Source organism: Schistocerca piceifrons, chromosome 7 (genome assembly GCF_021461385.2).
Source record: "Schistocerca piceifrons isolate TAMUIC-IGC-003096 chromosome 7, iqSchPice1.1, whole genome shotgun sequence".
Classification (NCBI taxonomy): Eukaryota; Metazoa; Arthropoda; class Insecta; order Orthoptera; family Acrididae; genus Schistocerca; species Schistocerca piceifrons.
Window position 1 is genome coordinate 529,942,366 of NC_060144.1, and position 576,716 is coordinate 530,519,081.

Here is a 576,716-nt window from a genome sequence, read left to right on the forward strand (position 1 = left end):
ATTCCGACATAATCCCCTATTAGGATCTCCGGGAGCCGATTGCCAATGTGGAAGTGACCATGAGAAAAGACTGAACAACCAAAGAAGGGATAACGTTCTACTAGTCGCGGCACGGTGTGTCAGAACCTGGAACGTGGTAGGAAAGCTACATAATATGAAAATGGAAATTCAAAGGCTCAATCTATATGGAGTGTTGGGTTTGTGAAGTAAAATGGAATGAAGTCAAGAATTTCTGCTCAGATGAATCCAGGGTAATATAAACAGCAGCAGAAAATGGTATAAAGGGATTTTCGATTATTAATTATTATTGTTCGTTATTAACTACCGTTATTGATAGGAAGGTAGGACAGATAGTGTGCTACTGTGAAGAGTTCAGTGGTAGGGTCGTTCTCTTCAGCGATCGACAGTAAACCAACACGGACAACGGTACTTCAGGTATACAAGCCGAAATCGTAAGCTGAAGATGAAGAGAGAGATGAAGTATATGAGGATACTGAACGGGTAGTGCACTACGCAAATGCAGATGAAAATCAGTCAGTGGGGACTGGAATGAGGATGTAGGGGAAGGAGTACAAGAAATGGTTGAGGGAGAAAAAGAGCTTGGTTCTAGGCATGAGAGAGGAGAAAGACTAACTGAATTCTGTAATAAATTTCAGCTAGTAATAGCGAACACTCTGTTCATGAATCACAAGAAGAAGGGACATACTTCGAAAAGGCCGGGAGATACTGGAAGATTTTAGTTAGATTAGCTCATGGTCAGACAGAGTTTCAGAAATTAGATACTAGATTGTAAGGCGTACCCAGGAGCCGATATAAACTCAGATCACAATGTAGTAGTGATGAAGATTAGGTTGAAGATCAAGAGATTGGTCGGGAAGAATCAATACGCAAAGAAGTAGGATATAAAGTACTAAGGAATGACGATAAACGCTTGAAATTCTCTATGGCTATAGATATATATAAGGAATAGCTCAGTAGACAGTACTGTTAAAGAGGAATGGACGTATCTAAAAAGGGCAATCACAGAAGTTGGAAATAAAAACATAGGCACATGTAGGTAACAGCGAAGAAACCATGGGATACAGAAGGAATACTTCTCTTTACCGATGAAAGGAGGAAGTACATAAATGTTCAGGGAAAATTAGGAATACAGAAATACAAGTCCCTGATGAATGAAATAAATAGGAATTGTAGGGAAGATAAGACGAAATGAGTGCATGAAAAATCTGAACGAACTGAAAAAGAAATGATTTGTCGGAAGGACTGACTCAGTATATTTGGAAAGTCAGAACAGTCTTTGACGAAATTAAAAGGAAGGATGGAAACACTAAGAGTGCAACGACAATTACATTGTTAAATGTAGAAAAGAACGCGGATAGATGGAAAGAGTACACTGAAGGCCTCTATGAAGGGAAGTTTGTCTGATGGGATAGAAGAATGAACAGGAGTCGATTTATAAGAGACAGGGGATCCACTGTCATAATCAGAATTTGAAGAGCTTTGGAAGACTTAAGATCAAATAATGCAGAAGGGACAGGTAAGAGTCCATCAGATTTTCTAGCATCGTAGGGGGAAGTGGCAACAAAACGACTGTTCACATTGGTGTGTAAAATGTAAGAGTCTAAAGACATACCATCTGACTTTCGGAAAAATACACACAATTCCGAAGTCTGTAAGAACCAACAAGTGCGAGAAAAAGCTGAACCACCCAAGTTGCTGACAAGAAGAATACAGAAGAATGGGGAAAAATGAGGATTAGTTAGATGACGATCAGTTTGGCTTTAAGAAAGGGAAAGGGACCAGGGAGGCAATTCTGACACTGTGGTAGGTAATGGAAGCAAGTCTACAGAAAACGATCATAGATAGTATTTGTCGACCTGTAAAGGGCGTTCGACAATGTAAAATAATGCAAGATGTTCGAAATTCTGTAAAAAATAGGGGTAAGCTTTAGGGAGAGACGGGTGGTAGACAATATGCACAAGAGCCAACAGGAAATAATAAGAGTGGAAGACCAAAAATGAAATGGTTTCAGAAGTGGAATTAAACTTCGAGGTGAAACGATGTCAGTGATACTATTCGCTGATGACATTGCTACCATCAGTGACAGCGAAGAATAATTACACTGTCTGCTGAACTGAATGAACAGGCTGATAAGTACAGAGTATGGATTGGGCGTAAACCGAAGAAAGACAAAAATAATGAGAAGTGGTACATGTGAGAACAGCGATGAACTTGTTAGGATTGAGGGTCACTAAGTAAATGAAGGTAAGGAATTCTACTACCTAGGCAGCAAAATAATCCATGACGGACGGAGTCTACTAATATCAAACACAGGCCTTGATATGAAGAAAGAGTTTCTGAGAATGTGCGTTTGGAGCACAACATTGCATGGTCATGAAATATGGACTGTCGGAAACCCGGAACAGAAGAGAATCGAAGCATTGGAGATGTTGAAAATTGGGTTGCTGATAAGTTAATGAACGAGGAGGTTTTGCGCAGACTAGAAGAGGCGAGGAGTGTATGGAAACCACTGACAAGAAGAAGGGACAGGATGATAGGAAATCTGTTACGACAACACGGAATAACTTCCATGGTACTAGAGGGAGCTGTAGAGGGTAAAATCTGTAGAGAAAGAGAGAGTTGGAGTACCTCCAGGAAGTAATTGAGGACGTAGGTTGCATGTGCTACTCTGACATGAAGAGGCTGACACAGGAGAGGCCGCGCGGGTTTAGCCGAGCGGTCTCGGTGTTGTAATCATGAACTGTGCGGCTGGTCCCGGCGGAGGTTCGAGTCTTCCTTCGGGCATGGGTGTGTGTGTTTGTCCTTAGGATAATTTAGGTTAAGTAGTGTGTAAGCTTAGGGACTGATGACCTTAGCAGTTAAGTCTCATAACATTTCACACACATTTGAACACCGCAGGAGAGGAATTCGTGGCGGGCCGTATCAAACCAGTCACAGAACTGATCACTGGAAAATATAGAAAGGACTTCATTTCTGCTTCTCATACATTATTAATAGGACATAAATAATAAACTGGAAATAAAACAATGAGTGGTAACTCATTACTTTACAAAAACTGTACCTTGTTATAATTTTAACATCCATTCCCTTGATTTGAGCGAAACAAACCGACTTATTACATTTTGAAATCAAAATTTAGTTGCTGCATCATGTTCTGTCGACAACATATATGAATCACACAGTCTGCTTCACTTATACTCTACCTGGAGTAGTTTTTTATCACTTTACGTTTGCCGAAACGCTTTTGACAAGATGCTGCAGTTATTGGAAGCGTCATAAACTACATCAAAGCTACTTCGACGTTTGGATAAGCAACTCGTAATCATACTTTGACAAAAAAAATGAGAAACCTTAGACCGGATGGGAAGATGTGTCTGTGCTCTTCATCAGCTCTTCTGCTGGAATTTGAAAGGTGCCGTTTCGATATTTCTGCTGTATTTGGTGCAAAATTTGTTACATAGTTTGCAAAATAAGATGCAGAACTCTCATTTAACGCGTTCCTAAGAGGAGCTATGAGATTGTTTCGCTTTTCATTTATTGTTCTGTCAAATACTCTGACAAAGTCTTGCTGTACTCCTCATTTGGCAGAAATCGGCAAACATCGGAAACTTTCGGTAATGTAGCATAATTTTTTCAGCACCCGTTCACCAACCTTTGAGATTTTACATTCCAATAGCGTAATATAAGTAAAAAGTCCACTTTATGGTCTTGTTTATAGGAGCGTTCAAAGCCTCCAAATATAACGTAATAGCAACATTTTTGAGCCGGGTCTCCTGTCTGGAAATCGACCCTTGCCCTCTATTTTGATCTTTGGTCATCAGTTGTGACTCGAGCGCGAGGTGACGCGCTCTGGTGGAGAGAGGTGGGCTCAGAACGAGCCTACCAAGTGCATCGCGAAGTGGTCGTCGATTTGGCCGTTGTCGGCAATATTTGCGTTGTTTTGTGGGCTAGTCGAGGAGCCCAGGCCGTTGACGGCTGTTCCTATGTGGACGTGCTTTACTTATATGATAAATGGAGAACGTATGCTGTACGACGTTTTAAGCCGGTTTTCCTGTGCTTATGTCGTTTCATTTGAACATGTTTTCAGTCCTCTTTATCTGCGGGCGTGTTTACCCTGAAGTTCTTTTAACTGCAGTTTGCCTTTTTCTCCTGAACTCTGAATTTATATTCATGATGTATTGTGCCGATCGGAGCTACGATCTGTTCTGAGTAGTGCTGAGTAGTAATTCAAGTTATCCGTGCCAGGGTTTGAGTTGTTTCACTGACATTCTTACCCTCAAAATCTGTGATCATTGTGGGTATTTCTTGTTTTACCCTCGCTCAGTATTGGCATGTAGTATGTTCCAGGCAACACTGTGTATTGTCGAACAGACATTGGATTCAACGGTCTTGTTATTCTACCACATATTTTCTGGCGAGTCCTGTATTTTGCCTCTGCACCGCGTAAGCAATGACTGTATGTCAGTGTTACAACTGGATATTTTGTGAACTAGTTTTAAGACAATTTTCGTGTGGTTTTGATTTTTTCCTTGTGCTGTTCACTCGATTTGGTTGTAGCCCCCCCCCCCCCCTCCTTCCTGTCTCTGTTTTATATTTTGTGCAGTCAGTTTAAATTGTGTCACCGCACTTTGGGGTTCATTGGAGTGTTCTGGCCTTAGTTGAGTTAATTTTATTTTGTGTGCACGCGATGAGGGTTTCCGTAATTTAATATTCGCTAATACATGGTCTGTACTCCAGGTGTCTTGGCTAAACTTTATTGCTTGTGGGACTTGTAATGTTACGTGCGGGAGTGAATAAAAATGGTTCAAATGGCTCTGAGCAATATGCGACTTAACTTCTGAGGTCATCAGTCGCCTAGAACTTAGAGCTAATTAAACCTAACTAACCGAAGGGCATCACACACATCCATGCCCGAGGCAGGATTCGAACCCGCGAACGTAGCGGTCGCTCGGCTCCAGACTGTAGCGCCTAGAACCGCACGGCCACTCCGGCCGGCGCGGGAGTGAATACCTGAGTTTCGCACGCCCATATAGCGATACACAGTTTGACCCTTCGCCGGCTGTAGAGCAGTCGGGCTACCGAGGCAATAACTCCGTCTCTCGTTATGTGCGACAATGTTATCGGAGCCCACTCCATATACGGATTTCAAAAACTGGTTCAGATGGCTCTGAGCACTATGGGACTTAACATCTGAGGTCATCAGTCCCCTAGACTTAGAACCACTTAAACCTAACTAACCTAAGGACAACACACACATCCATGCCCGAGGCAGAATTCGAATCTGCGACCGTAGCAGCAGCGCATTTCCGGACTGAAACGCCTAGCACCGCTCGGCCACAGCGGCCGGTCACGGAATTTATATACAAGGTAAGCGTATTTGTTTTGTATTGCCCCTCAGATTCTCTGGCACAATTTCGGAGAGTTTCGTTCAATACCTTGTGATCTCAAAGCGGCCCCTCAATTCTGTGTTAACGAAAAGGGGTTTGTTTTGTGTATTACCATATCTTCGGGTCGTATGATGAGAATGGTACAGTTTTTATTGTTGTAGTATTTTTGTAGTTTCAAAAGAAAAAGTTTCGTGTATTAATGCTTTTCTGAAATCATGAAGAATTTCGCCTGTGGTATTTACTAATAGCATGTGTTTCTCTTGTCCCCTCTAATAGCGATTATCACGTATTGTTCAAAATGATTTTAATAAGCAGGTGTCGTGATCCCCTCGTTTTCTTGGATCGAGTTCTTATCCTTTATTGCCATCATCTTGTTCTTCTACGAGTGAATTGTTATTAGTATGACTGCACCCCTTTTAATTTGTTATCTGTTGTAAATAGATTTTGGGAAATGTCATTATTCTATCGACTTTTTGTTAACTGCTAAAACTGTTATTAATTGGTTCACGTGAAATGAAGTGTTGCTGATTGACATCTTGCCCTGTTAGAGATTGTTGTTAAGGTCATGCAAACAAATTTTGCAGTTCCTTCAAATTCAAATATTGTTTCTCTATGTGAAAGTTTTACATTGTCGAACTGTTGTTTTAAAATCGTACACATTGTTTGAGTTTAAAGTACCTTTACATTTTCTTGTAAAGATCACTGCTAGTTTTAATTCTATATTATTTTACGAACAAATAATTTTGTATGCAATAAATGGTGAATAACGATCCAAATCCTGGGGTCTGATCCTTACATTAAAATCTTTATTTTCTCTTTATTTATATAGACCATTTCCAGTGCTGTTGGACAATTTCGGCAAGCACATCATGATCAAGCACTTGTACAATAGTATTATGCACCATGCCACACGAGATGTGACATGCAAATAAAATTGTCAGACCAGATGTGAGCCACACAAGAATAACTGCGTACTCTGTATCTAACATGATCGAAAGAACAGTAACATGTGAAAAAGATCCATCTACAGTGCAACTTGAGGGCGAAGGTACCATCATCTACTACAGAATCTCATCAGTCCGTATGATGACGTTACTACATGATGTGATGTGATTCTGTAACGTTTGGGCGCTGTCTTCTTCCTCATGTTATACTGTACTTGCATTGTCGTATATGATACAATAATGCTGCTATTCATGTGTGGCTTCACATCTTGATCGACAGTTTGATTTGAAAGCTAAACGTCGTGCGACACGATGCGTAATATTATTGCATATGTGGCTGATATAACGTCTCCGTCGAAATTGGCCAATAGCACTGCAAATAAACGCTCTAAATATACAGCATGCAACGGACACTGTTTTCTTTACGAAAAACACCGTTACTGAAAATGTGGTACTGTGTATACGGCAGCTGTATGAACAAATCGCACTGTTGACGCAAAACCCACTTAACTTCTGTTCCATTGTACACTGCTGGCCACACAAAATGCAGCATTCTGACGGAAACATCCAAATCAGATGAATTTTGCAGTATGCATTGGCGGCGACCAGAGATGCAGATGATTAACAATTGAGCGCAGGCGCACTTTACGAGCGCAGGAAACGCCACATGCAGGCGCTATATGAAAGGGGGAAAGGGGGACAGACGGCCGTGTGGACGTACTGGAGTTGTTTCTGCGTGCTGTTGTTCTGCGTAGTATGCCTCGTAGAAGACAGCGGGCGTCTTTCGATCACTTTTCTGAGTTTTACCGAGGAAGAATAGTTACCTATAAGGATAGTGGATTCTCCTTCAGAGAAATCGGTGATCGTGTTAGGTGGAACCAAGCAACTGTGATGGGGATCTGTAATCGATGGGTGCAGGAGAGAAAGACGGGATCGATTGCATCCACGTCATTGTACAACTACACATGATGACAGGCACACTGTGGACATGGCATTGATGGATCGCTCTGCCACATCACGAACCATATCACAACAAATGCGGTCCGTTTTGCAACATGCAGTGTTCGCGAGTTCCATTCGACGTCCTTCACAGCAGAGTGACTATCTGCAAGTGCCGGCCGCTGTGGCCGAGCGGCTCCAAGCGCTTCAGTCCGGAACTACGCGGTTGCTACGGTCGCAGGTTCGAATCCTGCCTCGGGCATGGACGTGTATGATTTCCCTAGGTTAGTTAGGTTTAAGTAGTCCTAAGCCTAGGGGACTGATGACCTCAGATGTTAAGTCCCACAGTGTTTAGAAACATTTTTGTCCGCAAGGCGTCCATTGCTGCGTTTAGCGCTAAGTCAGTGCCATAGGCTTTTGTGGCAGATGTGGTGCGATGGACGATGGACACGGACAACCGAATGGAGCGACACTGTTTTTACCGGTGAATCCCGATTCTGCCTTCATCATCACGATGGTTGAATTAGAGTCTGGAGACGGCGCGGTGAGAGACTGTTGAACATTCAATGCCATACTGGTCCGGGACCCGGTATTATGGTCTGTCTGGTATCGGATTCCACTCACGCACCCCATAGTACGCACTGCCGGTACACTTATTAGACAGCATTACATCTCTCAAGTGCTGGAGCCTATATCCTCCCATACATTCGGAGCTCGCCGACGGCCACATTGAAACAGGATAATGTGCTACAACACGTGGCACGCCATGTTGAAGACTTCTTCGTCGGCTATCGGAATGCATTACTGCCGTGGCCTCTCTGTTCTCCCGATGTCTTGCATATCGAAAACGTCTGGTCGATGACTGCAAAACGACTGACTCAGAATTCACCACCCGCCGCTACACCAGATCAACTTTGGCAATGTGAGAAAGGAGCGTGGACAGCTGTACCCCAACAACACACCCGGAGCCCCTCTCACTCAGTGCCGAGGCGTGTAACAGCGGTTCTAGCCAGCAATAGCTTCAACATTCAATGCCGATTTCATCATCTTCCTCATTCCACTTGGGGCTGTATTTCAAATCACGTAATATTTGTAGAACGTATTATCTCCAGATAAATTTGGCTTTGATATCTCTCGTCGTTCTTGGTTTGCCCAGCAGTGAAGTCTTTTCCTTACGACGCTTCTTGGACGAAATGACTACGACAACAGCGAGTTTTTGCAGTCACATGCTAAGGGAAAGGCTTCTACTCGCTGGCAAAAGACAGGAGGCCAGGAGAGTTCATAGTAGCTCTGTCGGTTAATTCTTAAATCGTATTTCTTTTTCCGGTCAGTTTCAGCGTCCCATCTATTCTTGCGCCCTTAACCCTTTTAATACCGAGTATTTTTTGTTACACTGAGTAACATTGGGGTCTTTAGTGACCCCAAAAAATTTATTTTTTATTAAGGATAACTTTAATAATGGTACAATAGAATCACATTCCTTATTATTTCCACAATCTAAAACATGATGTCAGTAAGATTACATTAAATTAAATTAAAATGCATATATTTTTTTTAAAATTATTTGTTTCCGTAAAATTTACAAATGATTCTCATGAAACTACCAACATTTTTAATTAAATTCCGAATTGACATTTATGACGCATCACACTTACAGCAATAAATTGCAGAGTGGTTTTTACACACAGAACATTCACATTTTGAACATTTATCGGTGAATTTTCTATCCTCGGACCTTTAACAAAACGGACACCTTCCTCTTTTCTTTTTGTCTGTACTGTTGATAGAAGTACCGGGAAAATAATTTTGTCTGGCTTTCTTCCGCTGAGCTGTTTTCCTAATTCCATGAGAAATGCCCGTCTCTTGTAGTTGATCCTTTCTGCCCAGTCTGAGGTAAGATGTAGCCATATGATAAATGCATTCAGCGCGCTGATATCAATCATGTTGTAAACTAATACCATTGGGCACCTTCTGCACATCCTCTTTGTAGTGTACGTTCTAACCAGCTTGTCCATGGTATTTACTATTGATTTTGTTTTATTATAATCCAGAGTCATTACTGGCTTGCATTCTTCACGATCTTCCACTTCCTTCCTTGAACGCATTGTACTGAACAAAGTTAGAGCTTTTCCCTTTTTCGGACAATACGAAACAATTGAAGCATGGTCTTGGAATCCAAAAATAGATGAATATTTGATTCGAAGTTTGGTCTGAGTGAAAGCTTGTGGTAGTTGTCCTCATTTTTTCTAATTGTTCCTAAGAGTGTGAGACTAATTTTCAGAAGTTCTCTCGCCAAACTAAGGATAGTGAAAAAATTGTCAGTTGTTACTTTTCTGCCACTGTTTTCTAAGCCTTTCACCATATCTAAAGCAACTGTCTTGTCTCGACCAACTTCACGAGATTCATTTTCTTGTCGACCAGTGGGGACCTATCTGTCCACGGTCCCGGTAAGGCCACAGTCGTAAGACTCGCCGCGCTACTGCCTTCGAAGCTGCCACTCCTGGAGTATTTCTGAACGGAGCACAGTCCCCAGAAGGCACCACTGCCTGCAGTTCATCCTTAGGAACTAGTTCACGGCTAATCGTTCTTTTTTGGGAACCGTTCATTTTTACTCGTTCACCGTTCATTTGTGCTTGGTATATGGTTCTTATGAAAATCTGAAAACTAGTAGTGTAGGTGACTGAAGGATGGAGGGCACTTGCCTCCCCCCTCGAGTATAGAGTTTTTATTCATTACAGAATTCTTACACACTTTTAGAAGTAATTTCTGTGATTCTGTAGAACCTGTCGTTTAGCCAACCGTAGCCTTGTGTGGCTGATAGCAGGGAAATAATATAGAGTGGCGCACGGAAAACCGGCCCCGAGTACAGGCTGCTCGCCAATTACGGACGATGTGTTGCCCGTTACGAGCAGATACAACAAACAGACAAACATGTAATAACCAGGCAGTGAAGAAATAACAAGCTAATGCAAGCAACAGTTGCGAAACAATCGATGACGATGTGCAGAGAGCTGGAGAAGAGAACATGAAAGTCTCACGCGACGCGCATGGGGTATGGCTCATGTAGTCCTGTAAACCTGTTGGTGACTGTTTCCCAACTTAATAGACCACAAGTGTTTTGTATAAAATTCTTCGTTTCAACTTCCACTACATAGCTATGCTACGTTGTAAACAATAATCGTTTACACCCTACATATACTTCACGTTGTCTCTGAGTTCGTAGGCGAAGTAGACTTTATGGAAGCATAAAATAAAACGTGGTTTTCTCATACTTGCGTCACACGCTTAGTAAAAATTAGGTTTTTATGTTGCATTATTAACGTTAAGGTAGCAATAATAATAATAAAGTTCGCAGTAACAAAGTTTTTTGTTTGAAAGCTCCTTCTGAACAAATGTTTTTGAGATAATAAGTAAATATGATTTTTTGGCAATCTATTTCTTTTCAAATGGAGAGGCACCGCTTTTTCTACTGAGCTAAAATGACCCACTACTCACTTTTTTGTTTTTTTTTCTTCAAAGAACCAAACTAGCAGGTAATGCTAACTGGAAACAACCAAACTCATAAATAATTACAGTCTTCCTAAATGTAATGTTTTGTATATGAAAGATACACGAAAATCGTTTTATATGAATTTTCTTACACCAAAAATTAAGCAAATTACTGAAAGTTAGCTGCTAAATCAAGTCGATGAAACCAAAAAATATATGAATAACAAAAAAACTTGCCTTGTTATAAGAATAAAGTATGTCTTCTGGTGTTCATCGATATAATGAAGTGAGCTGATATGCCCTTTTGTTACCTGAAAAGACGTACCTATTACATACAACGTAATTTTATGTAATTTACGTAACTGTAAATACTTTTTGATTACCGGTCGTGGACGCTGAATAGCCAGAACCAAGTAGAAGAACAGTTTGGAACACATGAAAAATAGGTGAGCACAGCGAATGAAACGAACAACTGGATACTGAACTAACTTGGAGCAGTCGGCAGTGGAACTGAGACACGTGGTCAAGCGAAGAACGACGAGTACGGCCGAGGCTGGAACGAGAACTTCCGCAGTGACCGCCGTGACCGAAGTGAACTAGTGAACTACGAAGCGATCGTTCCTCGTTCCCGGGAACTATAAGTAGACCGCCACGACTGAAGTGAACTACGAACCAATCGTCCCTCGTTCCCGGGAACTATAAGTAGACCGCTGCCACCGAAGTGAACTATGAACCGATCGTTTCTCGTTCCCGGGAACTATAAATAGACCGCCGCCACTGAAGCGAACTATGAACCGATCGTTCCTCGTTCCCAGGAACTATAAGTAGACCGCTGCCACCTAAGTGAACTACAAACCGATCGTTCCTCGTTCCCAGGAACTATAAGTAGACCGCCTCGACCGAAGTGAACTACGAACCGATCGTTCCTCGTTCCTGGGAACTATAAATAGACCGGTGCGACCGAAGTGAACTATGAACCGATCGTTCCTCGTTCCCGGAAACTGTACGTAGACCGCCGCCATCGAAGTGAACTATGAACCGATCGGTCCTTGGAATTCGTTCCTCGGTCCTTTCGTTCATCTTGGTGAACCGTTCCATTGCACCCGTTCGTTCGCTAACTACCCATCCCTACTAGGCTAGCCGGGTGCGCGCGACCTTCCGGCTGGTTCACACAGCGCGGGCGCAGCGAGGCAGCCAGTGGGAACGGGCGTCACCGCCGGTGCCGCCGACGGAAGTCCAATTGTCTCCTCTAATGCGGCAGACGGCGGAGGCGCAGGCGGAGGACGGGACACGGAGAACGGAACGCGGGAAAGGCCGGCGCGAGCGGCTTTTGGCGGCCGATAGCATCGGAGGTCAGCGTCTCTCTCTCCCCTAATTAGTATTCCGCTAATTGGACAATGCGGGGTCTCATCCAATTAGTGGCAGGCGGAACTGAGTCGCCTCCGCGGCCGGCTGCGCGGCGCGGCGCGACGCGGCTGAGTCACGGAGCGCGACGGCGGTCCCGGGAGCCCGCCTTATCTGCCCGCGCCGCCGCCTTCATTAGGGGGGCGCTCGTACGTGTCGCACACACACACACGTGGCGCACACACCCCGCGCGCGCGCGCTTTTAGGACCGTAGGTGTGAAGCGACACTTACGATGCAATCTCGGTAGCTTGCTAAACGGACACACGTGTTCTCCACACACGTACAAGCTGTCGTAAGTGGGGGCATCCGGCAGAAAATATGACGTGAGAGCAGTGGAGAAGGCCTCGGTGGTCTACATGTGTGGAAGCGAGCGACGACTTCCCGTAACCGGCGCATAGCAGCCTTCTTCCCGTCTCCTGCATCAGCTGCGAGGATAATGGTACGTAATAAATTTCTTACATCGTTATGACAATTGGCGAAGAACATGCTATGGACACCATACTCTAATTATTCTCCGTAAGACAATATCTATAACAAACATTGATGATATCTGATTACATTTCCATCCACGTCTACTCTGCAATTCCCAATTAAGAGCCTAGCAGAGGGTTCCTCGAACCACCTCAAAGCTACCTACTTCCCTCCTGCTCCACTCTCGAAGGGCGCCCAGAAGAAACGAACTCTTGAATCTTTCGTTTGAACTCTGATTTCTCTTATTTTATTCTGGCCGGCCGGAGTGGTGAAGCGGCTCTAGGCGCTTCAGTCTGGAACCGAGCGACTGCTACGGTCATAGGTTCGAATCCTGCCTCGGGCATGGATGTGTGTCATCTCCTTAGGTTAGTTAGCTTTAAGTAGTTCTAAGTTCTAGGGGACTGATGATCTCAGCTGTTAAGTCCCAAAGTGCTCAGAGCCTTTTTTTTTATTATGATGATCGTTTCTCGCTACGTAGGTCCGCGCCAACTAAATATTTTTAGGGGGGCGTCCGTACGTGTCACACACACACACACACGTTGTACACACACCCGGCGCGCGCGCATTTAGGGCTGTAGGTGTGAAACGACACTTACGATGCAATCTCGGTAGCTTGCTAAACGGACACACGTGTTCTCCACACACGTACAAGCTGTCGTAAGTGGGGGCATCCGGCAGAAAATATGACGTGAGGGCCGTGGAGAAGGCAGACATACGTCTGCTGCCTCGGTGGTCTACATGTGTGGAAGCGAACGACGACTTCCCGTAACCGGTGAATAGCAGCCTTCTTGCCGTCTTGTGCGTCAGCTGCGAGGATAATGGTACGTAATTATTTCTTACATCGTTATGACAATTGGCGAAGAACATGCCATGGACAATATACTCTAATTATTCTCCGTAAGATAATATCTACAGGGTGTTTCAAAAATGACCGTTATATTTGAAACGGCAATAAAAACGAGCAGCGATAGAAATACACCGTTTGTTGCAATATGCTTGGGACAACAGTACATTTTCAGGCGGACAAACTTTCGAAATTACAGTAGTTACAATTTTCAACAACAGATGGCGCTGCAAGTGATGTGAAAGATATAGAAGACAACGCAGTCTGTGGGTGCGCCATTCTGTACGTCGTCTTTCTGCTGTAAGCGTGTGCTGTTCACAACGTGCAAGTGTGCTGTACACAACATGGTTTATTCCTTAGAACAGAGGATTTTTCTGGTGTTGGAATTCCACCGCCTAGAACACAGTTTTGTTGCAACAAGACGAAGTTTTCAACGGAGGTTTAATGTAACCAAAGGACCGAAAAGCGATACAATAAAGGATCTGTTTGAAAAATTTCAGCGGACTGGGAACGTGACGGATGAACGTGCTGGAAAGGTAGGGCGACCGCGTACAGCAACCACAGAGGGCAACGCGCAGCTAGTGCAGCAGGTGATCCAACAGCGGCCTCGGGTTTCCGTTCGCCGTGTTGCAGCTGCGGTCCAAATGACGCCAACGTCCACGTATCGTCTCATGCGCCACAGTTTACACCTTTATCCATACAAAATTCAAACGCGGCAACCCCTCAGCGCCGCTACCATTGCTGCACGAGAGACATTCGCTAACGATATAGTGCACAGGATTGATGACGGCGATATGCATGTGGGCAGCATTTGGTTTACTGACGAAGCTTATTTTTACCTGGACGGCTTCGTCAATAAACAGAACTGGCGCATATGGGGAACCGAAAAGCCCCATGTTGCAGTCCCATCGTCCCTGCATCCTCAAAAAGTACTGGTCTGGGCCGCCATTTCTTCCAAAGGAATCATTGGCCCATTTTTCAGATCCGAAACGATTACTGCATCACGCTATCTGGACATTCTTCGTGAATTTGTGGCGGTACAAACTGCCTCAGACGACACTGCGAACACCTCGTGGTTTATGCAAGATGGTGCCCGGCCACATCGCACGGCCGACGTCTTTAATTTCCTGAATGAATATTTCGATGATCGTGTGATTGCTTTGGGCTATCCGAAACATACAGGAGGCGGCGTGGATTGGCCTCCCTATTCGCCAGACATGAACCCCTGTGACTTCTTTCTGTGGGGACACTTGAAAGACCAGGTGTACCGCCAGAATCCAGAAACAATTGAACAGCTGAAGCAGTACATCTCATCTGCATGTGAAGCCATTCCGCCAGACACGTTGGTGGATATGTGGAAAATATCGTACTATAGCGTTTCCCAGACCGCAGCGCCATCTGTGGTTGAAAATTGTAACTACTGTAATTTCGAAAGTTTGTCTGCCTGAAAATGTACTGTTGTCCCAAGCATATTGCAACAAACTGTGTATTTCTATCGCTGCTCGTTTAGTTTTTATTGCCGTTTCAAATATACCGGTCATTTTTGAAACACCCTGTATAAGAAAAATTGATATTATCTGATTTCATTTCCATACACGTCTACATGACTACTCTGCTTGGCAGAGGGTTCCTCGAACCACCCTTAAGGGGGGTAGGACATCAAACGGGCCGACTTGGAGCAGGAGAGGCATCACAGGACATTATAATTTCCAGTGTTTATACTTTACAAATAAAGTCATAAGACTTTGTCAGGATCACCAGGAAGGATTCAGGATACACACACATTTCAGTGGAAGTTCGAAAACATAACAAAATAATATTTTCTACATGTGAAATTTCATCATTTTTTCACTTACTGATGGCTGCATTTGTTGCTATAGGTACAGTTTTCTTAACAAGTTAGATTCTTCGATGAATTTTGCACAAAAGTGGGCTCTGAGCCCTATATGACTTAACTTCTGAGGTCATCAGTCGCCTAGAACTTAGAACTACTTAAACCTAACTAACCTAAGGACATCACACACATCCATGCCCGAGGCAAAATTCGAACCTGCGACCGGAGCGGTCGCTCGGCTCCAGACTGCAGCACCCATAACCGCACGGCCACTCCGGCCGGCCGAATTTTGCACACCATACATACCGTACTTGCAGGTGCATGAAACTCTAGAATTTATTTAATTTATGAAAAAACGAATGAGCTGTTATATTTTAAACTTATGTTTGAGAAAAATACAAATTTTATTGTTAATTGGTTCAATTTTTACCACAGTTTTTAATATAATGATGAAATTTCACATGTGAAAAAAATACTTCTTTATGTTTTCGAACTTCCACTGCTATGAGTGTGAATTCTGAATCCTTCCCGGTCACGCTGACAAAGTTTTATGAATTTATTTGTAAAAGTATAAACAGTGCAAATGTCCTGTGGTGCCTCTCCTGCTCCAAGTCGGCCGTTTGACATCCTACCCCCCTTAAGCTACTTACTTCTCTCCTGCACTACTCTCGAAGAACGCACAGGAGAAACAAACTCTTAAATCTTTCCGTGCGAGCTCTGATTTCTCTTATTTTACTATGATGATCATTTATCGCTACGTAGGTGCGCGCCAACTAAATATTTCACAGTCTGAAGAGAAAGTTGCTGACTGAAATTTCATGAGAAGATCCTGCCACAGCGAAACACACCTTTCTTTTAATAATTGCCACCCCAATACGTTTATCATATCTGTGGCACTCTCTCCCCTATTTCACGTTGATACGAAACGAGCGGCCATTGCCTCCGTCAGTTCTATTTGATACGGACCCCACACCACATAGCAGTACTCCAGACGAAGGCGGACAAGAATAGTGCAAGCCGTCTCTTTAATAGACCTGTTACATTTTCTAAGCGCTCTGCCAGTAAGTCGCAGTCTTTAGTTTGCTTTGCCCACAACTCTAACTGATCATTCAAATTTAAATTATTCGTAACTGAAATCCTTAAGTATTTAATTGAGTTTACAACCTATACATTTGTGTGATTTACCTTCTGAATGAAATTTAGCAGATTCCCTTTTGGTACTCACCTCCGCCACGCACTTTATTGAGAATAGCACAATAATCACGTAGATCTAGATGCATACATACATACAAACAAAAATACATAGATTAATCTTTCTTCCGTAAGTCATGAATACGACATTTCGTAATGTTGTGGATCGTGTCAATTTTGTGTAGGTGTGAATGGCTTCACACTTATTTAGAGCCAATTTCCAGTTTTTGCACCGTAGAGATATTTTGTCTAAATCATTCTGCAATTCGTTTTGATCATCTGATGACTTGACATGACGGTAAATCATCTGCAAACAATCTAAGAAGGTGGCTCAGCTTGTCTCCTAAATCGTTTATGTAGAACAGGAACAACAGAGGGCTTAAAACACTTTCTGGAGAAAGGCTCATAGTACTAAATGACTTTCCGTCAATTATTACGTACTGTGACCTTTCAGACAGGAAATAGCGGATCCAGTCACACAACTGAGACGATACTTCATAGGCACCCAATTTAATCAGAAGTCGATTCTGAGGAATGATGTCAAAATCCTTCTGGAAATATAAAAATAAGAAATCAGTTTGAAGTCCCCCGTCGGTAGCATTACTTTGTGAGGATAAAGAGTTAATTGTGTTTCACAAGAACGATATTTTCTGAATCGTTATTGGCTATTTGCCAATAAATAATTTTCTTCGATGCGAACATCTTGGGCACGTCACATAGCGTAAGTACTTAGCGCTAAGACTAAGAAGCGATATGAGACACGATGATTGCGTAAATACGGTATCAGGGAAGGCGAACGTGCAAGTGGTCGCTTGCTTTAATCATAAATATATCTCCGAGTGGTGCTAAATGTTATTGTCTTGAGATAAAGAAAGGTACTATCTTCTTAATAAACTTCACATCGTAAGCGGCATTCTTAATTATTTTATTTATGAAATTAGTGATTTACTCATGGCACTTTTGTTGCCTGTGTGCAGATACTTTCAGAACTCAGTTAATAATCGAATTAACTAATTTAATAAGAATGGACCTTGAATTGCTGGTGTATTGATGTATTCCCATAAAAAATAAAAATGTAGAATATTTGAGGGAGTATACATGAGTACAGTAGTGCATTTAAGTTTACAAAGATAATGACAGGTTTTCATTCATCCTTTTGTAACTACAACGAGCTGATAAATCTTACAAAAAAAAAATGACAAACACCAATCAGAAAAGTGATGGTGCTTGATTGCAAAGCATTCATTGGTGTGGAAACTATACAAATTTTCCCCTGAATCAATCCCTTTTACAACGCAATGTGACCTTTAGCTTTTCACATGAATCTACTGCGAGGCCCAATTCTGCTCCGATAGAATCAATTACTATCAAGTATACCACAAACTATGGTCCACCGGAGAACAGGGAGTTGTGAATATCATTTAACAACCCTACGCCTGTGCAGCAATACTTTACCATTTCACCTTGATTTAGGAGGCAGCAGGAAACTGCATGCTATGGACGAAGGTCGGTGCGCTGCTGCAGCTGTGGTGTTGTAAAGCATTCACACAAATCTGCGAACTACGCAGACCAGCGTCTTGATTATTGGCTCAAATGGCTCTGAGCACTATGGGACTCAACTGCTGTGGTCATAAGTCCCCTAGAACTTAGAACTACTTAAACCTAACTAACCTAAGGACATCACACACATCCATGCCCGAGGCAGGATTCGAACCTGCGACCGTAGCGGTCGTGCGGTTCCAGACTGCAGCGTCTTCAACCGCTCGGCCACTCCGGCCGGCTCTTGATTACTAGTAAGCAGGAAAATTCCCTATGAAAGCCCTGAAATCCTGGCAGATTTCATTGTGAGGTGCACCACTCATGGAGTCTCCGCTCTTAGCTGTTCTACTGGCGTGGTAGCCAATCCATACACAGCACTGAGGTGTCCACTCTAGGAGAGCAAGTCCCTCCTTTGCACATCCTAATGGGAGCCTATCAGCGAATCAAAAGCTCTCTTGTCTCAAAAAGGATTTTAGGCTAGTGACGTGCTGTTCTCACTTTACGCATGGGCGAGTTCCGAAATCTTCACAGGCTGGCCATTTACAATTTCTGACAGACGTCTGTTAAGCTTCCCAGAAAATCGTGCCCGCGAAATGTATGCCGCTTGCTAAAAGAAACTGGCAGCATTCTGGCGTCAGGGGTGTTACAGTCTTGCCTCCACTAAACACGTGCACCAGTCGGCCTGTCCGTATTATCCCAGCTTCTAACATGAGAATCCTTGGAGTTTCATGACGGCCCCACCATTTGCACAAAAGATCAGATTACAGGAGTCTCTGTTAAATGGCTTCCTTCACTCACTTTCCAACAACTGGCCACCTTCGTGACAGGCTGTTTCCTGGCCCATGTAAAATGTTTTGTGCATCAGTGTCATCCTGCTCCGATCCTGAGTGGGAAAAGGGGAGTGCGGCAGTCCGAAGTGCCTCTACAGCTACAATTCGCAGAGCGCTGCTTCCCAGACTCACTTAAACAGTCATGTCGCTGGACACAGCACTTATGGCCCACAATCCATCTTCCTTCCTGTTCTACATCACCTCCAGTATGGCCCATCCGCTACAAGTTCTCTACTTGTTGTGTGAACATTCTGCCCACAAATTCCTGACGTAAAAAGTCGTAAACGACACGTATCAAATGTAATACTGGAGAACACCGAGATCATAACCTAAAATATGAATGTTAACCTGACAGTGTTGCTAAAGTGAGATAGCGGTGCGCCACCTCTCAAGCGTAAAAACGAAATTTCCTCGCTATTCAGATCGCTTAGCCGGCCGGTGTGGCCGTGCGGCTCTAGGCGCTTCAGTCTGGAACCGCGTGACGGCTCCGGTCACAGGTTCGAATCCTGCCTGGGGCATGGATGTGTGTGATGTCCTTAGGTTAGTTAGGTTTAAGTAGTTCTAAGTTCTGGGGGACTGATGACCACAGATGTTAAGTCCCATACTGCTCAGAGCCATTTGAACCATTTCTTTTTTTCAGATCGCTTCATATATGATAATTCATCTTCTTCATCAGGAGACGGTTCTCTAAGGAGAATGCCTCCTTCACAGTGGCATCCAAGCTAGTCATTGGGCGGGTGATGTCGCTTGGTGCTCTAACTTCTACTGTCCGATTACCACCTGGAGGGCCAGCTTTACATGTTTAAATGTAAAAAATGGTTCAAATGGCTCAGAGCACTGTGGGACTTAACTTCTGAGTTCATCAGTCCCCTACAACTTAGAACTACTTAAACCTAACTAACCTAAGGACATCACACACATTTATGCCCGAGGCAGGATTCGAACATGCGACCGTAGGGGTCATGCGGTTCCAGACTAAAGCGCCTAGAACCTCTCGGCCACCCCGGCGTTTAAATGCCGGAAATGGGATATGATGCAGTTAAGTTCCCTCCACAATCAGCTGCCATTTAAGGGACAGAAGGGGAACAGAAACCACCCCTAGCACAGCCGTTACCAAACATACAGCCAAACTTTGCGCCTAGCAAACAGACGTTTCCCGACGAAAAAGGTTTCGTCAGAAAGCTCGAATTGGATCTCATATTTGAAGCTGTCTGAACACAGAGAAAATTTTAAGCAGCGATGCCACTACGAAAAGTCAGTTAGACTTGACTGGAGGGTTCTTGGAAAAACACTGCATCTGTAAAAGGAACCGCATACAGTGCGCTAGTGTGACTAATTTTAGAACGTTGGTCTAGTGTTTGGAGTGTAGACAGTAAAATGCTCAACGAATTCAAAGACACAATACTACGATAGTAACAGTGCAGTATAGGTGAACACAAATGGGAATCTTTGAAAGAAAGACGAAGCAGTTCTTTTAAAACCTGTTGGATACAGTCCCTGTATTTGGAAAAGACAGTGCAGCCATTATGCTGCCACCGTTTTCGATCTCGCCTAAGGATCATGAGCGTAACCCTGGAGAGCTCCGTGCACGTATAAAAGCATACAGACAGTCCTTTAAGTCTCTCTCAGTATGCGAAAGCAATAAGAGAAGAAACATTCGCACGATGCATCCTACGCCAGGCACTGCCCCGAAGCTTAAAAAGAATACGCACTGCCCGAGAAAAAAATGGAGCACACAGAAAGGGAGCAGGAAACAAATTGAAACTTCCCTGGTTGAGCAGTTATTTGATATTATTTCAGCGATTGCAAAATCGAGTCAAATTCATAAAGAACCTGGCAGTATTGCTCCACTTATGAGCATGACATTGCATGTCCTCTGGCGTGGACGCTTGCACTAATTCGATTGTGAAGGGTTTCATAAAGCCGTTTTGTCTTCCTCCGATGCAAGCTGCCCACAACTCTTGTCATCCTAGACAATGTCACTGGGACGGAGTCGACGACCCAGCTGGTCCAACATATATCCTATCGAGGTCGGATATGGGGACCTTACTCGTCTCGGCAGAACCTCAACATCACACAGACAGTTCGTAGAGTCAAGTGCGATCTGTGCAAGAGAAATGTCCTTTCCAAAAATAGCACCACGCTGCCACATGAGAGGAAACACACGAGGATGTAGGATTTCGGTAGCAGCCGTGATCTGAAGTCACATCCGGTGGCTTCCACCGTGACGCCTGGAGTAATACTGGCGAACCTCTCCATGACACTAAAAGAAGCGGACCTCTCCGCAATTCGCTCCCACGCTCACCGACGGAGGTCTTCTGGGGTAGCGCAGAAACGCGATCCGTCGCTGAACACATTCATCAGTAGTAATTGCTTCCCGGTCGCCACTATTCCACACTCATCTGTTTGCATTGGACGTTAATGGCAGCCTACACATGAGATGGTAATTTATTAGTCAGACTGCTGCTGGTCTTCGTCCAGTGGCATGTTACAGGCGCAGCTCAAAAGGGGTTGCGATATGCTTAGTGCACAATTCGGCGATCCTCCCTCGAGGACGAATATTCTTGCACTGTTTCGCATACATTCCGACATCGAACCACTGTCGCATCCGAATGTCCAACAGATCTGGATAATGGTAGATTCCACCAGCTGGCCAAATGGAGACCGATAAGAGGCCCCTTCCAAACTCTGTCAGGTGCTGATAATTCCGTCATTTACACGAGTACGCAGTATCTTCGCTTACGTACTGATAATTCAACATCTGATACTGTTCACGGCCCTTACGTATCCTACCTGGCCTGGTAACATGCTAAACGTGAACAACAGTAATTCACTCTGCTCGTTTACACGCCCTCCGGTGGTGTGTGTACAAAGTTACTTTGACATCCGACCATCTTTTGAGTGCTTCACTTTTCTTTGTCAGGTGAAATGAGCATTCATCTTAACACGTCATCAGGCGAGGAACTGTTGCGTTTTATTCCTTGGCGTCGACGTTGTTTAGATGCAACTCTCCATGCTTGTGTTTCTTACGTTAATCTTATCATATGTGCAAACTACATCCACTAGCACCAGTTTCTTGTATTCAGTCCTTGGTCTCCCTCTTCAGTTTTTACCCCGGCTGCCCCCTGTCTCAGCTCCACACACTTACCTGAATTACCAAATTAACTATCTCGTAATGTGTCAGAAAGTGTCGTAGCAACCCAACACACTTTTAGTCAAGTTGTACCATAATGCTGTTTCCTCCCCAATTTGATTTACCACCTGTCTATTACGATCTAGGTCTACGCATCCAATCTTCAATTTTCTCTTGTAGCCCCACATTTCAAAAGCCTGTATTCTCTTTTTGTCTGAACCTTCTACCGTTCACGTTTCATTACCACACAAGACTACACGTCATACAATTAACTTTAGAAAAGACTTACTAACAGTTCAATTTATGCTATTGTCAGCAACTTCGCTGCCTTAAGTGGCAAACCTGTCCATTGTTTCACAATCTCATTTCGTAATCCAATATTAAGCATCAGCTGACTTATTTTTACTATTTTATATTTAAACGTATGGAAACAATAGAAATGCAACAGACTGCCATAGCTAATACGTCCTAGAAAAATCGTTGCAATTCAAAACAGCTTGAATTGGTAAATGCTGGTCCTGTATGGTTTTCTGGGGAAGCTTATCCCATTCTTGCCGCAAACTAATGGAAGTTCAGATACCGCTGATGGAGGTTGACATTGGTTACGCACTCTTATCTCTCAATCAGACCACAAAGGCTCAATAGTACGGTGATCTGGTGAGTGTGGGGGCCAGGGGAGATGTGACAGTTCATCCTCGCGCTCACAAAACCTGTCCTTTAAGATGAGAACTATGTGCGCCGTCCTATTGGTACACAGCGTCACCACTGGGGGCAAACATTGTCCCATGGGATGGATCTGATCAGCCAAACTGGTCATGTAACTGGCAGTAATGCGACCTTCCAGAGTAACCATGGCGCCTTATGGAATACCACGATATAGCGGTCCAAATCATCAGCGAAACCCTCTCCCCCTACCCCCACCCCTCTTTCACATTTTGGACGTAAACTGGACCAGAAGTCGGTAACAGTGCGAGACAAGACTCATTCGACCAAATGATATTCTTCCATTCTATCGTCCAGGTTTTATAGCTTCGGCACCTCACTCATCCAGAATTTGCTTGTTTCGTGTTGTTGTGGTGCTGACAGGGTTTGCGAGTGCAGCACTCAGTTTTGCAGTGGCTTTTGTCGTCCTTTTATTTTTTGTCCTAATGCTCTTCCATGACCGTCTATCACAGTCACTCAACCCACACTAACTTAGCAGAGAAGATTTTTCACTTTCCCTGAATGCGGCGTAAATAATCGACACGGTGCATCATGAAACACCAAATACTTCGGGATTTTCTTTGCCTGGTGACTGGGTGTTTGCGTTGTCTTCATCATTTCATCATCACCCTCATCATTCGTGACTGTGGCTAGATTGGATTGTGACAAAAAATTGGACTGTGAAAAAATTGGTACTTTGTACCGGCGCTAATGACCACACGATTGAGCGACCACAAACCAAAAATCATCATCACTAAATACTTCTGCTGCCTTGGTTACGAAACACCCAGCATACAAGCATCGATATTTTGCCCACTTTCGAATTCACTTAGCTTCTACGCAATGCACTGACGACTACATAAACACTCTTCTGACCGCGACTGACACTTGCAACGTGCTGAGGACACTTCACAGATGCCATCCCTGGTCAAATACGACAGCACAACTTGCAGGCTTCGTTACCACCTGCATTTATTTTCGAGAATGCGTTGCTCGCCCCGTTTATATATTTTTGTCCTATCTCTGTATACCCACACAGTAAAACCAGTTGTCGATAAAATATTAATACGAGCTGTAAGAATTTTCACACTGTCCCAGATGAAAGACAAGCTAATATTCTGGGGACTGGAATGTCCTCATTTGTTACATAAGTACTTCCCCACAATTTCATACCTCCTGCATGAGAACGAATGATGATAGATATCTCCTGCAGTCACATTACCGCGGTAACTGCCGTTGCAGATGTGTCTGGAAATTCCCATTTCACATTGTAACTGGCGGTGAACATGCGTCTTTAGAAAGGAATAATACATAGATACTCCATTTTTGGTGCCACAGCATGCGATTACAGTTCGTCAGAAAGGTACTGAAAGTTATGTAATTGGTTGAAAACGATTGTACTGTCTAGGCTATATCTTTCTCGTTTCAATATTCTTCTTTAAGGGGGTAGGACGTCAAACGGGCCAGCTTAGAACAGGAGAGGCACCCAAGCACACATCAATTTCCACTGTCTATTCTTCTACAAATAAATTCATAAAACTTTGTCAGCGTGACCAGGAAGGATTCAGGATTCATGGTCATCGGAGTGGAAGTTCAAAAACTAAACAAAATATTTTTTTTACGTGTGAAGTTTCACCATTTTTTCACTTACTACTGGCTACATTTTTTGCTATAGGTACTCTTTTCTTCATAAGTAAAAGAGATTCCTCGATGAATTTTGCACAGCATACAAACCATACTTACAGGTGTACGAAACTCTAGAATTTATTTAATTTATAAAAAAAAATGAATCAGCTGTAACATTTTAAACTTCATGTTTAGAAAAATCTCAAATATTATAGTTAATTATCTCAATTTTTACCACAGTTTTAACACATTTGGAAAGTTCTAGAGTTTTGCATTAAGGAGTTTGTGTTTAATGAGCATAAAAAATTTGAAAGTCATAGGATATTTAGCTTGGATGTTACATGTATCTCAGTACAGAAATTTGTATTTTGCGGAAAATGGCCGATACAGTTTCTGCTTGTATCTGGCATTCTTTTTGAACTGTCCAGCACCATAACCAGGTTCTTTTTCGTTTTCTGAATCAGTTGTTTTCCTTTTAACATTCCTATAATGGACTATTGTTGATTTTATCATCTCTGTGTCTGTCGCATACAAAGCTTCGATGCAGTTCACTCCGGGATTAATTCCAATTTTCTCTAAAACATATTTCCTGCTTTGCACACCATCATTAAAACATGAAACTGTATCATAAGCAGCAATAGCAAGTGCGTTTCTTACCACAAGAATGGTTTTTTGCAATTGTTTCCCATACACATTGGTTAAAACTTTCATTTGGGTTTTGGGTACCGCCATGAAGACATTTCTTCATTAAGTTTTCATTTGCAAGGTCGCCGAATATACTTTTCATGGCTTCCATTACAGTAGTTGGTAGAGGATTGCTGTGATAATGTTCTTGACCACCAGCGATTGACCTTTGGTAGCCACACTATGATTCACGTTCTTTTGGCGCTGCATCTTGGTTCACTTAAGACCAAATAACGTGCCTTATAATCTCTCAAATACATGTGTTTTATACATCAAACTATTCAGGAAGGTTTGCGCTACAAAATAGACATGCCTTTAAACAATCGATTTTTTAAAAAAAATTTTGATGTCCTACACCGAGATTCACGGTGAGAGCTACCTAATATTTATTATTTATTGGCAAGTACTTCGAGCTCTCACGAATGCAAACATGAAGACAGATGGATAATCATCCCTATCTTTTAAAATGGACTTTCGGCTCGTTTGCTCTTTTTGCAGAGCAGTCTCATGGAGCATAAATTCTCGACAGGTTTTTTTATTTTTATATTTAGTACTATCAGTGAGTAGCGGAAATGACAACTTATCTAGAACGGAAGCCCACTACGATGAATGGTTTTTGGGTAAGATACCGGGCGCTTTAAGGCATGTCAACATTCAGCCCGTTCTACGATCCTTAGCTGCGACCCCACGCTCTTCCCAACTCAGAGTTCGCTAGCTCTCCATTTCTGTGCGACATAGGCTGTGAAGATCTTAAAAAGTTTGTAGTTCCTCGTATTGTTCATAATATGGCAGAAATTGGTGCCGAATAACATATTTATACTCATCGTGAAGGCATGTATGTTAGTGTACTTCGCTGCTTTTTCTCTGGGGGTAAATACTCCAATCTCGTTCATCTCAACATCGCGTCCCTCTTGCATTCCATACACTTGCACATATTTAACTTTTTTCCTGCTTTTTCCATCATCTTTCTTAACTGCACTCTCACTGCTTTCTTCTCCTCAACAGTAATAAATTTAATTTTCTCCACAGCGAGTATCCACTGTCTGCTAGCAACGCGGACTTCTATAACTGGAACATGAATGTGTCTAGTCACGCGATCAAGTAGAACCCGTTACTGCCGCATTTACGGTTCGTTTTTCTGAGCGATGTACACAAAAAATGTGTGGCCGATATCGTGTATTTGCCTGTGCTTGATACGTATTGCTCTTCTTCGGTTGAGACAGGTTCTTTTTAACTTTCAGCCAGTGATATATAGTCATAATGAAGACTGGACTCTTCATACAATGATTAGTTGTTGTATTGCAAATTTAGCCCGGAGCCCCAATTTACTGTAGGATTTGGAAATTCATAATGTAATATGGTGTTTATTGCAGTGTTCCAGTGCTATAGACATGAAAATCGTGTTTACAAAATATCGATTGGTCAGGCAGACACGAAGATGATACAGAAAAGAAATTACCCTAAAAACTATTAAAATACAAATTGAATCTAATGTTATCCTCATGTTCATGAAACGATGTCACTTTATCTAGGGAAAATAAATCTCGAATTCAGTTTTGTACAGACAAAGTGTACCAAAATTAACGGATGCTTTCATATTGATGTTATAATTAGATCATATTAATTATAATATCATCTTTTGTGCGTAACTTTGTATCTGAACAGAAGTATTGTGACCTCTTGTTTTGATTGAGTAAGCCCAATTATTTCTAAATGCTGTTTCCAAAAAGAATCCAGAGCAAAGTAATGCAGAAATGATTTAAATGGCTCTGAGCACTGTGGGACTTAGCATCTGAGGTCATCAGTCCCCTAGAACTTAGAACTAATTAAACCTAACTAACCTAAGGACATCATACACATCCATGCCCGGGGCAGGATTCGAACCTGCGACCGTAGCGGTCGCGCGGTTCCAGACTAAAGCGCCTAGAAACGCTCGGCTACTCCGGCCGGCAAAGTAATGCAGGCTTCCATGTCAAGTTTGCTGGGATTCGCTTAGAGATGCTGTTGCGCTTGACAGGTGATCCTAATTGTTAGCAAATGTTAGCTACAATAGGCATCATTTGAAAAAGGGGAGCCAAAAGCGAAGACTTGAGGAACATTTTCATAACCGGTTGGGTAAATAAAAGAAATATTGAAAGAAACACGGAATTTTAAGCAATGTTACATCAGAATCAGTTTTTAGTATGTAGAAATTTTGGTTAGAGGGACTTTAACTAGAATGATACGATCAGGAATCGATAAAGTGTTTGCTATCTATGTATGAGTGTTTATAGTGGTGAATTCATGAGAATTATGTTACAACGCACAGAAGACTATGAAATTACAAACTTTCAAACATCAGTCGAGGGTATTATTGTCACAGAAAAGCCACTACTGTGTGGTACATAGTACAGACATATCGTATGCAGTTGCCAGAAGGCAGCGGGGCAAATCAGAAGTGACCGTTTTGTGAAACTGATTATCTGCAGTTTGCATATCTTGATTGTAATATCACTCTCCAAGCCTCTCTCGGATGATGGTGAGCCGTCAGCGGTACATTCGCTACTATTAATCCTACTAAAACTCGTTTTAAAATAATACGAACACGAAATATTTGTTTTGAACATGATTAAATGGGTTATACATTAAATGTGTTCGCAGTTGTGAATAAGGGCAACCGTCAGCCGTGTAATGAAATGACGACAATGAAAATTTGTGCAGATCGGTCCCCTTACCATTTGGGTACAAGAGCACGTCTCACGGCGAGACCCGAACTGCCGTACGTCACCAATCAAGTATTTACAAACTATACTCGTTCATCCACTCTATGTATGCCTGCACAGGAGAAACATTTTACTTGAAAGTCGCTTGCCTGGCGTCGGCGAATAAATACGATAATGCGCTGCCTGTGTTATTCCGAATTACGATTCAGTGTTCCTTCGGACACTGAGGTCATGGCAAGTAAGTTCAGAAAATCTACAACTTTTGTCCGGAATATGCAGGACCAATAGTCTTAGATGTGGAATGTTTCCTCCTTGAGGACGCGGAGATCTCACCATCGGAACTTGTGGATATACACCTCTCGATTGTCAGTACCACCGTTTACGTTAAAATGATTAATAACGCTGCATGCGAACACGTTTAAAACGCGACCAAACAGGGGTTCCTTTTCCACGATGGCGGTAATGTCAGAGATGTGGGATTACACATCAGAGCTATTAGCGTGTTTGAACTGCCATTCGAGGTACCTGCAGAGGACGGCATAGCGGCTTTCCGGCCACACGCCTCTGTTCATGATCATAAGGAAGAACGCTGGGTGCGCTTGAGCTCGTAGCATTTTCTGAACGGAGTGCGTCAGTCGACAATTAATGTGCACAGCCGTGTTCCGTCTTTTCTGAGCATCAGTGGATGTCGGGCCGTAATCTTGTTTGACGGACCGCCGCATACTTGTTTTGGGTGTGGAAAAGGGAGCCACATCACATGTGAATGTCTGCGTCGACAGATAATTTCCTCTAAACGACGCAAAAGGTTGCACCAAGTGGCGTCGGAACGGGACTCTTCTCCCTGTCCAGATGATACACTGTCTGTTGAGCAAATCGACGCTACACGTATGAGACCGTGGACGACGACGTCGACAATGAGTCTGTGGAACGGCGGCCCTCAACAGCTCTCGCACTGACGGAACGGAATGTTCCCGCCTCCGAAGTTCCTACCGAAGAAGGAACGATACCAGCCAACCTGGCGGTGTCAGCAGGCGAACATGTGGACACCATGGCCACGGGCCGCGTGGAGTGTCCGCGTGGAGAGGCCCTGCGGTTAGAGGCTTCATGCACGGATGGCGCGGCCCCTCCCGCCGGAAGTTCGAGTCCTCCGTAAGGGATAGGTGCATGTATTCTTCTTAGCATAAGTTAGTCAAGTTAGTTTACACAGAGTGTAAGTCTAGGGACCGATGACCTCAGCAGTTTGGTCCCTTAGGAATTCACTCACTCACTCACTCCACACACACCATGGCGACGGAATCAGCACTGGATTGGAGCGAGGGTTTTGAAGAAACAGAAAATCCCGTGGAGGAGTCGCTGCCGTTAGGGGAGGCTTTGTTGACGTCAGCTTCACGGCGTGTGAGAGGCGGCGACAGCGCCTGTCCCGGGTGCTCCCGTATCTTCACATCAGCGACATGTAGTCCTTCAGCCTGCTACTGTGCAACTCCACACATAACGTACCGCGACACTGAATGTCAACGGCGTCCGTGCGACGGTGAAGATCCATCTCCTGAAAGAAATTTAAATGTCCTGCTAGCAGGACAGAGCGAGTTAGGTTGTGGAAAGGGCAAAAATAAGTTGCTATCAGTTGCACTCAACATACAAAATTTATTTATCAACACACAGTATTACAACAACGACGCCAACACTCAGAACTTTAAACGACCTCCTTTGATTAACTTTAGATCGGCTGAAGGCCACACTCAAAATCCAAGACACAAGGCCTAAGCAAAAAATTGAAATACATGGTTCTTCTGGAGGCTTCACCAAAAATATTTTCTAAATCTTCAATCTAAACGGGCTGAAGTCCTTAGCAGTTTAATTCTAATGGAACTTGGCTGGAGGCCGCAAGAGTTTCAATCCAAAGGCAGAAGGCTTTATCTTAAAACATTGCATAAAAAATTCGGCTGAACGCCCCTATGAAGAACAACAATTACATGCCTTAAGGGCAAGACAAGAACATGTAACGCCGGAAATGCATATCCTCCTATTTCCATCTATTGTACTATTATTTTTTTCCTTGTTTTGTTACCTCAAGATATGACATTTCTGTCTCTTTATATATTGTAATTGTTTTACTGTTTGTATATATATATTTATGCACTCATGTCGATGTATAATTGGTTTGTTTCGTAAATATTATTTGTATTTTACGCTGGGTCTTGCCTAGGGAAAACTGCTATCGAACGATTACATCGATAGGTCGTGTAAAGAATCAAAGTTTGTAGGATCTTTGGTAGTGTTAACTCTGCCGCGTGGAGCGCGGGCGGGGCAGTGAGAGTCTGGCGGGAGTAGCGAGTGGAGCAGGTGTGTTGTGTGACGCTCCCGCGAGTTGCCGCGCTTTCGGGGTTTGGCAGCATGTAATTGCGCTCGACTCGCGATGGTAGTTTCTGACATGGTGTCGCGGACGGGAAGCATTAGCTGGCGCACATCAAGAGCCCGTTTCGCCTGGTGACCGTGTCGAGAAGAAGGCGCGCCAACATCCAGCTTCTGCAACAGCGACGGCCGACAATGAGTGACTGTCGCCACCTCCTCGATCGACGGCTTCAAACCTTCAATCAACCGACAAGGAAGACTGGACGCACGTAAAGTTTTAGAGCTGTATGGCAGACCTCAGCTTTTAATCTTGTTCCATTTTCGTAACTATAATTACAGCAACTTAGCATGAACGTTTGTTGCTCATTGTCCCAATTGCATCACCAAGCAGAGTCCCTTCCTTTTCCGAAATGAACCCGAGTGTCGTTGAAATTCAAACGCCAGCATTAAAGTAATATAGCTAACTCGTTTTCAGTGCTTTAATTTCAAAGTTCAATTATGGCATTAATAGCTGGCTACAATATTCAGATTACACAAGCACGAATTAAGAGTGCGAGCTTTGTTACCGTATTTTAGCTTACCTGTGACTGCAGCTCAGCTTGGTACGTACTAAATTTTACTATTGTTAATTGTTCAGAATCATTTAATTCAAGTTCAAAGTTAAATCTCTTCTTTCTAAATTGCGTAGATTCAAGTAGCTTTTGAAATGATTGTTGAGGTAGTCCAAGACTAACCGTATTTTACTGAATTTCGATGTGCTTCAGAAAGAAAGCTCACTATTAACTTCAGTCACTAAATTAACTTTCGATTTTCCGGTTTTGTAATTCTTTTGCTAAATTGAGTCAGAGTGTAGCGAAATTTATTACTTCTGACAAACTTTCAGTTTTCACACTACACGTGTCAACCTTCAGTTGCCACGCTTCTAGTGCTAATTATATGTGTAAAAACCTTTCTTTTTCAGTTACTATAGTAATTGTCCTTAGGACTGGCGACCGTGATTTCCCCCAAATCTCAAATATCTAATTACCGCTAGTTAATTGTTAACGTAACGGCCGCACATTTACTTTCTTTATTAACTTTACCCCTTTTCAAAATTAATTTCCACCAGTTTCATTTGCATTTTTCCTTTCATTTAGATGTAACCCTTTCCTCCCTCTTTACCGATAGATTAACTTCGGTGACGATTGCTTTTCCCAAATTTCCATTAGGTACACGCGGTTTAATTTCTCACTGTCATTAAGGTCGATAAGTGAGGGGGGAGGTTACACGTGGCGACCTGGTGACAGGACAATCTTCGAATTTGAGGTTGTTCTGGACACGAATTTTGCATTGTGCAAATCTCGTAACAAAGTACTGGTTACGAAATGGTCGTTACGTCAGCGAGAATAAATAGTGTGAGGAATCCTAATTAGATTTGAGATTTGGCATTTATATTGAAAATTATTAAAATGAGTGAAGGCAACAATTACCAAAATTTGGTAGACTTGGATACGGAACAATAGGTCGAACAGTGGGAAACGCGCACGGCGGTTCCCATTGTTCAGGGGCAGGCGGCTAGCATGAAAGACGCGACCGCCGAAACGCAACAAAGAGCAGAAATGGAATTCCAAACTTTAGAAAATGTTTCGGAATCGGAAGCGAAAATCAAATCTGTACCCCTTGATGATGAATACGGGGGAACATGTATAGAGGAACCAGCTACGGAAGTAAAACCGGTAGTCTCCGGGAATTTAACTGATTTATTGAATGTTTTGATTAATGAAATCAAGAGTCAATCGGCAGAAATTATAGCTCTGTCTGCCAAGCAAGAAGCTCAGTCTGAAAAAATTGAACGAAAGCTAGACAATCAGAGCAAAGCTATTAATGTTGTTAACAACAATGTTGGAGTTGTTAATACAAAAGTTGATAAAATCAAAGAAGATATTGTTGTAATTAATACCGAAATCGGTAATCTTAAACAGGAAATGATAGGCGTTCAGGCGGAAATTGCGAGCATAAATACTCGTTTTGATTCCGAAATTAGCAGAATCGAGAAAAGTGTAGGAGAATCAGTTGCTCCGATCATCGAGAATAAGGTGACGGAACAAATTCAATTAGTGAAAAAAGAGGATCAACAGAAGGTGGAAACTTTAAAGGCTTTAGTGTCCGAAGTAGACACTAAAGTGAGGGAGCAGGCTAATACCTGCGAAGAGAAAAAGAGGGAAGTGGAAACGCTTGCGACAACCACTTGCCAAGTAATTACGAGAGTGTCGGAATTAGAAAAGAAACTTGACGAAAAACAGAGCTATGTGCCAGTCTGTGCACATAGTTCGGAATTGTTGACGAAAGAGGAGCGGTTCGACCCCTTGAAAAAAGGCGGTATACACGCGACGGATTTCATTAAAAATTGTGAAAGAGTTTTACCCAGATCATGGACTAATGAGAGAAAAATTAATGCGGTTATTGATGTGCTGGCTGGTGATGCCAAGCGTTGGGGCTTAAACCTCGACATTACGAACCTGACTTTTGACGAGTTTAAAAATTTGTTTCTGGCTGAATACTGGTCAGAGCAAAAACAGCAAAGTGTCTGGCGCGAATTTGTCGTATCGAGGCCTTTCGATGCGAATTCGCGCGGTTCGATGAGGGAGTTTTGTGAGGGCTGGATCCGCAAGTTGGAATATTTGCGTGACCGCCGCTCGGAATCCGAAATAGTCTGGGAACTATACAAGAAGCTTCCAGATGATACAAAACGATACGTAGGAAGCAATTACAGGACAATCAATGATTTCCTGGAAAGAGTGGCGGACGAGGACTATTGGCGCAATAATCGCGACAGTGGTAGAGGCCGTGGTAACAACAACGGGTACCACAGCAACGATAACCATGGGAATAATGCATACCGCAACCATGGCAGCAATAACAATAATGGTTCGGACCGTAATAACAATCGGTACAATGCAAATAATAACAGGAATGACGGAAACCAGTATCATACTAACGTGATACGGGCTTCACAGAATAGTAATAACGCCAGAGGGTGTGATCAGCCGCCTCAGCAGCATCCGGGGAGCGTATCTGCTGGGACGAGACAGGGAAACCATTAGCCGCGCCGGTGAGGGGCCGACCGGGCGTGGAGAAATTTTGGCGGCCCAATAGCAGGAGAAAACCCAGGTGTCGTCGGTATGAAAATTCCGTGTGGAATAATCAACGGCGGGAGAGTGTGCCAGTGTTAAGAGAAAGGAGTGCGCCCACAAGTAGTAGATCAGCTGTATACACGGCAGTAGAAGGTACATTCACTGTCAGTGAGAACAATTTAAGTAGTGTTCCGGAAATCGATTATAAGGTGCCAGCTGTAATACCCACAGCGGAACTGGAGATTGAGTTTAAGAATGATTCGCAATTGTTGAGAGAAGATCAGATGTCGGATAAAACGTCCGTCATCGAGCGAGGGGATGCAGAGAGGGATGAGGTCTGGTTAAGGCAGTTCGGTCGCTTATACGACGAACTAAGAGATTATAGGGGTCTGTATGGGAGAAGTGTTTATGGGGAGCGCGTGCAGTATTTGCCGCGTCTCGTCCCACAGGAAGATAGTATTTGTGAAGTGATTGAAAGTTCTGGCCCTAACCGGCAGACTTTACCAGAAATAGTTGATGTTAATGGGGAGCACGAGCAAGATTCGTCGTGTTTCGTCCCGCAGGAGTTAGATGTTGAAGGAGTAACGGAAAGTTCTGGCCCTAACCGGCAGACTTTACCGAAAGTTATAGTGGTAGAAGTAGCCGACCCATCCGACGCAAACCTCCAGTTTAAACATTGCGAGAGTATTAAGGGGAAAGATTACGAAAATTTTAGTGATAGCCGGACACAATTGGTAGAAAAGCACATAGATTTCAGCGTGTATGAGGTTAGAGCTGACGTTATGCGGTCAGACGGTAGCAGTGTGGGTTGCGCAGATCCAGAGGAAGTAATTTCAGATGCGACTGGGCACATTCCTCCAGGTAGATTGGCAGATGAGATCAATCTGATTAAAGAGGAATCAACGAAGGTGACAATTAGTGAATTGATAGCAAAGCAACACTCACTAGTTGACGAGTTACAGGAAAAGGTTTCGGTATTGGAGGCGAAGCTAGAGACTAAGCCTCAGGACAAACGTGTTGAAATTAAAACTGTATGTGAACAGAGGCTGAAAAAGCCGCCAGATAAGCCGGATTTAGGATCAAAGCCGGATGGTTTTTTCTGGAATGACCTGGATATAGACGAGGATTTACTGTGGGAAAATAAAGAAACAGTCGAGGACAAGTGTAGACAGATAGTAGTGTCTGTTAATATGCACGACCTACAACTAAACGTGTTGATTGACACCGGTGCAGAATTGAGTGCTGTATCTGGGAAAATATTTGAGTTACTGAAAGACAGACCTGGCATCGTAGTTATGCCAGTAACAGGAGTGAAAATTATCGGTGCTACTGGGAAGGCCAGTAAACCGGTCACAAAACAGATTTTTGTCAACTTCGAGATATGTGGGGCACGATTTGAACAAGAGTTTGTCGTCGTGCCAGACTTAACTACGGAAGTAATTATCGGGTTAGATTGGCTGTTAAAGTACCGTGCAGTGATTAACTGCGAAAGCAAAACGTTGACATGTACGTCCCAAGATAAAACAATAGTAGTTAGTTTTGACGAGGCAGGAGACGGTGTGCATAGGCAATACCAGCCTATACACATTGTTAACTGGCCGAATGGTATTGACGTAGGTATGAATTTGAACTACTGTAATGTGAGGAATCTCGGCATTGACAATAGTGTAGAAAGTGAATTGGAAAGTATTGTAGACGGTGTGTCAAACGTAACACACGAACAAAGACGAGGCCTGTATGAAGTAATAATGAGGAATAAGAGTGTGTTTTCAGACAAACCGGGTCTTGTGGAAGGATATAAATGCAAGTTGCATGTAATTCCGCACGAACCATTCTTCGTGAGACCGTATGCTATACCGCTGTCCAAAAAGGAAGCAGTGCAACGGGAGATAGATAAGATGATCGAATGGGGAGTGATTGAAAGAAGTACAAGTCCATACAATAACGGTTTGGTCATTGTAGCAAAACGGGATGGTAGTGTGCGTATTGTGATTGACGCACGCACGTTGAATAGGGTCGTTCAACGTGAAACAGACAGACCAGAGAGTATGGAGGAGATTTTGCAACGTTTTCATGACGTTAAGTTCATGACTAGCCTCGATCTGACAGCTAGTTACTGGCAAATAGAACTCGAAGAAGAATCTAGGCCATACACCGCCTTCTTGTTTGCGGGCAGGTGTTATCAGTATAGAGTACTGCCGTTTGGACTTAATATATCTGTGTCCGTGTTCATCAGGGCCCTAGATAAAGTGCTAGGACCGGCTTTGAGTTCAAGATTAACTGTATATGTTGACGACCTATTGTTGGCCAATGCCACTTGGCATGACCATTGTGACCTGTTAGATGAAGTTTTTAGAGCATTGCGCCGTGGCGGAATGACTCTAAAGCTAAAGAAATGCGAATTTGTGAAGCAGGAACTGAAATTTTTAGGGCATGTAATTACCACTGCTGGTATTACGAAAGACCCAGAGAAACTAGAGGCAATAAAGAATTGTCCTCCACCCAAGTCTAGGAAACAGTTAAAAAGTTTTCTAGGGCTCACAGGATTTTACCGTAAATTTGTAAAAGGACAAGTGTTTAATGATGAAAATTTGAATAACCTCTTACGCAAAAATGTTCCGTTTGTGTGGACTGACGGGTGTCAGACCGCTTTCGAGAGATTAAAAGACGAGTTGTTAAGATCTAACATACTATTTCATCCTGATTTATCGCTACCCTTCCATCTGGGAACGGATTCGTCGAATTACGGGGTGGGGGTAGAACTGTTCCAAGAAGTTGGTAAAGGAGAGGATAAGGAACACCGGACGATAGCGTTCGCGAGTCGAACTTTATCAAAAAGTGAGCGAAACTACACGATTTCTGAGAAAGAGTGTCTCGCTATCGTGTGAGGATTCAAGAAGTTCAAGGGTTACCTATGGGACCGTAAGGTGATTATTCATACGGACCATAAGGCGCTCACTTATCTGAAGGATTGTAAACTACTTCACGAAAGACTGACTAGGTGGTCGCTGTATTTACAGCAATTTAACTATGACATCTGTTACGTAAAAGGGACCGACAATTGCGTAGCGGATGCGCTGTCGCGGTTGCCCGAGTCTAATCAAGGTCTATTGAAAGATGAGGCAGATGGAGTGGTCAAATTGTACTATTTTAAAGAAGTTGAGGGACGTAAATTAATAATGAACATTTGTAAGAATCTACGTCGTCATCAGAACGAGGATGGTTGTTTAAATATGGTGAAAACCCGATATGATGAAAAGAGTCCAGAAGGAGAGAAATTAAGGAAGTATTACAAGATACACGATCATATCTTGTACATACGTAAGGGTGAAGATAGTAATATTTGGCGGGTATGCTGGCCCAGCAAATACGTCACGGAAATAATAGACTACTACCATTTGGCGTATGGTCACTGTGGACCAAAGAAATGTACGGAAAAGCTGAGTGAAGTAGTGCATTTCAACAACATGTTAAAACGAGTTACTGACAGAGTGAAAACTTGCGATTTATGTCAGAAGGTGAAGGTTACCAACTGTACGAGTCGTGGTCCTATGCAAAGTATAAGGCCTAACGACACCTTTGAGTTACTGTGCGTGGACTTGTACGGACCTTTGCCCAAGTCATCAGGAAACTTTGCTTACATTTTAGTAGTGCTAGAAGCTTTTTCCAAGTTCATCAAGCTATACCCGATTAGGAAAGCTACAGCCAAAGCGGTCTATAGCAAGCTTGTGAACGATTATTTTGTTCATATTGGTAAGCCCAAGGCGATTCTATCAGACAATGGGGCACAATTTACTTCTAAGTTGTGGAATGAAGGCATGGAAAGTAATGGGGTCGAGGTGATCCATATTTCAGCTTATTGTCCGGCTGGGAATCCCGCTGAGAGGTATATGCGCGAGCTAGGCCGACTTTGCCGTACATATTGCCATCACAACCATAGGGCATGGGGCAAATATGTAGCAGTATTTGAGAGAATTATGAACACCTTGAGACATGAATCTACGGGATTTTCTCCAGAGGAAATCCTGCTGGATGACAGAAGTAAAAGTTTAGTGGAAGAGATAATCAAATTCCCTCCACGGATTGACATTAGTATTGGTGTGAAAAAAGATCGTTTGCGAGAAGTAACGAAGCTAAAAGCCGATGCTCGCATACGTCGTCATGACGCTAAAGCGCGTTTTGCTAAGTTTGCGATCGGAGACTTAGTACTTGTAAAAGCTCATGAGAAATCGAGCGAGATAGACAATGAAATCTCTAAATTTAAGTTTGTTTATAATGGACCATATAAAGTCATTGGTATACCTCACACAAATGCTTATTGCTTAGAGTATCCAAGCTCTGGAAAGCTATTAGGTATACGAAATATAATAGATTTGAAATTGTACCAACCTAGGATCGATTAATACCACACAATGGGTAATTTGTACAATATGTAAATATAGAGTGTAAGATTTAAGGTTTGCTAGATTGCCATGCTTTTGACTGACCAAGAGGACATTAAAGAAGTTGTAATTAATAAGTAATTAATTTTGACTAAATGATTTAAGAGAGAGTGATTATTTATCAATTGAAAAATCCAAGCTGCTAGTTTAAGTTTTCAGCTGAGTCACAGTAGATTAAGCAATGTAAATATGATTTTGTAACTAGCTGTAAGATTTCATGAATATGTGATTTACTAGTCATTGCCGATGTACTTAGACGCTGTTTTAAGTTTCAGGCTAGTACATGCGTGTGATGATGGACAGTGTTTAGTTATCCACTGTGATAGTATTAAGGGACTCCTTGAGATTACTCGGGAGTGAGTTTTTCCTAAAGAATTCAGTGAAACGGACGTTCTGGAAACGCCGTCATAAGGGCGAGTGAGATCAAGCGTGCCGCACACGCGGGCGCAACAATACTGGCGAGGCGAGCCGCTGTCGGCTCTTGTGCCGCTGTTGGCTCTTGGGCCGCTGTCGGCATTCTTTGTACTTGCGAGTACGGAAGGCGGAATTGTTTTTCTTCCTGGACAGCTGAAAGAATTCTACTGTCAATATTTACGTTTTTTTCGATCTACTGAATATTATTTTCTTGTTTAGCGTTAAGTGGAATCTCATGACGAGATATTAATTATGAAAAGGTTATGTAAAAATGTGTATTCTATGTAATTAATTATTAATTTGCGTATTTTGATCTACCTGTTTTTATGACCATGTACTCTGATTAATTTTGCAAAAAGTATTCCATTTCTCATAGTGTTACGAATTTTAATGATTTTGGAATAGCTAAACCATTTTCTATATCTTCTATGAATTTTAATATGTTGTCAACCTGTTTTATTTTGTGCAAGATGACAGAGTGGAATAAGATTAGGAGTGTCCCCACTCAATTATTATGGTCTAAAAAATTGATTTATGCTTAATTAGACGAATGCTAAATTTTGTTGATGTTTTGAGCATATGCATTTCCGATGTTTCTTTTTTGGGACATTTTCTGAGTCTGTTTACGTTACACGAACATCCTCAGACAATGTGGGGCACGTGTAACGCCGGAAATGCATATCCTCCTATTTCCATCTATTGTACTATTATTTTTTTCCTTGTTTTGTTACCTCAAGATATGACATTTCTGTCTCTTTATATATTGTAATTGTTTTACTGTTTGTATATATATATTTATGCACTCATGTCGATGTATAATTGGTTTGTTTCGTAAATATTATTTGTATTTTACGCTGGGTCTTGCCTAGGGAAAACTGCTATCGAACGATTACATCGATAGGTCGTGTAAAGAATCAAAGTTTGTAGGATCTTTGGTAGTGTTAACTCTGCCGCGTGGAGCGCGGGCGGGGCAGTGAGAGTCTGGCGGGAGTAGCGAGTGGAGCAGGTGTTGTGTGACGCTCCCGCGAGTTGCCGCGCTTTCGGGGTTTGGCAGCATGTAATTGCGCTCGACTCGCGATGGTAGTTTCTGACATGGTGTCGCGGACGGGAAGCATTAGCTGGCGCACATCAAGAGCCCGTTTCGCCTGGTGACCGTGTCGAGAAGAAGGCGCGCCAACATCCAGCTTCTGCAACAGCGACGGCCGACAATGAGTGACTGTCGCCACCTCCTCGATCGACGGCTTCAAACCTTCAATCAACCGACAAGGAAGACTGGACGCACGTAAAGTTTTAGAGCTGTATGGCAGACCTCAGCTTTTAATCTTGTTCCATTTTCGTAACTATAATTACAGCAACTTAGCATGAACGTTTGTTGCTCATTGTCCCAATTGCATCACCAAGCAGAGTCCCTTCCTTTTCCGAAATGAACCCGAGTGTCGTTGAAATTCAAACGCCAGCATTAAAGTAATATAGCTAACTCGTTTTCAGTGCTTTAATTTCAAAGTTCAATTATGGCATTAATAGCTGGCTACAATATTCAGATTACACAAGCACGAATTAAGAGTGCGAGCTTTGTTACCGTATTTTAGCTTACCTGTGACTGCAGCTCAGCTTGGTACGTACTAAATTTTACTATTGTTAATTGTTCAGAATCATTTAATTCAAGTTCAAAGTTAAATCTCTTCTTTCTAAATTGCGTAGATTCAAGTAGCTTTTGAAATGATTGTTGAGGTAGTCCAAGACTAACCGTATTTTACTGAATTTCGATGTGCTTCAGAAAGAAAGCTCACTATTAACTTCAGTCACTAAATTAACTTTCGATTTTCCGGTTTTGTAATTCTTTTGCTAAATTGAGTCAGAGTGTAGCGAAATTTATTACTTCTGACAAACTTTCAGTTTTCACACTACACGTGTCAACCTTCAGTTGCCACGCTTCTAGTGCTAATTATATGTGTAAAAACCTTTCTTTTTCAGTTACTATAGTAATTGTCCTTAGGACTGGCGACCGTGATTTCCCCCAAATCTCAAATATCTAATTACCGCTAGTTAATTGTTAACGTAACGGCCGCACATTTACTTTCTTTATTAACTTTACCCCTTTTCAAAATTAATTTCCACCAGTTTCATTTGCATTTTTCCTTTCATTTAGATGTAACCCTTTCCTCCCTCTTTACCGATAGATTAACTTCGGTGACGATTGCTTTTCCCAAATTTCCATTAGGTACACGCGGTTTAATTTCTCACTGTCATTAAGGTCGATAAGTGAGGGGGGAGGTTACAAACATTAACTTAAGAGATGATAATACTCGGCTGAACTTCACTTATCAGCAAAATATGTTTAACGGCTTAAGGCATAGAAAAAGAGTTTCAATTTAAAAGGCAGAAGGCCTTATCTTAAAACATCTCACGTAAAATTCGGCTGAGGCCCCGTATAAAAGAATAACAAACTCATACGTTAAGGGCAAGACAAGAACATTAATTTAAGAGATATTGATACTCGGCTAAAGCCCACACATCAACCCAATAACTGAAACCCAAACCGGGAAATTACTATCCAATACTCAAGGAACGGCGCTCAGAAGTTTCCAAGGGCCGGCCTGAGATTGTAACACTAACGCCCGTTTAGGTGAGACAGGCAGTCTGTCCAACGACTTCTTAATATGAAGGCAACCCAACCGACAGACAGCCAACCGACCAATCAACAAGTACAGTTCCTCTCCCCACAACCAGTAAAACGACAACAAGATTTCAATACAACGACATACAGAATATTGGCGCCCACAACGACCAACAACACCTCAGAGGTCGAACTACACGCCGCGCTGGACAGCAACAACACGACGTGGATAATACACTGCCGAAAATTACGCCAACGACCAGGGCAGGTAACTGTGATGTCAACGACCACACGGCAGAAGATACTGCTGGTCAACAGGGAATAAATTAAGTTAAACTCCACAGGAAGACTGCTGGAATCTTTGCCGACTTGAATATACAAACGTTGTTGTTCACAGGATTGTCCCAAAAGCGACAACCAGGATCAAACGAAGAAATGTAAACAGCTGAGGCTCGATATTAGGTTAAGTGAGGACTCAACTTTCATGTCCAAGATAGATGGACGACGAACTTCGTAGCATCCGCAAGCAGCACCTCACACTCCAACCGCGTGTGCACACCGTGTGCCGGCAAGAGTACGCGCGAGAAACGGAGACTTCCTTGCTGCTGCACACCAACCGACCGACTGGTCACACACCACCCAGCAGAAAACTATATCAGCCACACCAAATATAGTACAGCAGTACTAGTATCGATACACGCTGCTGCTGCCACTCAAGGAGGACAGCAACATTATCGCGATAACCGCAGGAGAAATAAAACCACAGGACTGCAACCAAGGTTTAACCCAAGACCAGCGTGACTCGAGCCAGCCACGGTTCAGAAATGATACAGGCTTAAGAACTGGATATTGCACTGTTACAGAAGGTGCATGCAGCAGCGATACGACGGACAGCAGGATATCACTTCTTTGCCTCTCATGGCGATCACCTTGGCTGTCGGCTAGTGGTATATGTACTCGAAGGCATCCTGATTGACGACATCATGTAGCTCCCGTCTTCCAGTGCTATGGCACTCCACGCGTGTTATTTATGTTTATGCGCCTTCTCGTACCGGGCATCGGTATGAAAGGGCACTATTTTAAGCAGAGGAGATTGCCCCACTGTTCATAGATGGCCATGAACATCTCTTTGTAGGAGATTAACTGCGAATCGAGCGGAAAGATCAATAGCTGAATTTTTCAACGTGCCAGGACTTGTGCCTCATTGTTTGCGACCTAGCACTACGGGATATCTGGGACGTTAGGCACGCAGACAATCCGGGATTAACGTTTCACACGAGCTGTTCAACAAGTAGGTTAGACCGAATTTATTAACACATCAAAATAAGGTTGCATCACCTCCGTTACGAAAGTTGCGGAACCTGTACAGAAAACTGGAATAGAGATCGACATAAACATCATTTACGCCCTTTCTATTTCTCATGGAAACCCCACATTGCATGTTGTACCACTGTACAGCGAGACCGTCAGAGCTGGCAGTCCAGATTGCTGCCGGACACTCTAGTCGAGCGGTGTCGATATCATGAAGGAAGTCATTCGCAAGGTGTGTACGGTGGGGGTGGTCCATGAAGACGAATGCCTCGCCAATATTCTGTCGATATGGTTGCACTACCGATCGGAGGATGGCATTCACGTGTGGTACAGCCGTTACGGTGCCTTCCATGACCACCAACGGCGTACGTCGGCCTCACGTAGTGCCACCATAAAACAGTAGGGAACCTCCACGTTGCTGCAATCGTTGGGCAGTTTGACTAACGCCTTCAGCCTGACCGGGCTGCCTCCAAACACGTCTCCGACGATTGTATGGTTGAAGGCATATGCGACACTCATCGGTGAAGAGACCGTGATGCCAATCCTGAGCGATCCATTAGGCATGTTGTCAGGCCCAACTGTGCCACGCTGCATGATGTCGTGGTTTGCAAAGATGGACCTCGCCATGGACGTTGGGAGTGAAGTTGCGCATCATGTAGCCAATTCGCACAGTGTGAGTCGTAACACGACGTCCGGTGGCTCCACGAGAAGAATTATTCAACATGGTGGCTTTGCTGTCATGGTTCCTGAGAGCCGTAGGTAGCGGTGATGCACTGCAGTAGTAGCCCTTGGGCGGCCTGAGCGAGGCATGTCATCGACACTTCCTGTCACAAAGTAGCAATGCGGACGTGGTCGAACCGCGTTAGTGACCGTCTCGGCATCGTTGAACTATAGACAACACGAGCTGCGTATCTCCTTCCTGTTGGAATGACTGGAACTGATCGGCTATCGGACGCCCTCCATCTCATAGACGCAGCTCATGCATAGTTGTTTACATCTTTGGATGGGTTTAGTGACATCTCTCAACAGTCAAAGGACCTGTGTCTGTGATACAGTACCCACAGTGAACGTCTATCTTTCCGAGTTCTGGGAACCGGGGTGATGTAAAACTTGTTGTGATGTGCATATCTCCCGTGAGCTGGCTGATGCGGTGCTCGAAGTAGAGCGCTGGCCTTTGGTGCTCTATGACCCTGCGCGTCCATGTGCACACTGGTTCTTCCCCGCCAGGAGGTTTTGAGGAGTCGGAGACCATGGAAACTCAGCACTCATGACCTGCAGGATCCTGACTGTCGCCAACGTATCACTGACACGTAGGTAAGGTGCGAACGGTGTCTCCGACGCCACGCATCGATGGTGGATTGTTGGCTGGAACGTGCCAAACCTATGCTCCGTCGCACATTTATCACTTACAGCAGGAGTGTCGCCCTTGCCGTAGGGATTCTCCTTCCGCGCCCTCCACGACCTTGATAGTCAGCCATCTTCCCCGGAGGAGAAAACTGAACGCAGCTTGATTAAGACGAAGCTACTAGCGATTATTTGCCGGAAACTAGAGGGGCTGTGACGCATACCCGCAGATCTGATGTGGTGTGGCCAGAGAATCTCTCCACCCATCGTATTGTGCGCCATCACAGACACCGCTGACAAAACTTTGTCACCGAAGTCGTACATCACCATGCGCAGTGAGTTACCTGCCAAGCGGACATAGTTGATAGCTTTTTCGCTCATTATCGCTGCGTTTACCGTGTCGATGATGTGGTCGTCCTAGGGTTCAGTTCTATCGCTGTGGACGTTAAACGCGCCATCATACTTGGGAAGGTGGATGTGTTAATCGCTCCTTACAACTCCGAGGCCATTACTACCGCTATCTCAAGGGGAGAGCTTTGCAAATTGCCAGTCATCGATGGACTCCCTACCGAAATTCATCGTAAGTTCTGTGGTCTCATGTCTACGCAGTGGACGGAGATGCATAATGAACTTACCACGTCTGCAGTTAAAATCCTGTAATCTTTCGTCAAGGGTATTACTGTTCCTATTCATAGCCCGACACATGGGATTGTTATGGAGCACTACCGCTATATCACTTTATTTAATACCGATTACCGATTTTTGCGCGGTTGTTAATGGCGCGCTGTAGATCCCTGTTGGCACGTGTCCTCTCCACCAAGGAAACTACGCCGTGTGGCACAGTTAACGTCCAGACAGCCACTGGAGACCATCGTGACGTAATTGCTCTGGCAGAGGCGTGCAGATTTCGTGTGGCGATTGTAGCTGTAGATTTTGACAGTGCGTTTGGCAATGGTGCGCCAAGTATTTCTACATTCTGTCTTAGAAAGAACGGGCATCTCTGCCTGGTTTCCTTCAGCGCCGGCCGGAGTGGCCGTGAAGTTATAGGCGCTACAGTCTGGAACCGCGTGACCGCTACGGTCGCAGGTTCGAATCTTGCCTCGGGCATGGATGTGTGTGATGTCCTTAGGTTAGTTAGGTTTACGTAGTTCTAAGTTCTAGGGGACTGATGACCACAGTAGTTAAGTCCCATAGTACTCAGAGCCATTTGAACCATTTTTTCCTTCTGAGTCTCTTCAGCAGCGTGCGTTCGTTCGTCTAGGTCAATGGGCGTGTAGTGGGTCGGATACCGATCGAACAGTCGGTCCGTCAAAGCTGCCACTATCCATATATCTTTATGCAGTGGCGCTGGAGGCGCTAACAACCCTGCTGGCGACGCAGTTGTCTGGACTCTCCTTACGCGAATACACCTTCCGACGTCGCGCGCACGCAAATGACAGCCTGCTGCTGGTTCGTTCTCGGACGGAAGTCGCACTCATGCTCGATACCATTACGGCTCATGGGAGGGCGGCTGTAAGTGTGATGAATGTGCGCTGTCTATTGGTCAAGGCCTACTCCCAGAAGATCTCTCACCCCTGCCCTGCGTCCAACGTCTCCGCTGTATTGGGAGCACCTTTAGGTCGTCAGTGCGCCGTACAGCGGCGGTCAAACTTCGTCAAATTTTTAAAATTACCCGTATGATGATCAGTCACAATTCCCTACGTTGGTAGATCCTTTATCTACCTGGATGCGTCTGTGTCATCCAGAATGGTTCATATTACGCAGGTTCTGCCGATGCCGATTATGACAGGCTGTTGTATCTAAGCGGCATTCTGATAGTTTTTGACGGCTGGGACCATCTTGAAAGTATGATCTTGATCTTACAAACGTACGCTATCGTGCGGCGGCACTTTACTTGGCTAAGATGTATAATCACTTGGTCAGTGTCCAGGCCTCCATTACGCCCCATTTCCTTGCCGTCCTTGAGCCAGTGTCTTTCCCTCTCCTCGCCGGTTCTGGTCGGTAGCGCTGCAGCATTGTAACACAGGCAGTGCAATTTCGTAATTAAATGGGTGTTTACTTACTGATAATATGAATAACTTCATGTTTTTGTTCAAAATAAGGCTAATGAAACTAATTGTTATGGATAAAGTGCTTTACTGTACTATACAGGAAGGACTTTTGGCAACAATGTGTTACTTCGAAAAGGGAAAGCTACCTTGTAGAAATGAAGTGGAAGCACTTCTCTCCGTGTGCGTGTGTAAAACGAGTGGAGTGGTGGGTGGGGAGCAGGCCGACTTGCAGCCCCGTTGATGGTTACGAAGAGGAAATAAAAGGAATGGGCTTCTATATGAGAGACTGATTGATGTGGAGAAACTAGTAATGAAAGCAGTTGATCCGTTCTATAAATTTGGCTAGCGTATGGACTGTTTACCTTGGGGAGCCATGTTTGTACCACGACGTAAACTGACTGAGATGGAGCTGTGGATAACATTGAGCTTTCTGGGGGATAAGGTAATAGGTCAGGAAAGCTCTGTCCTCGTCCTATTAGTACGAGGTGGATAGAAGAAGTTTTATTAGGAGTACAGGCTGTCTAAACGACTTTTAGTTTTCGATTTGGAGCGGCGTGAAGATTACAGACCTGCGGTTATTAAGATGATGGAACAGAAGATGGGTTAATTAGATGCGGTGGTCATCGGAAGAGAGCTTGGGAAAAAATGTAACTGGTTAACTGTGAATAGTGGATTCTAATGTAGATTTATTATTTATGTATTTTATGATAATATACAGTAGCAGCAGAGAGGATCTAACAATATGACGTAATAAAAATATACCTTACGCTGTAAGAAATTACACATTTTTTTTTTTTAGGTTTCCTGTTCCATTGCCGTCAGCCAGGAAATGGGAGACTTTGTTGCTTCGATAATCTCCGCCGCCCGAAGAGACCGCGCGGTTTGAGGCGTCATATTATAACCTCCTCCTCACTTATCGACCTTAATGACAGTGAAAAATTAAACCGCGTGCACCTAATGGAAATTTGGGGAAACCAATCGTCACCGAAGTTAATTTGTCGGTAAAGAGGGAGGAAAGGGTTACATCTAAATGAAAGGAAAAATGCAAATGACATAGGTGGAAAATAATTTTGAAAAGGAGTAAAGTTAATAAAGAATGTAAATGTGCGGTCGTTACGTTAACAATTAACTGACGTTAATTAGATATTTAAGATTTGGGGAAAATTACGGTCGCCAGTCCTATGGACAACTACTATAATAACTGAAAAAGAAAGGTTATTGCACATATACTTAGCACTAAAAGCGTGGCAACTGAAGGTTGACACGTGCTGTGTGAAAACTTAATGTTTGTCAGAAAAAATAAATTTCGCTACACTCTGACTTAATTTAGCGAAAGAATTAATAAAACCGGAAAATTTAAAGTTAATTTAGTGACTGAAATTAATAGTGAACTTTGTTTCTGAAGTACTACGAAATTAATAAAATAAGGTTAGTCTTGGGCTACCTCAACAAACATTTCAAAAGCTACTAGAATCTACGAAATTTAGAAATAAGAGATTTAACTTTGAACTTGAATTAAATGATTCTGAACAATTAACAATAGTAAAATTTAGTTCGTACCACGCTGAGCTGCAGTCATAGGTAAGCTAAAATGTGGTAACAAGACTCGCACTCTTAATTTATGCTTGTGTAGTCTAAATATTGTAGCCAGCTATGAATACTTTAACTGAACTTTGAAATTAAAGCAGTGAAATAGAATGATATTACTTTAATGCTGGCGTTTGGTTCATGCTCGGGTTCATTCCGGCAAAGGAAGGGACCCTGCTTGGTAATGCAATTGGGACAATGAGCAACAAAGGTTCATGCTAAGTTGCTGTAATTCAGTGAGAAAAATTTAACAGTTTGAAAAGCTGGGGTCTGCCATCCAGTTCTAAAACTTTACATGCCTTTAATCTTCCTTTTTGGTTGATTGAAGGTTTGAAGTCGTCGATCGAGGAGGTGGCGACAGTCATTCATTGTCGGCCGTCGCTGTTGCAGAAGCTGGATGTTGGCGCGCCTTCTTCTCGACACGGTCACCAGGCGAAACGGGCTCTTGATGTGCGCCACCGTGTCAGAAACTATCATAGCAAGTCAAGCGCAATTACATGCTGCCAAAACACGAAAGCGCGGCAACTCGCGGGAGCGTCACACAACACACCTGCTCCACCGCCCCACTCCAGCCAGACTGTCTCTGCCCGCGCTCCATTCGGCAGAGTTAACACTACCAAAGATCCTAAACACTTTAGTTCTCCACACGACCTATCGATGTAGTCGTTCGATAGCATAGTTTTCCCTCGGCCAGACCCAGCGTAAAAATACACTCCTGGAAATTGAAATAAGAACACCGTGAATTCATTGTCCCAGGAGGGGGAAACTTTATTCACACATTCCTGGGGTCAGATACATCACATGATCACACTGACAGAACCACAGGCACATAGACACAGGCAACAGAGCATGCACAATGTCGGAACTAGTACAGTGTATATCCACCTTTCGCAGCAATGCAGGCTGCTATTCTCTCATGGAGACGATCGTAGAGATGCTGGATGCAGTCCTGTGGAACGGTTTGCCATGCCATTTCCACCTGGCGCCTCAGTTGGACCAGCGTTCGTGCTGGACGTGCAGACCGCGTGAGACGACGCTTCATCCAGTCCCAAACATGCTCAATGGGGGACAGATCCGGAGATCTTGCTGGCCAGGGTAGTTGACTTACACCTTCTAGAGCACGTTGGGTGGCACGGGATATATGCGGACGAGCATTGTCCTGTTGGAACAGTAAGTTCCCTTGCCGGTCTAGGAATGGTAGAACGATGGGTTCGATGACGGTTTGGATGTACCGTGCACTATTCAGTGTCCCCTCGACGATCAACAGTGGTGTACGGCCAGTGTAGGAGATCGCTCCCCACACCATGATGCCGGGTGTTGGCCCTGTGTACCTCGGTCGTATGCAGTCCTGATTGTGGCGCTCACCTGCACGGCGCCAAACACGCATACGACCATCATTGGCACCAAGGCAGAAGCGACTCTCATCGCTGAAGACGACACGTCTCCATTCGTCCCTCCATTCACGCCTGTCGCGACACCACTGGAGGCGGGCTGCACGATGTTGGGGCGTGAGCGGAAGACGGCCTAACGGTGTGCGGGACCGTAGCCCAGCTTCATGGAGACGGTTGCGAATGGTCCTCGCCGATACCCCAGGAGCAACAGTGTCCCTAATTTGCTGGGAAGTGGCGGTGCGGTCCCCTACGGCACTGCGTAGGATCCTACGGTCTTGGCGTGCATCCGTGCGTCGCTGCGGTCCGGTCCCAGGTCGACGGGCACGTGCACCTTCCGCCGACCACTGGCGACAACATCGATGTACTGTGGAGACCTCACGCCCCACGTGTTGAGCAATTCGGCGGTACGTCCACCCGGCCTCCCGCATGCCCACTATACGCCCTCGCTCAAAGTCCGTCAACTGCACATACGGTTCACGTCCACGCTGTCGCGGCATGCTACCAGTGTTAAAGACTGCGATGGAGCTCCGTATGCCACGGCAAACTGGCTGACACTGACGGCGGCGGTGCACAAATGCTGCGCAGCTAGCGCCATTCGACGGCGAACACCGCGGTTCCTGGTGTGTCCGCTGTGCCGTGCGTGTGATCATTGCTTGTACAGCCCTCTCGCAGTGTCAGGAGCAAGTATGGTGGTCTGACACACCGGTGTCAATGTGTTCTTTTTTCCATTTCCAGGAGTGTACAATTAATATTTACAAAAGAAACCAATTACACATCGACATAAATGCATAAAAATATATACATACAGGAAAACAACTACAATATATAAGGACACAGAAATTTCAAATCTTCAGGTAACAAATAAAGGAAAAGAATTTATAGTACAATAGATGGAAATAGGAGGATATGTATTTCCGGCGTTACAATATCACGGACTGCGCGGCTCTACCCACCAAAGTTTCGAGTCCTCCCTCGCGCATAGGTGTGTGTGTTGTTCTTAGCATAGTTTAGTCTAAGCTAGTTTAGGTAGTGTGTAAGTCTAGGGACCGATGACCTAAGCAGTTGGGTCCCTTAGGAATTCACACAGATTTGAACATTTTTTATAAAATCTCCGGTACGTCCTCGATACCTTGCTGGGCACTCTTGCACTACATTGTCCACCGTTTGTTCGGGTCCTCCACAGTAACATTACACGGAAGTTAGTACACACCCATTTTTCTTTGTGGAGGTGTACATCGCGTGGCCTGTGTAACCAGTCCAGCGTTGTCAACCCGTCACTGGGTTGATTCATTCCCGGGGGCAGCGATATCTATATGGTTAATACTTGAAGTCCATCTTCCATTTCTCTCTCACGTCGAACCTTGACTCTCTATTTTCTGAGATTATTTTCTTTGTCTTCAACCGAAGTAGCGATGGATCGTTTGTACGTGTATGGATGGGGAGGTTTTGCGATCGGTTAGATTCATGGATTTTCTTCCGCTTTCACTAAGCTGCCAGGGATCGTATTAGCTCAGGCGAAATAATGTTTCTGAGCTCAGGTAACCGTGGTATAGAGGTAGATTTTAAGGTACCGCGGAAAGGGTTGCCGCAACAGGTCATCTGAAAACAAGTTCCTTGCGGTCAGCAACAGTTGTAGAAAAAGGAAAAAGCGAACACGCCAAACCGGTACTTCTAAGACCAACGCAAGAAGAAACAATAAATCGGACTAAAAATCCGCATTTTGCCGTTAAATATATTAGGAATATCTATCTCAAACGTTTTAGGAGATAATTTAATTAAAGGTTTTGTAAAACACCTAAGTAAAGCTAGGGGAGAGGGATCGATGTGGGAATCCGCTAGTATATTGGTCAATATAATTACTTCCCACTTGAGACGAAAGTCGAGATTGGGCCAAATAGCTGTTGTTGTTCACCAAAAACGGAACCCAAAACAGTATACGACCCACATCGAGGGTTATTAATCTGGTCTGGAGGTTGTTGTCCTTCCCGACTAATCTGCATATTCTACTGTACACGCACCATTGGTGAGAATATGTCATCGACTGCTCGAAGTTAGTCGTGGCGTCGAGGCATGTGTAGCTCCCAGAGCAGTAATTAGCAGCAACAGGGATGCAGTAGAATTGGGTTCTCCACTTGCCGCATTTAAGGTTCCCATCCCCTTGATGGTAGCCACTTAATAGGTGCTTCGCAACTTCTTCGAGGCAACTGGTCCACTGTTGGAGACTTCCTATCTGTGAACCGCGAAGTAGAGTGAAAAAATTGAAAAAAAAAAAAATCCGCATCGGAACACGTTCAGATAAATATCTCCTATCTAGATGCGCTTACGAGACCCAGTTCCAGGTAGTATTATACCCCACTTTTTTGCTGACACTTGCGAGTAATACCTTCTCGCCTACGTGTCTGCTGGATAGTAATTAATCCTGCGTGAGTAGATGGAAATCAGAAAGGCGGACCGACTTGCCCGAGGCGATCTAACTTTCATTGCAACATGCGCGCTGCTCTGATTCTGGCTTGCAGAAATTACCGAATCGAATTAAATCTAATGAAGCTTCACGTCTCCATGATAATTCTGTCTATTGACATCAAATTATGAATGTAAATTCGACTGAGTCTGAATTCCTAATGTAACTCTCCCAAACAACATTTAAAAATTTACGAAAGAAGATTCAGCATACATTTATTTAATATTTTATGATATAGTGCACCACCTCTCTTCTATGAAAGGAGACTGTTTCAGGATTCCGTTAGCATCCTTGCCGTATGACATACAAAAATATATTATCAGGTATTCACAAATGTTCTCCAATGGTTGTAGAATCTGAAATGTTGCTGAGGCATCTCAGAGGGAACGTTAAGCTACTAATGGGGAGAAAGAACGTTTTTCATGAACGATAAGTGCGGAAACTTAACAGTTTATGCATCCATGCTGCTGGCAAGAATAGCGTGCAAAAGTTATTCTTGAAGTTTTCCCGGTGTACTGAATCTTCTAGGAGGTTTCGGCATTGCAGCCTGGTCGTGTTGACTTCTTGCCACAATATTTCAGCTGGAAACTCACCTGAAGATGCCTGAACGGTTGCTAGCCGAAACATTGTGGTAAGAAGTCAAGATGATATGGGTGTAATCCATAAACAAAGTAGAATCATAATCAGAAAAATTGAAAAGAAAATTGTGGACCAGTTAAATGACGTCAGGATTGCTTTAGGAAAGGTGAAGGTACAAGACTTTTTGACGTTGCTGTTGGTAACGGAAGTAAGACTGGAGGAAAATCAAGACACATTCGTTGGATGTGTCGACCTAGTAGATACGTTTGGCAATGTAAAATGGTGCAAATAGTGCAAAATAATCGAAATTCTGGGAAAAACAGGAGTAAGCTGTAGGGAAAGTTGGGTAATATACTATATGTACGAGAACCAAGAGGAAGCAGTAGAGTGGAGGACTAAGAACAAAGTGCTCGAATAAAAAATGAGGTAAGACAGGGATACAGTCTATCGCCCCTACTGTTCAATATATAGATCGAAGAAGCTATGACAAACATAAAAGTATTGTTCGAGAGTTGGATAAAAATTCAGGCTGAAAGCAGATCAGTCATAAGATTTGCTTATTACAATGCTATCCTTAGAGGAAGTGAACAACAATTACATAATCAGCTGAACGGAATGAATGGCGTAATGAGAACGGAATATGGATTGAGAGTAAGCCGAAAAAAGTCAAAGGTATTAAAAGTATAACTGGAATAAGTGGGTCACACCAGAATCATCAGCTGGTGAATGAATGACCTTAATTTTAGGCGTTTCGGGGAAATCACACATCAGTTATCTGTGAAACAGAGAATACATTGTCATATAATAACTGCAACACCAAGTTATCCATTATATACATAAGACAGACAGACTGACTGTTCCACAATGATGAAGTACCGCGAAACAAGATTCTACCGACAGGCGGCGATAATGTACCGTTATTATTGTTGCAAGTGACAAACCAGTACTTCCGTGCCACAATTTTTAAAAATACTGAGTCTTATAATCAACATAGATCCAGGCAATAATATAAAGCATGTAAGTAATTAAATAGTGGCTTGTACGCGCCAGACATAAAAATCTTGAAACATTCGGACATAAGTAAAATAAAACAGATTTTATAGGCATTTACAATGTCCTCATCCCACAATGAAACAAATTGTAACTAATTATCGGGATAAGAATATAAGAAAACAAATACAGAACTCAAAAATGGTTCAAATGGCTCTGAGCACTATGCGACTTAACTTCTGAGGTCATCAGTCGCCTAGAACTTATAACTAATTAAACCTAACTTACCTAAGGACATCACACACATCCACGCCCGAGGCAGGATTCGAACCTGCGACCGTAGCGGTCGCTCGGTTCCAGACTGAAGCGCCTAGAACCGCACGGCCACTTCGGCCGGCAAATACAGAATTACTGTTGGCTTATGAGCGCCAGTGTGGCAGACCTAAACAACGGAAGACAGTTTTATTTCACATAAGTTTTTTTACGTAGAGATATATACGAAATAATCATTTACATATTGAAAGATGGCAGTGCGTTCCGGACAGGCCACTGCCATGGTAATACACATCAGGCACCTCCCCTTTCATTTAGTTTTGGTGATTATCGTACAGTTTCATTCCCGTTTATTGTATCGAAAATTTCCCTCATTGATATTAATCTGGTGGACTATTAGTGTTAGTATAAACCACTGATTGACCTCACAGTATCTGCATGACTTGAGTAGCAGTAGCAGAATTAAACTCGGCTGTAGAGACGGATTTTTGGACACTGGAGGTGACCATTGCAGCTTTAGAACTTTCCCCGAGCATCAAGCCAGTGCGCAGATTCTGGCGCCCGGACTTTTTGCGCTAGCGGCCAAGCAAGAGGGTGGGAACGCCGTTGCTGAATGGGAAATGACACTTCTTTAGGAACTGGCGGCGACGGCCATACTCTCGCTGGCCTAACTGCGTTATTAGTGAGTGGACGTGGTGCGGGAGCCTGGTCTCCTTATCCCATGTACAGGCCCAGGTAAAGCAGCAGCAGGCTGGCGCCCGGCCAATGTGTTTATTACGAGAAGAGTGTACCCTGTGAGACTAGATGACGAGTTTCTCTGGATGTCGCGTTCCTTAGATGTCACCGCGACCCGCCAAAACGGCGCCCACTAAGTCGTTTTATTTGCGAGACAGAGCTTGTTTTCACTAGGAAGTTCCCTCATCTTGCGAAATGCGCCTGTGGTTTGGCTGCAAGACCTCCAGGCACTGTGTGCTGGTTTTTTGGAGAACCGGTTGGTACTGCATTGCAGTGATTGGTTGAGGAAATTAGGTCTCCTTGATAGAAAACATGAGTGGCACAGTGACCACTGCTGGGCCATGATAGTTTATTTGAGAACATCAGAGTGAATGGCTGTTTTCTGGAAGGTCTTGAGCAAAAGGGAAAGGGAGGCTCTTGCTTCTCGATGGTCACGGAGGACGGTCACTAGAGCTCTTCCGTTTTACGGAGAGAGCAGTTAGTTATAAAGACATCCAGACCTGGTCGAAAGCATATATTTTCGCGGACATGACTCAATCACCAGCGGACGTGGGGTCATCTCCCGCAGTATGATGCTTCAGTGGCACCCATTCTTAGATGGCAGCGTCTCATCTTGCACCAGCTATAACGGTAACGTTGTGCAGCTTCGGCAAATTATGAAGCCTATCGTCTTCATGACCATCTTTTTTCATAGAAACCTTGCACTTGCATGAGTCACTCCCAGTGTCCATTGTATGCTTAATTATGATGTGAGGGACCAATCAGTGGAAAGATACAGCAGAGTGTGCTTGACTAGATTGCCATTCTTCCACTCATAGTAACCAGCCTCATCTACATGTAAATTCCAGTTAGGTGCTCCAAGTCTATTACCAACCAACCTGTGTTCATGTTATACAGTTGAAGTTTCTGTCTTTTAAGTTTGTTCTCTCTTGACCTTGATATTAGTTAATAAATCTCTTTGTTATACCATAGATCCTTGTTTTCAATGACACCCATTCTCATTCCCTACGATGTCATTTACTTTGTTGTGGGTCTGAAGGAATTAAATTAGTATTATGTCAAGTCAGCCAACTCAGGCGTGTTCCAAACTGGGGCCACTTGTCAGATTTCCCTGCACTATTGAAAACAATGGCACCTCTCGGGTGTCGTGGTTACGGCTTTTTAGTCGATTGGCAGATAGAGAACTGCTGCCATCACAGACTATCTTGCAATATAATGTTATAAATAGGTGCGCTACGAAGAACTAAAAGTACATTTTGATAATGACCTGTCTGACCGAATGCCTGTAATGTACAGAGACGAACAGACGTAATGAACGAGAAGATTTTAAAAATGGTTCAAATGGCTCTGAGCACTATGGGACTTAACATCTGTGGTCATCAGTCCCGTAGAACTTAGAACTACTTAAACCTAACTAACCTAAGGACATCACACACATCCATACCCGAGGCAGGATTCGAACCTGCGACCGTAGCGGTCACGCGGTTCCAGACTGAAGCGCCTAGAACCGCACGGCCACATCGGCCGGCTGAACGAGATGAAAACGAAGTTAGCTTGATAAGGGCTGTTGTGTACGAAAATTATGTAGACAATATGTTGTTAAAAATATCAAAAGACCTTTGGCGATTGGAGTGCAACTGCTCATTCAATGTTGTAATTGGATTATATGACTGATGCAAATGCAGGGTGACAATTATTGAACTACATGAAATAAAAACGTCGTAACTTCGGAACAGTTTGCGTTAGGACGATTAAACGGCATGGTTAGCTGCGGAGCATAATGGAAATTAGTATGCACAAGCGCATCATGCGCCTTCTGGTTGTCGGCCATTTGCATGTGAAAATGTCTTTGTACTGCGTGCCTGAGCGCATTGCGCTTGTGAAGGCCTAGTATGCGAGCAATAACAGCCCCATTGCTCAGAGGAAGTTTGCAACCGAGTTCAAGGTAAGGCACCCGGTCCAAGTGCGCCAACAATCAAGAATGTGACTCGCAAGGTTACAGAAGGGTAGTGTTCGTGATGACAGTGTTGAGAATGAGAGTCTTCCGAAAAGGGTGAAAACGCCTGAAAACATATTGTTGTTGAAGATCTGCAACTCCTCCCATACAAAATCAAAATCCGTCAGCCATTGAGCCCCAGGGCCATGGATCAGCGGTTGTGCTTCGCCGACACTATTATCCACAGAACTGACGAACAGAACTTTGATGTGAAAGTTGTTTCGTTTAGCGACAAAACCCACTTTCATTTGGATGGATTCGTCAATAAGCAAAATTGGCGTATTTGAGGGACTGAGAATCCGTATTTCGCGATCGGGAAGTCTCTTCAGTCTCAATGGGTGACTGTGGTGTGCAGTGTCCAGTCACGGAATAATCGGTGCGATATTCCTCGATGGCACGGTGACTACCGAACGGTACGTGAAGGTTTTTGAAAATGATTTCACCTCCATTACCCCAAATGAAACTGATTTCGACATGATGTGGTTCATACACGACAGAGGTCGACCCCAGTGAAGCAGAAGAGTGTTTGATATCCTGGAGGAGCACCCTGGAAGCCGTAGTATGGCTATTGGGCCCTAGAGGCCACTGGCATGGGCCTCGATTGGCCGCCATATTTTCCGGATCTGAATACTTGCGACGCCTTTTTGTGGGGCTGTTTTAAAGGCAAGATGTACAGCAATAACTACAAACCATCGCTGAGCTGAAAACAGCCATTCGGGAGGTCACCGGCAACATCGATATTCCGATCCTTCAGAAGGTCATGCAGGATTTTGCTATTCGTCTGCGCCACATCATCGCCAATGATGGCAGGCATCTCTAACATACCATAACCTAAATCCGAATAACTATTGTGTCGTTTACATGTTGAATAAAGTGTGTGTACACCATAGTTCGTAACTGACTTACTCTTTTTTCATATACACACATCTATAAAGAGTTTGCATCACCTCGGTTCCGAGAGTTCCGGAACCTGCACAGAAAATTGGAATAGAGATCAACATAAACATTATTTACGCCCTTTTTATTGATCATGGAAACCACACATTGCATGTTCTACCATCATACAGCGAGACCTTCAGGGTGGTGGTCCAGATTGCTGTACTCACCGGTACGTCTTAATATCAAGTAGCACAACTTCACTCCCGACGTCCGTGCGGAGGTCATATTTGAAACCACGGCACCATGCAGCACCTAGATCCCTCAGAGTGGTTGGTGGATCATGTCGTCAATAAACAGCCCTTTTCAATCTATCCCAGGCATGTTCGATAGAGTTAATGTCTGGAGAACATGCTGGCCCTCTATTCGAGCGATGTCGTTATCCTGAAGGAAGTCATTCACAAGATGTGCACGATGAGGTTGCGAATAGTCGTCCATTAAGAGGAATGCCTCGCCAATATGCTGCCGATATGGTTGAACTATCGGTCGGAGGATGACAGTCACGTATCGTACAGCCGTTACGGCACCTTCCATGACCACCAGCAGCGTATGTCGGCCCCACATAATGCCATCCCAAAACATCAGGGAATCTCCACCATGCTGCACTCGCTGGGCAGTGTGTCTACGGCGTTCAGCCTGACTGGGTTGCCTCCAAACACGTCTCTGACGATTGTTTGGTTGAAGGCATGTGCGACACTCATCGGTGAAGAGAGCGTGATGCCAATCCTGAGCGGTCCATTCGGCATGTTGTTGGCCCATCTGTACCGCGCTTCATCGTGCCGTGGTGTGCAAAGATGGACCTCGCCATGGACGTTGGGAGTGAAGTTGTCCATCATTCTGCCTGTTGTGCACAGTTTGAGTCGTAACACGACGTCGTGTGGCTGCACGAAGGGCATTATTCAACATGGTGGCGTTACTGTCAGGGTTCCTCCGAGCCATAACCCGTTGTTAGCGGTCATCCACTGCAGTAGTAGCCCTGGGACGGCCTGAGCGTGGCATGCATCGACAGTACCTGTCTCTCTGTATCTCCTCCATATCCAAGCAACATCGCTTTGGTTCACTCCGAGACGCCTTGACACTCCCCTTCTTGAGAGTCCTTCCTGGCACAAAGTAACAATGCGGACGCGATCGAACCGCGTTATTGACCGTCTGGCATGGTTGGACTACCGCCACTACGAGCAGTTTACCCCCTTCGTGGCTGAATGACTGAAACTGATATGCTGTCGGACCCCCTCCGTCTAAATGGCGCTGCTCATGGATGGTTGTTTACATCTTTGGGAGGGTTTAGTAACATCGCTGAACAGTCATAGGGACTGTGTTTGTGAAACAATATCCACATTTAACATCTTCAGGAGTTCTTCGAACCAGGGTAATGAAATACTGTTTTTGATGTGTGTTGTTCAATAATTTTCATCCTGTACATCACTATCTGTTCCAGAATATACAATTCACACCCTTTAGGTGCAACACAGAGGATAATCAATGCTTTGTCAGTCGAAACGTGGAATGCCCTCCTTCTAGCAGATATCACCAACGGCCGTGTTATTTTTATATGTATTATAGGGGCAAATCTCAGAACTCCTGCAGTCCTCAAGAGAGAGCTGGGCAGGATGCGTTATTGAGGACTTAGCTACGCTAGAGATCGTCAGGAAAATATTACTGACAGTAAGGCATTTATTAAGCAGTAAGACAGGAATGTCTAGCACTGCCCGTCACCACTCCACAAGCCGACCGGCAGAGCGGTGGTCACCGTAGCAGGGCATGGCTGCCGCGGGCTCGACTTAGACCCCCTCTTGCGCAGCGAGGCGTCGTGTGGCGGTGGTTAAGTCATTGGGAGGCCATCGAACCATGGTCGTCGATAGCCTCCAGCTCTACGTATAGAAATCCAAAGTTCTCTCCTTGATGGCGAAGACCTGGACTCAGGAGACACGAGCCCAGGTTCACCTGTAGTACTCGCTGTCACACGGGAATCAGCCCTCAGCAACTGTTTTGGAGACAGGAGCCGGCAACATCAGTTTCTGCCATAGGAAAAGGATAATCAGCCGCAGTGCCCCTACCTCTCAAAGGTGAAAAATAGACAGCATCCTGCTCACTTGGGTCAAACCTCCAGCAGGCCTGCTGGATAACGGCGGCCTCCTTGTCCCATCAGCATTGCCTCATATATTGACACTGCAGTTGGTAGCGGCAGAGTGCTTCCAGCACGACTTGTAGCTCCATAGAAGATTGAAAATGGCCGGGAGTGCCAAGGGACCGACTCTCATAGTCTTCCCTCTCACTGTGTAGCTGCAACACACACAAGGGCTGACACTACGCACTGGACAGTCAGCAGTCAGCAATCAGACATTTGTTGAGAAGAATGGAGTATTTATGTTGGCGTTTCCCGTGGGCTCTGAGGCGATGGGAATGAGAATGATACCAAGTATCCTGGTCTTCCCTCGTTGTCAGCTCTCCGGACTTTCGGAACAAATTTCAGAGGCTCTGTTCTGATGATTTGACACCTGAATACTTATTATTGCTTTGTGCCTAGGCCTTCCTTATGACACCAGTATGACGGTGTCTCTCGGCTAACACGATGACGTTATGCTTCGCTTGCTGACTTGGAAGCTCCCTCGTTCCCTGGTGCTGCAATGGCTTCCATGTTTCCGGCAACTTGCTCAGCACTTCCCCTAGTTGGCAGTCTTTTCGTCATTGACACAGATGGTTCAGCTTCTGGGAGTTGCCAAGGTAGAATTTGGACTAATTTTTACCGTCCACCAGGGACGTTACCCAGGAGTGTAATAGTATGTTCCCTGAATGTGGTAGCAAAATCCCTACCAGTCTGTCCCACATAACTGCAGTTACAAGATACACATGTAACCCTATGCACCCCAGACTTCTCCTCGCCTAATTCCCCGTCCACGTCATTACGCAAAATCAGCCTGAGTTTTTCCAGGTATGAAAGCCAATTGTCATCCTGGCCCCTATGGAGGGGTACGCAGTTTTTCCATAGTGTCGGCCCAAATAGGAAATGGAGGCATATTTAGCCTTTCTCTTTGCTAATATGGGCCGAGAGTTTTGCTTGCTTGAAACGTTCTTCCCTATATCATGGAAAACTTTTCATAGTAACTCTAACCGAATCCAACTTGCACGATATACTAAAGTCCAACCTAGCAAGTGATATACACATTTATGTGCAAACGGGTGACATTAATCTTCACTAATTACTATGTCATAAGTTGCAGCTTTGTGAAAAATGTCTAAAATAAGCCTCGACCTTCCCTTGCAATATTTAAATCAAGAAATTAAGCAATTACCTTTCTCTAGCTGTACCATAAATTTAATTCCGCTGTGTACTTGGTTCAGAATATGTGTCACATTTTCTGCACCCTCATCAGTTCCGTGACATAGAATGAAAATGTCATCTACATATCTACCGTAGATGGCAATATTGGTATTAGTAGCCTGACAGGCTACATCCCATGGCAAACCCATCTTTTTGGTGAAACTCATTATTATTCATCACGTCTGTTAGTCTCTGTGTTTTGGCACCAAATGAGATGTTGCAATAGGATTGTGCTTTTAATAATGTCATACGTAAACGATTATTTTGCAAACGTCAGTGCATCAAGAAACAAAAATTATTTTACTTGAGCAAAATAAAATTATCTCCAGTTGTGTAGATCTGCTACATTGGCACCCATAAGCCAGCTGTATTTACATTTTTTATTTTCTTATGTTGTTACCAGGATCATTAGTTACAACTTTGGCTTTGTAGAACGAGATCATTGCAAATGCCTATACAGCTTTTAAAATTCTTCTCATTTTACTTATGTCAAATTGTCTTACGACCCGGGTTGTTTTGGAAATCAGCCTTGTGCAAAAAAAATTTGTTTATTTTTACATTTACCCAGACATGTTTCGACACCAATGTGTCATCTTCTGGGGTTCAAACTTTTATTTCTGTGAAGTACAATATCACATTTGCAGTAATTTAACTGCTGTAAGCCTAATAAATACAATATTTGCAATTTGCTTCGTTTGGTATAGACACTCAACTTAAATTACATCACTAACTGCATTGTATTATTATATATCGATTTTAGTGCTCGTTTTCGTGTTTTTTTGACAGCATGTCATCTGCAAACTAGCCATGAAGAAAATTACTGCGTATTTGTGGAGAGCTGTTTCGAGGTTAGAGGCTATGTTCGCTTATGTACTTACATTTTTCGTTCTGTTTCGTGTTTCTGGTTGGTGTTTCAATCAACTGCACTAAATAGCAGTCTCTCACTTGTGACTTAACGATATTTTCGTGATGCGCCATGTCACTGCCGTTGCTTTACTACATAACTGTATATCCTCTGTTCCACAGATATTTCATGAAGGGTTATCCCGAAACGCGTTATGTTAAAGTCTTTCATTCACCATGCGATGACGTTTTATTCAGCGTTTCTTCAGTATTATTCCAGTTAGATAACATGGTTGCATGCTTCCTGTACGGCTTCTTGTCACGTATCCGATTAAAGAAAAATAGAAGGAATGAGAATAAACAGAAACTTACCATCAAAATAAGTGATCAGGGAGCAGTTTATGAATGCCGTAACCTTCCAGAAAAACAACCCATGTTGAACGAAGCAAAGAGGACATAAAAAGCAGACTCACGCAGGGAAAGAGGACATTCCTGGCCAAGAGATATTTGCTGGTGTCAAACAGGCCTTAATCTGAGGGCGAAATTTCGGACAATGTACGTCTGGGGCACAGCTATGTATGGTAATGAACCATCAACAGTGGGAAAACCAGTACAGATTAGAATCTAAGCGTTTGAAATGTTGTGCAAAAAGGAATGTAGAAATTGGGTGGACAGATAAGACAAGGAATGAAGAGATTTCTTTCATCGCTTGTCAAGACCATAAGTTGAACGCAATCTGTCTGCATGATCCACACCACCCATGTTTTTATTGTAATCACATACAATAACTGGACATGGTATAGTCATCTTAGTTCCATCTTTCTGATTTTTTGTCACTACGCTCTGTTCAGTGCCATGGAAGTTTGACGCAAAATACACTACTTTATTTTCCTTCCATAGAAATACTGTTAGGTCTAAAGATGACTCTCTGTGATTTGATTTAGACATTTTTCTTTAGGTAAATTCCCTGGCAAACCTTTCCTGTTTGTTCTAATTGTTTCACAGGCAAATGTATTTACCGATTTCTGTGTGAGAAAAAGTGGACAGAACAACTACTGAGAGGTAACGCATTGTTGCTACAATAAAGTGTTCACACAACCTGGCGGTACTAATAAGTCCGCCTTATATTTTCCACTTTATCTCATTCACATGTAACGTAATGCTTCAAACTATTACAAAAAAACAAAGAAGGTAAGTACGTACAATGGAAAACTCAACGGAAGTTTCAATAAATTGCGCACAAATTCAGGCAACACCATGGAAACAAGCACATACAATCTTCTGCTTTCACAGCAGCGCGCGAGAAACAATTTCAATCTCTGACCACCAGAGAGGTCTATGTAATGCACAATAACATCTATGAAACAGTAGAGCAGGGTTACTGTTACGTACCGACAGGCTCTCAGATCACGAAACTGCACCACGAGAAAATAATGAAAGTCAAAACTTACTGGTACTTTTAAGTACCGCCAGGCAACAAAGGGTTAATTGGTTTCAAATATTAATGCTGATGTGATTTTGGATTCCACCGTCATTACACCACTGTTCCATTAAGGATGCGTTAATCCTTGGGACTATTCCCGACATTGCTGTATTTGTAAATCAGTGAAAAGAAACATTATGTCATCCCAGCTTTGACGAGCAGGACAAGGTTACTTAGCATTGCTAATCCAGCGTTAATAACTTTTTACAGGATCGTGGAGTCATTGATTCGTGGTCACATTCAGCGTTTATTGTTGCAGTGCATCAGTGACAACATTTTGTGGTTGAAACCATATATGCACTTTACTTGCTCTTTTCTCAGTAGGTTGCCGGGGTATACTGTCATTATGCCTAGAAAGAACAACCACAAAGCCTTCCTGGTGACGTCTGATGCATTCAGTGCCTCTGGTAGTTTTTCTGCAAACATACTGTCGGTGTTACAACAAAGGTGAACCAGAACTCCACAGACAAACTTTCAAAAGTTTCTCTAGGATACATTCCGAGTATTTTGGCATAAGGTACCCACAATATCCGAGGCTCATTACAGAGCACTCTCAGGCGACGAAAGTCATACGATAGCGATACGCACATATACAGATGGCGGTAATATCGCGGTCACAAGGTATAATAGGGGAGTGCATTGGCGGAGCTGTCATTTGTGCTCAGATGATTCGTCTAAAAGAGTTTCCGAACTGTTATTGCCGCACAACAGGAATTAGCAGACACTGAACGCAGAATGGTAGTTGGAGCTAGACGCATGGGACATTCCATTTCGGAAATCGTTAGGGAATTCAGTGTTTTGAGATCCACAGTTTCAAGAGTGTGCCGAGAATACAAAATTTCAGGCATTGCATTTCACCACAGACAACACAGTCGCCGACGGACTTCACTTAGCGACCGAGAGCAGCGGCGTTTGCATAGAATTGTCAGTGGTAATAGACAAGCGACACTTCGTGAAACAACCGCAGAAATCAATTTAGAACGTACGACGAACTTATCCGTTTGGACAGTGCGTCGAAATTTTGCGTTAATGGGTTACGGCTGCAGCCGACCGACGTGACTGACTTTGCTAACAGCACGACGTCGCCTGCAGCGCCACTCCTGTGCTCGTGACCATGTCGGTTGGACCCTAAACGACTGGAAAACCGTGGCCTTACCAGATGAGTCCCGGTTTCGGTTCGTAAGAGCTGATGGTAGGGTGCGAGTGTGGCGTAAGCTCCATGAAGTCAACGACGCACTGTGCAAGCTGGTGGTGGCTCCATAATGGTGTGAGCTGTGTTTACATCGAATGTACTGGGTCCTCTGGCCCAATTGAACCGATCATTGATTAGAAATATCCCGTATACTCCATACCTCAACAATTGCGTTTCCGACATATGTTTGCTTTACGAAATTTTGTTCAAATGGCTCTGAGCACTATGGAACCTAACATCTAAGGTCATCAGTCCCCTAGAACTACGTAAACCTAACAAACCTAAGGTCATCACACACATCCCTGCCTGAGTCAGGATTCGAACCTGTGGTCACATAGTTCCAGACTGAAGCGCCTAGAACCGCTCGGCCACTGCGGCCGGCTGTATTTTTGTCTCCGTCATCATCCCTGTTAGTTGAGGCACTGAATTTTTGAACATGCTGTATAGACAGTAACTTTTGCGCTGTGATTTTACGTGCAACTAATATGAGCATCTTCTGTGCTGTGTAATGTAGCCGGATGTACTGCCTCATCTGCTTCCGCTTAATGTTGTGGTTCGAAAGATTTGGTTTCAAGTCATGGTTATTTATAAAACATTGTCACGGGAGCTAAAAACAAACAACAAACAACGTTTATTCCTCTTTCTGGTCTTTTTATTCTAGACGACGAGTACGTTAGCATAATTTCAAACGAGGTAGCGATCCTGCAAATTCTGGAACAACACTGTTCAGATTTTTTTTTTATTTGGTTGCTTCTGATAGTGGCGGGGTGGGTGTGGTTGGGGGCTGAGGTGGAATGAGATGCAGACAAAGAAGATATACGCATTCGTCCTGGAGCCAGGGTCGGTCAGTGTCTCTGATTTAATTCATCCAGTGCAGGGTGCCAGTTCAGTTTTCAGCACAGTAATTATCCGCCAGTGACGTGCCGGATGATGAACTTGTACATTCTGCAGTTGGTAATAAGCGTGCAGATGTATGGCTTAGTTACGATTTTCTTTCAGACCGCGACTCACGTCATGGGATATAGAAGCAGTACTGGGAATATATCGTGTCAATAAATGAGGAAGAAAAATGAAACCAATAACTGTATTTTCAGTTAATCATTTGCACCAAATGTTTAGATAATTATTAAGTTATGTTCCAAATCTACTACGCCAAGTACAAAAGTTCTAGTTAGTAAGAATAGATTCACAATACCGTTTACCAAGTTAACTTGGCTCCTACTGCTGTAGCACACATACCTGTAAGACGCACTTCAAGGATGTGTGCTCATTGTCCAGTACGCGAGCAAAACCAAAGACGAGTTCATTTCAGTGCAGTTACCGTAAAAGCAATGTTTTGCACAGTTTCCTAGTAATAAATTGTATGAAGGTTTTCTGCATTCTTCTCGCTTGATTTGTAAATTTTTCGAGACAGGACGTGCTCTTATAATATGTCTTAGACAGCTACAATTTTTGTTGCAAAGAAAATAAATAAACAAAAATAAATAAATAGAAATAAAAATATGGCTGTTGTATATGTAAAAACTTGTTTTAAGTATTTCTCTTAGTGTCTTCTTCATCATCAATCTCTCGATTTATTTTCAGGTCTGAATCTGTTAGAAGCTAAATGGTTCAAATGGCTCTGAGCACCATGGGACTCAACTGCTGAGGTCATTAGTCCCCTAGAACGTAGAACTAGTTAAACCTAACTAACCTAAGGACATCACACACATCCATGCCCGAGGCAGGATTCGAACCTGCGACCGTAGCGGTCTCGCGGTTCCAGACTGCAGCGCCAGAACCGCGCGGCCACTTCGGCCGGCTGTTAGAAGCTAACTTTTCTTCATTTCTGCTTAAGCGAAGGCTCCAGTATTACGCATTACTGATATTAAAAATGCCGTATGCCATTCGCAGCCTTCCGTGAACTCATTCCTTCTATGACACTCACAACTAACTGACTATGCTTTGTTGTATGGCGTTTCTACTCGTGTTCTCTTTGCTCAATTATTCCCCTAAATGACCTTCCTGCGCCAGTTCTTCGGGATTTCTTGGTTGGTGCTTTTATCTTTCCACTTCATCTTTAACAGGCGTCTCCAGCACGATACCTCGAATACTTCTAACATTGCTTTTGCTGCTGCGAGCTTTTGTTTTTATTCTTCTTTGCTTCTCCCATCTTCTGATTTCTTACTTCCTAAGTAAGTGTATGATCTTGTTTGTTTTATCTTATTTTTACTAGGTTTAATGTTTACTTCTTATGACTCCGAGGAGCACTCGAGTATTCCAGTCTTTCTCGACTAATCTGCTATTTTCCATTCATCTTTGGAAATTTCTTTCATCCCGTGCTATAACAGCTATGCCATTCACAACCCTAAGCAGATGTATTCTCCCCCAATTTTTCATCTGATACCTGTGCCGCCATTTGTTGCGTGTTCTATGTAGATGTTGAAAATACATTTGCCCTCATATGTTGCGTGTTCTGTGCAGAAGTTGAATAGGATTGGGGACAGATATCATCCTCGTCTAATATGATTAAGAATTCTTATTACTTTTCGTACATTTCTTATTATTACTCTTGCTGTTTGTTCTTCTTTGTTTCAAGCGAAAGACATACGGCTACAATAGCTACAGATATTAGTCTGCAAATTACGTAAATAATGATACAATGTTGTTCAGTACATCATCCACTGTCACCAGTAGAAACATCTGCACTTACACCCATATACCATGTGTGTCAGTGTGTGCCATTTGTTTCTTTTTTAGCCGCGCGGGATTAGCCGAGCGGTCTCAGGCGCTGCAGTCATGGTATGTGCGGCTGTTCCCGGTGGAGGTTCGAGTCCTTCCTCGGGCATGGGTGTGTGTGTTTGTTCTTAGGATAATTTAGGTTAAGTAATGTGTAAGCTTAGGGACTGATGACCTTAGCAGTTATATCCTATAAGATTTCACACACATTTTAATTTTTTTTTTGTTTCTTCTTTATGCTGTGGTGTTGTCTGCTTTGTTGTTTTATGCTGTGCCTCTTGTTTTAAAACCATTTGGTTCTATATTTGTGTGGGTGTCCACCTTTATGTTTTTCATTTTTATCTTGTTGTTGAGCCTCTTAATGTCGTCTATTTTCTATTAGTTTTCAACAGCAATTTCTCGTTAATTTGGGTAGTTTTGGGAGCTGTTCTGTTCAACCGGTGGAGCATGTATGTGAAACTCACATAGTTGTGAGCTGTCGGATGGCTCTATGTATTATGTGGTTGTGGGATTAAAGGGACCAGACTGCAACGGTCATCGGTCTATGTATTATGGATAATAGTTGCTGTGGACGTAGATTTCTGTAGTTGGAAAATTTATTTTGGTTGTTGTTTCTTCTTATTGAGTGCTCCATCAAACAGTATAGTTTTAGTAGCGTTTGTTTGTAATGCTTTGTAACAATGCAAATTTTTGCATGTCTTAGCATAAAGAAACCCACAGATGATGGCACTGTTTCGCTGAAGCTACCTTGGGGAAGTACAAAAACAAAAAGTGTTTGGCATCAAGCACACTCACAGTCAGAAGAGATCAAGCTACAATGATTGTTATACTATGAGTAGTTTAAAGGGTGACGAATGAGAAATTACACCCGTACATATAAATTAACGTAACTTCTACTATTTGAGAGATAATTGATTCAAATTTTGCACAGGTTGTCATTACGTTATTGACTATACATTGAATTGTTTTCTATTTTGTTGTCACATAGTTAGGTCGGAATGTCGGTGGATACTTCTAGAACACGTACTATTACACAAGGAACATTTTCACAACGGTTGCTTCACTAACACTTTAAGCACGCGCTAGTTAAACAATTTTGTGTACCAGTTTGTTAATATTATTCTTAGAACTCTCGCAATATTTATTTAAATTTATGTGTATGATAAACAGCAATTTTTATTTTATAAAAGTTTAAATAAATTTGACAGTAATGCACTTTAATGCATTTTGTACCACAGGAAGTTGAGTTATAGTATATATAAAGTTGGCACCAAATTTGATTTTTCTATCTGCAGTAATTCAGCAGAAAGTGTTTTTTATACATATAAAAATGAATGTTGCGGGAAATACAGAAGAAACAGTTTTATTTGCATGTACCTTAATTAAACCAGACATTTGGTCTCCTGCAGATCTTTTCTTCAAGTCTGATCCTTTTGGCGTGGCTTTGGCAGTATCTTCCACCGACGTTTCAGTACTAGCAATACGCACATCATTAGTCTTCTTGAATAGGTTTTCACTGAAGCAGCCAGCATCAAATGCTAGTCTCATAAGGCTTATGATTCGTCCAGTGTTATCATTTAACACCATACAAGCACCGTACGAGGAATTTTAACGATAGTAGACGAGTAAAGTGCTGTCTTCGGGCGTCTCTTCTAAAGGAGGTCACTAAAGTTTTCGTTTGGATTTTGTGTTCCACTGTGTCTTGATTTCTTTAATAAATGGTAATTAATCGCATCGTAAATAGGCTCACAGCCATCTATACTCTAGGGATGTGTTCTTCAATGGCAGGAAATAATAAAAATATCAAATAAGTCGTGTAGAAGAGGGTGCATGCACTGCGCATTGATCGAAACAAGGTGGCTTTTATATCATTTATAGCATAAACTGAACTCTGAAAACTGGAGACAATGTTTCTAACATGCTACAGAAGTACTTAATAACGATAATAAAAACCAGCAACTGTTTGTTCAAAACATGCTACCTTTGGGGTAGCTTAGTTACTGTAAGTTATGGAATCCAGCTGATTTTGGCCTCGCTACATTCGACTTTGTTGGTTGCACATACTGGAGTTAAATGCGTAATAAATTGTACTGTTTCCATTTGAAGATTCCGTTAGTCTTTGCAATTGTAGTTCGTACATTGATGGCAAATTACGCTTGGAACCTGAGGATGACGCTTTTCGGCGTCGAAACTGGTAGCATGTTTTGAATGATAGAGTTATATTACAATACAGCTGTTGGTCTCTATTATCATTAGTCACGTAAATCGTGTCGGCCTTCTGTCCCTTTATCCTTTATGGATTACCAGCGACAGAACTATCTGGTGGAGAGAAGATTTCTATATTTTCTGACTAATTTTACACACATCCCCTCTTAAGTAAAGGTGTAGTGTGAAACCCTTTTCTGCACCGAAGGCCGACTTTCTTATCTTTATCACCCTTATCCCCCCACCTAGCAGCCCCTCTAGAGTAAAGGGTGCGTCTTACGGTAGCCCAACACGATACCCAAAATGCATTGACGTCTCACGGAACGAGTTTCTATGGATTACCGATCACGTAGCAGAGCCGTGTTTATCTCAACGTACTGAGTTCTGCGTGGCGCCTGCCGCGTATGCATCCCGCACGTCACGACAGGTGGCGCTCCGTGTCGCGTCGTTCGGCGTGTCGCGCCGCAGCTGTCGCCAGGGCGCGTGAGGGGAACCGCGAGGACACACCCCTCCCCTCCCGTGCGGGTGACCCCCACCACGCGCTGTCCCCCGGCAGTGACACAGTTGGTCGGCCGGCGGACGGCTGTCTCTGGTTCGCTGTGACACTGCGCCAGGGAGGGGATTGGCCGGGGCCGGTGGAGGGGGAGCCGCGACGGGACACGGTCGCGGCGGCGGCTGTCGCAGTGTCTGTGCGGCGCCCGCTCCGCCACCACGTGTTCCAGCGCGCGCCACCTGACCGACACGTGGTCGCCGCGGTTGCGCGGGTTCGTAGCGCGCCGCTCGCCGTCTGTCTACCCCGCTGTGCACGAGATACACGAAGCAGCAGTGTAAAAAATTTTGCTACGAGGCGGTGCACCGCCTGGACGAAATACTAAACAAGTGGACAGTAGTTTCGAACTGGTCGTGATGTTAAGAATAGTGAAGATACTGTCACACCGGCAGGACCGTTGCTTCCACTAAAGAGGACTGTAATAAAATACTGGTTTTTTTTCGGAACTGTTCCTGTCATTTGAAAAGTGAACTATACAACTGAGGATACCTTACGTCAGAAGTGTATGAAACTGTGCTGATGTCAAACACTGAGACACCATCAGAGCTCTGATTCGAGGCTACAGCAGTAGTCTGAAATCCAACGGAGTCATGAAAATAGGTAAGGGGAATTTTGCTACTGCTATTAAGTAACATTAGAACGGTTACTTTGTTTCTCTTGCGTGACAGATCGAGTTTTTCATTTAGAAATGTGTCACAAGCTTTTTATAATGTAATACGTTCGAGTGTTGGAGCAATAAACTTTCTAGTTCGTTAGCTTCGAATTGGATCATAATCAGTAAGTTTGTTGTTAAATATCCTACAAATCTCACATGAGTATAAAGAAATGAAGTTTTAATGACATTAACCGGAAAGCCTTTGAAAAACTAACAAACTGCGTACAGAAATGCTGTATTTCCTTTCAAAAACGAAATATTAGCAATCCTTTACGTTAGCCGACAGTTATCGTGTGTAACTCACTAGAAATGTCTCTTATTTTCTATCAGTTATACAAAGATTTAGCAAAACCGGATTTCACATTTTCCATACAGACACAGCACTTCTCTTCGAACAGAATCTTCGCTAATGCCAAAATATGATGCATCTCGGAAGGTAAGCGTGAGACAAATTGAGAGCAATATGTTTGGACCAGTAAATCATCGTACACACTAGCGCTTCGCTCTCCGTAGGAAATGTCACCGGAATATTGTTGAGCAGTGTTGCGGCGGTGATACGCGAAGTAGAAGAGTCAGATTCACTCAAGTGTCTGAGCCTAGACGCTCCTGCTATCTAGCGGCAGCCAATCAAACCGGCCTTCTGCTCCGCCGGTCGTCCGCTAGGTAAATGTATTACGACGAGTCTGTGGAATCCTTCCGCTGTTATCTCGTAATTACCAAGCAGCGACGTACAGTGCCTTAGATCTGAGCTTCCGTTCTTAATAGCCTAATTCAACTTCTTTTGCTTGATCTTACTACGTTCTACAATCATTTGTAGTTATAAACTTTGTAAACCCATGACCGTAACATCAGAGTGTATGGTGATGCGGTGTCGTGAATTGTTCTTTGATTCTTGAATTCATCTTTTTTATTCGTACAGTAGTCATAAACTAGTTACCTACGTCATTGTCCAGTTAATTCCAGCGGAGGACTGATATGAACAAGCCTTTTCGTTCAAACTATTTCGTCTAGCGTACCACTGTCGGAAATATCTGATTGCTTTTGTGCTACAGTTTCTTGTATATGAGATTATTATCAAGACAGAGCTTCCCAATATTCAGAACTCAGAGCTTAATGCACGAGATATTCACGCGAAATGACCAAAGAAATAAATAGCCATAGTGCTTACACCAGACGACGTCTAACGACTATGATGACATATATTCATCACAACTTACTGAAATCACGAAAGAATGAAAGCAGCAACGTGCGATTTTTCATAAGATTAAGCAGAGGTCCCTAAAGTGGAGGTTTTCAATTATTTTCATTTATTTCCAACTTTTTTTTTTACTTATGCTGCAGCATCCACTCCGTGATGTATTTCAGTCACATGTATTAAACGTGCCTAGGCGCGAAAACATTTCGACGTAAGTTGCCAATAAATAATGGTGTTATAAAGTGAGAATATGGCCACTTTCTGACGATATGTACAAAAAAGATTCAGGCTATGTCAACTGTCAGCCACGTCGCTCCACAACTGATGTTGTAAGTACTAGTAATGCATTATCAAACTTACAGGTATCATACTCCTACGAATAATGTAGGACAGGAAAGTCATCGTCACTATAGATGCAAATAAACTACTTTACTAGTTAATACGTTTCCGCATATGAAAAGGTCACACATAGAAACAGAGGCAGTACCTGGCATGATAATACGTTCCGCTGACTGATTAACATAGTGTGGAATCTAAATTTTGGTGCTACCCAGTGTGAATTTCACAGATATTTGAAAAATGTCCCTTTCGTATTCGTTACTCAGCAGTTATCAAACAGTTTCAGCCTTAGTTTCTTACTCTCACACTGCTCGTACGTTTGGTTGCAATGTGACACTTTGTTGTTGTAAGTCGTCCACAAAAACTACACCAAAAAGGTACTATCATGAACTTGTATTCGCCTGATGAAGAAAGTAATAATCTGAATCAAACCACTAAAATGTCGAAGTGACTGTGTACACGTTTCCCCTTTGTATTTTGGTAGCGTAATAGATCCCTTCTCAGTTTAGAAGAACAATTTGTCAAGTACTTGACACAGAGCGCGGAAAATAGTTATACATAAATCATTAATATCCTGTTACTTAAGAAGGTGCATTTGAGACACCAAATGTCTGAAGACACTTTGCACTACAATTGTTACGAGGTAGATTTTTGGTTATCACATGTCATCTGTGTAATAAGGTAAGCGACACACACAAACTCGTATGCCGTAGGATATATCGCTGCATACCCTCTGTAACGGTATTTTGAAACATAGAGTGTTTAGTCTGTAAATGGTAGGTACTCCTGGGACAGAAAAATATCGGTTTTGGTAGTGAGTTGTAAATACAGTAGTCTGCATCAAATTTCAAAATTATATGGGAAATATTATTAGTAGCCCTAATGACTTATTACGCACTAATAATTTTATGGCTTTGAAATGACTTAGCTTTTCACGTCAGGTAACACTACTATTGAAGGAGTTCATTACACTTGAATCGACGCTGAACTAAATGCTGAAAGCTTTATCTGTCTTTCAAGTATGTAAATAATAGAAAAAGCAAAACGTTTTCAGTGGAACCTCAAGAGGAAATTCACTGTGTAGCTCTTGCTTTTTGTGCGTCAGGCATAAGCAATCTTCCTCCAATTTAAAGCAATATTAGCAGTTAAATGGCCTTGAGTGTTTCACCAATACGAGAAGAGTTTCCCAGAGACCGCTCCCAGTCACAAAATTTTTTGTCGACTTACATAAAGCGTTTGGCGAAGCAACATTTTTGAGATACAAACCTCATCTTCAGGCATCAATGGCAATATTAAACTAACGAAAATATACACAGATATTAATGTTACTTTTTACAGTCAATTTATCCGAAGGATGACCGCAGCACGTGCTAAGACCATAAAGAACAACTTTAATACCTATGTGTAATTTTGTTAAATGTGTTTTATATTGCCATTCCCATTGAAGATTGGGTCTCTCTACCTCTAAAAATGTGTCTTTATTAACTAATTTAAATAAGTCAACAAAATATTTGTGGTCTATAGCGGTGTCTGAAATAAAATTTTCAATAATTCCTAACCTTATTTTATGAAATCTTCCAAATGCATTGCACATATGTAAGTACGAAAAGTGTTAAAATATCCTAGACAGTATCATTTCAATTACAGGCAGAGAACAAAATTGGATATTAATCTGAAAAATATTAAAACTGGGTTCAGTATGAAGTTGGAAGTCTCACTTACGCTGCATTTGGAACGAAATGGATCTTCAGGACTTGTGAACCGGTATTTCGCAAGCAACTGTACGATGTGTGGCAGAGATAGGTGTTCAATAACCCCTCCCCCCTCCCTTCCACACTTCCTCCCCACCAAATACCGGTTCCGTTCGCGGATGGTATGCGAGAAGTAAGGTTGACCGCATACTTGTGTATAAGCAAAAATACTGTAATGTCACAGTAGTGTGGATGTCTAAGAGGAATAACTGCTCGAGATAGGAACGGGTTGCTTTAATCTCAACGCACACAACAAAATTCCGGGAAAGAAACTCTTGTGAGTGAGAATAATCTTACATGTAGTGTCACTGGTGAATTTTAAAAAAAAAAAAAAAAAAAAAAAAAAAAAAAAAAAAAAAAAAAAAAAAAATCCAATTTTCCTCACTGGTTAAATTTGCTGCTTGCATTTTGTTGGTATAAAATATCCTCCGCCATGTACTTTGCAGCGACTTGTGCAGTAGGTATGTAATTTTAGTACGAAAGCTCCGTATTTAATTTACAAAACACCTAATAGCCTTTCATTTGTACGGACTAAAATGCCTTTTAAAATTTACTAAATGTCCATCGTAGTATGTTTTGTCCATTTATCCTTTGAAAATTAACACGGAAATCCTTCCCCCAACAAAAAAAATCGACTATCGGTAATATTAACCTTTGATGGTCTTTGTAAACATTGTACTTGTTTTTATCAATACTAGCTCTGCTGGTCTATACGTTTTCTCTGAGCGGAAGACTGAAAGGGCGAAAAATTCCGTATGTGCCGTGAACAACAGAAGTAGTCCCAGAAGTAGTTTATTTGTTTTGAGCTTCAGTTTCCTTCTACTGGACCATGCATTTCAGAAGACAGGTATTTTGGGTTACGAAAACAATCTTAAACCCGATTCAGTCTCTTTTGCTTTTCAAATACCATAAAATATTCTTTGTGACTTGCTTATCTAGTGCAAGACGTTTATTTTGAGGATGATACATTATTGTTTGAAATTCTATTTACATTTGGATGGTTAATAGGAGACGTCTTTGTTCAATGTAATTCTTTCGAGACTCTGTTGCTCTTACGCCGTAATATATTGAGAGAGAGGTGATTGATCATTCTTGTCTGCTACTCACTCTGACTGGTATTACTCGCTTGCATATTCCGAGTAGTAGCTGTACCTGACTAGGCCATCAGCTTAGACGAGCCACCAAGCGATTGTAGTTTCGATTCCTGACGTGGTCTTGAATACAATCTTCTTCGGTAGTGAGGAGGTGCCTCAGATTTGGTCTTCTTACGTTTTTCGAGGCTGTAACCCGTCATTTACGACAGTTACCTCCGTCTAGCATTACTAATGTTTATGAACAAGCGCAGCAGTGCTTCTGTTCATGCCACACGACTTCGTTGCGAAAACGGAACGGAATGATCTTAATCATTATCTTGTCGATAATACGTTGAGAGTTTGGAATTTTCCAAGAGAAGGATGTAATGAACCGTTTGAGACCAGAAGTTGGGTGTGGCAGGCAGATAATAACAGAATGTAATGGAAGATACGACTATGTTTGCGGTGCCGTAGAAATTCAGTCGATGGGCCACAAATAAATGTTTCTAGTACACGATGTTGACGATAACATAAAGGAACTACTTCCACTCACAGAGGCAGGAATTAGCTCGAAGATGATTATCTCGACATGTTCAGTGTTTGTAAATGTGAAGAATGCCGAATGTTACCCTGTAACTGGCTGGATAAGACAGTTCTAACATCGGAGGCAGGAAACGTTGGAGATATCGAATAAAACCATGCCTAGTAAAGCACTGTCGTGATCAAACCACCCTTTTGATTAATGACACCTTTATATTTATACATGTTGTTTTGGAACGCATACCAAAGTGATGCACAAATTTAAAAAAGAATTGTTACTTAACTTGCTGTCGATCCAGAGCTTCTGTACAGTTTAAAAAAGGGTGTTGTATGAGACATGAGTGCTTTTGTCTGTTAGGGTTAACATTCTGGAGTCACTGGCTACAATCATTCTTTCGTTCTGCTCCCTCCTGACCGATCGGAAAGTGTAAGTGGTTCACTAAATTCACATTCTGGAATAGCGTGTTTCATGTTCCTCTACAGACATGCAGATATGGTTTCTTCGTGTCTTCTCTCCTGGTGAGGGCCGTAATGGTTCTCGCGAAGAGGCCACTGCCAATTTCCCACTTCGCGCGTGTAATCTGAGCTTGCCTACCTAATTACTTCGATGTCAACCGGTCGATAAATTCCACTCCTGACTTCCTTTTCAGTTCCTAATTATCGATTGTTCCCAATCGAAGACATTCATCTTCAAACGTGGATCTACTAAATCAAAATACTAGCTGTAGATTATATGTACACATGTCTCGGAAGACAATGTCTGAAACTGCATATGGAGATCATAAGCGAACCACCTACGTTTCCTCTGGCAGTAACTCGGCGTGTAGAACACACCAAATCGCCTCTGATTCAAAATGGCCGAAAAAGCTTGTAGATATGGTTATAGGGAGAAGCATGGATCACTGGACTCCGACGAGCTCTTAGGTGCTCTGAGAAGGTTTTTTGGCCATTTACCTAAGTCACGAACAAAATAGTTTGCACATAAAGGAGCTGCTGTAAAATAATACTGTTCGTGTACCTTGCGATTGACAATGGAATTGAGAAAAAAGAAAAATCAGGACACGTTCATAGAATTTGTCGACCTGGAGAAAGCGTTTGACAGTGTCAAATCGTGCAAGATGTTCAAAATTCTAAGGAAAATCGGGGTATGATGTAGGGAGACATGGATAATATACAACATCTACAAGAGCCAAGAGGGGATAATGACAGTGGAAGACCAAGAACGAAGTACTCGGATTAAGAAGAGAGTAAGACAGGGACGTAGTCATTCACCCCCACTGTTCAATCTGTACATCGAAGACGCAGTGATGAAAATAAAAGAAATGTTCAAGAGTGGGCTTAAAATTCTGGGTGAAAAGACATCAAGGTTAGATTCGCTGATGACATTTATGTCCTCAGTGGATGTGAAGAATAATTACGGGGTCTACTGGATGGACTGGACAGTCTAATGAATACAGAATACGAATTGACAGAAAACTGAAGAAAAATGAAATTAGTGAGAAGTGGCAGAAATGAAAAGAGTGAGAAACTTAACATCAGGATTGGTGGTCACAAGTTACCTACCTATTCATCAAAATAAAACAAGGGCATTCCTGGCCAAGAGAAGACAACAGGCCTTAATTTGAGGAAGAAGTTTCTGAGAATATACGTTTAGATATCAGTGTATGGTAGTGAAACAAGGACGCTGCGAAACCCGGAACGGAAGAGAATCGAAGCATTTGAGATGTGGTGCTACAGATGAATGTTGAAAATTAGGTGGACGGATAAGGTAAGGAATGAGGAGTTTCTGCGCGGAATCGGAGAGGGAAAGAATATATGGAAAACACTGACAGGAAGAAGTGACAGGATGACAGGACTGTGTTAAGATATCAGGGAATAAGTTCGATGGTACCAGAGGGAGCTGTAGAGGGTAAAAACTGTACAGGAAGAGAGAGATTCGAATACATCCTGCAAATAATTGAGGACGTAGATTGCAAGTGCTACTCTGAGATGAAGAGGTTGGCACAGGAGAGGAATTCGTGGCGGGCCGTAGGGTCTGACTCTGCAACTGCACTTGAAAGAGTACCTCTTAGTGCACACTACAGATGGAAGAAGCCACCTGAGAAAGTGTTTAAGCCTGTAGACTCGTGCATCGTCCGTTAACGAAAGCACATCGTCAAATTCGAAGTGTAGGAGCATTTCAGATTATTTGAAAACAGGTAAAGTTCTGCGTTCTGGACCTAAATGGGATAGTTGGGCCTGGCCGACAGCCGCGTCTGACGGTAAGAGCGGTCAGTGCTCTCCCAGTCGTTGCCAAGTTTATTGACCTGGTAACCTCTACTAATCTGTCGATTAACCCCTTAGTTGGTCTCACGAGGCTTTTTGTACACTGTACCAGTCCTCCCCGGCAGTAACGGGAATGGAACCCGAGTCGTCGGCTTGGCAGGCAGCCACGCTGGCCACTCAGCTACGGAATTGGGAATATCATGTTATGCAGTAACGACTAAAATGAAAATAATGGAGCAGCAAAGGGGATACTAATTCGCAAAAGGTGACCTAGGAAATCTGTTCTTTACAGGCAGTTTCCAAAAAATGGGGGTGAACTACAGTTCTCGACATTAAAAAAAAATTTCACTATAATTTAATTTTTCTTTTATTTTGTTTTCAGTGCGATTTGCATTGATGCGAAACTGTTGCGGTTTAATCCTTTACAATAATACGTAGTAGTAGACAACTGGTTGGCATAACGTTTTAGATGCTCAGCTAAGTTATTCGTCTAGTTTCACATAGTGACAGAGGAGATAAATAAGACCGTGGCGTGTAGACAGCGAGCAGTCACTGTTGCCACCTGTCGTCGTACACAAACTGAAAGATCACTGATTTTAAAATGAAGGGATCGATTTCAGTAATTGTTGCAAGATTTCTTATTTGTTCGTTTTTCTTTTGTATCACACTATATTACATGAGACAGGAAACTACACGTATTCTAATTCGTACTTAGTTTACACTTTCTTTAAAACATCATATTTATGCAATGTAAAAGCAGGCATGTGGGCCATACTTCCTTAGAAGTCAAATACTAATTTTCATAAATTTAGCTTTAAATATGTTTTAATGTAGTAAAATATTTTCATAAAAAATTTCGTCTCCCAGTTTCACCCCTTAAGGTTCCAATTTCCAAGAAAAACACAGAAACACATATTTTTTTAAGTTTCTAACCAAGAAAGAAAATACAAATTTTCAAAGATTTAGATTCAGAAATGCTTTTAATGAAACATTTCCATTAACACTTTCATCCACTATCTTACCACCTTACGGGTTGAATTTCCGAAAGCAATCAAACTTTTTTTAAATTTCTAACAGAGAAATCAAATGCTAGTTTTCACAGATGTAGCTTTAAAAACGCTTTCGAATTACTTTGATAATGATTTATTTTCCAAACAAACTTTGACCCATTATTTTACCGCATTAGTGGTTGAATTTCCGACAGTGCTGAAGCATGTCTTTTCTATTTTCTGTCAAATACCAATTTTCGTCGCTCTAGGTTCAAAATTTCCATAACAGTGACTTATATTCAAAAAGCCTTAGATCCCTTATTTTACCTTCTTAGGGTGCAATTTCGGAAAATCCCTTCTTAAACTACGTCTTCAATATAAGATCAACACCCTCCCCAAATTTCAAGTTTTCATTTTTAGTGGTTTGGGCTGGACAATGATGAGTCAGTCAGAGCATTTCCTTTAGTATATAGAGATTAACATAATGATGACATGAGAGGTTTTTTATCCTGCACCTTTGTACGTCCTGAGACGATCATTATGATGACTTGAAACTTTAGCTCGGGCAATGATTCGGAGCTGAAATGTATAGAGGGAGTGACAGAGACTTGGCAAGCCGGAACAGTTTTTCTAGAATTGCTTTACGCCTTGTACACTTTTAAAATAATATGAATCTTTTCATTCGTAACAAAAGTAAGAGTCCTTATGTAGAAGCACTCGTGAAGTATGTAGCTGCTAAAATAATGCTTACGCCTGTAAAAGGCAAGCTTTAATCCGAAGTAATTAACTGAAAGTTTTAAGTACTTTCGCTTCTAAGCGCTGAGGTCGTGTGTTCCGGGTGAGGGGGTAACAGAATGTCAGAGTAGGAATTAATATAGTCGATACACCATGTTTAAGCAGGGAGAGCCGACTGTGGGTGACGGTGGCATCGAAGGTTCAGAACTCTGTATCCCTCTATCCCCCCTCCCCCGCAACTGTCAACGAACAGATACGAGCGAGTCTTTCAGATCTTGATTGGCGTTCTTTCAATGAGAGAAAAACCACATTAGCGGCTAAAGTCATATATAACGGGGTGTACAGGTCATTCTCATAATGTGACAGAAGAAGTTAAACGAGTAGGAAGGTGATTTTGAATTTTTTTTTTATGAGTACTCGTGTATCAGCATGTATTTGTGTAAGACTGTGTCGGCTAGGTTATTAAGGCTGAAGTTTTGCACGGACGTGTTTAGATTTGTTAGATAAATATACTAAACCCTAACTAATTGCCGGCCGGTGTGGCCGAGCGGTTCTAGGCGCTACAGTGTGGGACCGCGTGACCGCTACGGTGGATGTGTGTGATGTCCTTAGGTTGGTTAGGTTTAAGTAGTTCTAAGTTCTAGGGGACTGATGACCTCAGACGTTAAGTCCCATAGTGTTCAGAGCCATTTGAACCATTTGAACTAATTCCGACTTCACTAAATCGTTATTCACGCTAACTAGGACTCGTATTTTGTATTTCGAACTGGAACACCGCCTCCCTGTTCCCCGGACCTCAGTCGCGCCAAGTTAATTTATTGTAAAATGTGGAACAGATGTCCTTATTTTCCATTCGATCTGCCCGGCTCTACCCGTGGCATGTAACGAATAACATAATGTGCCTCACTGTGGTGACAATCACGCAACAAAGTGGATGACTGCTCATTCGCTTGTTGAAGCCCACACGCCGAGTTGTGTTAAATTACATCTCTATGAGCGCTTAAAAGTGTGTTAAAGTGACGTACGGTGTAATACAGTAACCGAGGTGAGTTTTAGGAGTAAACAGAAACCTACAAGCTTAGAAGTTTTTTGGGAGGAAAATCTGCTATAAGATCAGCATCAGATAGCAGAGCCTCTTAGGTTACAATAGACCATTTCGTTGCAGATCCACATAATAGCAGCACGTAACTCGTTAATTATGCAGCGTTATACGGTAAATTTAGAAAAAAAAATTCAGGAGGCCTATAGCGCAGACAGCTGCTGTAATATGCATGTGCAGCAGTATATAGAAGATGCATAGATTCGCGCACAAGGACACCACAGCTCGATTCCTTGCAAACTAACCGCACAAAACACGTGTTTCGCAAATTTTCGTCCCTTGAATGTTATCGATAGAAATGAATGTTTAGTTTTAGTTTAAATGGATATCAACGACATGCTGTCTGGCAACACCGTTATTACGTGTCTGACAAGTGTTTCAATATAAAATCGTATTGTGTGCTGCTCAGTTATTGCAATGGGTAAGATTTTCCTCTAGAATACCCGAGTACGAAATTTCAGTTAAACGTGTAGCAACTTTTTTTAGTTTCCTACTTTTTTCTGCCGAATAAAAAAACTCTCCTCTGTCCGAACAGGCCTCTGAAGGCCCAAAGGAACCGGTCGACCGACGTGTCATTCGCAGCCGCCCTGCGTCATCGGATGCGGATACGGAGTGGCGTGGGGTCAGCACACCACTCTATCGGCCGTCGTCTGTTTTCTTTACATGGAATCGCAACTAGTCGGTGAAGTAACTCCTCGCTTAGCATCACGAGCCTCAGCGCACCCCGGTAGGTCAACAGCTCACGGCGGCCCCGATGTCACCCACCAGAGTGCCCGACGATGCTCAACTATTTTGATCTGATGGCAAACGTTGTACCCAGGACGGCAAGGGCGTTACCTGCCAAATACAGCTGAAGCGTAATTTACTTTGTTTCTGAAACAATACACAGGGTGAGTCACCTAACGTTACCGCTGTATATATTTCGTAAACCACATCAAATACTGACGAACCGATTCCACAGACCGAACGTGAGGAGAGGGGCTAGTGTAATTGTTTAATACAAACTATACAAAAATGCACGGAAGTATGTTTTTTAACACAAACCTAGCTTTTTTAAAATGGAACCCCGTTAGTTTTGTTAGCACATCTGAACATATAAACAAATACGTAATCAGTGCCGTTTGTTGCATTGTAAAATGTTAATTACATCCGGGGATATTGTAACCTAAAGTTGACGCTTGGGTACCACTCCTCCGCTGTTCGATCGTGTGTATCGGAGAGCATCGAATTATGTAGGGATCCAAAGGGAACGGTGATGGACCTTAGGTACAGAAGAGACTGGAACAGCACATTACATCCACATGCTAACACCTTTTTATTGGTCTTTCTCACTGACGCACATGTGCATTACCATGAGGGGTGAGGTACACGTACAAACGTGGATTCCGTTTTCAATTACGGAGTGGAATAGAGTGTGCCCGACATGTCAGGCCAATAGATGTTCTATGTGGTGGCCATCATTTGCTGCACACAATTGCAATCTCTGGCGTAATGAATATAGTACACGCCGCAGTACATCTGGTGTAATTTCGCCGCAGGCTGCCACAATACGTTGTTTCATATCCTCTGGGGTTGTAGGCACATCACGGTACACATTCTCCTTTAACGTACCCCACAGAAAGAAGTCCACAGGTGTAAGATCAGGAGAACGGGCTGGCCAATTTATGCGTCCTCCACGTCCTATGAAACGCCCGTCGAACATCCTGTCAAGGGTCAGCCCAGTGTTAATTGCGGAATGTGCAGGTGCACCATCATGCTGATACCACATACATCGACGCGTTTCCAGTGGGACATTTTCGACCAACGTTGGCAGATCATTGTGTAGAAACGCAATGTATGTTGCAGTGCTCTCCGATACACACGATCGAACAGCAGAGGAGTGGTACTCAAGCGTCAACTTTAGGTTACAATATCTCCGGATGTAATTAACATTTTACAATGCAACAAACGGCACTGATTACGTATTTTTTAAATATGTTCAGATGTGCTAACAAAACTAACAGGGTTCCATTTTAAAAAAAAAACTAGGTTTGTGTTAAAAAAACATACTTCCGTGCATTTTTGTATGGTTTGTATTAAACAATTACACTAGCCCCTCTCCTCACGTTCGGTCTGTGGAATCGGTTGGTCAGTATTTGATGTGGTTTACGAAATATATACAGCGGTAACGTTAGGTGACTCACCTTGTATATCTTACTACAATTGAGAGTCAGACAACTGAGAAATATTTATCAAGCGCAGCAATCAGTTAGAAGTAAATGTAACCATAACAGCTGCTACGAGTCGGTAGAAGGTATTCCGCAAGCTGGGTTGGAATGTAGTTGACGTAGCAGAGCAAAACAATACATTTAGACGACGTGGTTATGTGATTTGTATTGTTGTATGGGGCCTTTCTACGATAAAAGAAGCAGGGATAGATCGAGGCCGGCCGGAGTGGCCGTGCGGTTCTAGGCGCTGCAGTCTGGAGCCGAGTGACCGCTAAGGTCGCAGGTTCGAATCCTGCCTCGGGTATGGATGTCTGTGATGTCCTTAGGTTAGTTAGGTTTAATTAGTTCTAAGTTCTAGTCGACTGATGACCTCAGAAGTTAAGTCGCATAGTGCTCAGAGCCATTTGAACCATTTGATAGATCGAGGAGGAAAGGTGTAGAGTCTGTTTCTTTTTACCTTGGGGGAAAGGGTAAAATTCAAGAAAAATGTAGCAGGAAGGTAAGTTATACGTGGTACAGAACAGAGCAGAGATTTAAAAGCAAAATACTTCTTTAACGGCGCAATAATGAAATCGATTTGGTTCTCAATGCTGTATTGGTTTCGCATAATTGCATGTGTTTTGTACAAGACATGTACAACTACTGAAAACCTAGCTACCATATTGCACAGTCGAAAATGATACAAAAAATAAGGAAAATAAAAATTACACCTAGATCCTGAATCAAAACCCCGTACTCAAGTTTTCTAACGCAAATCTCTACGCACTGCACTTACTGAGGAGCACAGGTATAAGGTTTCCATTAATGTGCTTCTTTGACGTCCATTTTCTACCAAAAACATGCACATGACAAAATTTTGTGGCAGATATTTTTGTATTCTTAGCGTGCAAGGAAGAACGGCATTTCGCACGAGTGCTTAAATGTTAGTTCACCCCGTATATTAAACTTGAACAATTTAACTTTGAATAAGTTTTGTGGCTTTGTTTAATCCTGTTATTCGTTACTGGGATAGCACTACAATACTAAATTTTAAACTGAACATGTAAATTAATTTAAGGTTGAATATATATATTAAGAACTTAACTTCAAATAATACTGCAAGTGGTCTCGTTTTTATTTAAGCGCTGTACAAGCTGTGTGTTATATTACTAACTATTGCTTCAAATAACGATTTTGAAAAACTTATGTATAATTTGGACTTTAACAATTAGGACTGGAATTCGTTCCAGTTAGTCCGAATTAGTATGGTTTCACTGTATAACGACCCAGTTTTTGGACGTTGATATCATGTTTAGGTGAACGAGAGATTCGCCAGTCGGGTCGCACTATGCCTCAAAGGTCAATAACGTGTGGCGCCGTAATGGTAACGTGAGAGAGTGTAACCCGTTTGTCTTTCGACCCTGGTAACAACAGGGATCGAACTCAGGTCCTCCGCGTAGCAGCCAGACGCGCTTTCCACCTAGCTGAGCAGCACAGAGACCCGGGCCGCGCCACCACGCCTGACACGTGCTCCCGTGTTTTGCACAGGTGAGGGTCGCAGCCAGCAGCCGTCGCTGCCGCCGGTGGCGCCCGCCGGGGCCGAGGTGCGCATGCGCCTCGCCGACGGCCAATCAGCGCTCAAGGCGGCGACCTGCGCTCTCTCAGTGGAAGGGGTAAGTAGCGCCTTCTTTCCCTTATTCCGCCGCCGCTCGGACTCTTTTTGCCTCCCCTTCTTACCGACCGCCGCTCCCTCCCTGCGGAGAACGGTTTTTCGATATACCGAAGGCGCCGCCGTCGAGGTGTCCGGCCGGTTGCCGCGATCCGGACGCGCAGCCAGTTTTTATTTTGTGCGCCGAGGGAAATGTTAATTGGTGCGGTTGGCGGTAGTGCAGCAGCGCAGTGCATGAGCCGGCGCCGATGCGACGCTGCGCGGGTCAGCCGCGACGTCAGGCGAACCTCGTCCCGCTGCAAGTGAGTCTCCCAAGTTTCCGTCCCGGGGGTCTGCGTAGCCCTGACTGCTAACAGCGTTACGAGGCGTAAACTGCAGGGAGTGACAGTAGATGCTTCGCCAGGACAACTACTATAAAGTATAAAACAGGATAAGCTACACGGTGGTGTGTGTGTGTTTGTGCGTAAGAGAGAGAGAGAGAGAGAGAGAACACACACACATGGCATACGCTTGGGTACATTCACATTCAAGAGCAACGCGAAACACTGAGGCCTTGTATCGAATATCAATAATTTGCGGTCTAAATTACACTTTTCTACAAATTTTACAGGTCAGTGCGCTTTCTCGAACGTTTTCCGCGAGAGTATGGCTGTATATCATGCCTGAAATTCTGTTCTGGAAAGTCTACATAATATCCCGCACAGAAACGTGTTTCAACCACAAATTTTCTTTGGTTGCCGGTGTTGCTGGTAGATAGATGGTGGAAAATTTGGTAAAGAGAGTGGATACTCTAACAATTTACGCATCGAATCACTAGAGGTTTTTTTCGACTTACTAAGCACTTTTGGTCATAGATACATGGTCTTTCTAACATGATTTTTAATTTTACGCTTTTGCCCCTTTTTAGATTATCCTTTTCACTGTTTGGTAGCTGTTCTCCATCATTTCTTGATTTGTGGTAATTTTTGTATCTTCAAATAACTGTAACCTTCATAATCCATTTTGATACTCTTGCCTCGTTTGGCCTGCATTCTTGGTTGTTAACCCTACCGCTCCCTCCAGCGCCACCTCAACTATTGTAGGATGCCTTGGCAGATAACCCGGTTACCTGCCCCTTCTGCTGGTAAGAATCTGATATAGACTTCTTTCCATAATTATTCTTTTTAGTGATTTCTCACTTCGTACTTTACCTCTCCACTTAGTCATTAATGCTTCCAGTTCCTCGTTCCCCTGCTTTCTGATGGCCCAAATTTCACTTGTACGTCTGATTGGTGGACATATATTCCTCATTTGCAACGTAACTGGAAAGAAGAATTCTCTGTATATCCCATTAAAAGATTAACCATAACATTTTTTTTAAAATAGTGAGCTCTGGGCTTCCATCCACTGCTTTGGTGTTCCGTTTCAGAACGGTTTTACGAGTGGGATCATTTCCCATCCTCGACACCAATATCTGAAAAACTATCCGTCCAAAGCTTGCTGCATAATGCATGCAACAAATACTGAATTTCACCTTTTACAAAGCTTTCTTACAGCTATTTCTACGTGTAAAATGTACCGCATCCATTCTCCTAGTGTACCTATGGCCAGATAATTCAAAGAATATTAATCGGCGTCATTCTAACCTCATATTGTGCACTTTCTCGATAGTTCCACCTGCGTTTATGGTTTCGGGACGTTAATCACTTGGATATCCTCCACGGATGGAAGAACACATTTGACTGCAGAGTCACAAATGGTAATTTTACAAAAATTAGAAGTACCTTTCACTAATTACCATCGCTTTCCTTTGCCGATTACCAATAAGAACCAATAATTTTATGAGTGGACGTTATTGCAAGTCATCCACGTGACCGAGCCACACACTATGGGACAGAAATTTCCAAATTCAGGTTGACACCTGACTAGGGGATTTACACTTGTGGCTATACAATTAAAGCAGTATTCAGTCAATAAGTGATCACATCGATGTGGGCTAGAGAATTTTTACCAAGCTCCCCTAATTTGTCATATTGGAGGACTTCTTCCGCTCACCTTAAATCCAAATTATTTATTTTATCCACACTATTTCCGTACAGGTTTCGTCATCGACTTCGATTGCAAAAGCCACCGTAATGGATGGAAATGAATTGAAAGTACAGTGATACTGCACTGTTGCTTATCAGTATTTACATGCTGCAGTGTTTAGTTAATATTTAATTTTTTTCGCATGTAATCAAATTCTTATCAGATATGTTTCATAATACAGCGTCAACCTGCAGCAAGTGTACCTGTTGTAACCGTTAAATTTACTATGGTGTTAGTTAGCCATGAGTCTACTAAATTCATCTAAAGGTTTGACGTAACACTAAGTCAAATTGTAATGATTTAGAGGCATGTTGGACAGAGGATGAAAAGGCATTGAAATATTCCATGATGTAAATAGGAAATTCGAAAAATAATTTATTTCCAAATTTTTCTGTATGTCTTGTGTCTTCAAACATAAAAACACTATTTACTACAAAATATTGCTGTATCTAGGTTGAGTATAACGGTATCTACAGACAAGCAACATTCAGAAGAAGGGCAAGAAGCTTATATACAGTCTATTAGTTAGCTATATTTCAGGAAAAAATTCAGTTGTGTCTCTAAATAGTATTCACTGCATAGAATTAATCACACTACGTAATCATCATCATCATCTTGGACAGTTTCCAGCCACTGGCTGGGTCTGTCGGGAACACAAGCCTCTCCACCGTGTTCTGTCTTTCCACCATTCCCCCTCTTCCACCTTCGTCCAGTTCTCTCCTCTTCTCATCACACATTCCTTCACTCCCTTCACCCATCTATCTCTTGGTCTTCCTCTGGGCCTCTTCCCCTCCAGTTGCAGATCAAACATCCTCTTTGGAATTCTTCCCTCATCCATTCTCTTCATGTGTCCATACCACTGCAGTCTTGATTTTTCTATCCTGTCCTGTACTGGTTCCTCCTTTAGTCTTTCCCTCACATACAAATTTCGCAATCTGTCTCGTCTTGTTACACCCAACCTGCTCCTCTGGAACTTCATTTCACTAGCCTGTATTCTACTTTTGTCGCTTTTGTGCATTACCCATGTCTCACTTCCGTATGTCAATATGGGGACAAAGTAGGTTCGGTATATAATTCCCTTGGATTTCTGTGGCACCTCCTTGCTCCAAATAAGCCCCCTAATGCATTTGTAGAACTGTCCTGCTTTTCTGCATCTTTCATTTATTTCCATTGCGTTTCCCCCCTTACTTTCAATCACGCTTCCCAGGTACTTGAAGTTCTCTACCACTTGTAGTTTTTCCCCTCCACAAGTTATATCCACATTTGGCCTATTCTTCTTCCTTGTTGTGACGATTATTTCACTTTTCTTTGCAGAGAAATGCATTCCATATTGTGCTGCCGTTGCCTCCCATGCATCTAACTGCTCTTGCACCTCCTTCACGCAATTTCCCCATAACAACAGGTCATCGGCACTACGTAATATGTGTATTTATTTACATACATTTGTTTCGTGAATAATGTATGCCTAGATGGAACTACTGTTTAATGTGTGGTAGTTAGATTGAAAATTTTGGCCTCTCTCCCCTAGCAAATTATATAGTTTTTCGAAAGCTACTATGTATGAATCCCATAGTAACAGTCGAGGCTTTCACAACAGATTACTTACAATGTCAGAATAAGGTACTGTGTTATTTACGCTTAGTTCTACTATCTGCTACTTGAATAATAATTTCAAGTACCATAGCTTTATTTTAAGGTCAGAGAATCACCATCTCACCCGATAAGAACTCAGGGTAGATAAGTCACTCATAAAATCCCTTACGTCGCACTAAGCTTCTCTTTCAACACGGTACCATCTTGTGTTACACAATTCGGGCCAATACCTGGACAGGGTTTGGCAGTACCCCAGTGTCGCATACTTAGAACATGTTCAGCAGCTTTTCATTTGTGTAAAATTCCTGTGATTGAACACAGCACTCGTAGTAAAACATTATTATGATCAATATCAAGAGTAAAAATAGTTTTAATCCAGAAATTGTGACTTCCGGTAGAGCATGAGCATCGAGATTAACAAAATTGAACAAGACTCCTCCTGTAACGTTGTTACTGTCCGAAGGGCTTCAACAGACTGGTGCGTCATGAGAGGCATCTGGTCCCAGATATTTATAATGAAGAACAGATTTCTAAAGACGTTTCATTCATTCACTAGCTTCTGCAACATTAGTTAAAGATAATTCCTTTTCCATTACTGTGAAGCAAGGTCTCGAATCACTCACAACAACGGGAGACTAGAATTTGTTCTGTTTGTTGGAGAAACAGTAGGACTGAGTTAAAAAAACATTTTAAAAGTATTTGCTTTCTGCTGAAACCTTGAGGGACCTGTCAATGTATGACACTTAACTGTGAACAGACAGTTTCCGCTTCAAACCTCTTTTCCACTTTTTCCCTTCAACCACTACTAAGCACTACCGCCTCCATCTAACAAGTTATTTCTTAGTTATAAGTTTATTTTAAAGTATGATACAGTGCGTATCGCTTGGTCATACTTCCTTTCCACTTTTCTTTTGTCCTTTACATTTGTTCACAGTTTCACGTTAACGATTTCTGCTATGTCTATAAATGACATCTGTTATTCTGTTAATTTTTGCATCACATTCTTTGAATGTAATACGTCTTCCCGAGATCTCCTTCACTATGTTACCATCTTTAAAAACGGTATTTCTTAGCGTCTAATTATGGCCTTGTAAGGAGAAAAATATATAACGTGGAACCACCCCAAAGCGCAATAGCCATAGAAGCCATTAATAAAAAAGTTTGTTATAAAGATATTTTTATGCCGTTTGTAAACAACTACATCGAATAGTTACATTGTACGCCCCTTGTTCAGTCCTAAAAGGACATCATTGCTAGAGTGATTCGGTCTCACGACGTTCTTCATTATCTATCAACCTTCCTAGAAGGTATAAATACCCGAAGTGGCTTATATGAGATTAACAGTTAACTGTCTCGATTTGAGTATCAATATTATGACATCTTACGGCAGATAAAATACAACTGAAGCATGCAAAATATTTTTGTTGTCATCTTCAGACCGTAGGCTGGTTTGATGCAGCTCTCCATGATACTCTATTCCGAGCAAGCTTCTTCATCTCTGAGGAACTAATGTAACCTTCATCAACTTAAATCCGCTTACTGTATTCGTGCCTGGTTCATTTTCTACAAATTTTACCCTTCACCCTTCTTTCCATTGACAGTTCCTTGATGTCTTAGAACTTGACCTTTCAACCGATTCCTTCCATTACTCAAGTTGGCTCGTGAATTTCTTTTTACTCAAATCTGATTCAGTACATCCTTATTAGTTGTTCGATCTGCCTATCTAATATTCAGTATTCTGGTCTCTTCTTGTCTGAACGGCTCATCATCCACATTTAACTCTAAACAAATACCTCCGGAAAAGACTTCGTAATACTGAAATTTATAGTAGATGTTAACAAATTCCACTTTTTCACAAATGTTTTTCATGCCATACCAAGTCTACCTTTTATATATTCTCTACTTTAGCCCTAATGAGTTATTTTACTGCTCAAATAGCAAAACCCATCTATTACTTTTAGTGTTTCTTTTCCTTATCTAAGTCCCTTAAAGTCATCTGATTTAGTTCCACTACATTTTATTATTATTATTCTACTTTGGTGGTGATGAACTAGAAAAACGAATTTTACTAATTGTACGTTACTTGAAGATTAAGCACAGTCTCAAAAACGCATTGCAATATGTAAACAGCGGTTAGTTGCTGTTTCCCTAGCCTCCAACCTTACAATTAATCTATGATTTCCGTCCTATATGAGTGAAGGCTGAGGATTCTAAATCGAGTGCAAAAGTTATAGAATCAGTTTTCGACGAACATCACTTCTAAACCTACTAAACTGAACTGTACTTGGCGGACGGCTTCTCGAATGAAATACTCTCCTTTCGTTTATCGTTTGTGGCGTTGTTTCTGTTTAATGGCAGCAGTGGCGCTGCACGGCAATGATACCATTATCGTAGAAGAGAAAATAAAATTTTTACACGCGCGAGTTCGCATGGTATGAAGCGCTGTGTGGTATTCATAAATGACTGCAGTGTCAGTTGACATTTCGATAACCACGTGCGCGGCATTAACAGCTGAGGTCAAAGCGCTAACACGTTTGTATCTCTTTCATTTCAATAAAATGTGGTTCGCACTAACGGAATACAAGCTGCTGCTTACAGTTCCTTGCGCTTAAAATAGTCCATCGGAACGATATGTCCAATACTTATTTTGACCAATTAAAATTTTAGTGACAGGTATTTAACAGGGATTTTATTTACTTGTCAGCTAACAGGACTGCGTGTAAAACTCTGAATCTCTGATATCACCTTAATTTCGTTGAAGGACGTTTTTTTAAAGTTGAAATTGTTGTTATTGGCAGATACTCTGCTGGTTTTGAATACTGTGATATGCTATAACTAATGTAACTATGTGCTGCAATTCTCTTTTTGAAGTACATTTGCCACAGTCAGACTGGAATTTCACTCATTCGCTGAGAACAAGGTGCAAATATCTCGAAGTGCCACTCTCGCTGTCCAGGTTGAAGACGGGAGAGGGAGAGCTACAGGATTAAGTAGATGGCTTCATTTTCAGCTGTATGAGTTCTATTGTGGGAGGCTATTTTTTCTGCATTTCGGTTGCTGCGTTCCATGCAAAGAACATCCAAGTGGCCGGAGGTTTATCAGTTCTTTCATTACGCTGACTGCTTTGGTGTAGGGGGTTATTTGATCTGAAATGGCTCGCTACAGAACAATTCACTCGGTTTGTTACCCCTTTCCAAATACTGTCGACATGTTGAACAATTCATGTAAAGAAACATATTTCTATTATGATGTGCTGTCTGATACGTTGATCTGAAGTGGCTCGTTACAGAACAATTCTTTGGTTTGAATGTTTCACTTAGTTAACCGACTTAAGGTTCATGTGTAGAAGTTAAAGCCCCGAGGCTAAGAGACAAGACGGCATTCAGCTGTGTTGGTGTCGATAATTAGTACCATGAGGCACTGGTCGAACGTTCTCTAAAATGGATTTATGGAATAAAAAGTACATATAATGTAACCTACAACACGCATACCATATTACATGGTTTTTTAGGCATTCTGTAATCAGTACAATGCCAAATTTATCTTAGGTAAGATATCAGATTACGGTACTCTACAACGAGCCATTACAGAGTAGAGGTTCGCTATCTCAAAGCGACAGAAAACACAGATATACCTCGCAAAATTTGTAGGGAGAATTCGCATTCACCCAGTGTAAGAGTGTCCCACCATAACCATTCTCAGTACAATTTTTACAACTACTGCGTATCATATGTATATGTGTGCCGCATGCTCCCTAATTAATTACCTGTTTGCCACGTGGTCGAAGTATTTACGTTCCCATGAATTCGTAACGTTCTTCGGTCAAATAAAGATCTGCCACTCTGGCCATTGGCGGACCAATCGGAACCGGCCGACCGCCGTGTCATCCTTAGACAAAGGCGTCACTTGCGTTCGGTCTGGGGGTTTCTTATTTTTCAAGTAGCTCCTCAGTTACGCTTACTAGGCTGAGTGCACTTCATTACAGTCCTCCAACGGAGGAATGATCCCGAGAACTGAACACAGGACCTCCGCATGACAGCCAACATGCGCTGACCACTAACCTACACATGCGAACATTCGCCAAAATAGCTCCACTAATAACTGAATTTTCTCCTTTCAATCATTTACTTCGCATCCTTGCAAAGTTTCAAGATGCACTCCCTTTCTCGTGACTTTCGATAATAACTACCATCGAAGTCACTAAAGGAGAGTTGAGCAATGTGCTCAGCGGGTAATCGTACGCATTCTATGGAAGGTAGGAGACGAGATACTGGCAGAAGTAAAGCTGTGAGGACCGGGCGTGAGTCGTGCTTCGGTAGCTCAGATGGTAGAGCACTTTCCTTCTAAAGCACTTTCCCGAGTTCGAGTCTCGGTCGGGCACACAGTTTTAATCTGCCAGGAAGTTTCGTACGCATTCTATATTTGAAACTTATGATAAGCATAACGACTTTAGACTACAGCTGAGCTCATTCCTGTAACAACACGTAGAAGAAGACAGGCGTCATTCGAGCTGTGGAACGCATGACTATGGGGCAAAGAAACTGGACAGTTTCTCGACTATTTCACACAGAACAAATTTTTGTATTTACGCAGTGTGTCTGCAACTACATATCCTCTTACGCATAGGTCGTCAGTTGTGAAGGACGTGTCTGGTCAGCAGCACAAGGTCGACGATACAAAGTCAGCTCGTAGTAAAAATATTTCTGTTACTGATGAATCAGATATATGTACAGTATTTAACAATCATTTTCTGAGCATTGCTGGTGAATTAAATAAAAATTTAGTTTCCACAGGAAATCATATAACTCTCTTGGCAAATGCCTTTCATCTACATGGATACTCTGCAAATCACATTTAAGTGCCTGGCAGAGGGTTCATCATACCACTTTCACAATTCTCTATTGTTCCAATCTCGTATAGAGCACGGAAAGAACAAACACCTATATCTTTCCGTACGAGCTCTGATTTCCATTATTTTATCATGGTGGTCGTTTCTCCCTATGCAGATTGGTGTTAATAAAATATTTTCACATTCGGAAGAGAAAATTGGTGATTGGAATTTTGTGAGAAGATTTCGCTGCTACTAAAAACACCTTTGCTTTAATGATGTCCCCCCAAATCCTGTACCATTTCAGTACACTCTCTCCCCTATTTCATGATAATACAAAACTTGCTGCCCTTCTTTGAACCTTTTCAATGTACTCTGTCAATCCTATCTGGTAAGGATCCACACCGCACAGCACTATTCTAAAAGAGGACGGACAAGCGTAGTGTAGGCAGTCTCCTTAGTAGATCTGTTACATTTTCTAAGTGTCCTGCCAAAAACACGGTGTCTTTGGTTTATCTTCCCCACAACATTTGCTACGTGTTCCTTCCATTTTAAGTAGTTCGTAATTGTAATTCCTAGGTATTTAGTTGAATTTACGGCCTTTCGAGTTGACTGATTTATCATATAGCTGAAGTTTAACTGATTCGTTTTAACATTCACTTGGATGACCTTACACTTTTCGTTATTTAGGGACAATTGCCGACTTTCGCATCATACAGACATCTTTTCTAAATCGTTTTGCAATTTCTTTTGATCTTCTAATGAGTTTACTAGCTGATAAACGACAGCGTCATCTGCAAACAACCTAAGAGGGCTGCTCCCTAAGAGGGCTGCTCCCTAAGAGGGCTGCTCAGATTGTCTCCCCAAATTGGATAAGGAACAGCAAAGGGCCTATAACACTACCCAGGAGAATGCCAGATATTACTTCTGTTTTACTCAATGACTTTCCGTCAGTTACTACAAACTGTGACCTCTCTTACAGGAAATCACGAATTCAGTCACATAACTGAGACAATATTCCATAAGCATGCAATTTCACTACAAGCTGCTTGTGTGGTACAGTGTCAAAAGGCACAAATTAAAACACTGTGGATGGAGGCCTGAGAAACAAAATGGAGGGCTCTGTGAATGGCTAGGAGCTCTGCTGTAAACACATTATATGATCCCAGCAATAAATGGTGTTCTAAGCCAGTAGCAGACGTGAAAGTGTATCCTGCCTATTGCCTTAGAACTATCAGTTTAGAAGATGGTGGCAGCCCGGAACTCTGCAAGGACAGCACATGCAAGACGACAGGAAGCCATAAGGGGGACAGAGATCTTAGAACCCTGGAATAGGTCTGTCCTAATCCATGGTCTAGGCACTGTACAAGGAGGGGTGTGGCAGGAAATACGCGGGGCGCATTCCAGTGAGTGGAGATAGAGGTCCCGGCAGGGAGTAGTGAGTCACATTCCAACCAGCAATCTTACCTGTGGGTAATCATCAGGAGGGAGACATCCCTCATTTGCAAAAATGACAAGGTACACAGGAAAGTCTGGGAATTGGCGAATGGTAACTGTGTAAGAAACCAGGAATTTGACCCATCACATTTGTAGAGAGGAAATCCCAACTTATGCGAGGTGACTGTTTCCGAGACTGATGTCTGAAATACTCCTCTGTGATACAGACAAAGGGGGGATTGAATCAATAGTAAAATCAGTGAAGACTAAGGACTCTCATGGATACGATGGGCTGCCTAGCAGAATATTAAATCACTATGCTGCGCATGTTAGCCCTGTACTTAGCAAAGTTTTTCCTGTAGGAATGGTCAGTTTCCTGAACGATTTAAGTACTCAGTAGTTTAGACGCTTTTAAAAACGGAGAAGGGGAACATGTAGACAATTTTATACCTATTTCTATGCCATCAGTGTTTGCAAAAGTTATTGAAAAGTCGGTGTATGTAAGGATAATTGATCATTTTATATCACACGATATGCTATCAAATGTACAGTTCGTCTTTAGAAGTCGTTTAACAACTGAGAATGCTGTATTCTCTTTTCTCTGTGAGGCATTTGATAGTTGAAACAAAAGGTTTCGAATGCTAGGCATATTTTTTTATTTAACTAAGGCGTTTGATTGTGTTGACCACAAAATATTGCTCCAGAAGTTGGACCATTACAGAATACGGGGAGTAGCTCACAATTGGTTCACCTCGCACTTTAGCAACAGACAGCAAAAGCTCATTATTCACTCTGTTGAGAATGGCTGTGATATGGGGTCTGAGTGGGATGTGGTCAAGTGGGGGGGGGGGGGGGGGTGGCCCAGAGATCAGTGTTGGGGCCACTGCCGTTCCTTATTTATACAAATGATATGTCCTCTAGTATTACGGGTAACTCTAAAATGTTTCTGTTTTCTGATGACACTAGCTTGGTAGTAAAGGATGTTGTGTCCAACATTGGCTAGCTTTCAAATAGTGCAGTTAATGACGTAAGTTCATGGCTTGTTGCAAGCAAACTAACGCTAAATCACAAGACTCAGTTTTTATAGTTTCTAACACACAATTCAACAAAACCTGACGTTTTAGTTTAACAGAATGGGCATATGATTAGTGAAACTGAACAGTTCAGATTTCTAGGTGTTCAGATATATAGTAAACTGTCGTGGAAAGCTCAAGTTCAGGATCATGTTCAAAGGCTTAATGCTGCCATTTTTACTGTTCGAACGGTATCTGAAGTGAGTGATTGTTCGACACGAAAATTAGTCTACTTTGGTTATTTTCATTCGCTTATGTCGTATGATATTATATTTTGGGGTAACTCTACCCATTCTAAAAGGATATTTTTGGCTCAGAAACGGGTGGTTCGGACAAAAAGTGGTGTAAGTTCACGAACCTCTTGTCGACCCCTGTTCACGAATCTTTGTATTTTGACATTGGCCTCTCAATATATATATTCCTTATTGTCATTTCTGGTTAACAATATTAGCTTATTCCCAAGAATAAGCAGCTTTCACTCAGTTAATACTCAGCAGAAATCAAACCTACATTTGGATCGGACTTCTTTAATTCTTGTGCAGAAAGATGTGCAGTATACTGCTGCATCCATTTTCAATTAGTTACCACTAGAATTCAAAAATCTGAGTAGTAATCCACGCGCTTTCAAATCGAAACGGAAGAGTTTCCCCTTGGGTCACTCCTTCTATTCTGTCGAGGAGTTCTTTGAAAATTAAAGCTGATTTTTGTTGCATTGTTGATTGCGGGTTCATAAACAATTTATTTTTATCTGTTACTACTTTTATGTTGTAATTTAATGTACAGACACGTTCCATGACCTTGGAGATTTGCTCCTCGATTTGGCCCTACGGAAGTTGACGTGTAAATAAAAATAAATAAATAAAAATAAATAAAATGGTGGCCGACTTATGACCACACATAGTAGTTCACAATTTTTCTACTTTTTTTCCTGTTAGAACTTAGTGGTGTTACTTACACATGCTCTTCAAATGGGAGATTAATGTTTAATGCTTCATCAGCGACGAGATCATTAGGGAGGAAATGCAAATACGGAAGGGACGAGGAGGGAAACGCAAGCCGGTTACGTCGTATGTACAGGATTCGCCTCTGCATGCACGTACATCATCTTAAAGAAATCATGGGAAACCTCAGATCTGGATGGTCCAGCGAGGCTGTCAGAACTTTTCCCCCCCTTCCCTCTCACCCCCTCTCCCTTTCAGTACCTTGTTACATTTCTTCATACCACTCCTTACAGTTTTTCCATCGAACGCTGTTAAATGGACTAGCAAGCCCCTTCGTGGAGTGCTGTTCTGTTAAGTGTTGAGTCGTTTTGCATATATCCATTATTGCCGCATTACAAATCTGAATTTACGTGTTGTAGTTATCCATTCCTCACTTTTTAAGCATAACTAGACATAGAATTTGTGAAGTCAGCTTTCGATTGCAAACTGGCAGTAAACGGTGTACGTACTGTAACATGTCACAGGTAATGAGGGTTGCACCCACTCTAAGCCTTTATGACGACTTAAACTCTGCTGGGGAGGGTGCCTCGTGATTACAGAGGAATATCAGCCCTATCTTCCTCAAGAGCCGAAACCAAAGAATGTAGTGTTACTGGACGCAGTTGTTTGCTGCGAAGTCGGTGTTCTGAGTCATCTCAGAGGTGTTGCATTGCGTTCAGCTCGGGATTCTGGACTCGCTTGTCCATTTCAGGAATGTTATTGTCCCCAAACGCTTGCTTCACAGCTGCTGCTTTCAGCAGGTTGCACAGTCATGATGATATAGCCATCCTCTCCAGGCTGCGCCCTTACTATACGCTGTACACATGGCTGTAAAATTTGTTCGTAGCCTTCCGCATTTAGCGATATCTTAAAAGCAATAAGTTGTCATGGTACCAGAGTGTTTTACTGAAATCGTGGAACCACGAAAGACACGACCCTATCGTAACCTCTCTACTTCAGTCCGCAGCTCGTGATCTAGTGGCTAGCGTTGCTGCTTCTGAATCACGGGGTCCCGGGTTCGATTCCCGGCCGGGTTGGGAATTTTCTCTGCCCAGGTACTGGGTGTTTTGTCGTCCTCATCATTTCATCATCATAATCATTCGTGACAGTGGTTAGACTATACTGTGTACAAAAATTGGGCTGTGTAAAAAGTGCGACTTGTTACGGGCGCTGATTAGCCCGCGGTTGATCGTCCCCACAATCCAAACATTATCATCGTCCATGTCTGTACATCACTGTTAGCAGCACACATGATGGTAGTTAACGTTCTCAGGCGTTCGCCAAATCAAAACCCTTCCAACCGACTGCCACAGAATAAAGATTGGTTCATCACTCCAAATCTCCACATCACTCTTTTTCGGTCATCTATGGTCCGCTGGCGTCGCTCTTTACACCAGCTCAAGTGTCCCTTAGCACTGACAACAGAAGCGTTTGGTTTATGAGGAGCCGCTCGACGACTCTACACCAGTGTTTTAAGTCCCTAAGGACAAATACTGTAGAAGCTGGACTCCTGGTAACGCTTTGTAAATTGTGAACAGTCCCTTCCGCTGATCATGCGATTTTTTGTAGCCACCATCCACGAATCTCGACGGTCCCTATCCGTCACTGCATGAGATCTACATCGACTTGGTTTGGCTGTGGTTGTTATTTCGCGTTTCCCCTTCGCAGTCACATCACCAATAGTCCACTTGCGCAGTGTTGGAAGAGATGAAGTGTCTCCATCGAACGCTGTTAAAAGGACTAGCAAGCCCCTTTGTGGAGTGCTGTTCTGTTAAGTGTTGAGTCGTTTTGCATATATCCATACATGCCGCATTACAAATCTGAATTTACGTGTTGTAGTTTTCCATTCCTCACTTTTTAAGCATAACTAGACATAGAATTGTCACTCAAGCGGCATCCAGTGACTAAAACACTTTCCAAATCACTGAGCTCTCCAAACCGATTCATTATCCTTCTATTGCGTTTTATTGCTTTTCTACTGTCAGTACTCTCTGCCTCTTTTTACACTGGCGGGTCCGCCTCTAGTGACATCCAGTGGTCAGTTCGGCATTACATGCAGGTGTCCATATGCTTTTGATCATATGTAATATCGGCAGTGTGTCTAGTTTTGAAGAACGTTCCACGAGTTCAGTAAAACACTCGGGTGCCACGACAACTGAAAATTTGTGCCAGATCGGGATCCGAACTCGCATGTGCTACTTGTAGCAGTTGCCTTAGCCTTCAGGCTACCTGAGCAAGCCTCCGGGGCTGACTCAAACTTTGTCTCTTATGTTTCCAAGGGTGAATTCCGAGCACTACCACAACTACCAGCTCTGTTCCCCCAATGGTGCCACTTCACATAGCTCACAGAGGTTTCGGAAATTGTTGTCGTACATGTAAAGTGCTTACAGTCTTTGCGTGTATTGTTGTCAGTTTGATTATCAGACACGTAAACGTTCAATATTTTACAAAGTAGTTGTGAAATAGTTTATAGATATCGAACGCTTACTTTCTTTTACCGCTACAGCAGAGACACAGTTCACGCTGGTAAAGTCGCTGAAGTTTCTCAATTTAACTGTTGTACATACTTCGATTACTATTCACAATCGCGTACATATTATCAATGCCGGCTACAGGAGATTCCAGATACTGGATCAAACACCCTTCCATAAAAAACTACCATACATTTTCTCATAGTATTTAATGCACAGAGCACCAGAACTTACAATACTAGCAGAAGCGTTGTGGCGCTCCAAACACTACATTTGATAGTAAATATGACCGAAGGGAAAAAAGGTTAAGTCCATATGAACAAACTCATAGGATGGCAGTTTTAAAAAATTAGACGCAACGATTCATACACTAAACTTTTGTTCCTGAAACTTTTTTGCTCTTGTTAGTACAAAATCACGGGACTACTTGTACTTATTTTAGTTATAAGTAAAAAACGCAGCGGAAACTGGTGAGACATGAACTTGCTCAAGGTGAATAGAAGCAATGCAAAATAGTTAGGAACACAATCTCATTTTCTTCTCTCCTGTGTTTCAAAATGAGACAAGAATCTAAAAGGAATACATATATTTGCTTATTGTGAACCACTTGCCATGTGATGATGTTTCGTTTCTGGGGCGCTCAACGGCGCTATCATCAGTGTCCGTGCAGAGTCCCAATTTTTACACAGTCCAATTTACTTTTTGCTCAGCCCAATCTAGGCGCTGGGACGAATGATGGTGATCATAATGACAACACAAGCACCCACTCCCCAGACAGACAAAATCTGCATTCAGGCTGGGAATCGAACGCGGGATCCCGTGATGCAGTGGCAGAAACGCTAACCACTAGACTACGAGCTACGGACACCACCACTTCCCATCATTTAATATTTTGATAGTAGTATATCGCTACCCCAGTGGTAATGAAAAGTCTTAGTCTTGACGGGAGCAAAAGCATGTAAAATGCCTTTCACCTTTCTGCTTCGTGAGTGTCGCGAAACACATCAATTTGAAGCTGCGAGTCTTACGTTGCTCATGTGATTGTGTCCTCGCCCTCTTCTTTGCATCTTTTAATATTCCAAGGGCCGACCGCGGTGGCCGTGCGGTTCTAGGCGCTCAGTCCGGAACCGCGAGACTGCTACGGTCGCAGGTTCGAATCCTGCCTCGGGCATGGATGTGTGTGATGTCCTTAGGTCAGTTAGGTTTAAGTAGTTCTAAGTTCTAGGGGACTGATGACCACAGGTGTTAAGTCCCATAGTGCTCAGAGCCATTTGAACCATTTTTTTTATTCCATGGGACTTTTTATTTGTATGAGTTGCAAATCTAGGAATGTCAGCACTTTCGTCAGTCAGAGATAATCTGCCTTCGTCTAACATCTTACGAAAAAGAAGAGACAAAAGGAAAGTTTAATACCGACCACCAAATCTCACCAACGACAACACGGCACTAACCAAGTAATTCTTCAAAAATAATAACAGTCGAGTGGATACAAACGTGAAGACAAAAATAGCTACCGAGCGAGGTGGCGCAGTGATAAGAACACTGGCCTCGCATTCCGGAGGACGTCAGTTCAAACATGATTTCGGTTGTCCATGATTTCCCTAAATCACTTCAGGCAAATACCGGGAAGGTTCCTTTGAAAGGGCACGGTAGACTTCCTTCCCCATACTTCCCTAACACGACGGGACCGATGACCTCGCTGTCTGGTCCCCTCCCGCTAATCAGCCAACCAACAAAAAATATTTTTCTTGAGGGTAGTTTTGGCCTGTCGTTGTAACTACAAAAATGGGTGATTTTTTTTTTTTCACCAGACGCGTTTCGCTTTGTTGAGGTAAGGCACCATCAGTGGTCTGTAATTAACTTATTTACATTTTGATTTGTTTTTAGATCGAAAAACAGTTCGTTAAGAGTAATTTCATTTGTACTTAGGGTCATTTTCGCTTCATTTCTGCTTACATCGGGAAACGCCGTCTGATAGCACATCGTTGATGTTTTTCTGCGTTAGACACTGAAAATTTTTGTCGAATTTTCAGTTGTCCTGCAGCAGTATGCATTGCTCATGTGAGAAACAGTGCTGTGAAAAACATAAGAAATGCATTGTGCTGCAGAACAACTGAAAATAAGACCAAAATTTTCAGTGTCTAATGCAGAAAAACATCAACGATATGCTAGCTGACAGCATTTCCCGATGTAAGCGGAAATCAGTCGAAAATGACCGTAAGTACAAATTAACATATTCTTAAGGAACTGTTTTTCGATCTTAGTGCAAATCAAAATGTAAATAACTTAATTACAGACCACTGAAGATGCCTTACCTTTATAAAGAGAAACGCGTCTGGTGAAAAAATTCGCGCGATTTTGCAGTTGCAACGACTGAATAAAAATACCCTCAAGAACTGTAAGGCAACTAAGGACATTATGGCCACACAAATGAAGAATTTAATGCCACCTTGTCATATACTTCTCTCTTTGAATAAGTGCAGGTTTGCCAACTGAAAATATAAAAACTCCAACCATTAGGGCAATACAGTGCGACATTTCACCTGCAATAGTTGGACTACTGACGACTTACCACTGTACATGTGTGATAGGCAGTCAATATTTTTGTGACTAGCCTCTATATGCCATAAAGCGTTTGTTCAAGCTGCAAAAATTTCACAAAAAAGTGCACTTACCTCCTTCTCCCTCGAAGGTCTTAATTCCGATTTGGCACAGTGGAGGGTGGCTGGCGACCACTGATATTTACGACAGTGAACCTCTCCGGCGACAATGGCTTCGCGCTACGCTGAATGCTCTGGTGCTAAGCGTGCCCACAGGCTGCTGACGGGGGCCACAGCCTCGCCCACAGAGCACAGAGCGCCCGCCGCCACAGCGCGTTTACAGGTGCAGCCGGTAAGGCACGGCTAGCGGCGGACGGGGGACCAATTAGGGCTAGGAGGTTGCCCTGGCCTCGCCCCGCCGGGGAATTTATTTGTTAATTGGGGGCCTATTAGGGCGATTAGCCGGCGTCTCATTACCCCGTGATGGGGGCGGTGCCGGCGGCAGGCGATGCGATGCACTCCGATTCTAATTTGTGCCTCGTTTGAGCGAAGGACAGGCCGGCCGGCAGATAAGCCAGGCGCGGGTCCAGCCGACTTTAAATATGAAACGCGCCGCTCGCCACGAACGCCGCTGCCGGCACGCCTGCGACGAAAAAAAAAAAAAAAAACAACAAGGCGCGTTATAGGGCCATAAAACCTGATGGCGCCCATCGACATAATTCTATTAGAAATATGCTGCGCCATGGCAAATATATCGGGCAAATTGGGCTCCGCGCGACACGTCTCGTACCGCCGTGGGAATTGCGCGACGGCTAATTACGCAACTCTATCGGAATGTTCTTGTTAAGCGTTACCAGCAGTTATGGAGCGTCTTTAATGGGAGCAGAGACGCTGGTTTGTCTGCAGAAAACTTCACAAAAACAACAGCGCAATCAGCTTAGAGACTGAAACTTCCTGGCGACTAGAAGTTTGTGCCCGACCGGGACTATAACACTGGATCTTTACCTTTCACAGGCTACCGCTCTAGACATTTTTTCCCTAAAACAGAAATTTTTTTTCTGTTTATGTCACAAAGTCTCTGCACAAGCAACAGAAGACTAAAACTGTGCTCCTACGGGGTGGCGCACGAAATGTGTTACTATATTGTTATTGAATATAAACTTTATTGTCAATACAATCTGAAAGGAACATATACTACAATGAAGAGCAGTCAATGGAGATTTGTTCTAACTCAGCACGTGCTCAATATGTCGACCATTTCGTTTCCTAACTTCCTTCAAACGAACACTGAAGTTAGTGATTGCCCTACGGCACATGTCTTCCGTAATTTCACTGCAAGCTTGAAGAATAAGTCTTCTGAACTCCATTAAATCACGTGGACGTTCCGGGAAAAATTTTTCCTTTAGGTACCCCCAAAGAAAAAAGTTACATGGACTGAGGTCTGGACTGTTGGGGGACCAATTTTGTCCGTCGTCGAAACGACCTGGAAACCTGAGTGAAATGATCCGCATGTCGAAATTCTCGTTTAAAAACTCCAACACAGTGTTTCCAGTACGTGGTCTTGCTCCATCGTGCACGAACCACTGCGTGTTGAAGGGCAAGGCAGTAGCAAGAAGCTGTGGAATGAAGCTATTGCGAAGCATGCTCAAATAACGCTCGCTGTTCACAGTTTCTTCAAAGAAAAAGGGTCCAATAAGTCCGTGACTGGAAATTGCTGCCCACGCTGTAATCCTCGGAGGATAATGTTGTCGTTCATGAAGCACTTGTGGGTTTTCAGTGGCCCAAAAGTGTACATTTTTTTTGTTAACCACGCCGTCTAAATGAAAATGCGCCTCGTCTGAAAACCAAACGTTGCTGAGAGTTTCTTCCCTATGCTCTGCCCACTGAGCGAACAGTAGTCTCTGCTGCTTGTGTTCTTCAGTGAGCTTCTGTGCACAGGTCATCTTGTATGGGTACATATGGAGGTCACTTTTAAGAATGCGTTGAACGGAGCGTCTGGATATTCCCAGTTGCACTGCTGCCTTTCTACACGATTTCCCAGGACTTCTCTGTACAGCAACTCATAGCGCTTCAATATTCTCCGGCGAACAAACAGGCTTAGGCTGAGGTCGCTTCGCTTCCAATACTGTTCCTTCCTGTACAAATTTATCGTACAACCTGTGGATGGTCTACTTGCAAGGGACCCATCGTGTGTTAAACTGTTGTCGGAAACCCCTCTGAGTCACAACAAGGCTTTTAGTTTCATGAAATAGTAGCACAATTGCCGATCGTTGCTGTGTTGTCAGTCTTCCACTGTCAGCCATTGCTGCCTACTAGTCTCCTAGCGGCAGTATCGTGAATTACACGTCATTTCGTAACTCATTTGTTTTTACAAGCTCTGCTGGTACTGCTGCAGAGATTTCAGCGGGATATCTAATGTGCGTCGTAAATTGTGAAAGAAACAATTGGTAACACATTTCGTGCGCCACCCGTTGCTAAAACAAGAACACGTGCAAAATCTGATAACATTTGAAATCAGCCGAGACAAATTTTACACCTGTGTGACACAGACTGCCGTCATAGTATCGTGTGACAATTGTATATCCAACGCATGCAGTTCAGCTTTCAATTGTATTGTTGCACATACAGCTGAACCAGCCAAATAACTAATTAGTTACGCAGCTGATTGTCACTTCCATAAATCGAAGGTGGATGTAAGGTAAACGCCAACGTTTACCTCTGCAGTGCATCACAGACTGAGTTATCAAATGTTCCAGGTTCTGATGCGACAGAAAGATTCAAATCAGCATACTCCCTACTGCAGAATGAAATTTAACTCTGAGGACTTACACAGTACTAGGATTACGACTTTCAAATTATGAAGCTCCATGACAGGACAAAATATATCTTCGATATTAAGTCAAATCCGAACTGTTAACAACAGAGCCTCCTGCGTACTACTCGTCACTCGATTCAAAGATTTGCTTTGTAATTATCCTCCTTAGTTCCCAGAATAAATCTTTCGCTCTTCAGTGCAATAACATATTGTGCGCTGGTAGAAAACATCCAGGCAGTTTAACAGTGTATACGGAACTGAAATCACGCCATTCGCGGACAGTGTTCGATTGAGCTAATCAGCCAGGGCTCGCCTCCACGTGTCCGGCACACAGTCGTCATATACAAGGAAATTTGAAAACAGAGCACACACCGCTGCGGACTGAAAGTTTCATTCTGGGAACAATCACCTGGTCTGTGGCTAAGCCATACCATATCTCCGCAGACTCCCGGGAGTGCTACTCCTGCTGGATATGCAGAGCAACTTCTCTGAAGTTTGGAAGATAAGACAGAGGTGCTGATGCAAGAAAGGCTTTGAGGATTGGTCGTAATTGTGCCTGGATATCGCAACCTGAAAGAGCTTTGATGCGAAAGGCAAAGTTTCGAGTTCGGTTCTCGATCCACAATTTTAAACTGGCAGCAAGCTTCAGCTGTCTCAGTCAGTTAAGTAAGGGCTTATTTCAGTTTAGGCTTTGACCTCTATAGCGTAGGATTTGAGTAGAGTGGGGTTCGGACTGGGAATTGTGAACGTGTGAGCTCAGTGTTACAGGGAATATTATTCTTAACAATAGAGGAATGATAAAAATTCAGGACTTATTTTACAGCCCGACGCAGTTTGTGAAGACAGGGCTCAACAAAGGAATTAAATATGAAACATAATGAGATCTAAATTCAAATAAACCTCGTCTCATCAGATAGAATCGGGCCAATAATACAGTAGTTTAAACAGTTTACAATGTCTGGCTAATGATCACAGGCAGAAAAATGACAATAAAATTAACGTCTGCAGTTAATTGGAGGACCACAAGCTAGGACACAAGTCTCTGATTTAATAAAGGCTACTTACATTAGCACTCAACTAAATGTAGTACACCGAGCGAGGTGTCCCAGTTGTTAGCACACTGGACTCTCATTCGGATGGACGACGGTTCAAATCCGCCTCCGGCCATCGTGATTTAGATTTTCCATGATTTTCCTAAATCGTTTCAGGCAAATTCCTGGTTGATTCCTTTGAAAGAGCACAGCTGACTTCTTTTCCCATCCTTTCGTAATCCGATTGGACCGATGACCTCGCTGCCTCGCTGTTTGGTCGCCTCCCCCAAATCAAACAGTACAACCACTCTCATCACCGACCAGTCACTAAAGCAAACATACTGTCAACCATATAAAGGACTATCTACGCAAATTTCTCAGTAAAATATTCTGCACAGTATGACAAACAAAACAGATAACTCCCAGGGAATAACGTAACAGGATAGTTTTCGGTAGATTGGCGCAGACTAAGTCAGCCACGGTGACGATATAATAATAATGAGATCACCTTCTGCACAATGGCACTTACAAAATCAAACGCACCTTTGGCGTATCATAAAATTAATTTTGCTCTCGCTCTCACATACAAGTCACACACACAGAGTGCCACCAGAGAACAACTGTAGCACACTAAATGTATTCGCAATTTCGAACAAGGACAACCACCGGTTGTAGAATGGAGTGGAGACAATGAAAAGTTGTGCCGGACCGGGACTCGAACCAGGATTTCCCACTTATCGCGAGCCGTCGCCTCACCATTTGGCTATCCGTGCACGTTTCAAGGCCAGGCCCAAACTTCCATATGTCATCAATCATGCGTCTACGACCTGGTCTAGTACATCCATTATGCATATTCGCGTACAGGTGAGACGTTGTACTTGAAAGCCGCCTGCATGCATGCATGTCCAAAGGAACTTTACATCGTGATCAGAATAACACAGGCACTGCAATATCATACAACAGCAACAGGTCGCACTGTACCCACGAACCTTCTGCGTGTAGGCCAATACTACTGTTCACTGCACTCAATGCATAGAACTTTAATGTTGACTTTACGCTGCACCGCATCACTCGACTTATCAAGACATTGTCGTAGTTTCAGCTAGCGGGAAGCTGAATGATCCTTCAGAAGAATTTTCCTGTATCTTTGTTTTCGTGATGCGTTGTTTGATCTATTAGGTTTATGACATGAAGCTGCAGAAACTGAATTTCTTCAACCGAATAAGACCTCAAACCTACACTCACGACCGTCCTTTCAAACCTGATGACCGAAGAAGCAATGTCCCTGCGTTCATCGACACAGAATGGCCAGAGATGTTATTATGTGGCAAAGAAGTTGGTACGATATGAATCTGTGGTTGGAAGCTCGATACATGCTTGGATATCCATGCACCAATTGGAGCTACCCTGTAGCTAGAGGTCCTTACTACTCGGAAGAAAGCGCCGGATTCCGTGTTCAAAGGCCGATTCCATATTCAGAGTTTGTGTCTGAATCGACGGACGGAGTGATGTAGCTTTTGTCAGTGCTCTCACTCGGAAGATGGCTGAAAGGTACACTGTCGAAACATGAGTTAAAGAAATGGCCGCAAGATATCTAGAGGAACAATTTCGCTACATTCCTAACATGAGGTAGCTGTTTATCACCATTGAGGCATTCGTTCCTATCTTCAGAGGGTAGCAGCGCACAGAGTTAGCGCTGGGAGTAGTGTGGCGGTCTAAGTTTGAGTTAGGACATCAGCAACTGTCCGAGAGGATGACGAAAAACAAGTTCCCCATTTGTTGCTGTGCAAAGTGCGATGGTATTCATGGATTCTTTCGAAGTACTTTTCTTGCGTCGGTTGTATTAGCTAAATTTCTGTTTTCCGTACAATGTTTGTAATGGAAAATGAACACACTAAGTCCGCAGCTCGTGGTCGTGCGGTAGCGTTCTCGCTTCCCGCGCCCGGGTTCCCGGGTTCGATTCCCGGCGGGGTCAGGGATTTTCTCTGCCTCGTGATGACTGGGTGTTGTGTGATGTTCTTAGATTAGTTAGGTTTAAGTAGTTCTAAGTTCTAGGGGACTGATGACCATAGATGTTAAGTCCCATAGTGCTCAGAGCCATTTGAACCATTTTTGAACACACTAAGGCCTGACTCATCTATGGGTTCCCACTCATCGAAGAAGGTACGCTGCGGAAGAGTTAGTACAACTTTGGAAACAGCCTGTAGGCTTGTGACCTAGCTAGAAGAATTGGGCGTCACCTCCTCGTGTTTCAGTTTACAGACTGACTGTAGACAGTCATTTTTCCCTCGCCGAATACAAATGGTTCAAATGGCTCTGAGCACTATGGGACTTAACATCTGATGTCATCAGTCCCCTAGAACTAAGAACTGCTCAAACCTAACTAACCTAAGGACATCACACACATCCACGCCCGATGCAGGATTCGAACCTGCGACGGTAGCGGTCGCGCGGTTCCAGACTGAAGCGCCTAGAACCGCTCGGCCACACCGGCCGTCCCCAGTATGCATTACCAGCACATTCTCCGTCCTTTGCGACATCAGACGGAAGGATGGAAGATTGAGTTTAACATCCCGTCGACATCGAGGCCGTTAGAGGCGGAACAGGAGCTCGGATTGTGCCAAGGATAGGGGAGAAAATCGGCCGTGCGCCTTCAAAGGAAGGCATTTACCTAGAGCGATTTAGGTAAATCACGGAAAACGTAAATCTGGATGGCCGCCACGGGCGTCGAGCATCGTCCTCCGTAATGCGAGTCCAGTGAGCTAACATCAGACGGAAATAGTGTGGACATCCGGTTCATCTTTCGTTGTGTTTATATAAGACCACAACAACAACAACAACATATACGACTTGATGTCACAGAAAATTTTTCACAACTCATTGTTGTCCACTGCGGTGGGAAGAAAAGCTAGAGTAGTTTTATGCTTACCGCAGTGTGCTGACGACAACTACGACGTGCCGATTCAAGTCAAAACATCCCCCACCCTCTACTTGACCTGTAGCAGACGCTGAAAGAATTTATGTACAGAAAATGACGCTGCATTACCACGATGTAAATACGGCGGTAATTGAATGTATTTACACTTATTCGACAGAGCACCGTAGATCAAAGTCTAAGATAGCTGCTATACACTCTTCTCCATAATCGAGATTCCTCCAGGAACATCATGTTAAGGGGAAATTAATTATTCTAGTAACTCAATTTTGAAGCGGCCTTCCGCCAGCGCACGGTAGTTACGCGACGCCTAGCTCACGCTGCCTCGGTGCCCGCCGTCAGATGGCTCACTCGAGGGGGGACACACGCTCGTTACCAAAAATTACAAGTTTTATAGTTTCGTCGTCGTTTTAAATTCATTCTTAAATAATGGAAGGGGCCTGCGGACGGTCGGTCGGAGGTAACAGCCCAAATCTCCGTCCCTCGTGCCCTAGGAGCGTCCAGCGAGACCCGTGATTTAGCGCGATATTCTTTAGGTAAATCTATATCTCACTCACGGTCACCCTCTACATCATGCCGGCCGGCCGTAATTAATATAAAATGGTACGGCTTACGTAATCTAAGCAAATGGTCTGCTTAAAAAATTGCGTTATGATGGGGTCTCCTAATTTAGTTTCGGCGGCGGAGGCGCGCGACGTCTTCGGAAATTACTGGTCGGCCATCTGGCCCGGCGGGACGGGTCCCCAATATACGGTCGGTCCGTAATTGCAACCATTAGGCGGCGTGGCACTTAGGTGCGTAGCTCAGGGCCGCATACTTGAGCAGGGACTGCGGCCCGTCCGTCGGGCCCGGCGTCCCAGACTGCCGGGCAGGCAGTCATTGCTACCGCGTAACACACCTAATCACGCCGCCATAAACAGTGAACAAGTTACAGGGCCGTTAAAAGACGCACCAGTTAGCACTGTTGCTGCTTCAGGCGCCGTATGTTCTACCCATCTTAAGTGGCCCTACTAAGAGACAGTCATTTGTTGTTATGCTCTTCACTCGGAAGACTGGTTTGAATCGGTTCTCCGAGCTAGTGCGCCCTGAGCAATACGCTTCATCTCTTCATAGCTACTGCTGCTTACGCCGGCCGCTGTGGCCGAGTGGTTCTAGGCGCTTAAGTCTGGAACCGCGCAACTGCTCCGTTCGCAAGTTCGAATCCTGCTTCGGACATGGATGTGTGTGATGTCCTTAGGTTAGTTAGGTTTAAGTAGTTCTGAGTTCTAGGGGACTGATGACCTCAGATGTTAAGTCCCATAGTGCTCAGAGCCATTTGAGCCACTGCTGCTTAGATCGATTTGAACCTGCTTACTGTATTCAAGTCTACGCCTTCATCTACAATTTTTAACCTCACCCCCCCCCCCCCCCCCCACACTCTTCTCCGCTTCCAATACCAGCTTTCAGATTGTACCATGACGAATATTATCAGCTGATTCCTCCTTTTAATCAAGAGTTGTGCCCTAGAGTTTTTTTACCCATTTCAGTGTCTCTTCATTAGCCGAGCGAGGTGGTGCAGTGGCTAGCACACTGGACTCGCATTCGGTAGGACGACGGTTCAAGCCCGCGTCCGGCCATCCTGATTGAGGTTTTCCGTGATTTCCCTAAATCGCTCCAGGCCAATGCCGGGATGGTTCCTTTGAAAGGGCATGTCCGACTTCCTTCCCCATCCTTCCGTTAACCGATGAGACCGATGACCTCACTGTCCGGTCTCCTTCCCCAAAAACAACCAACCAACCTCATCATTAATTAATTCGATCTGTCCATCTGGTCTCCAGCATATTTCTGTAGCACCTTATTTCGAAAGTTCCAGCTCTCTCCTTTATGGAAGCCTGACATGATGTCAAGTGCAAATATATTCGCGACACTTTCTTATTAGCCTAATAATTTTTATAGTCGCATTCGACCAAATAAAAAATTACCTCTTTAGTGCAGATTTAGAACGTCGTCATCCCTTTCAAAACAAATAAAAGGCATGGTAAGTTTGATCCTGCATTACTAATCAGAGACACAGACGCAAGGACTGGAGAAAAATATGGAACTCCGCGAGAAATGTGTGCTTGAAAACTGAGCTGTTGTTTTTGACCACGAACGGCACCTGTGAAATGTTCTCAATACCTTACGTGGACATAACGGTGTTCTTTGTAGTTCTGAGAGCTCTGTGTCGGAGCTGGATGCATTCCAAGACGGACGTATTGTTGGTGTTCGTATGGTGGTCGCATCCGCTGGCAAGTTACCCTCAGTCTTTAATGTTTCAAGAGCGACCGTATCGAAAATTTATACCGCCTACAGAGTACGCAAAGAAAACATCAACCGCTAAGTCACGACGCCGACAAAGGTATATTTTGACTGGTCATGACGAAGAGGGAGTAAGAGGACGCCGGCGGCAAAAGTGACGGCAGAACTGAATGTCACACTCGCGAACCCTGTTAACATCGAAACAACGCGAGGGTAGTTCCTTAAGGTGGAAATTGAAGGGCGAGTTGGAATTCCAAGACCAGTCAACAGTAAGCCATAAAATCAGAACTATGGAGCAATGGAAAAATGTCATCTGGTCGGATGGGCCTCGTTTGACACGGTTTTCCATATCGGACTGAGTCTATGTCCCAAGAGTGAACCATGGTGGGGATTCGGTGATTATTTTGGCAGCCATATGGTGGTATTCCACGGGTACCACGCATACTCTGCTAGGTCGCATTATTGCGAAGGATTATGTGAGCATTTTGTCAGATGAGATCCACCTCGTGATCCAATGCTTTTTCCTCAACGGTGACGCTGCGTACCAAGAGGACTGGCTCATCTCGCATTGTGCGGGACTGGTTCTGAGCACGGGAATGAATTGTCACTGATCTCCTGGCCACCACATTCACTATATTATACTATTATTGAGCCTTTGTAGTCTATTTTCGAGAGAAGTGTGCCTGGTCGTCATACACCTTCACCATCGTTTCCTAGTTACCACTGTTTTGCAGGTAGAATAGTATAAGGTTCCCTTGAAAACCAAACAAAGTCTATATTTACCCGTTTTGAGACCACTGGAAGCTGTGTTGAATGAAAACGGTTTTCATTTAGCGTATTAGGCATGGCAATTTCTTGTTTTTTTCTATGCAATACCAATTGTGGTTGCAGAGCAACCTATCAGTTCCGTGCGCTGTGGGCTGATTGCGCGAGTAACTAATGTACAAACATTGCAAAGTGAGAAATTATGAACGTGTGTGGGCAAGCACATGAGGCAGGACATAGAAGTAATGCATACAACCCCAACGAGTCTTTGCTTAATATAACTGATGATGATGATGATGATGATGATGTTTTGTTTGGGGGGCGCTCAGTTGCTCGGCCATCAGCGCCCGTACAAAGTCCCAATTTTTTCACAGTCCAATTGTTTTCACAGTCCAATCTAGCCACTGTTAGGAATGATGAAGATGATGATGAAATGCTGAGAACAACACAAACACCCAGTCCCCGAGTAGAGAAAATCCCCAGTCCGGCCGGGAATCGAACCCGGGACCCTGTGATCGAGAGATAGCAATGCTAGCCACTAGACCACGAGCTGCGGGCATACTGGAACTTGGAATTTTCGTGCATCACTTGTGGGAGTTAGAAAAAATGCAGAATGAACATAACGACTTTCAGTTGCATAGCTTTCTTGAACTTTACAATGAAATGTTATGGACACAAACCGCCCCTTACAGGTTCAAACGGTTACTTCGATACGTCCTGAATTGCGCGCTGTACGTGTTCCCGTGCCACGGGAAACAAAACCCTATAGTAGAATACTCGCGAAAAAAGGACACTAATGTGCAACAGTGAAGAAAATGTAATTGCGTGGAATTCCGTGGGCAGAGTCAGCTGACATAAAAGTTTTCTGGTTATGGGCGTCAAATTATAAGGAACTATTAGTGGTGAAATCAGTTTTTCGGCTACGGTTGCAATATACTTCTCCTATGTCTACTCACTGTAACTGTGACTGAAACGTTGGTTTCACAAGTAACAATTTTTTGCAATATGAATAGAATGTGTTCGAGGTATGAACTGCAGCATTCTCTTCCATTACAATTATAGTTTTATACATTGCTCATAATTTTATCTTATCTTTGTAACTGTTTTGTTCTATCACACTGACATTGTCTTCTTGATGTACGACATGCTCGCACACACTCCTTTATAACTCCTGATTTTGTGCACATTGATTACATATGGAAGCTGTCCAATGCACACAGAACAGACCGGTTGCTCTGTAGCTACAATTACTGTTATATACTATATTTATGTGTTTCACGTTAGTTATGTGAGATGAAACTTAGCATGTTACTTATTTATTTTAACAGTGTGTATTCGAAATCTGAACAAATTCGGTAATCATTATTAAGACAAATGCGACAATATACTGCAATAAAAAATACTGCATTAATTCTTGAGTGATCTGTCTACCGTCCATGTTTCACTTCTGTACAAGGCTCCACTCTAAATAAACACCTTCAGAAAAGACTTATTAACACTTAAACCTACATAAATGTTTCAGTACTTCTCTTTTTCTGAATTGCATTTTTTGCTTTTGCCAGTCTGCCTTTCATACCTGTTTTACTTTGGTCATCGTCAGTTACTTTGTTGTCCTATCAACGAAACTCAAAAAGTGTTCAAATGTGTGTGAAATCTTATGGGACTTGACTGCTAAGGTCATCAGTCTCTAAGCTTACACACTATTTAACCTAAATTATCCTAAGGACAAACACACACAGCCATGCCGAGGGAGGACTCTAACCCCCGCCGGGACCAGACGCACGGCTCATGACAGCAGCGCCCTTGTCCGCTCAGCTAATCCCGCGTGGCTCAGCGAAAACTGCTTTCACTGTCTCACTTCATAACCTGATTCCCTCAGAATCGCCTGATTTAGTTCGACTGGATTCCACCACTGTTTTACTTTTATTATTGCTCATCTTATAACGTTTCTTCAAGACACTATCCCTTCCGTTCAACTGATTTTCCAATACGTCTTTACATTGTCATTGACAAGACTCAGAGATCTTTTTTTTTTCTCCCTGGACTTTATTTCTGTTCACAAATTTCCTTGTGGTTTCATTTACTGCTTCATGTCTGTATAGACTGAATGACATCCGGTGTAGACAGCCACCCCTTTCTCACTCCTTTCTCAACTATTTCTACCCTACCTATCATTTCTTTTGACTTTTATAGTTGCAGTCACTTATGGTACGCTTCTAGACAAAGTTATATCCTTTAGGCTTACTTTTATATATATTAAGGCTTGTATAGCAGGAACCTGTTGGCCGTTGGCTGTTCTAGGCAACTCAAAAGATGATTTGCACGAGGTGAAGCGAGGATTAGTAGACTACATTGTCAGTTGTGTTTTGTTAAGTTGTCTATTACGTATGGGCTCCAAATTACTCTCATTTTTTGTTTACAGCGCTATAGTCAAAGGGGAAAAAATATCTGAAATCTGCTTACAGACATCGTAATCCCAATCGAAAGCATGAAACAAGTGAGGAAAACCTACCTCTGGCGAAGTTTTAACTGAGTGACGAAAAAGCACATTCAGCAGTTGCACACACGGCACCAGCGTTAGTAAATGAATTTTCTGTACAGCACGTTCCATTGCCACTTTAATGCAGAATTCGACAACTATTATTCCGGAAGTATCGCTCTGCTGAAAAGGTATAATGGTTTAATATAGAAGGTGAACATATGCTGAATATGTCATGCTGAACTGCATGACATCAGTATCTACCTCGTTGCAGATGATAATAATAGCTATTACAGGTAATATGTTTTTAGGTACTTTAATAGCTCAAAGTACACATTTTAAAAGCGAGCTATTAATGTTTATTTTACCCTGGGCAGCATTTTAGGCAGTAAATTGTGGACACGTGGGGTCAAAATAGGTAGTCTTCACATCACGGCGCAGTTACGACCGTGCATGAAACATCAGGTAACAAATTATACGAGTACGCTGAGTTTGCTGGAACACTGTTAGACGGAGAGGAGGAAAAATTAACACACTGTAGAGGGTATATATTAAGGTATCAGTTTGATAATAGTTGTACCCTGTACCTAAATCGCTCAAAGCTCACCAGTTCAGTTGCCGTCACATTGTTCACGTAGTTGAATTAATAAAACTTGTTAGAATGGAGCTTAGTATTCTCCACCGGAACACGTCGCAGTACAAACATGTTAGGTTCATTACAACGAAATACGGTTTACAAGCGGTAGATCGGTACAAAATCTCTGTTATTGGAAGTTCAATGTTGTGACAGTTTCCCACTTTCTGCGACTAGAGAATTTAAAAATAATGTAATAAATAAGACAGAGACGTGAAATCGTAGCTAATCTCCTATAAGAAAGAGAGATCACTTCCTTCACTACATAAAAGAGGTGAACCACAGATAAATGAAATTGTAGGGAAATCGAAATTTCAGCTACATAATGTGTAGTTTTGAAGGTAAGGAATTATCACTTCACTTACGTTGAAGAAAGTCCAAAGGGCGAGTAAACATTTCAATTTACGTCTCTGCACCACGCCGACACGTGCGATGAGTAGCGAAGCATCGCTTTCTCAAAGGGGTTTCGTTTGGTTTTTCATCGAACAAAGGATCGCTAACGTGTCTAGTAAGAGTACACCCGTAGCAGTTATAGTGGAAACGTAATAAGCTGCTGACAGTGTCTTATTTTGGGCAATTATCTGTGAGCAAGATAGTATATTCTCGATCTAACCTTCCACAGTATACGGCTCCACGCAGAGTGACCGTCTTCGCTAACTGCTAATATGATCAAGATGAAACGGTATACAACCCTGCTGTAAACATTCCACAGTGTTTCATAGACCACAAACTAGGTATTTTGTGAAAAATTTCAATGTTCACATGATGTTTTTTGTTTGTACCGAACTGGCTACCTCCACTAGCACCAATACCTTCATCGTTTCAGCTGTATGTTTGTGTATCTAAAAATGGAAACAAAGTCCTTCTCCTGTGTATCAGCAGCTGTAAGAAATTTTCCATGGGATTCAAAATGGATTATAGTAACTCAAGAGCGTGCTACGAACCTTTAATTTATGACCAGTGAGGTTAAACAGTTCTATTAACACATTTCTGTTTCTGATAGTCCTAAATTTGAAAGACGACGGCTCTGGCTCATTAGTAACCACACCCCACATGTCCGTCTACTGTATCTATTTTTGTTTCTAGTACATCAGATTCCTGAGACAAGAAAATGAATATGCATAAACGTATTTTTTTTTTGTATATGAGATGAGATACATTTTCGCTACAACGATATGTCGGACGTCAGCAAGGATATGAGGCACTTGTCGTCCTGCAGTAAACCATATCCGTTTGGCCGCTAAGACTTCGCGCACGAGAAGACAGCAATGAATAGTCTGAAAGTTTCTTATGCAGTCTTTTTCTGCCTTTCATCTTCTTCTATTTTCATTTAGGCGTGGTCAGCACAACTGAACCATGGCACACGACAGGGAGCAAAACACACCGTGAAAATCGTAGCAGTGTTGTGAGGCGCGTTTCACAGAGTGGCCAGACGGTATAACGCCTCAGGGGACACTGCCTTGTCTCTCGCGCGGAGCTTGTTGCAGCTGCACACGTTTTTTAGACGTGACCGGCCCTGTACAGCGCTTACTACCCTGTGAGATAAGAGACCGTACCCCGATTTGACAAAACCGTCCCTGGCATTCACTATTCGCAGGTCGGGTTGACGGAGGAGATAGAGAAGATCCAAAGAAGAGCGGCGCGTTTCGTCACTGGGTTATTTGGTAACCGTGATAGCGTTACGGAGATGTTTAATAAACTCAAGTGGCAGACTCTGCAAGAGAGGCGCTCTGCATCGCGGTGTAGCTTGCTCGCCAGGTTTCGAGAGGGTGCGTTTCTGGATGAGGTATCGAATATATTGCTTCCCCCTACTTATACTTCCCGAGGAGATCACGAATGTAAAATTAGAGAGATTAGAGCGCGCACGGAGGCTTTCAGACAGTCGTTCTTCCCGCGAACCATACGCGACTGGAACAGGAAAGGGAGGTAATGACAGTGGCACGTAAAGTGCCCTCCGCCACACACCGTTGGGTGGCTTGCGGAGTATCAATGTAGATGTAGATGTAGATGTATGCTATTACTACAGTAGAGAGCAATAATGAAATAATAAAAAGTAAAAACCAAAGAGACAATATGTGCCCCATCCACTCCAAAAAGAAGCAAGCAAAATCAAAGTTCGATCTGCACATTAGCTAAGTATTTCCTGTTCCACGGCCGTAGTAATTCTCTTCAGTCTTGTTGCAAACTGCGTGTCCAAACACGGACTCGCGTCGCAGTCGTGCAACCTTAAAGATTTCTCAACGAGAAAGAATATGCATTTTATCAAAATTTTATTTGGGCTCCGGGAAGAGTGAACTTCCAGCTATACAACGAGGATTTCAAGGCCAAAAACGTCAAAAACCCTAGCCTTCCTGTCACTTTAGTTTCTTGATGAGAGAACGCTGGGTGGGATAGGAGATGAAACCACACCGAACTGAATTTGACCGAAGCTGACAACAGTAGCGGAGAAGAAACACAAAATCTTTAATTACAGTGCATTTTAATGCAATTTTATCGTTTTCTGACCGATGTTAGCGGACCTTGAAGTTAATAAAGTACCTTTAGGGCAATTATCGTGTAGTGCTTTTCTACCCCATGCCACTCGGGCCTTCACCATAATAAAATATTTCTTATCCTATATGTTCTAATATATACATAGCTACTGAAATAAATATGTATGTAGATGGTACGAATTGAAAGACGTTTTTCTGATGCTGGAGCTACATGTTTTCTTTAACTGCAATTTTTTATCGAATTATGTCTGTATAAAAGCGGAAATTCTGAATTTAAGTGAATTACAAATTTCCTTCAAATTTTTCTTCACGGTGTTTTCTGATTAAAACAGTTCTTTTCTCAAATTAAATGGTTTAAATGACTCTGAGCACTATGGTACTTAACTTCTGAGGTCATCAGTCCCCTAGAACGTAGAACTACTTAAACCTAACTAACCTAAGGACATCACACACATCAAAGCCCGAGGCAGGATTCGAACCTGCGATCGTAACGGTCGCTCGGTTCCGTACTGTAGCGCCTAGAACCGCACGGCCACTTCGGCCGGCATACAGCACAGTCAGACAGACAAAGAGAGAGAGAGAGAGGCAGGGTGTAGTTAAGCATAAACGTGTAACCATATTTTTCAGTAAAAATGTGTTCAAAAATGGTTCAAATGGCTCGGAGCACTATGCGACTTAACTTGTGAGGTCATCAGTCGCCTAGAACTTAGAACTACGTAAACCTAACTAACCTAAGGACATCACATACATCAAAGCCCGAGGCAGGATTCTAACCTGCGACCGTAGCGGTCGCGCAGTTCCGGACTGAAGCGTCTAGAACCGCATGGCCACCACGGCCGGCAGTTCTTTTCTCTCAGGGGTATTTTTTTTTTAGATTCTTGTTTTTAGGCTGAAACGTAAGAGGGCATATTCTTATTCAGCCTCTCGTTGGTTGCGAAATTGAAACCATAGTGAAAATCCGATGAAGCTTTGGCAGAAGTGCTGCGTACTTACTCTTGTATTATCATCGATCGCGTCAAGTCGCGTTTTCCATGTCTGAAGATACAGTGAGCATGTGTCTCTCTGTAAAGTGTGAAGTGGCTGCTGAGCGGTTCCGCGTGATTTCATGCACCCCCCATAACGTGACTGTCATGCATTTTCTTCTTCATGACAGTGCTCGGTTGCACATTGCGCGTTCAAAAACGACGCTCCTGCAGCGTTTTTTTGATGGGAAGTGTTTGATCAACCACCATGCAGCTCAGGCCTGGCCCCATCTGATTTTCACCTCTTCGCTCACATGAACCGGTGGTTAATATGACAGCGTTTTGGCCCAGACGAGTAGCTACAGGCCAGCGTAGAGAAGCAGTGGAAAGCACATGGGGCCGCCTTCTGTGACTACGGTACTGAAAAGTTGGTAGCACGTTACCACGTATGTGCCAGTCGGAGGGGTGACTACGTAGAGAAGTAGCTGGAAGGTGTAGCTAAATGTTGTAACTAAAACATTTTTGATTTTCAGTGTGGTTTCCATTTCGCGACGCTTTCGGAGCTCACACTTTACTACTCATGCATTACCAGGACATTATAACAGAGTATCTATCTATCTATATCCCAATCTTGCTCCAGCTACTGCCGGATCTGGGTGCTGACGAGTCCTCTCCATTTGGCTCGGTTCTCCCACCACTTTTCTTCCTCCACTTGCTGCCAGGTCACACTTCATTTTTCTACAGCTATTTTCACTCCATTTTTCCACGTATTCTTGGGTGCCCTGTAGGTATTTTCCCATCCATCTTTAGTTCTTCCATAATTTTGGGGAATGTCTACCCATGCATCCTCTTAACATGTCCATACCATCTTAATCTCTTTTCTTCAATTTCTTCACTCATACTTTTTTGTTTAAGGTTCTTTCTAATCTCTACATTCCTTACTCTGCCCATTTTTGTTTTTCCCTTTAAGTGCTCTGTGATATTTCATTTCCCCTGCTTGCAGTCTGCTCCGGTTCCTTTCTGTCATTGTCCATGTTTCTCCACCATAGGTGACAATAGGGAAGTAATAATTCTTATACATAAGGAGTTTTGCTTTTCCTGAAACTTCCTTATTCCAAACCAGGTGTTTTATTGTTTGGTAGAAATTGCCTCCCTTCTGTAATCTCCTATTAATTTCGTTAGTTATTCTTCCATCCCTAGATATTTCAGTCCCTAAATAAGTGAAACTTTATACCACTTTGAGGGGTTCTCCATTCAAGGTAATATTTTCGTTGATCCCTTTCTCTCTTCCAAATACCATTACGTCACTCTTATCTTAATTTATTTTTAATCCATACGTTTCATTATTTGCTTCCACGCATCAAGCTGTAACTGTACATCTACCTCTTTATCACCCCATATTACCATATCATCTGCAAAAATCATCTTTTTGTATTTTCCTTTTACTATATCTTTAACTGCCCTGTTCATTCCCTCCATCACAACATTAAAAAGTGCAGGAGATAGAATACTTCCTTGCTTAAGCCCTTGTCTTATTTCGAAGTATTCAGAGGTCCCTAATGTTGTTCTTGTCTCGAACGATTCCTCCGGCTTTTCCGTTCTCCTAAAAGTGTTATCTGTCACTGCGTTCTCGTAATCAATTTAGGAATTGCAGTTGTGTCCTCTACTGCACGTTAGCATAATTAAGTCTTTCTTCTACCGTGGTGAGTCCCGCTGTGGACACAGAAGTTTGCAGAAGGAGACCTATGCTTTTCTTGAAGCTCGAAACAGCTCTTGGCAAGAGAAACCTACCATCAGACTGAAAAATTGGCGCACAGAGTGAAGGGAAGTATCGACTGCGTCGGCCTGTTTGCGGACCCGATGGAGACGCGGCGGCGTCGCCCGCTGCCAGGCGGTCGCCGCTTCGTAACGACGTTTGCGCTGGCGTGCGATAATATTTGCGGCGCCGCAGTTAAGTGGATGGCTCCGCAAACAGCGCCGGCGGAGGCGGCGGAGGCGGACGCCGGCTGTCAGCGCGCCAGATAACATCAGGTCACCGCGGCCGGGCACGCCCTCACACCAGCCCACCAGCCCGCCCACTCACGACCTGGGAAACATTCGCTGCCAAGGCAACCGACGCGCCACCTGCGGGCGCGGGGGATGACGCACAGTGTGGAGACAATGTGGCCGGCGAGGTCACGGGACGTACGCTTCAGCTACGGACTGCTGTTTCATCTTGAAAGCTGTCTCATTTCTTTCAGCCATTTACGCTTAAATTAATAACGCTGCATCCTAGGTCTTTCTCTATTTTTCTGTCACAAAGGGTAATGTCATTATTTGCATTATTTGTAATGGTCATGCTAAGATTTTTAATCGACCAGAAGACATATTGTGGCAATACTGGTGGTGATCGACATTCAGAACAGAGCCCCTGCGGGTGACCTTGCTCCCCTGTCAGAACTGTCAACCCGGTTTCCCCGACTCTCCTGACATAAAAGTAGCTTTCTGCCTCTTGGATTTAGCATATTGCATAATTTTACAAGCGATTTTAAGAAAATTAAAGCAATATTGGAAATCTTCCTTAAAAGTAATATACACTTTTTTTTTTTTTTTGGTCATCAGTCTACTGACTGGTTTGATGCGGCCCGCCACGAATTCTTTTCCTGTGCTAACCTCTTCATCTCAGAGTAGCACTTGCAACCCACGTCCTCAATTATTTGCTTGACGTATTCCAATCTCTGTCTTCCTCAACAGTTTTTACCCTCTACAGCCCCCTCTAGTACCATGGAAGTCATTCCCTCATGTCTTAGCAGATATCCTATCATCCTGTCCCTTCTCCTTATCAGTGTTTACCACATATTCCTTTCCTCTCCGATTCTGCGTAGAACCTCCTCATTCTTTACACTACTGGTCATTAAAGTTGATACACCTAGAAGAAATGCAGATGATAAACGGGTATTCATTAGACAAATACATTATACTAGAACTGACATGTGATTACATTTTCAGGCAATTTGGGTACATGGATCCTGAAAAGTCAATACCCAGAACAACGACCTCTGGCCGTAATAACGGCCTTGATACGCCTGGACATTGCATCAAACAGAGCTTGGATGGCGTGTACAGACACAGCTGCCCATGCAGCTTCAAAACGATACCACAGTTCATCAAGATCTGTGACTGGCGTATTGTGACGAGCAAGCTGCTCGACCACCATTGACGAGACGTTTTCAAATGGTGAGAGATCTGGAGAATGTTCTGGCCGGGGCAGCAGTCGAACATTTTCTCTATCCAAAATAGGCCCGTACAGTACCTGCAATATGCGGTCGTGCATTATCCTGCTGAAATGCAGGATATCGTAGGGATCGAATGAAGGGTAGGGCCACGGGTCGTAACACATCTGAAATGTAACGTCCACTGCTCAAAGTGCCTTCAATGCGAACAAGAGGTGACCCAGACGTGTAACCAATGGCACCCCACACCATCACGCCGGGTGATACGCCAGGATGGCGATGACGAATACACGCTTCCAATGTGCGTTCACCGCGATGTCGGATGCGACCATCATGATGCTGTAAACATAACCTGGATTTATCCGAAAAAATGACGTTTTGAGATTCGTGCATCCGGGTTCGACGTTGAGTACACCATCGGAGGCGCTCCTGTCTGTGATGCAGCGTCAAGGGTAACCGCGGCCATGGTCTCCGAGCTGATAGTCCACGCTGCTGCAAACGTCGTCGAACTGTTCGTGCAGATGGTTGTTGTCTTGCAAACATCCCCATCTGTTGACTCATAGATCGAGACGTGGCTGTACGATCCGTTACAGACATGCGGATAAGATGCCTGTCATGTCGACTGCTAGCGATACGAGGCCGTTGGGATCCAGCACGGTGTTTCGTATTACCCTCCTGAAACCACCGATTTCATATTCTGCTAACAGTCATTGGATCTCGATCAATGCGAGCAGAAGTGTCGCGATACGATACACCGCAATCGCGATAGGCCACAATCCGACCTTTATCAAAGTCGGAAACGTGATGGTACGCATTTCTCCTCCTAACACGAGGCCTCACAACAACGTTTCACCAAGCGTCGCAGGTCAACTGCTGTTTGTGTATGAGAAATCGGTTGAAAACTTTCCTCATGTCAGCACGTTGTAGGTGTCGCCACCGGCTCCACCCTTTTGTGAATGCTCTGAAAAGTTACTCAATCGCATATCACAGCATCTTCTTCCTGTCGGTTAAATTTCGCGTCTACAGCACGTCATCTTCATGGTGTAGCAATTTTAATGGCCAGTACTGTATTTATAGAAAATATTGCACACAACAAATGAAATGTTGTAAATAAAATAACAATTGCGAATCTTTCCAAAAAACATGAAAGTAAAATAAATACGTGCATGGGGTGGACAAAAATACGGAAACATCAAATGAGAACACATTATCATACCGCATACGGTGTAGGAAAACCGCTGACATTCAAAATTGCTTCAAGTCGTTTCGGAATGGATAAATAAATTTGCTGTTTGGTTTTCAAGGTAGTCTTATCGTCTTGTTCCTGCACAGTAGTGCCACGTTCAGGTAACGATGATGGAGATGGTACGCGAAGACACACCCTTCTCTCCAACGTAGACCAGAAATGCTCAATAACAGTGAGATGTGGTGACTGTTGCGGCCAGGCGAGATACGCCAGTACGTTCTCGCCCTCAAAAAATCGGTGCTGTACATTGGGAGCTTTGCGAATGGCGGATCTGTCGTCCCGTAACACAGCATGGCCATTGCGGAATAAACGCTGTACCATGGAACGGATCTGGCCAGTAAAAGTACACTACAGTCCATTAAAATTGCTACACCACGAAGATGCTGTGCTGCAGACAGGAAGAAGATGCTGTGATATGCAAATGATTAGTTTTTCAGAGCGTTCACACAAGGTTGGCGCCGGTGACGACACCTATAAAGTGTTGACATGAGGAAAGTGCCCAACCGATTTTTTATACACAAACAGCAGTTGACAGGCGTTACCTGGTGAAAAGTTGTTGTTATGCCTCGTGTAACGAGCAGAAAAGCGTACCATCACGTTTCCGACTTTGATAAAGGTCGGATTGAAGCCGATCGCGATTGCGGTTTATCGTATCGCGACATTGCTGCTCGCGTTGGTCGAGATCTAATGGCTGTTAGCAGAATATGGAAACGGTGGGTTCAGGAGGGTAACACGGAATGGCGTGCTGGAGCCCTACGACCTCGTGTTACTAGCAGTCAAGACGACAGGCGTCTTATCCGCATGGCTGTAACTCGATCCCTGAGTCAACAGATGGGGACGTTCGCAAGGCAACAACCATCTTCACGAACAGTTCGACGACATTTGCAGCAGCATGGACTATCAGCTCGGAGACCATGGCTGCGGTTACCGTTGACGCTGCATCACAGACAAGAGCGCCCGCGATGGTGTACTCAACGACGAATCTGGCTGCACGAATGGCAAAAAGTCATTTTTTCGGATGAATCCTGGATCTGTTTACAGCATCATTATGGTCGCATCCGGGTTTGGCGACATCGCAGTGAACGCACATTGGAAGCGTGTATTCGTCATCGCCACACTGGCGTACCACCCAGTATGATGGTATGGGGTGCCATTGGTTACACATCGTGGTCACCCCTTGTTCGCATTGACGGCACTTTGAACAGTGGACGTTACGTTTCAGACGTGTTACAACCCGAGGCTCTACCCTTCGTTCGATCCCTGCGACACCCTACATTGCAGTAGGATATTGCACGACCGCATGTTGCAGTTCCTGTACGGGCCTTTCTGGATATATAAAATATTAGACTGCTGCCTTGGCCAGCACTTTCTCCAGACCACTCACCAACTGAAAACGTCTATCCATGGTGGCCGAGCAACTAGCTCGTCATAATACGCCAGTCACTACACTTGATGAACTATGGTATGGTGTTGAAGTTGCATGGGCAGCTGTGTCTGTACACCCCATCCAAGCTCTGTTTGACGCAATGTCCAGGCGTATCAAGGCCGTTATTACGGCCAGAGGTGGTTGTTCTGGGTACTGATTTCTCAAGATCAATGCACCCAAAATGCGTGAAAATGTAATCACATGTCAGTTCTAGTATAATACAGTTGTCCAATGAATACCGGTTTATCATCTGCATTTCTTATTAGTGTAGCAATTTTAATGGCCAGTAGTGTAGTCAAATAACTCTTGATTGTAAGGCGACCTTGCAGTGTAGCACGGAATGGCTGCACAAATCATCACCGAACGCCCACCATATTTCACTCCGCCAGAAGATGGAAACAGTGTGCGGTAAAACTCATCCGACCAAACGACTTCGGTCCATTGCTCCTTAGTCCAGGTTTTATGGCTTCTGCAGCACATTCTTCCCCTTACGGGCTTTTGCGTCACTGACGGTGTTGGAATTCCAGCTCACCCTTCAGTTCACTGCTCCCTTCGTGTTTTTTCGGTGCTGAAGGGTTTTGCGAGTGCGACATTGAGTTCTGTTGTGGCTTTTTCAGCTCTCGTCTTCTTATTTCGTGGCAGAATCCCTTCCAGTGAACGTCTGTCACAACCGATCAACAAAAATTGTCTTCTACATGGTGACTTAGCGGATGATGTTTTCCCGGTTTCCATATCTGCCGTTTAACCAAACACTTCGGTTACCTTGGTTATGAGAGCACCAACCATACGCGCACTAAAAATTTGCCCACGTTCGAAGTCACTTACCTCCGCCACGAGGCATTCACCACTACACAGAAGACCGTTCCGATCATGACTGACACCTGCAGTGTATTGGGGACACTGCTCGGGTCCCCTTCGTGGTCAAGTACAACATCGCAACGTGCAGTCTTGGCTAGCACCGGCATTTATTTCTTTATTACTTCTTTAGGGCCAGCAGCGTAATATATGTCTGATAACGACATCATTCTTACAGTAGATACACCAAATAACTGCTTATAGTAAGTAATCTTCCTTTACGACAGTCTCTTTCAGCTTAATCGCCATTTGCAAAGTACCTGCAATTACAATTTTGGTGAGAACAGGTATGAATGCCAGTTTCATTCATATTACAGCAGCTGTCTTGTACTCACGTCTAGATTGATGTGACGTCCATGGTGCGTCGTTAGTAGACTGTTTTGTAACTGTCACCGCTTTATTAAGATCGTAAATGATGTCGAGATGTTCAGAATTAAATGTTAGTTATGACGTGACAGCAGTTTGACAGTTCCACTCTTACGACGCTATGTGTTTACAAAGATTGTGCAGACGATCTGCGATATTGTTTTATAAACTAAAATTTGTTACGGTTATCTTTGGTTGTTGCATATGTTACTTCCGATTTATTCATTATCGTGTTGTAAAAGTTCAATTAAGTTTTTAAGGTACTTTCGCTTGCACCTTTGTCCCGCAGTGGTCGCAGGGTCGGCGTGGTTACAACGGATTTAGCAAGGTTATTTGGAAGGGGTGGCCAGATGCCCTTCCTGCCGCCACCCCATACCCTCCGGGACGGAATCAGTGTACCCCAGCTGTCTGCGGCTAGTGTAAACAATGAAACAGTGGGAACGTGTTACAAATGTCTGCGAGTCGTGTAACTTTTGGGGAATGTAGGGACCAGCCCGACAATTCCAGGTACTTGAAAATGGCGATTCAACCGAAACAGAATATCATAAATAATGATTACTTATTATAAGGAGATGTTTGATGTATCTGTTCTAACAATCTGCATTTATGTTCAAGCGGTATTCCCATATTTTTGGCCAACCCCTGTATCTCTGACTGTTTGCGGCAGCTACTGTACATCGGTCTTGGTGTGATGTACAACAAAGAACAGCTTTTATTTGCTCCTCATAAATTATTAATGGGACATACATTGTTACTTAGAAATAAACAGTAGTTGAGATAAGGCCAGTTTCCAGTAGTTGTTTTTTTTTTAATTATACGCACATCAAGAAAAGGTCTGCATCAACCCGGTTCCAGAACTCCTGAAGAAAGCGTTCACTGTGGATGCTGTATCACAGACACAGTCCCTTTGACTGTTCAGAGATGTCACTAAACCCGCTCAAAGTTGTGCCAGGAAGGGCTCTCAACAAGGGAAGTGTCCAGGGCGCGGAGTGAACCAAAGCGATGTTGTTCGGATGGCTCTGAGCACTATGCGACTTAACTTCTGAGGTCATCAGTCGCCTAGAACTTAGAACTAATTAAACCTAACTAACCTAAGGACAGCACACACATCCATGCCCGAGGCAGGATTCGAACCTGCGACCGTAGCGGTCACGCGGTTCCAGACTGAAGCGCCTTTAACCGCACGGCCACACCGGCCGGCTGTTGTTCGGACATGGAGGAGATACAGAGAGACAGGAATTGCCGATGACATGCCTCGCTAAGGCCGCCCAAGGACTACTGCTGCAGTGTATGACCGCTACCTACAGATTATGCCTCGGATAAACCCTGACAGTTACACCACCATGTAAAATAATGCTTTTCGTGCTGCCACAAGACGTCGCGTTACGACTCCAACTGTGCGCAATAGGCTGCATGGTTAGCAACTTCACTCCCGATGTCCACAGCGAGGTCCATCTTTGCAACCATGACATCATGCAGTTCGGTACAGATGGGTCCACCAACATGCCGAATGGACCGCTTATGATTGGCATCACGTTTTCTTCATCGATGAGTGTCGCATATGCCTTCAACCAGATACTCGTCGGAGACGTGTTTGAAGACAGCCCGGTCAGGCTGAATGCCTTAGACACACTGTCCAGCGAGTGCAGCAAGGTGGAGGTTCCCTACTGTTTTGGGGTGGCACTATGAGAGGCCGACGTACGCCGTTGGTGGCCATGGAAGGCACCGTAACGCCTGTATGATACGTGAATGCCATCATACGACTGATAGTGCAACTATATCGGCAGCAAACTGGCGAGGCATTCGTCTTCATGCCCCATCGCGCACATATTGTGAATGATTTCCTTTAGGATAACGACATTGCTCAAGTACAGTGACCAGCATGTTCTCCAGACATGAGCATGCCTGGGATGGATGTGACCCACCAACCGCTCTGAGGGATCTATGCCGAATCGCCGTTTAGGGAGTGGTACAATCTGGACCAGCAGTGCCTTGATGAACTTGTGGAAAGTATGTCACGACGAATGCAGACATGCATCAGTGCAAGAGGACGTGCTATTGGGTATTAGAGCTACCGGTGTGTACAGCAATCTGGACCACCACCACTGAAAGTCTCGCTATATGGTGGTAGGACATGTAATGTGTGGTTTTCAGGACCAGGAATGGTGTTTATGTTGATATCTATTTCAGTTTTCTGTATTGGTCCTGGAACTCTCTGAACCGAGGTGATGCAAAACGTTTTTTTGATGTGTGTAATTTTACTTTGGATTTACTTGCTTTGAACGGAGCAAACTTATTGATTACATCATCAAGTTCAACAGCTGTGTCGTGTGACAGCGACAAGATAGATAAATTTGACGACTAACCGTCCATTAATATTATTAATAAGTAAAGAAGGCTTATTGTACAATTCATTTTCATTTACACAGCAGATCGTTCCAATTGAAACGTGGGAGCAGCTAAAGTAATAGCTGGAGTGGAAAGTAAATTACGTGTCCCATCTTTTCCACTTGGTGCCTCCACTATCTTCTCAATCTCCAGTCCTCAGTCGGCAAAAATCAGGTAGCTGCGGTGAAACAGCATATTTGCTTCAGAAACAGCTTACCGACCTTTGACATCCTACAGTAACGTAGTGAAGTAACAACAAGAAATCCAGTGTTGGAAATGAGCGAGCTATGTAAACAGCAGCTATGTGAACCAAGCACACACAAAGAACCTTAGAGATAGACAGTTGTTTCTTTCTTATCCCTCTGGGATGAAATGACCGTGGAAGTTCACAGTCGTAGGCCAAGGGAAAGTTTCTTCTCCATTGGCAGCAGGTAGGAATACGATAGGAGAACTCACTTATATCTCGCTGTTAATTCTTAAGCTATCTTTTTCTTCGTCAGTTATTCTGCCCTTTTTGTGCTGGCGCTTTTGGCCATGGAGGGGGATGGATTGGGCATTGGGGAGAAGAGGGCGGGGAGGGGGGGAGGGGGGATCTCACCAGCCCTCAGTACTTCTATGGTTGAGAAATAAGTGAGCAGTCCACACTAGTTTTGGTTTAATTATGAAATAAGTAATTTGTAGAAATGTATAAACAAAGCGGTGTTATATACTATAATCTGTTCAAAATTTAAGATTGACACTTGGACAGAAGCACATGTAGACTCTGAGCAGACTTGCCATATTCCTCGTGGAGCACATAATATGTGACCTTAAATTACGTTCAGCTCATTCAGCTCTGCAAATTATTCAGTGTACAAAGATGGAACTGACGTAAGTATGTTCTGCAATAGCTGCACTATGTTTCCGTGTTAGTTTCATTTACGGCAACTATTTTTTAAGAGAGCACACAGAAAATTTACGAATTTTCCGCATGTGTGAAACTTTTTTGTAATTTTTCAAAAGATTTCTTATTCGCAATTAGCTATAATACATTTATTGGAATATCCGTAATTGTAATAAATCAAGTCAACGAGACTGTAGGATCACAATAAACACAATTTTTTGTTTCTGAATTTGGATAGATATAACAGGAACAAAATTTTAAAAAGAAATCATATTTTCGTTTTGTTCAAACATGCATTGTGTGAAAGGTCGCCAGCACCGTATGTGAGTTAAATGTGACGTACATGCTCCGCTTACCCGTAAAATGCTAACATGTCAAGCATTTGGTTTATTCAGAGAAAGAGATTGTTAGGTTCATAATTAATCTATTATTTTGAAGATAATAAAAAACCGGTGGATGGGTTGAGATGACAAAATACATCTTACATAAGCATACCGGTTTCGAAGAGAAAAGAATAGCCAAACAAATCGCGCTACCTCAATACTGTAACAATTATAAACAGTGAGAGACATCACAAAGCATTGCATTCTCAGCATATATGTCGGTATTGGTAATCTACCTAACCATACAACAACGAAGTTTCCGGATTCGCTGATCTTCCAATCATTTTCATTGTCCAACACTTGCTTGACAATCTTCGTAACAGAACTTCTGTCTGCATTTAGAGCTGCAGCATTTTTCAACCACCTTCTTAACCCATTTATAATGAAAACTTATTTTAAACATACTTGAAAAATAAAAGGTCAAAAACTTATTTTAAATATATTTGAAAAATAAAAGGTCAAAAACTGCCTTCCTTTATGGTAAATAATACACTTTCAATACCAAAAACGCTTTAAGCTGACCGATTTTGAAAATTGACTAAGTTTGAGACATGTATCCCACGAACCTAACTAAGTCCAAGTTTTCATGTGAACTTAGGATTTTGAGAGATTTAAAGTTTTAATTTTAGAATGATTTTATCAGGATAGCAATTACGACAAAAATCAGTACCAAACACATTTGTTCTCATGGCAATGAAGAACATGAAACATTGTCCACAAATTTTCAACGTAACATTTGGAGATGGCTTTGCCAATATTTTCGACATTCTCTGCAGTTTTATGGAGCGCATACTATATCCTACTACATAGAAATTACGTACAAAGCAGCAGAATTACTAATGTATGTAGTTATTTTCCAAAGCAATGTGTATGATGTAAAAGAAAACACAGTTCGTTTCTTCTGACATTCTTGGAATGGAGAAGATGGTGGTTTGATCTGATTTGCATGAAACGGACACACTGTGCGACCTACAAACACATGCCGCCCCATCTGATCCTCATAGCCTTTCATATATCCGTCCCGTGGTCCGAAGTGTTTTTCTCCAAGTTCCGAAAGAACCTCGCTACATGGTAGAATTACGTAGATATGAGATATTACTTTAATGAGACATATCTATCCTATCAACCAAAAGAAGGTTAAGAAAAATGAGCAGGCAACTGTTAGCTTTTTTCTTCGTCAAAGTTACAGGCAAAGCATTTCTCTCGACTGACCTTGTACCGCAGTTCCAAGGGCAACAGAGCGACGTCGAATTTTCCACTGAATAACATTTGACATAGTTGCTTCTGACCGTGTTAATTGTCACACAATATATAACAAATCATAATAGCTGTAGATAGAAACTACCTTCTGCAGCCATAAGAAATCAAAACGAACAAATTCACAGCCTGCAACAGAACAGGTGGCCTGAAACTGAAACATAGTTGTATGATGGTTTTGGTGAAAGTTTGGCAACCGCAGGTGACTGATTCTGCCTCACATGTCTTGGATGGATACGTACCATACTTCCCGTGTGAGCCTCACTCCAGTGCTTCCTACTTAGGTGTAAAACGTAAGGTAATATTAGAAATATCAATGGAGAAGGGTATCCTGGCGACGGGTAGGGATTCGAGGGCCGGCGGCGGTAGATACACCCGCGTCAGCGGCTCGGTGCTGTCTGGCTGGGCGTCACTTAACTGCCACAGCTGTTCGACCACGGCGAGATGGTTCAGTTGGGCTAGAACGCTGCTGCTTCCTGTTGGCTTCGTGGTGGCAGCTTAGTGTCTCACATCGAACGATTTGGGACAGAAGTAATGACTGACTGTACTAAATGGTGTCCTGGACCTACCGATGGGGCTGTTCCCATTCGTAAAGATAGGGGTTGTAATTCCTATACGGACACCCCCATTTAGCTACAAATAATCCTTCCGGAGTGACATCCGTAACGGAGCATTATAGCAGAGGTTGAAAATATCACTTCCGTTGTGACATTTTTTATTTAAAACACAATCGTTTTCGGGCTCTTGAGATGCTCATCGTCTGCTGGGTTGGGTTGGGTTGTTTTGGGGAAGGAGACCAGACAGCTAGGTCATCGGTCTCATCGGATTAGGGAAGGAGGTCGGCTGTGCCCTCTCAAAGGAACCATTCCGGTATTTGCCTGAAGCGATTTAGGGAAATCACGGAAAACCTAAATCAGGATGGGCGGGCGCGGGATTGAACCGTCGTCCTCCCGAATGCGAGTCCAGTGTCTAAACACTGCGCCACCTCGCTCGGTTCATCTGCTGGTACTGCTTTACGTTGTGACTCCGAGCGCCGCGACGGACGTGTAGGACGCGGTGCTTCACCAGCGAGTTAGTGATACACCGCATTACTGTACTCGCCCATCGCGGCGCTCGGAGTCACAGCACAAAGTTATACCAGCTGATGCTGGGAATGTAAGAGCCCGAAAACGGTCGTGTTTTAAATAAAATAATCTTACTGCTGAAGCGATATTTTCAGCTTTTACACGTATTTAGGTTTCCGAAGGTTTATCGAAATTACTTCTTACAAGGAATACTGCTGTTTAACGTCTCGTCGACAGTATGGTGTTAGAAATACAGCTTACTCGTACGGTCGGTTTGGGAAAGGATGGGGAAGGAAATCGGCCATGATCCTTCACATGAACCGTATCGACTTCCATCTGATGCTATTTTGGGAAATCACAGAAAAAGTAGCTCTGGTTGACTCCAATAGCCACGATGCCAAGTCCGATGTCTTACCACTGCTCTTCCAAGTTGTAGCTCGTTCTCTTTTAATAATTCAGACGGTCTGTGATTCAGTTTCCGCATGTTCTGGTGCTTTTCCATCATACTGCTCTTAAAGTAATGCTCTTATTTCTCGAATATGATTAAATTTCTGGAAGAAAGTTCATGGTGGGAAGATAATTGACCAATTGAATGTCTCGCCCTGATGAATATAAAGTGATTCACTCGTCAGATTATTATAAAAATGCGTCGCTCTGGGGAAAAGCTGTAGACGGAAGGAGGTAAGGAGCTGTGCAGACGCCTGTGGCGGAGTGCCGCCTTGCCTTCGTGTCGCCGCGTGGGTCCCCTGCGGGCGGTGACATGCAACCCGCGCAGCGCGGCCGCACGCGACGCCTTATCGATGTGACATTTGCTGGCCGTGGCCATCTAGTCGTCCCGGAAGCCCATTAGCTGCCACGGCATGGCGTGAATGCCCGAATAATTCTGCTGCGCTATTTCCAGGCACTCTCCACTGCGAGGCATTAGAGCAACACGTTCCGGCGGGGAAGGGGGGAGATGGACAACGCTCTCTGGAGCCTGCTGAGCCCGAAGCCAATTATACGGCATTGTTTACTGGCAGATATTGCTGCTGAATAAGTGTTTAAGGACACCAAACAGCGACGCTCATCGGTCTCCTGTTCAAGCCTCCCCACTCCCTCAGGATAGAAGTAGTGTATGCTCATGCATAAGCATATAGACAGTCGTTTTCCCTCGCTGTATTTACGAGTGGAACAGGAAAGGAATTGACTAGTAGTGGTACAGAGCACCCTCCGCCACACACCGCACGATGGCTTGCGGAGTATCTGTTTGGATGCAGATATAGCTGTACCCTGTTTGTCTGCGTATAAAGTAAATTTTTTTGCGCAAGTGTAAGAATGTGTACTACACGTTTGCGAAGCGTGTAACTGATACTGGGGGATATGGAGTGGCGGCAGGAAGGTCATCTGGTCACCCCTCTAAATTAACCATGCCAAATCCGATTGTAACAATTCCGCCCCTGCGAAAACTTTTCCAAGAACTCCTCCCTATCGTATATTACGTCAAGAAAGTTGAGATTTTTGCTAACAACCTCTCCCTTTATGTATAACATAAAATTTAATTACATTCCACATATATTTGAAAATGTGTGACACCCCAGGTTAGCCGAGAGCGCAAATGCGCTGCTTCATGCACTCTGGTAGGCGCGCCGGCCCCGTATCGAATCCGCCCGGTGGATTAACGACTTGGGCCAGTGTGCCGGCCAGCCTGAATGTGGTTTTCAGGCGGTTTTCCACATCCCATTATGTGAACACCGGGCTGGTCCCCACGTTCTGCCTCAGTTACACGACTCGCAGACATCTCAAACACGTTGACACTATTTCATGGTTTACACTAGACTCAGAATTTACACTAGACGCAGACAGCTGGGATACACTGATTTCGTCATTAAGGGGGGGGGGGGGGGGGTATACTGAAAACGAGATCTAGGCCGGTATTTACTTGGCAGGATTTTCGAAACCAACGAAAAGTCACGTCCAGGCTGGCTGGCACACCACCCCGTCGTCGTTATTCTACCGCGAGGATTCGATCTGGAGGCGGCATACCTACCCGTCCCGGAAGCGGTCGCATTAAGACGTGCGGTACCCGATAGGGTGCAGTTCCTAGAATTTAGTAAACAATGAAAGGTGAGGGAAGGGAGGGGGAGGGAGGGGGAGGGCGATATGAATTAAACATGTAATTGGTAAGGCCTTTCTGTATTTCAATACCAGTTTCTTTGACGGGTGCTGTTTGAATGCCTAAATTGAATGGTACACGTGAGCAAAAATTCACCAGAATGTAGTTGGATTGTAGGAGGCAGAGTGCCAATAGTTCGATGCATTAGAAAGAAGCTTCGTTTGTTCAAAGAAAATACTGTGTTCATTTAACAGGCTGTGGTAAGCTATCGCACATATTTCGAAATTCCTCCATTTAGGGTGACGGTGATGCTCGGCACAGCAGTCAGCAATAGTTCGTATTGAGTGCCACACGCCGGCCGCTGTAGCCGACTGGCTCTAGACTCTTCTGTCCGGAACCGCGCTGCTGCTACGGTCTCAGGTTATTATCCTGCCTCTGGCATGGATGTATGTTATGTCGTTAGGTTGGTTAGGTTCAGGTAGTTCTAAGTTCTGACGGACTGATGACCTCAGATGCAGTGCTTAGAGATTTTTTTTTTTTTTTTTTTTTTTTTTAGTGTCACACTTGCAAGGAATATAAATCCCTGGCTCTCTCGGGCCGAGATTAACTTAAATGGGTCGAAACATTTCTTCGATTTTCTTACGTACCGGAATACTGTTCTGATGCCCTGATGCCTTGTTTAACAGCCTATCTGTATTACTATTTGTTGGACCGCAAAATGGAAGCTGCGCTATGTGTTGGTCATCCTGTCATGGTTGAAGGGCATCGGGTCTTCGTTTCATTGACAGCGATGAGTTAATATCACGGTTAGAATACTCGTTTCTTCTGAAGACCATAGACAAATGACAAATCTTGGAGCAGAAGTCTTCTAGTAAATCAGCGTGTTACGCGCCTCAGATTCCCAGTAGGACAATATTTGATGCTGAAGTGCGTGTCGGCTTCTATCACACATTCGAAATTATCTCGCAAATGGGAATTTTTCGAGCTTTTGTTTTTTCTTCTGTTGCATGAGTCAGTTTTCCATACTTATTACGATACACTTTGTGCACAAATTTCGTGCTTTGACTCTTCTAGTGTCCTTCTCAGTTTGGCGCACAAGTGACATCTCGCGTCGCTCGGGCCTCAAATCTGCGGTGCATCGCCATTATGTGGTCCCTGCGTGTTGCAGATTATGTGAGGAAGGGGAAAGAAGTCGTGGGAATCTGAGCGCTAATGTGGCGCCTCTAGAATATCTAGTGTAACGTTTTTGTACTAACCTGCCCGACGCTACCGCCCTAGCGACGCCCTTCTTGCACGGTGTTGCTGTGTTGACGCATTGTAGCCTGTTCAGCCGGCGGGGCGGCATTGTCCGGTGCGCTATGCACCGCGGCGCGTCACGGACGGTGGGCGGGCGGCGTTCGTGATCCGCAAGTAGCGCATTGTCTGCGACCCCGCTTAGCGCCGCTCAATGCCCGGCATTGTTCTTGCGGGCAAGGAGCTGCCGCGGCACGCGATCGCCGGCCGCGGCTATTGTGCGGGTAATGCCCGCCGGCGCCCCCGGGACGTCGCGGGCTCACTTCCTTATTCCGCACACTGCAGCAGCGGGCCGCTCCTGCACCTGGTCTTTAAAACAGCAACACCTGAAGCTACCACCATCCTACAAACGACAGACTGGCCCGACTGTATATGCAGATCACTATCATTCCCGTGCAGTCACACAAAATAACTGACTGAGATTAAGCAGCGGGCTACAACGAGCCGGATGTGATTTTTGTGTTAGGCACCACTGAGTGATTAGATGGTAAAATAGTGATCCAATCTGTATTCCTGGCGGAAAATAGGCAAACACGTGACAGTAATCTCTTAATCAATCATTCCTATTGATCTTTTAGCAGATACCCTGATGACGGTGTCGTACCATATAACTGAAGTGGGCACACTGTGATTAATTAAGGATGGACGAATCTCTGCCCTGAAAACATACTAAACAGTTTCTTTAACCTAACGCCAAGGGAACAAGCACCACAATATGGACTGGAATTGAGCTGTTTTGGTTCAAAAAATGGTTCAAATGGTCTGAGCACTATGGAACTTAACTTATGAGGTCATCAGTCTCCTAGAACTTAGAACTACTTAAATCTAACTAACCTAAGGACATCACACACATCCATACCCGAGGCAGGATTCGAACCTGCGACCGTAGTGATCGCGCGGTTCCAGACTGTAGCGCCTAGAACCGCTCGGCCACCCCAGTCGGCAGCTGTTTTGGGAAAGGAGACCAGACAGCGAAGTCATCAGTTTCATCGGATTAGGGAAGGACGGGGAAGGAAGTCGGCCGTGCCCTTTCAAAGGAACCATCCCGGCATTTTCCTGGAGCGATTTAGGGAAACCACGGAAAACTTAAATCAGGATGGCCGGACGCGGGATTCAACCGTCGTCCTCCCGAATGCGAGACCACAGTATGGCCTTGTGCAGACAAACCCAATGCTTAGCCGTACCTCATACATAGCTCTATTGCCTGACCCGTCTGAAAATGACATACGAACTCGAAGTGAAATACTGAATTCGGACCTTTGGATTTATTAACAGTTACTTTTACATGAAGTAAATTTGAAGTGGGTAACAACCAATTTTCTTAAATGTTCTATTAGGCTTACTGGTGCTCTAACATGCTGAGGGCAATGAATGTGAGAGGAAGTTGCTATTACTCATTCAAAGAAATTCGCGGGGCAGTTAAACTAACAATTTCGTTAACCGTGTTGCACGGGACAAGAGCACAGCGAGGGAAAAAGGAGATAGGCTACAATTATCGAAGCAGCAGAACGACCACACTGGTCTCATAACTACAAGATTTCTGAACATTTTTTTCGAAAATTTTGCATTCGGCTTTAAGATTTATGTACCAAATAGGAAATTATGGAGCGTACTGTACACCGTATTTAGGATTATGTTTGATCAACGTGCTGTAATGAAAAGAAGTGTTTACATTTATTTTTGCTTGCCATAATTTCTGTTTCATCTCTAACCCGTTTATTATTTGCAACATTATACTTATAAGTAGTTTTCATCTTGACGTTGCAAGTTGAAGTAGCCTAACTGAGCAGTCAAATCTACCAAAACGGCTCAGTCTGACACCCAGTTCACATCGTGAAGTTCTCGCACAGACTTTTGCTTTTGATATCATGAACTATTTGATTTATTAATTGTGATATACTGTCTATTTGTTATCTGACCATGACTGAGCCATTTTACTTGCATAAAATATACAATATCACCATACTCAGCTTCCAAACTTATTAGGAATTCCTGGGACTGACGATGATTCAATGCCAGATCGTGGGCTGTCGAACGAAGATACTGAACTGAATTAAAGCTCATTTCCTTGTACAGATCACCTGCCAGTGTAGAAATTGCACATAAAGTATAAAGATAACGTGAAAGCTCGTTATACGGCGTTCATGTTCAAATATGGTTCGTATTCGTAGCAATGGATATCAAATTAAACCTATTGGCACAGAACAACTGTGCCATTAGATAGCAAACATTGGCAGTAATTGCAATCTACATGATAATTTCTACCGTCTACCGACATGTAGTGGACAAAACTCAAGCCAAAAACATTTTTCGTCACAATTCAACTGAAATAAAACAGATTTTTCTTCTATTTCTATGAATTATTTTCATTAAATATCTTTAGTCTCACAGTTACAATTGAAGTAGCCGTAAGATAGCAGACAAGTCTGTCTGAAGGACTAGCCGGAAGCAAGAACGAGACTTGGGGCCCAAGTATAGCTCTGATGGCAACTCTTAAGAACAGGTTGGACGAGTGAGAGAATAGGATCATATGGCGAGAGTTTCAAATTGAAAATATCTAGTTTATTACAACTTTACATGAACGGAATTTTATAGACATTTTTACGATCGTACGTCAGATGTTCAATTCGTGGGCGGCATTAATACTTGCCTTGGACCGCATGCGACTCGCGTTTAGGACACCCTTAATTTGTCATGCGAGTTCAGATCGAATCAATTCCCATCGCGGTTTGAGTTGTTGTTACTGTTGTACGTGGCTACTGTATATACCAAACTTCACACATTGCATGGCCCCCGATGAAACTTAGTACAGTGAAGCGCCAAAGAAACAGGTATAGGAATGCGAATTCAAATACAGGCGCTGCGGTCAGCAAAGTCTATATAAGACAACAAGTGTCTGGCGCAGTTGTCAGATCGGTTACTGCTGCTGCAATTGCAGATTATCAAGATTTAAGTGGGTTTGAACGTTGTGCTATAGTCAGCATGCGAGCGATGGGACTCAGGATCTCCGAGGTAGCGATGAAGTGGGGATTTTCCCGTGCGACCATTTCACGAGTGTACCGTGAATATCAGGAATCGGGTAAAACATCAAGTCTCCGACATTACTGCGGCCGGAAACAGGCCCTGCAAGAAAGGGACCAACGATGACTGAAGAGAATCGTTCGACGTGACAGAAGTGCAACCCTTCCGAAAATTGCTACAGATTTCAACAAGTGTCAGCGTGCGAACCATTCAACGGAACATCATCGATATGGGCCTTCGGAGCTGAAAGCCCACTCGTGTACCCTTGTTGACTACACGACAGAAAGCTTTTCGCCTCGCCTGGGCCGGTCAATACCGACATTGGACTGTTGATGATTGGAAACATGTTGCCTGGTCGGACAATTCATGAATCCATGGACCCTCCATGTCACCAGTAGACTGTTCAGCCTGGTGGAGGCTCTGTAATGGTGTATGGCGTGTGCAGTTGGAGTGATATGGGACTCCTGATAAGACTAGATACGACTCTGACTGGTGACACCTACGTAAGCATCCTGTCTGATCACCTGCATCGATTCATGTCCGTTGCTTATTCCGGCGGAGTTGGGCAATTTCCGCAGGAAAAAGCAACGCCTCACACGTCCAGAATTGCTACAGTAAGGCTCCAAGAACACTCATCTGAGTTTAAACACTTCCTCTGACCCCCAAACTCCCCAGACGTGAATATTATTGAGCATATATGGAATGCCTTTCAAAGTGCTGTTCAAAAGAGATCTCCACCCCCTTCGTACTCTTACGGATTTATGGGCAGTCCTGCAGGAATCATGATGCAAATTCCCTCCGGCACTGCTTCAGACATTAGTCGAGTCCATGCTACGTCGTGTTGCGGCACTTCTGCGTGCTCGCGTGGGCCCTACACTATATTAGGCAGGTGTACTGATTTGGCTCTTCAGTGTAGTTTAAGCATTATTGCAGTTGCACACAGAGTAAAATTTCGTATTTGCTGTCCTTTTCGTTGTTGCAGTTTTAATGGTCAGCAGTTTATTTTCATGGATTGTACCGCTACAGGAAGAACATTATTTCTTCAAATGTAGCTTAAAAACTAAGCTCTCAGTTGAGAGAGTGTGGGAGTGGGCGTGTTGCGACGGGTCCCTCCCCGGCCGCAGTAAAGCTAATTAGCGTGTCCGCGGCGGCGACGCTAATGAAGACGAGCCCCGCGCTGTCCTTCCCCACCTTAATGGCCGTCACGGCAGCCGCCAGCGGCCGCTCCACGGACCACACCGCCTGAACACGCGCCTCCCCACTGCACCCCTCCACCAGGAAGACACTGCGGGGCCGGTGGCTGCTAATGTCCTACTTGCTCAAGGCGGCGGGGATCCGCGACGCGCTCGCCGTTTTCACGTAATAAACTCTGCCGTCTACCCTCAGAGAACTTACTGTTCCAACTGCCTTCTTGTGGATTCCATCGTTCAGCCCCGTTTGGATAATTCCTGTGGTAAAGTACGGATATGCTGTAGAAACATTAACTCCATGGAGGAAAAAAGCACCCAACACGAGAGGAGGAAACTAAATAAAATATTCACGGCGTGAGAGGGAATATTTTACTGATTACAAAATGGAGTCAAAATTACTAAGAACTTGGCAGTAAGAAGGGCAAAAGAACGAATCTGCAAAATTACAGACCAATATCCCTAACATTTCGGCACTGCTGCAGAATCCTTGAAATCATTCTCAGTTTGAATATGATCAATTTCCTTGAAACTGAGAATCTTGTTTCCACGAATCAGTCTGGTTTTAGAGAGCATCGCTATTGCGAAAGTCAGCTTGCCTTTTTTTCACCAGATATCCCGCCAACTCTCGACGAGGGGCAACAATTAGATTCCATACTTCTAGATTTCCGGAATGCGTTTGACACGGTGCCCCATTGCAGGTTGTTAAAGAAGGTACGAGCGTATGGAATAGATCCACAGATATGTGAGTGGTTCGAAGACTTCTGAAGTTATAGAACCCACCATGTTGTCCTCGACGGCGAGTGTTCATCCGAAACGAGGATGTCAGGAGTGCCCCAGGGAAGTATGTAGGACCACTGTTAGTCTCTGTATACATATACATTAATGATTTGTTGGCCTGGGTGGGCAGCAATTTGCGGGTGCCTGCTGATGACGCTGTGGTGAGGTAGCCCTAAAAACACTATGTACCGGTACTTCTTTAGTAATTATAATTTTCAAAAAGAACTTTATGTTCCTGACATCTACCTGTGTCAAACACGAGTCACACTAGAGTAAGCTACCACCATCTAGAGGTAGCTGGGCGTACGAAAGCACAGAGCGACAAAAGCACCTACTGCTTGATGCCAACTAGTGGCTAAATATTAAAACTGAAATTATTTCATATGTTAATTGCGTAAAAAGATACTTGTAACAATATTTGAATATGTGGAAATAGTTTCAGTAATTATTATTAAATTATCTGTATCATTAAATGTACTCAAAGAACTTCGCTGAAAATAAAGAAAGTGTATTAAAGATACTGTATTGTATGGGGAACCCCTGTCAGTGAGAGAACTTGAGGCGTTGGCGTGCAGTTTTCTAGCGTGTAGTATCAGACGGTAATGCGGGTTTACCAGAGAAGCAGTAGGGACAGGATGCTGTGAGTCCGTGTTGCAACAAGTAACCTTTAGTGAGCTAAAACTGATGATCTGCGGACAAAGTGTTTATCATTGCTCCAGTTAATAGATTACAGCCGAGGAAAGTTGTGTCTCGACGACAACTAATATTAGGTCATATCCAACCAGTGGTGTGGTTTCCTCGCTATTGCACAACTTGGACAATGCATTGCTTCTTTGTCAGCTTTTCTGTTGGAGGAGGATCAACTACTTGGTATTACTAGTAATATACGTGGACCCAAACAGTATCACAGCTTGGGAGGAGTGTAGCAATCTGCACCGAGCTACATGGCTAGCGAAACGTAAGTTTGCCTAGCTTTGACTGTTCGTCTCAAACCATTATCTTAAGCCAGTTTAATTATTAACTGCTCTCGTTAGCATAGCAGACATTAGATGAGGAAAGTTAGGTTCATTCTACACACATCTATTTGTGCATCACTGATTGCTTGTTTTGTTTCCGTAGTTCCAAAGCGGTGCAGTTCTGGTCTATTGTTATCTCTAAAATTTTCGTCAATTCGACGTCCCCTACACTACACTGGCCCCACTGTGAGATTGTTTTTCCCCATCCTGCACACCCCCCTGCTGACGGGTCTTAATGGAACCTACAACACCTTCAAATACGACAATCAAGATTTTCATATTCTCTCGCTCACTACATGCAGACGAGTAGTCCTATAGAAAAAATGAAAAGAACTTTCTTGCAGTAAATTTGTTGAAATTAAATTTGGTAATGGGACACTTTTTCGCTAGAGGCTGCACTTTTTGAATTATTCAAGGAAAACCTACAGAAGTTGTCTTCAAACATTACTTTCATGAATAACTCGAAAACAGTGGTCTCCAGCGGAAACGTAGCCCAGTACAAAATTTAGCCACATTAGATTTCCTACAAAAAGGTCCTGTGTATATTTTATGTAGGACTAATAGTTTGCGCATAGCGAGGAGGCGAATATGAAAATTTTGTGTATGGCATCTCAAGGTGTTGCGGGTTGTATAAAACCCATCGGTAGGGGAAGCTGGATCACCCTGTGTGCGAGGTCTCTCTTCTGAGACTCATCAGGCACATTCCACCTATGCAGATACGTGCTATTTAATTTTTGTAATGTGTGGCTGGAGTCAGCCCAATCATTGCTCATCACGTCTTTCACACGACGCTCAGTGTCGATGTAGAGCATCAAATTGGTTCAAATGGCTCTGAGAACTATGGGACTTAACATCTGAGGTTGTGTATGGCATCTCAAGGTGTTGCGGGTTGTATAAAACCCATCGGTAGGGGAAGCTGGATCACCCTGTGTGCGAGGTCTCTCTTCTGAGACTCATCAGGCACATTCCACCTATGCAGATACGTGCTATTTAATTTTTGTAATGTGTGGCTGGAGTCAGCCCAATCATTGCTCATCACGTCTTTCACACGACGCTCAGTGTCGATGTAGAGCATCAAATTGGTTCAAATGGCTCTGAGAACTATGGGACTTAACATCTGAGGTCATCAGTCCCCTAGAACTTAGACCTACTTAAACGTAACTAACCTAAGGACATCACACAACAAAATTATTTTTAAAGTTGAGCATTATGTGCCCCTTCGATAGAGTTGTCGCTAATTAGTATGGTGCGATAGTCGTTTTACAGTGACAGTAATACACGTTGAATAAGCAGTACTCCAGCAACGATTCAGCAGCGCTGCTGCGTGACTGTAGCAGGCGGCGCGGGCCAGGGCCGTCCTGTTGCTGTTGGAATACTGGTTATTCGTCGTTTGTCTTAATACACAGATAAAATGAGTATCTCACTGTACTAATCTGGGACAGCTCTATCGAATGGACGCCTATTATTCCACTTTAAAAATAATTTTTTTTTGTAACGAAAGAAAAACCGTCGGTTTCCATCGACAATGGTCGTGACATGAAAGACATCATGACGATTATTTGTTTGGCCTGACTGCACCAACACACTGCAGAAACGAAATTGCAAATATCTACCTAAATACGAGTGAAAAGGCGCGTAACGGCTCTTAGGAGAGACCCCCGCATAAACGATAATAATTATAACTGTGGATTTCAGTTGTATCTCTATGTAAGTAACTAATGAGAATGCACTGAATCACACTGAGGCGAAAAACAAATATAAGGCACAGCTTGTCTTACTGAAAGGATCGATTATGAATAAACACTGGCCCACGGTAACAGCACGTTTGGAAACCGCTGTAGTGTTCGAGAGGGCTACAACAAGCGACTTCCACTTCGTGGGTGCGAAAGTTGCGAAATACGTCGCCTTGGTGATCTGTGTTTCTAAAAGGCTTCTATAGGATGGCTCAAAAATAGGTTTACAAACTTTGATGACAGTTTCCTGATGACAGTTTCCTTACACCAAAACAAGAAAATATTCTTTTAATAAAGTTTAATAAAATTATAGTGAAACTAACACCTATTGCAGTTTTTCAGCTTGAAATGTTGACAAGTCAGAAGTAACAAGTGTTCATTCTACTTCTGTCTCCACACACACACACACACACACACACACACACACACACACACACACACATACACAGACACACACATGCATCCATGCACACAAAAATGGCTCTGAGCACTTTGGGACTTAATTTCTGAGGTCATCAGTCCCCTAGAACTCAGAACTACTTAAACCTAACTAACTACGGACATCACACACATCCATGCAAGAGGCAGGATTCGAACCTGCGACCGTAGCTGTCACGCGGTTCCAGACTGTAGTGCCTAGAACCGATCGGTCACTCCGGCCGGCGCATGCACACACACTTGATCGTCGGACAGTGGGCTCTATTTAGAGTTTCTGCACCTGTGTTATTTGCTTCATAAATCAATCGTTTATGGTTTCCTTAGACATAAAAGCCAAAGGATTACGGTTGGAAGAACAACGTGCAGGGTACGGAACTTGCCCTCCTCTACCTGTCCACCTGCTATGGTAGATTCCAGCCAGTGCCTCTCGAAGAATGAAAGTAAAATGGGCTTTAATTTACATGAATCTCCTGTTTAATCTCATTTTCAGGGTTACATCTTCTTCTATGTCCTTCTTCTAGAGTGTTCTAATCAAAGCCCCTATAGATAGCACCAGTAAGACGTGTTGGGAAACTGTACGCATCAACAATGCGTCGAAGCCTTCTATGAGTACTTGCAGCACTCCACCATCTAGGATACAGTAGACACAAGTCAAAGCCTTATTTGAAAGAGAACAACGAAATTTTGCCTTGTACCTGGGATATGGATAACGCAAACTTTCATTAATAACTGGTGTTTTCGGAGATACTTTTATATGGACTTATTTTCTTGTTTAAGAGTAAGAAACTTGTTCCTGAGGTTTCAAAAAGTATATTTGAAACACTTTATACATGCGTACCCAACACGAGCTCATCCCTTCTGTGGAGTACGTCTCCGCCCTTTGGCTAGCAGGAGCTGTAAAAACGGCGAAGCGTTTCCTCGCCGCGTCAGCGACGATCGATTGCACCGCACCTTAAAGCGTAATCTGCTCACGTACTGCAAGAAGTGGGAATTTCTGTTGCGCATGCGCGACTGTAGAACAGGAAAGAAACGCCCGCGAGGTCAGGGACAGGGCAGAGCGAGGAGTTGGCGACCGCAACCCGCGACTCCCGGAACGCAGGTTCCTCCGTTATTTTCGAAACAAAACGCGAGGAGAGTGATTTGCAGCGCGAGCGCCCGGAACGTGGACAAGACGGCGGGGGACAGGTGAGGAACGGGGGCCGGCTGCGAGATGTATTCCCAGCGCGGAAGAACGGCACGTCGTGCGCCGGCGGTTGCGTCGAGATGATTAATTAAGGGCCTCTGCATTTTAATTGCGCATGTTGCTCTTTCGAGGCAGACCTTTTGCGGCGCGGTGGTAATTACACTGCTTAATGAGCTGTGCGAAGACAAACATTGGAACAAAGAATTCTGACTTGGCTGTTGCTGCTGCCGTCCGGTGCAGCATTTACAAGGGGAAGAGTGATGGCGGCGCGGTGGAGGACAACCGTAAACGGACTTTGCGAATCCTCTGGAACACCGTGACGTCTTCCATGACCAGATGCGTCAACGGAAACTATCTGTCTAAACTGTTAGGACACATACACTATAAGCCAAAACATTATGACCACTGCCCACCGCGACTTTGGATATCGCCTGTGGTGTTGGCGGCACGTGAAGAAAAGTACGTAAGTGGAGAAGACACGGACAGGGCAGCAACCTAATCACCTAGAGAAGATATGGGCTGCATATGAGGAAGTCCATTGAGATAAGCGGTTTTGACAAAGGGTAGATTATTATTACGCAGAGCCTGTGAATTAGTATCTCGAAAATGGTGAAGCTCGTCGAATTTTCACGTGCTACTGTCGTGAGCATCTACCGAAAGGGGTAGAAGGACAGTGAAACTACGACTAGGCGGTATATGGTTGGACGTCCACGAATCTTCACAGAACGTGGCGTTTGGTGGCTTGTCTGCTGTATAAAGTAGGATAGGTGGTGATCTGCGGCATCTCTGCCGAAAAAGCACAGTGCTGGTGCACGCATAAGTGTTTCAGAGCGCACCGTTCATCGTACACTGTCGAATGTAGAGCTTCGTAGCAGACCACCCCTACGTGTTTAAATGTTGACCGAACGAAATCGTCAGTTACGATTGCGGCGGGCACGGGACGATCGAGATTCGACCTTCAATCAACGGAAATGTGTCGGATCTTCGGGCGTATCACATTTTTGCTACACTAGGTAGATGGTCGTCTCCACAAATCCCGTCATCAAGTTGAACGGTGGCTCGAAACGTGCAGCGCGCTACACACACAGACTGGTGGGTGCAGTAGTATGCCACAGGAGACATTCATCCCTGCTTTCATGGGACCAGTGGTAGCAATCGAAGACATGCTGACAGCTGCGAACCATATGCATCCCTTCATTCCTGATGTCTTCCCTGACAGCGATCCCATCTTTCGGTGGTATAATTGTCAGTGCCTTGCAGCTAGAACCGTGCTACAGTGATTTGAGGGGCATTATAGTGAACTCACGTTGACGTTTACGTGTCCAAATTCGTCTGATGTAAATCAGTGAACTCTATCTGGAACGCTTTTTGGCGCCATCACCGACTACGAAAATCAGCGGCCCGTTCTTTAAGCGAATTGCAAGATCTGTGCATAGACGCCAATGCCACGTAACTCCACAAACCTGGCAACAAACTATCCGCTCCATGATAGACAGAATCAGTGATGTATTTCTTTCTAAAAACGAACAAACAAACTATTAACGATGTGGTCGTAATGTTTTGGCTCATCAGTGTATTAATGGACATTAATGCAGGGCGTTTTCACCCTTAGCCTAGAGGGCCAACTCTGCTGAGTACATTTTTAAAGACTTATTTCAACATCTGTGAAGGACTGGCAGCCTATTCCTTCTCAAGAGCCGATACCAGAGAAGGTAGTGATGTTGGACGATGGGGTTTGGAGCCAAATCGACGTTCTTTCTCAGCCGAAAAGTCCGGCCAGACGTTGAGAGGGTTGCTTCGAGTACGCGGTCGAAGTTTCGCTGCGAGTCCCTTCTACATCCTTCATACAGTTTCTATATCTGTCCATGCAGTTTTCGTACTTTTGGGGCCTTGGAGAATGAGTTCGTGGCGGTGGATTTGCCTTGGATGAAGAGGCAAAAACCTGGGTAGAATCATGTACCTTTTGTCCATGAAGTCACTGACCGCCTAGTCTCGCAGTAGGATAATTGTACAAATTATTGAGGCGATTATTTTTCAAAAATAATGGACAGTTAATTACTTTTTCAATCTGTCTCGTTTTCGTTGACTGCCCCTCATGTTATGTGTATAGTTACGGCAATCACACATACAACAAGTATCTTTCAGGCACGCTTTTCATGTACTCGCATATTTATAAGTACCTGTGTGTCAGTGGAGTTAACCTCGAGAATCATATATGGTACCCTGAATTTCCAGTGTGCTTCGGACCATATACTAGCTGTGACATATCCCCAACAGCCTAAGGGGGGTTCCCATAATATTCAGAGTCTCCTGATCCCGGTTGATGGTAAGTACTTATTCCGACTACCCGCGTCTTATTCCTTCCATTTACACTCGCCGACTTATGAACTCCTCTACAAGGTTCACCATCGCATTTGTAACCATCAGACACGCACATTCACTCGTACTAATGCCAAAAAAAGGTCATATAATCATCAGATTGGTGCGTTTTTCCTTATCTATACCTTGTAAGTTCTGCAGTTTCTGCCAGAGGGTCCTATTACGAATTGACACATTTGTCTGCAAAATTTCGTTAATGCTTCACGAGACAAATGATTATCTACAATTCTCACAAAACTCAGTTCTTGGAATTCTTCTAACATTTTTGACTTCACGAAATAACTGAACTGTGGCTGTGAGGACGTTCATGCAAACTCACAAAGTCCCTCACACAAGCAGTGACGCGGATGGACACGATCGCGCGAAAAGGGCGCATGTCCACTCACCTTCTTTTCTATATTTTCATCCAAAAGTAACTAATAGTTGGAGAGGAACACATACAGCAGAATGTACACCCTAAATATTTGGAGATACAGGTCGATGTATCAAAAAGTAAACTGACAGGGCCACATAAATAAAACTGCTGAGAGAACAATAACCATACTCGGCGTACTGAGGAGATAAGCCGGTGGTAAATGGAAATGTCCAGGAAAAGTGTTCAACAACACCGACAAAACTTACACAGGACAAGTTTTAACACATGTTAGCGAAGCGCTTCTTACACCTACTACCAGAAATATCAGCAAGTAATAGTCTAGAATCCAGCATTAAGAATTATAACTATTGGAGTAAGATCAAACCTAAAGTATCAATGTGGATCCTAGATGGAATAGAACCTACTAAAATAAATACCGTATTAAAAGATCATCTCTGCTTCAGTATAAGAAACTGGATTCGTGTACAGAACCATATTAAACGACTAAAGCATACAGATTCGCTTCTCAATAACAGAACATAGTTGAAAACACAAATAGACTTCATCCAAAAAGTAGAAGACTTAAGGTCACAACATAAGCTGTCGAAAATAGATTCTGAAGTTTATTTTCCAAGTCTCTTAAATTGTGCTTCTTCAATTACAATAGAAACTAGCCACATTGGATAATTATAAAAAATTGAAAGAAATGAAATAATGAGCTACACTACTGGAAACAATAAATGCGAAATACGCTGCAAATCAGTCGCTCCACATCTACGCAGAGGGCCCATTAATGGAAGAAGAAGGAAACGTTTGAGTGGGGATATACAGCAAAGTTTTCTCTTTCTTCGGACTTTAGGACCACTCAGTTCAAATTTTGAAGGTAAAAGCCATCAGAATTGCGGTACATCAGCTAAACAAAGTTTTACATACATTCGACAAAGCAGTCATGTTTAGTAATTCCAGAGCGACAATCTCAGGATTTATTTTCTCACAAGATTCAAAGATCATTCAAGTTACAGAGGTCCAAGAAGTAATTATATAACTACAAAATAAGAGAAAGACGATTGTAGTTAGTTAAATTACTACAAAAGAAGGGGAAGACTACTATAATTCAGTGGATATCATCTCGCTGTGGCTTAAATGGTAATGCTGAGGGAGATTTTTTTAACCCAACAGGGCACAAAAATTAAATAGCTAGGATAATGTAACATGTACCTTGCGATAAAACATGCTGTTAACAAAACACAGCAAACTTCAAGAGTAATTAAAACGACAAAACATTGTTTTACTTCAGGTTCAAATGGCTCTGAGCACTATGGGACTTAACTTCTAAGGTCATCAGTCCTCTAGAACTTAGAACTACTTGTAAGTAGGCTGTTTAGGTTTTTATGTTGGTAACGCCACGTAGCGCTCTATATGAAAATCACTGACTGTGCTGTGTGGAGGATGTGGTTGGTTTGCATTGTTGGGGTATATGCTATTGTAGGGTTTGGTAGTTGGCTGTTAACAGCGCGTAGCGTTGCGCAGTTGGAGGTGAGCCGCCAGCAGTGGTGGATGTGGGGAGAGGAATGGCGGAGTTTTGAGAGCGGATGATCTGAACGTGTGTCCATCAGAGACAGCAAATTTGTAAAACTGGATTTCATAAACTGCTATATATATTATGACTTTTGAACACTATTAGGGTAAATCGATTGTTTGTTCTCTATCAAAATCTTTCATTTGCTAAGAATGCCTATCAGTAGTTAGTGCCTTCAGAAGTTACAATCTTTTATTTTGCTGGCAGTATTGGCGATCGTTGTATAGCAGTAGTTCGAGAAACGAAGATTTTCGTGAAGTAAGTGATTCATGAAAGGTATAAGTTATTGTTAGTCAGGGCCATTCTTTTGTAGGGACTATTGAATGTCAGATTGCGTTGCGCTAAAAATATTGCGTGTCAGTTTAGTGTTGATCAGAATAGGTAACGAGCGAAATGTCTGAATCCGTTCAGTTCTGCTCAGCTGTTTGAAAATCAAATAACGTAAGAGGTTTAGCAGCACGGTAATTGATTAATTTTTCCAAGGGGACGTTTCATACTTAAACCTAACTAACCTAAGGACATCACACACATCCATGCCCGAGGCAGGATTCAAACCTGCGACCGTAGCGGTCGCGCGGTTCCAGACTGTAGCGCCTAAGAACCGCTCGGCCACTCCGGCCAGCTTCACTTCAGGAAATGATGTTGAAAGTCTTATTGGACGACTTGGTATTATCTGATGGGCCACCAAGGAAAGCAGTAGCCACATTTCGCCTGATTACTGGACATGACTGTTTGGCCGCCTGCCTGTGTAAAATCCTGTTGTCTCCAGAATGTATTCTGTGCTGGTTCGATCGTGAACAAAGAGCATTTAAAAGAGTGTACATAACCCAAGTACCAGAACAATAAAATAATAACAATAATTTTCGTTCTCTTCTTCATATCCTTGACTTACATTGGGGATATGTCACTCTGATTTCTCCAAAGGCACTCCTTGCGTCCGCTTGTTATTTCTTTAGAGCCGGCCGGAGTGGCCGAGCGGTTTTAGGCGCTTCAGTCTGGAACCGCGCGACCACTACGGTCGCAGGTTCGAATCCTGCCTCGGGTATGGATGTGTGTGATGTCCTTAGGTTAGTTAGGTTTAAGTAGTTCTAAGTTCTAGGGGACTGATGACCTGAGATGTTAAGTCCCACAGTGTTCAGAGCCATTTGAACCATTTGTTCACAGCAGCAGCGACAGCACCACTCTGGCCCGCCCTGCCTGCTACCGCCATGCACAAGAGCTGCTGGAGAACTGATTTTTCTTTGGGTTTTACTTTTCTTTTTGATACATAATGATAAAACGATTAACGCAGTACACTAGCATGGAACCGCTCTATAGAATGGGCACACAAAATTTCACTTTAAAAATAATTTTGTTTGTAATGGGAAACAAACCGACGCTTTCCGTTGGCACTGGACGTCGCATGGTAGGCTTGATGAGCAGGATCTGATTGGACTGAATCCAGCTGCACGTCACCAAAACGAAACTGCAGAGAAAATGGGCCTGATGATCCATAGGAGTGACACTCGATATATGAGAACCAACTTGTCGCTCGGAGGGCCATAGGTGCTACAGAACTGGTACTATGTGCTCATTTGGCCACTCACAGCTGACGACTGTCGTGGAAGGAAAGTGTGTGTGTGTGTGTTCGTGTGTGTGTGTGTGTGTGTGTGTGTGTGTGTGTGTTTGTATGTTTGTGTGTGCGTGTGTGTGTGCGTCAGCGGTATCTACATCTACATCTACATGATTACTCTGCAATCCACATTTAAGTGCTTGGCAGAGGGTTCATCGAACCACAATCATACTATCTCTCTATCATTCCACTCCCGAACAGCGCGCGTGAAAAACGAACACCTAAACCTTTCTGTTCGAGCTCTGATTTCTCTTATTTTATTTTGATGATCATTCCTACCTATGTGGGTTGGGCTCAACAAAATATTTTCGCATTCGGAAGAGAAAGTTGGTGACTGAAATTTCGTAAATAGATCTCGCCGCGACGAAAACGTCTTTGCTTGAATGACTTCCATCCCAACCCGCGTATCATATCTGCCACACTCTCTCCACTATTACGTGATAATACAAAACGAGCTGCCCTTTTTTGCACCCTTTCGATGTCCTCCGTCAATCCCACCTGGTAAGGATCCCACACTGCGCAGCAATATTCTAACAGAGGACGAAGGAGTGTAGTGTAAGCTGTCTCTTTAGTGGACTTGTTGCATCTTCTAAGTGTCCTGCCAATGAAACGCAACCTTTGGCTCGCCTTCCCCACAATATTGTCTATGTGGTCTTTCCAACTGAAGTTGTTCGTAATTTTAACACCCAGGTACTTAGTTGAATTGACAGCATTGATAATTGTACTATTTATCGAGTAATCGAATTCCAACGGATTTCTTTTGCAACTCATGTGGATCACCTCACACTTTTAGTTATTTTGCGTCAACTGCCACCTGCCACACCATACAGCAATCTTTTCTAAATCGCTGTGCAACTGATACTGGTCTTCGGATGACCTTACTACACGGCAAATTACAGCATCATCTGCGAACAACCTAAGAGAACTGCTCAGATTGTCACCTAGGTCATTTATATAGATCAGGAACAGCAGAGGTCCCAGGACGCTTCCCTGGGGAACACCCGATATCACTTCAATTTTACTCGGTATAGAATCAACTGATCTGCACTGACATCTAGAAGTGACAGAAGGCAGGATGAAACTATCGTGGTTGGACGTTCCCATAATGACACCGTGAATGAAGCTGCCCGATATGTAGGAGTATCAATGCGGGATGTCCAACGCGGGTACGAGGAATGATGTACCACTCGCAGCCATTTCACACGCCGGCAGAACAGCGGTTGTAAAAAGACCCTGACCGGCAGGCTCTACAGACGAGTCTTGACACCTTGCCGACGACAGTCGGTTCAAACACGAATGTGACAGCTGCTGTCAGTGGATGCAGAGCCATCTCAACCAGTCTGCGGGCAGACTCCATGCAGTGGACGTGGAGCCGCTTACGTCTCAATAGGGATTGCTCACATTGCTTCTTAAGGCTCCCCGTCTTCAACGTGTAAAACCAGCCGGACGCTGTGCAAAAGCTGACGAGGGCCGTGCGTTTTGATCCGAGAAGTCGTCACTTTGCTACGACGCAAGGAGCCAAATACACTGACGGCGCAAGGAGCATTTAATATGAAATGTGTAGAGGATTTAGTTCACGTCTTTCCACGTGTTTCCACTACGTCTTGCGGGTGGTTTACACACCTTGTCTAAAGCTCACTGTAAGACCGACCAGGATATTTATAACAGCATTTTGGCCGAGCAAGTGTTGCCTTCACTTCTAAATCTAGGTTGACAATTCCGTCCTCCGGAATGACAGCAGTAGTATTAAAGGCTGCACGCATTTGGTCCTAGTTTGGCAAAGACTGACGCATCCTATCGTAGCGCCATTGGCCCAATAAATCACCAGATCGTAATCGCATAGAAAATGGCTGGGTCTATTTGGAACAGCGGGTGAAACGTACAAGTCAACATCCCCAGTGTGTGGTAGTTCTACAGGGTGTAATCATCAGTGAGTGTTTTAACAAAAAACTTTTAGGCTCTGTTCTACAATGGTAGAGGTGGTGTTACATGATGTTAACGAGTTGTCCCCAGAGGGCGACTGACTTTTTGTCCGGCGTGCTGGTATACCTGCTTTTGCATCACATCGTGGTGGACAGTAACGACAGTCGGAGAACTGTTCCCGGCGAGTGCCCGTCCTAGGAGGCGCCGCCGGATTCGGCATGCAACAACGCATAATTCACGCACTTCACACCGGTCGGCGGGCCGTCGTAAACAACTTTCACGCCAGTTTTCGTAATTTAAACACGGCCCGCACACTGTGCCAGCGATCCGCGCCTGCGTAGATCCTCGTGGTGTCTGGCGGGCGGTGCCGGCTAGGCCATTCGGTGCGGTGTCTCAGACGGCGAAAATATGACCTGCTGCACGGTCCTCAGCCGTGACAAAGTGAGGACGAAGCGGAAAAATATAAGACACTGGCTTGTAAATTACAAAAAGCTCCTTTTCAATGTATCCTTAACAATTCTGAAATATTAATAACACAAAAACACGCTCGTCTTTCGTCGAGAAAATGGAATTTATGTTGTGAGTGTAGTACTGCGTCCGACTTCAACGTCTCTCAGTAATAGTTATTTTTTTCCCTCTATTATTCCTTACAGCTTCTTGGCGGTGGCCAAGATCCAGTGACGTTAGTCTCATTTTCCATCAATGTTAGAATGAAAAAGGAAGGAATATTTCACTCCTGAAAACTAGTACAGAATAGTCGTTCGTTGTCGCTTCATCTTTTTATAGCTGAAAGCTCGGAGAATGGCATTACGGTGAGACTATGTGGACAGATATCGCCCTTCTGCCATGTTTCTTTAAGACAAACCTTTCACCTTGTCTGAACTGAATAATAAACGACGAAGCATTACAGAAATAACAGGTGTGACGCAAGGAATACCTTCGCAGAAATCAGAGTGACATACCGACAACGTAAGGCAAGGATGTGAATAAATAATAAACGACGAAGCATTACAGAAATAACAGGTGTGACGCAAGGAATACCTTCGCAGAAATTAGAGTGACATACCGACAACGTAAGGCAAGGATGTGAATAAGAGAACGAAAACTATTGTTATTATTTTAATGTTCTGGAAACTTGCCTTATCATTATTCGCCATCTTGTTTCTCAATACAGTGTTGTTAAATATGAATTAAAAATCACTTGCCAGCCGTTGTGGCCGAGCGGTTCTAGGCGCTTCCGTCTGCAACCAAATGGTTCAAATGGCTGTGAGCACTATGGGACTTAACTTCTGAGGTCATCAGTCCCTAGAACTTAGAATTCCTTAAGCCTAACCAACCTAAGGACATCACACACATCCATGCCCAAGGCAGGATTCGAACCTGCGACCGTAGCAGTCCAAACTGTCATGTCCAATAATTAGGCGGAATGTGGCTGCTGCTTTCCTTCGTGGCCCATCAGGTACTACCGAGTCTTCCATTAAGTCTCCGTGTTTTTATGCCCCTGTTAACACACATCGATATAAGAAACATCGCACTAGACTAAATGGGTCCGTTCTGTCGAATGAGCACATACAGTTACACTTTAAAAATAATTTTGCTTGTAACGGGAAAAACACCGGCACTTTCCATCGACGCTGGGCATCGCTTGGAAGAAGTGATGAGCAGTGTTTGCTTGAGCTGACTCCAGGTAAACGTTGCAAGAAAGAAATCGCAAATATTTGCGAAACTCCAGAGAAAATGAGCCTGACGACTCTTACGGGACACTCCTTGTATACGGGGTCTCTCATTTATCTTGCGCACCTAAAATAATATTTTCTCTAATGCTTTAAATGAAAAATAGTTTCTACCAGTGCTTTTTAACATGATTGGATAGTGCTTGCTGAGGGTATACGTTTTACCTGTTCCAACAGATGTTGAAGACTAGTGGTAGAGGTTAAATTTTTTAAATGGAGCCATTTCCATTTTATACAAAAATACACTCACCCTCTCCAAGAGCTATTCGAAAATGTATGACGCTGTACCATTTTTGTGAATAAGACATAGATCTGCGAATGATGAAGAGTACACAGGTTGTGAAGAAACAGAGGTGTTCACTGCCTTGAATATACTCATTACGTGCCCAATATGGTGCTGTAGTAGAGGTGTGGGTTTTGTTTATCATTTTCATCTCATGTGCATACAAGTACTCTTTTCCCCCCTCCTCATGCACCTTATTTGCTTTAGCTTACAGTACAGTGTTAGACATTTGAATGTAATTTTTGTTGTGCAAAGCTGTATGACGTACACGCCTGACGATGAGGTAGAAACGTTGATGGCCTACAGAGAAAATATCTTAGTAGGAATTGAATTAGGAACTCGCATTTTTATGTCTAGTATTGTTAGAGAACATTATGATTATAATATTATTCTGTGTGTCTTGTACTATACTGAACAAACATATACTGTAATTTCTGCCGGTGGGTGAAATTCTGTTCAGGTACAACTACTGTACAGCAAACGCTTCCCTGACAATGCATCGTCTTCTCGCTGCGTGTTTGATCGTCTCATTTCTCGTCTACGTGAAACGGGACGTTTAAATGCAAGACCTCGAAATCGTCGTAGAACTCGAACAGACGAATGTGCTGAGGTCACTGTGCTCGCTGCCGTAGCCATGAATCCTCAAGTCCACACAAGACGAATTCAACGTGAAGTTGATGTCTCGAAACCAAGTTCAAGTCGCATTTTGCAACCTCATAATTTCCATCCTTTTCACGTTCACTTACACAAAGAACTTCGTCGAAATGACTTTAGCAGTAGTGTTCAATTTTCTCAATGGGCACAGCACCAACTTCTGATTGATCCTAATTTCTTCTCAGATGTTCTTGTATCGGCGAGGCGTCAGACTTCAAGAAAGGGATTGTCAATATGAAAATATGCGTTATTTGTCCATCAGCAATTCACGATGGGGCCCGTCAGGTAGAGCATCAACGTCCAAGGGACATTAATGTTTGGTGCGGAATTACTGGAGATACCATTATCGGACCTTTCTGTGTAAATGGCAGTCAAAATGGCAGACAATATGCCCGATTCGCAAGCTACACTCTTCCTCTTCTCTTGGATGCCGTACCTCTGTATCAGTGGATGGTCAGTTAGCATCAGCACGATGGATCCCCTAGACATAACGACTGACGAGCACGACGAATTCTGGATCGTAAATACCCTGGTAAGTGTATTAGACGTGGGGGGGGGGGGTCACTTGGTTTGCCTCTGCGATCTCCGGACCTTACAGCGCTGCATTTTTTTCCCTAAGGAGCAGTCAAGGATGCTGTCTACCAAAATGCTCCGACAACACCAGAGGACATGTAGCAACGTATTATTGACGCTTTTACAGCCATCACAGAGGAGTTATAACACGAGGTAGGTCGTCCTTCATCCACAGAGTCACCCGATGAATGAAGAAGCCCATTGGTTGCATTTTGAGCACCCGATGCAAACTCTGAAGTTAGTACAAAGGACCTTGTTACTTCCGCACAATACAATAACAAGATCCAATTGCTGTACAGTGTATTACTGTTGCATTCAATGTTTATCAGTAACTTATAGAATGTTCAAAAGCGCCTTGAAGAGATTAAATGACATATTTAATGAAATGGACTGAAGTGATATTCAAATAAGAGAGGTTATGTTTTCTTTATCATTTAGATAGCTACTGGTTGCGAGGATAAAATGGTCATTGTGATGCATTTCTGAACAGCTTTGGAGGAGTGTACTCTTGAATAATGATTTCATTTACGCAATTTAAACTGTATCCCGTATCTCCTACAGCTATAAGGATACATAGAACGTATACCTTCACCAGGAACTATCCAATGGTGTTAAAACATTGGTTGAGACGATTTTTCATGTAACGCATCAGAGAAACGTTATGTTGGGTGAGCAAGACAAATGAGACAACTTATACATAGGTAGTGCTCAACAAGAGAATAAGAACATAAAACACCTTCAGTACAAGAACAGCTCGCTCTACCTTTTGGAGTACATAACAAAACAAAATGGAGTTGTGGTTCACCCTACGTATAAGCTGTTTGAGATCTGCCCCGCTATTAAATCGTGGTTCTTTTCAGCCAATGGCCGGACGGCCTGGTAGTGGGCCAAAGTTGCTCTCAAATGGGAAACAAACTTATGCGAAGAGAAACAAATCCCCACCGACGAGAGAATGTTCAGGAATACCTTCCGAGAATTTTGGTATAAGTGACCCAGTGCTACTGGCGGCTCGGTACAGCCATAATGTAATTACACTAATGGCCATTAAGTTTACTACACCATGAAGAAATGCAAATGATAAACGGGTATTCACTGGACAAATATATTATACTAGAACTGACATGTGATTACATTTTCACGCATTTTAGGTGCATAGATCCTGAGAAATCAGTACCCAGAACAACCACCTCTGGCCGTAATAACGGCCTTGATACGCCTGGGCATTAAGTCAAACAGAGCTTGGATGTCGTGTACAGGTACAGCTGCCCATGCAGCTTCAACACGATACCACAGTTCATCAATAGTAGTGACTGGCGTATTGTGACGAGCCAGTTGCTCGGCCACCATTGCCCAGACGTTTTCGACTGGTGAGAGATCTGGAGAATGTGCTGGCCAGGGCAGCAGTCGAACATTTTCTGTATCCAGAAATGCCCGTACAGGACCTGCAACATGCGGCCATGCATTATCCTGCTGAAATGTAGGGTTTCGCAGGGATCGAATGAAGGGTAGAGCCACGGGTCGTAACACATCTGAAATGTAACGCCGGGTGATACGCCAGTAGGGCGATGACGAATACTCGCTTCCAATGTGCGTTCACCGCGATACCGCCAAACACGGATGCGACCATAATGGTACTGTAAACAGAACCTGGATTCATCCGAAAAAATGACGTTTTGCCATTCGTGCACCCATGTTCGTCATTGAGTACCCCATCGCAGGCGCTCCTGTCTGTGGTGCAGCGTCAAGGGTAACCGCAGCCATGATCTCCGAGCTGATAGTCCATGCTGCTGCAAAAGTCGTCGAGCTGTTCGTCCAGATGATTGTTGTCTTGCAAACATCCCCATCTGTTGACTCAGGGAGCGGGACGTGGCTGGACGATCCGTTACAGCAATGTGGATAAGATGCCTGTCATCTCGATTGCTAGTGATACGAGGCCGTTGGGATCCAGCACGGCGTTCCGTTTTACCCTCCTGAACCGACCGATTCCATATTCTGCTAACAGTCATTGGATACCGACCAACGCGAGCAGCAGTGTCGCGATACGATAAACCGCAATCGCGATAGGCTACAATCCAACCCTTATCAAAGTCGGAAACGTGATGGTACGCATTTCTCCTCCTTACACGAGGCATCACAACAACGTTTCACCAGTCAACGCCGGTTAACTGCTGTTTGTGTATGATAAATCGGCTGGAAACTTTCCTCATGTCAGCACGTTGTAGGTGTCGCCACCGGCGCCAACGTTGTGTGAATGCTCTGAAAAGCTAATCATTTGCATATCACAGCATGTTCTTCCTGTCGGCCAAATTTCGCGTCTGTAGCACGGCATCTTCGTGGTGTAGCAATTTTAATGGCCAGTAGTGTATGTTGAATTCAGTTTGTTACCTTATTCACTCTTGTTTCCATGAAAATACCATCAAAACAGTGAAGGAAGCTTCAGTACGCAATAACCAAAACATAGAACAAACAGCACACAACCCTCAGACAAAACACACACATTTCTGCTCTGATAGTGTACAGTTCAGCACGTAACTTACGCAGCACTGTTCCCTTACTGGTTCTGTTCAAAATTCCAGCTACCATGATCGCTGGAGATTGTGCATCGACACACCATCGACTTTCTTACACACTCACGTATTCGAGAAGTTTAGTGTACTAACTCGGCGGATGCGTTCTACCTAGTAACCTGGTCCATGCAGCTATCGAACAGAATCTCGTGGACTAGGCTCGTGAGTTCCTGTTAGAAGAAGAAGTCCCTTGGTGTCATCTCTGGTGATAGAGGAAGTCACGGAACATGACCATCGCGCCAATCCATTGTCGTTAAAACTGTAGTTCAAGTGTTTTCTAACATCGAGTGCAAAGTGTGCTGGCGCCATTTCATGTTGAAACCACGTAAGTTGAGGAATTCTCATCGAAAATCTTCCAGGAATTGTGCAAGGACGTGCTGAAGGCACGTTTTGTACATGACTTCGTTCAGTGTATCAGGAAATACGTGAGGCCCAATCACAAAATCATTGATAATACCAGCTCATACGTTCACTACAAACGTCTGTTGATAGGATCTACACACCAGTGGTTGTAGATATTCGTCATCCCATACACTGCTATTTTTACTGTTGAGCATGCCGTCTCTTGTAAACGTGACCTCAGGAAAACTGATACGTTGCTGTAGCAATCAAACTGCAAAAGCCAGTCGACGTAGAAACTACGCTGGTTACAATGATTGCACCTTCTCTGGATGATGCAGGTGCAATTGTTATTCACCTAAGTCTTTGAGAACGGACGACTGGGTTGTATTCAGAGTTCGTACAACGCGCCTAGTACTAGAGGCACGATTGTCACAAATCCCGTGTAAAAAATTCTCTACCATAGCCGGTGTTCTGGCATACCCCACACAGCCAGTATCTTCCATTCTAACATAAAAGGATTCAGTTTTACGCACAGACTAGTGCATTCACTGATCCCACACATGAGGCGCATATCAGTCATAACTTCATCAGTAAACTTATCCGCAGTACTGCTGTGTACCGCTGTTAATGTACAACTAACACTGCCGGAAAACAAAACCTTAGACAAAACCGAGCACAACTGAATGCAAACTTGGGGAAGTAGGAAACTAAGAAAAGTGTCGAATACTACTGTGTACGTAGGAACCGTGAGCTAAAAGGGAACAAGACAAACAGAGCCTACTGTCCACATTTGTACTGCTGTGCAATATTTTCAGTGGAATACAGATGCCAAGCTAATTGGGGCAAGAGGGCAAACGAAATTAAGTAACTCTGTAACGAGCTTCAGGAGTCTGTGGTTCCCCATACCAAAATACTAAGAAGTTATCCCTGAACAACCTCTGCGAGTTTACTGGCGGAGTTCTTGTTCGATACTGAACCATATACTTAATAGCATGTTTATCAGCTTTCTTTTTTTATTGGCTTTCGGGCCGTGCTAATTCAGCCATCTCAATAGTAATGCCAATTATGAACATACGAAAGTAAGTACAAAACACTGTTACCGAGTGGAAACAGATCTCCGACCTAACCGAAAATCTAACCTAGACCACTTCGCTTAGAAATTCATCGAATTGACCGCGCAGCTACCGAGGTGGACATTGTGCAACTTTTAGAAAGCTATACAACAGAGACTCAGCGTGATACGGACAAAATCTTGGTATGTTACCAGAGCTACGTGGCATCAGACCCCTGTGCACTGCTCAATAGTTTCCGAAAATTATGGGAGCAGACTGGGTGCCTGATGCTGTCCGAGGTGTGTTCCATCACTTTCAGGTCAGATGATTAGTTCAAATGGCTCTGAGCACTATGGGACTTAACGCCTGAGGTCATTAGTCCCCTAGAACTTAGAACTACTTAAACTTAACTAACCTAACATCATCACACACATCCATGCCCGAAGCAGGTTCAAAAATGACTCTGAGCACTATGGGACTTAACATCTGTGGTCATCAGTCCCCTAGAGCTTAGAACTACTTAAACCTAACTAACCTAAGGACATCACACACATCCATAAAAACCTAAACAGCTTACTTACACCCATCTTAGAAATGACATTTGGAGTGTACCAGCTACATCATAGGCGTACTACGTAAAGTAGGTGGAAAATTGTGCATAAGTGCACCTCCTAAGAACTAGACGTCCTACTGTGACTAGAAACATAAATACCGGACGTGAAAGCCTGCAATCTTTGATTGATCGACGATGTTAGCTTTAATCAGTGGTGGCTGAAGCTTCAGCATCCTTGGGGCACTCGGAGAAATAAAGGACTGCTCCCGTTGACGCACGTGTGGCGTGGCGTGCGAACCGCTGTTAATCCTGAGAGGGGCGGAGAAGGGACGTGTGGCCTCGCACTGCCGGCGATGCGAGGAGAGGCGAGGAGGCGACGGCCGTCCAAATTGGCAGAGGCGCTGGCGCCAGAGCCTTGGCGCTGCCCGCGGTATTCCGGGGCCGCGGTAAAAATACCGGCGCCGTCTGGCGGCTGGCGGAGGGCGCCTGCACAGCGTCACCGCGCCGCCCCCGCCGCCGCCCCCGCCACGCTACGCCGCGGCACCTGCCCGCGACCTGCCGCTACGCCTCCTCCTCCTCCTTTGTTTCATCTGCTCACTCTGCTCGTTTGAACAAGGTCTTTACACTCGGAGGCATCGGTCCTGCGGTAAATCCCACTCCAAACACTCCGCTGGCCATTTAAGTTGCTACACCAGATAGGAAAATAAATAATGAATTTTGACTTCTTATTTGCATACGGTATAGTTGGAAGAATACTTAACTAAATTTGTAGATAATGTAGGGGGACACAAGATTCAAAATTGTGTGTACATAGCTGACACCTGTACCATCACAATGGCTCTAATCGAACTGGGTAAACTCTTGAGCTGAAGTTTGATGACAGATCCTGGTACACCATTCCATGCTGTTTAGTTCCATTCCAGATATCGTCAGTCGTAGCGGCTACAGAGTCTCTTGGAAACCCCACACCTGATTTCTTTTCAGTGGGTGAGGTAAGTAGAGAACATGCTTGCAAGGGAAACAGTCCAACATCATCTGTATCGATAGATATTAGGACAGCATGGGAAGGTGCTACCTTGAATTATTCTGTTGAAAGATAAGATCAAGATGAACTCGAAGACAGTGTGTAGCTACGGGCCTAAAAAAGAAACGTAACTCAAGGTCCAAACCACCCTCTCCCTGTACGACAATGACATGCGGCTATCTCAAACCTTCTGGGTAAAATTGAAAAAGTTGATTGTGGACGCACTATCACTTATATTAGGGTAGAGAACCAATGGTAGAAATGCATATCTATTGTGTTATGGACGTACATAGCGTACTTGCCTGTAAAACGCACACTTCCAATGAAAAAGTGTGGAGGATACTGGTGGAACAGGTATTACACCCCTATCATAGACGTGGCATGGACTCGATTAATGTCTGGAAAAGTGCTGGAGGGAAATGACACCATGAATCCTGCAGTAAAGTACGACGGGATGGAGATCTCCTCTGAACAGCACGTTGCAGGGCATGTTGCGGCACTTCTGCGTACTCGCGGGGGCCCTAGACGATATTAGTCAGGTGTAACAGTTTCTTTGGCTCTTCAGTTTATATCCAAACTATTAGCATTTCAGTTCAATCTGACGTATTACGTTGTGGGGGCGTTATCTAGTTATGTATATAAGGAAATATTAGACAGTAGATTTGTCATTCGGAGATCGCATTTGAATGCTGGTTGTTTGTGGGAAGACTGCGTACTGCCTTGCGTACACAAGAAAATGCGTTTGTCTTTTAGTCTTTAGGGCATCCCAGATATGCTCAATAATGTTCACATATGGGCAGTCTGATGGCCATCGGAAGTGTTTAAAGCCAGAAGAGTCTTCCTGGAGCCACTCAGTGGCAATTCGGGACATATAGGGTGTCGCATTGTTCTACAGGAATCGCCCAATTCCTCGGAATACACGATGGACATGAATGGATGCAGAGTCGTATCTAGACGTATCAGATGTCCCGTATCAGTCCAACTGCACACGCCCCACATCGTTACAGAGGCTCCACCAGCTTGAACACTGCACTGCTGACTTGCAGTATCCATGGATTCATGAGGTTGTCTCCATAGCCGCATACGTCCATCCGCTCGATGCAATTAGAAATTAACTCGCCCGACGAGGCAACGTGTTTCCAGTCATCAACAGTGACCGAAGCGAGACGTAAAGCTTTGTATCGTGCAGTCATCGAGGGAACACAAGTGGCCCTTCGGCATTTCGATGATGTTTCATTTAATGGCTCTCATGCTGACACTTTTTGATGGCCCAACATTAATATCTGCAGCATTTTTTGGAAGGGTTGAATTTCCGTCACAGTGAACGATTCTCTTCAGTAGACGTTGTCCCGTTCCTGTAGGATCTTTTTCCGGCAGCGACTATGTCGGAGATTTGATTTTTTACCCGATTCGTCATATTCGCGGTACACTCGTGAAACGGTCGTACGGGAAAATCTCCACTTCATCGCTGCAACGGAGATGGTGTGTCCTGTCCCTCGTGCACCGATTATAACACCACTTTCAAACTCACCTAAATCTTAATAACCTGCCATGGTAGCAGCAGTAACCGATCTAACAACTGCGCCAGCCTCTTGTCCTATATAGGTGTTGCCGACCGCAGCGTCGTCTTATACCTTTTAACGTTTCTCTGTGTATGAATACGTGTGCCTATACCAGTTCCTCTGGCTCTTCAGTGTATAACCATGCAGTCAACTTCCGTGTTATCTTCATATAGTTGGAGTTTTACTGACCAGTGACGTGTTTACCACTCAAGGTGTCTCAATGCTACCGCCGAAGGGTAAGCTGTACCGAAACTCAGGTCACTTCGGCTAACGAAAATGCGTTTGTCTTTTAGTCGTTGTCTTGGAAATTTGTGCCATGAACTCGCATGTTACAACAAGGAAAGAGAACGACCATCGCCCCTGTGGTAATCAACGTGGATTACGCAAACACAGATCCACAAGTACCTCGTTCTTTAAATTGCGAAAGGCATTTCAGTAAATTCCACACTCTCACTGATTGACCAAAGTGTGAGCTAATGGACTATCGGACAGGCTTCGTGACTGGATTCAGGACATCCAAGAACTTTCGTCAAGTTGTTGTTGACGAAGTGAAACGTAAATGTAACTAAGGAAACACACGAGGGCATCGTCTTAGAGCCATTGCTACACGTCATATGTGTAAATCACTTGGTGGATAATATCGGAAGCTTCCTGATGCTAATGTACTTGGAGAAGTTGCAGCACTGGGAACTGTAGCTCTCTGAAGGAGGATCCGCAGGCCGTGGTGGCCGAGTAGTTCTAGGCGCTTCAGTCTGGAATCGCGCGACCGCTACGGTCGCAGATACGAATCCTATTTATTGTGCAGGTCTTTCTAGTGCCATGGAAGTTTTTCCCTGATGTCTTAACACATGTCCTATCATACTGTCCCTTCTTCTTCTCAGTGTTTTCCATATGCTCCATTTTTCGACGATTCTGCGGAGAACCATCTTATTCCTTAACTTGTCCGTCCACCTAATTTTAACATTCTTTTGTAGCACCACGCCTCAAACACATAAAATTTTTATCGAGATAAATATCACTTTTGACGGTTCCCCTCTGAAAAAGAATGGACGAATGATGTAATTGTGCTTACGTTCGCACCGCACCACAAATTGACCATCGGACAATATCTTTTTCTTCGCATGAATCACGAGGACAGTCTGATCGATATACACGAACTTCATGACGTTTCAATTTTGCCCCATGTATGAAATGTTGAGTCATCGGAGAAATAAGTCTTTTTCAAAAAGTCATCGTTTGCGTCAGTCTTGGCTAGCACATCTATGTTCACGCCGAGATTAGTCCGTCGCTTTTAATGCCTGGAGCAGCTGCACCTTGTAGGCATAAAGCCATAGCCCGCTATCTAAGAATATGTCCACTGGATTCTAGTGCAATAAAGGCTCAAAGAAAACTTCGCTAACTCAGCAAATAAATTTCTCTGTAATAAGCTGGTGGAAACAACGAAAATTTCGCATCGCAGCAGCCTATAATACAGTTTCATCCCTGGCAGTTTATCGTCAGATGTAACTTACTTTGTACATCCCGTTTAAATATCATTTTATTTAAAAAATCAATCTTCTGTCGAAACAAAAACGTAAAAACGAATTCACAAATGTAGCTATGCTAAACAGAAGTTTTTCTCTTTTTAAAAGTTTATAAAGGGTACAACTAACAAACGGACGCTGTTAATCTGTATTATTTACTATTGAAAATCCGTCAGTATTTCCTCCTCTTTTATACTGTTGAAAAAATACTTCTTTTAAAACAAAAGATCAGTCTTCAGGTTTCACAGGTTATGTTGCCGTTTGTTTCAGCTTATTGAAGTAACTGCACTGTGTTTCGCAGGTGCATCTTTCGATATAAACTACGTACAGAATGAAAAAAAAATTACAGTCTACTGATAAACGATGAGGGAAATATGTTTATTTTGCTTACTGTCTTTCATAATAGAGTTCTTAATATTGTCTCTTGCGTTTCTTCCATATTAGCTACCGACGTGGCATCAAATAAAGAAGCTTGCACTACCCACACGGAAGTTACGAGTGTTCAACACTGTATTTACGAATATGATAGTACATGCTGAGTGTTTATTGCAGATAACATTCAGGAAGCGGATAAGCTGTTTCAGCGAGAGTGTTGAAGTGATAATGTTCAAGAACTTATAAATTACGCATCAGAAATGTAATGTTCGTGAAGAGGTGTAGGGACAAATCTCATAAAGTATTAAGTTCGATGAGTCCCTGTTTTCACCGTAAAATATCCTACACGCATGTTTAGTAGTCAGGTGACGTAAGTTACAGATTTACTGTTACTATTTGCGACACGGTGGAAGTGTATGCTCGCCCTGTGTCAGGGACATCACAGGAAAAAAGTTAAGAAAAGAAAGAAATCGGAAAGCGACCGGGCGCTCCGAACATCCTCCGATCGTAAAATTCAGCCAGCGGCGAGAGCAAAAGGAAGAGTCCATATAAATTCCGTACCTCATTCGAAGAACTGGTCCCCTAAATCAAAAATCAATTTAAAGGATAATAAACAGCTTTGAGACTTATTCGACCAGCCGAGCGTAGGGTACTAACTCTTGAAAAAGGAGGAGAGTAGAAAATTATATACTGGAACACGTGACTGCGGGACTTTGTCGCCTGCATAGTTGAAAGCAGAACAGCTACTCTCACAACGTGAGGTTTTCCTTTGAGATTCAGTATACGACTGCTGCAACACACATGAAACTGTTGTGCAGCTAATGTCTGAGAAACAGCGCTTTACTAGCGGAAACTTTAAATTCCTCTACAACAAGGACGCCAGGATTTAATTAGTTACGCTTTCTGTATGTCTTAGAGCCCATCTTTATGCATAACCATGCATTGATTGAAGTTTGTATGTGTGTGTGTGTGTGTGTGTGTGTGTGTGTGTGTGTGTGTGTGTGTGTGAGTGTGAGTGCGTGGCTAACAGGGAAAGATACAACGAGAAATAACGAGAGAGAGGATGAAACGAAAGAGGAGAGATAAGCATCCCATCAACGATGATACAGGTTGGAGAAGAGCGAGAAATAGGCCGCGTTTGTTTCAAACGAATCAACCCAGTATTGGCTCCAAAGGAAGTATCCCAGTATCCGTGATAAATGATTCAGGTTACCACTGAAAACCCACTCGTACATTTTCCAGATCGGATAGAACTTCGTTCGTCATAGATAGAGAAAGATAGACTTCATAAAACAGAGGAAAAAAAATTGTGAATTACCCATGTCATCAAATGTTTGTTCCACGACATGCTGCGTAAAATGTTCACCTACATAATTAAAAGTCGCGCTTGTTCCAGCGAGAAATAAGATAAAGAAGACGAACATCTTGACATTCAAGCGCTTTCGCTTATATTGTGTCTCATGCGATAATTTTATATTTTAGCTCCCTCTTTTATTGAGGATCTGGTAAAACAGGTCATATGCTACTCAGTAATTAGCGTAAGAGAATGTTACATGTCACTCACATGCCAAATCGGTGTGACCGTGGGATCAAAAGAACCTTCAATGGAGTAGCTGTTTATGTGGTTCCTAAATTACCTTTCATATTGATCACAGATCTGCTATTTCAGATTTCATTAACGCATAGATTATTTTTCATAATATCAGACTATTACAAGGAAACGGGCTAATTAATATGCAACTCAAGAGGCAGGGCAATAGAAACCACAAGTATCTTATTCGTAATCAGAATGATTTTATTTTTCAAAATACTTATCAGCCAATTTTTGATGTTTATATAGCCTGATCACCAAATGATCTAGAACTGTGTTGAGAATTTCTTGCTAGGAATGACGCAGCATGTTATCTTGGATGGAGAGTCACTTACGGATGTGGAACTAATTTCAAATGTGCCCTAGGGAAGTATAATAAGCCCCTCGCTGTACATTCATGTGTATTAATGATCGTGTAGATAATATTAATAATATTTATAGATTTTTCGTAAGTTGATGATGTAGTTATGCATCATTAAATATTGTCTGAAGAAAGCTACACAGATATTCGGTCGGATCACATCTAAAAGTGGTGCAAAGATTGACGACTGGATTTAAATGTTGAAACATTTAAAGCTGTGCTCTCCTCAAGACGCAAACGAACAGTATGCAACGACTGTAGTATTAGTGAGCATCAAGAGTAAAGAGACAACCTGTGCAAATGCTTCAGCGTAGCAGTTTGTTGAGATATGAAATGGAACGATCACAGTAGCTCAGTAATAGGTAAAAAAGGTGAGAGGCTTCAGTTCATTGCTAGGATACTTGGAAAATGGAAACTGTGAACGAAGGAGACTGCTGACAAAACTCTCCTGCCATCCATCTCAAATTATAGCTCAAATATGTGGGAAAATACCAGAAGGCTCTAACAGAGAATATTGGACGTATACAAAGAAGAAGGGAAGCGTGAATCATCACACACTGATGAGACCTATGGATGACAGATGCTGAACTGGTAGACGTTTTAAGTTAGATGACAAATATTTCACGAAAGCCAGTTTTAAGCTGAAGAAACAGCGTTAAGTGAAACATATATGGAATATACTATAACTCCCTACCCATACCCCGACGTACCACTCCCGTATGGACCGCGAAGAAGAGAGTGGTCTGAATACATTCATTCGACACACTTTCTGGACCCATGCTGAAGTCTTCATTTTCTGTCGATGATTCTCCACCAAAGATAACATGCTGCGCCCTCCCTACAAAGAAAGCCTCAGTTCGGTTACAATACATCATATGATCGTACTTCTGTTAATCACCTTTGATGTGGCACAGAATTATATGTTTTCACTAATCGGTGCTTATTGCATTCTCCTGACTGCTTTCATCTATGGATCTCAGATTAATACCTGAGCAAAGCGCAAGTTGGGTTTCGCAAGCCCGGTGTTTTCGGAATCCACAATGGGTGGCGTGGAGGAGGTCATTTCGTTCATAATACATTATGTTTACATACGAATATAATGAGGCAGGATGGTAGTTTTGTGGGTCATTTCTGCTAACACTGTTGTATGAAAGTGTGACCTATGTTTCCTCCAACAAATCTTCCACTTGCTTGCGCATACATTATGCAACAATGTTCTAATTATTGTACACGCAGACAGATGACTGATACTGACGTTGTGCGGCCCATCGCTAACTGCGCTCTCCGACTTTCCCGAATCAGATTGTCGGCTGGCATCATCATTGTTTTTGCTGCTGATTGTGTCGGCTCGGTTAGCTTGTGTGTATCCTCGCTGGCATCGCTTTATCTATGCCTCCGCCAGAGCGAGTCATACACATTTCTACATGTGAGCTTTTTCCCACACCGATGTGTGTCAGCTGGTGAAACATCAAAAGCGCCTGAAAAGCACACCACACTGCTGTGTGAGATTCGTTCACACTTGTTTCCATTCTTTGAAGATGAGCTGCCTTTTATTTCTAAAATAAACTGAAGACTACTTTTCTCTGGTCTAGGATATCAGCTAGCTGTTTTACAGGTGCCTTAGTCAATCAAGGGTCGCACTAAATGGACTTCAGAGCTAGTAAATCCTTGTGAATAGCATTGCCAATTACATTTCATAACTGATGTCATATGTTCTAGTATGTGATGTTTCTTCCGATTGTCACAATTCAGTGTTTTATTGTAGCAGCTGCTTTACCATTACTGCTGCATCCATTCTTACGCACACATACTTTCCATTCGCCCTTGTACTTCTCTAATTCCTCAATCAGCTTCATTTTTTTATTTTAATTGTGATATCTTCCTGGATCTCTCCGATTAGTTATGTCAATTCTGCAATTCTTGTGGTGAATTTCACCTCTCCACCTTATGTCGTTCTGACTAGGTGCCATTTACCAATACCCATCTTAATCTTTCTTTCAATAATGAAATTATAGCTCACTAATGAAACGGACGAGGTGTAACGCAGGATGTTACATGTGTTTTGATTTCATTAGACGTAAATTGTACAAGAAAAGAGGCGAATACTGTGCCTTAGATTTGACTATAAATACTTCATCGTTTAACTACACTGTCGGAAATCAGTCACTATACGAAGTAGGGTAACGGTGGCTCTAAGTTTCGAAGCTGTGCTGCCCGGCATTGAGCACGCGTGGCGTGTTATGGCGGAGGTTGTCGGTGAAACTATGCAGTTTGGAGGTCTTTCAACCTTTCAGACACGGTGGGCTTTTAGGTTGGGTGGCGTTTCAATAAGTGCAACATAATGCGGGAAATTCAGAAAACTGTTGGCTTACGTAGTTATACTACGCATAAATGCTTGAGGGATATTAACGATAATAATTACAAGAATGAAGTGCTACACATTACTTCAATTGAGAGTGATGATGTCATTGCTGAGTAAAATACATTATTCTGGTAGAGATTAGAAGTTTATTTAGGAAACCTATCTGCAATTGGAAAATAATGTAGATGCTCTGACATCAGTACAAAGCCATCCTGAACACACTGAGGAAATAGCCATTTTCGATAAAAGCACAACTGCACAAATACGGAAGTAATCCGAAAAAATACATTGTTGAGTTACTGGCAAAAATACAAAATTCGATATGTACGAAGTAAAGAGCTTTATGCATGGAAGTCGAAGAAATACGAAGCTTCCCGGATAAGGGCATCGCAAATATCTCCAGTAAATTAGCCAACTGTGGAAACTAAAACGCGATATGTGTGCAGTACAGACGAATGAGAATCTGTGAACTGCAGTTGTCATTCTGACTACAACGCTTCTCGGACTGGTTACCTTAATTCCTTAATGCATCTTACACCCTGTTAAGAAGATCCATGCGTTGTTTTGACGTCTTTCTTAGGTACGTGCAGTAGCTTCTTGAATCTTCCACAATAGTTTCATTCAAAAAGTTGACTGAACATCACAGATGATGTCCTCTCCGTGTCCAGTCACAAATCGAAGTCCTTCTATATTTTACGGATTTCAGGCAGACAAATATGATCTTCGCCATTACTAATTTATCAAAGAGACACTCCATCTTCAGGCCACAAGTGGCCTATCGGGACCATCCGACCGCCGTGTCATCCTCATGAGGAAGCGGATAGGAGGGGGGTGTGGTCAGTACACCGTTCACCTGGTCGTTACGATGGTTTTCCTTGACCGGAGCCGCTACTATTCGGTCGAGTAGCTCCTATATTGGCATCACGAAGCTGAGTGCACCCAGAAAAATGTCAACAGTGCACGGCGGCCTGGATGGTCACCCATCCAAATGCCGGCCACGAACGACAGCGTTTAACTTGGGTGATCTGACGGGAACCGTTGGTATCCACTGCGACAAGCCCGTTGCTGCTAATTTAACAGCCCAATTTTTATGAGACAGTGGTGCTTCGGGACTTAACAAAATGTCGAAAATCAAGTATACACTAGAGTCGCCTTGTAGATAGCCGTTCACGAAAGTAGTTTCGCAACGCTGGTTTCAAGAAAAGAGTTTCCCAACTTAGTGTCTCCATCTGAATGATGCTTAGTATCCGAAGTGTTTAGTAGTAACTCTCCTGAACGATTCATGGTGACATGATTACATCAGCCTAAGGAGAAAACACACTTTACACATTTGCTGCAAACGTGGTTCATCCATGAGTTGGAAAACACGAGGTCTCCTGAGTTTTGTGTACTGTTCGTCAGTTGGATGCTCTTACCTACATATTTTAAGGGTTCGTTATCCTCAGTCAGTCTATAAAATAAGCATCTTCTATCCATAATGTACGCAGTTGAACTCAGTTCCTTTACAGGTGTACAGTAATGATCGGTACCAGTCACGGTACTGACTGGTAGCAGTTACTATTCTACACCCCATAAAGTAAGCGATTTTTACGCTTTTATTGGAAAACGAAGTAATCAATCAACGTAAATCATTTTTCACATTATTTATTGATACTTGGAAAACATTTTCTGATTTTTGTTAGAATTTGTCATGGATAAGCCCTCATTCCGATGAGTTAATCTTTCTCTGTCCATTATGAAGTGTGTTCAGGACGGACGTCATGCAGTCTGTAGAACTTATCTAAAATATAAAAAAAAAAAAACAAATTCTTAATCTGTGGGCTATTGCGCACAGTTCTTCTGCGGAAGTTCCTGAGGAATAGTTCAGCTAAATTTCATAAAGATATCTAGTGTGCCCGTAATCCATTCCGTCCCCGGGCACGTCCGCATGGAGAAACAGACTAACTTTTTTATTTTAATTTATTCATTTCTTATTGCAAAAAACTTGACCAAAACCACAGGACAGAACTACATTAGTTTCTTTCAAAATTTCTAAAAACTATGTTGTTAGTCTCTGCACAATATACTATACACTAAGATCCTTTTTTTGTTATTTCTGATACGATTTGCAGACTGTAAGCCTAGTACTTCCGTCATGGACACACCTCATTTTGGACAGAGCAACGCTAACTCGTCGGATGGAAGTCGCGTAGGGACTGAATAATAAATACTGCGAAAAAAGATTTACGTTTATTGATACATTATTTATTCCAAAAAAAAAACTTTTTAAATACGTTTATATTATGACTGAGTGAGTATAATGGACCCTTAACGGAAAGAAGGAAGGAAGATTAGGGTTTTAAGCTATGTCGACGTCGAAAGTGATTAGACGGAGCACAATCTCGGATTGTTTCAAGGATGGGGAAGGAAATCAGACCTGCCATTTGAATGGAACCATCCCGGAATTTTCCTACGTGGATTTCAATTGCCTTCTTCCCAAATGCGAGTCCGTTGTCATAATCACTGCGTCTACTCGTTTGGTCATTGATGGGAGAGAGGGAGCGAGAGGGAAAAGAGAGAGAACAGAGAGAGAGAACTTTGAAAGAACAGCAGAATTAGTCGCAGATTTGTTCGATCATCGCGCAGTCATCACAGAAACGCCGAACGAACTGCCACGGGACGACTTGTGATGCTGTCCTCTTCATTACCAAACTTGCGAGAGCTTAAGTACCAGTCAACAGTATCATTAATTTCTTTGGCATAAGTTTCTCACAGTGTCCAAGATGGCCGAATTAGAGAAAATGGTACCTACACAGCGGGTACCAATATTGTTTTCCCCTCATGCCTTCCGTTAGTTGAATACGAATGGTAGAAAATGATTTGGTAGAAAATGTACCCAATGCCACATAGGTGTACGGCTGCATGTAAAATATCGATGTGTACATAGATGCTAGGTACCAGTCGATATTGTAACCATGCCAGATACGACGAAATACAACTGTTATATCTTCCTAACAGATTTGTGGTGAAACACAACTTCTTCGCGGTAACGACAGTTGCATAGCTTATCCGCATAAGTAGCCATCACAAGCATAAAATGCCCCTCTTTCGCCCTGGAGACACGCAAGCGCTGGAACCGCCCCCTTGTACCTGTGTTAGGTCACGACTTGACTATGGCGAGCCTGAACGCGTGTTGTCTTGATTGATGGCGGGCGGTTTTTGTCTCCAGGCCGGACGCGAAAGGCCAATTGTGAACGCCGTTTCGCTGCGACAACGCCTTCAGAGGTAATGAAGCTGAGCCTGGGAAAGGGGCGGCCTTGCGATTCTCACTCGCTCCAGGGATTCAATAAGCGCTCCAAAGAAAGCCCCCCCCCCTCCTCACCCCCCTCTCCCACACAAACACACAATTCGGAGACCAACCAAACCGTCGTGGTGGTGGTGGGGGATACGTTACATCCACAGAAACTACGGCATGTCCTTATTCACTCAGACCTTGCAGTAAGACAAACGCCTTTGTAGGTTTCTCGGTACGGCTGTGACGTACTTATTTGTCCGCGAAAAGCTTCTGTAGCTTCAGAGATTTATTCGGTTCGACTTGAACGGGATCCAACAGAGCGCTGACCGCTCGTTTCCAGGGTCAGTGGCCAGACTACAGCAATGTAGTGTACCAACGATAATGTGTTCCGCTGCGTGTTGACTACGTATTGGAGAGCAACCTTATCTCAATAGCTTAATTAGCCAGATCTCAGCACCACAAGTTATCGTCACTACTTTCCGCCATGTGTAATCCTATAGATGCTCCAACACGCACACGATACTCGGATATATACAGCACTCAATACATGCATTACGGCTGTGTACACTCTTTCAAGGTCACAAATGATACTCAATACCTAAATGTGCAAAACACCACTAGCATCGCACAGTTCCACGAAGTTCAGGAACGCTGCTCAGAGCTCAGTATTTTTTGATCTTGACAGAGAATATAAAGTGATTATGCAGATATTGAAGTATTGTTCCTGTAGTGACCTTCATTCCAGAGACTGTTTAGATATAGCTCTGTTCGTTGCTCTGAGTAGAGCTGCATGTCCTCGGGAAATACAACGTCTGCAATTTCCTCTTGATTTTAGCCGTGCCCGAGTACTAACAGTGACATGTTATGCACTATATGATCAAAAGTATCCGGACGCCTGTTAGAAGACATTAATATGGGGTGTCCACGTTTCGCCTTTTTGACGGCTTGAACTCTGCTGGAGCACTTTCAACGATCATTCCGAATCACTGTGGAGGCACGGCAGGGCATTCTCCAAGGATTCGCCAGACTCAATCCTTTCCATCGGGTAGCCACAAGGTATAACGTGATTCATCACTCCAAGTCACTAATTTGATGTCTCCCGATGTCCAGAAGCGTCGATATTTACACCAGCTCAGGCATCTCTGGTCGACCATTGTATCCCAGTGTTTTTAACTGACTCCACACACTCATTATGCTTATGGACTACGGGTAGCACTTTCGAAGTCATGACAGATTCCTTCTGCTACGTTCATGTGGCTTTTTACAACAACCCTCCGCAATGCTCGAGTGCCCTTGTCCGCGAGTACACGAAGTCCGCCTGGCCTTGCTTTATGTGTGGCTACTCCTTCGAGTTCCCACTTCACGCTTATATCACCAGCAGTGGACATTCGCAGTTTTAGAAGGGTTGAAAATTCGTTGATGGATTTGTTACGCAGTTGACATCCGATTATTAGTCCACATTCGAAGTCTCTACACTCTACATCTATGTCTACACCTACACAGATACTCTGCAAGCCTCCGTACGGTGCGTGGCGGAGGGTACCCAGTACCACTGCTTGTCATTTCCCCTTCTGTTCCACTTCCAAATACAGAGAGGGATAAACGACTGCCTGTACGCCTCCGTATGAGCCCTAACTTCCCGTATCTTATCTTCGTGGTCCTTACGAGCGATGTATGTTGGCGTCAGTAGAATAGTTCGGCTGTCAACATCAAATGCCGGTTCTGTAAAATTTCTCAATAGTGTGTCTCGAAATGAACGTCCCTCCAGGGATTTCCATTTGAGTTCGCGAAGTATCTCCGTAACACTTACATGTTGTTCTAATCAGTCTAGGAGCCCGCCTTTGAAGTAATTGGATGTCTTTCTTCAATCTGACCTTTAATGCATCACAAACACTCGAGCAGTGATCAAGAATAGTTCGCACCACCGTCGTGTATGCGGTCTCCTTTATTGGTGAACCACTCTCTCCTAAAATTCTCCCAGTAAACCGAAGTCGACCATTTGCCTTCCCTACCACAGTCTTCACATGCTCGTTCCTCCTCATGACTGACCTGTTCTGCTGTTACTGCATCTTTACTGACCAGTTAATACTCGTCGTCTTCTTTTATACTGACTGGTCCGCTTCTCGTATATAGTGCTCAGTTCCGCATTGCATGGGAGTTTTCGGAGGCTTTTGATCAGATAGTGTAAATGTAAAGGAATTATAGAACATAACTTATAGGATTACTTAGTCTAACATTTCTTTTTGTAATAGACCGAAAAAATAGACTGATGCTTTGTTGAGCTAATAAAAATATTGAGGAATCATTTGCTCTACTGAGAAGCTGTAAATATTCTTTTGTCATAGGCTCAGCATGTAGCGTATAAAATTAAGTCAGGAGTAAGATTTTATTCGGAAAGTAGGTGATGGATGTCGAATGAATACCAAGAGGGAGGAGTAGCAAATATGGTCGGAGAATTGTATGCGGATGGGAGATCTTAGAGCGTGTAACTCCTCGATTACACGTCATAACAAAGTCGGAGTGCTGTGGCTTAGATATAAGTTACGGAACTTCTCGTGATGCTAATTATTCTAACTGATAAACGGTCATGACTAATGGTCCACTTTTTTTTCTTCAAAGAGCACACCTAAATTCTAAACATTTATTTGTCGAGGGTGGGGCGGGACGGTTGACGTTAGAATTTAAGAAACAGGAATAATATATTTGCGCCATAACTACATTAACAGCGAAAAGAATAAATAACGATGTCCGAAACTTTTGATCAGCAGCAGTGTTTAAACATTCGTTGCTCTTGCTTCGTGACTAAACCTGCGCACATCGGTCTGTGGATTCCACTGTAAGTCAGACGTCGGATGCTGACTGTGGACTCTTCCACGAATTCTTCACTCCTGGTACTCCGAAGCGCAGGACTATCACCACTGGAGGAAGGAATGCAGTAAAAAAATCTGTCTCCCCTCCAAGAGACGAGAGAATAACGCAGGTGAACACCAACAATGGGGGGCAGTCCACGGGCCCACCTCTTTGTCACCATCGCAAAAGAAGAGCGGCTTCAGGCAGTCGGCTGATTGCAGGGACCACCCCTACGAAGCGCTGCTAATGACCAGACACGGGACGGCGGCACGGCTGTTCAGGCTGCCCATCAACCCCAAGAAAAGGGTGCGTTTCACGCGTCTACGCTTCCGTTGCCGCTTCAAATACCCTTACGCCTGCCGCTTCTTGGAAACGCTTCAGCCTCTACAACAAGGGAACTGATGTCTCCTTCGCCGGCTTTGCCAACTTCTGGAGAACGGCAACTGTGACGTGTTTTTACAAAATGCATAATAAGTAGCTGTCTTTATAACCTCTGTCAGCACTACCTGTTTTGTTTAATAACCACCATCTCGGGATCTGTATATAGCGGAAACGTCATAAAACAACCAGTTATGCATGAACTGATTAAACCTAATTCATAAGATCATGTATTATTTACGTATGACGTCGTGGCATATGTCTACAATGAACCTTTTATGTAACATGTTTTAGTACCTTTCAGCGCTGGAGGCGTAAATGAAGCACTAGCTAACTGTCTTTCTTCTGGTCTGTTTTTGATTAAGGCCATCCACGGTCGGTTAATCCACAATTTGATTATGAACTGGTGATCAGTTAAAACTGTGCTTTCATGTCTGACACCAGCTCATAAGTAGGTACATCTATTGTTCCTGTGATCTTCAGCGATTTATACGGCGCAATACAGATGATACGTAAATAATAAACGAACTTTTGTAAGAAATACTTTATACTACTTTGTCTCTACCATACAGGACGCCATGCAATTCTGCTTGATTCGCTTTTTTTAGCCGCTGTGTACAGTTACTACAGTTACAATGAAGGAATAGACTGAGGTGACAGATATCATGGGATAGCAACATGCACTTAACCGATAGCCGTTGTACCGCTTACACAAGGTATATCAAAGGGCAGCTGTCGTTTGCAGTTAGCTGATTCGTATGAAAAAGTTACCTACGTGATTATGGCTTCACGACAGGAATTAACAGACTGCGAACGCGGAGTGGTATTTGGAGCTAGACACACAGGTCATTCCATTTTGGAAATCCTTCAGAAATTTTTGGAAATTTGTGGTAACGTCTGTGGGACCAAACTGCTGAGCTCATCGGTCTCTAAGCCTACACACTACTTAATCTAACTTAAACTAACTTACGCTGAGGACAACACACTCACCCATGCCCGAGGGAGGACTCGAACTCCGATGGGGAGAGCCTCAAACCGCACAGCAATCCTTCCGAAATTCAACATTCCGAGATCCACAATGTCAAAAGTGTACCGAGAATATCACATTTCGGGCATTACCTCTTACCAAGGACAACATAGTGGCCTTCATTTAACGACCAAGAGAAGCGCAGCGGGGTTTGGGTAGGGACCGCAGAAATCAATGCGGGACGTACGAATAACGTATGCGTTAGGAAAGTGCAGCAAATTTGGCGTTAATGAGCTATGGCAGCAAACAACCGATGCGTGTACCTTTGCTAACAGCACGACATCGCCTGCAGAGCCTCTCCTGGACTCGTCACCATATCGGCTGGGCCATAGGCGACTGGAAAACCATGGCCTCGTCAGATGATTCCCTGTGTCAGATGGTAAGAGCTGGTGAGGGTTCGATTGTGGCGCAGACCATACAGAGCCATGAACCTAAGCTGCTGGTGGCTCCATAATGGCGTGAGCTATCATTACATTGAATGGACTGGGTTCTCTGGTCCAAGTGAATTTCTTGAGGACCGTTTGCGGTCATTCATGGACTTTGTGTTCCCAAGCACCGGGCCACAATAGTTCGTGATTCGTTTTAAGAACATTTTGGATAATTAGAGCGAATGATTTGCCCACCCAGATCGCCCGACATGAAGTCCATCGAACATTTGTGGTACGTAATCGAGGTGTCAGTTCGTGCACGAAATCCTCCACCGGCAACACTTTCGCACTTACGTACAGCTATAAAAGCGGCTGAATATTTTTGCAGGGAACATCCAACGACTTTTTCAATCCATTCCACGTCGAGTTGCTGCACTGCGCAGGGAAAAAGGAGGTTAGCCATGACATTTATCACCTCATTGTATAGACAGCTGCGTAGCATACATTTCATAAAATACTTAACAGCAATTGGCAACCGCCTTGAAAAGTATTGATGTATTGGCTAGGGTGCACGACTATCTAGATCCTTCGCGACAGTACTAAAATCGTTAATGAGACATGTTTTGTTGAGTGATAAACAGTTAAAATATAATCACACACACACACACACACACACACACACACACACACACACACACACGCACACGCACACTTTGAAACACGTAGCAGCACTAAAGTCATATTTATCACCTCAAGAATCTTCGACACAAATTCAGTGGAAAAACTTCATTAAAAAATGTGGCTGGCTGTTTACTGGACTCAGAGTCAGAGGATGACACAGACTAACACACATGGAAAAGTCTAGCCTGACCTTAAGAACGGAAATAAACTGCTAGAACTGTGTTGATTATTTTCTCTATAGTCACTCTTTCGATTGATTTGATGCAATCTTCCACTAGATACTATTTTGTGGTGAAGCGTAGACACGTTTTATATCGGTGTTCTCAGTTATCTGTGTCAAACTATACAGACTTTGTCGTCCTTTGTGGTAATCTCGTATTGTAAGGCTGCAGTAATGAAATTTATGTTGTAATAGAGACAAGGAGAAAATGAGAATTAATGTACTCGATTTGATGAGACAAGTCCGAGCACCACATGAGATCGAAGTGTCTGTTCCCAAATAGGATGTTCTTATCGTCATTTTGGTAAGAGAGTGGAATTTTGAGTCAAGGCATCTCAGTTTATGAAACTCACCCTGCCGTCTGCTTACATAAACTTGCACGATGTGGTCATAAGGTTCCAGCAAACGTAGCAACGGCTGCAACGCTCGCTATTGTTACTTCGGTGATGTCCCTTGCAGCGTCATCGTGTGGAGAATAATGGGCTCACATATATTCTCTCCCGTGATTGCTACACAATATCATTCCGTACACATACCGTTAAACCTCTGCTGCTATCGTATTAATACTTAATGCATTTCTTCATTACAATGTAAGTCCTCAGCTTAGCCAATCATTGTGTACAGGAATTAAATCCACTAGACATCTACAGCTTTTACGGGATAACATAGCAAAACATATTTTATAAAAAGTTTAAAATTAAAAAAGCCTTCCTAAACGCCTTAGATGGATGATATCGTTTACCATCCCACTGTCAACAAGTTAACTATAGAAAGACCATAAGGTTCGTATTGAGGAATGAAACTGAATGTCTGCTTACCTTATGCGATTTATGGAAATCCTGGAAACCTGAAGCTGAGTGGCCGCACGGGGATTGGAACCTGAGTGCTCAAGGGTGTACGTAGAGTGTTGTGAGAACTGTGCGTGCGTGTGTGTGTGTGTGTGTGTGTGTGTGTGTGTGTGTGTGTGTGTGTGTGTGTGTGTGTGTGTACAGAAAGGTGTGAAAGTTCGGCACGGAAGGAGTTACCCCATTAACGAACAGGAGAAATGTTCCTTACAAAAGATGCTAGAAACGGCCACGGACCGTACAAAGCCATGAACCTAAGCTGCTGGTGGCATCACAATGGCATGAGCTGTGATTACATTGAATGGACTGCGTTCTCTGGTCCAAGTGAATTTCTTGGCGACCGTTTGCAGTCATTCATGGACATCGTGTTCCCAAGCAACTTTTATGGATGATAATGCGCCATGTCACCAAGCCACAATAGTTCGTGATTGGTTTTAAGAACATTTTGGACAGTTCGAGCGAATGATTTGCCCACCCAGATCCGTACAATAGAATAATTCCTGAATAATTCCTATACAGATAATTGTGTGTGTGTGTGTGTGTGTGTGTGTGTGTGTGTGTGTGTTTGTGTGTGTGACGTAGGGAGGGAGGGGAGGGGAAAGGGGTGGAGAAGGAGAAGGAGAAGGAGAAGGGGGAGGGGAGAGAGAGAGAGAGAGAGAGAGAGAGAGAGAGAGAGAGAGAGAGAGAGGACGTAGTTAAGCATAAACGTGTTACCATATTTTTCACCAAAAATGTGTGCTGTAGCCGGCTAGAGTGGCCGAGCGGTTCTAGGCGCTACAGTCTGGAACCGCGCGACCGCTACGGTCGCATGTTCGAATCCTGCCTGAGAGTGTACGTTTGGGGCACAGCATTGTATGGTACCTGAAGCTCGCCCGGTTAGCTGTGCGGTCTAACGCACGGCTTTCCGGATTGGTAAGGAGCGCCTGGTCCCCGGCGCGGATCCGCCCGGCGGACTTGTGTCGAGGTACAGTTAGCTGGCCGGTCTGTGGATGTTTTTTAGGCGGTTTTCCATCTGCCTCGGCGAATGCGGTCTGGTTCCTCTTATTCTTCCTCAGCTACATTATGTCGGCGATTGCTGCGCAAACAAGTTCACGTACGCGTATACCACCATTACTCTACCGTGTAAGGCCGGCCGGGGTGGCCAAGCGGTTAAAGGCGCTACAGTCTGGAACCGCGCGACCGAGCGGTCGCAGGTTCGAATCCTGCCTCGGGCATGGATATGTGTGATGTCCTTAGGTTAGTTAGGTTTAAGTAGTTCTGAGTTCTAGGGGACTAATGACCTTAGAAGTTTAGTCCCATAGTGCTCAGAGCCATTTGAACCATTCTACCGTGTAAACATAGGGGTTACACTCGTCTGGTATGAGACGTTCCCTGGGGGGGGGTTGGGGGGGTGGGTCCACCCAGGGCCGCACCGGACAGCAACCCTGAAAGAGTGCGAAACCTCCCCTTACAAAAATTTATGAATTGCTGTGCTGGTAAACCTCTTACGTTACCGGTATTTGATTTTCAAACCGCTGAGCAGAACTTAACGTCTCAGACATTACTTTCTTTACTTATTCTGATCATCACTAAACTGAGACACAATTTTATTTTAGCGCAACGCAATCTGACTTCCAATAATCCCTACAAAAGAATTGCCCTCACTAACAATAACCTATACCTTTCATAAATCACTTACCTAAGAAAAATCTCCGTTACTCGAACTACTGCAATACAGCGGGCGCCAATACTGCCAGCTAAATAAAGGATTCTAACTACTGATAGGCAAAGTTAGCAAATGAAAGATTTTGATGGAGATCAAACAATGTGTTTACCTTAATAATGTTCAAAAGTCATCATATATATATATTCATGATATGCAGTATTACAAATTTACTGTCTCTGATGGACACACGTCCGCTCTCAGAATTCTGCCATCTCTCCCGCACAACCACCACTGCTGGCGGCTCACCTCCAACTGCGCAACGCTACCCGCTGTTCACATCCAACTGCCCAACACTACAATAGCAAATATTCCAACAATGCAAACCAGCCACAGACTGCACACAGCACAGTCAAAAAAGTGCCTCTGAGCACTATGCGACTAGATCTTAGAACTACTTAAACCTAACAAACCTTAGGACACCACACATCCATGCCCGAGGCACGATTCGAACCTGCGACCGTAGCGGTCGCTCGGTTCCGTACTGTAGCGCCTAGAACCGCACGGCCACTCCGGCCGGCACACAGCACAGTCAGTGATTTGCATACAGAGCGCTACGTGGCGTTACCAACATAAAAACATAAACAGCCTACTTATAAGTGGGCCGGTGTGGGGCGGCGGAGGCGTGAAGTGGTCTGCGGTAGTCGTCGTGGGGTTGTGGACCACTGCAGCTGCGGCGGGGACGGAGCCTCTCTGTCGTTTCTAGGCCCCCCAGTTAACATACAATACAATACAGTGGTACCTGCAATAAAAGATGGACTGTGGGAAAACCAGAGCAGAAGAGAATCGATGCATTTGAGATGTTATGCTACTGAAGAATGTTAAAAATTAGATGAACTGATAAGGTAACGAGTGAGGATGTTCTCCGCAGAATCGGAGAGGAAAGGAATATATGGAAAACTCTGAGAAGAAGAAGGGGCAGGATGATACGACGTCTGCTAAGACGTCAGGGAATAAATTCAATGGTACTAGGGGGAGCTGTACAGGTTAAAAGTTGTATGAGAAGACAGAGAATGGAATACAACCAGCAAACCAGCACGAGGTTTCTTTTAATGTTTTTACGTATATTGTATCTTTAACTACTTCATTTACATGCTGCGACTGACAGAGTAATAATTATAAACGTGACCGCAAGGGACCGTTTGTTAATCCGATGAAACTGCGTGCATGAGTATCTAAAATACGCTATAGTGACTGATTGACTGTAATTATTCTGACAAAAAAATGGTTCAAATGGCTCTGAGCACTATGGGACTCATCTTCTGAGGTCATTAGTTCCCTAGAACTTAGAACTAGTTAAACCTAACTAGCCTAAGGACGTCACACACATCCATGCCCGAGGCAGGATTCGAACCTGCGACCGTAGTGCCGGCCGGAGTGGCCGAGCGGTTCTAGGCGCTACAGTCTGGAACCGCGCGACCGCTACGGTCGCAGGTTCGAATCCTGCCTCGGGCATGGATGTGTGTGATGTCCTTAGGTTAGTTAGGTGTAAGTAGTTCTAAGTTCTAGGGGACTGATGACCTCAGCAGTTAAGTCCCATAGTGCTCAGAGCCATTTTTTTGCGACCGTAGCGGTCTCGTGGTTCCAGAATGCAGCGCCTAAAACCACAAGGCCACTTCGGCCGGCAATTATTCTGACATCTAGGGCTTGTTTACAGTAATGTTAATATGTAGGTGACATGAATACAGTCGTATCTGCCGGTAAATAAATGCACGTGCCAGTAGCTTTTGATAGTTTCGTTAAGCCGTTCTTTAAGCAGACCGAAGCTATGCAGCGCTGATTAAGGAAAATACTTTAAAACGATCCATTTCACGTCGTAGCATACATAAAGAGATGTCACAGTTACGATCCATGGCACGTGAAAATAAATAAACTAATTTGTACATCAGGGATGAGAAACCGCCCGAAAATTTTGTAATATTCTACAGTATTTATTATTTCACAAATCGGGTTTTTGGCTTTTACGCCCTCGTCAGGTACAAAGATAAATGTTTATCTTTATATCTGATGATGACGTAACAGCTGAAAACCGGGTTGTAAAATAATAAATATTGGACCGTATTACAACACTGTCGTATGTTTTTCACTCATTATGCGTAAAATGTTCTAACAAGTTACTGCGGAACAAACAGTTAATGTATGTAATTTGTCGTAAGCGTAACATACGGAAAAAATTAGTACCTCATATCGAAACACACTTTTGTAAAGACAGATGCGTAGCCCTTTCTCATTCCCGACGTCTATTTGCCCTAAGTGGTTCCTTACTGCGAGGTATTTATTACTGGTTTACACCTCGTACCTGCGACGCTCTGCAGGTACAGCGCGCCGGCCTTGATCGAGCTGCATGACGGACGTTCACGTTCGCCCTGGCAGGGGCCCACGACCCGTGGGAAACTGCGTCCACTGAAAGAGACAGGACCTTGAACCTCGCGCGCCAACGCTACGCAGCTGCTGTTGCAAGGGCCCGGAGGTCGCTACTGGGACGGGGAAACTGTCTCACCGGCCGTGTATTAGCCGTACATGTGCTAACCTGTACTGAGTCAGAGCATATAAGGTCACTGGGGTACTGTTCAGCAAGATATGCAGCAGACTTCCTGCGGATCTTTCAATTGGCTTGTTAGGTATTTCTGGGTATTTGGATAGCTCACATGGTGAGAGCATCAAGTTCTAAACTGAAAGATCTAGGGCGGATTCCGACACAGCACACGGTTTTTATCAGCAATGAAATTCCAATATTCAGCCGAATACTAACGATTTATCATAGAAGAAAACAGTTACAGCTCTCCCTCTCCCCCCCCCCCCCCCACCTATCTCTCGCCACTCTTCTCTCTGACTCCACCCTGCGTCTCTCTGCCCATCCTATCCCCCAACCACGCCCCTCCCTCCCTTTCTGTCTTTCACACTCTCTCTCTCTCTCTCTCTCTCTCTCTCTCTCACACACACACACAGAAAGAGAAGAGAGAGAGAAAGAGAGAGAGAGGAAGGAAGGAAGCATCTTCCTAGTATTTATCCCATCGTTGGGGCTTCACTGTTTGCGTGATTTAGTAGTTTTTGTTCTCATACACAAATATCTTACTATGTAGAATACATACCGTAAAGATAAGACACGACTAACACCCCTAGCGGTGCGTATGGGGTGAGAAGACATTGATGTTTAAAAATTATTGAAAGCTACCTCTGCAAAGTCAAATCCACAATTTTCATAGTCGATAAGATGACTGATATTTCGTCTCTAGAGATGGAGCTGGAGTTGGAGCTGCGAAATGAGTGAAATATAAAAGTAATTTACTGAGAACAAGGATATTATTGACGTATTGACAGTTTTAGTGTTGGTAAGGGCGGTCCTTCGAAGTCCCGAATGTGATTAATTAAACTTGGTGTTGTAGTGAACATTTCAAATATTTTCCATTGTTTTCACACGCTTGACCCAAAGCTTTTAAAACAAATTTATAAAGTCACTTTCCTTTTACACCGTAGACAAATTTAGTTCCATACCGTAACTAACTGAAAACTACGTAAATATCAAGAAATGAGGTAGTTTCAGGCAATGCCCATATTACTGCATTCAATTAAGAGCGATTCTAAGAAGAAAATGATATCTGATTCTTGTAACCTTCCAAGCGTAATTGTTCCTTGGAGACTCTATTCATCAATTCTATTGATAAATGGGGTACATCTTTTTCAATGAAGCAGGAATCGCGATTTGGAAATGATGTTAGTTTTAACACGTGTCTCGTTCTATTACTTGTGTGTGGCCTGCTTTCGTCTCCTCCCGAGTTGAGAAACTCAAAGGTGGCGTGGCATCTGTTGCCAAATCGCCAAATTACAGTCCATGCCCACTAACATTATGCATTTCTTTTTGCTTTGTTGTCGAACGTGCTATGGAAATCACTGAACGGGGGAGGCGGGGGGGGGGGGGGCATGCATAGTACAATATAGATACTGCACCTTATTCTAGCTTGCAGGTGATGTGCATGCTATATCATCAGCATTTCCCTGCATAATCTGTAAACGAACCGGCTGGCGCTACAGTCTGGAACCGCGCGACCGCTACGGTCGCAGGTTCGAATCCTGCCTCGGGCATGGATGTGTGTGATGTCCTTAGGTTAGTTAGGTTTAAGTAGTTCTAAGTTCTAGGGGACTTATGACCTCAGCAGTTAAGTCCCATTGTGCTCAGAGCCATTTGATTCGTTTTTTGTTTGTTAACGAACCAGTTGATGGTCTGTTAAAACTTCGGTAGATCATGTGGTAAGTTACTTACAATTTGTCCTCGTCTACCGTTGTAAGAGATACGAAGTGCTGAAGAGAATGCTGCTTGCACCGTCGCAGTATGCCATGCTATCTGAAAAATGACTACTCTAGTACTCCCTGTCTCGTGACTGTTGTACTGCGTCAGAAGGCGACCATACGCGAGGTGTAGAGTGAGGGCGTCGCGAAGCCCCGCCCGCCAGCCTAGAGGTGTCCACTATTTTTTGCGGTGCGCGCGGCAGCAGCTGCGCCCGGCACAATGCGGCGTCCATTGCGGCCGGCCCGGCTCGGTCTGGGCTGCTATCGTAATGAGGATCTGCTGTCAGTCGCTGACTCTGCACTTCTCTCCCCACAGCGCGGCAGACGCCACCGTCCTGCGGCCGGCAACGCTCCCAGTCCCCCTGGGTATCTGCCCGGATCCGAGACTCGGGAGTGCCTACGGAGTGGGTGCGCCACCTCGCTCTCTGGGCGTGATCATTCCGCTAGACTTCCTGGTGAGGCTGGAAAGGGACTCAGATCCTCACTCAGCCGTCTAGATTCAGAGTTTCCGTTGCACTTGTCGCACTCGGTTCAGCTCGCTGAAGTGCTGCTGAAATACGCTGACTGGGCAAATATCATGAGAGGGCAAAGAGACACTAGTCGTCATCGACTGCAGAGGCCTATACTGGGCGTTTGTCTCCACACATTCCTGGTAGAAATGAGTTCCTGTTGCCACCGCATTCAAATCGACGGCGATCTAACCCAGAATAGACCCTCGACAACCCAGTATCTCCCTGCGGGCCAAACAGTTGCGGTCGTTCAGTGTGTCCGTTTACTCGCTTGAAAACACTGTCCCTGAGATAGTGAAGATCCTGCCTAGATACTATTGACCTAGGGAGCTCGCATTCTTGAACAATGTCCAGTATGTTTTGACGCACGGTTCTTGCACCGATTGCCATCCCAAGATCAAAGGCTGTCCACTCGCGAAGGAGTCGTGACTACCAAAGTGGTACCAGCAATCCAACTATCACAATGACTGTGCGTATGTAGTTAAAGAGATTGGGATGAAATGGTCGATCAGACCCTCATAAATCACACATTTCTATAGTCAGTGCTAAGCGACGCTGAACTTGATGTAAGGAAGGCCGCCACTCAACAGTGGATGACTGGAAACGAGTGATTTAGGATGATGAATCACGCTGTGTGTTGTGGAAATCCGATTCAATGGTTTGGGTTTGTCGAATGCCTGGATAAGCTCCCATAACGTGTAGTGTCAACAGTGAAGTGTGGAGAACGTGTTTTTGTTGTTAGGGTGTGGTCGCCTCAATGCGCGTAAGAAAACACTAAATACTGAAGGGTACGATAGCTCTTTACAGCACTGTGTGCTGCCTGCTGTAGATGAATGGTTCGGAGACGCTGATTATTTGTATCAGCGCGGCAATGCAATTTATCATAAAGCAGCATTTGTGAGACAATGGCTTGTGGACGGTAAAATTCCTGAAATGGATTGACGTGCCCCGACTCCAAACCCGACTGCGATGGAACATACTCTGGAGGACTTAGAACGTCTACTTGGCTCCAGATGCCGCGTCTAACAAAAAAACAAAACAAAAAATGCTCAAATGTGTGTGAAATCTTATGGGACTTAAATGCGAAGGTCATCAGTCCCTAAGCTTACACGCTACTTAACCTAAATTATCCTAAGGAAAAACACACACCCATGCCCGAGGGAGGACTCGAACCTCTGCCGGGACCAGCCGCACAGGCCATGACTGCAGCGCCTAAGACCGCTCGGCTAAACTCGCGCGGCCCGCGTGTAACATTATTACCCTCTCTCGTTTATGATCTTGAGAAAGAATGGGCTGCTATTATATCACAGACACTGAAACACCTGATTGAATGCGTCCCCGAATAGAGTTCAAGTCTTCTGAAAGACGAAGAGTGGACACACTGCATATTAACTCTTCCAGTAGGTGTAGCCATACTTCTGATCAGATAGTACGCTTTTGAAGAATCGAATGCTCGCCAGTGTTCTATACGCCTAATTATACCTCTATCTTAGATGCCAATACAGTTAAGTCCCACTGAGCACAGCGCCGACACGTCTTGGAACAGCAAACGATTTCGGTCGACTTCCACAAAATTTACTGCCTTTGAAAACACGAGTACGGAGAAACTGTTCAAAGTCATTGAATACAGTCTTTTCTGTAGTTGAACGACTATCAAGAAAATGAACCGATTCAGTTCGATGTATGGTGCTGTTGAGTTCTGCCTTTATGAAAACCAAAAACATATCAGTCAACGTAAACCTCGACGTGAAGTTTACGTCTCTTCACGGGACTGTTTATTTGAAAACGTACGTCACACCAACTACTCGGCTACTTTATGAGCTTTCGTTGTTTGAACAATAGTAAATAACTAATTTTAAAATAGTAGTAATGTCACATCTGAGTAGTTTCACCTAGTGATACTTCTATAGGGAGCGACCTGTGGAGACCCAGGGTTTTTTAACGTGTCGTTCTGTTCTGAATGTTGGGAAGAACTCATACGTAATGCTGTATTCAACTATTTCCTTAATAAAGTGTATCGCACACGAAATGATTTAAACCGTTTATTTCAGACGGTACTGATACACCTCCAGCAGTACTTGGTTCAAATGGCTCTGAGCACTATGGGACATAACATCTGAGGTCATCGGTCCCCTAGAACTTAGAACTACTTAAACCTAACTAAGCTAAGGACATCACACACATCCATGCCCGAAGCAAGATTCGAACCTGAGACCTTAGCGGTCGCGCGGTTCCCGACTGTAGCGCCTAGAACTGCTCGGCCACACCGGCCGGCGGCAGTACATGCTGAAGTTACTTAACGTGGTTGGTTGAGTTGGGTTGTTTGTGGGAAGAGACCAAACAGCGAGGTCATCGGTCTCATCGGAATAGGTAAGGACGGTAAGGAAGTGGGCCGTGCCCTTTCGAAGGAACCATCCCGGCATTTGCCTGGAGCGATTTAGGTTATCACGGAAAAACTAAACCAGCATGGCCGGAGCGGGATTGAACCGTCGTCCTCCCGAATGCGAGTCCAGTGTGCTAACCACTCCGCCATCTCGCTCGGTACTTAACGTGGTGATATCGGTAGTAGCAGAGGTACTACCTTTCACCACTTGAAATGTAAGCACTAGAGACGTCTCTTCTCGTTCCTGATGACAAACACACCAACAGTCGGTACGCAGTCTTGTAGGAGAACAGATTTATGAAGAGCGTGAGAGAGAAGACAGAACGAAATGCGGGCCCGTTGATTGCGAAATAAATATTAATTAGGGGCTATCAAAAATCCACTGTCACGCACAATTGGTCACAATAGCTTTATTAAAATAATAATGCGTTTGCGTGACCTGTCTGAAGCCGGCATTATTTATGATAAATGGTTGTCCGCTTCGGCAGGAATAGGCAGCGCCGAGTAATGGGAGCAGTCGGGATGAGGCGATTTACGGCACGGTGCGCGTCGCGTCCTCGCGGTGGCGCCCTCTACTTCTACACAGCTACACGAACTGGCCGGCTCTGCCCGGAGACTGCCCGCAGACATCGCGCCGGCATTAGCATAGGTAATAGAGCGGCCGCGAACAATGGCGGCACTAATGCTTCTAATTGCCTCGCGCGCCCGCGGACCACGCCCGCCCACAACACAAACGGATTCACACACACACAAACAAATGGCGTTGGCCGCCCTCTTATTGTTTTAGAGGCGCGCGGCTTTAACTAGAGGTGCTTAGCAGTCGTGCTACGCGGAGTCATACGTCTCACGCCTTATTGCCTGCCAAGTCACGAACCCAAAAACCTCCCCGGCGCTCTGGCTGTTTAGCCGCGCCTCTGCCAGTCCAATTTTTTTCTCCCATTAAGGCTGCTGGCTGACTGTCGCCTCGGGACACCATCAACAACACCGGCTGTGATCCCAATGCTGCGGGCCCGCAGATGAAAGAAGTGCGTGGGATGGACAGAATATACTGGGCGTACGGCAGTTCGTATTACTGGGAATAGGCGATCTTTGTAAATATTTGTATAATTATTTATCACTTTATTACGCCAGTGTGTGTGTGTGTGTGTGTGTGTGTGTGTGTGTGTGTGTGTGTGTGTGTGCGTGTGTGTGTGTGCGTGTTTTTGTCCTGACAGTTCAAATGGCTCGTGCGTTTTTTTGTCCTAACAGTTCAAATGGCTCTGACCACTATGGGACTTAACAAATGGCTCTGAGCACTATAGGACTTAACATCAGAGGTCTTCAGTCCCCTAGAACTTAGAACTACTTAAACCTAACTAACCTAAGGATATACCACACACCCATGCCCGAGGCAGGATTCGAACCTGCGACCGCAGCGGCCGCGTGGTTCCAGACTGAAGCGCCTAGGACCACTCGGCCACCAGCGGCCGGCTGTCCTAACAGTCGTAAGGCGCATTTTCCCTGGTGTTTGAGCAGATATTTTCAGTTTCCCTTTTGCAACGAGCTGCTGGACTCAGTCCAAACAAATCTACATCTGCATCTACATGGATACTCTGCAAATCACATTCAGGTGCCTGGCAGAGGGTTCATCTAACCACCTTCACAATTCTCTATTATTCCAATCTCGTATAGAGCGCGGAAAGAATGTAAAAAATGTGTCTGAAATGTTATGGGACTTAACTGCTAAAGTCCTCAGTCCCTAATCTTACACACGTCTTAACCTAAATTATCCTAAGGACAAACACACACACCCATGCCCGGGGGAGGACTCGAACCTCCACCGGGACCAGCCGCACAGTCCATGGCTGCAGCGCCTAAGACCACTCGGCTAATCCCGCGCGGCTGGAAAAAATGAACATCTTTCCGTACGAGCTCTGATTTCCCTTATTTTATCGTGGTGATCGTTTCTTCCTATCTATGTAAGTCGGTGTCAACAAAATATTTTCGCATTCGGAGGAGAAAGTTGGTGATTGGAATTTCGTGAGAAGATTCTGTCGCAACGAAAAACGCCTTTCTCTTAATGATTTCCAGCCCAAATCCTGTATCTTTTCTGTGACACTCTCTCCCATATTTCGCGATAGTACAAAACGTGCTGCCTTCCTTTGAACTTTTTCGATGTACTCCGTCAGTCCTATCTGGTAAGGATCCCACACCATGCAGTAGTATTCTAAAAGAGTATGGACAAGTGTAGTGTAGGCAGTCTCCTTAGTAGGTCTATTACATTTTCTAAGTGTCCTGCCAATAAAACGCAGCCTTGAGCTAGCCTTCCCCACGACATTTACTATGTGTTCTTTCCAATTTAAGTTGTTCGTAATTGTAATACCTATATATTTAGTTGAATTTACGCCATTTAGATTAGGCTGATTTATCGTATAACAGAAGTTTAACGAGTTCCTTTTAGCGCTCGTTATTTAGGGTCAAGTGCCACTCTTCGCACCATTCAGATATTTTTTCTAAATCGTTTTGCAGTTTGTTTCGATCTTCTGATGACTTTATTAGTCGATAAATGACAGCGTCATCTGCAAACAACCGAAGACAGCTGCTCAGATTGTCTCCCAAATCGTTTATATAGATAAGGAACAGCAAAGGCCCTATAACACTACCTTGGGGAACGACTGAAATCACTTCTGTTTTACTCGATGACTTTCCGCCAGTTGCTACGAACTGTGACCTCTCTGACAGGAAATCGCAAATCCAGTCACATAACTGAGACGATGTTCCATAAGCTCACAATTTCACTACGAGCCGCTTGTGTGGTACAGTTTCAAAAGCCTTCCGTCTTCACGTCATTCAAGCAACCTCCAGCGTCGACGAAAGCGAAGGTTTGCTTCCCGCTACAAACAAAATGCTTCTTAAAGTGACATTTTACTTGCCCATTCCATAGAGCTGGTCCAGGTTAGTGTAGTGCGACGTTTGTTTTATCGATATGTATGAATAGGGACAGCAGAACTCCAGGAGTAACCAGTACGCCAGCAGCACAGCGCAGGCTTGCACTGAATGCTACCATCTGGCATGCAGCGCTACTCAGTCGGTGCTGGACTGCTGTTTTACTGTTCCTGTTAATGCACAGCGCTAAAAAAGTATCGTACTCGACTAATTTGGAACTGCTCCAACGAATGGGGATGTAAAATTACGCTTTGAAAATCATTTTGTTTCTAATGGGAAATAAATCGACACTGGGCTTGGCATGAAAGATGTGATAAGCACTATCTGTTTTATTTGTTTGGGCTGACTCCAGCTACAAAACTGCAAATATCTAATGAAACACCAGAGAAAATGCGCATGATGACTCAGGAGAAATGGCTCTGAGCACTATGGGACTCAACTGCTGTGGTTATCAGTCCCCTAGAACTTAGAACTACTTAAACCTAACTAACCTAAGGACATCACACACATCCACGCCCGAGGCAGGATTCGAACCTGCGACCGCAGCAGTCCCACGGTTCCGGACTGCACGCCTAGAACCGCGAGACCGTGACTCAGAAGAGACAGACCATATATATATATACATAACAGAGTGACAGGAGGAGATGGTATTATTGCCGAGATCTGGAAGGACAGAGATAGAGATGAAAACATCACCAAGCAAATTTGTAAGATTATCTCAGAAATTTGGGTTACAGCGTAGTTGCCAGAGGATTGGAAATGTGTTTTCATCCATCCCCTACATAAAAAGTGTGATAAGTCAGATCCAAATAATTACAGAGGTATTTCTCTACTACCAGTCACATACTAAATTCTCTCAGACTAGATCCACAAGCAGATCCGCAAATGCAGGAATACCAGGCAGGCTTCAGAAGAGGGAGATCAGGCATAGAACAGATCTGGAACTTGAGAACACTTTTAAAAGTCAGGCAGACAAGAAACACTGTAGTTACCTTTATTGACTTTAAAAAACCATACGACTCCATAGACCGACAAACGCTCTTTGGCATACTGGAACAATATGGCATCGACAGAAAAACCAGGGCAATTATCCAACAGACGCTCACAGACACCACCTCGAAGATTAAGTTCATGGGAGAAATTTCTAAACACTTCGAGATACACACAGGGGTCCGACAAGGAGATGGGCTTTCACCAACCCTGTTTAACATAGTGTTAGACAAAACTGTCAAACAATGGGAAGAACAAGTTAAAGGAATACAGCTAGGATGAACACGTGAAACAAGAACAAACATAAAATGTCTGGCATTTGCAGATGACATAGCCATACTTAGTAGTAACACACAGGAGGCAAAGGAAGCATTGGAACACCTACAAGAAATAGGTGCGAAAACAGGTTTACAGATACCGTATGAGAAGACTCAATACATGGAACGACAAACCAACAATGTACACATCACGAAAATGATGCATGGATCCTTAAAAAGAGTCGAAAAATTTAAACATTTAGGGGAATACATACAAATAGGAGGACCAAACAAGGCATCCAACATAGAACGAACAGAAAGACTCCAGAAAGCATACAAACTCACATAATCACATTATAATAAGAATATCACATCAAGACAGGCCAAAATTAGACACTGCAAAGCAGTTGTATTACCGGAAGAACTATATGGGTCAGAAACGACCACAATTGGAGCATCAGACATTACAAATGGTTCAAATGGCTCTGAGCACTATGGGACTCAACTGCTGAGGTCATTAGTCCCCTAGAACTTAGAACTAGTTAAACCTAACTAACCTAAGGACATCACAAACATCCATGCCCGAGGCAGGATTCGAACCTGCGACCGTAGCGGTCTTGCGGTTCCAGACTGCAGCGCCTTTAACCGCACGGCCACTTCGCCCGGCTCAGACATTACAGAGACAGAAAAAATAGAAAGAAAAATTCTCAGGAAAATATTTGGACCAATACATAAAGATGACGTATGGATGAAAAGACCTACCAATGAGTTATACCAACACACCGACAGACTCACAGACATGATCAGAAAGAGCAGACTAATTTTCTACGGACACATACAGAGAATGGACAACACCAGATTACAAAGAGAATCTTTGATGTAGTAAAACATTCAAGCCGTAAAACAAATTGGTATCATAAAATAGAGGAAGACATAAGGCAGCTGGGGAACAACAAACAAATGACAAAAGACAGAAAGGAATTCAGGAACAAAATTAGGAACGCAAAATTTATGGTAAATGAGTAGAGGAAGACGGGAGCATTATTGACGGAAGAAAGGAAGCAAGAGCATAGTCAAAGGATGAAGAGATTTTGGGAAGAGAAAAGGAAGAATGGAAAGAAGTGAAAATTGTGTCATCATGAGATATTTGAGTTCAAACACTGTCCATAAGGGCAAAAATGATGTGTGTGTGTGTGTGTGTGTGTGTGTGTGTGTGTGTGTGTGTGTGTGTGTGTGTTTGAGTGTGTGTTACTATATGATGTACAATCACAGAAGTATCTTTGCTGACTTCATGATATTCATGGTACCTAACGTTTCTTCTTATATGTCTGAACGAAGTCTTCTACTGGATTTTGACACCCATGAAGATGGCAGCTACTCGGCAAACCGATAATTGGAGTATTTTATATATACAAGTATTTAACCGATCTTGATGTAATAAATTGTTGTACAACATAATTGCATTTTTAGAACGGTTTTATCATACCTTAATCTACTTTTCAACACAGTTTCCACATTTACTGTTATTCTGTTAATTATTATTAAGTCACTTACCACAAGCAATTCCTGAAATCTAATCTCATGAAAACTTGAAGCCCTGATTTGAGAAACGACTTTTGAAAGGTCTTTTTGACGCCATTATCGTTGTCGTGGCACTGACCGCCTAAGCGATTTTTGTTTCTAGAAACTTGAAAACAACATTCCACGTTTTTGAACTTGTGCATGCTCTTTCTGCGTCTGATCTTGACTGCTGACAGCTGACACCTCATTTAGAACTTCATGATGAGCTTTAGTAAGACTACTTTCAGAAGTTGTAACCCATTTTGTTGCTGTTTCTCACAATATTTTCTCAGTAACTTTGATTAATTTACCGCTGCCTTTCGCACAAAGAAAATGAATCAACACCGCTATTTAATCGTCTCTGGGATTTTCATTTGAATGATACTTTTTGAATCAACAGGAAAAATCCTAATGTCGGCACGTTCTTGGCCACCAAACTATTCAGATCTGATACCAGTTTTTTTCCGTGGGCTGCTTAAAGAGTCTAGTTAATGAGATACCCGTACAGAAACCTAACTGCACCGATGGTGGATGTAAAGGAAATGGTGGATACAAAGGAAATGATTCTCTATAAACCAATTTTTGACTAAATGTATCACAATTTACCGTCTCATTCTCGTTATTTGTCAATGTCTTCATCACCATTATGATCGGGATTAAACGATTGTCGGTTTGTTTCGCCCCGAAAAGTTTGTCATCTGGTACTCCCGCCTTTCTTTTCATTTGTGGCTTGAAGCATAAGAGCATCCAGGGAATTCTGGTTCCATTTATTGTTACCACGTGACCCAATTCGTCTCTGCAGTTTATCATTCCTATGCTAAAGTTAAATGTCTCCAGTTGAGCCAGTTGTTTCGCTTGTGCGAAAATTTCAAATGAAGAAAGATGTGGTGGTTCTGCCATCATCTCATGGAACTTTGGAAGTAAAATACTGAATCGCCAGTTCTCTGACTGGCCTGATGAGGCTCGCCACGATTCTCTCTCCTACGCCAACCTCTCCGTAGACATCTTTCGCAGGTTCGAATCCTGCCTCGGGCGTGGCTGTGTGTGATGTCCTTAGGTTGGTTACGTTTAAGTAGTTCTAAGTTCTAGGGGACTGATGACCTCAGATGTTAAGTCTCATAGTGCTCAGAGCCATTTGAACCATTGTTGAACTTCTTTCGGCCAGGAATACCGTACGGCCTGCCGTACTCTGCTTTTCAGCTCCTCCTTGCCTCGTCCGTTGTGTGTTGTTTTGATTTCAAGGTAACAGAATTCTTCACTTAGTCCATTTTGATATTAATTTTGTCGTTTTTCTCACTTCTGCTATTCATCATTCCTATTGTCTTTGTTCGTTTTGCTCTCAGTCTATATTCGTTACTGAGCAGATTGTTGGTTCCGTTCACGAAGGTCTGTAACTCCTTGTAACTCTTCTCGGTTTCACGGAGGATAGCAGAGTCATCAACGAATCTTACCATTTATGTCCTTTCACCCTGTATTTCAATCCCACTCTTGAATCCATCTTTTATTTCGGTAATTGCTTCTTCGATGTACACGTTCAAGAGCTTGAGGGAAAGACTCAATACGTTTTACATATTATTTAATCGAAGCTCTTCGTTATTTGCCTCCCATTCTTATTGTTCCATCTTGGTTGTTATGTTACCCGCCTTTCACTACAGGTGTCACCTATATTCCTGAAAATTTAGAACATACTGCTGTACTTTGCACCGTCGTACGCTTTTTCTAGGTCGACAAATTCTGTGAAGATCTCCTCATTTTTCTTAAGCCTTGCTTCCAGGGTCAAGCGCAACAACTGTTTCTCTGCTGCTTGCTTCTTTTCTTAAGACGAACCGCCCATCACGCAAGAGATCCCCACCTTTGCTGGACTCATGATTCACCTTTCTTCGGACAGCTGTTTCATTCAGTTGTATGTATTAGTTTCCAAGAAAGTCAAACGTTGCGTCTTCCCCTCTATTGCTCACCCATCTTCCCCTTCACGTCACCAAAGACACGCACACACACACACATACACACACACACACACACACACACACACACACACACACACACACACACACACACACGCACACATACGTTGCTCCTTCCCTGCCCTATTGTGTGCTGTCATTCTCAGTAAGGAAGGACAAGTCAAGTAGCGAGTAGATATTGCGAAGTCTTCCTACTGGCGACTGCTGGTCCAGCACCTGAAAGAGCTTTTATTTGCAGGCCATCCGCTGCACCGTCCCCGGCTGCCGTTGCGAGTGCTTCAGCCCTGGGAAGAGCAACGTCAGATACTGCAGCTCCTGCAGCCACAGCTGGGTTCCCCACGGTGAGTACCAGCCCACGAATAACACTTAGCACTGCCAGTACGGACATCTGTGTTGTTTCATTTGGGCTCCCTGAAAACAGTATTCGTTGCCGAAGATGATTTAATGTCATCCATACTGCAGTGCCAAGTTTATTTCATCCTTTCTAACAGTCCATTTCCTGCTTTGAGACATGGCACAAGCTTTTTGATCATCCCTACAAGTTCTAGTAACTGCTGAAAAAATAAGGCATTGCGTAACACAACGTCGGTACATTCGATACCCACAACATTATACCACCTACCTAATAACCGGTCCACCTTTGGCAGGCATAACAGCGGCGACGCGTCGTGGCATGGAAGCAATGAGGCCTTGGTAGGTCGCTGGACGGAGTTGGCACCACATTTGCTAGCAAAAGTCACCTAATTCCCGTAAATTCTGGGGAGGCGGACGACTGGCTCTGACGACACGTTCAGTCACATGCCACATGTGTTCGATCGGGTTCACATGTGGCAGCACATCAACTGGAACTCACCACTGTGTTCCTCGAACTACTCCATCACACTCCTGGTCTTGTGACATGGCGCATTATCTTCTTGAAAACTGCCACTGCCGTTGGAGAACATGATTGTCATGAAGTGATGTACGTGGTGTTCAACCAGTGTGCCATACTTCTTGGTGGTCAGGGTGCCTTGCACGAGCTCCACTGAACCCCTGGATGACCACGTGAATTTTACCCTGAGCATAATGGGGACTCCACCAGTTTGCCTCCGTCCCGCAGTGCTGGGGTTAAGGAACTGTTGCCTTGGAAGACGACTGATTCGCGCCCACCCATCGGCAAGACGAAGATGGTATCAGGATTCATCCGACCGTGCAACGCTTTGACATTGCACCAATTCCCAGAGCCTAGGGTCACATGCCCCTCTCAGCCATAGTCTCCCATGCCGTGACGTTAACATTGGTACACGCATGGGTCGCCGGCTGCAGTGCACTCTGTGTTCAGACACACGCTTATTCTGCCCAGAATCAAAGTCTGTGTTAGTTCCGCCAAACCCTACAACGTCCGGACGTGATTCTACCTTGGTTTCACCACGAGTTGAAGATACTCACCACAGCAGTCCTCGAACACCGACAAGTCGCGCAGTTTCCGAAATGCTCGTGCCCTCGGTCATACTCAGATAGGTCACCCGTCTTCCCCGTTCTACACACGAACAGCACGCTCAATGATACTACACGCATCTTACGTCATTCCTCGCCAGGTGACGCTGCAGTCGAATGGACAGGCTTATATCGATAGTAGGTCGGTAGTCATAATGTTCTGCCTAAGCAGTGTATGTCACAATGTTTTGAAGTTCTGAAATTTGAGTAACACACGAACTAATCGCGAATCAAAGTTAAACACAAGGTACAACAGTTATTCAAGTTTACTTATGAAATACTACATCGAAAAAACGACGACTATTCGCGGCTACACAATACTCGAAGCGTTTCACCCAGTTTTTGAACACATCTTTCGTAATTGCTGGAGGAATTTTGGAAATTTCATCATGAATTCGATCTGTCTCGGCCGGTCTGAGTACACTCTCGCCTTCAAGTAACTTGCTAGATAAAAGTCTGGCACTGTGAAACCCGGCGAGCAAGGCGGCCATTGGACATAAACGCGTTTTGAAATTATGTGCTTATCAGATGCTTCACGCAGAACTTCCAAGGTCTTGTTTAATGTGTGGCACATTATGCCTCTTGCTGAAACTAAGTTTTCGTAAATAATGACGACAGATTGGCTTTGAAATGTTACTCACACGTTCTACGCTCTCGGGATGTCGGACGTTTTCTGAGGGACAATTGAAATTCAGGTCGAGGGACTTGCAGTGGGACCGATGTTTCTTACCTATTGTTCAACGAGCAGGAATTAGATACCCGGGCGAATCTTGAAATGCTTACGAAAGACTCGTTGCATGTACACGACAGATTCGCCTTAGCGAACATAGTACTACACTGTGAAGGCACTGATGTTGCTTCGATCAGTACAACATGATTAGTGACCTGTATACTGGATGACACTCCACACTACTAACACCGCACCAACTTCGCTGTGTCTTGCTTTTAGCGCGAATTATTCAAATTTAAAATCGTCCCAAGCTTTGTGAAACCCACTGTATGATCGTTCATGTCGCAGACGATGCCTCTGACTTTAAGAATGCCGGTCACGTAACTAAGCGTATTGGAACATACAAAGTGATTCCGTGATGATGTCACAAACTTCCAGGAATGATGGAGAAGGGTAAATGTATCAATTTGAGGTAACGGATCCTGGTTCGGAAGCGACCGTGAGAAAGTTATAAGGGAAAATAGTTCTGATATGCCTGGGAGTAGACCTTTTCTATTACAAACTCTTTGCTTTCCATATTTTAGGAAGAGGCAGTATGGACCAAAACAAAAAGAAACGTCAGTAAATATGGGCTCTAAAGTTCAGATCTTAAGAGTTATGAATGCCTGTTCATCTTTCGTACTGTAAAACAAATCTTTTCTACTGAACAAGCGTTCATAACTCTTACGATATGCATTTTATATCCCACGTTTACTAGACTTTCTTATTGTTCTGGTCCGTATTACCTCCTCCCAAAATACGGAGACCAAGGTCCCTTAATTCTGATTCAGACATTGATAGGTGCGCTGAGATGATACAGAATTTCGGGTGGACATCATTAAGACAAAGGCGATTTTAGGTGCGGCGGAATCTTCTCACGAAATTCCAATCACCTCGGGTTGTGAAAATATTTTGCTAATACCGACCTACGTAGGGAGAAACGACCACCATGATAAAATAAGGGAAATCTGAGCTCGTACGGAAGGATATAGGTGTTCGTTATTGCGCGGGCTATAGGAGATTGGAATAATAGAGAATTGTGAATGTAGTTCGATGAATCCTCTGCCAAGCACTTAAATGTGATTTGAAGAGTATCTATCTGATGTAGCTGAAGTCTTCTCCTCATACCTGGAAATGTATAACATTACGATGGAATCATCGTGTACATCGACAAGCTAATGAGATCTGTCCTTGTGACTTGATTATTTATTTAGTGCAATGTGCTCAACTTCAAAACCACAAACAAAAGGTAGTGAAGGTAACATTTAAATTTTACGAACAAACGTAACAGCGACAGCACGATATAAACGCAAATGAAAGACCAAAGGGGGTGATAAACTCTTAAAATGTGCTTTGTGTTTCATTGGTCATCTGATCACTGAAACTACATCAATATAATTGTCATTATTTATAAATTTTATCAACATTCAAATTTACAATCGTAGAATTCCAGGAATTGCTCTGGCTGCAGATACCGTAACGTAGATTTAGTTTTTAAGCACGCAGGAAGAGTAACAAGTCTCTCAAGAGAATTTCCAGAGCTACTAAACACTAATACCGAAACATACTACTTCTGTTTTCGGGAGGCTTACTGAGGATGGAACTGTCAATATGTCAAAATACCAGATATAGTATACCACGTTTCTCGTCGAAAAGGTTGCAGCCGTGACAACTAGGTGAAGGTGTTTAGCAAGTTCGTTTTGTGCATAATGTAAGCATTAAACCATTTTAAGTGGCATACTAGAGGCCGTTTACCGATGTCATCAGCGGTATGGCGTAATTCTCAGTAGGTTTCTGAGCAATACTTAGTGTGCAGCTGGGACAGCATTGTGATTTCTGTCCCAAGAGACACGCGGCTCTGCATATAAATACTGAAATTACTAGCACACTCAGATTTTAACTGACAAAAACACTGGGAAACTTAAGAAGCAAATAAAGTTTGTTAGTTACGAAAAATTACTTATTTTCTTCTTCTTATTTTAGATGTACGAATTTTGCCTGTTGCTTGCATTTTCTTGTTATATGCCTCTGTTACACAGGGTAACTGAAGTTCTGGTTTATCTACGTCTTTCTTGGTCTACCTAATAACATTTTCTCTATCGATCGGTACTTCATTACTATTTTGGGTAACTATTTCCTTTCAATCTTGTGACATGTCTCTCAATTTAATTCTGTCCTCCTTAATCCCTTTTTTCGCTCCTGTAAACACCAGTTCTTATCTGATGGTTGCGATCCTTAACCTTCAACTACCACGCAGTCTTCTTTCCTCATATTCATAACCTGTACTCACTGTGAGTAGCTAGCTCTCCATGTTTGTCATCAAACAGTATGAATGGTCTCACTGTTGTTTTATGTAACTTTGTTGGGGTTCTATCCTCGCGATTTTCATCAGTATTCTGAATTTATATAACTGAATCTTCATTTGTGAAAGAGAATGTATTTCCCAAGAAGATAAAATTACTTACTCACTCTGTTTTGTAACATTCTGTTATGACAATGTGTTATAATTTCCTGTTCTAACATTCTGTTATGATTTTGTTTGAGACTGCACACCTGCAAAGGTGTAAAAGGAAATGAAGCGAGTAAGCGATACCTTTCTGTTATCATCAGTCGGACAAATGAGTCACAAATTTGAGCTATATGTTTCGTTTACAACCGTATTTTATTCATCTCTCAAATATCGCCTGACATGTCGGTATCATTTTACAGATGGTTGCATTACCGTTCCTGCTCTCAGTTTTCAAGAACGTTAGTGATGAATAACTGTTACAAGCACTGCTTTTAAATTTAAAAGTACCGCATCGCTTCGCAAAGGGCGTAACTCACACATGTGTTTTCGTAATGTTCTTGCATATACTGTTGTGCTCCAACTAGTGAAGGCGGAATCTTGTACAAAATTCACAAAAGTCGTGGATGGAAATGGCTCGGGACTCAGATCAAGGACCATTCCACGATTCACAAATTATTTTATTTGTAGCTGAAGAAACATATTATCTGGTACCGACAGGTAGAATATACAGTGGATTATGTTCATCAAAGCTCCATTCTTTTGAGGCCTGCTCTCTGTAGAGGAGAGTTGAGACAGAAGTCAATGTCCGCACGAGAACTTATAAAATAGAAACACTGGAACATATCGTAAGTAAATTTTGCTTTTCAGTGAAATCTCTCAATGGATAAAATACATTCCTTTCAGATCAGGCCTTAACTCTAAGGTCTCACTGTGCTATGAAATTTTCTGAAATATCTGCCAGAATGTTTCATGTGTGAAATGTCGCAACACTGTAATCTTGTTTGTTCTTTGAGAACAGGTGCACAGAGAAACAAGAATAATTCTTTGTGAATGTTCATTTCGACCAAACGAGCCAAAATAAAGAAGGCACCGTAAAGGATGGTCGATATTTTAAGGAACCTCGTCTCAGCTGTAGGTTTTCGGCTTCCGCACTCAGCTCGACATAAGCAATAACTACTCGTTTTACATTCTTTCTTTTCTTAGCAAAATACAAAGCACTTATACCACAGCCAACGCCTCTCACTGTCGACCCGGGTGTTTAAAATTGTTGTAACTAACTCAGAAATGTGTTTAACTTGCAAAACACTCCGCTGGAAGGACATCATTTCGCTACCTTTTGAAACTTCGGCTGCTTAGGATTTTGAAATTATTCCTACTTTAATAGCTTAACACTTGGCATAACCAAAAGTTATTTTTAAGGTTTTCATTCACTAATGTTTGGCTGGTCTGGTATCGCCATCCATCTCTTGCTACACTCTGATAATCTCTTCATTTTCTGGTAACTGCTACGCCTCCATATCCGGTCATTATATTTCCGTCTTTCTCTGAGCCTAGAATTTTTTTCTCAGCACTACTTTTCTCAATATCTGCTTCTACTTTGCCTTAAACAAAACGAACTTTCAATGTTTTTATTCAACAATGTTGACGAACGTTCCATATACATGTCTCTTCTCCTTGTAAGGGTGTCTAATAAACTTCTTGTCACAGTCTTTTTTTTTATTTTATATTTTTCATGCTTGATTGTAGCAACAGTACTCCCCTCTATCCCCTCTCCATCATGTTTCTGTTGCTGCGATGTTTGTATGTCCACGTAATCGCAACCATAACTCAAAAAATAAAAGAAATAAAAACGCGAACTAAATACTGCTTTCCAAACCGCTTGAAACGCGCTGCCTATTCCAGCTCCTTGCACGTAATCACGCGCAGCTTCATCGGTGTTCGCGAAAACACAATGCTTCCTCCTGGGCCCCAGATGTGCCCCGCTGACCGAACGCTTTCGTTTTCGCTTTCCGCCTCAGTTGTCGCGTTCGGCCTGCTAGCGCCCAATCATAATCCCAGGGTGCAGCGAGGCCCCGCTAGCGGCGCCCTAATATACTGACGAAATGCTAATAAAGCCATCATATTACAGCCCCTCGTGGAATCCTTATGTCATCCCCCCAAGCGCTATTAATGCGGCGAGCAAGCTGCTGAAATCCGCGAGCTGAGGGGGTGACTCAGGCAGGTTTGCGATGTGCTTCATATTCCCCCCACCCCCTTTCCCAACCCCCGGACGAACCCCTTCCCTGCAGGGGGAGCGCGCTGGGTTGTCCTAGCGACCTCCCCACGACAACAAGCACGTGAATAATTAGCAGCATCCCATCCCACCCCATCTCACCCCTACTTCAGTCCCTCCCCACCAGCCCTCGTCATTCCCGTCTCAAGATGGCGTCGCAAGTATTATCTCTGAGCTGCATAATAGTCGGGTAATATAGTCATGGCCCTGCTGCATGGCGTCCTCTTTATCTCCGTGATTGACGTTTGTTGATTCACTCATGAGTTGGTCTCTGTACGCCTATACGCCAACTGTTAACACCTTCCACCCGTGCCAGAGCCTTACTTTTGCGCAGGTGGGCAAATCACAGCACATCAATCTCACATACTCTAAGATCAGAAAAACGATCTCTAACGCACCGCCGTTAAAAATAAAAAAGTACTGCATATTTGTGGAGTGTGACTCAAAGCTGTCGCCCAAATGTATTGTAACGAAGTCCTCACTAAATGATATTTATCTCTTTTCATAGGTGTGTTAATTGCAGAAGTATTGGTGTGGACTTCATTGTTTCAAATGAATTATGGTAATTTCTGCCGCAGAATCGGCGAGGGGAGGAACATGTGTAAAACGTTGACAAGATGAAGGAACAAGTTGGTAGGACGTGTGTTAAGACATCAAGGAATAACTCCCGATTCAATTTAGTGAGGATGAAAACAGAGATTGTAATATATCCAACCAGTAACTGAAAACGTTGGTTGCAAGTGCTACTCTGAGATGAAGAGACTGGTACAGCGAGGAATCCGTGGCGAGCCACATCAAACCAGTGAGAAGACTGGTGACATACAAATTATGTGACGTAGTTCTAAAAGAGACGTGTTTAACAATGTTCCACTGTTCAGAATTCATAACAATTCGTTATAGAGCTGCACTTTACTGGTTTAAGTGGGACAGGCTAGAAAAAGTCACCCGGATTACAGGAAACAATATTATGAACAGAACACAAATGAAACAATGGCGTATTCAAACATGGCAGAGAGAGTGGGACGTATCCGACAAGGGTCGCCGAGTCCACTCTTTCTTTCCTGATGTACACGGAAGACTACAACTGAAACATCTCGATCCAAGCCGGGGCTGGTCCATTTCCTGACAGGCCACTGGCCGTATGCGGTACACTTAAACCGCGTGGGACTAACTATGAAGTATGCGTTTTCAGATAAACTGGGACACCAGAACATGTCACACTGCTATGCAACACGCTGGCACAGCTGAGACCTATACAGAGCGACAGTCACATCGCCAGAATAATACATAATCCCGATGATTGGAACAAAGTAAATAGCGTAGCCGATATTGTATCGCACACACTGCTTGAAGAATACAGCTCCCAAAACCCATATGGAAAGAGGCGTAGACAAACACAAAAAACACAACAAACCACATGGGAGGCCACAAACACGGCCACAGATTCGGAAACCGAGGGAGGATCCAACACACTAAATGAGCATGACTCAGAAGGGATCAACACGTAAGGGACCCGAACCAACATCGCATGACGCTGCATGCCACAACGCAGTCACAAACAAGTCAACAGGCAGTAACAATCATAGAACAAACAAACGCCGACACTACATACTAAGACTCTAGTAATAACGTAATGTCGCTTGGGACGAGACGCTCGAAGAACTTTTATTCGAGGCAGTAATGTATTGTTCGTCTTATTGTGTGTAGGCAGAAACCTATTCTCTTCTCTGTTTAAAGCTACAATGAATTAATTTTGCATATCAAATGTATTTTATGTGAAAAGTATGTATAAAACTAAAACTGTAATGTATTTAGTTATTTAAGGAACACTGCATTCAACTACTTTCTATTTCTGCCAACAAATTTACAAACAGAAGTGTATTTCTCGTGTAAAGCTAAAATTCATGTATTCCATGTATCAGATGCTCAGTCAGTATTTAATACCAGGTGTGTAAAGTATCACATAGAATATACCGCAACTACCAACAACAGGACAAACAAACAGCTGCCGAATGTAGTGTCCTGAGTTGCAACACTCTCAGTAATGTACCAGTACACACAAACACAGTAAACATACATAAACACAAACCATTTCACATGAGAATAACTTAGAGATTCTACCGAGACCTTCTCACCTGAAATGAATAGAAATAGGCCATTACCAACCAACATTCTACATAGGCTATATTACGCATCCAGATACAGTGTATCACTTCCCTCTACATATTGCAAATTATTTTCACCACACTCATTGTATTACCTATTTCTTTTTTATTTTTCTTTGACATTTGCATTAGATAAATTATATTCTCATCAACTAGGCAGAAACAAATTATATAGAACCATTTAAACAATTGTTAAGCACTCAAATCGCTGTAACCGCAGAGAAATTTTTATATATTATGTTCCTTATATTATCTAAAATAGCATTAACAACTGTTACCAATAAGACTGTAATAATGAGAAGTGTTTGCTGTTGGATTTAGAAACATCCGATCCACCTTACATTTCAAGGCGATGGGTTACTCTGCATTGTTAATGAAATAAATAAATAAATAAATAAATGAAATATTCAAAATTCGGTTAGTAGTTTCGGTGAAATTCTGATATTTATAGCTTTGGTTTAAGCCGTTTCGAGCATGAAGTCGTGGCTGTCTTAAGCGGAAGTTTGTGATTTAATACCCAAATTAGGACATAAATCAAGTTGTACAAGAAGGAAACAGAGTGTTGCACCAATATAAAAGTGTACAGAGGAAATGTAGTTTCCATTGTATGTCGTTTGTCTGCTGGATGGTTTGAAAATATCAACATCTTACACAGAGTAACGTAAGAGAAACTAGGCATGTTATTTCTTTAGCGTCAATGAAGAAGGGGGGAGATGAGAACAGCTGAGTAGTATGCACAAAGTTACCCCGACAGGAGATCTACAACAAAAATGACAATTCAGCGAATATGCAATTAATTGTCGTTGAAAGGGCGGTGAAATACTACGTAGAAATTAATGAGTAAGCCTTGAACGAGCGGAAAAAGCTAAACAGTATTTCCTGAATATTTTGATGTAAGGGACTCGCATAACTCGTAATAACACTATTACTCTGTAATGAACCAGAAGAGACTTCGGGGCCGTTACACCGAAGTGCTCAGGAAATATTCCTGAACTAGCTTCGACATTTTGGTGGTCAAGTTTGTATTTACTCTATACATTATCTCATGTCACTAGATATTATCCCACAGTTATCGGTGTTAACAAATAATTTACGGGCACTTCACGACAGCGACGTTACTGTAACACTGAATGGTAGAGTGGTGGATGTGTTTCCACATTTCCACTTTTTTTACCGCGTATATTCATCATAACACAGGTTAATGTTTTTGCAAGCGTTCATTTAACTCTTTTATCATTAATGATAGCTAAGTTTTATACAAGGCTATTCAAAAAGAAGGAACAAATTTCAAGCATTTATTACTTCCAAATTACAAAAAATAGAAACACAATCCCAGCGTTCCTGAAAAGAGAAAAGTTCAAATTTTTATGCACTCAGTGTGGGCACCACACTGCGTCTCAATTCCTGAAATACACAAAGCAGTTGGTCTCTCGTTATCAAATTCACAGCCTCAACATTGCGATGTCACAGACTTTATAGAGTGTAAGGCATTTGTGGGATAAAAACGCGGACTTTGACGTAACCCCATAGTTAAAAGTTGCAAGGGGTGAGGTCTGGGACGTCAGATTGGAAGAGGAGGAGCGGAAAATGAACGTCATCGCAGGTGGTCTTCCAGGTCTCCTGACTCACACCTTGTGACTTTAGCAGTGGGTCTACGTAAAAGACCGCGTTTTTATCCACCCTATAGCTGTCACGCTTGAAAGTCTACTACATTGCATTGCTGAAGCTGTGAATTCGATAACGAGAGACAAGATGCTTCGTGTGTGGCAGGAACTGAGCCACCGTTTTGATGTTTGTCTTGTAACACATTGTGCTCACATTGAATGCAAAAAAAATTTAACTTTCTTCTTTTCAGGAAAGGTGGAATTGTGTTTCTATATTTTGTAGCGTGGAAACAATAAATGTTTGAAATCTGTTTCTTCTTTTTGAATAGCCCTGAATTTATAGGTCATTGCTTTTGCTATGTATATTTAAAATTTAATATTCAAAAATTTTATGTAGGCCATGGAACCTTGTTCTATCAGTCTCATAGCAGACTCTTACCACTTATCCAGGCAAATAACAGTTCTCGCAGGGGCGTACAAGCAACTATTCTCACACTACTTGAGCTGGACGGGAAGAAAGTTTGACATACCCATAATATACTGGACTTAACCGTACTTTACAGATTGTTGATGTAGAGGTAGACAACGTAAACGTAGATGCAGCAAAGATCTATGAGTACCACATATTCCTATGGGACAGTATCTTCTCGAACAATCCAAAGATACCGTTAGGAACTTGACACCAGCATCGTGTTCCCACATTTTCACCGGTGTACTAACTTTCTCATTGTTAAACTGTTATGAAGGTCACTGGATAATAAACCATATCTCTGTAGGCTTGTTCCTAATACTGAATCAATCGGTAAGAACTGTAATGCAAGAATGGTTGTCGAGCTGGGACACTCCTTGAAATTTTGAATCTTGACTGCAAAGAAATATTGGAGAGAATTTCCCTGTTATGCAAGACGCAGTTTACTTTTGCTTTGTCTAAACATACTTCAACACTTACTGTACTTTTTTCTGTGGACTTCTATTTATTATTTTGTCTGAAAATTATCATGATATGATAGTATCTTCTGGTGGATATATGAACGTCAGCTTAGAAATATTTCAACATAGAAAGAAGTCGTCAATAGCTGTTAATTTTTATATTGGTTCAGATACATAGTTAAATACTTACAGGTTGTCATTTTTTGGTGACTGAGGACAATTTAGTGAATAAAATTACATCAGTTTTTAGTCAATTTGCAGACTGATAATTATAGCTATTAGTTGCAGTATTTTTTTAATTCTGTTAGTACGCCAAGCACATGTGACAAGAGTAGGCGATTAATGCTTACTTTTCCGTGGGCAGGAGGTCAGTTGTTGAAGTGTCGATACATGGAAGCAATACAGTTAGTCTATACTGACAGATGTTGTCCTCTTAGTGGTGCAGTTACGACCATGCAGAAAAACAGCAGGTAGTAAATTACGTGTTGTGTTTGCAGAGAGATGGTTAAAGGAAAAAAAAATGCCCTGAAGTGTGTCTGTGTTAACCTACCAATGATAGCAGTACCTGCACTTATACCGTTAACAACCTGTATATTACAGAATTGAACTGTGGAACGTTATATGTTTACGCTGTGTTCAAAATTAGCCCTAGGCTACTAATTTATAAAATACGAGTATTATGATGTGATTACTTATCGTTTGCTACTAATTTTATGTGTGTTATACATTGTACAGCTGGTCTTCTGGAAAGAACAAAAAATTTCTATTTTTCCGGTTTTCGTCATTTTCACAAAGGAAACTAGTATGTGATATATAATTTTTTTTTTCGTTGTCGCTGTTTTTAACGATTATTTATTTTATCAGATAAACAAGCGTTTCTTCATTCTTGTATTTTTTTATTCCGTGGTCATTTTCTCCAGTTATTTGTTAAAACTAAAGGAAGAAATACTGTTAGCGGCAACCGTTCAGCTTAATGTTGTTATTTTTGTCAGTAATCTAAGAAATAGTCTAATGTAGCTCTCCACGCAAGTTTTGCATCAAACTGTTGTTCCATGTCTACATAAATAATGCACCTTACATCAATTTGTCCCTACATGCTATAGTCATGCCTTGGTTTTCCCAGACCATTATTACCCCCACACTTCCTTCCATAATCGAACTAACTATTCCTGCACGTATCAGGATGTGTCCTATCTGCTTATACCTTCTTTTGGTCAAGTTTCTACCCAGCTGGATTCAGTTCCTCTTCATTAGTTACATTATCTACCCGTCTAATCTTATGCACTCTTCATACCACCACATTTGAAAACCATCTATTCTCATCTTATCTGTACTGTGAACAATGATTAAATTTGCGACTTCCATGATTGCTAAAATCATTTATTCATATACATTACCAGTTTTGGAAAATTTCTGCTACCATCTGCAAAAGATGGGACCGAAAATTCTACAATACAACAACTAACACAACAGCACACGAAATTATATCCAAGACTTGCAGTACATAGAATATGGAGATATCTATATTTACATTATTACACAATCTTCTCCTTCACCACAGTAAAGGGTGCTATACAACGTATGTACAGTGGGTATCGTGAGCTACGCTAGGAGTCGGCATGTCAATTTTACAACAACAACTATGTACATACATGTTATTCGCCTATTACAAATGCTCACGTTCATCACTACCTTACTACAGACAGATCCCAGCGCAAACATTCTTAGTGATACATAAGTACATCAGATGGCGCAGTGGCAGTAGGAATCGATATTATCATTTCCTCTCTATTATTCCATACATCTACATGTGTCTAATTATCTGTACTGCATATCATATGTTGTGTCCTGCCTTCTCATCGAAAACGGGGTGTCTAGGAAACTTGCTTTTTCGGATCACTAGACAACAAATCAAGCAAATCGTATGAATTAATTTTTGTTCCAGTAAAATAAATGACAGTACTTACGTTTGAGTATTTACAATGTCGTGTCGCAAGCAATGGGCGATAGACAAAATAAGAAAATCTCTTTACTATACACAACTCCTAATACATGTGAAACAATGCAGTTCCTAAGTCGCTGCTGTAGAGCTCTTACAAGGGAACCTCCCCATCGCATCCCCCTCAGATTTAGTTATAAGTTGGCACAGTGGATAGGCCTTGAAAAAATGAATATAGATCAATCGAGAAAACAGGAAGAAGATGTGTGGAACTATGAAAAAATAAGCAAAACATACAAATTGAATAGCCCATGCGCAAGATAAGCAACATCAAGGATAGTGTGAACTCAGGAGCGCCGTGGTCCCGTGGGTAGCGTGAGCAGCTGCGGAACTAAAGGTGCTTGGTTCAAGTTTTCCCTAGAGTGAAAAGTTTACTTTCTTTAATTTTGCAAAGTTATGATCTGTCCGCTCGTTCATTGACGTCTCTGTTCACTGTAATAAGTTTAGTGTCTGTGTTTTGCGACCACACCGCAAAACCGTGCGATTAGTAGACGAAAGGACATGCCTCTCCAATGGTAACCGAAAACATTTGATCGCAAGGTCATAGGTCAACCGATTCCTCCACAGGAAAACGTCTGATATATTCTATACGACACTGGTGACGGCATGTGCGTCACATGACAGGAATACGTTGTCGACCCACATAACTTGTACACTTGGCGAATGGGTAAAAAGATTCTTCTACCTTGCCCGATTTAGGTTTTCTTGTGGATGTGATAATCACTCCCAAAAAAGTGATGAAAACATAAGAGTTTGTCATGTAAACCGAAAATAAAAAATTAAAATTTTCACTCGAGGTAAGGCTTGAACCAAGAACCTCTCATTCCGCAGCTGCTCGCGCTAGCCACGGGACCACCGCGCTCCTCAGGTCATATTCTCCTTGATATTGCATATCCTGTACATGGACTACTCAGTTTGTATATTTTGCTTATTTTTTTTTTTTCATAGTTCCACACAACTTCTTCCTGTTTTCTCGATTGATCTGTGTTCAGTTTTTCAAGGCCTATCCACTGTGCCAACTTATAACTAAATCTGAGGGGGGTGCGATGGGGAGGTTCCCTTGTTAGAATAGCTAGTCTTCAACTGGGTAGCGGCCAAGCGGCGCGGCGTTTATGTTCTGTTCGCCTAGAGGCCGGTGCTTTCTCGGTGTCGTCCTAGAGAGGGGTAGGTCAGCGCAGTATTGGCTGACGTCGTCTCACAGACCTCTCTGCTCTAACGTTCCTGACTGCCTTGCCGGCGCTTGACTTTCACGCAGGAACATCATACAAGTTTTACTTCCATACAAGGCTACGCTCAAAACAGGTTCAGGAAAGACTTCTTAACACTTGTATTTGTATTCAGTGCCTTTCATCCTGCTGCTTGTCTACAGTTTATATTCTCCTTACCTCGATCAGTGCCACTTATTTTGCCACTTGAATAGCAAAAGTGCTCTTCTATTCCAAGCGTATCGTTTTCTAATCTAATCATCACCTGACTTCATTCTACTACACTCCATCATCCGTTGTTTGTATTCATACTGCAACCTCTTTTTCAAGAAGCCATCTATTCCACTCAACTGATGCTCCAAACCTGCTAACTGAAGACATGCAAGGATGTAAAACGGAGGAGATCACTGACATGGAATACGATATTTTCGGACGTTTGCACCAGGAGGTCCCAGGGCGTGATTCACCGCACGGCACGGCACGGCATGGCATGGCCTCCTGTTAGCCGGCAGTTTCGGCCCAGCGGCTCCTTGGGTGGGACGGAGCATCCCCGCCTGCCGCATTACGCGCATGGCGAGCCTAATGTAATTCAGGAGCTCCCCCCTCTGTTTACCCCTTAAGTAACCCTGTCGCTCCGGGCGGACTCGCGTCACAGCCCTAATGAGGGAACGGTAAGGGGGCGGGGGACGGAGCGACACAGCTCGTGGTGGCGTTAGCGGCCCCCGTGATCCCATCCAAAGCGTCTCCCTGCAGACCATTGTGTCGTCACTAATCGAACTGTGACGTTCTACTATAATTCAGCGCATTACACGAGGTACTAGAAAATAACAATCTAAGACGAGGAACGAAGTGCTCGGATTAAAAAGGACGTAACAACATGATGCCTTCCGCCCCTGCGGTTCAAACTATACGAGGAAGAAGCAATGTCACAGATAAAAAGAGACATTCAAGACTGGTTTTTAAATTCACGGTGAAAGGATAAGGTTCACTGATGACATTGCTGTCCTCAGTGAAGAGGAATAATTGCTGATTCTGTTGAACAGAATAAAAAGACTAATGAGTATAGACTTTAGAATGGGAGTAAGTCGAAGGAAGGCGAAAGTTGTGAAGCGTAGCAGATATGAGATTAAAGATGCTCTTAACACCAAAATTGGAGACCATGATGTAGACGAATTTAAGGAATTCTGCTAGCTTGGAAGCAAAATAAAGCATGATGTATGAAGCAAGGAAGACATAAAAGTAGACTAGCACAGTCAAAGAAGGCATTCTACCCAAAGGAAATGTACTAGTGCCAACCAATGACCAGAATTTCAGGAGTAATGTATGTCTGGAGCACAGCATCGTATGGATGTAGACTGTGGAAAAATCAGAAGGGAAGAGAATCCAAGCGTTGAGATGTGGTGCTAAATAAGGTTGCCGAAAATTAGGTGGAGTGAAAAGGAAAGTGGAGGTTCTCAGCAGAATCGTCGCAGAAAGGAACAAATGGAAAGCTTACAAGAAGAAGGGGCAGAATGATCGGATATGTGACAAGGCAGCGTATAACTGCCACGGTGGTCGAGGCCACTGGTTGAATGGAAACTATAGAGATAGACAGAGGTGGGAATACATTCGGCAAATAATTGCGAACATAGGATCCAGGTGCTACTATGAGCTGAAGAGGCTGACACGAGAGAAGATTTCGTGATGGGCTGCAGCAAACCAAGTCAGCAGACTGATGACTCAAAAAAGAAGAAATATGAAAGTGTCATTTTACGTTTATAGGTGCATTCAAGTTCTAAGGTCTCTGATTTTTTTTTCTCCGGACTCGAAAGAGATAGAAACATGCGCATTGTTTTAAAATGAGGCCGCGTTCATTGTCAATACGTCCCAGAGATAACAGCACCATACGCCAGGTGGAATTTTACCGCCAGCGGCGAGAATGAGAACTGTTTTAAATACTTAAAATGGCGACGTTTTCCTTACTTGAACAGCGTGCAATTATTCGTTTTCTGAATTTGCGTGGTGTGAAACCAATTGAAATTCATCGACAGTTGAAGGAGACATGTGGTGATGGAGTTACGGATGTGTCGAAAGTGCGTTCGTGGGTGCGACAGTTTAATGAAGGCAGAACATCATGTGACAATAAACCGACACAACCTCGGGCTCGCACAAGCTGGTCTGACGACATGATCGAGAAAGTGGAGAGAATTCTTTTGGGGGATCGCCGAATGACTGTTGAACAGATCGACTCCAGAGTTGGCATTTCTGTGGGTTCTGTGCACACAATCCTGCATGACGACCTGAAAATGCGAAAAGTGTCATTCAGGTGGGTGCCACGAATGCTGACAGACGACCACATGGCTGCCCGTGTGGCATGTTGCCAAGCAATGTTGACGCGCAACGACAGCATGAATGGGACTCTTTTCGTCGGTTGTGACAATGGATGAGACGTGGCTGCCATTTTTCAATCCAGAAACAAAGCGCCAGTCAGCTCAATGGAAGCACACAGATTCACCGCCACCAAAAAAATTTCGGGTAACCGCCAGTGCTGAAAAAATGATGGTGTCCATCATCTGGGACAGCGAGGGCGTAATCCTTACCCATTGCGTTCCAAAGGGCACTACGGTAACAGGTGCATCCTACGAAAATGTTTTTAAAAACAAATTCCTTCCTGCACTGCAACAAAAACGTTCGGGAAGGGCTGCGCGTGTGCTGTTTCACCAAGACAACGCACCCGCACATCGAGCTAACGTTACGCAACAGTTTCTTCGTGATAACAACTTTGAAGTGATTCCTCATGCTCCCTACTCATCTGACCTGGCTCTTAGTGACTTTTGGCTTTTTCCAACAATGAAAGACACTCTCCGTGGCCGCACATTCACCAGCCGTGCTGCTATTGCCTCAGCGATTTTCCAGTGGTCAAAACAGACTCCTAAAGAAGCCTTCGCCGCTGCCATGGAATCATGGCGTCAGCGTTGTGTAAAATGTGTACGTCTGCAGGGCGATTACGTCGAGAAGTAACGCCAGTTTCGTCGATTTCGGGTGAGTAGTTAATTAGAAAAAAAATCGGAGGCCTTATAACTTGAATGCCTCTTTGGTGGCCATTTGTAAGTTGTTATTTATACAAAGATTTTGATGACGTATAAATTCGGATTCGAATTACTTTGAATATGAAACTGATCCTCACTTATGTCTAATAATGTAACGGTATGTAGACGTGTCAACGATATGTCGAGATATAAAAGTGCCTACATGTCACCAATTTATTTAAATGTTAATAAACATGAAATTGCGTATTTAACGGAAAGAATTTAGGATACTACGACTTCGGTACCACTGAGTAACAACTGGAATCAGTCAGTTCGAACAAAAATTTTGGTGTACCAGTTTGCAACGGTGTGAAATCATATACGCACAATCGTAGATTGGGTACTGGACAAATGCAATGAATTCGCAGAGGATATTGCTTACTAAACACTCAAGCGGTCTTTCCGAGAATATTGAACGTACGCTCTAAGGTTTGTTCAATAAACGGGAAGGTATCACGGAAACGCTTAAAAACCTGAAATGGCACGCGCTTGAAGACAGACGCTAACTATTCCGTGAAAGCCTCCTTCAGTAGTTTCAAGAAGCATTTCTAAGCGAGGAACCGAGGATATTTTACAACCTCCTACATATCATTCCCATAGAGGCCGCGAAGATTAGATTAATTCCATCACGCACAGAGGCATTTAAGCAGCCACTTTCCATGTGCTCCATACGATAATGGAACAGGAAGAAACAGTAATAAGTCGTGCGAAGGCAAGTATACTCTGTCATTCACATCACAGTGGTTTACAGAGTATGGATGCTTTCCAAGTCTGCTTTCTTGCTGTTTCAAGCGATGGAGTTAGTTGTGATGTCCTAAGAAATATATTATAGACTACGGTCACCGAAGAAATGTGTGTCTAAGGTGGGTGCACCTTCTCAGATTTTAGTGTTGTCCTCCCCTCCTTCACATCTATTTCTGTGCTAACACAGCGAAGATCCCCGACGGCTTGAGTGGCATTTCCAAGCGTGCTTCTCGCGTCGACCACGAACAATCTAGAAACACAGTTCGGGTTTCCGTGGTAATGCCTCACCAACGTCGCAGTTGTTGATGACAGCCGGTACTGAAGGTAGCCGTTTGCACCTCATGGTCCCAAAGCCGTAACAGCTCTGCTACATGTTGCAGAACATTCTCTGCAAACTGATGCAGCCTAACTATTGCAGTAGCCATATCAGGCCGTCACTAGCCTACTGGCCTCACTGCCTGTTATGTGCACTTGTATGCCATGAGATGATGTTTACTAAACTTAGCATTTATAATCTGCGCCAAGGGCAAAGGCCCATTACTAACTTCCGGATAGACAGTGTTTCGCCTTCCCGCTGTGATCCAGACAGTTTCTTCAAGTAGTGTTTTCGTGCACTTTGCATCTCCGTTTCACAAAATTTCTTTTGTGGTTAGTGAGGAACAAAAGTTATTTTTTCCTCAATCATTCCCGGACGCACGGTGTCCAAACGCAGTGAGCACCAACCCGATTACATTACTGAATAGTTGTCACAGAATGCTGGAAAGAGTACACACACGTTACATGGTTCAATTGGCTCTGAGCACTATGCGACTTAACTTCTGAGGTCATCAGTCGCCTAGAACTTAGAACTAATTAAACCTAACTAACCTAAGGACATCGCACACATCCATGCCCGAGGCAGGATTCGAACCTGCGACCGTAGCGGTCTCTCGGCTCCAGGCTGTAGCGCCGAGAACCGCACGGCCACTCCGGCCGGCACACACGTTACATCTTTCGAAGATAATTAATAATTGTGTAATAATTATCCAATGACATGTCCAGCATTTCGGGTAACTCTTCTGTCTGTCGGACAACTTTTGAGATCGAAATCGTGGCCTAAGTAAGGAAGGTGGGAGAGCCTACTGTAGCTCACATTTATCTGTTTCCCGTTTAGAGCCTTCATGCGAACATCGACGTGCAGTATGTTACACAGCAACTCACCACAGATCTCAGAAACAGTGCCGTTCAATAGATCACAAAGTTTTAGTATATGACATTGTGTCTGATTTCTGCCATTGGCTACTTTGAAAATGTTCCGCTTTATGTTCTGACGAAGGACGTGGCGCAGAGGTTAAGGCAAGAGGGCTTGCATATTGGAAGAGAGTCATTCAGAATTTGATGTCGATGGCTTTCCTAACTCAATTGAGGTGAATGCAAAGCTGGTTATTTTGCAAAGTACGTGATATATTTCTTTAACATCTTTGTAGAATTTGAGGATTGTTTTCGACGGACCGTTTCAACCTTCCTTCTGTATACCCCGAAGGAGAACTTTTGATCGGAAAAAAGTGTCTGTAGCAGCGGTTGGACATATTTTTTTATATTAAATTTTCGATAGACAGCAGACCATTCGCACATTACTTCTCCCCGTTTTGCCAAGTCGGAATAAGGTTCGCAGCCATCGCATACGTGGTCAAGGTAGCGCTTGACATTCTCCTTTTTCCTCAGATCGTCAGTTATACCGTGGGCCATCAAGGAATTGTACAGGCGGTTCCAAATCAAAGTCCTCAGCTTGTTGCACACTTGTAATACACTTTTTATGTACGCATGACTACAGATTATTAACTGACGATGATTTTTGTATTTGAATACTTTCAATGATACGATAGTAGTAAACTGAAAACGGTAATGTGGATTGTGTAGTACAAGTGATCAAGACGGGCATTTATGAACGAAGAGCTAACGTTATGATGGTGGACTCGCTTACAGACTTCATGTCTTCCATGGATGTACTTGTTATATTGTTTTGATAAGGGCCGTCGCAATCGCTGTGACCCATAGAAAGGGTCTCTTATTTCAACCTTGGTGTAATTAGCTTTCCCTCTGTAGAGCATTTTATGCACCCAATATTTGCTTGTAACAGACCCCGTTTAATCTGCATCAGGTTTCCTGCAACTTACTCTGATCTCATAAAACAAATTAGCCGGTATTAAAATTACGAATGGCATGTCACACAAAAAGTAATTTCTGTACCGCAGATGAGATATGACTTTCTTTTATTTACAGAAACACAACCAAATCCACTCCTTCTATCGAAACTTTCTCCAGGTTGTTATTTGGCCTATAAATTTGTGAAATACTGCTGCCTAAAAAGAACGCCCACTTGGAATAAATTACAGTACTCACCTCTAAATATCACATAGACAGCAATAAATTCGTTTACTTCTTTGCAGAACCCTCAGCACCTACTCCCTACACAGGGAACCACAATCGAGCCTGCATATCTCTAATGTAGAGCAGCTTCCCAGAGTACATGACATTTGGGCTTCCAGTACATGAGCATTGTCGTTACAAATTGATTATCTCCATTGTGTCTGCTACCTATCCCACTAATCCCACGTCTTTCTTGGATGCTGCGTGTTGTAAGGAGCTGATATTAGTATCACAAAGATTTTAATCCCCAGAGAATTTCACGCTGATGTAATCGAAAACCTCTTTAAGACAGTCATAAAATTCTTGCTTTGTGATTTTGGAAGCAGTGGACAAGTTATATTCTCAAATGGCGTACCGACAAATGAGGGTTGCCTTGCTGCCAACAGATCTGACAGTTCATCTTCGGAAATCTTTTGCAGCGCTTGGAAAACTATCAATCAATCGAAATTACTGTCGTTCTTTATTCATCTGTCGCCACACACGGCATGGACTAATTTATTTCTATTTAATTATTTACACATACATTTCGTATTGCCATCAGACACTCTCTTATATGCATCCTTAATGATTTAAGACTGCAATATGCTGCAACAAACGTTGTACATAATAACAACGACAATTACGCATATAGTAACGAATATATGATATAGTTACGTTACTCTTGATAAATTTCCTCATTATCTCCTGTGAAATGGAATAATTTCATACTTACAGAAAAGTAGGTCAGCAACAAAGAAGGAACAAATCTGGAAAAATGTTTAATATTCTGGGAAAGAGCGAGAAATAGAAAAGTTATCAGATGAACTTGAAGGTAAAAAGAAACAAAAATAGATAGAGATAAGGAACTCCCGAAATGTGTCGATATTGTGATACAAATATTCACTCTTGAATGCAAAGAAGACAGTAGGGATGTGCCGAAATGGAAATTGCTCTGATCATGCCACAGGAATCTGTAGTGTCTTCTTAAAGGCAGTTTGGTTTCGGATAAGTTGCACTTTACTGGACAGTACTTTCTAGTACGGCTGAAATGAACAGCGTGATTCAAAAGAGATTTAGTGTTAAGTATGAGCATTGCCAAATCGGTGGACGAATCAGATATCGTATTTTACTTACGGAATGAAATCTAGCAATGTTAAAATGGTGGCTTCACGTCTGTTCACGACGTAATTGATGTCACTGAGCTTCGTTAATACAACTGGTGCATTATAGTGTTCTCAAAAGCCTGATAAGTATTTATTGTGGATGTATAAATTTTGAGACAGATTGTCAGCTGATCATCATTAATGTATTCCAAGGTCTTAGAAATGCAGGTTATATGCTGGTAGACTTTGTCATTCCTGGGTATTGGCCAAACTAATATGTTTCCACTCAGTAGGAATACGCAAGACACCAAGGCATCCAAATTATTATCGTGGATTGTTCATTAATATATTTTCTTATGTTGTTGTACTGTAATCTGTTGTGACCTTAGTATCAAGTAAGATCGCCGCCTCAGCTGAGGTTGTCTCTCCCCTTGAGAGTAGCATTGCTGATAATCTGCCCTCTATGAACTCGATGTGTACAGCCGGCAGAAAACGTGTCAGCTGCTGACCTCCACCGAAGAGCGTCGTCTCCAGTAAGCAAGTTATTTCTTCCGTCACTACCGGCGAAGTTAAGTTTCTGAAATGTTCACGTCTCTATTGCAGAAAAAATGGCCAGCAGACTTGCAAACCATTCTTGGTGCGCATAACTGTAAGTCATTCAAGGAACAAACTTCCTTGTGAAACAACAGGGAACATTAAACGGAAGCAGTAACTAAGGAGGGACTGAAGCAGTTTTGCAGTCTGTCCCCGATGTTAATCTGCGTGCAGAGAAAGCAGTAAAGATATTTTGGACGGAATTAAAGTTAATGGGGTACAAATAGAAACTTTGAGGTTTGCCCGTGACATTCTGTTAGGCGATAGAAGACTTGGAAGGTCAGCTGAAAAGAACGGACAGTATCTCGACAAAACTAAAAAATAAAAACAATAGTGAGATCTAGTGGAACCATGCCAGGCGATGCTGAGGGAATTACATTAAGTATTGAGACTCTGAAAGTGGCAGATGAGTTTTGCTATTTGTGCAGCTAATTGAGGATCAGCATAATAGATAGGATATAAAATACAGACTCAAACTAACAAGAAAACTGTTTCTGAAAATGAGATTTATTTTAAGTTCTTTTATAAATTTAAGCGTTAGACAGTCTTTTACTGAAGGTTTTTATCCGCAGTAGCCGTGTAGGGAAATGAAAAGTGAATGATAAATGGTCATACAAGAAGATAATAGAACATTTCCAAATTCGGTGACAGAGAAGAATGTTAACGATTGGTTGTGCGGATCGAATAACTAATTATGACGTTTTGAATCAAACAGGGCGCACCTTGAACAAAGGGAAGCATTCTAAGACATCAAGGAATTGTCAGTATAGTAATAGAGGGAAGACTGGATGAAAACTGTAGAGACGACACCATGGGTTGACTACAGCAATCAGACTCAAATGCTTGAGTTAGCTGTGCAGAGATTATACACAGAGAGACTATTTGCATCATACCAACCCTCAAACTGAAGGCCCAAACAACAACACGTAACACGAAAAGCTTAATCTTCTAATTCAGCGTTCCCAAAAGATGCCAACACCTTGTCTATCCTTAGCGGGAATACACTGCACCTGCTCAAGGTACAAGGGCTATTCGCCAAGTAAGGTCTGGTCGGTCACTAATTGAGACGCACTGTGAAAATAAAAAAAATGTGTTATTTTTAACAGTTTGCTACAGCTTCCAGCTACTACTCTACTTAGTGTCCGCTCTGACTTCTCAGTACCAACTCCCCAACACCCTCGACTTAGAAGGCAGCCGTCTGCGCTCTCCTCCAATTCTCTACGCTGGTCTACAGCTCGTTTTCTGTGCAAGAATGTTGTCTCATAGCCTGCAGTTCATGTGAGCGGAGATGAAAATCAGAGAAAGCCATGTCGGGACTGTATGGTGGGTGATCAAACATTTCCCACAGAAAACATTGTAGGAGCATCTTCATTGCCTCTAAATTGCCAGGTCTTGATAGGATTCCAATTCGGTTTTACAGAGAGTACTCTACTGCATTGGCTCCTTACTTAGCTTGCATTTATCGCGAATCTCTTGCCCAACGTTAAGTCCCGACCAACTGGAAAAAAGCGCAGGGGAGAAGGATGGATCTTCAAAATTACAGACCAATATCCTTAACATCGGTTTGTTGCAGGATTCTGGAACATATTCTCAGTTCGAATATAATGAATTTCCTTGAGACAGAGAAGTTGCTGTTCATGCATCAGCACGGCTTTAGAAAGCATCGCTCCTGCGAAACGCAACTCTCCCTTTTTTCACATGATACCTTGCGAACCATGGATGAAGGGTATCAGACGGTTGCCATATTCCTTGACTTTCGGAAAGCGTTTGACTCGGTGCTCCACTGCAGACTCCTAACTAAGGTACGAGCATATGGGATTGTTTCCCAAATATGTGAGTGGCTCGAAGACTTCTTAAGTAATAGAACCCATTACGTTGAAGTCGATGGTGAGTGTTCATCGGAGGTGAGGGTATCATCTGGGCCGGCCAGTGTGGCCGAGCGGTTCTAGGCGCTACAGTCTGGAACCGCGCGACCGCTACGGTCGCAGGTTCGAATCCTGCCTCGGGCGTGGATGTGTGTGATGTCCTTAGGTTAGTTAGGTTTATGTAGTTCTAAGTTCTAGGGGACTGATGACCTCAGAAGTTAAGTCCCATAATGCTCAGAGCCATTTGAACCATTTTTTTGGCATCAACTGGAGTGCCCCAGGGAAGTGTGGTAGGTCCGCTGTTGTTTTCTGTCTACATAAATGATCTTTTGGATAGGGTGGATAGCAATGTGCGGCTGTTTGCTGATGATCCTGTGGTGTACGGGAAGGTGTCGTCGTTGAGTGACTGTAGGAGGATACAAGATGACTTGGACAGGATTTGTGATTGGTGTAAAGAATGGCAGCTAACTCTAAATATAGATAAATGTAAATTAATGCAGATGAATAGAAAAAAGAATCCCGTAATGTTTGAATACTCCATTAGTAGTGTAGCGCTTGACACACTCACGTCTATTAAATATTTGGTCGTAACATTACAGAGCGATATGAATTGGGACAAGCATGTGATGACAGTTGTGGGGAAGACGGATAGTCGTCTTCGGTTCATTGGTAGAATTTTGGGAAGATGTGGTTCATCTGTAAAGGAGGCCGCTTATAAAACACTAATACGACCTATTCTTGAGTACTGCTCGAGCGTTTGGGATCTCTATAAGGTCGGATTGAGGGAGGACATAGAAGCAATTCAGATGCGGGCTGCTAGATTTGTCGTAATGACTGGGCGTTGTGTGATGTCCTTAGGTTAGTTAGGTTTAAGTAGTTCTAAGTTCTAGGGGACTGATCACCATCGATGTTAAGTCCCATAGTGCTCAGAGCCGTTTGCTAGATTTGTTACTGGTAGGTTTGAGCATCACTCATGTGTTACGGAAATGCTTCAGGAACTCGGGTGGGAGTCTCTGGAGGAAAGGAGGCGTTCTTTTCGTGAATCGCTACTGAGGAAATTTAGAGACCCAGCATTTGAGGCTGACTGCAGTACAATTTTACTGCCGCCAACTTATATTTCGCGGAAAGACCACAAAGATAAGATAAGAGAGATTAGAGCTCGTACAGAGGCATATAGGCAGTCCTTTTTCCCTCGTTCTGTTTCAGAGTGGAACAGGGAGAGAAAATGCTAGTTGTGGGTCGAGGTACCCTCCGCCACGCACCGTATGGTGGATTGCGGAGTATGTATGTAGATGTAGGTGTAGAAGATGGAAACGTATGACATTATGTTATTTGGGCTGCATAACTACAGGTGAAAACTCTCACTACGCTCTCTTACTTGGCGGGAGATACCATTTTTGTAGGCATCTTCACGTATTCACTGTCCGCTCAAAACAGAAAAGAGCGACCTGCCGTTATCGACTGGCATACTAGAGACACTGCCCAACACATCTGGGTGAAGCTTCATCGGATTTTCGCTGTGGTTTCCGTTTGGCACCCGATCGGACCTTAGTTTCCGAATAGTCCTCGTATGTACACTAACGAGAGGGAAACTGTTTATATCTTTAAGAACTGGAATGAAAGGAAGGTGCAATGTGTTGGAACTTTTGAACAGTAGTCTTTTTGGTGAACATGGAATGTGAGCCTGTGGCGACGTTAACGGACCACAGCGGCGGCCCGGTGCCGGCTTTCTGGGGAGGACGAGGCGGCGGGTGACAGCGGAGCAGCGAACAGTGGGGGCGTCTGTCGCACAGAGGCCGCCTCTGTCGCCGCCCGGGGGCGGACGGCAGGCCACCGGTGGTCCACAAAAACCACGGGCGGCCGTCCCGTCTAGTCGTCTTCCTGAGACGGCTCCACAGCCGCCCGCGTCTACGTCTCCTGCAGCTCGCGACGCGAGTGGTTCGTCGACTTACAATGAGGCGGTGACAGTACCGGGTGGCTAGAATTACACTCTCGCTACCTCCATGAAAAACAAGTGATCGCAGGGCAATGAAACTTCGTGGGAACAATCTGTAAGAACATGCAGAAGAGAAGTAACGAATAAACCACAGAAAGAAACACATTTTAATTTGCACGCGAGATGGTTCAAATCTGATGGTATTGACGGTTATTCTGTTTGGAACGATCAATCAGTGTATCATTTTTCTCGAAATGTGTCACGGAAAACCGAATGAGGTGGAGCTCTATTCTGCATCCAAGCAGCTGAATTCAAAGCACCTCTCTCCTGTAGAGCAGGGATCACATGTTGGCGAAACAGATCACAGAAAAGGGTGCCCTTCCAGTTGAATGTAATTGTTCCTCGGGGTCCGAGTTCATCAAAGAAAGACTGACCAACCATAAACAGCACCGTGAAGCCGCAGCACACAGTGACGCGTTCACTACGCAGGGAAACATCACGAGCGTTCGTTGGCGCTGACGGGCCCCAAATGCGGCAGTAGTGAGCGTTCACTATCCATGTGAGCTTAAAGTGTGCCACACCACTCCAAGAAATGTACATAGGTCACACGTCGTACACTTCAGCTCTTGCGAGAAACTTGAGAGCAAAGTCCACTCGAACGTCTCTGGGACGTGGCATGAGTTGGTGAGTAATATGAAGTTTGTACGCATACCAGTCCACAGTTGTTCGCTACGCTTATTGAACGGTGGACCATGGAACGTTCAGTTGTCGTGACACAGCTCGTGCTCTGCTTGAACATCGTACGTCGCGTCCAGCACTCCCAGCCATTGCAACAGGAAGTCACAAGAAGGTCTCTCCCAGGGGTAAGCCAAATTATTGGCCGATGGTTCCAAACTGCGTAACCACCGATATCACCAGATTTGAACCCTCTCATGTGAAAATTAAAATGGGGTTTTCAATGGTTTATTCGTTATTTTTCTTCTGCATGGCCCTACAAATCTTTCCACAAAGTATCATTGCCCTACGATCATTCGTTTGGCATGGGGACCATCTCAAGTACCGAAAGTTGGATTATAACCTACTTGAATAAGCAGGCTGCAGAAAATGTGGGATATGTTTCGCCTTTTGCGACTCGTGCTATTTTAAAGCATCTTCATAAATCACTGTAACAATTGTGGTTTCCCTTCAAAACTGTCTGACGGGATGATCAAGGAATCTCATGTTTTAAACTATTTTTCTGGCGTTTATTGTCTTTCACATCATCTTCTACACACTGGTGCCCGATTATTTTGCATACTACACTTCACTAACGCAGAATATATTCCTCCATATTAATGTTACGTAAATCCTTTACTAAAACCTCAGTCACAGAAGTTGGGACAAACACCTGCAAAATTTGTGGTAAGGTCTTATAGGACCAAACTGCTGAGGTCATTGGTTCCTAATCTTACACACGACTTAATCTAACTTATACTAACTTACACGAAGGACAACACACGCACCCATTCCCGAGGGAGGACTCGAACCTCCGACGGGGGTAGCTGCACGAACCGTGACAAGGCGACGAATACCTGCCCGCTGCTTTATAAATAGCTTATACAGAATAAGAAAATAAAACACCTAGAGGAATAGCATATGCTGCCTCGGCCACAAAACGAAATAAAAGTTCGTCGTGTTCTGAGCGATCAAAACAAAGCGTAATTTACAAAACATGGAAACGAAAATACCTTCTGCGTTAGTGAAATGCAATGTGCTAAAACCTGAACACATGTGTGTAGAAGAGCGTTTGGAAATGAAGCAGGAGCCAAGAAAAACACGATTAATAATATGAATTTGAAACATTAGAACAGTTTAAATACAGTTTATGACCTTACAAACAGATTTTTAAGAAAAAACCGCAACTAACGTAATAACTGGTAGCATTCAACCCTTTTATATCTTATACACTACGCTTTTCGAGAGACAATGCTCCCTTCATCAGGTTACCAGACTCAACTCATAAAGTTAAAAATAAAAAAAAAGTCTATCAACACATTTGCGGCATTCATAAAGTAAAAGACAATAAAACCCCGTAAAAAAGTTGTCCACTTCCGCCAATAGACGTCATACGTCACATCGCATACCGCATCAGTCAGCTGTGCCTTCAAGAGTGGCGAGTTCATGCTTCTGCAGAGACCTGACATGACCGTGGTACTGCTGTATAAGCGTAGCTGTTAGCTCAACAGTATTGCTGTTCAATGGAACACACACTTTTCCTCATATGCAAATATGCTACGTATGTGTTGTCATTAAGATCATCTCCTCTACCTGTTTCGCACAAAAATAATTGTAGATTTATAATTATAATTATGAAGATGCCTTAAAATAATTCTAAAATGTCATTAAGAAACCTCCTTCCTATGTGTTCAGCCGGTACCGTGTTTCGTTTCATGAATGGCTCGCTCTAGCTCTTTTACCAAGTCGAGTTTTCGTCCTTTGTTTTCAGTGTCACCTTTTGTTCTCTTACGGGATGGCCTGTTCCATACAGGTGGTCCGCAACGGCTGTTGTATAGCAGTCACTTAGTCTGAAGGCATTTTCATGTTCCATGTGTCTAATCGAAAATATTCTTCATGTCTGTCCAATACACTTTGCTTAGTACTACGTGCAGTGTACTTTATAAACTCCCGATTCTTCGAACTTCTTTATCTTTTTATCGACATCATTGCTCAAGCTGTAATTTTTCGTCCGAACGGTACCGACCGGCCGCCGTGTTATCCTCAGCACGCAGGCGTCACTAGATACGGATATGGAGGGGCATGTGGTCACCACACCAATCTCCCAACCATTTATCAGTTTACGTCTCAGTCAAGTAGCTCCTCACTTTTCCTCACCATGGCTGAGTGCACCCCGCTTGCCAACAGCGCTCGGCAGACCGGATGGTCACCCTTCCAAGTGCTAGCCCAGACCGACCGCGCTTAGCTCCGGTGATGTGCCGGGAACCGGTGTTACCACTGCGGCAGGGTCGTTGGCTACTCAAGCTATACCTTACTAGATTCTTTGTCTAGAACACTATTTTAAAGCCATAGGGCTAAAAAAGTTTCGCGGTCTTTTGCGACACTCTTCAATAGTACTGCATGGTGACCACTTACAGTTTTCCTTTCTTCGGTTTATTCTTTTTATTCTTATTGCTTCTGGGCAACCATTTATTAACAATGCCTACTTTGTAGCCGTTGTTGATCGCTACGGTCTTAATGACATTAAATCAAGTAACTTTATTTTTCCTGTCCATTGGCACATTGATTACCGTGGGGACTAATCAGCTAAAAGTGACCTTATATAAGCCTGTGGACTGCTTGAGTTGTTGGGAATGACATCAACAGTTGTAGGTTTCCTGTAAACACTGAATGCATGCTTATTGCCCTGCCTTTTATTGTTCAAGTCGTGGTACTAACCGTGAACTGCTGTCAGTGTAGTTCTCCGCAATGAACGCAATTTAACTATGGAGGGTCGTTTTTCAATATTTCTTATGTGTCTTCTTCAGAAGCATCAACAAGCCGCATGCATCATCTACATAACATTTACAGTAAAGGAAGACCATTCCTATGATGGCTTAGTCAGATTTTAAAACTTTGTTTTAATATTTTCACCATTTCGCGGCCCTGTCAGCACTTACTATATGACAGAAGAAAACCTTCTTAACGACCAGCTGCAGCTGCGAAACAGAAACTTTTTTGAAGGTTTACAACCGTTATTCCATCCGCCATAATTTTAGGGAGTAATCATTATACCCTTGCCAACATGTTTTTATCACTCCCGTTTGCTGAATAGCTGGGATTATCTGGTGTTTCAAACCCGTAGTTATCCTCATGTGGTCAAGTTCGATGATTAGTCCGACTGTGCTAGGTTGGCTTAAATAGTAAGCGCATTGCTCCCTTCAGTTTTGACGTCCAACAAATTATTACAGATGTTAAGACAGTCGATATATCTTTTTTCCTTACAGGATAATTTATACGCCAATTTCGTTAGCCGCACTTGGATATTCAAAATAAATTTAAATTTAGGAGTACATGTTGGTAGCAGTGTTAACAAGTGCGCATGACACACTATCGCGCATGCGCTCTCGAGGCTATAGTCAGTTACAGTACAACATCCGTTGCTGCCGTACTGCGGCCGTGAAGTGGGGCCGACGCTGTTTCCCAGATAAGTTATTGCAATATGACGATGAATTACTATATTATAGTTTTTAGTTTTTGACGTTGTCCATTATGGACAAATCGTAGTTCCTTTTATTCTGAAGAAGGTTGGGTTATCCCAATTGAAACCTAGGTAAATCTAAGTAAACATTGCAACTGAGGCTGTTGTTAATTTAAAATTGAAAAAAAAATTAAAACTTTGTGGTCCAGGTGACTAACAGATATGTTCGCAAATCTCTGTTATGGTCGGATATCAGCACACTGCTTCTTCCACAACGTAGGCGCAATAAGAAATAAACAACTGTTGCTCATCTCTAACAATGGAAAGCAAGCCTACCTTACATCACACGTCAAGTACATTTTCAGGTTTTCTGCCTTAGTATGTCTGTACGTTTTAAAACCTAGTTTCTGAACGCGGTGGTTAATAGGAAATGGCGTCGCCTCACATGCAGTCGACTCGTGTGCTGGTTATCCGTTCGTGGGAAACTTCTCTTGACCGCAGTCACGCACGCATATGAGGGAGTTGTTGCTTAGAAAGCGTGTTGTACAAGAGCCACAAATTAAAAGCAAGAGCGTGACCCAGAGTAATTCTCCGTACAGTCAATGCGCAGCTTTAAACGCTGTTTAATCCTCATTGAGTTTTTATAGCCGACTTTGTGAATAAAGCGAGACGAAATGCTGAGTGATACACGGAAGCCTCTGCTCCAACTCATGTGACACGCATAGCATGCACGCATACACACCTGCTGCTCTAATCCCAACACACGTACTCAAACATATGTAACGCACATAGACTCACGATGTACATACAGAGGGAGACAAAGGACAGTTCTGCGAATACGATAACCAACTAATTATCTGCACCGCCATTAAATGAATTCAAAGGAAGAACATAATGACTATTCATGAGTCACCTTTTTCTCTTCATTTTGATGCATGCTACTTTCCCGGTCGTATTTCACAATTACCACTCTTTGTTTCAATGGCTGCAAGTGTTCCCACATCCATCTCTTAATTTTCTTTCTGCAATTGTATCAGCGATAATAACAGTATAAATCAGCTGTGCTCGACGTTCTGTTTTCTTCATCTTTTTATCGGTCGACTCTAGTCCGGAAGTCGTTAATTGGATTCAGAACTCTAGCGAGATTGCCCGTAAACTTTTTTACTTGTGTGTTATGACTTGTAATCGCCGGTACGACTTGTAATCGGTACTACAACTTGACAGCCCTTACTCTCACTCCAAAAACGTTCGCGCCTTAGCAATCGCTAGATGTGCCGATGCAATGGAAGCAAAAACAGAGGAAGTGGTAGTAGATGAACCAGAGAATCGTAGGAATTACAAAATAAACTCCATATCCACCAGGCAGAGAGAGGCCATCAGATCTAACCTCGCTGCGAAGGATATCCAGAGGAGGCGGACAACGCTTTGAAGTGTGCGATGACCGCAGTTTTTTGCCGCCGACACTGGAGGACGGGGTCGCAGTGCCATTAGTGAGATCCACTCCCCGTTAAGTGCATTTTATCAGCTGAAAAAAAAGGACGATTCGTCGTCGCTGCGAGAGAGAGGGAGCGAAGGAGAGACACCTTTTGCCGCGGAGCCACTTAATTCTCTGGCCATTACTTCAACCGCAGGTGGTGAATATTCATAATGCGTGATACGTTCTGTTCCGTCTTTCAAGGCTATTTTTCAGAACACATCTCTCATTTAAAGCGACCAGCGCAAAATGTCAATCGTTCACGAGTACTTCACGCCTTGATATAACGAACCCTACGCTTCAGACTAGGACTGTTACTAGTAAAGTTTCTATGAGTTACGAAAGCTGCCCCGTGGGAGTAATCAGAACTCTAATTTTGATCATTACTATCAAGTATGCCTACCAAAGCAATTATTGACGATAGTTGTCGATTACGGATGCAAATAATCGGTGTTTTAGATAAATTTGTAAATCCATTTGAGCTGTTATTTCTACATCTATAAGATGTCAGTTTGTCTTTTTCATTTGACATTATACTATGAGATCTCAGAACTATAATATACAATTTCTATTGTTTCGTGTCACTAAAACTGACAAATATATAAAACTGTAAGATGTTCTGTGAGGATCGAAAAAACATTTCGCTAGAAATAAAGATATAAACCAGATAAGCGTATCTGACAATCCTTGTGTTCAGACAACGCTCTACGTTCCACGTTAGACCAAATACCGCATAATTTTTCAGCATTTCAAATTAGAAGCACCAGTATTTTCATAAGCTGTTCATAATTTAGCTACAAAGCTTTCGGTTCTGCTTACGTCGATCAGTGAAAAATTTCTCCTTATTTATTGTATCGTTCTGTACCAATCTTCACGCAAATCTAAAATTTGCATCGAACACGCTATTACTCTCCAACGACAATTCATGCGATAAATACAGCTAATTACTCTTCGGTGTGCCAAAATTAATTCAAAATAAATTCGAACCTGATCACAAGTTTCTGCAGTCGCTTTCCAGAAATACTTAATATCCCGGTGCGGCATTTTACTCGTTCCTATTTCCGACAGACATTAAATACGTTTTATGCAGCTTTATTTAGAGACAAAGAAACCTAATCGACAGCCTCGACTTCACAATCCCGAAACTCTGGAAAAGAAATCAAAACTGAAACAGCAGGGAAGAACCGCCCAATTTAAAAGATGTTTACAGATGTATCATCGGTATTTATAAGCAAAGACGAAAACTTTTCAACTGTCGTATCGAGAATAAATTATCTCTCTCCTAACCTCCTCTGCCGCTGGCTCGTCGGGCAAAGTTACGATAAAGATGATTTGGGAACGAAATTACAGAACTTGGACAAACAGCCTCCAGCTGCTATATTTAAATTTCATAACAGGCAGCTACAGTGTTTGTCGCGAAGCGACGTCAGTTATGATCCTCTGCGCTTCCTTTCCCGTTCCCTTCTCCCGTCGTCGCCTTCAGCGCGGTGCCTCTCCCTCCCCTATCCTTCTCCAAACCATCTGTCAGATTCTTATTGTTCCATGTAGATCCTTTAAATGTCATTGTACTATGACAAACTTTTTCCAATTAGTACGTCAAAGTGCGGCGACTAAAACGCAATTGCAGACCTGGGTCGTAATGTCGTTGACTCTATATAAATAAAATAGCTTTGGGAAGGTGTATAGATAAAACTATTCCACAGATAAAACTGACGGTTTAACACTTACCTTTTATCTGTGATAAATATGTAAAAGACCTTGCTGGCCGGCCGGTGTGGCCGTGCGGTTCTAGGCGCGTCAGTCTGGAACAGCGTGACCGCTACGGTCGCAGGTTAGAATCCTGCCTCGGGCATGGATGTGTGTGATGTCCTTAGGTTAGTTAGGTTTAAGTAGTTCTAAGTTCTAGGGGACTGATGACCTCAGAAGTTAAGTCCCATAGTGCTCGGAGCCATTTGAATTTTTAGACCTTGCTGTTATCAAGTCACGCAATCGTCACACGTGAGACACAAGCATTTTATTAAACCTGTCGATTGAATTGCAGACATATACAAGAGTCTACACTTCTCGTCTCAAAACAAAGGAATCGAGCCAGAGCTGGCCGGAGTGGCAGAGCGGTTCTAGGCGCTACAGTCTGGATCCACGCGACCGCTACGGTCGCAGGTTCGAATCCTGCCTCGGGCATGAATGTCTGTGCTGTCCTTAGGTTAGTTAGGTTTGAGTAGTTCTAAGTTCTAGGGAACTGATGACCACATCAGTTAAGTCCCATAGTGCTCAGAGCCATTTGAACCACTTTTTTGAATCGAGCCAGAACTCTTGTTAACCCTGTGTGCGACATATATATTTACTGTTAAAATGTAGATATTCAGTTACTGTACTCGAGATCAAATACTCTTTCTATCAAGTCATTTCATAACGGTCAGTACTGGGTATACACAGTAAGTCACATAAAACTATCACGGCAAATATTGTGATAACGGGAAGTGTTATTGATGTGCGGTCTTCACAGAATGGATTGGTCATCAAAGGCTCATATTATTAGCCAATAAACAGATTGTAATAATGGTTAGAAAGTGTACTTGCTGTCTGTCTGTGTACTTTTTTAAATGGAACAATGCCTATCGACATTAACAAACTAAAGTGTTGACTGATATCGATACTGCGCACGGTTCGTTGGCGCTACCGGTAACTTTTCGGCTTGCCGCAGTGAATTCCTGGTCTAGTGTCTGGGATCCAGAGCGGGACACTGGCTGCCACAGCGATCGGTCCTGACGTAACGCGGCCGCCGGCAGGGCGACAAAGCGGCGTTCACGAGCGGACGTGAACCGTGTCCTCGCCGCCATGACGACATGGGCGGCGATAGCGCAGTGACATCCGTCACGTCCTTGGCGCCTCTCAATGGACACATTCAGGCCGGAACACTGGACCGACTGTTTTTCCACTTTTTTACCCTCCGCTGCTCCTTTTTCGACGTCCAGCGCCGTGTCAGCTGCACTCTCTTTACTCACAATGTCCAGCGCGCTAACAAAGAGTGACTTTATCTGTAGGAGAGGCTCTCGCTCCGTACAAATCGTGGCCGCCGGCCGGCGCCGTTTGATGTCGCGGACACATGTCACGAATTAGAGCGCGGCTCGGCGCGCGGGGAATACTACAGCTCGCGTGCGGGGGCGGGGGACGCACAGTCATTGTAATTAATTGACGAGACTTCCACGCGGCAGATGGACAGAAACGTAACGCTGCGAGACGTGGCACCGCGTCTGTTGCAACCACAACACGCTCTGCGAGTGACGTGGTGTTTCGGACAGCAGGTGACGCAATAAGGAGAGGCGTGTAAGATGCCCAGGTTACCCTCGGTGTGCGCGATAACTATGAACAGTCGTAGACAGACACAGGTCAATCTGTACAACATTTACGCTCTTTGTAATTGTTACGCGTTGGAGGTGCGTGAATGAGACAAGTTTTCAGAGACATGGAACAAGCAAAGCAAAGACATCAGTATTTTCCTTTTCAGAAAAGTCATTCTCGCATTCTACCTAATAAATTTATGGGAACCATAGTAAACCTAAATCTTGATGGCTGAACACGATTTTGACCTCCTCTCTACACGAATTTTGGTGCAGTGTCTTAACCAATGCCCCATCTCCGCCAGTGTAACTCCTAATCATTTCACGTGTAACCAGCATTTTAATAGATCTCAGGTAAGAGACAAGATTTTTGTGTCTGATTGACATTGAACTCACAGCACACTCTCTTGTTGGGCACCTATGGACAAGGTAATTCACCTTGTCCTCTAGAAATGAGCCATCGTAACATTGGCATTAAATAGTTCACGAAAACCAAGGGAAACCTAAGGGTTCCAGCATCGTAAATGCTGAGATTCTGTTACATGATAGAAGCATTAAGAACATGCTTTAGATTGTTCATCCAACTGGACAATAATGAATCCCATTGTAGAAGAGTTTCTATATAGTTACGGATGCCAAAGAGCCAATACATTTCAGTATTATTCCTGTTACTGGCAGGTAAACGAACAGAACAGTTTTCTGGACAGTTTCCTTGTTTCTGAAACCCTTCGAGATACTCATATAACATTTTATCCCTTTTCTTCAGATCTTCCGTTAATCATTCTGGTCAACAGTCTTGAGGTATTCCGTATTAAATATTTCTATTGTGCTTCAACACATTTCTACCGAATGTGTGAAGATATCTTAGTGTGAATACTCTAAAGGTTCAATCCATATTGTATAAACTTCACAAAAGTGGATATGTATACACTAAGAGCCGAAACAGTGGAATGTTTCAAAAATGTTCAGATGTGTGTGAAATCTTATGGGACTTAACTGCTAAGGTCATCAGTCCCTAAGCTTACCCCCTACTTAACCTAAATTATCCTAAGGACAAACACATACACCCATGCCCGAGGGGGGACTCGAACCTCCGCCGGGACCAGCCGCAAAGTCCATGACTGCAGCGCCTGAGACCGCTCGGATAATCCCGCGCGGCAGTGGAATATTTCAGAATTACGTGATTGCAGAAGCAAAGACCACGGTAGCCTGTGCACATACTGTAGCATCGATAAATATCTACTTGTGCTGATGGTGTTTTGCTGATAAGTTACCTGTTTCGTGTATTTTGGACTCCTAAACGCTGATGAAAGATAATATAATAAACCAGCGATTCTTAGAGACAGTAGTAAATTAAATAAGCAAAACAGTGTTGATGACTATGTTTTATGGAACTCAGGAGACAAATAACTGAACTACACCGGGAATTCACTGCGGCAAGCCGAAAAGTTGCCGAGGTAGTATCAACGAACCAAACAAAATATTGATGGCAGTCAACACCTTGCCCTGAAATTGTAGAAGATTTTCATTTACTTCTGCAAACGTTAATTATCATTCGCAGTTCGGGTCTAGGGGTTATCATTACTGGCCTAAATCCTTGGGTCCTGGGTTCGATTCCCTGTACGGCTAGAGATTTCCTTCGGTCGGTAACTGGTTGTTTGTGTTGTCATTTTATTATTTCTTTTATTTATTGAGATTTTGCTCTATAGAAAGATTTTACTCCAACATAACAAATACCCGGAAATTATTATATCGTTCATATAACATCTTAATTTGTCTCCTCAGGATGTCCCTCCAGGTGTTTCAATCTCGTATATCTTCTTCCTCTGCACAAAGTCTTCTCACTTTTAATCGTACGTTTTGGAGGCAGACGGACGTAGGGCGTCCTCTTCTCTTCTTTCCCTCTCGTTCCCATTCCAGGATCATTTTCGGAATTCTGGCTTCCTCCATTCTTCTTACATTCCTGTACCACTGTAACTTCATATCATGTGGAGATTGGGAAATGGAATGGAATGAATTTAAGAGATGACAAGCAATAGCTGCAGTACAGATCAGTCACTAAAATAAAAGGATGGCTAAGAGAATCTTACGAGATAAATGAATCAAAAATGTATATAGACGGAAACATATATCTCTCAACATTTTACTTTAAGGATTACTAATACGGATCAATACCATCGACAACAGGCGTATAAGCAGAGGTACGCAATCACTGCATATAATACAGAAACAAAGCAACCCAAAATAGAATCGAAGATTGCGAACTGTGTAGTTTGATGAAAGATGAGCCGTAAATCACTTTTCATAAATTAAAAACAAGACCCAGCTTTTCCCTGTACGTTTGTCTGCTTGAAGAAGAAGGTAACAGCTTTAAGAGAGGTACCGATTGCTACCTCGAAAGGTAACCGATACCACCCGTAGCTTCCCGCACGGATGAACTGGAATTTTGATGCTCGATAAAAATTTCTAGCGAAGAGGGAGCCTGAGACGATGACCGCGAAGCAGTGAAGTGAATGTTTTGCTTGCAACATAATTAAAATCCCTCCAAGGGGAAGACCATAGCCGTGACGACGGATCCAGCTCGCTGCAGCTACCATTTCATCTGTTTTTTCACACCGAACCGTAAAGGCTACCCGCTTTCTGAAGACCAGAGTCTCGTTAGTGGTTTCTGTTTCCAAAGGACTCTTGTTAAGACTCATTCCTTTGTGGATACCAAGTCTGTTTTCGGAAACGGAAGGTAGTTATTTGCAGTTGAGACGAAATATATTTCGCTTTTACGGTCGTTGCGTGTAGACGAGCAGTCACACGGCCAAGTCATTTCCTCATTTGTCTTGTTTTGTGCTCTAGAGCAACAAAGCGAAGAGGGGGAAGGATGTGATTTGTAGAACAAAGGTAAAAATTACCATTTTTAGATTTCCACCTACTGGGAATAAATTGTTCGTCATTTTCTTATCTACGCATCCAGAACTCAGAATTTTTCCGTACAGACTCAGTTAACAATAGACATTGTTTCAACCATGATGTAATATGATAATTATACTGTTGTTTGTCAGAGCCCGATTTCCCTCTGTAGTAAGGCGAAGAGGAGCAGGGTTCATTTACTAATATAGGCTACGAAGCTGGCAACATAACGGATTTATTAGACCCACTAGAAGATAATGATGATCGGGAAAAGTGGGACGTGGAAAGGGAAAAAGGATGTAAGAAATCGCTTTAAGGGATCATCAAGATTTCTGCGCAAACTAGACTCAAGCCTCAGTGGAAATTCGAAATACCAGCACTTCAAATAGGCAAGTGTTTCAAGGTTAACGGAAGGCAGCGAACTGGACAAATTATCTCTCATTCGAGAACAGAGTTTCTTGGTGATGAGAAGGTAATCTCTTGTGAAGACAATATCTACACCCAGTTTTTGAGGAGAGAAGTCTCCGACGCCTGGAATCAGGTCAGACACTGAGTGCCGACTAAGCAGGTCTAGCTGAGCAACAAAAGAGACATGTGGAGGCTTCGACGGTAGTGGCAAAAGAGAGAGAGAGAATGATCGTGATACCGCTTGCATAAAGTAAGAATACGGTTTAGGATAACGGGTTCTGTTATCGGTGAATGCAAATTCTTTTCATGAGTTTTAAAAAATGTCCTCAAGAAAGGTGTATGTGTTTATGAGTGAAATAATTTTTTAAATTAAAACTCTTTACATCTATATTTATATACTCAAGCCACAATGTCTACAATGATGATGAGCTCCCCGCTTCGTTCCTGACGGATTATTCAGTGCTGACCAGCCGCCGTTTTGCCTCTGGCAATGGCTTCATTTCGGATGTGGTATGGAGGGGCAGGGGGTTAGCATACTGCTTTCCCGGCCGCTGTCTGCTTCCCAGACCTTGGAGTCGCCTCTTTTCATTTAATTAGCTCCTCACTGGCTTTACAAGTCACCTTGTTCCAGTTCTTGCACCAAAGAAAAGTCCCTGGCAGTACCGGGAATTGAACCTGAGGCCTCTGTATGACAATCAGACGCGCTGTACATTTTCTTTTCCTCTTTTTCAGTGTACGCAGGACTTACTCGTCAAGTTGTTTCCTGCGAGGCGTCTCCGTTAATCCAAATGACCGCCAGGCCAAGACGATCCTGTCTTGAAACTCTTGCGAGTCCTCAATAATCAGCCGGACTACCGACAACTGTAGCAATATTAAACTCCACACTGCTACCATAAACTGGATTAATAAGCGCAGAGAAGTACGTGTTCCATATTACACACCAACAGAAAAAGAATAAACATAGGTGACTAGCATTTTTCGGACAAACATTATTTCAGGAAAGAAGTTAACATTTACTTGAAAACTCCTCAAGAGACAGTACGGTACTCAGTGGGTATATAGAACCAATATTTTAAATTTTCTGTCCCATTCCATGTGCGTATCAAGAGAAGGAAAAGCTTTCTATATGGCTACGTATGCGCCCTAATGTCTCTCATGCTCTCTAGTGAGACTTTTGTTGGCGGTAGTATAATAGTCGCAGTTTTCTTGGAACACAAGTTCTCTAAATTTACTATTCGAAGGATTACTGTTCATGTTGCACAAGCATCTCTGTTACACTTTAGGTGAGCTACGGCGAACTGTTGCCAAGCTAACACCCAGTCTCTGAGTTTGTTAAATTTCTTTTGTCGAGCGTACTTGACGTGCACTGGAAGATTACTTAAAAATTTTTCGCGCTAGCGTCTTGAATGCCGTTTCCTTTAAACATGCATCACATTTTCCCAGAAAATTTTCAACGTACTTATCTTCCATTTGCCTTCCCTAATAATGATTTTACGTAACTATTCCATTTCAAACGCGGTCTTAGTATTTACGTCATAACCACATATAATGTGGCTCGCACAACATGTACACTAACGATCTTCTAATCAGGTACTACTGTGTTCTTTCTGGCGAATTCCAGGAGGACGTTACCTGCCATTAGGTTTAGTGCCAAGACTGAAGTACGGAGGAGGTAGTGTGGAGTTACGGGGGCGATTTTCGAGGTTTTGGTGGTTAGGTTGTGGTCCACTCATTACGCTTAAGACAACGCTATGCGTGATATATGAATAAATTTTGCTGTATTGTGTAATACTTACAGCAGAGGCATAGTTCGGAGACCACGGTTGTATCACTTGGTCATCGTGACAATGCTCCCTGTTTTGAAGCAGCATCTGCGGGGCAGTGGTTTGCTGCCGATAACACTCCTGAAATGGACTAGCCTCCCCAGGGTCCCGACGTGAATCCAACTGGACACCTCTCGAGTGAGTTAGAAAGTCGGCTTCGATCCAGACATCAGCCTTTCAGGGAGACAAGGATCGAGGTCTCCCTTGCGAGGCTCCTGTCCCATTTATGGCACAGGCAAATGGAGAAAGAAATTGCAGTAACAAATAGCACTTTTAAACCTCATTCACGAGCCTCATAGCCAGCCGGATTGGCCGTGCGGTTCTAGGCGCTACAGTCTGGAGCCGAGGGACCGCTCCGGTCGCAGGTTCGAATCCTGCCTCGGGAATGGATGTTTGTGATGTTCTTAGGTTAGTTAGGTTTAATTAGTTCCAAGTTCTAGGCGACTGATGACCTCAGAAGTTAAGTCGCATAGTGCTCAGAGCCATTTGAACCATTTGAACGAACCTCTTAGAATTAATCTCGGTACGTACATAAACACAGTATAAACCACAGTGGCGTAGGATGTGCTAATTCAGATGAGACATGCTCGGAGTGTTTACCGAAGCCCTCCCACCTGAAATAGCCAGGTAAAGGGACCTCTTCATTTATCTAAATCTTATCTTTTTCCTATTATTTCTTCTTGAGAATATACTAAAAATTTTTCCTTTCTCACAATGTACTGCACGTATCATATCTTCTATTTTAATTGACAGTGTACTTTTTAACACAAGAAAAATAACAGAACTGAGAGAAGCTGTGCATCTCGTTACTAACTTCTAGTAGGGAAAGATCCAAGATACTTATCAAGGCGGCGAGTAGCTCTGTAGTGGTAATAAATAAATAAATAATAAATAATCACTACCTTCCCTGGTTGATGCCTTGAGAAAGAATGAGTTTCTTTGGCTCCACAGGCATCCAGTCGTCCCAGTAGAGTTCACGCCCTCTTGCAGGTGACGGCAGACACACCGTATATTAATATCCAGTGACAGGTGTCGACATACTTTTGGTCAAATACTACTATTCAATGGGTTCCATTAGTGAACTATTCGCCGAGATACTAACTTGCATGTGAATATACTCCGTATGATTTGGTCTTGGTTAGTAGTCGACTGCTGCGGCCGAGCCGTTCTAGGCGCTTCAGTCTGGAACCGTGAGACCGCTATGGTCGCAGGTTCGAATCCTGCCTCGGGCATGGATGTGTGTGATGTCCTTAGGTTAGTTAGGTTTAAGTAGTTCTAAGTTCAAGGGGACTGATGACGTCAGATGTTGAGTCCCATAGTTCTCAGTGCCATTTGAACCATTTAGTAGTCGACGATATAATTTAGTGAGAAACATCTTTCGGTGTTCTGCAACTATTGTTTGCTTTTGGGTATGAGAAAAGCAAACTATGTTTCAAATGAGTACTTTTTCCTGATTACTTGCGGGATCTCTGCCAGGTGCTTTGCGAATAGCAGAGTAATCACGTAGATGTAGATCTAGTAGAGGAACTTGTTTCCCTTACGGAATGTTATATTTACCGAAATTAGAATATGCTCCAGGATCCTGCAACACAGACATCAGCTGTTCGTCTACCGTATACGGGAACAGGAATGGCGCGAGTGCCTTCGCACGGGGCTGTACGCAGCGCGAGAGAGGAGTGTCCCAGCCTGGCCTAGCCCGGCAGTCGGTCACCCGTCCGCACCCTAATGGGATCTGTCTCCGGTTTCGGAGCTCACCTGGCCGCCGGCCGGCCGCGTGCCATTGTCTCTGGCTCCGCCCCCTCATCAATATGGAACAACGACCGACTCCCAAAAAGACTGCCGGTGCGCCGCCGTGAGTGGTTTTGATTGGTTTCTCGCGGTGACGCCGCCATTGTCCGTCCATCTGATAGCGGTGCGGCTCCGCGGCGGGACCGCGCACCCCGGCCCGGCTCTTATTGAATTATCGGCCGCCGGCATCGCGCGGCCGCTCCGAGACGGGCGACCGTTTACCAAACACAAAGGCTCTCATTTGTTTCATTACGGGAACGAGGCGCGTCTGCAGCCGCCGGCGTTTCCCGCGCGAGAGAGGCGAGCCGAGTTATTAGTCGGATGTGCGGCGCTTGTGTTTCAGGTGAAAGCTCCTGCCGCGATATAGGCTAGCAGCCGTCCAGACGACTCCGAGTCAGAGATACGTTGTATGCTTTTGTAACAAGCTCATAGTATTATTTTCTGTTCCGGCGATTTAAGTGTCCGAGGAGATCGCAAGTTGCAAATGCCTTTACTGTGCCTTGTTGCGCTGAAGAAGATGAAGAATAGGAAGGCATGTGGAATAGATGATTTGCCAGCAGAACTGTTGAAGAATCTGGAAAACAAGACAAGAAAAGAAATAGTCTACCTCTGTAACGAGATATATGACAAAGGGGAATGGCCTGAGGACTTCGCTGCAACAGTTACGATACCAATAGAGAGAAAGAGAAATACTAAAAAATGTAAAGAGCACTGGACCATCAGCATAATTTCTCATGCAGCTACAGTCTTGCTGAGAGTGTTGAATAGAAGGTTATATGGCAAGCTGGATAGAGGGATTGCAGAGGAGCAGTTCGGATTTAGAAGAGGAAAAGGAACAGGAGATGCTATTGGCCTGCTAAGAACTATAGGGGAAAGATATATGGAAAAGGGTAGAGAAATCTTTGCTGTTTTTATAGATTTAGAAAAGGCTTTTGACAGAGTTCAGTGGAACAAGCTTATGGATATCTTGAAGAGGAAAGGAGTAGATTGGAAAGAGAGACGACTGATACAGAATCTATATTTACACCAGAAAGTAAGGATAAGGATTGGAAATGAAATGTCAGAAGGAAGCAGCAATGGACGAGGTGTTAGACAAGGTTGTTGCCTTTCCCCACTGTTGTTTAACGTATACCTTGAAGAGATTATTGCGAAAAGTTTAGATGGGAAAAAGAGGAATATGTATTGGCGGAAAGAGAATAGAATGTATAAGATTTGCTGATGACATGGTATTAGTGGCAGAAAGTGAGCGGACAGTGAACAGCATGCTCAAAGATCTGAATGAAGCTCGTGTGGAATATGGGATGCAAATAAATACAGCAAAAATAAAGAGTATGGTCATCAGTACATGACGCAGACTGCCCAATATTAAAATAGGACAATCTACCATTAGCTAAGTAAGTGAATTTAAATATCTCGGCAGCACAATAACTGAAGACTTGAGATGTCACCAGGAGGTGAAAACTCGAATTTCCATAGCGAAGGAGGCATTCAACAGAAAGAGGAGACTCTTATGTGGCAAATTAGATAAAGGACTAAGGAAAAGGCTTGCCAAATGTTTTGTCAGGAGTGTGGCACTATATGGGGCAGAAACATGGACTCTGAGACGAGAGGATGAAAAAAGGTTAGAAGCATTTGAAATGTGAAGGAGAATGGAAAGAATAAGCTGGATGGAAAGAGTGAGTAATGAAAGAGTATTGGAAAGGGTTGGTGAGAGAAGATGTCTGCTGAAGGTTGTAAGAGAAACGAAAAAGAACTGGTTGTGACATTCATTGAGAAGGAAGTGCTTGCTAGTAGATGCTTTGGAAGGATTGGTTTGTGGGAGAAGACTGAGAGGAAGAAGCAGATACAAGGTGATAGACGACATAAAGGGAAGAGGAAATTATGCAGACCTGAAGAGGATGGCAGAAGACCGGACAGCCTGGAGAACTACCGAGTGAAAATCTGCCTTTAGGCAGAACACTGATGATGATGATGAAGTGCTTGTCGTCTGTTAGCTCTCGTCTCGTGAGTTGTCAAGTCGGGCCGCACCTAGGACCAGCTAACAAATTGGGCTCAACGCCAAATAGGTGTCAAGGAACAGTGGGCAGAGTTCAGCAAAATATCAATCAACCTCACGAAGCCTGTTGCAGAAGACGCTACCGGTACTAAGTTCTCACTAAGGGTACGGGGGCAACCTATCCCTTTTGGTCAGACTCGACGAAGTATCTGGAGATCATTCTTGATAAATTCTTGACCTTCACGATACATACATAGCAACGAAAAAGGAATACGATGAAGAAGTAGCACGTGCTTCACCTGCATCCACCTCAACCCTCAAGACCAAGTACCAACTCTGCAGGTCGACAGTCCGGCCAAAGTTCCACTCTGCTGTGCAGCATGCGAGTCACTCGTGATACCAGTGTACGTGCGCTCTAACCAATACAGGACCGGTGCGTAAGATGGACGCTGGGGGGCTCCTCGATGGATGAGAATCACAGAGCTATTCAAAGTTCTAAAGGAGAAATACCTACACGAAGAAATAACGGTCTGTGCCATGAAGCTCAGGGTACATCATTTATCTTGAGCGTGAGATGTGCTTGACCATGTTGTTAAAAGTACACGGGTCTACCCCTGAACCCCGGGAACCATGTCTAATGTTACTAGCAGGATGGCCAGTTGTGTTCTTCTGTGCGGTGATTGCAGGTAGGTCTTGATGTTGTCTTGAGATTATTGTGACGGACGTGACCTAATTCTGTTTACTAAATTAAGTCCCTGAGACGAGGCTGAGCAATAGAGACAGTGGCTGAAGCACAGCTCTGTTTAGAACTGTGGTTCGGTACAGTGATGGGGTCGAGCTGTAGCAGGTAAATTTGTTGCAGAAAATAGTTGTTACCTGTGATCCTTCAGTGTAATTATCCTAGCATTCTCAAGTAATACGAAATTTAAATAAAAATGTTTTAATAAAATATAATAATAATAATGTAACGTCCCCTTAGAAAAATTATACATGACTGTGCTTAAACTGACACACAATATTTTTTAGCGCAACGCAATCTGACTTTCAAAAATCCCTACAAAAGAATGACCCTGACTAACATTAACCTATACGTTTCACAAATCACTTACCTCACAAAAATCTTCGTTACTCGAACTACTGCAATACACCGAGCGCCACTACTGCCAGCTTAATATTGTTCAAAAGTCATATTATATATATATATATATATATATATATATATATATATATATATATATATCAGTTCATGACATCCAGTCTTACAAATTTACTGTCTCTGTCCAGATCATCCGCACTCAAGAATCCGCCATCTCACTTCCCCACATCCACCACTGTTGGCGGCTCACCTCCAACTGCGCAACGCTACGCGCTGTTAACAGCCAACTGCCCAACACTACAATAGCCAACAACAATGCAAACCAGCCACAGACAGCACGCAGCACTGCCAGTGATTTTCATACAGAGCGCTACGTGGCGTTACCAATAAAAAAACCTATACAGCCTACTTACAATAATAATAAAATGAAACAAAATGTGAAAAATGCAACTGGCTAAGGATGCACTATGCCAAAGGCTTACATAATGGGCAAGAATGCACTATTCATGCAAGTAAATAAACATCACTTTCAACACAACGTTACGTCTTTTTTAAGTGCACAAGTATGATTTTTTTTCTACCGTAACGACAACTAGAGGTACAACTAGTGATGGCAGGCTTGGTTTCACTGCTCTAAACTTTGTACCCTCTGGAATAGTTAGATGTTAAATAGTCGAAACACTGCCAAAGTTTCTGCCGTAAAGCGCAGAGCGAGAGTTGCCAGCAACATGCTTCAGGAGAGTACAGGAAACCCGCATTATGGCATTACAGCATTACGGCAGGAACTGAGGCCATTTCCATCCTTTTATGTCTACGTATTTCGGAAGATATGAGGTTATAACAATGAAAACAAGTCTTCCATCACTAACTGTACCGGTACCTCTAGTTTTCATTTCCGTAGAAAAAACACACATTGAAACGTCCCCTTAGAAAAATTATACATGACTGTGCTTAACCTGACACACAATATTTTTAGCGCAACGCAATCTGACTTTCAAAAATTCCTGTAAAATAATGGCCCTGACTAACATTAACCTATACCTTTCACAAATCACTTACCTCACCAAAAATCTTCGTTACTCGAACTACTGCAAAACAGCGACCGCCACTACTGCCAGCTAAATAAAAGATTCAAACTACGGAAGGCACTAACTACTGACAGGCAATAGTTAGGAAATGAAAGATTTTAGTAGAGAACAAACAATGTATTTACCTTAATAGTGTTGAAAAATCATAATATACATAACAGATCATGACATCCAGTCTTACAAATTTCCACACTCCTCCCTCTCTCTCCCCACTTCCACCACTGCTGCCGGTTCACCTCCAACTGCGCAACGCTACGTGCTGTTCACATGCAGCTGCCGCTGCCCAACACTACAATGGCAGACAACAATGCAAACTAGCCACAGACTGCACACAGCTGATTTTCATACAGAGCGCTACGTAACGTAGCCAATGAGAAAACATGAACAGCCTACTTACATAGCCCCCATGCTCCCCACAAAAATTTTTACAATATTTACAATTTTTATGTAAGTAGGCTGTTCATGTTTTCTTATTGGCTACGTTACGTAGCGCTCTGTATGAAAATCAGCTGTGTGCAGTCTGTGGCTAGTTTGCATTGTTGTCTGCCATTGTAGTGTTGGGCAGCGGCAGCTGTATGTGAACAACACGTAGCGTTGCGCAGTTGGAGGTGAACCGCCAGCAGTGGTGGAAGTGGGGAGAGAGATGGCGGAGTTTGGAAATTTGTAAGACTGGATGTCATGATCTGTTATGTATATTATGATTTTTCAACACTATTAAGGTAAATACATTGTTTGTTCTCTACTAAAATCTTTCATTTCCTAACTATTGCCTGCCAGTAGTTAGTGCCTTCCGTAGTTTGAATCTTTTATTTAGCTGGCAGTAGTGGCGCTCGCTGTATTGCAGTAGTTCGAGTAACGAAGATTTTTGGTGAGGTAAGTGATTTGTGAAAGGTATAGGTTAATGTTAGTCAGGGCCATTCTTTTGTAGGGATTTTTGAAAGTCAGATTGCGTTGCGCTAAACATATTGTAGGTTAAGCACAGTCATGTATAATTTTTCTAAGGGGACGTTTCAACATGTGCAGTAAAAAACAGTAACTTTGTGTTGAAGCTTACGTTAACACTTATGAATTGTGCATTCATGCCCATTGTGTGAGCCCCTGACACAGGTCCTTCCCTGGCCAATTGTATTTTCCACATTTCGTTTCGTTTCGGAAATACCGGGTGATCAAAAAGTCAGTATAAATTTGAAAACTTAATAAACCACGGAATAATGTAGATAGAGAGGTAAAAATTGACACACATGCTTGGAATGAAATGGGCTTTTATTAGAACAAAAAAAAATCAAAGTTCACAAAATGTCCTACAGATGCGCGTCGTTTGGTGATGATCGTGTGCTCAGCCTCCACTTTCGTCATGCTTGGCCTCCCAGGTCCCCAGACCTCAGTCCGTGCGATTATTTGGCTTTGGGGTTACCTGAAGTCAAGTGTATCGTCATCGACCGACATCTCTAGGGATGCTGAAAGACGACATCCGACGCCAATGCCTCACAATAACTCCGGACATGCTTTACAGTGCTGTTCACAACATTATTCCCCGACTGCAGCTATTTTTGAGGAATGATGGTGGACATATTGAGCATTTCCTGTAGAGAACATCATCTTTGCTTTGTCTTACTTTGTTATGGTAATTATTGCTATTTTGATCAGATGAAGCGCCATCTGTCGAACATTTTGTGAATTTTTGTGTTCTTTTGGTTCTAATAAAACCCCATGTCATTCCAAGCATGTGTGTCAATTTGTACCTCTCTATCTACATTATTCCGTGATTTATTCAGTTTTCAAATTTATACTGACTTTTTGATCACCCTGTATATAAGGTGGCTGAGTTAGGGGGGGAACACCCAGTATAAACAGTTTCTTACCTCCAGAGAAATTCTACGGTCACCATCACCATGGGAGCTTCGGACTTCCTCTCACACTGAAGCTGTTTCTGGCAAAATTTACTTTGCCATATGAATCTACGGAGACCAGTAGGAGGGTTGCTGACAAGAAATAGTTACCAGAATGAATTTTTAGTCTGCAGCGAAGACTGCGCTAATATGGAAGTTCCTGGCAGGTTATGGCTCTGTGCTGGACCGGGGCTCGAACCTTGGATCCCTGCCTTTCACGGGCAGGAGCTCGTGGAAGAAGTGCTAGTCCCGCAAGTGGCGCAGAAGAATTTCTGTGAAGTTTGGAAAGTAGGAGGTAAAGCTTCGAGGATGGGTCGCGAGTCACTCTCCACTGGCTCCATTGGTAGGGAACGTGCTCGAGAAAGGCATAGGTCCCATGTTCCGGTCCTGGTCCGGCACACCGTTTTTTTAAATCTGACAGGAAGTTTCAAGAAATATATTCAAGAAATATTTGGTAGAATTTTAACGCAATAACGTAATTAGCGCAATAATACTCCTACACAAATTAAATTTGAGGGAACCTTTCCATTACGGAAGCCACTAAACCACAATGTCGGACCATTAGTAGAAACTGGCGTATTACACTTGGGAAGACAATTGAACAGGAAAATTATTAAAATTACTGCATCCAATATCATGTTAGCAACGAACAAGATGGTAGCAGACCAGCCATTAAGGTCGCATAGATTCTTTGCAAGTGGCTGCATGGACGACAGTTCTTATCAGCTTATCGACAGCACGTAGGTGGACGGCATGTCGCAGTGTCGATCCGCTCTGGCTCAAACAGTGCCAAATCCTCGCCAAGTGACGAAATCAATAGCAAGCTTGGACTCTGCAAGTTTGACTCCAAGGTAATGGAGCTCAGATGTTGCAATTATCTAGCATGACGGCAAACTGTTGCGCCGAAATTCACCTTAACTAGCAAAGAATATAGCACGTTAAATTAACGAAAAAGGAATCTGACGGATGAGACGCAGCAGATTATGTGGAGCGTGGCCGTTCTGGCAGTATCACAATCTGGGTAGTGTGTCTCCAGGTCTAGAAACATGATCAGCGTCACCAACCGTGCGAGGTAACTGCACTCGCCTACCTCTTGTTATGGCCAGTCGAGGACGTTTATAGCTCTGGAGTTGCCCTTTAGACATGTTGCAGATGTGAAGTCAGGGATAGCCGCGCGGGGTTAGCCGAGCGGTCTAGGGCGCTGCAGTCATGCACTCTGCGGCTGGTCCCGGCAGAGGTTCGACTCCTTCCTCGGGCATGGGTGTTTCTCTTTGTCCTTAGGATAATTTAGGTTAAGTAGTGTGTAAGCTTAGAGACTGATGACCTTAGCAGTTAAGTCCCATAAGATTTCATACACATTTGAACATTTTTGAAGTCAGGGATAAACATCTCTCTTCGTGGTCACTTGGGCCACGAACAACGCAAAAGAATTTTCCTAAAGCCCTCCGGCATATTGAGGTCTTTAATAATATTGAGTCATGTTAATCACCTAATTATTCTGACATCACTTTTGGACAGTTCAGTTCTTCCGTAACTGATTGTTTCACAATATCTCAATTAATTGTTATCATGGGAGAGATTTACGTAAGTTCCTGTATCGAGAGGTTGTAACAATGGACAAAGGTACTGAAATGCAGGAGGATCTGCAACGAATTGACGCATGGTGCAGGGAATGGCAATTGAATCTCAGTGTAGATAAGTGTAATGTGCTGCAAATACATAGAAAGAAAGATCCTTTATCATTTAGCTACAATATAGCAAGTCAGCAACTGCAAGCAGTTAATGCCATAAATTATCTGGGAGTAGGCATTAGGAGTAATTTAAAATGGAATGATCATATAAAGTTGATCGTCGGTAAAGCAGATGCCAGAGTGAGATTCATTGGAAGAATCCTAAGGAAATACAATCCGGAAACAAAGGAAGTAGGTTACAGTACACTTGTTCACACACTGCTTGAATATTGCTCAGCAGTGTGGGATCCGTACCAGATAGGGTTGATAGAAGAGATACAGAAGATCCAACGGAGAGCAGCGCGCTTCGTTACAGGATCATTTAGTAATCGCGAGAGCGTTACGGAGACGACAGATAAACTCCAGTGGAAGACTTCAACAGAGACGCTCAGTAGCTCGGTACGGGCTTTTGTTGAAGTTTCGAGAACATACCTTCACCGGAGAGTCAAGCAGTATATTACTCCCTCCTACGTATATCTCGCGAAGAGACTATGAGGATACAATCAGAGAGATTACAGCCCAACACAGAGGCATACCGACAATCTTTCTTTCCACGAACAATACGAGACTGGAATAGAAGGGAGAACCGATAGAGGTATTCAAAGTACCCCACACCACACACCGTGAGGTGGCTTGCGGAGTATGGATGTAGATGCAGATGTAGATACTTGCTTAATAAACGTGGACTCCATCCGTGACTGCTGTCATTCGATTGGTAATTTCATCAGGTGTCAGAATTTGCGGACTGCATTCAATTGTAGGGATGTATAGCACGATCTTCCTTTATGTCGACTGCATGTAATAGCTGCAATGGCTTGACCAACGTGAGCGCTAGATGCCCTGGGAAAATCTGTGGTGTATATCTTCAAACTCGGTGACTACACACACCAGAAAAAGGAATGACGGGAACGGCCATTCTTCCATACTCAGCAGAGTGACAGACATAATTGACGGTACATTGTGCTAGAAAACAGTAAAGACTGTACAGGGTGTTTTTAAAAAAAATTTACACGCTTGGAGGACAACTCCCACACAACAAAACAAGAAAAAATGTTCATATGAACACATGTCCTAAAATCTTTTGTTTTCGAGTTATTAATGAAAGTTGACGTTCAACTGATTCCATGTACAGCCCAACAACTCGACTTATCTGTGCACCTACATGACTCATTGTGTCCTAGATGGCATTGTGTTGCCAGGGAGAATTGCTTACATTCGTCATTCGTCTGTGTTGAATGTGTCCATTGTGTTTGTGATTCTCTGGTAGCGCCATACATCACACCCAGCACGTCTTACAGGTGTTGCCTAGAGGGATTTTATTCAAAACATTCTCCGAGATCTACCAGAAGACGCACTCCGGCACAAAAGAAAGAAGAAGACACATGTGGCTTATACACGAAGGAGCTCCAACATATTTCAGTCTCAGCGTTCGAGAGACACTGGCTGGCATCTGCGATGACAGATGGATAGGTAGAGGAGGACCAGTTCCACGGTCTGCACTTTTCCTGAACATCAGTTCTTTGGAGTGCTACCTCTGTAGAAATCGTAAACAATTGGTCTATGCAGTAGACCACCCGGTTGCAGAAACTCTTCATCGGCATGTAGTGGAATCATCTGCAACCATTCGAAACCGTTAAACAGTATTAGAATGGGTGACACAGTCCAAGATTTGATGAGTGCATGCGTGTTAAGAAGCAAAAGGAGGACATTTCGAACATTTTTACGAGTTTATATGCTGACGAGCTCCATCTAAATTCTGAATTTTCACTAATAACGGGATACTGAAGGATTTTCGGACATACTTTTGTACAAACCTTTGTTTTTCTTTTTTTCATCCAAGCAACCTGTCTCTAAATTTTTTAAAACTACTCGTATTTTTGAAAACCTTGTATAGAAAACGACCAAGTGGCTCAGAGGATGTTGCTGATCATCGAATAACAAGCGGCACCCATTCGCTGTGTCTCTAGTATTTCAAAAACTGTGTGTGGAATACCATGTTGGAATGTTCAGGTGATTCATCACTACCTTGACCATCGAACATGGAGGGCATTACAGGTAGAGAAATTGGCGGTGCCGGAGCACGTACTGTTTGAGACTGACCACACAGTAAAATTCTTCGACAAAGAGGTATTCGCTGTGGAGAAACGCTCCCACACCTGTTTGTTCAGGGAAAACACCGAAGTTCACAAGTAAGACAATAGCTTCAACAAGAAAGAGGAAAGTCTCAAAGTAAAAAGAATGAATTCTGACGCTGCAGCGGACGACCGTTACAGGTAACAACGGGACGGCGATAGCTGTGATGACCTGGGGAAGATCTCAGACGTCGGTGCGGCAAGTATATATAACCTCCATTCATGTGCTCGTCCCCTGCCCATCAACCGCAATGGAGAGTGAAGATTTTATAGCTTCAGCCACTTGCAGTAGTCAGAAGTATCACTAAGAGACCGTCCATCGAAGACCCCCTTAGAAAGGCACCATTGAAGACGCAGCCGAGAAAGCCACAACAATTTAATGCTTTTACTGCATTTGCCATGAATGGTTAACTGTACCTATGTCGTTTTGAGGCTGCTGCATTTGCGTTCCTTACGCACTGGACGTCTTCGGCGACATTACGTCCGCTGCAGAGCAGAGCAGTGTGTGAGGTGTGTATGCTATCATATGTCTAACGGAGCGATATTTTGCATTCTTTTCACATTTCTGACTTTTCCCCTCTGGGTAAAATGAGGTGTACAACGTCCGGACTATTTCATAGTTCCGTACTTGTCAGCCAAAACTAAGCGAGTTCTACGTGGGTCTAACCTACTGGGTGTATTTGAGAGGAGATCACCATTTCCACTATTCGCCTTACAGCCAAAGAAGCATCTCGCACATCTCAGCTGGGAGCTAGGGAATTACTTTTACTTTACTTCTAAGTCTTGGACTACACGTCCTCGAAAACAACACGCTATCACATCAAACGTATCCGGACACCCCTGTGTAATGCGAAATTGACCACCATTATCTCATCAAATGTATCACTTATGAAAATTCTGTGCTTATCTGCGTCGTGGTCTTTAGGTTTTCTTACTTTCACAATTGGTTTTTCGTTAACGAAATTATGTGGCACACTTCACTGTTGGTTTGGCAAAAGCTTCAGATTTGTGCCGGCCGGTGTGGCCTAGCGGTTCTAGGCGCTACAGTCGGAACTGCGCGACCGCTGAGGTCGCGGGTTCGAATCCTGATCCGGCATGGATTTGTGTGATGTCCTTACGTTAGTTAGGTTTAATTAGTTCTAAGTTCTAGGGGACTGATGACCACAGCAGTTAAGTCCCATAGTGCTCAGAGCCATTTGAACCATTTTTTTCAGATTTGTGGTTCAGGAACTATGATGATTGTTATAAAAACAGCTTCCACTGAAAAAATTATCGATCGGTGAAAAAGATATGATTTTCACCGTATTACCGAATACTCACTTCTTTGCTTAATACCGTCTACCGAAAACCTCGTTTTGACGTCTTAAACCACACATGAAATATGGAGTATACTGTGAAATCTCACGCTATATTCCATATTGTGCGAGGATATTTTCAGTCAAAGCAGAAAATTTACATCCACACTTCTCAAGCCATGCTAAGGGTCCCATCCTGACAAGCAATAGTCAAGAATAGGTCTAACAAGTGTCTTGTAATCCACTTCTTTCATGGATGCATTACTTAAGGCAATTCCAGGAAATTTGAACTTGGTATATGCTTTTGGTACAAATTGTGTAATGTGGTCATTCAAACTCCCAGATATTTCACGGTTTCCAATAATTTGTTGCCACGTTTATGAGCACTACGTTACATTTATTTCAGGATGAACTAGCCGGCGTTTCCACCAGTTACAGTGGAAATGGAAACTGTTCTAAGTGACAAATCTCATTTTTGTCACGAGAATAAAAAGCAATCTACCTCTTTTTGTACCTAATGTACTCGTATTCAACAAACAAAGAAGTTATTTTGACACCACGCAAATAACCTGGCCACCTCAGTGCTGCAAAGCTAATGTGACAAAGTTATTAACAACGAAGATGTACCAGTTCCTTCGGCTCTTCAGTGTAGGTCTGCTGATTTTATTCCTTTAAGAATTTTATCTGCATGGGTATCCTGAATCCATTTACAAATCTGTCCCGATAGTCGCTAAGCTTGTATTATGTTCACTAAACAACTGTAACAAATGCGCTCCTGACATCAAGCACCAGGGCTTGGACTTGGGCCCCGATGTCTACTGTTCTCTAAATCTCATGTACGATCAGTGCGAGCTGAGATACGCAAGACCATTGTTTGTGGAGGCCACGTTGATATTTAGAGTGGAGATTTTCGATCTCTAAAAATTTCGTAATACTTGAGCGTAAAATGTATTCCGTAGCTCTACAATATATTGACTTCAGTGAGGTTGTTGTTGTTGACGTTTTCATTCCAAAGACTGGTTTGACTCAGCTCTCCATGCTACTCTATCCTGTGCAAGCCTCTCCATTCCCGAGTAACTACTGCAACCTACATCCTTGTCAATCTGCTTAGTGTTTTCATCTCTTGGTCTCCCTCTACTACTTTTACCCACCACGCTTCCCTCCAGTACTAAACTGGTAATCCCTTGATGCTCCGGAACGTGTCATACCAACCGATCCCTTCTTCCATTCAAGTTGTGCCATCAATTTCTCTTCTCCCTAATTCTATTCAGTACCTACACTACTAGCCATTAAAATTGCTACACCACGAAGATGACGTGCTACAGACGCGAAATTTAGCCGACAGGAAGAAGATGCTGTGATATACAAATTATTAGCTTTTCAGATCGTTCACACAAGGTTGGCGCCAGTGGCGACACTTACAACGTGCTGACATGAGGAAAGTTTTCAACCGATTTCTCATACACAAACAGCAGTTAACCGGCGTTACCTGGTAAAACGTAGTTGTGATGCCTTGTGTAAGGAGGAGAAATGCGTACCATCACGTTTTGGACTTTGATAAAGGTCGGATTGTAGCCTATCGCGATTGCGGTTTATCGTATCGCGACATTGCTGCTCGCGTTGGTCGAGATCCAATGACTGTTTGCAAAATATGGAATCGGTGGGCTTAGGAGGGTAATACGGAACGCCGTGCTGAGTCCCAACGGCCTCGTATCACTAGCAGTCGAGATGACAGGCATCTTATCCGCATGGCTGTAACGGATCGTGCAGCCACGTCTCGATCCCTGAGTCAACATATGGAGATGTTTTCAAGACAACAACCATCTGCGCGAACAGTTCGTCGACGTTTGCAGCAGCATGGACTATCATCTCGGAGACCATGGCTGCAGTTACCCTTGACGCTGCAACACAGACAGCAGTGCCTGCGATGGTGTACTAAACGCCGAACCTGGGTGCACGAATGGCAAAACGTCATTTTCTCGGATGAATCCAGGTTCTGTTTACAGCATCATGATGGTCGCATCCGTGTTTGGCGACATCGAAGTGAACGCATGTTCGAAGCGTGTATTCGTCATCGCCATACTGGCGTATCACACGGCGTGATGGTATGGGGTACCACTGGTTACACGTCTCGGTCACCTCTTGTTCGCATTGACGGCACTTTGAACAGTGGAAGTTACATTTCGGATGTGTTACGACCCGTGGCTCTACCCTTCATTCGATCCCTGCGAAACCCTAAATTTCAGCAGGATAATGCGCGATCACATGTTGCTGGTCCTGTAGGGACCTTTCTGGATACAGAAAATGTTCGACTGCTGCCCTGGCCAGCACATTCTCCAGATCTCTCACCAATTGAAAACGTCTGGCCAAAGATGGCCGAGCAACTGGCTCGTCACAATACGCCAGTCACTACTCTTGATGAACTGTGGTATAGCGTTGAAACTGCATGGGCAGCTGTGCCTGTACACGCCATTAAAGTTTTGTTTGACTTAATGCCCAGGGTTATCAAGGACGTTATTACAGTCAGAGATGGTTGTGCTGGGTACTGATTTCTCAGGATCTATGTACCCAAATTGCCTGAAAATGTAATCACAAGTCAGTTCTAGTATAATATATTTGTCCAATGAATACCCGTTTATCATCTGCATTTCTTCTTGGTGTAGCAATTTTAAAGGCCAGTGGTGTAACTCAGCGATTTATTGTGTCATGACACACTGCTGTGACACTGACCGCGGCGGAGGCTCTGTCTGCAAACACATCTTTCCGTTTGCTGCCTCAACGAGCAACTGGCTGCCGGGTCAGGTGCATTCTGCGTGTGGCCGAGACGCACCGCGGAGGCAGTCCGCGCTCTGTCCGGCTAGGCCACAGGAGATCCCGGCGCCGGTCGTGGGCGGCGGCAGGGGGCGTGGGGCGGCGCGTGGCGGCTGCTGCAGCCAGGGCGGGGCGCAGTGGCTGAGTAAGCGGCGCTGCTGGCCAGCAGGTTAAGGACGCGGCCGGGCGCGCCTAGTTTGCGCGTCCGTGGGAAACCAGGTGGATACGGTACACACGAGGCGCCTTCCCGGCGCTTCCCTCCCAGAGTTGAGGTTCAAAATACGACGCTGCGCGTTTAGTTAAGTGAGGGGAACAAACACAGCTCTCGCCTCTGAAATGTTCCATTTTCTTAATAGCGTAGGCCTATCTAATGAAGGATTAGTTGGTAGAGTTCTGAGAAAGTGCAGTACATCCATAGATCAATACGTTTACTTACTTATTGGTCGGAACTACTATCCTTGCAGAGCGCTGCCCTCTTTAGTCACCTGCCTCTATTCTTTTCTGCCCATAGCTTTCCTTCTCCAATTCCCGACGCGCATATTGCTCTGACGTCCTTTGGCATATCTTCAAACCCCCTTTTCCTGAGCCTTCCTCTTCTCCGCTTTTGCTTTCCTGTAACTACTTTTTTAACACTTCGAGTTGCACGTCACACGTCTAACGCTTCCATGGAACTTGTAACCAGTTTCTTTGGTGACGGAATAATCTCAAAGAATTGTGCGTCACCCCCATCACCTCAATTTCCTTTCTCCCCCCCTCCCCTCTCCGATTTTCTTCATGTGTGTGTGTGTGGGGGGGGGGGGTATCTTAAAATATCAGTGTACAAGAATCGACCACGGACTAATGCAGAAATTCGTGACGCCATTACACACGAAATTAGCGACATTGTCGAGGATACACTTCACGAAACTTTGTGGAATATGGTGAAACGAACATAATTGTGCATTGATCCTGGTGGGGGCCATTTCAAAGATTTTCAGTGAGGTTTTCTGTTGGGTATAATCACCTTCCAAAATCACTAGCGGGTGCAATAGTAGATTCAGGTGTTACGACTCATTAAAGTAGTTCAGGTTTATATGGATCGCCCTGTATATGTAGTCGTTATCAAGAAGATATCACAAAGGACATCGAACGAATTGAGAGAGGCGCTCTTAGGGCCGCAACAGGTGGGGACAGCCCGTACAAAGGTATGCCAGAACTGTTCGGGGAAATTAAACGAGAATCCTTTGCAGGAAAACGACTTAACCCTCGCCAAAGACCGTTCGCTAAATTTAGAGAACGCACATTCGAAGAAGAGTATGATGCTGTTGTGCTACCACCATCGTACATCTCACGTAAGAAGCCTGAGAATAACGTGATAGAAATGAGGGCAAGTACGGAGGCAGTGATTCATCCCTCTACCCGACCGAATAGCCGAGCGCGTGAACGCACGGCTTCCGGGATTGGGCGAGGCGAGCCGGTTCTGGATCGACCCCGCTTCACGGATTAATAACGAGGGTTGGTCAGCTTGAAAGCTTGTACCTGCCACATAGGTCAATACTGGCCTGATACCCACGTTCCGCAGCTGTTACACACTACGTAGATATTTAGTAAAGGACGGCAGACGGGTTACACAAACCATCTCACGTCGTACGATGTACACTCCGCGAATAACAGTTCCGTGGCTTGCGGAGCATACACACTGAGGTGACAAAAGTCATAGGGTATCTCCTAATATCGTGTGGGACCTCCCTCTGTCCAGCGTAGTGTAGCAACTCGACGTGGCATGGACTCAACGAGTCGTTGGAAGTCCCTTGCAGACATACTGAGTCATGCTGCCTCTGTAGCTGTCCGTAACTACAATCGTGTTGCCAGTGCATGATTTTCTGCACGAACTGATTTCTCGATTATATCCCATAAATTTTCGATGGGAGTCATGTCGAGAGATATGGGATTATTCGGTCGAACTGTCCGGAATGTTCTTCAAACCAATCGCCAACAATTGTTGCCCGGTAACATGTCGCATTATAATCCATAAAAATTCCATCGTTCTTTGGGAACATGAAGTTCCTGAATGGCTGCAAATGGTCTCCATGTAGCCGAACACAACCATTTCCAGACAATGATCGATTCAATTGGGCCCGAGGACCCAGTCCATTCCATGTAAACACAGCGCACACCATTATGGACCTATCACCACCTCGGTCAGTGCCTTGTTGGCAACTTGCGTCCATGGATTCATGGATGTCCGCGTCACAGTAGAATCGTACCATAAGCTCCTACCAACTGAAATCGGGATTCATGTGACCATGCTACGGTTTTTAGTCGCCTACACACCAATAACTATGCTGTGTCTTCAATCATCAACTCACATGGTTGGAAACACAACATCACAGTTGTAAGTAAGCTGTTTAGCTTTATTTATTGGTAACACCACGTAGCGCTCTGTATGAAAATCACTGGCTGTGCTGTGTGCAGTCTGTGCTGGTTTGCATTGTTGTTGGCTATTCTAGTGTTGGGCAGCTGGATGTTATCAGCGCGTAGCGTTGCGCAGTTGGAGGTGAGCCGCCAGCAGTGGTGGATGTGAGGGGAGAGATGGCGGAATTTTGAGAACGGACGATCTGGGCGTGTGTCCACCAGAAAGAGTAAATTATTAAGATTGGATATCATGAACTGATATATATATTATGATTTTTGAACACTATTAAGGTAAATACATTGTTTGTTCTCTATGAAAATCTTTCATTTGCTAACTATGCCTATCAGTAGTTAGTGCCTTCAGTAGTTTGAATCTTTTATTTAGCTGGCAGTAGTGGCGCTCGCTGTATTGCAGTAGTTCGAGTAACGAAGATTTTTGTGAGGTAAGTGATTTGTGAAAGGTATAGGTTAATGTTAGTCAGGGCCATTCTTTTGTAGGGATTATTGAAAGTCAGATTGCGTTGCGCTAAAAATATTGTGTGTCAGTTTAGTGTTGATCAGAATAAGTAAAGAGAGTAATGTCTGAGTACGTTCAGTTTTTCTCAGCTGTTTGAAAATGAAATAACGTAAGGGATTTACCAGCACAGTAATTCACTAATTTTTCTAAGGGGACGTTTCACAGTTACAGGTAGTTTGCGAAAACCAGTTCATAGATGTTGGCAACTGATGAATCGTGAATACTATTGGACTGAAACCTCTCACCGTCAGTTAAGCCCTGAAATGGTGTAATGAAGCACCGAAACTAGTAGCCATATAATAAATAACATTGTAAGTAGGGCTGCATGTGTTCCATTCTATGACATGATTTTTGTTTTGTTCCGCCACTCATGCAACCAAGTGAGAAACCAAAGATAGAGCGATTCGCTTATGTTTAAGTCGTTGGCAGTATTCTAAAACAAGCGAAGACACAGGAGACAATCTGTCGCTCAAAAACAGGTTGACCGAGAGACTGATTTGCCGCTTTTTATTTTTTATTGCGATCTATACCTGGGATATCATAGTGAAGCTGGTAAGCGAAACTATCCACGTGACACCGAAAAAGTCATATTTTCTTCTTCTGTAAATTAATGGTGTGGAGTCTTAAGGAGAATAAAAATCTGTAATGGTAGTATAAACTTAGTGCTGCTATTTAAATTCACCCATCCGATATGAATACAAAGACAAAATGAATATCATATTTACACAGAAGTAGGAAGAACTGCAGACTTACTTCACAACATTCCGTTATCCTTAAAAAGAATGCTAATATACTCGCCGCTTTATCAACACTGATCCCCGTCACTTATGAAAGGATGGTGCGAAATAATACAGCTGACACATTTCCTCAAGTAAAAAAAGCAAACAGGTAAATAAATACGAGGAATGGAGAAAGATAAAATAGTTTCTCTTCTTTTCATAAAAGCTAGTCGTCACGCAGAACTGCAGGATAAGTCACGCTGGAACACTACAGTTAAGTTTAACGACGCTGTTCATTACTTGACTCAACGTGTAAAGGTCCGCAACACCCAAGCAATCCAGCGATGTTGTCTATAGATTCTGCTGCAGAAGGCTAAGTTTATCTTGCAACTGTGTCCAATACAACTTTGCAACCTGTGCAAAACAAACTTATCTTTTAGGGATTTCAGCTACAAAAAAATGGCTCTGAGCACTATGCGACTTAACTTCTGAGGTCATCAGTCGCCTAGAACTTAGAACTAATTAAACCTAACTAATCTAAGGACATCACACACATCCATGCCCGAGGCAGGATTCGAACCTGCGACCGTAGCGGTCGCTCGGTTCCAGACTGTAGCGCCTAGAACCGCACGGCCACTCCGCCCAGCTTTCAGCTACAGACCACCTGAACCCAATTAACATCTAAATGGAAACCAAGGTGTTTGATATATTCCTGGCGTATTAAAGCTTTAGAACTTGAATCCGAACCTCGTTCTTCGCTGCAATGCTCATACCGACCGAGGAATCCAAGCACGACTCACGACCGGCCCTGACAAATTCAGTTCTGCCAGTACCCGTCTCTCGCTTTCCAAACTTCGCAGAAATTCTTCTAAAAATGTTGCTGGACGAGCGCTCTTTGAGGAAAGATTATCGTAGAGAATAATACCCACTGTGGAAGTGGTAGGTGCTTGAGAAGATCCCGGCCTGTGACACTTTGGAGGGAATTATTTCGTTGAGTCGTCACCCTCCGTGACGACATTAATTACAAGAAAATGTGGATTACAAATGACTGAAAATGTACTTGCAGCTCGGTTACTCCTTGAAGTAGTTTCAGAGACAAATCACTCCTTACCTGACAAACTGCCTGTCATCTTCACCGTTAGCACTGACCTCACAAACGAAAATAGGTGTTTCATCTGAGGTGTGATTAAATTATTTATGAACAGAGGGGAGGCCTACAGAAGTAACTGAGATACTGCAAATTGAACTAAAGCGTGTATTACTCATAAGCGTAGTGTAAATAGCGAGACAGAATTCACAGTGTGGGATCAGCGAAGAATCCACAATTCTGAAATACTATTGGTCGCAACAAGATCTCCAAGCAAAACGGCACACAGATTGCATGAATAATTTATAGTAGGAATTCGTTCAGCCCCTCAGCTTAAATACTAGTAGTATTAAGAGAGAACCAACAAGGGAAGATATGCACGTTACTTTTATTTTATTTAATCGTATGGCTAGGGCCCCCCGTCGAGCAGACCGTTCGCCGGGTGCCGGTCTTTCAGTTTGACATCACTTCGGCGACCTGCAGTCGATGAGGATGACAGGATGATTATGAGGACAGCACAACACCCAGTCCCTGGGCGGAGAAAATTCCCCGACCCAACCGGGAATCGAGCTCGGCCCAGAGGATTGACAAGACAATCCGTCACGCTGACCTTTATTTTTTTTTTTTTCGTTGTTGATCGTTGTGTTTGGTCATTGCGGACGTCACATAACATCCGTTCAAGTTCGTTGTTGATCCTTTCTCTCAGTTTTTTTATTGCAGAGGCCAACCACCTCTCTGACCGACCACGCGGAGCTACCGTGCCGGCTGTCCATTCAGCTACCGGGGGCGGACCACACGTTACTAATGTGCCGTGAGATATTTAGACGAGGAAACTAGAGCACGAGCTAGTTAGTGCGTTGCTTACCATTAGTGGGCTCTATATTACTGGACTCCAGACCGTATGCTTCGCGACTTCATCACCTTGGGGACGACACACCAGTTTTGGTGCTCTGGAGAAAAATTAGTCCACTAGTGGCAACCTGGCTAGGGAAACAGCGCTATCCCTCCTGCGGTGCGTCAGACGAGTGAAAGGCTCAACCTCTGGTCTCTATGTTTGTCATTTCGAAGAGGCGCCAAATGCGATCTCCCACCTAAAGCAAGCGAGACTGCGAACGAAGTTCGAACGTAACGGCTGAAGCATACCATTTCAACAGACCAACCATCTTGGAACTGTGTTACTAATTTGGCTATTAGAAAACTGAAAACTGTGCGGACCTTCTCCTCTGATAGTTCTTTATCTTGGGAATAAGTTAGTCTCTTCAGAATTGCTGGGAAAATTTATTATAGTTGTAAAAATTGTTTACAAAATTTTTCAGCTCATTAATTACGCATGCAGTCTCCCGGTGATTACTCATTTCACTCGTCCTTTTAAGTTATTCAGATATTTCATCTCCTTTTCTTTGTCAGCCTGGACGAAATGGTCATTGAGACTTCTCACGTGTGTACGAGTGTATACTGGGAATTCCTTCATTCACAGAACGGATTTACCGCAGTCAACAGGTTCTTTGTACGAAGAAACATAGAGAGTGAAAGAAACTTCCTTATGGAATTTCCGGCGAAGAACAAGGTTTTCGGTTCGAATCCCCGTCAAGAGTTCATTTTTGATCTGCCAAAACGTTTCAAAACGGCGCACATTCGTCTGCGAGGTAACAGTTTCATTCTGAAGATAAGTCATTGTTTTTATGTCATTTCTCATATGTTCCCGAAGATCAAGATTTACATCCGTACCCGGCCGTTCTGGTTCAGATTTTCTGTCGTTTCGCTAAAACAGCGACTCCTTTAAATTCAACACACACGACTTTTTTCAACATCCTTGTTCCATTTAAGCTCTGTTTCAAATGTTAGAACCATCGACGGGACGTTATTTCATCAACGGCAAGTGAGATGAAGCAAAATCGTACTGTTTTTGCCAAGTAGTTAATTTTCGAACCAAAGATTTTGAGGGTTGGTACATCACACGAGTGTAAAACGATGGTATTAAATCGTTTAACTCCACACCGTAACCAGGCATATATTTAATTCACTAATTTTCTACATCGCGTTGGTAGTGTTACGGTCTCCCTTTCAGGAACACGTTGTGTTGACAATCTAGGTTAATGTTTGCCTGACGGGGAGATACAGTTGGCGCTCTGGTAGCTATGCCAATACGCTATCTGCTGTAGGACGACGTTGAAAACACTCTCAGTTCATCAACTATCCTCCAGGTTGCATATGCAGTCATAGGATCAAAATCGAAGTCATCTTTCCAGATGTAGCATTTTTTTGTATGGCAGTACATTTATCAGGTTGTGTTTTTAAGGGTAGACGGTGTCTGTCTCAGACATTGTCAACTGTACTCTCAGGGCTGGTAACCCTGGCGTAACTGTTGGACGGAGGTGTACCAGAAATGTAGCCGAACCATCGGACTCTGTCACTAAATGTGTGCTTCCGTCCTGTGTCGCTGAGCATTTAACCGTTGTCACATCAAAGACGTGAAACTCTACCAGTCGCACCGGCAGTTGGCGCCGCGGGATAGTAGGTACCCGTCCGCCGGGCGTGGGCAGCTCAGCTACTTACGACCCGGTAGTTAGCGGCACGCCAGAGTTGCCTCGCCTCGCCTCACCTCGCCTCGTGGATGTTAAACACGAGTAATAACTTGGCGTTTATGACTGCTGTCCGCAGGTGTATAAGGCCGCGCCGCACCGCGCCGGCACTGTGTGTGTGTGTGTGTGTGTGTGTGTGTCTCCCAATGCAATGCGCGCCTCCACATCGCCGTTGTCTCGGTGAGGCTGGCAAGTCGCCTTCGCTAAGAGGCGGCAGCATCCGGGTCGGGTACCGCTCCCGACAAGGCATCACAAATGTTTTTCATCTGATGGCGTATTCAGTGTCAAAGCTTCCTTCCTCTCTCTCCGTCTCTCTCTCTTTTCCGCATCCTCTCCAGTTCTCGCCTCTTCCCCATTCCACGCCTTATGCACACGAGCATACTCATTCACTCATTCACACTTACGTACACACACGCAAGCACTCACGAGCTCGCGTGCGCAATGGAAATGAAAGGGTTGTTCTAGAAATATATCATTACTGACACCATCGTATCACCAGCAAGTTTTACGTCGGACACATAATAAACATCATTCAGGAATAATCTCCATGTCCCTCTAGGACTTTGTCGTTAAGTTAATAATTTTTAGAGCACAATGTTTGCGAAAGATACATAAGTTTGCAGCCAACGTGGAATCGCAATCCAAGTATAGTAAACAAAGTCACTTCAAAACTAAAATATTTTTGCTATATATTTTAGCCTCAAGTCACATAAATCGCTACATAGTGGGTTCCGATTTCAAAGGATGACATCATCGTATGATGTGAATACGTTAAAAGGATGATTAGAGTTCAATGTCCCGTCGATAGCGAGGTCATTAGACGCAGAGCAGAAGGTCGCGTTAAGTAAGGATCGTGATGGAAATCGGACGTGCCCTTGCCAAAGAAACCATCCCGACGTTTGCCTGTAGCAGTATGGGGAAATCACAGAAAATCTAACTCTGGACGGCCACACGGGGTTCTGACCCGTCGTCCTCCCGAAAGCGAGCCCAGTATGTTAACCACGGCGCCACATCGCACGATGAACACATTGTATGGCCACTCTTCAAACTAGAACTAAACAACCCAAGAGTGGCGCCTTAGTTTCACGAGTTACGATGCAACGTATTGAGAGCATGGGATGATGACTTGCTTAGAAGTCGAAACCGACAGTGATACTAATTGTGCTGAGAAATATAATAAAAATATTTTCGCTTAGAGGGTGGTTTCTGAGTTGCCCGTGTTCCTATGCCTGCGTAAGAGACATCCATATTTGAAGATCATCATGACTTACCGCAAAGAGCTGTTGCTAAAATCTCTGTATTGAACAATCAGTTTCCATCCACAAATCATCATCATAAATCTTTTGCATCACACTAAAAGATACAAAATCAATGACATCAAACAATAAAATAGATGAATGCGTCACAGCTCTGAAATAGTAACATAAATTACAATTTCAGTCATGAAATTGTGCCAAATGTACTCTGATTCATATTGTGTTAGCTGTCAATAATCAGATGAGCAGTCGGCTACATAGAATGCCTCCGTTTGCAACGTTGATACTGAGTACTAATATAACACGAGTGAGTGGAACCTATGTTACTTTTTATGACTGACAATGTAATTTGTATAACTATTTCAGAACAGTGACGAATTAATGGGTTTTATTATCTGACGCCATTAATTTTATATGAACGCTTTGAGAACAGATCCGCGGTAAGTACACCGGTAACAACAGCTGAGTTCGGTTTTCACCATAGTTTAGTCCGCCACCGGTAGCTGAGTGGTCAGCACGACGAAATGTCAGTCCTCAGGCCCCGGGTTCGATTCCCGGCTGAGTCGGAGATTTTCTCCGCTCAGAGACTGGGTGTTGTGTTGTCATAATCATCATCATTTCATCCCCATCGACACCCAAGTCGCCAAAGTGGCGTCAAATCGAAAGACTTGCACCCAGCGAACGGTCTACCCAACGGGAGACCCTAGTCACACGACATTTACATTTTACCATAGTTTAGAATATCATGTGTTGCGTGAGCAGCGCCTTCCTCCCACCAGATTACAGGCACTATGACCAGATGATCATCTACCTCGGTTCGAGTTCATACACTCATTTCTCCTACAGGTTAACGGTGACGCTCAGTTTCCTGTAATTGTTCCTTTTACGAATGAGTATCAATTTTTTCGGAAAAGCACGTACAACTGTCATAACTTAGATGTGTGGGCGTATGAAAACCCACGTACATGAGTTATGCTAGCTCATCAGAGACAATTGGCGGTAAACATGTGGGGTTGTATAGTGAACGATTACATACTTCGTTTCTACTTATTGTCTTCTCGACTCAGATGTCCTTGCAAGAGCACTCGCCGACGTCACTGGACGAGGTACCCCAATATATTAGAATGGGGACGTGGTTCCGGCTTGACGGTGCCGCGGCACTCATTGCCGAACGAGTGCGTGTAGCATTAACCCGTACTTTCGACAATCGGTAGATCGGCGGGGAAGGACTTGCGTATTGACCTAGGAGATACCCGGACTTCACCCCGTTAGACATCTTTCTCTCGGGCTACATTAAAACTACAGAATGCAGAGCCGGCCGGAGTGCCCGTGCGGTTCTAGGCGCTACAGTCTGGAACCGAGCGACCGCTCCGGTCGCAGCTTCGAATCCTGCCTCGGACATGGATTTGTGTGATGTCCTTAGGTTAGTTAGGTTTAATTAGTTCCAAGTTCTAGGCGATTGATGACCTCAGTAGTTGAGTCGCATAGTGCTCAGAGCCATTTGAACCATTTACAGAATGCAGAGGAGAAATTTAGTGGTAAGAATAACTGCAGCGGCATACACGTACAGTACATACAACGCATTTTACATCGAACACGGGACGCCCTGTTATGTCGATACCGGCATTGCGCTAATGCTCAAGGTGCTCATTTTTGAACGTTTATCATAACATTCCACGGAACAATAAAGGACTTACAGAAATTTCTCATTGTTTCATTCTTAGTGACTGATTCCCGCTTGATTCCTACTTGTTTTAGCTCTTCTTCTGTTTCTTTAAATCATTTATTTATATAACTGCGTAAACTTCCGCAGACAGAGTCAATCGACATAAAAGTTTTCTGGGTATGGTACCGCGTCATAATGTATAAAACTACTGCTGCTGAAGAAAAACCAACGATTCGGCCACGGTTGCAGCGGCCTTCTTCTTTTTTGAGCTGTTCATTAGATCAAAAATCCTCTTTGTGAGTCTGTTCTTTTTCATTCTATGTATGTATCCATGGGATGTCAGTCGCCGTTTACAGATAATGTCTGTGAGTCTGTCTCTTTCGCTTGTCTCTTCATCCATACACCATCTCTGTGTACCGTTCCGAAACATTTTCTGAGTATTCAACTGTATTTTTTCTGTATTTGTCATGCCTGATGCTCCAACTGTGGCCGTTTCTGATTCGTAGAGCGCTTGTAGTAGTGAAACTGTATTGTAGTGCGTGAGTTTGGCCTTTGTTTAAATGTTTCTCTTATTCTTTTGCGTCGTTCATGACAGTTTGTACGCTTTCTGAAGGTTTTCTGATTTTTCCTATGTTTTCATGCCTTGTTTTAGCCTTCTATTTGTAAACATTCCCCTAGGTATTTAAATTTTCCCACCTTTCAGGCCGGCCGGGGTGACCAATCGGTTCTAGGCGTTACAGTCTGGAACCGCGACACCGCAACTCTCGCAGGTTCGAATCCTGCGTCGGGCATTGATGTGTGTGATGTCCTTAGGTTAGTTAGGTTTAAGTAGTTCTAAGTTCTAGGGGACTGATGACCTCAGTAGTTAAGTCCCATAGTGATCAGAGCCACTTGAACCATTTGAACCACCTTTCAGTATTTTGTGATCATGGCTTGTGTGTTGTTGTTCTTTCTTACATGTGCCAGTTCTCTCACGTATTTCTAGACCTGTTTTGAGAGAGACTTCATGTAAGTATTCCAATAGTTCTTGTCTGATGTTGTTGAGTATTGCCAGGTTACCTGCAAATGCCAGGCCCTGTATGAGTGTTTTGTGCAAGACCATGTTGAATAAAAGTGGTGCGAGACCTTCTCCTTGTCTGACGTCTCGACGTATATGATGTGGTTCTGAGATATTCCCATCAATATTTTTGTGGAGGTGGGGTCTGTGAGTGTCTGTTTATGAGTGCCCCAGTTTTTCTCTCAATTCCAAGTACTTCTTGTGTGTCAAAGACGGTTTGTCTGACAGTGGCGCAATAGGCCTTCTTCGTCCACAAATGTCTGTTCTTCAGGAGTGTCCGCGGGTTCCAAATCTGTTCAAAACACCGACCTGCCCTTCAGAAGCCTGCTTGTTATTCACCTGTCGTCGTTTCAGATAGTAGTTGTTCTAATCTGTTGAGTACTGTCTGCGAGGGAAATTTAGAAGGATTTTGATAATAAGATACCTCTGTATTATTTGAAATGCGGAAAGGAGTCCGTGTCCTGCATTAATACCATACCTAGAATGTAAATACGTGGTCATTTGAACCCTTGTACAATAAACAAGTGAGAGATGCAAAAAACTGTTATATTTACATTTGATAGTCTCAGCTTATGATTCCATCCTTTATGAACGAAAGATTTGTTTATTAACATCGAGAAATGCATTATACAGCTGTAGCGGTGTATTTTATTAGAAACGATAGATTTAGGACTAGGATCAGATCATCATAGGATCCAAAATTCATCTCAGCTACACATTTGCGTAACTGCTCAACTGAGTTGGTGTTTGGACCCGATGATGGTCTGATCGTAGACCGAAATCGAACGACTCTAATAAAATATACCGTTACAACTATGCATTACGAGGGTTATTCGGAAAGTTAAAGTCCGATTGGTCACGGTCACGAAGTGGAATTCATAGTGAAAATCAAGAATGTCTTAATTGCAACAGTTTGTTACATCTTCCAGCTATTTCACTACACAGTCGCTGCTCAGACCCAGACATTGTCGTAGCGTAGACCAAGTTTCCAATCCCCTCCTCATAGAAGGCAGCTGCCGTTTATTGTCTGTGCCAAGATGTTGTCTCCATAGTCAGTGTCATATTAGTGGAGGTGGCCATCAGAGAGAGCCAAGTCCAGGCTGTATGGAGGGTGATCCCTTCCCATCGAAAACTCTGCCCTCATTGCCCTGCAGCGTGCAGCGAAGAACTGTGGTAAAGAAGGAAATGCTTGACAGGTACATCATGCAGGGTTGCCTGAAATCAGGCGAAACTCCGCTGTGGGCATCCATACTTGATGGCAGACACTGATTTCTAGGCATCTTTACCTGCTCACTCTGTGTTCTGAACTGAAAAGAGCGACTTGACCAGATTGACAGGCGTACTAGACACCGTCCAATACATCTGTGTGGAACTAGATCGGATTTTTACTGTTGTTTCCATTTCGCTACATGTCAGACCTTACTTCCTGAACTGCACTCGCACGTAATATTGTTATTGACATTCATTAACGCTGTACAACATCACCTCACTAAAATCATATTATGGTAACTATACAAGGAGGCTAATGAAACTTATGTAATTCGAAAGGTATTTTGCGACAGATGTGCACAAAGAATTAAATCATGTGTAGAAGTAGACGTGAAGAGAGGTAAAAAGAAGCAGATGCTTTCATATCCATAAATCTGATGATACCATCTCTATCATGCGCGGGCCGATGTGCCTGAGCGGTTCTAGGCGCTTCAGTCTGGAACCGCGCGACCACTACGGTGGCAGGTTCGAATCCTGCCTTGGGCATGGATGTGTGTGATGTCCTTAGGTTAGTTAGGTTTAAGTAGTTCTAAGTTCTAGGGGACTGATGACCTCAGATGTTAATTCCCATAGTGCTCAGAGCCATTTGAACTATTCTATCACGCATTAAAATCTCCAATACGTCAACACTGAAAGCCGAGTTGCTACAAACTTTTGCCCTGCATACCGATCAGGTGCTATGGCAGAAATGACACATGACAGTAATAACATTTTGTGAAACCGCATTCAAGGGACGTTCATTTTTACATCGCTCATTTGCATTAACAGACGTACACTGGGCAGCTAGTCGAATTAAACCAGGTGAGGCCGAGGGAATTAGATTAGGAAATGATAAATTTAAAGTAGTAAATGTGATTTGGTATTTAGAGAGCAAAATAACTGACGATAGTCAAAGTAGAGAGGATATAAAATATAAACTGGCTATCGCAAGCAAAGCGATTCTGAAGAAGAAAAATTTGTTAATATCGATAATAAATTCAAGTGTCAGGAAGTCTTTTCTGGAAGTATTTGCATGGAATGTAGCCATGTATGCAAGTGAAACATGGACAATAAACAGTGTAGTCAAGAAGAGAATAGAAGCTTTCTTAATGTGGTGCTACAGAGAATACTGAAGGAGGCTAGCTCACATAACTAATGGGGTGTTACTGAATAGATTTGGCGGGAAACGGAATTTGTGGCACAACTTGACTGGAAGATGGAATCGGTTGGTAGGACATGTTCTGAGGCATCAGGGGATCACCAATTTCTTCTTGGAGGGAAGTGTGGAGGGTAAAAATCGTGGAGACCAAAATATAAGTACACTAAGCACATTCAGAAGGATGTAGGTTGCAGTGATTATCCGGAGATGAAGAGGCTTGCACAGGATAGAGTGGTGTGGAGTAGTGTATCAAACCAGTCTCAGGACTGAAGGCCACAACAACAACTGGGCAGCTATAATGTGACAACTGCTAGGTTGATGATGTTGTCAGCAGCGGAAATCAAACTATCATAGTAGCAAAGTCTGTAAATAACTCTGTACTTTGGCATCGTTGTTTCGCTTACTTTGCTGCAAGAGTTATTTGTGGTCATACGCTGCCGTTACCAGATAATTTGGAGTAAGTTCCTAACTTTTAACTTCTTCATTCTGAATGACTATGACTTCCAGGTCCCCTTATTATAGAGAAACTATATATTTTTTAGGCTATGCCTAAAAGAACGTTAAGGATCGGAGTGAAAGACACAGAGCTAGACAGTAGAGAAAGTAAGATAGATGTGGGCATTCATAATTTTAAAGCAACTGTTTTATGTAACAACTTAAATGTGCACTTAATGTAATACCACATAATTTTGACAGTTACAATTGTGTTTTATGGTGCAGATATCGTATTGGAGAACATTTCACATATGAGATTACTGTATTTGATACAATGACACTAACATTGTGGTGTCTCAAGGAAAAAGTTAATTTTCCGGCATTAACACAAAACTTATTTTTAACGTATTTTGTCGAGGACGCACATCAGATGATCCAAGAATTCAAGAGAAATCAGAGAATTATTTCGATGCAGCATCTGATATGGAGAGCTCTGATACAAAAGTTCCACACACAGTGTTACATAGAGTAAAGACACACAACTTTTTTTTTTTCTTTTTCATCATCGATTAGGTGAAATTACTTCTACCTATAGCCTTTCAGTGTTCTATGTCAACTTATATTTTTTATATTACATCGACACAGCTTGTCGAACTTCGACCAAAGGCGATGCTAGTACTTATCTATTACTCTGAGTCAGTTGCCAGCCACAACAACTCCTAGATGAAGGAAACTGACTAGTGGAACACGGAGAGAGAGAGAGAGAGAGAGAGAGAGAGAGAGAGAATCCAGTTTAAAGTGTGCGGACACCGCTTCGGGCTACGTCGCTTTCGTGGATCAGGTAAACACGTGGCAGCGCGGTGGACGTATCGACCTGGTGGAGCGCACGTCGCACCCGCCACAATGGGCACCTTGAGCCGGCACGCTCCGCTGCCCGATACCAGCCGCGTAATTACTGGCCGGCCCCTGTTGTGGGCGCACCTAATTAATCAACACTCACAATGGCGGGTCACCTGGACACTTCCTTTGTGGTCCCCCACCCGTCCTAATCCAAGAGCCTCTGCGCTGTTGCTTGAGAACGCTCTGACCAACGAGGAACTTGATCTGCTGGGCGCGACGTCACTCTTACTGTTCCGGCTCTGGAATACACTCCGCATGCATTTAGCTGTTGGCAAAGATGTTCGGGACAGCACAGCCAAGATAATGTTATTTCCCGCCGCAACTCAGCGAGGCGTATTTTCGGGCGAAAACTTGCGTGCCATCGACAACAATCCCTTCATACGAGAATGCTTCTGTTCTCATCGGAAGAGTAGGACTCAAGAAGCTGTAAACTTCCACAAAACAGCCTGAAATAAGCAACTTAGAGCTACTTTATCAAGCACTAAGAGTATCCTTGACGCTTTTCAGCTACCCCGTCTAGCACAGAGACCAAATAAACTAACTATGGATACGAAGAATAAAAGTTGCCTGTGAAGAGTAAATGATTACTGCACATTTATTGCTCTATGGATGAGAGGCATGGACTTCAGTGACCAAACAATTAGAGTGAAGTGAAGAGGCAGAAATGGGACTTCCGATACATTTTGCAGCATGTAAATTAGGACATAAAGGAAACAGTGAGATCCGGAGCTCTGTGTTCGAGGAATAGAGGAAAGTCCCAACAGTACAGAGGGAAATGACGTTACTGTCTACTACGTATGGACCGAAGCTGGATACCAATGAAAAGCTGTGACTACATCCCCAAGGGCAGAAGAAGAACAGAACGACAATGAAAAGATGAGATGATTAGCTTTAAGTTGCTTCGTTTTGAAACAGGCAAAGATGTCTACCCTGAAAATTAACAAGATCAGAAGAAAAGTAGATTAAAACAATGCTCTCGGTAGACAGGTAGATTTTTTTATGGCTGGCTGCAGGAGGTGAAGTGATGTCCTACAACTTCGGACTGAGTGTTAAAATCTTGTATTTAATTTCGAAGCTTTCGCAGTGACCGATCGAATTGGCACCGTTGTTGGCACACTGAACTACTCAGATAAGAAACTACGGGGATGGTTCTTTTGAAAAGACAAATGTAATGGGAGCTTAGTTTTAGTGAATATTTCCCTATATTTTCAAGTTTTTTAGCATTTTTCCATTTATTAACTTCAGTTGTTAGGAAAAGGTTATTCTTCTTGAAATGTCCTGCACACTTTTTTAATAAATGACATGTCGACCGTGTTTAACGGAACAGCAGATAACTAAATTAGCATTTATAGTGACATAAGAGAGAACAATGAGGTTTCTCTGGGTATTTTGTAATTCGTCTGTCTTTTGTGGCATGTCTGTATCAATAAATATCGATTGTTAAAATTAGCCATTCTTTTTGAAACACTGTAACATTCTTGGGTAATTAGCCTGGTCCAAACCGTAATATTTTGCAACATGCGTTAAATCTCTCTATTATGTAGCATTTATTTATGCTCGGGGAGAACACTGTGAAATCATTTGTATATGTGTAGCAGGAAGTGATGTGATAAAATTGTGAAAAGTGTTGTGGCAAGCACTGTACTTGGCGAATAAATTCAAGGCATCCTTCAAAGAGAATTATGAGCTCATTACTGGAAAGTAGATCTACACAGTCTTATAACAGTATCAGAGAGCCAAATTATAAACGAAACTACATCCGTGCCTGATCTTTTGAGAGAGAGAGAGAGAGACTCAACTTTAGAAGACAGATGGTGATCAGTTAGAATTCTGACGATGTGTATCTGACGTTGAGCACGTCCAACTGCAGCTGTCACGTGAATTGCCATGCCTCTAAAACCAGTCACAGTCTCAAGATATCGGTATTAGGAAGAGGTGTTGCAACACACTGTGTACTTGTTCAGTGAGTGACCCAGCAAACGTCTTTAGGGAAACACAGAGAACTCAGTGTTTGTAACGACATAATAAAAAACTTGGAGGTTTATCGAGGTACTTCGGAATTTTTCCCCGTTTTGTGGCATGTTTCTGTCAATAATTATCAATCGTTAGCTAATTAGTTTCATGTTCAATACATAATTTTCCGCAATAAATGGTAATGGTGTGGAAAGAGTCATTTTACATACATATCGCAAATTAATTTATAAATATGGCTACAGGCTGAACATTTATAAGTTTTTTGTTTTATAATTTTTATTTTACTTAATTTCTGTTTTTAAATATGCAGATCCGATTTAGTATTTCCTACCCACTACCTTTTACCCATTAGTCATAGAAATTCTTCTACGAAGTAGAAAGATTTGTCAAGGAAAATTTTCTTTTGGTTCAAATGGCTCTATGCACTATCAGTCCCCTAGACTTAGAACTACTTAAACCTAACTAACCTAAGGACATCACACACATCCAGGCCCGAGGTGGGATCCGAACCTGCAACCGTAGCAGCAGCCCGGTTTCGGACTGAAGCGCCTAGAGCCGCTAGGCCTAAGCGGCCGTCTCAGATTGTTTTCGAATTTTACTTTACTCTCTATCAGACATTTTATATCACTAGGTAAGTAGTCAAAAATTTTTGTTCTAGCGTTTTGCACCCCTTTTTATGCTAAAGAAAACTTTAATGTGGAGTAATGAATGTCTTTTTTCTTCTAGTATTGTAATTATGTATATCTTTTTCCTTTTTAACTGTAATGATTTACTTACGAGAAAGTTCATGAGCGAATAAATATGCTTTGAAGCAGTAGTCAGAATGGCCAACTCCTTAAACAGATATCCATAAGATGATAGTGGGTGAACGCCACGTATTACTCTTACAGCGCGTTTTTGAACAAATAAGACTTTCTTTCTTAAAGATAAGCTATCCCAGAACATTATTTCATGTAGCATTTTTGAATGAAAATTGACAGCCTAGTGATTTGTCTCTCCTCAATACCTGCAGTTATTCTGCTGAATTGTCTCTCCCCAGATTTGCAATGTCTTAAACTGCAAATATTGCTGAAGTAAGTCGTTTTAGGAGTTCCAAAAAGTGCTTTTTCCAGTGTGAATTCTCGTCAGTATGGACACCTAAGAATTTAGAATTTCGCATGCTATTTATTATTTCCTCACTATGTGTTACACTTATCACTGATGTCTACCCCTGTATGTGCAGAACTGAATACGTTGTGTCTTTTTTAAATAGAGTCTGAAATCATTCGCAGAAAATCAATGATACTTTTAAGAACATTATTTACCATTTCTCCAGTTTCTGTATGTGTTTGGACCGATTACAATAGTAGTGTCATATGCAAAAAGAACTAATTTAGTTTGTTTTATATTGTACGAAAGATCATTTACAGACATGATGAGCAATAGTGGACCTACGATTGAGCTTTGGGGACCGCGTACCTGATTTCTCCCCACTCAAAATTACGTCCGTGGACTGTTTTGATTGAATTACTGAGTACAATATTCTCCATTTTTTTTGATTGGATATGATATTATTCATTGAATGGGTTTACAATCATACCCATAAAACTTGTCTTTATACACTGACGGAAAAAATCGCAACATCAAGAAGGAGTTTTTCGATATAAGCTAAAGTTGGTAGCCGTGTTTCTACATCAGAAAGATGATATTTATTCGGATTTCGTGCCAGTGGCATAAGAGTTGCGCTAACAGTGCCATTAATGAGAATGCAAATCAGATTTGGTTCAAATACACGCTGTAACGGTCCTGACCGTCAGTTAGCTTTAAGATTAAACGCGGTGAGTTGATGTTAGTCTAAAATGCTCTGAAGGCGACAAAGACGCCATTATCAACATCTCAGTGAGTTTGAATGTGGTCGTGTAAAAGGGCGACTAGAAGCTGGATGTTCCTTCTTCGACACTGCAGAAAACTTGGCAGGAATGTAGCCACTGTATACGATTGCTGGCAGCGGTGATAATGCACGGTAGCTAGGAGACGGGCCCCCGGATGGCCGCGCAGCACTACAGAGAGGGAAGACCACCGTGTTCGGCGTATGGCTGTTGTACATCATACTGCATCTGCAGCAGCCATTTGAGCAGCAGTTGGTACCACAGTGACAGAAGGAACTATTGTGGACTGGTTCTTCAGGGACAGCTCCAAAGCAGATGTTCTGTAGCATGCATCCTGTAATATTTCTGGCTTTGTCAGCCATCATATTAGGCTCCAAGAAGCTGTTCCCAGAGCAGTGGAGATGCAAGAAGTATACAGATGACGAAATGTGGTGTGAGGTACCTGTGACAGATGTTAGATTCGGTACCATTCCCGTGAGAAAGACCGCCTGCATAATGCTACTGCTCTGTGAATGGCTGCTGTGTTCGGAGCAAGTGCGCCAAAACGTTAAAGTACTCGTATAGTTATTATTATTAGTTAAACTAATAATTAGAATTACCTCACTTCTTAATATAAATATCTCTCAACAGCTGACTATCAATCAGTCATTTCAGAGTTATTAAAAACAATTTAAATCAGAAACAAAACACTGACGAAATTGCAAACGAAGCACTTCGGAAGCGTTCGGGTCACGCCTTTTCTGGTATGGCGCGCGAAGTGTTTCGGGCTGTTTGTCACTCTGGGTTAGGCAGTCGAGAAGAACAGACATGTTGTCTGTCGTAGGATATGTTTCCAATTTTTATTTAAGTTTCTGTTCGTCACTCTGGATTAGGCAGTCGAGAAGAACAGACGTGTTGTCTGTCGCAGGATGTGTTTGCCAGTATTCAATATTAAAAGATTCACTCCTGTAGTCATGAGGCACAGACACGTGCCACAAATAGTGTAAAGATACATTTTCCTAAACATTGTGTTTGATCATGTACTTTGCTGTATCAGAATGTGTTGTATTAAGATCATGTAGTCTTCTCGTGTGGCTATATTAAAATACGCCAGTGGCATCCCAAAGAAGTGATACATTATATCAGAACAGAACCTCGCTAAAAGTCAGTTTCAGCCTCAAGATACAGAACCTACGACCTGCGTGCTATTTTCTGCGCAGGGGACATCAAGTTGAAGATAGCAGGTTAGTGAACTATAACAGAACCTTCGTATTCCACACTGTGCAGTGGAATCAACTAGGCGCCTCACGTGTACTGCATGCACAGAACAAATGCGCTCAGTGACACGTCATCTGCAGTAATGCAGAGGAGGTAAAGGAGGATGATCGTTTTTAACACCAACAATCAATTCATTCTTCCGTTCTTGCCGTAATTCTACTGACCCCAAACCATCGCCATTTGTGACTTGACCGGTGTCAAGCGAGAGCTCTTCGGAGGGCAGGGTGAAGATCAGATACGTTTTCTGATGAGACGTGTTCTGCCTCGGCACCACTGATACCGGTGTGTTGGTTAGAAGGAGAGTAGTTGAGGGCCTTCAACCAGCCTCACCGCATGCAGGGCGTACTGTATCTGCACCTGGCGTTATGGTTGAGGTGCCATTTCTTGTGGCGGTAGGAACACGCTTGTGGTTATCCCACGCACACTGGCTACAGTTTGTACGTCAGTCTGGTGATTCGACCTCTCGTACTGCCATTCATGATCAGCTTTTCACAGCGTGTTTTCCTCTCTTGTAACCACCACGCTCCACAGAGTGTAACCATGTATCTGTGGCCTGCTCTATCACCAGATCTGTCTGCAATCGAACCCATATGGGGCATCATCGGAAGACAAGTCCATCATTAACTGTCTCTGTATCGACCGACCAAGTCAACAAGCACGGAACTCCATCCCACCAACTGACATCTGGCACAAGTGCAACACAACGGATATTCATTTGTAAGCTTGTATTTAACATTCTGTTGGTTACCCGGTTATTAGTGTACCAGCATTACACATTTGCAATGGCTTATCTCCCGATTACATGTACCCGCGATCTCGTAATGTTAACCACTTTACCTTGTTATCTAGGCAATTGTATTCCAGAAATAACACTACTCCAACTGTTGCAATTTTTCCCATCATTCTGTTTGTTAAAATCAGATCATTATTTTTGGAAGGCCCTCTATACCTGACAGACTGATACAGTAGTCGCCATTGAGAACACCGCGGACGCTTCATCAGCGCTGGCACTGAGGCTGGACAGGTAATTAACATTGTCGTAGCCTCGGGGCCAATTGTGTCGAAACAAGATATAGCGTTGCTGTCATAGACTGGCGGACTAGGATGAACCGTCAGTACGGGAAGCGTCAAGCGGCGAGAGTAGAGGAGCGCCCTGACAGGCAGGCAGGACAGGGTGGTAACTGAGCGCAGGATCAGGATCAGCAGCAGGAGCGCCGGACCGCAGAGGTGGCGGCGCTGCAGACAAAGGACGCATTGTTCCCAGGCGTGCGTGGCGCGGCGCGGCAGCGTCCTGTCCACTGTGCCACCACAGCGGGGACCGCCGGCGTTGCCGACCCAACTCTGCTGACTGATCATGGGCTGCTCACCATAGATGTCAGTGTCGTACGAGCCGTAAATAGGGTATATTTTGACCCATTTTCAGATTCAAATGTGGTTATCAAGACTGTTTTTTTACCTTCTTTAGTATTTGTGGTAGTGAGCACAGGGACTTGTATGGAAGGATTACATACTGATTATAAAACGTTTAAAATAAGTTGCGACTATTGACAGTTCCGCACAGGGCAAGTACAGGGAAGCGTAGTTGCCAACCTGTGCTAGCAGGCAGCAATAACTCTGCGCCTACCTTAGGTCGCGACCGTTAGCGGCCACCAGGCAAACGCTCTTTGGCGGTAAAGAAATGACAATACCGAACCGAGCAGTTAAATCAGTCAGTCTTTTATACACACTCACAGTTGGGGTGTAAGTGGAGCAGTCCCAAGGAAAGGACCGTCACTACCCTCTTCCACCGAACTGGTACTGACGCCGACTAAAATTACCACCTCTTCAATCCTTTCTTCCAGCAGTACCTCACGAATCCAGGTCTCCTAAAACACCTTCTTGGTATGGCTGACTAATTGAGACCGGTCCTGTGGCTTAAAATTCCGAATGACTCTGTGGGGTAACATTTGCAGTCGCTTCTTTAGTCAGTATTTTAACCTCCCTGAGAGTAAACTTTTGGTTGTTTATTGTCACACTATCTCTCACCTGGGCCCATATATTCTCAACAGGATTTAAATGAGCGTGATATGGGTTTTATGGACAGCTGGTTACTCGACCTGATAACGTGGAGCTTTCGGCTTGTACAGTGCTACAAATTTTGCACCCTTAGCGAAATATCCCCTTTCCTCCACGGCATTGTCGGAGCCTAATGTAACACAACAGAATGGTATGACGCCTTGTCCAGTACTATTGTCGTATTTGGAGGAATACTGTGCAGCAGAGCATCAGAAAACCATGGAAACTTTGGAGTTCATTTCCTCATGATAGTCCCTTTGCTTCCTGGAATGGAACAGGAATAAACAGTTTGGAATGAAGCCGGCACGGAAAACAACTATCCTGCAACCCTTGCCTATGGTGCTTTCGTCGTTTCTTGAGCTGTGCGATCCGTGCATCCCTTTGTCAATGTGCGACACGCATTCACCCGCGTCTCATCCATCCACACAATGTCTTCGAACTTAACGCTCCTCAACACACGCAGATATCAGCCCCTCCAGTTTATTGCTATTTCTCTCGACAGTAATATCCGAGACTAAAGCTTTCTGAGTCGGAAACCAAGCTCGTATCCACAATTTCGAAGTGATAACCTAATCTCACTGAACAGCTCTTCCAGTTAAGGCCAAAAATAATTTTATTTAAAGTAGGATCTCCTTGCGCTGATAATAAGCGTACACTAATCTGCGAATTGTGTCCTGCTGGTATACGTCCCTCCTCGTTACGGTCTGTCATAATTTCTTTTCTTACCCGTAGTATAACGTGATGTAGCTTTATCACTCGCCTCTTCCTTTCCTTCCCCTTGCCAATTCTCAGCACCGTAGGTCATTGAATGTTGAGTGCAGCAGCTGTTCCGTCCACCACTCTTACAAAAGCTAAAACATGTCCGCGATTATTGCACTCAAGTTAACTGCGCACACAGCACACAAATTCGCAACCTTGACCATGGGCGGGAATTCCCCCTCCAACGCTCGATATCTTCCAAGTCGGTGAACGTGTTCTTGGACGACCTCTTTTTTTTTGCGAATCTCAAGTTCAGATATGCTGCACTGTTATTATCAACGCGACGCTAACAAACACTCTTTCGCAGCACCTACCACTGCAGAACACTTCCACGAGAAAAAAGTAATCCTACACATACAGAGATGACGAACATAGAGCATCTAAAGCCACCGCGTGGTGCTACTTATCCACGTAGCAGCAACAGTGGCACTTTACCAACCGAATTGCTGGTGACGTGGTGGGGAAAACCGGCTCGCCATTGGTGTTATCTGGGCAACGGCGTCACGTTCCCTCCAGCGAGCGAAACGTCAAAAGTCGCAACTACTTTTAAAAGTACCAGGGCATAATACATTTTATGAAACGCTAAGAAAGTAAAGGAAAAAATTGCAGGTGGTGAACGTTAACATGGATATGAGGGTACACTGACAGGTCTACCCTTTCACCAGAAGTGTCAACAACCATCCCATTTGTGATCAATATTACAAAATCACAATGAAACTTTCACCAGCCAGAAATAAATAATAATATGATTTTAAGTTTTTTAAGTGCTTTATTAAGCCTTATAAAAGAAAAGAAAGCCTTGTCTGGTGCATAAATTGGACAGTGTAATCCACCATCAGAAGTATAAATACATAATGAAGAGTACTAGGACGGTGCACCATACACATAGCACATAGCAATAATACCTTCAGTTTCATCCACCTTAAACCTACACCTTCGTTCAAAACATCGATTGCAGTTAGAGCTAAGGTTATCTGTTCTTCAGTTATCAAGTCAGTATCCGGAAATTGTGACGAAATAAACTTTATTCCTTGTTTCCAGAGGTATTTAACATTATATGTTATCCTAAATCACTTCATGAACCACAGTAGCTTGCTATTTGAGCAATATGTGACTCACATTCTTTTTGTTAGTTGTAGGCAAATTAAAAATTCCAAATGAGCCTTTTTCTATATACCGATCTCTAATATTTGTGTTACTTAGTACCCCCCTCATTGGCATCAATACTGTTTAATAAATTGTGTCTCTCCAATCCTGGAGTAGCAATGTCTAGTAGTCGAAGTAACCCATAAACAGATAGTGCACATGATCTTAGAAATCGTAATATTCCTGCACATACGCAGGGTGGGTCACCTAAACCTTGCACCGCAGACATTGCCTTAACGGAAAACGCTATTGACGTGCGGTTCTCATAGGATGGATTGGAAGTCAGGGACTCGAATTTTTAGGCAGTCAACAGGTTGTAGTAGTACTTAGAAAGTGTTTTTTTCTTTTTGTTCAAACATGCACTGAAATGTAAAAATACCTATTGACACTAAGAAACTAAAAGTACGATGAATTAGAAAGTCAGTGCTATTTGTTTGGGGACTCTAGTGCGAGTCGTTTACAGGGTATTGTATTATGAAAATATCCACACTGACACACGTTTGTGCGTTTCAACCCTCGTAGGTACGCTGCTGTTACGTTTGCTTACAGTGTGCTTGGGTGTTTCTCGAGTGTACTGCCATTTCCTAGACTCAGTATCTGACAGTCCGGGCAGTGTGTCGTTAGTGGACGACGGGATTTACAAATGCAGAAAAAGCCAACTTGCTCGTGGTGTAAGCAGAGTATAGGAAGAATGCAGTTCGTTCTTGTACGGTGTATGTGGCGAGATACACCAGTATACGTCAACCACATCGGCAGTTATTTACAACGTTATCAATCGGTTACATGAAAGTGGAACTGTAACACCTACACAATGTAACAGAAGGAAATAAGTGACTACAGAAGACGGGGGTATTAATGTTCTTGCTGCTGTTGCAGTTGATCCGCACGTTAGTTTCCGCACAGTTGTACGAGGAAGTGGCATGAGTCAGGAAAGTATCCTACGCATTCTCCATCGACATAGGGCCCATCCTCTTTCTCCATCAAGAGATGCATGGAAATGGTTATGAGAATCGTGCTAAATTCTGTACATGGGCGTTAAGATAGGTTCAAATGGTTGAAATGGCTCTGAGCACTATGGAACTTAACATCTGAGGTCATCAGTCCCCTAGAACTTAGAACAACTTAAACTACCTAACCTACGGGCATCACACACATCCATGCCCGAGGCAGGATTCGAACCTGCGACCGTAGCGGTCGCGGGGTTCCGGACTGAAACGCCACACCGGCTGGCCTTAAGATAGGGTGCTCCACATGTATCATGTATTTTGTTTAGTAATGATGCCATGTGTACCAACCATGGCCAGATAACCCACCGAAACATGCTCTAATGGTCTTTTGACAATCCCCATTAGCTTCGTCCGGTGGAACGTCAGCGTCCATGGAGCGTAAACGAGTGGTGTGAGATAGTGAACCATGAGCTCATAGCCTCATTTTTCATAGACGGAACGCTAGACGTGCACAAGTATCATAGCCTCCTACCGGTTCATCTTCCACGGATGCTGGATGACGTTCCCCTGTAAACTAGGAGGAACTTGTAGCACTAACATGACGGCTGTCCAGCCCATAGCCCACGAAGTGCTTTACGATTGTTTTTCCAAATCGTTGGACTGGATGCAGAGGACGTGCGTCTTTCCCAGCCCGTTCACCAGATTTGACTCCTGAAGACTTTTATTCTACAAGGAAAGCTGAAAGACTTTCTACAACGACGTACCAGGATATGCAACGACATATTATCGCAGTCTTCTAGGACATATCCGCTGAAATGTTAGCGCATGAGGAGCATTCGTTCTTTACTAGGCTGGAAGCGTGCACTGGCGCTGTCGGTAGTCATTTTCAGCTTGAATTGCCGCTGCCGGTAGTCATTTCGAACATATCTTTTGATGGCCGCTTGGGATTAGCCGAGCGGTCTAAGACGCTGCAGTCATGGACTTTGCGGCTGATTCCGGCAGAGGTTCGAGTCCTCCCTCGGGCATGGGTGTGTGTGTTTGTCCTTAGGATAATTTAGGTTAAGTAGTGCGTACGCTGAGCAGTTAAGTCCCATAAGATTTCACACACATTTGAACATTTTTGAACATGTCTTTTGATGTCATTTGTCTCGTTATTGCTCAGAATCCACACAACTAGTGTGTGCACTTGTGTTGTTGTTTAGTGTGTGCTGCAACAGATATTGTACAAGGTTTGGTGTGGAAACTCATTAAAGTATGATATTTCGTAACCGACCCGCCCGCACTAGAATCCTCCAACAGACACCACTGACATTCCGATTTACCCTGCTATTAGTTAGGTAATGTCAACAGGAGTTGTTCCATTTTAAAAGTGTATGTTCACACAAAAAATACACTTTCTAAATATCATTACACTCTGTTGACTGGTTAACAATACGAGCCCCTGACAACCAATTCATTTAGTGAAAACCACACACCAGTAGCACTTCCCATTTCCACAATATTTGTGGTGCAAGTTTCAGGTGATACACCCTGTATACATGTGAACGAAAAATTAATCAGTTTTCTGTTTTGAGATTTATTCGAGTAACATACTTGATACCGATGGCATTCCAAGTGAAAGCTGTCGGGGATTTTTCACAACCACATTTTAACGCTTTTCTGTATACAACTTTAAGTCGCAACAGGTTTGCACGATGTTGCGCAAGAAAATCGTCACTACGTCGTGCGATCTAGCATATACTGATGGAACTTTAGCACCAAACAATATATATTAAACATGCAACAGCAGGCTAGCAGAGACCTGTAAAACTTTTAGTCTATGAGAGGTCAAAGTAATCACGGCAGTCAAAGTATACCCGGTTAACGGCACAGCAAAATAATGGTAGTATAATGAGGTTTGGGGTGAACTACCAATTAGACGTGGCAGGCAAGGAAAGTAGCGGTACGTCGAAGAAATGTATGAAGGATGGCTCAGAGGGGAAACACCTTTGTGTCACACTATAAATCTAGCAGTCTGGGGCTCAAGTGTCAGTGACTCATACTATTATTTTCTTGTTTTATCTCTGTCAGTAGCTAGTACACATGAAAAATATCAAATTCAGTAGTGGTTGATAGTCTATGTTAAATTGAAGGTCCCACTATACATGGCTGGATATGTTGAAGGACTGAACGGTAATGTCATTTCTAATGGATAGAAATCTAAGTCAAATATATATCATAATACTGGTAATATAAAGAGTGGGAAATTCGGAAACTAAGAGGAGCGAAGCGTTCGAAATGTGGTGCTATAGCCGGCCGCGGTGGTCTCGCGGTTCTAGGCGCGCAGTCCGGAACCGTGGGACTGCTACGGTCGCAGGTTCGAATCCTGCCTCGGGCATGGATGTGTGTGATGTCCTTAGGTTAGTTAGGTTTAAGTAGTTCTAAGTTCTAGGGGACTAATGACCACAGCAGTTGAGTCCCATAGTGCTCAGAGCCATTTTTTTTTTGTGGTGCTATAGGAAAATATTAAAAATTTGATGGACTGATAAGATGAGAAATGATGAGACACTCTGCAGAATCGGTAAAGAAACGAACATATGGAAAATACTGACAATAAGGAGGGACAAAGATGGGACAAAATGATAGATGTGTTAAGACGTCAGAGAATAACTTGCATGGTTCTTGTAGTGGCAGGGGCTAGGAACTGTAGGGGAAGCTAGATACTAGGATACATTCAACACATAACTGAGGCTGTATGGTGCAAGTGCTAATCTGAGATGAAAAGGCGTACATAAAAGTGGGATTCGTGGCGGCATCGAACCAATCAAAAGTCTAAAAAGCTCGGTAGCTAAATAAGTAAGTGCCTCATTACAAATTCAATAGTGCATGAATGGAGCCTCAGTTGGAGGCAGAAAGATTTTTTTATCGCTTATTGCTTCTTTCACCACTGACAATGGGTATACTAGTGTGCAAGTTAGAAGGTTGCGTGATGCGCAGAGAGGTGGATTGGTGGTAAGGAGGGGGGGGGGGGGAGGGAGGGGGAAGAGAGAGATACGGAGTTTCGCCACACCACCCACCCCAGCCCTTGCCTATCCTGGTAAATGCTAACGCTGAACACACACACACACACACACACACACACCCACACACACACGCACGCACACGCACACACACACTCTACCACTACAGAACTACACTGAAAACCCTTACCCAGTTAACCAACTACTAATACAGCTGTTGATACTGCAGAATATATTTTATTTTCGTTCATTTGCTAGGGTGCATTTTAACTATAGATCCGCTACTGTATCCACCTCGATGCTGACCCTGTCACATGGGTCTGCCTTCTGGATTCCCTGCGCATAGGGCAGCAAATCACCCGCGTTTCCACTATAACTGGCGATACCATGATTCACTGTAACGTCATAGAATTCACGCTTGAGTGATTATTCACATTTGCTCGGAATATTACCGCTGTCCCTTACTATAGTGTTATTTGTCCTGTTTGTTTCGTACCACAAATAATGAACACTAGAGCAGCTAAGTACGCTCGTCATAATTGAACTAACATGAAAATCAACGGTAAACCTTCTACACGATCACTGAAACGCTCGCTGCAGACTGTTGCGGCAGAATGACACCATTGGCTGGAGCGTGAGGTGATACTCTGCCCACTGCCACTGTGCAGAATCCCTTAACCTGCCTTGTTACGCGCGCAACACTGTAATACATATGGCTGTATAGGTCGGAGACTATACTGAATTGTAGGTCTCACAATTAATAGATGGCTAAGTCAGTTTAGAGACAGGAGGAAGGAAAGATTATATCACTTCCAACTGATGGCTGTCAACGTCAAACACTCATCAAAACATGAGCAACATATAGAGGATTTCGGCGAACTGATAAGCTGTCGAGGCAAATAAGTAAAATATTTCGGAAGAGTAAGATTATGGCTAGGTGGTTAAGTAGGTAAGTGTTCGATTATAAATCCAATAATTCGGGTTTCAAGTTTCCGCCTTTCGTAGGATTTTTTTCTGTTGCCACTTACTTTTTCCCCTCCGGCAACGGCTAGAAAACGTGATAAATGTCAGAGGTGCAATACTTTCAGGAGGAACTTGCCTAATAAAGTGCTGTAGTGTTCAAACCCACCTTTCACTTGAGGAAAGGTGTACCTAACACATACACTATCCTATTACTCACGTCGATTTGCATCAGTGCGACGTATTGTGGCAGTTCGTTCAATTAGAGAAACAGTTTTATGTTTGTCACATCAACTTGACTATTCACCTGAGAACACCTCACACTTGACACCGTAGGTGAAATCCGAAGAACCGCTTTCGTCTCTAGTTTTATAACCCTTTTAAAAATCTTCAATCCGAAGACCTCTGTTCGTTTGAGACTTCCTTTCCGATTAAAAGTATGCGCCGGATCGGAGCTCGATCCCAGAACCTTGTCCTTCGCGGGTAGCAATATTACCAGCTGAACTACTCATGCACTACTCAACGAGCCTCCCTAACACATTTACTTCTGTCAGTATCTGTCTCCTACACCCCAAACTTTGCAGGACCTCTCCTACACAGATTGGCGCACTACCACTCCTGGGATAAAGCATATAGCAGAGACGTGGCTTAAACATAGTTTAGGGGGACAGATTCCAGAATGAATCTATATTCTCCACTTGCGGATGATTTGTCAAACCAGAGATCTACCTGGCTACCTCTGAGTCAGCTTCACGCTACACGCATGAGGCAGCGAGCTGCGATTTGGAGGCGGATATTGTGTCAGTAACGGTAATACAGACGAAAGACATCAGCAAGTATTATTTTAAAAAACTGTCATTTATCGACTCAGTTACTAAGTAATTTCACTCTGATACTGATTTCAACTGCGAGCTGCCACCTTCAGAACACCGTAATGTCATAGTCAACACATACGTTGTCAAATGTGTTATAATTCTCAAAACCTAAAAAACAATTGTTATATTGCAGTACTCTTAACATTATTTGTGGAATGCGATTTCATTGTACCCTAATCATTAGTAGGATTTACATTATTCAGCAGCAACATTTCTAGCGTCTGACGTGCAATATTTCTTTTCTGAGGATAAATATTGGCTGTTTTTCAGCCCCTACAATTCTCTCTAGCTGCTGAGTACTGCGTGAAAAACCGGACACCACGATGTGAGGTGCGTGATTACGAACAGGCGTATGTGCCGCACACTGCCGTTCAGATTCATGACGTCAGCTTCAGCGTTACGTGTCTTGGCCTCGGTAGAGATGATGAGCAGTTACGTTTCGCGGCAAGCATTCCTACGTGCGTCTCAGAGCACTATCTGCCTCGCTGCATCGCGCAATACAAATGTTTCGCATTGACTACTCAAGGATGTAAGCATAAAAGATAGAGTGATGATGGCCTGAGATGCAGAATTGTTATCAAATGAGCAGGATTAACAACCTGCGATCGGAATGGAGAATCACATCAGGCAAACCTTAGCGATGGTGACCTAAATAATATGACAGAGTGATACATACGACGAGTATCAGCTGAGTACTGCACTTTTTCTCACAGATTGTTATCAAGTAACTGAGATGACTAAAAGATCCATATTTTAATTTCGATATGATTACGTCACTTTCCTTCCAGTTGTATGTTATCTGTCACAAACAACTCTGAAAATTTTCAGTGGAGTCTACTTGAACAATGACTTAATGCTACCGATAATATCATCATCACATGTTGTGAAGCCGGCCGGAGTGACCGAGGGGTTCTAGGCGCTACAGTCTGGAGCCGCGCGACCGCTACGGTCGCAGGTTCGAATCCTGCCTCGGGCATGGATGTGTGTGATGTCCTTAGGTTAGTTAGGTTTAAGTAGTTCTAAGTTCTAGGGGACTGATGACCTCAGAAGTTAAGTCCCATAGTGCTCAGAGCCATTTGAACCATGTTGTGAAAAGGATAGCGGACAATGAGTTGCAGTGGTCAGTTCACACGAGCCCAAGCCTTAGTGCGTGAAAATATGCCGAAAAATTACTGACGCAGATGTTTCCGATTATGACACAGACAATTTCTGAAGCTCGAAGCCTATTATTCTTTCAGCGCATATGATGTGTCACAAAAACTGGGCAACATTAACATTCTTATTAAAATCTGCTTTGCTACATTTTTGTTTAACAGTTCCGTGGCTCTACTTTCTTCAGAATTATTAGCACGGCGGATAGACAGGTACTGTGGGTGCAAAATGAACGTTACTTTGCCAACTGAAGGAAAACTCATACAGTGTTGATTCTCCTGAAGATGACTTAAGTGACAATGAGTACAGACTGAGCAAGCACAAACGAACATGGCTATAAATCATGTCTCAACTGCTATTCTATGCTATGAAGCACTACGGCTAATGATGGTAGCGCTTAAGACAATGCCCAACGCGTCGACGTGGATGTAAGCGGTCGGCGAGTATTACACGACTGTCAGTGAACTATAGACAAGATGAGACCAGTCAGTCACGTATTCGACAGCACGATAGTCCGTTCACTTCACAAACTGTACTTGGAAATACGTGAAAAACTACAAATCTGATTAAAAAAAAGGTTCCAATAAAAGTTTTTCGCTACAAATAGCGACATCCAATGACATAAAACAATAACTCACCCTCAGGCGAGGGACTGAGGGTCAAATTTGAAATCGTAAATAGGCAACCCCCTTTTTTTATTGCAGATTCTGATTCTCCAGGGAAAATACATAACTTTTGTATCCAACACTTCTTACGTTACGTTTTACATGGCGCTGTAATCAACAAAAATCAGAAGTCGTTTAAACCGTTGAGAAACGATAATATCGCAAGAAATATACGCCATATTAGGGTCCCAGGTTGTTAGAAAGGCAGTTATTCCAGAAGATTTAGTAAGAAATCGGTGTTTTGTGGCAAAAGAACTTGAATATCCAGAACATAATACATTACTTTGTCCACATTAGTGGTGTAATTTCTTTCAAAGATGTCCCTGAAATCGAAATCAGTTGGAACAATCGACTGGCTTGTTTATCAATGAACTGTTCCCACTCCGTTTATTATAATTCTGCACCAGTTCGTGCATGAGTTGTACACTGGACATTTTGCGGTTACAGGTCCTATGTGTACCTGTCCATTCCATCAACCGAGTAAAACGCTTCTTTTGCTTGCTGTTCTATTTAATTCGGCTGAAATTACAACTCCGTCTGCGTACAGTTCAGGTGTAAAATTTCATTTACAACTACACCTGTCCTTTGCAAGACTGCCTGTTGTTTGTAGCGGAGTGTAATTTCACTACCACTGTCACTTACCAGCTTTCCTGCTCCAGTCACGAACAGAGCATGCGAACAACGATTGCTGGAAAGCTTTCATGAGGGCTCGAATCTCTCTAATTTTACTTTTATAGTACGTTCCCGATGTATAGATAAGAGGAAACAATATTTTGATTCTTCTAGGAAGTGTGCTTCCTGAGTTTTAACAGCAAACCAGACGTTGATGAAGAATCTCTCATTTGCAGCGTCCGCTACTGGAGTCGTTTGAGCATATCCGGGATACCCTGGCGCGTACTAAATGAAACTGTAACGAAACACGGTGTCCTTCTTTGGATAATTTCTATTTACTCATTCAGTCCAACCCATTGCACTATTTGTGTTACTATAACTAGATGCACTTCTGCATGTTGTATGTGTGCTGTTATGGTGTATGTTTTGTGAGCATGATCAGTGTCATAGACGGGAAGGAAGCCTCGGAACTCAAAATTCGAGCCTCATCTTTCCGTATGAAGCATTCCTTAGAAATAATGATTGTCACTTTGCTTATATTTGTGATTCTCCCTTTATCATGTTTAAGATGCACTTTAGATACATAAAACGATCACTTGCTATGTACGCTTTACTTAAAATTATCTATTTTAGGTATTATAGTCCTCGTGTTGTGAGTTTGTATTATGAAACGTCCCCTTAGAAAAAGTAAAGAATTGCTGTGCTCGTAAACTCCTTACGATATTTGATTTTAAAACAGCTGAGCAAAAATGAACGTACTCAGACATTTCTCTCTTTACTTATTCTGATCATCACTAAACTGACACACAATATTTTTAGCGCAACGCAATCTGAGTTTCAAAAATCTCTACAAAACAATGGCCCTGACTTACAATAACCTATACCTTTCATGAATCACTTACCCCACAAAAATCTTCGTTACTCGAACTACTGCAATACAACGAGCGCCAATACTGCCAGCTAAATAAAAGATTCTAACTACTGAAGGCACTAACTACTGATAGGCATAGTTAGCAAATGAAAGATTTTGATAGAGAACAAACAATGTATTTACCTTAATAATGTTCCAAAGTCACTATAATATATATATATATATATATATGTATATATATATATCAGTTCATGACATCCAGTCTTACAAATTTACTGTCCCTGATGGACACACGTCCAGATCATCCGCTCTCAAAACTCCTCCATCCCTCCCCCCACATCCACCACTGCTGGCGGCTCACCTCCAACTGCGCAACGCTACGCGCTGTTCATATCTAACTGCCCAACACTACAATAGCGAATATTTCAACAATGCCAACCAGCCACAGACTGCACACAGCACAGCCAGTGATTTCCATACAGAGCGTTACGTGGGTTTACCAATATAAAAACCTAAACAGCCTACTTACAGTATCTAATGTTGTTATTGTGCATGTGTCATTTTCTGTGACTGCATCTACATCAGTGTTTGTGGCTGTGTTTGAGTTTGTTTCCTCCCACGGATCCTGTTGAGTTCGTCGAGTATCAGTTAGAGAGAGGCATTAAGGATTTTCCTATCTGTAGGCGTCATGCAGTGCTTTTGAAACCTTATCAGCAATCTTACCTAGGGTTGCGTGTCTTTATATTCTGTTACAGGTCTTACGCATGTGAGGGTGTTGTAATGTAATGACACGTTTTCAGGCGAACCGTAAGCCACGCAAGTGCCTGTGGCGCTCTGGCTAAGGCCCACGTGGTTCAGATGCGTTGGACAGGGACCGTGACCGGTCACAAAAGTGAACCATGCCGATCCCGCATTTGGGGAAGGAGAAGTAAATGCTACGGTCATGATTCAAGGCGCCAGTTGTTTAACTGACGCATATCTACGATGTTGTCCCCTGTTATTTCTAGAACCTGGTCGTGTCTGTCGCTGTTTAACCAGTAGGCCGCTGTTCTGTGGCGGATAGTGATGTCCATCTTAGCCAATGTGTTTAGGAGGTAGATTGGCCTATATGATTCTGGCGTCAGTTAGGTCCGTGTCCTCTGATATCTTAATAATGACTAGGTTTACCATTTCTCAAAGAGCAAGTGCTCTTCCATATTGAAAGACGTCGTTTAGCATGTCCGTTAGAAAGAGGGAAATCTCTGTGACAAAGTGTCGGAATGTATTCCATCTGGATCGGACGGCTTTAGATTCTGAAGTCTAATTCTTAGTAGGTGAAAGGGATGGTAGCAACGCCATTTTCGTAAATATTGCTCATTTGGCTATGTAAAGCTGTTTGGTGTTGTTGGTCGTGTGACGTCACCAGGGAGGAGTTTGCTCAGCAGAAACTCTGCCGAGCGTCTCCAGCCCTGTGTAGTCGTACCGCCTGGCAGTTTCATTGTTGACAGAGCTGTCGAGGTCTAACTTCGTTCTGTGTGTAACTTAACCGGTTCTTCTCGTATGTTATTCTGCAGTTGTGTTTTAATAAAGTTATCGCAGTAATTTTGTCTTGTTTTCTTTGTTTCTTTCTCGTATTTTTGTTTCGCGTCACGGTATAATTCAAGTCTGAATTGTCGTTCTTGTACTGTCTTGTTTCTTTGATAGTATCTTCTCTTCTCACGTGAGTCTTTCCGCAGCTCTTGTAAACTCTATAGACGATGGTGGAATGGCTACTGACTGCGCTCTTTGGAGTAAGTCTGTTAGAGCACGTGTTTTCTAGTCTATGCTACCTTGGACAGCGTGTAGTGGCAAATCTTCTACTGTGTCTCTGCTTTTCTGTCAATTTGCCCTGCGTAGAAGCAATGAGGTTTTGAGGTTATGGTGTGTGTGTTCATGTAAGTATCTGTGCGAGTGATTATGGCACTGTGGTCACTGTGTGTTGCTTTTTCCAGTAGTTTCCATTTTTTTTTTTATGTGTGCTAGTGAGCTTTGTTTACTAGTAATATGCATATATTATTGACTTCTCCAGCATTAACACAGTATGTTGACGCTTGTCCTCCCTTGGTTAATACTGGAAATTTGTGGCAAGGTCTTATGGGACCAAACTGCTGAAGTCATTGGTCCCTAAGCCTACACACTACTTAATCTAACTTAAACAAACTTACGCTATGGACCACCACCCTGCCCGAGGGAGGACTCGAACCTCCGACGGGGGGAGCCGCCGGACAGTGACAAGGTGCCCTAGACCGAGCGGCTACCACACGCGGCCCTTGTTTAATACAAAGAGGTTGCACCTGTTACGACGTCAACTAATATATGTCCTCTACTATCTGTTCCATCAGCATACCGGAGGACAGAAAGGCCGTTAATGTTTGTCAGTATAGGTAGTCTTCTACCTCCGGAAAATTGTGCAACTTCTCTGGTTTGGTCTGTCATACATAAGCACTTAATCAGGTAATAAGTAGTACTAGTTTCTTAGATAGTCGAAATAAATACACACAGAGAAACTTATGTAGTATTTCATATAGTAATGTAAGAAGACATAATTTTACACTCCCGTTCAAGTGTGACGGGTCTTTCTGTCGAGGATCCCCAACTGGAGTAGCAAAATGATGCATAGTTTATATATTACATTTTGTTTTAACGGTAAAAGAAAGAAACTGATGATCGTCCTTTCCTAACCTTCTATTATTTTCGTCTAAATTACTTACATTTCTATTTTAACACTCCGTTTGTTACAACTGATTTAATTTTCTTTGTAACGCATTGTTATTGATCTTGTTTTATTGCTCAAAACAAATTTTGCTAGTAGTGTGGAACACTGCACTATAACATGCAAAATTTTATTACATACTACCTGCCTTTAAAAAGATTGGGTTTCAGCATGTACAATAGATGAAATGAAACTAATGTCAATCCGAACTCGTGCAGATCCCACTTTGACGACCAGTATTCAAGTGATGGATTAAAGTATGGCTTCTGTAATATGCTACGAGGATTGCCCAGAAAGTAATGCACGACATTTTTTTCTCAGCTGAAGAAAATGCTACGAATGCGAAAAGTTTAGCTTGTATTATTTGAAGTCTCTTGAGTAAGCGCACCAAGTTTCCATCATTTCCGACAGATAGCGTAGCAGCTAGACAGTATCAAAGTGGTGTCTGTGGGTGATGTACGTTACAAGCAACGTGCCGTCACGTGCAGAGAAAGGAAAATTCATAAACGCTTGTGCAATGTATGGAGCATCTGCTGTCGGCAGAAGTACAGTGGGCACGGAGGATGAAGTCATCAGAAGGCGGTTTGGCGGAGCTCCACGATTTGCAGCGGTCGGGGAGACCATCCATGGCTGTCACACGTGACATGTTGCAGGGAGCTGATGTTGCCATTCGTGGAAGACAGTTTTAGGACGATGAGGAGATAATGCACACAGTGAAGCACTGACTCCGCTACCAGGGCAAGAATTCGTACCGACAGGGTATACACGCCCATGTTTCGCGCTGGAGGAAGGCCATAGAACAGGATGGAGATTACGTGGAAAAGTAGGGTGTGTATATAAAACACCATTCTTCCGTGTGCGTAATTCTCGTTATGTTAAATACAGAATTGCTGAAGAAAAAGAAATACTTATGGGCAAGCCTCGTATTATAAATTACACTACTGGCCATTAAAATTGCTACACCACGAAGATGAGGTGCTACAGACGCGAAATTTAACCGACAGGAAAAACGTGCTGTGATATGTAAGTGATTAGCTTTTTAGAGCATTCACACAAGGTTAGCGCCGGTGGTGTGGCGTGCTGACATGAGGAAAGTTTCAAACCGATTTCTCATACACAAACAGCAGTTGACCGGCGTTGCCTGATGAAACGATGTTGTGATGCCTCGTGCAAGGAGGTGAAATGCGTACCATCACGTATCCGACTTTGATAAAGGTCGGATTGTAGCCTATCGCTATTGCGGTTTACCGTATCGCGACATTGCTGTTCGCGTTGGCCGAGATCCATTGACTGTTGGCAGAATATGGAATCGGTTGGTTCAGGAGGTTAATGCGGAACGCAGTGCTGGATCCCAACGGCCTCGCATCACTAGCAGTCAAGATGACAGGCAAATTCTCCGCGTGGCTGTAACGGATCGTGCAGCCACGTCTCGATCCCTGAGTCAACAGATGGAGACGTTTACAAGACAACAACCATCTGCACGAACAGTTCCACGATGTTTGCAGCAGCATGGACTATCAACTCGGAGACCACGGCTGCGGTTACCCTTGACGCTCCATCACACACAGGAGCGCCTGCGATTGTGTACTCAACGACGAACCTGGATGCACGGAAGGCAAAATGTCATTTTTGCGGATGAATCCAGATTCTGTTTACAGCATCATGATGGTCGCATCCGACATCGCGGTGAACGCACATTGGAAGCGTGTATTCGTCATCGCCATACTGGCGTATCGCCCGGCGTGTGGGTATGGGGCGCCATTGGTTACACGTCTTTGCCACCTCTTGTTCGCATTGACGGCACTTTGAACAGTGGACGTTACATTTCAGGTGTGTTACGACCCGTGGCTCTACCCTTCATTCGATCCCTGCGAAACCCTACATTTCGGCAGGATAATGCACGACCGCATGTTGCAGATCCTGTAAGGACCTTTCTGGATACAGAAAATGTTCCACTGCTGCCCTGGCCAGCACATTCTCCAGATCTCTCACCAACTAAAAACGCCTTGTCAATGGTGGCCGAGAAACTGGCTCGTCACAATACGCCAGTCACTACTTTTGATGAACTGAGGTATCGTGTTGAAGCTGCATGGGCAGCTGTACCTGTACACGCCATCCAAGCTCTGTGGCTCAATACCCTAGCGTATCAAGGCCGTTATCACGGCCAGAGGTGGTTGTTCTGGCTACTGATTTCTCAGGATCTGTTCACCCAAATTGCGTGAAAATGTAATCATATGTCAGTTCTATTATAATATATTTGTCCAATTAATACCCGTTTATCATCTGCATTTCTTCTTGGTGTAGCAATTTTAATGGCCAGTAGTGTATAAATCCTTTTATTATACTACAGCCACTGTTCTTATAATGGCTAATTTCGACAAGGTAGCTAGTATGACATCCCTTATGGTCTTATTTTGTTCATTAGGAGGCGGTGTGGAACTGTATCGAGCGCCTTCGAGAAGTCTGTGTACACAGTGTATCAACCTGTGCAGAGATCCCTACTGATTTCTGAACCTTGTGGGCGAATAGAGAGCGATCTGGGCTTCAAACGATCTTCGTACGGAACCTGTGTTGATTCCTGCAGAGATGATATTCGATCTCTTGAGACATAATACGCTAGCGTAAAACATGTTCGAAAATCTTATAGTTCTAAATTCAGCTTGCTTTCGGTTTATTTTACTGTCATTGCGGATTTAAAAGGAACAGAATGAAATTATGTGGAACACAAATCGAGATGAAGTGGAACGACGAAGCAACAGCAGACGGATTGGGCTTAAGAGCTACGCACACGAAGAAGACAAAATTTTCTAGGAGAAGAGGAAAGCTAGCAGCAGACAGAATGAGGCGGAATTGAGCACGGGTGAAGAAACGGCTCCGCTGTCCACGTGTGATCTGAACGACGCGCACCGTTGCGTCGCGAATGTGGTCGCCGCTAATCGCCAGGAATAGCGTGCGGCGGCAGCGTCGTCGGCGGCGGTGCTATCTGTGCAGTGAACCGCGGCGGGGGCGGCAGCTGCCGAGGCCGAAGTCCAGAGGCGAAGGCGGGAGGCGGGAGGCGGAGTGAGCCAGCGACCGCGACGCCGATAAGTCTGGCCGCGGCTGGCTGCCGGCGGAGGTTCCGCTCCGACACACGCAGCTGCGCGACCCTCCTCAACTTCCCGCGCCACCGCGTCGGCGCACGCACTCCACTTCGTGGTCTCCGGGCGTCCCAGAGGCAGTTAACAGCTTGTAGGACCTTATTTTGGTGCCGATAGAGTCTTACCATTCGGATAATTCACTACAGTAATGCCAGGTTAAAAAAGATGTAGGTATAACGCCATACCGACAACGAGGGCATTAATGACAAAGTTGAAACACTGATTCTGGGAAAATGAGGAAGAAAATCAGCAGTGTACTTTTCAAAGGAACTGTCCCGGCATTCGTAGATCTGGATGGCTGTCCTTCGGCACTCGAGTCCAGCGTCTTACTGCTGCATCATCTTGTTCGATAATTCTCCGAGGCTGCCAAATTGGAATTTGAAACTTCCAGGCAGATTAAAACTGTACCCTGGACATGGCGTCGAGCCTGGGACTTCGCGGCAAGCATTTTACTGCCAGAGCTACCCAAGCTCGGTTAACGATCCGCCTCGCACTTTTACCTCCGGCGGTATCTCTTATCCCACCTTTCAGCACGGGTCTTGAGTCGTGGTTGGAAAGCTCAGTCGATAGAATAAATTCTCGCCAAACGCAAAGGTCTCAGATCCGAATCTTGGTTCAAATCTGCACACTCCCCGCTGTAGAGTGAAAATTCATTCTCGAAACGTGGCAGTTCTTTTGATGCATCTTTAAAAATACTGAAAATCAGCTATGGGATTCTGTCTCAAGTAATACAGAGCACAACTTTTAACAAATTCCAACTCAGAGATATCCTAAAGTGCTCACAAAGTTGCTCTGAGCTGGCTAGTGTAGAGCATCCACTAGATTATTCTGTAACATAGTGATCCTTGTTTCGCAGACAACTCCATTATCATGCTGACACAAAAAGGGACTATTTCCACCTGTTCCCATAACGTAGAAAACAGTTTGTCGTCGACCAAGATTAACGGTTCAAGATCAAACAAGTGTCTACCATCATACTATCTCCATCGATTTCCCCTTGGTGGCAGTACCCAGCTAAACAGGAGTGCGATCGGATAGGCATCTGTGAGGTAAATACAGACACCTCTGAGTATCTCATGATCTCCAATCTCCAGAGACTTATCACTCTAAGATAATCTTCTTTCACTGCTATGAAATAAAAAGCAAAATTGCTTCCTCATACTTGCATAATTACTGAAGTACAATGCACATTCTCTCGTCTAACAGTCTTTCTTCTTGTGAGCTAGCAATCGCATCTGTTATTACAAAACCTCTGTGACGATACTAGCCAATACGTATTGAAGCCTAAGAATCTGAATTGTGGCTATCAAATGATGTCACTTGACTAGCGAGCAAAATATTAGCTCATTCATGTTAATTTATGAAACGATCAACTTAAATTATATTCTTTTAAAAATACTTATAAATTTGAATGTGGCATACTATAGTTGAATACTCTTCCTGAGTTATAAATTTCCGTTCGAAGGCAACACTATCCCCTTGCCCACGTGTCGGTGCTTTATCTACCCACATCGGAGTAGCGCTGGGTTGCTTGTACGCTGCAACATCGTCCTGAAACGGATACATTTTCATCCCACAAATGCTGTAACAAACTTCGAGGGGTTGTGGAAGGTATCTGGTGGAGCAGATCGAGGATGGCGACACGTCTCTGGAAACTTCATCCTACTAAACTATAGAGCGTCGAATTTATAAGCTCCGGCGCATGCCTGAACAACAGAAAGCGCAGCTAGGCTTTCCACATAGTGTCCATCAGTGTACAAAGTCACGTTTGCTACCTAAGGGCTGGCCTACCGTCAGGCGCTGGTGTCAATAACTTCGACGCTCTGTAGCATCATTATGTGATATTTCCACACACGAGATATTATTCTCGATTTGTTCTTCAAGACACACTCTACAACCGCTCTAAGACTGTCGCAACATTTCTGGGACGCCCTGCATACACCTTATGAATTCATTAATTAGTTCAGTATCAAAAATTCTTCCATAAGCGCGAGACAGACCCTAACTGTACGCAAGCTAGGCACTCAGATATCACTCCTCGAGTTGCGCTAACCCACGTACATCGCAAAAACAACATTATTAGCATAAAAATTGTTCTACTGTTAACCACAGGTAGTTATTTCCAAATTCTGGACTATTTTGTCGTCGCAACATTAACAGACGAATAGCAGTAATTAGGTTAAAGATAAAAAAACAAACAGCAACGTAAGAGGGGACTTCAAAAAGTGCCTTAACTTTATCATTGCAGGCCAAGTAACTTTTATTGAATGCTGCACTACACTTCAAAGTGACACAGATACATGACACTATATTTCAGCATAGTCACCAACTCTCTGTACAAAACGGCTGTACTCCACGTACATGAGCTGCAACATTCAAGCAATCGTTCAATTCCTCGACGATGAAAATCCAATTGTCGGTCATCCAGCCGTTCGGAAACCGCTGCGTGAACGTCTTCGTCGTTAGAAATTCTCTTTCGTCTCAGATGCTCTTTCTCCTTGTCGGAAAGATGAAAATCGCATGGCGTAAGAATGACTCACGTCTGTGCAGCCTAGACAAACTGATGGCTCCGTTTCACTACGACAAGACACAGCGTTACACTTGGTCTACACGCCGCTAGAATTCCATGGTGAATCTGTGTGCACTTTAGACGTTTTATTGATAGGAATCGTACTATCCCGCGTACTTCGACTTTGGAGTGCATTTCCAGTTGCGTCGCCATTTCAATCACATGCAGTGATGCAACTGAAATTCATAGCGCTGCAGAACTGTGTACCCTTACCTAACAATGCTCCACTCTTTTGCCAAAGGTCTCAGTATGGGACAATACATGCAACTTAGTTTCTGAAGTCCCTACCTACAGCGAAAGTGGTCTGTGGAGGACGGAAAAGCACCTCGCTTTCCACGCCTCGCACGACAGTAGCTGAACGAAACGTTAAATTAGCGACGTAATGATCGAGAAAGGACAGTAGCGCCCTCCATCATCTGAACTTAACGATTTACATTGGTATTATGGGTACAGGGACATTTAAAAGCGGTAATATGTACCATACCGCTTACGAACTTCATCGAATCGTGCGCATCAGTTTAGAGCACCCTTCAGCATTTTTAGCAGACAGACGGCCATCATCCGAGGAAAAGACTGATGACTACACAGGTTTCTGTTCCTGGACATATATTCATATAAAATGTTCACATTTTGATAAATGCTATACCTTATCAGAAAATGTTACTCTTGTTCTTTGTAGCCGATTGTAACTGTGGAAGGCACTGGAAATTGGCAGGACTTTATAGCTGTAATTCATCAGAATGTTGATGCCATCAAATCGAATTTTATTTTGTAGCTTATCCTCTTAACATGACACAAGAGTGAAATCTAAGTCTACAATGTGCACGTCTATGAACACATTCATTATCTCATTGCATTTTTATACGAAGAAATAATGATCCATAACAGCAGGTTTGAAGAAAACACGACAATCATCAGAATTAATTTTTTACCCCGTCATCTTGGACACAGTCGGTTACTGTAAATTCCTATTGGAATAGTCGTGGTATTGGAAAAGAAAGCATGAAGCGTTGTGAAGCAGTCGAGGGGTAGTTTGTTCAGTATTTAATCATTAAGTGTGGCAGAGCTTGAACGAAATGCTGTGTCCTAAGATAAAATGGTGCACAATAAAGATTGAAGATGAGGGGGGGGGGGGGGGGGGGAGGGGATGATGGGAGGTATGGCGTGGGGCAGGCGGACAGATAAAATCTGGAAGCTCCCGATATCTATGGCGAGATACGCCGAATCAAATAAGTCTCGCCATCCGGGCGTTCGATATAAGCAAGTTAATTTTGAGGTAGATCTACGACCAGTCACCACCGATAGCGGGAAGGCGCGTAATTATTAATGTTTGGTCGCAATTAAGACACGTGTCGCAGCGAGGTAGCCGGCGCCCCGGACGGCATGCTGATGAGGAATGGACAGCGATGGGTGTGGCCCCTATCCGTGGGGCAGGCCTGGGAAGCGTAAAGGCGTGCCTCAGTCCACCTGCCAAACAGGACACACTTCTTAAAATCACTGGGGCTGCTACACCGCGACCGGTACTCGAGTGCCATCTTCTGTATGCTTATCCAGATTTTCAGATGTTACACTGTTGGTCTTTTTTTCTCTCTGTGTCAGTCACACAATGCCTTACGACATATTTTTGTGGCAAGGGAAGTCACCGTGATATGATTACGTAATTCCATAAGGAAACGAAGGAAGGTTGGTATTTAACTTCCCGTCGACTACGAAGTCACCAAAGACGCGGAGGACACGCCCGAATTGGAGAAGGTTGGGGAAGGAAACGGTTCGGGCCCTTTCTAGGGGCATCTCGGTATTTGCGTTAATCAATTTAGGGAAATGACGACAAAGTTAACACTGATTGCCAATCGGAGAACTTGAACCGTTGTCTCACGAATACGAGCCACTGCGTCACCTCGCTCGATTCCAGAATGAATGAATCATTCACAAGCTGCGACATGGTCGCGAATGGAACAGTGATCCAGAAAGTGTAGAATAAACTTTATTTCACGTCTATGATGACAAACTTGTTAGGTCCTCGGACTACGGGTTTCGGTCAGCAGCGACCATCTACAGATCCGTTTTAAAAAATGTCATATAATGGAGCCGTAGTGGCATCGTCAAATGATAAACTATGATTAAATTTCCCCATCAGAAGCAGCCGTTAATCTACTGTTATTTGGTTTAACAGACCATTATTTACTTTTGTATTTACCATTTGACGATGCCAATATGCCTACATTGTATTAGGACACGTTTTTAAAACGGGTCATTGCTGACGGAAACCGCTAGTGTGAGGACCTAACAAGTTTGTCATCATAGACGTGAAATATAGAAATTGATGAATGAATGAATACAACATATATGATAATAACAATAACAACAATTAATATGTAGCATAAAAGATTCATGATACGAATGTAATTAACGAACAAGGAAAGAAGAGGATGTTGAGTAATGGCTGTTAGTTAAAAGTCCCACACCAGAGTGGTTCTGGAACGAAATCGATAAAGCTACGGAATATCTAAATATGTTGTTGTTGACGATGATGATAGTTATGATGATGACTTACTGGCTTTTGGGTTTGCAGGCGAGTTGTCATTTTACTCTTAACTCGACGTTTTGACGGCGTGCCGGTCCCGTTACAGTAAATGGTAAACAGAAAGGTCACGCCAAAAGCTAACAAAGATTTAAGTACGGTACGCGCTGTAGGATAAAAGAGTTTCCATACTTAAAACTTTATTTTTATGTTTTCGATTAGTCTCTCTGTTAGATTGAAATTACACGCACTGGACTACAGAAGTACTAAAGTCATGTTTACGTTTAGCATTCAGAGTTACAGTAAACAGAGTGTTATAGTGGAATGATCTAAAATGAATAAAATCAGTTGAATGTCATTGGAAAAATACTTGACCATTTGCGAGTAGGACTCGCGCACTTAAGTTCCATACAAATATAATTAAATATATTGTATACTACACATTCACACCTCTAATCGAGAATCTCGACGATTCTTGCCTGTTGTCGCCATTGATACTGGCACGTTATCGATTCTAGATTTCCTGAATGCTACCACTATTCTAGGTAGCACAATGACTGTGCAGAGAGAGTTAAAAACAATGAGGTGCAATGGTCGAGCAGCCCCTCATAAGCCACACACGTTTCTGTAGTCAACGATAAACGACTGTCGATGTGTGTTATAGAACGACGCCACTGGACAGTGGCTGACGGGAAACGAGGGATAAATCACGGTATACCGCGTGAAATACCGATGAAAGTGTCTGGGTTTGACAGAGTCCTGCAGAAAAATACCTGTACTGAGATGTAGTACCGACAGTGATGGGTGGATTAAGATGGTATTAAGATATTGGAGTGTTGTTCTTGGCTAGGGCGTGTTTCCCTTGCTGCGCTCAACCAAACGCCCAATATGGAAGGATATGAATACATTTTACGTCATTGTGTACTGCGTACAGTAGAGAAACACTCTGGAGATGATGACTGTATCAGCAGAACAACACGTCCTGATATGAAGCCGAATCTGCTATGCAATGGTGTGTGCAAAATAACTGTCCTGAAACGGAGCGGTCTGCGCAGAGCCCAAACCTGAACCCAGTGGAATACCTTAGGGATGGGTTACAACGTCGACTTCAGTCCAGACCCCAGCTTTCAACATCACTGTCTTCTTTGGTTTCTGCTCTTGAGTAAGAATAGGTTGCCATTTCTCTATAGACAATTAGACACGTCATCGGAACTGTCCCTAGCAGAGTTCTAGCTGTCATCAAGGCGAAGCGTTGACACAGCCTACATTAATGTTAATAGGTATCCCGATACCTCTAATCAGGTAGTGTATACTCCTAGATACTAGACACTTCTGACTGATTCTAGTGACAGCTTAGATAGTGAAACGATATTTATTCTTTTCGTCTGTTTACAAGCATTATTTTACCCTTTGCTGAGGGGCAGCCTCAAATCTTCCTGTCAACGCTCACCACCTGGAAGTTTCGTTGTATTTCGTAACACTTTGCTAGCGTTGTGACTGTCCTGTATACAACGTAGTACTCGCCAAACAGTTTCAGAGAGTCAAAAGTATGGGTCATATTACTTTTACACATCACTGACGTTTGCCAGACACCTACTCGTACTGAGAACAGCACGTAAATACAGTTATCGTACTGGAGGTAATGCGCACCGTCGAACTGAGCTTAATCAGCCACTTGTACCGACGAGAAAATGAATTTAATGCATACTCAGAACCTCGGTCCATACGAGTATTTCATGCGTGTCCTCGAGGGATACCTTAGCCATACACAGTGGAGCTACGAGTTCCCTGCAGCAACAGGCAGTACAGAGATAAGGCTAACAACCAAAGGGGGCTCCACACCCCAACATACATCTTATAGTTCCGCCATACATCACTTTTACGATTCTGAAGCGAACATCCATCCGCCATATGTGAATAATAGCGGACACAGGGCTCAACTTGTCAGCCAGTACCACCGACGGCATCCGGAGTGTCAGCAATACTTTATGACTGCAGCAGTACCGTGTCTACAGTCACCACCGGCAAGAGCCAGGAAGGACCCTCTCTAGGTGACCGTGCCTGCCACTGTGGCCGAGCTGTTCTAGGCGCTTCAGTCCGGAGTCGTGCTGCTGCTACGGTCGCAGTTTCGAATCCTGCCTCGGGCATGGATGTGTGTGATGTCCTTAGGTTAGTTAGGTTTAAGTAGTTCTAAGTCTAGGGAACTAATGACCTCAGATGGTTCAAATGCCTCTGAGCACTATGCTACTTAACTTCTGAGGCCATCAGTCACCTAGAACTTAGAACTAATTAAACCTAACTAACCTAAGGACACCACACACATCCATGCCCGAGGCAAGATCCTAACCTGCGACCGTAGCAGTCGCTCGGTTCCAGTCTGTAGCGCCTAGAACCGCACGGCCACTCCGGCCGGCGATGACCTCAGATGTTAAGTCCCATAGTGCTTAGAGCCATTTGATCTAGGTGACTGTAGACATCGGTCACATGATTCAGTACTAGCCCAGATCTGAAGCAAGATCAGTAAAAGTGAATACTGAACATTGCCACACAGCAGTTTCATATTAATATAAAGTACTGTAATGTTTCTTGTAATACGTTATTTTAAATTCTTGCTAGAATCTATCGTCATATATTCTTGTTTTCCTGTTGACGAGGCTGCATGGTTGCTCCCTGCAGGCAAGCCACCTCAATAACAGCAACCACTTTCGGTAGTGAGCTGTTCTGTTTCTTACACCTTGTTACGTGTGAAGACTACAGCAGTTGGTGACTACAACACTTCACATTAACATATGATCACCCTATTACGCGAATGAGAAATATGAGTCATGTGCATTTGAAGAAGAAAGCCGAATCGTTTTCAATTTGCTGTTGCTGAACGATATTGAAAATTCAACTGTCAGAAGAATAAAAACCAAAGTTGCAGAAGGCAGAAAGGAAAGAAATCTGTAGAAATACATTTTCTTTAAGAAATGGCAGCGTACGGTACAGCATCTGCAGTCCATCAGTATGTTGTAGGCAGTGGAATAGGTAGTGGAGGGAAAGTAGAAGCTAAAACCTAAGATTGCAATGTTCAAAAGAGAAGATCTAAGCCGTTGGATGTTGTTCATATGTAGTAATGAGCAGACAAACGGCCGAAATTGTTAGCGAACGAATCCTTTCACTCTTCACAGGGGTAAGCTCTGAAATGAAGCTCGTCGCACATTCTGCTTCGCGTGCAAATCTCTGACAAACCGAGCCATCCGTCATCATTTGATGGTCTAACAGGAACTTCCAGTCTGCCATGATCTTTCTTCTACTCTTTCAATCTGCAGAGAAGCTCTCCGCCATTCTTCGCTTGGTTATCATTCCTGGAAAAAAGTAATTGCCAGTGAGTGGTTTCGCCTTAACAAAAGGGCTGATATTAGGCAGTACTGCATTGTTAATATTTCGACAATGTTAAGAGATATTCTAAAAATCCCACTCTGTTTTATCTGCGGTAAGACCCTAACCAAAAGTAATCATCATTGTTGTGAAGATATGGCGTGAATGTTACTATTGAGCTGTGTTGGATCACAAAATCAGCGGCGTCACGGATCGTTTGTGTGACGAGAAAATTAGAAGAAAAGTATTGCGCAAGAGCCGACGGAAATTCCAAGGAGATGCATTTCGTGATCAGAATAGCGAACGCCGGGTCGTTACGAACTGTCCGTATCTTTACTCATCTAGATTAGATCAAGGATGTCATCCTCTGCACTGCGCTTAAGACTAACGAGTAAATTGTGGCATAACAAGCCAAGTGCCACATTAATAAAGCTGTGAAACAGGTTTAGTGGCGGCGGATAGCATCTGGCCGTCTCGTAATCGTCGCTTCTGCCGCTTCCTGGTGCTTTTTTACTGAAACCGTGTCGTTACTACGCTTATACAGGGCTAGCGCATATTTCAGGCGCAGAGCACACCGTAGCAGAACAGAACAGCAATAGTCGTCTTGTGGAACAGTGATAATGAAGGAGTTTGAAATCGTCCAGATAGTATATTAGTGATTTGCAGTTGGCGTTTCGACACTGTCTTAACATCACATCATACCTTGTCATAGATATTACGATTGTCACTGCATACCCTATGATGAGTTCTTTTTCTTGAGTTTGTAAATTTAATGCGTCTTGCGGGTAACATCGGTTTACAACACGTTTCTATCTGTGTTGTTTATTTCTGGCGGCTATAGTCTAGCTCAAAGTTTCTGCAACTGTTTACCGCGAAACACTGGTGATCCGCGAGAAGTGAATTAGTGCTCCACGAACAGATGTCAATAACATGGCGATTTTTCCGAAGTTTTGGTCACACAAACTTTTTAAAATTTTTTCATGCTTGCTGTGTTATTAGTTACGATGTAAAAGTGAAGTAATCACGGAATAAAACGAACTTTTCTCGTTTTTTAAAATTTTACTAGCTTAAAGTCCAACAAGGTGTTCCATCAAAGTACCAGGATTTTGAAAGTGTTCCGTCACAGGAAAAGTTTGGGAACCCTCGATCTAGTCTAATCGTCTCTACAAACACGTTTAACACGGCCACGTAAGGAGCAATTCTGAGGTATGGGTCTCACCCTCTAAAAACTGCGAATCACAGTGGCAGAATTTCAATTAAAATATTCGACGCAATATATGATTTGTTTCCAGGTAATAACCAGTGTAATCGGGCTATCTGGTGAGAAAGGAATGAATACCGTGCGGCGTTTTTAGAGGAATTTCAATTTGAAAACAGAGGAATTATTTGTTTATTAAAACAAAAATACCACGATACATCGCTGATAAGCTCACACTTCCAAATCTGAATACGCTCATTGTCGCAAGTAATGGTTCAAAAATGGCTCTGAGCACTATGCGACTTAACTTCGGAGGTCATCAGTCGCCTAGAACTTAGAACTAATTAAACCTAACTAACCTAAGGACATCACACACAGCCATGCCCGAGGCAGGATTCGAACCTGCGACCGTAGCGGTCGCTCGGTTCCAGACTGTAGCGCCTAGAACCGCACGGCCACTCCGGCCGGCGCGCGAGTAATGGGTTTATTAATTATACTGATATGAAATCTCAAAATATCCTTGCGAGACACCACCATAAAAACTCCTTCATAGTACTGTAGTGCAAGTCTCGTATATTGAACAAGTTAGCCGAGTCTTCATTCCAGGCTGTTACAGAGAGACTCTGTTCTACGTTTGGACAGATACTAGTGGAGGATTTAGCAACGTGCCATTTTTCTCCGAATACAGAGCGCAGTGATCAGGAAATATCCAGCCTTGCAATTATGGAGCCCATGGATAATGAGAATTTCATTCTTATTCTCATCAAACCGGTAGATATTTACAGCCGACATAGCCGACGTTTCATATTGTTTGTAGATATACTCCGCTTCTATATGCCGTCATCATTAAATTGACGCATGAAATGGTTTCACAGACTTTGAGTCTACCTTCACAGTCCTATAGCACCAACCGAAAACAGTATTACCGTCTCACAAAGCATTACACAGTCTGCTACATACCTCAGACTTGGCATAAGGCAAATCCGGTTTTTCCACCGCTTCGTTTACAAGGACTCTGCGTAATGTCATGACATTAGTATATGTATCCATGGGACATGGTAAACTTGTAACAGAGTACACTGATTGCTGTATGTGTTACGCAAGCGCTGCCAAGTTGCCTTTTTTTCTTTTTCCCCTTGCAACGTACGGCCTCGATTATTTGCTAGATATATTCCAATCTCCGCCTTCGTTCACAGTTGTTACCCTCTGCCGCTCCCTCTAGTACCATGGAATTATTAACCTTTGCCTTAACACATATCCTACCATTCTGTCCCTTCTTAAATGTTCAAATGTGTGCGTATTCCTAAGGGACCAAACTACTGAGGTCATCGGTCCCTAGACATACACACTGCTTAAACTAAGTTACATTAATAACGACACACACCCCCATGCCCGAGGGAGGACTCCAACCTCCGGCGTGAGGGGCCGCGCATCCGTAACATGGCGCCTCAAACCGCACGGTCACTCCGCACAGCCTTTTTTAAATGTTTTCCACACATTTCTCTCTTTAAATGATTTGTCGGAGAGCCTTCACAGTCATTACCTGATCAGTCTATCCAATTTAAACATTCTTCTGTAGTATCGCAGCTTAAATGGTTCGATTAGCTTCTATTCCGGTGTTCCACAGTCCATGATTCACTACCGTACGATGCTGTGCTCCAACAGTACTTTCTCAGAAATTACTTCCTCTGAATAAGGTCTGTGATTGATATTCGTAGACTTCTCTTGACCAGGAATTCCAGTTTTACTAATGATAATCAGCTTTTAATGTCCTCCTTCCTCCATCCGTCGTTCGCTATTTTCCTGCCTAAGTAGCAGAATTCCGTAACTTCATCCGGTTCGTGATCACCAAAATTGATGTTGTCTCTCGCAATTCTTATTTGTGCTACATCTCATTACTTCCGTCTTTTTTCAGTTTATTGCATTTACTCTCAATCCATAAACTGTACTCGTTAGACTGTTCATTTCATTCTACAGATCCTCTAATTCACTTTTTCCTTAACTGAGAATAGCAACGTCATCTGCGAATCTTACAACTGATATCTTTTCACCTTGAATTTTAATTCGACTCTTGAAAATTTCTTTTATTTCCTTCATTGCTTCTTCGATATGTAGATTGCACAGTAGGGGCGAAAGAGAACATCCCTGTCTTACACCCTTTTTAGTCCGACTACTTCGTTCTTCCAAACTTACGGTTCCCTCTTGGCTCTTATGATAGTGTATATTACCCGTCTTTCCCTATAACCTACCCCTACTTTCTCAGAATTTCGAATATCTGGCACCATTTGACATTGTCGAACGCTTTTTCCGGGTCGACGATCCTAGGAACTTGTCTCGACTTTTCCTCAGCCTTGCTTCCATTATCAACTGCAAGTCACAACTGCGTCTCTGGTGGCTTTACCTTTTCTAAATCCAAACTAATCGCCATCTAATAGACCGTCAATTTTCTTTCCCATTCTTCTGTATATTATTCTTGTGAGTAATTTGGATGTAGGAGCTGTTAAGCTGACTGTGCAATAGTTCTCGCACTTATCAGATCTTGCTGTCTTCGGAATTCTGTGTATGACGTTTTTATGAATGTCTCATTGATTCTATACATCAGCCTGAATACCCGTTTGTTTGTCATTTCCCCCAATTATTTTAGAAATCAGGATGCACTTTATCTGTCTCTTTTGCCCCACTTGATCTCAAGTCTACCACAGCTCTGTCAATTCTGTCTCTAATGCTGGATCCCCTACCACTTCCATATCGACTCCAATTTTTTTCATCACGTCATCAGACAATTCTTTACCACCCAGAGTATTTGAATATACTCTTTCCACCTCTCCGTTGTCTTCTCTGCGTTTAGCAGTGTAATTCCTATTGCACACTCAATGTTGCCGACGTTATATTTAAATTTCACAGAAGGTTGTTTTGACTTTCTGTGTACTGAATCAGTCCTTCCGAATATAATTTATTTTTCTACGTCTTCACATAGTTGCTGCAACCATTTCGACGTAGCTTCCATGTCCTTCCTGTTTATTTCATCCGTAAGTTTTTTGGGTCATCAGTCTTCTGATTGGTTTGATGCGGTCCGCCACGAATTCCTGTCGTGTGCCAACCTCTTCATCTTACAGTAGCACTTGCAGCCTACCTCCTCAATTATTTGCTGGATGTATTCCAATCTCAGTTTTCCTTTACAGTTTTTGCCCTCTACAGCTCCCTCTAGTACCACGAAAAACATTCCCTCATTTCTTAACAGATGTCGTATCATCCTGCCCTCCTTATTAGTGCTTTGGACATATTCCTTTCCTCTCAGAATCTGCGCAGAACCTCCTCATTCCTTACCTTATTAGTCCACCTAATTTTCAACATTCGTCTGTAGCACCACATCTCAAATGCTTCGATTCTCTTCCGTTCTGGTTTACGCACAGTCCACGTTTCATTACCATACAATGCTGCACTCCAGACGTACATTCTCAGAAATTTCTTCCTCAGATTAAGGCAGAAGGGATAGATAACATTCCATCAGAATTTCTAATATCATGAGGAGAAGTGGCAACAAAAATACTATTCACGTTGGTGTGTAGAACGTGTGAGTCTGGTGATATAGTATCAGACTTTCGGAAAAATATCATCCACACAATTCCGAAGTTGCGAGAGCTGGCAAGTGCGAGAATCATCGTACAATCAGCTTAACAGCTCACGTATACAATTTGCTCACAAGAATAATACACAGAAGAATGAAAAAGATAATTGAGGATGTGCGAGATGACGAATAGTTTGGCTTTAGAAAAGGTAAAGGCACGAGAGAGGCAGTTCTGCCGTTCCGATTGATAATGGAAGCAAGACTAAAGAACAATCAAGACACGTTCATAATATTTGTCGAGCTGGAAAAAGCGTTCGACAATTTAAAATGGTGCAAGATGTTCGAAATTCTGAGAAAAATACGGGTAAGCTATAGGGAGAGACGGGAAATATATGATATATACAAGAGCCAGGAGGAAATAATAAGAGTGGACGACCAAGAATGAAGTGCTCGGATTAAAAAGGGTGTAAGACGGGGGTGTAATCTTTCGCCCTTACTTTCAATCTGTACATCGAAAAAGCAATGATGGATAAAAAAGAAAGGTTTAGGAGTGGAATTAAAAGTCAAGGTGAAAGGATATCAATGATACGATTCGCTTATGACATTGCTATCCTGAGTGAAAGTGAAGTACAATTACATGATCTGATGAATGGAACGAATAATCTAATGAGTACGGAATATGGACTGAGAGTAAATCGAAGAAAGATGAAACTAATGAGAAGTAGCAGAAATGAGAACAGCGAGAAACTTAAAATTACGATTGATGGTCATGTGGTAGATGAAGTTAAGAAATTCTGCTACCTAGGCAATAAAATAACCAATGACGGATGGAGTAAGGAGGACATCAAAAGCAGACTAGCAATGGCAAAAAGGGCATTCGTGGCCAACAGAAGTCTACTAGCATCAAATTAAGGCATCAGCTCCGACGACGAGGTGAAATAAGAGTTTCATAACTTTCTGAACAGCATGGCGGCGAGCAGGTATGACATGGGCATACAAAAACTGCCACAGCGTCTACGAAAATGCATCGACAAAAATGGTAAATATGTCGAAAAATAGCTAAATGTTCAAGCTGGAAACTGATGTAAGCGATTGTAGAAATAAACAGGTCTATGTATTTATAAAAAAAATAGGAGATCTTACTTTTGGGATTACCCTCGTAGATCAGAGTTCTTCCTCAATTTTATTTTTTTCTCAATTTCAGCGCCATCTGTCAATGGTTTAAAAAAATGTTTCAGACAAAACTTGATTACCTTTTTGTGGAGAATCCGAATCTGCGATAAAACATGGGTGTTTCCATTTAAGATTTAAACGTTTCCCTCAGCACTACCCAAGGGGGCGGGGGCTATAGGTCACGTGTAGTATGTTTGATGTATCCCTTTGAGCTTACCCACTATTTTTACCCGATGTATCGTTTTGGAGATAATCTCATCCGAACTTTCAGATGGACCACCCTGTATACCAATCCTCGTCAAATAGCGGGTCGCGTGCAGCCTCTGGCCCGAATCGAATATTCTTGCGGCTCGCGGTACTCAGCCGGATTTTGTAATAACATCTGTCTACCAACTAACGTCCGAGTCCACAAACAACTAACGTCACGATATCATTAAGAGTGTAGTTTTCCAGTTAAGAAACAAACATACATAGTTGGAGGTGCAATACATATATTAAGATGCGTTTGGTTCCAGATCGCTCGGTTTATTCAGCCATGAGCGAAGTAAAATTGGCCGCTTACCCTGCGGACCGCGGGTAAGTAGCACGACCATTGCCGTGTTAGAGGGGTAATTTTTTATTGTTTTCCAGTATTGATGACTCGTACCGATCGGCTGCTATGGCATAAATTTTGAGACGGAAATAACATAGATTTATGCATGCTTATTTAGTTAGAGGGAAGTTCTGCAAATCGACCAAGGCCTGTCAGCCTGGAAATTAAGTAAATACCGGCCGTGAAAGCCTACATTATATGATCATTATTACAAATATGATTTTTAATCAATGTCATTCTCACGTATACTTAAACCAACAATACTTCACCCCGATACTATAGTGTCACAGTTGTTTGATCGATGAGGCTGGCGGCAATATGAGACATGCCATACTCAGCACGAAGTGTTCCGATTGCTACCGTTAGTAAATACGGCTTCGTAATTAAACAAGATACGTGATGCAGAAGTTAATACAATTCTCATAAAGTTTTGAAAGGCCCTCTTGGTTGAGAGGGATGTAATAGGGATGGAATCTATATAGATCGAGAATGCATTGTACACTTTCCTGACTCTTGCCACTTCCTCGTGCTATTGCACGGGAGCTTTAGTGCGTATCAACTGCAACAGCAGCAAGAACATTAATTTCCCCCTCTTGTATCATCACTTGTTACCTTTACCTTCTGTTACGTTGTTTAGGTGTCACACTACTATTTTCAAGTAATTGGTTGGAGAGTTTGAAGAATAATAGTTCAGATGGTTGACATCTATTAGGATGTCTTGCCGCATACAACGTACAAGAACAAACTGCATTCTTCCTCACTCTCCATACATGATGAGCATGTCGGCTTTTTCTGCGTTGGTAAATCCCATTGTCCACTCACGACTTACTGCTTCGGCTGACACACACTAATTGTCTAACAACTCGCAGTTTACAAAAGGAAGGCACAGGCAGTCTATAAGCAAACATCACAAAATCGTACCTAGCAACTACGCAGGTTAAAAGGCACGATCAAGTGTCAGTGTGGGAACTTTACAAAATACAATACCTCCTAAACGACTCCCTCTAGAATCCTGCAACAAACACCACTGACATTCTAATTTTCCCTACTTCTAGTTGGTTAATGTCAATAGGCATTGTTCCCTTTAAAAAGCGTATGTTTCCACAAAAAATACACTTCCTAAGTATTATTACAATCTGTTTATTGACCCCTGACTACCAGTACATTGTGAGAAAACCGCACATCAACAGCGCTTTCCATTTCTGCAGTATTTGTGGTGCAAATTTTAGGTGATTCACCCTGTGCTATATGCTCTGAGTCCTAAAGTGATTATTTTGGTATGTACTGTATATTCATGGGCCTTACACAGCAACCTGAATGTTTGCGTTGTTCATTCTATGTTTATTTTCAATCCTTTTCGTAGTTCTTTATTTTGAGATCAAGACGGAGCATTATTCTTTGACGAAAATAACAACACTATTCCCATCGCCATCGTGTCACGTGTGAGGACAGTTTTCAGAGATGGGGCACAACAGAAGGACATGGAACAAAACGACGGTGTCCTGTAGAGGAGTTGCGGCACAAGCTCTGAAACTGTGTGCTTATGCAGGGGACCAGCGTGGCAGCCGAGGCACGCGAGCAGGGGCAGACGCGCCGGCGCGCAGGCAAGCCAGTCATTGTTTGCTTATGAAGCGCCGCCGTATAAAACTTAATTTAAAATAACGACGCGCCTTTGGGTACACAGTATCGCTTTAGCTGGATTTACGGCGCGGCCGGTCGCGTGTTTGTGGAGGAGGTCGGCCCAGCCTCCACAAATCATGCGACGCGACGCGCTGCGGCGTGCCCATTAAGGCGCAGTCGGCCGGCGAGCATTGGCTGTGGCGAGGTAGGCGGCGCCGCAGGGCTCCGTTCTCGGACCGCACTTTCTGTTTCTGCTCGGGCATCCGCATTTCTGACGTCTCTGCGCGCAGCATTCGCACTATAATAGCATCACTAAGACTTCGCATTTCAGAAGTGGATGAACTGTGAAAAGAGTTGCTGTTTATCGCAGTTTTATCTTCGCGTATTCCACGTGAGTGATGTGCAAGCGGCTAAAGAATTTTCTAGAGGTCTTGGCTTGCCCTCTGGTGTAGTTCTTCAGAGCCCTCTGTCTAAAACGGGAAATACGTCGAGGGGCTATGTTACAAGTAGCCCCAGGACGCTGATAGTTCATAGCGTGGCAGAACGTTGCGAACTTGTTTGATATAACAATGCTGGTGCAGCTATAGAGGATGCCAAACTACGTGAGGACATGAGAAACACAGGATCACTTCGGCCTAAGGTCGTGGCACGCATAGAACGTCCTAAAGTTAGATGGCTTTACTACAAACAGGTAAGGAGCACAAAAAACTCAAAGAAAACTCTAATAGTTTTATACATCAACGGATCGAAGGACCAATCGCCAAAAATACAGAGCTTCACTGTGCAAGACACGTGAAGAGTGAGGACAGTTTAATCCTAGAGACGAATGGAGGGAGACTTGTGGCACATCAGATCTTAGGAACTGTAGCTTTGTGATTGATCCTGTAAGTAAAGTGCATGACTGCAATCATTTTGCGTCGCACGGTGTCAGGATTAGAGTGTGGCAGTGAAGGAAAGTAAATAACAACATGAGGCCTTCGAAACGAAACAGTATGTGGCTCAAGGCAGATGCACTCCATAGAATATCTAATGAATGTTTTTGAGATTCCTCTAAATCTATTTTCAGTGTTTTCATTCGACATCACCTGGCGTATGTGAGATTATATGCTTCTGTATTTTGAGGGCATCCAGAACACTCAGCCTCGAAGTGGGTGCTTTTGGTTAACATGATTGTAGCACAAGTCTGCCGCACATATTTAGCTCGTTTCTCTCTCCTTTCTTCTGTTTAAGCAGTCCCAGTCTTCTTTTTGGGTATTTCATGAAAACTTTTGGAGTTCTGTAATTTCTTTCTGAGTGGCAGTCGTTTCTCAGTATCTTGTGGAGCAATCTGGAGTTCGTCCATGTCCCTTCCAACTTCTTTGCACCATGTGTTGCTCACTCTAATTTACCAAATAAGTGAAAAGTCTTTTTGCCTATCCATTGGGATTCGTCCTTTGCACGTGGCCTTAGAAAGCTATTCTTCTTTCCTTAATTATATCTGCAATATTTTTCAATATCTCTATAAAGTTTACTACTATGACATCTTCTGTATTGTCTTTGATCTTTGACTGGCTCCAAAATTTCCCATAGTATTTTTCTTCCTGCGATTTCCAGTGGTCCCATAATCACCTTTTGTTCATTCTGCTGTCTAAAGTGCTTCTGGGTGAATTACTGTAGACTAGCGTGTAAGTTTAGCGTTGATGAATATTCATTTGTTACCACATACGTCGTTAGTTAGGTACGATGCTGATTTCATTATATTAACTCTTGCTTTTATGGCTTCTTTCTCCGAAATGTCTTGATCAGTTACGTCTCCTAGATACCTGAAGTTTTTAGTTCTCGCAATGCTTCCATATTTAGTTTTCATTATGTTTGGGACTCCCTTGAAATTTGTTACAAATTTCTCAAAAACAAATTTGTAAACCTGCATTTTCGGTTTGGTGTTTGAGCAAATCTATTAGTTCAGTAATTGTTTCCACTGAGCCTGACAAAATAGCTAGGTCATCCGCAAACGTTAAATAGTCTCTTTGTGGGTTTTCCCTTTTGTAACCTAATTTGACTCCCTCCTTATTTTGGCTCCCTTCTAGTGACATTCTCCGTTCCATTGTGACTTTGTCTAAAAAACAGTTAAGGATCAGCGGAGATAGACCACTTCCATTCCTCACTTCAGTTTTGATTTCAAATCTTTTAGACATCTCACCTGCAAATTTCATATTGGCATTGGTGTTTCTTATGTTTGCTTACTGTAATTAGAGCTGTGGTTTTAGTACCTAATCATAGTTCATTGATATTTCAAACAGTGACTTCCAATCAACTTTCTGACGTCAAAAAAAGTGATTATCAAATTTTTATATCATCTTCTTTCGAGATATATTATTATTGACTTTTAGTAGAGAATCTGCTCTGAACAAGATCTGCTCCTTCTAAAACCACTCGGAGATTCATCAGTCTGAGAGTTTAACTGTTGTTATGTCCTAGCAAATAATGCTTTTGATAAGAGTTTGTAGATAACCGGTAGGCTACAAATGCATTTAGTTGATCACAACGTCTTTACCTCCTGCTTTTTGTAGTGTTTGCATCAGTGATCTATTCAGGGATCTATTCTGTTAACCAGATATTTTCTATGGTTTCCGTTAGCTAGTCCAGAAATTTTTTACCTGAATACTTCCAAAGCTCTGCTGTTACGGAATCTTTCCAACGTTCTTTACTGTTTTTGAGAGATTTGATGATTTTCTTGATTTCACGTCTATGTGGAGGATCTGCTTCCGGGTACTGAGTGTTTCCTTGTCTGAAGTTAAATCTTGATTTTGGGCATTAACGATTTGCTAAATTTTCAAAGTATGTTGCTGACATGTCATACATTTCTTGGTTACGTACTGTTTTTCGATTTTATTCTTTAAAGCAAAGGTTTGGTGGAGAATATTTATTTAAGTTTCATTTGAAAGACTTAAGGAGTTTTCTAGTGTTGTTGATTTGAAAGCTGTGGTTATTTGTTTTTCTTGGTTCGTATCATAATTTCTCCTACCATTTCTAATCAGTTTGGCAACTTCCTTCCTCATTTCAAGGAATTTGTCCTATTTTCCGTATACTTGTATTTATTCCCATGCATGTTGTCTTCTTGTGACTACTTTATCACATTCCAAATTACACCAAGCATGCCTTTTGTTTTTGGTAAAGAGAATTGTTTCTTTTGCTGTTTGAAGAAGAGATTGTTTCATTTGTTCCCAGTTTTCTGTAATTTTGGTTTCCAGTGTGTCGCTAAAGTTACTTTGGAATTTGAGTTTCCAGTGTGTTTGGTTTATCTCTTAGTATTTGTTGATGGGAATTCAATTTGAGTTTAGATAAATAGTGTACTGAACAGAATTTAACTCAGCATTTTTTGTTACCTTAACACGCTGGATTTCTCAGAACGATTGGAACATTATCAATGTGAAACTTACCTAAATTGGTATTTGGAGAGCTCCATGCTTTCTGTTTTCTGGGGAGATGCTTAAAACCAGTGGATTTCATTAGTAGGTTGGTTGCTCTACAAAGATCCATTGCCCTTTTGCTCTTCTTGTTTGTCCTTTTGTGGGCTGGGTATTCGTAACAATTCTCTCTGATAAACTATTAGAATACCTCAGCAGCAGTTTTTTCTTTGGAATATTTTTGATAATGTCTTCCGTTTTTCTCCAGAATTATTCGGTTTCTTGCGTTTCATTTATTGGTCTGGTTGACTGGTGCATAGACATTAACTTTTTTATTTTTTACTTTATTTGTGCATGTGAGGAAGAGCATGGATATTCTGTCATTGGTGGCTGGAAATCTATTATGGAATCTAAAATTTTGCAGCTGACAATGAAGGTTGATCCTAAATGTGGCACATTTTTCATAACTAGTTTCCCTTCTTTACCTTTGAAATTTCTGTAGCCATCTGATTCAAAGGCTTGCTCGTCTGTGTATCTTGTGTGTAATGCGTATGTTGTCTTTAGCAAAAACAACTGTAATCTCTTTAAGCTTCTCAGTTTTCAGAAGTGAGTTTATTTTAAATGTGGCAAAGAAATTATTCCGCTGGGCTTTTATTTTGCTCTCCCTGTTTCCAGAAAGCTCTGACTCTTTCAGGATACTGGTGCGAGTTCTCCAAAATCCGATGATTTGACTGTGCTGCCCAATGGCAACTGTGGATATTCCCTTGAGTAGTTCTTCGTATGACTTACCATCATGCCTTCCAATTGAAAGAGATTTAATTGTGAGATTAATGACGATCCAGTTATTCCGAAACACATTCAAGACTGTTAGGCCTGGAAGTCTGTATCGTTGTCCCTCATTGGCTCCTCCGCCATGAGGGACTATTTCTCATCCCAGGCGCAAAAGAGTGCACTGCATCTCTACCCGCTCATATGCCCTGAAAGGCCGTTGGCACTTGGTACTTCCCACCAATGCACCTGAATATTTTGTCCCGGTTACTCAGTTTCCACCAATGTTTGCCTCCAGTGCGTTGCCCCCTCATCCACTAGGAGCTGTGGGTTGGGTTTCTCCCTTCATCCAGAGTGAGATCATAAGGATTTTCCCACCCCTCTTTTGTATTTTCAGAGAGCAGCTGTTATTATAATAATTGTTATTATCAATATTATTATTCACAGAATGCATTATCACTCTGCAGCAGAGTGTGCACTGATTTGAAACCTCCTAGTATATTATAACTGCGTGTCGACCACTCAGTTGGTAGAGCAGTTGCACGCAATTGGCAAAGGCCCGGGTCCGAGTCCCACTTCGGCACACTGTTTTAATCTTTCAGGAAGTTTCATTATTATTATTGTTATTATTATTATTATTATTATTACTATCATCATCCATCATCATCATATACACGATATATCGAAAATTTTCCCATGTGCTCTACTACAATTTGTGTGCATTTCTTCATTAAAATGCGCTGCTGGGATTATGCACTGGAAGGCACGGAGGAATTAGAGAGATAAGAGGAGATGGACAATGTGGAAGGAGGAGATGGGGAGAGGGAGGAGAGGCTTGACAAGCAGGGGACAACAGACAGAGAGCAGGGGATTGAGGAGATGGACAGAGAGAGGCGGTGACGGACGTAGAGAGGGAGGGGTGGAGGTGATGGATAGGGCCAGGGAGGATGGACAGAGAGGAGCGAGGAGAAGGGTATAGAGAGGGTATCAGTAGAGAAAAAGGGAGGCGGAGGTGGTTGGAGAGAGGGGGAAGGATAAGATGGGCTAATAGAAGATTGGGCAACGGTGCATTTCACAGCTAGTAATAGTAATAAATAATAAATGAAGGGGTCGGTGGAAGAAATTACTAACCCTCAAAGGCGTGACTTCGTTATTAAATGTTACAAACTTGATTAAATTCAAAGGCAAGAACATAAAAACAAAAAGACAAATTTGATTACATAGCAGAAAGTGCTTTCTGTTGGTACAGAGGAAAATACTTATTACTACTATGGGGCACATTCGAAAGCATAACTGGCTGATAAGACTAATCCTTATTAATCTGTTGATCATCACTTTGTCGTCAATTCTATTATTATTAATGTTATAATTTTTTAAATCACAATTATGTCCCTTTTGGGATAGAGTGTCTCTGTAACACCCTTAAGGTGTAGTGTCCTGTAGTAGCCACACTTTCCGCAGCCTACTAGTGACAGCGTGTGGAACGACTCTGAGCATGTGAGCACTATTTGTAGATATAGTGTTAACATCTGCAATGATCGAGACGACGAAATGTGTTTCTTCTAAGTTTTCCACACAGTTGACCGCGTTATCTGTTTCCGTCCTACCAGTAGCTGCCTTACGTCTGAGTCATATTTATTTCGTCCACAGTAACAGAGCTCGATTGCACAATTACTGGCAGCCGTCACAAAGCGATATGTAGGCTATTCAAGGATGGCTCTCTTCGCTACCATCTTCATTCCTGTTGGTGTATCAAAAGTATGGCTTAAATAACGTTCAGGTATAACATTGGTCCGTCTATAAACGTTTCTCTTCATTTAACTTACATGGACTCTGTATCTTTACATCTAAATTTACACCGTCCGATGAGTGGTGGAAGGCACATGGTGTACCGATATCATCTCCTCCTCCTCACCTCGGCCATACTCGATTCGAGGATGGGAATGGGAAGAAGGTCTGTTTGCACTCTTCTGTGTGACTTACTATTAAATTTTAGCGTTGTGGTCATTAATAGGTGTACGCTGGGGTAAGAATGTTTCTTTTCTCATTTCGCAGCAACGCCTCCTGAAATTTTGTTAGTTAGGTGATGCACAACGTTTTCCTTGCACTGTGGCTAAAGGGACCTTCGACGAAGAACGCAGGAACGCAGTAATTTTTGACTCTTTCTCTCCATGAAACTCTTATTGTAGTAACAATTGTAGCACGCTGACATGATTTAACATTATGGTGAATTAACGCGTGTAAGGTAAACGAGCAGTCCACCTCTGTAGCTAGCAGCCAGTGTGTCTCATTTGCACTTTGACGCTTCACTGTTGGTCGTGACGGGATCCACCTCCTACATTTGCAGGGAGGTCCTCAATAGCTTTATCAAAAGCTTAAATAAAGACTACCGGTTAAGACTCTTTAGTTACAAGACGTTAGGACCAGTAAGTCGGCTCTCATTTCGTACAGTCTGAAAGGTATGTGCTGAGATTCGATCACAATAGAGCCAGTGAAAAATGCCGATAGTTCCCAACCGCAATGTTGGACGAGTAGTACATCTTCGAGTAGTAAGATCTTTGACAGCTAACAGAGCTAGGTGCACGCGGTAAAAGTTTGAGTAGTGGCGAGGAGATGCGCAGAGACAGCAGACGTGTTTCGAGTCGGAGCTAGATGCCTGCAGGAGGCAGCCGGGTCGTGACAGCATCAAAGTAAGAATTGGCGCTACGCACATAATAAGCTATATATTGAGCGAAACTCGGCACATACCTGGGGAAACGAGAAAGAATAATTAAGAAAATAGGTTTTCTTTGGTTAAATAATGTCTAAAATCTAGATAGAAATCCCATTGTTGATGCAATAAGCGTTTTGTGAACCTTTCTCGTAAATCCATGCTATAGAATTTTTTTTAGTTTTTCACATGTGCCTTAAAAGTTTGAACAACAAATATTTTTTAGATAAAATTAGAGTTTCATCTCACACCTTATGTCGTTCTCCGCATCCTGTGCTTGCATTGAACCAAAAGGTACATTAAAGTAAAGTTCCCATGAGTAAAGCTAATAATTTCATTTATCAGAGTAAAATAATCTATATGCCATTGCACAGTTGGCAAATTATCCAGATCAGGACAATTTTTATTAAGTAACAAACGGGGCCAAAATGAGTAAAGTTATCTAGAATGACAATTTTATGCCATTGCACTACGGCTGAGTTGAATATATGTTTTACTATCGGCTAAACGGGAAGGAGTGCACGAGCTAAGTCCACAGACGCAGTCAGATGCAGGTTGGTGACTTTCATTTACTTTTACCACTAAACTTTCATGCAGTCAGATGTGTATTTTGAGTATTAATTTTCCAACAATATTTTCATGCAGTCAGATAAAGTTCAGTTCAGTTAAATACGCAGTCAGATGCAAGTTTTATTAAAGACTAAAGCAGTCACATGCACTTCAGTCTAGTTTAAATGGAGAGTTTTTATTAACAACACTTTCAAGTCAGCTCCTGCTGTCCAGAAATTTTGCTAATTCGCGTGGCTCAAAGTCAACACGTCAGCAACACTACTGGTAATTAAATACACAAATCAAGCCTTATAAAAGTTCACCTGAAAATGTTGTGTTCGCCTCCAAATAGTAGGTAACACCCAAGAAAATGTTATTCTGAGATCCTCATTAACATAATGGGAACATTTTTATTTCTGTTTTAATCTCAATATATAATGGAAAGATGTTATATGTTCCACAATAAGTGATTAAGTAACTTTGTGGCAGGTAACTATAATGACATTAGTTGTTCTCTAAAACAGAGCAATTTTATTCTTAATTAAAACAATATCATGTTCTCCAATTACACTTCTGTAGCTGATGTTCCTAGTCCTTTCGTTTAACGATGATTTCAAACGCGGCACTCACGTACAGTATTCATCCGTAACTAATGTGATTTCTGTACATTAGCCTCTGAAGCTGTACACTCAAAATAAATACCATTTTGTTGACAGCGGACATCGCAAAACAGTGGCAGTGTGTGAAAATACAGGTTAACTGAAGTTCTTCAAAAGCAGTTCTACAAAAGGACGATGGACTTTCAATGTAAGTCACACAAAACTAACTCCGCTATTATCTTAGGAAGTCCTTTACGTTGTTTTAATTCTTTCTTATATCCGCTTACAGTAAAGTAGGTCTTTTCCTTAGTGCCAATTTACGTGTTGTTCATGGTGTACAACAGAGATGCACAGACTGCTACCTCACCCAGTTGCCGCGTTGTGTACGGAACCGAAGTCAAGTCTGTTTGCGTGCTTGAAAGCGCATCCGATTTTATAAGTATGCCACCAATAGAAGTCGAAGCGTGCACTCAGACACGTATGAAGACGTCTGCCGCTGTGCGCTTCACAAACCCCGTGGCGCGATGGGGAAGTGAGTCCGAGAGGAAGAGGGTCGAATATAGTAGCTTTGTGCAAAGGAGACGTGATTATTTTAACTGACAATATGGACTGAAGCCGCGAAATAAAGATTATACAACGGTGTCAAACATGATACAGCATTAAACGAACAACGCTGTGCATTAAAGGAGTTTCGTGCGCAGGCAACTGAGAAGAAATTTAGAAAATAAAATAAAAACCTTGCATTCGCAGTAATACCAAGAAATATGTATCACTGAGATCTCGAAGAGAAGTGGTACTACAGTTCACTAGTGGTATGGAATCTGAGAGTATCCCATACCTTCTCGGAAAAAGTAATTGCTTTTCACATCATAGTGTCCTGCTTCGTGAACTTCTCTTGCAGAAGATCGAGAATAAATCGATGACTATATCCGCTCATTGCCAATTACTTTCGAAACGAGTGTTCGTCCACTGAAAGAAGTGATTTTCAAAGAAAGAATATATTTTCAACGATTGCTCTGTCCTCTTGTTCTGTCGTCTCTCTATGTGTACTGCTTCCTACTTGACGCTGTGTTCGGCCATGGTCAACCATTCCTGCCAAGATCGTCGAATAGTGGCACCGCTCCTACTCAAACGACGAGCCATCCGCCCATTACTCCAACCGCCTCCTCTGAACCCAACCACACGTCGTCTCTCAAATGTTCTCATCTCTCTTTACTGTTCATTCGTCTGTCTGCGAGGCACAGCTACTGAGAACACGGAATGAAATTCGCAAAGACTTTATGCCCTACTACCGACATGTGCGTGATCACAATGCTTGGGTGCGGTGCGGTGAAATTGCGCTGCAGTGTCACACATGCCTCCATTGACCTCCAAAGTTTAGATTATGCATTTTCAGTCGATGCCTATATAAATATAAATTGGTGACCATTTTACATAACTCCCACGTGATACGGCGTTCATTTTTCTTCTTATGGTACTGAAGGGCCAAAAAACTGGTATGGGCAAGTGTATTCACATAATAAGACAACAAGTGTCTGACGCAGTTGTTAGATTGGTTACTGTTGCTACAATGGCAGCTTATAAGACTTAAGTGAGTTGGCACTTGGTGTTATAGCCGGTGCACGAGAGATGGGACACAGCATCTCCGAGGTAGCGGTGGGATTTTCCCATACGACCATTCCACGTGGGGACCGTGAATATCAGGAATCCGGCAAAACATTGAATCTCCAACATCACTGCGACGGCAGAAAGATCCTCAGGGAACGGAACCAACGACAACAGAAAAGAATCGTTCAACGAGACAGAAGTGCAACCATTCCGCAAATTGCTGCAGATTTCAATACTGGGCCATCAACAAGGTTCAGCGTTTGCACCGCATGTGTAATTTGACACATCATTTTTTGCTCTAGGGCACCGACGACCCTAAGCATTTTTAGCACAGTGAAAATCAGCAAGCATCACATGTAATTATGTCAGTACGTAAATAAGAACGTAAAAGCCAATATGATGTTGAACATATTGGTTCTAAATCGGTAACAGCTGCACCAAAAATAATCAAGAATGTAATAACAAAACATAGAGAAAGTTTAAGATGGTGGTTTAAATGCTTCAGGTGTTCTACGTAGTCTCCCCCCCCCCCCTTCCCCCATCCTTGAATACAACGCACAGAACGTTCATACAACCAAGTGCACCTGCCAGAGAAATCCTCATTTGGTATGTTCAACTTGTACGTCACATTGGCTTGAATATCGGTTTTGTCGTCAAAGCGTTGGCCCTTCGTGTGAATTTCTGTACTTTGTGGTGTCGTGGTAGGTGATGATTTCTTCGGGAAAATAATTATTGCCATTTTGAATTTCAGTCAAGTATCGCCAGACGCCCACGCATCGTCGTTTTTGTGCGGAGCCGAGGTGTGCCGGACAGACTACACACACACTTTTCGCTCCTGTAAAACGTTCTGGAGAATGTCCCGAACACTTCAATTAGAGGTCTCTTCTAGTGTGATGTCTGACATAACAACGTTGACCCACTACAGGCACACGTGTACCACTTAACACTACATGCCCACAAACGATTGTTTGAAAGCTGATCGGTTGTTAGCAGTTGTTAGTTCAAGTTGTCACCGTAGTTTCTGCAGCATCGTCTCCTATACGGCAGGAACGGAATCATTCTCGCAACGTTCTGGAAAGATGGAATGTATCTTATTAATAATTAGCATTATAATGAGGTGACAAAGATTATGTGATACCACCTAATACCGTGTTAGACATCCTTTTCCTCGGCATAGTGCAGCAGCTGAACATGGCATGAACTCAGTAAGCCTGTGGATGTCCCCTGCAGAAAAACTGTGCATTGCTGCCTCTGCAGCCATCCACAATTTCGAAAGCGTTGTCAATGCAGACTTCTGTGCTCGAACTGACCTCTAGATTGTGTCCCGTAAATGTTCGATAGGATTCATATCGAGCGAGCTGGGCGACCTAACCATTCACTCTAATCACCAAGAATGTTCTTCAAACCAGTCGCGAACAATTTTCGCCCGGTTACGTGGCGCATTATCATCTATAAAAATCCCATCGTTCTTTTGGAGCATGAAGTCCACGAATGGCTGCAAATGGTGTCCAAGCAGCTAATCGAAACCATTTGCGATCAATGACCGGCTCTGTTTCATCAGGGGAGTCGGTCCATTCCATGTAAATACAGTCCACACCATTACGGAACCAGCACCAGCATGCACAGTACCTAACTGACAACTAGGGTCCATGGCTTCGTAGGGCCTGCGCCACATTGGAACCCTACCATCAACTCTTACCGACTGACATCGGGATTCATCAACTCAGGCCACGGTTTTCCAGGGTTCAATGGGTATGTCCAGGAGCCTAGGAGAGGCGCTACAGGCGATATCTTGCTGTCAGCGAAGGCACTCGCTTGAGTTGTCTGTAGTCACAGCCCATTAACCCAAAATTTCGCACACTTCCTAACGTATACATTCGTCGTACGTCTCACATTGATTTTTGCGATCATTTAAGACATTGATGGTAGTACGTTAGCACTGAGAACTCTACACCAACGCCGCCGCTCTCGCCGGTTAAGTGAAGGCCGTGAGCCACTGCATTGTCCGTCGTAGGAGAGAATGCCTGAAATTCGGTATTCTTGGCACACTCTTGACATTGGGGATCTCGGAATACTGAATTATCTAACGATTTCCGAAATGGATTGTCCCAAGCGTCTAACTCATACTACCATTCCGCGTTGGAAGACTGTCAAATCCAGTCGTGCGGCCACAATTACGTCGTAAGCCTTTCCATATGAATCACCCGAGAACAAATAACAGCTTCGTCAGTGGACTGCCCTTTTATACCTTGTGTATACGATACTACCGCCATCTGCATATGTGCATATGGCTTTCCCATGACTTTTGTCTCTTCCGTGTATTGACAATGGATGGTTGCTGTTTCTTATTTCCTTCTTCTTCTTCGTCACCACTTTATGTATTATGAAGGTTGCCTGTTATTTATTCTTGTATGGTCTTCCCACATTTCTTCTTCCATTGCGTTTATAACTGAGAGCCTTCACCGGGAATCTTTCTCCACCCACGTGGTCTAATGTTCCTTCGATTATCTCCTAGTGTTCTTTCTCTTGTTCAGGTTATACATACCTGAATCATTTATTATATCTCAATTTCTTTTACTATCTTGCTCTGTACATCCTTCACATTTATTGTTCCTGTATTCTATTTTCTTAGTTTCTTTTTGTCGTCCATACTTCACTTTCATAAGAAATGGTTGGCGCAGGTGTTATTTTATAAAAGTTCAGATAGCTTTCTTTACTGGCTCCATTTTGAAAACATTTTGCCATCGTTCCACATTTAGAAGCAAATTTAATTTTTTTGAGCGTCAAGGCTATATTCCTAAGTGACATCGTATCATAGATATTTAAAACGTCTAATAGCTGCAAGATTTCATTATTCAACGCTGTTTTACGTCTTACTGGTTGTCTGCCCTAAAAACCCATTATTTTCATCATTCTTTCTTATCAGAATTAGGTCATCAGCATATAAACTTACAATTAGTCTACTATTACGATCTAAAAATGATCCTTTTGTGTCAAGCATTTTTCCGTTTTCTGACAAATGTACACATATATGTCAGAAAACGGAAACATGTTTGGCATAAAAGGAGCATTTTTATATCGTAAGAGTAGACTAATTGTAAGTTGATATATATATATATATATATATATATATATATATATATATATATATATATATATGTGGTTTTTAGTCAAGAGACTGGTTTGATGCAGCTCGCCATGCTACTCTACCCTGTGCAAGCTTCTTCATCTCCCAGTAGCTACTGAATCTGCTTAGTGTATTCATCTCTTGGTCTTCCTCTACGATTTTTACCCTCCACCCTGCCCTCCAATACTAAACTGGTGATCCCTTGATGCCTCAGAACATGGCCTACCAACCGATCCCTTCTTCTAGTCAAGCTGTGCCACAAATTGCTCTTCTTCCCAAATCTGTTCCATGCGTCCTCATTAGTTATGTGATCTACCCATCTAATCTTCAGCATTTTTCTGTAGGACCACATGTCCAAAGCTTCTATTCTCTTCTTGTCTTAACTATTTATTGTCCACGTTTCACTTCCATACGTGGCTACACTCCATACGTCGACTTCCTGACATAAGAGGAGAATTTTTAGATCGTAACAGCAGACTATTGCACTTAAATCTATACTCGATGTTAACAAATTTCTCTTGTGCCAGTCTACATCATGTTATTTCCTCTCTATTTCGACCATCATCAGTTATTTTGCCCCCCAAATACAAAACTCATTTACTTCTTTAAGTGTCTCATTTCCTAATCTAATTCCCTCAGCATCACGCGATTTAATTCGACTACATTCCATTATCCTCGTTTGCTTTTGTTGATGTTCGTCTTATATGCTCCTTTCAAGACACCGTCCATTCCGTTCAACTGCTCTTCCAGGTCCTGTCTTCGGCAAACCTCAAAGTTTTTATTTCTCCTCCATGGATTTTAATTCCTACTCCGAAATTTTTCCTTTGTTTCCTTTACTGCTTACGCGATATACAGATTGAATAATATCAGGAATAAGCTATAACCCTGTCTCACTCCCTTCCCTTTCATGCCCCTCGCCTCTTACAACTACCATCTGGTTTCTGTACGTGTGTGTGTGTGTGTGTGTGTGTGTGTGTGTGTGTGTGTGTGTGTATGTGTGTGTGTGTTAAGAAAAAAATGAACGACGTACCTCGAAGGAGTTATGGAAAATGGTCACAAATTGAGGACAGTAGCTGTGCCTCCCAGACAGACGAATGAACAATGACCATTATAGAGAGATTTGAGCATTTGTGAAACGACGTTTGGTTGGATTCAGAGGAGCCGGTTGGAGTAATGGGTGGATTGCTCGACATTTGAATAGGAGCAACGCTACTGTTTGACGATCTTGGCACGAATAGGTGATCCGTGGCCGAACACAGAGTCAAGAAGCAGTCCACATAGAGAGACGAAAGAACGAGAGGGCTGAGCAGTCTTCAGAGAGGCATTCAGAGCCCCCGTTTCATAGGCACCATCGATCAGACATGTTGCTAGCTCTTCAGTGACCACAAGGACCATTAATAGGCGGCTCACAGAGAGACGGCTCGGTTCACGGCGCCCCTTGCGTCGACTACCATTGACCGAATGCCAACATCCTCGTTTGCAGTGATGGCGGCCACATTCGACCAGCAGTCTCACTGAATGGAGGAGAACTTTTTCAGTGATCACTCCCGTTTCGAACTGAGCCCCGATGATCAACGAAGGGGTCTGGAGGTGCCAACCTGATTTTCGCCAACCACATGGCCCTATTACCAAGAGTGGTGGTCTGGGGTGTCTTTCTTTTCATAGCAGAACCCCTTTGATTTTCATCCGCGGGACACTTACAACGCAGCTGTAAGTCGACGATGTTCTACGCCCCGTTTTGCTCCCTTTCACAGGAAGCCATAGTGGGTTTATATTTCAGCAAAATAATAACCGACCTCAGACGTCGAGAGCTTGTACTTCCTGTCTTCGTGCTTGTCAAACGGTACCTCGGCTAGCGAGGTCGCCGGATCGCTCCCCAGTTGAGAACATTTTTGTTACAATGTGGACAGGGCTCTCTAACCAGCTCGCGATTTGGACGATCTACAGTGCCAGTCCTCGTCTCAGGACGACGTCCAACAACTCTTATCAGTCAGTGCCAAGCCGAATAACTGCTTGCATAGGGCCAGAAGTGGATCGATGTGTTGGTGACTTGTTCAATTTCTGGAACTCCTTCTCTCGAATAAGTAATCCAGTTTTTCTGAAACTGAATCATTTGTTTATCTGTACATGTCCATCACACCTACAGAATTCCGTACCATTCGGATAATTCCTTCGTGGCGTCTCTTACTTTTTGTCTTGGAGTGTTGACTGAAGAGTGTCTGGGAAATACAGAGTCCTTTGCGGTTCTCGATTGTGTTCAGGAGACGTACAGATTGACTGCATAGGTGTGACATTTGTCTGTAATTTCTGTACCCCAAATTGATCCTTCACCGTGTACATAGCCTAAGATGAAATGTATCCGCTGCCTGTCGTTCCATGATTCTGGAAAAGCGCCTGTGAATGATTTTAGAAATACCATTGGATGTATATTTCGTTTTTCAGGTATAAAAGGCTGAAAAACTCTGTGTTTTAGCACACTCTCGTCTCGCATTAGTTCAACGAGTGTTAGTTGATCGGCATGACTACGTGACGTAGAAGTTTCGTCACGCGTATTATTTACTGTTGGTGAGAATTGTACCTGACACTCGGGATATTGATTATTATCGTGTTCTGGCGGTAGCGAATACTCACTTTGATTGTCACCTTGCAATTCCGTAACTTGTCGTTTCAGTTGATCTATATCATTGCTTAGCTGACGTTTCCATTCCGGAAGATCGTGGCTAAATGCTCGTCTGATTTCACCTAATTCACTGGGTAAAGTGTCACCAGAAGTACCGGGAGCGGTTAAGATTTCTGCTGTAGCAGATTTAACCGTACCCTTTAGTTCAGCGTGTACCTTTCTGACAATGTACTGTTCTTTGGATTGCATCCACTCTTCAAATTCCCTATTAAGTATATTGCTTATACCGGTGTTGACATCTGCGATCTTTTTGTCAATATTGACATCGGATATTTGATGAGCAAGGTCTTCGACTCGCTCGCCAACGTGGTTGACACTTTCTGTCAATTGGCTTACTCTCTTTGAAACGTCACTGTAATGTTTCAAAGAGTCACTCGCAATTGATTTACACACATCTATTTGGGCCTGCATATCTATGAACTTGCTACCAATATTGGTCTCGGCGGATTCCACCATCGAAAGAACACTATCAATTTTTGCGTGTACGCTTGCGTTTAGCTCGCTTGCGTAAGCAGTGGTAATGGCTTTAATTTTTTCCTCCATGGTGTCATTCGAATTTTTGATTTGTGCTTGGATGTCGGTAATAACAGAATTTCTATTGTTCATTCGCACTTGAGTGTCCTCTATCCTCGATTCTAAACTGCTGAACCTGCTGTCACTTTGATTTGCTAAATGACTGATTTGCGTTTCAATATTGTCACTTTGGTTTGTTAACTGACTGATTTGCGTTTCAATATTGTCACTTTGGTTAGTTAACTGTGCCATGTTTGCTTCATAACTGGTTTTCATATCAGCAAACAATTTTAGTATATCTGACAGCGAGCATTCACGTGACTGTGACGCGGTCTGTGGCGCCGACAGCTCACGTGTCGCTTCGTCGTCTGTTGTTCCCTCACTACGAAATTCAGGTTTGTTTATACCCGCGCGCGGTCTAAGTTGCCTTGGTTGCTCATCAGCCATCGTAAATTTAAAGTAGTTACACTGCACGAGCTAGAAAAGATATATTTTTTTTTAATTATGATTTTCACTTGTCAGGTGCGCCAAGGATTTCGCGTCCTGATTTCACAGATATTGCTTGCGCGTTATAAACAATTGAAACTCTGACACACGAAAATGCCAATATGGCAACGGGAGTGATAAAATAAATGAAAAACACTTATAGAGCACTGAAACTGGCACAGATAGCGGCCATTGTGATTTACTAAAATGCACAACAATGGAAATTCTTGCTAACTATTTCTAACTATTGTAAGCGAAATGATGAGATAGAGGCGGATCTAATAGCAAAAGGAAACAGAAATTTGGAAATTAAATTGCTTGAGGAAAAGGAAAAACGCGCAGAGAGTGAATGTCACGAGCCGACTGAATGCTCCGTACGCAAAGCTTCAAACGTAATGAAAAATCGTACTCACATTAGTTGTCTTGCGCGCTGCTATTTATTGCTGTTGTGGAGTCTTACTGCGATTTTCTGCATATGCGTCCTTTTTTTATCACTGGTTTTGGCTTCCAATTTTCTCCAGATGGTAGCATGAAAATAAAAAGAACAAATTAGTTTTTTAGTTACGTCCCTGTTCGGGCGCCACATCTAGCGTTAAAAGGTTTTTTGCTTTTCGTATTTAACCAAATATAACATTGATGATGATAATTTATGGCAATGTTTGCCGACAAGATAAAGAATGCAACCTTTTAACACTAGATTGCGTACTCACGGCAGTTCTCCTTGGCCGTTTTTTTTTTTTTTTTTTGGTACGACTTGGAAAGAGAGAAAAATCAATGAATGATCGACGATGCGTCGGTTCTCGATTGTGTTCAGGAGACGTACAGATTGACTGCGTGAAAATAGTTTCTCAAATGACCTCTTAACCCGGATTACTTTCACGCAATCACACTCTTCAATGAAATTACCTAAGGGACCTATTTGAATAATAAAAAAAAATGCGAAACAGTGAAATTTTGTAAAAAAAAAAGTTGTCAGATCGGAAACTGAACACATTAATGGTCTCCCAAATACAATCGAGACACCGCGATAAAGAGCGAACCGGTAACAAAGTTCATTTAAACATAAACATTAATTGTGATTAATTTAAAGAAAAGAATAAGCATAGATTTTCTGTACAGTGAAGCATCAATATATTCTCAAATAACAAAGGCGTTGAACTATAAACATTAACAAATTTACAATGAATACAAAACTTACATTTTTATGTTTTTCTCATACATGGAGCAGTCCAACAAACGCTGCTTTTGTATGTGTGATATTTTGTAAAAATGAAATGTCCTGTCGTGCGCGTAAGTATTTTTTATCGTCACAAAGTTTACAAAAGCGTTTTCTTTCTTGGTGATAACGTGGTTTTTCACACTAAATGAAATATAACTTGTAGCGGTGCTACACAACACGTCTTAACAAGTCGGCGACAAAACATCAAAGCTAATGAAGTACATGTTAACATATCGGCGACCAGAAGTACAACCAACTATATAGACTCTAGAGTTTTCCTAACAAAAGATACATTGTTCTTTCTTCTGTTTCGCAGCTTCTTGCTATCAAGCGCTGCGGCAATGATTTTAAATATCTGCGCCCAGCGAGTCATAGTGTTTAAAAGTACCTTTTAAACGCTGGCCGCGCGTCTTGGTATAGGCGCACGTTATAAACAGATTTCCTTTCTTTATTCTCGCGTTGTCATGCTTAGTCTCATTACAAACTACAGCTCGATGGCTGTCCTTTTCTCATATGCAAAATGTCTGAAATCCAATAATATCACAACACATTAGTTTTTCCATGTTATTTTTGAGAATTACGTTCACGGCTTTGGCAAATGATTCATAGGCTGAATCCTGGATACCTATAGCTCGAGCTATTACAGTTATTTTTATCGCTCTTATGGTAAGTAAATATTACTTTGGCACTAGCCAGTCTTTTGGTATCTTCTTATTTCTCCATCATTGATTAAAGATGTGAAGAAGACTTAGATGTCAGAGTAATACACCATTCTTTATGTTTCTTGTTTTACAGTCAGAATTAACCTGTTCATAATAAATATACAAATTAGCCACCGAGAGTGGCGCTTAAGAAAAGGTAACAGACATGGAATACCTTCCTCAGTTGTGGCTGATAAATAGCATTATCATGTCGGTGTTCTCTTGAACCACTGAGTATCTGGAAACTTCTGAGCACACTCCGCGAAGGGACAGGCAGTGGAAGACGCGAGTGACGTCAGATGCGAAGGGAGGTAAGAGAGCTGCTTTAGCTGTGTGTCGAATGAGTCAGGCGGCGGGCGGACACTGATTCGGTTAGCGACAGCCGCGGCGGTGTCAACCCCAGCGAACGCCGCGGGGGCAAATCGCATTACATTATGCGCAGTCTTCCCCCGGGCGCGGAGCGCCTGCCAGTGACAGAGAGGTGACAATCCAATTTGCAACGCCGACCGCCTAATTTGCTCCAGTTTCCACTTAAGGCCCGGAGGCCGTAACGCGATTACCGGCCGAGGACTCTTGCTGCGGCCGATCTCGTCAATAAATTACGCGCCTGACATTTCGGATATTACCTGGCGGCGCGCCATCTGTCTGGCACTGTTGCGGCATCGGGTTTCGAAACTCTAGCGGATCGGGGACAACTGCCACCTGCGAGTGTGTGTATATGTGTGTGTGCGTACCAGTGTGTGTACAGCCGCTTGCTTGTTACACCCACACGCGTCCGCGAGGAGAGGGTCAGAGGGGCATTTGGGAGGGGGAGTGGGAGTGGGTATTTCTTTTCTATTGCAACAATGAAACTTCCTTGCGGATTAAAACTGTGTACCAGGCCGGGACCCGAACCTGGGCCCCCTACTTTTAGACATGCCACGTACGAATGGTCACAAACTAGAGAGACTTCGACTGCCGCATTTCAGTCATAGGCTGTTAAGTCTATTCTGCCAACCAATATGAAAGTGGTTCTTGGAGACATCCTACGTTCTAATACTCATATAGTGGCTCAAGGCTACAAGTTCCATGACCAAAACAAAAAATATTCTTCTAAAAGGCCTTCTGTTCAGCCTTAGATAAGCTACCTAAAAAGAAAATGACCACAGAGATACACCAATAAATCACTTAACGTCATCAAAGGTGAAATATTGTAAGATTTCTGTAGATGACGTAAAAGTTGTATAAACTATTTTTAAATTGTTCCCTGTTTCTCTACTATGAGTATTAACCACTTCGCTGCTGTGGACGCGTATAAACGCCCCGCTCCACTGTTCCCCAGATGTTGTGGACGTTTATATGCGTGGTGCTTTCGTTTTCTCACTGTGCTGAATACGTTCTGAATACAGTGCTGAATATGTCCCGAGTCTTCGAACTGTCACTGTTGACAACGAGTTCCTTCCATATCTTGGCAAATGAAAAAGGTTTGAGTACTTATCTTACATCATAAATACCTCTTGGCGTTCTATCATTTGCAGAAAACTTCTTTTCAGTTCTTATGCCCGTGAAATTTCCGATTCACCGGGATGGAAATGGGCACACATCTCATGTGGCTGTCCGTGGGATATAATATGCAATAGCTCCAGAACGAAATGAAATGAGAGAATGTTTTGCTCTGAATTTTAAATAAATGTTTGATATATTATCTACATTTCATTCTGTTCCATTTATACGTCGAAAATTACCTTTGGAAAAATTTGCGGAACACTTTTTACCTCTTTAATCTCTTCAAAATAGCGTGTAACGTTTTACTTAATTTGATACAGCCAGCAACTGTGGTGAATAATGAAAAGACATTCAATCCTTTATCGAGAAAAGCCACCAAACTGTAAGATGCACAAAAAAACTTGTTTTCCAGCTAATACTTACCTTAAAATCGGATGATACGTACTTCTTAGTGGCCGGAACGCCGTCTCTCGGCATAGGTTTTAGTATTTGGTGAGCTGTACAGTCACAACAGAGCTATGCTCACCACAGAATGCAAAGGGGTGTCTGTAGTAGCTAAGTGGCTAATATGACAGATTTTGTTGGTTATTTTTGTTGATATCCAATAGAATATTGTCAGTTATTATAACTTTTTTTCTACTACAGATTTTTAATCTTCAGTTTCAACCTACCATATTGAGAACATAATTAATTTTGTGTAATTATTTTCTAGCTTTATTTGTTAACTCGTTGGATGCCACAAAAATAATCATATGAGGATGTAATTTCAGATCGCCGAATAAAATAACAGATGAGCATGAAATCTGCATATCCAGGGGCATGCTGAAAAGTGGAACCTCCGACTTTTGCTGTGAAAGCTTTTGAAGATTTTTAAAAACAACAAACGTTTTCAACACACGAAATCTTTAGTCTTCATGTCTACATATCTATTTCTCAATTTAGCTACCCTGACCACGAACACATTTCTCCAACCGATAGACCAGTTCGTTGATACCGTTATTGTAGAATGTTCGATTTTGTTGATAGGATCACAGCCTCACTTCTGCTTGCACAGCTTCATCACTGTCGAATTGAAGCCCTCGAAGATATTCTTAAATTTCGGAAACAGATGAAAATCGGGTGGGACCAAGTCGGGACTGAATGGGAGATTATCAGTGTTGGTGAACCCAAAGCGTCGGCCTGTTGTAGATGTCGTAGGGCTCGTGTTTGATCTGGCCTTGTCGTGCTGAAGGAGAGGGTAGAAAAATTCAATCGTATCACGCTGTTTATCACGCACCGATATAGTTACATTACGCACCGCCATGTCACACGCTACGATTACGAACCCTCTAGCTTGCGTCAGCGAAGCGGCAAAGTTGATCGAGTAATATGCATGACATGGCGTACCTAGACTGATATTCAGAACAGAATAAAAAAACTCTGAGGCGTTACTTTTTGGCACCTCCTCGTACTATTTAAATATTCTGTTTCTGTATCCCAGTGATCTGCTGAGTGTATAACCATCAATTGTTTGCGGTACAGCAGTTTTTGTGTACTTCATGACGGATTGAGTTCTTGGCATGTAACAGGGTATAAATCTCACCAGATCATTTATATGGATACTGGCACTTTTAGAAACTTGTCTCTTTGTGAAAAAAATTTCTGGGCAAGCACATGGCTCAAATGGCTGTGAGCACTATGGGACTTAACTTCTGAGGTCATCAGTCCCCTAGAACTGAGAACTATTTAAACCTAACTAACCTAAGGACATCACACACATCCATGGCAGAGGCAGGATTCGAACCTGCGACCGTAGTGGTCGCGCGGTTCCAGACTGTAAGGCCTAGAACCGCTCGGCCACTCCAGCCGGATTTCTGCGTTTCACATCGAGAAAACCACGGGCAGGGTAAGTCAATGTCACCCAGCGTAATATTTTGTAATTCAAAGAATTCTCTCGTCGTACACTTTTCAGAAGATGCAGTCGAAAACTAGTGGAAACTCGATATGCTTCGGATGAGATCGTTCAGGAATCTTATACATATTTTCAGAATGCTCTACAAATGTAAGATATATCCCATAACAAAGAAAATGAATTCGATAGCACCTGATACCGACATCAGTGGTCAACACCTTGAGCACGTCAAATCATTTAAGTATGTATAGAGAAGTAATACGGGATGGGACCATCACGTAAAGCCAGAGGATGTGAATGGTTTACTTCTGTTAGGGTTCTGGAAAAGGCATTGCATCAGTACACAAAATTACGTACCAGACTCTATTGTGATCACTCTAAATTGTTGTTCCCATATCTGGTGACCATGTGAAGTGGGCAGTGAAACAGACATCGAATAAATTGAGAGCTACTGTGTTACGCTCTTGACAGGTCGGTGTAACCCATACAAAAGTGTATCAAAAATATTCGGGGTACTTAAATAACTATGTTTGGGAAAAAACTTAATTCCCGCGAAAAGTTGTTAGTTAAATTTAGACATGACTGTGCCACTATTATACTGACACCGCAGCGTTTCACATACGGATAGAGAGAATAAGGCAGAAGAGATAAAGGTTCATACTGAGACGTATAGACAGTTACATTGGCCTCGCTCAAGACGCAAATGGAATAGGAAAGAAAACTGATAATATTGCTACGTAGAAGAATACGACGGTGTCTGGAGTTCCACCGTAGTAGCCTTGACGGGTTTGTCCATTAGTTTTAAGTAAGTAAGAACTGGTGTGCTATATTGCTAGTGTTCACGATCAATTACCACAGAGACTATTAAATATACATAACTCAAAATTTCCTTATGTACGAGGCCCGTCTTTTTTGTAACCTCCGATCGGTCGTGAAATAAAACAACAGTGAAAATCATGTGAAGTTTTGTGAGGCTGTGCTGTGCAGTGATTCTAGTCGGCCTATCTGTCGCATCACTTCGCATTTTTCTGTTCTGAACGCGCAGCGAGTACGTAAAGATGCCTAGAAGATAGTGGCTGCCCCAAACTATGAAGTCCTGCTGACGAGTTTCGCTAGTTTTGGTGCATCCCACGAAACGTAACAGTCATGCGTTTCCTTCGTCATGAAAATTCTCGGTCGGCCACTGCAGGTGCAAAGAAGGCGCTTCTCCAATGTTCTCGATAGAAAGTGTTTGACCACCCACTTTAGATACTGGACTTCGCTCCGCCATCTCTTCGATCACACGAAACCGCTGGCTATGAAGACAACATTTTGGCACAGGTAACGAGCCACAGACCAGCGTAGGGAACTGACGGAAATACATAACAAGTGGCTGCCTTCTGTGACGAGGGTAGTGGACAGTTGGTACCACACTACAACAAACGGCTACGAAGGCGCAATAGAAGTAGTTGGAAGGTGTAGCTAAATGTTGGTTCCATTTCGCCACCGATCGGAGGTAGAAGAAGAAAATTAGCCCTCGTATTATCAGAAATGAGTTTTGACGGCCAAACCTACAATTAATGGTTTTGTATGAAGACAAAAGGATTTACATAGTCTTCACTCAAGCATTTTATCGTTCTGGCACGATTAAATGTATGTCCAGGTACACTCACATGGACACAATAAGTTTACATCATCCCTCAAAATAGTAGCTAAATATACAGGGTGTTACAAAAAGGTACGGCCGAACTTTCAGGAAACATTCCTCACACACAAAGAAAGAAAATATGTTATGGGGACATGTTTCCGGAAACGCTTACTTTCCATGTTGGAGCTCATTTTATTACTTCTCTTCAAATCACATTAATCATGGAATGGAAACACACAGCAACAGAACGTACCAGCGTGACTTCAAACACTTTGTTACAGGAAATGTTCAAAATGTCCTCCGTTTGCGAGGATACATGCATCCACACTCCGTCGCATGGAATGCCTGATGCGCTGATGCAGCCCTGGAGGATGGTGTATTGTATCACAGCCGTCCACAATACGAGCACGAAGAGTCTCTACATATGGTACCGAGGTTGCGCAGACAAGAGCTTTCAAATGCCCCCATAAATGAAAGTAAAGAGGGTTGAGGTCAGGAGAGCGTGGAGGCCATGGAATTGGTCCGCCTCTACCAATCCATCGGTCACCGAATCTGTTGTTGAGAAGCGTACGAACACTTCGACTGAAATGTGCAGGAGCTCCATCGTGCATGAACCACATGATGTGTCGTACTTGTTAAAGGCACATGTTCTAGCAGCACAGGTAGAGTATCCCGTATGAAATCATGATAACGTGCTCCATTGAGCGTAGGTGGAAGAACATGGGGCCCAATCAAGACATCACCAACAATGCCTGCCCAAACGTTAACAGAAAATCTGTGTTGATGACGTGATTGCACTATTGCGTGCGGATTCTCGTCAGCCCACACATGTTGATTCTGAAAATTTACAATTTGATCACGTTGGAATGAAGCCTCATCCGTAAAGAGAACATTTGCAGTGAAATGAGGATTGACACATTGTTGGATGAACCATTCGCAGAAGTGTACCCGTGGAGGCCAATCAGCTGCTGATAGTGCCTGCACACACTGTACAATGTACAGTATACATGGTACGGAAACAACTGGTTCTCCCGTAGCACTCTCCATACAGTGACGTGGTCAATGTTACCTTGTACAGCAGCATCTTCTCTGACGCTGACACTAGGGTTATCGTCAACTGCACGAAGAATTGCCTCGTCCATTGCAGGTGTCCTCGTCGTTCTATGTCTTCCCCAGTCGCGAGTCATAGGCTGGAATGTTCCGTGCTCCCTAAAACGCCGATCAATTGCTTCGAATGTCTTCCTGTTGGGACACCTTCGTTCTGGAAATCTGTCTCGATACAACGTACCGCGCCATGGCTATTGCCCCGTGCTAATCCATACATCAAATGGGCATCTGCCAGCTCCGCATTTGTAAACATTGCACTGACTGCAAAACCACGTTCTTGATGAACACTAACCTGTTGATGCTATTACTGTAGAGCAATGAGTCGCATGTCAACACAAGCACCGAAGTCAACATTGCCTTCCTTCAATTGGGCCAACTGGCGGTAAATCGAGGAAGTACAGTACATACTGACGAAACTAAAATGAGCTCTAACATGGAAATTAAGCGTTTCCGGACACATGTCCACATAACATCTTTTCTTTATTTGTGTGTGAGGAATGTTTCCTGAAAGTTTGGTCGTACCTTTTTGTAACACCCTGTATAAGTACGCTAGTGCAGTTAGTCGATTAATTTTTAAGATATTGTGGCAATGAAATTAGAATAAATAGAAGAATATGTCTCTAAGATATTCGTACAGAATTTCTTACCTTCGTCGTTCCAGTGTTAATTAGAAAGACCCTACTACGTATTTTGTGTCACCTTGATCAGCAGTGTTGTCAGGCAGCAGCTGTCTTCACTTTCCATCTGGCATCTCTGACGGTATGCTTCCACATTTCCTTTCCTAGCATCTGGAACATTCTCAACATCCTGCAGACTCCTTTACAAGAAGTTATGGCAGCGTGTTACTTCCACATCATTAGTATTTTTACCAATATACACTACACGATCTGAATTCACAGAACATAATCAATGTCTCCCATCATTACCAACGCCAAGTACAGAACTTCAAAAGAAATGTGTATAAGTGTCGAATGCCAAACAGCGGAATCTTAGATGCAGTTTGGGAGGAGGCAAACTGGCTACATTGCTTGCACAAGAAAAGCTCTTACTCACCAATAAGTAGTACAGCAATATGGTCAGGGTATGGTACCCACTTTACCAAAACAGAAAAATTGAAACAGATTTTTTTTCATTTGCTGTGAGCCAGAAAGAGAAAAACCATAACCCAATAGGAGGCAAGGAATACAAAGCTAATGTTCTTACGATCTTTGTGAAGAAGAACGTGTCATTCGTATCTGCTGTTCTTACTTCACGTTTTTTGCATTCGTAATGGGTCACTCGAAGAGGGTATCAGAGCACGTATTTTCTTGTAAGCGGACAACTTTACGAGTCGTCGCGTTGTTTTGTTTACGCTGAGCCGTCTCTTAATGGGGCGTCATAAGCAAAAATTAGTAAAACACGATAACTTTACAATCCGACGCTGGATGTGAGTCACGAAGAGCTCATGCGATGGCTCTGGACACCGATACAACGCCGGACATCTGCACCCGCCGCCTTATGTAACACTGCTCTGCATGTGACGGATGGTCAGCGGACAGCTGTCGATAAGAGGCGCGCACAGAGCTACTCGTTTCGTTTTGCTCTTATCAGCCGCTTCCGCTCCATTCTTCAGGACGGCGAATACAAAAATCATTCACGAAACGTGTTTCTAAATACAGTCTTACGAGAGGTTCTGATCAGCGACTGGGGTGTAACTCATAGCACTTACGAAAACTATGGTCCCAGTTCAGCAATTTGTGCTCTTATTTATTGTAAATGTACCATTTTACCACCAAATAACCTATTGCGGTGAACTATTCCATGTCGCAAGAAGAAAAAATTTTATATATGGAGAGAAATCATGAACGAAATCCCATTGGGTTCAGTTCTAGGTGCTCTCTGCCCTTATACCGGCTGATTCAGTTGCCCTTACCTTTCGGCTTTATGCAACACAAAGCCTATAACATCAGGCGCAAGATTTTCGTATTCTGTCACTCATTGGGCGCAAGTTATTAGACTCACAGAAAAAATGAACAGTATCTTTTTGTACGAAGTCTGATGCAGTTAAATTTTGCACTGGGATATTTTTTGCGGAGGTCGTAATTTTCGAATTATTCAAGAAAAACGCAAAAAAGTGCATTCAAATGCGTTTTCGTTAAATAACTCGAGAACCGTGACCTCCTATGAAGAAATATTCCACTACAAAATTTAACATTAAATTTCCTACAAAAATATTCTGTTTATTTCTCTGTAAGGTTTATAGTTCGCACGTAGCCAACGACAGAGTATGAAAATGTGATACCTAGGTTTCGAAGGCATTCCATATTGCATAAAACCCACAGGTAAGGGAAGCTGAGTCAACCCAACTGTATTTATGACCCACTCCTAAATACTGGTCAAGAAAAATTGGTACTTTTTGCAGATGATACTAATGTTATAAAAATCCCTTCAGAAAAAGAGCAACAGATGAATTCGTCAGTGTCGTTATTGAAATAATTATTAAGTAGTTCACAAAATGGGCTCATCCTTAGTTTGGAGAAAACACATTATGTTTAGTTCTTTACAACAAATAGCCATATTAACAGTTGATGTTGAATACGAACGGAGTCCAAATTTCTGTTGTACATATTGACTGAGCCCCTGGAAAAATTCAGTTGAGTTACATTATCTCTTCGTATGGTTGATAGTCTTGAAAACAAACGAATAAACTTCCTGACATATTTTACATATTTCCAGTTGATAATGTGTTATGGAACTATTTTATGGGTAACTCATCACTTAGAAAAAAATGACTGATTGCACAGAAGGGGCTAGTTAGTGTAATACATGGTGTTCATCCGGAGGTAGGCATTTTAGTTACACGTTCACAAAATTGGTTGTGCTAATGAAAATCATCATAAATAATCCGTCACAATTTGAGGAATAGTGATGCCCGTAGTTACAACATTACAAAAATGTTACCTCTATTAATAAGCGTTAACTCAGTCAGAGGCCCAGAATAGAGGTCAGTAGGTAGTTTTCAGTTAAATGACAGGTAGCAAAGCAAGTTTTAAATGTAACCTGAAATCATATCTTTTCAACAACTTCCATGCTCCATAAAAATTTTTTGTTTAATATGTCATAGCTGTGGAAAGAAAGAAAACAAATTCAAAATTAGTCGTGTATTTATATTCTGCAAACTGAATCGTTCCACATCATTTCAATAAAAGTAATCGTTCATCAAGTGAACGATGCAACATACAATTAACTAATTAAGCAACAAAAATTTATTTGTTTAGTTTAAACACTAACAGAATACTACGATCCTTTATTTTTGAACTGTTATCTGAACGATATTATCACATTACTCAAGGCGATAACGTATCATGTAGTTCACCTTTATTGCCAATAATGGGTCACTCGGTGACAAAATTGGTGTACGAGTCTACTGTCAATCATTCATTCGTTTTCAAAATTCTGTATTTTCCGAAGTACGAATGTCACACATACAAATATGATTCATGTTTGAATATAATCGTATACTCACCGAGATTGGGTCGTGCTCACCACTTTGAGAAAATAGCAAAAAAGGCAACATAATCGTTTTTGCCCATTGAAATAGGTGAAATGTTTATCTGTTGCAACAGAGCAGCGTATATTCAGAAGGAGTTCTGAAAAAGAACCATCTTGTAAAAAGAGCATTTTGCATTGTTATCGACAATTTAGGAGCACTGGTTGTCGCTGTAAAGAGAAAAGTGCCAATCGGCCAAGAGTGCCAGAAGAAAGCGCGGAGAGGATGAGGGAAAGGCCAAAACAATCGACGGTCCACTCAAGCCACGAACTCGGAATACGGCAGAAAACTGTGTGGCAGATTTTGCGACGGCGGTTGCGTTTCAAATCGTATGATCCGCTGCTCGTGCAACAGTTAAAACCTAAATATTATGGCCGGCGTCTTCAATTTCTCATAACAATGCAGAAAGCACTTGAGACATTTCTCCTGCAAGCTAACATTCAACAGCGAAGGAACCTTCCATTTATCTGAAAAGTTTAACAGCCACAATGTGAGACTGCGAAGCAGTGAAAATCCTCATCATATTGTGGCGCATGAACGACATTCGACGAAGGCTAATGTTTCCTTTGCAGGGTCACACATGAAGTTGTAAGCGTCGTCTTTCTTCTGTGATACGAATGCGATGGGCATCTCTTACCTTGATATGTTGTAGATGTGGTTGTTTTGACAACCTATCAACCTATTGCTGATTCCGAGAATATGATCTTCCAAAAAGACGAGAAACCCGCTCATTGGAGCATCTATGTTCGTTGCAACCTAAACGACGAAGGCACACACCACTGGTTTGGGCTTAGTGTAGAAGATGATGTGGCTCTGTTCTTCTAGTCGCCCTGACCACCTGACGTAATGCCCGGTGACTTTGTCCTCTGGAACCACGTTAAGGACCGTGTTTACTTTCCCCCACTGCCAAGAACACTGCAACAGCTCGAAGCACTCATCAATGTTGGCGTGATGACGTTGTTGCTAAATGAGCTTTGGACGAACTTGAGCACAGATAGCGGGTGTGTCGTTTGGACGGAGGGGTACTCATAGAAGGATTATAGTGTACAATATGCAAACTTGACGAGTTTACAGGTTCTATTCATGTACCAGTCATATTTGCACATGTAATATTTTGGACACTACAACATTTTGGAAACGAGTGAAACATTTATAGTAGCCCTGTAAATTATTTTTCGAACACGGAAGCCATCTATACATTGAAACTGACCAAGTTGAGCCGAGAATGATTAATAATGTTTTCAGAAAGTGGGGAAAAGCAAGGTAAGCACTCTTCCTAGTTTTGTACATTGCTCAGATACAGGCAAGCCGAACTAAAGGTCGCTAGCATTTGTAAGCACTGACTTACGCAGACTGCATCGAAATAATTACAAAAAGTATACGTATGGCATAATAAAGTTACAAAGCTGAGATCTCTGGATAGAACAAAATTTAGCGACATATTCATACCTTAGTGCAACAGAATAAAGCGTAGCCACACAGTTGCTGGAAGATCCTAATCAACTTTGAGCATAGTGGTAGAAGCTAGAAATCTAACATTGCGACTGTCGGCGAGGGCGAATAACACCGCCGTATTTGAATGTATTAAGCATTAACGTATGCACGAGAACATGGCAGTAACATTTTAAAATATGGTCGACGGACCTAACGTAAGGGAACACACCGTTTGAACTCAAAATTAGTCACAATAACGTAAATCATAATCGTTAAAATAGCTGTGAGCTGAAATATCACTAACACTAATTCAAACGATAATTGTGAGAATTAGGTTCTTCTGGTTGTCCGCTTCGCTGAGCGGCACTTGTTGCTTGGTACGAAATGAATGTGTATCGACAAACGGTACGCGGCGAGCTTTATTGACAAAATAAAGCAACTAGTCTCTACCATCATTATTGTAGCGGTAGTTTATAATATTGTGTGACAGACCATCGTGGAAAAAAATAAGTAAATAAAACCTTTATGACGATGTTTAACACTTGAAATGTAGTTGCATTAAATGGAATTTATTATTCAGACTTCAGACAATATGCACAATTTTGCGTCGGATCAATTGTTTCCATTGCTTTAAAAATAGTCAACTATTAAGGGCATATAATACTCAACAGCACCATAATTTTTAATCGGAAACTGCTAAATGAGTCCCTGATACCACGGCATCCGTAACATGTGCTGTTTGTAATATACAGACTATTCACTTCCGACGAAGACGTACCTTTCGTCTCGCCCACGGAGTTTCGTTGCCCAATCGCGGCCCGAATCCACGCACGTCTTACGATATGCGCCGCATGAAACAGATGAGTTTTCTAAACTGTTGAGCTTATAAATGCAAATATTTACTATTAAAAACAGTCTTGATCACGATTTATTTATCAAGGTGACCGGTTTCGACCACTACTGTGTTCATCTTCAGACCATTGAGTAGGAACTTCTTTCTGTTGGAGAAGTTCCTACTCAATGGCCGGAAGACGACCACAGCAGTGGTCGAAACCGGTCACCTTGTTAAATAAATCGTGATTAAGACGGTTTTTAATATTAAATATTTGTAACACATTGATAACTGCCACTCCTATAATCTATTCAAAAGTAATTATAAATGCAGTCTAAATAAGGAACGCCTGTTTCTCTCTGACGCGCAAGTATGGATCATAATTCTCTCTGTCCCTTGGATATCATTGCTAAACGTATAGTCATTTATTCAGCATGCTGCAGAAGCAGGCTAACTGGAATACAGTCTGGATCGGAAGACCTGCGTTTATAAAATGACTTAAGTTGCTTCGCTATTTGAGCGTGTCTACCTCTAAATTATTTGTATTGTCAGCTTTTCTTGATTTGAATTTTGGAAAATTTTCTGCAGAGTTAAATTTGAAAATGGTCTAAATCTGAAAACGTTCGTGAGAGCTATGAGAAATGCTTTTGCGATGATGGGGATTTCGAAATACGTTCTAAGACAAAAAAGATGCGCCATGAAAAAGTTATCCTGATGGAACGGTAATCAGTAAATGTGATGTGCATGTACACACAAACAACTGGTTACAATTTCAGAAAAATAGGATGATTTATTCAAGAGAAAGATCTTCACATATAGCAAGACATTTACTCGTTTCTGGCTCTTATTCAAGCATTATTGGGCTTGTCACTCACTGATAGAGTTGTTGGACGCCCTCCTGAGGCATATGGTTTCAAATTCTGTCAAACTGGCGCGTTAGATCGTCAAAATCTGGAAATGGTTGGAGGGCCCTGCCCATAACGCTCCAAACGTTCTCAGTTGGGGAGAGTCGGGCGATATTGTTTGCCCAAAGTAGGATTAGGAAAGTACGAAGGCAAGCAGCTGAAACTCTCACGGTCGGGCTTTATATTGCTGAAATTTAAGCCCAAGATAGCTTGCTATGAAGTTCTACATAGCAGGGCGTAAACTATCGTCGACACACCGCTGTGCTTTAAGGGTTTCGCAAGTGACAATCAAAAGGGTCCTGCTATGTGAGGAAATGCCACCCCAGGACATCACGCCTGGTTCCTGGATAGTTTAGTGGGTGACATTACAGTATAGGCGTCCCATCCTCGTCAGGGGCATCTCCAGAGACGTCTTCAGCCGGGAATCTGTTTGGCTGGAGTAGATTTGTCTTCAGCGATGAGTCCCGATTCGAACTGAGCCCCACTGACCAGTGGAGACGTGAGTGGAGACGCCACGGACCGCGGTGGGACACCAACATCATTCTCGCCCGCCACACAGCGGGGTAACTATTTTAACTATTTGAAGGACCATTTATTTTCATAAATGGACGCCTTTGGTTACAGCACGACAGTATGTCGACAATATTCTACCCCCCCCCCCCCCCCCGCACACGTCAAGAGTTTCTACTACCAGTCTTAGAACTTGCCAAACCATACCTTGGCCAGAAATGTCACCGGGTCTCCTCCCTTGTTGGGAACTTTGAAGCATTACGCCCAAGGCCCACCACCTCCAACCATCTCGGCATTTTGACTATGTAAAAAGTAAATTTGGCGTGATATTCCTCAGGATATCCAACAACACTGTAAATCACTGGCAGGCCGAATTACTGCTTGCATAACGACCAGAAACCCTGATTGTCTTGCTCAATACGTGAAGGTTTTCTCTAGAAGAAATTATCCAATTTTGCTGATATTGCAATCATTTGTTTGTCTGTACTTACACATGACATCTACCGATTTCCGTACCATTCCGATAGTTCCCTCATGGTGTGTCTATTTCTTTCTCTTAGCGCATATTTGAGAATTAGGAAGGCTGAAACTACACACTTCTTAGGTCTATTCCTACAGAATTCCGTCACATATGGGTCGGGCCTGTGAGACACGTAGGCGACTGATGGAAGTTTGCCCGTGAGGCTGTTGGGGAATGGCTATGCTTTTAATAAACATTTCCCGAAACGTGCGCCCTCGAGAAACTGCAGAGCACCGCATGTCCCGTTTATTTATCCGAACGCCCCGGAGTGCGTCCTCACCCGAAGAGGACTACTTCTATTTGCTTTTGGAACGAGCTGCGTCCGTCCATGACAGGTTCTGTACACGTTCTGCTAGTCATCCGCAATTCTCTGTTTGGAAACGTTGTGGTACATTTGAATTTAAAAATAAAGTGACCGTAAATTCGATGCCAGAGTGGACAGCTATAGTGTTCCACTAGGTGTCATCCTGTTCCGGCTCTGCAAGTGAGTGTGTTCTCTGTCGTAGGCAGCCTGTCACGGCTGGCGATGGTTTACCGTTGCATCTTAATCTAGCTGGTACTTAATTTTCTCACGTACATTCAGCAGTAACAGAGACGTGAATTGCATCAAATGACAGAAAAAGAATTCTGCGAGCTATCTAATGCGCAGCTACCCAAGTACTGGTAGGGGATCTCCTCAAATAATGAAAGCATAGCACTATGTTAAAAACGCCGCTATTCGTTACAAAATCGGCACTTATTATTTATATAGCATTACTGAACAATCATCATTTTCATTTGATATTGTTGTTCTGTCTCTTTTCACAAAGGCAACGAGAAGATTTCGCGTCCGCGGGATATATTGCTCAAGGTAACGCAGTGGGAATACACTAAACTACTATGCACAAGAACTCTCTTTCTAGTCCCCTGACGGGCATCAAAATTTAAGATCCTGTGGTGCTCTAAACCACTCAAGGCAAACATAGCGACACTCCCCTCAAGAATTTCTCAAGCGATTTTCTTTTCCATCTTTCCATAATCCGACGTAGTCGTCGACAGGGTGTCAAACTCGTGTCTTCCTTCTTCGTCTAACGCACCGACTTGGCAAGTGCTCGTGATGTTGCGCATGTCATAGCAGATGAGCAAATATGACATTCAAAGTCAAATGCATGGGCATTCATCTGCAGCACATATTATTTGGTAGAAATTGTGTGATGAATCAGGGAGAAAACTTCTAGTGAAAGTAATTGCTTCGGCGAGAGTTATTAAAGAGGTACTAATGCATACTGTTCCTGTGCATAGTGAAGCACTTGACTCCTGAGGCTTTCTGACCTTGACGTAATTCAACCTAAGATTTTTTTTCTATTTCTGAGTTTGCCATAGCGAGCGAAATTTCACAGTAAGACGGCGATGGTTCAAATTTCCATATAGTAATCCTGCTCTAGGATTTCCATGATATCCTTAAAGGGATTAAGGGAAAAGAAGGGAAATGATCAGTTTTTTTTTCATTCATCTCCATTCCAAACAAGTGCTTCGTCTCTACTGGCCTCATTATCAACGGAACGTGAAAACCCATCTTCCTTCGTTGAGATTGACCAAAATGTTGTTGTAATATCCAGGACGGATTTCAATTGAAGATTCTTTTAGTGTTCTTCACAGGGTGTCCCAGGAGGAACGGTCAATATTCAGGGAGATGACAGGAACGATCATTCGAAGCAAAAAAGTCTGGCTCTAAAACGTATACCTTAAGCGCAATTAGCAATTCTTTATCTTCGATACCGCCAAACAAATCTCTTCTACAGCAAGCTCTTTGCTTTCTATATTTTTCGAGGTGGTAGTATGGACTAAAATAAAAAAAAAGTCTTGGAGAACGTGCTCTAAAACCCATACCTTAAGGGTCATGAGCAGTTGTTCAGTAGAAGAGATGTGTTTCACAGTAGCGAAGGTGACCAAGTGTTCATAGCTGTTATGGGATGCTTTTTGGAAGGAATCCATGTTTACTAGAGTTTTATGCTTCGAATGATTGTTCCTGTCATTCGTCCTGGTATACCCAATATTTCCTATGTAGTGGCCAGGACTTTGGATTCACAGATGGCTTAAGGACAGTGAGCAATTGTATCACAGATGGAAGCTTCTAACATTTCATTGCAATTTAGCACAATGCTAATGACTCTTATGGGAAAGTACATCAAACGACGGGTCGCTGCCTGAGCGCTTCATGCTAGTAGTTGTAACAGCACGTCAGTTCCTGACAATGGCCTCAATTCGGTCATGAAGAATGGCTAAGAGTTTCTTCATATATTCTATATCCAGCTGAAGCCACTCATGGACGAGTGGATCCAGCAGAGCTAATAATCTGTGTGAAAGTTGATTGCTACCTTTCATTCCCCGTTCCATACAGACCCTGACATTTTCTATAGAATTAAGAACGAGTGTTTTACCCGACCAGTCGAGGTGGAGGATGGTGTCTCAGTGTTCATCACAGAACACACAGGTAGACGCGGTACTTCGTATCGTTTGGAAAGCGAAAATAATGCGACAGTCGGACTACACTGTACAACTCCAGTCAGGTGCTATCCGGTTTCATTGTTATGTGGCCCACTGAAGATGTTCAGTTTTCTGTGCTGCCTCGATTAGTTGCCTTTTTGAAATATTCGGATCCATATGCCCATATATGCTGTTCTCTTCGCAATGTTTGATAATAAACTGGTTGGGAAGGACTTGCATTTACCGACAGCAGCTATTTCTGCCGGACTGATACCGATAGCCATCCGATCCCTGTTGGTTAGGATCTCTATACAAACCCTGTTCATACGACGTGTAACACCATTCCTTGTAGCCGCGTTGGACGGTCCGCATTGGTACACCAACAATTCTGACAATTTCGTCCACTACGTGATTATAGTCGCGTCCAAACAGGATTGCTATTTCCTGTCTTTGTGTCACCCCTTCGTATTAACCATTCTCAGTGCACTTATTCCAGACAATTGACTGGAACATCACTTCATCGGAAGCGTCTGTGGTGGAGGGTCATACGACTGCCCGGCAGCAATTCTGTAGCATATGTCACCAGTGATGCTTGTTAGAAGATTACTTGCATTTTGTCTGGTGAGATTACGTAGGCTACGTTTGTCAAGGAACAAATCTGAACGATTTCGAGATGCGTGATCCTTCACAGCGCAACAAAGAGGGAGGTAGCTCCTGCCACAGACTCTACAAACAGGGCTGAAATGGAAATGAGCGTTTGGCGTCATTGGCCGGGAGGCCCCTCGCGGGGCAGGTCCGGCCGCCATATCGCAGGTCTTATTACATTCGGCGCCACATTGGGCGACCTGTACGCCGGATGGGGATGAAATGATGATGAACACAACACAACACCCAGTCCCTGAGCGGAGAAAATCTCCGACCCAGCCGGGAATCGAACCCGGGCCCAGAGGACGGCAATCCGTCACGCTGACCACTCAGCTACTGGGGCGGACACAAACAGGGCTGAGGGAGATGGAGAAAACACTAAGGGACGGTGCACGGCCTTTACGCTTGATCCAACTGCGACGACTGCCGAGCGTCGGGGCAGCCGTTGACAGCCGTGTCTGCTCGCCGCAAAGTTTTGTTCACCGGCGATGAAGGGAGCGCAGCGGGGGCCTTTGTCTGGACGCCGCCGCACTGCCACACCCCGCTGGAGCAGCAGCCGAGCCTAAGCGTGGTGGGGAGGACGCAGGCGGCCCAATAATGACACGCTGTCTGCTTCCTCCAGGGGCTCAAAGGGATGCCCGCGTCCGCTCCTCTTTCAGGGACTTCACTGCTGCCGCCTGCATAGGCGGCTGAGACGCTGCGCTGTGCAGCGCTGGTTAACGGTACGCCGGCTGCGGAGACACAATAGGCGCGACTGTACAGCAACACTGCACTACAAACCCTCGCCACAATCTTGCGCTATGAGTGCCACTTTATTTTACTTTAGTGGCTTTACACCAACAGGGGATACTGAAAGTGCAAAAAGAAAAGGGGGCTTTGGACAAATAGCTTTCCTCTCGTAGCATCCTGGATGCCTTGAACCTGTCAAGATGATGCTGTATTTGTTGATCTCAGAGAAAAATTAATTTGATAATACACGAACATTTATTAACAAAAGTGTAACTGTATGAGGCATCAAACGAAACTTGTGACTGGTTTGGTGGTATATTGCTCCCTACGGGCCATGTTGTCTAAGAATTTAGATCAACAGTCATCGACAGGCGTGCCACAGGGTAGTGTCCTAAGACTGTTGTTCTCCATGTTCCTTATTAACGATCCGGAAGACAATAGAAACAATATCTCCCACAGATGATATCCTCTGAGGTGAGAAAAGTCATGGGATACGTCCTAAAATCGTGTCGGACCTCTTTCTGCCCGATATGGTGGCATGGACTCAACACGTCGTTGGAAGCCCCTGCAGAAATACTAAGGCCATGCTGACTCCATAGCCATCGATAGTTGCAAAAGTGCTGTCGGTGCAGGATTTTGTGAGCAAACTGACATATCTTTTATGTCCCATAAATGTTACATTGGATGTATGTTTTTTGATGTGGGTGGCCAAATCATTCGGCAGAATTGTCCAAAATGTTCTTAAAACGAATCGCGAACATTGTGGCCCGGAGAAAAGGCGCACTGTCATCGATAACAATTCCATCTCTGCTTGGGAGGATGAAGTCCAGGAAAGGCTTTAAATGGTCTCCAAGTAAATAGACAGAACCACTTCCAGTCAGTGACGGCTTCAGTTGGACCATAGGACCCAGTCCATTCCACGTAAACACAGCCCACACCATTATGGAGTCGCCACCAGCTTCCACTTTGCGTTGTTGACAACCAATGTCCACTGCTTCTTGTGGTCTGCACCTCAGTCTAACCGTACCGTCAGCTCTTACCAACTGAAATCAAGAATCATCTGATCAGACCACGGTTTTCCAGTCGTCCAGGGCCCAACCAATATGGTCACGAGTCTAGGAGAGTCGCTGCAGGCGATGTTATGCTGTTAGCAAAGGAACTGGCGTCCGTCGTGTCCTGCCATAGCCCATTAACGCCAAATTTCACCACACGTCCTAACGGACACGTTCGTTGTGCGTGCCACATTGATATCTACGGTTATATCATGTACTGTTGCTTGTCTCCTATCACTGACAACTCTACGCAGACGCCCCTGCTCTCGGTCATTACTTGAATGTCCTCGGCCCCTGCGTTCTCCGTGGTGAGAGGTAACGCCTGATATTTGCTATTCTCGGCACACTCTTGCCACTTTGGATCTCGGAATGTTGAATTCTCTAACCATTTTCGAAATGGAATGGCTGGCTCTGAGCACTATGGGACTTAACATCTCTGGTCATCAGTCCCCTAGAACTTAGAACTACTTAAACCTAACTAACCTAAGGACATCACACAACACCCAGCCATCACGAGGCAGAGAAAATCCCTGACCCCGGAAATGGAATGTCTCATGCGTCTAGCTCCAGCACCATTCCGCATTCAAAGTGTGTTAATTCCCTTCGTGTGGCCATAAAGACGTCTGACACCTTTTCACATGAATCACGTAACTATAAAAGGCAGCTCCGTCAGTACACTGCACTTTCTTACCTTGTGTTCTAACACTGTCAGTATATGTGCATATCGCTGTCCCATGACTTTTGCAACCTCATTGTTTAATTATTACGAATGATTGTGATAACTGTAATAGAACGAGATGGTGCCGTAGTTCGCACACTGGACTCACATTCTAGAGGACGAGTTCAAATCCTTGTTCGGCCACACAGATCTATGTTTTTCCTTGATTTCCCTAAATCCTTAGGGGAAATGCTGGGATGGTTCCTTTGAAATGGGCAGTGACAATATCCCCCCCCCTTACCTCCCTAATCCGAACTAATGCTCCATCTCTAACGATCTCTTTGTCGTCGGGTCGTTAAATATTAATTTTGCTTCCTTTGATTTCAACTATAACGAATCACTATCTGAAAAACAAACTACAAGAATATCCATTCAACTCTTGACAAGTGGAAGAAAGGGCAACTTGTTTTAAAAACGTAAAAGTATCATCTTTTCTTCTTTTTACTGGCATTATCCATTGCCTTCGTGGTGTCAGGGTGGTCGGCTGCCCTTCAGTCGGCATCCCTCTTCCTCCAGCCCCCCCTCCTCCCCCCCCCCCATCCCTCTCTCACCGCCGCCCCAGAGCCGGAAATTGTGCACCCTATCTGTCCGGGTGTTCCATGAGAAAATTTGAAAACTTTTCCGATATATTTGCGAATAGTATAACCAAGGAAGGATGTGGATAGCAGTCGGATGTAGGAAATCGCGCAGAAACCACATCAAAGCTGGCCGGCACACAACTCCAGTTCCCTTTGTCGTTCCGATGTCGGCCTCCCTGGACCCCCCAAAGCGGCGTGGTAACGCAACGCTGACAGGATGGGTACAGAAATGTAAAATAATTAATTTCAGAAAAGGGAAAGCAGTGGTTTTCTATGACTGCGACTACAAAAGAAGTCTATTGGTATCAAATTTAGGCCTTAATTTAAGTAATTTATCGTTCGTGCAGAGCACAGATTTGTATGATAGTCAACCATGGACTGTGAGAAGATCGGAACAGAAGAGAATCGAAGTGTTTGAGATGTGGTGTCGAAAATTAAGTCGATTGATGAGGTAAGAAATGAGTATGTTCTGCTCAGAAACGGTGAAGTAAGGAACACATGGAAAACACTGACAAGAAGAAGCGACAGTATGATACGACGTGTGTTAAAACATCAGGGAATAATTTCCATGGTACAGAGGGTAAAATCCATAGAAAAAGACAGTGGTTCGTATAAACACATCAAACAATCGACGACATAGGGTGCAAAGGTTACTCTGACATGAAGAGATAGGCAGAAGAGGACTTCGCGGCGGGGATCATCAAACCGTCGGAAAACTGATGCCTCAAAAAATTAATAAAATAAAATAAATAAATAAAAACTACAACGACAAACCGTCGGAAAACTGATGCCTCAAAAAATTAATAAAATAAAATAAATAAATAAAAACTACAACGACAAAGAATCACAATTTGAATCAGTCAACTCATACCTGGATCTAATAATTTGTAGGCGTATGAACTGGAGTGACCACGTAGGCTCAGTCATACGTAAATCATATGGCAGACTCCAGTTGATTGGCACGAAAAAAAAAAATGGTTCAAATGGCTCTAAGCACTGTGGGACTTAACATCAGTCCCCTAGACTTAGAACTACCTAAACCTAACTAACCTAAGGACATCACACACATCCATGCCCGAGGCAGGATTCGAGCCTGCGACCGCAGCAGCAGCGCGGTACCGGACTGAAGCGCCTAGAACCGCTCGGCCACAGCGGCCGGCGATTGGCACGATAATGAGAAAAACACAAAGTCTATAAAGGAGACAGTATACAAATAACTTACGCTTCACATCTTAAAACAGTGTTCAGGTACTGGGGGCACTGAGCATATACAAACAGTGACGATACAAATCGTTGCAGCTTTGGGTGACTCGCGGAAGAGCCTCACCGAAATCCTGTAGACGCTTGAAGGTAAAAGCAAATAACCCTGCGAAATCCTACTTACAAGGGTTCAAGAACCATAATTACGTCAAGAATCCATGAGTATACTTCAAACCCTTTCATACTGCTGTGGTGGGAACCGCGAACAAAAGATTAGACTAGTTAAGTGTTGGAACGGGAAGAAATCGTAGAATGTGTTACAGTGTTAAGTACTGTATGCTATGAACTTATCAGTGGTTTTTAGTGCAGGTATATAAATCTAGGAATGGCCCAAACAACCAAAAAAAAAATTCAGAAAAATGAGACTGCAAATAGGATTACTCCTTGCAATGGACATCAAAAACCTGGAATTTTCTAATTAAGTTGCAATAATGCATTGAAAAACAGTGAACAATGTGGTATGCAGAATGAAACTTTACCAGGATTATCGACGTAAAGAAGGAAACTGTTTACAATTCAAACTTATAGTATCAATAAAGACCCATTTTACGAAGTCCAATGAACTTCTAAACACATTCACAGGACTGATTGTTCGAAGTTAGAAGAACGAGAGTGAGAAGTAACAAACAATTTTGAGTACCCAACTACAACTCTTTTTTCTTATATTCCACACACTCTATTATAAAATAGCACGATAGCGTCTTAAACTGCACAGTAATTGCAGTTCGGAGGGTATATTAACTTCAACAGGTGTTACATTATTTTAGGCAGCCATGTGGCCTGCTCTCATCACGTTAATGGTGACAATTTCTTGCGCCTGACACCACAATTAAGGAATCATGAGTTATGAGGTATTTGCTGGTAGATAGCCCAGTACCAAGTTCCTTTGAAGTTAATTTCCTCATTACATGGCCTTAACTGCAAATAGTCGATAGTAATCACAGAGCGGAAGGCATATTTAAATGGGTGCTAGTTATTGCACGTGTTTCTTGTTTGGTAAGGTAGTTAGCGTTCTGCTTCCCCCCGGTTCTCTCTCTGTCTCTCACACCACATCTCCCCACCCCCCACTCCCCCAGCCAACCTCTCTCTCTCTCTCTCTCTCTCTCTCTCTCTCTTATCTCTCAAGCACACAACACATCCTCACACAGCACACACACACACACACACACACACACACACACACACACACACTATCCACGTAACACGACAGTTCCCGTTCCCTGCTATTCCCCTGCTGGTTCCAGACATCACTACATGGTGAACACATATCCGAGTATTTTAATGTATGAGTAACCCTGCTAAAATCTGTTAGGCACCGGAAATAAATAGGTAGGCGAGAACGGCGCTCTTGTTTTTTCCAATGGCGTTAAAATGTGGAGTACACCATTATGAAGCTCAACACTTTTGTATAGTGGGGCCTGCAGCAAGAAAAATGTTGTAATGTGACAATTTAAATTGACTGTTCCAAGTTGGTTATCTGCGATGTTACTATATTTCGTACAATAGGCCTATTTCGGCGGTATTGTCATTGTCAAGTACACCTGCAAATAAACAAGTCCGTAAATTTTATTTATTTGCGATATTTGTATGCGAAGTTAATTGCACATGTGTATACATACATATGTCTAGCTGGGAAAGACATACATACGGCATCATTGCTGAATCCTTTTGTCAATCTTCACTGTTTTTATTATTGTAAAATGAAGCCATGGAGTAATTTGACAGATAGTTGACAGTTCTCAATGACGCTGTATGATTACGAACCGGTTATAGTGTAGTGACTCTTACTCTGAGAAATTATTTGATTTAGAGATAATTTAGTTGTTTGTGTAATATTTGGTCGATTAGTTTTGTCCTTTGGCATCTTCTAGAATGTCGATAAAATTTTCTAGGTAATGTTTATATTTGATGTCGGGCTGTCCATTTTATATATCGTTCGAACGATTTTTAACGTTTATATATACATTTCCAGTTCTTCCAATACGTTCATGTGGAGTCCTTTTGGTATTTTGTCTAAGATTTGAAATGCTGTTTTGATTTTGTCGATTTTATAGTTTTAGATTTTTAAATCCATGAAGAGATTCGATTGGCTGCTGTCACTATCTCTAACATGTTCTCTAAATAGGATGTTAAGATCTCGTCCTGTTTGTCCAAAGTAAACTTCGTTACAATTGTCCCATGTAATTTTGTATATGCCTGGATTAGCGTATTCTTGTATTTTGATTCTTCCTGAGTGGAGTAATGATGCCATATAAAAACATTACGAAACTCGTTGATATTTATCGAAAAAAGTGGTAAGTACTATTACTTCAAGATTGCTTACGTTTCGCCAGTTATCCGATATTTCTGTGACCATGTTGGTAAATCTGTGTTGGTTCTGCGGTCTTGGTTTTCAAGTTTAGCACATTATTCAGAGATACTCTATAAAAAATTTGATTGTAGGCCACAAGCAGCTTATTTTGTTAATTAAGATAAAGTAAAATTTGAATTGAAATATATTGTTTCAGTGAAAGAAAGAAGAGATGTGATCTTGTAATGTTAAAAGTACTGTCACGGACTGAGCACATTTTGACAATACCTTTAAATATTGTAAATCCTTTTAATAAATGCTATGCCGTCAACACCACATTGTACAAGACGTAAGCCGGAATACAAATTCTGTAAGAATAGACAAGTGCCTAGGAGTTAATAAAATATCATAATAACAGTGTGGTAACAGAAAACCATTAATTTCTTTTAGATTATCGAGGGGACACTATAAAGACAGAAGAAATACTTCAAATTATTCTGATATGATAATGCGACATTATCATCTAATCATAAGATGTCTCCCGTATGGATCAGATAAAGCAGTTAAGGAAATGGGGCCATCATCTGATGAACAATCTACGATACGGCACAGTAACTCTCTATAGGAATAGATACTCATTTACATCTGCGGGTTATAATATCTCAAAATCACAATGATTATTCTGTAGGCCATTGCGTTTTCTTATTGAAGTATGGTGGTGATACTGGGGGGAATTTTTTTTTTCAAAATTATAAATCTCTTGCATATAGTGACTGATTCATGAAACGCATATGTGATTTATATTATCTTTTGATGTTGATTCTCACCTCTGTACTGAGGGAATAATGTTAAATAATTTCCGAGTCACTCTCGTCTCGTGACACATAGGAAACGGGAAGGCAGAGATTTCACTTATGTTAATGTACAGCTTAACTAACTCAGTAGCTGAGTTGCCTTGGTATGTATTTAATCCAAGTTTCTATTAGTCCGCCTCTTCCCCCCCCCCCCTCACTGTCCACTTCCTTCTCCCCCCTTTCTCTATTTCCACATCCTCCTCTCCATATTCATCTCCTCCTCCACCTGTCGTTGTTCATATCCTCCTCCATTCTCACCTCTCTTTTCTCTGTCGATCTCCGCTTCCCTCTCTCCGTACATTTCCCCATCCCCCTCTCGCTGTCCATCTTCTCTTCTCAACCTATCTGTGTACGTCTCGCCCTCCCCCTTCTCTCTTCACGCTATCACGCACACACCAAGAGGGTGATGATAATGATAATGATCGTGCTCTGTGAGGAGCTCAGCGGCATGGTTATCAGCGCCCGTACAAATTCCCAATCTTTTCACTGCCCACTCTCCGTTTCCCTGAAAGATGATGAAATGATGAGGATAACACCAACACCCAGTCCTTGGGTGGAGAAAATACCCGACGTGGCCGGGAATCGAATCCGAAACCCTGTGATCCACAGGCAGCAACGTTAACCGATAGACCACGAGCTGCGGACGTCTCACTAGAGGCTGGTGGTTCTTGCGCCCACAGTATTTCTTTCCAGATCGTAACTTACGGGTGTGCTAAATTTGGTTGAAATCGTTCGAGAGATCTAGGATGATCTTTTTAACCGTTGATTTGCTCGCGTTCGCACGTATCAGATATATTTCACATATATTTAACATACATCATACGAATTTGTGCAGGTGTTTCACCTGTAGAACTAGCTCATTTCGCCCTGGAGTTTCACTACCGTGCAGCTCAATGTTTATGACGTTATATCACCTCAAGCAGGTGTCGTACAATGATTTCATTTTTCGAGCACACCAGGGGGTATATATAGCTACTGTAGGCGAAAATTGTAGCGAATAGAGTTAGTAGCAAAGAAGTAATAAATTTAAACGTCATGCATGATGCGGCAGTTGTTCATGCCCCAGTGTTTATGACGTCATATCTCCTGATTTACATATCGTACAATAATATAATTTTGCTGTTAGATACAGTTAGGAGTATGGATACTGTCTGCAAAGGGTGGCGCTAGGTTAGTAGTACAGACGTAACAAATTAAAAGTCATTCTTAATGCGGCTGTTTTACTGCATGAACAGCGAATATGTGATAAGCGACAAACTTTTTCCCTTTCTCGTTTTGTGGGGGTTGTCACCGAGAAAATGTTTCATAAAGGTTTGACGTTACATGCAGTGTTAGTTGCAGGTCATGAGGTGCTTTCAGTCTCAAATACTGGATGAATAAAATATGGGATATAGACATAGGAGCGTCGTGGGCTACACTACCTTTTCACCACCTCCCCCCCCCCCCCCAACCAACGCCACCACTATGAACTTTGATAGGTAGGTCTTTCTTACACACACAGCGTTTCTTTCGAGACAGTAGGCGATACGTGTGCTATGTTTGGTTGATATCGGTCTAGTGGTTTAGGAGCAGAATATATATATATATATATATTAGTAAAAAATGTAGTGTTGGAGTTTATTATCGCACATTCACGAATGTGAATGCGATATGATATTATTAGCAAGTACAATCTGTCATCATTTCGTCCAAATGCCTTTGCAGTCTGCAAGGTCGCCAACAGAGGTAAAATGCACCACTTAAAACTTCTGAGCCATTAGACCGTGGTCGATGTATAAAACTTACTCCTGACGTGCCCTCTCTGACTGCGGGAGACATCTTCAGAGGCAGTTCGCCATTTTATCTCTGTAGATAGATCGCTTCAGGCGAATACCGGGGTAGTTCCTTTGAAAGGGCACGGCCGACTTCCTTCCCGATCCTTCCATAATCCTATGGGACCGATGACCTTGCTGTTTCGTCCCTTTTCCCCCAACCAACCAACATCTGAAGGTATCTCCTGCAGTCGGAGAGGAAACGTTAGGAGAAAGTTTTATACATCGACCACGACCTAACAGCCCGGAAGTTTTATGTCAGCACCAGCCGTGAAAGCTTTAATTGTATGATCAGAGGTAAAATTATCGTCTTCTTACAATACTGCATTAAATCAGTGGTAAGATTTTATGGGACCAAAGTGTTTAGGTAATCGGTTCCTAAGCTTACACACTACTTAATCTACCTTAAACTTACTTACGCTACGGAGAACGCACACACTCATGCCCGAGGGAGGACTCGAACCTCCACCTGGGGGAGCCGCGCGCACCGGGACAAGACGATTCAGACCACGCGGCTACCCCGCACGGCTCACTACATTAAAAACCACTTACGTGTTTGAACTAACTGAGTACTTACTGCACCTCTAAAAAGTCATTATGCTAGGGCCATTATTGAATACCGCGCCAGTGAGAGCGTGTACACGTTGTCGCCTCTTGTGTGTGTGCAGCGCTGGACAAGCTGGGAGGCAGGCAGCAGGCGCCGGCGCTGCCCGTGGAGCCGGTGCAGGCGAACGCCGCCTTCGACATCGCGAGCCTCGTGCTGTACGGCTGCCAGGCGCTGCCCATCAGGCTCAAGATCCTGCTGGACAGGCTCTTCTCCGTGCTGCGCCGCGACGAGGTGCTCCACGTGCTCGCCGGCTTCGGCTGGACGCACGAGGACTACGCCAGGGGATACATCCTGCAGGTACGTCGCTCATGTCTCCCACTGCTTCTAGAGGGTGTCCTGGAAGTATGGACCAATGTTGAAGTGCTATAGAACGTAAGAAAATTATTTAAACTGTAATGTTTTTTTTTTCCAACACATTAAGTAACTTCTCCCATTTATGTATGAAAAAGATCTCATCATTTTACAGGTCGAACACTCCTCCTGCCCAGAACCCACACCACACAGCCTACATCTACATCATCATCAACATCCATACTCCACAAGCCACCTGACGGTGTGTGGCGGAGGGTACATTGAGTACCTCTATCGGTTCTCCCTTCTATTCCAGTATCATATTGTTCGTGGAAAGAAAGATTGTCGGTGTGCCTCTGTGTGGGCTCTAATCTTTCTGATTTTATCCTCATGGTCCCTTCGCGAGATATACGTAGAAGGGAGCAATATACTGCTTGACTCCTCGGTGAAGTTATGTTCTAGAAACTTCAACAAAAGCCCGTACCGAGCTACTGAGCGTCTCTCCTGCAGAGTCTTCCACTGGAGTTTATCTATCATCTCCGTAACGCCTTCGCGATTACTAAATGATCCTGTAACGAAGCGCGCTGCTCGCCGTTGGATCTTCTCCATTTCTTCTATCAACCCTATCTGGTACGGATCCCACACTGGTGAGCAATATTCATGCAGTGGGCGAACAAGTGTACTGTAACCTACTTTCTTTGTTTTCGGATTGCATTTCCTTAGGATTCTTCCAATGAATATGTCTGGTATCTGCTTTACCGACGATCAACTTTATGTTATCATTCCATTTTAAATCACTCCTAATGCCTACTGCCAGATAATTTATGGAATTAACTGCTTCCAGTTTCTGACCTGCTATATTGTAGCTAAATGATAAAGGATCCTTCTTTCTATGTATTCGCAGCACATTACACTTATCTAGATTGAGATTCAATTGCCATTCAATGCACCATGCGTCAATTCGTTGCAGATCCTCCTGCATTTCAGTACAATTTTCCATTGTTACAACCTCTCGATATACTACAGCATCATCCGCAAAAAGCCTCAGTAAACTTCCGATGTTATACACAAAGTCATTTATGTATATTGTGAACAGCAACGGTCCTACGACACTCCCCTGCGGCACACCTGAAATAACTCTTACTTCGGAAGACGTCTCAAGACGTCTCTCCATTGAGAATGACATGCTGCGTTCTGTTATCTAGGAACTCTTCAATCCAATCACTCAATTGGTCTGATAATCCATATGCTCTTACTTTGTTCATTGAACGACTGTGGGGAACTGTATGGAACGCCTTGCGGAAGTCAAGAAACATGGTAACTGCCTGGGAACCCGTGTCTATAGCCTTCTGATTCTCGTGGACGAATAGCGCGAGCTGGGTTTCACACGATCGTCTTTTTCGAAACCCATGCAGATTCTTACAGAGTAGATTTCTAGTCTCCCGGAAAGTCATTACACTCGAACATAATACGTATTCTAAAATTCTACAACTGATCGACGTTAGAGATATGGGTCTACAGTTCTGCACATCTGTTCGAGGTCCCTTCTGGAAAACGGGGATGACCTGTGCCCTTTTCCAATCCTTTGGAACGCTACGCTCTTCTAGAGACCTACGGTACACCGCTGCAAGAAGGGGTACTCTATGTAAAATCGAACTGGTACTCCATCAGGTCCAGCGGCCTTTCCTCTTTTGAGCGATTTTATTTGTTTTTCTATCCCTCTGTCATCTATTTCGATATCTACCATTTTGTCATCTGTGCGACAATCTAGAGAAGGAACTACAGTGCAGTCTTTCTCTGTGTAACAGCTTTGGAAAAAGACATTTAGAATTGTGGATGCATCACATCTTTCACAGTCACTCGGTGATTTTCGTTACACCAAATTCAGCAGTTATTCTTTCTAACATACCCGCTGAGGTGGAAGTGCGCCTCATCTGAGAAAATTATTCATTTTGTCAAGCTCTCGTTCTCCACTTGTCGAGCCAAGACCCGTTGAGCAAATCGATGTCTCTTTCGAAGATCTGCAGGCTTCCAACAATTATGTAAGTTGAATCCCGTATACATGCATTTTCAGATCTATTGAAAGGATTTCATGCGGCAAACTTAAATTCAGTTGTTGAGCTCATCGGGGAACCGATTTTCTGGGGCTTACGGTCACATTGTCACGGACGATAGCAATCTTTTCGTGTGTTCGAACAGAACGCAATCTTCCCGTTTCCTTAACGTTTGAAACAGAACCCAGGGTCTCGACCTTCCGGACCAACTTCAGAACTGATGATTCGGTTGTAGCAGCATTAAGTCCGAGTGTCATTCGCAGTTCACTAACGGTTGCTGTGGGACTTCCACTGCTCTTGTAATAATTTTTTGTCACTTGCGCACGTTGTTTAGTTGTCATCTGCTCCTGACGGTATTATGCATCAAACAACAATGGTCACAACAAAGAAGGTATCAGGCTACTAATGGGAAGGATAAAAAATAACAAACATGAAAAAACCACTGCTACCAACCGTCATACGACAAAATGACGCATAATTCAAATGCGTCCTTACTTTCCGGACACCCGTTTTAAACGTGGTAATACACGAGTGAATGTACTTCAGTAGTTCTCGCACTGCACAGGGGGTCCGTTTTTCAGAACGTGTGTAGATAAGGGTCACCCAAGTGAAACATAGAACAGTGTTTGAGACATTACGGATACTTTGCCGAGTAAGGAATTGTACAGAAATGACAGCACAGTAATGACTCTTTGACACAGCCTGTAGATAATTATACCCCTTTTTATGGCAACTGCACAGGGCTCTAACTAGCTTTTACGTACTTTCCTTAAAGGAGGTAGAACGCTCATGAGCGAGCCACTCATCCTTAAAAATCACGCACCATACGATAAACAGCAAATGCGGAACTTCCAGTTTCATCTTTGAGGAGAATGCACATGATAATCGAAAGAACATGGTTTCGGACTCTAACACAACAATATATCTACTGCACAGACGTTTTTTGCGATCGAATGAGTGAACAAACATAATTGAGTGAGTTTGATCTGTGCATGATTGTGCTGACAGAGAGATTTCGGAGGAATTTTGCGTGAGCTACACTTGCCTCGGTGCAGTTTTGGCGGTGTCATGAGTTGAGGGTGAATAGGAATCGTAGCTCTGGGAGGCTTAAGACATTAACTGATACGGACTGTAAAACTCTGAAGCGGCTTTTCGAATAAAATACCATAAACCATGTAGCGGGTCTCCAGCTGCAGCTTCCACCATGGGGTTTGTGACAACTATTCGTCCATAGGCAGAAGACTCAGCTGTTATAGTGATGCTGCTGCTTAGGTGAAACTGAACACAAGAATGCGTGGTAGAGTCGCTTGCTGATGAAAATAATGCTCTTACTGATTTTGGAGGCTTGTTAGAAAGTCCCTTTGTAGTGATGAGTGGCGCTGGATCACGCTGTACGCAGGTTGCTGTCAAGTGGACCTGGGCTATGTGGAGCGAGTGATAGGGTCCTAGTGGTCATTGTTATGACAGTGAAATTGAATGCAGATGTGGCGATGGCCTTGAGTAGTTTTTCCTGATTTGGTCTCGGCCATATTCAGAAATAACTGTGGCATAAACCACGGGGCAGGCTGCTGGCGTGGAGAAAAATTAACAGGTCTCCGTACGTGGGGCATTTGCAAACGACGAAACAGCTGCTTACGCAGAACTCTGCGACTAGAGCTTTTCTGGACACACAGTTTGTTGGCAACATGATGTGTACACGGATTGTGATCTCTTGTCAAATTACCTTCGTTCCTTACTTTATATCAAAGATGTATTTGCTAGATCTGGGATCCAGCCGAACGTACGCATAGCTAATTGTAATACTATTTCTTGTTAACTAAAGGCCCCGTCTCGCAAACCGAGCAGGGATATCAAATATGCTAACATTCTCGAACAACTACTGTTAACGATCGTATGTTTCTAATCAAGCAGTAGTTTTTCTCGTGTTCTTTGTTTGCTCAATTTCTACTACGGTATCATAGTTTAAGGATAATTGCTCAGATCAGTTATTAACGTTAGCGGTAAACACGATACTATGGCACATTCTAGCCGTGTACATCAGATTAAGAAGAGTGAACCAGGGAAGTTTACCACTCAGTGTTCTCCCGTAGCTGTGATACGTTAACCGTCCCCATCTCGTCTGTTATATCTTCTATTCCTCGAATAGCACTTATTAGTCTATGAGTTAGTATTTACCGATGTATTGCATGTATACTAATTAGTGAAAAAGAGCCGTAATCAGTAATCCAGAATTATCGTAAACTTGGATGTAAATTAATATTTTGTTATATTAAGAGAATGTTAACAATTAGTTGTATAAAATCGCCACATCTTGTCACAAGGCCTCTACATAGTCTTATGTGAATGACAGCAAACTATTGTGCTCTATATCTAACCCACGGATGCTCAAAATAAATGCCTGCGTCATAAATCCTCAAGCAGCCCTCAACTCTGTTGTTTGTTGTTATGGTCTTCAGTCAGAAGATTGATTTGGCGAAACTCTCCGCGCTACTCTGAGCTGCATCAGCCTCTTCATCTCAAACTACTGCAGTCCTCATCCATTTGACTGTCTTGGTCTTCCACTGTAGTTTTTATCCCCTTGCCTCCCTCCACACACACACACACACACACACACACACACACACACACACACGCACACAAACACACACACACACACACACACACACACACACGCACACAAACACACACACACACACACATACACACACACACACACACACACACACACACACACACACACCAATTCCCTCCAATACCAAGCTGTTGATTCTCAGATGTCTCAGAATTTGCCGTATAGACCGATTTCTACTTTTAGTCAAGTTACGCCACAAAATTCTTCCCTCCCCAATTCTGTTCTGCACCTTCTCATTTGTTGCATAATACGACTATCTAAAGCTCAGCCTCCTTCTGTAGCAACAAATTTAAAACTGAATGAGATTTTCACTCTGCAGCGGAGTGTGCGCTGATATGAAACTTCCTGACAGATTAAAACTGTGTGGCGGACAGAGACTCGAACTCGGGACCTTTGCCTTTCGCGGGCAAGTGCTCTACCAACTGAGCTAACCAAGCACGACTAACTAACCGTCGTCACAGCTTCAATTCTGCCAGTACCTCGTCTTCTACTTTCCAAAACTTTCCAGAAACTCTTCTGCGAACCTTGCAGAACCAGCACTCCTGGAAGAAAGGATATAGCGGAGACACGGCTTAGCCACAGCCTAGTGGATGTTTCCAGAATGAGATTTTCACTCAGCAGCGGAGTGTCTGCTGATATGAAGCTGTGAGGACGGGTCGTGAGCCGTGCTTGGGTTGCTCAGTTGGTAGAGCACCTGCCCGCGAAAAACAAAGGTCTCGATTTCGAGTCTCTGTCCGGCACACAGTTTTAAGCTGTCAGGATGTTTCAAATTTAAAACATTTAGTTTCCCTTCTTGTCTTAACTTCTTATCGTCCACGTTTCACTTCCGTACAAGGCTACACTCAGACAAGTATCTAACAGATTTACATCCGACGTTAATAAATTTCTGTTCTTCAGAAGCGCTTTTCTGGCTATTCGCAGTCTACATTTTATACCATCCCTACTTCGGCCATGATCAGTTATTTTACCACCCACGTAGTGGAACTTATCTACTAGATTTAGTGTCTCATTTTCTAATCTAATCCCCTCAACATTCCATTTCCCTTATTTTGATTTTATTAATGTTCATCTTATATCGTTCTTTCAAGCCTCTGTCCATTCCGTACACGTGCACGTCCAAGTCCATTGCTGTCTGACAGAATCAAGTGTCCTTTAATGATAATTAATTTGCTTACTCTGGTCTTTCTGCAGGAAATGCTCAGCAGTTCCTCGGAATCGTGGACAATATGCAGTGCCGAAGAGGAACCTCTGGTGCTCCAGCAATTCCTTCGATTCGGAGAGACGCGAGCGGTCGCGCTGGAACTGCTACAGCAGTGCAACAATAACAACAACAACAATAACAACAGCAACAACAACCACAACAAAAACAGCGCAGTCGCGCTGTCGTACCGCCAGCAGAGCGACGGCCAGCGCAGGTCGCCTCCTCCGCCCCCGCCCCCAGCTCCCCCGTCGGTGCTGAAGACGCCACCAGCCGCCTTCCGGCTGCCGCCCCCGCTGCCGCTGCCGCCTCCTCCGCCTTGTACTGTGGCGGCCACCCGCCAGACTCAGGCGATCCGGCCCATCGACTTTCGCCTCCTGGGCGGCCTGCCCTCCCACTTTCCTCCTACGACGGCGCCTAGTTCTGGCTTCATCAACTTCAGCCTCTCGAACCTCTGCCTGCCCAAGATGAACAGTGCTGTGGACGTCCTGTCCCCGGGTAGCCACCAGAAGCAGGAGCACCCGTCCTCACTGCTCTTGCAACAGGTGGCCCAGGTGCGGCCGTCTGTGAAGCTTCTGGACACCGGCGACCAGGACAGGAGATTCGGCGCCGACGAGAATTCGCAGAGCGTGCTCAACCTCAGCCGCGACGCGGCGCTGCCCGACCGCTGTCACAAGCCGCCTCCCCCGGCGATCACCGCCGCGACGCTGAGCGCCGCTAAGCGACCTTGGTCGGCTGCCGCGGGACCGCTGAGTCTCGTCACGCAGCTCGTCAACCCGGCCACCGGCAAGAAGCGCGTCCAGTGCAACGTCTGCCTCAAGACCTTCTGCGACAAGGGCGCACTCAAGATCCACTTCTCGGCCGTCCACCTGCGCGAGATGCACAAGTGCACCGTGGACGGCTGCAACATGATGTTCAGCTCGCGCAGGTCTCGCAACCGGCACAGCGCCAACCCCAACCCCAAGCTGCACTCGCCGCACTACCGCCGCAAGATGTCGCCGCACGACGGCCGCTCCGCGCTGGCCAGGACCCCACCCACGCTGGTCGGTCCCCCGGGGCTGCCCTTCCCTCTGCTTGCTGCCTTCCCGCACACCAACCCGGGATTCGATCTCAACGCAAGCAGGTACCGTTCTTTTCGTTACACCTTCACGTTCTATTTCACTGAGTGTTCAAAAGTCATTGGAAGGCACCGTGACACGGTTGTTAGCTGCTATGAAATAGGCTACTGGAGCCCTGCTTTTCTACTGGCAGTGATCACTCTGTACGGCTCTACGGAAACGACAGGACGTCGTCTAGTCAGACCTTTCTGGTCGTCCTGTGATCGGACGATTCACACATGTGGAGACATTGCATTGCGACAATGGAACACTGGTGATCTCGAAAACCCCATTTCTTGCGTGATCCCTGAAACGCTATGACCCATGCATCTCGCATCATTTATCCTACCACGTCCAAAGTCAGTTAACTCTCCGATTGGTGGCACGGTCACCACACGCAGTACTGTAAAGCCGTCGAACGTTAACGTTCAGCGTGCCAAGTTCAACGTGCTGCTGAACGCTCAGGAACGATGCGACTTGTGCATACGGTACTTGGGCCCCAACGTGGTATACGCGATCGCAACGCACTCCAGTGGCAGTTGAGGGATGTTCCTAGTTCGTAAATCACACTGTTTACTCAAAGGGCACGCGTAAAATTCCCATGTTAGCTGTATTAAAATGCACATTTCCTCCATCGTCCACGGAAAGGAAAGTACCATGTCCAATCAATAAGGACACAGGCTTATAATAGTTCCATTACAAACAGTGCGGTACAAATTTGGAATACTTCTCCGCGTAAGATAAACATTATTTCATCATTACCACATTTTAGTGAAACCCCAAGGTCAGTCTTGCTTGATCACTGTTCCTACCCAGTAGTAGAATCTTTGCAACATGTAAGTTACGAAGCGTAAAAGAGAAAGGATCAAAATACGAGTAGCGCAAGCTGTCCTGTAGATTAAGCATATCGAACAAAGTCACCCCTCAAAATAAAGGTGAACTTATATTTACATAACATCAAATTATATTAAACTAATAATAAAGTATCAGAACATAATAATGTTGGGAAAAAGAATTCGGAATGTCAAGACGAGAACCACCGCCCCATCATACAACTTAAGACAGGACAGTGACGCTACTTATTACGCTAAATCAACCAACACGTTGCGTGTATCTAATCATATTATGTTACCCCTTGCTGAAAACCTTAATCGTAGATATGTTACTAATTGAAATTACATTACAACAAATTGTACCAAGAACAATGCGTTTTGGGAGGATCTTCAGTGTGTCGCTGCCTTAAAATAGCCTACTCTCATAATGTGCAAGTTACAATCATTCTTTTGCTACGAATATGATGTTTCCCATTATTTTATTGGAACGAATCATACAGTTAACAACGGGTTTTCCAGTTATTCTTAATTTGCTGCCGCTCAGAAACGGCATATATACATATAGGCTTGGATGAGTGGGTGTTGTGTACTGTCCTTAGGTTAGTTAGGTTTAATTAGAACTAAGTTCTAGGGAACTGATGACCATAGATGTTTGGTCCCATAGTGCTCACAGCCATTTGAACATATAGGCTTGAAACGAATGCCAATATGGCACCTCACAACTCTGTACTAAAGGGAGACGGCGTGCGTGTGATGCAGGTGGCGTTGTCCCATCTCATTGGTCAACGCTCAGATGCACGCTGAGAATATCTGACATGCCAGATATTGCTCTGCACGTTCGGAAAGATTCCCGAATGTGCTGTTCCTCGCTATGACGTCAGAAACTCGGCACGCTCAACGCTCAACGTTCTGATGCACGGTCCGTGTGCCGACGGCTTAACGAACGACTCATACGTCTTGTGTACACTTAGCTATATTCAGTCTCTGGCTGCAACATTCAGGCGTCAATCACGACACATCTGTAAGTGGGACCACTGTTCCAGCGACTTTTGGCTACTAGTTTGTCTAATCTTGTTCATCTTCGTCGGTAAAATTCTTCTGGGTCTGTGACCGAATTGTCAATGTGTAAAACTTCAGACGTTTCGGTCACTATCCCAAGTGACCTACTGATGAATGGGAGAAGTTTGGTTCTCATATACTAGCACCACTGGTGGAAGTAGACGAATGGGAAACGGTCGGCGGTTACACTCACCGTTATATCGGTTTATAAGAACCAAACATTGCTCATTAAGAAAAGAGAGACGGAGGGAGAAAAGAAAGCCGTAAGAAGAACACCTGCAATAGTGGCTGAAACATGGGAAATTTCACACAGACCCAGAGACCAAGAGGAGTTTTATTGACTGTGACAATGGCCGCAGAAACGTACGGTTACACTTGTTCATCTTCTTTCTGCATACATTGGTCATTTGCCTGTTACGATTTATCTGTCTTTCCACTTTTCCATTGGTCTAGGATGTCAAATCAAACACTTTTCAGCCGTCTAACTTCCAAACTGTTATTATATTTGGCTACCAGTTTCGGCGATTTACTACGCCGTCTTCAGGACCCCTGACAGACGTGTAGAAAGTTTTCAATCTCGCTTCCGGTCAAAATGGACGCCAGCATTCAAATATTAGTATCTGTTCATTTCTGCTTGATACAGCGATCACTTCAACCGTCATCGGCTGGGAAGCAAGGGGAATTCATTTCGTGTAACTCACAAGTATAAAAACTTACTTAACCGTCGATTGCCTCAACATGTGTGTGTGTGTGTGTGTGTGTGTGTGTGTGTGTGTGTGTGTGTGTGTGTGTATGTGTGTGCGTAGATATTTTCCTAATACGAATTCCATTTGGTTCAGACGAAGATTACTTATTTTGCTGATTTAGTTGTGACATTCATGAATTTGAGCTCCAGACTTACTCACTTTGAATCACTTGTATTGGCGATTCCTTCAGTTTCACCGACCTGAATAAGTTACTATCAGGCACAGCCAATCTCATATTTTCCATCAGTTGGCAGCAATGCGCGTTTTATTTCAACTTCTACTGTACCTCTATTACTTAGTTGAAAGTCCCAATTAACCTCTAACATTCTCTCCATTCTAACATTTTTACTACACAGACTTCCTTTCGGCCATCTAACCATCTAATTTTCACAATCTTTTCGGTTTCATGTGTTCTCTGATAGCTAACAAATGACACCCAATCCATACAAAATTCAGCATTATTCCACCTCTGTAACTACCACTTTACCTTATAGAGTGATCGTATTAATCTTGCTAATACGGTAAAATATCTGGGACTACAGCTCAGATATGAACTAACTTCAAAACCCCACGTACCGCCAATACAACTTGCAACCCTCAGTTGAATAAAACTACTAATAGAACTTACTTGGGGATTACATTCTTCCTTACGATTCATTCTTACAAAAGTCTTAACTGATGTCTTATGAGCTTTACAAATGTTGCTTATATTTCTGCATACCACAAGTTTTATCGTTCTCTGGTAGTTCTTTAACATCACAGTCTCCTCCTCGTAGTCCTCGTGATTACTCTCTCTGTCCCTCACTCACCCTTTTTGAGCTAAGTTACCACACCCGGTGCAATTCCTTGAGTGTCTCTAGAAGTACTTTTCATCTTGAACTCTTGAACAACCAAATCACGCCTTGTCCCCACTCCTAGGTTAACATGGACCAGTACTGCACCTCTTCCAACAAACCACATTCTCTTCACCAGCATACGCTCTGCGGGCAGTTTCAAGGTAATTTGGAGCTACTTTCGCGTTATTAATTGAAAATTCGTACAAATGTCTCTCCAGTCTATAATTTCCTCTCCGCCTAGTAAATAAAAGATCTCTTACACTCAGCCATACCTCCCTCTTCTCAAAATCCAACTTCTACAATATGCATATCGTAACTCCTTTTGCATACATACATGCAACAACATCGCGTGACTTCATTTCAGTGAAATTCTACGTGTTTTAGTTACTATTCTTAAACTCTCTTATATGGAAGTGTTAATGTAAATTACGAAAATAAAAAAAAGATACTGGTGAGGACGGTCTACAACGCTACAAAAATTTGCAAGTAATGTGGTACGACCAATACGGAAATGGGGAAAGGAACTGCATTCTTTCTAGAAATATAACGACTCAACAGTGTGTACAACAATTAGTCAAAGTTATTCACACTGTTACTGGTCTCGAACAGAGAGCTTCATTAGTCATCAAGACTTAGTGATCACATAAGTGAATACTCGTCTTGAAGTGCGTTATATTTTGCCTAAGGTAACAATGAAACAAGTCAGTGGATTTTTATGCACTTTGAGGTGCACTAAATGTAAAATACCTTAATTATTTTTGTATATTTGAGAATTGTGGGTGGAGTCGTTATCTTAATGGTCGCTACCCACAGCGCGATCGGATTTTGTAACTCTTCTGTTGCACAGCACAAAACTGACATTTATGTCACCTTCAGCCGTCAGTGTCACTGCAAATAATTTTGTATTGTATAGCACAAAAAAAAATGTCACACATCTAAGAAGCTGTGAACGACAAGTCTCTCAGATCGCAGTTACGGCACGGTTTTGTGGATAAGGGCGCAGAGCAGAGAAATTGTCGTGTCGAAACACATCTACGTGGCTGTGTATCCCAAACTTAATATCGACCAGAATGAGGACTGGAGTGAATTAGATTTATATAAACTGTAATGAAATACTAAACTGTAGTGTTCAAATTGCAGACAGTATCACTTGATAAGAAACTATCTTTTATTCGTCTTTACATTTAGTAATCTGTAGGTACTTACAATAGCAGAGGATGGACATAATATTTGCTATCGTATGACACACCAACATCCGCGATGAGCAGTTTTCGTTATTTTTCAGTTGTTATTTTGAGACTGTAGGCGAAACATGTGATACTCTAATGTCTTACCTGATGCGGGAGTACTGCGCAGGAAGAGCAAATATTGAGCATGGTACACTTCAGTGAAAATATCCAACTTATTACAAAAAATAATCCTATTTATTGTATTTGTAAATGGGTTTTCCGTTTCCCTGTTCCATAGGTTCGACGAAATGAGACACAGCGACCTCACCAACAACAACACGCTGTCCTCTGAAGACCTGCCGCTTTCACTGAGCAGCAACCACCAGGAAAGCGACGATGACGACAACGAGGCTGACGACGACGACGACATCAACATCTCCGTGGACGGAGAGCTGCTGGAAGCGGCGAGGGACGGCGATCGCGGCGGTGACGTCGGCGACGGGCGGGTCCTGGACCTCTCCGACTCCGACAGCGGGTCGTCGTCCGCGAACGCTCGCTCCAGGCAGGAGGACGACGGCCGCCACCCGTCTGCCATTCACCCTGGAGAGTGCTCTCCGGCGAGCAGTGTCGGCGAGAGGAAGTGGCCATACCCTGTAGCGTCGTCAACCCCAGAGGCGGGTGCCGACATGGAAACAGAGCCGATACACGCCGAGGGAAGAGAAGATCGGGAAACGGCACAGCCGGACTCGAATCCTGGAAAACCCGATGAGACGGAGAGGATGGATGTCGCCGAAGCGTTACCTTTGGTCGTGAGAAAAGATGTAAAAGATGAACCCATGAAACTCGAAAGCACGACGGAAAATTTTGTGCAGGGTAACGACCAAGTACAAAGCAGTAATGAGCAAGAAACAGAACTGGGGGAAGAAGCGTGTGTATCTGACCGTGAAGGACGAGAAGTATCGTTTGCTCCCGAGCAGCGCTCCATTGATGACTGCAACGGATCGGCAGATGACGATACGAGAATGAGGGAGACTGGACTGGGAAGCCCACGACCGTCGAACAGCCCTGTCCAGTCGTGTGACGCCCTGAAACAGCTCGAAAGTCTTTCAAATGGTCCAGTCGCGCAACACACCTACGGAGATAGCTCCAGTCCGGATCGGTCGCCCGCATCGTCCTCCAACGAGTACCACAGTGACGACAACCACTGCTTCTTCGTCGATCCCAGCGGGGCCTTCACCGTTGGCGACGTTCCCCTCGACAAAGAGAACCCGCGTCGTTGTACGGCTTGCGGCAAAGTCTTCCAGAACCACTTCGGCGTAAAGACGCACTACCAGAACGTGCACCTGAAGCTGCTCCACAGGTGTACTGTAGACGGGTGCAACGCTGCGTTCCCGTCGAAGCGGAGCCGCGACCGGCACAGCGCCAACGCCAACCTGCACCGCAAGCTGTTGTCGACGTCTTCGTCGTCGACGTCGCCGTCGCCGTCGCCGTCGGAGCCCCAGGAGGCGCTGCTGCCGGCGGCCGCCTTCCACAGCCAGCTCATCGCCAGACTGTACGCCGAGTCGCAGACCCTGGAGGCCGTCCTCAAGACGAGGGCCGTGGCCGAGCAGCTACAGCAGCAGCAGCAGCAGCATATGCAGGAGCAGCACCACCACGGCAACCAGCGAGAGCAGTCGCAGCAGCAGCAGGCGCCCCTGCTGCTACCACCGCTCGTGTTCCCGGACCTGACGAACCTACTCAGGGCTCGCGTGAATGGGCAGGCCTCCGACACCAACAACGAAGCATCTTTCGACCTACCGAGGCCATAATGCGAAACGTAAGTGTTGTGAACCCGTATTTTCACACTTATTAGTTGACACGAGCTGAGTTAAGGAGAGAGTGAGACAGTGCTGTGACCTATTGCCGATGTTATTCAATCTTTACATTGAGCATGCAGTAAAGGAAACCAAAGAAAAATTAGAAGAGGGAATTAATGTTCAGGAAGAAGAAATAAAAACTTTAAAGTTTGCCGATAACATTGTAATTCTGACAGAGACATAAGAGAATTGGACGGAATGAACAGTGTCTTGAAACAAGGCTATAAGATGTCCACAAAAGCAAAATAAGAGTAAAGGAATCTAAAACTCTCTACAGTTCACTCCAGGGCGGTGCAGCAACAGAAGCCATAGACACGAGTTCCCAGGTAGATACCGTGTTTTTTGATTTCCGCAAGGCGTTCGATACAGTTCCCCACAGTCGTTTAATGAACAAAATAAGAGCATATGGACTATCAGACCAATTGTGTGTTTGGATTGACAAGTTCGTAGATAACACAACGCAGCATGTCATTCTCAATGGAGAGAAGTCTTCCGAAGTAAGAGTGATTTCAGGTGTGCCGCAGGGGAGTGTCGTAGGACCGTTGCTATTCACAATATACATAAATGACCTTGTGGATGACATCGGAAGTTCACTGAGGCTTTTTGAGGATGATGCTGTAGTATATCAAGAGGTTGTAACAATGGAAAATTGTACTGAAATGCAGGATGATCTGCACGGCGCAGGGAATGGCAATTGAATCTCAATGTAGACGAGTGTAATGTGCTGCGAATACATAGAAACAAAGATCCTTCATCATTTGGCTACAATATAGCAGATCAGCAACTGGAAGCAGTTAATTCCATAAATTATCTGGCAATAGGCATTAGGAGTGATTTAAAATGGATTGAACATATGAAGTTGATCGTTGGTAAAGCAGATTCCAGACTGAGATTCATTGGAAAAATCCTTAGGAAATGCAATCCGAAGAAAAGGAAGTAGTTTACAGTACACTTGTTCCCCCACTGCTTGAATATTGCTCACCAGTGTGGGATCCGTACCAGATAGGGTTGATAGAAGAGATAGAGAAGATGCAACGGAGAGCAGCGCGCTTCGTTATAGGATCATTTAGTAATCGCGAAAGAGTTACGGAGATGACAGATAAACTCCAGTGGAAGACTTCAACAGAGACGTTCAGTAGCTCGGTACGGGTTTTTGTTGAATTTTCGAGAACATACCTTCACCGAGAAGTCAAGCAGTATATTGCTCCCTCCTACGTATATCTCGCGAAGAGGATAAAATCAGAGAGATTAGAGCCCACACAGAGGCATACCGACAATTTTTCTTTCCACGAACAATACGAGCCTGGAATAGAAGGGAGAACCGATAGAGGTATTCAAAGTATCCTCCGCCACGCACCGTCAGGTGGCTTACGAAGTATGGATGTAGATGTAGATATGTATGATACGAAGAAATAAGCAGTCTCGATTGCAGTGTTACAATTTTCATGTTTTTACAATGATACGTTTCATTATTATTCAAGCATCTTCAGATTAGCTGACATCTGATAGCGATCGGTACATGGGATACCCCACATAATATATCCAAGCATGTAAATGCCTCTTGTCAAAGCTTTAAAAAGACTGTGCGGTGGCCTTATTACGGAATGTGGTTCAGTCCAGTGCAAACCAAACGGATTCAGTCCTACACTGAATCTTTACATCATAAACATTCCGAAGGGGTAGTGCTATTCTGACTGCACACATCATACTCAAGATTCTCTGTAGACCTGATCCTCTTTGGTTTGCATTGGACTGCACCACATGCCGTAATGACACCGGGAAGTGGTTTTAAGGCTTTGGCAAGGGGCATTTACCACCTGGAAGTTTTACGCGCAGTATCCCATTTCCGATCGTTACCAAAGATCAGCCAGTCCAAATTTGCCTAAGTAAAACACTTCATTTGGAAATAACAAAAATTTAACACTGCAACCAAGCCTGCTTCTTTCTTCATGAAAGAAACGATTCCAATTAAATCAGGCAATGTTGAGGCAATTATATAACGAAATGTGGCGTTGAAAGTCGCAGACGAGTTTTCCTGTTTTGATAGTAATATAACTTACGAGTCCGAAGTAGACAGTGTATAAAATGTAGAACGCAAATGGCAAGGAAAGCGATTTTGTAAAAGAGGACTTTGCTAACATGTAATATAAACTGAAGTATCAGGAGCCGGCCGGAGTGGCCGAGCGGTTAAAGGCGCTACAGTCTGGAACCGCACGGCCGCTACGGTCGCAGGTTCGAATCCTGTCTCGGGCATGGATGTGTGTGCTGTCCTTAGGTTAGTTAGGTTTAAGTAGTTCTAAGTTCTAGGGGACTTATGACCACAGCAGTTGAGTCCCATAGTGCTCAGAGCCATTTGAACCATTTGAAGTATCAGGAAGTCTTTATTGAAGGCGTTTGCCTGGTGTGCGGTGTAGTACAACAGTGTAACGATAAGCGGCCGAGACAAGAAGAGACAGAAGATCTTGACATGTGGTGCTACAAGAGAATGCTGAAGATCAGATGGGAAGCTCGCGTAACTGAATAGAACTGGCGTGAAAATAAACCTGTAGCTCAACTCGATACATTCTGAGACACGATGCGGCCAGCAGTTTAGTACTGGAGGGGAGAGTGGGAGGTAAAAATAATAGAGGCAAACTAGGCATGAATACAATAAACAGCTTCAAATGGATGTACGTTGTAAAACTTATTTGGAGATGTAGAGATTTACACAGGATAGATTAGCGTAGAGAGATGAATCAAAACAGTCTTCTGACTGGAGACGGCACCAACAACAACAATAATAATAATAGGTAGGACATGGAAGTAGAACATCGACGGGGCTCATTGCATTTACATTTACATACACCGTGAAGCAGCTAAGATCACTGATCGAAATTACATCCAAAAAGAGTAAATCTGCAGAGTATGGCACTGCCCGTCATTTAATTATTTATTTATTTATTTGTTTTTACTGGAACTGTATACTCCATTCTGTGACATTGGAAAGCAACTTGGAAGACAGTGTCAGCGACGTAACATGTTTGGAACTTGGTACAATAGTAACAAAATAACAGAGCAACAAGCCACTGTCTAGCTCTAAAGAGAAGAGGTCCCATGAACGTTAATTCTACTGCACGAAAATTTAAGAAAGCACGTAACTCAGGTGCTTCTGAGGCCCATCGATCTGTTTTCTGCTGCTGTAGTTATCAGGCTATTACGACTTGCACAATGAATACGACAGCAGTAAAAGTGGGCGTGCATTTCCTTTATCGTGAATTTCAACATATTGTTGGAGTAGCGGTGCAGGTAAGTGATGAAATGTAACCTAATGATGGCAAGTTCCCGCACTCAATCTCTGCAAATGTAAAAGTATTTCAATAAACTGGATATATGAAGAATAGAGTATCACAAGAAAAACAGTAACCGTTGAGAGAAATGCAACTAACAACGATTACAAACAAACACACGTCTCTGCGATGCAGCTTGATGTGCGAGTGGGATCAACCGTATGAGTGTTCTGTGAGTACAACATTCCAACGCGTTTCATTCTGTTTGCATTTCTCTAAATCGTCAGCATCATGGCAATTGTTTTCAAAATCGGTTACAGGTTTCTCAATGACTAACAGAATAAAAAATTTTAATGTAAAAGCTTTTAATATCTAGACCGCGATTTTCGTTACACAATTATAGCACGATGATTAGTTTCGGTTGCGTCCCACAGCCATCTTCAGATCTGTAAAGAAATGGAAGAAAAGTTACCTTAGAAAAATCTGAACGAAATGCAAGTAAAAGTGAACATGTAACAAATCCCCTTAACAGTGTTGTTTAAGCAATATCTTACCGGTTTTAGGATGGCATAGCAATCAAATCGTAGGGAAAAGAACAGTAAAAAACATTGAAAACCACCATCATTGGCTGTAGTCATTCAATGACATTCATTCGCGTTACGGGCTAACAAGACTATGAGAATAGGTGGTTAAAAACTACATAGCGAGCGAGCCAGGTAGCAAAGCGGCTGAAAGAATTTAAGACGAGAAATCTTAATAAGTTTATATCTTAATCCAAGCAAATGTTAAAATTGAGACTGAAGTTAAAATTACAAGGTAGGGAAGCTATGTTATATAATTAACTGGCAACGAGCCGTATGCAAAACAAAAATCCTACGAACTGTGAAACGATACCATGTTGCTGTAATTTTAACTTCATTCTCTTGTTATTTTTATAGTTTTAAAATCATTAGGATTTGGTACAAAATTTCTGGATTTTTGTCTTTGGTTACGAGTTTGTTACATACGGCATGTTGCAAAGTAGTAACATAACGCAGCGTCCCCGAGTTGTCCTCTAACTTCACTTCCCTGTTAATTTTATAATTGTAAAATTTATGTGGATTTAGATATAAGCTTTTTGAGATTTTTGGTTTAAAATTCTTTCAGCAGGTTTATGATGATGTTTTTCAATGCACATAACCGATTTTGTACTATTTGTTTGGTGTGTGATCTTAAAAGCAGTAACATATTACGTACACAGCACTGTTAAGTGAATTTGTTACTTGTTGATTTTTACATTTGGAGTTGGCTGTCATATAGTTTGTTCGGATGTTATAAATAGTTTTATTTCGTACATTATTGTACAAAATTTTCTTAGGCTGCTTTTCCTCCATTCGTTTACAGATTTGAAGATGGTTGTAGCAAAACAACCGAAATTAGTCATCGTGCTTTAATTTTATAATGAAAATTGCCGTCTAGGCATTAAAATATTTTTACATTAAGAATTCTTTATTTAATAAATTACATTATGACCGCTGTCTCCTCCCTCAAAAAGTCATGCATCACGACTTTCTGAATGGTGTCTACGAAAACTTCAAACTGATGCTTCGCTTCAGTGAAAGATATGGTTTATGGATAAAGCATAGTTTTCAAATCATGGACAGGTCATTCTTCGCAGTATGACTATGGGTCAATTCAAAATACACACTGGTTATGTCAAGTGGAAAGCAAAGAACTTGCTGTGTGGCCACTGTGGGCTGTGAAGTTTTGAAGATAGGAGGTCAGGTATTGGCGGAAGTAAAGCTGTGAGTGCGGGTCATGGGTCATGTATACGAGTGAGGTTGAAGTCCTAGTAGAGCGCACAGTTTTAATCTGGCAGATAGCTCCACAAAATGTGCTGCGCGCTTACCAGACTGAACACTTGCGTACTTTTATCAAAGGTAAAACAAGGAGTCCATAAGTAAACACTGTCGACTTCTAACGGGGTTCAAATGGCTCTGAGTACCATGGGACTTAACTTCTGAGGTCATCAGTCCCCTAGAACTTAGAACTACATAAACCGAACTAACCTAAGGATATCACACATATCCATGCCCGAGGCAAGATTCGAACCTGCGACCGTAGCACCTAGAACCGCTTGACCACCCCGGTCAGCACTAACGGTGTCAAAAGCTATGCGACATGGATCTCTGCTGCGGTAAGTCTAGATGAAATTCAACATGTAGTACTGTGACTGGGAAATTGCTTTAACAGTATCTATCAATGCTCAGGGTCCACAGCTGAAGTACTTTATAAGACGCTTATAATAATAAATACACTAACTGTATCTGATTTTGCTGCCTTTCTAGATTTAGTACCATAGGGCTGACTTTAATGAATTCCTTTTACCTGACGGCGGGGCGGTGATTTGTGCCTCTGTTACCTTGTTATTACGTGATTAAGTTGCAAATGTCGTTGGGATCCTCTTAGAAGGCTCTTTCTATTGCGACAGAGTAAATGATATAGATCCATGCAAAGAAAAACAAAATGAATACCATAACTCGGCAGGCGTAAATGTTAAAAAGGTACTCGCGTACGTCAGAAAATTCCGCTCCTGATACACACAATTCCAATGCACAGTATTTTACAGTATTATCCTTTGGCATTCAGACCATGAAATACAATCTTGCTGTTTTCCACTGGTGTTTTAGTCTTGCATTATCTTTGCAGTTGCTCTTCTATTATATCGCATCTCCACGAGACTGTACGTTAGTACTTTTGTACACTCAGAAAAATATCATTCTTGTACTCTCGCAGTCTGGCAACCTGTGAAGACAATACTGTTTGTTGATCTGACCAGTCTGCTGGTTCTTCTGACTCTCTAAACGTTCAAATGTTTCAGATTCGGATATGTGACGAGGCCTGCCGTGCTGACCCGCAGGGAGGGACGAGCTTCCGTCCACTGGCCAGGTCCGGGGATCGAGACCCGGGGCTTGGCAGGTGAGATCTCACAAAGCACCTACGTTGTATGCTTTACGCCCGCCCTCTCTCTCCAGTAAGGCACCCTATGTCACGATAATTCTTCTTTTTACAGGTAATTTGCGGGAATTATGACGCTACGGAGGAGGCCACATCCCCAATAAAAGCTGGAGGAGACAAAACATTAATTCCTTATGTTTCACGCCGGAACACATGCAGCAGGTTAGTCAAATTCCACTACGAAAACGCTGATGGGTGTAACAAAGATTAGCGGTTCCTGATGAGCTATTACACACCTGGAAAACATGGTTGTCAGTGTACTCAATTCATTTCTTCACCATTAGAAAAACATTCGTTTGACTATTTCTTCTCTTGTCTTCCGTCAATAGTCACATTAAATGTCCCACACGTAGATAAATACTTCATCAGCAAAATATCTTGATTCTTTGAGAAAAAATTTTTCTCTTAGAAAAAAATCCCTGAGGTCTCCGTGCCATTGAGGGTGCCTCGCGTTGGTATAAAGAATTTTGATGCTGACTACGATGTCTCAATTAATGAAACAAGCTGTTTTCCCCTCTTTGTTTACTGCCAAAATGAATATTTGAGTTAAGAGCCGAGAGAAATACTAGAGTGGAAAATATAAAACTATTGTACCGTTCTGTGTTATCTATTCAGGACTAATTTCTGCCTTAACCAATTTCTTCCTGTGTACATGGATTTTAACAAACCAACATTAAAAATAAACAAGAATTATAGATCGTACAGTAGTCATCTGCATAGTCAATGGGTAACTAACTAAGCCAGAATGATAAAAAAAATAACAGCTGAAGTAGGTACACGCAACATTAGCATAAATCATATAAATATTAACAATATGATATCAGTCACAAGAAAATACAGTAGCTATATTAAATGCCTCTGAAGCTGAAACTTCCTCTCAGATTAAAACTGTGTGCCGGACCGAGACTCGAACTCGGGACCTTTGCGTTGCGCGGGCAAGCGCTCTACCAACTGAGCTACCCAAGCACGACTCACGCCCCGTCCTCACAGCTTCATATCAGCACACACTCCGCTGCAGAGTGAAAATCTCATTCTGGAAACATCCCCCAGGTTGTGGCTAAGCCATGTCTCCGCAATATCCTTTCTTTCAGGGGTGCTAGTTCTGCAAGGTTCGCAGGAGAACTTCTGTAAAGTTTGGAAGGTAGGAGACGAGGTACTGCCAGAAGTAAAGCTGTGAGGACGGGGCGTGAGTCGTGCTTGGGTAGCTCAGTTGGTAGAGCGCTTGCCCGCGAAACGTAAAGGTCCCGAGTTCGAGTCTCGGTCCGGCACACAGTTTTATTCTGCCAGGAAGTTTCATATCAGCGCATACTCCGCTGCAGAGTGAAAATCTCATTCTGGAAGCCTCTGAAGCTGTTTAAGAGTGGGAAATGTGAAATTTTTTGCCACTTGACAGGTGCTGATCTTAGTGACTCTCTGATCAACATTAGAAAAGGCACCCTTTCATCTTGTGACTGATGTATACATAGCAATTTATTAACAAAAGAGGGGTAACACACTCAAATATCATAGCCCAGTGACGTTGTGTAATATCCACGCGGCACCTGAGACTGGCCTGAGGGCACCACTAGTCTTGAGAAAGTAATGAATTACAACACAATGTAGGTGTGTTTTAGCCACGGCTTTTCATTTTCACTATATACAGCAGCTGCCGTGCTACACATACAAAACAGATGCAGATACAAAGTCTTCAGTGACAATGGCGTTCGAGGTCCACCAGCGCACCATCCGATTTGTTAATATCGGTTTGCCTGCTGCGAGCAGGAATGTCCAACACTGTACAAAACAGCAAATATCGACTGTTGTTACTTTCAAATCGCGTCCGGCTATCATTGTGTGAGAACACCAACTTCACACCCTTCTTGTGATTTCTGTTCCATCAATTAGCTTTTCACCCATTTAGAACACTACGGAAAATTGTCATATCATAGTCTTACAAAGGCAAGCCCAAATGGGACCAGATCAGGAGGAATTGCAAGAACTTTAAATCCTATCGCATACCATAAGACGTGTTTTTGACTGCAACACTGAGGGGCTGTCGTGATGGGAAGTTCGACTGCAGGCACCATTCAACTGTTTCTGGAGCCAGCAATCGAATAGGCTCTGTAGGAGCATATAGATGTCAGGGGAGAGAGACTCTTAAGCTGTAAATACCACTTTGAGATCGTCTGCATTATAGCTATACCGGACAGCAATACAGCCTTTGGTATTTGACACCAGAGATAAGATGGACCGAAAAATATAGATAACGGACCCCTTAAGATTATAACTTTTGTAGCTATGTTATAAACGACCAAGAAACTTGAAAATCACAGTGTAACTGTCACTATCATCAGATATGTGTCATTTTTTCACATTTTCAGTGGCCAGAGGAAAGCACATAAAATAATCAATCATTCGAAAGATACCCAAGTGGCCATTGCGTCAGAAGGAGTAGGACATAATGACTGCATAGCGAATAAATATATTGAGAAAATCTATTTTACCTTTGAAAATGTATACTGAGAAAGACTAACTTTACCATACAAATTGTATGTTGAGAGTAAAACATTCTATCATAATATAACTGTCATTTTTTTCAGGAAAAACTTTTTACTACCACTGCGAAAAGCTGAAGTGATGCAAAACATCTAGGGCACAGTTTTCGTATAAAAAGTCACTTTTGTCCTCACCATTAGTACAGGCCTACATGGCACATCACGGGGAACGTGGACTCAAATTCAATGTGTAGAAAACCATTTTCTTGGAAACCAGCAATCCATTCCCGTCCAGCCATTTGGGCCTTCGTCTGAAATTAGGAGGAAGATTATTCCTCCCTGCCAGGCGCAATGTTGAGCATTGCAGATCGTTAACTGTCATGTCGAGAAATGTCTCCAGGACCAGGAGACGACTGTAAATTTTCTTGTTTTGAGGTTAAAACGGACTGAAACCCTCCGAAAATATTCCTGTTGTTAGTATTATCTCCAGAACTCTCTTCTTCAACGCATTTCTTCAAATTCAGTAGTTGGTTGCAGCAGTTTTGAAACAAATGCCATCATTAATTACCTTAATTGTTCTCTTCATGTCACTTGAACCCCATTATTTCCTGTCTCGTTGGAATTTATATGTATATACTATAGCTGTAGTCAAAAAATAAATTACTTTTGTTATTTAATACGTGTCACAGGCTCATTATTATAATTATCATTACTATTATCACTGTTATTATGATTCATCGTTTGTTATTATTCCATTCACTGTACGTTCATACAGTAAGAAGGGGAGGACAGCTTGGGTATAGCGACGGTTATGTTGGTCACTGGGTGCCCCCTGTACGCACACAGACGTCATTCCGTAACAGTTATTAATTGACTACGACCTCCAATGAAGCAACAAAAATATGTTAGGGAAACCTGCCCGCCTGCCTAGCTGTGTGATATCGTGCTCGCCACTCATGCAAGCGGACCCGGGTTCGATTCCAGGCCGGGTTGGAGATTTTCTCTGCTCGGGGACTGGGTGTTGTGTTGTCCTCATCATCATTTCATCCTCACCACCGGCTCGCAAGTCTCCCAATGTGGCGTCGAATGAAATAAAACTTACACTTGGCGGGCGAACTTCTCCGACTAGGGACCTCCCGGTCAACGATGCAACACGCTAATTTCCATTTTTTTTTTTTGTTAAGGAAACCCAACTTACTATGTAAATTTTGTAATAAATGCTCGAAGTGAGAATTTACCTTATATCAGAAGCGCTCAAAACCATGAAAAAGGAGAGTGTGAGACAAAGCGGCTTACTGGCTCCTTCAGCTGACAATACGTCACTGAGAGGGTTTCGAGTGACATCTGTATGCAGTTGCCGTACGATTTCAGTGCCGTGCAGACTAACGAAGTCAAAAACCTGTTATGCCGGCACTGACCATTATGCTTACCGTATCCCAATTATACAAGTGTTAGAGATCAATTTTATGCACACGTGTAGTACGTGTCAATTTGATGTTAGATTTGGGTACCCAACGCGACAGTAATGTAACTCGAAGTGCACCGTTGATAGCAAGAGATTACCATCTACAGCAAAACTGCTAGCATAAACGTCTCATCCTGGCGAGAGTACATTCGTGGGAAGGTCTAAACACAAAGAGACGTAGGTCATGACTTCTTCGTTAGCCACTCCACGCAGTATACTTACAGTATTCACGACAACCTTCACATTTGAGATGATATTGTGGATGTCATTAGCATCCAAACAAAGTAAAAATGTGTAGAGTAAGACTGCTACGAACATAGGCCAACTCCAGAAACTGTTGTAGAACAAATGAACAAATGATAATTACGTAACTCAATAATGTTGGCAACATTTCTGGACCTACGTCATTTAGATTCATTTTTAAGCGAAAAACATGGAGAAGCAGCTCTGTTGTAACATTCTCTTTTCATACACATAACGTTTGTTGCCGCGCAAACAATGTATTGTATCGTAATGCTAGACGCTACTTTGATTTTTCTCCAGTTCCTACAGTGGTACAGTTAATAAAGTTTCGGATCTACTTGTTTGTTTCGTGGTCAACATTTCCAAAACTCTAATTCCGCTGCCTCAAACCTCACTCTATGTGGAGAGAGGGAGAGTTTTAGCTTTAGCGAATCAAAATTTATGAAGTAAATTAGTACACTACTGGCCATTAAAAATCCAACACCAAGAAAAATGCAGATGATAAACAGGTATTCATTGGACAAATATATTATACTAGAACTGACATGTGATTACATTTTCACGCTAATTGGCTGCATAGATCCTGAGAAATCAGCACCCACAACAACCACCTCTGGCCGTAATAACGGCCTTGATACGCCTGGGCATTGAGCAAAACAGAGCTTGGATGGCGTGTACAGGTACAGCTGCCCATGCAGCTTCAACACGATACCACAGTTCATCAAGATTAGTGACTGGCGTATTGTGACGAGCCAGTTGCTCGGCCACCATTGACCAGACGTTTTGAATTGATGAGAGATCTGGAGAACGTGCTGGCCAGGTCAGTAGTCGAACAATTTCTGTATCCAGAAAGACCCGTACAGGACCTGCAACATGCGGTCGTGCATTATCCTGCTGAAATGTAGGGTTTCGCAGGGATCGAATGAAGGGTAGAGCCATGAGTCGTAACACATCTGAAATGTAACGTCCAATGTTCAAAGTGCCGTCAATGCGAACAAGAGGTGACCAAGACGTGTAACCAATGGCACCCCATACCATCACCCCGGCTGATACACCAGTATGGCGATGACGAATACACGCTTCCAATGTGCGTTCACTTCGATGCCGCCAAACACGGATGCGACCATCATGATGCTGTAAACAGAACTTGGATTCATCCGAAAAAATGACGTTTTGCCATTCGTGCACCCAGGTTCGTCGTTCAGTACACTATCGCAGGCGCTCCTGTCTGTGATGCAGCGTCAAGGATAACCGCAGCCGTGTTCTCCGAGCTGATAGTCCATCCTGCTGCAAACGTCGTCGAACTGTTCGTGCAGATGGTTTTTGTCTTGCAAACGTCCCCATCTAATGACTCAGGGATCGAGACGTGTCTGCACGATCCATTACAGGCACGCGGATAAGATGCCTGTGATCTCGACTGCTAGTGATACGAGGCCGTTGGGATCCAGCACGGCGTTACGTATTACCCTTCCGAACCCACCGATTCCATATTCTGCTAACAGTCATTGGACCTCGACCAACGCGAGTAGCAATGTCGCGATACGATAAACCGCAATCGCGGTACGTTACAATCCGACCTTTATCATAGTTGGAAACGTGATGGTACGCATTTCTCCTCCTTACACGAGGCATCACAACAACGTTTCACCAGGCAACGTCAGTCAACTGTTGTTTGTGTATGAGAAATCGGTTGGAAACTTTCCTCATGTCAGCACGTTTTAGGTGTCGCCACCGGCTCGAACCTTGTGTGAATGCTCTGAAAAGCTAATGATTTGCATATCACAGCATGTTCTTCCTGCCGATTAAATTTCGCGTCTGTAGTACGTCATCATCGTGATGTAACAATTTTAATGGCCAGTAGTGTATTTTTTATTTATCCGTAACCATTTTCCACGTAAAATGAGAACATGGATTTTCTTGAATTACAGCGCCAACTACCAATTATCAAAAGAAATGTTTAAGACATAATGTACGTAGTTCTTTTATGTATAATCTGATTCTGCAACAAAAAATGGGGGTTTCCATTTGAAATTTTAAAGTTGCTCCCGCCCTACCCCCAGGGGGCTGGGGTGGCGGTCTAATTTCAGGACCAGCAGATATCCCCTCGAAAATAATCAACTTCGTATTCTACACATTTTTTGGTTTGAAGCTTATTTTCCGAGTTATTCGGGTTTGTCAAGTTAATATTTTCACCCTGTATATTGCGGAAAGTAATCATCCTGTAACAGTCCCCTGATGCACTCCCGAAGTTAGTTTTACATATGAAGACTTCTGTCCGTTCAGAGTGATATGCACTGTTCAGTTTTTGAGTAACTCTTCAGTCGAGTCAGATAGTTAATCTGATATTTCGTACGCTCCTATTCTTTTTAATTTTTTTTGTATTAGGCGGCAGTGTAGAACTGGTATCGAATGCCTTCCGGAAGTCAAGCAATACATCGGCCTGGGAACCTGTATCTACTGCCTTCTAGGTCTCGTGGTCAAACAGTGTGAGCTGGGTTTTACTCGATCGTTATTTCCTGCAGAGGAGATTTCCGGCCTCCGGAAGTACCATAACAAGCGAGCATAAAACATGTCCCAAAATTCTACAGCTGACGGACGTCATAGATATACTCCTATAGGTTTGTGCGTCTGTTCGACGAACCTTCTTGAAAATGGGATTGACCTGTATCTTTTTTTTTCAACCATCAGTAACAGTTTGCTCTTCCAAAGGCCTACCACACACTGCTGTTAGAAGAGGAGCAAGTAATTTCGCATTGTGCATGTAGAATCGTATTGGTATCTTATCAGCTCCTCTGTTGGCCGATTTCAGTTGTTTTTCCATACCATGTCAATTACTTGGATAACAGCCATTTTTCGTCCGTGAGACGATTTGAAAGAGACACTACAGTGTAATCTTCCTCTGTTAAAAGGTTTGGGTAAAGACTTTTAGTATTTTGCCCTTTTCTGTAAAGTTCCGTTTCACTGTCATTATAGTTAGAGAGCTGTGTAACGAGACTGATCGAAATCAGGTTTCCTCGTGTCGCAGAGATGAATGTACGCTAGCAAATGCTCTTGGTACAATATAGAAAGATGGCAACCTAAATTCCAAGAGCTACATAACGCGTGGGAAAGCATCGTCTTAAGTGCCACAGAATGATGATGTTCGGAAGGGGCGACATATGGACTAAATTTTAAAATCCCCAACAGTGATGAGTTTCCGTTATGCATACTGGCACAAGAACGCTCTGTCAGAGTTCGTATGAATGCTGGTAACGTTCACGTTAGTTGATCGCTTCAAGTTGTTGAAAATGAGTATAGGAGTGTCACACTCAACGTAATATAAACTGGTGAAGGTAAAAACGCTAGGACCAGGGATGGTGTACAGAAATTTAGAAAATACGCTCTGAAATTTAACGTATCAGTGTCGCTAGTAATGTTGCTAATAATGAGTAACAGAAGTAATGACACCTCAGTCTCATACATTTGCTTTTTAACATTTACACATAGGTTAAATAACGTAGGTAATTGTTCTTTTGTCTCTTTTCAGGTGTTGATGAATGTACCAGAGAAGAAGACGTGGGACTCATCTCTTGTGATCACGAGATATAATGACAGACTCTAAGCGTTCAAAAGAACGCTCTGCATGTTTTTGCGTGTGTACATGTGTGTGTGTGTGTGTATCTGTGCGTATGCACAAGTAGCAAGAAATACGAACTGCTCAGAAACGAATTTCTAGTCATGAAGATGAAAACGATGAAGTCTATTTTTATAGAAAAATGATATTCAGTTTTATAACTCATTTTTGAATGACGCTTAATGTTACCTAAGTATATTGAAGTTGTATACTCTTATAACTTCGCCGAAACCAGATCTCGCATATTTATACAAAATGCAAGTATAAGAATAATAGCTGTTTCCAGTAAACTATTAAACAAGAATATTATTCAAATATGCATTACTTATTGTTCATATTTATTTCTTGACTTACCTTACACACAAGTACAACCTTCGACATAAACGTCTTCTGGGTGTGGTACCGGGTCCTAATGTATAAAATTACTGCTGCTGCAGAAAATACAACGTTTCGGTCACGGTTGTAGCGACCTTCTTCTGGGTCTACTGGCCGCTGCAACTGTGGCCGAAATGTTGCATTTTCTGCAGCAGCAGTAGTTTTATACATTATGACGCGGTAACACACCCAGAAAACTTTTATGTCAAGTGCAACAATGTTGCAACTGCTAACAACTCTCACAACAAGCGGAAGAGGAAACGGCACTGTGCAAATTTTGTCAGCGAAATTATACCGGGTGAGCAAAACGTCAGTATAAATTTGAAAACTTAATAAACTACGGAATAATGTAGATAGAGAGGTAAAAATTGGCACACATGCTTGGAATGACATGGGGTTTTATTAGAACAAAAAAAAAAACATGTTCACAAAATGTCCGACAGATGGTGCTGGACAGCAAAACGTCGCCGGCCGCGGTGGTCTCGCGGTTCTAGGCGCGCAGTCCGTCCGGAGCCGCGCGACTGCTACGGTCGCAGGTTCGAATCCTGCCTCGGGCATGGATGTGTGTGATGTCCTTAGGTTAGTTAGGTTTAAGTAGTTCTAAGTTCTAGGGGACTGATGACCACAGCTGTTAAGTCCCATAGTGCTCAGAGCCCTTTGAACCATTTGAAGCAAAACGTCAGTGAGTGCGCATGACAATTCTGTATAAAAGGAACTGTAATGAGAGAGAGAATCAGATGCGCCAGCAGTCGCAGCATGTTGACGTTACCAGAAAAGGCGCTTTTAGGGAAGCTGTATTATCAGAATGGGGAATGTGCTAGCTCAGCGTTACGATCCTATCGCCATAGGAAGGGGATTCGAACAGGTAAAGGTCCGTTGACATATGCAGCTGTGGCGAGAATGATTTCGAAGTTCCAAGCCACGGGTTGTTTAGACGATAGACCCCGTAGTGGCCGACCGAGCACAAGGCGTAATGCTGCTGAGACAGCTACTGTTTGGTAGGCACTTAGGCGTACCTTCCGATGCTATCCGTACAAAATCCATCGGCATCATGAACTGTTTCCTGGCGATTTAGTGAAGCGGAGGGCATTTGCGGCGTTACAAAAGATGGCGGAAGGTGACGATTGGTTGAGTAACGTGTTGTGGATCGACGAAGTTCATTTCACGCTCCGAGGGTCTGTCAACGCCCACAACTGCCGAATTTGGGCTACCAAAAATCCTAGAACTGTCTTGGAAACTCCATTGCACGACGAGAAAGTCACGGTATGGGTTGAATTTACCACATCTGCCGTTATCGGGCCTTTCTTCTTCGAGGAAATGCGTGATTCTGGTTTTGTAACTGCTACCGTGACGGGTGAAAGGTACGCCGATATGTTACAGAATCGCATCATCTCCAGCCAGGCTGATAAACACCTGCTGGGACGTACGACGCTTATGCAGGATGGCGCTCCACCCCATATTGCTAGATGCGTGAAACATTTGTGCGCGTTGTTTGGTGATAATCGTGTGCTCAGCCGCCACTTTCGTCATTTTTGACCTCCCAGGTCAACAGACCTCAGTCCGTGCGATTATTGGCTTTGGGGCTACCTGAAGTTGCAAGTGTATCGTGATCGGCCGACATTTCTAGGGATGCTGAAAGACGACATCCGACGCCAATGCCTCACCATAACTCCGGACATGCTTTACAGTGCTGTTCACAACATTATTCCTCGACTACAGCTATTACTGAGAAATGATGGAGGACATATTGAGCATTTCCTGTAAAGATTATCATCTTTGCTTTCTCTTACTTTGTTATGCTAATTATTGCTATTCTGATCAGATGAAGCGCCATCTGTCGGACATTTTTTTGAACTTTTGTATTTTTTTGGTTCTAATAAAACCCCATGTCATTGCAAGCATGTGTGCCAATTTGTACCTCTCTGTCTACATTATTCCGTGATTTATTCAGTTTTCAAATTTATACTGACTTTTTGATCACCCGGTATTTAGAGAGATTTTAAAATTCTCAGGGAATTACAACGTACAATTATGCATAACTGTTCGACATGATGGCCTCTGCTGTTCTTTCCTCTGAAATGTTCACTCAGACATCAGCATATTGCACTCTTATTGGCACACGATAAAAGCGTGCCTGGTTCGTTGCCATAACACTTCTATCACGAGTTGGAGAATATACCACGATTTAACGCAGTGTTGTCACCTGGTAATAGTTTTAGTCAAGTTTTGAGACAGTCTGGTTTCAAGGTCACCTAATTGCTTCGTAGATACACAGTCATTTTCATATTAAAAGCAAATGTTATTAACATTAACATTTCATTCACACAATATACAAATCCATTACGTAATTAAAGTAGGTACATGCTGAACATTTACATAGGTGTGAACTTTTCTAACTTCTGTTTCAGATCGTATGTACGGTATAAAATAAATTTTGAAGGCTAAATAACATCCTACGATAGGACAGAGAACCATTTAAGCATCATTTATCTACACTCACACCTGTCCAACAAGTTTGTCATTTCATTGGGTATATGTGGACACAGCGATTAATATTTGTATTTCACTCTTTTCTGTCCCAGGTTGAATTTCATTAGGTTATGTTGTAGGCCAGATTGCTAGATTCTAGAAAGGTAACTGTGAATGTCACTGTCGCATTGAAAACCAAATACATTCATTACAATAAGTAGAGTTAGACCAGAAACGTGCTACCGTGTGAGGTAGCGCATTGGTTACCACAGTGGACTCACATTCATGAGGATGACGTTTCAAATTCGCGTCCGGCGATTCTGATTTAGGTTTGCCGTGATTTTCCAAAACTGCTTCAGGCAAATGCCGGGATGGTTTCTTTCAAAGGACACGGCCAACTCCCTTCCCCATCGTTCCCTAATCCAATCGAACTGATGACCCTGCTGTTTGGTCCCCTCTCCCCCCCCCCCCTCCAAATCATCCGACAATCAAAAACTGTATTGTGAGACAGCTGCAAGTAATCTCCCTTCCTTAAGCAGTGCCGGCCGGAGTGGCCGTGCGGTTCTAGGCGCTACAGTCTGGAGCCGAGCGACCGCTACGGTCGCAGGTTCGAATCCTGCCTCGGGCGTGGATGTGTGTGATGTCCTTAGGTTAGTTAGGTTTAATTAGTTCTAAGTTCTAGGCGACTGATGACCTCAGAAGTTAAATCACATAGTGCTCAGAGCCATTTGAAGCAACCTTAAGCAGTTGCTTCCCGACTGTACTTGTCTGAACCACATACGTGATTATAATTATTTTCTTTTGTGTAAGTTTACATGATCGAATGATTAGCCCAAAAATATTACACTGTGGGATATCGAGGATAAAAAATTCCACGTTCGGCAAGTTACTGATTCTAGCATACAGAAACTGGTAAAATTAGCAAAGTAATAACTTTAACAGATTCAGATATAATGACTTTAGTTCACTTATTCAGCAAAATATAAGTCTCCTAATACTAGAACGTACAGCCTGTTTATTCCAGATTAGTATATTGACTAGGAATATAATTTTCACTGTAAGAAACGGGACGAATTGTCTTCTCGAAGTATAAACACATTTGGACAAAATGTAACTTATTTCCACGAAAGACTCGAAGTATAAACACATCTGGACAAAACGTTACTTTCACGAAAGACTGGATTTCTATATTCTCTGCCAAAACGTCTTTGATTGGTTTAAAATTATCGCTTTTATCATCCACAGAAACCACTGAATGTGTGCCCAGTTCCAAATACAGTTTTCCCTAAATCGCTTCAGGCAAATGCCGGCATGGTTCCTTTGAAAGGGCACGGCCGATTTCCTTCCTCATTCCTTCCTCACCCGAGCTTGCGCTCCGTCTCTAATGACCTCGTTGTCGACGGGACGTTAAACACTAATATCCTCTTCCTCCTCCAAATACAGTAACCGTATTAAAATATGACGTAACACAAACATTACTAACACGCTTTACTGCTTCCCCTAGCCCTCGTTTCACAGTACTCTCCAGTGACTTAATATTATCCTATGTTCCAGTTTCAGACAGTACCTGAACAGCCAAATTTTTATGGCATAATTTTGATATGCTGGCATTTTGTTTGTTGATTTGATATTCCACTGAGCCGTTGTTTGTTCTGGGAATCTCATACATTAGTTCTTCCCTTTTTTGATAGAATCTGAGTCTCCTGGCTACTCGGGGTATTATCCCTGGCTGGTTAGTGCTGCATTTTTAGAGAAAAACGATAGAAACAAACCAAGCCTCTACTTGGGTTTACCTCTTCCCATTGCGTTAGAGGCACACTTACTACGCCCCAGTCACTTTCTATTTCCGCTGCTCTATCCATAGCAGTTCTGTTGTTTATGTTTATTTCCAAACAGTGCGTGGCAATCAAATTTTGAATTCGGAATGGCTGTGTATTAATTTACAGGCGAACCGGATGTTCATACAACGCAGGCTGTCGCGGTCGGTATTTGATTTCTTGACGATTTTTGTTTATATGGACATTGGACCACGGCCTGACGCATAGATCTCTGACTAATGTCTCGTCTCTTAATGCGGAGAGAGCATCAGAGGCTACAGAGACTCACAACAACATACTTCCAACAAATTGTACGACCAAACTGATGGCGTGGCTACGGGGAACTCATTCGGCTTCGCTCAGCGCATTTATAAAGGGAAAAAGTGAAGAACCCGCCATTCAGACGCCCTGGAAGAAACCGTGTTGTTGGTTTCGGTACGTTCATGATACTTTCGTTTTGTGGAGTCATGAAGAAGAAGAACTCTCAGAACGTCTAATGACATTAATTCCAATATTAAGTTCACTATTTAAAATGAGAAAGAAGGTCAGTTTTCATTTTAGTTTATACAGCTACTTAGAAAACCCGACGGAACTTCAGGGCACAAAGTTTACAGAATGCCCATCCGCACCGAAGTCTCACATAAATTGTAGTCACCATCCCAAACAGACAGGAGAAGCGATCAAAACGTTGGTGGACCGGGCTAAAAGAATCCGTGAACCATAGTACTTGGAGGACATATTCCAACATTTAAGTACTGCTTTCAGAAGGAACGGCTACTCTGACAAAGTAATAAGTATGGCACTACATTATATAAGATTTGTAGCTTCTAGTGAAAAAGAACCACCTAAAGAGAAAGTCTTCCTCTCATTCGTAAAAAGGGTCACTGATCGCATCACCAGAGACTAAGAAGATACGACACTGACAAAATGTTTAAATCAGTAATAATGGTGAGTGAATATCTGAACATTTATGACAGACCTGCTACTGCCCTTTACGACAGCAGGAGTACATAATATCCTAGCACATGCGGCAAGGTTACAGCGGAACAACAAAGAGAAATATTAACACTTAGCTTAAAGAATAATGGAGCAACTGTTGTCTGGGAAACACAGATCAACCAGAACACCGTGATCTGGGACCAGTGAACCACCAAATTTGTTCAGAACAGGAAAGGGTTGAAATTACAAATATTTGTAGGGGTAAGTGCTATAAGAAAAAGTGCACAACGACTCCTCTTCTCCATAGTCAATAAAATCCCACCAGAGTCAGAAAACCACAACAAACTGTTAATGATATTTTCAATGAATTGTTAAGCGGTTCTGTTTAATGGAGTCTTCATGAATTTTGAGAAAACGTACTACAGTAAGTTCTGTACAACAAAGAGACAACTTACAATTTATGTACCATATGAACAGGAGGCAGTTGTCAGGACAGAATGCTCCAAATTTTGAGTGTGCATATTGACGGAAAGTTGAATTGGGAGACCCATTTTACTAAGCTGTTGAAACAATTCGGTTCTTTTATTTTCTCTCGTCGTATATGGTTCAAATGGCTCTGAGCACTATGGGACTTAACTGCTGAGGTCATCAGTCCCCTAGAACTTAGAACTACTTAAACCTAACTAACCTAAGGACATCACACACATCTACGCCCGAGGCAGGATTCGAACCTGCGACCGTAGCGGTCGCGCGGTTCCAGACTGTAGCGCCTAGAACCGCTCGGCCACTTCGGCCGGCTCTCTCGTCGTATACTTGCTAGTCATGGAAACACCGTATTTTGCATATTTCTACTCCTATGGAATAACTTTCTGGGATAACAAATCCCTTTCATATAAAAAAACTGGAATACAGAAAAGCGAGGAAGAAGATTAACATGTAGAATGCACTGAGTGATACGTGATACTTACTGGAATTAAGGAAAACGTGGAGGGGAAGATCCACCAATATAACCTTCTTTCCACACACACATTTAACAATATATAAACTGTGTGTTACACATAATAAAAGCATTTAACCATAAAATTTTCATTAAGAAAATGAACAAATTTGCAAAATTCTTTTGATCTTAAACCTTACGTTGAATGAGCTTTTAATATTTGCAAAAGGAATCTGATGTGCTGTACTGCAAAACAGCAAACAGTATGACAATGATTACAAGACGGCCAGACCTGCAGCCCGACCGTTATCGGGTGAAACAGAGGTGTTTGCTGCTGCGCTGGATACAGTCGGTCTTATCAAATGCCCTTCTGCAACACATGACAACTATATAATCACCATTGATGAGAAGAGTGATTATATTACTCAAAACAAGTGACTTAACTTCTAATTTGCAAGTTGTATGTCGGAAGTTTTGGGATTAAGATGCGAAACTGTGCTTAAATGTCAAACAGGTTAGCAAACAATATGACATTGATAAGGATTCCTTCAAAGCGAACAACCTCTGAATTTCAATCGGCGCCCAAGGTGCGACTGGATCCGAACCCGTCACTTCTGACAATTTTATTTTGACTAAAACCTTGGTAACAGTTGGCTGTTAATATTTTCAAAGTTAAACTGATTGTCAGTTATTAATACCGCCCTGAAGGAACGTCTTGAAACATTAATTGTGAACACTTATTACAAGAGAACTCACTCGGTGTAATCACAAGATCTTAGTACAACGGGATGTTTAGATTTTAACTAATGACTGAGAAATGCAATTACAGCCAAAAAATTGAACCGGTTAACAGCTAAATCTAACCACAAGGTCCCTCTTTCGTTTAACGGCAACCTGTGCCTTAGTACAATTTTACGGGCTGCATTTACGACAAATAGCTGATTAATTACAACATTTATGATCGGGTACAAACTAGAAAGGAAAGGCAATATAATAGTCGGACAAATTCTGAAACGACAGATAGTGTGTTAGTACAATACTACTGCCTATAGTTATGACCAAAGAGCCGACCAAGTTAAACTCTGAGGAACCGGTACAAACCAGGAAATAAGAAGGAGGGCAGATAGCCAATGAAACAAACCACCACGAGGATTACAGAACGTTACTCCCCTTCATCAGAAAGCAGTTCCATGGATCCACGGTGCGTCGCAGCGGTTATGGAGTGGTGCTGATGAAAGCCAGGTGGAAGAGTGGTAATGATGTTCAGTCCCAATGGGGCACTGTTAAATGGGGCGTTCCCCAAGGGTCGGTGCTGGGGCCACTGCTGTTTCTTATTTATGTAAATGATATGCCTTCTAGTATTACAGGTGATTCAAAAATATTTCTGTTTGCTGATGACACCACCTTGGTAGTGAAGGATCTTGTGTGTAATATTGAAACATTATCAAATAATGTAGTTCATGATATAAGTTCGTGGCTTGTGGAAAATAATTTGATGCTAAATCACAGTAAGACTCAGTTTTTACAGTTTCTAACCCATAATTCAACAAGAACTGACATTTTAATCAGACAGTATGGGCATGTAATAAGCGAGACGGAACAGTTCAAGTTCCTAGGCGTACAGATAGATAGTAAGCTGTTGTGGAAAGCCCATGTTCAGGATCTTGTTCAGAAACTAAATGCCGCTTTATTTACCATTAGAACAGTATCTGAAATAAGTGACATTTCAACACGAAAAGTAGTATACTTCGCATATTTCCATACGCTTATGTCATATGGTATTATTTTTTGGGGTAATTCTTCTGATTCAAAAAGGGTATTTTTGGCTCAAAAACGGGCTGTTCGAGCTATGTATGATGTAAGTTCGAAAACCTCTTGTCGACCCCTATTCAATAGTCTGGGAATTTTGACATTGCCCTCACAGTATGTATTTTCTTTAATGTCGTTTGTTGTTAGCAATATTAGCTTATTCCCAAGAGTTAGCAGCTTTCACTCAGTTAATACTAGGCAGAAATCAAATCTGCATGTGGAATGCACTTCCTTGACTCTTGTGAAGAAAGGAGTGCAGTATTCTGCTGCATCCATTTTCAATAAGCTACCACAAGAACTCAAAAATCTTAGCAGTAGCCCAAACACTTTTAAGTCTAAACTGAAGAGTTTCCTCATGGCTCACTCCTTCTATTCTGTCGAGGAGCTCCTGGAAGAGCTAAAAAATTAAGCAAATTCCAGTGTTACATTCTTGATTTTCTTTATTTAAACTAACGACTTGTCGCCTGAATATGTTTCTTATATTTCATTTTATCTGTTTCTACAATCGTGTTATAATTTCATGTATTGACTCGTTCCATGACCATGGAGACTTCTCCTAAATGTGGTCCCACGGAACAATAAATAAATAAATAAAAAATTAAATAAATAAGAGGGCAGCCAGGCCACAAGCGGTCGTCCGACACGAGTGTTGCCAACCAACCGCCGGGATGTCGGCCTGCTGCTTGTAGTCGACGCTGACCCCAATGAAGTGCTCCAGTATCGTCGCTCTGTGCAGGTCTTCCTTGAACAGGTCATGGTTTCGGCCACTTGGACCTCACGGCCATCTCTTGTCACGACGCTACTACCGTCAGTATCCAGACTTCCTGCCTCCTCTCTTGAATCAGCGAACCCTGTATCGGCAAGCAAAGACCTAAGGACAAAACCCACAGATACCAACTTTTCCTCATAGATATTGGCAATGGGGCCGCAAGAGGGATAGTCGATACTACACCTGAGCCAGTGATGCCAGACAGAACAGCCTACTAATTCAATGGCGCCATGGCTCACCCACAGTCATATTGTAGATAGATCTTCAAGAAGGTTGGCATTTTAGCTACCCCTTCACAACACATGTAGTCGATAGTGAAATCCTTCATAAATAACTCATCACACTTTGAGAAGACTAATGATGTCTATACCTATAACACAAGAAGAAAAAAAATTTAGTGACTACAGAGCTCTCTCACTTCTGATTCGGTGTTAAGCCACTTCGTGTTTGTAGGGAATAAGATCTGTTCTGCGATTTGACTTCATACATTAGATGAAATGGTGGGCAGTAGTTTTTTTGTCTTGTTTGCATGCTCTAAAGAAGGAAATACGCTAAGCTTTACCTGCGTTCAAAGGAACAGGGTGCCAACTTAAACGACTGCAGTAAAAGCACGGCGTTGGTGAGCCGACAAAGCGCGTTTTTCTGAGGAGCGACGAGGAGACATTTCCAGACAGCCGCGTGCCGCAGTCGGGTTGTGCAGAAACACATTAAGTTGGCCCCAGACAGGAGGCAGACGTCCAGGTATACAGCCCCGCGCTGAAAAGTCGCTGATAGCGCGTTGTAGGCCGGGAATAAAGCACAGGACGGGACCTTGTTAGGGAGCAAGCCGCCATAAGAAAGGTAAACGTTCTGTGGATTTCCGTGGGACAGGAAAACTGGCGTCCAGACACTGATTCAAAACATGTTTGTGGGAGGACGACGCTTTTGGCGAGTTTATGACCATTCTTTGGAAACTTTGAAATGGGCGCAACACTGGAAATAACAGGCTGTTAAGGAGGGTTGTACTTCCACCCTGTATTGTGTTAGCAAAAGACACGGCAACTGTGTGGGAAAGAAGCCTCAAAGCTGAATCTCTTTTACGTTTTCTGCCAATTAACTTTAAAGTCTCTGTTGGTCAAATCGGATCACAGTGCAAAGACCATTCTCCGAGCTTAGATTGCCGGGCCTCAACTCATGATTGGCTTGTGTGAATGTGGGGGAAGTCAAAAAAGAGAAATGTGCTTTTGGAACCGAGCTGAGGAGGAAGTGATGAAAAATGAAGAATGATCGCTCTTGTACAAGTCTCTTGTACTGGCACTTCGCTAGTGAAGAACTGCAGGTCTCTACCTAAATGGTGAGACTTGTGTCCTTTGCTAGTGTGCGACTTTCAGCCTGTTCGTCACCTTCTGAACCGTCAGAGGTACTGCTTATATCATCACGGTCACAACGAGTGACACGTGCCTGTACTTATTTGAGTCGGCCGTCTAAACATTTGACGTATTCCGACATGCACGGAGTCAAATTGGTTTGGCAGACCAGCAAACGGGTCCACCTGTACGCTGGAATCCACCGGGGTTTCAGAGGCTCATATGGAAGTACCTAAATTCTGAATTAACCGAACGCGAGGCCGGTTATTTGCATTTTTGGTGAACGCGCATTTGATAACAGATTGCCGCCGTCCATGACTTCAGTGACCAGCAGGAGAGTAAAGTATTATGTACTGTGACGTAGGGCTATAATATATATTTCTCAGCTCCCTGTACTTTCGAAGCATATTTTTCTTTTTTTTTTTTTTTTTTGTATGGTAGAATATAGATACTTGGTGGTGGAGTAGTTTGATGCCATAACCTGGATTCACGTGTATGAAGTCAGACAGAGTGATTAGTGTTCTGGTTAATGCCATATGTCGATCCCCAGCAGATCAATTTGTCCACACTACATCCCATGTTAGTAAGGCCTTTGTTAAATGAAAATGTTTGCCTGATGTTTTTTTAATAATTTTGTTTCCTTGTCATGTTTAAGATGAATAAATAGAATGTCAATTAGACTACAACTTCTCCCTGAGCTCTAACTAACAGTTCCTTCCCATTTTATTATTGCACTCTAGATCTGAAACATAAGGAGTAGCTTTTCACTTGGTGCCCACTGCGTGGATCTTTTACTTCATTGACGATAATCTTCTTTCAAAATGACAGCTGTTACCGACAATTAAAGCTGTCACTGTTTCAGAAAGGAGTTCAGAGTGACTTAATAAATTTTTTTGATTATTCCCTAGTAACATACAACGACTGACAGATAGCTAAGAAAATTAAAGTCTCGACAAAAATTATTTCTTATGTACAGACGCAGTTTTATTTAGATACTGTTAGTATTTAAAATAAAATAGTTTTAGTTACAACTGCATGAGTAGAACTAAAATATAATATGTACATAAATACTAATATATACATATTCTACAAAATGACTCTTTGGCGTTGCTTGGATAAAAAAATCGTTTAAATGTTTCATGAAACATATACCTAACTAACTAACTAACACATGTCAGCACGACTCCGTCGTCTCAAGCAGCATTCAGATGACGAAGCGTCTGAAACGTGGATACATATATATACAGTTCGACTTGCTGAACTTCTTTAAGTTTACAACTGTTGCCTGTGTCCTTATTGCTTATGTCTCCAATATTAAAAGACGACCCGTTACGCACGGAAATGAAACATAGCTGACACAATAAACTGATTAAGTTCGAAACGGTCAGGGCCATAATCCGTAACAGAGGGATGATATACGTGCATCGATGACGTTTTATAGGTCCTAACGGCTCTGCTCCTATTTTCCAATTGATGGACATGTAACTAACATGCTTCATGCCACTTTTGTAATATACGAGGGCTGTTCGAAAGTAAGATCCGATCGGGCGAGAAATGGAAACCACAATTAAAATCCGATGAAGCGCTGCACATATTTGTTGGCCAATGTCTCTAATCTATCTGTCGATCGCGTCACGTCGCTCTTCTCGGTTCCGAACGCACAGTGAACACGTAAAGGTGGCTAGAAAAGTGTCTCCCGCCAAGTATGAGGGCCTAGCGAGACGTTTCGCCTGATGTTATACAGCCCACATAACATAATTCCCATGTGTTTCCTTCTTCATGCCAATTCTCGGCCGCACTCTGCAGGGGCACTGAAGAAGCTCCTGCAGCGTTTTTGATGGGAACGTTTGATCTCCCACATTACAGCCTCTAATTGGCTCCCTCTGAGTATCGTCTCTGCTCACATGAACCGCTGGGTATGAAGACAACATTTTGGCTCAGATAACGAGCTATGGACCAGTATAGAGAATTAGCGGAAAGCACTGGCGGCTGCCTTCTATGACAAAGGTGTTTGAAAGTTGGTACAACGCTACGACAGATGTCTAAGTCGGAGCGGCGACTATGTAGAGAAGTAACTGGGAGGTGTAGCTAACTGTTGCAAATAAAACATTTTTGATTTTCACAGTGGTTTCCATTTCTCGAGAGATCGGACCTTACTTTCCGAACAGCCCTCGTAAATACAGTGGTGTGCAAAACTTAAGAATGAAATTAACTTTTGCATTTAAGTAACAAAGCCAGACGAAACTAGGACCTTACATAGAAGAAACAGCTACAGTATAGTACAGAAGTTGAGCTGAAGAAATACACAATGAGATGAAAAGAAATGACTCTTTTAATCAAAGTCAGTAATTACACGGAAGTCACCGCAACTCATGATGGTGTTCTGGACATTACAGAATGCGGGAGATAGTTGTTAATACAGGGTGTGATCACCGTGAACAGCTGTCCATGTTCACCTCTGTATTCCCATGGTGGCCACAAGATCAGCTAGTTCCTTTACCATCGCATTTGAGATCTGATGTATGGTCGTTGGTGCATGTACATGTGCTAAACGTGCTCGATGGTGTTTAATTCGGGAGCATTGCCAGGCCAGTCCATTCGTCAAATATCCTCTAGTTCCAAAGGCTTCTCCACTTGCGCTGTTCGATGAGGTAAAGCATTTTCATCCATAAAATTAAGTCAGGGTCGAATGCAACCCTGAAAAGACGGACATGAGGAAGGTGTACAGTGACATAGTGACACTCACCAGCGAGTGCGCCGTGTTGAGAGATTTGGAGATCAGTATAGCTTCGAAACAATATGCCTACATTTCCAAAACTTTCATATTCGGCTCTGTTCCTTGGGCATTACGTATTCCCACCTGTTGCCCTGTGACGCTATTTTCAGAATCAGACTGATTCTGCACTCATCTGAGAAGAGCACACGAACCCTCTCCTCGTTGGTACAGTCCCTATGCATTTGGCACCAGTGCAAACTGTGTCGCCGATGTGTGGCTGTCAGAGGGACTGTAGAGTGAGAGATTTCGTGCCTTTCAGTCCTGTTTAAATGTGGTTGCAGTTGAACTCACTGTTTGACATGAGTCCCTTCTTACCAGTTGCACAATGTAGCGGTTGTCTGACTCTGTGGCTGGCCGTGGTCGACCAACTCATCTCCTTCGGGCAGCTGTGCCTCTGGTTCGGAAAGCTCCCCTTGCACGCGAAACTGTACTGTGAGCAATGACACTTCCTCGGCTACATTCGTCACACTTCATCCTTCTCCCAGTTTCCCGATGTTTTTTCCCCTTGTGAAGTTATCCACATGTGATCCTCGCGCTATGTTGTAATGGAAATCACCACAGTGCCCCGTAACTGCTCGCTGGTTGACACACACAGTCTTTTCCCGTTCCGTTCATTCGACTGCCTCGTGTTTCGAGACGAGCCCCATTCGATCCTATAGTCACACGTACCTCGCCTCATATCACGTCCAACTTTCTGTGCACGATTGGGAGACCTCTGGGTACATGCTTCCTCATTTTCATTGATTTCCCTCTAGGATCTAATATGTTATGTTACTTTATCTACCTCGTCCTCATGTGTTGGAGAGCAGTGAATTTCTTCCGTGTGATCTGAATTTCAGGTCGCTGAGGTGCACTCACTTCACATTTATTAAATTAATGTGTGTGGTACTGTACATGCATGTTTTAAAGCTTCTATGAGCCTAACTTCTCGTACCTAATTTTCTGGCGTCTCTCCTATTTTGTTGCATATCCATGGGCCTCATGCCTAACGTGGAGTAACAGTATTGCGAATTTACCAGTATATTTTGCAACCATTTACTATGCTTCCAGTGCCCTCCAATTATTCGCGATGTACGTATATATGTTTAAACACAACTACCTCCACGATTGCAGAAGACGACTACGTGAAAACTACGAGGCATACAGAAAAATGACACGTATCAGTGGATACAGGGTCTCTCCAAGTTTTTGATTCAGATAACAGTCGCTCAATATAGGCTGCGTTTATGACACGACTACCAAGATCAATTGAGGTACACTGTTCGCTGAAGTCGCCACTGGTGCTTCCTCGAATGTGCAACGCCTATCGCCCGCTTCGCAAATCTATTCGTTGGGTTGCCTAGATGCAGGGGCAAGCCAATTCGACGCGACAATTCGGAGCGGATGATTTCTCTACACGTTCTGACATCCCTGCCATCTAGTGGTGCCCTCTGCATCTACACGTATTACGAATCCTAATTTGGAGACATACTCTCTCCACTGATACATTTCATATATCTGTATGTCGTCCAGTTTTCGCGTAGTAGTGTACTGAAAGCCTGAAGGTACTTACGAAGAACCGAATTTTTTCTTGTGACAGTGCCATCCCCTTTCTCCCCATCCCGAACTCACAGCCTATCTAGTTGGCGTCAGGCAATGATAGCACATGCAATGTAGTATTACATGAAAAGGCACACCGCAAACATATATATTTCCTCTCTTGTATAGGTAACATACGGTACGCCCCATTATTATGTCGTACAAATAATAACAATGACTTTACAGACTACATTCTGCTAAGCATATATTAATAAGCGTATAGCATACAGTCATATATCTTGTCCCTTCTAGAATCCTCTTTTGCTTGTTTCTGTCGTTGTCATGCAGAAACCGGTGGCAACCCTAAGTCATTCCATTTTATGACATTTGCTATGCTACCAGCGTCTATCCTATACCTGCGTGGACGGGTCCCTGACACTTAATTGAGCAGTTTCTCACGTATTGCTCAGCTAACCGATACATAAAAGGTACTTCACGTCATTATGATCTTTACAGCTGCAACCTACATTCTATTAGATAGTAATAAAAGTTTATGTGTCTATAAGTCACCACGAATACCTCAGTACACAGCAGTTACAAGACTGCGTTAAGTTAAATTATGGAAGGACTGAGGTTAAGTTGTATTTAATCGTCATTATGGTTTTTCAATACGCATTCTGTGAAGGAAGTTTCCATTACGAAGTATCGGCGTTCACCTTAGTAAGCTTTCTCGTGATGAACCTGCACATGCGCTATGGATATTGGTGCTCACCCATTATGACTCAGTTTGTGGCAGCGTGAGTTTCTATCCTCGGCTGAACTTCGTCGTAATGTAGAATTCTTAGGTGCATGAGACACAAACATAGGTAAGTGGTGCTTATAAATATTACGCATATCTGTCACTAATGTGTTGAACTGGAGCTGCAGTAATATCAGAGTCGGGATATCGACTGAATCTCCTCATCATGATCATCACAAGTTTGAAAAAGCTTCTGGTTTCTGTAATCAGTAATTTAACTGCTGAAAAACTTCGTCTCTGAGGAAAGAAATTAACAGTATCATAGGATCAAGCATCGTGGGGTTGTAGTCCTTTTTTCCGTGTTTGCTTTTCGAATACATATGTTATTGGATGGCTAAACAGTGAAACAGTGACAGCGACAGCTCAGTATATAAAACGTCACAGTGAAGAAAATTAGGAACACAGAAACATGACAAACTGTGAAAGAGATCAGTCACTGTAAAAACATAACACATCAGGAAAACCACACCATGTGATAAAATGCCATGAAAAAGCCCACTGATGATGCTGCAACATTTGTGTGCGTTTTGCTGAAGGCAGACCCCATCCAACAACATATGTATAGTATCATAGGCAATGCACTATATCATTAACTGATTAACATAATCCTCAGGCTACAGTCAGCAGCCCTATTAAACTACAAATGAAAGTCTTAATGATGTAGTTTGAGTAAACTCGACTTTGTGACACACTAGCCGACAACTCTCTATTTTTTGTTCAACCATCATCACCTCTTGATCAACAGAATGTTGAAATAAATAGGGTAGCTCTGTTCATGGTGGCCTGAATGAGTTGGCTCAGACTATGGTACGAAATACAGTCTTGGGTAAATAAATGTGGCTTAGACATTTTCAAACCATTTGTGGCAGCATTAACGAAGGAGAAAAACACCTACAGTTACTTCCAACAGAATGAAGCAACTATCCATACAGCCGGACGAACTCTGGAACACATTTACACAATCCTCACTTCTAACAGAGTCGTTTGCAGAGGTCAGTCTGGCCGCGGCCCTGGCTGGCCACCCAGGTCATCTGATCTCTCAGTGAGTGATTACTTCGTGTGGGAAGCCCTCAAGTCTGAGGTCTATCGCGACAACCCTCACAGTCTTCAAGAACTGCAGCAAGTTAGTATGAGCTTGCAGCAATTCCAGCAGTCCAGCTACGATACGCCTTCAGCTCTTGCTGACCAGAGATGAATGGTGGCCACTTTCAACATGTGCTATAGTCATATTAGTACTGTGTTTCCTTCCCCCTCCTGTGTTTCTTTGTACCACTAAACTCTGTTCTCCAATCCATGTTTATTTTCCCCATCTTGTACATCCCCAAAACAGCATAAAACATCGCAGACCTACTTCTGCTGTGAAGCAAACTGCAGGTTTAAAACCTTCCAGATTTGAATATAAGTGAAAATGCAACACACATTTCCAGTCAGTTTCTATCCAGTTTCTGTGTTTTTTGCTCCCGTTACACTGTCTAAGCGTGATGTTTACAAGGATATACCAATCATTTGTCCAGTGTGCTTACAAAGACGTTAACATACCGGATGGTTATAATTAAACTCAGTGTGTTCCGATTGCTGAATTGCGGACTGTATACATCACAGGACGCTGAAACATGGTAAATATGTTCATTAATCGGTGCGCTCACGTGGTATCCTGAAAAAAGGATAATAGTTCCACTGTCTAACACCAGGAGAAAATACGGCGCTCTAAGCGGTCACAATGTGAAATGTTTCCTGACTTGACGTCAGCGTGCTGTTTGTCACTTAGCGATGGGTATTGATTTCCTCTGCGAAGTTAATCTTGGTGTAAAGGGTAAGAAACGTGTTGTTTTCCGTACGAAATGCAATTTCTGGTGACGAGAAACGAGAAGCACCGTGCACGGCTGGTAATTTTTTTTTCCTCCATTTTTTCCCCAGAACGGCAGCAATAGTAGCGCAGCAGTGCGGTAATATCGCCGACAGCTGCAAAGAGGTCCTATGCCAATAAATTTGCTAAACAATATGCTCTAAGAAATTTTAAGAAATAGTGAATTACATGGCACGCCTTCCCATAGCAGTTTTTATGAAGTTCCTGTAGCTACAGCTGACCGTGGAACACATGCTTCAAATTCTGCAGTCATTGCTCGAGCTGTGTCACGGTTATTGTCTCTCCCTTGGTGAACAGTTATAAAGATAGCGCATTTTTCAGTAGTATCCCAATAAAATTCTGAATGTGCGTCAAATGAAGCCCGAATATCGGCTACAACACCGTGACTTAGTCCTTCGTATTTTGGCACGCATGGAAATGAATGACATGTGGCCGTGGAACATTCTTTGGACGGACGGGGCACACTGCACTCCGCACGGTGAAGTTAATGCACAGAACTGTCACATATGGAGCTCTAATCCGGCAGGTGTTGCGCTGGAACATCTACTGTAATCAGCTTATGTGACTCCATTCTCGGCCTGTGTTTATTCGAAGAGGCGATGCCTCGCGAGCTTCTTTGGTATACAGTGACATCCGAAACTTATAAAAACCTCCTTGTGCAAAACGTCATTACAGGATTGCAAGAACGCAGCTGCATCCATACCCTATTTTAATGCCAGATAAGACGACACCACATTTCGACTGCCAGGTGAATGATTTGCTTCGAGACACCTTAGGTAACGACCGCATCACCTATAGGCAGTTTCAAAACGTGCGACCTTCCAGATCCCCCGACCTAAATCCATGTGTCTTCTGGTTGTAGGGGTCTTTGAAAAATCGTGTCTGTCAGGTATGTATCTGGAATCTTACTCATCTGAAGGATAGCTCACTGATTACACTGTATACGCTTTGAGCAACTACCGACCATGCTATGTTATGGATGCATCACGTTACTAAGTTGGAAGACCATACAGAACACAAGCTGTTGCTTGTGACAATGTCGTAATAAACGTGTCAGAACCAACCATTATCGTGTGTTTGATCGTTCCTTCCCTTTTCATACTTAGCGAGCGCAACGATTAATGAACATACCTACGACGTTTCAACAGTCTGCGATGTATACAGTCTGCGCTGTGGCACTCGAAACCCGGTCAGTTTAATTGTAACCACACGCTACTATCATAATAAGTTATTTCATTATGGTTTGAAAGACACCAATTGTTAACCGAAACACCTTTCATGACGTGTATTCGTCTGCGTGATGATAGGCACCTGTCCGCCCAAGGATCTGTAGTCACCTGTCCGCTCGGGTAGTACATCTGTGCCAGCCGGTGCGGCCGAGCGGTTCTAGGCACTACAGTCTGGAACTGCGCGATCGCTACGGTCGCAGGTACGAATGCTGCCTCTGGCATGGATGTGTGTGATGTCCTTAAGTTAGTTAGGTCTAAGTAGTTCTAAGTTCTAGGGCACTGATGACCTCAGCAGTTAAGTCCCATAGTGCTCAGAGCCATTTGAACCATTTTTTTAGTACATCTTTGGGTGAAAATTACAAGTTTTAGCCTGATGGATAGTACAAACTTTGACGTGAGCCAACCAGCAGGGGAGCTAGGCTGCAGAAATCGTTTTCATGAGGCCTCGTAGCCGTTACGTAAATACACTCTCTTCTTCCTGCTAATATGATTCGACGTACCCATGTGACTAGTAGAGAGACAAGGCTTGTGGTAGTGATGTGAGTTTATTCATTTGACTTCTTTGTGGATTATGGTGAGACTGTTGCTGCCTGTACACGTTTGCACTGAATTTATGTGATTGTACATTATGTGGCCTTTCATATAATTGAGTGTTAGACTTCTTTCAAAAAAAAAAATGGTTCAAATGGCTCTGAGCACTATGGGACTTAACTTCTGAGGGCATCAGTCCCCTAGAACTTAGAACTACTTAAACCTAACTAACCTAAGAACATCACGTACATCCCTGCCCGAGGCATTATTCTAACTTGCTACCGTAGCGGTCGCGCGGTTCGAGACTGTAGCGCCTAGAACCGCTCGGCCACTCTGGCCGGCTAGACTTCTTTCCGCGATATGTTTGGCAGATGTGTTTAACTTGGGAAATGTTAGCAGTTTCTTTGAACGCTAAGTTCCTTTATACCGCACGAGGATCAATATCCATTTTGTATTTAGTGATTCAAGGTTTCAAGTGACTTATATCACTGCTGTTCTACTCATGAATTAATGTTTCAGGCGTTAACACTAACATGCGATGATTTTTTTCTCCTTCACTTGTACTCATATACTTGTCTGTGTATACCGCTCATACAGTTTGGGATTTTTACTTGATTATTAGCACTTTCCCTGGTCTTTATTCAAGGTAGCTTTCCACGTGTTCTGTACCTCTATATGAATTCATTCTAGAACTACGTTCTCGAAATGTAGGACTTTCATTTCAGTTGTCTTTAAAGCCGCGGGTAAATGTTCTGAATTAAGCGTAAATAGCAGTTTTATTAGATAAAATTTTCAGCCATGCAAGTAAATTAGTGCTGCCGTAGGACTTCGAAACATGACTCAGCGGACACGAAGACATCGGGAATATTTCTGCTACCACACTAGCTCAGGACTTTCAGATTACTATTAGATACGATATATGGGACACAGGTTGCTAAGACATGCGCATTGCATGGATTGTATACGGAATGATCAAAACGTTTGCCTTAGAAGGCCCTACAGTCAAGAATCGGTATGCCAATTGGGCAAAATTGCCGCGAGCGTTGAGGCGGTCACACCACCGACGCACCAGGCTGAAGATACCGGTTGGTAAAACATTGTGTCTTGTTGCATGAAGAAGTCCACAACTTCCTGCTGCACACCCTCGTCCGACAGGAGCCGTCGACCCTTCAAGGCCATTTTTTAAGGACCGAAGGGATGATGATCGCTTGGGGAGAGGTCAGGATATAGGACGGATGCTCGAGTGTTTCCCACCAGCATACGCCGCCTGCAGCTATTCCCTCAAGGAACGTGTTGCGGCTCGTGTCTAATCGCGACCAGTGCGGAACTTGGCGCACCATTGCACAGTCGTGATTTTCGACAGACATCCTGCGGTGTACACGTTCTTCATTCTCCAATGGATGTCTGACAGGGTTTGCCCTTCGACGGTCAAGGAAAGAATAAGAACACGTTGGTTCTGTCTGGAAGCATCTGGTAGTATTGGCGCCGTAGTTCACGTCTCAACATTTACCGTATGGACGTCGGAAAAGCACGAATGCCGCACTGATTCCTTGCCTACATGTCGGTGCGTATACACCCGCATCGGAGCCGCGCTACGTTGGATATAAGCTGCAGCAACGCTCTCATATTGAAACTTTTCGACCACCCCTTACATCAATACATGCAGTCCTTTAACATACGTAGTTTGTAACTGTTTCAGACACACAATAAGGATTCTAATAACAGTTTTGTCTTCGTTAATTCTGGTTAACACCCTTCCTCCATATTTCTTCATTATTTCGTTGTGCTTCACAAAGGTTCTTGCCAATGCCAAACGTAAATGATTTCAGTCAGATCGCATTTGTTCACTTATGTGTCACATTGAATATGAAGGGATAACACTTCAGAGCCAGACACCAGGTTTACAGACTCCTAAGTGTCCTCAGCTTAATGTATTGATAGTAGGGGAGGCTTCCACGTTGCTCACAGCCACAAATGTATTAAAAGAAGGTTACATAAGGGCGGGTGAACGAAAACGAAATACATGGGAGAAAAAGAAAGCAACCTTTTTATTATTTCAATAGGAGCTGCCATAACTGTTAATAAATTTATCCCACTGCGCGTCAAGGCGGGCAGTGCCTTCATGGTAGAATATTTGCGGTTGCCTAAGGAACTATGTTGTTCTCAGGAGAGCACTTCTTCATCTGAATCAGATCGACGGCCACGAACGTCTTCTTCCAGGGCTCCAAAAACATGGAAACTGCTTGGGGGGGGGGGGGGAGATCGGGAGTATGTGGAGGATGTGTAAGGCTTCCCAGTGACGCTTGTCGCGTAATAAAAACAATCGGTACGCCAGCTCCGGGGAAGTCATGATGAACTTCTTCTTTGACTGCAAGGTCTGCTGTTCACAGATTTTCTGGAAAATGGCGCAATAAATAACGCACAGCAATACGTAGACAATTTTCAAAAATCGAAGCGCGCCATCAAGTCCAAACGTCAAGGTTGTTTCGGCTACGTTACAGACATCTCGTTGGGAAGTCCTTACACGACCCCCATAGAGTCACGATCTCTCCCCAATCGGGTTCCATAATTTTTGGGCACTGAAGAAAGATATTCGTGGCTGAGTACAACAACGGTTCCGCAAACGAGCACAAACAATGATTGTGAAGGGACCGAGCGTCTTATCTCACACTGGGATAAATGTCTTAACAGTTCGGCGATCACTTTTGAAATAATAAACAATTTACTTACTCTTTCCCCACGTGTCTCGTTTTCTTTTGACTTTCCTTTACATTTTTCACCTTGGCTGCTGTTCACTCACTTCCATTTATATCACACAATTCGCTCATTTCGGCGATGTGTCATTTTCGAGTGATACTTATATCATCATAGCACCAGAAAATGGAATATCAACTAAATGAGCAGATGGTGTATTATAAATGACAGTGAATGTACAACTGCCAAGGTGAAATGTGGAACTGTCCTTAATATCATCTCAAAACGAGTTTATTTAGCCTATCAACACCTTAAGATAACATATCAGGGTGACATCGGCACCTTATTGAGCATAGAACGTCTGCACAATTACTTAAAAATTCTTGTGATATAACAGTATCGGGTTTAGCAGCTATGTAACAGAAAAACAGCGAAGAAAAATAAAACACGGTGCATTTCGTGCAATGCAGACTTAGAGGGCCGGTATTTGCGCCCCATACGTAACAGGAGTCGCAGATCGCATAAGCAAAGTACTAAGAAGACAAGTAATTGGCATAGTGTTAAAACAAACAATAAAGGTCCTTGGATATTTTAATATCGTAAAGGATCTACGCCCGCCAGTTGCCACAGCAGAATTACCTATTAAATCCCGTGCACTTGTGCTCAAGTGTGGATAGTATCTACAAAAAGATGCATTATTAGCTAGCTTAAGGGAAACGAGTATAATATATTGTCGTCTAAGGGACACGGATAAATCAATAGTAGCAAACTGTGCACAGGGAACTACAAAATTCATTTCTCGGATATTAGTATTTCATCAAGGTCGAATGATTAGCATGACTGTAGACAGGCCACGGAAACTCAAAAGTATGAAAACAACTTTAACAGGAAAGAAGAAAGGTAGCATAAGGACAAGTTGTGAGCTGTATTGCTAAATAAAGCAAACAGTGTCAGTCATTCCCACTGCAAGCTGCACGCCGCCCATCGCGCGTCTCAGCCTTCTCAGACAGTGATCTGACGACGTTGGCGAGCAAACAGATCAGATTTCTGAGCTTGTTTGAATCTGAAACTGCTACCCGAGACTTTGTAGCTGCTGATTAAGTCTCCAGCACTTGTAGACGAAATGTTAGCCAGTGAAATATGCCTTGGGCCACGATTTTATGCACATAAATCAAATATCACGAAGGATTGTCTGCTTCATTAGTTAGGAGTTATGTATCGGTTGAGCCACCTGTTAATGAGACGGGGTGATAGTCAGAAGAGCAGAGGGATATGCCAGAGGAATGGAGCGGTTTAGGTGGCGACCAGCGTGGGATAGCAAGTACCTGATTAGGCATACCAAAAGGGTGTACCCTGATTACGAACCAAGTACAGGTCATTCAGATGATAGAGTGCTAATCACAATGGTCAAGCTATCAATGCAGGCGCTTCGATTTGATGTTACGCAGACGGTCGCTGTATCATTTCTTCGTTCATAAAGTCAACCAGCGCCAAGAACTTTGTTGCTCTTATCGAGTCGTCGGACCGTGATCCACTCGCCAAGCCCCTTCTGGGCGCAGCTGGAGCCTCAGACCTGAAGAAAGACCCCCGAGAGTTAATTGCGTTGCTGTCGGCGCCGCCAGAGAAGGGATCAGTGGAAGTTGTCCCGCGCGTGAGCCAACTGCCAAAGACACGCCGGGCTACCCTCTGCGCTCTGCGCGCCACAAATCTGCAGCGGCTGCCACTAACAAACATAGCTACGCTGCCCTTCCGTCGCGACCCCACGTACAGACGAGGTAGTATCAAATGTTCCAGAAATCTGAATTATACGCGAAATTTTACGAGTACACTGAAATCTAGCTGTCTCCCCATACATGCTCCCTGAATTAATCTGGATGTGAAATACGTTTAATGGAGGCGTTAAAGCTAACCTTAGGTCCAACTTTGAAAATCAGACTGAATTGAGACACTGCAATATATTCTCGAATTCTGTCTGGATTCTCGGTAGTTATTGGGATGGTTTTCAGTTTAATTTAGAATCTGTATAACATTCAAACACTACTCCTCTGGGAATTACACTCCTGGAAATGGAAAAAAGAACACATTGACACCGGTGTGTCAGACCCACCATACTTGCTCCGGACAATGCGAGAGGGCTGTACAAGCAATGATCACACGTACGGCACAGCGGACACACCAGGAACCGCAGTGTTGGCCGTCGAATGGCGCTAGCTGCGCAGCATTTGTGCACCGCCGCCGTCAGTGTCAGCCAGTTTGCCGTGGCATACGGAGCTCCATCGCAGTCTTTAACACTGGTAGCATGCCGCGACAGCGTGGACGTGAACCGTATGTGCAGTTGACGGACTTTGAGCGAGGGCGTATAGTGGGCATGCGGGAGGCCGGGTGGACGTACCGCCGAATTGCTCAACACGTGGGGCGTGAGGTCTCCACAGTACATCGATGTTGTCGCCAGTGGTCGGCGGAAGGTGCACGTGCCCGTCGACCTGGGACCGGACCGCAGCGACGCACGGATGCACGCCAAGACCGAAGGATCCTACGCAGTGCCGTAGGGGACCGCACCGCCACTTCCCAGCAAATTAGGGACACTGTTGCTCCTGGGGTATCGGCGAGGACCATTCGCAACCGTCTCCATGAAGCTGGGCTACGGTCCCGCACACCGTTAGGCCGTCTTCCGCTCACGCCCCAACATCGTGCAGCCCGCCTCCAGTGGTGTCGCGACAGGCGTGAATAGAGGGACGAATGGAGACGTGTCGTCTTCAGCGATGAGAGTCGCTTCTGCCTTCGTGCCAATGATGGTCGTATGCGTGTTTGGCGCCGTGCAGGTGAGCGCCACAATCAGGACTGCATACGACCGAGGCACACAGGGCCAACACCCGGCATCATGGTGTGGGGAGCGATCTCCTACACTGGCCGTACACCACTGGTGATCGTCGAGGGGACACTGAATAGTGCACGGTACATCCAAACCGTCATCGAACCCATCGTTCTACCATTCCTAGACCGGCAAGGGAACTTGCTGTTCCAACAGGACAATGCACGTCCGCATGTATCCCGTGCCACCCAACGTGCTCTAGAAGGTGTAAGTCAACTACCCTGGCCAGCAAGATCTCCGGATCTGTCCCTCATTGAGCATGTTTGGGACTGGATGAAGCGTCGTCTCACGCGGTCTTCACGTCCAGTACGAACGCTGGTCCAGCTGAGGCGCCAGGTGGAAATGGCATGGCAAGCCGTTCCACAGGACTACATCCAGCATCTCTACGATCGTCTCCATGGGAGAATAGCAGCCTGTATTGCTGCGAAAGGTGGATATACACTGTACTAGTGCCGACATTGTGCATGCTCTGTTGCTTGTGTCTATGTGCCTGTGGTTCTGTTAGTGTGATCATGTGATGTATCTGACCCCAGGAATGTGTCAATAAAGTTTCCCCTTCCTGGGACAATGAATTCACGGTGTTCTTATTTCAATTTCCAGGAGTGTATATAGTACTGAGATATTGATGTAAAGCAGATTATGTTTTATCTTTCATTTTATACGTACACTAAGTTATAGAATTTTTTAAAGTTATGTAATGCGTTTCCCAGTCTTCAGTTGTTTTCCTAATTATGATTTCCTCCTTGCAGCTGTTCGTGTGTTCACTTTGTTTTCCTCTTCGGCTCCATAACCTTCCGCCTTCGATTGCACTGCAGTCTCCACAAGCTGGTTACACCACATCAGCCTGTTAACAGTACCGTGGAAGTACTCACATCATACAGGATTTTAAGTTTTACTTGCGTAGGTTTGATACAGCTGAAGTCTACCGAATTCTGTAATGTTTCAGAGCTATTTTTCCGATTTCTTCTATTCTCGACGTTTCAGTTCTATACTATGGTACCATTTTTTGGATGATGTTTTCCCGTATACTTATAATATTTTCCCTACACGATAGATAATGTTGAGTAATTAGCGTCTCTTTGATTATTTATTTTTTCTCAGCTTTTTTCTAGGCTTGCCTGGTTCAGCAGTCATGCTCTGTACATTTTGACAAGCATCTTTTGGGTGTGCTCAGTTTAATTTGGACAAACCACCAATGTGTTTTGACTAGAGTAGCAGTCTTTCAAAGCTACATAAATGATGTAGTAAATTGCAGGATTACCGGTAGTATTGTCAGAGTTAGTAGGGAAAGAAACATAAATGAATATGAAAGACAGAAAATGGGAGCCAACGACTTCACGTAGCTTTATTGTTTTGTTTGGTTATTTGTCTTGCACATAATTAGAAACGCATACCATTCAGTGTTAATGCATTGTGTATTTTATATACGTATAGAATTTATATTGCATTTTAGAAGTAAGAAAAAAATTTGTTAATGACTTAAATTGACCGCCTTTATGTAACCAAAGCAATTACTTTTGATGCAGAACGTTCTTTCTGATTAAAGGCAGGAGTTTCCCGGTTTCCTGTAGTCATTGACAGACGCGGAAACAGTTTATGAATAGTTCGATGAAGTATTCAAGTATGAAGCGATTTTTGATGTATTTTTATTTTGCGTCATTATTTTACCTTTTTGTTGAGGAAATTGCGTTTTCTGGCGCTGTTTGAGAAATCTTTAGTTTCTCTTTATTTTTACTATAAAATGCCTCCGTTACACGTCATAAATCAATAATTTTCGAACGAAACTGTATTAAACACTGACAATTTCATTTTTGCTTGGGAGTTGGAATGCCCTATCTCGCCAATGTTAAATTTGCTAACTTTGTGTACCTTTTTCTTTGGAACTATTATCTTCAGAACTTTGAAATTCTGGCAGAGGTTTTCAGCATATATTGTGAGCCCACTGAACTAGAACCAATGTTTTCTTTTTGTTGGTATAGTATTTATGAATTTTTTACCATTAAGCCATTTTTTATTGGAAAAAGTATAACATAAACTTCCCTAGTTCAGAGAATAAGCCAGTTCTTGTCATGATTCTAGTTCAGTGGCCTCTTTGAACTGTTTTGCAGCATTTCTGAAAATTTGAATGTTGTTGGTTGAGTGGTTTATGAGATAAAGGTACATGTAACACTAAAAATGTCAAATGCCAGAAAATGCGATTAAAGTAATTTATTATGAAAATTCACAAATACCTTTTATTCTATTATCAAAAGTGTCCAGCAGAGTAATCAGGGTCATCTTCTAGTTCTTCTTCTTCACCTAGAAGCTTTCTTCTCCTTGCTGCCCTTGCTTTTTTTGTATTAAATTCAGCTGCATACTGAGCCTTCCTTACTCGCACGCTGTCCAGAAGCTGAAGACCTCTGATGGTGTTGATACCAGGAGCAATGCCGAGCCTTGCCATGACCTTTAGCCTACCCATATGACCATCATTGAATGAAATAACAGCATCACTGACTCCCCATTTCAATGTTTTTATCCCAACAAATACATTCTTAGGTACACGAGTCCAAATGAGGTTGTTGAACGACTCGTTTTGATTCTGGGTACAACCATGAAGACATTTTCGCAGAAGATCAGGATGCCCCAAGTCTCTATATATTGGTTTAATTACTTCCATAACAGCCAATGGAATATAATTTTTATGGTGATAAGGATCCCCAGTAGCTTGAGATTTTCTATAATTGCACCATGACTGAGGACCATCTGGACAAGCAAAATGTTGAGGATTATCATCAGTTGATGATCGATGTAAATATGTGGCCCATACAGCTTGTCTCATTTCCTGCAAATTATTTGCATTATTTCTTATTGCCATACCATAGTATTGTTGTAATTCATTTATAATTTTATCTGACAGGCGACCTCTAATGGTTTTACCATCTGACAAAATTTTGTCCTTCAGATTCTGTTTCAGTTTCCTTAGACGAGTGCCCATTCGTTTCTGAACATGACCGACACATTCTAGTTTAGTTATTGTCTTATTGACATATGGCATGGATTCTGTAACACTTTTGTATGCCTTGGAGTCCCCATCTCCAAGGAATTTTGTGTAAAATACTCCCCGTTCTTTTTCTGATCTGCTAAACATTTTCACAGCAGCGGCAGCCTCCATGCCTCCACTCGTACCTTCATAATTCTTGCTACATATGTGAGCTGCTTCTATCTTACCAGATGCACAATGGTAACAATGTTTAGTGAGCACTTCATAGTCCAAAACTTTACCGCTGTCCACACTAGTAACAGTAGCAACAGCATTTTTGGATGTGTGACCCCTTTTCTGCCAGGTTCCATCAAAAGCAACAGGGATATCTGGGTTTCCTTCATTTATATATTTTGCTTCACTGGCAGCAGCTTTCATTGATAAATCTGCTACAGACTGAACAGCATCTCCTATCACTTCAGTGTAATTGTCAATTTTAGCAGGTGGAGGTGGAAGATTCATTATGGCACAAAATGTTTGAGCAGCAGTATGTCCTTTACCAATTGCTCTCATTGCATACATTAGCCTGATATTACTCTCAAACAAATTGCTACTGCATGTTTTAGAGCTCCAAAAACAGGTCTCATTTTCACAACTGGCACAAACTATAGCAATTTTGCAGGAAAGTCCTATAGATTTTGTTATGTTCATATCAAAAGAACCTCCACAAAGATTACAACACAAACATTTCTTCATAAACTCAGTAAAAACAGGAAAGTCGACTAAAACATATTGTTCATTAGAAGCTTCATCTGTAATTTCACTTGCACAGTTTGATAACTTCTTTTTTGATGCACTGGTGGGCGTGTCTCCTTCACACATCTCAGCTGTACAAACGTCAGAACTTTCACCAGCATCAACAGGTGCTGAAGCAGAATCACTTGAACAAACGTTATTTGTAAATCTATTACCGCGAAACTTTCGCTTTTTAAATAATGATGCACTCCTAGGCATCGTAGAAACTACGCACTCACCACTGAAAGTCAAAACAAGACAGATAACAAACTCCAAATGAGCGACAAACTAAACTCGAGGCTCAAAACAAACACTCACAGATCAAAAACTGAACAATAAACACAGCTAGTCGTAAAAACAATGGTACCTATGGAAGGATCAAAGATTCTACAACTGAAGAGTGAAATCCACAGCCTTCTATATGTAATGTTTTCGGAAATGCGAAGATTTAAATGTGTACAAATCACAAGATGGGTAACTTTGCTGGGCGCACATGTAATTTTGAAAAATTAAATAAAAATACTTCCAATTGGAATTTCTTAACAAATTTTGCACCATTTTAAGCAGAAAATTTCAAATTAAGTTATAAGGTTAAAAACTGAAAATGTGAATTTTTTCCATTTTCCGGCATTCCAACTCCCCTTAAATACTGTATATTCCTAAGTAACAGACAGGAGTACTCGGTTTGAGGCGCCATGTCACGGATTTCGCGACCCCTCCCGCTGGAGGTTCGAGTCCTCCCTCGGGCATGAGTGTATGTGTTGTTCTTAGCATAAGTTAGTTTAAGTTAGTTTAAGGAGACACGTCCCTGAACGGTCTACGTTTTTAGCATTACCTTCACCCTCATTGTGAAACTGATCTATAAATGAGAGATAGCTCAAAACTCTTACACACAGTTAAGATCATTAGTCAAAGCATTTCCCAAAAAATCATTGAGATATTTATTATATTTTGGTACTGACAACAATATTTACAATAGTATAAAGAACGGACCACTATTTCACTGCGGTACCATTTCCTTTGGAACCACTGACTGCACAGATTGGAAAAAGAGTCAGAGTACAGAGAGCGTTTACATTAGTGTTTTATGCTTCCAATTTCCGTCCCTGATGCTGATCTTTGAAAAAGACAAGTAATTTATTTTACTATAACAAAAATACACTCCTGGAAATGGAAAAAGAACACATTGACACCGGTGTGTCAGACCCACCATACTTGCTCCGGACACTGCGAGAGGGCTGTACAAGCAATGATCACACGCACGGCACAGCGGACACACCAGGAACCGGGGTGTTGGCCGTCGAATGGCGCTAGCTGCGCAGCATTTGTGCACCGCCGCCGTCAGTGTCAGCCAGTTTGCCGTGGCAAACGGAGCTCCGTCGCAGTCTTTAACACTGGTAGCATGCCGCGACAGCGTGGACGTGAACCGTATGTGCAGTTGACGGACTTTGAGCGAGGGCGTATAATGGGCATGCGGGAGGCCGGGTGGACGTACCGCCGAATTGCTCAACACGTGGGGCGTGAGGTCTCCACAGTACATCGATGTTGTCGCCAGTGGTCGGCGGAAGGTGCACGTGCCCGTCGACCTGGGACCGGACCGCAGCGACGCACGGATGCACGCCAAGACCGTAGGATCCTACGCAGTGCCGTAGGGGACCGCACCGCCACTTCCCAGCAAATTAGCGACACTGTTGCTCCTGGGGTATCGGCGAGGACCATTCGCAACCGTCTCCATGAAGCTGGGCTACGGTCACGCACACCGTTAGGCCGTCTTCCGCTCACGCCCCAACATCGTGCAGCCCGCCTCCAGTGGTGTCGCGACAGGCGTGAATGGAGGGACGAATGGAGATGTGTCGTCTTCAGCGATGAGAGTCGCTTCTGCCTTGGTGCCAATGATGGTCGTATGCGTGTTTGGCGCCGTGCAGGTGAGCGCCACAATCAGGACTGCATACGACCGAGGCACACAGGGCCAACACCCGGCATCATGGTGTGGGGAGCGATCTCCTACACTGGCCGTACGCCACTGGTGATCGTCGAGGGGACACTGAATAGCGCACGGTACATCCAAACCGTCATCGAACCCATCGTTCTACCATTCCTAGACCGGCAAGGGAACGTGCTGTTCCAACAGGCCAATGAACGTCCGCATGTATCCCGTGCCACCCAACGTGCTCTAGAAGGTGTAAGTCAACTACCCTGGCCAGCAAGATCTCCGGATCTGTCCCCCATTGAGCATGTTTGGGACTGGATGAAGCGTCGTCTCACGCGGTCTGCACGTCCAACACGAACGCTGGTCCAACTGAGGCGCCAGGTGGAAATGGCATGGCAAGCCGTTCCGCAGGATTACATCCAGCATCTCTACGATCGTCTCCATGGGAGAATAGCAGCCTGCATTGCTGCGAAAGGTGGATATACACTGTACTAGTGCCGACATTGTGCATGCTCTGTTGCCTGTGTCTATGTGCCTGTGGTTCTGTCAGTGTGATCATGTGATGTATCTGACCCCAGGAATGTGTCAATAAAGTTTCCCCTTCCTGGGACAATGAATTCACGGTGTTCTTATTTCAATTTCCAGGAGTGTATTTAAAAATGAAGCTCAAATATCACAGACATCATCATCATGTTCGAAATTTTTCAGGAGATAGTAGGCAAGGGGGAGAGAGAAGGACATTCTAAATATCTGTACCAATTTTAGTGAGTTAAACATCAGTCATTTAGGAGAAAAGTGTACCTGAATGCTGAAAATTCAAGTTTTCAGCAAATCGCAAAAGAAGATTTACAGATTTGTTAACTTACGACTATGCTCGTTTAGAGCATTCCATCTCATACTCCAGTTGTCCCCCTCTATCCTTATTCTCCATACTCTTTTTCTTCATTCATTTCTTTATCCTTGGCTCCTTGGTAGCAGCTGTCTCTGCTTCAATTACACGCCGCTTATCAACAGCAGTTAGAGCTGAAGCCATATTCCTTCCCGTCTGGATGTTTAATTTCTTCATCCAACATAACGTCCAGAAAAGTGACGAACGAACGACAGCTTACTATCCATGGCAGTGAACGATCGGTTATGGCCTACGTTATTCAGTAATTATCTACTGAATGCTAGATGACTGTTATCCCCCATTAAACGTACTCATCAAAGGTTCTGTGTAGCTTCCCTATTGTCCTCAAGATGAAAATTAAGTCGATGAAATCGAAGATCTGATACAGTGGAGAAGAATGAAATGGAATTCAAGTGGGTAACAAATACAAATAAAACAGTCCAGCATGGATTTCAAAAGTGACAGAAATTTTTTGGTCGCTGTATTGACTTCCAACGGTACTACGAAGGTAATGGTGCACAATACGATCTAGATAAGACGAAATAATTTTAATTAATGTATTTCAGGATCTTTTGGATACTGCTACGTACACTCCCTCATAGAAACATTAGGGACCAAAACAGAAGGTATTTCGCATAAGGGCAAATTAATAAAGGCCAAGTAAGTGATTAAAGCTGCATTGTTATTGAAGGTTACGAGGAGCAAAATCACATAAAATTATGCTAGCCCACCTTTCCTGCTGGTGACGGTAGTCCGGTTCCACAAGGGAACTGTTAAGAGTGCATGTACGTGTAGAATCAAATATTGTACGAGGAGCCAGATTCGATGTAAGCATTGCGTAATTTGTTGTAGAACATTGTGAACTCTTCTCGCCTCAGCTCCTATAATTTCATGAAGTTCTGACTGGTGGTGCCGCCTTACGTAGCCTTCAAAATGGCGTCCGCAACGGAGGTGCGTTCCTACCAGAGAGCTGTGACTGAGTTTTTGGCTGAAAACAAGATCATCGAATATATTCATAGGACCTTGCATAACGTCTACGGAGACCTGGTAGTGTACAAAAGCACGGTGAGTCGATGTGCGAGGCGTCTGACATCATCGCAATTAGGTCGCTCGCTCGCCGACCTAATCAGCTGTGACTCACGCATTGTTGGAACATGCCGATATTCTCATTCATTGTGACCCGAAGATCCAATTAAAGACCTCGCTGCACAACTGGACGTCTCTGCTAGTAGTGCTGACAAACTCGTCCACCAGTTGCAGTACTCAAAGGTGTGTTCCCGCTGGGTTCCTCGAAGCCTAACAGAAGACCATAAACAGAAATTAAGGACCATCTGCGCGGAATTCCTTACACGTTACGAGGATGATCATGATATTTTTGTTGAACATAGAGACAGTTGAAGAAGTATGGGTTCATCACTTCGAACACCAAACAAAAGGGCAATCCATGGAGTGGCTGCAACCTCAGCTAGTAAAGTCATGGCGACGGGCTTCTGGGACTCTTAAGCTGTTATTCTGCCTGACGTCCTCCGTCGTGGTGCAGCGATTAACTCTGAAGTGTATTGTGCTATCCTTCAAGAAACTGAAGAAACGACTTCAGTGTGTTCGTCACCACAAAAAGCAAACGAACTTCTCCGTGATGACGCATGTCTGCGCATCCGAGAGGAGCTCACAAAACTTCACTGGACTGTTCTTCGTCATTCACCCTACATCACGGATTTCGCACCTTCCGACTTCCATCTGTCTTGCCCAGTGAAGGATGCACTCTGCGGGAAGCAGTACTTGGATGGTGGGGATGTTACTTGTTGGCTGCGGCGTCGACCGGTAGAGTGATTCCATGCAGGCACACAGACCTTCCCAGTAAAGTCGCGTAAGGACGTCTCATGGAACGGAGATTATGTTGAAAATCAGGTCAGCCAAAAGAGAGGAGAATAACAACGATGGTACTGAACAGAAGCTGCATATGTAAAAAAATATTCCGTTTTACAGGAGAGCGAGAAAACATTATTAAATTCTCGATATCAAACAAATGTAAAATTATTATCATTATAATACATTTAATTAATAACATATTCAACAAAAAAGATTGAAAAACCGATTTCAAGCCATACATTAAATAAAAGTTGACATACGATGCAGTATGAACAAGCTGACATACAAGTTTGCAGTTCAACACCAACGATTTGGTATGCAGAAATCCTGAATAAAACCAAACCACTCTCAGAAAAAAATGTGTTGCATGAATTATTGAATGCCCCCCGTACATTGTTCATTTTTGTACGAGTAGCTCCCTTTGACACAAAGTAAACTTCTGAAAGTTACCTAAATTTTAAAGCGCCACAGATATTTAGGATTTAGTGCGACTGCAGAGAGCGCTTGCCGCACCCTAGTGCGACCATCTTCGCTCTCTGCAGCCCGCCAGCCGAGTCCCCGAGCCGTTCACTATTGTTTAAACTCGGACCAGCTCGAGTAACGTATTTCGTTACTACAGACATTATAACTGACTCAAATTCAGGTGTTACCAGTGTCAGATGTAAAGCTTCGGTATGAAATTATGGCGGATATTACCTTGCTTCTCCGTCACTATTATTATTTTGTAATTCACTCGTCTGAAGCGTGTCTTCGCACACTTTTTGCACCTCAAATCTCCTAGGATTTAAAAAGGGGTAAGAAAACGCTGAAGTTACATATAGTGGGAATGAGTGAAATGAGGCGGCAGGAAGAACAGAACGTATGGTCAGTATGTGTTTATCAACACTAAATCACACAGGGGCAGTACGGGAGTGAGTCTAATCATGAATAACAAAACAGGAATGCGGGTAAGCTGCTACGAACAGCTTAGTGAAAACGCTATAGTAGCCAAAGTAGGCACGAAGTTGCTGTATCATCCGAATAAGACACAGCCAGCGCAATAGCATTACAGGCGCAAAGATGCGAGCTGGTGCCATTTCCATAGAGACTCTCCACTTGCGCGAGTTCCACCACCGCCACGGGTGGCGCTGATGATGAAGATATCGACTTCGCCTCTGGCAATTGCCCCGAGTAGAATTCGCCAATGACCGGACGACAACGGACAGAAGCCTACTCTGAAGCCAGAAGAACAGCCCTCAGTCACTTGGCTATAGATCATAGTTCAGGGCTGACTTAGACGGGGAAAGTCGTTTCATCAGTCCCCTAGAACTTAGAACTACTTAAACCTAACTAACCTAAGGACATCACACGCATCCATGCCCGAGGCAGAATTCGAACCTGCGACCGTAGCGGTCGCGGAGCTCCAGACTGTAGCGCCTAGAACCGCTCGGCCACTCCGGCTGGCACAGACAGTTGTTGTTATTGCATTTGCTATGTACTGCGACGTTTACATACGACTGCTTGCACTTAGCCCTTGAGGCCTTTTTTTCTGATATTATATAACAAGCAGTGTGGCAGACCTCCTTATTCGACAAGTCACAAAGATAAGTAAACTTTTTTATTAATTTGTGTGGCTCTGTTACTAATGGATTGTTGGAGAACCTCCGTTCTCCTATCCTGTTACCTGACCCTGGGGCAGGGAGAAATTGCCTTAGCGGTGTACTGCACCAAAACCCATTTCACGAACTCACAAACTCGGCCTCCACAGCAGTAGCCTTTGCAAAACTGGCGACGAGGGTTTACAAACGAAGTGAGCTCCCATCACAGTAATACAATCTTATATCCCTACTAGCTAATGATATGATGAAGAGATTCTTTCAATCTATGTTGAGATAAAATAAATTATTCAGACAGTTAAGGGAGGCGAAAATTTGTAATGGCAGACTGGAATTCGACGTTAGGTGAAAGAAAGGAAGGAGAAAGAGTAGAAACACAGATTGGAGGACGAAATGGAATGGGAATGTAACTGACAGCATTCTGCACGGAAAATAATTTAATCATTGAGAGCACTTGTTTCATGAATCATGACAGAATGTTGTATACGTGGAAGAGACCGGGAGACACTGAAAGGTTTCAGATTCATGATACAAGGTAAGAGAGGGATGTATAAACCAGGTTTTAAGCTGGAAGACATATACAGAAGCGGTTAAGGAATCTGGCCATAATTTATTGGTTGTTAACTGCATATTAGAACTTAACATTTTGCAAAATTTGCAGGAAACTTAAGTGTTCGGACCTGGATTAATTGGAAGAGGTTGTTGAGAATTTGAAAGGGGGCATTAGGAAATAATTGATTGAAACAAGTGAAATGAAAAAGTAGAAAACGAATGGATGGCATTGAAAGATGAAATGGTTAGGGCAGCAGAGGATCAAAGAGGCAAAAAGACAAGGCCAAGTAAAAGTCCTTGGATAACACACAACGAGTTAAGTTTAACTAACGAAAGGGAAAAAACACGTAAAACTGCAGCAAAAGAAGTTGTAAAAAGGAAATATAGAGGTTTAAGTGAACAGAATGACTGAACATGTAAGACTGAGAGGAATGGCTAGAGGACAAACACAAAGCTGTAGAAACATGTATAACTTAGGAAAATGTGGGTGGTACCTGTAGGAAAATTAAGGACACCTTTAGAGAAAACAGAACCAACTGTATGAATATCAAGACTTCACATGATAAAACAGAACTAAGTCTAACACTGGAGATGGTAACTCCTGAATTTGGGTCAGTGATAGTGTCTGTAGTAATAAAGGACATTACACGTTCTGACCCGATGTTAAACAGTAGCGGTGACATTCGCTTGTGTGGGCGACTCCGCCTTGGACTGCAGACGGCTTGGGGTTCCGGCTGGCGAGCTTCGGAGAGCGAAGATCGTCGCACAGGGGACGTGGCAAGCGCTCCCTACAGTCGCAGTAAATCTTAAATATCTGTAGCGCGTTAAAATTTAGGTAGCATTCAGAAGTTAATTTGTGTCGAAGTGAGCAAAAAAATGAACAATGAACGAAAATATATAGCGTGTCTATGTAAGGGAATGTAATTTGAGAATAATTGTGTAGACAGAAAAGTGAAAGTATATGAAAATGAGATAGGAGGTATCATATTGCCAGAAGAATTCGAGAGTACTCAAAGATCTATGAAGAAACAAGGCACTTGCAGTAGACATTCTCACGAAATTATTTACATCCTTGGGGAGCAAACCATCTTGCGCACATTGTACTTTTTTATTTTACGTGCCCAGAACACCAAATTATTACAGTATTAATAAACAGAGTTTAACACACAAAAATAATCAGTTACAGAGAAATTCAGTAAAATAAAGACAGAAGACAATGAAAATAAAAATGCAATGATTAATGTATACAACAAGAATTTATAACACATAGAAAGATGATTACCCGCCAGGATAGCCGAGAGCGCTAACGCGCTGCTTCCTGGAATCGAGTACGCGCGCCGGCCCCAGATCGAATCCGCCTGGTGGATTAACGACGATGGCCGGTGTGCCAGCCAGCCTGGATGTGGTTTTTAGGCTGTTTTCCACATCCTAGTAGGTGAATACCGGGCTGGTCCTCACGTCCCGTCTCAGTTACACGACTCGCAGACATCTGCAACTCATTCACCCTCTTTCACGATTTGCACTAGACGCAGACAGCTGGGGTACACTGCTTCCGTCCTGGGGGGTATGGGGTGGCAGCAGGAAGCGCGTCCGGCCACCCCTTACAATTAACCATGTCAATTATGTACTTAATCCTGCCGACCCTGTGCACAATGTAGGATAAAGGCGGTAGCAAAAGAAAGAAGACTGAAAGATGATTCTTTTAATATTCTGTGGTGAGTTCACTAATCGGCCGTCTTGACTGCGGTTTTGCTAGCTGTAAATCACCGGTAGTGCATGAAATCGGCAGGATACACCAGACTGGCAGCTGTTGTTGGTCTGCAGGTCACCACCACTGGCAGATTTCATCCACAATGTTGAACCCCATTTCCTGAAGCTGACTTTGTATCGTAACTCCACATTCTGAGTATTTTCAGCGTCTTCCATATCACATAAGGTAACTGCGAGCCTCTGACTGGTCCTTCTTTGACTTTCGTTTGGTGTCCCACTTCCCGAGTCCCGGGAGACGGATTGCTGTAGTTGTCGGAGTGATGCTCTTTCTTGGCCAGATTCTTGGTCGTTGAGCCTTGTGTAAAGACAATGAATATCTGGGAATACCAAGAGGAATTCTAGCGGCAGATGCTTCCACCACCAGGACCAAAAAGGATAAAGGTTATTTTCAAACCCAGCCCTTAGAATAGTACTTGGTGTGCAAGATGCGTGATATTGGGGAAATACCCTCAGACTTACCAAACCATAAGTTTAATTCGTCATGGTTGTAGACCGTGCGAGGTGGAGCAGTGGTTAGCACACAGGACTCACATTCAGGAGGACGATGGTTCAAACCCGCGTCCGGCCATCCTTATTTAAGTTTTCCGTGATTTCTATAAATCGCTCCAGGCAAATGCCGGGATGATTCCTTTGAAAGGGTACGACCGGCTACCTTCCCTAACCCAATGGGACCGATGACCCCGCTGACTTCCCCAAATCAGCAAACCAACCATTGTTGTAAAATGCAGACATAAATTATTCGTAGAAGAATGTAAAAACTAGTTGAGGCCGACCTGAGAGAAGATCATTTTGGGTTCCGCAGAGACGTAGGAACACGCTAGACATACTGAGACATACTAAGATAGAGTAACGAATGGCCAAATTACGATCGTAGCATCTGTAGTTTTAGAGAAACCTTTTGAAAAGTTTACTGGAATATATTATTTGAAATTCTGGAAGTAGCAGAGATGAAATACATTGAACGAAAGGTTATTTACTACTTGTACAGAAAAGAGAGTGCAGTCATCAGAATCTAAGGGCATGAATGAAATGGAAGCAGGGATTGAGAATGAACTACGACACAAACTTAGCCTACTCATGACGTTATTCAATTTGTACCTCAAGCAAACTGAGACGGGTATCAGTGAAACTTTGAAAGAGGTTCAGTATTCATGGAACACATACTAAAACTTTCACGTTTTGGTGATGACATCGTAATTCTGTTACAGACGTCAAAGAACTTGGAAAAATAGTTGAACGGAATGCTACTGACTTTAAAAGAGGACTGAAGGTGAAAGCAAACCTTAATAAAACAGACACAATGGAATGTAGTGGAATTAAATCAGGCGACAGTGGATAAATAAAATTAGTTAATAAGACAAAAAGTGTTAGACGAATTTTGCTATTTTGGAACAGAATAACTGAAGTTGAACTAAGCAGAGCGTATGAAAATTCACAAGTGCTGGAAAAGCATTTATGAAGAAAGAGAAATTTGCTAACATCTAATACCAATTTAATGAGAAGTTACTGAACCGAAATTGGAAAAATAAAAATTTCTGGCACAACTCGATTAAAAAAGGGATCATTTGAGAGCAGACATCCCGAGGCATCAAGGTGTAGTAATTTGGTAATAGAACGAAGATTGAGGGATAAAAATTTTAGAGGAAAACCAGTGCTCGAATGCAGTTGTGTTTTTTGGTTTTTTGTTTTCTGTTTTTGTTTTTACAAATACGTGTGAAATCTTATTGGACTTAACTGCTAAGGTCATCAGTCTCTAAGCTTTCACACTACTTAACCTAAATTATCCTAAGTACAAACACACACACCCATGCCCGAGGGAGCACTCGAGCCTCCGCCGGGACCAGCCACACAGTCCATGACTGTAGCGCCGAGACCGCTCGGCTAATCCCGCGCGGCTCGAATGCAGTACCCAATCTCTTGAGGACATAAGCTGCAGCAGGTAGAGATGAAGAGGTCCGCACAGGATGGAGTAGCGTGGCGAGTTGCGTCAAACCTGTCTGGACTGAAAGCACAACAAAATGTTGATATGTTACAATAATTCGTAGTTTAATTTACAAAGGAAACGAGCCCCCAATGGCAGATTCTCAAATCCACAAATCCATAACTTCCCTTGGATATACGTACGTTGTGGGCGTTAGTTTGTCCAAATCGCAGAATCACAGCCTCATTTTATGTTGGATGTAATTTTTGAGTTTGTATATAACAAATAAAAGCTTTGCGTAATGTTCTTTTATTGCTAAAAGTAAAACAAAAATATCTTGCTCCGGTCCTATGTGGTCTTGTCATCCTGTTAGCATTACAAAACATAATCAAATCGAGTCTTGGAAATCAGTAGCCTAATAAAACGAATTTTCTCCAGTACTGTCCGCAACTGCTGACTTTCAGCTACGGCGACTTCGCTAATTGTGATGTCTTGTGAGATAATTTCTATGGCGCCAAACAGGATCTAAATCATGATTACTAAGTGCCTTATAAATGAAATGAATATTTCTACTGGTTTCAAAGACACTGAAGGCCAGTTTCTCATATGATTCAGTGGACAAAAATAGCATTCTCTTCCTTCACAGTTCTCCGGCTGTGTTTGCCTGCAAATTATGTTGATTGAACCAGTTGAATTCGACATAGGGCTAAAAACATTCAGATATGAAAATCAACACAAAATTGTCAAAATGAAAGCAACACGGGTGTGTTTTATGTATATGTATCGAAACACTGCATTTTAACCAGAGATTACAAATACCTGGGGCCTGGGCAATGTATCTCGTAAATTACGAATATATTTATATCAATGTTTTAATTTGTCAACACTAATTGCAACTTCGCCGTTTGTATGAAACAACTGACCTGTATCGACGTATTTCGACCTTGTACGTCCACTGTCATACTCCAGGCAGTTAAGAATAGCTTTTACAGACACTATAGAAAAGGAAGTTGACCAATTTTCCCATATCATTCTACCCAAGATTAATTCATGGTAGCTAACCCTGACAAAACCTATTACATCACTGCGAATGAATGATGGTACTGACTACCAATACATGATACTAAAATAGGAGATATTTGTAAAAGAGGAACCAAATTTGTCAACATAACCACACGAAGGCAACTGGTAAAGTAAATACAGCTAAAGAGATCGATATGGAAAGAGGCAATCACAGGGTATTTTATGTTACAGCAGAACCAACTTTCATGATGCAAAATTTTAGGTTGCGAAAGACAAAGGCCTTTCCTTCTGAAAGAACCTGTTAGGAATAGAATGAGTGAATTATTATGCAATGTCTCGCGACATAGTTTGTTAGATATCGGCCCGTAGGCAATCTCCTTTGTGGACTGATCATATTTCCTAAATATTCTACCAATAAACCGAAGTTTGCCACATGCTTTGGTTAAGACTGACTCTATATGATTGTTCCAGTTCATATCGCTGCAAACTGGCACAACTAGGTGTTTGTATGAGTTGTCCAATTCCAGATGGAACTCGTTGATATTGTATACATTTAATAACACTTTTCTTGTCTTGTGAACCACATAATTTTAATTTCTGAATATTTAAAGCAAGTTGCCATTCCGTGCACACCTTTGAAATTTTATCACGATATGACAATATTCGTTCCGCTTTTTTGAGACAATACTTCATTGTAAATACATGCAACGTCTTCGAAATGTCTGATGTTACTGTTCATATTGTCTGCAGCGTCTTCAACATTCAAATGTACGGAAAATGTCCGAACATACTTCCCTGGGGTACATCTGAAGTCACTTCTATTTCTCTGGATGACTCTCCATCTAAGATAACAAGCTACGTCGTCCCTAGCAAGAAATCCTCATTTCAGTCACAATTTACGCTTGATATCCCATAGGATCGTACATTCGATAATAAGTGTAGTTGGTATACTGAGACAACCAAGAAATACTCCATCTACCAGAGTGCGTTGATCCACAACTCTCAGGATGTCATGTGAGAAAAACGTGGGTTGGGTTTCACATGATCGATGTTTTTGTAATACATGCTAGTTGGCAGGGAGGCGGTCATTCTGCTCGAGATACTTCATCATGTTTGAGCTCAGAATATTTTAAAGTTTACAACAAATGGATATCACAGGTATCGGACGGTAGTTTTGTGGATGACGTCTGCCACCCTTGTTTTAGGTGGATGTGACTTGTGCTCTCTTCAAACTAATGGGCACAGTTTTTTGTTCAAGGGATCTACGGTAGGTTATAACTAAGAAAGGGGCTAACTCACGTGAACCTTCAATACACAGTTTGGTAAGGATTCCATCGGACCCTGGAGCATCGTGCAGTTCTAGTGATTTCAGCTGTTTCTTAACAGCACTATCACTAATATCTTTATCACTAACCTTTATGCGAATATTATACTGGAGTGATACTCCTGAATTTCCTGTGTAAAGGAACGTATAAAGTCAGAGTTCAGAATTTCTCCTTTTGCTTTGCTATTCTCAGTTTCAGTTTCTGCCTCGTTCATGACTGTCTGTAAACTAACTTTGGTGCCACTGATAATATCTACAGTCTAACACATGTTCTTTTAATTTTCTGAAAGGTATTTCGACAATATTTTGCTGCAGTAGGCACTGAGCGTCTTTAGTATTGTCTGTTTGGCAGCCAATTTTGTTTCATTCCGCGTCTCTCTATCTACAGCCCGATGCTTTGTTGTAACATAGAATAGTACGGAATTCGAAGGTACAAATTTTTATTAACACTGATTTGCGTTGGCATAGGCAGTAACAAGTTAAGCAAGAGATAGAATATGGAGGACGCATGAATTAATTACAAACCAAGCGTCACATCATACCCTCACATTAGCTCCGTTTAATTACTTGAGTTTTTCAACTCTCGTCAGGTGATCGCTGGGACTGGTGGCATTCACAGTCATAGCACTCAATGATTACGATTCTGCAGTGAATCTACGGTCTACATGCTCCAGCACAGTCTATAATCTAGCCGAAAGTGTACTCGAAATTACGCGCTTCACCAGATGAACCTCATGCTGCTCACCGCCTACCACCTACTAATGGAGAAAGTGACTTCCCACTACACCACATCAGAGAGCGCTGCCAGCACAGAACGCAGATGTCAGAAATGGAGCGTCTTAGGGTCCACGTTCCTGTTCAAGACCCAGACACTTCCGGCTGCTGAAACTTATCAGGCCAATAGGAAGGAGAGCTACTGACCACACAACTACCGACGTCAGGAACATCGCTGATGCGTCATCAAGTGTAATTGTAGAATTTGGAGAAGGACCAACAGCCAGTGCGAGACAAAACTTCCAAGCTTTACACAGCTCTCGTCTGCCAACTGGTAACCTGCTGCAGCGCCTAGGCCACTAACACCATTGCACGGGAGTGCAGACGCTAAGCTGACTGAACAAACGTCAGCAAGAATACATGCAGCTGAATGAAGCATAAGCTGAAGCTGCTGCAGGACAGCAACGGACTGTAAACACAGTGTATAAATGATTGGAATTTAGTAATGTTTTACTAGTGTCGAAGACACTTCACAGGTTCGCAACTGCCATCTAGACTTCACACAGGGGTGTCTCCACTCAGCCCCCCTGGATCACTTACTAAGCACTTCTCTCTGTACAACCGAAAGAAAATCGGACCTCGGTCATTATTTTTAACAAATTAACCTGGTTTCGACACTGCTAGGAGCGTCTTCCCCAGAATTTAAATCAAAGAATGGTCTATATTCTACACTCCTGGAAATGGAAAAAAGAACACATTGACACCGGTGTGTCAGACCCACCATACTTGCTCCGGACACTGCGAGAGGGCTGTACAAGCAATGATCACACGCACGGCACAGCGGACACACCAGGAACCGCGGTGTTGGCCGTCGAATGGCGCTAGCTGCGCAGCATTTGTGCACCGCCGCCGTCAGTGTCAGCCAGTTTGCCGTGGCATACGGAGCTCCATCGCAGTCTTTAACACTGGTAGCATGCCGCGACAACGTGGACGTGAACCGTATGTGCAGTTGACGGACTTTGAGCGAGGGCGTATAGTGGGCACGGGGGAGGCCGGGTGGACGTACCGCCGAATTGCTCAACACGTGGGGCGTGAGGTCTCCACAGTACATCGATGTTGTCGCCAGTGGTCGGCGGAAGGTGCACGTGCCCGTCGACCTGGGACCGGACCGCAGCGACGCACGGATGCACGCCAAGACCGTAGGATCGTACGCAGTGCCGTAGGGGACCGCACCGCCACTTCCCAGCAAATTAGGGACACTGTTGCTCCTGGGGTATCGGCGAGGACCATTCGCAACCGTCTCCATGAAGCTGGGCTGCGGTCCCGCACACCGTTAGGTCGTCTTCCGCTCACGCCCCAACATCGTGCAGCCCGCCTCCAGTGGTGTCGCGACAGGCGTGAATGGAGGGACGAATGGAGACGTGTCGTCTTCAGCGATGAGAGTCGCTTCTGCCTTGGTGCCAATGATGATCGTATGCGTGTTTGGCGCCGTGCAGGTGAGCGCCACAATCAGGACTGCATACGACCGAGGCACACAGGGCCAACACCCGGCATCATGGTGTGGGGAGCGGTCTCCTACACTGGCCGTACACCACTGGTGAACGTCGAGGGTACACTGAATAGTGCACGGTACATCCAAACCGTCATCGAACCCATCGTTCTACCATTCCTAGACCGGCAAGGGAACTTGCTGTTCCAACAGGACAATGCACGTCCGCATGTATCCCGTGCCACCCAACGTGCTCTAGAAGGTGTAAGTCAACTACCCTGGCCAGCAAGATCTCCGGATCTGTCCCCCATTGAGCATGTTTGGGACTGGATGAAGCGTCGTCTCACGCGGTCTGCACGTCCAGCACGAACGCTGGTCCAACTGAGGCGCCAGGTGGAAATGGCATGGCAAGCCGTTCCACAGGACTACATCCAGCATCTCTACGATCGTCTCCATGGGAGAATAGCAGCCTGCATTGCTGCGAAAGGTGGATATACACTGTACTAGTGCCGACATTGTGCATGCTCTGTTGCCTGTGTCTATGTGCCTGTGGTTCTGTCAGTGTGATCATGTGATGTATCTGACCCCAGGAATGTGTCAATAAAGTTTCCCCTTCCTGGGACAATGAATTCACGGTGTTCTTATTTCAATTTCCAGGAGTGTATAACATGGTCACAGAATTATGACTAAAGACGTATGATAGAGTATAAGAACGCAATCGTCGTGAAAGACGTACTTTATCATGCGTTTTTAGTCATAATTCTGTGACCATGTTATAGAATATAGACCATTCTTTGGTTTAAATTCTGGGGAAGACACTCCTAGCAGTGTCGAAATCAGGTTAATTTGATAAAAATAGTAACCGAGGGCCGATTTTCTTTCAATTGTAACTATTCACGGTCTCTGAACGTGCCGCCATGTACAAGATATTGAGTTTTCTCTGTGTCCTTAGAGGTTTCTTTACTGTGACTGTATATGATGGGAGGTCCTTCCCATCGGGGTTTGTTTTACTGAGTACTATGACGTACATTGTGAACTGATAATTAAACCCGAATCACATTTCTTCTGCTGCTCGTTTCCATTAGTGTGATAAGATTCACACTGAAACTTCCTGGCAGATTAAAACTGTGTGCCCGACCGAGACTCGAACTCGGGACCTTTGCCTTTCGCGGGCAAGTGCTCTACCAACTGAGCTACCGAAGCACGACTCACGCCCGGTACTCACAGCTTTACTTCTGCCAGTACCTCGTAGGTAGGAGACGAGGTACTGGCAGAAGTAAAGCTGTGAGTACCGGGCGTGAGTCGTGCTTCGGTAGCTCAGTTGGTAGAGCACTTGTCCGCGAAAGGCAAAGGTCCCGAGTTCGAGTCTCGGTCGGGCACACAGTTTTAATCTGCCAGAAAGTTTCATATCAGCGCACACTCCGCTGCAGAATGAAAATCTCATTCTGGAAGATTCACACTCATTGGACTCTTCGAGAAACGATATGGGCACTTCCAACGAATGAGAAGTCTGAGGTCGCAGTGTTACTGGCCTTCGCCTGGCGCCAACAGTGCGACGAAAAACAACTGGCCGAGTTACGACTCCGCAGTAAACACCGCGCAGTCATCGGCGCAGCTCATCCAGATTGCATCTGGGCTAGGAGCGCGGCAGAAGGCGGAAGTCGCCTAGTCGTCCATTAGGCGGGCGTAGCTCGTCACCCGGCATAGCCTCGGCCCGCGGCGGTATCTGGCATCGTTCTCCGGCCAGTCCCACGCGCCTGTCCCGAGTTACGGCGGTGCCTGCGGGTCGCGGGATCTCGCAGAAGCCGCGCCGCGCTGCGCTGAGCTGCGATGGCGAGGCGTACACAAGCGCCAGGCGAGCCGCGAACGTCGGCACCGATAAGGAGGACGACGCGGCAATTACCGACATCCGCCGCGCGGGCGCGATTATCATACGGGAATCATTAAAAGGCCGCCAGCTGCCGCCCGGCCTAATGGCGCTTTTATGGTGATGAGACCATCCGCCGAGGCGAGCGCCCTCCGCTGCAACAGTCCCGCCGACTCCCAGCGAATTTAATTTTCCTCGGAAAGTAAGAAAGAATGACGGCACTCGAGGCTCGCAAGCAATCCAGATAGGTAGAATGTGTCCTGCGTACAGCTGTACGTCAGAATTAGTACTCTGAAAATAGCACTTCCTTGTGTTTTGGAGAGCTCATAGTGCGGCAGATTCAATTTTGCTACTCCACTCGCAAATGGTATGTGGGAGAAACGGCTGTCAATAATCCTTCGTGTAAGCCTGAATTCCTGTATCTTAACCACCAACGTTCTTACGTTAGACGTGGGATGGAGAACATAATATATTTCACTTACATCTACACCAACATCGACATGGGGCCATATGTATGTTTATTTTATCTAGAAATGAAACAGAAAAATATACCAATTAAACGATGTTTAGTTACCAGAGTGCTGTTGACCAGCACGACAAAGATCTGAACCACGTTATTTTTTGGGGGTTATTCCTTTCTTCTCCTCAAGACCTGTTCAAAAACGTATCACTGTGTATCGTACAAGTAAATATGATTTTATTTAAAAAAGGGCAGAAAACTGTGTTTCATCCTCCTATATTTGCGCACAGTGCATGTACCTGGGGTGATGTAACTGGTCCGTTGTGACAAAATGATGGCTTCGTCGGTCTGCTTGGACCTGTATATACAGTGTGAACCACCGATCGTGACCGGGCCAAATGACTCACGAAATAAGCGTCAACCGAAAAAACTACAAAGAACGAAACTTGTCTGGTTAGAAGGGGGAAACCAGATAGCGCTATGCTTGGCCCGCTAGATGGCGCTGCCATAGATCAAACGGATATCAACTGCGTTTTCTTAAAGACGAACCCCCATTTTTATTACATATTCGTGTAGTACGTAAAGATATATGAATGTTTTAGTTGGACCGCTTTTTTCGCCTTGTGATAGACGGCACTGTAATAGTCACAAACATATGGCTCACAATTTTAGAAGAACAGTTGGTAACAGGAAGGTTCTTTAAATTAAAATACAGAACGTCGGTATGTTTGAACATTTTATTTCAGTTGTTCCAATATGATACATGTACCTTTGCGAACTTATCATTTCTGAGAACGCATGCTGTTAGAGCGTGATTACCTGTAAATATCACATTAATGCAATAAATGCTCAAAATGATGTCCGTCAATATCAATGCACTTGGCAATACGTGTAACGACATTCCTCTCAACACCGACGTTTTTGAGATTCCCGATTCTCACGCAATTTGTCTGCTACTGATGTGCGGATTAGCCGGGACAGCAGCTAAAACACCTACTTGGGCATCATCATTTGTTGCAGGTCGTGGTTCACGTTTCACATGTGGCTGAACACTTCTTGTTTCCTTACAAAACGTAACTATCCGGTGAACGGTCCGGGCACTTGGATGATGTCGCTCAGGATACCGAGCAGCATACATAGTACACGCCCGTTCGGTATTTTGATCACAATAGACATACATCAACTTGATATCGACCTTTTCCGCAATTGGTAAACGGCCAATTTTAACAAGGGTAATGTTAAAATACCGTCCGCACTGCCGGAATGTTACATGATACCACGTACTGATACGTTTGTGACTATTACAGCACCATCTATCACAAAGCGAAAAAACTGGTCCAACTAAAACATTCATATTTCTTTATGTACTACAAGAGTATATAACAAAAACGGGGGTTCCTACTTAAAAAAAAACCCAGTTGGTATTCGTTTCACCTATGGCAGCGCCATCTAGCGGGCCAACCATAGCGCCATCTGGTTTCCCCCTTCAAGCAGGACGAGTTTCGTTCTTTGAAGTTTTTTCGTTTGAGGCTTATTTCGTGAGATATTTGGCCCGGTCACTGTCAATGGACCACCCTATATATATATATATATATATATATATATATATATATATATATATATATATATATATATATATATATATGTGGAGTTTCAACATATTCTTAATACCAGTGTAGTAAAAATTTAAAATACAGCTTTTCTGGATTCCACCTTCAAGTTTCTAAGTTTCTCTGTAATTTCTAAATCTTTCTGGCAACAAATAAACATTTGGGTTTGTGGAATTATCAGTGGCAAGCTGCAAGTAGAACATGTAGCAAGCCCATCAGAAGAGAGATATTACTGGAATTTACCATTGCTTTAGCATAATTTGCTTCGTAATACCAGGCCTGGCAATGAATATTATTATGGGGACTGAATTCTTCCACAAATATTATTGTAATATTGCAGTGTAGGACAGAGTTGTGGAATCTGATGCTTGGGTGAAGAGAAAAAGAAGGATATTTAAAAGGGAACTAAAAGGAGGTGGAGAAATCGATCACGTAAAATTGTGGATGAGACGAATGGTAAAACATACTGACGAACAGATATTTGAGAAGGTGTCTGAGATGGTTCTTTTAACTTGGAAACAAAGATTCCGAATTACTGATTTACTGTGTAAATTTAAACATGTATTCTCATACCAACCTGGGAAAGCTGTAGAATTTAATTATGTGTTGTCGGTGATGGCCCATGAAGCAATAATGGTCAAACATTTCCCCATTGCAATGGCAGCCAAAAAACATTGAGGACCGTTAAAAAGGAAAGATGTTAGGTTAGGGTGTGATAGAAATGGGCATAAGTGAATTGTGCTATACTATGGTGGTTGTTAAAAAGAAGGATGGTTCTGTAACCCCATTTAATAGGTACAAATGGCAGACGACTGGAGAAAGTATACTGTTTTCTTATTTGAAGAAGCTACTGATATTTTTAGGATAGAACCTTTTGGCTTATCTATACCTGTAACTGTATTTGTAAGCGCCTTAAATCACTTGTTAGCTGACAGTGTATGTGGACAAAATTTTATTTAGTAGTACTACGTGGCAGGAACACTAACAGCTGTTAGAGGATGTGTTCACGGCAATTTATAATGGTGCGATGATACTTTAACTAAGCAGGTGTAAATTTTTGTAAGCAGAATTCTTTTTATGAGGTCATCAGCTGACTACTGTTGGTATTTTACCCAATACAGAGAAAATCGGAGCTATTGCGCAATGTAAGCTGTCAAAGACCAGGAATGAGTTCAAGTCATTTATTGGATTATGCTCATGCTGTAGAAAGTACATCAGTGATCGTAGTCTGAATTCCCCTAACATGTGTAAATTATTAAATAAGAGTGTAACATGTCGTGGGACACCTGATTGTGACAGTGAATTTTAAGCTATTAAGAGCAGTTTAAGTAACAGTAATATACTATATTGCTCTGATGTGTCTTGTCTTTCTGTGTAGCGACAGACAGCTTCGATTACGTGGTGGCGAAAATTCTGTTTCAAGAGATGATGACAAATGAGAAGACAGAGCGTAGAGCATTTGGTTTTGCAAGCAGAATGTTGTCTAAACATGAATTCATTGTGGCATATCTGAAGAGGTATTATTAGCCATTGTTCTTGGATTCCAGAATTTCAGAATGTATCTTGCATGCAGAAAAGAGATTGTCTACACAGATCACAAATCTTTTAATTATCTGCAGTAGTCCAAGCTGTTGAATGATAGACTCATGAGTTGGTTTATGTTCTCAAAACAGTTCAATCATCATATTAAACATTGTAAATGGAAAGAGAATAATATAACTAATGGTAGGTCAAGGTTAAAATCGATTGGGGAAGACCTTGAAGGAAATATGGAAGATAAATAATTTCAGACATTGTACGTGAAAGGTGTTGGGGGAGAAAAGGAGGGAAAATCAGTCAGTAAGGGTATAAGGAGACTGGAGAATGAAAGCCAGTGTGGTGTAACAAGGCTTAGGCCTGTCCCACCCCTCATTAAATCGACCAAGACTTATACGAATAATTGTAAGAACAGTTATTATTATTATTATTATGTTCTTTCAGAAATACTGTGGGAAGAAAGTTGCAGATAACGTGGAAGACATTGCCCAACGATCACCACGAAAGTTCGACGTAGCGGCAAGTGGGCAAGGAATAAAACGAATGCTGCAAACTACCGCGAGCCATGGAAGAGCCTGGGCCGCGAGGGCGTCAAGCTTCCTAGGTCGTTGTTGGAATGGAAGAGATATCCTGCTTTCTCTTTGTAAACAGATCGATCGAGTCTTGAAAGGTTCATGTAAAACGTATAGGCTGGTGACACATTAGGTGGGACCCGATGCCTGTAATACTTCCACAGTTACTATAAAGTTGTTAAACGGTAAAACCAAGAGTTCATCATTTATATAGATCAAAAGTAGTAAAGATACAGGAAAGGAAGAGTTTCGGCGTCAGAACGAAAAGTCATACATCGCTCAGCAACGAAGAAGAACGTAAACAGTGGCCGTTACGTGGTGAAAACAAATCAACTGATAAAATAGTAAGTCTGTAATTAAGCGTAAAGCCACGTAACACTGCACCAGGCACCCTAATTCATTAAAGTTAACTTCGGGAATGCACAGTATGAAAATATTTAGAAATATTAAAAAATATTGTAACAGGAATTTACTTAAGCACAGGTGATAGGGCAAGGTGGATTGGAGGATAAGTATTGTAGATGAACATGTGGAAAATTTATTCAATTACAGGAAAAATTGGATTGGAGGGTAAGTATTCTAGATGAACAAGTGGAAAATTTATTCAACTACAGTCACAACAGTTACAGGCATTATGGACTAAAAACATGTCTAGAGCTAATGTAAGATATTGCTATCGTTGAACGGTAATGATACATAGGGTACTTTTTAAAAAATTTTGATTTCATTGGCTCCTTCGGACCTACTCTCTCTATATTTAACATTTTTTCTTGAAGTTGTTACATGTTTCGTTTGATTACGAAGTTGCATCTCAGCATAGTAACAGGATTACTATTATCATTATTATTGTTTTTTCTTTCTCAGAGGTTATGTCTGGTTAAAAATGGAAAGTGACGCGGGCCTTGATCAAGCGTGACTTCCTTTTAACTGTAGAGTATATGTTACATTGCATTTAGGAACTTTCGAGTAATTGAACATATATCAATAATTTCAGATTTCTGTAGCTGTATACATACGCTTCGATGTAGCTGTATTGCGTTGATGTACTGATGGATATTGTGTGGTTTGATTCCTGTAGTTGATAGTATAATTGGTATAATGACAACTTTCTCCTGAGGCCGCATGTCCTTGACTTTCTCAGCCAGTTGGATGTATTTTTCAATTTTTTCTCCTGTTATCTTCTGTATATTAGCTGTATTGGGTATGGATATTTCGATTAGTTGTGTTAATTTGTTCTTTTTATTGGTTGGTATGATGTCAGGTTTGTTATGTAGTGTTGTTTTATCCGTTATAATAGTTCCGTTCCAGTATAATTTGTATTCATCATCCTCCAGTACATTTTGCGGTGCATACTTATATGTGGGAACGTGTTGTTTTATTAGTTTATGTTGTATGAAAAGTTGTTGATGTATTATTTTTGCTACATTGTCATGTCTTCTGGTGTATTCTGTATTTGCTAGTATTGTACTTCCGATTCTGATGTGATCTACCGTTTCTATTTGTTGTTTGCAAAGTCTGCATTTATCCGTTGTGGTATTGGGATCTTTAATAATATGGTTGCTGAAATATCTGGTGTTTATTGTTTGATCCTGTGTTGCAATCATTAATCCTTCCATCTCACTGTATATATTGCCTTTTCTTAGCCATGTGTTGGATGCGTCTTGATCAATGTGTGGTTGTGTTAGATGATACCGGTGCTTGCCATGTAGTGTTTTCTTTTTCCAATTTACTTTCTTCGTATCAGTTGATGTCATGTGATCTAAAGGATTGTAGAAGTGGTTATGAAATTGAAGTGGTGTAGCCGATGTATTTATGTGAGTGACTGCTTTGTATATTTTGCTAGTTTCTGCTCGTTCTATAAAGAATTTTCTTAAATTGCCTACCTGTCCATAATGTAGATTTTTTATGTCGATACATAGCCTTCCTCCTTCCTTTCTGCTTAATGTAAATCTTTCTGTTGCTGAATGTATGTGATGTATTCTGTATTTGTGGCATTGTGATCGTGTAAGTGTATTGAGTGCTTCTAGGGCTGTGTTGCTCTAATTCACTACTCAAAATGTGTAGGTCAATATTGGATTAGCGTAAGTATTTATAGCTTTTGTCTTGTTTCTTACTGTCAATTCTGTTTTCAGTATTTTTGTTAGTCTTTGTCTATATTCTTCTTTTAGTTTTTCCTTAATATTTGCATTATATATTACTATTTTTTGTCTGTATCCTAGATATTTAGAGGCTTCTGTTTTTTCCATCACTTCTATGAAGTCGCTGTGGTTATCCAATATGTAATCTTGTTGTTTAGTGTGTTTTCTCTTGACTATGCTGTTTTTCTTACACTTGTCTGTTCCAAAAGCCATATTTATAACATTGCTAAATACTTACGTTATCTTTAGTAACTGGTTGAGTTGATGATTTGTTGCTGCCAGTAGTTTTAGATCATCCATGTATAGCAAACGTGTGATTTTGTGTTGGTATGTTTCAGTAATATTATATCCATGATTTGTATTATTTAGCATGTTGGATAGTGGGTTCAGAGCAAGGCAGAACCAGAAAAGACTTAATGAGTCTCCTTGTTATATTCCACGCCTAATCTGTATTGGCTGTGATGTGATATTATTTGAATTTGTTTGGGTATTAAGTGTGGTTTTCCAATTTTTCATTACTATGTTTAGGAACTGCATCAATTTAGGATCTACTTTGTATATTTCCAATATTTGTACCAACCATGGGTGGGGCACACTATCAAAAACTTTTTGGTAATCAATGTATGTGTAGTGCAGCGACCTTCGTTTAGTTTTAGCTTGTTATGTCACCTCTGCATCTATTATCAGTTGCTCTTTACATCCTCGTGGTCCTTTGCAACAGCACTTTTGTCCTTCATTTATAATTTTGTTCTGTGTTGTATGTGTCATTAATTTCTGTGTAATGACTGAAGTTAATATTTTGTATATTGTTGGTAGGCATGTTATGGGGCGATATTTTGCTGGGTTTGCAGTGTCTGCATGACCTTTACGTTTCAGATAAGTTATTCCTTGTGTAAGTGTATCAGGGACTGTGTATGGGTCTGCAATGTAACTGTTAAATAATTTAGTTAGATGTGAATGTGTTGAGGTGAACTTCTTTAGCCAAAAATTTGCTATTTCATCTTTTCCAGGGGCTTTTCAATTGTGCGTAGAATTAATTGCTCTGGTGACTTCATGTTGCAAAATTATCACGTCAGGCATTTGTGGTATCATCTTGAATGTCTCTGTTGCTGCGGGTATCCACTGTGCATGTCTGTTATGCTGTACTGGGTTTGACCATATGTTGCTCCAGAAGTGTTCCATGTCTGTTATGTTTGGTGGATTGTCTCTTTTAATGTGTGTGTTATCTATTTTCTGGTAAAATTTCTTTTGGTTTGTGTTGAATGTTTGGTTTTGTTTCCTTCTATTTTCACTTTTTTTTGTATCTTCTAAGTCGTTTTGCCAATGCTTGTCATTTCTGCTTCTATTCATCTAAATGCTCTATCGCTTCTTGTTGTGAGATTTTACCTAACCTTTTCAGTTTTTTGTCTGATATTTCATTCCTTATAAATTGTGTTAGCTGTCTGATGTCTTTTCTCAGTTTTTCTATTCTGATCTGTAGCCTGTATTCTGTGTTAGCTGTCTGATGTCTTTCCTCAGTTTTTCTGTTCTGATCTGTAGCTTGTATTGCCATGCTGGTTTTGTGGGTTTCTTCTGTGTGTTGGTTGGTTCTGATCTCTGCCTAGTGTGTATATTAATTGTAGTGAGTGCTCCTATATTTTCCGCATTTAACATTTGACGATGCCACTATGGCTGCAGTATATTAGGACTTTGTTTTTATGAAACAGATCTGATGATGGTCATTAAAGACCGAAAACGGTAATCTGTTAAACAAAAAAGATTGTGACCATAGACGTAAATTAAAGGAAACAGTATTAATTTATTTACTGCTTGGTTGCGTGAAAAGTGACTGATTTACCGTTTTCATGCCCTATCCTTGTTACGTATCGGATGGCGATATGCGTGATTCTTTCGTCGTCTAGTTCATTCAGTTTCGCGTGTAATTCAAAGTGTTTCTACGTCTGAGCCGGATGTACTGTATCTAAATGCCGTCTAGTGTCTATAATTGTTAGTTTGGTCACGTTGTTTCGTATATTTGACAACTTCACTTCGTTCTTGTTCATTTCGTTGTGCTGCACATCCGAAGTGTTACTCTGTATGTTGTTTGCTTGTTGTGTGTGCTCCGCAACGCGTATAGTTCTTTCATTATTACCGTTATTCCTCCTGATTCGGACTTCCCTAATTTAATATACGAGTATTTGTCACTCTTCTATTACTATAAATTTTTACTGAGGTGGAGGTGTTATCTGCGTTTCCTGTGTTACTATCTGTCGTTGTGTTGTAGGAGACCGTGGAAGGCATGCAGGGTGCTGCCCACTCGTGCCTAAAGGATGTGGCTTTCTCAGGTAGCTATAGAACAATTCAAGCAAGTTACATTAATGGTTTTTATTACAATAAAGTAGGTTGACGATACTTTGGTTTATAATGTCGTGTCGCAAGCTACTGGCGACATGCAAATAATCGATGTCTTTCGCTATATAGTAGGTCGATGCATCTAATGGATATGAATCACAAGTGACAGCTTACTCTAGTACGGGTCTACCGGTGTCCGTCTTCAACTGTTCGGCCGAGGCTGGCAGGAGCGGCCCTTGTATTCTCTTCGGCTAGAGGCCGCTCCTGTCGTGGTGACGTCGTGGCTGACGTCCTCTCACAGCCTTCTCTGCTCTTGCGTTCTTCATGTTCGTGCCGGCGCTTGTCGTTACGCATGCTCTCGGACATCTGTTCGTATCAGATTTATCAGTGGTATTTTATATGCCCTGATCGATACTGGGGTCTGTTTGATCGTCGCTACTCACTACTTTATCCTCCAGTTCTTCAGTCCTAGCTGCCATCTGGCTCTGCAGCATCGCACTTTGTGCCCTCATTTCAGGGATTAGTTACATTCGCATTGCACGAGTGAGTTGTCGCTGTATTCTGACATATTTAAGATACTGACATTGATTTTAAGATAAAAATTATTTAGAGAGGAAGGATATTAAACAGCATCCATTTCATCCGTCCAAAATATTCCGAGGGGTAGGCGCCTTGCTATAGAATGTCTCATTTGGTTTTAGCTGAAGAGGTAGCACTGTGTCCCACGTCAATGGAATTTTATTTGCTCCCTGTAGCCTATCCTAGAAAACTGCCGTTGCGAAAACGTTAAGTAAGTCGCATATTCTTTATTGCTTTTGTTGCACTTTCTCTTACAATAATCAAGCGGTGCGCATCCACATGACAGATCTCGTATTGAGCGTTACCATGTTTCATTGTGTAATTTAGGTCACGGCATTAAGGTCAGACATCTCGGAACCGAAGTGAATCGGTGATAAAAATATTATTGTGGTCTTCATTCCAAAGACTGGTTTGATACAGCTCTGCCCGCTAGTACATCCTTTATAGGCCTCTTCATTTTACCATAGAAATCCTTGGTAACCCTCTACTATCTTTAGCACCATTCACTTCCCTTCAACATAAAATTTAACGATTTCTTAATGCCCCTGGACGTGTCCTGACAACCGAGTTCTTCTTTTAGTCAAACTGTTCCATGCATTTCTTTTTTCGCTATCCGCTTCCGTACCTGTTCTTCATTCATCCGATATGCCGATTTCATCTTCAGCGTTATCTTGCAACACAACGTTTCATATGCTTCTGTTCTCTGCTTATCTGTACTGTTCATCGTTTCCTTTGTGCTTCTGTACAAGGCTACATTCCAGACCAACAACTTCAGAAAAGGCCTCTGAACACCTGACTCTACATTCGTAGTTAACAACTTTCTCTTTTTCAAAAGTTTTTTCCGTGCTTCTGCAATGACGTATTTTATATTCTCTCTCCTTTCAGTACGGAGAGTTTTTCCTGTCGAAATAAGGAAACTCATCCCTAATTTTCTATTTCGTTTCCTAATCTAATTCCCTCGACATCGGAAGATTTAATTTGATTACATTTCATTTCATTGTTTTTACTTTTCTTCATCTTCATATTGTACCTACATTCGTTCAGCTGTTATTCCAAGTTGGTTCCCCTTTCTCGAAGTTTTAATATCTACCCTCTGAATATTAATTTCCTTTCCATACAGACTGGATGACAATACTGACAGGCTACAACTCTGTGTCGCTCCCTTCTCAACTACTGCTTCTCTTTCATGCCATTCGTCTCTTATAATTGCTGTTTGGTGTCTGTCAAAGATGTGCACCTTTCGCTCACTGTATTTCATTTCTGCTACCTTCACAGTTTCGAAGAGTATTAACACCGCCAAAAGCTTTCCCTAAATCTATAAATACTCTAAAAGTAAGTTTGCCTTTCTTTAGTTTACATTCTAAGGTATACCACTGGGTTTGTGTTGCCTACGAACCGAAACTATTCATTACTGTTTGATTCTACCAGTCTTTTCGTACATCGCCGGCCGGGGTAGCCCAGCTGTTCTAGGCGCTACAGTCTCGAAACGCGCGTTCGCTACGGTCGCAGGTTCGAATCCTGCCTCGGGTATGGATGTGTGTGATATCCTTAGGTTAGTTAGGTTTAAGTAGTTCTAAGTTCTAGGGGACTGATGACCAGAGCAGTTAAGTCCCACAGTGCTCAGAGCCATTAGAACCATTTTTTCGTACATCAGTAAATAATATGTGCCTCTAGTTCTCAACAATGATTTTTTAAATTGTTGAGTTGATAACACTGACTTCTATCGAGACATGCCTTCTTTGGAATATTAATTATTGCAGTAAAAATGAACGTGAACAGTCACAAGCGCTAGAAACATTTTTTTCAAGAAGTTACAGGTTTCGTCTGTTTTGACTATCTTCAGACCTACCACCATGATGGTAGACGGTGGCACTGAATGGAGCAGGAGCGTTCGTGGAGACATACCGCCTGCTCCTTTCACCGCTACCGTCTACCATCACGGCGGTAGGTCTGAAGTAGTCTAAAACAGACCGAAACCATTAACTTCTTTAATAAAAGTTTCTTGCGGCCGGTTCTTCATGTTCTTTTTTAAATAATGAAAAACTGCTGTTCTCCAAGAAAAAAGTTTTCAGAAATTAATTATTACAAATTACCTGAGGTATGTAGGTAGTTCAGATCTCTCATATATTTCGCATGCTACGTGGGATGTATTTGGTATGGATGGTTCTAGCAAGGAGCTAAACAATTTTGAGAGAATGTGTCTGCCCAGGATCTCAGTTTCGACTTAGGTGTTTCAGCGGTCTGTCAAATTCTTCTCGTCGCATGTCTCCCTCCAATCTTCGTCTATGTCGTCTACCCATTCTATAATATTATTACATGTAGGTTCGTTTCTCTCGTACAACTCTTTTATGTATTCCTACCTCTTTTCAGTCTTTCTTCCTTCGTTTAACGTCGGTACGAACTTGCCATCGGAACCCCTGATACCAGCAGAGAAGTCTGTCATCTATCAAAGCTCTTCTCAACTTTCCTTGTCTTGTAGCCTTTCCAACTTTGCTATCTTGCACTTCAGATCAGTCTCATTTGTTTTAACGTCTACATTCCCTTTTGCTTGCACCAGTTGCTACATTTTTATATTTTTTCCTTTTGTCAATTAAATTCAATAACCCGTATCTAATCCAAGCATTTTCACTGAGTCTTGTATTTTCACCTAACTGATCATCTGATGTCCTCTCTATTTCATCTCTCGGCTTCTATTTTTCCCTTTCCTCTTTTCCGGTCAATCGTTCTTAATGCTGCGTTTCAAACCATCAACAGTCCCTCGTTCTTTTTCTATCCACAACCTATATCGAGTTTCAACCTTTCTGAAAGTTCTTCTGTTTCAATCTATAGCCTGTTGTCAGTAAGTTATGGTAAGAGTCTACATCTGCCACTGGAAATATTTTGTAATTTAAAACCTGGTTTCGATGTCTGTCTCACCACTGTGTAATCTATCCGAAACATTACGGTGTATCTAGGTCTCTTCCACGACTCATAAGGCAAGTATTAACAATGATTAAATAATGCTTTGTACAAAATTTTACCACGTGTCTTCCACTTTTCGTTTCTTTACCCCATTCCATGTCTAACTACTATTTTTCCACTTCTTTGTTTTCCTGCTGTCAAGATTCAGTCACGCGTTACAATTAAATCTTCGCCTCTAGTGACGTGAATAATTTGTTTTATCTTATCACACACATCATACATTCTTTTAGTCTATTGATCGTCTGCGGTGGTACAGGTTCATTTAGAATCTACCTTGACTGTAGTAATTCGGTCAGTATGCTGTTCGTAGCAGCTGATCAGCACTCGCATTTTCTTTTTCAGTGTAGGCCACTTCCTGCATTAATACTTTTTTGTACCTCAAGTAAAGGAGTTGAGGATATCAAGGTTTTTGTTTCTGACAAAAGTTCTGCTTACAGTTACAGTTTATCTCAGAAGTTTCCTAGATAATTTTACAAGCTGTAAATTTGCATATGATGCTACTTTCAGAACTTGAATACTGTCTTTAATTGTATTTGTCAAATTATTGTGACACTTCTAAACTTTTTTTCACTGACGTCATTAGGGCTCTTAACAGAAGATTAAATATGTCTATCCACCACCACCTACCGACAATATAAAGTTTGTCATTAATCCAGACAAATGTGTGTGTGTGTGTGTGTGTGTGTGTGTGTGTGTGTGTGTGTGTGCTTATGTGTTTGTTCCGCATCTCTTCGTAAACCACGGGAGTGATTTCAACCGAGTTTAGTACACATATCCTTTATCGTGGGGCAAAAATCGCTGTGGGGGTAAAACCTACCTACGTAACACAGATCAGGAGATATGACGTCACAAATACTGAGACACGTGAAAACTGCCGCATTGTGCACGACGTTTAAATTTATTATTTCTTTTCCACTAACTCTATTCCTCTTTTCCACTAAGTCTATTCTGCACACATTCTGCAGGCAGTGTCCACATATGCCGCTGAATGAACCTATCAATTTATATCACTGCATGACACAAATATCACAGAGATGTGACGTCATAAACACTGAGATGCGTAGAAAATTGCCGTTATCATGCGTGAAGTTTTAAGGTATTTATTCGTTACTACATAGACACTCGTACAGTCTAATCAAATTAAGGAAATCCGTGACACGTGACAGCGCTTTTGACAGCTTTCAACCGCGAAGCGCAACCGGTTGTAGGTGAAAATAATCGCCGTCTGTAGAGCTATGAAGCGGCGTTGCCATAGAGATGTCTACAAAATCGCGTTGTAGTAGTGCGTCCAGCGTACAGAAACTGCCCAGAATCATTTTCCTAATTTGGACCCTGCACCACTCACACATTTGTACATTATACACATTTCTTTGTACCAGTGTTCTATAACTTCAGAGGTGTTTTTTCGAGCATACGGTAGTGAAATTTTTCAACACTTCATTATTAACACAGATCACTTTTTTGTTTTCGTTTCTAATAGAAAATTGGCAATACGAATGCTTGGTATATCAGCTAGTATGAATATGTAACTTACTGACTAACCTATTCCATAATCTCAATTGCTCTTTTCTTTCTTCGGTAATGTGTGTGAGCGTGTGGGTTGATCTATTCTGTTATTCTGCGCAACAGATTAATCTGAGATGTACCCTTTACCCTATGGCCCCTGCAAGACGCAATTTCCACCCCCACTCTACTACAGAAGTCAGACAGACGCTCCTAACGTTCTAAAGAGAAATGCTTGAAAAACTTTCAGCAATAAATATCTTCTGGAGTCATACACTGTAAGGAAATGACACAAAAATTCACAAAATTTCTTACAGAACTAGTGGGATACTTGGGTACTGGAGTAGTGCTAGTTAGTGTAAGAAGAACATGAAACTAACGTAAATTATTATTTATTTTGCAAAAGTTCTGAGAAATCACAATGGCACATTTAGTTATGAATTGAACAAGCTATATCCTGGTTCTTTTCAGAATGTGAAGTTACCTCTCAAGGATAGGATTCGCTAATGAAATTTCTATACAAAGATTAAGATTGTTATTGACTTGGCAGAATGGCTGAGAGGCGCACCTACTCAACTTGAATAATTATCCGTTAGAATGTTGCTAGGTATGGTCGAGGCTGTTGCATGTGAAATGCAGTGAAGTGTACTGTTGTGGAGGAAATATGGGGCTCGCAATAGCTGTAGTGCACAATACGGTAAGCTGCGATGACTGCTGTCTGCGCCACTCGCTGCTGACAAATAAGATAACTCTCATTCTATCTGGATTGACCTTCGCCAATCAAACTCTCCCTACGCCTTGATGAAGTGAAGTACTCCTATTCGCCCCTAGTTTTTGGCGTGGTACACAGGTCAGAAAACCAGTCCACCACAATGCCACTAAAAAATTCGCTCGCAGGTGTTTAATTATAACTCTGTCCATTCACACCACACAATAAGCCTGTCGGCCAACACAGTGAACAACGCTTAATCGCAAGGACTTAGTATAGAGTTGCACTTCGATTCGCTCTCGACGGAGATGCTATCCCAGTGAAGTACTGGGGAGAGACTTGTTCCTCACTCTTTGAGTACACGTACGAGCGCGCACGCTCTCGTTACGTGTTCTCGCTCCAAGAGCGACAACGGAACAGCCACTCTCCACGTCAGACGTGAAGGGGCATATCTTTCGGTTTCTTCCATCACTCCTTCAGCTCAAGGCGTCAGAAATATCGTCTGCCAATCAGCATTGCTCTTCTAAACCAGGGGAATGATGTTTCGTTTAAGGCGACCAATCGGGAAATCCGTAGCATTGGCGTTTGGCGTTTACTGTCTCCCTGTGAAAATCTCTGAAACTGCATGCTATGTGTAAAGAATGTGTAGGCTGGCCGCTCCCACACAATGTAGCGGAATTTGCTTTTAAGCTGAACACGGGGTCGTTCCGCCTTTTTACTCGGGCCAAGGCTCTCTGCTCTACGGGTGGTCACCGGCCGACAGAGATAGGCTGAGTCGTCCTCTGAAGGGACCGGCCCCCTGGCATGCGGTTTGCATCTCCTGAACTAAAATAAAGCCCCTGCGACCGTCGTGTCTTGTATGTGTGTGTGTGTGTGTACACCAGCCTCGAGTATTTCAACCACGGTGTGCTTACTTGTTATTTGCATATCGTTTACATGAATTCATACAACATTGACTTTATCTTATCGAGTTTGGGTTCGAATGAAGCGTCTTGATGTGCGGAATATGATTGTGAGGGCGGAATATGTAAGCAATGAAGGTCAGGAGACCACGACATCTTAGATGCGAATGCATAAACGAGCTAATAATTTACGTGCAATTGCTGATTACTATTGCAACATCTCTATGTATGACACCGAAAGACAGTAGGAACGCTGAAGTAGAATTATTCGAAGAATTTCCCTGGTAGTAGGGGAACGACGCGCCTGCAACTCCCGATCTTTGCTTTGCTGACAGATTTATGGCGATCACGCGCAAGTGGCCACATCTGCTGGCCGCGGAGGACCCGCCCTCGCTCCCTGGGGGACACCTCGTGGCATTGCAACGCGGTTTGTTCTCGGGACACGTCCGCCGTGGCCAGATGCGCCGCTCCCACTTTCGGACCGTCCGCGGAAAGGGCCAGCACGAGGCGAGCCGTCGAGATCTGCTGTACCCAGAGGACAATAAAAGGTTGCATCACGAGCGTGACAGATTAACCGATTACCGGTGAGCACAGAGATATCATAGCGTATCACTCTAAGAGGTTTTGTAACGTCCCCTTAGAAAAATTACTGCATTACTGTGCTGATAAACCTCTTACATTATTTGATTTTCAAACAGCTGAGCAAAACTGAACGTACTCAGACATTCACTAAAGTGACACACAATATTTTTACCGCAACGCAATCTGACTTTCAGACAAAAGAATGGCCCTGACTAACATTAACCTATACGTTTCACAAATCACTTACCTCACAAAAATCTTCGTTACTCGAACTACTGCAGCACAGCGAGCGCGACTACTGCCAGCTAAATAAAGGATTCTAACTACTGAAGGGACTGACTACTGATAGGCATAGTTAGCAAATGAAAGATTTTGATACAGAACAAACAATTTATTTATCTTAATAGTGTTCAAAAGTCATTATATATATATATATATATATATATATATATATATATATATATATATATATATATATATCAGTTCATGACATCAAGTCTTACAAATTTACTGTCTCTGATGGACACACACCCAGATCATCCGCTCTCAAAACTCCGCCATCTCATTCCCCACATCCACCGCTGCTGGCGGCTCACCTCACCTCCAACTGCGCAACGCTACGCGCTATTAACAGCCAACTGCCCAACACTACAATAGCAAATTCCAATAATGCCACCCAGCCACAGACTGCACACAGCACAGCCAGTGATTTTCATACAGAGCGCTACGTGGCGGTGGCGTTACCAATATAAGAGCCTAAACAGCCTACTTACAACTTTATCTAAAGAAACGAACCATGTCACTGCCAGGCCGAGAAATTGTAGTTTTCTTTGTAAATGGTAGCACCTGCAGCACTACATGCGGAAAAATTATTTATCGTCCTGAAAGGGACTTTCAGGGTGAGTCAAAAAGGACTGTACAACTTTGTAATGATATAGAAATTTATTGAGACAACTCACAGGATTGGTAGATGTGTCACAGGATTGGTAGATGTGTCATTTTGTAGCCAAAACCATCAAGTTTCATACGAAAGTATCAACCGTCGTTCTGTGACTACAATTTTTGATGCGGCAAACATCTCACCGGTAGTCAATTTCTTTCCACACTCGTTGCAGGAAATCGGGCGTACCTTGTGCAACTGCGACATAGGTTCCATTTTTCAGGTCGGCTAATTGTTTGGTAGAGGAGAAACTTACACATGATCTTTACTGAAACTCTCGAGAAACAAACCCCATGGTGTCAATTCTGGGGAACAAGGTGGCCATGCGCACCAGTGAAAGTAACCATATTAACTATGCAGTACGCAGGTGGCAAAATCGGTTACTGATGCACTACGTTGTAAGCTCCAAATGACGCATCTACCGATTCTGTAAGTTATCTCGATATTTTTTTATTTCACTTCGAAGTCCTAAAGTCCTTTCCGATTCACCCTGTATTTATTTATTTTATTTAGCGCATGGTTATGTTACTAACAATTCACATTTACTGTTATCTCGAATTACAAACTAAAATTCAGGCCACAAATCTAGTTAGCCAATCACTCCGTGATCACCAGGAACTCTGTTGATCGCCAGGGAAAGCTAGCGGAAGACTTTCTTGAACTACATGGCGAGCATGCGGCGTAGTGCCTTGAACGAGTATCGTGCTTATGTGAGTCGGACGATAGTGAGCACATACGTAACAGACAATGAGGATGATTCTAGCAACCCAGATGTGCGCTCTGACCCAGCAGTAGCTTCAAGTAGTTGCGGCTGTGACCGAAAGGGTCGGCGTTTTACAGCTCAAATTCCTAAACATTTGAGACACTTAGAATCTCTTGTGACTCTTAGGAGTGGTATTAATAATTAGTCACTATGGTTATTAGTGTGAATGTAGGCGAGAATGCGAAGTGAAGTAACATAAGAAATGACCGTTGTTATGTCCACTATCTGAGTCTACGTTAGCATGAGAGCGTAGTCTGTACAGAGATTGATTCATATTCCCCGGGTACACTTGTAAAGTGCAGATAGCTAATTTATGATACTGAGGAAGCAGGAAATATGTTACGATAAGTTAGTAATTTAAACAGGCAGATATTTTGATATCCGAGGATTTCCTAACTTTTTTTTAATAAAGTGCTCGTAAAGACTAATATGTTGCGATTGCTCAAATGTAAAAGACACAGGATTGCGCAGTTTAATTCTGGTATCTGATTGGCTAAGAAATTCCTCAGCCAATCAGAGGACAGTATGTTCGGGTGTATTCTATGGGCAAAAGAGCTGCTTCGCGAAGTATAAATTCAGTTCAGATACCAGCCTTGTACATGTTCGGTAGCAGGTACAAAGAGCTTTAAATAGATCTGATAATTTTCTGGAATAATGAGTTAAACTTGACTTTGAAGTGTCGCAACGAACGTGAATGAGTGAGAAAGACGAACATGTGACATTCCGAAATTTATGTGTAAACTGTTAGTACAGAATCAACTAAAACGCGAGTGGCGTACTGTACAAGTTAGGGACGAGGACTAAACGTTCAAAGAGTTCGATTTGGATAATATTAGAGCAAGTATTCTGTCACAGACAATCCGTTTTGTAATATTTCTGGTATAAGGTTTGGTTCGATACCATAAAATGGCTTTTATGAGTTGCTCTGATTGTGTATGTGTGTCGAAGCTATAGCTTCAGAATAACACAGACTTGGCGTTGTCTTTGCATCAGACAAGTAATAACAGACTGAAGTTTTCATTCACAAATTAACTATCCGTTAATGGCTCACTTAGCATGGTAGCAGAAAGCTTTTGATGGAAAATATAGAGGTGTGTAGTGTCGCCAATTTTCACTACAACTTCTTCTGGCTGACGAATGCATTTTGTCTAACAGGGAACATTATAACCACACGGTTGCTAACGGTTGCTTAGTGTCAAAGCCAGAACTTGGAGAAGTTACTTTTCTTCCACTCCTGCTGAGAACTGACACTGTTGCAGTGTTGGTTCTTATTCGGTTAAGAAGCGACTAGATCTTGCGTGGCAATTCAAAAGCAGGTAGCTTCGCACGGAATCTTAAGTCTTTACATCGTAGCATTAATCTGCCACATGCGAAGAGTGGTGGTTTCTGTCCTTCTTCACTAAACGGAGTGCGACAACATACTATGAAGATGGAACAGTAAATTCAGCGTACACAAGAAATCAAAGGAATGTATAATGGACTAAAAGAGATGGAGTTATCGAAGCATTACAATGCGAAACTAGTTTAATCACTAAGGAGTACTGAAGCGTGTTGTAGCAAAGTTGAACTAAATAGGAAAGATAGTTTCTCAGTTCTTCGTTTGATATTTTTCCGTCTTAATTACATTTCAGTAATTTTATTTAGCGCTTTTTATGTTGTAAAGGGCGTACAACATTCATTTTTAAATTACATTCAGTAATTTTATCTAGCACTCTTTATGTTATAAATCACGTACAACATTCTTTACAAATTGTCTTGTACTGTAACTAAGTGTGACTGCACATCACTTCGTCATTAGCTTTTATCACAACGAAGCACGTATCCTCTTTTACACACTGCTGCATGCCACTGTTCACCCTTCTCTGTTGTTGTTGTTGTGGTCTTCAGTCCTGAGACTGGTTTGATGCAGCTCTCCATGCAACTCTATCCTGCGCAAGCCTCTTCATCTCCCAGTACCTACTGCAACCTACATCCTTCTGAATCTGCTTAGTGTAGTGATCTCTTGGTCTCCCTCTACGATTTTTACCCTCCACGCTGCCCTCCAATGCTAAATTTGTGATCCCTTGATGCCTCAAAACATGTCCAACCAACCGATCCCTTCTTCTAGTCAAGTTGTGCCACAAACTTCTCTTCTCCCCAATCCTATTCAATACCTCCTCATTAGTTACGTGATCTACCCACCTTATCTTCAGCATTCTTCTGTAGCACCACATTTCGAAAGCTTCTATTCTCTTCTTGTCCAAACTGGTTATCGTCCATGTTTCACTTCCATACATGGCTACACTCCATACAAATACTTTCAGAAACGACTTCCTGACACTTAAATCTATACTCGATGTTAACAAATTTCTCTTCTTCAGAAACGATTTCCTTGCCATTGCCAGTCTACATTTTATATCCTCTCTACTTCGACCATCATCAGTTATTTTACTTCCTAAATAGCAAAACTCCTTTACTACTTTAAGTGTCTCATTTCCTAATCTAATCCCCTCAGAATCACCCGATTTAATTTGACTACATTCCATTATCCTCGTTTTGCTTTTGCTGATGTTCATCTTATATCCTCCTTTCAAGACACTGTCCATTCCGTTCAACTGCTCTTCCAAGTCATTTACTGTCTCTGACAGAATTACAATGTCATCGGCGAACCTCAAAGTTTTCACTTCTTCTCCATGATTTTAATACCTACTCCGAATTTTTCTTTTGTTTCCTTTACTGCTTGCTCAATATACAGATTGAATAACATCGGGGAGAGGCTACAACCCTGTCTCACTCCATTCCCAACCACTGCTTCCCTTTCATGGCCCTCGACTCTTATAACTGCCATCTGGTTTCTGTACAAATTGTAAATAGCCTTTCGCTCCTTGTATTTTACCCCTGCCACCTTCAGAATTTGAAAGAGAGTATTCCAGTTAACGTTGTCAAAAGCTTTCTCTAAGTCTACAAATGCTAGAAACGTAGGTTTGCCTTTTCTTAATCTTTCTTCTAAGATAAGTCGTAAGGTTAGTATTGCCTCACGTGTTCCAACATTTCTACGGAATCCAAACTGATCTTCCCCGAGGTCCGCATCGACCAGTTTTTCCATTCGTCTGTAAAGAATTCGCGTTAGTATTTTGCAGCTGTGACTTATTAAACTGATAGTTCGGTAATTTTCACATCTGTCAACACCTGCTTTCTTTGGGATTGGAATTATTATATTCTTCTTGAAGTCTGTGGGTATTTCGCCTGTCTCATACATCTTGCTCACCAGATGGTAGAGTTTTGTCATGACTGGCTCTCCCAAGGCCATCAGTAGTTCTAATGGAATGTTGTCTACTCCCGGGGCCTTGTTCCGACTCAGGTCATTCAGTGCTCTGTCAAACTCTTCTCGCAGTATCTTATCTCCCATTTCATCTTCATCTACATCCTCTTCCATTTCCATAATATTGTCCTCAAGTACATCACCCTTGTATAAACCCTCCATATACTCATACCACCTTTCTGCCTTCCCTTCTTTGCTTAGAACTGGGTTGGCATCTGAGCTCTTGATATTCATACAAGTGGTTCTCTTCTCTCCAAAGGTCTCTTTAATTTTCCTGTAGGCAGTATCTATCTTACCCCTAGTGAGACAAGCCTCTACATCCTTACATTTGTCCTCTAGCTATCCCTGCTTAGCCATTTTGCACTTCCTGTCGATCTCGTTTTTGTGACGTTTGTATTCCTTTTTGCCTGCTTCATTTACTGCATTTTTATATTTTCTCCTTTCATCAATTAAATTCAATATTTCTTCTGCTACCCAAGGGTTTCTATTAGCCCTCGTCTTTTTACCTACTTGATCCTCTGCTGCCTTCACTACTTCATCCGTCAGAGCTACCCATTCTTCTTCTACTGTATTTCTTTCCCCCATTCCTGTCAATTGTTCCCCTGTGCTCTCCCTGAAACTCTCTACAACCTCTGGTTCTTTCAGTTTATCCAGGTCCCATCTCCTTATATTCCCACCTTTTTGCAGTTTCTTCAGCTTCAATCTGCAGTTCATAACCAATAGATTGTGGTCATAATCCACATCTGCCCCTGGAAATGTCTTACAGTTTAAAACCTGGTTCCTAAATCTCTGTCTTACCATTATATAATCTATCTGATACCTTTTAGTATCGCCAGGATTTTTCCAGGTATACAACCTTCTTTTATGATTCTTGAACCAAGTGTTAGCTATGATTAAATTATGCTCTGTGCAAAATTCTACAAGGCGGCTTCCTCTTTCATTTCTTCCCCCCCATCCATATTCACCTACTATGTTTCCTTCTCTCCCTTTTCCTACTGACGAATTCCAGTCACCCATGACTATTAAATTTTCGTCTCCCTTCACTACCTGAATAATTTCTTTTTTCTCGTCATACATTTCATCAATTTCTTCATCATCTGCAGAGCTAGTTGGCATATAAACTTGTACTACTGTAGTAGGCATGGGCTTTGTGTCTATCTTGGCCACAATAATGCGTTCACTATGCTGTTTGTAGTAGTTTACCCGTACTCCTATTTTTTTATTCATTATTAAACCTACTCCTGCATTACTCCTATCTGATTTTGTATTAATAACCCTGTAATCACCTGACCAAAAGTCTTGTTCCTCCTGCCACCGAACTTCACTGATTCCCACTATATCTAACTTTAACCTATCCATTTCCCTTTTTAAATTTTCTAACCTACCTGCCCGATTAAGGGATCTGACATTCCATGCTCCGATCCGTAGAATTCCAGTTTTCTTTCTCCTGATAACGACGTCCTCTTGAGTAGTCCCCGCCCGGAGATCCGAATGGGGACTATTTTACCTCCGGAATATTTTACCCAAGAGGACGCCATCATAATTTAATCATACAGTAAAGCTGCATGTCCTCGGGAAAAATTACGGCTGTAGTTTACCCTTGCTTTCAGCCGTTCGCAGTACCAGCACAGCAAGGCCGTTTTGGTTAATGTTACAAGGCCAGATCAGTCAATCATCCAGACTGTTGCCCCTGCAACTACTGAAAAGGCTGCTGCCCCTCTTCAGGAACCACATGTTTGTCTGGCCTCTCAACAGATACCCCTTCGTTGTGGTTGCACCTACGGTACGGCCATCTGTATCGCTGAGGCACGCAAGCCTCCCCACCAACGGCAAGGTCCATGGTTCATGTATCCCTAGCGCAACTAAATAGAGCTTGTCGCTAACTTTGAACTGCCAACTGCCCGCAGCGTTAACAGGGATACAAAGACCGTACGTAGGCGCCTAGCACGATATACGAAATTTTCCGCTATCTGAAACTCTTCATCTTTTAAAATAGCAAAGAGCAGTGAAACAGCCACAATAACTGTTTTAATTGTAAGATTTTGTACATGGCTAGTGTAGTAACCGTGAGATGAAGTCTTCTTGAAGAAATAATTAACAGCCAGTCAGTTACAAATGAAAGCTTCCTTTAAAAGTTTATAAAATCGTCTTCTTGCACGGAGTATAGCGGCAATGTGTTATATGCACAGGTACAATAATATCCCGTTACGAACACAAAGAATTATTCAATTTTGCTGGGTTACATGTTATGGCGGAGTTACGTTGAAATGCAGCCGTAGCTGTATAATATAGTATTTCACCTCCACAATAATTAAAACATGCACAACATGGTGGTTGCCATTTTGTACCTCACCAGCGTATACCTCGTTAGTGCACTAGCGTCACGTACACATCAGTAGGGTAAGGAAAGCTTCCGGCAAGAGAAGGCACTAGTAGACCGCACGACGTGGATGCTCGACAGTGAATGAGCAGTATTAAATTACCATCTAGGAAAAGCCACTGCCGAAAATCAAAATTCGTAATGTGTGAGTCAATGCAAATAGAAAACGATAGCAAAAAGACCGTGGGGGAAGAGGAAGACAGGTGGAAGAGTGGGCAAAAGGCTGAAAAGGAGGAATGATTAAAGTTATTTCATGTACTGTGTTGGTGTGTCTTTGATTGGTTCTCTTTTTGAATAATGTTCCAATAAGTTTTAGAATAAGCGTCGTTTATAGCCACGTTTCGGAGAATACTAGTTCTTTAAACTTCCTGGGGGATTAAAACTGTGTGCCGGACTGAGACTCGAACTCGGGACCTTTGCCTTTCGCGGGCAAGTGCTCTACCAATTGAACTACCCAAGCACGACTCACGCCCCGCCCTCACAGCTTTACTTCTGCCAGTACCTCGTCTCCTACCTTCCAAACTTTACAGAAGCTCGCAGACGTTCGCAGGAGAGCTTCTGTAAAGTTTGGAAGGTAGGAGACGAGGTACTGGTAAAATGTACGCTGTGAGTCGTGTTTGGGTAGCTCAATTGGTAGAACACTTGCCTACGAAAGGCAAAGGTCCCGAGTTTGAGTCTCGGTCCGGCACACAGTTTTAATCTGCCAGGAAGTTTCATATCAGCGCACACTCAGTGCAGAGTGAAAATCTCATTCTGGAACACTAGTTCTTTTTCAATTTTTTCTTTTTCTAGTGGTAAATCGGTCAGTTTCTATGTCATACAATGAAAATATTCGGTATTGTGTTCTCCCGACTAGCATGAGTGTGGATGATTATGTCTGTCACCGTTGGTTTACGGAAAATATCAAACGTGTGTTCTGATTTGAAAGTTTAAATGTAAAAAGTTGATGCTCTTATTTTTCTCTATTTCCATAGTAAATTTAATTTTTTGATGTACACTGGTGGAAAAAAAATCCAGTACCAAGAAGCAATGAATGCAATGGCTTGCGACCATGCCTTCCACCCCTGCCAGCAACTACGTCCAATGGCTACAGTACTGCCAAATCTTTCCGCAGAATCGCGGAAGGATCATCTAGTTCTCGTAGCCCTATTATACTGAAATATGCGGAATACATTTGCTACGTAACGTATTTAAGCGATTAAAATTGCAAGATCACAGGTTAATGTAAGGGCGAGAAAAGCCACTGCAAATGTGAAATGCTGATGCACCGATAACGAGTATAACCACCAAAATGTTGAATGCGAGGATGAAAGCGTGCACCTGTCGTACAGCTGCCGGAAGTCAGTTTGTCGCATGGAGTTTCATGTCTGTTACTCTTAGTCGTTCAGTACGGAGACGGTTAATGCTGTTTGTGGTTGACACAGGAGTTGTCGTCCGATGATGCTCCATATGTGCTCGATTGGAGATACGTCTGTTGATTGAACAGGCCAAGGCTATATGTGGACTCTCTGTAGAGCTTGTTGGGTTACAACAGTGGCGTGTGGGAAAGCGTTATCCTGTCAAAAAGCACCCTCTGGAATGTTGTTCATCAACGGCAGAATCACAGGTTGAATCACCATTCTGATGTACAAATTTCGGGGTGCGTGGAATAACCACCTCGCTTCATACGAAATCATACCCAGACCATAACTCTAGGTGTAGTTCCAGTGTGTCTAGGCCGCAGACAGGTCGGTTGAAGGCGCTCGCCTAATCTCCTTCTAACCAACACATGGCCACCACTGGCATCGAGGCAGAACTAGCTTTCAGCAAAAAACACAGCTGGCTTCTACTCGGCTTTCCAATGAGTTCTCGCTGGACGCCTTGAATTTTCGAGCAGCGGTTGTTTTGGATCTACAGAACGCACGCTGTAGGGCGTCTGGCTTGGAGCTATCGCTGAAGTAACAGATCTGTAACAGTTCGTTGCGTCATTGTGGTGCCAGATGCAGCTCGAATTGCTGCTGCAGCCGCAGTATGATGGCGCACTGCCATACGCCGAACATGACGATCTTACTTGTCGGTAGTGCCACATCGCCGTGTGGAGCCCGGCCTTCTTGCGACCATGCCTTCCACCCCTGCCAACAACTACGTCCAATGGCTACATTACTGCCAAATCTTTCTGCAGAATCGCGGAAGGATCATCTAGTTCTCGTAGCCTCATATTGAGTGACATGTTGATACTGGCGTCTTCGTTTCTTTAAAGACATTCTTACCTAAGTGTAACTCACTGCGTCCATTATAAACGGTAACTAACGCTCACGACCGCGTCAGCGAGTATTTAATACAAAACCGATTTGCATCCTCATAGTGGCATAGCTCGTATGCGACGGTAATGAGATATAGATATATAACTACCAACTTTCGTTTATTCGTCCAATTCCTTCTTGGAGCTGGGATTTGTTTTGCTTTATTGTAAGTAGACACCAGCCGTATGCAAAACAAACCCACCTTTCACAGACCCCAGAAGAATTCTAACCTGAAATGGTTGTCGAAAAAGATGCTACACACCGCGTTTCCGTAGATTAAAACCAATCCTTTTTGGAAACGCTACCTATGTAAGGTAAAAATGCCGTAGGCTTGGGTGCTATCTCGCTGTTTTCATCGCTGACCCAATTCACGGTTCGTCACCAGCGCAACGAGCGACTTATCAGTCTTTCTTATAATTATTCCGACGAACGGTGACATCCAGGCGATCTAAGTCAGATGACAAATTTTCAGGACCTGAGATGACGTCGGCTCTGTGAGCCGAAGTACGGACTACGGACTTCACGCTGAGCCGGATGTTGACCACTGTCTGCCTGAAGATACAAATTGGTTTCAGTTGGCTTTCTATAATCGGCATGTCCCGGTGTACCATCAACCTTCCTTCTGATCAACACATTAGGGAAATGAAGGCAGCAGTCCTTTTCCACCTACATCGTGGATTGAATTCACATGTTCTGAAAAGTTCGTTAAGTTCTCACTCCCATGGGGCCAAACAACAAGAGTTTCACCTCCTTATTTAAAAAAAGGAAAGCAGATTTCAATGTCGCCCACACCAGGGCATGTTCCTCGAAATCTTCCACAAACAGATTTGCAGTAATTGGTGACAAAGGCTCCCCATCGAAAATCCATCCGTTTGCTCGTAGGACTGATCACTGAGTAATAAGTAGGTGGTGGTCAACACATATGGAATAAAGTTAGTTACTTTAGTCTAGAACGCAATCTCGGTTAACCGCAACGAATCAGAGGAACGCGAGTGAAGACAGAGACCACATCAAACTTGCTAAAATATTCAAATCCAATCGCTTTAACCGACTTAAGAAGTCTGCCGAGTTTTTTATATGATGCACACACAGACCTATTGGTTTGTTGAACAGAGAAGCCACGTGTTCTGATACACGGTAAGTCGGAGCACCAATGTTACTGACATTAGGGCTAAGAGGAGCCCCTTTCTTGTGGATCTTCGGAAGGCCATATTATTTAGAGTGGACAGCACAGTAAGAGTTAAGACTCTTCGTAGTCTCTCGCGAGATGTAATTTTCCTTCAGGAGGTTATTAGTCTTCCTGTCAGTTCTTTTTGTCGGGTCAGCACTGAGTCTGCGATACGTTGCAATACAGATTTTGAACGTAATCTTGCTTGTCGAACATAAAGCGTGGCATTGAACTTCTCTGTGGATAAGGTCATATCATAAGGATCCGCCCCGAGTGAACGCAAGTCAGCCCTCTTAGCTACTGTTATATTACTTTTTGGCGAACGTGCACCAGTCAACACACGACATGCGTCTCTCTTAGTTTCCACGGCAGCATCACGAGGCCGTTTAAAAACACCCTGTTCAGCATAGCTTATAAAATCAACAACTGGCAAGCGTTAGGGAGTTGGCGGACAAATTCAAATGGCTCTGAGCACTATGGGACTTAACATCGAGGTCATCAGTCCCCTAGAACTTAGAACTACTTAAACCTAACTAACCTAATGATATCACACACATCCATGCCCGAGGCAGGATTCGAACCTGCGACCATAGCAGCCGCGTGATTCCGGACTGAAGCGCCTAGAACCGCTCGGCCACCTTGGCCGGCGACCCTCGGACAGTTACAGAATGAAATTCACAGTCGAGCTGCAACCGACAACTAACGTTTAGCCAATATCAAAAAAATGCCGACATTCTCTAAGCAGTAATCAAATGAAGCGAAGCTGTCACGCGACTCTTGGTGTTTTCGGCGTGCGTTCGCATTTGGTCCTCCACCCACTGTTCTCCCGACTATGCTGAGAATTGTTTGCTAATATTTTCTTATTAGCGTATTTTTTTCATATTTTGCTTAACGAACGTCTTCATTTCTAGTTCTTAGAGACTTCTATCTGCGGTAGCTCACCAGCTTCAAGCGCACCCTCTTTCAGGGAGGAGTAAAACTTCCCGTTGTTTTTCCGTATGACTTCGGTGAAGATTTTTATTTATTCTTCTGTCGGTTAGTAGGCTTTGAAGACTTTCCTGTTGCTGTCTTTGTATTGTAGATTATATTTCTTCATGCGTTTGTAAAGTAATAATTTTGGTACAACTAAGCTGTTGTCGGCAATATTCCAGTATCTAAGACATGCCTCGTTAGCATTTCATTCGCTTTGCTGTAATCTAACACAGGTCTTGGCGATCAGGTCCATTTATGACTGTTACATTTTCTATAGGCTGTGTTTATAATTTAATCACTGCAACAGTGCTATATTGAGGTATACGAAATGCTCTTGAAAATGGTTTTGGTTTTCAATGAGTAGTGATATCGGTAGAAAACCTCTGTAAAGTAAACGATGTTTCAATTCATGCTCATTCATCGCCGGAAAGAAATCTGAGGCAGATATTAGCTTACACCTTCATTAAGAGAAGTATTGTTACGGTGAGATCTTAGTACCTGTCTTAACATTCTTGTATCTCAGACTGCTGTAGAGTGATACGAAAGCACGACCATAGACTTAATATTTTATCTTTGCACACACTTTTATGAAAGCGAAATCTATGAATTAAGAATGTTCACTGCCTCACAATTGCATTTCTGCACATCGAAGTCAGCTACTCAACACGACGAACAGAACATCATCTACCCGGCACGACAAACTAGAAACATTCAATAACTGATAACCTCCTCGTAATTATTCCGCTATATGTAACGCAAGCTCGACACCAATAAGAGCAGAGCTATATTTATAGCTCGTCTTGTAAAACTTCGCTGTGAGCGTAAAAGTAATTTTGTGTGTTCTATTATATTTCAGTGCCACCCAGTAACCATACCTAAACGCAAGTGTATGCTCGAACGCTGGTTCACCAGTCAGGCAACACGTCTGCCCCACTACCAGTTTGACTTACGAGCGAATCAAGAGCACCACGACTCTGTAGCGTGCCAGATTTCAAGCAGTCCCTTGCTATAGAGAATGAAAAGGAGAAAAATGGAAAAATAACAGTAATTCTCAAAAACATAAATCAGTTGGGACGGTATTTGTCTTCAGAGTATCAGCACATAGTAACACTGCGTACAAACCAAAAGCACTGCATTCTGCTTACGTCATCTCTACGTGTCAGACGACTCAGTTCTGCTGAAAGGCATTCCCGTACCTCTAGGGGAATTTATTTTTAACTCACTGGAACAAATCGGCACCGCAGATTTAAAACAGTACACGGATATGACACAGCAACGTATCTGTAAGTCGCCGCTGTGACGTACTATAGGGACGTTCGTGCTTATACAGGGTGTTACAAAAAGGTACGGTCAAACTTTCAGGAAACATTCCTCACACACAAATAAAGAAAAGATGTTATGTGGACATGTGTCCGGAAACGCTTAATTTCCATGTTTGAGACCATTTTAGTTTCGTCATCTACGCTTCCACCTACGCTCAATGGAGCACGTTATCATGCTTTCATACGAGATACTCTACCTGTGCTGCTAGAACATGTGCCTTTACAAGCACGACACAACATGTGGTTCATGCACGATGGAGCTCCTGCACATTTCAGTCGGAGTATTCGTACGCTTCTCAACAACAGATTCGGTGACCGATGGATTGGTAGAGGCGGAGCAATTCCATGGCCTCCATGCTCTCCTGACCTCAACCCTCTTGACTTTCATTTATGGGGGCATTTGAAAGCTCTTGTCTACGCAACCCCGGTACCCAATGTAGAGACTCCTCGAGCTCGTATTGTGGACGGATGTGATACAATACCCATTCTCCAGGGCTGCATCTGCGCATCAGGGATTCCATACGACGTAGGGTGGATCCATGTATCCTCGCTAACGGAGGACATTTTGAACATTTCCTATAACAAAGTGTTTGAAGTCACGCTGGTACGTTCTGTTGCTGTGTGTTTCCATTCCATGATTAATTTGATTTGAAGAGAAGTAATAAAATGAGCTCTAACATGGAAAGTAAGCGTTTCCGGACACATGTCCACATAACATATTTTCTTTCTTTGTGTGTGAGGAATATTTCCTGAAAGTTTGACCGTACCTTTTTGTAACACCCTGTATGTGCGCCTTATCTGTAGTAGTGAGTATGAATTTAATCCATCTTTAATACAACTCAATGAGTAAAAGACGAATCACATTTTAAAAGTTTCCTTAAACATCTAACTCACTATCTCATGTCACATTGTTATGTTTTTCCTAACTCTTCGGGAAGTCGTAACTCTACGTGGTCCCAGTGGGCCCGGAATATTATCACCACTCATCACTAAATGCTAAGTCCTCTATTAGCTAATACTGGACTCGCATTCACCGAGCAGCTTCAATGTAAGTGTCTGAATGATGCAGCTGGCAGCATTTGAAAACATGACGTCATAGTCACAAATAACTATGGTGCAAAGTGACACCAGTACAGGAACACACGGTAGTACCTGTTATTTATACCAAGTCTTGTGGTTTTATTGTTTTCATTATGAGAAACATAAATGTAAGCTTATAAACCAGACGTGGTTCTCTGCCCAAAAATTGGCGCTTAAGTCGGCTGCCTAGTAGTGCTTGATTTCTATAATTTTGGTGTTGGAACGCACCTCTTCAGTGTTAACGGATGTATAATTTAAGTGCAGCCACTCACTAAGGTCCAGTGTGAGCTGTGATTATCGTATGGCAGCGAAACTTGGTAGGTATTCTAATCTGCTAATGTGGAACCGTTTTACTCTAAGAAGAATCCAGTTTTGACCTCCAGAAGCAAATCTGGCGCTGTGAATGCAAGGAAGACGTATACAAATATTTCCATAAGTAACTGATAATTATTAATGGGACGTGGACAGGAGAGGTCAGACAAGTGAGAAACACATAATCGTCATATTACTATTAATCGCCGCTTACACCGTTTGTTGAGTGTAAGCACCGGAGACGTAGACGAGATGCTGTATCCGTAAAATGACGTGATCAGCAGCTGCTCGCAGCAGTTATGGCAGAATCTGATCAACGTGTTCTTGTATACTGGCCTTCAAATCAGGTAGAGACCGAAGGTGTCCTTGGTAAGGGCATTCTTATATATATCCCCAGAGCTAAGCGTCACATGGATTCAAATTAGGTTCTCTTGCAGGCCATGCATCCAGAAAACTTCTGGAGATAAGATTTTCATGGAAGATGGTATTAAACAGACCTTTGACTAGGGGTGCGACATGAGTTGTTGCCCCACGAGGCTTGGAAACAGTGGTTTCCACACACATGCGCTCTTCCAAAGAAGCAATCACATGCTGTACAAGGAGGTCTCGACAACGAGTTGATATCGCGCTATGCCGGAGTGTGTTCTCTTCAAAGAAGAACGGACCATGAATAAAAGTACAGTCACGTACGGTGTTTGTTATGGCACTTCATGCATACTGCGCAGTTTGCCCCAAATTCGTCAGTTCTGTTTATTCATTGTAACCTTTAGAGTAAAATGTGCCTCGTCAGGTCATAGAAAATTGCTCCATTACATCTCATCAACTTAAATCCGTGTCAGAAATCGAAGAGCAAATTCAAAACGTTGCTCAGAACCATGAGGTTTCAGCTGCTGCACCATATGGATTTTGTATGGATACAAGTGTAAGACCGCAAAACTTTAGTACTGTTTGTTGACCACAAAAAACAAAATATCGTCTGAACAGGGCTTCAGGCCCGACGGTACCGACCGGCCACTATGTCATGCTCAGTCCTTGGGCTGTACGGGATGCTGATACGGAGGGCCATGTGGTCAGCTCACCGCTCTCATGGCCGCTGTCGGTTTTCGAGACCGGTGCCGCTACTCCTCAATCAAGCAGCTCCTCAGTTGGCCTCAGAAGGGCTGAGTGCACACCCCTTGCTAGCAGCACTCAGCAGACTCGGACGGTGACCCATCCAAGTGCTAGCCAAGCTCAATAGCTCTTAACTTCGGCGATCAGATGGGAACCGGTGTTAGCACTGTGACAAACCGTTGGCACTACTGTTGACCGTGGGATGAACAATTCTCGTGACACTGCATGAGCAGTGGTACAACTCAAGTCATGTGCTACATGATGAGTTACCGCCACAGCAACCTCATTAATAACTACCACCGGTATAGGACGCCTTCTTCCTGCATGTGTCAAGTTTGCCCGTGTTTTCGAAGTTCATTATCATCTTCTCTAAGCCATTTAATGAGATTGGGCCCGTCCTCAGACCCTTCAGTCAGCAACTCTCACTCTGCAGAACTGTAACTGCGCGAAATTGGGGCCGGTTGGCTCACTTTTTTTTCTTGATTTTTACCGGCTTGTATTTTAGATGCTTCCATTGATCTTGTTATCTAGGAGCATTGGTGCTTTGGTTCAGCACCTTCAGCACTAGGTAATTATGGACTCTCCCTGTTCGTCTGTTCATAAAAAATTTGAACAGTAATACCACCTGAGCAACCCACCCCAACGAAGGGGCAAGTGGGCCCAGCAACTGGGACAGGTTGGCCCATTTGACTTTATCATTTAATGCAGTAACAACATTTCTTTTTTAAAAGCAAATTTGTAGACTGTAGTGCTCACAGTTTATTTAAATGCAAAGTCCTTCAGCATTTTGATATGACCTACAAACATAAATTATGTTATCATTCTTATCATAGCAGTTTTCTAGATAAGTACGTCCAAATTTTTTATCGGTTTACGTCTGAATGTGCGACAGAATCTTCACAGTTCAAACATTCATGAAAATTACTTTCACGTCATTTGTAACACATGACAGATACGCCCACTGCTTCAACTTGTGCACTGAATCCATCCTTTTCTTTATTACTGTGAGAGAATGGTTTAAGACACTTAAGACATTGGGCACTGTAATCCTCATCTTTTCCATCTTGAAGAACATTCTTGGGAATACCTACTTTTTTCTACGCTTTGTGTGATGCGTTTTATCGTGTGATATGGCTTGAGCCTGACCCCTTTTTCAGAAACCACGTTTATACGCAGAACATCTGTATTTCTCTTCAAGATGATTTCTTTTCTGGTTGTGGAGGCTGTTTGTTAGCATTCTGTCTCTGTTGTTCTCACAGTTATGTCAGAAAGAATGCCTCTTTCAGTTTTCTTTTTATAATTTTGAATTGCCGCTGCTGTGGTTAATGCAAGTACGCTCACCAACAAAGTTGGAGTTGTTGGAGCATTGTCGCCTACGCCGACTACGGCATCTCGACGACTACAATCGTATAAAATCATTCATTTCGTTCATAAGCTGTGAGGCATTACCCAGTGAACTTATTTCGACCATTTTTCAAATGATGGGCGAGACAATAACATTTTCCTATTATATTCGTTAACCTAAGTCATTGTAATTTAGACACAGTCCAAACATTTCCTGTGTGCGCTAATCCCAATGTCGTGTGTGAAAGAAAAGAACTGAATAAGTAAATTACAAATCTGCAGGGTTCTTTGCTATTTAAAAATTAATTAAATTGCAACTATTGGAAACGCGACGTATAGTTGACCATTTGTCTTGCATAACAATCAAAATCAACGTCCACTTAAAGTTTGAGAATGAAGTAAATGTAAATTACTGTCAAATATATTTAAACAGTAATTATAAATTAAATTTCTGAACATCATTGCCATTCAGAGTATTGACCGGGTCGAAATACCTTATCAGTAAAGTTTTGCTGTTCTCATAATCAATCATATGATTCGTTTCCAGTCAAATTAACTTTAAAAATTGATGAAGAATCGTATGACAAACTGTTACATTAAACTTCACTTAAGTTGTGTTTCCTCAAAAGCTGCTAGCATCGAGTAATCAGTAGCGTGAGCTTACGCAAGATTTGTCGTAACAATAATGAGTTTTACTTCCATGAAATTCAGTGTCGTGTATTTCAAAGCGCATTCCAAATTGTTTCATTTAACTGCATAATATTACCTTAAGTTACCTATTTCAACCACGGAAGTTGTTCCCTGAGTCTTAACAAGTGTGCTACCTCCTATTCCTTATTCTTGTCAGTGTTTCCTATATTCTACTTTACTCACAGATTCTCCGGAGAACCTCCACATTCATTGCCTTATCAGTCCAACTAATTTTCAACATTCTTCTGTAGCACCACGTCTCACAGTCCATACTTCCCTACCATACAATGCTGTGCTCCAAACATACGTTTTCAGAAATTTCTTCCTAAAATTAAGGCCTATTTTTGATACTAGTAGACTTCTCTTGGTCAGGAATCCCCTTTTGGCCAGTGCTAGTCTGCTATTTACGTCCCCCTTGCTTCGTCCGTCATGTGTGACTTTGCAGCGTAGGTAGCAGAATTCCTTAACTTCATCTACACTCATGCTCATAAATTAAGGATAATGCTGATACATCGTGGAACAACGCTTTGGTGGGCGGTTTGCGGGTTTAAATCATCTCGGAGTATGACCATGCGGTGCATTTGACCTGCGGTCGTCGCGCGGTGGTGCTGGCAGCAGCCCACATACGCAGAGGTGTGTTGGTGCATTTCAGAGTACGGTGCAGCGAGTAAGTGTGCAGACGTTATCAGACGTGCTAATGGTGACTGTGTGTTGAAAATGGAACACATATTGATGACGTTATGAGGGGTAGAATACTAGGGCGACTGGAGGCTGGTCAAACACAGCAGGTCGTAGAACGGGCTCTCCGTGTGATACAAAGTGTGATCTCAAGATTATGGCAACTATTCCAGCAGACAGGAAACGTCTCCAAGCGCTGCGTACGGGTCGTCCACAGTGTAAAATACCACAAGAAGACCGATATCTCACCATCAGTGCACGCAGACGGCCACGGAGTACTGCAGGTATCCTTGCTCGGGACCCTACCGCAGCCACTGGAACAGTTGTCTCCAGACACACAGTCTACAGCCGACTGAACAGACATAGTTTATTCGCCCGGAGACCTACAAGGTGCATTCCACTGACCCCTGTCCACAGGAGAGCCCGTAAAGCATGCTGTCAAGAACACAGTATATGGTCATTGGAACAGTAGTCCCGGGTTATGTTCGCGGACGAGTCCAGGTATAGTCTAAACAGTGATTCTCGCCGGGTTCTCATCTGGCGTGAACCAGAAACCGGATACCAACCCCTTAATGCCCTTGAAAGGGACCTGTATGGAGGTCGTGGTTTGATGGTATGTGATAGAAAAGTAACTGGAATCACTCAATAGAGGAAAGTCCACTGGACCTGACGGGATACCAATTCTATTCTACACAGAGTACGCGAAAGAACTTGCCCCCCTTCTAACAGCCGTGTACCGCAAGTCTCTAGAGGAACGGAGGGTTCCAAATGATTGGAAAAGAGCACAGGTAGTCCCAGTCTTCATGAAGGGTCGTCGAGCAGATGCGCAAAACTATAGACCTATATCTCTGACGTCGATCTGTTGTAGAATTTTAGAACATGTTTTTTGCTCGAGTATCATGTCGTTTTTGGAAACCCAGAATCTACTATGTAGGAATCAACATGGATTCCGGAAACAGCGATCGTGTGAGACCCAACTCGCTTTATTTGTTCATGAGACCCAGAAAATATTAGATACAGGCTCCCAGGTAGATGCTATTTTTCTTGACTTCCGGAAGGCGTTCGATACAGTTCCGCACTGTCGCCTGATAAACAAAGTAAGAGCCTATGGAATATCAGACCAGCTGTGTGGCTGGATTGAAGAGTTTTTAGCAAACAGAACACAGCATGTTGTTATCAATGGAGAGACGTCTACAGACGTTAAAGTAACCTCTGGCGTGCCACAGGGGAGTGTTATGGGAACATTGCTTTTCACAATATATATAAATGACCTAGTAGATAGTGTCGGAAGTTCCATGCGGCTTTTCGCGGATGATGCTGTAGTATACAGAGAAGTTGCAGCATTAGAAAATTGTAGCGAAATGCAGGAAGATCTGCAGCGGATAGGCACTTGGTGCAGGGAGTGGCAACTGTCCCTTAACATAGACAAATGTAATGTATTGCGAATACATAGAAAGAAGGATCCTTTATTGTATGATTATATGATAGCGGAACAAACACTGGTAGCAGTTACTTCTGTAAAATATCTGGGAGTATGCGTGCGGAACGATTTGAAGTGGAATGATCATATAAAATTAATTGTTGGTAAGGCGGGTACCAGGTTGAGATTCATTGGGAGAGTGCTTAGAAAATGTAGTCCATCAACAAAGGAGGTGGCTTACAAAACACTCGTTCGACCTATACTTGAGTATTGCTCATCAGTGTGGGATCCGTACCAGATCGGTTTGACGGAGGAGATAGGGAAGATCCAAAGAAGAGCGGCGCGTTTCGTCACAGGGTTATTTGGTAACCGTGATAGCGTTACGGAGATGTTTAATAAACTCAAGTGGCAGACTCTGCAAGAGAGGCGCTCTGCATGGCGGTGTAGATTGCTCGCCAGGTTTCGAGAGGGTGCGTTTCTGGATGAGGTATCGAATATATTGCTTCCCCCTACTTATACCTCCCGAGGAGATCACGAATGTAAAATTAGAGAGATTAGAGCGCGCACGGAGGCTTTCAGACAGTCGTTCTTCCCGCGAACCATACGCGACTGGAACAGGAAAGGGAGGTAATGACAGTGGCACGTAAAGTGCCCTCCGCCACACACCGTTGGGTGGCTTGCGGAGTATAAATGTAGATGTAGATGTAGATGGGATGTACAAACCCGCGTGTCTTTGACAGAGGAATTGTAACAGGTCAGGTGTATCGGGATGTCATTTTGCACTAGTACGTCCGCCTTTTCAGGGGTGCAGTGGGTCCCACCTGCCTCCTGATGGATGATAACACACGGCCCCACCGAGCTGCCATCATGGAGGACTACCTTGAAACAGAGGCTATCAGGCGAATGGAGTGGACTGCCTGTTCTCCAGACCTAAACCCCATCGAGCACGTCTGGGATGCTCTCGGTCGACGTATCGTTGCACGTGTTCAAACCCCTAGGACACCTCAGGAGCTCGGACAGGCACTGGTGCAAGAATGGGAGGCTATACCCCAGCAGCTGCTCGACCACCTGAATATACCAACCCGTTGTGCGGCCTGTGTACGTGTGCATGGTGATCATATCCCATTTTGATGTCGGGGTACATGCGCAGGAAGCAGTGGCGTTTTGTAGCACAGGTGTTTCGGGACGGTTTTCTCAGCTTATCACCAATACCGTGGAATTACGGATCTGTGTCATTTGTGTTCCCTATGTGCTTATGCTACTAGCTACAGTTTTGTGTAGAACCACGTTGTGTGGCACCCCATTCTGCAATTATCCGTAATTTATGAGCATGAGTGTACTTCGTTATCTCCAATTCTGATGTTAAGTTTCTCGCTGTTCTCAATTCTGATAATTCTCATTGCTTTTGTCTTTGTTCGATTTACCAATTTATCGAACAGTAAATGCGCTACTGGGCTGGCGACCGGAATTATTAACATCTTAAATCATTTCACTTGTGTTGCTGTGGCTTAGTCGATTGTTGTGGTACCCCCTTTAATTTAGTACTTTATGTGAGCGATTGTACTAATTGGCAACACAGGCAGCATAATATAGTAGTAGAGAGAAAAGCTATTTTTCGGAATAGCTTGTTCTACACATCTTCCTTCTAATCTGCGTCAGATTTCTTCGGACACTTGCGAAACACGATCAAATTTCAGCAGTAAACTTATAAGTAAAGATACGGGAGGGACATTATACATGGAGACCGACGCTTTCTTCTATTAACACGCAAAGATGTCGTTATAGTGCTTCGATATTCTTGTATGAATCTAGCGTGCATCCACAGATTCAGTTCACACAAAATTCTTTCGTGTCGAAGCACATACCCGGCGTTGAGTCGTCTTATGAACAACGGTCCGGAAGTTGGGTTTAATAGGGACAAAGCTGTCCCAGAAACAAATTAAAATAGTTTCAATTCCCCAGTCCTGTCAAGGCCTTCGGAAGGATTATGTTGGTCATTAGTCGAATGCCTAGACTGCGGTTCCAGACTGAAGCGCCTAGAACCGCTCGGTCACACCGGCCGGCTGATGTAGGGTAAATTCACACGAATTTTGCATCTAACTGTTTCATACTTCCACTTTCAACTATTCAGATATTAGTGATAATAGTACACGTACTTCCTGACGAATATGTTATAGAAAACAACAGAAGATCGACAAATGTACGTTCTGTTTGCTGAGGGCAATCTTGTTCGATATAAATCCAGATGTTGTATAAATCTGATTATGGGTATTTAATTTTTAAAGTGGGTTTGTTCTTCTTGTGAATCAGCTCCTCCTCTTGAACAAGTTGAAGTTCAGAAGTACAGGGAAACGTGAAAGAATTTCTTATCCGTTCATACGGATTTACAGTATATCGAGTACAGGGAATTATCACATTAAATTGCATTAAATGATTGTGAGTCGATGGTTGTATTTTGTTACTAACTGCACACCTACATGTAAATAGAAGCATTTCAAAATTGCTTTCTCCGTTTTTCTCAACCATACTTCGACTTTAACTCTTAAGAATGCATCTACATCTACATCTACGTGATTACTCTCCTATTCACGATAAAGTGACTGGCAGAGGGTTCAATGAACCACCTTCAAGCTATCTCTCTACCGTTAAACCCTCAATCGGTACGAGTGAAAAACGAGCACTAAAATTTTTCTGTGCGAACCCTGATTTCTCTTATTTTATCGTGATGATCATTTCTCCCTAAGTAGGTGGGTGCCAACAGAACGTTTTCGCAATCGGAGGAGAAAACTGGTGATTGAAATTTCGTGAGAAGATCCCGCAGCAACGAAAAACGCCTTTGTTTTAATGATAGCCACTACAATTCACGTATAATGTCTGTGACACTCTCCCCTATTTCGAGATAATAAAAAACGAGCTGCCTTCTTTGTACTTTTTCGATGTCATCCGTCAGTCCCACCTGATGCGGATCCCACACCGCACAACAATACTCCAGAATAGGGCGGACTAGCGAGGAGTAAGCAGTGTCTTTAGTACACCTTCTAAGTGTTCTGCCAGTGAATCGCAGTCATTGGTTTGCCCTAGCCACAATATTATCTAGGTCATCGTTCCAATTTAGGTTATTTCTAATTGTAATCCCTAAGTATTTAGCTGAATTTACAGCTTTCGGATATGTGTGACATATCACGTAATCGAAATTTAACTGATTCTTTTAGTACTAATGTGAATAACTTCAAACTTTTCTTTATTCAGGGTCAACTGCCACTTTTCGCACCATACAGATATCTTATGTAAATTCATTTTGCAAGTCGTTTTGATCATCTGATGACTTTACAAGGCGGTAAATGACAGCATCATCTGCAAACAACCTAAGACGGCTACTCAGATTGTCTCCTATGTCGTTAATATAGATCAGGAACAATAGAGAGACTGTAACACTTCCTTGGAGAGCGCCGGATATTACTTTTGTTTTACTCGATGACTTTCGGTCTGTTACTACGAACTGTGACCTTTCTGACAAGAAATCACGAATCCAGTCGCACAACTGAGGCGATACTCCATAGGCACGCAGTTTGGTTAAAAGACGCTTGTGAGCAACGGTGTCGAAAGCCTTCTGGAAATCTAAAAATGTGGAATCAATTTGACATCCCCTTTCGATAGCACTCATTACTTCATGAGTATAAAGAGCTAGTTGTGTTTTACAAGAACGATATTTTCTGAATCCGTGCTGACTATGTGTCAATAAATCGTTTTCTTCGAGGTACTTCATAATGTTCGAATACAGTGTATGTTCCAACTGCAAATCGACGTTAGTGATATAGGCCTGCAATTCAGTGGATTACTCCTACTTCCCTTTTTGGGTATTGGTGTGATTTGAGCAGTTTTCCAGTCTTTAGGTACGGATCTTTCTGTGAGAGAGTGATTGTATGTAATTGCTAAGTATGGAGCTATTTTATCATACTCTGAGAGGAACCTGACTGGTACACAATGTGGACCGGAGGTCTTGCATTTATTAAGTGATTTAAGCTGCTTTGTTACGCCGAGGATATCTACTTCTTTGTTTCTCATCTTGGCAGTTGTTCTTGATTGGAACTCAGGAATATTTACTTCGTTTTCTTTGGTGAAGGAGTTTCGGAAAACCGTGTTTAATAACTCTGCTTTAGTGGCACTGTCATCAGTGACTTCACCGTTGTTATCGCGCAGTGAAGGTATTGATTGCGTCTTGCCACTGGTATGCTTTATGTATGACCAGAATCTCTTTGGGTTTTCTGCCAGATTTCGGGGCAGAATTTCGTTGTGGAAATTATTAAAAGCATCTCGCATTGCAGTACGCGCTATATGTCGAACTTCTGCAAAAATTTGCCAATCTTGGGGATTTTGCGATCTTTTAAATTTGGCATACGTTTTTCGTTGCTTCTGCAACAACGATCTGACCCGTTTTGTGTACCATGGGGGATCAGTAGCATCACTTATTAATCTACGTGGTATATATGTCTCAATTGCTGTCGATACTATCTCTTTGAAAAGATTCCACAACTTTTCTATACTTGCACGATCAGATCGGAAGTAGTGAAAACTGTCTCTTAAAAAGGCGTTAAGAGCATTTTTATCAGCTTTTTTAAATAGATATACTTTGCGTTTCTTTTTGATAGTTGTAGGTGTTGCGGTATTCAGCCTAGCAGCAACTGCCTTATGGTCGCTAATTCCTCTATTCGTCGCAATACTCACTATTTGTCCAGTATTATTTGTTGCTAAAAGGTCAAGTATGGTCTCGCAACCATTAACGCTTCGAGTGGGGTCATGAACCAATTGTTTAAACAAATTTTCTGAGAAAGCTTTCTTTACAATTTCGGATGACGTTTTATGCTTTAAACGTATAATTTTTCCAGCATATCGAGGGTAGATTGAAGTCACCACCGAATATAAGTGTATGGGCGGAGTACTTATCTGAAATGAGACTCAAGTTTTCTACCCGTGTAGCCGCCTCCTGTGTGTAGTGGACTCCTGGCCTAATAAGTTGAACCGGGAAACCCACCACCCGATGGCGCAAGTCAAGGAATCTGCAGCCTGCACGGCCACAGAACCGCCTGAGCCTCTGTTTCAGACCATCCACTCGGCTCTGCACCAAAGGACCACAGTCGGTTCTATCGACTATGCTGCAGATGGTGAGCTCCCCCTTAATCTCGGAAGCAAGACTGGCCGTCTTTACCACTTCCGCTAGCCGCCCGAAACCAGACAGAATCGGCTCCGATCCAAAGGGACACACGTCATTGGTACCTACATGAGCCACAACCCGCAGTTGGCTGCACCCTGTACTCTTCATGGCATCCAGAAGCACCCTTTCCACATCTGGAATGACTCCCCACAGAATGCACACTGGCTTCCTTCCCCTACTTGGCAGTGATTTTCCTAAGGGGCCCCATTACGCGCCTAACGTTGGAGCTCCCAACTACCAGCAAACCCACCCTCTGTGAATGCCCAGACCATGCGCGCCGAGAACCTCTGGAACAGGTGGACGACTGCATCCGGCTCAGAGATATCGTCAGCTACAGATAACTCCCGAAACCTGTTCGTCAAACGAACCAAGGAGGTCCGACGATCGGCCCCTCAGAAAGTTTTTTGCTGCCTGCCAGACTTAGGAATGATCTCCCACTCGACCACAAGTGAGGAGTCAACCTCAGTGCAGGCAGTACCCGGGGTGGTTACAGCAGTGTACCGATCGGAGGACACATGGGACGTGCTCGACGTCCCTCGTATCCCTGCGTTCGATCCTCCACAGTGACGCCCCTTGGCAGCAGCCTCAAGCTATGTGACGGCAGCCAACACAGCCTGGAGCGGAACTGCGAGCGAAGGGTCGCCAACTCAGGTCGCATCTGTACACAACAATCACAGTTCCTATCCATTACGCAGTCGCTCCTGTTTGAAGCACGTAAAAATATACACTACTGGCCATTAAAATTGCTTCAGCAAGAAGAAATGCAGATGATAAACGAGTACTCATTGGACAAATATACTATACTAGAACTGACATGTGATTACATGTTCACGCAATTTGGGTGCATAGATCCTGAGAAATCAATACCCAGAACAACCACCTCTGGCCGTAATAACGGCCTTGATATGCCTGGGCATTGAGTCAAACACAGCTTGGATGGCGTGTACAGATACAGCCGCCCATGCAGCTTCAACACGATACCACAGTTCATCTAGAATAGTGACTGGCGTATTGTGAAGAACCAGTTGCTCGGCCACCATTGACCAGACATTTTCTCTTGGTGAGAGATCTGAAGAATGTGCTGGCCAGGGCAGCAGTCGAACATTTTCAGTATCCAGAAAGGCCCGTACAGGACCAGCAACATGCGGTAGTGCATTATCCTGCTGAAATGTAGAGTTGCGCAGGGATAGAATGAAGGGTAGAGCCACGGGTCGTAACATACCTGAAATGTAACGTCAACTGTTCAAAGTGCCGTCAATGCGAACAAGAGGTGACCGAGACTTGTAACCAATGGCACCCCATACCGTCACGCCGGGTGATGCTCCAGTATGGTGATGACGAATACACGCTTCCAATGAGCGTTCACTGCGATGTCACCAAACACGGATACGACCATCATGATGCTGTAAACAGTACCTGGATTCATCCGAAAAAATGACGTTTTGCCATTCGTGCACCCAGGTTCGTCGTTGAGTACACCATCGCAGGCGCTGCTGTCTGTGATGCAGCGTTAAGGGTAACCGCAGTCATGGCCTCAGAGCTGATAGTCCATGCTGCTGCAAACGTCGTCGAACTGTTCGCGCAGATGGTTGTTGTCTTGCAAACGTCCCCATTTGTTGACTGATGGATCAAGACGTGGCTGCATGATCCGTTACAGCCATGCAGATAAGATGCCTGTCATCTCGACTGTTAATGATACGAGGCCTTTGGAATCCAGCACGGCGTTCTGTATTACCCTCCTGAACCCACCGATTCCATTTTCTGCTAACTGTCATTGAATCTCGACCAACGCGAGCAGCAATGTCGCCATACGATAAACAGCAATCGCGATAGGCTACAATCCGACCTTTATCAAAGTCGGAAACGTGATGGTACACATTTCTCCTCCTTACACGAGACGTCACAACAACTTTTCACCGGGCAACGCCGGTCAACTGCTATTTTTGTATGAGAAATTGGTTGGAAACATTCCTCATGTCAGCACGTTGTAGGTGTCACCACCGGCGCCAACCTTTTGTGAATGCCCTGAAAAGCTAATCATTTGCGTATCACAGCATCTTCTTCCTGTCGGTTAAATTTCGCGTCTGTAGCACGTCATCTTCGTGGTGTAGCAATTTTAATGGCCAGCACTGTATAACAAACGAACGGTGTACTCGCCTTGTTAGTATCAGGAATTCGCTGTGCGCTCTCGCTGTCAGTAAGTACTATCATTTTGATAATAAAAGATGTATAAACTTGTAAAAACCGAGTGCCTGTATTGACTATTTGGCTGGTTGTTCGCCATGAGGGGCGCTGATGAATATCGACAACAGCACCATTACCTAAGACAGATCCAATTCGTATAGGTTTCATTCCTCCTGCTGTCTGTGTTGAAATCAGTTCACATTAGATTATAGTACACTGTGCATCTAGGGTGTGTTTGTAGAATAGATCAGGTTCATACCATGTTACCTGCTAATGGGACGGACGCAGGAAACTGGAGTTGAAAACCGTGATGTATTTGTTTCTATGCACCAGGTAGGGTATTCCAGGAAGACAACAGTAACAAAAGTTGGCGTAACCCAATCTATACTAATGTATAGGTTGCAGCACTTCAGGCAAATTGGTACCAATGAAACTCTTTCGCGATATGTAAGTCCAGATTAATATCATACAGGGAAGATCAGGTTATATCTGTACACAATAAACGTCAGAGGGATCCTACTGCTCCTTAAAATTTAATGGAACTTTACATAGGGAAGGATATCACAGCATACTGATCAAAAGTGCCGTTTCATCTGGCAACAGACTTATTATTCGTGAATTTGCTCTGCAGTAAGAAAGGGATCACACACTTGCTTCTAAACTGTACAGAGGGAATGTCAACAGAAATGAGAAATGTGGGGAAGTGAAGAATATGATTTGCCCAAGACAGTCAGCGGAGTTAAATCTCACTGAATTCTTATGGGATGAAGATGGCAAGGATGTTGGAAAGCTAAAGTCACCTAATGTTGTAGATCCTCGGAATAACTTACAGGCATACAGAATGCCAAGTGTTTGTGTAGCTGTTGTGAGGGCAAAGTGTGGTTACTTTGAAGAGGCTAAAATATAAACTATAATGTATTGTACTTAATGATGGAGAAGGAAAATATATATTTTGTTGGAGTGCTTAGATTGTACGATGTGTTTCTACACTGAAGTAAGGTATGTTGCTTTCTTCATGAGTGATCGAAAACTTTTGACCGGTAGTGTAGCACCTATACTAGGGTTTGTCTTGTTGAGTACTCCAAATAAATCAGAAAGGCAAGCTAGCTTTTTGCTCCAGAGCACGTATTTTAATGAATACACAAACTCGGTTTTGTTTTCGTGCTTAGATAACTGCAGCATTGCATCGGTAAGTTCATACACGCGATTAAGCATTCTTTCTCTGGATAGGCATCGCACATTTGAGTGGAGGCGAGGTTATGGTGCTGTCTTCTTATTTCGAGCGTTAAGTCCTGACTTCAGATACCTGTCTCTAATGTAAATTATCTTTTTCACGGTTTTTTCCAAAACTAACTACAAATCCTTACCGGCATCGCGCATTTGAGTGGGGGCGAGGTTATGGTGCTGTCTTCTTATTTCGAGCGTTAAGTCCTGACTTCAGATACCTGCCTTTAATGTAAATTATCTTTTTCACGGTTTTGTCCAAAACTGACTACAAATCCTTACCGGAAGATATTGCCACGACCACGACGCTCTGAGCAGTGCACAGTATTCAAGTTGCCGTTTCGTTGTTTCGCCTGTGAGATAAATCCCCTTAAGGAACCTTAGTATATGTGGACAAATTCTTTCACGACAAATTCATTGTCTCCATGTATCCATTTATTACTCAAAAATGTCTGCTATTCGTAAGAATGGAATTTCCTCGTCTGTATTTCGTTCATCAATGAAACGAATAAGAGAAATGAGCAGAACTAGGCCACTTACATCGGTGTGTTCATCCATCTGAATCGCAAACAATTAAGCTTTTTGCCTCGAGTTTTCACAGAATGTTTTCAGATATGTCTTGAACATGTGCTTCGACTATATTACGCCAAGGGAATTTTTTTTACATCACATTCATACTCAGGGCCAAACATCGTTTTCGCCATAGCACAGTAACCTCTGACGATGGCTTTCTCTGCAATTACATGAGATAACATATTTTTAGCGGGAATTTCAGCTACAGGATGACTAGCTTCTTGAGATTTATCAAAGGTCTCCAATTTCTATGCAAATAAGGAAACCTGCTGGTTCTTCTTTCTTAGAATTTGTCGAAATAGGTATTCAGAATTTATTCGGTACTATGTAGTCTATTAGCCCGGATGCTATAAGCGAAGTCAGCGCCGACCATGAAAGCTTACATAGTATGATTATTCGGTACCCTGTTTGCAATGGAAACATCTTCTTCTCGCATCACGCTCTCTGGAGTAGGGCATCATTCATTTCCACACCACGTGAACGTCATTTTTATATATTCTTCGTTATAAAGCCGCTCTTTTATGTTCTTGCTACTGCGTGAAAGCGCCGAACAAACGAAGGCTTGGGACGCCCTATTTGACTGTTGTGTATCTGCTGAAGCTCCGCACAATTTCCGCATACATCATCGGACTTTTGCTCTGCATCTGAAGTTTCATATACTGCCAAAAGCCTCTTGTCTGGTAACTCCTGTAAAATTTATCACTTTGAAAGAAGTAAAACAATGACACAAGTCACTTACGAAACAAAGAAACGGACTGAAGGAAAGGCGCACAATCTCCCTCTAGCGTCGCTCGAAGAGCTTCTTAAGACGACAGTCAGGGCGTCTATTGAACAGCAGAAGAAGAGAGGCACTGGAAATTACGTGAACTAAATAGTGGAATTCGACATAACGATCACTCGTGTACTACATGAGCTTTGGTTGCAGCGAAGGAAGACAAAGATGTTTTGTGTCATTTTATCTCAAGTTTTTCATTTGTTTTACGGTCTGAATTTACTATTCTCGCGACACCCTTGATGCGACTACGCTACACTCCGGACTGTCGGAACGCCGAGTTTGGAAAGCTGTGTGTTAGAGGTGACACTGATAAGAATGGTGGAATTAGACTCAATACTGACGAAATCCTCTCAGCCACCGACTATAGAACCGATGTTGTAACCCGCGAGCAATGTGCTCACGACGCCCTACTCACGGCAGCAAACGCATTACACATTGAATACTCTTGGTCTGAGTCCCTCTCACTAGAAGATTATTCTGAGATTGGCTGCAACAATATTCTAACATTGGATGCACTAATACTTTGTAAGCAGTATCCTTCGCAGAAATACTGAATTTCGCCAATAGGCTTTTATGATCCCAAGTCCTCCTCCAGCTTTACGTATGATTATGTCATTTTGACTATTCAGTTCAATATGTACACATATTGTTGCGCATAGTTATTTGTATGAATTTCTTGTTTCTAATTCTGACTTACTGATGTTGTTGTTGTGGTCTTCAGTCCTGAGACTGGTTTGATGCAGCTCTCCATGCTACTCTATCCTGTGCGACTTACTGATATTGCGTTTTTAAGATATTACTTTCTTAGAGTAGTTTGTGAACACCATAATATAACAGTCCACCATGCAGTTAAAACCACAATTATAGACGAATGAATTAAAGAAAGAGCGTCTTAAAACGAATGTGTCTTACGGTGTCACTATCCTTCGGAAATGGGTCTGTATAATCCTAAAACAAAGGTTGAAATTACCGCTACAGTTGTAAGGTTCGTTTATTTAGAACACGACCGGTTTCGGGCTCTTTTACGCCCGTCTTCAGGTGTTGTTCTGAAAACAGCAAAAGACCGGAGATAATAATAGCTTTTAGAAGCAACAGTACACATGAAAAACAGAAAAAAAGTTCCATAAAACATTTTTGAAAGCACTGGTCGGGCTAGGAGTTGTAAAACTTAATTAAATGGTAAAGTGACATCAGACGACTGTCTGGGTAAAGAAATATGCAATGAATATCAGGATACTTACAGTTCGTGCGGTAACCCCGAGCTCCGTGGTGAACTAGTATAGGACGCGGTGTATGGTACACTACAGGCCATTAAAATTGCTACACCACGAAGATGACGTGCTACAGACGCGAAATTTAACCGACAGGAAGAAGATGCTGTGATATGCAAACGATTGGATTTTCAGAGCATTCACACAAGGTTGGCACCGGTGACGACACCTACAACGTGCTGACATGACGATAGTTTCCAACCGATTTCTCGTACACAAACAGCAGTTAACCGGCGTTGCCTGGTGAAACGTTGTTGTGATGCCTCGTGTAACGAGGAGAAATGCGTACCATCATTGCGGTTTATCGTTTCGCGACATTGTTGCTCTCGTTGGTCAAGATCCAATGACTGTTAGCAGAAAATGGAATCGGTGGGTTCAGGAGGGTAATACGGAACGCCGTGCTGGATCCCAACGGCCTCGTATCACTAGCAGTCGAGATGACTAGGCATCTTATCCGCATGGCTGTAACGGATCGTGCAGCCACGTCTCGATCCCTGACTCAATAGATGGGGCCGTTTGCAAGACAACAACCATCTGCACGAAAAGTTCGACGACGTTTGCAGCAGCATGCACTATCAGCTCGGAGACCGTGGCTGCGGTTACCCTTGACGCTGCATCACAGACAGGAGCGTCTGCGATGGTGTACTCAACGACGAACATGGGTGCACGAATGGCAAAACGTCATTCTTTCCGATGAAACCAGGTTCTGTTTACAGCATCATGGTGGTCGCATCCGTGTTTGGCGACATTGCAGTGAACACACATTGGAAACGTGTATTCGTCATAGCCATACTAGCGTATCACCCGAGTGATGGCATGGCGTGCCATTGGTTACACGTTTCGGTCACCTCTTGTTCGCTTTGACGGCACTTTTAACGGTGGACGTTACATTTCAGATGTGTTACGACCGGTGGCTCTACCCTTCATTCGATCCCTGCGAACCCTACATTTTAGTAGGATAATACACGACCGCACGTTGCAGGTCCTGTACGGGCCTTTCTGGATACGGAAAATGTTTGACTGCTGCCCTGGCCAGCACATTGTCCAGATCTCTCACCAACTGAAAACGTCTGGTCAATGGTGGCCGAGGAACTGGTTCGTCACAATACGCCAGTCACTACTCTTGATGAACTGTGGTATCGTGTTGAGGCCGCATGGGCAGCTGTACCTGTACACGCCATCCAAGCTCTGTTTGACTCAATGCCCAGGCGTCTCAACGCCGTTATTACGGCCAGAGGTGGTTATTCTTATTTCTCAGGATCTATGCACCCAAATTGTGTGAAAATGTAATCACATCTCAGTTCTAGTATAATATATTTGTCCAATGAATAACCGTTCATCATCTGCATTTCTTCTTGGTGTAGCAATTTTAATGGCCATTAGCGTATTACGAGCGAGCGCAGAACACGGAGTAGCGTACGCGAAGGGGGAAACAAACTGGTAAACCAGAGTGGCGAAAGTACTGCCATCTATTGACAGGAAGAAGAACGAGGGGCCACTAGACCTTCATTTCACGATTTTAATTGTGATTTACATTTAAAATGAAAAAATAAATAAAACATCACATAGATAACTACATGAAAAACGTTAAGAGTGCATTATGAGTGGTAAATGAACATGCTGCAACAGGGCAGTGCAGGACTGTAGCGGGAGCCGGTGACATAAAATTTATGTACAAACCGTATAACGCAACGAAACTTTTCGCTTTCCACGAGTGGCATGCAAGTTTTTAACGTTTTCCATGTAACTTTCTGTGTAATGTTCCTTTTTTTCATTTTGAATGTAAATCACTATTAAAATTGTGAACGGCCGGTCAACTGTACCCGCGGTCTTACGTCCGTCAACAGATGGCAGTACTTTTGCCACTCTTCTTTACCAGTTTGTTTTCCCCTTCGTTTACGCTACTCCGCGCTCTGCGCTCGCTGGTAGCACCACACATCGCGTCCTATACTAGTCCACGGCGGCGCTAAGGGTCCGAGCACGAACTGTGTCCTGGTAGTCATTGCGTATTTCTTTACTCAGGTAGTCGTCCATTGTACTGTCTGGTGCCACTTTACCACTGACTTCGGTTTTACAGCACCTAGCCCTACCGGTGGTTTCTAAAATGTTTTAAGGAACATTTTTTGTTTTTCTTATGTGTATTGTTGCTTGTAAAAACTATTATTATCTCCCGTCTTTTGCTATTTTCAGAATAACACCTGACGACTGGCATATAAGAGCCCGAAGCCGGTCGTGTTCTAAGTAAAAGAACCTTACAACTGTAGCGGTATTTCCAACCTCCGGTATAACGCTCAGTTGCGGATGTTCCTCGGACAGGATAGTTTATAATCGTAAAAGTTTTATGAACTACATTGTTGTTTCTTCCTCTTGCACTGAGTTCAGTATACGCAGGTACTGGTAACTATCAGGCAGTCAGATTGCGAGAATTCCATTTGTTGAACGGAATGCAAAGTTAAACCGCAGCGGTGCGCCCCATCATCAACCTTTTCGTCGCTGCTGGAATTCTGCGGTGAACGGAACAATGTGAAATGCGCGAAAGAGGAACGTTTCCTACGTTCCTTCAATAGCGCCGATGCAGACACACACGCGCACTGACAGCAGGGGGTGCACAAAAGCAGTGTTTGTCATACCGCGCATTACCCGAATAGCGTCAGAATGTTTCGAGTCGGAATATAAAATCCTGACAACACTTTAAAACGCAGGGAATGCGATTCCGCGTCTCTTAAATGGCGGCAATAGCTTGCAGAGGTATGCGCCGAATACTCACTTATTGAAGTATGTAGCGGTTGGCCGTGTGCAACCAGCGCGATACCACGGCTGCACTCGTACGGTCGCAGCCCGGCTACAAAATGCTGCTTTGCAGGCCGGCGGCGTTTGATCCTCTCCCACGCGCCAATTTGCAGCGGCTCATCGTCGCTGCGTTCCAGCTTATTCGTTCACGTGATTGTACTGTACACATTCGCTTCCATCATTACAGCTGCTACCTCGTTACGCACACACTCTGACACACAGCACACTCACTAAACGTCCATGCCTAGATTGGGACTCAAACCCGTGAGCTACCCTTAGTGAGACAGCTATTCTAGCCCTAGTCCACAGTTGGCGTGAACCATAAGGTTCACTTGACAATTGAATGTAGACAGTTGCTGATTAGTACATTTTATACGTCATGGAGTTTCCCGTACGGCGACAACAGTTTGGGATCGAGCCTTATGTCAGTGAGAAATGTCCCATTGCACCTCGGAAGGTAAGGGGGAAAAGAAGTTTAAGGTTGCCTGTCACAAACACAGTTTCAGTTCTCATTTTCTTTCGCATACTCTCGATCGCAGACACTCATTACGTAACGAGCAATCGATCTCTGATGGCATGACTGTCTTTGATATGCTTAGTAGGATACTACGATGAAACATTTTGGCGTGCCGTTTGCGACGGACCAATCAGGAGCGAACGCGGCACGTTTGAATGCACAAAGTAATTGGGAATTGGACGGTGGTGGTCACCAGGGACTGGCGTGGTAAGATGCTGTTACAGTTGAGTTAGATTTCAGTAGAAGTGAAGTCAGAGCCTGTTGTTCATTCACAGACCTTGGCTATAAATGTGTGCCTGTTTTCTGGTTCGTGTTGCAAGCTTTGGTGAAAGGGTATTCACAATATTTTCAAAATTGTAGTACACATCTATGTGCCATTAGTCGGTACGCTCGATGTTGCGAGAGACTGGTGACTTTCGAAGCATGACAGAGAAGCGGGCTTATATTAATGCGTCCAAGTACTAGAGCGCTTGAATTAATCACATTCCTCTTTAGTGAGCTTCTTTAATACTTTCTGATGCGTACAGAAGTCTCATTGTTTAAATATTTCACATGTAGTGATTCATTATTCCACATGCCTCATACACGGATGTTGTGTGCATCAAGGAGGTCATAATTATTTTCAAAAGCAATTATTTATTTTCTCATGCAAAGATTCTAAAATTTGTTAGTGGTCCCTCGCCAGAACTTTATAATTCCAATACTTTTACGGCCTAGCTGCACGTTGCAATTTGCGTAATGTTCCTTCCATCTTCGGCAGAAAAACTAGTTAATGTTCCTGAACTATTATTGTAAACAGTACGTAAATTCAAAAACCGCTGTGAGCGGTACGTCTCGTTTCTTTGCTTTGCATGTTTTCAGGACAGAAGATAACTCAGCAGTTGGAGTTGCAGAGGGAGCTGTCAGTTCGATGCTTCATAAATTATGTCATTAATTTGCGTCTTTGAATTTCGGGTTTATAAACAGAATGGTTAGGGTAACAGACTGGGCCAGCATGCGCACTGTAGGTAAGATGGCTATAAGCTGGGTTGCTTACACCATCTCACAAATTAAAACGTTCATATGATACAGCGAAGTGTCTACTTACGTCCATTATTATTGTGTCGTGCAAATTAAGCCATTCATGTGCTTCTGCTGTTCTGTTCCTCTATGTATGGAGTCACACATCGATATTACACTATTCGGTGGGTCTAAATTTCGTACAGATATGAGGGAAATGTATTCGGCGCTTGTTTCAAGAAGCATATTTAATTGTAATTCGAAGTTAAAAAGAAGGCAGGAGGTTTACAGAATTATATCGTGAAACATTTAGTCAGCCCGTCTTGGGTGTGCAGGTAACGTATTTGGTAGTAAACTACGCGCGAAAGACAAACATTCAATGTTCGAGTCCCGGCCTTGCACACAATATCAACTCGGCGCGATAGCACTGTCAGCGACCATTACTTCGCGTTTCGAAAAGGACTGGGTGGATTTGCTGCAATGGACATCTTAGTACCCCGGGGATTAATTAAGGGTTTTTTCATAAGAAAATTAGGAACCTATAACTTCAGAGCTATGAAGTATTCACACTTTCACACAGACACGCAGGAAGTGGATTAAATTGTGACTGCCACCACTTGCTTGGACTTCGCGATACCTATAGTCGCTGTGTCATTTGTTGAACATAACAGACAATGTACGTTACGTTCAAATGTGTGTGAAATCTTATGGGACTTAACCGCTAAGGTCATCAGTCCCTAAGCTTACACACTACTTAACCTAAATTATCCTAAGGATCCTAAGGATAAACACACACCCATGCTCGAAGGAGGACTCGAACCACTGCCGGAATTAGCCGCACAGTCCATGACTGCAGCGCCCCTAACCCCTCGGTTAATCCCGCGCGGCAATGTATATATTGTTATGGTCGTATCATTGTCGAATACACTTACAGAAAACTATATTTTTTTTTTTACATGCTATTCATTTTCAGATATGTAGATGTATATGTATTGATTAAGTGTATATTGCAGTAATAAATATTTGTTTCAGTCGCATGTCTTTTGAACGACTGAAGAGATTTTCTAAAGGGAAAGATTACATGATAAATGATAACCTACCTGTGGCGTCGATAGTTACTACACCACAACGTAGGTGCACGCTCTCGTAAGTTGGCACTTCGAGAGAAGACTAACTACGCCGACCACAGTGCACTCTGGCCGACGCTGTGGAGCTCAGTGAGTGCCGTCTTGATTCCGGCCCGTTTCATCAATAGCAGATGGTCTGGAAATATCACTTCTACTACCGAGTGGGCTAGCTTGCTTTTGGGATTTTGTATTAGTTAAGTTCTGTTAAAGTTTGGACAGAAACGAGTATTTGTTAGGTTTGAGATTATACAGAACAGTCATCCTAACTTCACAGGATTAGACATGGATTACGGCTTCACACCTACGTGCTCATCCTAGCCAAAGTTATGCATGCATTTGATATTTCCTTGTGTTTTTGACTCTATTAAAAGTGCTGAAGTTGCATGCAATACCGAAGTGCTTCACCTCTCCTGCTCTTACTCGCTTCCTTCACTCTCGGCCTATATTAGAGAAGCAGTTCACAGGAGCAGACTCACGCGCCGCCTAACCAGGCGGGATACAAAACTACCAACCTAGCAAAACACGTTAAGACTCGAAGGAAACGTTGAAAAAGTTCGGGAAGAATTGTGGAATTAACAAACTAAAGGATAAATGGTGATTTGTGAACCTTCTCATAACACATAAGCGGGACATTAGAAAAGAGTGTGACGAAAAGAAGAAAAAAATTGTGGAGTGAACAAAACTAGAGATCAACAAAAGCTTAAATTTCGGAACGGATTAATGGAAAATAAACAATTTAAAAAAAAGAGTTATTTGATTTTGTGTGAGATAGAATTTTACGCATATTTCTAAAATAAATCGTAATCGGTGTAATAGAATTCATGACCTTGCCCACGAGCGGTAAATGCACGCTTGAATAGTTCGCAGTTCAAGACAGTGCCTGTAGTTTTATTCAGCATGTTAGTTTTCATTATGGCAGAATGGATACACGATGTTCAAAACAGTTAACCAAATGTAAATGAAATTGGTTTTGGGAACTTATAAGAACTTATAAAAAAAAAAAAAAAAAAACACGGTAACGTAATCAGTGTCGCAGTTTTTATCTATAGTCTGATTAAATTTATTTCGTAGTTAAAGTCTGTCACATGCAACTGCATCATTGCTACAATAGCTGTCAATTTCCTCTGGGCTGATGTACTGTAAAACAGGGAACGGATTACACGCGCGGAAAGATGAAATTGTTGCCCCACTATCGTCGGAGACAGTCGGTGATGATGAAATCCAGCTGTTATGTCTCTCGATCGTTATCTATCAGCTGCACCACTTTCTCGATCGCTGCACGTGATCTGACGCTTTGTTGTGACACATTGCAGCGGTGGGAAGATCACGCGTGACTTAGGAAGATCCAGTAGCTAAAGAATAGTTATAATCAGACTATAGCAATAAAATGTTTTGCTCGGTGGCTCAATGGTGCCACTCAGTTAATTCATAGGTCGGGGTTTCGACTGGGGTCCTACATGTTTTTTCTGTCACTTGCCGGTTCTTTCACCTATGTTAATAATGTTAACGTGAGTGTGTTGGTCTGTGGTTCAGACACCATTTCAAACTGTAGGTCTCCCTAAAAATGGCTGCGTAAGTCAATTGAAATCTCAGAGAATAGAAGTCCATACCACATTAATGAAATCATCCCAAGTAAAGCTGTGGTCAAATGAACCTTCGGATTGAGGAAAGTTTCTCTTCAGTGAAGTTGCTTCAGTCTTTGAACATTCACTATTGTAAGAAGACTTTGGCACGTCCGATCTTTTCCTAGTGTCAAAGGTAAATCCGTGCCAAAAGGGACTGACTTTGCGACGGTGGCGGAGGTAAAGGCTAAAATGGCGGGCATGATACACCGCCTCACGCAAAGATGAGCACCAAATTATTGTAGCAGTGGAATAAACGAATACTTACACGTGTGACTTTAAATGGATCTTTTGTGGAATTAATAGCAAATAATTGCAAATTTCAATGTTTTAAACAGGGCTGAAACAGTAACTGTTAAAAATCTTCACGGTAAATGATAACAGATAAACAGTTGCAAGATAAAGATTTATTGGAATCCTTGACCGCGGTTTCAGTACATCTAAATATACCTTAATCAGAAGAAAAATACACCTGAACAGGAAGACACCTTCATTAGCAAAAACACACTCTTCACGCTAGTTCACAGTCTCAACACTGATAGTATGCTGCGTTCACATCGACCATCTATTCATAATTATGCTGTGCGGATGGAGGTGATATTTTAATTTCAGCTACTGGTGCCGCCTTTGGCACGATTATTTTATGCATCTCCACTGCAGGATGTGATTTTAGTAAGTGACTAAAAGTTTTTGTGCTTGTAATACTTTGGTAATTTTCACGGTTACTTAAAGCTATAAGCGTTTGTTTTTTCTTCTATCTCAGTGATGTTGCTAAGGTTTTTGCTAATGAAGGTGTCTTCATGTTCAGGTGTATTTTTGCTTCTGATGAAGGTATATTTAGATGTACCGTAACCGTGGTCAAGGATTCCAATAAATCTTTATCCTGCAACTGTTTGGCCGTTATCATTTACCGTGAGGAATTGCTTATTTGGTAACTGCATATTTGATAACTGTCCACATAAGGCTATCCTGTACGTCTTCCTTAATCTGCTGGTAATTTCAACACCTTCCTTGCTTATCCATGTTCTCTGTCTCCTCCCTCCAATTTTCCCTTCGATGCCTGTTTTTTGGAGGCAATTTCTTCGCAACAGATGTTTTGCTTACTCTCATCATTTCTGTGTTTTCCTTTTCTATCTGATTTTAAGAAAGTGAAAGTTGTCTGTTATACTTACCAATCTGCACTGGTCGACCCCCGTACGTGTGCTGTGGTGTCCGCTAAGGTAGTCTTCCCTGTCAACGTTCTTCGAGGCAAGGGCGGCACCTACCAGTGACCAGCCCGCATTCAGACGCTTTCCAAGTTTTGAACGAGGACAAATCCTTCTTCCTCGTTTTGTTCTGTTCGAGGCTGTACTACAGCGAAGGTGTATTTTGTTTACGGCGTGTTATAATGTGCTAAGAAAAGTGCCTGCATTTAAGTATGCCGAGAAGGAGAGAGAGAGCAATATATAAACGCTCCATTGCATTGGAGAGAGAGAGCAATATATAAACGCTCCATTGCATTTGTGTTAGTGAATTGCTATGTGAAATTTTAAAGCTCATCTCATGCAACCATTCTGGATCAAAAGGTAACATTTTTCTACAACTGAAAGTTTTGCTGAGATATGTAAGATTGCCAGGATTTCTAAGGCACTGCATACAAGAGATAGGTACTCGCCACTATTATCAAGCACGTCACATTCCGTTTTGTTTGCAAGCCATATTTAATTTGCAATAAGGTAAGAAGGTATTTTATGCACCATAATAGAATTTGCATCTTATATGCTTTTTCAAATGTATATTGTGGAGCAGGTCTTTGGTTTAATCAGAGTCACTTCTGCTCGCATCAAGTACGATGCTTGCAAATATTCTTTGGGATTAGTAGATTATTTCCAGATCACAGCAGGTAGTTTGCCTTGAGATCTTCAGGAGCGCATTTACTTCGCCATTGTGATGCTATGGTTTGTAATAATGAGGCATCAACGGGTCACAGTAACGAAACACGATGAAGTTGAGTATGAATGAATACACGATCATTGGTACAAATCCTGCTGATCAGGTGAAAACTAAACCCTATTTGTGGGTTTTGAACGTGGATTCAGTGAAGAGAAAGTCACTCGATGATCAATTGTGAAACATTTCAGTCTAAAAAAATATCGCGTTGCGTCTAAGTATGTTTGTCTGTGACGAACCATACGTGAGTGTAGTGAGATTACAGGACGTTAAGTGGAGTTGGAACAATCTATCATCACGATGTTAAAGTTAGTGACTTGGCTTCCCTGTATTTCAAGAACCACTGTAGCCATTGACATGAAACTTTTACAGGACATTAAACTTTGTTCTCCGAGGATACTGAACTACAATAATTGCATTTCAGCCACTGCTTACGGAAATATCGTTTTTTAATTACACAGTTAATATTTTGTGTACTTTTTTGTACGTTATGCTAAATAATTTTAATTGTACATAACATTCTGTTCTTCGTTTAGTTCAGTAGACTCATGATGTGTACGTTATTACTCCCTGAAAATTTCAAACTCTACTCGAAGTGGTTTCTGAGATTTAGGGAAAAATGCAATAGAGAATATAAATTTTCAGGAATGGCTTCTAAGTTTTAAAAGACTGTAACTCCCTTAATATATGTTTAATTTTTTTTTAATTTTTAGTCACTCAGAAGCACGCTGCGCCTTGCTATATCATCCTCTTCATCTTTTTCCATGTTTCTTCTTCTTTTCTCCTTTCTGGACTCCTTAGTGGCCAATTGTGCTACATACTCTACTTTATCAATGCGAACCCTGTCCATTCGTTCAAGTTCTCTGATGCAGTTTGTTCCAGGATTAATTCCCATATGCTGTAGCAGTTTCGCCCTACCAATGTTGCCATCATTAAAAGCAATAACAGCATCACTGACCCCCCTCTTTAGTGGCTTCATTCCAACAAAAACATATTTGGTAGGAGAGTCCATATAAGATTAGTGAACGACTGATTGGCATTTTGAGTGTCACCATGCAGACACTTCTTCAGTAATTCAGGATTTGCCAGGCCTCTGTAAATAGGGTTTATGATATCCATGACTGCTGCTGGGATGGAGTGTTTAGCTGTATGATCTGTTTGAGTACTGGGCGTTGCGGTAACTTCACCATGAATCAGGTCCAGGAGGGCAAAAGTGGTGTACTGGTTTTTCATCAGTTGACAGTCTGTGGAAGAAGCCTGCTTCATTTTCAATAAATTTTCAGTATTATTTCTAATGGTCATCCTATAATACTGCTGTAGTTCATGAATCATTTTGTGTTTCGTTTCAACTTCCACAACCTGGTGCCTATCCTCTTTTGGACTTGACCAACACATTCCAGTTATGTGATAATTCTCTCACCATAAGGCTGAGCGGCTGCTAAAATGTTATATGCCTTTGAGTCTACATCACCTAAGAACTTAGTGTAATACACTCCCCTTTCGTTCACAGATCGACTACAAATTTCAATAGTGCAGAGGCCTCCATACCACTGCTTGTTCCTTCATAACCTCTGTCACAGATATGCCCTTTTGATTCCCTGATTTACACTTATAACAATGTTTGGTTAAAACCTGGAAATCTATTTCCTTTCCAGTATCCACACTGGTCACTATAGCAACAGAATTCTTAGAATTGTGGCTGCGCTTCTTCCAAGTGTCATCAAAAGTTACTGGTACGTCACTCATACCATCATTTATTTCAACAGCTTCTTTTGCAGCACCCTTCATTGACTCACATGCAACGGATTCTACAGCAGCTCCAATAAATCCTGCATACTTGTCGACTTTACGGGGTGGGCTTGTTTCTGCTCCAATGAGTCCTTTGCCAATAGCTCTCAATCCGTAAAACCACTAACATTTACTTCAAAATGAATGAGTATATTTACAAATGGCATAATTAATGATAAGTTTCGCGGATAGTCCATTTGATATATATTACTGTCATCGTGTAAACTAACTGGCCCCCCACATATTTTAGAAGTCACACATTCACCTAACATCCTTGTTCGGATGTATAAATCTATCAGAATATGAGCTAACCTAGCATTACATGACTTTCGTTTTGAGAAAACTGTGTATCACAACGTTTTATTTTAATCTTCGAAGCACTGGTGGGTGTTTCTCTAGATACTGAAGTGTTTGCCTGTATTTCATTGTCTGTAACTTCAGATGCCACATGTTGATTACAGTGTTTCCCTTTATTCGAAAATCTATTACCATGAAACCCAGGTTTCTTAAAAACACTTCGTTTTGGCATCATACTTTTCTTTTTGAGATATTGCCAATCTATTCGTCACTTTTCCTCTGAAAAACGTTAGCACTTCGTCATATAACGCGTGTTTATACTTTGAAACAATACGATACCGTTTTTGATAGTGCTACCAATACACGTAATTCAACCTTTATAACACAGAACTCCAAGCAATAAAAAAATTGCCGATTTGATTAGAACTTGAAGTACTGCATGTAAAAATTTTAACATTTTCAACCAATGTAGACTATATTTAAAAAAATAAAATAAAATACTTCCCATGTGCGTTTGTAAGTGATTTATACAGTATATCTTTTTATTCAGAAAATTACATATTTTTTATAATGAGATACAAATCCGAAAATGTGAAAAAAAATTCCAACATAACTCCCCTTAATTTTATGGGAACTTAATTTGAAAAAGGGTTAACGTTTATGTGTAATTAGCGACCACTGAAAGTAGCAGCATAAGTATACACTTACAATTACTGTTACATAATTAATAGACACGGCACAGACTTCCCTATTTCTCCTTCTGTGAGACCATTTCGCTTTAAGCGTCTCTATCCACAATCAAATTTCAAAGCTATCCAAATATTTTCCATTTTTCTTTTTGATATTCGTGTAACACTACACCCAAACAAAGCAATGTCCAATAAACATTTGACATTGCTTCTCTACAGCATAATTTTCAGATGCACTTGATAATACCTTAACATAAAGGCGAAACCGATCACGTGAAATTAATAAAGTTCTAAAAAATAAAACTGGATCTGATTTTCATTACCTAAAATCCTTTTACGTTAACGCCGTCCAGAAGGACTACATTGTATTCCGCAGGAGAGTTTCCATTTCTCCATAACGAGTTGGCAAATTTCGATCATAATGTGTGTGTGTAATGCCTTTTTTATGACGAAACTAAATAAGTCACGATTTTGAGGGAACCTGAGTGCGAATATCTGTGAAATTATCAACGTCTGTCTGTATGCCGACTGTTTGCATCAGATAAAAATTATATTACGTCTGCAGTGTGTCGAATGTAATTAAGTAATAGTGAAAATTTGTTTCGTTTGTGATGTATGTTGTTCAGAAAAATGAATCCACGTCGTATGCAGTACAATTGCGCTGCCATTTCAATACGGCGCGGTCACTGTTTACCCCTCTTCTCCCTCTTCCCTCTCAGATACCGTGGAGTGGCTGTGGGGGAAATGTGCAGTCTCACTGAGCACGATGGCTCATTGGCCAGGGCACGACTCGACAGACAAATTCTCGGCCACCCCTGTGCTACGCAGTGAACTCTCCGCGCCACATTACCGTTGCAGGCCACTAGATGAGCGGCATGAGTATGGAGGAGGCCATTCATAAACCGGAGTAATGTTCAAATATGCGTGAAATCTTATGGGACTTAACTGCTAAGGTCATCAGTCCCTAAGGTTACACACTACCTAACGTAAATTATCCTAAGTACAAACACACACACCCATGCCCGAGGGAGGACTCGAACCTCCGCCGTGACTAGCCGCATAGTCCAAGACTGCAGCGCGTCGGACCGCTCAGCTAAACCCGCGCGGCAAAGCGGAGTACTACGCGCCAACAATGCACCAAAACACAACACATTGGTTAGGTCTCTCAGACGCTTCCACTGTGGCCAAACAAGTATGCGTAACGAAGAAGTGGCAGACCATGTCTCTGTGAAGAACCGGCAAACGCAAGACGAGGTGCTGGTGCTTGAAGACCGGCGTCAAAGTAATCCAGGTGATAGCAGGAGAAGTGAAATGATTCTTCGGTCAGTTCTATCTCGTGAGATCTGAGTGTCTCTCGGCATATACAAATTTAAATAACTTACGGGTACGTTGTCGACAATCGCTGATATTTCGACAGGATCTTGTAGCACCGAAAATGCAGACAAGATACTTTCTGCAGCATCAAAAATTTTCGCCGTTTAATATCCATTGATAACTTGTACTGTAATCCGAATTCTGATTCTGTAAGCTTTATTACAGAAACTATAATTAATACGTAATCGATGTAATAACGTATTTATATCTCACTGTATATAACTGATTGTAACTGTAGTGAAAATATTGCAAATTGCTGGATAATAGCCAAGGAAACTTCAGTTAAAAGAATCGATAGCGACGACGATGGCCTAATATAGAGGCCTAACCGTTTCTTGTGAATTTAATAAAGTTGTAAGGAAAAGCAACTGGGGGGCATTACCTTAACTGGACGTGAGTTGCGAAATCAGAAGCATTATCCAGACTTGGAGAAACTATTAATAATAGAAGGGCGTGTCTTTAGAACATAAATTACATTTGCACATGCGCATGGGCGCTTTCATCTGACACGGCAAATGGTCTCGAAAACAGTTCGAAAACAGATGTAAGATTAGCAGTCATCAAAACGTTTAGAAAACCATCTTTGTAATTCTTTCAAGGCAACAATGAAGTTTAAAACCTTGCCTTTCCTATAACGCCAGTTAGAATAAGGAAATGGACGGTGTATATTGTCAGAACTTGTCCCTTCGAAGCCGCGATTTTCTTTTAAATGCATCTCCATGAAATAAGACGTTTTTCAATTTATAGTGTCTAAATGTTGGCAGGGTACAGGAAAGTCCGTTTAAATTGCGAGGTCGGCAATCCATTCCTGATGTTCTAATATTTGTTCCTGCACTCATTTTCGCATCATAAATTCAACAACAGCAAGTTTTGAATCGTAAAATCGTTACAGGCATGTATACCCCTTAATTTAACCAACGTAATTTGCAGTATTACGTACACAGAGACTCTATACCCTTCATTTAGCCGCATCAAAAGCTGTTGCAGTTTACAATGTAATAATGAGGTGACTTCAGAAATTGTGCTGTTCGCACCACCAATTTGATTAGGCCTACGTTCTTTAGGCCTACAAATTTTGGATAAAGTTCTTCTTTATGTACAGAAAAATGAACCCCGTCTCCCGAACGTTGCAATTTATTGATCTTTCATTGCCAAATAAGTCTTTAAATTCTTTCTGCGTCATGTTGTAATGTCGTTTCATAGCAAATGATCAGTACATTCGATAACGCAACTGTGTAATAGATATTGGGAATTCTCATCCCTGTCTTCTGTCTATTATTCACATTCATTTTTATATGATTATGACAATGCCTCTTTTATGTAATCAGCCACTGAACCTGTGAACGTCCGTCATATTACAAACAAATAGCGAAGGCTAAACAGAGCTGACATCATGATTTTTCCGGAGTTAAGAGAGTCGTGGCGGCCGAAAACTGCCACACCGCAGTACTAAGTGAAATGTGGTACCCTGGCGAGTACTTCCAGGAAGGAACACACAAAAGTGAGACAGGACGAGGTTTGGACCGCCCTTGACCTGCACACCATGGCAGCGTGACGTTTGGCACACCGTGGCCGGCCGTGTTGTAGCAGGACTCTCCAGATGCACGAAAAAAAAAGAAAAAAAAAAGAAAATCGAGACTTTAACTATCTAACTTTGCAACAACTACACTTATCATTACTGTCGAAAACATGATAATGTGGGCTGGTTGTAACAGCCAGACATTTCACGCGTAGCTGTTGCACGTAGACACGCACGCATCATGCACACGCTGCACGTGCTGTGTCCACTCACATTGCGTCTTCTGTAGCTGTGTCCTTTAACGCAGAGAGTATCCCACGGTCGTCAGTTCGTTGACAGCACTCATCTCGACTGTCATGAGGATCGCTGCAAAATTACATAAACTGCTTGGCTATAACGATGTCTAATGAAATAATTTTGAAGGATGTCATCATACTCTTTGTTTATCACAAGAACTATCCTCGTAAAATGTGTACCACTTGTAACCATATGCACTTAAAATGATGACACACGACTGAAACAGAATAAAACAGACTGCCGCATTATGTACGTTTTTCTCCATGCATGTGAAGCCGCAGGTTCTCTTTTGAAACCCGGTCAATCATAGGCCAAAGAAGGCAAGGCTTCCTTTTAAAGGCTTGTTATAGACAGCCAGTGGGACATGAGAAAATGTATTTCTCAGTCTACAAGTAGTGACATAGGCACGAAAATGCTTCTGGCGGTACAGGAAAATATTTGCTTTATTGTAGTTCCAGTCTTGGATCACAATTTTTACTTGTAATCAGGTTATTAATTTCAGTCAGTAATGACCATCTTCAGACTGCAGTAAGAACATGTTGCAACACACAAATCACACCATTACATGTGTTGGTGCATTCAAAATCATTAGCCATTTCGGCATCGTCAAACAAGTAAAGTATGTTTTTGCTCAGATCTGAAGATGATCAAACAAATAAAATAAATTTTTATTCAGATCTGAAGATGATCGTTACCGAACGAAATTAATAATCTGATTACATACAAACATTGCGATCCAAGACTAGAACTACAATAAAGCAAATATTTCTCAGTCGTTTCATGTGATCAAACACAAACACTCAGCTATTGATCACGGTGCAGTAGGTGTCGCTAAGGTGAGTTTATCCCATTATTGTAAAACATTTCAGCTTCCGTAAACTGCAATGTTTTGATTTAATGTCTGTTCCCAACGACCTAACTTCAGCTCTGAGATTTGGCAGATTCCAATACTGGGTCACTTATCGAACAATGGCATACTTTCGAGGTGATAATTAAAACTTCTAAGTTGGTATGACAAAATCCATTACATGAAATAATTGGCAATGGCAATTGGTCACAATATTCAAAGAAAAATCCTTGCAGATCATTCGACGAAATATAACTGCCCTGGTTGTGAAGAATCGCTGCAGATATTTGCCCGGATTAAAAACGATCACTCATAAATTGCGAGTACTTACGAATGAAAGCTTTATTTTAATAGTATCTGACTTAATTTAAGAACAAATTAATTCAGGCATAACTTATTACGTGAAAAGGTTAGTCAGTAGGCTTCAATAAATATTTAAATTCTACTTAATGATCTGATTTCCTGTCAGGGAAATAATCACTCGATCTTCAAAACCTGTAAATGTTCTGCCTTATGGTCGAAGCTCGTGTCGTGAGCGCGTCTGGCTCACAGTTGGAGCTTACATACTTTCCTTCACAAACGATGTAAGTACTGAACAAAATAGTGAATACTGAATGGCTTTTGTGATATCATTAGCAGCTTGGAAGAGCTCGATGCAAACACACCTTCCGCAACCCGAGAGAGTGGTACGAAAATGCTTCTAACAATCTTGTACTCAATAAATGAGTGCTGACCGTCCAAGCATTTCCCAGTGAATAAATGCGTGTTCTGAAGGCTAACAATCATGATAGAGTTCCCGCTACCATTTCATTTCAATAGCAGAGATTTTGTCCAAGTCATCTCATATCGCCCTAGTACGACGCTACGTTTCCGTACACGATAGCATCATGAGCAAACAACCACAGTGTAAGTAGGCTGATTAAGTTTTCTTATTGGTAACGCCACGTAGCGCTCTGTATGTGCTGCGTGCAGTCTGTGGCTGGTTTTCGTTGTTGTTGGAATATCTGCCATTGTAGTGTTGGGCAGCGGCAGCTGGATGTTAACAGCGCGTAGCGTTGCGCAGTTGGAGGTGAGCCGCCAGCAGTGGTGGATGTGGGGAGAGACATGGCGGAGTTTTGAAATTTGTAAGACTGGATGTCATGAACTGCTATGTATATTATGAGTTTTAAACACTATTAAGGTAAATACATTGTTTGTTCTCTATTAAAATCTTTCATTTGCTAACTATGCCTATCACTAGTTAGTGCCTTCCGTAGTTTGAATCTTTTATGTAGCTGGCAGTAGTGGCGCTCGCTGTATTGCAGTAGTTCGAGTAACGAAGATTTTTGTGAGGGAAGTGATTTTCGAAAGGTATAGGTTAATGTGTCAGGGCCATTCTTTTGTAGGGATTATTGAAAGTCAGATTGCGTTGCGCTAAAAATATTGTGTGTCAGTTTAAGCACAGTCTTGTATAATTGTTCAAAGGGGACGTTTCATATGTCGACCCTTAGCCGAGGATACCTTACTGGAATCTTCTGATTTTTCCTTGCAGTTTGTGTAATTAGTGTAGCTTTTGTTTACTGCTAGCGCGTGTTTATAGAGAGAATTTCCTTTGTAGTTGCAGTCTTTCATTGTTGTACAGTAAAACAGGTGTGGCACGCATGTAGATTTGCACCAAGTCTTTCGCAGTTGCAATTAACTAGATATTATTTTCAGTGCTATGTTAATGTGTTCTCTTATTTTTGCTCTTCAAATTGTGACAATAATGGCGTGTGAAAAACGTAATACTAGGGTCCAAGGTAAACTGAGAAATGACAGTGAAGACGAAAGCAGTGTGTTAGCGCCACCATGTAATGAATTAACTAATATTCAAAGTAGTAATTTGGTAACTGTGTATAGGGAAATGGAGCGGGCGTCAAATAATGGTGTAGACAGTGAAACAGGTAGTGAACAGGGAAGCATTATCGATCGATCGGTCGGCAACAGCTCGCCTCAGGAATCGGGAATGACAGAACACAATATTGCCAATACTGTAGACTCAGGTTTTGGGTTCTCACCGTTTTCTCAAATGAGTCAAGACACATTTTCCGCTTGTCAAAATGTGAATGTTTCAGACACCAGTGCATTGTTATTGCAATTAATGCAACAAATGGGACAAAAGATTCAAAAGTTAGACACAATGGAACAACACCAGAGACAAACACAGCAACAGTTAGACACAATGGAACAAAATCTTCAAAAGTTAGACACAATGGAACAAAATCAGAGACAAACACAGCAAAAGTTTCAAAAGTTAGACACAATGGACCAAAATCTTCGGAAGTTAGACACCATGCTTGAACAAACACGTGAAGATTTAACTACTGAGTTACATAACATTGAATCGAAATGTCAAAAAGTCTGTAATGACGTAAAAACACAAATTTGTGAGCATTTTCAACCTATTTTTTCGCGGCATGAAAATGCATTACAGAATCACGAAGCAGCCATAAAAGAACTGCAAACTATTGTTCATGAAAATCATGAGACCTTGGAAGCTAAAATTGATTCAGTTGCATCTACCAATTTGGTTACGCAACTTGCAAAAACTCAGGAAAACTTAAAGGATACAGTAGATACTCTGAAAATTGGTTCAGAAAGACACATGTAGGAAATTAGTTCATTATCAGAGAAAGTAATTGAACTTTCGGATCAGCTGAATAATTTATCTACGAAGGTAGATGATAATCTGAAAGACACAAAACCGGTAGTCTGTAATGACACAGAAGAGAGCGAACAAATTAGGAAATTCAAACAAAATCAGAATCAAATTAATATGCAACACCAAAGAGATATCCAGGAAGTACAAGATCAGCTGACACAGGTAATACAAGAAATACGTATTTCAGAGGACACTCGCGCCCCAATACGGGAAGAGGGACATAGACATACGGCACATCCACTAAATAATAACACAGGGCACTTTGGAAATTATGTAAGAAATTGGCAAGGTACACCGAATTTTGAGATGGAACCGCCGAAACGACGTAACAATGACCGACATGCGACTTGCCGATGTGATGATTTTGACTATAAGCTGTTTACCACTACATGTAAATTCAAAACATTTAAGAATTCCGGCAACGACATTCATCCACAAGCGTGGCTTCATCAGTTCTCTCATTGTTTTGCTCCCAACTGGTCATCAGAGCACAGATTAGACCTTATGTGTGGCTATTTAGAGAATGAACCAGCTGTAAGAATGCGATGGGTCATTCACGATTGCCACAGTGAAGGAGAATTTTATCATGCCTTCCTCTCAGCATATTGGTCTCAAGCTACACAAGACCGAGTAAAACATAGCATCATAATGATGAAACATTTCGAACAATCTGAATTTTCCAGTCCTGTGAAATATTTTGAAGACATGTTGCACAAGAATCAGTACCTGTCAAACCCATACAGCCCCTCAGAACTCATCCGAATTTGCTTAATCAAATTACCTGAACATTTGCAACACATTATCTTGGCAGGACGTTGCAAAGACGACCTTGAAGCTTTTCAGGGACTCTTACAAGAATTAGAAATCGACACAGACAGTCGCGGGATGCGAAAACAGGAAAACAATCACTACAGGTCACATCCGTCACAATTCCGTGACGGCAGAATCAATAACTGGACACGACAAGTCTACTCTTACAACGCAAATCGTGACCAAAACAGACACCACCCGTATGACAACCACTGGCAGAGTAATAATAGTTACAGAGAAAGATCGCATTTCCGTAGTAATGAATATGACAGAGATTACCATAGAAACAGACAATATGGGAACAAAAACAATTATTATCAAGGGAGACAGAATAACTTCAGGCACAACAGTTCAGCGCGCAGTTACGATTCAGGAAGAAATTCCCCACCACGTGACCAGCAAGAAAGAAACTATGGAATCTACCGACATGATGACAGACGATATAATCGTAACGACAGACCTGAATTGGATCAGAACTGGCGAGCTTCAAACAGGGCAGGGCCTTCTCGTCAAGGTGAATTTGTAGAAGTTAGGTCTCCTAATCCCAATAACGACGCACGCCAACAAAGAGTTAGTAGACAACGACTCGCACCACAGGCAGCCACGTGCGCCGGCTGGCTCAGAGAAAAATAACATAGACGCTAACATTGAGAAAAATTCCAGTATTCCTTACCGACGTATATCGCATGATAATTGCATTGAAGTTGAAACTCTGTGTACTAGGAAGAGTAAAGGATTGCACCAATTTTCACATGTAAAACCGTTTATTGAGAGATAATCTGTTTTTAACTTAATTTTTGCTACAAAATTTTTCACTTTACATTACTAGTATGCTTTGTCAGACTTAGAATCTGTTAAGATGCAACAATGTTTAAAGTTAAATATCCAGTCAAGAACCAAGAGAACTTATTTAAACAGAAATTACGAATGCATTGTTATTGTGAACAGACGACACAGTGTTATTGTGTGTATACATTCTTGCTTGTTAGTTGCACGATTACGTAATGACTATAAGGCTCACATACTTAGAACATTTATCAGTACTGCTAATGAAATTTTAATGCAACATTTTGGTTTATTTGAAAATGCATTCTGGATTTAAAGTACTTTCTGTGAGATACCAGATGACACAGTGGTTAGTTTATGTGACAGCTACACGATTTTATGACGAAGCTACTAATGAGTGACAATATACAATGTTGCTTTTGCAATATTTCTGTTTTATTTCTGCAGTTTTTCTGTATTATTCTGGAATGTAAAACATGTTTTAGTAGTAACTTTTGTGGTATAGCTACAATGAGACAGCCTTTTTCGTAGCACAACAATACGTTACATTATAGTACTTTCTTGGTCACGGTAAGGTACGTAATAACTACGGTATCCATACGCAAAGCATTTTACTTTCGTTTATGATGAGGTAAGTATATTGACTTCAGCAGAACTTTGCTTACAGAGGAAGATAACTACGACACTTCCACAGAATTATCTTACAGCAAGACACACATTTAGCGCTACAGGACACGCATTTGAGAGATTAATTTTGTGCTTAAGCCATTTATTTTTCAAGATTTTTGAATTACAAAGAAAGTTTTCCATGATACATTTCATAACATTGCTGTAATCTGTAACACCTGAGGGTATAATTACATTAATCCTCAGGGGGGTACACGCTTAGTTTGTGTATCATGTGTTTGGCAAGTACAAGGAGCCCTAGGTAATATGGTATTTGCTTATACAAATTTACACATTGGTACCATATTTCTCTAACACACAAAATACACAGCTATTTGATCATTTAACTGAGAGATAAACATTTTTTTTACTACATCAGTGACACATGTTTACACAATTACACAGTTGGATAATTTCATACTTACGAAATTGTATTTTGCCTGTACTTTGTGAACTGTTCGTATTTTTTCGGAACCATTGTGATACTATGAGAGCTCTGAATAATGTATTTGGTATGGGATCATGATTTTTAAAGTACGTTGGAGGTAGATGACACTGTTGAAATGAGCAGAGGTCTTTTATTTAGGTTTTGAAATTATTGCAGAAAGCTACAACGTTTTTGAGATTTGACTGACGTGTTATGATGTTATTATTACGATGACTGTGTATTATGCTGTTGCGGTATGTTTATGATCAATAAGCTGATGCTATATGAGTTATTTGATTATGCCACGTATCTGTTATGATGAAATATTGAAGAAGTGTCGACGAATAAGGTAAGGAATAAAGAGTAGTGGTTAGGGACTCTGGTTTGTGAAAAAGGTTGTTGGAAACCAAGAATCGTACTTTAAGAGTTATGAAATGTATGTAAATGCGTGAATGTATTACAATGCCGACGAAAATTTTTTGAACACTGTTCTATCAATACGATTTTGTTTCTACAGATTTGTAACGCAAATTCTTGATCTGTGAAGTATTTTTATATGAGACTGTCACTGTAGCGGAAACTGCTGTCGTAAATATTTCGGTAAGAAAGTTAAGTAACAACCTTCACATAATGCATCATGGGCACCCAGCTGCACGACAATCGCCTGGAAAAAATCGATTAGTGTTTGCCTTTCAGAGGCACAGGTGCAGAAAAAAAAAAGGGGAGGCCATTATCCTCACTGTTGACATTCCTTTGTAGAAAGCATCGTAAATACGACACCCTCAAACTTGAAAACATGATTACACTGTAGAGTTCTTAATTTATGAAATTTACTGAAATGAAATGATGAGAAACATTTCATGTCTATTGTCTTGCTAGTTGAAAGATTGTTTACTGCATTATGAAATGCCATATGGCTAGTGAATGACGTTACACACCTTGCTTTGCCTATTTTGTTTAATATCTAATTCCTAGCTGAACTGCAGCATTGGTTAAAATAAAATTTTATAGATGTACTAATATAAATATTCTATGCCTACAGATCCAGTAAAAAATAACTTTATGATGGATGTACTCCACAAAAATGAGGGAGCGCAAAAAGACATTTCCACTTCACGGGAATTGCATACATAATTTCTGTCAGTGACTTGGTAACTTGTCTGTTAGAGCAAGTTACAGTGATGCATCACTCTAGTGTTAAGATGTGACATAGGTATTAAACATGGCCATTTTTACTGTAATATTTTTTCTGCTTGAGCTTTCTCATGATTAGATATAAGTTATTGCACTTGTTGGTGCTGTTTGCGAGGCATACTGCTACTAAATTTCACTTTGTATTACTCTGTTAAGCTAGTTTTACTACTGATTTATTTTTATTGTTGCTGCACATTGGCTCATATTAGTTGTAATGTTGCATTGCTTGGTAATTTAGATTTACTGTAGCTTGCTTTGCTAATTTCCATTTCTTTGTCATTGCTGTTTGTGTTAATTGTTTTGTGTTGCTGCATTGCCTCGTCCCTAAGTTTATGCATCTTAGCTCAGTAGATTTAAGTTAACTTAAGAGGGGGTAGACTATACAAGAAACTGACTATGGACAATAGGGAAAGAATGCATTGAGAAGTCATACGAAAAAGATTTGGGCCAAAATGAGTATTGTACACTGAGAAATAATTATTTTGAAAGAAATATGAATACAGAAAGCCGGTATAGATAGGACTTTTTGGGAATAATGATGAATGAAGTGATATCTCCAAGAAGTAAAGAAAGTTTTGTTTGCAAAATGCTGCAGTAAAACAAACCCTGTCCTTTCCTTTTGTATTATTCCGCTATATGTTTGTGTACCCTTGTGTATTTTTGTTCTTCCTGTCTTTGTGTGTTTATCTGATACGATTTATTTGTAGAATTTTTCTAATACTCAGCTACATTCACTATGATGAGGAATACTGTTATCCTCAAATATAATTTGCATTAATAATATGTTATTTACTTTGTACAGATGTTTAGACATTATTTATCTGTTCTGTTTTGTTGCTCATGTGTGAAGTTGATGTTTCAAAAGTTATTCTGATCTTTTATGTAGGTACTTATAATTCCTGTAACACTGATGCATATGTTATTTCGATTCCTTTGTAAGGCCTGTATTACTACAAATGTTATCTGTGTTATTATGTTTTTAATTATGTTTTCTGTATCTTTGTAATTGTATTCTCACGTTATAAAATTGAAATTGTCATCAGTTCATCATATTATTAACTTGTAAGTTACATTTCACTGCACACGTTTCTGTTGGTCATAGTATATGGACAATATGTGAGAAGTAGGGACTGTTAGTGTTTGCACGTGTGTTAATAATTCAGCAAGGGACTGGTTAACAGCATTGCTGGTTCTAAGGCCAATTAAAAAAAAAACTTTGTGAGTGCACAAGTGGTGGTTTGTGGACGTGCTATATTGTCCACAAGACTCTTCGATGGTGATTGTGCACCGGCATAGTCGCAACAGATGGTTGCTGGCTGTCTCTACAAGGACTACAGTGGGTCTGCATCTTTGATGATCCACCAATACCGTAATCTCTACCAGGACTACAGTGGGTCTGCACCTCTGGTGGCCCATCAATACCGTAATCTCTACCAGGACTACAGTGAGTCTACTCTGTGATGACCTACCTACCAATACTCTTCAAAATTTCGACTGACTCTGCTGTGGGTTTGCTCTGTTGTGGACCAATACCTGTCTGCATGTCAAGAGTCAGCACTGTCTTTCCGTTGGAAGGACAACACTACTTCTTCAAGACTGCATGGAAATCCACTACTTCTGTGTGCATTTTCTTTTACTGCTCAGACTTTGAAAAAAAAAAAAGCACTGCAATTTTACTGTGATGGATGATCAGGACTGTCTTTACGGACAGTGAGAAATTTTAGCTTTTGTCCAACATTGTATCAATAAGTGTGTGCGTTTGATTTCTTTGTTATTGTAATTGTGAAAAAAAATTGAACAAATATTTATTGGCCAGGGCCCAAAAAATTTGTAAAATTTTTTGTGGGGAGCATGGTGGCTATATAAGTAGGCTGTTTAAGTTTTTATATTGGTAACGCCACGTAGCGCTCTGTATGTGCTGTGTGCAGTCTGTTACTGGTTTGCATTGTTGTTGGAATATCTGCCATTGTAGTGTTTGGCAGCTGGATATTAACAGTGCGTAGCGTTGCGCAGTTGGAGGTGAGCCGCCAGCAGTGGTGGATGTGGGGAGAGAGATGGCGGAGTTTTGAAATTTGTAAGACTGGATGTCATGAACTGCTATGTATATTATGAGTTTTCAACACTATTAAGGTAAATACATTATTTGTTCTCTATTAAAATCTTTCATTTGCTAACTATACCTATCAGTAGTTAGTGCCATCCGTAGTTGAATCTTTTATGTAGCTGGCAGTAGTGGCGCTCGCTGTATTGCAGTAGTTCGAGTAACGAAGATTTTTGTGAGGTAAGTGATTTGTGAAAGGTATAGGTTAACGTTAGTCAGGGCCATTCTTTTGTAGGGATTATTGAAAGTCAGATTGCGTTGCGCTAAAAATATTGTGTGTCAGTTTAAACACAGTTGTTCAAAGGGGACATTTCAACAGGCTGCTACTTACCTTATCCGTCAGATGATTTGTGTACGTAGAGAACAAGAGTAGCCCTATCACGCTTCGCTGGGGCATTCCTGGGATAGTCTTGTCTCTGATGAACTCTCCAAGTCCAAGACAACATACGAAGTTCTATTACTTCAGATGTCTTCGAACCACTCATATACGTGTGAATCTAATCCGTATGCTCGGACAAGCCGCTGCTTGGGGCACCAAGCTGAGAGGGGTGCTAGGCGGGCCCGAGTGCAAGATTTGTATACAGTGCATACCACAATTAGTAGATGAAAGTGCACGAGGGATCAGGGTGGAAGGGGAATGGGAAATTGCTGTGGATGCGGCCCTGGCTCGGACCTTCGTTAACACTCTGTAGTGGGGCGCATTGGCAAACACTTGCCCGAAATCTAGGAATATGGAATGTTTTTGTTGCCTTTAACGCATAGTTCGCAGGATATATGAGAAAAAGGCAAGCTGAGCTAGCTTTCTAAATTCGTGTTGATTTGTGGATAGAAGCTTTTCCGTTCCATGGAAATTTATTAGTTTCGAACTCAGAATATGTTCAAGCATTCCGCAGTAAACCAACGATAAGAATAATGGTCTGTAATGTTTCGGGTCTCTTCCTTTATCCTTCCTACGTGCAGCAGTCACCCTTTTTTTCCAGTCGCTTGGAGTCTTGCCATGAGCGAGAGATTCGCGATGCATGCAGGCTAAGAAAGGGGCCTACGCCACAGGGTACTCTATGTAAAGCCAAAACTGGGAATCCATTCGGAGCCAAGGACTGATTTGTTTGAAACTGTTTCAATTGCTTGTCTGCCCCAGCGTTGCTTGTTACTATACCCGCCGTTCGGGATTCTGTGCGACCGTCAAACGATTGTACGTTTGTACGATCTTCCATCGTGAATGACTTCTTAAATGCGAAATTTGAAACTTCAGTTTTCCTCTTGTTGTCTTTCTGTTGCCACACGAGAGTTGTCGACAAGTAACAATAGAAAGAAACCTTCGAACCGTTTCACTGTTTTTACGTACAACCAGAATTTTCTCTAGTTTTCAGCAAGAGCTTTTGCTAAGGTGTGATGATGGAAGTTGTATGCTGCTCGCATGAATCCTTCTACAGACGCACGAATATCTGCAAACTTTTCCCTGCTGTCATTTGCAAGCTATTTTTTGAACCGAGGATGCTACAGTCTCTGCTTTCTCAGCATAAAACAAGCCAATCAGAAGCCAGGAGAAGCAACGCTTCTTTACAAGGGCGTGCTCTAGATCGCCAGTAGCAAACGAGAAAACACATTTGTCAGTCGTTTCATATGATCGAACGACGTATTAATCATGTAATCAAGAAACATAACGTGTCGCTTAGTTGCATTTACCGCATATTGTACAACATACAGTATCCAGTATCACGTCATCTGAATGGAACATCTGTCTCCCAGTATCCATTTCAAGAAAAAAAAAGAAAAAAAAGAAACAAACAAATGATGGTCAGGTCCGGCAGAAAGTGTCATCACTTCTGTCTCTGTACTGTTCAGTTTTGGAAAACAACCTACGACCAGCTTCGAGACAGAAGTGATGACACTTTCTGTAGTACAATGCTGAAGCACGTACAGTGCAAGCTGTTACTGATTTGTTTGACTGATGGACCTGTTAAGTGCTACACCACCTACGGCACTCCACTGACTTAAGCCCTCGTGAGTTCAACTCGATTTCTAAAATAAAGGAAACGCTTCACGGCATTCGTTTCAGAACTGCTACAAATTCGTCGGCCAATAGACCGTGCCGCTCGAACTGTCAACACAACTGGCCCTGCTAAGAGTATCCTACGACTTCCACATCGCTGGCAGCGCGTTATACAAAATGCTGGTGACTAGTCTGAAGGTCACTAAAACTTTGAAACACGTATCTATTTTGTACGAGCTGTAAATTAATAGTTGTCTTTATTAAAGTTCCATCCCTCGTATGAAGAGAAGTTTTTCATCGCCCTGACATATGCGCAAGCGTGCTAGAACTGTGACAGTTCCTATACGGATTGAAAGGGCACTTCTGACGTTGTTTACTTCAAATGGCTCTGAGCACTATGGGACTTAACTTCTGAGGTCATCAGTCCCCCAGAACTTAGAACTACTTAAACCTAACTAACCTAAGGACATCACACACATCCATGCCCGAGGCAGGATTCGAACCTGCGACCGTAGCGGTCACGCGGGTCCAGACTGTAGCGCCTATAACCGCACGGCCACCCCGGCTGGCTCTGACATTGTTTATTAACAAACACACAGTTACCACGAACGGTACCTACCCATGGAATGGCGAACTAGAAATTATTACAACATTTCATTTATTTCATTTGAAAATATAGCACCAGTAGCAGTGCAATACAGACATCTATGCAACAGTAGAGTGAAAGAAGGACAATCGTGTTCAGTGATTGGGTCCACATCATCACCTTACGTCCACAATGCTTGTCAAACAGGGAAGTTGTCGCAAATGTAGATCGGAGTCAAAGTGATATGGTGCGTACTTGGAAACGGAGTCAATTGACAGTGTGGAGGATTTCCACCGCACAAGCCGTCCAACCGCGGCAGGTGCACATTATGATCGATATCTTCCACCGCCACACGTTGAGTCAGACGAATAGTATGCGAAGTGTTCGAACTTAATTCGACATTAGAGGAAGCGACAGGGCGTCATGCATGGCATCTCACTGTTAGGAGACCATTGGATGATGCGGATCTCCATTCCCAACCACCATGGCGAGCATTATAGCCCTATGGTCTCCGTTACAGATGGGCAAGAAATCACACAGAATGGACGCCGTAGGATTAACGTCGCGTCTTGTTTACCGACAAAACTCGGATCTTTTTGTACGCTGCTAGACGCAGATAACGCATTTGGAGATGACTCGGTAAAATCGAACACCTCCAAACTTGTGTCCCACATTTGGAACGAGGGGGTGGTGGACATTACACGGGGGCAGCCATACGCCTCTCATGGCTCTTGGGTCAGTCTCGCTGCTCTACGGGACAGGAATGAAATTGAGCAATCAACAGTGTGACCGTATAGCCAATTTGTTGGTGACCATATCATCTCGATGGATAGCCACTAGCGTCCACACCATCTTGTTCTCGTGTAAACGTTCCTTTTGGATGCTAGGATCACTAGAGGGGGGTGGCCTATCTGTTCCTCGGACATATTTTCGGACATCGACGACGACGGCGTACCCTGTTCAACTTACGCAAGATCGCCATTGAAGAGTGGGACAGTTTTGACCAGATCTGGCATGAGGATCTCATCGGTGGTATGCTAAAACGATTTCAAGCCTGCAACTTTTCCTTTTTGTGCCATGAATTTCGAAATAAAGGGGTGATGCGGTCGTGCACTATCCTGCTGAAATATAGGGTTTCGCAGGGATCGAATGAAGGGTAGAGCCACTGGTCGTAACACATGTGAAATGTAACGTCCACTGTTCACAGTGCCGTCAATGCGAACAAGAGGTGACCGAGACGTGTAACCAATGACACCCCATACCATCACGCCGGGCGATGACGAATACACGCTTCAAGTGTGCGTTCACCGCGATGTCGTCAAACACGGATATAACCATCATGATCCTGTAAACAGAATCTGGATTCATCCGAAAGAAATGACGTTTTGCCATTCGTGCACCCAGGTTCGTCGTTGAGTAGACCATCGCAGGCGCTCCTGTCTGTGATGCAGCGTCAAGGGTAACCGCAGCCGTGGTCTCCGAGCTGATAGTCCATGCTGTTGCAAACGTTGTCGAACTGCTCGTGCAGATGGTTGTTGTCTTGCAGACGTCCCCATCTATTGACTCGGGGATCGAGACGAGGCTGCACGATCCGTTACAGCCATACGGATAAGATGCCTGTCATCTCGACTGCTAAAGATACGATTCCGTTGGGATCCAGCACGGCGTTCCGTATTTTCATCCTGAACCCACCGATTCCATATTCTTCTAACAGTCACTGGATCTCGACCAACGCGAGCAGCAATGTCGCGATACGATAAACCGCAATCGCGATAGGCTACCATCCGACCTTTATCAAAGTCGGAAACGTGATGGTACGCATTTCTCCTCCTTACACGAGACATTACAACAACGTTTCACCAGGCAACGCCGGTCAACTGCTGTTTGTGTATGAGAAATCGGTTGGAAACTTTCCTCATGTCAGCACGTTGTAGGTGTCGCCACCGGCGCCAACCTTGTGTGAATGCGCTGAAAAGCTAATCATTTGCGTATCACAGCATCTTCTTCCTGTCGGTTAAATTTCGCGTCTGTAGCACGTCATCTTCGTGGTGTAGCAATTGTAATGGTCAGTAGTGTAGTTAAGAGTTTTATAGAACACTACATGCGGCTGGTTGCAGACGATGCTCCTCGTAGGCCAGCGCTCACCCGGACACGTGTATCCGCGCTACAGACGAAACGACAGGAGTGGAGACTGGTCTTTCTGCGGCGGCCGCAGTGACACTGTGGAGTGAGGCGGGCTCGTTAGAAGCCTACACTCCGGCTGGCTACGGACGGGATGCGGCCGGCGTAATTTCCTCCGGGACGGCAGTGGGGCGAGGCGCCTACACAGCCCGCCGCCGGTTCCCGCCATCATTAATTCACGCCGCGCCTGCCGGCAGACGGCTTTTAATGCGCCGCCGTGTCGCCGGAGATCTAATAAGGGCGCGCTTGCAGATTGTTTCCAAAGTGCCAGTGACATCTTCATTTGTTCTTGGCGCGTCCCCTCAGGCGGCGGCGGCGGCGGCGGCGGCGGCGCGTCTTGGCAGAAGGAGAGCGCCCTGCCAGAGGACAGCGAGCGGGCGAGCGCGCGCGCAACCATAAATTATTTAAATTTAATCGCGCAATTCTCCGCCCGTAATTCTATTACGATCGTGCTAATATGCGGGGCGCTGACAGTCTCAAATATTTACCGGCGCCCCGGCTTTGACCTTCCGCCCTGCTCCCTCAACGCTACGTTTTCTTTCTGAGCTCTCACTCCTCTTTGATTAATACTCCGTCCCTCCTGGAAGAATTCCTTGTGTGGGCCGCTGTGAGCGGAGCGTCACACTCAAGCAGAAGTAAGCTGCACTCTCATGTACTTCGTTACCCACATGAGATGGACTTTACTCAAATGAAACTTAGAAACCTAATAAATCATTGTTATTGTCGCCTTTCAGGGATTACAGGACTGCCCCTTCCGTCCATAATTTTCTTGGCCCACTTTCAGCCATTATTCTTTTCGTGTTGTAGTTACGGCTCCGCCTCTACAACTGAGTGGTCAGCGCGCGTAACTACCAGGTTCAAACGGTTCACATGGCTCTGAGCACTATGGGACTCAACTGCTGAGGTCATTAGTCCCCTAGAACTTAGAACTAGTTAAACCTAACTAACTTAAGGACATCACAAACATCCATGCCCGAGGCAGGATTCGAACCTGCGACCGTAGCGGTCCTGCGGTTACAGATTGCAGCGATTTTAACCGCACGGCCACTTCGGCCGGCGCAACTACCAGGTGGACGACACGTTTTCGATTCCTAGTACTGCTAGAGAACTTTCCTCGGTGATAGAACTGGTACGGGGTGCACTCACGAGAAGACCACGACAAGTACCATCCCTCGATTTTCCGGAAACTTCGCACAGTGGAAGAGGAAACAAAATAAGCGAACACGTGTTTCGGTTTATCCGTAGGTACTCGGTGTTTCTGAAAAAATGACAGTCAAAGTTTTCGAGGAACGTTGTATTTGATTTAGCGAATGAATAATTCCATCGAAGCGGTGCCATAGTGGCTAGCGCTGCGGCTTCACACTTCTGAGCCCCGAATTTGAAACACGGTTATTATTTTTGATTTTGTTTCCCGTTTATTTACTCTTGTGCGCATCGGATCACTTTACGAATACTTTTCAATGTATACTGAAATAATGTCGGCTTTATTCGCCTACTAATTGTCTGTCTGGTGAATAAATTTTTAAAAAAGCAAAATAGGATGAAAAGTTATTTGATTATCCGTGACATCCCTGTAGTGTATCTTGATTCATAATCAACTGCAAGCGCCAGATCTCCGTAAAGTGATCCGTGGTTTCCCGCGAAATTATTGGCAACGCGTGAATACTTCAGCAATTTAGACGACATTTGTTTCCCAAGTGACATTCATACGAAGAAATATCACTGTGGCAAAACTGTCTTCGCACGATGTTCGTGCTGTACGAAATTACTGTTTCGAATGTTTCTATCATCGGTTTAATGCAAGAGAATGCTCCAATTATTCCTGAAGGTCCTAAACATAAGAATAAAACATAACAATTAATATAAGAATGGATATAAGACTGAAACATAAGAGTATGAGAATTTATAAACTCCTGAAAATTTCTTGTATATGAATATTATATAATAGATGCATGGCACTTGTTGTGGAACCCATTTGTAATTTTACAAGTAATATAACGCCGTTGTTTCCATTGTAACTTTTTCAAGTGGTTCAAATGGCTCTGAGCACTATGGGACTTAACATCTATGGTCATCAGTCCCCTAGAACTTAGAACTACTGAAACCTAACTAACATAAGAACATCACACAACACCCAGTCATCACGAGGCAGAGAAAATCCCTGACCCCGCCGGGAATCGAACCCGGGAACCTGGGCGCGGGAAGCGAGAACGCTACCGGACGACCACGAGCTACGGACGTAACTTTTTCAGAAATATTCTTGCAGTGAGCTTGAACGGATGTGAATAGATAAATGAAGAAAATGATAAAAATAAAATAAAAATAAAAAAACTATTGGGTTTCGAACATGAAGCTCAAAAGTGGGAGGCTACGACGCGAGTTACTATGTCATCATTTTTTTCTGAGAATACTAGCCACTACGAGGCACCTAAAGTGCGTCGATAATTTTGACCATTGTTTTCACAGAAACGGATGAGTACCTACGGGTAAGCCTAGACACAAGTTGACTTACTTTGGCAATTCTTCCAATGAGCGAAGTTTTTGGGATATCGCGTTATGGCACTTGCCGTGTTCTCCTCGCCAGCCTTATGAGGCCAACTGAGAAGCTACTCGACCCATTACTAATGGTTCATAAGTCTAGAAACCCGACAACGGCCGAGATAACTATGTGCTGACAACATATGATGACGCATTTGGCAGAAGCTGACACGGTGATCGGTCGGGCGCGATTGGCCCGTCTGGCGTCAGAAGCGAGTCTTTGCAGTTCAGCATTATCCTGTTGTCTTTCAGGTTTCAATTTATTCACAGTTTATTTCCACCTCTTTCTGTCTTAAATTATTTTCTTATTAACAGCACGTACATTCAACTCATTTCCAACATATTTTTTACCAAATCTCTTCATGTGTAGCGATCAATAACCTCATCGCGCTGCTTGTATGTCGGTATCACCTTTCTAGTGCTTCATCCAACTCTCGCTTCCATACAAGAGCAATGACAGTGTCGTTGTTTTACAAAATGTAATTTTCTAATATTTTCGGTTTTTTTTTTTTTTTTTTAGTTAAGTGTTCCACATACAGTCTGAAGTTGATGCAGATTTTCATTTTGAGGGTGATCCCGTGATGATGAGACAAACTTTCAGGGAGGACGGAAAAGATTGTATGTATCAGTGTGAGGTACGGGGCTGTGGTCCGGAAACGATCGAAATTAAAGTTGTAAGCGAAAATCGTTCTGGTACCTCTGACAGTGAAGTACATTTACCGGTACTGTTATCGCTAAGATTGTAGGGTAGACAATTATCAGAGGTGATAGTACGGATCAAAACAAGAAAGAATTGGGTTCTAAAATGCTTACCTTAAGAAGTACGAGCACTTGTGCATCTTCGATATTGTGAAACACATCTCTTCTAATGCGAGAACTTTGGTTTCCATATGTTTTCCGGAGGTATTATGGACCGAAACAAGAAAAACGTGTCCAGTAAGCATGGACTTTAAAATGCACACCTTAAGAGCTATGGGACTTGTTTAGTAGAAGAGATGTGTTTCACAGTATCGAAGATGAAATAGTGTTTATCTCTGTTAAGGTATGCACTTTAGGCTTTACTGGTCATTTTTCTCCTTGGCTTGGTCCAATCTACCTCCTCTGAAAGGTGTCCACACTACAATCTTAGATTAGAAAACAGTGCCGCTACAAGTATTGCACTGTAAGAGGTATCAGAACGATTTTCGCTTTTCACTTTCGATTTGGTCGTTTCCTGACCACAGTCCGTTATCTCGAACTGCAACATTTACTCTTCTGCATCATCCTTGAAAGTTTCTAACATTATTACAAAATTACCACGTATATCGTTATCACGTTAATAGCTCGTGGCACTTCCGGTGCTACCTGTTCCTTCTGGTACCGGGCTGCTCGGAAGCTGAATGCCCGACGGAGCAAATGGACCTCGGTGGACGAAAGAGGGCAGTGTCGCCGCAGCACTGCACTCACATAGCGCGTGCGCCACTGTTTCGCCACGCGAATACACCAGCCCATAGTGTCCCTCGCAGCCGGCATAAATACTGGCGCACCTCGACTGCTTAGTCCCTCCAAAACCCAGGCGATCATTGTAGGCAAAACCACCCATTCCTTCCGCCTCCTTGATTTCTATCTCACCATCTATGGCCGTCCTATCACCCTCACTCCCACCCTTAAGTACCTTGGTGTCACCCTCGACCGCCGCCTCTCCTGGACTCCCCTTCTCCGGACAATCCAAGCCAAGGCACGTTCCCGTCTCCGTCTCCTCAAGCTCCTTTCCGGCCGTACGTGGGGTCTGGACCCCTCCACAATCCTCCACACCTATAAATCCCTCATCCGCCCTATCCTTTGTTACGCCCATCCGGCCTGGATCTCCACCCCCCTACCTTTTATAAATCCCTCCAAATCCTTGAACGCCATGCTCTCCGCCTCGCCTATCGCATCCGTCTCCCCTCCCCTACGCGGATCCTGTATGATCTCATCCCCTTCCCCCACCTCCTCCTTTTCCTTGAAAGGATACGGATCCTGTACACCTCCCGCAAACTCGATCCTCCTCATCCGCTTGTCTCACCCATCCTCTCCCACCACCGCCCGCTGCTGCGCCTGTATTCCCATGTCCCACCTGGTCTCCATCTCTCCACCCTCCTCACCCTCTCCCAAGGTGGCTTCCGCCAGCTCCTTCTCCCTGATGAAATCCTTCTCCCCTCCATCTACCCCTCCTACCAACTTTGATCCTCCCCCCCCCACTTCCTGTGTCCTTTCCTTTCGGCACCCTCCCTCCCTTCTCTTCCCTTCCCTTCTCTTTCCTTTTCCCCTGTCTCCTCCCTCCTCCCCTCTTCCCCCGGACTTCCCCTCCCCCTTCCTCCCTTCCCCCCATCTCCCCTGCCCTTGGCATCTGCTCTCCCCTCTCCCTCTCCCTCTCCATCCCCCGTCCTCCTTTCTTCGCAGGTCCCCAGACTCGTACACGGTTAGTGAACATTCGCGCGCCGGAGATCTACGCCTCGTGTTCTGTGTGTATCGTCGTTTTGTGCTTAAGTGGTTCAGTATTATTCGATTTGTGCACCTCTGTTCACGTGTGACAATATTCGTCTCTGTCCAAGTGTCTGAACAAATTTTATCTTGGACTCTACGCCCGTGAACGGCTCCATGTATTTTAAATAGTGATTGTCTCCGTTTCTATGTCCACCATGCTTTTTCTCTCGATGTCTTCCTTTATATCTTGTGTGTTTCTCTGAGGCGAAAGAGCGGCGTGGCATGCTGCTGCTGACCTGCCTGTACCCAGGTTTGAAAATAACAATAAAAAAAAAGGACTGCTTAGTCAGTCGTGTAACGCGCCTGATTTCATCCGTTACTGTTCTCACCGTACTACTGATTAATCGGCGACGACTTTAATTTGGTATCGGTTTTCCTCTTTGGTTCAAATGGTTCAAATGGCTCTGAGCACTATGGGACTCAACTGCTGTGGTCATAAGTCCCCTAGAACTTAGAACTACTTAAACCTAACTAACCTAAGGACAGCACACAACACCCAGCCATCACGAGGCAGAGAAAATCCCTGACCCCGCCGGGAATCGAACCCGGGATTTCCTCTTTGGACTTGATTTGCATCGCGGCTCGTACTTGACCTGCTGACAGCGTTGTGTCGAAAGCCCGTGTCACTTTGTTGTTGCATAGATTGCTAATGAGTTACTCTTGTTGGTTGGGGTTCGCCGCTAGTCTGCCCTGTTGTTCGACTCCGGCGTGGGTTTGAGTCCCGACCGCAGGCGCTCTTCCCGCCTTGGGTCATCATCGTTTCTCTTCTGTTTTTCGGACGTATGCACCGCTATCCGGCTACTCCCATGTATGCCATTTCTCTCCTTTGTTCCCAATTATTACTTTACACAAAACTGGAAGTTTTGTAGATCGGCTGCTGCAGATATATGATTTACCTAATGTACTGCTAACTGGACGTAGTCTGAAAATTGTATTATTACGAGGGTTGCCCAGAAAAACAGTGCTACGAACGCGAAACTTCACTCATGTTGTATTTGAAGTCTCCTGAGTGGGCGCGCCAAGTTTCCGTCACTTCCGACCGATAGCATAGCTACAGGACAGTTTCAAAATGGCATCTTAACGTTACAAGCAACGTGCCGTCATCGAATTTCTCACTGCAGAAAATGAAGCTGTGGGAAATATTCACAAACGCCTGTGCAAAGTCTATGGAGCGTCTGCTGTCGACAGAAGCACGGTTAGTCGCTGGGCACGGAAGGTGAGGCCATCAGAAGGCAGATTTGCAGCGATCGGGGAGACCATCCACGGTCGTCAAACTTGACAGGTTGCAGCGAGCTGATGTTGTCATTCGCGAGGACAGAATCATTGTCTTGTGGTTCTAGGCGCTGCAGTCCGGAACCGCGGTCGAATCCTGCCTCGGGCATGGATGTGTGTGATGTCCTTAGGTTAGTTAGGTTTAAGTAGTTCTGAGTTCTACGCGACTGATGACCTAAGTTGTTAAGTCCCATAGTGCTCAGAGCCATTTGAACCATTTTTGTACAGAATCATTCGTGGAAGACATTTTTAGGACGACGAGCAGGTGATTCACACAGTGAAGCACTGGCTCCGCCACCAGGACAAGGATTGGTGATGACGTGGCACACACGCCCTTGTTTCGCGCTGGAGGAAGGACACAGAACGGGATGGAGATCACGTGGAAGAAACAGCGTGTGTAGATAAAACAGCATTCTTTCGTGTTTTTAATTCGCATTAGTTCAATAAAGAATTGTTGAAGAAAAAATGTGGAGCATTTGTTTCTGTACAACCTCGTATCTGTGCTCGTAGACTAGTGTCTTCGTCTAATTTAATTCCTTGATAATTATCTGATCACGAAATTCTAAGGGCATTGCCAGTGTAGAAGTTAAAAAGTGAAAGGGGACACTCATGTCTCACTCATCGACTTATGGTTTTCTCATTTGTCCTTTTTCACCTGTATTTATTACTATTTTTGTTTCATAATATAAGCTTTAGATTTCTGTGAGGAAAAATATACAGGGCCAACCAGAATTGCAGCGACAAAATTTCGACCGTTGTTCAGGGGTATTCTTGCTGTATTTTGGTATAAGGGACACATCATATACGGTGGCTCGTTACATAGTAATAATGATTTGGCGAACCAGTTACTTTTGTTCCTGTGAAAATACTTTCAAAACGCTGAAATAGTCTGCAATATGCAGTCACCAACGCTGTAACCCTCAGTCGAAGCTCATATGAGAGATTCGTAAGTATCGCTTTGAAAATATCAAGCTGCCAACATGAAGGTTGGTGGTGGTGTAGTCCTTCTCTACATATTAACCCTTCAAGGAAACACATTTTTCCCAAAGGTGAATAACCTTGGCAGAGACCCTTGGTATACACTGATGGGAAAAAATCGCAAAACCGAGAAGGAGTAGTGCTACATAAACGGAAGTTCAGATGGTTCAAGAATGGTTCAAATGGCTCTGAGCGCTATGGGACTTATCTTCTGAGGTCATCAGTCCCCTAGAACTTAGAACTACTTAAACCTAACTAACCTAAGGATATCACACGCATCCATGCCAGAGGCAGGATTCGAACCTGCGACCGTAGCGCCTAGAACCGCTCGGCCACTCCGGCCGGCATAAACTGAAGTTTGTAGGCGTGTTTCTATATGTGAATGATGGCGTCCGTTCAGATTTCACGCTAGTCGCAAAAGATTGGCACTAATAGCACCTCTATGGCAATGCAAGTCAGGTTTGCTTTAAATACTCGCTGTAGAAAGTCGTGAGCGTTAGTTACCTTTGAGACTGGACGTGGTGAGTTGATGTTAGCCAAGAATACCTTTAAGGCGACAAGGACGACATTATCAACATGTGCGTTTCAGCGAGATGGTGTAAAAGAGATCAGAGAAGATAGATGTTCTTTCTACATCTACATCTACATTTATACTTCGCAAGCCACCCAGCGGTGTGTGGCGGAGGGCACTTTACGTGCCACTGTCATTACCTCCCTTTCCTGTTCCAGTCGCGTATGGTTCGCGGGAAGAACGACTGCCGGAAAGCCTCCGTGCGCGCTCGAATCTCTTTAATTTTACATTCGTGATCTCCTCGGTTGGAAGCAATATATTTGATACCTCATCCAGAAACGCACCCTCTCGAAACCTGCACAGCAAGCTACACCGCGATGCACTGCGCCTCTCTTGCAGAGTCTGCCACTTGAGTTTGCTAAACATCTCCGTAACGCTATCCCGGTTACCAAATAACCCTGTGACGAAACGCGCCGCTCTTCTTTGGATCTTCTCTATCTCCTCCGTCAACCCGATCTGGTACGGACCCCACACTGATGAGCAATACTCAAGTATAGGTCGAACGAGTGTTTTGTAAGCCACCTCCTTTGTTGATGGACTACATTTTCTAAGCACTCTCCCAATGAATCTCAACCTGGTACCCGCCTTACCAACAGTTAATTTTATATGATCGTTCCACTTCAAATCGTTCCGCACGCATACTCCCAGATATTTTACAGAAGTAACTGCTACCAGTGTTTGTTCCGCTATCATATAATCATACAATAAAGGATCCTTCTTTCTGTGTATTCGCAATACATTACATTTGTCTATGTTAAGGGTCAGTTGCCACTCCCTGCACCAAGTGCCTATCCGCTGCAGGTCTTCCTGCATTTCGCTACAATTTTCTAATGCTGCAACTTCTCTGTGTACTACAGCATCATCCGCGAAAAGCCGCATGGGACTTCCGACACTATCTACTAGGTCACTTATATATATTGTGAAAAGCAATGGTCCCATAACACTCCCCTGTGGCACGCCAGAGGTTGCTTTAACGTCTGTAGACGTCTCTCCATTGATAACAACATGCTGTGATCTGTTTGCTAAAAACTCTTCAATCCAGCCACACAGCTGGTCTGATATTCCATAGGCTCTTACTTTGTTTATCAGGCGACAGTGCGGAACTGTATCGAACGCCTTCCGGAAGTCTAGAAAATTAGCATCTACCTGGGAGCCTGTATCTAATATTTTCTGGGTCTCATGAACAAATAAAGCGAGTTGGGTCTCACACGATCGCTGTTTCCGGAATCCATGTTGATTCCTACATAGTAGATTCTGGGTTTCCAAAAACGACATGATACTCGAGCAAAAAACATGTTCTAAAATTCTACAACAGATCGACGTCAGAGATATAGGTCTATAGTTTTGCGCATCTGCTCGACGACCCTTCTTGAAGGCTGGGACTACCTGTGGTCTTTTCCAATCATTTGGAACCTTCCGTTCCTCTAGAGACTTGCGGTACACGGCTGTTAGAAGGGGGCCAAGTTGTGCTTGCAGAATTGTGCGCCAATTTGGTGATTCGGCCTGTTGTACTGCAGAAAGACTTGGCAGGAACGTCGTCACTGTACATGATTGCTAGCAGTGGTATTGACGAGAATGTATGTTCGCCAGAAGACTGGGCTCCGGACGGCCTAGTGGTACAACCGAGAGGGAAGACCATCGTGTTCGATGTATGACCATCTGCAGCAGCAATCTGAACAGCAGTTGGCACCACAATGACACAGCCAACTGTTACAAACCAGTTACCTCGAGGACAGCTCCGAGGCAGATGCTCTGTAACGTGCATTCCACGGACCCAAACCACCACCTCTTAAAAGAGTTCTGTGGTGTCAAGCGAGAGCTCATTGGAGGCCAGGGTAGAGGTGTGCAGTATTTTCTGAACAAAGCTGGTTCCAACCCGGTGCCAGTGATGTCCACGTTTTGGTTAGGAGGCCAGTTGAGGGCCTGCAACCAACCAGCCTGCGCGCTAAAGACACTGCATCTACACCTGGACTTACGGTTTGGGGTCGTTTTAGTATGTCAGCAAGACCACTCCCGTAGTTACGCCACACATTGTGCTTGCAGATTTGTGCGCCAATTTGGTGATTCGGCCTGTTGTGCTGCCATCCATAAACAGCACTCCAGATGGTGATAACGCACGGCCACATGCCGCCATTGTATCCCAACATGCTCTAAGAGTGTCGACATGTCGCCTTGGACTGCTCGATCTCCAGATCTGTCTCCAATTGAGCACATATGGGGCATCACCAGACAACTCCAGCGTCTTCCACAAACAGTATTTTTCATCCCTGTATTGACCGACCAGGAGCTACAGGCATGTATCTCCATCCTAAAAACTGACATCTTGCACCTGTACAACACAATCGATGCACATTTGCATGCTTGCATTTCACTCTGGCGGTTACACCGTTTATTAACGTGGTTATTGACATGACAGCATTTAACATTTTTCAATGGATTACCTCGCGATTACACTAGCCTGGGATCCTGCAGTGTTAATAACGTAAATATGTTACCTAGAATAACGTATTCCTGACACTTCGCTACTCCACACTCTCTTTTTGGCAATGGGATTTTTGTTTCTTTCATTGTAGACGTCTGTTTACTGCCTGTTGACGGCACGGACATTCTGAAAACGACAATGTCATCATCTTGGAAACGCGTGCCGTGCAGTGATACCTTCATTCGAGGAAAATGTCACTATGTGCCATGCCACGAGAGTACGAGAAGCGAAGCTAAATTTTAGCTCAATGATGGTGTGTCCTAGATAGAAAGAATTGCGGCATTGTCACAGAGAAAACACTCGTTTGGACAGCTTGCCACGACTATTCATATTGACAGCTACTGTAATCTCGTCAGGAGATTTCAGTAGTATGCTCCTATCACGGTTTTCCACTTGCAAACATAATCGGTTAGCACGAGACTGTAGCAGTCTGGAAAAATCTCTGCAACACCTTTTCCCTGCGATGGTTGGTTCTTGGCCATTTCCAGCAGTGGCAAATCCACATATTTAAATTGCTTACTTCGGTTCTATACTTCGGGGCAATAGCGATGTTCTACATATACATCTACATTTATACTCCGCAAGCCACCCAGCGGTGTGTGGCGGACGGCAAATTACGTGCCACTGTCATTACCTCCCTTTCGTGTTCCAGTCGCGTATGGTTCGCGGGAAGAACGACTGCCGGAAAGCCTCCGTGCGCGCTCGAATCTCTTTAATTTTACATTCGTGATCTCCTCGGTTGGAAGCGATATATTTGATACCTCATCCAGAAACGCACCCTCTCGAAACCTGGACAGCAAGCTACACCGCGATGCAGAGCGCATCTCTTGCAGAGTCTGCCACTTGAGTTTGCTAAACATCTCCGTAACGCTATCACGCTTACCAAATAACCCTGTGACGCAACGCGCCGCTCTTCTTTGGATCTTCTCTATCTCCTCTGTCAATCCGAACTGGTACGGATCCCACACTGATGTTTTTGCAGCTGTCTCTGTTTAGACGGCGTTTTTGATGTGTGAAAGCAGTCACCGAATCTAGCAGGCGACGATCTACATGTTCAAACGGTCGTGAACAACGGCTTCGATTGTGGCACGCCGTTCGCCGATCAGCAGTGTCTTTATTTCTCTTGCTATTCGCCGTTCTTTACAGAGATGGTCTGTGACTTTATTTTTCGTTATTCCAAATTCTCTTACCACTCTGGAAGCACCTGTACGGTAGTACATTGTTTTCTTACACTTCCACCAGTTCAGCCCAGTTAAGCGTGGATTGTTACAGCGTTATTCCTCACTATATCTAGGAAACAGATTACTCAATATCCAGAAAACAGACAACGGAACGAAATTTGTCTTCATCCGTGGTGCTGCCTCAGTTTGTTATCGCTTCTGTAAGTGTACCAAAGCTGTAGAAATGTAGCTGAAAACAGAATCTGAAGTAATTACATAGCTTTAGGCTTTTGAGGTGACCTCTTAAAAGATTGTCTTAAATATATTGCTCAAAATTGCAACAGCCGTAATCATGACGACGTATCACCGACCGTCTTACGTTCACGGGTTTGGCGCACTACGTCCGTCGTTGCGTCAGTTCTAGCAACAGACCAGGTCCATGTGGGTATCGATCAGAGTCTAGTAAACTAGGATCTGCACGTGCCCCTAGAAGAGCAATTCCATGGGATGTCGCGCATGATGACCGAGCTGGCCATGTAACAGAAGTACCGCAACAAATCCCCTGTTGTAATAATACATATTCCAGGTAAAGAGCAGAAATTTAGTCCCTGGAGTCCAGGCTCGCCCTCTATAATTCTATTCCTGTCACAAAGTCTTCACTTGATACCCAGTGCGTTTTGGCGGTTGCACTGCCTGATATTCCTGCATTTTCTTTTACCGATACTCGAACTCGGGACCTCTATTTTCGGGGGCAAGTGCTCTACCATTTTTTTCTCTCCAAAGCACTTATTTAAGGCAATCAATTAAAATGAAACAAAAGAAGTCATTTCAACAAAAACAAAAGGATTAAATCAGAAAAACGTTTATGAAGGCGTTAATTTTAACGTGCCCACACCTTCTTTCCTGCATCACTTCTACATCGTGTAACATTTAATCCAAACAAGAGTGTCCACAAAAAAATGGGGGATTTCAACTCATTCAACTCCTTGTCGATGAATAACAATATACAGCATATTAGAAAAAAGCTCACGATAACGTGGCATCCTGAGCCACGTCTAATGGGCTTTTCTAAAAGCCATATATTGGGAAAAGGCACACGGATCTGCGTCGTATCCACTAACCATCACGTAGTGGACATAAGGTCCAACAAGCCACATGATGGCGTTGTTCTTCGATCGGGGTAAGAAAGTTGAGTCGGAACGCACGAGAATCTCCCCCGAGATGGCCGCCTTCGACGTCCTGAGGAAAAAAGCCAGTTGTCGGCGAAGCCGACTCCAGTCGCCATGAAAGCAGGAGATCAACGAATGATATAACGTATCAGTTTCATGGCAACGACTGCAGCGATCCGTCGCAATGAGACCAATACGAAAAAGTCGCACTTTGGTAGGTACAATATCATGAGCAACTTGATACCACGAGGACGCCACTTCCATCGGGAAAATTGGGAGGCTAACGTTAGACCAAACAATCTTCCAATTCGTTTCTGGGGCAGGTCTTCCACAGAGGGAATACTATGAGGAATTGGCCAGCGGCTTAATAGTATTTTTAGGAAGAGATCCGCTTGGGAAAGGATATTTACTCCTAAATAACTGACTTCAAGAAAAAATTCCTTAACGTACCGTTGTTTATAGTTAATCCTTCCAATATCTACCGGAGCTTCTAAACTCGCCGGTCGGCTACAGTCACGAAGGTGAGCTGTAAGTGACTGGGAGGCGGGTAGACATGTTAAAATGGGACGACGGATGAATAGGGTGGGGGGGGGGGGGAAATCATAGATATGTTAAAACGGTGCGACGGATGAATAAGGCAGAAGCCTCAACCCGAATGTCAGGGAGGCACAAACCTCCCAGCAGGCGGGGGAGCGCCTTGACCCCATAACGCACGCGAAATGTAGAGTTGCGCCAGATAAACCTGTCAGTTAAACTTTGCAACTGGCGGTACATCATCGCAGGAAGTGGAAAAAATTGTGCAATAAAATAATCCTTAGTTAACACATACGTTTCCATGATCCGGACCTTATGAAGAAGGGAGAGGGAGCGACACCTCTTTTCGATTATTGCTCCCTGAATCTTATCCATGACAGATTTCCAGTTTATCGTAGCCATCTTCAGCGTACAACTGTAAATTACGACACCTAACGATCGATATCGGGTGACCTTCAAAGTGCATGGAATATCAACATCGTCAAATCCTCGCAAACTGAGTAAGCGACATTTCTGGTCATCAACCCGCGCTCCCGTAAGACGGCAAAAGGCACCAAAACTTCCTTCAGCAGTGGTATATCATTATGGGTACGGCGAAGAACCATAACGTCATCAGCATATGCACGAACGGTGAACCTTTCCCCAACAGCGACCAGCCACCCAAACGAGTAGCTATAGATTGCAATAAGGTTCCTAGAAACATCACGTAGAGCGACATAGATAATTTACTCCCTTGAAGGACGCCCTGACACCCCGCGATGGAGGAAGTAAGACGGCCATTTACGTTAAAAAAATGGCTCTGAGCACTATGGGACTTAACATCTGAGGTCATCAGTCCCCTAGAACTTAGAACTACTTAAACCTAACCAACCTAAGGACATCACACACATCCATGCCCAAGGCAGGACCGTAGCGGTCGCGCGGTTCCAGACTAAAGTGCCTAGAACCGCTCGGCCACACCGGCCGGCCATTTATGTCAATGGACACCCGAGTACCACTAATTAGAGAGCTAAACAGCCGTCGTGCAGCATTGTTAAAAGCAACACTCGACAATACTCGCGTAAGGAAGACATGATTAACGAAGTCGAACGCTTGATGAAAACCAATGAAAAGCAAAGCTCTTGGCACGGGAATGGTGGAAGCAATCGAAATTAAATCATGACATTTAGCAACGGGAGACAGAAGAGTACGAACCGAAAGACAGCTTCGATGGCTCGCGATGATGGTAGCAACACCGATAGTCAGCTATTTACCGCTCGCGCCACTATTTTATAATCATAGCTGAAGAGGGTTATCGAGCGGACCTGATCCACACGCAAGCATCCCGACTTTTTGGGTATCAGGACAATTTTAGCAACCTTAAAGCCGGGCGGGAGAAGGCCTCCGTGGAATACTTCATTCACCATAGAAATTATCGTATCTCCTATAAGGGGCCAAAATCGAATATAAAATTCCTTGGGAAGGCCATCGAAGCCAAGCGATTTGTGGGAGGGAGAACGAGCCACCATATCAAATATATCATCGCGTTGGAATACAGAGAAAAACTCTTCCTGGAGAGCTGGCGTAGCAACACTATCAAGGAGGGAGATGAAATCAACAGACGGTGGACCGTCTGAATCCACTTCAGTTTAAAGTTCGGAAAAGTTCTGGTAAAGTTCACGCATGATATAAGATTGGGAGTAGAACTCACTCCCATCTAGAGAACGAATGCCAGTAAGACACGTCCTTTGAGAACGCTTGCAAAGCCGAAGAAGAAGATAGAGAGAGGTCAACTCATGCTGTACGATTGAACGAGGCTGTGAACGCAATCGGACACCATCCATTTGCCTCCGTTTGAGTTGTAGAAGTTTTGCCTTCACGCGGTGGGCGTTGACGACTCTCAAGGAGGCATCACGAGCATCGTCGTAAGTATCGTTAAGGACAGCGTAACAAAATTGCCTAGTACGCCTTATTTCAGCCGCTTTTTCAGCGCTAAAATGCTTGAGCGTATTTCGAATCCGGGCTTTAGCAAAGGTTACCCACCATTCTAGAAGTGAGGGAAAACGCACCTGGGACCGGGTTGTCCGCCGCCATACGTCTGCGATGGTGCCTTCCACAGAGGAGTCCGTGACATGTAGAGTGTTTAGTTTCCACAAAGCTCGCGAAATATGGACCCTCTGAGGGACGTGGTTAAAAGCCATTGCAACACCACAGAGATCAGTGAAATTGGCAGGAATTACATCAGTCGATAGAACCTGACCACATATGGGAGCAGATAAATAAAAGCTGTCCAATCGGCTACTTGAAGTAGCGGTGAAAACGTTAACCGCACCAATGTAGGATATCTGCAAACCCAAACATCACGGAGATGCAAAGACGTCACCATATCATTAAGATCACGACAATATGTATAACTGTGGGTGTGATCTACACGACGTAAGACGCAGTTAAAATCGTCCTCCAAAAATCTTGCGCGAGTTCAGTCGGAGTAAGTAAACAAATTCTTTCTTACAAAACCGCGCGCGATCGGATGAACGACCGGATCCAGACGGAGTGCAAAGAAAAATTAAGGTGAAGTCATAAAAATTACAGCCTATACCGTGACCACCGTCTAGCGTTTCTAAGTGCGTCAGCGGGATTCCATTTCGATAAAGCAAAGCCATACCGTGTAACGCCGGAAATGCATATCCTCCTATTTCCATCTATTGTACTACAATTTTTTTTCCTTATTTGGTTACCTGAAGATATGACATTTCTGTGTCTTTATATATTGTAATTGTTTTACTATTTATATATATATATATATATATATATATATATATATATATATATATATATATATATATATATTATGCAAGTGATGAGGAAGGAGGAGGGGGAGGAGTAACAACCTCGTTTAAAAAACCAGAGTTCACCTGGCCCGGGTGATAGTACTCTGTCAGGGCCCCTTTGCTAGGGTTACAGCGAAGACCTCAACGGTAGTGAAGGCGGAGAGAACGAATCTCGGTACGTTGGAACTAGCGGAAGAGGCACATAATACAATAAATCCACCTTGCGTCTGACTTGTAACAAGCGGCACCGTGGTCGGCGTCTGTTCACCAGAGGTGCGGCCGTAATACAAATTATGGAACTAACCACTCCAGTCTTAACCACTGAGCTTTTCTGAGCTCAACCCTTTGATTCTAAGTACTATTATGGAGCGTTTTAGTAATTACAAAATTACCCTAGGTGGTAACAAATCCTCCGCCATCAGTGGCGCAACTAGTCTATCGGATTCTGGGGGAGACTAGGCTGAAACGCTATATCCCAAACCAGAGGAAATCGAAGTCTTTTGACCGACTCATGCCCAAGGTCGGAACATTTTTTGGAACTATCAATATTAACTCTCTCTTGACACCAGGAAAACTCTATAAATTAGGAGACACACTAAAAGAACAAAATATCAAAATTTTAGCCCTGCAAGAAACAAGGTTGCCTGATGAGAATACCATGGATTTTGGAAACTACCGATTGTCTAAAAGTAAAACAGACAAAAGAATTCTTAAAAACACTCCGCATCTGGGTGTTGCATTCGCAATTTCGCAAGACATTCTTGGCTCCGTAATCGAAGTAAATCCAGTAAACAACAGACTAATGACAATTTCCATGAAATGTGCAAATAAAATGTACTGTTTAATTAACGCACACATGCCTATCAACCAGGAGAATAAAACAAATCCAGAAAAAGTAAATAAGTCATGGGAAGTGTTAGAGAATACAGTCTCCAAAATTCCTCAAAATTAAGTAAAGATTTTAATGGGTGATTTTAATGCACAGTTAGGGAAAGAGAGAAAATTTAGAAAAACGGTCGGTGAAATCCCTGCACATAAATGGACCAATCAAAATGGAAAGAGGCTGGTAGAATTTTGCAGAAATTTCAATCTCAAAATTATGTCAAGTCATTTTAAGAAAAAACCTTCAAAACAAAAGACATGGCGATCATCTAACAAGGACATAGGTGAATTCCAAATTGACCATATTGCAATCTCGTATCCATGTCACAAAGAAATTTTAAATGTTCAAGTTCGTAAAGGCGCCAATATTGACTCAGACCATTACTTAACCCGTGTGAAACTAAAGCTAAAACCCCAAAATTTCAACAAAAGGACACCATTAATCCCCAAATTTGACACCAGTAAAATCCAACCATCATTATTAGCAGACGAATTTGACAAAACAAGTGCACAAAATTGGGAACAACTCAAACACAAGATTATCAAAACAGCTCAAGATCAAATTCCTTTACGAAAACACAAGAAACATGCTTGGTGGAATGAAAACTGTGATCATGCAATCAAAGCCAGACAAGAGGCATTTAAAGCATGGAATAGCAACAAGACAGAAGACACATATGATACATTCCTGACAACTAGAAAAGACACTTCAAAACTAATTAGACAAACAAAAAGACAATATGAGAATAGTCAACTCTTAGAAATTGAAGAAGATTTTCAGAAATACAATACCAGAAATTTTTATAAAACTTTTAAAACCAAAATAAAGGGGTACCAACCCCAGAATCTTTGCTTCAAGAAGGAAAATGGACAGTTGGCTCTTAACAACCAAGAAAATTGCAAAGAACTTTCTAAATATTTTAAGAATCTTCTAAATTGCCCCGAGCCCACAGAAAGATTTCCACCAAAAATTCCCCAACAATGTAATCCAGTTTCACTTGCACCAAATGAAGAGGAAATCATTAAAGAAATTCATAGGTTGAAAAACAACAAAGCATCTGGTGAAGATGGAATTGTTGCAGAACTTTTAAAGGCAGCTGGTCCAAAAACCGTTAAAGAAATTACTTCAATCATGCAAAACATTTGGCAAACTGAAAAAATTCCTGATGAATGGAAAACCGCCTTGATTCACCCACTTCATAAGAAGGGAGACAAAACTGATGTTAATAATTACAGAGGAATTTCTCTTCTTCCAGTCACATACAAAATCCTCTCTCAATGTCTTCTGAACCGAGCACAACAACAACTTGAATGGAAAATTGGCGAATATCAAGCAGGTTTCAGGCCAAATAGATCTTGCCCAGAACAAATTTTAGTCCTCAAACTAATTCTCAGACATCAAAAAATTTACAATAAAAAACTAGTTTGTACCTTTGTAGATTTTAGAAAGGCTTATGACTCAGTGGATCGTGAATCTCTTTTCCAAATTGTGAAAGAACAAGGCCTGTATCCTAAAACCACGGCAATTATCAGAGACACGCTAACTGGTACAAAATCAAAAGTAAAGTTCAGAGGAGAAATTTCAGAATCCTTTGAAATAAAAACAGGCGTGAGGCAAGGTGATGGACTCTCTCCGTTGCTATTTAACTGCGTTCTAGAAAAAGTAATACAAGAGTGGCGCGAACGAAAATTGGAGTTCAAAATTGACCAACCAGTGAAATTAGGACGAACAAATATTCGAATAGACTGTTTGGCCTTTGCAGACGACTTGGTTATTCTAACGCAGGACATCCAAATTGCTCAGAAACAAATAGAAATTCTTAAAGAAACAGCAGAAAGAGTAGGTCTCCAAATCTCATTTGAAAAAACACAGTATATGACTAGCAACAAACTGGCACCCAAACTTTTGGAAACTAAGTATGGAAAAATCAAAAGAGTTTCGCAATTCAAATATTTAGGTGAAACAATCTCAGAGACTGGTCTAGAAAAAATTGGAAATGAAATTCGTTGTCAAAAGATGGAGACAGCTTTTAGACTTACAAAAGACATCTACAACAAAAAATGTCTCTCGAGGTACTCTAAATTGAGACATTACAACACGGTCATAAAACCAGAGTGCCTTTATGGGGCTGAAACGCTAATTTTAAACAGAAAAAAGGACATTCAAGAAATCCAAAAAGGAGAAAGAAAAGTAATCAGAAAAATTCTAGGTCCAAAATATACTGAAGAAGGAACATACAGGCTAAGAGCAAATAGTGAAATTCAACAATACACCAGCATATATTCGGATATGAAAAAACGCAGATTAAAATTTTATGGGCATATTAAAAGAATGGATGCTACCAGACTAACTAAACAAGTAGTGGAATTCTACGAAAATCGAAGTTAAGCTAAATTTGAGACAATAAAATGGATTGCTGCTATAAAAGAGGACATGAAAGAGGCAGATATAAAACAAGATGAAATTCAAGACAGAAAATTATTTGGGCAAAAAATTCATGACTGGGTAGTTGGTCAAGCTGAGAAACCAAAGAAAACTGGAACCACATGGTCTGATGAAAGGAAAAGAGCTCATTCCGAGAGAATGAAAACAATTTGGGCAGAGAGAAAGTCTAAAAGAAAATAACTGAATGCCCCGTGATTGTACTTCGCGTGGTCCAGTAGGGCCCAAACGTGAATAATAATAATATATATATTAATGTATTTATGTCGATGTATAATTCGTTTGTTTTGTAAATACTACACTCCTGGAAATGGAAAAAAGAACACATTGACACCGGTGTGTCAGACCCGCCATACTTGCTCCGAACACTGCGAGAGGGCTGTACAAGCAATGATCACACACACGGCACAGCGGACACACCAGGAAACGGGGTGTTGGCCGTCGAATGGCGCTAGCTGCGCAGCATTTGTGCACCGCCGCCGTCAGTATCAGCCAGTTTGCCGTGGCATACGGACCTCCATCGCAGTCTTTGACACTGGTAGCATGCCGCGACAGCGTGGACGTGAACCGTATGTGCAGCTGACGGACTTTGAGCGAGGGCGTACAGTGGGCATGCGGGAGGCCGGGTGGACGTACCGCCGAATTGCTCAACACGTGGGGCGTGAGGTCTCCACAGTACATCGATGTTGTCGCCAGTGGTCGGCGGAAGGTGCACATGCCCGTCGACCTGGGACCGGACCGCAGCGACGCACGGATGCACGCCAAGACCGTAGGATCCTACGCAGTGCAGTAGGGGACCGCACCGCCACTTCCCAGCAAATTAGGGACACTGTTGCTCCTGGGGTATCGGCGAGGACCATTCGCAACCGTCTCCATGAAGCTGGGCTACGGTCCCGCACACCGTTAGGCCGTCTTCCGCTCACGCCCCAACATCGTGCTGCCCGCCTCCAGTGGTGTCGCGACAGGCGTGAATGGAGGGACGAATGGAGACGTGTCGTCTTCAGCGATGAGAGTCGCTTCTGCCTTGGTGCCAATGATGGTCGTATGCGTGTTTGGCGGCGTGCAGGTGAGCGCCACAATCAGGACTGCATACGACCGAGGCACACAGGGCCAACACCCGGCATCATGGTGTGGGGAGCGATCTCCTACACTGGCCGTACACCACTGGTGATCGTCGAGGGGACACTGAATAGTGCACGGTACATCCAAACCGTCATCGAACCCATCGTTCTACCATTCCTAGACCGGCAAGGGAACTTGCTGTTCCAACAGGACAATGCACGTCCGCATGTATCCCGTGCCACCCAACGTGCTCTAGAAGGTGTAAGTCAATTACCCTGGCCAGCAAGATCTCCGGATCTGTCCCCCATTGAGCATGTTTGGTACTGGATGAAGCGTCGTCTCACGCGGTCTGCACGTCCAGCACGAACGCTGGTCCAATTGAGGCGCCAGGTGGAAATGGCATGGCAAGCCGTTCCACAGGACTACATCCAGCATCTCTACGATCGTCTCCATGGGAGAATAGCAGCCTGAATTGCTGCGAAAGGTGGATATACACTGTACTAGTGCCGACATTGTGCATGCTCTGTTGCCTGTGTCTATGTGCCTGTGGTTCTGTAAGTGTGATCATGTGATGTATCTGACCCCAGGAATGTGTCAATAAAGTTTCCCCTTCCTGGGACAATGAATTCACGGTGTTCTTATTTCAATTTCCAGGAGTGTATTTGTATTTTTTCGCTGGGTCTTGCCTAGGGAAAACTATGCTATCGAACGAATACACCGATAGGTCTTGTGGAGAACAAAAGTGTTTAGGATCTTTGGTGGTGTTAACTCTGCCGCGTGGAGCGCGGGCAGAGCAGAGTGAGGCTGGCTGGGGTAATGCGGTTTAACAGGTGTGTTGTGTGACGCTCCCGCGAGTTGCCGCGCTTTCAGGGTTTGGCAGCACGTAATTGCGCTCGACTAGCTATGATAGTTTCTGACACGGTGTCGCGGACGGGAAGCATTAGCTGGCGCACATCAAGAGCCCGTTTCGCCCGGTGACAGTGTCGAGAACAAGGGGCGCCAACATCCAGCTTCTGCAACAGCGTTGGCCGACAATGAGTGACTCTCGCCACCTCCTCGATCGACGGTTTCAAACCTTCAATCAACCAACAAGGAAGACTGGAAGCACGTAAAGTTGTAGAACTGTATGGCAGACCTCAGCTTTTCAAACTGTTCCATTTTCGTAACTATAATTACAGCAACTTAGCATGAACATTTGTTGCTCATTGTCCCAATTGCATTTCCAAGCAGGGTCCCTTCCTTTTCTGGAATGAACCCGAGTGTCGTTGAAATTCAAACGCCAGCATTAAAGTAATATTATTCCATTTCACTGCTTTAATTTCAAAGTTCAGTTAAAGTATTCATAGCTGGCTACAACATTTAGATTACACAAGCACAAATTAAGAGTGCGAGTTTTGTTACCATATTTTAGCTTACATGTGACTGCAGCTCAGCTTGGTACGTACTAAATTTTACTATTGTTAATTTTTCAGAATCATTTAATTCAAGTTCAAAGTTAAATCTCTAATTTCTAAATTGCGTAGATTGAAGAAGCTTTTGAAATGATTGTTGAGGTAACCCAAGACTAACCTTCTTTTATTGAATTTCGTAGTGCTTCAGAAACAAATCTCACTATTAATTTCAGTCACTAAATTAACTTTCAATTTTCCGGTTTTATTAATTCTTTTGCTAAATTAAGTCAGAGTGTAGCGAAATTTATTACTTCTGACAAACTTTCAGTTTTCACACTACACGTGTCAACCTTCAGTTGCCACGCATCTAGTGCTAATTATATGTGTAATAACCTTTCTTTTTCAGTTACTATAGTAATTGTCCATAGGACTGGCGACCGTAATTTCCCCAAATCTGCCCGCATCTCGTGGTCGTGCGGTAGCGTTCTCGCTTCCCACGCCCGGGTTCCCGGGTTCCATTCCCGGCGGGGTCAGAGATTTTCTCTGCCTCGTGATGGCTGGGTGTTGTGTGCTGTCCTTAGGTTAGTTAGGTTTAAGTAGTTCTAAGTTCTAGGGGACTTATGACCACAGCAGTTGAGTCCCATAGTGCTCAGAGCCATTTGAACCATTTTTCCCCAAATCTCAAATATCTAATTACCGCTAGTTAATTGTTAACGTAACGGCCGCACATTTACTTTCTTTATTAACTTTACCCCTTTTGAAAATTAATTTCCACCAGTTTCGTTTGCATTTTTCCTTTCATTTAGATGTAACCCTTTCCTCCCTCTTTACCGACAGATTAACTTCGGTGACGATTGTTTTCCCCAAATTTCCATTAGGTACACGCGGTTTTATTTTTCACTGTCATTAAGTTCGATAAGTGAGGGGGAGGTTACAACCGGTAGGATTTTCAGGCGCGACATCGAAAAACACAGTATCCAGTAAGACAAAACACACCAAATAATACCTCTTGTAAACACACAATATCAGCTTGGGAATCGTAAATAAACTGGCGTAATGCAGCAAACCGTAATTGGAGCATATCCTCTTAACATTGAGGATTAGAAATGTATATCCCAGCATCCGTCAGCACATGTAAGGTCAATGAAACAACACTAAGGAAGGCGCACTCATCATGTCCTCCTCTCCTCAACGTGCGGGGGCGGTGGAAAGAAGGTATAATTCTAATCCTCCTCATCGGAAGCCGAGGAATCCTATTTTTTCTTTTTACGACGCACCGTTGCACGTGCAGGTGGAAAACGCTGTTTACCTCCACTCTGTGAAAACATACACTTGATGTGGAAGGTTTGGGGGCACGTCAAGCTCCGATTTGATAGAGGAGCCATCGCCACTGCACTCATCGGAAATGGGGGAGCACAACTCAGAACGACTAACAGAAAATGGTTCAAATGGCTCTAAGCACTATGGGACTTAACTTCTGAGGTCATCAGTACCCTAGAACTTAGAACTACTTGAACCTAATTAACCTAAGGACATCACACACACCCATGCACGAGGCAGGATTCGAACCTGCGACCGTAGCGGTCGCGCCATTCCAGACTGTAGCGCCTAGAACCGCTCGGCCACGACTTACAGCAACATCAGGTACAGAGGAGACAGGTAATGCAGTGCTGTGTCGGGTGTCATCACCTGATCTTCAGGAAGAGAACCCGTAGAATTCTGTTGCTCCACCGTCGCAGCGTGGAGGAGGGGTAGTATTTCACTGGAACAAAACAATGGCCAGCAGGCAACGTCTCTGCGGGGACTACTGAACTCACGGGAACCGTCGCGTCTACGGGTGAAGTGGGGGACGCTGATTCAACACACATTTCAACATCAACAGAAGCAAATGGTTCAAATGGCTCTGAGCACTATGGGACTCAACTGCTGAGGTCATTAGTCCCCTAGAACTTAGTACTAGTTAAACCTAACTAACCTAAGGACATCACAAACATCCATGCCCGAGGCAGGATTCGAACCTGCGACCGTAGCGGTCTTGCGGTTCCAGACTGCAGCGCCTTTAACCGCAGGGCCAACAGAAGCAGCTACATCATCTCTGGTAAAACTGGAATCACAATTAACGTCAGTAAACAACTTATTACCGCCAGAAGGTGCAGCCTCTGCCAACGCCGTATCAGAAGAACGAGACTGGAGTGGGACGTCCTCGAAATCTGTACCGTCCTCAGTCCGCCGGCGTTTGACTCGTGCTGCAGGAGCCGTTGTCCTCTCATGTGCAGAAGACCGCACTGGGATGCGCCGGTAACGGTGGAAATTCGCTAGGAGTAGGGGCAACGTAGCCCCTACATTGCTTAAAGCTGGAGACTGACTGACAGCAGACTGTGATGACACTGTATCTGCTAATGTTAAGGGAAGACATTTTTGATAAGACGACGTCATAACAATAGTACGGCGCTGTGGTGTGCGTACTGTAAGATCTTCGGTAGACACGCCATCAGATTATTTGACTTGTCGCGCGCCGGTAACGGTGGAAATTCGCTAGGAGTAGGGGCAACGTAGCCCCTACATTGCTTAAAGCTGGAGACTGACTGACAACAGACTGTGATGACACTGTATCTGCTAATGTTAAGGGAAGACATTTTTGATAAGACGACGTCATAACAATAGTACGGCGCTGTGGTGTGCGTACTGTAAGATCTTCGGTAGACACGCCATCAGATTATTTGACTTGTCGCTCTAGCGAAGTAGGCGAGTGTCAGCAATATGTCTCGTGGTCTTATCGTGGCGTGTTTATCTTCTGCCGTTAGGTAAGTCGATAGAAATGCCACTTGCACGCTTAGAGTAGCAGATTGACGGTGACCAACTTTAAACAGAACTTGATTAATTTTCAAACACATTTATTAAAATAATAACAAGCATTAAAATAACTTGGTTCTGGGTGCTATTTACAATTGACAATCTGAAGTTCGTTTGGTCTTGGTACGTTAATCTTAATCTCACATATCTCTGCTACTTGACAAAGTGTCTATACATTTCTCTTCATGGCTATGTACAGGAATATGATAATCTTATTAGGCGCAGACTGAAACTTGACTATAGACTGGTACAGACTGGTGCAGACAAATGCAGACTAACTAATCGGAGGTCTGTACACTCGTTTAATACCTCGCGCGTTCAGGTATCACTGTGCGAGTGTGATCCGCGAAGAGAAAAGGTTCTACGTTAGCAGCAATCTCATTGGCTGTGTTACATATTAATACGCGGATCGGTGGAAGCAGAATTTGGTCCGTCTCTAAGACAGCGCCATCTCGTAGTGCGGAGACGGACGAGCGCTGCGCCTTCGCTGTTGTGCTTAGCGGCGCGTGCCCTATTGGGAAAGTTGTGTACGCACTGACTACGCGGAACTATGTACACAACAGGCGCGGACAATCGGATCTGAGATGACCGCTTCCGTTACAGAGAAAACAAGTTCCTTCTTGCCTTGCATACGTAACATGGATTCGGTAACCACAAACAGTTAAGTGGCAAGGAATATTCTTTTTTACGCACATGTCCACAGTCCGGATAACATTATAACACTGGAAGCGATGTCGTGCTGACCAGCGTTCCCATCGGATATGCCGTATTACTCCAAACGGAAGGAAAGCTGTTTTAAGAAATGAATCATCCACTTCAGGAGGAAGGTTATAAATTCTAACCGGAGTTTGCTCGAGTGCCGCATTTTCAAGGACGACTTGACTAACGGAACCATCTCGATGTGTAAACAACACTTTACAACCAACCCGAGAGAGAAGCCATTCTCCCTGCCAGTGTGGCCGAGCGGCTCTAGGCGCTTCAGTCTGGAACAGCCCGACCGCTACGATCAGCGGTTTGAATCCTGCCTCGGGAGTGGATGTGTGTGATGTCTTTAGGTTAGTTAGGTTTAAATATTTTTAAGTTCTAGGGGACTGATGACCTCAGGTGTTAAGTCCCATAGTGCTCAGAGCCATCTGAACAAGTCATTCTACTTGAACGGCAACATAAAAATTCACAAAGAATGCATACAAATCAGAATCAAAGTAAGCAGTATCTACCTGATCAGGTGTAACACGGATAACATCAGCCAAACAATCGCGATTTTCTAGAGAGCCAGGTTGAACACGAAGCGTAGTCTTGTCAAAAGTGAAACGAACAGTAGCTAGACGAGAAACAGACTTAGGATACTCGACAGACACCATGGCGCGGGCACAGAACACCGCCGCCAAGAGAAAAACGACAGCAAATTGCGCTACGCAACTACGATGTGACTCCGGCCGATACACCAACAATACTGAGTAGCTTCGACACAAGCGGCGCTGCGGCACAGGCGGAAGTTAACTACGACCTGCTCGCTCGAAGCGCAAGGCGACACTGACATCGATGTTCTTAATGGCAAGCATTAGTGATGTCTTCCCGCCTCATGTTAGCTGGTTGAGTGGTTAGGCTGCGACTTCCAAGTTCGCCTAAAAACATACATGTGCTGCATAGTGAGGTGTAAAGTTGCATATTCTTCTCTCTGTACTGCAGTCACCAAATCTTGTCGTTGTGTAGAAAATAACTTTTACATTATGATCATGGTGTAATGGTATTAAGCGCGTGGTGGCTGTGCACATAATTATACTTTTTTCATTTTAATTAACATCTGCAGTTCTCATAAATGAGTCCACGACGTACGCAGTTGTAAGACGTTCTTACTTTTCTAAGTCCCGCAGACAAATCTCAATATTTAGGTGCTGCGCATACAATTACCACAAAAGGACTCTCAGAATTAAATAAAAATGAAAGGAAGTTTGTAAGGAAGGTCCTGGAGCCGTATACAGGAGCGGCAAATGAACTAACATTGCACGTGGAAATCAAGTAAGGCGTTAATAATATGGCAAAGGTATGAACCTCTATATAAAAAAAAGAAAGGAAGACTGCCTTTCTATAAAAAAGTTGAAAGAATGGAACGAGAAATGATTGCAAATAAATTTTCCCACAAGACGCAGGTCCACTACTGAATGAAGTCGATGTAAATACAGGAAAGTATGGGACCAGTTCAGAACATGTAGGAAACAGGGAGACGTCCGGAGAAAAATCGTGGTAGCGGTGCCGCTATCCAACGGAGAACTTTGAGCCAACTTTTCATGTGTTTTTAATTATGAAGGATTTACAAGCTTCAGATATTTTGACAGGTGGTAATATTAATCGAAACTGCAAGAACAAGTCCAACAAACATGGGTTGGGAAATACATGCTTTCTGCTGTACGAACACTTGTTCAGAGGAGGGGCCCAGCATTACGTCCATCTATAGCTATGCACCCGACAGCCGTTCGCTAAGAAATCACGCGTTCTTTCAAGTTCAGAAATTGTCCATGAAGTACAGCTCACACGCAGGATGACTTACACCTTCCTCTGCAGCCAATCGTCTCACATATGTTACACGATTTCGTCGTCTGAATGCAGTGACGTTCCCCCATATAAAAGTGAGGAACGTGTAACCATACGACACTGGAAAAATCGACCCAACTGCTAATCAGGAGATATTCTGCTAGCCCAACGCTTGGTTTACTTCCATTTGGTGAGCCACAGCTGAAAACATTTCCACTTATCACTTCTGAAGCAGTAGAAAGTGGTTCAATTGGCGCTGAGCACTATGGGACTTCAGAGCGGAGGTCATCAGTCCCCTAGAACTTAGAACTATTTAAACCTAACTAACCTAAGGACATCACACACATCCACGCCCGAGACAGGATTCGAACCTGTGACCGTAGCAGTCTCGTGGTTCCAGACCGAAGCGCCTAGAACCGCTCGGCCACCGCGGCCGGCTGAAGCAGTAGGCTGCTATTATTAATACAAGGTGCGGTAAAGAGAAAACGGAACCTTCCGTAAGTACTATCAGCACAATAACAGTAATGACAAATACGAAGTATTCTGTGGAAGTAAATAGGACATCACAAGGTATATCTACAGTTGCGAGTAATCTACTCTGCACTAGCGCGCACACACACACACACACACACACACACACACACACACACACACACACACACACAAACAAGAGTGAACTACTGTACTACACACCCTGAACCACACTACTTTCAGCAGAGGGCCGAACTCTCACTTGTTTTCACTGTTTAGGTGTTTAATACCACTTCTGAAAATATTTGGACATACTTTTTTGTCGTGTGAACTCTTCCTCTCCTAATGACCTTTCGACTGACTCAACAAGGTCTATTTCGTTTGCCTTTCTGTACAGGTATCAACCTTCACTATGTGATCAAAAGTATCCGGTCACCCCCATCAACATATGTTATTCATATTAGGTGCATTGTGCTGCCACCTGCTACCTGGTCCTCCATATCAGCAACTTCAGTAGACATTAGACAACTTGAGGCAGCAGAATGGGGCGCTCCGCGGAACTCACGGCCTTCGAACGTGGTCAGGTGACTGGTGTCACTTATGTCATACGTCTGTACGCGAGATTTCCACACTTATAAACATCCATAGGTCCACTGTTTCCCATGTGACAGTAAAGTGGAAACATGAAGCGACACGTATAGCACAAAAGCATACAGGCTTACCTCGTCTGTTGACTGACAGAGACCACCGACAGTTGAAGAGGGTCGTAACATGTAATAGGCAGACATCTATCCAGACCATCACACAGAAATTCCAAACTGCATCAGGATCCACTGCAAGTACTATGACAGTTAGGCGGGAGATGAGAAAACTAGGATTTCATGGTCCAGCGGCTGCTCATAAGCCACACATCATTCCGGTAAATGCCAAATGACGCCTCGCTTGGTGTAAGGAGCATAAACATTGGACGATTGAAAAGTGGAAAAACGTTGTGTGGAGTGATGAATCACGGTACACAATGTGGCGATCCGATGGCAGGGTGTGGATATGGCGAATGCCTGGTGAACGTCATCTGCTAGCGTGTGTAATGCCAACAGTAAAATTCGGAGGCGGTGGTGTTATGGTGTGGTCGTGTTTTTCATGGAGGGGGCTTCCACCCCTTGTTGTTTTGCGTGGTACTATCACAGCACAGGCCTACATTGATGTTTTAAGCACCTTCTTGCTTCCCACTGTCGAAGAGCAATTCGTGGACGGCGATTGCATCTTCCAACAGGATCGAGCACATGTTCATAATGCACGGCCTGTGGCGGACTGGTTACACGACAGTAACATCCCAGTAATGGACTGATTTGCACAGAGTCCTGACCTGAATCCTATGGAACAGCTTTGAGATGTTTTGGAACGCCGACTTCGTGCCAGGCCTCACCGACCGACATCGATACCTCTCCTCAGTGCAGCACTCCTTGAAGAATGAGCTGCTATTCTCCAAGAACCCTTCGATCACCTTATTGAACATATGGCTGTGAGAGTGGAAGCTGTCGTCAAGGCTAAGGGTGGGCCAAAACCATATTGAACTCCAGCGTTAGCGATGGAGGGCGCAACCAACTTGGAAGTCGTTTTCAGCCAGGTGTCAGGATACTTTTGACCACATAGTGTATATTTATCTGGGAAAGGTGGTCAACTTACACTGAACGCCGTTATACAGCAAGCTTATTTTCTCGTGGAAACGTATCGAAGTTGTGGTAAATAACGTGCTCCTGTTCTGTCCGCTTAACAGCCATGACTTTACAGCTCTTCACGGAATAGACAGTGGCACTTAAGCATCTGTCCCCATTCCCCACTCCTGCGCCGCCCCCCCCCCCTCCCCCCCCCCCACACACACACATATATACCATTCCTTTCCGCCGTAGTATTTTGTAATTTTAATTCATTTTGTGTAAGAATAATTATTTCTTTCATTTCCTCAGATAATAAATTAGTTTCCAACACTAGTTCACAGCAGAAGTAACGTCTTAACTGTCTAAAAACTTTCACGGCAAGTCATTTTGTGACGTTAGGATATAGGTTACATACGACCAAATAAGGGAGATATGGTGGGTGCAAAGCTGTCTGGAAGTCCAGTTACTGCGCTTTTAGCATCGTGACGTCCACGACAAGAGGGACCTCCTGGAGCAGGAATAATTTCGTATTCTGATTTTGATAGCTTCTCTTTCTACTTCCAAGACACCTTTATTTGAAAGCGCTTGCACCCATTAAATATAATTTTCGTTTAGGAGTTAAAACAGTTAGTTATGCTCTGTTACTGTTAGTATAATGACTGAGGTTTATATTACATCACATAGTATGTCGATAACACGACCGAGAAAATACGTAGTTCACCTGAATCGTTTATCTCAGAAACTTCTACATGTAATAAAAAGTAGTGAAAGACATATTACGTTAAAACAGATAAAATTAACGTTGAATGCTATAACTCAGTCAATGATTGCAGTTAAGTCACTTATTTCTTGTACTGTCAAAAGTATTGTGATTGCACACGAAATTCTACATTTATGCTATCTGTGCCATTCAGAAGATAATATAGTTCACACACTACACCTCAAATACTCATTTACTGATCGCGGTCTGTTACTCTGAAATGTAGTACGACCGAGTAGTACACGCTTCAAGACAACACTTACGCTGCAATGCCTGTGATTTGTTGGCCCCAGTGCAGTATTTTCCGTTATGTTGATCGATTCAACACATAGCCTGGGAAGCAGTGCCGCCATTTCTCCTTCTTGTACGGATGATTCGGTGGTGTTGAATAATAGGAAGCAGTCTTTATCTTTCCGTTTTCTAAAACTGGCAGTTCGAGTATAAAGATACTTCGTGAGTCTCCCAAAACTAGTCATAACCCCTTTCCCGCGGACAAAATGCTTTACATCATTTTCAGTCCTCGTTGATCCACACTAACAAACTGTTTTCATTGCAGTTATTTCCCTTGCATATACTGATGGATCCACGCTGTGCCATAACGATAACGACGTCAGAACGCATTCGGTTTATCCATCAGCTTTCCAAAACATCGATTTTGAATATTGTTTTTCGACGAACTTGTCTGCAGCTCATAAAAGGGTCTTCAATTTACACAAGCTTCTCTCTTATCCGAGTTCAGTGTTGCATCCACTACAATCACGAATACACTCTTGTGGAATGTGATATGGCCTCCGGATATTATTCTCTGAAATTAGTTGCGATACCTGAAATTGATGACGTGACAGTTCACGAAGGTTGCTAGCTAGATGCTGTTCTGATAGTCTACGTCTTCCATTGCATTCCATGCGTACTATAGAGGTAACAGGCCCTAAAGCAGGAGACTCGACAGGCAAGTAATGGTTCCGTACATTCCTGAAGACTTTTTTCGTGGGACTTGTTTTGTTGTGCAGGAGTATGGCGTTTGGTATTCTGGCCATGAATGGTACAGCAGCAGAGCTGCTGTTCTTGGAACATTCTTGTGAACATTCAGCCCTCCTTCAACGATTAGAAAACAATACCTACTGACATACTGAAAAATTCTCAGCACAGCTATACGACGAGTTGGAGACCGGTGCGTCTCTAGAGTTCCTGCTGCCTGTGGTCTTTCACCACGTCGTCTACAGACATGTTGGTGCCTACCTGACAGACACAAACAGAAGCGAGACTCATCGCTGAACACCAGCGAACTCCATTCGAGGTCCCAGTTGAGTCTGGCACTGTACCATGCAAGCCTCTATGGCCAGTGGTATGATGTCAGCACCGACAACGCATAGTAACCCGAGATCTCACCCCAGCTTCCAATAAGCTGCTTGCATGGTTCGTTGTGACACTACTTGTAATCTCTGACCAGATTTAAGTTGTTTTTATCTATATATTCGTTGTAGCTAATCGAAAAATGCATCCGTCTTCTGGTTGTGTAGTCGCTCTAGAACAGGGCAGGCCTACGAAACGCCATGCGAGCCGGACATGCGAGCCGGACGCTGGCGAGGCCTGTCTCTTCTCTTCTCGGTCCTCGACGGAAGTACCCGATCCCACGCGACATTCTATTTAGTACTGCGGTATTACATTTTTCCGGTCGGCGCAACTCGCTTCAGTTTCTCAGAATCGTGATATCAGTACTGTTTACCCTTCGTTGTTTGTTCGTGGTACGAAAAAGATTAGCAGGTCAAATGGATGTTTGCACAAAAAGAGGCAGCCTTGCTATCTTTCGTCACAAGCGTTTACAAATTAACTGGAATAACCGAATAAATGGGTGATAAATCTCAATATCGATAATGCAGTCTCATAATCAACGGGTAATGCAAAATTGCCATGAAATAACGTCACAATGCCACGCAGTAGGAACTTAAATATTTATCTGACAATGAAAGAGAAAAATATAACAACGATTCATTGCTCTTACGTTAGCAAACACTTTGTGCTAAATTTGCGGGCATGGAGGACTAGAAGAAATTGGTGGTTCGAATAGAAAAATGTTTGAAGACGCACGCATTATTCCAATGTCGGTTGCAACAGTTTTCCCTGGAACTGAACGAAGAATATGGAGACTTTATACACCGAGATGAAATGGAGTAGCATGTAAGTAGCGTGAATAAATATATGTGTAAGGTGCGTGAAGCGCACTTTGAATAAGAAAATGCTATCTGACATTGAAGTCAACGTAAAGGATTGGGTCACCACCAACTCTAGTCACATGAAAAATCAGAGGTTGGGCTGAGTCGGAAAATTACTTAATTTATTCATAAGAAAAACTCATAAAAGAACATTCATTATAAAGTCATTCATAAGGAACGGGATGTAATTATTAAATATGATCCAGGCATTGTTCACGTGAATCAGATATTAAAATAAAGTAAAGTGTGCGTGAACACTGTGCATAAGAGCAGCTTGCTGCAACATCCCTGAAAAAAAGGTCTATTTTAAAGAATTTGTTTAAAATAAAAAGGGAATACTCATTACTGGACCCGTGCCCATGGAAACGCTATGGATGGGCTAACAAGGAATCTACAAGGTAAATGGCATGGGTAACAGAGACGTAACATCGGTACACTAGATAAGATTGGAAGTAAAATTATTTATTCCTCATAATATCGATGTAAGGCATCTATACAACTGCTGTTGCCTGGTAACTACGTACAATTGCTCGTGAAAAGCTACACGTTTCGCAACAGACTCGTGTGCCCACTTGGTTCGTGGAGACAAATTTTAGTAACATCAAACCACGCACTCGTGATCAATTAACATTTTACAGAGGACACATGTGAATAGACAAAGGATAATAGCAGAGGGCCAAAAAACTCTAATATTAACCAACGTGGATGATTTCTGACGAAGATAGAGTAATGAGACAAAGAAAGTTCACAAAGGGGAAAAAAGTACCAGGACTCGGATAGATTAGTATGTATAGACACGCAGTTGCAGGCACACAAATATTTACGCTGAACCGAGGGCGCTTCAACGTATGCAACACCTTTGAGCTACGTTCTTCTTACGGATCAAAGTCAAGTCTGCATTAGGAACCAAACTGAAAGTCTGCAAAAGCCTTGCATACCTTACCGCGACCCAGTAAAACGATCTTTATAAGTTGAAACGCGAGGCCAAAAACTAACAGCTCTCCTCTGGCTATGAGACAACGCGCCACGCGGTTAAATCATCTCACCCTTCTTCGGAGGGACTTCGGCTGCGGATTCGCGGTGCACTGAAACCAGATTGACCGTCTCACACACTCCAACGTTTCCCGCGCGACCCCGTGGCCAGGAAAACACAGAGATGAAGCTTCCGCCACCAACCCAACATCGGTAACTTTCACACAAGGGCAGCAAACTTATTTGCCTACTTGAAAACTACAAGGGTTTGTAACGGAACTGAAATGATGGTGGGCTGACAGTAATTTGGAGCCCGCACGTCGGAAACGGGCGCGCTGGTGTGAGACTGCCAGGGAGTGCACCCTGTGCCATCTATTGGCGAAACTGGGAATTAGCGCTACCTGTCAGACAATGCACTAAGCTCTCGTAGTCAAATGTATTCTTTTTCTTGGTAATTATAAGTTATTACTGTATGATTTAATGTTATAAAGCGCTAGTAGTAAATTATTATGACTGGTATGAACTCCAGGGTAATATAAATATTCTTAAATACTAAATGATTTCGGTGAAAAGGTGGTAGGGGAACGCCCCCACTCTTGGTGATATGAGCGTAGCTAGAGGTAGCTGGAGACACAGGGACTGAACAATGAAATGGCCTGGAGAGTGTTGACGTGATCGGACGTGCGTAACTGTGCTCACGCAAAAGTGATTGTGCAACAGCGAAGAGGCGAATATCGTCGCCGTTTGTGGAGTAGAACGCGACGAATGGTTGTCGAAGCCGTCTCTATGCCACTGGGGCTGATTGTAAGAGTTCCTGCGCCCAGATTTTATGGCGGACGTGCAGTAGCTTATACGAGTGCTACAGCTCGTAGTTCCAGCCGCCATTAAAGGCATGAGGCGTGAAGAGCTGCGTTAGCCACATGCATCTCACCACCAGCACCGACACGTCTACCCAAGGCAAGACTGCTTGCAATTGTTAAGTCGAACTTTGTATACATGTAAAAGGAGAATACCAGTTTTCTTTTGTGCAAGTGCAGAGGACAGAATATAGTAATGAGTAAAATTACGACGCATGTTGTTCATTGTAAAGTGTAGTAACCTGAAACATAGTGTAGTGAAATCAGACTGAGGCCACCATCGCCTCTTTCATTTACAATTCTTTTGGTTGTAGAATACTTTAGCGTTTAAGAATGTTGAAAAGAGCAATAGTCACACCAGAATGAGTCGCCTATTTATAGTTACTTAAATTTTTCTGAGTAACCTTTCAAGTAAAGTCACTTAACTAATTCTATATCAATTGTCCAAAGAGTAATATCCAAAATCATTAAATAAGTTGAAGGATAGAATTTTGATAACCTAAGTTGCATAAGTTGTCTTGGTGGTAATTACCAAGCCAACTCACAGAAATTGAGAGACTATTTGCTTTGTAGAATCACCTAGAATGATCAGAAATAGTAATATTCAGAATTAAGTTTAAATTCAACTCAAGCCGTTTCACTTAGAAACGAGCCAAAAAATTGATTTATTCTTTTGCTCCTTCAGAGCTGGCGACCGTAGTTATAAGTGTTTTCAGGAGGATTCGACGGTAAGTCTGCTGCTCTCGTCGTGCTGATAGGATTATCCACTGTTGCTAGCAGTGGTGATTGGATACATAAGCTCACTACCAAGTTAAGTGGGTCAGGTAGGCAGTGTTACCGTGTGAACTGTAGGGCACTGTAGGCCGTGGATCGAACCCGTTCAATCATCACAGCTCTTTCGGAAATAGTCCGGTTAGGAGTGTACTAATCATTAGGTAAATACTGGCGAGTAACGGTCAAAAATGTATACGCAAGTGAATTTAGCAAGGTCCATGTAGCACCTAATTAATGTGGTGCAATGGCGAGGGTAGGAGTGGAGTAAAAGTGAGCTGAGCTTGTGGCAGCTGTGCTGTATTCAAAGATTAACAACGTGAATTCACTACTACCTCTTACCATTAGGACTGAGCTATTTACGGTTAAAATACGTAGCAGTAAGCGCAAAGGCGTGACAGCTACAAGTCCATATTGGCTCTATACATACGGAATTAGGAAGCGGGTCATTCCGTCAGTGGAGGAGGTTAAAACAACCGAGTCAGTTGAGAACTTACCCCATTTACTGATGGAAAGATTCGGCGGTTCAGTCGCAGGTTGCCCATTCTGTATGGCTACCGCTGATTCTCTGCAGCAGACGAAACCACCATATAGCAAATTGGAACACACCCACATTCATTCACTCACACATGCCAGAGAGTTCTGTATCACTGGAAAGCAACTGAAATGATAATGAAAGGGGACTATAGAACCCTTTCAAGATCCTAAAATGGCGTCCGATCTCCATTTGGCGGCGTGATGCTGCAACTCGACGTGGTATGCATGGTGTCAACAAGTCGTAGGAAGGCCCTGCAGAAGTACTGAACCATTCTGCCTCCATAGCCATCCACAAGTGCGAATGTTTTGCGGGTGAACAAAGCAAGAGCATATGGACTATCAGACCAATTGTGTGATTGGATTGAAGAGTTCCTAGATAACAGAACGCAGCATGTCATTCTCAATGGAGAGAAGTCTTCCGAAGTAAGAGTGATTTCAGGTGTGCCGCAGGGGAGTGTCGCAGGACCGTTGCTATTCACAATATACATAAATGACCTTGTGGATGACATCGGAAGTTCACTGAGGCTTTTTTGCGGATAATGCTGTGGTATATTGAGAGGTTGTCACAAAGGAAAATTGTACTGAAATGCAGGAGGATCTGCAGCCAATTGACGCATTGTGCTGGGAATGGCAATTGAATCTCAATGTAGACAAGTGTCATGTGCTGCAAATACATAGAAAGAATGATCCTTTATTATTTAGCTACAATATAGCAGGTCAGCAACTGGAAGCAGTTAATTCCATAAATTATCTGGGAGTAGGCATTAGGAGTGATTTAAAATGGAATGATCATATAAAGTTGATCTTCGGTTAAGCAGATGTCAGACTGAGATTCATTGGAAGAATCCTAAGGAAATGCAATCCGAAAACAAAGGAAGTAGGTTACAGTACGCTTGTTCGCCCACTGTTTGAATACTGCTTATCAGTGTGGGATCCGTACCAGATAGGGTTGATAGAAGAGATAGAGAAGATCCAACGGAGAGCAGCGCGCTTCGTTACAGGAGCATTTAGTAATCGCGAAAGCGTTACGGAGATGATAGATAAATTCCAATGGAAGACCCTGCAGGAGAGACGCTCAGTAGCTCGGTACGGGCTTTTGTTGAAGTTTCGAGAACATACCTTCACCGAGGAGTCTAGCAGTATATTGCACCCTCCTACGTATATCTCGCGAAGAGACCACGAGGATAAAATCAGAGAGATCAGAGGCCACACAGAGGCATACCGACAATCCTTCTTTCCACGAACAATACGAGACTGGAATAGAAGGGAGAACCGATAGAGGTACTCAAGGTACCCTCCGCCACACACCGTCAGGTGGCTTGCAGAGTATGGATGTAAATGTAGATGTAGGTGCAGGATCTCTCGATTATGTCCCATAAATGTTCAATGGGATTTATGTCGGGCGGTATGAGTGGCCAAATTATTCGTTCGAATTGTCCAGAATGTTTGTCAAACCAATTGCAAATAAGAGTGTTCTAGTGACGTGGCGGACTGTCATCCATAAAAATTTCATCGTTGTTTGGGAACATGAAGACAATGAATGGCCGCAATTGGTCTCCTAGTAGCTGAACTAAACCGACTGTCAGCACGGACAACTCTACGCAAACGCCGCTGCTCTCGGACGTCAAGTGAAGGCCGGAGGCCACCGCATTGTTTGTGGTGAAAGGTAACGCCTGAAATTTATTATTCTCAGCACGCACTTGTCACTGTTTCTGCAATAATGAATTCCGTAACGATTTCCGAAATGGAATGTCCCATGCGTCTAACTCAGCCTACCAACCCCCGTTCAAAGCCTGTTAATTCTCGTCATACAGCCATAGCCATGTCGGACACCTTTTCACCTACGATGTGCATTCAAGTTCTGAGGCCTCCGATTTTTTTTTTCTAATTAACTACTCACCCGAAATCGATGAAACTGGCGTTACTTCTCGACGTAATCACCCTGCACACATACACATTTTTCACAACGCTGACGCCATGATTCCATGGCAGCGGCGAAGGCTTCTTTAGGAGTCTGTTTTGACCACCGGAAAATCGCTGAGGCAATAGCAGCACGGCTGGTGAATGTGCCGCCACGGAGAGTGTCTTTCATTGTTGGAAAAAGCCAAAAGTCACTAGGAGCCAGGTCAGGTGAGTAGGGAGCATGAGGAATCACTTCAAAGTTGTTATCACGAAGAAACTGTTGCGTAACGTTAGCTCGATGTGTGGGTGCGTTGTCTTGGTGAAACAGCACACGCGCAGCCCTTCCCGGAGTTTTTTGTTGCAGTGCAGGAAGGAATTTGTTCTTCAAAAAATTTTCATAGGATGCACCTGTTACCGTAGTGCCCTTTGGAACGCAATGGGTAAGGATTACGCCCTCGCTGTCCCAGAACATGGACACCAACATTTCTTCAGCACTGGCGGTTACCCGAAATTTTTTTGGTGCCGGTGAATCGGTGTGCTTCCATTGAGCTGATTGGCGCTTTGTTTCTGGATTGAAAAATGGCACCCCGCTTCTGTTGTGGGTGGTGGTTGGAATCCAGGTGCAAATAACGGTCCGTGTGCGTGGGTTTGCGGTACACTGAGTGGCCCAAACTACCATTTTCGTTTCTAAACACAAGCACATCGAGGAAATGTAGTTTGCCGTCTACCTCCTCCTCCATAGTAAACAGAATTCTTGAGTTTATACTGTTCAGATGTTCGTGGAACCGGCTTAGTTCCTCCCTACCATGTCTCCACAACACAAACGTGTCATCCACGTATCGGAACCATACATTTGGTTTCTTGCTGGCAGTACCTAAGGCCTGTTCTTCGAATTTCTCCATAAAGAAGTTTGCAATTACGGGACTTAGGGGGCTTCCCATAGCCACGCCATCCGTTTGCTCATAAAACTGTTCATTCCACTTGAAGTATGTGGTCGTCAAACAACACTTAAACAGCTCTAAAATATCGGCAGGAAAAATTCTATCCAGCTGTTCCAATACATCATTAAGTGGAACCATGGTAAACAGCGATACCACTTCGAAGCTGACCAATATGTCCTCCGGCTGGACCACTATGCCATTCAATCTGCTAATGAAATGTGTCGAATTCTTTATATACGAGTCGGAACGGCCCACATGTGGTTTTAACAGCGTAGTCAAGAACTTGGCTAACGAGTAGGTGGGCGAACCAATGGCACTTAGTATCGGTCTTAACGGAACATTTTCTTTATGAATTTTGGGCAATCCATAAAGCCTCGGTGGTATCGCAACCGAACTGCAGAGACCTTTCTGTACACTCTCTTCAATGGAGGACGTTTTTTATTAACCGCGACACAGTTCTGAGAACGTTGTTAGTGGGGTCCTTATTCAGCTTCCTATATGCTTGCGGATCCAGTAGATCTGTAATTTTTCTCTGATAGTCGGCCACATCCATAGAGAGAAGAGCTTTAAAACTCCTGAATGACGACGATAGTATTATGGTTCTCCCAGCTGACAAAGGAAGCGCAACGGTGGTTATGGATGTGGCCGACTATCAGAGAAAAATTACGGATCTACTGGATCCGCAAGCATATAGGAAGCTGAATAAGGACCCCACTAACAACGTTCTCAGAACTGTGTCGCGGTTAATAAAAAAGTCCTCCATTGAAGAGAGTGTACAGAAAGGTCTCTGCAGTTCGGTTGCGATACCACCGAGGCTCTATGGATTGCCCAAAATTCATAAAGAAAATGTTCCGTTAAGACCGATACTAAGTGCCATTGGTTCGCCCACCTACTCGTTAGCCAAGTTCTTGACTACGCTGTTAAAACCACATGTGGGCCGTTCGGACTCATATATAAAGAATTCTATACATTTCATCAGCAGATTAAATGGCATAGTGGTCCAGCCGGAGGACATATTGGTCAGCTTCGAAGTGGTATCGCTGTTTACCATGGTTCCACTTAATGATGTATTGGAACAGCTGGATCGAATTTTTCCTGCCGATATTTTAGAGCTGTTTAAGTGTTGTTTGACGACCACATACTTCAAGTTGAATGAACAGTTTTATGAGCAAACGGATGGCGTGACTATGGGAAGCCCCCTAAGTCCCGTAATTGCAAAACTTATTTATGGAGAAATTCGAAGAACAGGCCTTAGGTACTGCCAGCAAGAAACCAAATGTATGGTCCCGATACGTGGATGACACGTTTGTGTTGTGGAGACATGGTAGGGAGGAACTAAGCCGGTTCCACGAACATCTGAACAGTATAAACTCAAGAATTCTGTTTACTATGGAGGAGGAGGTAGACGGCAAACTACATTTCCTCGATGTGCTTGTGTTTAGAAACGAAAATGGTAGTTTGGGCCACTCAGTGTACCGCAAACCCACGCACACGGACCGTTATTTGCACCTGGATTCGAACCACCACCCACAACAGAAGCGGGGTGTTATCAAGACGTTAGCGGACAGAGCTAGAAATATTTGTGAACCTGAGTTGCTCGACGCTGAGATGGAACATCTCCACAATGCACTAACGAAGAACGGATATTCGTCCGCCGAAATAAAACGTGCGTTGAGGCAGCCACGCAGAAATCATACTGACGTACAGGCTACTGCAAAATCTAAGGTTTTCCTGCCGTTTGTTAAAAATGTAACGGAAAGAATAGGGAGGATCTTGACGAAGCGGAATATTACCGTAATTTACAAGCCCACCAGGAAGATACAGGAATACCTTAGGCCTGCCAAGGACGCTCGCAAACCATTGGAAAAATCTGGAGTGTATAGGATCCCATGCAGCTGTGGTGATGTTTATGTGGGTACCACCAAAAGAACTGTTTCTAAACGTTTGGAAGAGCGCAAGGGAAATTGTAGAAGAGGAGAAACGGAACCATCAGCTGTTGCGGAGCATGCTTTCCAGCCAGGGAACCACAATATTCGTTTCGAGGAGACGCAAATACTAGCGGCCACGAGCGGATACTACGAAAGGCTCTACAGGGAGGCAATCGAAATCGCTAAACACCCAAATAATTTCAACCGAAAGGAGGAGGGCGTCAAATTAAACGGTATATGGATGCCGGTGTTAAAGAAGATGTGTACCACTCGTCCACTACTGGGTGTTGGCAACGGCGATCGACGGCGACGGACAGCGGCCAGTTGCACTGACGTTTTCAAAACACGTGACGTCACGCCGCGGCGCGGGGGCGCGCGGACATGGAATTTAGCGGCAGTCAGTAGCGAGCCAGTGTGTGTGTTGGGCCTTCCATCAAGCTACGGACCCCCTTGAAGATGTCTCCCGCAGTCGGAGACGAAACGTTGGGAATCACCTCAGAATTCATCAACCGACCACGGTATAACAGCCTGGATAATTATAATGGACATGATATTTCCGGCCGTGAAAGTTTACATTTTAGTACCTGAATATTTTGTTTGTGTTAATGGTATATGTAGTTGAGAATTGATAAATATTAAACTGTCACAGGCAGTGTGAATGCACTGCCATATAAATGTGATGTTCTCGCAGACTCTCCCTCTTCCGTCTCCTGCCACTCAGTCAGTATTGCCGTGGAAATGGGGGAGGTGTGCATTCATTCTGAGAGCAAGTGTACAGCTCGATAGCTGAATTCTTGGCTGCCCCTGTTCTAGAAGGACTCGTACCTATTCGTTTGGTTGAACTGTAGTCCTGAGTCCACCTCGTCACCATTCGTTTTGCAATCTTTGCACTACAGACATGCAGTCACCTGCTTGTGCCATCTGTTGGTGCGATGATGCCAGTTTCCTGATACCAGTAATTCGACCTCTCTCTAAATCGAGAAAACGGTTATTAACTGCCTGTGTATGTTCTCTGGGCTTGCTATGTTGCGGTATCCACCTGAAAAGCTCTAGTAATGCTAAACCCTTTCAGTATCGGTCATGTAACTACAGTATTGCTTTTGGGTACGATGGTTCTTTTTCGTACGAAAAATAAGTTCACACGAGGATGAAACTTTAGTCAACAACCATCAGTGGCGTGGAAATATTGGAATATCAGTTTGCTAGTGTTCAGTCAAGGTGTTACTGGTGCAACAGTTTCCTGTTCCGGTAGTGTTATTAACGGATTTCTGATGTCGTGATGCGGACTGACGATGAGAAGTCAGTGGACATGTAACGAGGTGTGCTGGAAGTCTTGTGGGACTCCAGGTGCCCTCGCACAGCACAGCGGCGGCCTGCAGTGTTTCTCTGCTGCGGGACCCCCGGCACGTAGCACTACGTGCTTCGGACCACAGCAGCGGCGGCGGCGGCGCTATTTATTACTGTTGTTTATCTGCCCCCGCCGGGCGCAGGAAATCACGGGCCACAACAGGCGGCGGCGCGACCCCGCTGATGGCAGCGGGGGAGATCCCCGCCGTCTCAGATCGATAGTCGACACGGACCGCGCCGCGGCGCGCCGACTGCTGTCTCTACACCACCGGGCGCGGGCGACTCCTAGGCTACGCAGCAGGTGACTGCACGCGATAGCCGGCGGCTTGGAGGCTCTCCTCACTGGTATTCACGACTAGAGTCGTCATGTTATTGGTTTTCTTGTTGTTAGTCCTGTCAACGAACGAAAATTAGCAGAAAAATTTCTTGAAGTCGCAAAAGTTTGTGCTCTGGTAGGGGAGAGTTGTCGTGAAAAACATACTACACTCCTGGAAATGGAAAAAAGAACACATTGACACCGGTGTGTCAGACCCACCATACTTGCTCCGGACACTGCGAGAGGGCTGTACAAGCAATGATCACACGCACGGCACAGCGGACACACCAGGAACCGCGGTGTTGGCCGTCGAATGGCGCTAGCTGCGCAGCATTTGTGCACCGCCGCCGTCAGTGTCAGCCAGTTTGCCGTGGCATACGGAGCTCCATCGCAGTCTTTAACACTGGTAGCATGCCGTGACAGCGTGGACGTGAACCGTATGTGCAGTTGACGGACTTTGAGCGAGGGCGTATAGTGGGCATGCGGGAGGCCGGGTGGACGTACCGCCGAATTGCTCAACACGTGGGGCGTGAGGTCTCCACAGTACATCGATGTTGTCGCCAGTGGTCGGCGGAAGGTGCACGTGCCCGTCGACCTGGGACCGGACCGCAGCGACGCACGGATGCACGCCAAGACCGTTGGATCCTACGCAGTGCCGTAGGGGACCGCACCGCCACTTCCCAGCAAATTAGGGACACTGTTGCTCCTGGGGTATCGGCGAGGACCATTCGCAACCGTCTCCATGAAGCTGGGCTACGGTCCCGCACACCGTTAGGCCGTCTTCCGCTCACGCCCCAACATGCAGCCCGCCTCCAGTGGTGTCGCGACAGGCGTGAATGGAGGGACGAATGGAGACGTGTCGCCTTCAGCGATGAGAGTCGCTTCTGCCTTGGTGCCAATGATGGTCGTATGTGTGTTTGGCGCCGTGCAGGTGAGCGCCACAATCAGGACTGCATACTACCGAGGCACACAGGGCCAACACCCGGCATCATGGTGTGGGGAGCGATCTCCAACACTGGCCGTACACCACTGGTGATCGTCGAGGGGACACTGAATAGTGCACGGTACATCCAAACCGTCATCGAACCCATCGTTCTACCATTCCTAGACCGGCAAGGGAACTTGCTGTTCCAACAGGACAATGCACGTCCGCATGTGTCCCGTGCCACCCAACGTGCTCTAGAAGGTGCAAGTCAACTACCCTGGCCAGCAAGATCTCCGGATCTGTCCCCCATTGAGCATGTTTGGGACTGGATGAAGCGTCGTCTCACGCGGTCTGCACGTCCAGCACGAACGCTGGTCCAACTGAGGCGCCAGGTGGAAATGGCATGGCAAGCCGTTCCACAGGACTACATCCAGCATCTCTACGATCGTCTCCATGGGAGAATAGCAGCCTGCATTGCTGCGAAAGGTGGATATACACTGTACTAGTGCCGACATTCTGCATGCTCTGTTGCCTGTGTCTATGTGCCTGTGGGTCTGTCAGTGTGATCATGTGATGTATCTGACCCCAGGAATGTGTCAATAAAGTTTCCCCTTCCTGGGACAATGAATTCACGGTGTTCTTATTTCAATTTCCAGGAGTGTATAATTCCCCACCTGTTGGGCGTGGGCGTTGTGGTAACGGGTGTTTATAGGTCACGTTTTTAGGTTTTTCTTGAATAGCTCTGTAGAAAATAGCTTCGGTAGAGAATATTTCCCAGCACGAACTTAAACTACAATAAATTTCCCACAGTAAAACTCCTATTCATTTTGTCCGTAGAATTATTAATATACACATTGCAGGGGATGTAAAAATGGCAAATTATGAAAAATAATGTTTTATGATAAAAAAATTAATGTTTAATGCCAACTAAACTTAGAAACAGCAGAAAATCTGCATCAGTTATCGTGGGTCCCGGGTTCGATCCCAGGTCAGGTTGGGGATTTTCTCTGCCAGGGGACTGTGTGTTTGTGTTGTCCTCTTCATTTCACCACCACCACCACCATCATCATCATTTGTAACAGTGGCTAGATTGTACTGTGTCAAAAAATTGGACTGCGTAAAAGTTGGGACTTTGTACGGGCACTGATGACCGGGCAGTTGGGCGCCCCACAAACCAAACATGATCATCGTTACTTATTGTAAAATAACATCTTCAGTGGGTACATTTCAATAATCGACAATCTTATCGTCGTCATCTTGCAGCTCGAGTAACGGTGCACCATTCACACACGTACCATGGGACATGCCACAAACCACGTAACATGTAGTGCCAGCTTTTCGTCACCCACAACATCCCCCACACCCAGTAGCACATCGGAGAAAACATCATCTTCAGTACAGCTTCAGGTACTACTGGGTCGGCCTTCCTGTCAATGAAGGGGCAACAGCACGTAGTAGAGGTGATATGAATGATCGAGGGCGAGTGGCTGCAGTGGGGACGTGAGATATACAGGGTGGTCCAGATATCTCACGCAATAAGCGTCAAACGAAAATACTACAAAGAACGAAACTTGTCTAGCTTGAAGGGGCAAACCAGATGGCGAAATGGTTGGCCCGCTAGATGGCGCTGCCATAGGTCAAACCGATATCAACTGCGTTTTTTAAATAGGAACCCCCATTTTTTATTACATATTCGTGTAATACGTAAAGAAATGTGAATGTTTTAGTTGGACCACTTTTTTAGCTTTGTGATAGATGGCGCTGTAATAGTTACAAACGTATGGCTCACAATATTAGACGAACAGTTGGTAACAGGTAGGTTTTTTAATTTAAAATGCAGAAGGTAGGGACGTTTGAACATTTTATTTCGGTTGTTCCAATTTGATACATGCACCTTTGTGAACTTATCATTTCTGAGAACGCATGCTGGTACAGCGTAATTACCTGTAAATACCACATTAATGCAATAAATGCTCAAAATGATGTCCGTCAACCTCAATTCATTTGGCAATGCGTATAACGACATTCCTCTCAACAGACAGTAGTTCGTCTTCCGTAATGTTCGCACGCGCCATCTGGTTTCACCCTTCGAACTAGACGAGTTTCGTTTTTGTAGTTTTTTCGTTTGATGCTTATTTCGTGGGATATTTGGCCCGGTCACTATCAATGGACCACCCTTTAGATGCCAGCTTTCTTTCAGTTTTGGGTTTCGCCCCTTTTCTTCGCTGAAATGCAATCCATGAAGACACGGAGTGTACGAAGTACCGTTTCCTCACCCCCAAACCTCCAGATGTCAGGCAGTCATATCAGTAGCAAACGTAGTATGTCAATAGAGTACTAACCAAATCTCCGATCTAGTTCGTGCTCTGCGCTTTCGTCCAGTATAACGTATATTTTGGAAAAATGGCAGCATCGGTCGTAAAGACTGAAATCCTTTATTTTACAGATCGATTTCGGTCAGAGAATGACCATCCCAGTGCAAACAATTCGAACCGTGTAGGCCCTTATTATAACAACACAGCTTTTTGTATGAGGTGTATCATGTACTATGATGATTACTTCCAGCAAATATCTTCACTTTTGCTGCATTCAATAACTCTGAATTGCAGAAGAACGTATCCTGAGACCTCAACTGTTGCCGATCCAACACAGAATTTCCAGTGGAATTAGACATCAGTAGAGCATACGAAAACGGTAATTAAAAGTAACACCAGAAGTAAGAATCACAGGAAAAGCGTATCTGTGAGTAATTATTTGTATGTAACCATTATTGTGAAGCCTTTGTTCCTCAATGAATGACATTGTATGTGTGTGTTTATGTGGTCGTGTTTGCGTTGATTTTTGAATGTTTCGTACTTATTATTGATATTCCTTTGTTTATTATTAATACTGTTTTATTATTATTATATTATTACCTCTACGTCCACACGTTTGATGCAATGGTTTCGTTATTTTTCTGGTCTGTTTGGATATTCCGTGAAACCATAAATGTACTTTGTAGGTGCACTGCTTTCAAAGAAACGAAGTTTAACCTGTAAACTCCAGACAGCTCCTTTAAATGTCATGAAGATATTGTTCCGTATAACACTTCCACTCATAATACATTAAAAACGGCTGTCATTACTGGCATTTGAACGCAGGATCTTCGATACGACGATCCAACTCTCTACAAGCTTCTCCACGGAAGCTGAGCATGCTGTGGTCGCGTTGTTATAGTTTGCCTGTAATCCATAGTTTTTGTGTTACTTTTAACTGAAGTTTACTCCCGTTCTGCTGGGAGCCAGCATATAGTACGAACTAAATCGGAGTTTTGTTTGATAGTCTATCGACATACAACGTTTGGTATCGATCTGAGTTTCTGTCATCTGGGAATATAGGTGTCAGGCACATTACAGAATTTGTCACAAGGTGGAAAAAAAGAACTATCATGTGCCATTGCCTCATTATCTTCTAAGATTACAGTGGAAGCAGCTTTTACAGTTCTTTCCCGTTCTGCTTGCTCGTCTTTGCGCTTCTAAGGATAGCATGCATCATTCAAAATTTTTCACCTGAACTACTAAAGCATACAACTGCTTTTGTGGCGCAGATGGTGCTGCAAAAGTGACTGACTATTCCTTCATTCTCAGGGCGTCCATATTTTCTGCATTTAGATGCTGAGCCTATAAGTAGCTTTTTATAGCATTTCTGTTGATGTCTTGCATCTACAGCGTGTAGATCCCCATCAGAGCAAATAGGTCTTCAGATGGAGTACTCCAAATTCATCGTTCCTCTTGACTGCTCGAACCGTATTGTGCTATCGTAACTCAAGGATCGAACACTGTATAGCTTTCGCCGCCGTTTATAGTTTCTTTTTTCCTTCTGTTTATCGAAAACTTCATCATCAATAGCTTCCACACAAAACAGACTCCTAGTTTTAAGAGCAGATTTCGCTTCAGCTGAACGGAAACAGTTTACTCTAGCTGATGTTGAAGGTTGTTTCTCTGCGACAGCTTCTCCTACAAAACTTTTAATTGACTTAGCACTGGTGTACTCTTGTCTGCAAGATGCATAAATACCATCTGTTTTTTTTTTAATTCTTGAACTATCAGCTTTTACACCTTTTCTCAAATAATTGGCATTTACCAAGCCACATAAGTAGTAGAAAAATCTACATGTCACCCCACTCTGCATTATTACCAAATTTATTCAAGATGGCGGATACAAGATCAGGATAGATATGGCCACATCACAATGACGTAATCGTGGGAAGTTCAAATTTTGGTGGGAAAATAGGCCAATTGGCTACCTCCACTAAGCTAACCCCTCCCCTACCCCAGAAAATGGCAGGAAGTTCAAATTTTGGTAGGGGAAATAGGTCACTTGGGCTGCTTCCACTAACCCAAGTCATCAGATTTGCACCTCTTCTTAGGAATTGGTGGGTAAAGGGCTCAGCCATGAGCTGGGCTGCTGGATATGATAGACATAAGTCTTTATTTTGCATGCAGCGTTTATTTAAACTATTTGAGGCAGTAGCTCCATCCAGTGTCTTCACCATGAGGTCTGGAGTCCAACTGACCTAGTACACAGTACTGCCACCAGAGGACACTGTCATCCCTTCTGTCATGTAATCAAAGATGATGGTCGGTCAGAAAAATGGCGGGAAAAGACACTAAGCTTGTTCTGGGCTGCTGGAGAGAGGAAGGATTGTACTTTATATATTATGGAACAATTTGTTTATGGACGGATTTCAAGTAGTTTATTTGTTAGACTGATACAAAACACTCACCACGGCATGTTTGGGGTCTCAGTAAATAGTCTACAGACCGGCAAAATATTCGTAAACCACAGAAATAATGAAGTAGACTCATATAGAGACACGTAAACAACTCGTAAATTACCGAATTAGTGCATAGCACACCCTACAGACCTGAATTCATGTAAAATGCTTTGCAGACAACACGAAAGGAACTTATAAATTGTCAAAAAATAATGCATGTGTAAACGCTATACAAACGCTCACAATGCTAAAACAGCCAAAAATAATAAAGTGTACAACCACTCATTGCACGTAAAGTAGATTTAGAACTATAGACAACTCTCATGTATCAGCGAACGCCCCCTCTACAGAACTCCAAGGTGCACATACCAGGCGGCGCTCAAGCCAGTCCCATATGCTAGACGCCTCTGACCCTCGCTCTCATGTTTACTGTTGTTGGTGCGATACCTCTCTAACTGTGGATACTGAAGTCGAAGGTTGTGCTATAGAAATCTGTGCCCATGCTTCCTAGAATAGCACAGGCTGCATTGTTCCTAGCAATCCTAACAGGACATGCGAGCTGTGTCTAGCTGTGCACGTGTGCTTATTTGCTAACTATGGCTGACTCATCACCGCAAAATGTTCGCGCAGTGACCAGGACCTGTTTACGAAAATATCCCAGAATAGCACCGATTGCATTCTTCCTGACGGTCCTGATAAGACATCACGTGTTCCCTTCCCAAATGGTAATGTCCTGCTGTCAACATATGTCTCAGAAATGTTATCATGCTTGTGCATGCTCATGAAATCGTTCTTGTTGTTTGTGAAATGGTGGCGCCTTTGTGATGAGAGGAACCGACCAGCCTTTGTACAACAGATCTGAGAGTGACTTCGGTCCACTGAGTGCACTCTGGTCACACAAGGGGGGGAGGGGGTGGTGGATCACCACCTGACCTCGCAGATAATATCCAGCAGTGAGGAGCATACCTATAGTGCATGTGCTTATGCAATCTGTCTTCACGGTATATGTACAAATGTCTGGCAGTCGATAGTTATATGCATGATGCCCAAAGGTGATTTTGTATGGTGCAGGATATGAACTGTATGTTTACTACATCAACATGGTACGCAGTTATATATTGTCGGGTTGGAGATAAGTTTCACACTCTAACGTTCAAGCTTCTATCCTCAGAGCAGTATAATTGAGTAAGAGTCTTTCTGTATTTCACGATCTGTAGGCCACTTCTCAGGGTTTAACTATCAGTGCAATATAGTTATCTGTACGAAAATAGTTTTCATGCTGAAAGTCTCGTCTGCAGAAAGAAAAAAAAGGGCAGACAGTGCTTCCCCACCGGCAGCATCAGTTATTTGGAGGGTAAATTCAGTAAGATCCAATCAGAATACTTCATTCATTCACAAGATGTCCTTCATGCTGGGGCATAGTAGTGCCTACAAACTGATTCAAACAAGATGGAGGCAAGATATCTACAGAAAGTTTTGAGAAAGCAGTCAAGGACAAGTTGAAGCAGACCATCCATCTCTGGTGGGGATGCCATCACTCATCCAGCACTGTGCCATTAGGGCATCTCCAGACCAGTAGCTGCAGGATACCGAAAATTCCCTCTATTTTGCTCTTCTGTAGGACAGTGCTTCAAATTCTGTTTGTGTAAGTGTTCTGATTTCGCCCCATCTGTGCTTAGACAGTGCTCTCTTTACAAACAACAAGAATGCTTTTATGATTGATGGTGTTTTCGTGAGCATGCACAGACATGATGAAAGCCTTTAACAGTGAGAACGTTTAACATTTCTGAGGCATATGTTGACAGCGGGACATCACCATTTCAAGGAAGGGAACATGTGATGTCTTGTTAGGACCATTGGGAAGAATGCAATTGGTGTTATTCGGGGCTATTTTCGTAAACAGGTCCTAGCCGCTGTGTGAACATATCATGGCGATGCATCAGCCACACTGGGCCGGTAAGCATGCATGCACAGCTAGACACAACTCGCATGTCCCATTAGAATCGCTAGAAACAATGCAGCCTGTGCTATTCTAGGAACCATTGATACAGATCTCTATCTCTATGCCGGCCGAAGTGGCCGTGCGGTTAAAGGCGCTGCAGTCTGGAACCGCAAGACCGCTACGGTCGCAGGTTCGAATCCTGCCTCGGGCATGGATGTTTGTGATGTCCTTAGGTTAGTTAGGTTTAACTAGTTCTAAGTTCTAGGGGACTAATGACCTCAACAGTTGAGTCCCATAGTGCTCAGAGCCATTTGAACCATTTTTCTATCTCTATAGCGCGACCTGCGACTTAAGTATCCACAAGGAGTGAGGTACTGCACCAGCAATTTTAAACAAGTGCATGTGGGTCAGAGGCGTCGTGCGTATGGGATCGTCATGTGCACACTGCCCGGCATGTGCGCCTTGGAGTTTTGTAGGGTGGGCAGTTTGCTGATACGTCACAGTTGACTATAGTTCTAAAGCGATTTTACGTGCAATGGGTGGTTTTTCACTGCATTATTTTCGGCTGTTTAAGCATTGTGAGCTTTTGCATAGCATTACACGTGCATTATTTTTTGACAATTTACGAGTTGTTTACGTGTCTGTTGCATTATTTTGTGAGCATGTGTGCAGGCTGTTCAATGCATTATTTCGACAGTTTACGAGTGGTTTTCATGTCTTTACATCAGTGTAATGCATTATTGCGGTGATTTACGAGTAGTTTTCAGGTATGTGGGTTGTGCAGTGCATTATTTCGACAGTTTATAGTTAGTGAGCGTGTGTGCAGAGCATTTTACATGCATTATTTTGACAATTTACTAATTGTTTTCGTGTTTGCACTTCAGTGAACGCCATTATTACGGTGATTTACGAGCACTTTGAATGTCTGTAGGCTGATGCAATGCATTATTTCGACATTTTACAATCAGCAAGCATGCCTGCAAAGCGTTTTACATGCGTTATTTCGGTGATCCACGAGTCTTTTTTATGTCTGCAGTGTGTGATATGCGTTATTTCGGTAATTTACGAGTTGTTTGCCTGTCTGTATATCAGTGTGCTTCATTATTTCAATGATTAAGGAGTAGTCTGTAGACTATTTACTGAGAACCCAAGCATGCCAGGATGAGTGTCTTGTATCAGTCTAATAAATAAACTATGTGAAATTCATCCATAAATAAATTGTTCCAAAATAAGTACAGTCGTCCTCTCTCCAGCAGCCCAGCACAGGCTGAGTCCTTTCCCAGCCAATTCCTAGGAAGAGGTGGCGGTCAGATGACTTAGGTTAGTGGAGGTAGCGCCAAAATTTGAACTTCTCGCCATTTTCTGGGGTAGGGGAGACCAGTGTGGAGAGGAGGGGGGAACAGAGGGGTTAGGTTAGTGGAGGTAGCCCAGTTGACCTATTTTTCCGCCAAAATTTGAACTTCCAACCATGATGGCATCACGACGTTGCTGTATCTATGGTCTCCATCTTTGATCCGCCATCTTGAATAAATCTGGAAACAATGCAGAGTGGGTTGACACATAGTTTGCTCTGCGACTCACGTATTCCTTTCTCATCAACATTGGATGGGTCACTGACATCATAATTCACATAGATGAAACACTTCTCAGCCATTGTTTATAAGAATATACCAGAGATATTCGGAACGTAAGTTCCGTTCGGTCGGAAATGGAAACCACTGTGATAATCTGATGAAGCTTTGCACAGATGTGTTTGGCAGTGTCTCTAGCATGTCTGTCCGTCGCAACACGTCACTCTTCTCACAACTGAGCACACCGTGAGCATATAAAGATGCCTAGAAAATAGTTTCCCGCCAAGTACGAGGACCAGGTGAGAAATTTTGCCTGAAGCCATGCAGCCCACATAACGTAACTGTCATGAGTTTCCTTCTTCAACGCAATTCTCATCCACTTTCTGCAGGGGCACTGAAGACGCTCCTGCATTGTTTTCGATGTGAAGTGTTTTATCATCCACAAACAGGGCGTAAATGGCTGTCTATGGGTCACTGACAAGAACTGTTGGTTGTGAAAACAACATTTTAGCACAGCCAATAAGCTGTAGACCAGCGCAGAGAACTGGCGGAAAGGACTGGCCGATACCTCTTTTGACGATCGGAACTTAATTTCCGAATATTCCTTGTATTTTGTACAAAACTCTCTTAATTACAACAAATAAATGCTCACTTAATAAAATGTAAGTCACTCCACTATTCCTGTATATGCTCAGTGAAGTTGATATGTTTACCCACGTAAGAGAATTGGTAGGAAATTCTGGGGAGTGTACTGTCGATTATTAAGTGTATACTAAAGAGCGAACAATTTTCGTGGTGGGGGAACTGACCTTTCCCAGAAGACAGCCACAACAGTAGTACATGATGACTAACAATCAGTTTTCTGTTTCCCTACTAGCAGTGGAAGGCGGCGTGCAGAGATTTACGTACATTCGTTTCATAGATGTAATTTTATTACTATCTGAAATCTGTGTTCCATTTAATGTTAACGTATTTTATAGAAAGTAAACATTCCCCAGACGTTTCTGCGCACAACGAATTTTGTGGGAAATAACACTCTCCAAGTGTTATCCGCACACTGCTTCACCAATGATTTACAAGGCGCACTGCGGAAGGGTTGGTTTGACTGTGAAACAGAGTGTAGTTGTTTCCTGCAACTTAGTGGGGACTCACTTCCTCACTCTTCGTTCTGCCAACGTCCGCACCCGGTAGTTGAGTGGTCAGCGCCACAGAATGTCAATCCTAAGGGCTCGCGTTCGATTTCCGACTGGCTCTGAGATTTTCTCCGCTCAGGGACTGGGTGCTGTGTTGTCCTACTCACCATCATTTCATCCCCATCGACGCGCAAGTCGCCGAAGTGGCGTCAGATCGAAGGACTTGCACCCGGCGAACGGTCTACGCGACGGGAGGCCCTACTCACACGTCATTTTTTAGCTTTACCAACGCACAAATGAGTGAAGTAAGTGGGCTTATTCTGGACACCTGCCTTCCCTCATACTTCTACCTTCTGCCCCGCTCCTTATCACCACCAGCATGTGGAACACATATAATGCCTCAACACGACTGTAGGGAGATACGCCACAGTCATTTGATATGTGGTCTTAACCCCGTTAATTTAACAATTTATGCTAATTTTATACCATTAAAACACTATTTTTAATAATTTGCGGTTTTTCCATCCCCTGCAACGCCGGAACTGATAGTTCTAGACAAACAATTAATGGAACTTCTTTGTAGAAAATGTAATGTAGTTTCATTTTTTATAGAAGCCGCTATTTTCGACCTGTTCAAGAAAAACGTGAAAAAGTGATATCTAAACGCCGCCCATCGCTCCCCCCCCCCCCACCCCCAGCCCAACGTTGACACCCCATAGGTGGGAATTTTCACTTTGTTGTTCGTAACAGTCCCCCCCCCCCCCCCCCCACCCTTTTCCCGTATTTGTCCCTTTTCGGTCTTCGTTGACCGGGCTATATTACTGTAATTCTTGCTAAAAGATGGCAATATGTTAGCGTGCCGACACCTCGGTGAGCTGTACATTCAAACTGTCTGGATTACGCACTCTAGACCAAAATTTCTTATTTATTTTCTGTAGCAGGTTTCAGCCAGTATATGCCATATACAGATATAAAACTCGTCGCAGAAACTACGAGTCCTATAAATGAAATAGAAATTGTGATCTATACCGTGTCATTCATATAACTGTAATTCTCAATTATTAAGACAAAGGACGATGTTACTGTAGAGGGAGCACGTAGTGTCCTGTTCCAGTTGATTATCAGGCCCGCCATAATGCGGTAGCAATGATCGAGTGATTTCAGTTTAAGTGGACACACACCTTCATCATTGTGTTCACTACGTTGGTTTGGTGTGGTCACCATTTAGGGATCTTTTTCAGACGTTTCTACGCAGACGTATTTGTGACCGTTTAGAACCACACATTCACAGGTTCTTCTTAGGCTTTCCTATAACTGACCTGATTGGAGAAGAAAATTTCTTGACATTAAAATTTTTATGTTCATCGTTTTGAGCTTATTTTGTGAGTTTGGAAACGTACAGCTATTCTCTGACTTTTCCGCTATAAAGGTATTATAAAGATCGTATCATACTGTAATCAACTTGTTGTCACTGAATTTTAACTTCTACAAATTTTAATGCTGATTACCTCTTTTACCTCTAGATTTGTATAAATAATGACGTTCTACCACATAAGTTGCTACCTATGATTAAAATTGCTTTATTCACTGTAAAATTATTTCACTGGTTATGAAGCTTTACGTAAAGTCAATCCTCCCAAGATTTCCATGGGTAGTATTTAAACGTTCTTCCTGATAAATGTTTGAACTTTAGGACATCTTTCGCATTCATGGTACACAGTAAAAATCTAATAATCAGTTTTATTTTATTCTTCACGAGTAATCACACACAATATAAAAAAAACTTTCAGCCATAACAAAATGCGTTACTTTCAATACTATTAACAGCTTGGCAGATAAAACTGCCTTTATTGTTCGGCAAATGATCATAGACTAAGCTATCTTCAACATCTCAAAACATTTTATCAATATCATACAATACAGCTCTCTTTTCTCAGACAATGTGTAATAAGTAAATAAATGTGAGCGATGCAAACCAGTCAAGTTGACTGGCTGTCGGCTAGTATGTTTTCCGAGAAAAGCGCTAATCAGACCTGTCACGAAAGAAACTCACGACGCTGGTTGCCTCTGTTATTATCTTCGTCATTACATCTGATTTTGTTCTTATTGTTATTATTATTATTATCATCATCATCATCATCTATATTTGCGACTGACTTACATAATCTACAACAGCCTCACACTCATTTCAGCTCAACACTTTCTTGGAGCGAGCATTAAAATGCGAAGATTTCCCATTGATTTAGCAATTATCTGTGTGAAAGAAATCACTAAATGGCAATCGGACTAGTCTAATCCTAAACTCTTTTCAAAGTTGTGCGGCAGAGCTATCAAAAGAAGACATTTTGTTGCACAATAGCCATATCAACTTGTTATAATTTTTGTTTTATTGCTTGGTAATTAGTTTTATTCTAATGGTCATATTTTGGCAGAACATGAATACGATGCACAAGCAAGAGCGTAGGTTCTTTTTTACTACGAGAAATGAGATAATGCAAAATGACAGACATTAAAACCATTGAGAACTAACATAAAAAATTTTTTGGAAAGAAATCTATGTACGAATATGTGACCCTATAAGTACATGTAAGATAAACAAAAGAATAGAACGTTTGTTACATATCACATCAAAATATAAATTTAAGTGTTAGGAAGACTGCCTGAAGTCTTTGGAATGTAGCCTAGTATGGAATGAAATATAGTCGAAAAGCGTTCATAAAAGAAGAGAATGGAAGCTTTCGAAATTCGTTGGTACAGAAGAATGCTGAAGATTCGATGGGTAGATAGCGTAACCAACAAGATAGGGCTGGATATAATTGCGAAGAAAGGGGGCTAGCTATCCAGACAAAAGAGAACACTAGTTTGGTTCTGTTACCAGTTACAGTTGAGCAGTGCTGTGCAGTGTCGTGCAGAATAGTAAATTACAAAATCTGTGATCTAACAGAGCAGCATAGTAGGAAACCACTAGCATGCGCCTTCTCGATTCCAGAGGAACATATGCCTGTGCGCCAGATGTCCGGCGCAGGATTCACAATGGCTCTGCTGCTCTCTCACCAAGATTGGGAGATGACCGTCACGGTCTCAGGAGATCCTTCTTGGTCCTACCCGAGGCTCATCTCCTCAAAGCTTCCGGAAGATTTTTGCGGGTTAATGTTCTACACTCCTGGAAATGGAAAAAAGAACACATTGACACCGGTGTGTCAGACCCACCATACTTGCTCCGGACACTGCGAGAGGGCTGTACAAGCAACGATCACACGCACGGCACAGCGGACACACCAGGAACCGTGGTGTTGGCCGTCGAATGGCGCTAGCTGCGCAGCATTTGTGCACCGCCGCCGTCAGTGTCCGCCAGTTTGCCGTGGCATACGGAACTCCATCGCAGTCTTTAACACTGGTAGCATGCCGCGACAGCGTGGACGTGAACCGTATATGCAGTTGACGGACTTTGAGCGAGGGCGTATAGTGGGCATGCGGGAGGCCGGGTGAACGTACCGCCGAATTGCTCAACACGTGGGGCGTGAGGTCTCCACAGTACATCGATGTTGTCGCCAGTGGTCGGCGGAAGGTGCACGTGCCCGTCGACCTGGGACCGGACCGCAGCGACGCACGGATGCACGCCAAGACCGTAGGATCCTACGCAGTGCCGTAGGGGACCGCACCGCCACTTCCCAGCAAATTAGGGACACTGTTGCTCCTGGGGTATCGGCGAGGACCATTCGCAACCGTCTCCATGAAGCTGGGCTACGGTCCCGCACACCGTTAGGCCGTCTTCCGCTCACGCCCCAACATCGTGCAGCCCGCCTCCAGTGGTGTCGCGACAGGCGTGAATGGAGGGACGAATGGAGACGTGTCGTCTTCAGCGACGAGAGTCGCTTCTGCCTTGGTGCCAATGATGGTCGTATGCGTGTTTGGCGCCGTGCAGGTGAGCGCCACAATCAGGACTGCATACGGCCGAGGCACACAGGGCCAACACCCGCCATCATGGTGTGGGGAGCGATCTCCTACACTGGCCGTACACCACTGGTGATCGTCGAGGGGACACTGAATAGTGCACGGTACATCCAAACCGTCATCGAACCCATCGTTCTACCATTCCTAGACCGGCAAGGGAACTTGCTGTTCCAACAGGACAATGCACGTCTGCATGTATCCCGTGCCACCCAACGTGCTCTAGAAGGTGTAAGTCAACTACCCTGGCCAGCAAGATCTCCGGATCTGTCCCCCATTGAGCATGTTTGGGACTGGATGAAGCGTCGTCTCACGCGGTCTGCACGTCCAGCACGAACGCTGGTCCAACTGAGGCACCAGGTGGAAATGGCATGGCAAGCCGTTCCACAGGACTACATCCAGCATCTCTACGATCGTCTCCATGGGAGAATAGCAGCCTGCATTGCTGCGAAAGGTGGATATACACTGTACTAGTGCCGACATTGTGCATGTTCTGTTGCTGTGTCTATGTGCCTGTGGTTCTGTCAGTGTGATCATGTGATGTATCTGACCCCAGGAATGTGTCAATAAAGTTTCCCCTTCCTGGGACAATGAATTCACGGTGTTCTTATTTCAATTTCCAGGAGTGTAGTTTGGTGTGTATACACTACTGGCCTTTAAAATTTCTACACCAAGAAGAAATGCAGATGATAAAAGGCTTCTAATTGGACAAATATATTATACTAGAACTGACATGTGATTACATTTTCACGCAATTTGGGTGCATAAATCCTGAGAAATCAGTACCCAGAACAAGCACCTCTGGTCATAATAACGGCCTTGATACGCCTGGGCATTGAGTCAAACTGAGCTTGGATGGCGTGTACAGCTATAGCTGCCCATGCAGCTTCAACACGATACCACAGTTCATCAAGAGTAGTGACTGACGTATTGTGGCGAGCCAGTTTCACGGCCACCATTGACCAAACGTTTTCAATTGGTGAGAGATCTCGAGAATGTGCTGGCCAGGGCAGCAGTCGAACATTTTCTGTATCCAGAAAGGCCCGTACAGGACCTGCAACATGCGGTCGTGCATTATCGTGCTGAAATGTAAGGTTTCGCAGGGATCGAATGAAAGGTAGAGCCAAGCGTCGTAACACGTCTGAAATGTAACGTCCACTGTTCAAAGTCCCGTCAACGCGAACAAGAGGTGACCGAGACGTGTAACCAATGGCACCCCATACCATCACGGCAGGTGATACGCCAGTAGGGATATGACGAATACACGCTTCCCATGTGCGTTCACCGCGATGTCGCCAAACACGGATGCGACTATCATGATGCTGTATACAGAACCTGGATTCATCCGAAAAAATGACGTTTTGCCGTTCGTGCACTCAAGATCGTTATTGAGTACGCCATCGTAGGCGCTCCTGTCTGTGGTGCAGCGTCAAGGGTAACCGCAGCCATGGTCTCCGAGCTGATAGTCCATGCTGCTGCAAACGTCGTCGAACTGTTCGTGCAGATGGTTGTTGTCTTGTGAGGTTTCCCGTTCTTGATGATGTTCATTTTAGTAATACATAAGCCGGCCGTTGTGGCCGAGCGGTTCTAGGCGCTTCATCCTGGAACCACACGACCGCTACGGTCGCAGGTTCGAATCCTGCCTCGGGCATGGATGTGTGTGATGTCCTTAGGTTAGTTAGGTTGAAGTAGTTCTAAATTCTAGGGGACTGATGACCTCAGATGTTAAGTCCCATAGTGCTCAGAGCCATTGGAACCATTTTTAGTAATACATAAAATGTTTTGTGTACTGCTATGGTTAGTTTGTATTCTATACACCAGTTACCTAGTATTTCAAGAACCGTCCTATTGCTTTGCTCCAATTTAGTCCCTGACTTGGCAGGTACTATAACTAACAGATCATGTGCGTAGGCTGTGCAGCCTCTTGTGTTTGTTATACTCTGACGCTGGATGAGTAAAGGCTCTATGTCAACATCCCAGAGCTCTGGACCACAGAGTACTGTGGACAGGCTTTCGTTATGTTTTTCAGAATTTTCTTTCCAAGACATTCTCATAGGAACTGCCTGCCTGTGCATTAATCTCATAGGCAGTTATAGGTATAGCTGGGACAGTCCAAGTGTTTTACTCTTCAGACTGAAGACCACAACATCAACAACAACAACATAGCATAACATCGTTTAGTTTGGAACCCGATTAAGTCTCAGCACTCATTCTATTGGTGGGTCAGACAGTTTATATCGACTTCATAATGTATGACATAAGTCGTATTGCAAAATGTATAGTATGTATTCTCCCTCCATGTTCATATTACGATTTTCATATAACAGATTGTTATACATTATCAGTTAATAATTACGTATTACAAATAAAGTACCTTATAAAAATTGTAGGTCAGAAAATCTAAAAAACTTTTTAGGCTGTAAAATATGTTAATGATAGATCTTAATAATAAAACTGTTGGTAAAAAAATATATAATCATTACACTGTATAAAAGACTGTGGGTACTTTTTAGAAATATTTTAATCTATTACAATAAAAGCCATAGTATCTAACACATGGTGTAAGAGGTATGCGCTGTCTGCGATATGAGAATCGCTGACCACAGAGCAGTGTTGACTGCAGTACGAACTGTGTAACTGTAGCGGTTAGTTGTTGCTAGTCGCTTGTCTGAGGTGGTCTGCGCTTGTCTGCAGTCTGCTCTGGTTGGGAATCTGGAGATGGAGTATTATTGTATATGGTAAAGAATCAGCGTCGCGCATATCTAGTAATGTATCTGAACTGTCATCCAAATGTTTTAAAAATGTCCTAATAATAATTTTTGCAATATAAAGTAATTTTTTTAAAAAAAAGTATTCATTTCAAAAAAATCAGTTGCTTCCTTTCACAAATCACAAATGTATAAGCCAGCATTGCACGGAGCTGTGCCGGAAAAATGTTAAGTAAGAGCAGATATATTCGCCGTTTTTATTGAGGTAAGAATTTTTGCTTTTTATTCAGAATGATCGTACAGGGCCACGACGCAGCACTGCTGTCGTCCAGATTTTACCAGGTTACTGAATTTATTTTTTATTATGAGGTTTAGGAATTTTTCTATTTCGTGCTTACATTAAATGAGAAAAGAATTTTGTGGGTACATTAAATGGGAACCAGTTTTGTTCTGAGGTCACACAAAAATTGGAATCGCTATCCATAATAATTATTTTTAATTACAATTTTAAAATTTTGCGGGGAGGTTACACTAGGCGACATCCGGCCAGGATTGTATTTCTTTGTGTATCTCTGGGAAGTAGTCATATATCTGCTCTTATTTACTTAAATGTAGTTAGCATCTGGCGCAACGCATTTACTAATTTGTCACTCTTACTTTCACAGATCATCGGCAATTTATTGCTCTTTGTTGTAATTGTTTGTTCCATTTTTGCTTGTCTTTGTTTCATTTTGTGCTTAATTTTGATTTGTGAAAAATGCCGCGATAAACTGTTAACAGAACATCACGATGTGCAATGAGTGAAATAGCCGACTCGAATAGCTTGACCGATAATATTTACGGCACTCAGTGTAATAGTGATAATCCCCTAATTACAGATAATCAGTGCGTACCGACCACTAATAATGATTTTAATGCTAATGATGAGCAAACAAATTCAACTACGTCCACCGTAAATGTAACAATTGATGACGCGGCATGTTCCGGTGCAATGAACGCTGCGCAGTTTGACACCCCTGGTTTGCAATATTTAAATTGTGAACAGAAATTTTCTAACGAAAATGAACAGTGTAATCAGAATACGTCAGATTTATTTGATTCCGATGTAGTGACCGACAGTGCACATCCGATTAGCAAACATTTTCAAGAATCACAGAATAACCAAATGGTTACACAAAACGTGACACATACAATAGCACCATTAAACAGTACAGAGAATAGAGCCGATAATTTTGGCTGGGATCAAGTTATGGCATTATTACAACAACTCAATGAAAAACTAGACAATGAGCACAAACAACTTGATGAAAATCTCAAACGAATTAATGAATCGTACAAACAACGTAATGAAAATCTCGGACAGTGAAATGAAAAACTAAACAACAATTTCAAACAACTTAATGAAAAACAAGACAATCTTCATGAAAATTCCAAACAGTTGAATGAGAATCACGACAACCATTTTAAACAACTTAATGAATCGTGCAAACAACTTAGTGAACATGAAACTTCCTGGCAGATTAAAACTGTGTGCCCGACCGAGACTCGAACTCGGGACCTTTGCCTTTCGCGGGCAAGTGCTCTACCAACTGAGCTACCGAAGCACGACTCACGCCCGGTACTCACAGCTTCACTTCTGCCAGTATCTCGTCTCCTACCTTCCAAACTTTACAGAAGCTCTTCTGCGAACCTTGCAGAACTAGCACTCCTGAAAGAGTGAAAATCTCATTCTGGAAACATCCCCCAGGCTGTGGCTAAGCCATGTCTCCGCTATATCCTTTCTTTCAGGAGTGCTAGTTCTGCAAGGTTCGCAGAAGAGCTTCTGTAAAGTTTGGAAGGTAGGAGACGAGATACTGGCAGAAGTGAAGCTGTGAGTACCGGGCGTGAGTCGTGCTTCGGTAGCTCAGTTGGTAGAGCACTTGCCCGCGAAAGGCAAAGGTCCCGAGTTCGAGTCTCGGTCGGGCACACAGTTTTAATCTGCCAGGAAGTTTCATATCAGCGCACACTCCGCTGCAGAGTGAAAATCTCATTCTGGAAACATCCCCCAGGCTGTGGCTAAGCCATGTCTCCGCTATATCCTTTCTTTCAGGAGTGCTAGTTCTGCAAGGTTCGCAGAAGAGCTTCTGTAAAGTTTGGAAGGTAGGAGACGAGATACTGGCAGAAGTGAAGCTGTGAGTACCGGGCGTGAGTCGTGCTTCGGTAGCTCAGTTGGTAGAGCACTTGCCCGCGAAAGGCAAAGGTCCCGAGTTCGAGTCTCGGTCGGGCACACAGTTTTAATCTGCCAGGAAGTTTCATATCAGCGCACACTCCGCTGCAGAGTGAAAATCTCATTCTGGAAACATCCCCCAGGCTGTGGCTAAGCCATGTCTCCGCTATATCCTTTCTTTCAGGAGTGCTAGTTCTGCAAGGTTCGCAGAAGAGCTTCTGTAAAGTTTGGAAGGTAGGAGACGAGATACTGGCAGAAGTGAAGCTGTGAGTACCGGGCGTGAGTCGTGCTTCGGTAGCTCAGTTGGTAGAGCACTTGCCCGCGAAAGGCAAAGGTCCCGAGTTCGAGTCTCGGTCGGGCACACAGTTTTAATCTGCCAGGAAGTTTCATATCAGCGCACACTCCGCTGCAGAGTGAAAATCTCATTCTGGAAACTTAGTGAACAGATTACAGCCGTTACCGTGCAATGTCATGATACTAAAGAACAATTATGTGAGGAAATTAAGGCTTGTGCTAGTAACAGTAGTGAAGAAATTAGATCTGTTGCACAAGAATTAAGTAATACACATGCAGCCACAATAGAATCACTTAGAGATGAAATTAATGCAGTCACTGAACAATGTTCAGAAAACGCAACACAGATACATGACGAGTTTAAATTAATGTCAGCAGAAGTTTCACGCACTTGGGATACGGAAGTCGATAAGAAATTTGAACAACAGAACAGCCAAATTGACGAACGCTTTAAAGTGACAGAAATGAAAAATGTTTCAGTCACTAACACGTCACAGCATACGCCACATTCCGAACATTTCTCACAGTCACACAGCCAGTATAATTTAGGTAATTTACAGAGACCACGCGAGTTAGATTCCGAACAGTCACAGACAAATAGATTCTCATACAATCCTGAACCTGTTCACACATTCAGAGACGATAACGTTGATTACAAGCAATTTTTATCTGTAAAAAAATCTAAGGTATTTAAAAATGACAGAGCACAGGTACACGCTTTGGACTGGATACAACAATTTACTTTTGAATTTTTACCGCCATTGCCTGTAACACAGAAACTAAAATTTATTTGCAGCACGTAATTGACCTCAGGGGATTCATTACACTTCGATGAATATGTGCCGTAGCGTGCACAGGGCCCCGAGCCGTAGTAGTGCTGTTTCATCTTTAGTTTTCTGCACTGCTGCCTTCTCTCTTACTATCCTTTATATCTATCAGAACTACTCTCCAACTATCGATCTATCTAGAATTAAGAAACGTGTAAAGAAAATCCGATATGACAAGTTTTACCGAAAGTGACAATTTTCATTAGACACTCCCGATATGACAAGAAATACCAGTATAATATTAATAAGTGACAAAATTTTAATTATCAGTATCGTCAAAATTTTCAGCAATCGCAGACACATTTTAGTAACAATAGAGGTTTTTCCCAACAACATCAACAAAACAACCGGTTAGCATACCTAACCAACAATGTAATGTACAAGGTCATCCAAGATTTAATTTTTCGCCGCCTACAAGTATAGCATCGGCTCCGCCAAATAGTAATGCACAGCAACAAGGAAATAACTATGTACAGAAAACACACCATTTCAACTCATGCACCGTATAGAAATGACTATCATGACAGACGTAAAAGTAATGAACACAATTTTAACAGTCGGTCTTACCAGCAGCAAAAGCATCCGCAACAACAAATTATCATGAATGAACCAGACAGTAGATATCATCCCGAACGTAATACGTCAGGAAGAAATAACTGAACAGTACAAATAGTTGAAGTGCCACAGCATCCTCCCGCAAATAACACCACGTCAGAAAGAATTTAACTAAATACAGTACAGGTTGCATCTTCCAGCAACGTAACCAATACTTCAGATACACAGAATCTTGTTCACGAAATAGTTATTTGAAACATGCCTTGTTGAATACACCTCTTTTATCATACCCAGATCTTACTAGGAACTTTTCCATTGCCACCGACAGTTCTAACACCGCTTTAGGCGTACACATTTTTCAGGAAATTGAAGAAAATGGCAATACAGTAATTAAAAACATCGCCTTTGCAAGTCGCATTCTGTCACCTGCTGAACGCAATTATTCTGTTACAGAACTTGAAACATTATGTGTTGTTTGGACATTTACGAGATTTCGGCATTTTCTTTACGGAAGACACACTACCGTTTACACAGATCATAGAGCTATACAGTTTTTACTTTCCGCTAAATTTACACACGACAGATTAAGCAGATAGAAACTTTATTTACAGGAATTTAATTTTACAATTGTTCACATTCCCGGCACACAAAATATTGTAGTAGACACACTATCACGTTCTCTCAGCAACAATCAGCAAGACATCGCAACCAACTTCAGCAAAGCAAATTTCAGCGTCACGTACATTCAACAAGTTGCATTTGAAAATTTCATTTCGTCGTCATTACAAGACATAGCACAAGAGCAGAGTAAAGACAACGTATGGAAAGAAATTAAACACCTTTGCAAGATAGGAATAATGTTACCATTAGAAACCATTACATTGTACGGAATAATATTCTGTTTCGCCGCTCTCACCCTGACAGCAACAGTTGGTTATCATGTATTCCTGACGAGCTTGTTAACAAATTAATTTGGTATACTCATTTAAGTTACGCACATTACGGAGCCAGAAAATGTTTTCTTATACTGTGACAGAACTGTTATTTTACCAACATGGAGAAACGTATTCGACGAGTTTTAGCGTCATGTAAAATCTGCCAGAAAGCTAAGTCAGATACAACTTCACATATTCCTGCGTTACATCCCATTGTACCTGTTAAATTGAGACACATGGCTGCTGTAGATATTTTTGGTCCGATTCCCAGAACTAAGAGAGGTTTTTGCTACATCTTTGTCGCTGTTGAACTCACTTCAAAATTTGTTACCTTCACTCCGTTACACAAAGCTACTGCTAAAACTGTTTCGAAAGCATTTGTAAAACATTTTCTATTCCACGTAGGGCATGTATTGAAAGTAATTTCCGACAATGGATCACAGTTTCGATCTGCTATATGGACACGTATGTTACGAGCTAGAAACATTTCTCCGATCTATATATCCAGGTTCCATGCTTCTTCGAACCCTTGTGAACGACTAATGAAAGAAATTGGTAAACTATGTAGAATATACTGCCATAAAAAACATATTGATTGGGACGCACACATACTCTCATTCCTGGATGTAATTAATTCCATAGCAAATGAATCTAGTATGCTATCTCCGACTGTTATACTGAAAAATGTTGAACCACCTAACAAAATTAAAGAATTAGTAGCCTTTCCTACATCTCGTCGACCACGACACCATGAAATAATTGACATTGCGCTGAACAACATCAAACGTGCCGCAGAGCGCCGGAGAAGACAGCAAAAACAGGTTTGTACACGCCGTGTCTTTCACATTGGACAGAAGATATTAGTACGCACACATTATTTGTCCAACAGAGGAAAGAATAGGTGTAGTAAATTTGAGCTTCCATACGCAGGTCCATATCGAATTCGCAGCATTCCTCACCCCAATGTAGTACACGTCGAAACTTTGAGAACCAGAAAAAGCAAAGGCAATCACCATGTCTCCAATATTAGACCCTTTATTAAATCAATGTACTTTATGATTTATCACACTGTAATGCCATTTCATGATTTTTATATGACCAATGATGCAATTATATTTATGTGACTACTTACTGATGATTATCGTATTTTTTCTTGGCAAGTGCCCGGCAAGGTAAGGTTAGCTGGTCGCTTTTCTTGTCGTTACACATCAGACCGTGCACATTTTTCCAGATAAACATACATATTTTATGACTACTTATGCAATTACATTTATATGACTACTGACTGATGATTGTCGTATTTTTTCTTGGCAAGTGCCCGGAAAGGTAACGATAGCAGGTCGCTTTTCTTGTCGTTACACATCAGACCGTGCACATTTTTCCAGATAAACTTACATATTTTATGACTACTTATGCAATTATATTTATATGACTACTGACTGATGATTATCGTATTTTTTCTTGGCAAGTGCCCGGAAAGGTAACGATAGCAGGTCGCTTTTTTTGTCGTTACACATCAGACCGTGCACATTTTTCCAGATGAACATACATATTTTATGACTACTTATGCAATTGCATTTATATGACTACTGACTGATGATTATCGTATTTTTTCTTGGCAAGTGCCCGGAAAGGTAACGATAGCAGGTCGCTTTTCTTGTCGTCACACATCAGACCGTGCACATTTTTCCAGATAAACATACATATTTTATGACTACTTATGCAATTACATTTATATGACTACTGACTGATGATTATCGTATTTTTTCTTGGCAAGTGCGCGGGAAGGTAACGATAGCAGGTCGCTTTTCTTGTCGTTACACATCAGACCGTGCACATTTTTCCAGATAAACTTACATATTTTATGACTACTTTTATGCAATTATATTTATATGAACACTTACTGATGATTATCGTATTTTTTCTTGGCAAGTGCCCGGCAAGGTAAGGTTAGCAGGTCGCTTTTCTTGTCGTTACACATCAGACCGTGCATATTTTTCCAGATAAGCTTACATGGTTTATGACCAATTACGCATTTCTGTCTAGTGACATATTAATTTTATCAAAGTCTTTCTCCATTAAAGTCTTCAACTCTCGCCTCTATCAACTACACAAGATATGAGCTGAACAAAGAAAGGCATTTCTTGTCGTTACATATCAGACCGTGCACATTTTCCGTTCTTCATGTATGTATGATTGTTTTCCTGTTTTGTTTGTAAGCACTAAGAAATCTTTAAGATATAACAAACACCAGTTGACTTTGACATTTTGCCTTATGATATCTCAACATCGTGACTATTTTACATTTTTTTTGCTGCTACATTGTGATACTCTGTGTACATTTTTGCACGTGCACACTGTCTATGTTTTTGACATATTACGTTTTCTGTCATGCTATGCTGTATGCTCAATTATATCACTAGAAACCAGTTTTTATTTAATGGGTAAATGATTTAAATGCAAGACATTAATCATTGTTCATCATTTTCAGAAAGCAATAACGTTTAAAAGAAATAAATTAAACAAACCACAGTGGATTACTATGAAATGGGAATTTCACCTTCGGAATGAACGAAAGAAGATGCAATACCTCGTCACGAAGAGTAAATGGATCAGAATTAACAAGCATTAACAAGAATATACTATACACATCGTATGATAGCGGTCTTAACTAATTTTTTCTTTCAGAATACGTGACGATTGATCCAGGCTGTCAGACAGAACTACACATCATAGTTTTAGTGATGAAATATGCTAGAAATAAGGAACTCTATACTATGAATAGTTGTATGATGAAGTGTCTTTTTGCAGATGATAATGAATGGTGATGAATAGTGATGAAGAATATAGTAATATGAATAATGAAGTTTTTCTTTACAGGTGATGATAATAATAGAGTTATGGTGATATGAATAATGAAGTTTTTGTTTACAGGTGTTGATAGTGATAGACTTTATATGGCCACTAAACGCACCGCTTTTAAGTTTTTCTTTGCAGATGAGGATAATGATGAAGTTTATGTATTTATGCTATGTAGTTATTTAAGTATTTGTTGCAGTTCGTTTTCACAGTATGTCTTATGTCGCATGGTATGATGACTGAAGGTTTTGGAAAGGACAGCTAGAGAACATATATATTTAATACACATTTCATTACCTGTTAATTCGAAGTTCACTACTGTTCTGCATAATATGCGTTTCTTCTTTCAGCTTAATAGTCCATTTTGTATTTTTTTTGTCAGGAGAAGCTATTCATGAAATTAATGTGCTATAAGCAGTTGGTCATTAAACCTGTTCTAGTACTTGCATTTTTTTTACCCATTTGTGTGTGTCATTCATGAATGTGATCACATATACTTTATTTTTTCATAACCTTGCTACAGCTGACTCATGACGAATGACGTTACCTATCCTCATTTGCAGCAATAAGTCAAGAGTAAATATTGTTATGCCCCAGCAATTAATTATCGATCCCAAGGCAATGCATTGCTAGTATAAAAAACTGTATTAACAGTCCCAAATAATGCTACCAGTTTGAGAGTGTTCTGAGTAATACTGAATGATGTTTTTCTAATCACAGACCTTGAGTAATAGTTACAGTGTGTTACATTTTAAATATGTCATATGTCACTTGAATGATGAGTTCTGAGTAATAGTGAATGATATTTTGTAATAATGCATACATGCTCTACACTATTTAACTCCTGTTTTGAAGGATGACTTCTGATGTTTTGTAACTGGCCAATGAGTGCCAATAATTATTTTTAAATATGTCGTATGTCACTTGAATGATGAAAAATGTTTTGTAATATTCAATACTTTCTACATGTTTAGTAACTGGCCAATGAATGCCACTGTTTCTTATATTTGTATTATCTCACTTACATGCTATATATATGAATACTAGTAGCTTGATGCTACACTCTTTAGCTCCTGTTTTGAAGGATGACTTCTGATGGTTTGTAACTGGCCAATGAGTGCCAATGATTACTATAACTAGCTGAATTATGTAAATAGTATGCCATTAATTAACTCTTGTTAATGGCCGCCGAGTAAGTGACGCCAGAAACCATTTCCAGAAAGTTAAGTGATTTAGACAGGAATATAATTTAGTTTAACGCCGACAACAAATTAAATACGTGCATTAGTGTATCGTTTAGTCTTGCCGTTAAAGGTTTGACTTTTCTTTGCGTATTTTTTCAGAAAACACGAAAAGATCGTAACTTCGCGAAGTCGCGCTTAGGCTTAAATTTTGTAAACGTGTTTGTTTCTTGTTTCACGGTAATTTAACTAGTTTCTCGGTAACAAATAAGTAAACTACCGCAAAATAGAGTATAACTTCATTGTTTTAATACAGATTTCAGAAAAACAGCGTAACTTTATATCAGAAACTTGCCTATATACATTTGTTTATAGGCCTAATTCTCGTAACGTTTTTGGAGAATCAAAGTTAAAGTATCTCGTTTAATTGCCCTTTTTTTCATTCCATCGAGTGAAATATATAATAAATAGCGTATACCTTCGTTGTTTTAATACAGATCTCAGAAAAACAGCGGAATTTTAAATCAGAAACTTGCTTATATACATTTGTGAATAGGCTTAATTCTTGTAACGTCTTTTTTGATTTTCGGTGATTTAATTGATTTATTCTAGCTGAAGTATTATTTTTGCCATGAGTGAGAAGTGCCTGACTTGCCGTAGAATTGTTAGTTCCGGGGTTTGGTGTGATGGATGCAGTAGTTTTTTTCACTGGGGGGACTGCAGTGGCGTGGGTGTTGGGAAAGTGGATCAGGCTCATCAGTGGTTATGTAGGATTTGCAGCAGAGATAGGAAGATAGTGGAACAGGAGGTGAAAATTGCTGCCCTTCAGGCTGAGCTAGATCAGGCTAGGGAAGATCTGGACAGGTTAAGGAGGGAGAAGGGCAAAGAGAGGTGGGAAGTGGCAACAGGTAGCAGAAGGAACAGGCCTAGAACTAAGTCTGACAGTTTTGTGGTGAATGTCAAAAATAAGTTTGACCTGTTGCTTCAGTTAGAAACTGATGAGCCTCAAGCAGAGGTAGGTGTAGACAGGACACAACAAACTTTCAATAGGAAATTGAAAAAGAATGTAGAAAAGTCATCGAAAAGGAAGAAAGTTTTGTTGTTAGGCTGTTCTCATGCCAGAGGTGTAGGCCAACTTCTGCAGGAGGAATTAGAGCCAGAATACCAGGTCACAAATTTTTTCAAACCAAGTGCTAGTCTGGATCAGGTGACAGAGGATTTAGGTTCACTCTGTAAAGGATTTACTAGGGAAGACACCGTGGTTATTGTGGGAGGGCCAGGGAACAGCATCGACAGAGATCCTGGGTACAGTATAGAGTGTGACCTGGTAAAGATTGCGTCGGCATCGAGACACACCAATGTTGAATTTGTATCTGTCCTGAGACGCCATGACCGGCCTCATTTGAACTCATCTGTTGGGAGAGTTAATTTGGAGTTGGAACGGCTGCTTGGGTCTGGTGCGGGGGCTCACATTGGTGTGGTTCCTGTTGATTATCTCAGTAGGTGGGACTATACCAGGCACGGCCTACATCTCAACAGGAAAGGGAAGGGGAAGCTGGCTGGGGTAATAGCAGGAAATTTAAGGGGGGGAGGCACTGCCGTGAATGGTAAAATACCAGTGGTTACAGGTGTTGGAGCAGCACCTTTTTTAGGATAGGTAAGACAGAAAGATGTCAAGTTCTACGAGAGGTCAGGATTGAAACAAATCTTCAGTTTAGGAAAGAAATTAAACAGCACAATTCTAGCACATTGGATCACCAATCACAGCTACCAATTATAAATTTTCACCAATCACCAGAAATTTTATCTCCACCAAGTTGTATCTCAGTCCTAGGTAATTGCATTGATGAATTAAAGTCACCCAACCCAGTTGACATAATCTGCCTCTCTGAACACCATGTGACCACTGGTAAAGGAACTAGGCCTAAGCACAATGAGAAACTCAGACAGGAGAGTACTGCAAATGTTAGAATAAGGAAAGGTTCTCATAAAAGTATAATTAAAAATAATGTAAGTATATTTCATCAAAATATTGGGAGTTTAAAGAATAAAGTAGATGAGCTTCTGGTTTGTTTAGAAGATTTAGAAGCTGAGAATGAAATAGATATACTATGCCTGTCTGAGCATCACATTGTTACTGATATGGTAAGGTAAATGTAAGTGGTTATAAGCTCTCTGCACATGTAATGAGAGAAAATATGGAGAAAGGAGGAGTTGCCATATATGTCAAAAGTTATCATTGTGCAAAAAGTATAGAAACAAAAAAGTTTTGTGTAGAGAAACATATAGAAGCATGTGCCTCTGAGCTTAAATTAAATAAAGGCACATTTGTAATTGTAACTGTATATAGGTCCCCATCAGGAAATTTTCATCCATTTCTGAAAAATTTGGACTCCTTGTTGTGCTATCTGTCACACAGGGGGAAGCAAATTATTATTTGTGGGGACTTCAATGTAGACTCTGTGAAAGAGGGTAATAGGAAAAATGACCTTGAAGTATTACTCGGTTCTTTCAATTTGACACCCGTTATTGATTTTCCTACTCGGGTGGTAAAGGATAGCAGCTCACTGATAGATAACTTCTTTATAGACCAAGGTAAGTTTAACCAGATAAATGCTCAGCCTGTTGAGAATGGTCTTTCTGATCATGGCGCACAGCTAGTTACAATATATGACATAGCTCCATTCAGCAATACTAAACAGTCCTCCAAAGTAGTACGTTCAGTCAATGATTTAACAATTGCAAATTTCAGGGAAAGCCTACAGCAGTTAGACTGGGATGAGGTGTACCGTGAACCTGATGCCAATTTAAAATATAATTTATTTCATGACATTTTTGTAAATGCATTTGAAAACTGCTTCCCCAAGAAAATAGTTAAATATACTCGTAAGAAACCTTGTAACAAACCATGGCTTACTAAGGGTATAAAAATATCTTGTAACTGGAAAAGGGAAATGTATCTGACAGCAAGAAAGAGTAGTGACCCAGAAACTATCAAAAATTATAAAAACTACTGTGTTATATTAAGAAAAGTTATTAAAAAATCCAGGAGTATGTGTATCATGTCTGAAATCAGCAACTCTGATAATAAAATTAAAACAATTTGGAATGTTATTAAAAGAGAAACAGGTCAACAAAGACCAGAGGAAGACAGTATCACCATCAAATTGAATGAAAGCTTTACGAACAAAAAGTCAGAAGTTGAAAATATTTTTAATAATCATTTTCTAAATGTTGTGGATATAGTAGGATCCAGGTGTTCATTAGAAGATGCTAGGCTGTTAATGGAAGAGGCCATACCTATGCAATTTGATACAATTGAAATCTCACCCACTTCTCCCTCTGAAATTAGGAAAATAATAAACTTGCTTAAAAGCAAAAACTCACATGGAATTGATGGCATTTCCAGCAAAATACTAAAAGCTTGTTCTCAACAGATAAGTAAGGTTCTCAGCCACCTGTGTAATAGCTCTCTGGAACAGGGCATTTTCCCTGATAGACTGAAATATGCTATTGTTATACCATTGCATAAAAAGGGGGATAGATCTGATGTCAACAATTACCGTCCAATCTCCCTTCTAACAGCTTTATCCAAAATTTTTGAGAAAGTAATGTATTCAAGAGTAGCTTCACATATCTGTAAAAATGAAGTACTAACAAAATGTCAGTTTGGTTTCCAGAAAGGTTTTTCAACAGAAAATGCCATATATGCTTTCACCAGTCAAATTTTGAATGATCTGAATAACCGAACACCACCCATTGGGATTTTTTGTGATCTCTCAAAGGCTTTTGATTGTGTAAATCATGAAATTCTGCTAGACAAGCTCAAGTATTGTGGCATGAGTGGGACAGTGCACAAATGGTTTAATTCGTACCTAACTGGAAGAGTGCAGAAAGTTGAAATAAGTAGTTCTCGTAACATGCAAAAATCAGCACATTCCTCAAACTGGGGAACTATCAAGAATGGGGTTCCACAAGGGTCAGTCTTGGGTCCTTTGTTGTTCTTATTATATATTAATGACTTGCCATTCTATATTCATGAAGAGGCAAAGTTAGTTCTCTTTGCTGATGATACAAGTATAGTAATCACACCTGAGAAACAAGAATTAACTGATGAAATTGTCAATACTGTCTTTCAGAAAATTACTAAGTGGTTCCTTGTAAACGGACTCTCACTGAATTTTGATAAGACACAGTACATACAGTTCCGTACAGTGAATGGTATGACGCCATTAATAAATATAGACCTTAATCAGAATAATATAGTTAAGGTAGAATATTCCAAATTTTTAGGTATGTCCATTGATGAGAGATTAAATTGGAAGAAACACATTGATGATCTGCTGAAACGTTTGAGTTCAGCTACTTATGCAATAAGGGTCATTGCAAATTTTGGTGATAAACATCTTAGTAAATTAGCTTACTACGCCTATTTTCACTCATTGCTTTCATATGGCATCATATTTTGGGGTAATTCATCACTGAGGAATAAAGTATTTATTGCACAAAAGCGTGTAATCAGAATAATAGCTGGAGTCCACCCAAGATCATCCTGCAGACATTTATTTAAGGATCTAGGGATATTCACAGTAGCTTCTCAGTATATATACTCTCTTATGAAATTTGTTATTAACAACCAAACCCAATTCAAAAGTAATAGCAGTGTGCATAACTACAATACTAGGAGAAAGGACGATCTTCACTATTCAAGATTAAATCTAACTTTGGCACAGAAAGGGGTGAATCATACTGGCACTAAAGTCTTTGGTCACTTACCAAATAGTATCAAAAGTCTGACAGATAACCAACAAGTATTTAAGAAGAAATTAAAAGAATTTCTGAATGACAACTCCTTCTACTCCATAGAGGAATTTTTAGATATAAATTAAGAAAAAAAAGAAAAAAACAAAACAAAAATATAAAAAAAATAAAAAAATAAAAATAAAAAATAAAGAAAAACAAAAAAACACAAAAAAATAAAGTTGTTATATTAAGTTAAGTATGTTGTTAAATTAACCTAATTATGTCATGTATTGGAAAATTCGACTCGTTCCACATCATTATGAAATATCGTATTCATGATCCATGGAACTAGTATTAATCTAATCTAATCTAATCTAATTTAATCTAATCTAATCTTGTAACTGGGCAATGAGTGCCAATGTTCACTATAATCAGATAACTTATGAACATTATTCTGTAATACTTCATACATAGTACAGAAATGTTCAGTAACTAGGCGATGAGTGGCACCAATTACTCAAATCAGTTGATAGACCAGTGTAATTCTCAATGATGACTGGCGTAAGACTTAATGTCCTTCACCTTCTGAACTAATTACCAGGAATTACTGCAATATCCGTTTGTCCTGTCTATCCTCATGATCATAGAGCACTATATTTGGATTTTGCACTAATTCTACGTTGGTGTACCTTACAAGAACGTGGTGTTGACACGACATGCTGTCCACCACCTTGAGCGACGGAGATGTTATTATGGTCCCACTGTTTGGTGTACCTAATGTACTACCAAAATGATAACATTGAATATTAATACGACATTTCAGTGTCTTGGCTACACTGATTAATACTTCAGGGAAGAGAACTTCAGATCATCTCACTTGGTGTTGTGCTTCTGTAGAAAGATAAGGACTTTCAGTGCAGCCACGTGCAACCTACTGTATTACAACCATGATGCAATCCTTCCCTTTCCTATCCTAGTTCTTGTAAAATGGTAAAAAAAAAATGCTGCAGTGCGTGTGCACTTTATGTCATTTGTTAATATGATTTGAACTCATTGCGTATACATTTTGTGATTTCCTGATATGTTCTGTACTACAGTGCGTGTGCACTTTTGTCATTTGTTAATATGTTTTGTACTTATTGCGTATACATTTTGTCATTGCTTGAGATGTTCTGTACTCAGTGCATGTGCACTATATTTTATTTCATGTTCTGCACTTACATATATGTATATATTCTGTGACTGTAAACTTAGTTAATTAAGAAAAATTTGTTGCTCATGGCAAGTCCAATTGACTCACCATCGCTGCCAAATTTTTGCCCCGCTAGTGGAGGGTTATGTAAGAGGTATGCGCTGTCTGCGATATGAGAATCGCTGACCAGAGAGCAGTGTTGACTGCAGTACGAACTGTGTAACTGTAGCAGTTAGTTGTTGCTAGTCGCTTGTCTGAGGTGGTCTGCGCTTGTCTGCAGTCTGCTCTGGTCGGGAATCTGGAGATGGGGTATTATTGTATAAGGTAAAGAAGCAGCGTCGCGCATATCTAGTAATGTATCTGAACTGTCATCCAAATGTTTTAAAAATGTCCTAATAATAATTTTTGCAATATAAAGTAACTTTTTTTAAAAAAAAGCATTCATTTCAAAAAAATCAGTTGCTTCCTTTCACAAATCACAAATGTATAAGCCAGCATTGCACGGAGCTGTGCCGGAAAAATGTTAAGTAAGAGCTCATATATTCGCCGTTTTTATTGACGTAAGAATTTTTGTTTTTCATTCAGAATGATCTTACAGGGCCACGACGCAGCACTGCTGTCGTCCTCATTTTAACAGGTTACTGAATTTATTTTTTATTATGAGGTTTAGGAATTTTTCTGTTTCGTGCTTACATTAAATGAGAAAAGAATTTTGTGGGTACATTAAATGGGAACCAGTTTTGTTCTGAGGTCACACAAAAATGAGAATTGCTATCCATAATAATTATTTTTAATTACAATTTTTTAATTTTGCGGGGAGGTTACAATGGTCAGTGGTTTAGTACATGTGTACTAACGGCGTTGACTTGTAAATATTGTAGTAGTAACGTGTTTCCAGATACAGCTATTATTGGCGGAACAAAGGATTAACTTTGGTATAACATGCGTTATATAATTGATAATCTGCATATGTTAGTAACTGCTCAGTTTATTAGCGGTCATGGAGCTTAATACACTTAACTGTTGATCTCTTTTGAGGTGTGGTTGCTAGAGCACATGTCTCAAGCACAACATATAGATACGTTCACTGTATGTGTATAAAAGTTGTTTAATAATGTTACCCGTAATTAGCTTGTAAATTAGACTTCTCCTTTTGCTTTGTACCGCAGAATTGAAATACTGAAACGATTTATGCAGACACACGTTATCTAGCTAACATAACCATCCAACTCAGTCACCTGCAGGCAGAGTTACGAGCATTGTGTGGCCGGCAGTGGTCGCGGGAGGTGAGCGTGCCGGATGAGTGGCTAGTTGACCGGACTGAGGGGAAACACTTTTAACAGGACTCAGTGCTAGAGGAAGGTGTCGTTTAAACTGTTTCACACAGATTTTGTTATTGTTTCTTCATTAGGGCTTCACGAAGTTTCTGAATGTTCACCGACGTTCCGACCGCCAACAGCTTAAGACTGGTTTGGAGTGTCGAATAAATGACTGTTTTGACTATGTCATTGTTGTGACTTCCTTTGCAAGCTGTGTGGTTCTTTAGTGGATACAGGAGCGAGGAACACATGCCGTTCACGAACAGAGAAATCGGATATTAATTTATTCTTCCAAAATATCAAATAGTGAAAATAACACGTAACTTTGTTGCTGTATTTGCAGCGTCGGTTTCTAACAGTAGTTCTGAATGCTGAAACATACATGGACACATTAATTTATAAATTTGTCATTCTTCACTACAATGTCTATGCAGTCCTGGCCATTATGAAACTCTGTAAGCGTTATTCATTGGCAAACATACAAGAAAGGCTTAGTGCAAGAACATTCGAAGTACATACGCCGCTGGGGCTGCGGAGAGGGTGTGCTTGTGTCCCATTGGCAGCGGGCGTAATTGTTCGTGGCAGCACAATCGTGTACGAAACACGGCGGCGTAACTGGCGACGCGCGTGTTTGAAAGTTCGGACGACCGGATAACGGTCGATGTTGCAGTCATTTGTTACCTGTACCCGCCTGTAGCTATTTGATATATTTTGCGCTAGAAACGGTACAACATAATCGATGAGACTGTCGGGCATTATGCGAAGATTCGAGGTAACTCCTAGACTATAGGAATCTCGCAAAATCCATTACGAAAACCATAGTGGAATTGTGCCTTACTTTCAGAAGCTGGACTTGATGAACATTTTCATGTGGACTCAAGGAAATTCTCGGGTGATCTACAGGAATGTGTTTTGCTCTTGCTAATAATTTAATGCAATCTTCGATCACGCAAACAATGGCTGTGTAATATCTGTATTTGCTTTTCTGGCAGATTCTTCCAGAGAGTCGAAGTGGAAGAAATTGCCCGATGACTTGAGAAGACATTCGCAGTCCCTCTCCCTTTCGAACCATACAGAAGATCGAGCCTGCGCGAAAGAAATAACGAGCCAGGGCGTCATCAGAAAGTGGGGACTGTAAACGGTGGCCTTTGGTGGCTTAATTAAAACGGCCGGCAGCAGATCAAAGCGGCCGCGACAAAGGCGGCCCTAATTAAACCGGTGGCCTGTGCGCGCGACAGCCGAGGCAGTGCCGTCCAAGGAAGCTACCCGGCCCCGGGCGCCGTCTCCGGCAGGTCTTCACGGCGTGTCCTCTTGCGCGCGCCCCGGCCTTGTCTCCGAGAAACAACACCGAGCAACGCAGAGGCTGCCGTGTTGCTGGTAGTTGGGAACAAGTCTTCTAGAGGCTCTGGTACGTGCCATGTCAGGACACAATACGTCAGCGATTCTGTCTGGCACGAATCCGACCGGTCTGTGGTTGATTTTCAGAAGTATTTGGCACCAGATGTATACGAACGGGTCACACAATTGTCATAAATTGGGGGCCAGTGATTTATGGACGAGAAGATGGTGCTTAGTAGTATCGCACATATGTTCCATCGGGTTTAGATCAGACGTATTTCCTGGTGCAAGTCTTTTGAGTTGACGCCACTTCGGCGACATGGGCGCCGACGGAGACGAGATGACGATTTAGAGGATAACACAATACCCAGTCCCTGAGCGGAGAAAATCTCCGGCCCAGCTGGGAATCTGACCCGGGCCCCTTGCCAGGACAGTCCGTCGCACTGACCACTCAGCTATCGGGGCGGACAAGACATCAGTGTCAGCTCACTACCATACTCTTCAAACCACTGTAGCACACGATTCTGGCCTTCTGACATGGGCAGTAATCCAGCTGGACGATGCCATCACAGTTGGGGAAGACATCGAGATGAAGGGATGCAGGTGATCCACCACAATATTCACGTCATCTACAGCTGTTTTGGAGCCTTCGATTACTGACACATGTCCCATGGAAGCCCATGTGAATGTGTCACATAGCATAATGCTGTCCCAGCAGTCTGCATCAATGACGTGGTGAATGTCCGCGCAGCCGTCCGCCTGGATGACGGCATATCTGGACAAGAACTGGTGTAACAACAAACGTGAATCATCCGACCAGACGACTCGTTTCCACTGATTCATGGTCGAATCTCGATTTTCCCTTGCACAATGCAGTCGTGAATAGCCATGTCGTTGGGTCTGCGTGGGAACAAGTAGGGGCCATTACTGCAGAGCGCCATGTTCAACGAGGTGTATTGAATGT

General features: G+C 43.0%; 1 protein-coding gene across 1 annotated transcript; it reads left to right on the forward strand.

Annotated features, from left to right (window-relative positions):
- The first annotated feature begins 68,810 nt into the window (after positions 1–68,810).
- On the forward strand, positions 68,811–378,187 carry LOC124804941. The gene is made up of 9 exons (XM_047265326.1): positions 68,811–69,246; positions 83,022–83,146; positions 193,206–193,308; positions 350,148–350,383; positions 356,255–357,384; positions 362,300–363,817; positions 369,984–370,081; positions 370,176–370,282; positions 377,829–378,187. The coding sequence occupies exons 1-6, from the start codon at positions 69,237–69,239 to the stop codon at positions 363,807–363,809; spliced, it is 3,114 nt and encodes a 1,037-aa protein (XP_047121282.1). The 5' UTR covers positions 68,811–69,236; the 3' UTR covers positions 363,810–363,817; positions 369,984–370,081; positions 370,176–370,282; positions 377,829–378,187.
- The last annotated feature ends 198,529 nt before the right edge of the window (positions 378,188–576,716 follow it).

Coding starts and splice junctions, on each gene's coding strand:
- LOC124804941 (XM_047265326.1), top strand. Junction 193,309..350,147: donor CCACAGCTGGGTTCCCCACG/GTGAGTACCAGC, acceptor GTGTGTGTGCAG/CGCTGGACAAGCTGGGAGGC. Junction 350,384..356,254: donor CCAGGGGATACATCCTGCAG/GTACGTCGCTCA, acceptor GTCTTTCTGCAG/GAAATGCTCAGCAGTTCCTC.